At 38.7% G+C, this 576,716-nt stretch overlaps 3 protein-coding genes and 1 non-coding gene across 6 annotated transcripts in view; 2 read left to right on the top strand and 2 right to left on the bottom strand.

The window, feature by feature from the left end:
* Positions 1 to 41,376: 41,376 nt before the first annotated feature.
* On the bottom strand, positions 41,377 to 54,569 carry RPRM (reprimo, TP53 dependent G2 arrest mediator homolog). Its single transcript, XM_063428603.1, has 2 exons — positions 53,929 to 54,569; positions 41,377 to 41,458 (listed from the first exon to the last, which is right to left on the bottom strand). Exon 1 carries the CDS (start codon positions 54,292 to 54,294, stop codon positions 53,983 to 53,985), a length of 312 nt encoding a protein of 103 aa, XP_063284673.1. The 5' UTR covers positions 54,295 to 54,569; the 3' UTR covers positions 41,377 to 41,458; positions 53,929 to 53,982.
* Positions 54,570 to 100,984: 46,415 nt separating this feature from the next.
* Positions 100,985 to 336,282, top strand: GALNT13 (polypeptide N-acetylgalactosaminyltransferase 13). Of its 3 annotated transcripts, XM_063429523.1 has the most exons (13): positions 100,985 to 101,630; positions 204,418 to 204,586; positions 251,835 to 252,001; positions 252,648 to 252,855; positions 255,251 to 255,421; positions 259,044 to 259,161; positions 262,579 to 262,759; positions 282,312 to 282,451; positions 283,337 to 283,435; positions 316,269 to 316,403; positions 322,932 to 322,961; positions 332,396 to 332,593; positions 335,735 to 335,821. In XM_063429523.1, exons 1-12 carry the CDS (start codon positions 101,489 to 101,491, stop codon positions 332,579 to 332,581), a joined length of 1,746 nt encoding a protein of 581 aa, XP_063285593.1. In that variant the 5' UTR covers positions 100,985 to 101,488; the 3' UTR covers positions 332,582 to 332,593; positions 335,735 to 335,821. The 3 variants fall into 3 exon arrangements, with proteins under 3 accessions (XP_063285593.1, XP_063285594.1, XP_063285595.1); XM_063429524.1 differs by lacking the exon at positions 322,932 to 322,961; XM_063429525.1 differs by lacking the exons at positions 322,932 to 322,961; positions 332,396 to 332,593 and having other exon boundaries at positions 335,735 to 336,282.
* LOC134572148 (U6atac minor spliceosomal RNA) lies at positions 163,796 to 163,923 on the bottom strand. Its single transcript, XR_010085258.1, has one exon. It is a non-coding gene; the product is annotated as a U6atac minor spliceosomal RNA (small nuclear RNA).
* Positions 336,283 to 508,820: 172,538 nt separating the features above from the next.
* KCNJ3 (potassium inwardly rectifying channel subfamily J member 3) overlaps positions 508,821 to 576,716 on the top strand; it is a 191,998-nt gene continuing 124,102 nt past the window's right edge. Inside the window, exons 1-2 of the mRNA XM_063429530.1 lie at positions 508,821 to 510,454; positions 527,026 to 527,242. Coding sequence (XP_063285600.1) covers positions 509,783 to 510,454; positions 527,026 to 527,242 — 889 coding nt within the window. The 5' untranslated portion in view covers positions 508,821 to 509,782. The remainder of the gene's footprint in view (positions 510,455 to 527,025; positions 527,243 to 576,716) is intronic.

The following is a 576,716-nucleotide window of genomic DNA, read 5'->3' on the forward strand; positions in this document are numbered from 1 at the left end:
TATTATACCGCACGAAAAAGGCCTTGAAGCAGTACAGTATTTTTTAAACAAACACAATTTTAAGGAGGAACAAATTTTATATATTTTAGAAGGTATTCACCTGATCTTAACCAATAACTTTTTCTGGTTCAATGAAACTTTTTACCTACAGGTTAGGGGAACGGCGATGGGCACCAAGTTCGCCCCCAGTTACGCAAACTTGTTCATGGCCTATTGGGAGGAGCAGTTTGTGTATCAGGGACACCCATGGGGGGCGGACTTGGTGTGCTACCGCCGCTTCATAGACGACATATTTTTCATTTGGACAGGCACAAATACAGATTTGAATGATTTTATTTTGTACCTAAACAACAACCAGTGGAACATCGTTTTAACAGCACAGATTAGCCAGAACACAATCAATTTTTTAGATTTAGAGATCAACATCAAAGATAATAGGATCATAACACAAAACCATTTCAAAGAAGTCGATGCGAATGGGTACATTGACAAAAGAAGTTGTCATTATGCCCCCTGGTTAACTAATGCCCCCAAGGGCCAGTTCTTGAGGATTAGGCGTAACTGCACTAATGACCATGATTATATAATACAAGCAAATATAATCAAAACACAGTTCATACAAAAAGGATATGAGGAAGGTAAACTCCAGACTGCATTAGAAGAAGTCCTAAGAATCCCTAGAATAAATACCTTGAAGTATAAGGATAAAGAAAAAAATGGAAAATGGAACGGCAACAACGTCCCATTCATATGCAGTTTTAACGGAAACAATAGAAAAATAAATAACATTATTAACAAACACTGGCATATCCTAAAAGACGATCCAATTTTAAAAAATATTTTATCAGATAAACCCAAAATAATTTATAGAGGGGCCAAGAACCTAAAAAGCACTTTAGTACAGAGTTGCAATAAAAAGAAAACACCCGTAAATAGTACTTTTTTAAACATGAATAAAGGGTTCTATGGCTGTGGACAATGCCTAGCATGCAGAAACACCAAAAGCAAGAAAAGACACATCACGGACATGGAACCTATCATTAATAAAAAATTTCAGATAAGAGACCATTTAACCTGCTACTCAAAGGGGGTAATTTACATATTAAAATGCCCATGTAACCTTGTGTATGTCGGCCGAACAATTCGAAATTTGAACACCAGAGTGGCAGAACACACAAGGAATATAAAAAATGGGGTAGAAACACATAGCGTCTCAAGTCATTTCAAAAGAGTTCATAATTCAAACCCAGACGGAATGTTTTTTAGTGCAATCAAATTGGTGAGGAAAGATTGGAGAGGGGGAGACTACACCAAAAAAATAGGAAGGGAAGAAATGAAATTAATTTACGATTTTAATACCATGGTCCCACATGGATTGAACAATGACTTTGAATTATGTCATTTTATGAGCTAATAGTCCCTTTCTATAGTGTTAAATGCTTTTTAGTCTTGGGAAAAAAATTCTTACTGATTACATTAATTTCCCACCATTTTTAAAAAATTCTGTATACCTTGTAGAGACATCCATAAACTGCCACTAACATGTTACCTTTTAAATCCATCTATATATGTGCTTATGGGATACCATTTATCTGTTAAACTTTGTGTGAATCATCTATTGAAAGAATCAAGCCAATATGTTGTTTGGTAGTTAGACATAATAGATTTGAAACGGAAAAAAAAAAAAAAAAAAAAAAAAAAAAAATGAGATTTTTTTGCATGTTTTAAACTATGTCCCCAATATAGGTTGTGTCTTTAAGAGGTGGAACGCATATGCGTTCCACCAGAAAAAGCCAACAAAGAGGAACACATAGAAACGAAACGCTGGAACGCATGTGCGTTCCATCGCAGTGAGGAATATGAAAGCGGATGCGCATTGAACCAAGCGCCGGAACGCACGTGCGCTCCACCGAAATGAGGAATCCGGAAATAGATACGTACGGTGGAACGCACGTTGCGTTCCACAAGATGAAACCCGGAACCCGGAAGTGGGAGAGGGGAAAAAAAAGGCGCACAGAATCCGACCAGTGGAGGATATTTAAACAAGAAAGAGAGGAAAAGATCCACATAACAGCCAACTGAGGAAGCCTTTTGTAAGGCGAAACGCGTTTTGGACACTGTTACAGACTATTGAATCAAACCAGACCAATATTTGGAACTTATTTTTTATCTTTTGTTTTATATATATATATGTTTGATTTTATATTTGAAATTTTTATCTACAATAAAGCACCTTTTTTCTGGAACTCCTTTGGGATTTTGCATCTCTATTAGCAGCAAACTTAAAGGGAAAGCACAAAGCACCAAGCACCCTTAAAAGGAAACACCGATCCCCCAAAGAGAGAAAAAGGATTGGGACATCCTTGAATGGTCCAGAGGCGTATACCACCTGAGTCATATGAGGGTATGACTCCAGGCTTGTGAGTTACAATATTTCAGCTTATGCACTTTTAATGCCCATTTTTACAGTGTTGCACTATTGTCTGTATATTTTTGTTTTACAGAATACCGACTGTATCATATTCTTAGGAGCTCCACCTTTTTGTATGTATGTGTATTATATCATGTAGACATATTTGCTGAGGTTTATTAATTGAGTAACATGAAGACCACTGTAAGTGAATTGAACATAATGAAGATATACATGTACTTGGGTGCAGTGGCGTACATACCGGGGTCGCAGGGGTCGCGGCTGCGACCGGGCCCGGCCCACCAGGGGGCCCGGCCGCCCTGCGACCCAGGTATGTACTCACTGGGCCAGCCTCTTCTCCTGGGGGGCCCAGGAGCCGGCCACCTCAGGGCCCCCCGAGGCTGGCCCTGCTGTCACCCGGCGGGCAGTCAGGCTGGCGGGCGCGCGAGGGAGCACTCTCCCCTGAGTGCTTCCTCTTCAGCTCCCTCGCGCACCGCACTGAAACCGGAGCCGGAAGATGACGTCATCTTCCGCCTCCGGCATCAGTACGCGGCGCGTGAGGGAGCTGAAGAGGAAGCACTCAGGGGAGAGTGCTCCCTCGCGCGCCCGCCAGCCTGACTGCTCGCCGGGTGACACCACTGGACCCCAGGGAATCCCCTCAGCTCTCCCACAGGTAAGGAGGCTGGGGGGATAAAAAAAACAAACAAACAAAAAAAAAACATGTGAGTGTGTGAGTGTGTGAGTGTGTGTTAGTGTGAGTGTGAGTGTATGTTAGTGTGTGTGTGTGTGTGTGTGTGAGTGTATGTTAGTGTGTGTGTGAGAGTGTATGTTAGTGTGAGTGTATGTTAGTGAGTGTGTTAGTGTGAGTGTATCTTAGTGTGAGTGTGTGTTAGTGACTGTGTGTGAGTGTGTGTGTGTGAGTGTATGTTAGTGAGTGTATGTTAGTGAGTGTGTGTTAGTGTGAGTGTATCTTAGTGTGTGTGTGTGTGTGAGTGTATGTTAGTGAGTGTGTGTTAGTGTATGTTGGTGAGTGTGTGTTAGTGTGTGTGTGTGTGAGTGTATGTTAGTGAGTGTGTGTGTGTTAGTGTGAGTGTATGTTAGTGAATGTGTGTGTTAGTGTTAGAGTGTGTGTGTGTTAGTGTTAGAGTGTTTGTCTTAGTGTTAGAGTGTGTGTGTGTTAGTGTTAGAGTGTTTGTCTTAGTGTTAGAGTGTGTGTGTGTTAGAGTGTGCGTGTTAGTGTTAGAGTGTGTGTCTGTGTGCGTCTGTTAGTGAGTTTGTATGTATGTTTGTCACTGAGTGTGTGTCTGTCAGTTAATGTGTGCGTGTGTGTCTTAAGCACTTACCTTTCTCCAGCGCCGGACTCCCTTGGCGCTGGGGATCTCTCCGCCCCGATCCGCCTCTCAGCTCCGAATGCGCATGCGTGGCAAGAGCCACGCGCGCATTCAAACCGCCCATAGGAAAGCATTACTCAATGCTTTCCTATGGACGTTCAGCGTCTTCTCACTGTGATTTTCACAGTGAGAATCGCAGAAAATCCTCTAGCGGCTGTCAATGAGACAGCCTCTAGAGACTGGATCAACCCTCAGTGAAACATAGCAGTTTCTCTGAAACTGCTATGTTTTCAGCTGCAGGGTTAAAACTAGAGACCTGGCACCCAGACCACTTCATTGAGCTGATGTGATCTGGGTGTCTGTAGTGGTCCTTTAAGTGTATGTGTTTATGCATGCACTGGCGAACATAACGTGGTCGCAGGGGTCGCAGCCCTGCGACCAGGTGCCTGCCGCCATGTGTTGCGGCCCCAGCCCGCGCAGAGTAAGCGCGCGCGCGGGGGGGGCCCACAGATCAGTTTTCGCACCGGGGCCCCATGGGTTGTGTGTACGCCACTGCTTGGGTGTCCTGTTTTTATTCAATAAAACCCATGGAAAAACTGTATTGTGAGTGTGTGGTTCCTATATATTTCTAATAAACTCAAGGCAATGTAAATCATGCTACTTTCCCAGAAAAATCTCTGAATGGCCAAGGTTAAAAGCATATTCTTTGTCATTTCCTTGTAAATGAAGAGATATCTTTTATTTGTAGTTTCACTTAATTGTTCTTAATACATATACAATAATACAGTGGCAAATCAAACCTGGAGTATATAATGTTTTCTTTATTTTTTAATTTGCATGAATGCTAGTTCTCACAAGAAGTAGATAAGAACATTATCTGACTGCTCTGCCACCATACTGCAAGAGGCAGATCATTCCACAGATCCCACAAACCCCACGTCAGTTGCTTTACAATATTATATTCTATTATGTGAGGTCCTATGCTACTAGTTAGTCTTTAATATTTACTTGCCACTGCAAGTCACATTATGGTGACCAACTGTGAATTTTTAATTGACAGGGTACATTTTTACTCACCACTGGCTAGTAGAAAATGTGAGCTTTATGTATTCTACTACTACAAAGTCTAGGGATAAAAATAATATTATTTGCCCAGTTGATTTGCAGGAGTTCATGGGGTAGAAATGGGGAGACAGCTACAATCATTGGATTTTCTTGAATTCTCAAGTTCATTGTAATATTATCATGTCTCTTTGCATGCGATTAGCTTAACTTCTTTCCCACCAACTGTTGTGCATCAAGATATCTGCCACACTCTCCCATCCCTTGAGATCCCTTTCAGTATAGATTCTTGTATATTTTCCCCTAACTTATCTAGCACCTAAAGTACTGCAAAATTTAAGTCCAGTGAGAACGTGTTGGGGAGAGAAGTAGGAATGGATGAGTTAGACACAAATCAGGGGTTAGTAAGAGAGACAAATAATGAGTGAAGATGACAAAAGTTGGGAGGAATGGGGAAAAGAGACATAGGTGAAAAGGGATGAGAGAGAGAGGCATAAATGGGAATGGATGAGGGACAGACACAATAGGAAATTAGTGGAAAGAGTTGTACTATATGGGAGACAGACATATGTAGCAAAGTAAAGAGGAAAGAACCACACAAAGAGTAGAAAAGGAGAGAGACACAAATAGCGAGAAATGGAGGGAGATACAAGTGGGGTGGGCAGCGAGGGTCAAGTGGGAGAAATGGGGAAAAATACAAAAGAAATACAATGAGAATGAGAGAAACACAAAAAAGGAACAATGTGTGAGAGAGACACACACAAGTTGGAAGTAAGTGGGGTTACATGTGGGAGTTTGGAGAAAAAGAGATAAAACTGTGAGGCTCACCTGGAGATAGACTAATGTAGGGGACAGATACAGGCTAGTGTTCATGGCATATCTTTTTATTTTTAATTATTTGTCTCTAGAATGCCTTAACAACAATGGTCAAATAGAACTTAAATTAATCCTTTAAATGTAGGATAACTGTACTTGATGTTACAGGCAATCTACGTTTTATATGGTGTTTAATATTTTTACACAAGCAATCTATGTTGATGTTTTGCATACAAATTCAAATAGTTTTTTTCATGTCCCCGAACAAAAGTAATGAATTGTTTTTAATTAGTTATTATTAATACATATTTAGTGCAATGCAAAAATAGGTATAAGTCATGGGTTCTTTTTTATTTACATTACATTAAATATTTACTCCTAAGGCATTTGATTTAAGTTATGTTAATGACTTGGGTTTTTTTGAGTGACATTGCGCAGGGATTAGTGTTTCAGTTGTAATATCTCGAATGCCTTTTCTATTCCTTAGAGCCTATTTCAATAGAAAGAGAACTCATATTTCTGATAGAAAACTCTCTTAGATGGTATTTCTTAATAGTGATTACAATAGCATTTGTGATGGACCATCATTATTATGTAAGTTACATCTTGCCAACTGATACTGGATAGTATTCATCACTTTGTAGGGAGATCAGGAGTAAGTTGCAACATTCTAAAACCCAACATCTCATGTAAAATTCAAAACATTAATCCCTGTATAACCTGTTGTCTAATTATGGTATTCCATACTGTGTTTTTCCATGACTGATAGTGTATGCTTTTACACTTTCATTACTCGTTTTTCCTGAAAATGCATCCATTTATGACCAATTTTGTTTTGTGATCATCTTCTAAATATGTTTTGCTTTAATGCATTCTCTACACGTCAGATTTTTTTTTTAAAGATTTTTCAGATTTTTGTTAAAAGGAAATGAAAGGAATGGCAGATAAACTGCAACATCAGAGCCGTTGATATGTTGCCTTAAAGGCTCAGAATTGTTTTAGTGGACCTGGCAATTGCCTGTCTCGTATATTTAATATATACAGTATTTCCCTCTTAGGAAGTTTGTTAGTTTTGTTATGTATAATGCCTTGATAGATGAATGGGTTTAGATTACTGAAATCAAGACCACCTCATGGTTTGGAAATGTAAAGATTTCATTGACATCATTAAATTATTTTCACTAGATTACCAAAATTAAGAAAAAAAATAAAAAAAAAAATGATTTCCTGTTGAGCACTGCATGATTTTATAATGTTAAAGATTTCAGCATAACTTAACCAGCCAATGATCTAAAAATGACTGCTTGAGGCAGAAATAAATTAGGTGAGATAAAGGAAGCAGAGAAATGTAAAAATCCAAACCCAAAGCAAAACAAGCTCCCTTAATGTACAAATTATGATAATGAAAAAGGCACCTTGAAATGTATATTCTAAAATTTGGAAGCATTGTTTGTTTTTTGGGAGTTGTGTATAAATATAACATAACTGGGGGCGGAGCTAGCCACTGAACGCATGGACGCGTTTTAACAGCGCTCCGTAAAAAGGAAGGTATAATCGGCAAACATCGGGCTCCAAATCAATTATAGGGCTCACAAAAAGAGTTACATCGTCCCAACAAACCTCCGGAAAGACTCCGGCTGGCAAAACGGGTGCACTCACCAAATATTTTCGGCACCAATCAGACCCAACCGCATCGACAGCAGGCCCCAATTTAGCACTGGAGTCCCCAGGCAATACCACACCACCATCTAGCCCTGGAGACTCCAAACACTCCTCACCCCCTGCTGACTTGGAACTACGTGAGAACCTTATCTAGTTTGTTATGCTTACTGTCTATCTCTCTTCCACGTCTTCCTTCCAACATTAAAAATATTTATATATTTGTATTGCTTTACTACACTGGTCAAAGATAAATATTTTTTATTGATTTTTAGATAATTACTTCTTGAATTCCCATAGTTGAAAACATTTTTCGTATCATAAATAAAATAATGATAAATGATTTCCAGAACAAATGTTTATTAAAAAAATGATTGCAATTTGTAAGTGAATGTAATTCTTTGGATGGAATGTTACATGATTTAAATCCTCACATTAATTTTCTACAAAATCCTCTAACTGAACATAACATTATTTTATAAGAAACCTTCAGTCATAGACAATGATATATCAACTTGTATTAAGCCGGTCGAACATTCTGCGATAGCACAAATGTTTAAATTACAAGCCGTAATTTATTCTTTATTTGGATTGAATGCATTCTTCCTGCACATAACCTCACCGTTGACGTATTAATTAAAAAAAAAATGGCTTGGACAAAATTCTGCTTTGCTTGACTGAACCCACTGTTATCATCTTTTCTTTTCTGGGAATTAAATAAGTGACCCTTCCCCCCGCCACACACACACAAGTTGCAAAGTTTTTATTCGTTAATGAAAAGAGATTCTGATATGAATTTTACCAAACAAATTATTTTCAACATGTTTGTTTCCATGTTTAACCGTTTGGGTATTAGCAAATGTTAACTAGTCACGTCCAACAGTTCAAATTAGTTATCGTTTGTGAATAACAAACAATATTTTGGAATTAAAAACCTTTGATCCCATTAAAAATATTTTTATTTTCTAGTATTTCTTTTCTATCCACCGATTCTGGAATTCCTGTAACATAAGGGTGGCGGAAAGTTCAAAGAAAGGTATCGAGGTCCAAAAATCTTTTGGAACCTTTTTATAGGTCTTATGAAATGCATGTATTAAATGAAAAAAATACTCATAAAAATAAACCAAGAACAAAATGCAAATGCCTTAATTGTTAGCATTTTAACCCATGCAAACAATCAATATTGTGAATTATAATTGGGATATAATGAAAAATTTCAAAAACAAATACACTCAGCAAATATAAATATGGGCCTAATCAGTGATATAGGGTACACAATGTTTCCAGCAGAAGATAGTAACCTACAGAAAGATATCCGTAAGAGGGTAAAAAAACTGAATTCTCAGATTTTCATGGCTTGGTTAAATGTATTATCATGTATCAAATGTAAAAGTTAAGACATCCAATTTTAAATACATCACCAACTACATAAAATAGGTATCGTACCTGTAGATTAGTCCAACAGAATGGAATATAATTGCTTAGATTTGATATAAAATTAAAAGAAGAGCCCCCCTTCTCTCTAGGGAGAATTAGAAGGCAAGGTTGGGAGGGAAGAGGGGGGAATGGAATTGAAGACCATGGGGGATGACAGACTGGGAAACGTAAATGGGAAAAGGCAAGGGAAGAGAAAAATAGGATAAGGCTTTAGCAAGAGGGTCAATAAATAAATAATGGAAATTAGAAAAAAAAACAGGTAATACGAAAATAATATGATAATACACTATTTCCAAAACATAATAAATTGCATTTCCTGTCGTATCTTATTTTTACTGTTTTTTTTTTATGTTTGCTCAGATTTATGGAAAAATAAGTTATAATAAAACGCCAACATGATTTTGCATCTAACTCCAAAAAAAAAAAAAAGAATTCAAGAGGCTGTTTATGTGAGTTTGGAATCTGTAGATATTTTGCAGTAAACCATTGCCTAATAAAATGTACAGACTTGGTACAATGACTGCGTTTAGGATTGACATGGCTTGCTTTTAAATTCGGTTTCAAACCTTTTCCTTACTCTGCATATCCCATCCAGATCCATTAGGCATCTAGGATACAGCGAAGATTAAAGCAAGATGCATTGCAAAATGTTGCACGCTAAGTGCTTTAGTAATTAATTAAACATAACAGGTGACGGACTAAAAACATTGACGGAAAGTCATATAACGTTCTTGTTATAAATGAAGTGCTGCACAGTAACATTGATGCGACCTTGTTTAAAGTGCGAAAAGAGGAAGGAGACATTTTTAAAAAAACAATGTACATATAAAGACGTGCTATTATTTCAAATTGTAACATATTTTCTCTACGTATGTATATATTTGTCTCTCACTCACTCACTCACTCTTTAAGAACAACATCATATGGAGATGTACTGACATGAAACCTACTAATCAGTATAATGATGTGCACTATACAAAGGCCCGGTGGCATATCCCTAACAGATAATGGTTTGATGTATGGTTTCGTGCTAAGGGCATTGTCCTATTTGAGCTGTGATGGCTTGACAACGTATTTGTAAGATTAGCAGGTGATTTACCAAACTCTAAATTGTAGGAGAAATGAAGCAAGCTGAAGTCTGAATTGTAAAACTAGAGTTGAATAGTCCAAAACTATAACTGATCTAGATGGTTTTGCCAGATGAGTTTTTTTTTTTTCAGTGGTATTTTAATTTGATGTTATTTGAAGTTTCGTGAATAACCCAACTGACATGGATCAAATCTCCATTTTAGTTAAATCTTAAAATTTTTTCCACGATTTCCATTTTCATATTTTTCTCAGATTGCCACAATGTGCCATTTAGCGCTTAGAACTCAATGTGCATCCATTACGGCATTCTGCCAAGTGATGACGGTGGCGTATTGCCTGTTTATACCTTTAAATGGAAAAAAAGTGATGTGTTAATTAACAATCATAATGAGAAATAATAAACAAAAATATTACCGTATAGTTATGCAGCAACACAAGCAATCTCATTTGCACGGTGGATGAATTATATGACCAAAAAATAAATGAAAAATTATACAATACTGGACAGGAAATGGTGATATGAATACCAGCTATACGTAATGTCAGTCCACGTGACATCATAAGTCGCACGTTGTATGCTAGACAGAAATAGAATTAGCATACATAGTGTGTAAATTGTGTATACAGACGCATGTGTAATTTTATAATTGCTTGCTGCCTACCTTGGGTGAACTGGAAATGATGTTTCAAACCCAAACTAATTTGAAACTAATATGATTCTATATGATAAAGAAATAGTGTATAGAGCAGGGATAGGCAGACTTCGGCACTCCAGATGTTTTGGACTACATCTCCCCTAATGTTTTGCAAGCAATATGGCTGTAGGAGCATTATGGGAGATGTAGTCCACAACATCTGGAGTGCTGAAAGTTCCCTACACCTGCTATAGAGCATCGATTATGTATTGGGGCATTTACCTGTGTGGATGAAAAAGACCTGCTTTAACCCCTTAGGGATCAAACTTCTGGAATAAAAGGGAATCATGACATGTCACACATGTGATGTGTCCTTAAGGGGTTAAGGAACCTTGTTGAATATTATTTAAACTTGATAAGGAGCGATGTGTCGAAGGATTACTACGCTGCTTCCCATTCATCCTTGTAAGATAAGCAGAAATACAGAAAAAAAAACTACATTTAGCTGGGAACATGATGTTTCATCGGACATCTCTATACTGAAAGTGTCGTGCAACATCTTTATACTGACTGAACCATTGTTCTCGGTTTTGACAGAACACTTTACCCAGTGGCTTACTATATAAAGAAGGGAAACAAGGAGAATAATTAATGTCATAGCGAAAATATTTGTAAAGAACAGAGATCATGTGCTGGAAACGCATTTTATGTGCAGTTATCCAAAGAGAAAGTAACATTAAATTAAAATAAGCTGCATGGTCCTGGCATCTACACAGACAAAACGGGACAAATTGAGAACCAAATGGTGTAGCACAATTTTAGGAATAGAGAGCGACATGTTTGTCACATTGGTGTAGAAATACAGACCTAAAGTAACCAAGAAACGGTCACTGTGCCTTACCTGGCTGTAACAAGATGTGATGAAAGATGAATTATTGAAACACATGTCTAAGGCAGGAACTGTAGTAGTAGTAGGGAACGTTCCATGTGAACAACTGGTAGCTCAGTGTTAGTTAATTTTTAAATGTTCACATAATGCTGTGTAAATATAATAATACATTAGAAAATATAATAATGGATTTTCATGTATCGCCCCGATAACACTATACCCTTACACTCACTGCTTTACCAATGTGAGCGTGCCGTGATCTGATGACCTGCAGGTCACTTTGAAGATAGGATCGGAGTCAAATATCATTGGTGAATAACCAAATAAGCCTAGGATCATCTGTGAAGCCATGAATTCTGTGGTGGGGGAAATGAGCCTGTCACTAGCCTAGCTAATTTGAATGTCATTCACAGTGTTTACTTAACATTAAAGGAACCCTACTACTATTGCTAACCTGACTCTTATTTTATAAGTTCATGGAATATTCATATTTATAATGATACATTGTGTGCTATGAAAAAAACAAAAATAATGCTAATCTGAGATTTAGATCCTGATGTGATATAAATCAGATATCACATTTTCGACAAATACCTGTATCTATAGCGCAAATAGAGGAAATATTTTTGAGTCACATATAAAACAATTATGTGAATGGATAAAAACAATGCACAGCACTATGTCATGAAACATCTAAAGCAACATAACACACATTTGTTTAGTATGTTACAAGCAATACAACACGCTTAGTAATGTTTCTTGTGAACACTTTGCAGGTAGAATAAGTTCTTTATGTTGCTTAAGAAACGTTAAAAATTAGGCTTATGTAGGAGTATAAACTCTAGTAAGTAAAACAAGGAAATATGAAAGTTTGTAAAAAATACTCTGTAAGCATTGCCAAAATTTTAACATACTCCCTTTTGAGGTAAAACAGATACCTCTTCAAACTAATTTCACCAAACAGGAAAGGGGAGAAAGTTTAAATATGAAAAAAATAGTAATGGCCCAGCAGAACAAGGCATATCGAAAGTTAAATAATATTAAAGAGGGGGCGGGGTCTGACAGCCAAGATGGCCGGACGTGCTCCATGAGGGCTCTCAAGCCAGTGGGCACAAAAACGTTTATCCTGGTCAATTTAACCATGCCAGCAGCACAAGGTGCCCAAAAGCTGATACAGGACCACACAGGGAACAGAATGATATCTGTCCCGCATCGAAAAACGAACCGAGCACCCAAACGGGCTATGCGGCCTACACTAGAGCGGACCTGAGGCCTGGGGGAAGCGGCCGATCTCCTGGCACGGGATCTGCTCATAAGCTTCACTCGGATGCTGCCCTGCTACCCTCCCCTCTATATCCCGGTATCCCAGTCCTCGCTGGGGACGACAACCCCCACACAGCGGCTCAAACAAACGACCAAGCCCACAAACGTACAAGCCTCCAGGGGCCCACACAAGATGGCGGCACAAAACACGACTGCTAAACCACCCAGGCACACCCAATCATTCTTTGACCAGCTTCGTACAAGCCTCTGGACAACGCTTCCCACCAGGGGTCGACACTTCAAGCTGGTGATGCGAAGTGTGGCGGCGTGAATCTGCCCGGCTACCCGACGCCACCTGAGATGAGGCCCACCTCGAACTCCCAGAACAGCCTCCAGACAGAGCCATCCTCTGAGCTTAAAATGGCGGGAAACGGCGACAGGCCTACCAGACTCCGACATCCACCCTCACACATACCAGAGAGAAACCAAGCCCAGACCCCCTGCTACTAACTCACCATGGTGGAAGAAACACACACCACAGGGCCAGGGATCTGACCCGAGCCGGAGGCTAAAATACCAGACGGCGATGCAGTGATGTAGAGAACTCCGGGTCTGGCAACACACACGCACTCTTAAAGGTGCACTCTCGGCACCCTGGAGCGGCGGCCTACCAGTCGTGGGCATTGGCTGATCGACGTAACATACAGACTGGCAGGGAGGTGTTATGGCTCAGTGGTCGGTCAGTTAACATGTGAAACCAGTTATTGATGAGCCTCTACAATCTAGGGGCCGAGACTCTTATGCTAGATATGTATGCATTGCTTAACTCTGTAAAGCCTAGAGCCTAGATATGTTTCATATGTAGAATTCTATTGTTGCATAGCACTTGACAGGCTCCATAAGAAGTCTAGCATGTTACAACTTTTACCACTTGCTTCACCAGCCCCTGTGAGATTTTGCTATACGTAAAACGACCTGTGGCCGCTTAAGTCATGCTTAATTTTGCCTGTTTCAACTTCCCTGCCTCCGTACACAGCGGAACATTTAAGTATCTCAGCATGTCATTCAAAACCGCTAACAGCTCGATATTGTCTTCTCTGACCAACTCCTGATTTTATCTTATGTGAGACAGCAAATGTACGGTTTCATTGGCGAAGTTTAAGCTTTATGTGTAAATCAGTATGCCTACCACAAATGCCGATGTACTCAACGTCACGCATTAATTATTTTGTTTAATTTATGCTAGTTAATCATATTTTGACAACATAACCGTTTAGTTAAGCAAGATATACAATATAAAAAAAATTGCAAATTTCTATGCCACTACATAACTACTGTAAATCTTGAAAGACGCAGTTGTGGCATCTGTTAATCACCTGTAACCACTTGCACAACCAAAATAAAGAATACATTTTTTTTAATAATAATATTAAAGAAAAGTTAAATATTTGAATTAAAGGAGGGGGATGTCCCATTATGAATTTGTGAATATTTGGAATCAGTCCCATATAAAGTAGGTGTCTGTAAAAAAAAGAAAAAGGAAGCAGTACAGTTGAGATGTCCCACACCAGGCTGAAGTTTGATAAAAAGAATAATTAATAGTTTTCTTCATAATTAAATAATCAATTTTACAAATTGAGGAAAATTTGAATGATGTGGAATAAAATGTATCATGGATTTTGCTCCCCTGATAATTTACTTACTAAATTAAGAGACGGTCTAAAATAGCATTTCAAAAATACTCTCCTGAAAAATATAAATAGATGACAGCGGGCTGTACAGCATTCTGACATCTATCACATGGTTACTATTTCCAAGGAAACCAGTATCTATGCACTCAGAATATACTGTCGCTCTGATTAAGATGCAAAAAAGAAACAAATTTTATATTGTGAACTACTATACTCAGCTAGTTGCAAACATTCAATATTAATGAGTTAGCCTACATAGGTCACCAGACAGGGGGGGTATGATAGAAACATTGATAGAAACATTTACAGAAAGGGAATCAACACAGTAAAGGAGGAGACTATATTTAAAAGAAGAAAACTACCACAACAAGAGGACATAGTCTTAAATTAGAGGGACAAAGGTTTAAAAATAATATCAGGAAGTATTACTTTACTGAGAGGGTAGTGGATGCATGGAATAGCCTTCCAGCTGAAGTGGTAGAGGTTAACACAGTAAAGGAGTTTAAGCATGCGTGGGATAGGCATAACGCTATCCTAACTATAAGATAAGGCCAGGGACTAATGAAAGTATTTAGAAAATTGGGCAGACTAGATGGGCCGAATGGTTCTTATCTGCCGTCACATTCTATGTTTCTATGTTTCTATGTTATTGTGTCCATTGTGTGATAAAACAGCTAAAGCGATACATTATCATCTGTTTCCCTATTCTGTTGCTAAGACTAAAGAATTTATCACATCCAATAATTATAAGGATAAGGGTTAGCACACAAATAAGATCTGAGTTTTTCTGCATCAGCTTGTGGGTTAAGGTGTTACCAGCAGGGCCGCCATCAGAAATTTGGGCACCTTACAAAGGTCAAGACCTGGGTCTTTTGGGCTTGCCCATGAGTCTACACACAGGACCCACTCCCAAGTCCACCCACAAGGATAAATAAAGTCGATGCTGTGTGTTTATAATAGATGTAGTGTGTGTATTTAGTGAATGCAAGGTGGGTGTATATATATATATATATATATATATATATATATATATATATAGTGGATGCAGTGTGTAAGTGTATAATTAATGCAGTATGTGTAGTGGATGCAGTGCCTGTTTTTGTGTAGTGGATGTGGTGTGTGTAGTGGATGTAGTGGATGTAGTGTCTTTGCAATGGTTGCAGTGTGTGTAGTGAATACAGTGTATGTGTTTGTGTAGTGGATGAAGTGTGTGTGTTTGTGTAGTGGATGCAGTGTGTATTGCATGTAGTGTGTGTAGTGCATGCAGAGTCTGTGTCTGTGTAGTGGATGCAGTGTGTGTGTTTTTGTAGTGGATGCAGTAACTGTGTTTTTGTAGTTGGTACAGTGTGTATAGTGGATGCAGTGTCTGAATTGGGTAGTGGATGCAGTGTGTGATTTTGTAGTGGTTGCAGTGTTTTTGTTTGTATAGTGGATATAGTGTGTGTGGTGGACACATTGTCTGTGTAGTGGATGCAGTAAGTGTTTTGTATGGATGTAGTGGTGTGTAGTGTAGTGGATGCAGTGTGCGCAGTGGATGCAATGTCTGTGTTAGTGTAGTGGATTCAGTGTGTGTGGTAAATGCATTGATTGTATGTTTAGTGCATGCAGTGTGTGTGTTTGAGGTGTTGAATAAGGACCAGGGAGGTGAGCAGTTTTTTTTTTAATTCATTTTGCTTATTTCCCATCCCTGTCTCTTACCTGTGACCAGGAAAGGGGAACACTAGATTTTCTCGTGGTCTGGTGTCATACCCTATTTGTACAATGCAGAGGGGGCCAATGAGCTTAAGCTTCCATCTCTCAAGCAGCAGGTCCTCTCCTTCTCTTGTGAGCTGTGGGCTGCCATGGCAATGCTCCAGAATTCATCGTACGCAGCATGGAGCATTGTCATGGCAACCCGTGGCAACACTCTTGTGGCTTGCAAGAGAATGAGAGGGTTTCCTTCCCGGCTGGCAGAGGTGGAAGATGAGTCTTCTGGTCCCCCTCTTCATTGTACAAGCTAGCAGGGGCCAGTAACTCTATATATATAAATATATATATATATATATATATATATATATATATATATATATATATATATATATATATATATAAAATCGCAGCTAATCGCAGCTAAATCCAAAGACCATACTGTTTCTTTTTTACCTCTATGCAGCCTTTGACACCGTTGATCATGCTCTCCTTCTTCAAACTCTTCAATCACTCGGTCTCTGTGACTCTGTCTTCGCATGGTTTTCCTCTTATCTCTCCCAACGCTCATTCAGTGTCTCCTTTTCTAATGATACCTCCTCCCCTCGTTCTGTCTCGGTTGGAGTCCCCCAAGGCTCTGTCCTTGGTCCCCTTCTATTTTCTCTTTATACTGCCTCTCTTGGCAAACTTATTACCTCTTTTGGATTCCACTACCACCTGTACGCTGATGGCACCCAGTTATATCTCTCCTCCCTGGACCTCTCCCCTGCCGTCCTGCAACGTGTCACTGCTTGCCTTTCTTCCATCTCTAACTGGATGTCCTCCCGCTTTCTGAATCTCAATCTCTCTCTCCCGCATCCGCCCCTTTCTTACACAAGATGCTACCAAGGAGCTTGTCCATGCTCTAGTAATTTCCTGCATGGATTATTGTAACCCTCTCCTGATTGGTCGTTACTCTCACACCTCACCCCTCTGCCAGTCCTTACATTGGCTTCCTGTATGCTATAGGAGTCATTTTAAGGTACTAATTCACACCTATAAAGCACTGAACAACTCTAGCCCCTCTTATAACTCCTCACAGATCCATAGGTATGTCCCTTCTCGGTCTCTCCGCGCTGCCCGTGACCACCTCCTGGCTGCTGTCCGCACCCGTAAGGCCAACTCACGCTTGCAGGACTTCTCGTGGGCGGCTCCCTTCCTATGGAATAGCCTGCCGACCACCATTAGACTCTCCCCTAGTATTGCATCTTTTAAGAAGTGCCTTAAACCCCATCTCTCTAGGAAAGCTTATGGCCTTCAAGACTAACCTCTACCTCACATACCTGTCTCTTGCTCTCTCCTAAAGGGCAGCACTTTACTCTATCCTCCAGCTCTGCTTCACTCCCACCTTATTTGACTGCAAATTCCTGTCCTAATGTGTTTTACACCCCACCTCCTATAGACTGTAAGCTCGATTGAGCAGGATCCTCTTCAACCTATTGTTCCCGTAAGTTTTTTGTAATTGTCCTATTTATAGTTAAATCCCCCTCTCATAATATTGTAAAGCGCTTTATAAATGGCAATAAAAATAATAATAATAATAATTGGTGTGTGTGTGTGTAAAGAGAGAGAGAGAGACTCTTTGGATATATATAGGGCCTGGGCCCCAAACAACTTTACTGGTTGTACCCCCCTAATGGTAGCCCTGGTTATGAGTGTAAAATTATAACTTCAATAAAAGCTGCCTTCACACTTAATGTAGCATGACAGTGTGATAAACTTGTAGACTTAGTGTGGAAGTGATTAAAATATGTATTGCAGGTTTTATCACTTCCAATAGCACAGAGACCTAAGAGAGAAATTAAAAATACATGTTGATAGGGTGCTGTTCTTTGACATGTAATTTTTCTATGAATAGTATCATAAGGTATAAAGTGTTTGCTGAGACAACAACATACGCAAACTCATAGCAGACTGTTAAAGAATTTAGTGATTTTATTTTGACTAAAATCCTTAAATTAAACAAACTGGCATACCCTTGGACGCAAAATATCATTTACTGAAATCTACTGTAATACTAAAGCTCTTGATTGCACAAGAAAATCAAAGGAACAGGACACATTAAGCATTACCATTAAATCATGGTTCTTAGTATCAGGTGTGGACACTTTTTGTATTTTTATTTTCATTTAAAAAGTGTAATGTTTATTTGAAAATGTTAGTACATAGCTAGCAGGCAAATGTAGGATAAAGCTGTGTATAAAAAGTGCTGTTTAAGAATAATTAAAATGATACCCAATATACAGAGTTTGAATGTTTCATGTAATAATTTAGCCTTTACAGATATTTTGAGTTATAATATTGATAGTGATTATATGTTGTCTCCTATTTTGCACGATTTGGGACAGGGTCTGTAATAGAAGCAGAAATAGAATGTTTGGAGTGTGCAGTAAATACTGCAAACATTTTTTTTTTAAAATAAATATATTTATATACTTATATATAATAATAATTATGTATATATATATATATATAGTAAAAATTAAATCCAGTGCACTCACGTATCTACTAAACAGTTATTTTAGAGCTGAACAAATTTATCAATTTTATTAAAAACACCTAATCTAGGCAAAAAATAATGGGCGTTTAGTTACATTATATGATCATACATTGCACAAGCCTGCCACAACGCCAATGTACCCCATCTTTGGCAGGTCCTACTCTGTCTGCTAAATAAGCTGCTCATTTGGGGAAATCCTTCCATCTCGAGTTTGCAGTACAAGGCTTAAATAGGATCCTGAGATGAGGCACCTGTAACAGAGAGGGGTGCAAAACCAAGGAGCTGGCTAGGCTCCTAAATATATTCATATAGGAGAAAACAAGGGTTTGGCTGCACTCACCTAAACATACTTAAATGGGGTGCTGCTGGGAGCCAATAAATACAGTAAAAATGAAATCCAGTGCACTCACTCGTTGTGGCAGGCTTATGCAATGTATGATCATATAATGTAACTAAACCCCCATTATTTTTTGCCTAGATTAGGTGTTTTTAATAAAACTAATAAAATTGTTCAGCACTGAAATAACTGTTTAGTATATAAGTGAGTATGTTTGTATAATCCTTACAGACTTAAGTGCAGTTACATCAAACATATGTACTACACAAGGCATCATGACAACTGTTGCAACAAATTCCTCCAGAGCAGGGGTAGGTAACCTTCAACACTCTACATATTATGGACTCCATCTCCCGTAGTGCTCTTTCAGACATAATGCAGTCAAAGCATCCACAACATCTGGAAGGTTGCCTACACCTGATCTAGAGTATTCAGAGAATACAAAGTCCTCCATTCACTCACTGACTGCTAAATTCGATCTAGAACGTTTGGTGTAGAATGTGCATTGAGGGACCAAACAAAAATCAATAGTCAACAGGCCAAGCTTTGCTTTATACTGAATAAATCCCATAGTCTAAACGCAAAGTGTTATAGAAAAATCTTACTGATGGAGGTATCAATGAGCACTTTTTGTACTGTTATATGTTTTGAAAAACCCTGTTTTAAACCACTAATAAGTACTTATATCATGCAACAAGCAATCGAAATGTTGTTATCATAAATTAACTATTGATGTGTTTTCAATCATTGTTAAGTCTAGGACATTCGGAATATGAAAGTTCACTAACCACCTACTTTGTACTTAACAGATTTGCGTTCAGAGTCAGTTGGCTGCTGTTGCAATGTGATTATAAACAAGCACATGATGTAGGACAGTATGTTGGCTACTGACAGTCTGTTTTGGATTGAATTATGACATGATTTGGTTTTGCTTACATTATTAAATCCAAAACAGATTTGATACTATTTGCACACAGTCTACAATGTGAGCTCAAAGGGAATTTTATATTCTCATTTAATGTTCACAGTAATTTTCCTTCTTCAAATTAGATGTGTAGTTATTAACACATTAATGACATTAGAATCTTCAATGTCGTCCTTCACAGAGTTAGCTTTAATGTCGTTAGGATGACATGGGAAGTCCTAAAGTTTTATTGTGAGCATTAAATCTCTACTCACTTTGGGAAGACCCAGGTATCAATCGAAATCTCGAGCTTCGCTATGTCAACTGGTACCATGTTTAATGGTCTTAGACTGACAGAGGAGCTGTATGTAGGACTCAAAATAGGGGTAGCATTAGTGTTGGTTTAGTGTAGGGTAAAGGTTAATGCCAGGCTAGGGTCAATGCTTTTATGGTTAGTCATAGAATAGGATTAAGCACAAGGCTACAATTAGGGTAGATGTGTTTGTTATGTTAGAGGAAGCACAGGGTTAGGGGTAGGGTTGGTATAGAGTTAGTAGATGGATGGTATAGGGTTAGAATTATCTACCAAAAATGTATTTAGATCATAGACATATGAGGTATTTAACTATCAGGATTGATACATAAATCTATCTTGCATTATTTTCTTGCACTCGATTTGTACAAATTATTATTAGCAATAATGTGATTTTTATTCATGCTTAATATGTAGTGTATGTAATGTCTGTTTTTGTATAGTGGATGTGGTGTGCGAAGTGAATGCAGGGGTCTGTGTTTGTGCAGTGGATGAAGTGTGTATTGTATGCAGTATGTAGTGGATGTGTTTGTGTGTTTTTGTAGTGGATGCAGGATCCACAAAGCCAGACATTATGCTCCCCACACAGATTTCACAGGGCTGAGAAGTTAGTATATGGTTATGACTGTATGGATGACTCTGTATGCCTTTGTTTGTATGTCTGTGTCTGTGTGTGTCCCTGTATGCCCTTTTCTGTATGTCTCTGCATGAATGTGTCTGTATGTCTCTGTATGACTGCATGGCCTTGCCTGACTATGTCTGTATGGCTCTGTATGTCTGTGTGTCTCTGTATGACTGTGTCTTTATGTCTCTATATGTCTCTGTATGACTGTATGCCTGTTTCTATTTGACAGTGTACCTATACATGTAGATTTATGACTGTGTGCCTGTATGACTGTTTGTTTAATCGTGTTTCTTTTATGACTGTGTATATGTATATCTTTGTTATTGTGTGCCTAAATAACTATATATGTGTGCCTGTTTGGTTATGTGCCTGTGTCTGTACATTGTTTTTTGCATGTAAGTCTATTTGTCTGTATATCTATGCCTTGATGGCTGGGGAGGAAAGAGACACACATAGGGGCTGAGGAGAAAACGAACTATATGCAGGGCCGGCGCTACCATTAAGGCGAATAAGGCATTCACCTGTGGCGCCGGCCTCTGGGGGGCGCCCACCGGGAGGTTTTCTGGTAGGCTGCCCTGCTGCTGCTGTCTGGGGATGCTGTGCTGGGCGAGCGGCTTCTTAGCCACCCCCCAGCGCAGCCATGCAGCTGCTTGCCTGCTCGGGAGAGGGGTTTGCTGTAACCCCAGCACCTGAGCAGAGCTCTGTGCTTCCAGCAGGCAGGGGAAGCCGGGACATGACTTAATATCCCTGCGGCCCCCTGCCTGTGAACACCGGAAGCACTCTGAGGGGAACAGGAAGCAGCCTGTGCTCACAGTGCACGGCTCTCCTGCTCCCCCCACCAGGAACAGCACCAGCTACCTGCAGGCTGGACCCCTCTGCTCCATTCACAGCACTTATGAATGATCCGTCTGAAGGTAAGTGGAACTGATTATGAGTATGAGTGTATGATGGTAAATTGGTCTGTGTGTATTGATTGCTGTGTTTGTGGGTGTAAATAAATTGTGACTATATGTAAAGTGGTATGAGTTTGTGCTTGAGTGACAGTGTGTGTGTGTGATACTGTGTGTGTTACTGTGTGAGTGTAATTGTGTATCTGTAAGTGAAGCTGTGTGTATGTCAGTGATAGTGTGTGAGTGTCATTGTGTGTCTGTAAGTGAAGCTGTGTGTATGTCAGTGATATTGTGTGAATGTCATTGTGTGCGTGTAAGTGAAGCTGTGTGTATGTCAGTGATAGTATGTGAGTGTCATTTTGTGTCTCTAAGTGAAGCTGTGTGTATGTCAGTGATAGTGTGTGAGTGTCATTGTGTGTGTGTAAGTGAAGCTGTGTGTATGTCAGTGATAGTGTGTGAGTGTCATTGTGTGTGTGTAAGTGAAGCTGTGTGTATGTCAGTGATAGTGTGTGAGTGTCATTGTGTGTCTGTAAGTGAAGCTATGTGTATGTCAGTGATAGTGTGTGAGTGTCATTTTGTGTCTCTAAGTGAAGCTGTGTGTATGTCAGTGATAGTGTGTGAGTGTCATTGTGTGTGTGTAAGTGAAGCTGTGTGTATGTCAGTGATAGTGTGTGAGTGTCGTGTGTGTGTTAGTTACACTGTGTATGTCAGTGAATGTGTAACTGGCACTGTATGTCAGTGAGTGTGTAAGCGACACTGTGTATGTCAGTGAGAGTGTGTGTAAGTGAGAATGTGTATGTGACATTGCATGTCAGTGAAAGTGTTAGTGAAAATGTGTATGTATGTCAGAGTGACCATGTAATTAGATACTTATATATTAAATGATATTTAAAATATATATTAATAGAATTCTATATTAAACCGAAAAAATTTTGTAGTAACATAAATTAAATCTCAATATTATTACAAATTAAACAGCACCAAATACGTTGAAAAAGAGTGTGTGGATATATTTATTAGGCAGTATGTGTCTACTGATGTATGCATTAGGCAGTACGTGTGTATTGATCTATGCATTCGGCAGTATGAGTGTATGAATGTATTTATTAGGCGTGTGTGTGTGTGAGGATTTATGTAATGTGCATATGGTTGATTGTATGTAATAAGCAGTCTGTGTGGATGGATGTATTAGGCAGTGTGTTTATATGGATGCATATACTAGATGAGTTTTTCTACGCAGTGTGTTCATTGCAATTCAGAATTTAGTGAATAAACATGTGAGAGAATGTAGTTGCCTTTATGAGGGGGCGGCAAAATGGATTGCTGCCTAGGGCGGCAAGAATCCTTGCACCGGCCCTGACTATAGGAAGTGCTGGTGGGAGCAGGGTGCACAGAAAAGGGCTGGGTTAAGAAAACATTGATTTAAATGGGGGGGGGGGGGTGTAAGAGCCATACGAAGGGGCTGTGGGGAGTTAAGAGACACACAAACGGGCTAGGGAGAAGTAGGAGTCACACAAAGAGACTTAAGGGAGTAAAACACACGTAAGGGCTGGGAGGGGAAATTGGAGCCACACAAAGGGGCAGGGGTGGAGTAACAGAGACACAAAAGGGCTTGAGGGAAAGTAATAGATATGCAAGGGGGATTGTAAGGGTTGTAAGACACACAAAAGGGGAGATAAAATTCAGGTATATTTCCAGGCACACACAGAAGGAAATTTTGTTGGATTAAAGAACCAAGTGACGACTGTCCCACACAACCAAAATATGACAGTCCCACCAATTCCCATTAATAAAGTATGCATCTGATTATTCTTGTTCAATATTTTGCCTTCTAAGGGATCCTACATGTCTCATTGTTTGTTTTTTATAAATTAAATGTTGCAATTAGCAGTATTTATAGTTCCTGTAATAATTATTGAAGCCTGACTCATTAGTGAAACTTACTAATGACTTGCAACGACATTAGCTGTATTTACCTCTGGCTTCAGGCATTAAAATAAACCAATTTATGGTGGTGATTACATTAAAATAGTGTAAAAAATTCCATTTATATTGTGAGTATATGTTTTTCTGCTCACAATTAGCTGCAAGTCATTAGCATGGCAATTATATAATAAATAATTATTCTATAGTACATCCTCAAAGCACTGTAAGTAAATACTTTAATGAAATATGAAATCTCACTGTGTGCTCAGCCATATCTAATAGATGTTCTGCTATCATTGGTATCTTGGGGAGAAATACATGATTTTAATGTGACTTTATGCAGTCTCCCTGGGAGCTAATATATAAATGAAATTAACCATGTTTCAGTATTCTTAAATCATCCAGGATTGATTACCAACTGTAAACTATCTTAAACAGGCACACACAATTTTTTTTATGAACAAACAGCATATAAGGGCTATTATATAGCAGTATATATATTTAGCAGTATACACAGAAAGAAGCAAAGAGCAGCAATATGTTTCTACAGTGGTTTTTCAAAGCATTTTCACAGAATGCCACTTGCCAAAACCTAAAAAAATATCTATAGATTGGGATAACAGTACAGCAAAGTAAATGTATGGAATAGAATAAAACAAACCTTTGCTATATGTTGGATGAGTTTAGTTGGTGACTTAGAAGAATACGTAGAAACTTGTAAGCAAATAAGTATTTTTAAGCTTGAACCAAAAAATACATTCTCCCTTCCTCTAGATGTGTGAACAATATTTGAGAGAAATAGGCCTTTTGTGTACATAGAAAAAGTCTTAGATCTTTGATTTCAGCTCATGAAAAATGGGGGCAAAAACAAAAGTGTTGCGTTTATAATTTTGTTCAGTGTACTAAACAACATTTTTCAAGACAGAATCAGTCTCTAAAAAAAATCACAACACAAAACACAAAATCAGTGAAGTGCAAAAAAGTGTAAAAACATGATATGAATATAAATTGTCATACAATTAATAATTCCATATTTTCCCACTCTTGGCATATTTATACTTTGTTTATGGATCTGCTCAAAATTGTTAAATTGTTCAAAGTTTATTTCTGTAAAAAGTGAGCTGTGCTATAACAAGTTCAGTATAAAATAGAACAGAAAAAGTATCTACAAAAGGTTTGCTTTTATTTCTAATTTGAGCATATTTATCAATTAGCCATTCGATGATTATTACAATAAAAGCAAAGCTTAATAAAATGCGGGATATTTTCACATGTAAGATGGTTTATGTTAACCTCTGCGGTTCTATTATTGGGAACTGAAAGCCAAAATGCTCAGTTTAGTCAGTTATTTTTTAAAATATCAAAAAACTTATGCAAACATTTTAAATCGACCACCAAGTTGGAGAATATTTCCATATTAATTTAATTAAACATGATGTTTAGTGAACATGCCATTGATGTACAGTACATCCTTATGTTTAGTGGAGCATTTATGTAGTCTCTGAACTTCAGTGGGTATCAGTTATATTGTCCTTGACATGTACATCAACAACAATCAATATATGCTGATTAATGAACAAATGCTCTTCTCATTAAAATGTGCAATTTAATGCTGTTCCCTTGGGCAAATGAAATCTATTGGCCTGGCAGTATGTTTTGTATACAATATTTTGTAAGTCACAGGTTATCAGTCGTACGTAACATTCTATTGCTTGGCATTAGTTTCTATTTTCTGTCAAAGAATATTATACAAAGGAAAGCAAAATTAATTTTGGGATGTAAATTCTTATTTTTTGTTTTATTCAAAGCTTCTCTTCTGTGTGTGATACATGAACGGATGCATAGACGGATAGAGAGACAGATAGATAGACAGATGGACGGATTATAGGACTTGTGCTGAGATCAACCATTTGTTCCAAAGACTGGTGCAAAAAATAGAATTGAAATAAAAGTACAAGAACTACATTGCACGCCTCCTGATTTATCAAAGGACTGGTGTGGAGTGTCAATAAGGACACACATGTTCTGCTATCCAGTTAAGACAGAGAAAATGTTTTTTATACAACTTGATACGTTTTTTATTAAATCAAAAATAGAATATTCAGCAGCAAAAATACTGACTTTCGAGATTACGCTAATAGTCCTCTGATACCCTGCGTTCGTATACAGTGTAAATACACTTGTGCAATATAAATGATTATAACATATGATATTATTATGCAATATCAAACATTATTAAACAAATATATATCTTTTAAGACTGACCAGTGACTAATCAGTTTGCCTTTTGGAGTCAGGGATACTATTTTGCTACCAAATAATATTTACAGTCCAAAAACTTACATGCTAATCGTTGCTCCTACTTAAAGAATCAACTCCATTTACAAAAAATGTAAAACTAAACAGAGTTTTAGGAGTGCCATCCTTTTTCTTTTCAAGGCTCGGAAAAACAAGAACTTTTTAGGTTCGTTATTTTTATAGTTTAATAACAATTCATAAAACGATAAGTCGCCGATCATGCAAGAAAGCTCATAGACTTACTATTTATATATTGTAGCGTCTATATTTTGTACTCTCAAGTTATTCATTCTAAAGATGCTCATTTCGTGCTGGGCCACAGATGTAATTTAACTTGCAAGCGAAAAGGTGATTGACAAGAACATCGCAATCAATTAATGTATTGTCAAGATGGAATAATGACCTAGTGTCTACATTGAGCATATGTGGTGACAGAAAAGTCCATGGCCAGATGTTTACTTGTACATTGTTAACTTGATATCTCCTTTTATCTTTCTCAAATGAATGTAAGAGGAGATGCAGGATATTGTCCAAAGGATTGCTGGGTTGGAAAGGTGGGGATGGTCCTCAAACGAACAATAGAAGAGTGATCTAGTAACCAACTATTAACATTCCTGGTTATCATGCAGAAGTTATTTATACATCCAGCCAAACGTACCGCTATCAAAATAATTATTTTAATCATTTTGTATGCAAATATTTGCATTCGAAATTCTGAATTAGATTGCTATTAGGTGAATGCTTAATATTCCAGAAAACTGCAAGGAACACCTCTGAATTGTAAAACAGAACAGCAATTTCCATTCTGAATATATTATTAACTTTAATATTGCTTCAACCCGCTTTTATCATTTTAAATTAGATTTTGTGAATGCTATTTCCATGGTGAATGGTTCCTAAGAGGAAATATGAAAATGAATGTGCTTCTGAATTCCTTTTAACTGTACACATGGATTACAGACACTGTCGACACTGGGAATCAAAGAACTATCTTTACAATGTTGTATTTACGTGCACTGGAAGCATGGAAGAGGAAATGTTATATTGACCTAATAAAAGGGACAATTAAGGAAAATATGCTACAATGTGTATATCACGCAAGAAAGGCAAACAGCCTCTTTTATTACTGTAATTAATGGGGGTTTAACTGGATATTCTTTTAACTTATTTAAGATGTTTTCTTATCTTTGTCCAGTCACGCAGACAGTTCATGATTAAATGACCATCATCATTTTTGTAAGTATAGATTTTAAATTCAATGTACCATTATTTGGTGTCTGTGACTACAGAATAATATATTTGACTTGTGATTTAACTCCAACTCTCAAAATAATGTGTTAGCCCCCATTATGCACAGTTGGACACCAAGTGCATTGAGATGCTAATTCTTGTTTATTCATTGTAAAGGTCTACAAGGGTGCCTTGAAGTCTGTAAAAGGCCTTGCAGTGATGGCATATGTGTTTGTCAAATGCTCTTTACATAATGCAATCAAATATTACGGTTTCCTGACCTCCTTTTTATTATCTATCATTAACTGTTTATTTGTTGACTTAAACGAGTATCACAAGAGCATGCAGAAAGAAATGCAGGCAATTGCCGTAATCAAATTGCCTCTCGTCTTCATGCCCTATTGCATTCTTATCTTCCTTTATGTATCTGTTCAGTAAATTGATAAAGGTCATAATATAACTGCTATTATAACTTATTTATACCCTAATTCTCTGTCTGACTGCAACAATTTTCTAAAAATGGCAAGTGTATCTCTGTTTGTTACATGCATTCTTAGAAATAAAAATGTATTTTTGTTTATTCTTTGAATTTTTTTTAAGTACAATAAACTAGGAAAAAATTCCTTCTTGACCCCAAAATATCAGTCAGATGTCTCCTTGGATCAAGTAGCTATTACCCCACTAATTAGAAATTATATCCCTGTATGTTATGTTTTTGGAAGTATTTATCCAATTGCAGTTTAAACATCTGTAGAGACTCTGACAAAACCACCTCTTCAAGCAGAGAAGAGCCTGTGGATTATCTACTATTGCTATAATTTGGAGGTAGTCCTCCACCACACTGTGCCAGGCAAGACAATGGACTCCACTTTAATCCCACTAGAGTGTCAAACCATATTGTTTATTGATTGTATTGTTTATTGATTGTACCGGTCCTCCACTATGGTATATCAGGTTAAATATTGGACTCTGCTTTAATTTCCCCAGAGTGCCACACCATATTATTTAATGTGATACATCTATCAATATGTCATTTGACAGTACAAATCAAACAAATAGAGGCTGCGCAAAATGTTTCTATGTGCACAAACAAAGTGCACATAGTTTGTTTATTATTTTGTCCTCCAATAAATTTTGGTAGCACTTTGTTTGTGCACATAGCAACATTTTGCCCAGCCTTTATTTGTTTGACTTGTACTGTGGATGTTTGTCACTGTTTAAGCAGCAGTGATAGGCTTTGCTGCATTTGTGAGTACTATTTTTTTCTGATTTTTTTTGCTATATCTGGATTTTTTTTATCCAGTTCCTCATACCTTGTTTTGTGTGTCATAATGACACTGTAAATTCAATCTTCTTGGTTAACAGGAATTTGTTTTTCTTCAGACCAAATTGATATATCTTGACCAAGCTGACATATACCTCTCCCCAAAAGAAGTTTACTATTCTGTGGGTATCGCACTCTCTAAAAATCTATATTGAATTTTTTTATAGTTGTGCTATTTTGCCTGTTTTGCACCACTAGAGGTATATACGATATACGATACGATGCGATACAATATATATGATATAGAACAAACATGATAAACACTACACAGAACATGCATTAGAGGTAACCACTAAAGGCACCCAGACCACTTCAGCTTAATGAATCTTGGTGCCAGGTCCATCTAGGATTAACCAGGTTAATCTTGGTGCCAGGTCCATCTAGGATTAACCCTTTCTGCTGTAAACATAGCAGTTTAAGAGAAACTGCTATGTTTACCTATGGGTTAATCCAGCCTCTAGTGGCTGTCTCATTGACAGCCGCTAGAGACTCTTCCACGCTTCTCACTGTGAAACAGTGAGAAGACGCCAGCGTCCATAGGAAAGCATTGAGAATGCTTTCCTACGGACTTACTTGAATGCGCGCGCGCCTCTTGCCGCGCATGCGCATTCAGCCGATGACAGCAAAAAGGAGGTGGAGAGCTACTCGCGCCGAGGGAGCCCGGCGGGGGAAAACAGGTAAGATTTAACCCCTTCCACCCACTAGAGCCCGGCAGGAGGGGAGCCCTAAGGGTGGGGGGACGGGGACCTAGAGACCCTATAGTGCCAGGAAAACAAGTATGTTTTCCTGGCACTATAGTGGTCCTTTAATGCACTATAAATATATACCAAATTAAACAAAATAAAGAATTTACAAATCTTTGGAAGTTACTTACTCCTTCTATCTCAAATGAGAATATGGTGATCTAGTCATACCATATGAACAAATTGTGCCATGCCCACTATTTAATTAAAATACCAAATATCAGTGGTTCCTGAAATTAATTACAAATGGGATATAACTGGAAAACATATTATGGATTAATCCTCCCCATACGACTCTCCTATAATTTATAGCATTTTCAGTACACTTGTTAGAGGCCTACTGTGTGTAAAACTCAATTATATATTCTGCGCTATTAATTATGCAGTGACATTTCTACACCATACTTTTGTCTTAATAAAAAAATGGTATTCTTTCACTTTTTTTTTTAATAATAATATATGTTTACAGGGAGTGCAGAATTATTAGGCAAGTTGTATTTTTGAGGATTAATTTTATTATTGGACAACAACCATGTTCTCAATGAACCCAAAAAACTCATTAATATCAAAGCTGAATATTTTTGGAAGTAGTTTTTAGTTTGTTTTTAGTTATAGCTATTTTAGGGGGATATCTGTGTGTGCAGGTGACTAATACTGTGCATAATTATTAGGCAACTTAACAAAAAACAAATATATACCCATTTCAATTATTTATTTTTACCAGTGAAACCAATATAACATCTCAACATTCACAAATATACATTTCTGACATTCAAAAACATAACAAAAACAAGTCAGTGACCAATATAGCCACCTTTCTTTGCAAGGACACTCAAAAGCCTGCCATCCATGGATTCTGTCAGTGTTTTGATCTGTTCACCATCAACATTGCGTGCAGCAGCAACCACAGCCTCCCAGACACTGTTCAGAGAGGTGTACTGTTTTCCCTCCTTGTAAATCTCACATTTGATGATGGACCACAAGTTCTCAATGGGGTTCAGATCAGGTGAACAAGGAGGCCATGTCATTAGATTTTCTTCTTTTATACCCTTTCTTGCCAGCCACGCTGTGGAGTACTTGGACGCGTGTGATGGAGCATTGTCCTGCATGAAAATCATGTTTTTCTTGAAGGATGCAGACTTCTTCCTGTACCACTGCTTGAAGAAGGTGTCTTCCAGAAACTGGCAGTAGGACTGGGAGTTGAGCTTGACTCCATCCTCAACCCGAAAAGGCCCCACAAGCTCATCTTTGATGATACCAGCCCAAACCAGTACTCCACCTCCACCTTGCTGGCGTCTGAGTCGGACTGGAGCTCTCTGCCCTTTACCAATCCATCCATCTGGCCCATCAAGACTCACTCTCATTTCATCAGTCCATAAAACCTTAGAAAAATCAGTCTTGAGATATTTCTTGGCCCAGTCTTGACGTTTCAGCTTGTGTGTCTTGTTCAGTGGTGGTCGTCTTTCAGCCTTTCTTACCTTGGCCATGTCTCTGAGTATTGCACACCTTGTGATTTTGGGCACTCCAGTGATGTTGCAGCTCTGAAATATGGCCAAACTGGTGGCAAGTGGCATCTTGGCAGCTGCACGCTTGACTTTTCTCAGTTCATGGGCAGTTATTTTGCGCCTTGGTTTCTCCACACGCTTCTTGCGACCCGGTTGACTATTTTGAATGAAACGCTTGATTGTTCGATGATCACGCTTCAGAAGCTTTGCAATTTTAAGAGTGCTGCATCCCTCTGCAAGATATCTCACTATTTTTGACTTTTCTGAGCCTGTCAAGTCCTTCTTTTGACCCATTTTGCCAAAGGAAAGGACGTTGCCTAATAATTATGCACACCTGATATAGGGTGTTGATGTCATTAGACCACACCCCTTCTCATTACAGAGATGCACATCACCTAATATGCTTAATTGGTAGTAGGCTTTCGAGCCTATACAGCTTGGAGTAAGACAACATGCATAAAGAGGATGATGTGGTCAAAATACTCATTTGCCTAATAATTCTGCACTCCCTGTATTTATTTTAATATTTAAAATAAAATATTACATGTACTATAATTTTGTATATTTTTTTGTAATGAGTACATACAAATTAATAAGCCTTTTCAGTGAATCTCGACTTACCCTTGATCTATTGCGGCCGCCACCTGTAGATCTGCTTGGTCAGAAGCCTGACTTAGGCTTCAATTTAATATGTGTTCCAAAACGTGTTCCAAAAACGTTTCATATAACCTATTTACAGAAGTTACCATTAAAGTCTATGCAAATTGTTTAGATGATTAATTGGATAAGTTGTCCTAATAGTGATGTGATACATTAAAATCTTTTTAAACGGAGGCGTTATTTTCTAATACCATTCTAAATTTGTAGGTCTGAAACCATCCCACAGTGTATGCTTGAGATTTACTGTGCTTGTTTGTGATGTTAGGACTCATTTTCTCACGTTAGTTCATTACCTGCATGTTTTTTGGTTTCAATAGCAGTGCTGCTGACCAAAGAGGACATAAAGATGGCTGACATCAAGGAGCAAATGAAGCCAGGCGATATACTGGAAATAGGTATTCACTTATAAGTATGCATTACAAAATAATATTCACGCAATTGTTTATTTTACATAAATATGAAAAAATACAGTTTTCCCTTAAAATATGAAAAATTCAATAGTGTGCCAAATATTTTTTTTATGTGCAATGTTTTCTCAAGCCTTCTGTCATTCAAGAAACAGTATCTCCAAATTCGATCATGTTTGAATTTTTTTTCATTTTTGTTCCACATTAAAGCGTCCGGTATTTTTGTCTTTCACTAGCCTGTCATTTATCTTGATATTGTTATGACAGTTGCCCTATCATTTGCCTGTTTTTTAATGCATACAGAAAAGATACATGAATTGCAAAGTGAAAGCTTTATTACAATGTGTGAGCATAATGCAGTAAATTAAATTGATGCTCAATGGTTCTCTTTGGAATATATGCTTTCTGTAGCTGTATAAGGCATTCCTTTCTGGGCGGATTTAATTTATCCCATCTCCGATATCATATTACTAATAAAATGTTTGGCCTATTAAGGTTAAAAACACAAAAGGGGAGTTTTCTGTGTTTTTTTTTTCATTTGTGTTTGTGTTAGAGAGCCATGTTCCACTGCTCTTTTTAGGGTTAATTCTTTTATTTTAATTATTTTAAGATTCTTAAGAATACCTCTTTCTTTCTCAGTGGAGATTTTGCCTTTTAACTACAAGGGAGATTGGTAGCATAAGACTAACTGAAGAGGTTTAGCTTGACAGTTGAGCTTACACTTTCATAGCTATTGCAGTTGTACTAAAAAATGCTATTATTAATATGTACATAGGTATTTGGGATAGTAGCTTTTTTTTTGTTTAGTTTAGATTTGAGAGAGGCTGCCCGAATATGGCACCATCAAGCAATGATCTGGACTACCTTACTACTAAATGTTTGCCATTGTGGGAGAGAGAAAATGGATAGTTTTCAGTTTATGTAGAACAACAACATCCATGATGAAGTGTCCCTGCTTAACATTACTAATGAATAGTCCCATGGTTACAAAGTTACTACGAAAATCCCGATAAGCTATAAGTTGCACCAGGTTTAAATCTTTCCTTGATTTATTTTGAATAAAAATTTCAATGTGATGACAAAACAGCAATGATACATGAATCAACACGTTTTTCTCAATTCTTTACCTGGTGCAACTCTAATTCCTTTTAGAACATCACTCATTAGAAGATACAGTTTTAATTATAATGTATGGTTGTTAATCAATATGGTAAATAGGAAACTGGGCTCATGAAGAGCTGAAATACAACGAAATTCCAAAATAAGAGCAGTACTACAGAATGTAGCAATACTTTATATTGGATAATATTTACTGAAATATACATTTTCAGTTTTCAGAAGAAATATTATACATACTTTCACAAAAATGTTAGTTTGTACTAAGACAGGGGTTCCCAACCCAGTCCTCAAGTACCCCCCAACCAGTCCAGAATATAGGGATTACCCTGTTGTGTCTAAAGAGTTTTTTTTTTCTTTTTCGAAAAACACCTTAGACACAACTGGGTAATCCCTAAATCTTGGACTGATAGGGGATACTTGAGGACTGGGTTGGGAAACACTGTACTAAGACATGCCAATAGTGGTCCAATGAGGGTATACGATGTGATAAATCCTTTATAATCTCAGTGTCTTTATATTTTACGGCAGAGTTAAGTAAAAGGCATTAATACCCATGACATGAATGCAATATGGCGATCTCTGGGTAATTTGTACATTTCTTAATTTTTTTCTGTCCATAGACATGAATTATAATGCATTCTTAGTGACGGCTTCCAGTTTAATACTTTAAGTTTCAATCGTTTACTCAGGACTAATAAAAAGAGGAAATTACCTTTTGAGAGAAAATGCACTTTGCTTAATCCTAACAGTCTTTTAATACATGTTATTTGCTACACATTTCCCAATTTTAACAAGCTTTTATCCCAAACCTGCAGGAGTGAATCAATGCTGTGTGTTCTCTTTCGAAGACAGATGCACGTTGGTTCTGCTAAGAAAATTTGAGTGGTTTTCTAATCAATCACAGAAAATGAATCTATGCATCAGAGCATGGAAACACAGGACACTCTGCCTCAGCCAAAACAAACACAGTGAGCAATTAGACAGGTAAAAATGTGCCACCAGGAAGATGTAACATTTAAACTGCGTAATTTATATTTTTTATCGTCAGCTTATTTTTTTATTTTTACATTTGATTCAAATCAAGAGGCAGAGGGTTACTTATTTCATCATTTGTATCCACTACGTTGGGAGTCTGTCTGTCTGTCTGCCTGTCTGTCTCCTACGGGAGAACATTGCACTTTAGCTGAAGTAGCGAACTATCTGACAAAAGTGTAAACATAACATATTGAGACTAGCAGAAAGGGAACATACCACACTGTCACGTGTCTATAAGAGGATGTTGGGCTGTTAGAGAAATAGAAGCAGCGAGAGCACTTGTACACTACACACAAGTTCTCATTCTGGATTCTCAATATCATATAGCAAGAGCACATGGGCAGTAATGAAAATATTTATTTATTTATTTTAGGATCAATGGACCTGTCCCATGTCCTATCTGGGAAACTTCTTTAAAAAAAAACAACCAAAAAACCCACTTATAATCATAGAAAATGTAGAGGACTGGAAAACAGACCTGGGAGAGGGATTCATCACAACCATCCAGGGCTTCTGTCTACATGCAGATACATTTGGAACCTTCCTGTAGGACAATGTCACATTCTTGAAGCGCTATAGTGCAAATAGATACTTCTGGAGAGGCGGTGTAAGGAATTACTGGATTAAAATAAAGCTGAATCGTCTTTCTTTTACATTTCTTATTTTGAAAAGTGGAAGAATGAGTCACTGATATCTCTCTTACCTGGAATCTTACCTAGTTCCCTCAATCTCTTACAAAGAAGGCTCAAACATCTGGCACTAAAAGTGTTCTTAACGTATTGAATAGCTTTCTAACTCAAGTTAATACTCTAACATGCACACCCTCACTTGCCTGGGATTTTGGAAGTTACATTTCCAGACCACAAATACTGTATGGAATTTCAACCATTAATTCAATCACAAGACCCACTTTTGTGTTTTTAAACTCTCTCTAGAACACCTCAATGGCATTAATTTCCCAAAATACATGTTCAGTGTTATGTTATGTATTGTCCTTTTATAGTTCCTTATTTAAGGAATACAATTATTGGAACTGTGTAGTGAGCATCTTTCTTCTTCCCCTTACAATACTTCCCCTAACTTCACTCCCTCTGCTGTTCTATGTTGATTCGCACCCACTACATTGGAAGAGGTTTCTGCTCTGCTCCAGTCCTCCTGCCCTACCACCTGCTCCCTAGATCCAATTCCCTCGCATCTCATCCATACTCTGTCTTCTTCTCTTTCTCCACCTCTAACTAAAATTCTCAATCTCTCTCTCTCCTCTGGTATATTTCCATCGCCCTTCAAACATGCAAATGTAACCCCAATTTTATAGAAGCCCAATCTTGACCCTAACTCCTCATCCAACTATCGTCCTATCTCGCTACTGCCTTTTGCATCCAAGATCCTTGAAAGAATTGTTATGCGAGATTGACAGACTTCCTTGAGTCCAGCTCTCTGCTAGACCCGCTTCAGTCTGGTTTCCGCGCTAAGCACTCTGTGGAAACGGCACTGACCAAAGTATCCAATGATCTACTCGCTGCAAAATCTCGTGGTCACTACTCTATCCTAATTCTCCTTGACCTGTCTGCGGCTTTTTACACTGTTGATCATTAACAGCTTCTTCTCATCCTCCACAATATCGGTCTACAAGATATTGCTCCCCCAAGGTTCAGTCCTTGGTCCCCTACTGTTCTCCATCTATACTGTTCTCCCTTGGTGAACTCATTAGCTCCTTTGGCTTCCAATATCATTTCTATGCAGATGACACACAAACCTACCTGTCCTTTCCTGATCTCTCCCCGTCCCTCTTGACTAGTGTCTTTGAATGCCTCTCTGCTATTTTTAACTGGATTGCTGCCCACTTCCTTAAACTAAATTTGACCAAAACTGAAATTCTGGTCTTTCCTCCCTCAAGTGTTGTTACTCCTGTGTCTGTCTCCCTCCAAGTCAACGGTGCTACCATCAGCTCCACCACGCAGGCTCGCTGCCTAGGTGTTCTCTTTGACTCTGACCTCTCCTTCAAGCCTCATGTTTAATCTATCGCCAAATCCTGTCATTTCCATCTCAAAAACATTGCGCGCATCTGCCCCTACTTAACGCCAGACGCGACTAAGGTGTTGGTCCATTCCACTGTCCTTTCACGCCTTGACTACTGTAATCTGCTTCTCAGTGATCTTACGTGCTTCCAACTTGTGCTGTTACAGTCCATAATGAATGCAGCAGCGAGTCTCATCTTCCTGTCCGCCTGCACCTCCCATGCCTCACCCTTCTGTCAGTCCCTACATTGGCTTCCTATAAAATATAGAGCTCAATTTCAAATTCTGGTTCTTGCTTTCAAATTGCTACATAATGCTGCTCCCTCCTATCTATCCTCCCTAATACACAAGTATGTCCCATCTAGGCCCTTACAATCTGCTGAAGACTTACGTCTATCTTCTGTTAGTACTCCCACCTCTAATGCTCGCCTTCAAGATTTCTCTAGGGCTGCACCATTCCTGTGGAACTCGCTTCCCTCCTCCAGTAGATGCTCGCCCAGTCTCCACTCCTTCAGAAAATCGCTAAAAAACCCACTTCTTCATAAAAGCGTATCAATTAAACTGTTAATAGCTCCTGACTGATTCCTCTTCTGCAACTGTCACTAGTCTAATACTATCCTTACCTTTTTGTGTCATTTTACCCCACTCCCTCTAGCATGTAAGCTCATTGAGCAGGGCCATCAACCCCTCTGTTCCTGTGTGTCCAACTTGTCTGGTTACAACTACATGTCTGTTCGTCCACCCATCGTAAAGCGCTGCAGAATTTGATGGCGCTATATCAATAACATAATAATAATAATAATAATAATAATAATATGAATTTTGCCACAACCACTGTCTTTTTCCCAGTACAAAATTCAACGTAACATACCTTTTTCTATTACATGCTTTTTAGTATTAGAGTTGGGGCTCCTTTAATCTTACGTCAGAGCCAGGATATACATGTGCCATTCTTCCCAAGATTGGACACTACTTGAGACCTTTTGCTTTAATTCAGCTTGAGAGAGTGCTGTATTAAAATGATATAACACACTCTAATACATATCCCAAAACTACCCAGAGACTAGCAAGTCCAGACTGCCGGGTGGCAATAAGAATGACCATAGCTCTGTGTGTAAATAATTGCTTTATTAAACACAATGTAGTTATACAGTGGTATCAACATTCTATGTATACTCAATTCTACATATTACACGTACACACGGTTCAGCACATAATCTGTTACTAATAATTAAATAATTGATTTTCCCGATACTTTGATTCCATCCTTAGTCTTACAGATAAAGCAGATATTCTGTAATAGATTTATAACAAAATCTAGCAATGCGTTTTAATCTGAACACTATACAACTGCTCTTTCTTAAAAGAATATCTAGAAATGTTTGTTAGGCCAAGAGGATCAGAACTTTTGCTCACAGCTACCCAGAGCCTATGGATAAATGTTCTTGCCAGGTAAAGGATTGCATGCTGAGTGGATGAGAAATCTTTGTGAACCCTGCTTGCTATACCGTTTGCAAAGTTAGCTGTTAATTATTCAGACTATTTATAGAAGCATTGAACAGATGCATAAGAAAACATTTAAATATTCAGCGAATAATCTGTCACGATTTGATGATGGCTTAAAAAGATATTTTAATAATTGTGTCAGAGATTGTAGATGTAAAGTATTTGGAAGACAGACTGGCAGACAGACAAAGAGAGAGAGAGAGAGAGAGAGAGAGAGAGAGAGAGAAAGAGAGAGAGAGATTTAGTTGACACATTTCCAACGCTTTAAAATTTCTTTCAAAACAGTTGATTGACAGTTGACATTTTTAACAATATGGGACATTATGTATCACATTGCATTGGTCATTCTTTTGAGAATCCTAATCAGCTGTTTACAGCTGTTTTAAGGGAATTTCTTTCTAGAGATATTTTAACAGAGGAGTAATGCAGGAAATTCATTCTTTAAAAAAAAGAGGACCCATTGACTTTGGATGACTTTATATAAGGATCTTCAAAGGAACTAAAATCTAGTTCAAAGTCAAATTTATGATGTCTGTTCTAATACTAGGAAATGTTAAATCATTGAAACTCTGCTAAAGATCTATCAGTAGTTTGAACTAACAATTAGCATAGCCAAAGGGTATTAGGGTTGCATAGACTAAGATTTGCAGATGAGGGTGTTTTCCAAGGTGACAAGGTTTGTGAGAATGCAGTATTATTATTATTATTGCCATTTATATAGCGCCAACAGATTACGTAGCAGTATAATCCAATTATATTTAAATCCTCACAAGATTGAAATTTACCACATTGCACACATACTCTAAACAAGTGATTTATACGGTCACATGGTTTGTGTACAACCTAACTTCAATATACAGATAAAGGGACACTCTACTGCCCCAATACAAACAACGGGGGGTAATGCTAACTGCTGTAAAAGCTGTAGATCTGTCTGCTGCCTTTGCAAGACCTTCTTTTCTAACTCCGCCCAGATTTCCTGTGACTGTCCAATCACAGACTTCCCGAAGCAGTTCAAGGAGAAGTTTTTTTTGCAAGGCAGGTGCTCTGGGGAGTTGCTGACTCTTGAGTTTAGCTCCCCCGAGCTAACCAAACCAGGAAGTATTAGGGCTGGTTGTCTGATTGACAGCCAGGGGGTGTAACAAGATTAATTTAAACAAGTGACAATTTCTATAGAAAACTGCAATTTTTAAAAAAATAAATAAAATGAGGACACACTCCACACATAAAGCTAACATTTTTTTTTTAGGTTTTTTTGAGTGTTCCTTTTAACCCATGTAAATCAAGTTACTTTTTCCCTATTAGAAAGCCAAAATGCTCATACTAACCTGACCAAAAACAAGCATCTTCCAAATAATTGTAATAATGTATATTTGTAATAAAGGGAGCGAGTGGGAAAGTATGTGTGACATCTTTTATCTATATATAACCAGTAGCAATGGTGTCCACTAGACTTGTACAAGTCACAGTGCATGAATGAATGACTCCACAGATGAATCCAAAGAGAATCGATTTGTTTAGGTGTGGATTAAAAAAGGATTTTGATTTAGATGAACTGGCTCAATGCATTTTTACACAAATCCAGTGCCTGCATGCTAGTTATGTAGTTAAGAGGTTTAAAGAAAAATGACTAAAATACCATGCTCCAAAATGCTGCCCCATCACTGTAGCTGTTCACCGAGAGCCTAAAATTATGATAATTATTACCTTAAACCAACTTGAAAATAAGACTTCAAACTGACCATATTATCCCTCTTGACATATAATTAAAGGGGCACTCTAAGCAGTTGCCCCAAAACATATGTTGTCTATATGACAAAAAGTGTGCTGTAGTGATTATGGTGCTAGGGGGTTCCTTGGAAAGCTTTCAAACCATTTACAAATGATGTGACACTTGACTGGCTCTGTTAGTTGTCATTGGTTCTTCCAGTTTGAATTGCTAATCTAAAGCTGAAATTCATATGTCCGCATTAGCAATATCAATTTTCACAAGTTTGGAAGTTATTAATTGGCAGAGAGTGTCAGCTGACACAATGTGAACATCCGCATTAATATTCTTTCTTTTCCAACCCTCATATATTATTATTTTAATTATGATATACATGTTTTTACACCTTTATGCACCTTTGCTGACACTTACCTCTTTTGGTGATATGATCTTAAATAACATATAATATTATACAGTTGCAAAAGAAAAAAAAATGTAGGAGATACCGGTACATTAAATTATTTTTAAATTGTTAAGCTTTTTCTTTTTTTTTCTTTCTAGATATCAGATAGGTAATAATGAATTAATGAGATTTTTTTTAAGTGAAGTCCCGTCTGTTATGAAAAGGCCAGTACATTTAATAACAGGATATTTGCAGAAGTGAGTGGAACTTTTTCCCGATATAACCCACCACGGTACAGAGATAAAAAAAAAAAAACTTCACAAATGGAAGCAATAACCGCAATGAAAAATGACATTTTGTGTGATGAAAAAAACATTTGCTATATAAAAACAAAACAACTTTATACTATTTGTCTTCCTCTGTGTCTCTAACTCTACCCAGGGAACAATGTGCTAAAAATTGTGCAAACAAAACAAATAGCACCTGCCCCATAATTCTTTGCAACCTTTCAAATGTATTAAAGGGACAGTCTAGATTGGCGATGACCTGCTATATTAATGCATTATACACATATTCCATTACTAAAATACATAAATTCATTCAAAATAACTGATAAAGTGAAATTCCTTGATTATGATGATGAGCTCTGTTTTTCGTTTGAGGACAAGATACATTTTTACATTTTTGCTATATCTTGTTCATTGATAATTTAAATCATACTCAGTGCACAAACGTATTATTTGAAGAATGTCTAACTTAGCATGGAAAATAAAGAGGAAAATGTTTTTAATAATGTATTTTTCACATTTAGGCTATTATAATTTGCAGGCAATTAGTGCAGCTAAAGAAAAATATGTGGAAATTATGTATTTTTTATATGAAAATACCTCAAATGGTTGGAGTGAACCTAAATGTTGGTTATCCAGATTTGTAGGAAGACTATTGTGTCAGGAATACAAACATATAGACTATAGTTCTAAATAGCTGTTCAGCCCCCTGGCCCCCTCTTGTCCTCAGTTAAAAGGGTTATATACTCACCTTTCTTCAGCGCTGCGCTGGTCCGGTTGCAGCTCCCATAGGAAAGCATTTGGAGGCAATCGTGTATGCCCAGCCAAAGGCCGATCTGTGCCAATCAGCATATCCTCATAGAGATACATTGACTCAATGCACCTTTATGGGGAACGTTCAATGCCTCCATATAGAGCATGGAGACGCTGAACCCAGGTAGCACCTCTAGTGGCCATCTGAGTGACTGGAGGTGTCCCTAGGCAGCAATGTAAACACTACCTTTTCTTAAAAAGGCAGTGTTTACATTTAGATTCCTGCAGGAACTGATCTTACTCACCATATCATCTACATTTAGCTCCAGTTGTTCTGGTGACTATAATGTCCCTTTAATTATAATGCTGACCACTGATCTACAGTTCCCATAAACACCTGCTGTTTATCCTCTCAATAATATAGGTAAGGCACAGGATTTTATTGGGGCAAAATATAAACTTTACTGTTCACATTGGTGGAACAAGTAAAAAAATAATAATAATAATTATGTTTTATGAAACCACAGAAATTAGAAAAATAAGTATAAAACAGCAAAACTAATAGCAACTTGACCTGTATACCATGCCTAATGTGTGAATGTTTGGAGTTTCACTAAATATATATATATTTTTTTTTTTTGGGGGGGGGGGGGGGGTTATTATTTATTTTTCCACAGATATCATTGTAAAAAAAAAAATCCCAGGAAATAAAGACCTTCATATAGAAATAGATATAATATAATATAACATGATAAAATACATTGCACATTTTTAGAATTTTAACTGCAATGCTTTCATTCCTTCCCATGCACCTGATGTCACGAGTCTCCTTTTCAATGTGCACGATATGAATAGGCGTTCAGATTATCTTTGTTTCCCTGACGTTCGTGCAGTGTCGGTTTCCAGGAAACTCACTGTTCACATCTCTTCCTACAGGTGTTACCTGTGTTCACTGTTTAGCTGTAGGTTCGAGCAGGCAATCAGAAATCATGGATTCGACAGTAACAGACATGTAACAGCAGAGACGTGACGACAGTGACAGATTTTTTGAAGAATACCTATTTTCATTTCCTAGAGACATTTCAATGTTTTCTTGTCTACAAATCTAGCTTTCTCAGATATATACCAATGGAATATTTTCAAATGTTTGCTGCTGGCTCGGGATTTTCTATTATGAGCACATGTATTGACAATGATTGACAGGGAGCTAAGATGGATTTGCACAGTTACAGGATAACAGGGTATGGATTCCTACATTCAATTCTTTTCACACATCATAAATACATATTTTTTTAAAAATAGATAATAAATAAAACTAAAATTAAATATCAACTGACTGGATCAACATTACATTAATATGGTTTAAATCAGCACAGATGTCTCCAAGCAGAGTTTATTTTTTACAATGGTACTGAACACCACAATCAGGACTTTTATGATTCGCATTCACAGTTTCAACATATTTTTTTATGATTGCACTAAGCTGTACCAATGGAATGAAAATATTAAATAAAAACTTTGCTGACCCTTTTATTGCAATAATTTTTCTGAATATTTTACGAGTTTATGGCTAGTTACTGAGGGTATGAATCATCCCACCCCACATTTTGTTGGGAGTTAAACTAAACAGTCACACACTTTCCATTTGTATGGTGTTAAAAGTTGGTAGTCTACAGGGGGAACCGGGGATGTTGACTAACAAAGGCACAACTCTGATTAATCCCTTCTCGATGTTAAGGGGGCTTAAATGCCATGGAATGTCCTGCAGTTTTGATCTGAGCTGAGTCTAGGCCTTGGGACCATCGAGTTGGGGAGTCCCCCAAGATCGGAACAGTCCCAGATTGCTGCTCACAGAATACTTGCTTGATTCAATAATACAGGAAAACCTTGAATATTGAAAACAGCTAGTAGATGATGGCAACATGCTACTCTACTGTTTTAACTAGGAAAACCATCTGCTAATATCAGTACAGAGAGAGTTTTTCTTTATGGTTAGGAATAGGGTAGGGCTAGTGTTAGGGTAGTGTTAGGGTTTATTGTAAGGGAAGGATCATTACTAGGTTTGATGTTTAAGAATAAGGACTTATATATGAATCTATTTTGAGCACTTTTTATTTAGTTTTGATGGTTGTGTAAAAATTATTACAAGCAAAAATGTGAAAAAAATGCACCCCCCCCTTTTTTTAAAAAAAAAATTGTATACCCAATTATGATCTGTTAGATATACATATATGGTATTAAAAGAAAGCATTTTCTCTTCTTTAAAAATCAATATTAATTTATGTATGGGGACAGTTAAACAGAAGCATTGAATTCCAGTTGGACTAACACAAAGCACACATTCTAGGTTTTGCTTTGGTTTCAAAGCTTGGACAATAACCTCTCTCCTTAAGGAGTTATATGTAGACCTTAAAAACATCAAGAAAATATTGCAGGGACTAGTGGTCCTCAGAGACCATCGCATAAAAAAAAATGAGGGTCCTGCTCGACTGGTCGATAAAACCTCTCGGCTTTGCAACAATCCTTCATGCACATAACAGAAAACAAAAGATTTGTCAAATAGAGCTTTGTGTATTTTAACCATTTATCTACCAGGCTTAAAGGGTTATGCAAGTAGACGTCCACTTCCCTTTGTCTAAAAATCATCATACTAACACACACATCTTGCATTCCACTTTATCAGATTCAATAATACGAGAAACGAATAGACCCGAGTCCAAGAATCAGTAAAGTATTGAAAAACTTATGTAGCATACAACAAACTACATAGTTCCATACAGACAAATATACACACTCTTCACTATATATAACAAGTCAACCAAACCCAAGGAGTTATCAATTGAAAACTAAATTTAAGATTGTAGAACAAAAAAGCAGAATTGGAAAAAATCATTATTCAGAACTTTTCTCAGTTTGTCTAGTTTTGCAATTCAATTTTTTATTTATTGGAATTCATTTTTTAATCAATTCATGTTTGCATCTGTGTGCACTGTCATTTATGTGCTTAACTGTATACAATGTGGGTATTTACAAATGCAGGGTATACCTTAGTGAGGTATATGTGTACGAGGGTGTAGATCTATAAGTGGTATTGATGTATTGTCAGACTGAATGCCTGAGTTTTATGGTGTATACTGTGTCAACATGAATACAAGTTTGTATTTCCATAGTGTTATTATTAGTGTGCATATGTATATATTTGTGTGTAACAATATGTAAATATGCTGTCTATATGTATTTGTGTGGAGTGTCACTGTGTGTATGTGAATGCTGGTGTAATGTTGTGTGAATTGTTAATGTGTATACACAAAGAGGTTTATTCACTAGACCTTTATTCAGAGATGTATTCACTAAACTCAGAACTCTACCGAATTCAAAAATGGGAAAAATTCAGGCCAAAAGAGATGATCTGAAAACATTCTCCAACTCAACCATAGTTACAGTTGCCATTTGGATTTCAATTTAGTGAAACACCCTATTTGAGTGTGTGAATGTAGGTATGTAGTTGTGCTAAGTGTTAGAGTGTGTGAATGCAGGGATGTATTTGTATCCCATGCACATCATTGTATGTTTGAATACAGAGGTGAATCTGTACTGTGTGCGACTACAATGTGTATTTGTTAGGAAGGTAAGTGTGTGTGTCTGTGTAAGGCTATATTTGTGCATAGGCTCAGATGTGTGTGAATGAAGTTTGTATTGAGCCTGCATTCTTGTTATATTAGGTGAACGTCCTTCTGTTCACAGCTCTCACTGCCTTTTCCCTGTCAACTCTGTTCTCATGTCTCTTTCTAAGATATCTCCCTTTTTTCTGGTTTTCCTTTCTATTTCTCTTCTTGTATAAACCTTGCTCATTAGGCTCAGATCATTAAGCCCTCTAATATTTGCTAGACCTCCAGCCTTCATATGCTTTTGCCCATATCATGTGACTATGCTCACCTTCCCTGATAACTTCTTACCTCGGCCATGGATGAACCTTCCTACCCAGCTTCGCTCATGCGCAATGCCTGTAGGCTCATGCGTCCTTTTGAGGAGGTGACAAACCTAGTCAGTCACACCGAAGGCACCATCAGCGACATCATACCATTTGTTTTCTTCCTGGAGCGTGCCCTGCGAAGAGTGCGGGATCAGGCCATAGATGAGCGTGAAGAGGAAGAGGAAGAGTTGTGGTCACCATCACCACCAGAAACAGCCTTATCAGCATCGCTTGCTGGAAGAGGATTGTGAGGAAGAGGAGTCAGAGGAGGAATGTGGCTTTGAGGAGGAGGAGAAAGACCAACCACAACAAGCACCCCGGGGTGCTCGTTGTCACCTATCTGGTACCCGTGGTGTTGTACGTGGCTGGGGGGAAGAACATACCTTCAGAGAGATCACTGAGGACGAGGAACAGGACATGAGTAGCTCGGCATCCAACCTTTTGCAAATGGAGTCTTTCAAGCTGTCTTGCCTGCTGAGGGACCCTCGTATAAAAAGGCTGAAGGAGAACGACCTGTACTGGGTGTCCACGCTACTAGACCCCCGGTATAAGCAGAAAGTGCCTGAAATGTTACCAAATTACCGCAAGTCGGAAAGGATGCAGCAGTTCCAAAATAAATTAAAAAGTATGCTTTACACAGCGTATAAGGGTGATGTCACAGCACAACGGGAATCTAACAGGGGAAGAGGTGAAAGTAATCCTCCTCCTCCCACGACCACGCCGGCAAGGACAGGATGCTTTACAGACGTGTTGTTGATGGAGGACATGCGGAGCTTTTTAAGTCCTACGCATCGCCACAGCCCTTCGGGGTCCACCCTCAGAGAACGACTCGACCGACAGGTAGCAGACTACCTCACCTTAACTGCAGATATCGACACTCTGAGGAGCGATGAACCCCTTGACTACTGGGTGTGCAGGCTTGACCTGTGGCTTGAGCTATCCCAATTTGCGATAGAACATCTGGCCTGCCCCGCTTCAAGTGTCCTGTCAGAAAGGACCCTCAGTGCAGCAGGAGGTATTGTCACTGAGAAGAGAAGTCGCCTAGGTCAAAAAAGTCTAGATTACCTCACCTTTATTAAGATGAATGAGGGATGGATCCCGAAGGGACTGACAGTGGGCGATACATTCGACTAAAAAAGGCCTGATGAGGGGGACGTAACAGGGATTAAACTGATAAGAATAGTACTTCTTAACACACCACTCCTATCTGGTGGCACATTAGATTGCACGCGCAGTGCCCCAAATTTGAAGTAGGAGGACCGACCAAGCATCTTTTTCCATCTCCCGCTTCCTAAAATCAATGCCATATACATGTCCCCTGATAGGGGACGTAACAGGGATTAAACTGATAGGAACAGTACTACTTAACACACCTTATAATAACGCAGAGAGAGGCAATGCAGAGAGAGGAGTCTGAAGAAGAGGAGTCAGAGGAGGAAGGTGGCTTTGAGGAGGTGGAAGACCAAACACAGCAGGCGTCCCAGGGGGCTTGTTGTCACCTTTCGGGGACCCTTGGTGTTGTACGTGGCTGGGTGGAGGAAGAGACCTTCAATGACATCAGTGAGGACAAGGAACGGGACATGGCTAGCTTGGTATCTAACCTTGTGCAAATGGGGAGCTGGCGGTTGTTTGCGGTGCGTTAAACGGGGAGTTTGGTCTGTCACTGTGAAGCGGGCGTAACCCTTACACTACCTGATCGATACAACATCATACCTGATGTTTTAAAGCACGTTATTCCAAACAATTTTGGAATGTTAGGTGATTTATGCCCTTTATGGATTAAAACCAGACTCTGCATCAACTATGTAATTTTCCATGGGAGTTTTGCCATGTATCCCCCTCCGGCATGCCACAGTCCAGGTGTTAGTCCCCTTGAAACAACTTTTCCATCACTATTGTGGCCAGAAAGAGTCCCTGTGGGTTTTAAAATTCACCTGCCTGTTGAAGTCTATGGCGGTTCGAACATTTGCGGAAATTTGCGTTCGCCCTTCGCGAACGGAAAATGTTATGTTCGCGACAGCTCTAAGGGTAATGTGAAAACCTATTGGAGCTGTGTGACAATATGGGCCATGTTACATTATGGGGGCAATTGAGTGCTTAATAATTGCTTGGGAAAATGACAAAATAAAAGAGATTCTAGCCAATATGCTGAATTAAAAAGATTTCATAATAGGGAGATCAGGTTTATCGATTTTTAACTGAATTACTTTTGTTTCTGCTCATGTAGCCCTAGTCACACCTCACACCTGGTTTACTTTAATTCAGATGTTAACTTGCTTTAGAAGTGTTTGTCTCCAGCTCGGTAAAATGAACTGTAATCATATACAGTACAGGAGGCTCCTGCAGGGTCCTGAAGTCTGTTAGCAAAACTGGATTATTGCCCATTGCCAAATAATGATTCGTGACAATATAGTAGGAAGTAGGTGGTTCTGAGAAAGAGATTCTTAGATTGTATGTGGTCCAGTGTTTTTCTTTTCTTTGTACCCCATTCTGGGCTGGATTAACATAAGAGCCAATGGTGTTCCTGTGCGTCCAGCTTGTCTTGTTACCAATACTTGTCTGTTACTCCACCCATTGTACAGTGCCCTTGAATGTGTTGGCGCTTTATAAAAAATTATTATACTAAAAATAATAACAAAAATAATTATAATGCAGGTGCAGTTCGTGAAATGGGCCCGGTTTGGGTTTATTCACAAAATCACAGGTGGGGCTTGAAATAATTGTGACATATTACTGTGGTTGAATACTTAAGAATTAGACCTTGGACATTTACGAATGTAAGCTCTGGTTGTCTTGGGTACTAATCACATTAGGAGCCTTGATTCTCGATTAAAGGAACACTCCAGCATTAAAAATGTATATATTCATTTTTAATGTTAGTGTTTTTCTTAATTAGAATACATATTCTCCATTGTGGAATAAAACTATAGATATATATATATAAAAAAAAAAGCCTGTAATCGTACTGGTAGTTCAACACAGTCTCCCAGCTGCAGCCACTCCTCCTATGATGAAATGTTCTGGTAATTTGATGAGGGCCTATTGTGCATGTGCTCTGTGCTCACCCAGTCAGATGCTTCTCAATTGAAACAGTGTAACATAAAAAAGCTTTGTTCAAATTCTCAAGACTTCTTTACTTATAAGACAAATTCATCCATTGCCAAGAGAGATATGCCATAGGTATTAATAGGCACAAGTATAGTCTGGACTACTCTAAATGTCTAGGTTTTCAACAATGCAAGGCGAAGTATTGTGTTGCAGCTCTAATTTTTGTAACCAGTCATCCTTTAATAGGACATAGTCTTAAATTAGAGGGGCAAAGGTTTAAAAATAATATCAGGAAGTATTACTTTACTGAGAGTGTAGTGGATGCATGGAATAGCCTTCGAGCTGAAGTGGTAGAGGTTAACACAGTAAAGGAGTTTAAGCATGCGTGGGATATGCATAAGGCTATCCTAACTATAAGATAAGGCCAAGGACTAATGAAAGTATTTAAAAAAATTGGGCAGACTAGATGGGACGAATGGTTCTTATCTGCCGTCACATGCCATGTTTCTATGTTTCTATGAAAGACTTAGAATAGCAACCATGTGACCTACTACTTCTCCATTTTGATTTGAACGTTAGTTGATTCAAAACATCCTGCCATAAAGGTCTTTTTTGTTTTTTGGAACTCCCTTAGAAGCATTTTAGCTGACACACGTGAGCATTGACGCTTTTCACAAATGACAATGTTTAGATTTATCCCCCCCCCCCAAAAAAAATAACAACCAGATTTAAATAGAGCTGTAATTATTCTGGTGCTTGGACTAACACTTTAAAATGAGATTTCAACCCATAGGGTCAAGTTCTATTCTCACTGGATTAACTAAGCTTTTCCTCCTTCCAAGGTTAATGAGATAAGCCCAATTCAGTTGGGTAATAACTATTCACAGTGAATAATTTAAATTAATTAAACATGTCAATCTTTTTTATGTAACAAACTGAATATTATTTAACTAAATAGAACATTATATAACGCTATTGAGGATATTAAAGTGACTCTGTCACTATCTTAGGTATTTGCATATTTTGCAAAGCCCCCTGATGGTGACTGTTCCGCTTGTTTTCCAGGGGTCACCTGGTACAGGGGGAGGTGAGTTTAATTTACCTGAATCTGTCCCTCGTGGCTGCTGCCATGATCTGCCCAAATGCTTCATTTTACAGGAGTCCATAACTGTGTTGTACTCTGGCATGTGCAACCTCAGTGTTTTACATTGAGGTCTAAGGAAGATCACACGAGACTGCAGGATCCTCCATAGACAGAGCCTTTCCCCCCATAGCTGTCATTAATGACCGGTGCGGGAAATGACAAAACTTGATGGCTGTAGCTTTTGTCAAGCTTCGAGAATATACTAAAATAAAGTAGTCTCTAGTGGTTATTCCAACAAAGTCAATGTATTTGACAAATATTTTATCTTTAGGAAACTCACTTAGGAGGGAGGTGGGGTGACAGAGCCAATTTAAGTATATTTAACCCCTTAAGGACACATGACGTGTGTGACACGTCATGATTCCCTTTTATTCCAGAAGTCTGGTCCTTAAGGGGTTAATGCCATGTGATTACATATTCTTCTTTTCACTAGCTGAAATTACATATGGATAAATTATTCCAAAGAAAATGAAAAACACTAATTCTCTAAATTGTACTACCCATAAAAAATCCCACTCTGTTAATTACTATCCTACACACATGTATCTGCTTATCTCAAAAGAAGTGATAAATTTTCAGATTAAATATCAGACCTATTTGTTTAATTATTTAATAGAAAATGATTTGATACAACAGCACGTTTACAGGTTTATAGTATTTTTTTAAGCAAAAAATAGTTTTTTCAATCAATTATCAGATTTTGGGTGCCCTTTACGTTCAGCAGCTAAAGATTTTGGGCACTGTAAGAGCACTACAGGTCTTCTTCTGGAATAGGTACATTGTGTCATTTCATTTCCTTTTTCTTGTGTTGAAATGGAAATGCCCCGAGTCTGCCCTTGGAGCAGATCAAGCACATGCATCCGAGTAATCACTTGATTTGTTAACCTGATTGAATTTATTGTGTCACTGGCCTGATATCAGTATGATCTGCTATCACTAGGAAATAATTCTTAGTTACTTGTAATGACAAAGCAAATCCTTGATTTGAGAACAGCGGGGAAGCAATATTGACCAGAGTTACTTGTACAAGCATGATTTGTGTTGCTTCTTGCAATTACAAGCTTACGTGCATCTTCTTATTACAGGAGCATTAGGGGCTGATATTAGGGAGGCTGCTCTGGGCTGAAGCCCAATGTTGAGTCTTCAGGACTGATTTTGGCACCTTTTCATTGTTATCTACAAAAAATTGCAATTGGAGGTAAGATTCCTATCTCGATATTACAATATGTAATACTGAAATAGGAAAAACAACATCTCCAAGTACAGATTATTCAACTACTCTTTCTATTTTCTAATGATAAAATGATGCAAGTATGTAATGAATTAATATATAAGAGGCAGAGTTTCTAATCAAACATATCTAGAGGGACTACTGTTGGCTGAAACCTCTGTTTTCCACCTAGCAGCAACCCTGGTAGCATTCCAAATAGACCCAACTAACTAATTACTCATGGCGAGGTTTATATTTTAAAGTAATGTCTCACTTTGGCTCATTTAAACTTACGGAAGAACAGGGGTATACAGGTCCAAGTCTGCTAGATGCTTTGACTTTTATTTGCAGCTGCTGCCATAAATTCAGCTTCTCTCCCAGTTGTGACATGTTGGAAGAGGAGCTAAGTTGACAGAATCATGCTGTCTGCCTCCCTAGCTACTCTCTCACAATATAACTAAACAGAGAGGATTAAATAAAAATAGAGGCAATAGCTGCTCAAACTGTAACTCCCAAAAATATATAGATACACACTAATCAGTGTTTACAAAGTTAGTCACAGAAGGTTTTAATTACAATTATTATTATTATATATTATTGCAATGGGTTTAAGTTTCTGTGTATTTAAATTTGGCTTTGCCAGCTACCTATTCCTTCCCTACATTGTGCCATATGCATCTGAAAGCAAGTGATGGTTCTTGGCCAATATTTAATGGACATGCTCAGATACATATTCTTTTCACATACCCTTACTACATCATACTCTTGGATGCTCATAGATCCAACCATGCTTAACAAACCACAGATGCCACTTTTATATATTGCTCCTAGAACATTTGCTTGTTCAACAGCAAATATACAATAGACTTAATTTGCAACAACCATCAACCATCAATCATTTCATACACAGACTGTTTTGGGATGGCAACATTTCTAGCTCATACAGCTCCTCCAAATCCACAAATCAGAGAACTGGGGAAAGGTTATGAGTATAGAACAATGTCCATGGCAACCACTGGAATGTATCTATTAAATGTTCCATTTGCCGCACAATTGCTCTTGAAAAAAAAAAAGCATAATTAAATATAAGAAATGATTTTTCTATTCCTTAAAGGTACACTACAGTGAAAGGAATATAAACATGTATTCCTGACACAATAGTCTTGATGTGGCTGTTTGGGTGACTGGCTCCACCTCTATGGAGATGATCAATCTTGATGATCTAAGACAATCCAATGCTTTCCCATAGGCAAAATGCCGTGCTGAGCCAATCAGCATGTCCTCATACAGGTGCAATGCATCTCTATGGGGAACGTTCAGCGCCTTCATGCAGAGCGTGGAGACGCTGAACGTCAGTGTAGCACAATGTGCAGCACTGGAATGGGAAGCACCTCTAGTGGCCGTCTGAGAGACTGTCAATGGAGGTGTCCTAAGACAGCAATGTAAACACTGCCTTTTCTCTGCAAAGGCTTTGTTTACGTTGAAAAGCCTGCAAGGACATGCCATAGACACTAGACTCACTACATTAATCTGAAATGGTTCTGGTGACTATAGTGTCCCTTTAATCTATAAGATATTACCATATAGCATATTCTTTTAAAATTGGCGGCTGACTTTCACCATTGCAATATATTGTCTCACAACAAAAACAGATTCTACTTACAATCTAGAACTCGTGTATGCTTTAATAAACAACATTACTACATGACGTTTTTATGGACTTATGTTTATTTATGAAATGCCCCCAAAAAGTATATTTCCTTTTAACAGTTTCCATATAATAATAAAAATAATTACAACTCATTTATTTGTATCACATTTTTTTTTCTTTCAAATAAATATTTCAAGTCAATCAATACTTATTGAACTGTTTTAACTTCTGCATGTTATGTATAATGAGAAATGCGAAGTCTGCTTAATTTGTCAACTTTTCCATATGTTATATGTGAGGATACGTTTTTTTTATTATGTTATCGCAACATGAGTATATAACAGTTGTACACAGCTATGAGGATACATCTCTGTGCAGAGCTGTAAACCCATTTTTAATTGATTAATCATTTGCATTACAGATTTTCTGAGTGATGCATTTTTTTTTAATATTCATAACTATCTTGACACATGCAATTATTTTAATTAAAGTCATTTGTATTTCCATTTTTAGGAGATCTGTTTTTTTTTTAATGTATGCATGGAAAATTTCCAGCTCTTATCCAGGAAACTGGCTAATGTTATGTACATAAATAATACTTGTTCCTTACCAGTTTGTTTTTATATCTAAATTGCACCTGTTGTCAGTGATTAATAGTTTATGGTAACTGATGAAAGCTAGATTTTCCATCTCAGTATTAAAGTAATTGATTCCTGTTAATTTTTCCATTTCGGGGATCATTTACAGAATTTACCCAAATAGTCATATAACTATAATTCTGCTTTTTACATTAAATTTGACATTTTGAATTTTATGCTATGTGCAATAAACCTTATGCTGTATTACTAAAATAAAATATTGTATTTGTTGATCATGATCATACATTTCATTAACCTTTTACATCTCAGCCTGCTGCAATTTTCTTCCCTGGGGTCTAATCACTAAATAGTGAATAGAAGTAAATTAACAAGTGACCTTACAAAAATTAAAATAAAGCATAATGAGTCTGAAAATCACTCAACTCATGGTGGAGTGAATAAGCAAATGTTCAGTCAGTATCATAAATTAACCCTTTCAAAACTCAAGCATGACAATCCCTGCTACCATAACGATTTGCTCATTAAACATCTCGTTCCACAATAGAATGATCCCACATATCTGCAGTTGTTGACCATGATGGAACTGCAAAAGCTTTAAAAAAAAAACCTTAAAAAAACCTTTATGATGACATCAGCTAATTAGGGACCAGATTGAGATGATAGCAATGCGTAGTGGTCAGTCTTTAAGGGGTTAAACATAACATACATATTATTAACTAGGTGTTCTCTCTGCAAATATACATTTCTCTAAAACCGATACTACAAATAATTATAATAAAGTAAAAAATTTCATGATTTGCTACGTATGTATTCATGCATCATATATACAAAAAAAAAACAAGCTTTACCCTTTGGTGATTGTAAAGGTTGACGTGTATATCAGGCACAAATCGTTTGTAAATATATTAATATGTTTATTAACAGGTAATTCATTAGTAGGAAAGTGATATTTCCCTATTTTTAATTCAGTGTCTCCTCCGAGTTAGCATTTCATATAATCGTATTACTATAATGAGCAGTGTTGTCGTTGTTGCTTTTAAACCAAACTGTAACAGTAAACCACAAATTAGGTTTTCCTACTTATTGGGAAACCCAAATGTAAAAAGCTTCCTTCCATTTGTCAGGGTGTTTTGTAAACCAGTAATGAGTAAATTGAGACAGACAGGCTGAACCGAGGCTCAAAAAACAGTTACAGGAACCATATAAATTAGATCAAGTGTACAAAATGCCATACTGCAAAGATTTTGCAAACATTCACAGTTTCCATTATCATACGTAAGAGATGTATAATAAAAACAATATTTACCAGTCCAAGCTTAACATGAATAAATAATGCCTTGGAGTTATCAAAGGTTACGGTATCCGTATCAAAGTACGCTTTGTTTAAAGAAAACCATTACAATATCAATAAAAAAATATTACAATCAAAGAAATGCAAGTTATTTTCCTTCCAGCAAGAAACAAAAAATTGAGACTTTTTTTGTCTGTGCTTTATACTACACGATACGATACATTCTCACAAATTCTGCTTTGGGCAATAAATAAAGGATGTGTGTAGTGATCCCCCTACCATTTTTTTAAAGTGCTGTATGTGTGTTTGTTTCAAGATTAATTGCATTGTTCTGTTAGAAGCACTTGGAACATTTCAGAGGAACTTTTTAAGCAAAGAAAAGAAGAAAAGCACGTTTTTGTCCTGTCTTGGATTTTCTGGCACTGTTAAATCTTTCTCCATCCATGATTGGTTTGTATTTTTATTCGATAGATTTCACATAGACATGAAAGGCAGAATGCTTCGTTAAAGATACCTCCTTTGGGATATCATCAGGCTTGTGTTGTTACCAAAATTTACCCGATTCACCTCAGTAAGGTCCATCAATCACTGCTTCGATTTCTTTGGATGGTCTTCTTTCCTTAACGAGAAAGTTTATCATCCCTTCAGATTTGATAAGGAGATTACACCCAAGAAAGAAGATGCCAAAAACTACAGTGAGGGACAGAACACACATCACTGCGATCTGAACCACTCTCATGATGAAAAGGTTTCTCTCGTCAGGAGAGGACACATCAAACCCATCGTCTGTTACAACAGAAGCTTGGGTACAGCAACCCAAGATCCTAATTATGGAGTCACTACTGTTTGAGAATGGAAATCCAGCTTCTGTCTGGTTCATTTTTCTATTTTACCAAACTTTTTGGATAACAGGAAAAAGTTAAACAGGTGGTCCAGCTGAAAGTAGTGCAGATGATTTAGGAAATATAAGCCATTGGTCATCAGACTTTTGTTCTTTCCTTGTGCTGTTGCTTCTAAACTGAAGGTGGTGATTCCTTTGAGTGGGAAAATAGTCTTCTAATTCCTCCCAGGTACTGTTTTGAGTGCAGTCTCTTTCCTTGTAATCAATCAGTTTATTTAAGTTCACAGGCAGTCAAGCAGTAGAGAAAGCCACAGCCGCTCTTTGTCTATGGCTATTATACTGCTGTGGATCCAACCATTTACAAGAGGGAGGTGTTTGAATCCCATTGTGTGACTGCTTCAGAGATATGAGGATACAGTGCCACCTGTTGGAATTATCCAGCAATTAAACCATTGTCTCTGTTGTATGTATTCTGGTAGAAAAATGGTTTGACACACAGATTGAGCTGTTTGCATTCTACTATATACGTAAATACTCAAATTCATATATCATAAATATAAAAATGATATCAACAATTCCTAGTTACTGAAATTATATAATATTATTATAGAAAGATCAAATTAAGTAGCTTTCCTTTGTCAGTAGAACAATGAGATGAGGAGTATTTATTAACATCTGAATGTTCAATAATTGCATATTGTACTTAGAACATAATGGTCCACAGTGTGCAGGGTTAATTTGTGTCTTCAATCATCCCATAGAGTGTCTTTTATTCTTTGCATACTAATGAGACAGTCATTTTAGGGAGGTGGCAGTGAGTGACTGTCAGTAATCCCAGTAGATTGGATGCAACAGGGTGATGCAGTTAATTTCCCCCACCAAAGCACTTTATTCCTAGACTAGATATATTTGACCAGTTTAAAAAACACACACACACACACACACACACGCACACGCACACACACACACACACACGCACACTCACACGCACACTCACACTCTCTCTATCTCTCCAGCTCATAGCCATGAAATCCCCAGGTATGTAATTTGACAGAACAGATCGGTAGGTTGTACTCAGTCGCTTAGTGACTTTAAACATGGCACTGTCATAGGATGCCACTTTTGCCTCAAGTCAGTTTGTGTAATGTCTGCCTCACTAGATTTAACACGATCAGCTGTAAGTGCTATTCTTGTGAAGTGGAAGTGTTTAGGAGCAAAACAGCCCAGCCACAAGGTGATAGACAATATATACTCACAGAGTGGGAGTGCCAAGTGTTGAAGTGTGCGGTGAATAAACATCACCTCTTGTCTGTTGCATCACTTATTGCAGAGTTCCACACTGCATTAGAACTTCATTAATATGGGTTTTCCATGACAGAACAGCTGTGTATATAAGTATAAGATTTAGTGTCTCTTACGTAATAGCAGATCTTTTAATTGCAACAGGTTTGATGTCATCTCTTCAACACTGGTAACATTAGGAGACACAACCTGTAAAGTTGAAGAATAAATACAAATATGGCCCAAGGCTTATATAACACAGAAGCTTTATGACATACATACATAGATACATAGCTGAAAAGAGACATGCCTCCAACGAGTTCAGCCTTTCTCACATTTTATATAGTTACATAGTTACATAGTTACATAGCTGAAAAGAGACTTGCGTCCATCAAGTTCAGCCTTCCTCACATTTGTTTTTTGCTGTTGATCCAAAAGAAGGCAAAAAAATCAGTTTTGAAGCACTTCCAATTTTGCAACAAGCTAGGAATAAAATTCCTTCTTGACCCCAGAATGGCAGTCAGATTTATCCTTGGATCAAGCAGTTATTACCCTACATTGAAAGATTGTATCCTTGAATATTCTGTTTTTGCAAGTATGCATCTAGTAGCTGTTTGAACATCTGTATGGACTCCGATAAAACCACTTCTTCAGGCTGAAAATTCCACATCCTGATTGTTCTTACAGTAAAAAAAACTTTCATTTGCCTTAGACTAAATTTTCTTTCTTCCAGTCTAAACGCATGACCTCGTGTCCTATGTAAAGTCCGGTTTGTGAATAGATTTCCACACAATGGTTTGTATTGGCCCCGAATATATTTGTATAATGTTATCATATCCCCTCTCAGGCGACGTTTTTATAAACGAAATAGGTTTAAATTTGTTAACCTTTCTTCATAGCTGATATGTTCCATTCCTATTATTAATTTTGTAGCCCGCCTCTGTAATTTTTCTAGTGCCATAATATCCTTCTTTAGAACAGGTGCCCAAAATTGCACAGCATATTCAATATGTGGTCTTACCAGTGATTTATAAAGAGGCACAATTATATTCTTGTCTCGAGAATGAATGCCCTTATTCATGCATGACAATAACTTACTGGCCTTGGCCACTGCTGATTGACATTGCACATTGTTGTTTAGTTTGTTGTCTATAACAATTCCCAAATCCTTTTCATGTGTTTTTATCCCTAATTCACTTCCATTAAGGGTATACGTTGCTTGTGTATTCTTTACGCCGAAGTGCAAAACTTTGCATTTTTCAACATTAAATTTCATCTGCCATTTGAGTGCCCAGTCCCCCAGTCTATCTAAATCCCTCTGCAGCAAAGTAATATCTTGCTCACATTGTATTATTTTACAGAGTTTTGTGTCATCTGCAAACACTGAAACATAACTTTCAATGCGTTCTTCAAGATCATTTATAAACATGTTAAATAGAAGGGGTCCCAGAACAGACCCCTGAGGGACACCACTTGCCACCTCTGTCCATCTTAAAAATTTACCATTAACAACAACTCTTTGTACTCTATTTTTAAGCCAATGTTCTACCCAAGAACAAGCATTTTCATGTAGACCGAGTTTCTTGAGTTTGAACACTAATCTTTTGTGTGGAACTGTATCAAATGCTTTGGCAAAATCCAAATAGATCACATCCACTGCAACACCCTGATCTATACTTCTACTTACTTCTTCGTAGAACGCAATCAAGTTAGTTTGACATGACCTGTGCTTCATAAAGCCATGCTGATTTTTGCTGATAACCATGTTCTTCTCAAGGAATTCTTGAGTATTATCCCTTAATAACCTTTCAAATATTTCCCAGCCACAGAAGTTAAGCTCACAGGTCTATAATTTCCAGGCAAGGATTTTGAACCCTTTTTTAATATAGGAACCACATCTGCCTTCCTCCAATCCTCCGGAACACTTCCTGAAAGAAAAGAATCTTGAAAGATTAAAAACAGAGGTTCACTTATTTCTACACTTAGTTCCTTAAGTACTCGTGGATGGATACCTTCAGGCCCTGGAGCTTTGTTTATATTATAAATTGTTGTTGCTGTTGATCCAAAAGAAGGTAAAAACCCAATTGGAATAATTTCCAATTTGGCAACAAACCAGAAAACATTTTCTTTTTCACCCCAGATTGTCAGTCACATATCTCCTTTGATCACGAAGCTATTACCCACTAATTTACCATTAATGACAACTCTCTGTACTTCCCAAGAACAACATTTTTCATCTAGACCAATTTCTTTTAGTTTGAACGAACAGTAATCTATATCAAACACCTTGGTGAAATCTAAGTAGATTACATCCACTGCAACACCCAGACCTGGTTAGTTTGACATAACCTATGTTTCATAAAACCATGCTGATTATTGCTAATAACAAAGATCTTCCCAATGAATTCCTGAATATTATTCCTTAATAACCTACGTTCCCAGAAGTTAACCTCACAGGTCTCATGGCTTTGTTTATTTCAATACTCATCCTATTTGCACCTCATGATAGTGTTGTCATCATACTGTTACAGAAATTAAAGTGAAAATAAAATAAAATATAGGGAGAATCAAATAAAATTAATATTTAACATCTTATAACAATCGGTTGCCTTAAGGAGGAAGACAATGGGTATCATACCTCCTAATCTGTAAAGGAGATCGGAATGGACAATATCCCCCCCCCCCCTTCCCTCTTATTTTCCAGGAACTACCAGAACAGTCGATCTGTAAATTTGCAGAAACATATCGTAGATCTGTACCTTCACAGACAAATAACTCTAAAGAAAACTACTGTGCAGAACGTCAGAGAGTAGGTTTGTATTGCTATATCCCAGATCTCTCTACCTGAAATATCTATGGAAGCAGAGATAACATGTTTCTATTGATCTGTGCAGACAAATGCCTCAGAGCCATTACAGAAAGCTGGGGTGCACTGAGAATTCACACCAGGTCAATATATAAATGTTGGTCTGCCCTGTCTAAATTCTTCTGCATAGCATACTAGAAGATGCAAAGGTGTACACTAATCTTAAAAGTCAACTGTCATTATTGACCAATTTACCAACGAACATTATTGACCAATTTTCCAACGGACATTATTTACCAATTAGTGTAACAACATGCCTGGTTATATTTACCATTTTCTGCCCAAGAGGGTACTAGACCCCTCAGCTGTTTATCTTCTCTTTTTTATTTTTATTTTTTCTGGTTATTGCCAAGAGCGACTTATCCTGCTATTCTGTAACTAGAGAAAATATATATTTATGCTTTGCATTGCATACTTGCCATCTGATAGTCATTAGGTAATGGTAATTGTCCCGTATTAGCACTTGTCTTCTAAGACTTCTTGCATTTCTTTAACTCAATTAAAAAAAAAGTTTTGAAAAAAAAATCTGCGTTCTAAGTGACATAAATTGAGAATGATGAGTTGATGACAAGTGTTAATAAAAAAGTCACGAGAAAGAAATTAAGAAAAAAAATTAAAAGAAGGAAGAAGAAAGAAAATTGTAAAGTGATAAAAAATAAAGGATGAAGTAAAAAAATGTGAGTCAAGATAAACATGTATTTAAGAAGCTGTGAATACCTTATTGCCGCAGTGTGAGTGCATCCTTCTTTGGTGTTTATATATACACATATATATACATTTTTATGCACAATTAACATCACATTGGTAGAATGCGTTAGTATAAGACAGCCACGGAAAAGACTCAAAGATTCTGATGCTTACTTATTCATGTAGTCAATTTTTAGCTCGGAACAGAAACTGAACCACCTCATGTGATGCTAATGACCGGGTAGAACTGCACAAATATTGCATTAAATCTAGCATTCTGGCCAGGGGTAAATATAGAATCCCCATAGGGCCTTCATTGCCTCATTGGGTAAATTATATGTGGCAGTGCATATGAAATAATGCATATTTACATATATAAAATGTGTATAAAATATATTTCTCATATTCTGAGCTAATCATCTGTATTCAAGGGGTGAAAGTCCACGTTCAGAGCTGAAGACATTAGTAGAAACTCAGCAATTGTATTAATAAACCACGAATAGCTGTGTTCCACAATGGACTGCAATGCAAAGATGTTAGATTTTATTTTTTATATATTTTTTTGCTGTATGTGGAATATAGAATATGCCTATAGGCCTGCATACATATGGTTAAATCAGATGTAATTCAGTTTTTGGCATATTTATAGGCAACCCATATATGTTTACTGTGTATTACACTATCTTGGATTGTGGGACAATAATCTTAAAATTAGAACTCACCAGAAAGAATCTCAAATATTTTGTTGCTGTCATATATGTGTAAAATTATTTTTGCATTAATTGTATGGAATCTACCAAAGTTGATCTATTATTTTTAAGTATTTCATAAAGACATAATCTTTATGAAATATTGACTAAGACTGCATTGGCATTTCACGGAAATTCCAATGCAATTCAAAGTTATCATAAGACAAAGAAGTAAAGCCTGAGGTTGACCAAAGTTGACAAAAGTAGAAGCTCCTTGGTCAACTTTTGTCCAAACCCTGCAGTCATCACAAATTATGGTTTTGGGATTCAGGCTTTGCCTATGGAGGATCCTGTAGTTTTGCATGCACTAGAGTATAACACTAACATGGCTCTTGGCAGCTGAAGCACAGGAGACCGAGGGGGACCTGAATCATGAAGATGACAGAAGCCTTGAGGGATAGCTGGAGGTAAGTAAAACTCAGATTCCCTACCTCGCTGCCTGGACCTGAACCATGGGTGGTCTCCTGATATGTCCTTAAGTTCATTACTGAAGTTTTGGCATTTTGCAGTTGTGAGTTGTGACCTCAGTGATGGCAGGAAGGAGTCAAGTGCAGAGGCGAGGTACATATGCATGTATGAATAAATGCATGTAGGTAGTTGGCGAAGGGGTTAATAAACAGAAATGGAAAGCAGAATATGTGGATGTCTCTAAAGGGTAAATGGAAAATTAATAAAGATGAAAGGGTGTGAGGGAAGTTTTACAAATCAAGATGGTATAGCAGTGTAAAAGTGGAGATGGCAGCTGAATGGAAAAGGGGAAAATAATAGACATAACATATTAGGGTTGTAAATTAATGGAAGGGATAGGCGAGTGGACACATGAATGGAAGTGTCCGGAATAGAGGGTAAATTATTAGAAGTGGCAGAGATGCAAGGGAGATGCATTAGAAGTGACAGGGAAGTATATCTGCTCTTGAGCCCTTCTAGAGTAAGCTGTCAAAACACCATAACTCCTTCTCTGCAGAAGGATTGCTATTTCCTTTTTTTGGGCTAATGGAAATAGAAGTTGATTAGTATAGTTCAAATTACCCAATGGACATTACCCAAAATATGCACAATTCTCAAATATCTAAATATCTATAGCTCAAATAATTTCAGGGAATTGTTTTGACTTGAAACAGCCTTATCACCAAGAGGGTTAATTAACGTTTACACACAATGTAACACAGAAAAGCACAGGGCGCCCTTGGGTCATTTGAGCTGCGTATTAAATGTGCTCTAACCAATTTTAATGAATACAAAAAAATCTTCCATTCTTACATGTTTCAAAGTGCACAAGCAGAGCAAGATTGGATGGAGTCTAGTACAGTTTTAGAAGCAGTAGAAAAGTGTCAAATATGTCACATTCAATTCTTCACTTTTAGCTTTGAGAATATTTCCACCAATGGCAATTTGGAATCAAACCACAGAATAAAGCAGGACCCGATGTCCTTTGACTGCTGAAGTCTAACTTTCACTGCCTGCAGACAGAAAAGTCTACGACAATACACGATCATTTAGCTGAGATTGGCTGCTCATTTTATGGTCTGAAAGAACAGAGGCTGTGGGAGTTATTAATTAAAAATGGAATCACTGCAATTTAACAACCATGATGCAACATTAAGACATACACTGCCATAGATTGCCAAGATGAAAAACAATCTCCAATTCTGCTGATTTGGAGATTTTTATTACTAACTTGGGTTTATTGAAATGCACACGGCAACTCACTGCAATTATTTATTTAGTGGATAGACCCAATTGTCTTTTAACATGTTATGGTGCTTCGGTATAAATATTTGAAAATTTTTTATTTTTAATTCATGGCAAAACAGACCTCCATCTTCTTTTCAGAAACTTAAAGAAATGTCTTTAATGATGGAACCCATCAATCTTGCGTTATTATAATCCAGTAGTTCTAGAGAAGGGACATTTTAACTCTACGACTTATAATTTAATTCAAGGATATCCTGAGTGTTTAGCTTTCAGTTGAAGGGTTCTCTTGTTTCAGACCAACAAGTTTGTCCATTCAGATGTATCACTAGTGAGAAATACATGTTCAACCAAGTCCACTTTTTTCTGTGTATAGTTAGAATCCAGATTATTTTTGAGTTGAGCACCCTGCCCCTCCACTGTAGGTGCCCCATTGGAAGTGACCACCGAAAAGCATACATTTGAGGAGAGTCTGTGGAAGCAGTTTAAATAGTAAGTAAGTATTGCAGTTAGCATGTTATGACATTAGGGTAATGAGACACAGTGGCGGGCTCAACAAAATGGAACTGAATCCTCATGTTTGTTTGCTAAGATAGGTGATCTTAATGGTTTTTGTTTGCACTGTTCTTTAATCTACATTTTGTATTAAATCCAGCCTTTATAAGGCAGCACCACTACTGAAAAATGCATGTTTCGTGTGTGCTCCCAGTTTCCCTTTTTTCAGCCTAACATTGAACCATGAACAAAGAAAGATATTTAGGAAAAATGGCAGACCTCCACACAGCCCTGACTCTAACCCAATAAAACATCTTAGGAGTAAGCAGTAGTGCTGAATGAAAGAGATGCCTGATTGACCAATCTCAATACTTTATCACACCAAAGTTCTTGCGGCTGAATATAATCATATCTTCCTAGAAGAGTGGAGGTTCTTATAGTGGCAAAAGAGACACCTATCCCATATTAATGTACAGGATTTTGTGATATTATATAATACATTTAGTTTAAGGTTAGTATGTGAAGATTCATTCTAGAGCTAGTGTTAATGTTTGGTTTAGGTTTAATTTAAGGGCAACTTTGGGGATACATTTTGTCTTAGGGTTAGGCCTATAGCTAACTGGACTAGTGCATCAGGGTGGAGTAGAGCTTAATAGCTCCCGACTGATTCCTTTCTTGCAAATGTCACTAGTCTAATACTACCCTTACCTTTTGTGTCACTATACCCCACTCCCTCTAGCATGTAAGCTGATTGAGCAGGGCCCTCAACCCCTATGTTCCTGTGTGTCCAACTTGTCTGGTTACAACAACATGTCTGTTCGTCCACCCTGCGGAACTTGTTGGCGCTATATAAATAATAACATAATAATAATAATAATAAAGGAGTTTAATGTTAGAGCATACTGTACTTGTCCCACTGCTGTCAAAGATAATTTGGAGTTACAGTCCCGGACAGTAGCTATTTAATCTTGTGAACGATAAAATAATAATTATTATACTTACTAATTTTAGCTTCAAAAGAGAGACATATACCATAAATTTAGGCTAGGGTTATGGTTATGGTATAGCCAAGTCTAGGGATAGTGTTAAAGTTTGGTGTAAGATTAGTGTAAGGACTAGTTTTGTGGCTAAATGTTGTCTTTCAGTTAGGGCTATAGCTAATATGTTGGACTAGAGGATCGGGGTAGTGTTGAGGTCAAGAAAAGACATTTAACATTAGCATATATTCTACTATTTTACGGCAACTATTTTATCTTCTGAACAAATTCTATCTATCTATCTTTTTATCTATCTAAATCTATCTGTCTGTCTATCTATCTATCTATTTATCTCTATAAAATATCTGGAAACCATGTATATCAAGACCGGAAACTGCTTGGAATGAATAAAGGATTCCACCCACAATCCACCCAGAGACTGCACACCAACCAGCTGGATGAAGCCAGGGCATGATGATTATCAAGGCTACAGTCTTGGGTAAAACACAGGGGATCCACAAGTACATCATGATGATGATTGTCAAACATTAACTGCAAGGATACAACAACAGATAGAGGATGCAGAAAAGAAAGACGTTCACTGGCAAAAGAAACCTCTCCATAAGATGAACCACTAGCAGATAGTGGATGTGGCTCACATTATGAAATCCTATCAGTTGTTGAAAAAAATCAGGAATGAATGACAGCACTGATGCACTAATCACAGCAGAGCTGGAACAGGCACTCTGCAGCACATCAAAAAAAGCAGGATCTACCACACCAGATAGGACCCAAGGTGCAGACTGTGCATAGAGGCCTCTGAGACAATGAAGCACATAGTGGGCAGGTGCAAGACGCCAGCATGGACAGCGTACACTGAGAGACTCAACCAAGTTGCTGGGGATTGTGTACCAAAACATCTGCACAGAACTGTACCACAAAGGTTCGTAGACAATGACAGGGCTAAGATTCTGTGGGACTTTCAGAACCAGACAGACAAGCAAGTACTAGCCACTCAAACTGACATTTTGGTGGTAGACGATGAACGGAAGACTGCAGTGGTAGTAGATGTGACAATACCCAGTGACTATAACACCAAGAAGAAGGAACTTTAAAATTATACAAATACCAATGACTAAAAAGTAGCTAGAAAGGGTATGGAAAGTGAATGAAGGAGCACTCAAGGCTGTAACCTCCAAGTTACGGGAGTGGCTTCAGCAGATTGAACATGTGAGATCTCTGTCCAGTACAGTGTACGTCCAGAAACAACTAAGATACTTTGCGGAACCCTTAGACTTTCAAGCCTCTAGTAGAGATCTAAGAATGAGGAATAAACCAAACTGCCACCTTGATGGGCGAGAAAGTGAATATATGTTTTGTCCTGAAGAAGGTTCCCATGTGGAACTGAAATGTTGACATATGGATTGCCTATAATGATTTAATAAAGAAGAAAAAAAGTTTGTGCTGGTATGATTCTTTTGCTATTTTTATATATATATTGTGTTACTGAGCACCGGGTTATAGAAGCTACTGATCTTGAAGTTGGAGTGCAGAGCTACTGGGACTATATATTTAAGGTGTCAAATATACATTTATAATCTTTGCTAATAACAGATAGTGTTCCCTAACAGTAAAATTGTTGTTACAATCTTTAAAACACAGCAGGCAAAGTGTCAGGGAGCTACTTCTCTAAAAGTTGTTAAGTAAAGCATGATATGATACAAACCAACATAGCTAAATAGTTAGAACGTTTCCAGTTAGCCTTCAATGCTTATTGTTTCACCTTCTCTTTCAATTAAAGTGTCTTAGCTTAGGCTGACATGTCAATTAATAATTGACTACTCTGCGAGTGGTTGGCTGACGCTTATGAAAATAAATCTAAAATAGACAACAAAATATTAGCATAGAAAGTAATTTTAGGAAGCAAAAGATGAATGACAAATTTTTGCTTTTCAAGATTTTATTTTTTAACAAAACTCATTTTTAACTCACGTCTACTGTCACATGTAAAATCAGACAACTGGCAAACAATGTACTACACTGACATCTAGTGTTCAGAATGTGTCTCCAACCTAGAAATACCTCCAAACACCATGGTTAGAAACATGGAAATATTCAAAATATCCTGTTTAACCCCTTAAGGACACAACTTCTGGAATAAAAGGGAATCATGACGGAATATATCCGTCATGTGTCCTTATGGGGTTAAAATGAAGAACATGGAAAATCTCTCAAAATAAATGTATAATCCGCTTTCCCAAATCCTATAACACCAATACATATATGGATAAAACCAAACTAATGATTAGAAAATTTACAGTAACAATGAGAATACATTTTAATCAATTTGAAATCAAGCAGAGTACTTGCATATCTATTTGTATAAAAGACATGATTAAAGAAAAAACCTTGCATGTAACATGATCTAAAAGCAATCAAAGAATACACCTAACTTAATCACCATGAGCAGCACAAATTAATTAAACAAATATTAGGAATATGGAGCGTGTAATAAAATAATTACCAGTAAGTTTAACAATGTATTTACTACCCACTGACTTCATGTGGAAGAGATTTTCAATCACTTTTTCAATCACCATAAATGTATTGCTGCTGTGATAATAATAGACAATCAAATACCTCTTTTAATGTCAATTGAATTGGTATTATTGGCATCTATTTTGTGTAAAGCCAAGCATGGGGTGTGAATGTATCTCTATTTATGTTATTACATTTTACTTTATTGCTTTTATCGATTTACCTACATGATAATGTGTCTCCTTTTTTGCAAATTGAAACCAGATTGAATATGTAACTATAGATTTGCTCTCAGATTGAGTCAAAATATGCTATTCAAACAGTTAATCTGGGTTATTTTGTAGGTAGGTGGCCATGGTCCTGAATCCCATTATCTTACTGGTAGGAACTCGAGAGGTGATTGAGCTCAGATCAATATAACTGGATGTAGCTATATTTATTATTGGCGAAAGAGTTGTGGTACCGGAGCCAAATAACTTGGGGAGTATTTACCTAAATCAAATAGGGACCTTTGGTTTTAATACGCAAGGACTTTGTTAATGATCACCATGTTAGCAGATAATTGGTAAGGAGGTTAAAAATAAATGATCACCTTGGTTGCTACAGATCTCACAGCCCCCTTTAAATAAAACATGATTAGGGACGTTAATTGTAATCGTTCTCCGGATTCCACAGGAAACAGACACCATATATTGTCTGTCCATCAGTATTGGATCTACTGGTAGGTCTGTATTACCATGTAAGGCGCTGTAGTAAATATTCAGGAAAAACAAATGACGGTGAAGATAATGTTTTGCTTGCAGTACTAAGATCATACAGGAGAGAGCAGGATGGTACAGTAGGAGTGGAGGTAGTTGTTTTATATGCATCATAAAGATTTATTTTAACATTAAATTGTGTTTTTAATTTTTCTCAGAAATATCAACCTTATGGTTCTTGTGGCTTTATTGTGTGTCATATTTAAAAGCATCGTGTGTAAGAAAACAAAGTATCCCGTATAACAATAACATAGCAAACTAACAGCGTCTTGTAAGCCCAGCATATTTACACATATTGGAAACCACACCTTTAAAGTGTTTGTTCATTAACGAAAGTGGGAATTTACAGGAAATTCAAAGTGAAATTCACTTTGAAATACCACTTTTGTAAATAACACTGTATGTGTGTTGGATATGCCTGTAATACTGGTTTACTTGCATAATCTCTACTCAGCTATAGGACTCCTGTCTCCTGTCTGTCACATTTGGGTTTGCTTACCTGAGGATATGAATTTTTTTTTTCGAATTATTATATTAATTGAATTATTGTAACCTAGAAAACAAACCAAGAAGTAAATATTGAAGACTGTCAATACCCTAAGTGAGTTGAGGAGTTTATTACCAAAGCAGCTTATGTTTGCACAACTTTGCAAAATACCATTTTCATTCACTACTATTTAGCGCCTAGCAGTCTTCTGCACAGATGCTCCAAATAAATCAAATTCCTTTAAATTTTTGTCCAAACAAATCGATCTGGGATTTAACAGTCAAGTCTTATTCAGTTAATAAGATTCCACTGGTTAAATCCCAGATGGTTTGATTCCTTCGAGTAAAAATTAAAAGGCATTTGATTCAACTGTAGTAGCTTAAACACAAATCAAGTGTTCAGTGGATAAACCCTATTGTTTTTTTTGGCTAAGAATGCTGGGTAGATATCAGTGTGGGTGCATAATATGGAGAAGTGAAAACCATAACTAACTTGATATAATGTATTGTCAAGTATAGCTCTCCCAGACTGTAAGAGGTACTGAAGTTAAATACATCCCATGTGTCTTTACATAATTACATAGCTGAAAAGAGACTTGCGTCCATCAAGTTCATCCTTCCTCACATTAGTTTTTTTGCTGTTGAACCAAAAGAAGGCAAAAATTACCCAGTTTGAAGCACAATTTTGCAACAAGCTAGGAAAAAAAAACCTTCTTGACCCCAGAATGGCAGTCAGATTTATCCTTGGATCAAGCAGTTATTACCCTAAATTGAAAGATTATATCCTTGAATATTCTGTTTTTGCAAGTACCGTATATACTCAAGTATATTTTTTGTGCTGAAAAACCCCAACTCGGCTTATAGTCGAGTCAATAGTCTGTATTATGGCAATTTGCATTGCCATAATACAGACAGGGGCTGTGGGGGCTGCAGAGAGTGTTACTTACCTCTCCTGCAGCTCCTGTCAGCTCTCTCCTCCTCCGCCGGTCCGTTCAGCTCTTCTGTCAGCTCACAGTGTAAATCATTTACACTGGGAGCTGACCGAGGTGCTGAACGGACCGGCGGAGGAGGAGAGAGCTGACAGGAGCTGCAGGAAAGGTAAGTAACATCTCTCTGCAGCCCCCACAGCCCCCTCCTACACAGTGCCCATCCACTGGACCACCAGGGAAGGAGAGCCCCCCTCCCTGGCCAGCTAGCAAGCAGGGAGGGGGGACGAAAAAATTTATATATAGCAATAATAATAAAAAAAATAAAAATAATAAAATAAAAATAATAATTAAATAAAAAATTATAATAAAATAAAAAAATAATAATAATAAAAAAATTTTATGAAACAAAAAATATATTAAAATAATAAAAAATAAAAATGCCCACCCCCCACCAAGGCTCTGCATCACACTCTGCATTACACACACACATACACACACTGCATTCATACACACACACTGCACTCATACACACACACACTGCACTCATACACACACACTGCACTCATACACACACACACTGCATTCATACACACACACACTGCATTCATACACACACACTGCATTCATACACACACACTGCACTCATACACACAGCATTCTCATACACACACACTGCACTCATACACACACTGCACTCATACACACACTGCACTCATACACACACTGCACTCATACACACAGCATTCTCATACACACACACTGCATTCATATACACACACTGCATTCATATACACACACTGCACTCATACACACACTGCACTCATACACACTGCATTCTCATACACACTACATTCTCATACACACACTGCATTCTCATACACACACACTGCATTCTCATACACACACACTGCATTCATACACACACACTGCATTCTCATACACACACTCTGCATTCTCATACACACACTGCATTCATTATATACACACACTGTAAATAAATATTCAATTAATATAATTTTTTAAGGATCTAATTTTATTTAGAAATTTACCAGCAGCTGCTGCATTTCCCACCCTAGTCTTATACTCGAGTCAATAAGTTTTCCCAGTTTTTTGGGGTAAAATTAGGGGCCTCGGCTTATATTCGGGTTGGCTTATACTCGAGTATATACGGTATACATCTAGTAGCTGTTTGAACATCTGTATGGACGCTGATAAAACCACTTCTTTAGGCAGAGAATTCCACATCCTGATTGCTCTTACAGTAAAAAAAACTTTCCTTTGCCTTAGACAAAATCTTCTTTCTTCCAGTCTAAACACATGGCCTTGTGTCCTATGTAAAGTCCAGTTTGTGAATAGATTTCCACACAATGGTTTGTATTGGCCCCGAATATATATTTGTATAATGTTATCATATCCCCTCTCAGGCGACGTTTTTCTAAACTAAATAGGTTTAAATTTGTTAACCTTTCTTCATAGCTGATATGTTCCATTCCTTTTATTAATTTTGTAGCCCGCCTCTGCACTTTTTCTAGTGCCATAATATCCTTCTTTAGAACATGTGCCCAAAATTGCACAGCATATTCAATATGTGGTCTTACCAGTGATTTGTAAAGAGTCTTTCTTCCTCCAGATGCCCTGGATGGGTAGTTTTGACTTTTCTCTACCGTGTCTTTAATAATTATTTATTGTTTTTCATTTAAAACATGCTTGTGACAAGAATGAGAAAAAAGTATGAATGAGAGCCACAAACAAAATAACAAACAAACAATTCCCGTGTTAAAGCATTATGGGTATATCCAAAGAAAGAATATACAAAATATAGCCAGCTCCAAGTACCACTATACTATAAGACCACACAAGATCACCCTCCAAAAGCTGGTTCTCCCCACTACATGATCCACAATCTGCAACGCAAACTAAATAAAGCCACAGAAGTTTTATTTGGAAGCAAAACAATGCAAGAGAATCTATACTCCAGAATTTAATGCACAAACGTCCAAATTCCAGAAATGAAATGTATTCAAGCAGAGTGCAAAAATAGTACAGTGGTGAGCACTCGCTAAAACTTAATATGCTTCCTGTATTAAGCACTTAATCACAAGTCATTATTGGTATAGTGGTTCAATATATATGCAATATATCTTGGATTGAATTTTCAGCATAAGTTCAATCACATTTACATGAAACCAGCTAAAAGGTAAGCTGATTATAATTACGAATGAAAGTGATAAGAGTAAAAATAATTGGAACTGGTACGTGGTGAGATATTTGGTCCTATAGACACATTGACACAGGATGAATCAAACTTATTTTCTTAATAAGAAGATAATAGGATAGTTACTGGCACTTTAAATTGGCAGAGAAATGCTCACAGGAAATAACGTATCACTTGCAAAGCAAAAAAAAAGCTGAAAGGGGAACTGTCACTTCCTAAAGTTTTAATATTATGCTTACACATCCCTATATTTAACCCATTAAGGTCATTAGATGTTCCATGGGATTTAAATCTATTTGGAAAGGATGGATTTAATGTTGTTGTTGGCAGGGTTAAATCCCTGCTTGCACTATTGATACATGGGACTCCCCTCTGTTAGCTGGGGCAATATTTAATGTGCCCAAACTGACAGATGATCCGTACGAAGGGCTCAGATTAACAGCTGCATACAGCCTTTTAAATCCATTTAATTATAGCAACTGAAAGGTGATGTTCAGCAATGGTGATGCTGCTGACAAAGGCAAATCCTCAGGGACTGGAAACACCCCAATAAGGTCTCACTGAATGCCCCATGTTGACAGTGATTAGCACTGGGCTGTACCTGGTACTCAGCATCAATCACTATTTGATCTATACAGCCAGGGAGGTCTCCCTTTAATCCAGTAATCACACAGTAGATAGTGCTCGGTATTGAGTTAGATCGGCAATCCTTCTGCTTATGTCAGCACTGAGTACTGAGTTAGGGTTACCATTAGAGTTAGAGTTACCATTATGGCTGGGTTAGGGTTAGTGTTAAAGTAGGGTTGCTGTAGGGATAGAGTTAGTGCAGGTTTAGTGTTAGTGTAGGGTACACATTAATGTTGATTTATGGTTAGGTATAGTTTAGGATTAAGATAAGAGGTAAAGTTAGGGTAGATGTATGTTTAGAGTTAGTTTAAGCATAGGGATAGGGATAAGGTTGGTATAGGGTTAGCATTAGCTACCAAAAATGTATTTAGAACGCTTGGATTGGCTAAAAATCTGCCATTTTGATGATGTCACAAAGGGGGTAGCACCAGTGCCGGCAGACACCTATATGGTGGGTTTAGCACTATAGAGTCAGGAATACATGTTTGTGTTCCTTACCCTATAGTGATTCTTTAACATGGGTTTTGTTTCCCAGGTGCTCTGTAGATAGGAGAGATGTGCAGTGCTACATTCTGTCCCCTCAGGTAGATCCCAACCCTTTTTCTTAGGCCACTGATCATGCAGAGGCAGGACCTACCGGAGGTGGACAGAGCCTATTACTGCATGTAGTGTTTTCTGTGTGTAGTATTTTACATGGAGAGAAGGAGCAAGCACTACTTGATAGTGGTCACACAGAGCAGTTCTTTATTCAGCTCAGATGCAAACACTAGACAGAAAATGGAGACTGAAAACTAAACTTAAAATGGACACTGACTATAGAGTTTCCCACAAATAGTCCAGAGTGTCCTTTCTTAAAGCAACAGTATACCACACTGCACACCGCTCTTATCTACAGAACTCCTGAGCAGTCCGCAACCCCAAGAATCGGCTCTGGTCTAATCTATGCCAGTTAACTATGAGGAGGTCAAAAAGCTATTCAGAGAGACACATCCAGTATCCAGCAAGCATCAATTAGGGATCTCTCTGCCTCCAAGCCCTAGAAACATTAGGAACTGTGTATTTTATAGCTATTTCAAACTAGCTTTATTATAACTATCACAAATGACCTTAATTCAGCATTGACAAAGATCTGAAAGCATCAATATATTACCAGCAAACTTCGAGAAATCGTCTCATGGCTGGATTATGAATTAACATGCATCATCAAGGTTGATGTTCAAATTAAAGTCAAAATAGCAAAAATGGAAAAATTATCTAAATCCCCTATGCTTTCAGTTAGGAAACGTTGGCCTTAAACTTGAAATTCACTTTGAATGATCACTTTAAAAAAAAAAAAAAAAAAAAATGCAAATGTCTCTTAATACTGTTGCAATCAAAATTATTCAACCCCCATTGAAAATCAGGTTTATTGTCAAAATTTACTGAATAATTTAAATTAAATAATTTAGAAAAATTTTGAGACTGGAGAAGCCATTATAAGTTGCGTTTTCAGTGGAATTTGGGGAAACTACTTGAAGCATTTGTTGTGTTGAGACATTTCAATTGCTTGTGTTTGATTTGTACATTGCAAACATCTGAACGTCTTTAAATGTTGACAATAAGCCTGATTTTCAATGGGGGGTTGAATAATTCCGAATGCAACTGTACACGATAGTATCCAAAAACAACTTTTTTTTTTCCAGTTAATTTGACAGTCTGTTGTGTTTTACTACAAATTAAATATACAGATTAGATAAGCCAATAAATTCCTATTCACAGTCAGGTTGTACGTGTGCCTCAGTAATTATACAATATGTAAATGGGAAAACGGTTAAACATGCTGATTATACCTCTATAACCACGTACATTGACTTTCAGATTTGCTGCTGCTATGCGGTAAGATTTGTTTTATTAAATTATGAGCCAAGGACTTTAAAATAAATTCAAAACACAATGTGCTATGAACAAGAGCAGACCTGATAAACTTTCTGTATAGAGATCTCTAGTTTGTTTTATACAGAAAATAGATTCACTTTAAAATGTACAAATAAAATAATAAATATTTAAGAGTCATCATTAGACATGTGCATTAATTTTTGACAACTCAAATGAATACGTACTTATAAATGGTACTTGAGTTTTGTTGATCAATGACAAACTGATACAGTTACACAACACATATAGTTCCAGTACAAACAGTCATTATCAAAATTTATTATTCTGCATTTGATGACTCTATGGTTCCTATGGTATATTCTAAATTTATTATTCTGCATTTGATGACTCTACGGTTCCTATGGTATATTCTAAATTTGTTATTCTGCATTCATTTCTATATTGTTCTTATGTACACTACACCATGGACATAAGTAAGCGCTGTCTGGGTTACTGATACTCATATAGCCAATACAGTGCTAATGGTTTCTAATGATACATGTGATAGAAATATGGGGCCAAGACATCTCAAGAATCCTGCTTAATGTGGTTGATGGACTGTTTATTTTTGGTCTGGAAATTGAATCATAGCTGTACTCATTGCTGAATGTTCACTGCTGGCCCATTTATTTTTGTATTCTAATTAAAATACCTGCCTATCATTAGAGCCTCAAATTAGTAAATGTGTTGCAAAATTGTGCACATTTCTAATTGCCTCAAACATTAAGTTATACTTATGATTATATTTACTTTTCATTTCTATGGGCCAGTGTTCTGGGAGATACCTTTCGGCTCTCTGCACTTAAAGTGGTTTTGTCCCTCCCCCCAAAAAAAATATTTGAGCATTTCAAATTTTTAAAAAATGCTCAAATTGACAGTATTGGAATGTCAGTGGAATTCCAATGCAGTCAAAACAGATCATAAGACAAAGTAGGAATTATATTGCCTTATGGTAAAGCCTCAAGATTGCAAAACTTGACTAAAGGGGGAGCTTCAAGATTTGTTATTTCGTATAGCTGTCACAAGAGATGACTGAGAGAATCAGGCATTGTCTCGCTCATTGTGAGACATGGTCTATGGAGGCTACTCATGGGGTCCTCCACAGACATCAGTGTTGTACTCTCAAGTATGCAAGAAAGCACAGCACTGGTGTGGGCCCCAGGCAGATGAAGCTGCAGGAACTAGAGGGAAAAAGATGTCCGCTTATGTGGGGGTCATCTTTAGATAAGTATAACTTACTTCTGCTGCTCCATGAGGCAACTACACACCCAAGCAGTAATGTAATCACTGGGCAACTACACCCCAAGCAGTAATGTAATCATTGGACAACCACACACCCAAGCAGTAATGTAATCATTGGGCAACTACACCCCAAGCAGTAATGTAATCATTGGGCAACTACACCCCAAGCAGTAATGTAATCACTGGGCAACTACACCCCAAGCAGTAATGTAATAATTGGGCAACTACACCCCAAGCAGTAATGTAATCACTGGGCAACTACACCCCAAGCAGTAATGTAATCACTGGGCAACTACACCCCAAGCAGTAATGTAATCATTGGACAACCACACACCCAAGCAGTAATGTAATCATTGGGCAACTACACCCCAAGCAGTAATGTAATCATTGGGCAACTACACACCCAAGCAGTAATGTAATCATTGGGCAACTACACCCCAAGCAGTAATGTAATCATTGGGCAACTACACACCCAAGCAGTAATGTAATCATTGGGCAACTACACCCCAAGCAGTAATGTAATCATTGGGCAACTACACCCCAAGCAGTAATGTAATCATTGGGCAACTACACACCCAAGTAGTAATGTAATCATTGGGCAACTACACCCCAAGCAGTAATGTAATCATTGGGCAACTACACACCCAAGCAGTAATGTAATCATTGGGCAACTATACCCCAAGCAGTAATGTAATCATTGGGCAACTACACCCCAAGCAGTAATGTAATCATTGGGCAACTACACCCCAAGCAGTAATGTAATCATTGGGCAACTACACCCCAAGCAGTAATGTAATCATTGGGCAACTACACCCCAAGCAGTAATGTAATCATTGGGCAACTACACACCCAAGCAGTAATGTAATCATTGGGCAACTACACCCCAAGCAGTAATGTAATCATTGGGCAACTACACCCCAAGCAGTAATGTAATCATTGGGCAACTACACCCCAAGCAGTAATGTAATCATTGGGCAACTACACCCCAAGCAGTAATGTAATCATGGGCAACTACACCCCAAGCAGTAATGTAATCATTGGGCAACTACACCCCAAGCAGTAATGTAATCATTGGGCAACTACACCCCAAGCAGTAATGTAATCATTGGGCAACTACACCCCAAGCAGTAATGTAATCATTGGGCAACTACACACCCAAGCAGTAATGTAATCATTGGGCAACTACACCCCAAGCAGTAATGTAATCATTGGGCAACTACACCCCAAGCAGTAATGTAATCATTGGGCAACTACACACCCAAGCAGTAATGTAATCATTGGGCAACTACACCCCAAGCAGTAATGTAATCATTGGGCAACTACACCCCAAGCAGTAATGTAATCATTGGGCAACTACACCCCAAGCAGTAATGTAATCATTGGGCAACTACACCCCAAGCAGTAATGTAATCATTGGGCAACTACACCCCAAGCAGTAATGTAATCATTGGGCAACTACACACCCAAGCAGTAATGTAATCATTGGGCAACTACACCCCAAGCAGTAATGTAATCATTGGGCAACTACACCCCAAGCAGTAATGTAATCATTGGGCAACTACACCCCAAGCAGTAATGTAATCATTGGGCAACTACACCCCAAGCAGTAATGTAATCATTGGGCAACTACACCCCAAGCAGTAATGTAATCATTGGGCAACTACACCCCAAGCAGTAATGGAATCATTGGGCAACTACACCCCAAGCAGTAATGTAATCATGGGCAACTACACCCCAAGCAGTAATGTAATCATTGGGCAACTACACCCCAAGCAGTAATGTAATCATTGGGCAACTACACCCCAAGCAGTAATGTAATCATTGGGCAACTACACCCCAAGCAGTAATGTAATCATTGGGCAACTACACCCCAAGCAGTAATGTAATTATTGGGCAACTAATCATCCACAAAGGTGACGTATTTGCTTAAAATGAACACTAGGAACACCTAATGCACTTCAGCGTACTTTGGTACACATATTTACTACACAAGCTCTGTTAGGATGATACTTTTTTGTAGGGAAATGGAGGAAAAGTAATTTGATTTACGTGGGTCAAAGGAACACTCCAAAACACCTAAACAAATGTAGCATGCTGACGTGCTTTATGTGTGAAATGTGTGCCCTCTTATTTCATTTTACAAAACCTTTAGATTTTAATACAAATTGGCAATTTACTAAATCAACCTTGTCACACCCCCCCGGCTGTCAATCAGACAACCGGTCCAGTTACTTCCTGGTTTGGTTAGCTCAGTTTAGCTGTACTCAAGAGACAGCAAATGCCCAGTGCACCTGTCTTGCAAAGACTTCAGACAAGAGATCTTTAACTCTTACAAGCTGTTTTAAGATATACCCCCATATGAGTGCTCCGTTAATATATCATTTTCCAAACTGTGGTAATAGTAAATAAGTAATCCTAGTATTGTGTATTAGAGAATAGAAAAATTAGGAGATAAAATACAGTTACATTCTCTTATTTCCTAGTTATTATTATTATCATTATTATTATTAAGTTATTATATATATAATATAGTTAATATAGTTATTATATATATATATGTGTGTATACAACAAGCATTTTCTGCAGCGCTATAAAGTTATAGAATTACTTGTTGATATTTGTCTACAAGTAATTGATATGCAAAATTACATTGACAGGGAAAAGTCGTAAAGAAGACCTTGCTCAAGCATGTTTACAATCTTACAAGAATGTGTGTTTAGCATGCTTGCACAAGAAGGTGCGCTAGGCACTTATAGTGCATCACATGAGACGATGCCTGTTTCTCCTAAGCTGTCGCAACCCTGTCCATCTGTCTCAAGATGAACCACAGGAGGCCATGGATCCGATACTATCTGATCCGACAGTAGTTTGAAAGTTTCCTGGGTATGTGTAAGTACATTATGTCTCTGATGAAGTAGGGCTTATCCCCTACGAAACGCGTAAGACAGACGTTCATAGTAACACACAGGATCAGACCAGCCGCCACAACAGCAGCCTAATTCTTGAACGCAGGACCCGTTTGGTAACTATCGCAACCGGAGCGGTCTGCTTTGCACGTCGCCTGAAGTGAGGCTCCAGCTTGGTACGTGCTTGCAGACGAACGCCATCCTCACCGGCAGTCAGAATACGGATCATTCCAATCCATATCCATCTGAACTCATCCGAAGGTCCTTGCAATTAATTTTTGGCACAATAGTCTGGTAATGCATCTATGAATTATTTTGTATCTGTATTTTTAATATTTTCAATATTTTAATATATGGAATAAACTGGTACTTTTTTACTATCCTATCCAGTTTTTTTGCTTCATTTTATTAGCGATAAATATACTGTAATATTGCCCAAAGCCTGCAGTTCCATATACTGTAGTGCTTAAAATAGAGTTACTCTCTAGCTTTGTTGATACAAAGTATATCATCTAGAACAAGTATCATTTACCCCCACTGATTGGGGATTTAGATACTTTTTCCTCCCATTTCTTGCTGCATACTCGGTTTTTACATATATATATATATTTTTTTTTTTTAAATTCTTTATTTTTTTGTGCAAGAGTTAATATTACAAGCTTTCATGCTTTGCCACAACAGCAGTAGCATGTACCAGATTAAAACAAGATTTTACAATTGTGGCACAGGATATAGTTGCACATTTTTTGTTTTTTAAGCTAGTCAAGAAGAAATAAACGTTAGGGAAAGGTAGGAGTAGATAAACAAGTTAAGACATCGCTTTATAGATTTGAGTCGAGGACAAATTAATCAGTGCTTAGTGTGTTGAGACACAGTAAGAAGGAAACAGAACAGGTCTGATATATTACCAAAAGTTAATACACAGGATAGGAGCAGTAATTAAACTAATGGCGTGCTTAAACGACATCGCTTACATGTTAATGCTACTGCACGTTTACAGTTGTAGCAGCCTGATCTAGTAATCATACACAAACAATTCCTGCCGACTCTAAATAGTGACGAGAATTAAGCTTAGTCTAGCTAAAAATAGATTGTACACATATACGTTTAGACTTAGCCTTGCAGGAGAATATAGTTGCAAGATAAATGAGGGTATTACCACCCAGAGGGAGTCCACTGGCTGCAGATCATGTGCGGGCTTAGCGTTGTGCCCAGAGTCCTGTGGTCATCTAATGCTTGTCGCCAGCAGGTCTCACTGTGCCCAGTTGTCAGAGTCCTGCGGAGGGGGTTCAGTGCGGTGGAGCTCTGGGCGTGATGGGAGTTGTTGAGATGTGTCTTGAAGCCTGCTCTCCCGCTCTTTGTTTCGGCTGCGTTTGTAGTTTCGCCATTCTGTGACGGTAGAAGGGGAGTCCGATTCTCTGCCGTCTTTCCTGGCTGTCACAGGATTGTTGGTAGCTGTGGGTCGGACGGTGGGCGGCGGTGTGTGTAGCTTGAGGCAGGCTTCTGTTTAGGCCTCCGCTGCTGCTCGCCTGTCTCGTGGCGTGTGCAGGTTTGAGATTGCCTGTTGGGCAGCGGTGAGGTAGATCCACCAGCTCTTCTGGTCCCCTGAGCCCGTGCTTGTCAGTCTCGCTGGGTGTTTTGTGCTCCGCTGAAAGGTAGGCCCCTCCGAGGACTCCTGCGCACGCGGCAGCCGCCATCTTAGGTGATGCAGTCGGGCCCTCGAGTGTGGATGCGGCCAGGGCCGGACTGGCCCACCGGGATACCGGGAAATTTCCCGGTGGGCCGCGGCACCTGGGGGCTGCAGAGGTATGTGCCACCGGGTGGCCGGTCCGGTGGCACACTCAGAGGGGGCCGGCCGCTTTCTAGGCTGGTGCCGTCGGGCCGGGTGGCAGCCTCGCCGGTCCGGCGGCACTTCTAATGCTGAGGACGGAGGAGCATGAAGGAGGAGGGAGGAGCATGTCTCTGTACCATGCTCCCTCGCGGTTCCCACAATTCCCAGCACAGGAACCGCGAGGGAGCATGGTACAGAGACATGCTCCTCCCTCCTCCTTCATGCTCCTCCGTCCTCAGCATTAGAAGTGCCGCCGGACCGGCGAGGCTGCCACCCGGCCCGACGGCACCAGCCTAGAAAGCGGCCGGCCCCCTCTGACTACTCTCAGGTAAATGGAGGGGATGGGGCACAAGGGGGGAGGGGGGTAATATTGGGGCACAAGGGAGGAGGGGGGGTAATATTGGGGCACAAGGGGGGAGGGGGTAATATTGGGGCACACGGGGGGAGGGGGGGTAATATTGGGGCACAAGGGGGGGTAATATTGGGGCACAAGGGGGGAGGGGGGGTAATATTGGGGCACACGGGGGGAGGGGGGGTAATATTGGGGCACACGGGGGGGGTAATATTGGGGCACACGGGGGAGGGGGGTAATATTGGGGCACAAGGGGGAGGGGGTAATATTGGGGCACAAGGGGGGAGGGGGGTAATATTGGGGCACAAGGGGGAGGGGGGGTAATATTGGGGCACAAGGGGGAGGGGGGTAATATTGGGGCACAAGGGGGGAGGGGGTAATATTGGGGCACAAGGGGGGGTAATATTGGGGCACAAGGGGGGCAATATAGGGGCACAAGGGGGGTAGGGTAATATAGGGGCACAAGGGGGGGTAATATAGGGGCACAAGGGGGGGAATATAGGGGCACAAGGGGGGGTGTAATATAGAGACACAAGGGGGGGTAATATAGAGACACAAGGGTTGTAATATAGAGACACAAGGGGAGGGGGGGAATAAAACAGAGATAGGGAAGAAAGAGACAGTGGGAGAATAGAGAGAGACAGAGAGGGAGGGAGAGTGAGACACAAGGGGAGAAAGAGATGTTAGAGAGGGAGAGAGAGACAGGGAAAAGGGGGAAAAAGAAACAGAGGGGAAGAGAGATACACAAGGGGAGGGGCGAAAGAGGCAGAGGGGGAAGAGAGTGACTGGGAAGGAGAGGGGAGACATGGACACAGAGGAGCAGTGAGGGGGAGAAAGAAACATAGATGTGTGTGTGTGATCCAGGGGGGGCAACGGGCAATTGCCCTTTCCCCCCCAGGCTGGCACTGTCCAAGCACCATGTGCCTTCACAGACCGGAGGGGAGATCAGAGGTCTCCCTCCCTGTTCTGGAGGCACCATGCAGGCAGCCGGCAAGGGAGGGAGGAAGAGAGGACCCGGGAGCTCAGCCTGCAGCTCCTCCGGGTCCTTCTTGCGCGAGTACAGAGCGTTGCAGCGGTTACAGTGGCAACGCTCCAGCTCTCGCGAGAGTGAACTCTAGCGCTGGAGCAACGGGCTAGAGTTCACTCTCACCACTGCGACCTCTAGCCCCATACACACACCTAGACCCCCCCATACACACATTGCCCCCCACACACACACACAGGCACCCAAACACACATTGCCCCACACACCCTACACACTGAACCTTTCACACAAACTGCACCCCTCACACATTGCACCACTGCTCCTATACCCTACTACAGCCCCATATCCCAGCAGACCCCAGGTAAGTTGTCAAACTGTTCTTAAACGGTTTGACTACTTACTCTGGGAGCGGGTCCGGGCACTCCTGGCACCATAACCACTACACAGAGCAGTAGTGGTTATTGTGCATGGATTATTTCTTTAAATCTATAAGTGCCCCTCCCGAGATCAGGCTCTGGATCCGCCACTGGTGTGGGTGTATATATATATCTATATCTATCTATCGTATATTAATGTGTGTATTAGTTTTATATATATATATATATAATTATGCCTATTATATTTACACATATATTAATGTACATATATATATATATATATATATATATATATATATATATATATATATATACGTAATACACAGAGAAATGTAATTGATATGTACCATATGTAATGAGCAGATATTGGCCAAGTCTTGTTGCTAGGTGCATACTCCAGCACAATAACATATTTAAAGTGAAGAGCGCACCCACAGGACTTTAAACTAAACAAGATACCGTCATTTTTTACAGTTGTGCGCTACATACATTTACCATTTCAGTCCCATGACCAAGCTTTCCTTAATATATCATGGTAGTTGGACTGAAACATTGGTTATATGCAAAGGCACGTCTGCTTAAAATAAATCTGCACTCTTGGTTTTTTTGAAGCCTATATGTGCTTTTTTTTTTTTTACATTGGAGTAATAATTTTTAATCTTAAATTATCTTTTCTAACGCTGTATTTGCACATTATGCTGGCGTGACGCATTATGGGGCTGGTAAATAATTTTTTTCCAGGGCTGCTTTTAATTCCCAGTCCGGCCCTGGATGCGGCACCTTTGAGCTCCAGTGGTCAGATCTCCGGGTGGGGACCGGGATCACCCCCCCAGTCCATGGGGGGGGGGAAACAGGGCCGGGTCCGCCCAGGGTCATGCTCCAGGCTAGGCGCTGTATGGCAGGATAGTGGGGCGGCGGCCGTCCGCCCCACTCACCGCCGGAGAAGGCCCCAGATGGGACCACGGAGTATTCTCCTCCAGGGGACTGCAGCTTGATAAGCCAGCCTCTCCCTGGTGCCTTCTGCTTTGGGCAGTGTTGCTGTCGGTCAGTTTTTCTGGCGAAAGATATAGCTTTTCAATGTTTTTTGAGTCGTGTAGCAGGAGCTTCTCTTGTCTGCGACCGTCCAGCCAGGCGGTCCGGCCCCGCCCCCGGTTTTTACATATATTTTATATCCACATTTAATTTTTATTTTTTTTACTTTTATTTTTATACTTTTGGTCCAGATTTTCATCTAAGTCTATTTGCAGTTAAGTTTACTCTGTGATTTTTTTCATACCACGTTCCAATTATTTCACATTTAAAGAGATATCATACCTATTGTACATTTAAAGGTACAGCATCTCCTATTTATTTTGCTTTAGCCATTAGTCACTTAGCTAGCTCCTGGAGTTTACACTCTTTCAGAGTGATTTTCTATACATTTCTTTCATAGGTTTTTAGTGAATCCCTATTTGTTCCAGTTACTGAGCAGCCTAGTGCTAGTCTATCTCCCTCTCCCCTGCGTGGTACATTAGGTACACCAGAATTATCTCTTTTATGTGTAAATATGTAACTTTTGTGGATTAATATGTACAGCTTTTGTTTATTTGAGCTTCACAGAAGGTTATATGTAAATCTTTCTCCAATTTGGCTATGTGGCAGCATGTAAGAAAATAGAAACATTTTGTACCTTATCCCTTTGACACATGCTTTCAAATAATTATATACATTTGTTACATACCTTGAAATGACAGTTTGTTTACAAAATGGCAGTTTTATCCTAGTCTTATGTGTTAGCTACTGTATGTTATAAGTAAACATCCTAATATTAATTTCTAAAAAAAAAAAAGTGGTTGGTGTCAAAGGTCTAAAAAGCCTTAAATCAGCCTTTTCAAATGTTCTCATGTAGTTCTATGTCTATCTTTGTTTTTTTTGTTTTTTTTTTAAATAATATTTTAATATTGATATTTTAGCTAAATATGCAAAGAATAGATGTGTGAAATGTGTCAATTAGTTTTCAATTCACATCAATTAACTGTTTAATTAAATAACCCCCATAATCCTTTTCAAACCTGTGTGCTTTTCAGGATTAGTAATCAGTAACCAACATCAAAAGACAATATAATGCAGGGGTAATGTGTGGCATTTTTTACAATTTAGAAAATGAGTAGTAGATACCCTGAGTATCCTTCCAGTGGAAAGCTTTAAGTAGAAAAGCACATAGTGACTGTTTCAGATGCGCCAAAGGCTATGCTACTAACGAGACAAATCAGTCGTTAATTTCATGTCATGCAGAATACATGAGCCTTGTGCTTGCTATCTATATTTTTTCTGCTACATTATTACAAAAGAACTTTTTTTTTTTTTTTTTTTTTTTATTACTTATTACTTTCTGATCCATAATACCTAGTAACTAAAAGAGGAAAGTCAGAAAATAAAGGCAGAAACTCGAGTGTAACAATAGACCCAGTTTTAATTGGGGTGGGAGTGCAGAAGCAGTCTTTATTAATTGTAAATACCACTGAGGGTAACTAAGCAACGGGTTGGATTAAAGCAATGAATTCTTAGTGAGTGTACAGGGAATTCAGCACATTTAACTAATAAATATGCACATATAAATAACCACATAAATAATTTCTGAGACCCTTAACAATAGCAGTAGCACCTAGCACTATGTTGTGGCTCTAGCTATACGCTGATTTCTAATTAAAAAAAAGTTTACATGTGAGATGGATCTCTAATCTTTAACAAATAGTATTGCCTGGGGACTAATTTCAGGGTTAAACTATTAAAAAACAATTCAACCCTGTAAGATAAGAGAGTGCCTCGGGATTTCAAACCCCATTACAACTTGATTGAGATAAGGTTGTTATGGTGGCAGAGTGGTCGTTTCACATATGTGTTCTTTTACCATTCACATTGGCAGTGTGCCCCCTAAGGCCCTTGGTATGTATGAGAAAGCACAGAAACAGTTAATGAATCATAAGCTACTTTCCATGTGGTATAGAACTGTAGCGTTACTTACCTTATCCGGGGGCCGGCCGCGGTCCTCTCTTCAAGCCGTGCGCGGTCCTGCGGCTGCACGAGCCGCGCGCGGCTCATCCGACTCTCCTAACATGAAGACGGGCAGTGACCGCGAGATGCGGTCACGTGTCCCGCCTGCAGCTAAGAGCGCGCCGCGAGTCTCGGGCGCGCTCTTAAAGAGACAGTGGGAGCCTAAATTGCAAAAAGGCTCCCATTGGCTCCTGTCATGCCAATCACCCCATACACTTACCTTTTGGGGGTGTGGAAGTGACAGGAGCCAATCACATTAGTTTGAAGGCTACTTATACTTACCCTTTCCCCTTAGTTCCTTGCCCTATTGTGGTTTCTGCTACAGTTCCCTTTAGTGCTTGTTGTGTTCACTTGTGTTTCTCCGTATTTGACCTTGGCTTTGTATTCTGACTTCGTTTTCGCTTTATCCTTGTCTGTTCTGTTTGCCGGCTTGCTGATTCCTGTGTACCAGACCCTGGCTAGTTCTCGTTTACGTTGTCTCTTTGTGCCCTTGACCTCGGATCGTTCCTGACTCTGTACTTCTCCTATTACGTCGAGTCCGGCCACTCTAAGGTCCGGTAGACGTATCTCTCCTCTGTGCTGTCTTCTGTTTGGCTGGATCCTGCGTGTAGGGGTATATTCTCGTTACATTACGATAGGGCCATGGACCCCGCAGATTTAGCTCAACAGATGGCGTCCCATGAGGCTAGATTTGTAGAGCAGGATCACCGTATGGATCAGATAGCTCAGGCGCTCCAGACGCTCTTAGCTAGAACCATTACAGCAACCACACCTAACCCTCCTACACCCCTGCTTCCTGAAGTATCCACTTTGCCTACTACTTCGGCCCATTTAACACCTCCTCCTAGGTATGGAGGGGATTCTAAGACATGCAGAGGGTTCATTAACCAAATAGAGTTTCATTTTGAAATGTATCCACGTTCATTTCCCACAGAGAGGTCTAAAGTTGGGTTCTTTATGCACCAACTTACTGACAAAGCACTTAAATGGTCGAATCCTATTTGGGAAGCTAATGGACCTATGGTGCATGACTTTCACAGTTTTCTTACAGCATTTCGCAGAACTTTTGACACTATGAAAAGGTCTAAAAATGCCGCAAGAGCATTAATGAGAGTTAAACAGGGTTCTAGGTCTGTGGCTGATTACGCTATTCAGTTTCGTACTCTTGCCTCACAGGTAGATTGGACCAACAATGGGTTAACTACTGCCTTCATGGAAGGCTTATCAGACTCTATATTGGATGAGGTAGCAGCTAAGGAGCTTCCTGTTGCTTTAGAGGACCTTATTGACTACCTCATTGATATAGATAATAGGATTCGTGACAGGCTCTATACCAAGAACAGAAACAGACGTTTTGTTACACCTATTCACCCCAGAGTTGATACACCGGAGAGTGCAAAAGTATCTGAAGAGGAACCTATGCAATTAGGGGTTGCCAAACTCTCTGATAATGAAAAATTACATAGGAGAAGGGAGGGACTCTGCCTATATTGTGGTAGGAGAGACCATATGGTAAAGGAATGTCCTTTGCTCCCGGAAAACTTGCTCCCGGAAAACTCTCGCACCTAAGACCTTATAGGGGACTGGCCTTGGGTGTGATTTCTAAGTCTCCTACATTGCCTCCTAACCAACTGCTTCTCCCTGTTTCTTTACATATGGGAGAGAGTTGTATCGTTGAAAATATATATGCTCTCTCTAGTTTCGTAAAGAAAAACAACATTCCCATCAGGGAGAAGGAGATACCCTTGGCCGTTGAGGCCATAGATGGTAGACCATTGATATCTCCAGTTGTTACTCATGAGACTGCACCATTACACATGTACACAGGGGTTTTGCACTATGAAACCATTCGGTTCCAGGTCATCACCTCTCCCTCTTCACAGTTAGTGTTAGGGTATCCATGGTTACGTGCCCACAATCCCATTTTTGACTGGGAGACAGGGCAGATAAAATCATGGAGTGAAGCCTGCCATGAGTCATGTACTATTGAAGTCACGCCTGTGAATTCTATTAATGTTCCTACCATTCCTCCTTTGTCTACGGCTATACCCTCTCAGTATTTATCTTTAAAGACTGTCTTTGATAAAAGAGAGGCTGACAAATTACCGCCTCACAGACCCTACGATTGTGCTATTGACTTGTTGCCTGGCACTATACCTCCAAAGGGCAGGGTGTACCCTCTATCGGTTCAAGAAAACCGTGTCATGGAGGAATACATTAAAGAATCATTAGACAAGGGATTTATTAGGAGATCCTCTTCTCCGGCTGGAGCGGGGTTCTTCTTTGTATCAAAAAAAGAAGGTGATTTAAGACCTTGCATTGATTATAGAGGTCTTAATAAAATCACCATCAAAAATGCTTACCCTATACCATTAATAACAGAATTGTTTGACAGGCTCAAACATGCTACGGTATTCACCAAATTAGATCTTAGAGGAGCATACAATTTGATACGTATAAAAAAGGACCACAAATGGAAGACAGCCTTTAACACTAGGTCAGGTCATTATGAGTATACCGTCATGCCATTTGGGCTTTGCAATGCCCCAGCAGTATTCCAAGAATTTATTAATGATGTCTTAAGGGACTTTATACACTCATTTGTTATTGTGTACTTGGATGACATTTTAATATATTCTACAGACTTACACACTCATCACAGACATGTTACGACAGTTCTGAAGACCCTTCTTGCTAATGGTCTTTATTGCAAACTAGAAAAATGTCTATTCGACCAATCCGAAGTCCAGTTTTTGGGGTATTTGATTTCCGCTAAGGGTTTTCGGATGGATCCCCAGAAGCTCGCTGCGGTCATAGAATGGCCTCTGCCGCAAGGTCTGAAAGCCATCCAGCGTTTTCTTGGTTTCTCTAATTATTATAGACGTTTTATCAAAGGTTTTTCGTCTATCGTAGCACCTATTACTCGTATGACTAAAAAGGATGGCAATACACCTGCCTGGTCTACCGAGGCACTTCAGGCTTTTGACTTTCTTAAGACTACGTTCGCCTCTGCACCTATTTTACAGCATCCTGTCCCCTCATTGCCATATATACTTGAGGTTGATGCTTCCGATATAGGGGTAGGTGCTGTCTTATCCCAAAGAGAGTCTCCTGACAAGCCATTGCATCCTTGTGGCTTCTTTTCTAAACAAATGTCCAAAGCAGAAAAGAATTATGATGTGGGTAATCGCGAACTCCTTGCTATCATTTTAGCACTCAAAGTATGGAGACATTTGTTAGAGGGCACTAAGGACCCTATCCTCATATTTACGGATCATAAGAACCTATCCTACCTTAGCGAAGCTAAAATATTGTCTTCCAGGCAGGCTAGGTGGTCACTGTTCTTGTCTCATTTTAATTATATAATCACCTATAGGCCAGGTGATCGGAACACTAAAGCGGATGCTCTGTCCAGACAGTTCGAGACTATTGACAAACAGGAGATTGATGTTACTCCTGTCATTCCCCCAGACAGGATAATAGCAACTACTATATTGTCTATTTCCTCGTCCCTCTTGCAGGCCATACAAGCGAAACAAAACATGGCACCTAGTGAGAGGCCTAATGATAAATTGTTCGTTGACGTTCCCGAAAGACGGGATATTCTGTCACTGTATCATGATACTAAGACTGCTGGACATCCTGGTATTTCCAAAATGGTGTCAGCCGTTTCTCGGTATTTTTGGTGGGATACCTTACGTAAGGATGTCACTGACTATATAAGTGCTTGTACTACTTGTGCATGTATGAAATCCTCTCGTAGAGTTCCTTGTGGGCTGTTGCATCCGTTACCCGTTCCCGAGAGACCTTGGTCTAATCTATCAATGGATTTTATTGTTGAATTACCCCCTTCGAATGGTAACACAGTCATCCTAATGATAGTAGATCGGTTTTCCAAAATGGCTCACTTTGTGTCTCTTCGCAAGTTGCCCACTTCCAAGGAACTGGCTCTTATCTTCGCTAGAGAAGTGTTTCGATTACATGGTATTCCCTTATCTGTTGTATCAGATAGGGGTAGCCAATTTATTTCCAGGTTCTGGAAAGCCTTTTGTTCGGAGATGGGTATTTCTCTCTCATTTTCTTCCGCTTACCATCCCCAGTCTAATGGAGCTGCTGAACGTGCCAACCAGTCTCTGGAGCAGTACCTCCGTTGTTTTGTGTCTCACCATCAGGACAATTGGTCTGACCTGCTTCCTTGGGCTGAATTTGCTCGGAATAACGCCACTCATGATTCTTCCGGCAAAAGCCCTTTTTACGTTGTCTATGGCCAGCATCCCGTTGTTCTTCCGGCTGCATTCTCCTCACAGGGCATGCCAGTTCTGGATGAGCATTTGGCTGGTTTGCGTAATACTTGGGAGCAGGTTCAGCGTTCTTTGGTGGACTCTGCTGTCCGCCAGAAGGCTCAGGCTGACAAGCATCGCAGAGCGGCTCCTTCCTATGTTGTGGGGGACAGGGTTTTGCTTTCCACACGGAATATTCGCCTCCGGGTGCCTTCTATGAAATTGGCTCCCCGCTTCATTGGTCCTTATCGCATTATACATAAGGTTAATCCCGTTTCTTATGCCTTGGGTCTGCCTAAGAATCTGCGTATACCTAATGTCTTTCACACCTCATTATTGAAGCCTTACGTACGCAACCGCTATACCCGGCATACTCCCCCTCCCCCTCCTGTCTCTGTGGAGGGTCATGAGGAGTTCGAAGTGTCTGCTGTTCTTGACTCTCGTTTCCTTAGGGGTCGGCTTCAGTACTTGGTGCATTGGAAGGGTTATGGGCCTGAGGAGCGCAGTTGGATTTCTGCGGATGCTGTTCATGCTCCCCGCCTTGTACGTTCTTTCCATTCGCGTTTTCCTGCCAGGTCTGGTCCTGCCCGGCCGGAGGGCGTGTCCTCAGGGGGGGGGTACTGTAGCGTTACTTACCTTATCCGGGGGCCGGCCGCGGTCCTCTCTTCAAGCCGTGCGCGGTCCTGCGGCTGCACGAGCCGCGCGCGGCTCATTCGACTCTCCTAACAGGAAGACGGGCAGTGACCGCGAGATGCGGTCACGTGTCCCGCCTGCAGCTAAGAGCGCGCCGCGAGTCTCGGGCGCGCTCTTAAAGAGACAGTGGGAGCCTAAATTGCAAAAAGGCTCCCATTGGCTCCTGTCATGCCAATCACCCCATACACTTACCTTTTGGGGGTGTGGAAGTGACAGGAGCCAATCACATTAGTTTGAAGGCTACTTATACTTACCCTTTTCCCTTAGTTCCTTGCCCTATCGTGGTTTCTGCTACAGTTCCCTTGAGTGCTTGTTGTGTTCAGTTGTGTTTCTCCGTATTTGACCTGGGCTTTGTATTCTGACTTCGTTTTCGCTTTATCCTTGTCTGTTCTGTTTGCCGGCTTGCTGATTCCTGTGTACCAGACCCTGGCTAGTTCTCGTTTACGTTGTCTCTTTGTGCCCTTGACCTCGGATCATTCCTGACTCTGTACTTCTCCTATTACGTCGAGTCCGGCCACTCTGAGGTCCGGTAGACGTATCTCTCCTCTGTGCTGTCTTCTGTTTGGCTGGATCCTGCGTGTAGGGGTATATTCTCGTTACAAGAACCCCGGCACTGCTCCACAACATATTTCCCGATACAGCACCAACATGCTGGAGGTACCAGGACGACAGAGGGACTCTTCTACACATCTGGTGGGAGTGTTCACATATCGTCCCATACTGGGACCAGATCAAAGCCGACATTCAACTGATTTTGGGGGACGACATAGCTTGGTCGAAAGAACTAATCTTATTACACATCTCAACACAATCGTTATCCACATATAAAAAGTCCATCCTACGTCACCTACTAAAATCACTCGTACCTGTATATTGGAAGAAAGTGGACATTCCCACCCGGGAGGAATGGATCCACCGAGTAGAGGACATCAGAGCAGCTGAAGCCCTGCAGGCATAACAGGCAGGTAGGGGTCTGAAATGTGCGGAACTTTGGGCTCCGTGGTTTGCCTTCTGCGCGCGGCGGTAGAGGGGTGTCGGTGTGGAGTCGGAGCCGGGCGAGGGTACGGGTCTCGTAGCCTACCTATCGCACGAGACGCGCCCTATACTGGCCCCCTAGAGGTAGCGGGTACTGGCGGTATGTCCCACACTCCACCCATGCTAAAGGGGAAGACAAAGAGACACACCGAACAAGACGAGCAGACAAACCAATAGACGCGCATGAGACACATACACGAACAGGAATGACCACCACAACTGAATAGGATACCACTACATGTACCCATGAAGGGAAGATGAGGAGCAACATACCCACACTGCTAACAGGGATCACAGACCACACCACCTCTACAGATTTGCAGAGATAGGGCAGACAGAAAATGGGTGTTCCATTAAAGGCCAAAATCTGAGGAGCGCTTGGTAAGCACTACAGTGCCCAAACTCGGACTTACCCTGACTCGAGTATGTCAAGTAGTAGTATGACTCCAGTGGTTAAATGCAACACTGACGGAACACATGACGAGAGCAGAACGGGAAACCCCGAATCCGGCCTATGGGTGTGTACGATGACAAAGGGACCCCCCCTTTTCCCCCCTCTCCCACACACATACAATGCCGCCTTACCCCCCTCCCAGGACATATCACACTCCACACTATCCCCACCCCAACTGAATAGGGTAAAACACCTAACTGCATTTCTTACCCACTGCTCCAGGCACACTGGTCCCTGGCGACATTACACTGAACTGGGGAAGCAGTCTAGACATTACATAGAATAATAGAAACAGGAGTGAAATTACACACCGGAGAAGGGCGATGACATGCCTCATCCACTCATAAATGGTGCCCCTCGGTAAGGAAGTAACGACAAGTTGGCCCAACCACAACTAACGGCAGATAAAGACAACGGAGAACCGGAACTCAGAAAGAGTACTACTTACACCATGTCTGGGCCATCACAAAACATGAGACCCTCAATTCCCTTCCCCCACCACCACCATTAATCTCATGCAATACTGACACCCTACCCTAAGATTTTGTTTATTGTTACCGGATGTAAACTGATACTGGAATGTAATTACTACTGTATACTGTGTCCTGCATACGTATATACACTGTTTCTGTGTTATTATTTTACATCACTATGTTGAGATGGGCCTGCGTGCCCAAAATGCACTCCACTTTCTTGATAATAAAAAAAGATTCACAAAAAAAAAAAAAAAAGAATCAGTTATTATTTTTAGTAACATTAGTAGTCATTGTACTAGGAGATATATGCACAATATCCATAATGTTGGTATATAAAGGAACGAGAAAAAGAGAAGTGCACAAGGAAATTCAAATATAATGAATGGTGAAACTTATAGCTAGATGGAGTACATTGACGTTGTGGCAGGCTCATGAAATAGTGAAAAAGAATAAAAGGAGGAGGGGGGTGCTATATATATGAAACCACAGTGTTATACTTATATCTGTATACAGGTGGTCCTGTCAAAGATCTGCCAAATCGATCTAGAAACAAATTATGTACATAGCATAATACTGTATAACACAAATAGTGAATGAATATAATTTGGTATTGGGTCACTCACGATCTCCAAAGCCTATTATAGCAGGCTTAGACTGTAACAGCTCTTCATAAGGTCATGCAGACTATGATTTTCAAGATGTTCCACTTTTTTGATTTCTCCCCGATCACATCAAAAGCTCCAATAGCCAAATGGATACGATTAAAGGGATTTATTCAATAAAATAACAAATTCACAAAGTGATAAAAAAGTATAAAAGTACAGGGCACACTATACAAATCAGATTATTCTTTTTCACTATTTGTATTTGTATAGTGCCTTTGGGTGATTTGTTTGGCACTTGGGGGTTGTTGCTGTTCCCATTATTTTCTAATAGCGCCAATCCACCCATATATTTCTCTAACCAGAAATAAATTAGTATTAGGCTCATGAAATGTATGATCATATAATGTAACTGAACCCCCATTATTTTTTGCCTCGATTAAGTGTTTTTTTTTTTTTTTTTAAATCTGCCTGCATAAATTGGCTCCCAGCAGCACCCCTATTCATACATGTTCAGGTGAGTGCAGACAGCCCCCTGTTTTCTCATATTTATATATATTTGGGAGTCTAGCCAACTCCTTGGTTTTGCATCCCTCCCTGTCACAGGTGCCTCATCCCAGGGCCCTATTTAGCCTTGTACTGCAGAGAGCCCCAGATGGATTTTTTTTCCCTTAGCAAGTAGCTCATTTAGCAGACATTAGGCTGCTAGAGTAGGACCTGCCAAAGATGGGGTACATTGACATTGTGGCAGGCTTAAGCAGTGTATGATCATATAATGTAACTAAACCCCCATTATTTTTTGCCTAGATTAGGTGTTTCTAATAAAGGGAGTGCGCTTGATTTTCTATTTTACTTATAGCTAGAGTCATCATTTATTGTACTTGTGATCCTCTAGTCCAGTGGTTCCCAACCCAGTCCTCAAGTACCCCCTACCAGTCCAGGATATAGGGATTACCCTGTTGTGTGTAAAGTTTTTTTTTTCTAAAAACACCTTCGACACAACAGGGTAATCCCTGAATCCTGGACTGTTAGGGGGTACTTGAGGATTTGGTTGGGAACCCCTGCTCTAGTCCATCTACATATGTATGTGTGTGTGTGTCTGTCTGTCTTGGTTTGTTATATTTGTATTTCTACCAATTGTATTTAGGGTTTATGTTCTACAACCTAGCACCCTTGGGATCGAATGTTCATTTTTATGATACCACCACAGGCTGTATTTATATATTTGTGTTGAAAATTAAATCTGAAGAGATGCTAACAGTAGGCTTGTGGGGCATTGTCAACCCTAGATCAAATCTTTCATTCACTGCGCACAGTTCTACCAGCTGTGCATTACGAAGAGGAGGAACAAGATAAAAGATTTTTGTTCTTTACAGACTTTTTAATTTCCCTGTTCGAGTTTTGCTCAGTAAATAAATAGACCTGTTGACCTTTCTGGGATCTAGCACTGATCGCTATCTAACAAAAAAAATGCTGTTGTTTTTTTCTTTAGGAGCCAATAATCTGGATCAACACATTATCTCATTCTTGGAGATTGTGGTGCTTCATATGAATAGCCAAGTCATATCTCAGCTGACAGACCTTTCTTAATTATTCTCCCATCTTTTCAATTTGCTGTGTGGAAAGAAATTCTGCCTGAAGAGATTTTAGAACACACGTCTACGAGATGCCTGGCTCTGCCAGTTTGTAAATGTATGTATGTGAGATGGGAAACACGCTTACTGCTAAAAGGTTTCTGTTTTATCTGTGCTGAGCATGTTTAAATGGGATTTATCTGACCTGTTTGAAGACCCTTACTTAGTATAGTATGATGAAACCCGTACATGTTACTTGGCTGTTTTTGTTTGAATCATGTTTTGTTTTCTAAAACGATTGCTTTGAGAATGCCATAGATGCATATGACTGATTCTTGTGGCTGTTGTCAACATAAAAATATTTAACCGATAACAAAAGAATTACAGCAGAAGCAGTAGAATAGAATGATACCCAGGAAAAAAAAAAACCAATATGTGTTGGAAGATGAGGTGTATGAAGCACTGGTTGTCTTTTCCAGACCCTATCAATTTCATATGCTTTATGAGATTGATTGTAGAAGAGACCCCAAAGCGAATTAATTTGAGCAGCAGGTGTTAACATTTGCCTATAGTTCCATGAGGATTCATAGTAGTTTATGCCTTTAATTTCTCAGTCATCATGAATGACAGCCCAGCTCCACCGGTCCTAAGTAATAATTAGGCATGGGAATGGATGGGGGGCTGCTAAATTAACCAATTTACGTTGGGAAGCTTGGAATTCCACAGCATGGTAACTGAAGTTAGTTTTATTCATAATACCAGGGTGCCTGCCATTCTCAGGCATATTATTGGAGGGATCCTAAGATGTCCTTTGGTACAGGAGGCCCCTGACCCACACATTAATTTACATCCCAATCCAATCAGTTGGGGAATCGGATAGGAAGAAGGTTACTCTCCATCTGCTATTCTTTTAAAACCAACTCCTGTTATATGAGGAAATAAAAGAACCGATACTGCCACATAATTTTGAGAATCAATGATCTATTCAGTGATCCTCGTGAGCCTCGCATGACGTAGACCCTACAGCAGTGTTCTTGTGCTTGGACTGGATTCAAATTGTCAGTGCCTTGAAGATAGTTTCATATTTGGGCAGACTTAGAAAGCAGTTAAAACTATTTATTGGCTTTGTGATACACAAAGTGATACAGGAAAGACAACCGGACAATCACGATAATATTGAAGTAGTGTAGAATCTAAAAATAAAGATATGGTGAAATATGTTTGGGTAATATGATAGCTCCAGGAGGTAGAAAACTTACAAGAGTTTAAATGATTTGCGCTTGTCTCCCCTCAGGGGTATCAGATATTGGTGGAGATCTTCCTAGCAAAACAGATCCTCAAATGGACAAAAAAGTGTAGTTAGTGTGATATTGTATAAAAAAACTAATTTAATTCAAGGTTGAACTTACATATAAAAAGGAACAGCAAGCATATCTCCACTATCAAGTGGATCAATTAAAGAATCCTTCAATCCTGGGAGATAGAATGGTTTGCTGAGCAATGGTACAAATAAATAAAAAATGGACATAAAAACAAAAGTGTAAAGTCCAGAAAAGAACAGTTCATCCAACGCGTTTCGTCATGAACTGACTTCCTCAGGGATATGTACTCCATCAAAACCTGCCGGTTTTTATAGCGGTCCGTCTGGGCTTCCAGGTGTTGCCTGTTGATCGTGCGCGTTCCACCGTGGAACGCAATAGGCGGGTCTGGTGTGAAGGTGATTTCCTGTCTTCCTCCGTGGAATGCAAGCTGGGACTTCTATTCCGGCATCGTTAAGGTGAAGGTGATTTTCTGCGTTCCTCTGTGGAACGCAAGCTGGAACTTCCTGTTCTGGCATTTATATGGGAAACCTAATGAGAATATGGTATCCATATACAGATAGTGTGGCACTAAATCTTGGTATACAGAAACAATAATATAAAACTATCGTTCCTAGTAAGGATACAATGTGTTTTATGAGATGCCTAAGATCTTATAGGCTGAAATCATATATACTATAAAAAACAGGAATATCTAATCTGGGTTGGTCTTATGGGAGACCATGATACTACAATAAAGAAAAAATATATAAAAAGAAAAAACAATATATAAGGACCAACTAGGGTCCAGAAAGGGGAATATATATACAAAATGTAAAAAAATGATATGTATATGGAATCTTATTAAAAAATGATATGTATGGGTGAAGATTCCACCTATGTATCCATCGGCATCTCCTCTACTAAATACATGGTATAAGTATGCACACAAGCACAGTATGGAAATGGTTATCTGATTTTTTGAATCTAAAAAACAAAACCACAATTAGAATCCATAATAATAAACAATAATTTATAAAGCAACTTATGGAGCAAAAGGAGGGGTGGCGTCCCAAAGTACCAAGGTAAAAGAAGCCGTAAAATAAGTGTATTGAATTAGATAAGGCCTACTAGATCAATGTCTTGATTTAAACCAGTTTTCAAAGTTCTCAAATTATATATCCATTGGGCTTCTTTTTTAACTAATTCTTTCATTGTATTCCCTTCTCTCCAGGTAAATGAAGAATAACAAAGAATATTTGATGAGAGAGGGGCAACTGAATTCAACTTTAAATTAGAGGGGCAAAGGTTTTTAAATAATATCAGGAAGTATTACTTTACTGAGAGGGTAGTGGATGCATGGAATAGCCTTCCAGCTGAAGTGGTAGAGGTTAACACAGTGAAGGAGTTGAAGCATGCGTGGGATACTCATAAGGCTATCCTAGCTATAAGATAAGGCCAGGGACTAATGAAAGTATTTAGAAAATTGGGCAGACTAGATGGGCCGAATGGTTCTTCTCTGCCGTCACATTCTATGTTTATTTGATGAATAAAAGTAAATATACTTAAATAAAACTTCTCCATCATAATTTAGTGGTCTGGATACCCCCCCCCCACTCCCCCATATTTACTCTGCTACTGAAAATATTGCATTTCTGCAGGAACATTTGTGTTGCAGAGTTAACCTGCCTTAAATGTCTGTCACACTGACAACCACAAGAACTGCTTATGCAAAATCGTACCTGATTTCATAGATACCATCTGATTTGTGCAGTGTGGCATTTTGCCTCACATGTGCACTAACCTCCTAATGTTCCTTAGTGGAAAGCAATGGATTGGCTGAAACCATCAATCACCACAGAGGCGTAACTTCCCCAAAGAGACTGACTACCTTTTTAGCCCTAGAAGTGGGCGCCCAGTGATCTAAATGGTAACTAGAGCTCTATACTGCTAAGAATGCACATTTATATTCCTAATGCTCTAGCGTTCCTTTAATAATTAAAAAAAACAAAAAGAAAACAAATTTAAAATCCCTGGGTGTCACCCTTGTGAAATTGACTATGTACACACGAAGTCCATTTCAAACTCGATTCACGTTCACACAGCATACCTAAGCTTTACTTTTTTTATAAATGCATGACTGTTGCTCATAGCAAGAATATTTTGAGGATTTTATTCCTCTGTGACAGATGTTTGCAAGCACTTGCATTAAAAAAAAATGCTGATAGCAGGATACCATAAAAATTTTATAATGGCAATTATGCATAACTTATGTTTTGGGTATAATTTCCTTTTTAGAACAGTGTTCCGTTTCAACGTCACCCCCTGTGTTTTTAATTGTCTCTTGCACTGATTGTTGCCCTGCCTATTTTCAACAATCTGCTGGCAATATTATCTGAACATTTCTAAATTTATCTCAACATCCAATGCATTTCTTGAGGGTAAAAAAAACAAACAAAAAACAGCTATTAAATAATACAACATAAAAAATGAAAAGCACTTTGTAAAAGGAAATAAGAGGCGAGACAGCATTGTATGCGATTGTGCTAGCAAAAAAAAAAAAAATATGTGATAAATTGACTGGGCCTGCTTATTTTATAAGGTTCAATAAGAATTATTTATTTATGGATAAAAAGTAATGAATCACTGCTAATACACTGAATTGTTAATGGAACAGCTGGATGAAAAGACCAAGCCTTAGTTACATTTTAAATTTTTAAATGGTCTAAGCATGAGATTTGGAAAAATAATAGTTCTTAGCTGTTTTAGAGTGAAGCGGCTGATTTATTTATTTTATCTGCTATTATATTTACGGACCAAACACCCTTTTCAGGAAGTGAATTGTAAAAAAGAAAAAAGAAAAAAAAAAGAAAACATTTTAATTAGGCCAATGCACACAAGCTATGCCAGAAAATTCAAAGTAGAATTTTCGGACAAAATACCTTGTAATAATGTAAAAAGTACTTGAGCTGTAACCTCCGAGCACACCAATGAGAATATAAGATTGGTTTCATGTACTAAATAGAATGAATTTTACATAAAATGAGTTGGAAACAAAATACCCCTATTCAACTGTCTGAGTTATTTTCAGTAGGTAACTTACTATAATTTATAGAAGGCACTTATTTATTTCTTTAAAATGCATTATATGTCGCTGCTATCTCTTATCCCGAGTGCTTTACAACATTTTAACAAGTGACCATAGGTATTTGTACATACTGAGGGATATATAACTACACACACCAGAGAATGTATCTGATACCACTTAGAAAGTTAATCCTGGGTACAGAATGTCCATAAATATTTAATAGACTAGTAAACACTTTACAGATACAAAATTATGAGAAAAATAAACTCTTTACCATAAACATATCAAGTTGTCTACTGAATGCTGTTCCAGTGTCTATACACACACTGCTCAGGTTAACTCTCAACATAATTTAGCCATCATTGTTGATATTGGAGGCTCTTTATTCATTCACAAGTTCTGGAGATGTCAATGGAATGCTGGCTAGTGATGGTTACTTCTTCTAAACCTCCTGCACAAACTTGTCTTTCAATTATCATAATTCTTTGTTTGCTTAATAATGTGTTATATTATCGGCTGTTCTGATCATACTGCCCTCTGGCATGCACAACTAATATTTGCTTGATACTGAATAATTGGACTTGTTTTTCTGTATGCTGGTAGACATTAATAGCTGGCCACTGTCATTTAGTAGGGCAAATACAATCAATTTTGGCTCGGGAATTATTTTGTTACTTTGAGCTTTTTGGCTGTTCTCTTTCTCGCGTTGGCTCTGCTATCTTAAGGATCGATAATAAGCTCACTGTTCTGTTGTACTAGATTAGCCCAGTCCCAAGTTGGACAGGATGGTAAATCTGAAAAAAATAACACATTGCATATCTCCCACTATGACACATAAAAGAAAGTTTTTCCAGTTTGCATATTGTCTTTAGTTCCTAATACAATGCATGCTTTGGAAGTGCCATTTGTATGAAAAACTCTGCAAAAATGCCATCTTGGACCTAAGTCTGAAAAATGAGAGTAAAAAATGGGTCGCAATTTTCTAGTATATAATTTCAGATCCGCTGTTCCAACCTGAAGATTGGTGTATCAATAAATGACCACTTAATCCTTAGTGTTAAGTGAAAATAATTAAATAAACAAATATATAATTTTAACTTACTATATGTCACCTCATCTCCTACAATATGTATGGCAGTATAGGAGCCAACAAAAATCACATTGGGATTCCTTGGACCCATTCTAACCCAGGAGAGAACTGCAGTGTAACAATGGCACCCCATGCCTATATAGACCATTAAACTATCAACTTTTCATCTTAAAAATTAAATCCAGAGGATTCCTTGGTGCCCCTACTTATATGTGACATAGGGGATATTTATAAACTAACTAACTAACTAACTTAATCCAATGTTACATAGTTACATAGACTGAAAAGAGACATGTGTCCATCAAGTTCAGCCTTTCTCACATCTGTTTTTGTTGTAGATCCAAAAGAAGTCAAAAGCCCCCGTTTAAAGTGCTTTGCAATTTTGCAACAAACTAGCAAAAAAAAATTCCCTTTTGACCCCAGAATGACAGTCAGATTTCTACTTGCTGTTATCCCACAAATTCAAAATTATCTCTGTATTATGTTTTTCAATCAGGGTGAAGTCCAATAAAGTTTAAAATATTAACTACTTTAATAGAATTGCCAGTTAATACAACAATAAAAAAAATATAGAATAATAAAATACACTTAACGCGTTTTGACTTTTTCCAGATGATTGTTTGCAGAGCCTGGGACCACATATTGCTTTGGTGGGGAAAATACTTCCTGCGCGCTGGGTAGTCAGCAATACGCTAATTTGCTCCATACTTGTGAGTGCCTCTCCTATTTTTTTCATTTTTTCATCAAACATATATTTGCATCAGTGAGCACTATATATATATATGTGTGTGTGTGTGTGTATATATATATATATATTATTCTGAGCTTTGCATATACACCGTACTTACCAACAAGCCAGTGAGCCCATAAAGAAGGGCTTAGATCATCCCAACCTAATGTATCCAGCTGAAGGTTCTTTGCATTACTGCACTTTATAAAAAGAAGACAACACATATCCTTAGGCGAGGTTTATACCGCCCAGGCATATCTAGATAGAGCTATCCTAGCTCTACAAACTGTGAGTGCAATTCCTTTTTTTCTTATTTTTAATTGTTACAAGATATACTACACTATATTTTGCTATATTTTCTGTCTCCACATATTCTACTTCTGGAAACACCACTACCTCAAGAAATACATCAAAGCGCTACCCTCTCTTCTTATCTGTTCACACTTTTTATCCAAGTCTTAATGGTAAGAAAGTTTCAGGCACAGAAAGCCCACATCGGATAGGGACTCTGTAGGCACCCAGATCACTTCAGCTTATTGAAGTGGTCTGGGTGCAATGTCCCTTAACCCTACAGTGGTAATTATTGCAGTTTCAGAGAAATTACCTCTGAAGGTTAACTCCTTCTCTAGTGGCTGTCTACCAGACAGCCACTAGAGGGACCTCCAGAATCAAAACAGAAAGGTCTGTTATCTGACGCTGGACGTCCTACCGCTCTGCATGAGGATCTCCATCGTCAGATTTTTCCCCATAGGAAAGCACTGAATAATGCGTTCCTATAGGGAAATCCTAATGCGAGAACGGCCATTCCCACAGGATTGTTTTCCTGGCACTATAGAATCATTTAAGTGCGTAATAATATGCCATGCTGCCCATTTAGATACAAAGTATCTTGTTGTCAATATGCAAATTATTTGTTACATAACAGAAAAGATGTATTGCTGCAATCATACCCGTAAACCACTCTAGCTAGCTTAAAAACCTTTATGTGTAAAGAATATATCCTATTTTTCCATTTAGCAAAAAGTGTAGATTTCAATAGACACTGACACTTTTATAAATCAAGCTGGTTACACCTACCAGTTTTCAAGCAGACAACAGATTATGTTACTTCCTGCTTTAACTAGCTCAGTAGAGCTAAACTCAAGAGGCAGTAACAGCTCAGAGCACCTGCCTTGCAAAAACATCTCTGCATTGGGAAGTCTGTGATTGGACAGCCACAGGAAGTCTGGGTGGGGTTGGAAGGGGAGGGCTTGCAAAGGCTACAGACAAGAGAACTGCAGGTTTTGCAAACTGATTTTAGATCTAGCCCCAATGAATGAAAAAATGCACAATTAAAAGCATGCAAGTTTTCTTTGGGGTATATCTAATAAACAGTGATTTTATTTTGTATTTTGGCAGTGGCATATCCCTTTAATGGAATAGGTGTTAAACAGTGCTCTTAAAACATATTTCTATCCTAATATGGTAGGTTAAATCACCCTAAGTGAAATGTGATTTTGAGATCTAATAATGCACTTAAAAAAGGAAAATGTTGAAAGTGCTATGGCATTCCTCTATAGTTAACATATTTCCTTGCCATTTTTCACTATTACTATTAACATTTTTGTTTGCACTCATTTTGTAAATATACACATTTTTCATGTTGTGTATTATTATTATTATTTTTACTTCTTTCCTTTAGGCAATTCTTACTTTTTGGTGTTCCCCCTATTTTAGTTAGTGTTGTATTACAAAGAGGGTTACTCCCTTCCAGAGGTTTGGTCTACTGAGAATTCACTGTTTTATGAATCTCTTGTTTTTCTTGAAATCTGGAATGTCCCTATGAATTTGTGTTGCGCAGAGTCTACCGAAGCCCTTTCAAAAGAAAATGAGACCAGCTTTTGGTTGGAAAAATGAACTCCAGAATAATTTAAAAAAATCAAAAGTGTTCTTAAAAAAACGACCACATATTTAAAATCTAACATCAATGACAGAACAATAGACCTTTAATCAGAAACAAAACTAAGATAGATACAGTGTATCCTATATATTCAGAACAATTTCTAACAAAGCCTTTGAATGACAGAAGTTGAACCTCCGGCACATTAAGGGTTAAATGAACTGAAGTCAATGAATGAAGCTGTGTGTATATGAATTTATACAGTCCTTCATTTCTCTGTTCTTCTAGCTCTCTGTTGATCGGTCCTTGTATTGTGTATCTGGTATGATTTGTCTTAGAATTTAGCTGCACTGCCAGAGGTAGCACATTCTAAACCTCCACGTGCTGCTGATTTGCAAACATACACATCGCTCAGCATCATTTTAAGCTCCCTCTGTTTAACCTTCTGCTTTTCAAACTGCAGTAATAAACCAAATTGTCCATTGCACTTCTTAAATGGGAATATTTTGCACCCAATCAGAGCCTGAGAAACCGGACCAATCGGGAGCCTGGTTACATTCTGAATCTGGGACCTGGCTCACATTGTGAAGCTTTCCTTGGCTGGGAATCAGTCATGTAAGCAGGCTGTGTTTTTACATCCCTCTCGGCTCCATGTATTTGCACGGATGCATGCAGAGAAGATGCTAATTGCAGAAAAAGACATGCCCGAATTGGAAAAGGGGGCAGAACATGTCATATCAATGGGAAAATAAACGCTCTCTTCTCACAAGTAACCTGGCAACACAGAATCAGCAATTCAGTACAGTTCTCTTTTTTTCTGCATCTTTCCACCTCTAGCTGCTGCAGGCAAACCACATAGCAAGGTGCCCAGTCTGGATCCGTCAGCTGTGACAAATGCATTGCTTTTAGCATCCGTCACACAATCCTGGGGCCGTAAATTAGCCTTAAAAGTTCATCAGTCGGTTCCATTTCCATTAATTACACTGGGATGTCCTTTGCCTTGCTTTCATGCTGGATTATATTTGGGTGGTTTGGACTGGTTTCAGCCGTGTCTCTCTTGCATACTGTGTGACAACTAGAATCCTATTAAGGACATGAGAAGATTTATCTATTGCAAAGTGGTTCTGGCCACTTCTCTGGTGTGGGTGCTTCTGGATGTCTTTTTACTTCTATACTTCAGCGAATGTAATAAATGTGATGACAGAAAAGACAGATCACTGTTACCTGCACTAAGGGGTAAGCCTGCACTCTACCCAAAATGCCCCTTTTTTTCTAGAAGCATGTGTTCACCAGGATAAGGACATGACACCTTGTAACCTAGAAGGTGATCTAGAATTATGGCAATATCGATACACGTCATGACAAGATAAACATTCCATTGTGTATTACAGGCGATATAGGTTCTTACAAACTGGGCATTGTGATTTGTGTAACTATAAAACATGAATTTACAAATTGCAAGCATTAATATAATATAAATGTGATTATGTCGAAAAGAGGAGCACTAAAAGTAATGTTATCCCCATGGTAAAAATGTAATGGTAATGCAAAGGTCAAGTCTGTGTATTTTAAAATGTCATATATTTCTTTTGCTTTATATATATATATATACTTTTATTAGTGTTTTAATTGTTACAATTTTGTTATATAGTATACAGTTAGCATACTTTTTAACTATCTGTCTCTCCCTCTGTCTGCCTATTGATTTATAAGGAGCACATGCAGTCCAAGTTCTTAATAATCTGCTTGCCAAATTACTGCTAAGTGCATAAGCTTTAGTCATTAATTATTCATTCAGTAAGTTTTTAGCTCAAATTTCTATGCTATTGGTACCTATAATGTTTTGCTATGAAAATGGAAAGCAATATGAACAGGTGTGCATAGTAGTGCTAAATGCCAAACAGTGTATTTTGGAACCTGCAAGACCAATTCAAACTGTTACAAAATAAAATGTCATGAATTGGTTTGAGATCTACACATTTGCTATAAATCATTGTGGTGTATCTCAATTATGTGAGGATTTTTCAGTAAGACTTGAATTGTTGTGAATTTGTGGGAATTGAAAGTGAATTTAAAATTTTGGGCCACAATAGTCAAAAAGGGAAAAAAAAAATTCTCCCATTGAGTTTGGTTTCCAGTTTGGCAATTTGAGCTTAGAATTGAAAGGTTTTTTGAATTTCGGACATTTCACACTTTCGTGAATTACCCTGATTGTGTCTGTATGCAAAACTCTGCAGGTTCTATGTAGGTGAAATCCATCAAAACAAATGCAAACAATGTTGAATTCCAACAACAACAAAATGACAGGTAAACCGAAAGAAGAACAGTACTGTAAAAAGGACTTTTGAGTTTAAAATATTAAATAAAAATTAAATATTAAATAAAAATTTCCGTATTCAGAGAGAGAAAATGAATACCCGCTTAATACTTTAATATTGGCCTTAATCAATAAATTTATCTGCTGTGGAACAGTCTTTACAACCAACGTTCCAAAGATCCGGTCTTCCACGGTATGCTAGGAAAACTTTGCACATGTTTAGAGACTGGCTTAGTGAACTGAACATCGTAGAGCTCACACTGTTACCGCTGAGTCTGTTTCTTGGTGTTCTGTGTAGCTGTGTTTTAAAGACGTGTAACATATCCATTTCTATATCATTCTGATGAAGAGACCCAAGTGGTTTTGAAAGCTTTGTCGCTAAATCTTCTAAGCTAAAATTGGATCACATTTATTCTGCTTGCTTCCTGGATTTCTGTCTCTGACATAGCGCAAGTGTTTTTAGAAGTTACATATTATATGTGTATGGCATCTTTTAATACTGTACACCAGACTGATAAGATTGTGACATAATCCTTGTGGATGTTCCTTAGTGATATATATAGGAACAATATATACATATTGCAGTTTTGTTATTTCTTTAAAGAAGACATTCCACAGGGTTATTCAATAAAGTCCGAATGGCCCTTACCAAATAGGACAATGTCTGGCTGACCTGATTTTATTCCGGATTTCAGCTTGACCGAACGCCATGGGACAGCTGAAATTCTTACCTGAACGTGTCAAATCTGGGCCCGAATGCTTCAAAACTGCCAGTGAGCAAATAATTAAGAATGCTCTGCCCTGAGAGGGCAAGCTAGGTGGCAACTGGCCAGTACTTGCTAGTTTTTAATAGTTAAAAAATAAAATCTATAAGTAAAATCTCTATAATTACCATATTACTATGATATGATCCCATATATCCACTGCTCCTCACTCACTAGAAAGGCCCAATCCCATTGGGATCCCACCTGTAAAATATCAGGGGGTACATCATCTCCCTCCCTTTCTCCTACCTGGAGCCAGCAAATGGGGGCTATTTAATAAAGAAACTGGTAGGACATCCTAACGAGGGGGTGGGGATGCCATCATAGAGCTAGAGGAACTTACGTTGAGAATGCTTATGGTTAAGCTATAGTTCACAGGGCCCTGAAAGCAGGTGTCTTAAATACCTCCAACACTAAACCTCCCACTTCTTAATCACCATAATACTACCTCAGCCATAAACCCTCCAGCCGTAAATTGATAAAGACACACAATCTTATTCTTACCTTAGTGTATATCCTTACTATGTGGCATCTTTTTTTTACAAAAGCAATAGATATGTACTAATAGTGCCATATTTATATCTGGACCTGACAGGCAGCCATAGAAACTGTAATACAATCATATTTTAGAATTGCATTTCCCAGTGCAAGGTTGCAAATGGTGGAACACGCTAGACCAGGGTCTTGAATTTCAAAAACAATAATGTTTATACCTTTTACATTCATTTTGCATATATTATTTACAATGGAATCTGAGTTGGAAAGACTCAAGTCAGTCTAAATGGAGGTCATTTCCAATGTGACTTTCTATGACAAACATTGTGTCCATATGTGTATTTTTGCATTAATATTGAGCAAAACCATATTTAATTGATAGATATATTCATTGACTCATGTTTTTTATTTAATTGATATATTTTTATGGCACGTAAATAAAAGCAGCTATAATGTGTGTTTTGTTTTTGTTTGCTATTAATGTTTTGGAGTGGAGTACATGCCGATAACGTTATCTAAATATGAAGAGTATAATAACTCATAATTGGTCACACGATGTAAAGGTTCATTCTAAACACCCGCGTACCTGTGCATAATTACCAAGATAATAGCGCACAGAAAACCCTGTAGTGATTTGTAGAAAACTCTGCAGCTGTAAGACAGCCCATCAGAACTTTCAATCTGAGAGCTAAAACAGTATGTAATCAGCTGCCTTAATGAAAGGAACACTCCAGCCATCATAACTACAGCCCACAGTAGTAGTTATGGTACCATGTATGTTCTGACGTGCTCCTAGGTGAAGTATTCAAACTATTTGCAAATGGTTCAATAACCGGAAGCCAATCACCTTAACATTGAGAGCTGTATTTTCTCTACACTGAGTTAGCCCCATTATGCACAGCTCAGCTTATTGGCTGAGAGTGCTTATCTGCTTCACATATCCAATGAAGTGGCCTTGTACTGCTTAACTCTGGAGAGCTAACGTGAAGGAGCTTCCATCTCTTCAAAAGACTGTGGCCGGTTCCTAGTGAGCCTCAATTAAGCTGTCAAATCATTTTCAAACAGAAGTGGTTATGTTGCTTGGAGAGTTCATTTAATTTTGTCCAATTTGCACACTCAATATCCACAATATCTACAAACAAATGTATATTTACATATGGGTAAAGGGCAGCGTGGAAGGTATTATACTGACCAAAGCCTCTAGAGGGATTGAGAATGGTGTATGTGTAATTCTATGTCTCAGATTCTTGCCTGGCATTCTCTAAAATACAAATTGCAAAACAATGGGTTAAGGTTGAATTTTCCATTACGAAGCATTCCACTATTTTATACATGACTGCTAAAGTGGCATAGACAAATACAGAGAAGTTGGTGCCCCAGCATACTGAATTCTATGTCTCCACAAGACAAATTACAATACAAAGCCTTTGTGGCATTCCCTTCCTATTCACTCCTCTTCTCAGGAAACCCTTTCCCCTATTACCTAAAAGGTGTCCATCCATCTCTCTCAATCATTGGTTCTTTTTCCTCTCCAGGCCATTAAAGTACTTTCACAAACAAAATAAAAATCAAATTTTTTAATATACACTAAGAGATCCTTAACTGTGTTTGTAAAACAGAAAAGATGCATCCCCTCTCTGCTCTAAGAGATCCTTAGCCAAGCTGTGTAAAATGGAAAATCCCTCCACTCTCTACAGTTCTGCACAAATTAGCTGATACAATGTTAATGCTATTACAAGGGATGTGATCACGTCATTCTCTGTGGTGTGGTCTCTGTGGTCACAGTATGTGGAAGTCATCTCAAATCTTTGACCTATTGTCCTCCCCTTACCTCTATCTCCCACCCTTATAATATTTGTCTTATGTTCTTTAATTATCTCAGTCCCTCATCAATCAATTTGTATAATGTATGTATGTATTGTGCCCTTTTTCGATATGTTTGTATTTCACTAGACTTGTGATCGCTGAGAAAATGCGGCTCAACCAAACCATTTTCCCCGAAAGTAGCAAACAATTTTGAATGCCGAATTCGGACAGCCTGATGGTTCAGCTTGGAAGAATTTTAATTTTGAAAAACTAATTCAGGAAATGAATCAGTTGAAAGGGCACGACAATTGGCCAATCAGTGTACTGCAAAATATATTCGGTACAAAATATTATGTATATTTTTGCAGTACACTGAAATGAGGAAAAGCAACAAAAAAAGGGAAACCAGGAGGAGCAGTAAAAAAATCTATATTTATATATCATATATTTATTAAATGTGAATATAGATTTTTGTATTAATTTTTTTTTTACTGCTTCTTATTGTTTTATCTCTGTTGGTCTCCTCTCACTTGATATGTGAACAATATCAATATTTAGTGACTATCCTTTAGCCATCAATCATATTTTTGTCCTCCTGTAAATCATCTCCTTTTTTAATACTACTTGCAGAATTCAGAATCACGAACCCATATGGACATTCTCAGCCATTGCACTTTTTGGTTTGTTCATGATTCGGATACATTTTGCGTCAGAGTTTGGGAAATACCACCAATCTGCCCAAATTCGGATGTATTGCATTCCAGACAAACCTCTGAGTCTATTTTTTTATGATCATTGTCCAAAAAAATAAATAAAAATGAATTAGTTCAATTTCATACAAATATGAATATTTATTGGCACATCATCATCTGAGAATGGAGTACACTGCAATATTATGATTATTATTATAATTGAGACATCTAATCACCAAGTAAAAATCAATAAATAGAATCATAATTAATTACTATAGCATACTTAAAAATGAGAGGAATCTGAAATCCTTAATGGTAAAATATATAAATAAATATCATCCTAATGTAATAGAGGAAAGTGATTTTATTTAAAATCCCAATAATAGTAATGTAACTCTGCCTCAAAATAAAACACAATGTAGTTACAAATCTAGTTATTATCAGTCTGTATTGGAATTATTTGGCTACATGCATAACTAATAACTGCTATTTGCTGATCAATATGATTTCTTGATTCACTTTTAAATGAGAACGTAAAATAAATTGAATAAGTGATAAATAATTAATTTATTCTCCCAAAATAATTACCAATTTAAAGAAAATGATTACTGAAAATCTCCCTTTAGAATTATTGCAATAAATACTCAAGTCTTTCTACAGAATACAATTAAATCAAATGCAGTGTATGTAATTATTTCTTAAAATAAGGATCTCTAGACATTTAGATCACCATTGTGGATACATGGAATGATTAGAATTTCAGACTTGTTACTAGAATACCAACAATAGAAAGTAGAATAAAAGCTATAAAATCAACTGTGGGGGTGTGTTCAAAAACACTGACAGCAAGGGACACCCTCATCCCCTTACTGGCAAACAGGGAGCAAGACAAGATGCAAGACAAGTCATTCAGGAGCCAACTCATAAGGAGGTCATACTAGATGGAGATTTAGTATCAGATATTACTGCAGGTGAAAGGATCACCGATGATCCAGTGATCACCAGAGCAGTGACTGAGTCACACCACACAAAAAAAAATTTTCAGACTTTTATAAAATTTGAATATGTATAAAGGAGTCATTATCCGACTGCAGCAGTTTAAATGGAGTCCTGGAGAATTGAGATTATTTAAAAGTTGCACTACTAAAGGCAACAGAAAATTGCATTAGGCGTGTCAGTAAAAGCACAAAATTAAAGAAACAACTGTGGTACCATGCAGAAGTGGCCAAAATAGAAAAAAAAAAAGTTAGCATTAAGTAATTATAAAAAAAACCTAGAGTGAAGAATATAAACAGATCTATAAGATTAGGCAGAAAGAGGCTTTCCAATCACACACAGAAGAGAAAATAGCCCAGTCAGAAAAAAATGGAACAAAAAATTTTTCGATACATAAATGAGAAAAGGAAAGTAAAACAAGGATTAGTTAAAAACAAATGAAGAAAGGTATGTAAAAATGGATAAAGGTCTAGATGACTGCCTCAATTAATATTTTTGTTTAGTATTTACAGATGAAAATATAGGAAAGGGACCTTAGTTAGGAAAAAGGACAAATAAGTCATTTGTTACATGTGAGTTTACAGAGGAAGAGGCTCATTTTCAACTGTCAAAAGTAAAGACAAATAAGTCGATAGGGCCTGTTGGAATACCCGCAAAGTTATTAAAAGAGCTTAGTAGTGTACTAGCAAGACCATTAACGGATTTATTTAACCAATCATTGTTATCGGGAGTAGTCCCAAAAGATTGGAAATTTGCGAATGTTGTGCCTATTCACAAGAAAGGTAGTAGGGAGCAGCCGGGCAACTAGAGGCCAGTAAGCCTTACTTTAGTAGTGGGGAAAGTAATAAAAACCATGTAACCAGTAATGAAAACCAAGAATAGGATTGTTGAACATCTAAAATCATATGGATTTCAAGATCAGAGATAACTTCAGGGAGGTCATGCCAATCTAATCTTAGTGGGAAACTAAAATAATATATCAGGGTGGTGCAGTAGAATTGCTTACCTAGATTTCAGTAAGGCTTTTGACACTGTCGCACATAGAAGGCTTGTCAATAAACTGCAATCTTTAAGTTTGGATTCCAATATTGTTGAATGGGTAAGGCAGTGGCTGAATGACAGGCAACAGAGCGTTGTAGTCAATGGAGTATATTCAAAGCAAAGTCTTGTTACCAGTGAGGTATCTCAGGGATCTGTACTTTGACCCATTGTCTTTAATATTTTTATTAGTGATATTGCAGAAGGTCTTGATGGTAAGGTATGTCTTTTTGCTGATGATACTAAGATATGTAACAGGGTTGATGTTCCAGGATGAATAAACCAAATGGCAAATGATTTAGGTAAACTAGAAAAATACCCAGAGGTGTGGCAAGTGGCATTTAATGTTGATAAGTGCAAGATAATGCATCTTGGGTGTAAGAAAAGGGCAGAGTACAGAATATTTGATTGAGTCCTAACCTCAACATCTGAGGAAAGGTCGATTTAGGGGTAGTTATTTCAGATGACTTAAAGGTAGGCAGACAGCGTAATAGAGCAGCAGGAAATGATAGCAGGATGCTTGGTTGTATAGGGAGAGGTATTAGCAGTAGAAATAGGGAATTGCTCATGCCATTGTACAGAACACTGGTGAGATCTCACGCAGTACTGGAGACCGTATGTCCAGAAAGATATTGATACTTTGGAGAGAGTTCAGGGAAGCGCTACTAAACTGGTTCATGTATTACAGGATAAAACTTACAGGAAAGGTTAAAGGGTCTTAACATGTATAGTTTGGAGGAAAGACAAGATGGGGGGATATGATAGAGACATTTATAAGAAAACATAAAGGAAATCAACACAGGAAAGGATGTGACTATATTTAAAAGAAGAAACAAATTATATCAAGAAGTATTACTTTACTGATAGGGTGGTGGATGCATGGAATAGCCTTCTAGCTGAAGTGGTAGAGAATAACACAGTGAAGGAGTTGAATCATGCATGGGATAGGCATAAAGCTATCCTAGCTATAAGATAAGGTCAAGGACTAATAAGGAGCATTTAGAAAATTGTACAGACTAGATGGGCCTAATGGTCCTTATCTACCATCACATTCTATGTTTCTATGTTTCTAAGACAATACAAAATATAGATACAGATTGCACCAAATAGAAAGTCCAGTAAGACATCAAATTATTGAAGTATTATTTGCCAGTAATAGTTAAGACCTTCAGGTAATTTAAGGTATATGTAATAAAACAGAAAAATAATCAGAAATGATGCAGAGTATGTAGTGCTAGGTGCAGGACACACAACAAGAAAACATTATATAGCACTCACATTTAATAGAGCTTTTAGAGCTCTGAGTAAAACAGGATACAGGAATACAATCCCTACTGATGGATATGTAGCTCTAGAAGTCAGTCTCTCTGCATATACACCCTGTTCCAAAATATTATGCAAATTATATTTTTCTTATTTACCTAAATAATTGATGTAAATAACAGTCAGCATAATTCTCATGTTATCAACTATTAAGAGTACAATTCAAATTTTATTGAACAAACCTCCTAATGATAACAGTAAAAGTTAAACATAAAAAACTTGCAATGCACTGTTCCAAATTATTACGCACAGTAAGTTTCAAAACACTTTATAGGTTGTAAAGAACTGAAAATTGTAATTTGTTGTGCTTGCAGCATATTTACTAAATTCAAAAGCTATTTCAATCAAACTTATAACAACATTTTAACTTTTTAAACATTTTAACAGGTGACGTTTCATTTTAACATAAGACCCCTTATTTGATAGCAGCTTTACAAGTCTTGCATCCATTGAACTTGTGAGTTTTTGGACAGTTTCTGCTTGAATTTGTTTGCAAGATGTCAGAATAGCCTCCCAGAGCTGCTGTTTGGATGTAAACTGCCTCCCACCCTCATAGATCTTTTGCTTGAGGATGCTCCAAAGGTTCTCAATAGGATTGAGGTCAGGGGAGGATGGAGGCCACACCATGACTTTCTCTCCTTTTATCCCCATAGCAGCCATTGAGATGAGATGATGCATTGTCATGCATAAGGATGATTTTATTACGGAAAGCATAGTTATTCCTTCTGTACCAGGGAAGAAAGTGGTCAGTCAGAAACTCCACATACTTTGCAGAGGTCATTTTTTACACCTTCGGGGACCCTAAAGGTGGTTGACCAACTCTCTTCCCATGATTCCGGCCCAAAATATGACTCCACCACCGCCTTGTTGACGTCGCAGCCTTGTTGGAACAGGGTGGCCATCCACCAACCATCCACTACTCCATCCATCTGGACCATCCAGGGTTGCACGGCACTCATCAGTGAACAGGACTGTTTGAAAATTAGTCTTCATGTATTTTTATGCACAATGCAGCCGTTTCTGCTTGTGAGCATTGGTTAGTGGTGGCCGAATAGAAGGTTTATGCACAGTTGCAAGACTCTGGAGGACTCTACACCTTGATGTCTGTGGGACTCCAGAGGCACCAGCAGCTTCAATTATCTGTTTGCTGCTATGTAATGGTATTTTAGCAGCTGCTCTCTTAATCCGATGCATGGATCTGGCAGAAATCTTCCTCAATGTGCCTTTATCTGCACGAACCCATCTGTGCTCTGAATCAGCCACAAATCTCTTACTAGTGCGATGATCCCGCTTAAGTTTTCGTGAAATATCTAATGTTTTCATACCTCGTCCAAGGCATTGAACTATTTCACTCTTTTCGGCAACAGAGAGATCCTTTTTCTTCCCCATATTGCATGAAAATGGTGCTCTGCTTAATAATGTGGAACACCCTCCTTTAGTAGTTTTTCCTTAAATTGGGCTCACCTGGCAATCTAATTATCACAGGTGCCCGAGATTGTTTTCAGTGATCAAAAGAGCCCTGAGACACAATGCCATCCATGAGTTAAACTGAAAAACAAAATATTTAATCTTTGTGACACTTAAATAGAATTTGCATAATAATTTGGAACAGGGATGAATATAAAAGGCCAACAATATTGATCTCTGTAAAATATACAATAATGAGTGAAAATTTAAAAATAATCTACTGACATTTAGTAGAGCAGTAGACACTACTCTGGGATTATGGTTTGGATGGTATAATCCCAATCAGGGATATAATGTTGAGTAAATCCTACAGGGGATGATCCTTCCCAGGATATTGGTAAAAGGTGAGTACTGAGTGACAGTATTAGCGTGCCAGGAACAAATTAAATATTAAAAGAAACTAAAAAACATAAAAGCATAACAAATGGTCAGACACATAGTAAGTAAATGCAAAATATACAATAATGCATAAAACAATTTATCAAAACAACACTTTTAAAATAATTAACAACTGCTATTTGCTGATCAATTCATTTTTAAATGAGAACTTAAAAGAAATTGAATAAGTGGTACATAATTAATTTATTCTCCTAAAATAATTACCAGTTTAAAGTAAATGATTGCTGGAAATCTCTCTTTAGAATTATTGCAATAAATACTCCAGTCTCTCTGCAGAATAAACTTAATTCAAATGCAGTATAGGTAATTATTTCTTAAAATAAGGATTTATAGAAATTCAGCTCACCATTGCGAATACATGAAATGATTAGAGTTTCAGACTTGTTACTAGAAGAATTACAAACCTTGCAGGGAATCTATAGTGCCAGGAAAACAAAGTTGTTTGCCCGGCACCATAGCTCCCGATAGTACCCCCCTCTGTCGCACCTCCTCCCTCCCCATGATGTAGAAGGGGTTAAAAAGCCCTTCTGTCACTTACTTGAGTCCAGTGCAGATGTCCTTCTGCGCTGGCTCAGGCTCCGCCTCCTCCTGATGTCCGCCGGTGGGGGAGATCCAATGCGCTTGTGCAACAAGTAAATGCTCGCATTAGTATTTCCCACATATGAAAGCATGTGTAATGCCTTTCTATGGGGTTTTACATGAAGCTGGATGTCCTCATGCATAGCATGAGTTAGGGGACCAATAGTCGCTTAACAATCCAGAAGTCCCTCTAGTGGCTGTCTGGTAGACAGCCACCAGAAGTAGTTAACCCTCAGAGGTAACTAGTGCAGTTTAATAAAAACTGCAATAATTATCTCTGCAGGGTTAAGTGACCTAGGACTATGCACTGAGACCACTTCAATGAGATGTAGTGGTATGGGTGCCTATAGTGTCCCTTCAATAAACAAATATACCACCAAAGTAGATACAACTGAAGGTTGAAAATTTATTGAATATGCTTGAGACCATCAATTCAAATCCCATGTTAAAAGCTCAAATTAAAAGGACAACTACTACCAGTATTAGTTAAATGAACAAATACTATTGCATTTATATGCTCTTCAGATAATTGAATAAAGGGATCTTCTAGATGTATATCGATACCTACTTTTAATTAACTCTATAAGAAATATGATTTTAGTGAATACCAATATACTTTGATTTTGTGTTCATGCTAGAAAATAGACTAATATTTTCAATAAACTTCATATTTCGAGTTAAAATTCCACAAAATGTTGAATTGTTACTCAAATGTAAAGGAATACTTACACCAATCTTGTGAATTAACTAAAGATGTTATAATGTATGTCTTTCAAACCATCATATTAATTAACGTGACACTCCGGAGTTCTACTGCTGACCTCCATTTTAATGCATTATACAGAAAATATATTATAAAATGAAATATATTTAAACTATTAAATAATAAAAAAGCATAACAAAAGTATTCCCCAGAAAAGAAACCAGTTGAAACTTTTCAACCAATTCTGGTTCTCCTGCTGTTCTCGGTGGCAGAACTGGGCATTCCACACAAACTCCTGGACAGCAGTAGTCGCTTGGATATGTAATTCAGCACTTAGCAGTAGTTTAATTCATAAAAATACAAAAATAAAAGAAGGATTTTATTAGATGAAAAAAATGCGGGAGGGCATTATCTGTGATCTTGCCCAATATTGCTACCTGCAGGTTTTTTTTTAACAATGGAGCTGTTCACTGCTTACTATTTTGTGGCCACCGGGCAGGCACCTTCATAGGAAACTAGAGAGATTGTCTTGGATAGTAGAACTAGTTTTAGCATGCCTGTTCGTTGGATCAGCGTTAAAGAATGCAAGGGTGGAAAAGACACTCTAGAAACTCTAGATGATAAATAGCAGAGACAAAATCATTGTATTGGCTAATCTATTTGGCTTTAGTTTGCGCTGTTTTTCACATGAAATTAAAAGAGAAATTCTGGAGCTAAATTCTACTGGTGGAACATTCTGCAAGAGTTATTCTGAGGCAAAATTCTAGAAGTGGAGTGGAATTCTGGGGCAAGGTTCTAGAAGTGGAGCAGTCTGTAAAATAAACTCTGGGGCAAAGTCTTAGAAGATGAGCTATCTGTAAGAGAATGTATGGTACATAATGATACATAAATATTTTATGTAAACACATACAATCCATAGCAAAAAAATTAATATCAAAACTAATACAAAAAATACAAATACTGGGGATAGAAAAGGCTATAAAATCAATGTTAAAAACAGTAGTATGCTGTACACAAAATTCATAAAAGCAGTATTTATTTAGAACACATTAAAATTGTTCTCTTTTTTGATAAGGCCTGGGAAAAAAACAGTGCACAAAAAAGTGCACATGTAAACATGTATACACAGAGATCTAAAGATATTGTTTTATAGAGCTAAATATAAACAGCAATATTAGTATTGAAAATTATCCTATATCAGCAAAAGACTAGTATTACAAAGTATGGTAATTTTTTCTAAATTTGATGTTACTGATATCTTCATTTTTATTCAGTTTTTTTTTTTAGAATTTATGCTATTTTTTTATTCAATGTTGAATACACCACTCCATAAAACACTGAAAATCACATATAACTTGTGTTAACCCCCTTTTTTTTCATACAATGCCCTGTTTTATTTTAAATTTATATTAAAGTCTTCGTGAATGGCATAATTATCCAGTTAAGACAAGGCCAACCCTGGGGAAATATTGCAGATGAAGAGGAAAAATAAAAACATTGTTTCATTCTAATCTGTATGTTTTCTCTATGCTGACTACCAGGTGTAAAGGGCAGAGTTTATAATCATGATTGACAGGGAGCTAAGATAGAGGATCCCAGTTGTAGGATGAACAGGTATGTACTTCTACATATACTTTTATTTTCCAAACCTCACAAGTACATATTTGTTAAATATAGAAAAAAATAAACAAAATATCCTAAAATCTGGAAAATGACAGTTCCCCTTTAAACAGTGAGGCTATTTCAGAAGCCTTGTAAACTTTTTAAAAGTAATAATTCCAAAAATTCTTTCCCTATTCCACTATTTAAATCATAACATATAACAGGAGTAATCCCCTATACGCATTAAAATGCATGACAAATTGCTTTTACTCCCTGCCATTAAATGTTTGCTTACTTATCTACAGTGAAAGCAATCAACCGGCTTTTGCACCTTGGTTTCTGATTCTCTATCTAATGCGTAACATGTTATTTTTCTGTAAAGTGGTATTTAAGGTTTGATGCTCTTACTGCCTTTTAGGAATAGCCTCTGCTTTCCATATGTCATTTGCCGTGATTATAAACCGTCACTAGCTGGATAAGTAGCAAGCTTGGAATCAGACAGTAGAGCTGATGCCTCCATCACTTTAGAGAACATATTTACTGACCTTATACAGAGCAGATGGCCAGCAGGGCTTAGCGAGATTGCTTATTGTTTTTTTTTTTTTTATTCTTTAAATCTCTAAAATCCCTGAAATCTAAGCTGACATTCTATTAAGGTAATTTAAGTAAGTGCATTGTATTAACCTTTCCTAGCTTTGAACAGATACATCTTCCATAGATCATGTTGTGGCATAATTGGGAAATCGATTTTTTTTTATTAATGCAAATACTAAAATTACAATCTAGTCAAATTAAATATAATTTATTGTTCAGAAAAAAACAACAACATATTATTTAGCCCTGTGACTAGTGATGTCCTGAACTATTCGCCAGCGAATAGTTCCTGGCGAACATCGCCGCGTGCGAACACATGCGATGTTCGATCCACCCCGGGAACCTACTGTCCTCCCCCCCGGCCCCCACCCCTGCGCGGTGGGTGGGGGCCATAAAAATAATGATGGGGGGACCTACTGTCCTCCCCCCCACCCCCACCCCTGCACTGTGGGTGGGGGCCATAAAAATAATGGGGGTGGGACCAACTGTCTTCCCCCCTGCCCCCACCCCTGCGCGGTGGGTGGGGGCCATAAATCACAATGGGGGACCTACTGTCCCCCCCACCCTGGCCCCCACCCCTGAGCAGTGGGTGGGGGGCCCTAAAAAAACAATAGGGGGGACCTACTGTCCCCCCCTCGCCCCCCCCCCCGAGCGGTGGGTGGGGCCCTAAAAAAACCAATAAGGGGGGGACCTACTGTCCCCCCCTCGCCCCCCCCTGAGCGGTGGGTGGGGCCCTAAAAAAAACAATAAGGGGGGGACCTACTGTCCTCCCCCGGCCCCCACCCCTGAGCGGTGGGTGGGGGCCCTAAAAAAAACAATAAGGGGAACCTACTGTCCCCCCCCGGCCCCCACCCCTGAGCGGTGGGTGGGGGCCCTAAAAAAACAATAAGGGGGGGACCTACTGTCTCCCCTCGACCCCCACCCCTGAGCGGTGGGTGGGGGCCCTAAATACTAATAAGGGGGGGACCTAATGTCCTCCCCCCTGGCCCCAACCCCTGAGCGGCAGGTGGGGGGCCTAAATACAAATGGGGGGACCCTAGTCACCCCCTCCCCCACAAAAAAAATTATCCTCCTACCCACCCCCCTCACCCTAAAAATAATGAGTGGGGGACCTTTAACTAAGAACCTGTCAAAAAAATTAGAAAAAAACAACTTACCATTCGATGTTTTCTTTCTTCTAAAATCTTCTTTTTTCAGCCCAAAAAAAGGCCAAGTAAAAAACCATAATAACCGACGCAATTAAAAAACAAACAAAAAAAATGAGCGCAAAAAAAAATAATCCATCTTCACCCATGGAGGGCTCCACGTAGACTGAGCTCTGCAGGGTGGGGGAAGGCTTATAAAGCCTTGCCATGCCCTGCAATTAGGCTAAGAACACTCTGATTGGCTGGTTTAAGCCAATCAGAGTGCTCTTTGTCATTTTACACAGCGTGGGAAAATTCCAAAGAACTTTCCCACGCTGTGTAAAATGACACAGAGCACTGTGATTGGATGGCTTGAAATCCATCCATTCACAGTGCTCTGTGTCATTTTACACAGCGTGGGAAAGTTCTTTGGAATTTTCCCACGCTGTGTAAAATGACAAAGAGCACTCTGATTGGTGGGCTTGAAATCCACCCAATCACAGTGCTCTGTGTCATTTTACACAGCGTGGGAAAGTTCTTTGGAATTTTCCCACGCTGTGTAAAATGACAAAGAGCACTCTGATTGGTGGGCTTAAAATCCATCCAATCACAGTGCTCTGTGTCATTTTACACAGTGTGGGAAAGTTCTTTGGAATTTTCCCACGCTGTGTAAAATGACAAAGAGCACTCTGATTGGCTTAAACCGGCCAATCAGAGTGTTCTTAGCCTAATTGCAGGGCGTGGCAAGGCTTTATAAGCCTTCCCCTGCCCTGCAGAGCTCGGTCTGCGTGGAGCTCTCCATGGGTGAAGATGGCTAAAAAAAAATTGTGCTCTTTTTATTTATTTTTATTTTTTTTTTAATTGCGTCGGTTATTATGGTTTTTTGTTTGGCCTTTTTGGGGGCTAAAAAAAAGAAGATTTTAGAAGAAAGAAAACATCGAATGGTAAGTTATTTTTTACAGGTTCTTAGTTAAAGGTCCCCCCTCATTCTTTTTAGGGTGAGGGGGGTAGGTAGGGGGGATCATTTTTTTTGGAGGGGGTGACTATGCTCCCCCATTTGTATTTTGGGCCCCCACCCGCCACTCAGGGGTGGGGGCCAGGGGAGAGGACATTAGGTCCCCCCCTTATTAGTATTTAGGGCCCCCACCCACTGCTCAGTGGTGGGGGCCAGGGGGTGACAGTAGGTCCCCCCTTATTGTTTTTTTTAGGGCCCCCACCCGCCGCTCAGGGGTGGGGGCCGGGTGGGGACAGTAGGTCCCTTCCTTATTGTTTTTTTAGGGCCCCACCCACCGCTCAGGGGTGGGGGCCGGGGGGGGACAGTAGTTCCCCCCCTTATTGTTTTTTTTAGGGCCCCCACCCGCCGCACAGGGGTGGGGACCGGAGAGGGGGAGTACAGTAGGCCCCCCACTCATTATCTTTATTATCTTTCATCTGCCTATTGAAGTCTATGGCGGTTCGCCCGGTTCGCCTGGTTCGCGAACATTTGCAGAAACTCGCGTTCGCGGTTCGTGAACTGAAAATTTTATGTTCGCGATATCACTACGTGTGACAGATTTTTTTTAGCAAATTGGCAAATAACGAATAGTAACAGAAATGAAAGTTGATGCCAATGACGTAGGTTTGCTTCAATCTCCCAAATAGATATTTAGGGTGAGATTTACTAAATACATTATGTCTGGCTCTCACTGGCATAGGTAGTGCCTATGAAGAATTGTGATTACCAAAATGTAGTTAATACATGGGATGGATAGGTAAAACACCTTCCTACGTGCTCCATAAGCTAGTTAAGTATTTATTATAGAACATCATCAAGATTAACTCCTTTGGGATAAATAATATCTTAGAATGCTCACAATAGCAATGGACTCACAAACATCTGTGTGACCTACAGAGTTTACTTTCTTCATTAGATAGATTGAATTTTAAAAGGCCACAGTGAAATAACGGACTGAGTGGAAAAACTAAAGTCAAGTTGTTTTCATAGCTGGTTTTTGCAAATTACATTCATAGATTGGCTGAGTTAATATAGTCGTGGCTAGTAACAAACCTTACTGATATTACAATTATAACAACTCATCCTTTGTCCAGCATCAACTGATTTATGTTAGAACTCACTTAAAGGGACATTATAGCCACCAATGCAACGTCAGCTTAATGAAGCAGTTTTGGTATATAGATCATGCCCCTGCAGTCTCACTACTCAATTCTCTGTGATTTAGGAGTTAAATTGCTGTGTTTATGCAGCCCTAGGCATACCTCCCTGCATGTGACTTACTCAGCTTTCCTAAACACTTCCTGTAAAGAGTCATCTAATGTTTATACTTCCTTTATAGAAAATTCTGTTTGATTTAGATTATCTTATCTCCTGCACTGCTAATGATTTGTAAGAACTCGCAGGAGCCTCCTGTGTGTGATTAAAGTTCAATTTACAGAGCAGGAGATAACTGCATTTATTGTAAATTTACATGTAATTGAAAATGAAACCATTTTGTTTTCATGCAGGCTGCATTAGTCACAGTCAGAGGAGGTGTGGCTAGGGCTGCATAAACAGAAATAAAAGTGATTTAACTCTTAAATGGCAGAGAATTGAGCAGTGAGACTGCAGGCACATGTTCTATACACAATAATTGTCTCATTAAGCTAAAATTCTTTGGTGACTACTATAGTGTCCATTTAAAGGGTTTATCCAACCCTTTTGTATGTTTTTTTTTACGAAAAATTGCCTATTGGTAAGTATTTCCAGAAACCCTAAAATTACGCAAAAAGAATTGCAATAACTTACCGGAAACCCAGAACTGGCCATATCTCTGGGAGTGGCTTCCGCACCCCCATTTCAAGGAACGGTAGCTGTGCTAGGCCCAATAAATGCTTCTCATGGTGATAATAATAGTAATAATCTTTAAAGAATAGATCATACAGATATGAAACAACTCACTTATTTACTGGCTGAAGTAAGCGGCCTAATGAGCGGTACATTTCACACAAGTATTGAGTTTTAAGGGCCAGATTTTGATGATATCTTAAAATATCCTTTATGCTTGAACATAGAAACATAGAATGTGACGGCAGATAAGAACCATTCGGCCCATCTAGTCTGCCCAATTTTCTAAATACTTTTATTAATCACTGGCCATATCTTATTATTAATATTATTATTATATTTATATAGCAACAACAAATTCCGTAGCACTTTACAATGGGTGGACTAACAAGCTAGGTTATCCTTATGCCTATCCCACGCATGCTTAAACTCCTTTACTGTGTTAACCTCTACCACTTCAGCTGGATGGCTATTCCATGCATCCAGTACCCTCTCAGTAAATTAATACTTCCTGATATTATTTTTAAGCCTTTGCCCCTCTAATTTAAGACTATGTCCTCTTGTTGTGGTAGTTTTTCTTCTTTTAAATATAGTCTCCTCCTTTACTGTGTTGATTCCCTTTATGTATTTAAATGTTTCTATCATATTAAGAAGTTAAAACACTCAAACAACAAAATATAACTATAATTAATAATAAAAAGAACACTAATCAAACTTGTATGACCTTGACGAATGTAATGCAGTAATATTTATGTTATGTTCTTTATGCATAACCCTTACTATTTTATATTGATGATTTCCATCAGTTTTTTTTTTAATTAACATTTGTTCTATACTTCATTTAACCTCTTTGAGTGCTTCTTCTTTTAAGTGTTTAGAATTCTAAGTAAATCTCCCGGATACATTTGATGAAGGGGTTTAAACACAAATACATATTTAGTAATATTTAAATAAACCTTAGTGGACCTTACCTACATACCCACAAGGATGCTCCATACTACAAATGACTGTTGCATTTAAAATCTAAATTATATCTCTGGCTGATGAATCCACTTGTAATAAATTATACAGATTAGGCATTGAAAAGTCAAACAATACATAGATTAGGCAATATATATTAAACTGATGTGAAAATATATACTTCTACATATACAGATTTCACCTTTTTTTTTCTCAGAGATAAGATGTGACTAAGAATAAATTAGCCATCTCTGTTCTCTAATGAAATGCTATATAGACTTGGTAGATGTGCGTGTATAACCGCAATATCATCATTAAAAAGCATTGTGCTATTTGTAAAAATGGAATGAGCCCACATACCAGAATTGTATTTTGTGGAATATCTCAGTGGATGAATAACACTTGTGTGAGTGATCTGATTGAGTTATTTTAATCACGACAAGCTGCATTGTAGTCCAGATCATGACAGACACAAGTGCGTTTGATTTCTTTGTCATGCCATATTAATAAGCTATCAAACATTGTTTTACCTTCAGTCCCAGAGATTATTTTTTCAAAAATAGTGTGATCCTCCCAAGCTATACCGATACAGGTTAGTTCCTTGGTTTTTGTTTCCATTTAAAAAATATTCACTGTATAATTATTATGTGTTAATTTGCATAAGAGTATATCCTGCCTGTCCTGTGAAATTATATTTAAAATAATGAATACTTTGCCTTTACTCTATGTTAAAGGAGCACCATAGCATTTATAATACAAGCATATATTCCTAATGCTATAGTATTCTTCTAACTGTGTAGGTTACCAATCAGACCCCTTATTTGCAATAAAAATAATGAAACTTTACTCACCTTGTAGGCCTCGCCGTGTCAGTCTCCATAATGCTAGACCCCCCACTTTGGCTGATATCATCAATACTTATGATCTCAACCATTCCAAGGCATTGGGAGGTAAGTGCGTATGAGTGACTATATGCCACTCTGCGCCAAACAAATGCTCTCTATAAGAGTCATTTGATTGAGTAACTGAATCTGAATCTTATTCAGGAGGACAGACTCTAGATGTGTGTTAACGCTGCAATCATAGGTATTGCCACATCTACCAAATTACAGTGTTCTGCATTGCACCTAGACTACTTTGTTGAGATGAAGTGGTCTGGATGTCTTTAGGTCCTTTCTTTAAAGTTTTCTGGCACTACAGGTCCCCTCTCCCTCCCACCTCCCATCCTCGGTTGCTGAAGGGGTGAAAACCCCTTCAATCACTTACCTGAGACCCCTGCCGATGTCCCTCGTCGGTGGTTTCGGGTCGCCACTGCTCCTCCTCTTCATTACGTTGGCCGATGGGCGAGACAGATCCCGCCGGCCGGCTGCAGAGACCTAATGCGCATGTGCATTACAACTCTCCATTGGAAAGCATTGAAAATGCTTTTCAATGCTTTCCTATGGGGAATTGAGCGACACTGGAGGTCCTCACACAGCGTGAGGATGTCCAGCGATGCTCTAGCACAGATAATCTGTGCTATGGACCAGGACGTGCCCTCTAGAGGCTGTCTAGTAGAGAGCCACTAGAGGTGGAGTTAACCCTGCAAGGTAATTATTGCAGTTTATAAAACAACTGCAATAATTACACTTGCAGGGTTAAGAGTAGTGGGAGAGGGCACCCAAAACAATGGTTCTGCATTATGTATGGTGTTATTTTATATCAATATATCAATATTATAGCCTGAGAGGTGAATAAATGTTGTGCTGGTGTTTTGAATATATATGCAATATTTTCCATGTGAGAGAAGGTGCAAATAATGGTAACATATATTTTTTAAGATATATACCTAAATTGCAATTAGTGCAAATACTTTACAATCCACTGCTACTGAACTAGCTATTCTGACGCATTTTACAACATGAATCTGTGCATGACCGTTTGGCTAATTCAAGTTATTTAATATTTTTAAAGGTGTGAAAAAAGTGAGAAAAGCCCTCCTAACTCCTCCCTGCTGGGGAATAACCCACAATTATAAATAACAAAAAATAGGACGGAACCCAAACAAGGTCCCTAATTGGGAGATTTGTGATGAAAAAGGAGTCCCTACCTTTAATAATCCTAGGGATATAAGGGAATAAAAATAGTCAGGAAGAGAAGACAAGGTACAGGGATAAGATGTGTAAATAAACATGCAAATCCAAACAACTCTTAAACAGGGAGATAGCCAAACGAAAAAAGGATGGTACTAATTACTCCAAACTGTAAGGTTGTGACAGTATAGGTAGATTGAGGGAAAAAGTAGAGGGTAGGGGGGAGGAACACCTCCAAAGGGGGAAAAAAGGAGCAAGCTAAATCCCCCATAGACAACAGCCCCCAATCCCAATAAGGACCTACTTCCTAAGAGAGGTCCCTAAAACTATTATACCTCGGCACAGTGAAAATCACAAGTGCCTACCTATTACCCTTCTCTCTTCCTGGCTAAGTAGCTAAAAATACAAATTAACTTAACTTAAACTAATCCATAAGTGCTACCTAAGTGAACCAACTGAACAAAATAAATAAAAGAAAACTCGACGCGCGTTTCAGCGTGCTAACACGCCGTCGTCAGGAGTAGTGAACCTCCGTATGGCTTTATGCTCGTTTATATAGGGATTGTAACGATTAGCCTATAACAATTTGCCGGTGTGTACCCGACGTGTGTATTACCCCTCCGTGACTTGCGGTTCGTTGATTGGTCGCAGGGAGGCCAACCCAGTTTCCCATTGGATGGCCTCTTGGACCATATGACCGCAGGCTGTTACGGTCCGATTGGACAGTACCCACGTGGGGGCGTAGGGGGGGGGGGGGGTGGCTTAATCGCGTCAATCAGTGACGCCGTTATCCTTCCCAAATGACTCCTCCCATGTAGAGTGCGGTCTACGTAAACTCCAAATACCTAAGGGATCCTCTGGTAGAGGGTAGGGGGGAGGAACACCTCCAAAGGGGGAAAAAAGGAGCAAGCTAAATCCCCCATAGACAACATCCTCTGGTGACGTGGATTGTCAAACCTGATAAGACCTCCCATGTTGTCCGTGCCCAATGGGCAGAAGTGGTCTGGGTGCCTGGAGTGTCCCTTTAAGCTCCACATGTGGCCATTTAAATTTCTGTATTTAAACTATGATGACACATTTTGTAGAGACAAGTTTTAAAGTGTTCATTTTTCTGTACTGTGAGTGCTTACTAAATATTACTTGTGTAAGTAGCTACACAGTGGACATTGAAGCGTGTAAAATCAAATTGCTTTTTAACCAGTTTGTTAAAAGAAAAACCTAAGCAATTTCAAAAATCTGTCACCGAATATAAACTCTTATGTGTATTTTTAATATTACAAAATGTCCCTTTGCAATGCAGAAATCTGCGCTTTAGCTGCTAATTTTTTTTGGGCTGCTAAGGTGCTAATTTTTTTAAATTGTATAATTTCAATTTTAACCCCTTCACTTTCTTCCTTTGTGTTGAAAAAGGGCGTAGAGGCACGAAACTAACCAATTCAATCACACATAGTAAGCATGAAAAAAATAGACAATAAAAGTGACAAATATCATGTGGACATGGATTTACAAGGACCTGCTTAAAATTGTAAGAACGCAGTTTTCCAAAAATACCAGCAGAATATTACAATTATGTTCTAAATGCTACACACAGTAAGTGCAGTTTCTCGGCTAAAACAATGGTTCTGCATTATGTATGGTGTTATTTTATATCAATATATCAATATTATAGCCTGAGAGGTGAATAAATGTTGTGCTGGTGTTTTGAATATATATGCAATATTTTCCATGTGAGAGAAGGTGCAAATAATGGTAACATATATTTTTTAAGATATATACCTAAATTGCAATTAGTGCAAATACTTTACAATCCACTGCTACTGAACTAGCTATTCTGACGCATTTTACAACATGAATCTGTGCATGACCGTTTGGCTAATTCAAGTTATTTAATATTTTTAAAGGTGTAACACTATATTATCTTGCTTCATTCTTTTTACGTTCAATGTATTTGTTCAAAGTGCATGTATGTATATTTATATATGATTTATATATAGCAGTATATTGTGCTGTTGAAAACTACAAATAAGTGATGCAGTGCACCAAGAGATATCAGTCACCTTCTCAGCAGCGGCCACATTCAGAGTGATTGACTTTATATCTAGTGGAGAAATTAAATTCTCTCCAGGTGAAAAACAACACTGGAGAAGAGGATTGCTCTTTAGAACAAAATCTAACCTGTATATACATTGGACAGGGTGCAAGAAGTTAATTTGAAGGTGCTGATTTAGATTTGAGTAAAGTTGGTGATATTTACTAGAATTTCATAGGATGTCTTAAATCACAAATGACACACACAGAGGGTCTGGGAAAGGGGACAGTGACACACTCAGTGGGTTTGTGGATGGGAACAGTGACACACACAGAGTTTCTGGGGAAGGGGACAGTGACACAAACAAAGGGTCTGGGGAAGGGGCCAGTGACACACGCGAAGGGTCTGGGGAAGGGGACAGTGACACACACAGTGGGTTTGTGGATGGGAACAGTGACACACACAGAGTTTCTGGGGAAGGGGACAGTGACACACACAGTGGGTTTGTGGATGGGAACAGTGACACACACAGAGTTTCTGGGGAAGGGGACAGTGACACACACAGTGGGTTTATTAATGGGAACAGTGACACACACAAGCCAGGGCAAGAATGCAGAATGCAGTATAAAACATAATGAAATGAGTAGGATGATGTTTTTAGATCTCTGATGCAGGAGAAGAATTTAGATTATTTTTTTGGTGTTGATCCAAGTCCAAAAGATTGGGGAGCCATAGGGACATGTGCTGATCACACATGTGCTGATCACACTAGTTCCAAGATTGCTCTTGTTACCTTTTGCAAATCTCTGTCTTTACAGTGAACCATTTTAAATTGTCAAGAATCCATGGAAGAAGATTTTTTAGGGCTATACTCAGCAAAGAAGGGATCAAGCAGATATTACTGATAATTCAGTGATTAAACAAAACATTTCACATCACAACTTTTCAAGCTTGGCTATCTTTATATATTAACCTGAAGTGCAGCTGCTCTAATTTATATTATCAAAATACTTGTTTTATTAAAAAAAATAAAAAAAAATAAAAAAATACAAATTGAGAAATTCACTGTATAATTTTTGGTTGTTGAATTTCACACAACAATTTTATTTTTTATTTTTAAGAGCAATTGACTTTTGAGAAGGAGAAACATTTGGCTTCTATAACACGAGCATGGGTTTACGGCCAAGTTTAGAAAATAAAGAGGCATTCATTTGTATTGTTTCCATGGCAACAGATTTATCTGTCAAAGCACCCACATTTACTAGAGTGCATGGAGCTATCAACAATTTCATATCTTGTCATATACTACAAAATATAAAGTGACAATAAACTTTAGATTGCGAGTCCCACCTAATGCTGTCTGAGTGTCATGTAGCCTGTTACACTAACCCTTTTTTATTTAGGTTTGCTTTGCATGACTATTGGCTAGAGATGACTAGAATATCTGATTTTTTTAGGCTTCAAAATTTGATTAATCCTGCAGAATTGAAAATGACAATTTCTGCAGGTTTTATGCATGTATGAAAAAAATCTATCTCTCGACATAGTAATTTCTTCTTTTGTTTCAATGTGTTAAAAAAATAGTATGTACACAGATATTAGGATACATTTGAAGTCAGTAATTCTTTGTAAAAAAGGGCAGCGATTAAAAGAGTAGATTTAGAAAAGATCAATAATTTTTCAACAGATGTGTGCCAAAGGAACATTTCAAACACCATAACCACTGCAACATACATTTCCAGGTGACACTGCTTACCTCTACTACATCCAACAGAAAACTGGGGGAAGGTAGAAGGAAACTCCTGGCACCATAACTACTACAGAATGCTGCAGGTGTTGGTGCTCTGAGTGGGCCTTTAAGGAAGAATATGTTTCATTTTATAATAACAATGAATATTATAACTTTGAGTCCCTTTAAAGATGCGTGTGTATATTATGTCTAGAATTGTTATATACTTGCCAGAATTAAATTAGGAACTGCACTGAATCCCATTACTCTGAGCCAGGGTGCAACTGAACCTGGACTCAGCACCAGGTCCCAGATACCATGTACAAAAAAACACAGAGAGGAATGTCACTCGATGTGAGGTCTGCGTATCTCGAGCTTAATTTATTCTTCAATGTGTTGAAACCTGCACGTTTCCATTTAACTTTGAACCAAAAACTGAATAAAAAGATATTCACAAAGAAAAAAAAAACACACAAGCTTGACAAAGACCTTGTAGGTCCAAATGTTGCGTTGTGACATTGGGTTTGAATAAATTGCCTTCTTGAACATTGGAGTGCCCTAACCTCTCTGTATTTTCTGTATAGAATTGTTATATAGGCAGATGAAGGTGAGCCTAGTGAGGGTCTATTGACTGGGAGATGAATGGGAGTTGTTCAGTCAAATGACGGGGGCACCGGTCCTGGCTCAGATAATTCTTAATCTTGCCATTCCCTTCGCTCTCTTCCTTCTTCTCATGTATCCTCTCAATCGCTCTGCCTTCCCCCGCCCCTTTTTTTCCTCTCTTCTTCTTTTCTCTCATTCACACTATCTTACTATTAACTTTTAAAATGCCCTACATAGATCAGCTATGGACCCGAAAATAGTGGTTAAGGTGGTACATTATTAACAGGGATGATACAAAATATATGAGGCATGCACCGGCACTGTATCCTGACTGCTTATGTTTTATATGGTATTTCTATACTTATAACTACTGTACTTTGGTTTGTCAAAGTGTCTTTTCTTTATACATCTCAATAAACATTTATCGAATATAGAATTGTTATATAATCATAAAAAAGTTTCAAACGCAAAAAACAACAACATTCTTTTAACATTCAGTTGATTTTAGGTAACCAGTGCACCATGTGTATGTTTTTTTTTTTGTTTTTTTTTTATGACGAAATAAACCACTCGAGCATACCAAATTCTGAAGAGGTTGGAAATATAGTTCCAAAACCTACCAAAAAAGTAATAGAAATATACTTCTTTAAAATGCAACATAAAAGCAACTATAACTTTGCCTCTGGCTAGCAGGCACCATACAGATGCATCAACCCCAACTGACATTGGAGAAAGAAGGCATAGTGTCTCATGGTATGACTTCGTACTCATTCTTCTCGCTCTCGTCCTTTGAAAATGGAATCTGCTTGCAGGCTACATTTACTAAAAGTGTGAAATCAGGAAAATATTTCCGTTTTGATGTTCTTCATATTCTCTGTTTTGAGATATGGGTTCGTTTTTTTTTTTCTTGTTATTGTATATGAAACTATTTCATAAATTGAGTTTTTTTTTATTTATCCCTTAAGCAAAATATTAGGAATTACTGGCTTTCCGATTGTAGGCAATGTAACAACAATGTTTCAGGTTTTTTCTGTGTGCTCTTTGTAATTGCAGTAGAAAATAGAGAACACCAAAGTATGTTTCTCATACATTTAAATTTAAAATGGAGAAGCAATGCAGATATGAAGGCACAGGATGTCATCTTAAGGAATCCATAATTACTTAGTTCCTTTCCATATGTGTCCTTCTGGGGAAACGTGTGCAGAGTCTCATATTAACCATTACCAATGCTAGCAGATCATGTATTACTGCCCTGTACCTGTGTAACCTCTTCAATGAACACTATACTGCCTAAATAAATATAAAACACCTTAAAAGAAAATCACAATTGTGTATATCTATCCACTGTAAAACATGCATGCATTTAATTTAGCATTTTTTTAACAGGGGATATAGATAAACAGCTTGCTAAAGCTGCAGATTTCTTATCTGAAGCCTTTGCAAGCCGTTCCATTCTTTCTCAGCCCAGACTTCCCAATTACAGACTTCCCAATGTAGCTCAATGAGAAGCCTTTGCAAGGCATGTGCTTTGGGCAATTTCTGCCTCTTGAGTTTTGTTCCACTGATCTAACCAAACTAGGAAGTTAACAGACCAGTTGTACGATTGACAGCCAGGGGGCTTATAATAAGTATAATAAGGTTAATTTATAAAAGTGGAGCGCAAAATAAATACGTAGACTAATTCCTTGACTTTAGATTTCCATAGACATGTAAAATAAGAGAAAATAGCAAAATAGTGTAATACTGTTTCACATGGATCATGTATATACTGATAATAATAATAATAATAATAATAATAATAATAATAATATGCATAAAATCCAAAGATGAAGAATAAATGAATGTACAATTTATTTAACACATATTAAAATAAAATAAAATAAAAAAAACGTTATATATATTGCACATAGAGATGGGTATCATTGCCCCTTACTAGAGATTGGTGGTGCGCATAAGCAGTATAAAACACCGCCACTCACAAGCGCTTTGACCTTCAGGCGGTTTACTATAGTTACTTTGGACCCAATCCAATCTGTTTACTCCGGACAATGTCTCTCCGTGCAGTGTCTCTCCAGGAAGTATCTCTGATGATACCGAACTCCGTCTCTATTGCATGTATAGTTTGTATCTCCTGGCTTTCTTAGCTCCACCCACCTAAAAATCTGAAAATCCTAAAAAAGATGAAGAATATATAAATGTACAATTTATTTAACATTGAGAAAATTAGATGAACAGATGTATTAACTTGAATTAAAATGAATGTGAAAAATGTAAAATAGAAGAGGAGTTTGTTATGACTTCTCAGAACATTGGAAAAAACCTGGATAAAGTGGAACAAGAAGTGATATCTAGTATACAGAGAAAATACAAAAGAGATATACAGGATTATAGTACTAAAACAGCCGACAATACAGAAAAACAAATAAGAATTTCCCTAAATCTAGAAATTCCCAAATAAAAAGGAGAGAATACCAACCTTATCAACCTCATATGGTGAGGAAATCAAATGAGGGTAACAACAACTAAAAAGATGAAGATACGTCTAAAAATTGTTTTGTACTGCTTATGCTCACCACCAATCTCTAGTAAGGGGCAATGATACCCATCTCTATGTGCAATATATATATAAAGTTTTTTTTTATTTTATTTCCTTTTAATATGTGTTAAATAAATTGTACATTCATTTATTCTTCATCTTTGGATTTTATGCATATTATTATTATTATCAGTATATACATGATCCATGTGTAACAGTATTACACTATTTTACAATTCTCTCTTGTTTTACATGTCTATGGAAATCTAAAGTCAAGGAATTAGTCTAAGTATTTATTTTGCGCCCCACTTTTCTATTTAAATTTATTTATTTGGTGTGTGTTATGGGTTCTGTCCCCTTGGGTGTAGACACTAAAGTGTGTAGCAGCATATTAATATTGATTCACTATAAAGTTTAAAAAAAAGGATTACTATTATTGTTACAGAGGATCTTTTATCCATTTTTTGGTCTTTTGAATGCCATTTTTTAGCGCTTTTATTACTTTTTGAAATTATTAGTTTAATTTATAAAAGTGACGGATTTTATTGAAATCTAATACGCAAGTTTATGCAATCAGTTCAGGAACATGAAGGATATACTACAGTCATTTCAAATATTTTGTGTGAAAGTCTGCTTTCTTTTAATATTTTTAAGACAATTTTCTCTTTCCTGTGCATAGTTACCAAAACTTAAAGAGAGAAAGTATTTGCAATAATGTTTTAACTTACTTAATGTAAGCATTCTCTCCCTCACCTACTGCTCACCCCGTATTGCCTACAGAATGGCTTGTTTTTGGTTTACAATATCCTCTCTACAACATTAACTTTCTAGAACAAGCAACTGCACTGAACTCTGTATTTTTGCAACAAATCCTCAAGATTTGGCAACCACTGAGTGACCTATCTAACACCCTTAATTCTCCATACTATATAAGTCTTCTAATTCTCTCCACTTACATCCTTTCAAACAATACTTGTATATAGACTTAACTATCTGGCCATCAAATTCAAAATCCTCTCCTTTTTTTAAAGATTATAATAATGCATAGAAAGTACATGTTAAGCGGCTCCATCACCATCTGGGTTGTTGCATATTCTGACCCTCCCCAACCCCCCATGGTGACTGTGACAAGACCAATCTCGCCACATTGCATTGGAGGAGCCTGGTTGCCTGCTTGTTGCCTCTGGACTATGGCCCCATGTTAAAAAGCTTGATTTTCCCCTGCAAAGACACAAAAGCCGGGTCATTCGGTGCTTGCCCTGTTTGAGCCATGGTACCCCAGATAGCTATGCCATGGAGCCCATTCGTATAATGAAAGACTATGGGAAAGACTTTGGCTCCATGGTAATTGAACTGTATGTGTGTGATCTGAGCGCCATTCAGTAATACTGTGCGTTCAGATCTGAGCTATCTGGGGTAATGTTGAATGTACCTGTTTTATGCAATGTTATATATTTTTATGTATTTTATTGTCTTTTGCTGCCATGTGTTCAATGGAGTTTTGCCTCTGTCCTTGGAGATAATTTGATTACTTCCCAATTATCTCCAGGATAGAAGACTCTGTGGAACTGGTTTTGGGCAGAAAAGCCATGCTTCATTTGGTCACAAAGGACTATGATCTATCTTTTGAACCACTGGACCAATTTGTATGATTTTGACGTATGTTTGTAGTATGCTGATTCTGAAAATGTAATTTATGTGAATGTGATGCATACTTTTTAAGTTATGAATAATGTGGAAAAACTGTATTTCTCTGCTTGTGATAATTACATTACCCATTGTGTAAGGTAATTGTATCACAGGCAGAGGGGAGGATTTTGTGTGGGAGTGTCTGAGTGTATTGTACGTGTTTATTGGTTGTTTTCCAAAACCCTGTGGGTGGTACTAATGTGTATATAAGAACAATAAACCCACAGCTCTGTCTGTTCACTGCTTGACCCTCAACACGGAGCTTTGTCTCGTTCTTGGGGGGATTTACTGTATGCTGTTCCAGTTTGACTGCTAGGAGTGTAAACCTATTCGTATGGTTTTTCCTATTCAGCTGTTTACAGCATTCGTATGGTTCCAGTTCAGCTGTTTACGGCATTCACATGCTTCTCCGTTTCGGTGGATTGGTGTCTACAGTAGCTGTGCCTGTGTCTCTGGAAGGGGAAGATCTACTGAACGGCTGTTAACCCCTTTTATGCCTGGGGGTGCCGTTACAGTGACATTGTCATTTGCAGTGCAGTGGCCCAGGAGAGCATGGGAATGTAAGTTTTAGTTACTTGAAACTGTTCCTCATGACAGCCATCATCTTCCTCCGGTGGATACTCTTTAGCTCCTGGTGCTTCATCTACCAGGAGCCCACCTCAGTCTGTACTCTTACGCATATGCGAGAATACAGCAGTTAGGTCTGTGTAGTATCATGCAAGACGGCAAGAACCTTCAGATACAATGTTTCCCCCTCCTCCACCCCAATGTTTACAAACATTTCTCTGTAAAATAGGAAAGGCAACAAATTAGTTAAACCCCTATGGCCTTTAGGATATCATCTGGAGATAACTCAGGGAAATGGGTTAATATGTGTCTTTTATTATTACTAGTCTTATGCATTTGTTTTTTAGACAAATTGCAATTTGACTTAAGTTAGGGCAATTGGCTATTTGTCCAGATTCCATATTTCCATTGTGCTATATGGATATATAAATAAGCAAGTGACTAGCGTGATCATTGAATATATTAGTTTGATTTGTCATTCACAGTTCCACCTGTTGCATCAAAGATATAATTGATTGGGAAAAAGACGAGTGATGATTACAGGACAGCCACTAATTCAGAGATAGACAACCATTAGCAATGCAAATATTGTGGACTACATTTCCCATAATGCACATAAGCCACAATGCTGACAAGCATCAGGATAGATGTAGCCTACAACATCTGGAGTGCACCAAAAGTAATTTTATTAACAAATTAAGTGAAAAATGACCAATAGAAGGAGAAAAAACAGGAGTATTAAAAATAAAAACATATCTTTATATATTATATATTTAATAAGTATAATAAGTATATTATATCAAAATGTAGTTTTTTTTTTTTTTAGTGCTCTTCCTCTTTTTCCCTTTATTGGTTGCTTTTTCTCAGTTGATGAGAATGAATCAAATACCAGGAAAAATATCTCTGTACATGATATTCGGATGAGCCGAACTGTCAACCGAACGAAAGTTGGCCAAAACAAATTCTTCTGCCATGTATAAATCTTATAAATACATAGTTGTATTTTTGAGACAGTGGAGTATTATTTGGGTGTACTGTAGTCTATTAAAGATTCAGATCTGTATTTTAAGAGTTCATGTCTCCAATTAGACTGCAGAAACATGTTGCTGACCTTGAACTCTAAATCATTGTGCACCACAGTATTCTCACATTCATGGTATTTCTACCCAACCATAATCATGTCATTTGATACATTTTTAGCACTAGCATATCATAGGTAGAAATATGATAAAGTCCATTAATTTCCAACATACTGGCAGGTACCTTTAATAAATCAAAGCCTATATATGGTCTAAGGCAATGGGGCAGTTTAATCAAAGTGCCAATTCTGATTTATCAGAGTTGTAAGAGTTGGAGTCACCAAAGGATTGTGCCTGTTGGCTCCAATGGTTTCCATGGTGAATACCCTAATTAAATATAGTACTTTGCACTATTTTTCAAAACATGCCACTTTGATAAATCACCCCCTCTATACTATCTGGGTTATTCACTAACTCTCAATTGTAGTGAATCACGAATCATGCAGCAGAATGTATCCAAAAATATAGCCAAGCTAAAGAATTTTGTTTAGATTAGCTCTTTTTGCTTTAATATAATCATTTTGATTTCCATTAGTTACAATGTGGAGTTTAGTTACTAATCCAACCCTGTATAATATTTTTATTTTTGCTATAAATAATTATTACAGCGATGATGGAAAAAAGAGTTAAACTGCATCTTTCATGCTGTGATTTAGTCTTAGGCATTCTATTCTTCTAAATGAAAGAAATTATTATTCTGCACATCTTGTTATAAAGGAATGTCAGGGAATGTTTTGTTTGTGTACATGATGTTTCTTGTAGTAGCAGAGGTTATATATTAAAATTGCTAATATTTTGCTTGAGTAAGCTACTTCGACCAGCTATTCATAACAGGATGGAATTATCTGCATCAATTCTATTAGCAATTTTCATTCTGCATCAATTCTGTTAGCCGTTTTCATCATACCACTATATCAGGCAAATCTAAATGATCACATAGATCTTTTTTAAAAACTTTTTTTGTTTTGTATTTTATTGTTTATTGTTATTTTATTCCCACTGTGCATCCCCATTTAAACAAAATATATTATATGAATAATTTCCCTGTAACCTGCAGGTTGAAATACGTTTACATTTAGTCAAGCTCCACATCCTTTGTCAACTTGGCCATTGACCATCAACTTCATACTCACCTCGCTCCAGCGTTGTGTCACCTTCAACAGCATTTTGTTCATCTTGAGAGTCAATTCACCTGTAATTAAGCCTCCACAGGTCTTCCTTGCAAATGCCCATTAGGTAGGATGTAGGCATCATTGCATATAGAGTGTCAATAGCGACCATGAATGCTTTCTAATTTTTCTGTTGGAATTCCACTTAAATTCCAAGCCAGCCAAGATATATAAAGAGACACAGTATGGACTGTATCTCTCCTCTGCCTGACTTTCTAGGACTCAGGGTGGAGTCTAAGTGTCAATCCCCACAGCCAGCGGAGGTGTCACCATCAGGTAATTTGAGAATTCGCTTTAAGGCCACATTATCCTTCAAATGTATGTGTAAGTTCGAAGGAGTGAGTTAATATTTAAACTCTAGCAAATTCTCTAGAGATTGGTTTAAATGCCAGATCAGCTTAAACAGATCTCATTTTAGATCCATGAACTACTTTGCTATGGGGTTCTTTTGCTCCAGAGAATTATCTTCCTTCCTCGTGCTGTGTCATTTGCAGTCATTTTCCACAAAGCTTGCAGAGTAGTATAAAGCACTCTTCCCTTATGGATATCTATACCCAGAAATTATTGACTAAACCTGGAGATTGTACGCAAGCCGGAAGGAAGGAGGTCAGGTTCTGATGAGTATCAAGGCCATAGTCCTGAATGAAACACAGAGCATCCACAAGTATATCACAAATATGGCTCCTAAAGATAAATTGCTAAAGGAATGCATGAGAGGGCAACAGATAGAAACTAGGAGGAAATTTCATGGCAAGACAAACCTCCTAATGGTAGATAGTGGATGTAGCTCACATTATAAAATCTTACTAGTGATTAAACAACGCATTACTCAAGATAGCATCAAGACACTAATGCTAGCAGCACAGGAACAGTCACTCAGCACCAGATCAATTGATGCAATTGATGCAGGAGTCTACCACACCAGACAAGGTGCAGACTGTGCAAGACGCCTCTGAAACACAGCACATAGTAGCCGAGTAGCAGGGATAGCACACACTGAGATGCACAACCAAGAAATTAGGATTGTCTACCAAATCATTGGAACAGAAAAAACTAAGAGACACATGCATTTTATGGAGAACCTGAGAATGTTTACAAAAATACCACCCTGTGCATGGTACCTGGAAAATAATAAACAGGTATACAATTATCACACTGCATTTAAATCTTATACACCCCTCGGCTTCTAAGCAGTTTACACGAGGAATTATACAAACTGATGTTTCTTATTAAACTGCAAAAGTTATTATCCCCAAACAGTCAAACTAGATATATAGATTTATAAAGGAGATACTTATAAACAGTTGGATATAAACTAAAAGGACAATATAGTGTCATGTCTTTGGAAGATTCAGACATATAATGTTTCAAAACTACAAAGTAGAACCTTTATATGTAATCAGTGTAAATGGACAGTGTAAAAAAGAAGTGAAAAATATAGAAAGATTGTTCTAGCTTGTCACATATCACTATGTCCATTTGCAAATCCATCTGGAAAAGACATCTAATGACAGCTCATCTTGCGAAATGACAAGCGTCATTTTCTTTTGTAAAGTCCTTGATTCAGTAGATGATCCTGTATGTATCACTCCAAGTGCTTATTACAATGTTTTAAGATTTCTTAACAGACATTGCAGACAAACAGAGGCTTTCCAAAAAGGTTTGTTTGCAAGTGTCAAAACAATTATAATTGTAATGAGTCTGAAACACATGGGTTTTGGAGCTATTATGGTTTGTGAGTTAAATGAGGATGAACAATTTAATCTTAATGCATTTAATTAGGTCCATTAAAGTTTTTTCTGTACAGATTGCGATTGATGAACCATGCATAAGAATTGTTCTCATATTTTATATATATACGGTAAGCCTAGAAATGGAAAGTTGCAGGCTGGTTTAAAGTTTCTTATTGTCAGAGCTATTCACTAAACCAAGAACAGATGGGTATTGGTCATAGCATTCCAGAATTTGGTCCAAAAAGCCAAATTGTACAAATAATTATACTCAGCTACTCAAGCCACCCAATCAGAGTCCTTTGTGTCATTTTACACAGCGTGGGACAGTTCTTTAAAATTTTTCCACGCTGTGTAAAATGACAAAGAGCACTCTGATTGGCTTAAACCAGCCATTGTATAACAATTGTATAACAGTGTTTGGTATTTAGTGAATATTCCCCTATATATTCCCCTGTGTAACAATGTTTGGCATATGAGTGAATATTCCCCTGTATAACAATGTTTGGTATTTAGTGAATATCCCCCTATATAACAATGTTTGGCATTTAGTGAATATTCCCCTGTATAACAATGTTTGGCATTTAGTGAATATTCCCCTATATAACAATGTTTGGCATTTAGTGAATATTCCCCTGTATAACAATGTTTGGCATTTAGTGAATATTCCCCTATATAACAATATTTGGCATTTAGTGAATATTCCCCTGTATAACAATGTTTGGCATTTGGTGAATATTCCCCTATATAACAATGTTTGGCATTTAGTGAATATTCCCCTGTATAACAATGTTTGGTATTTAGTGAATATTCCCCTATATAACAATGTTTGGCATTTAGTTAATATTCCCCTGTATAACAATGTTTGGTATTTAGTGAATATTCCCCTATATAACAATGTTTTGTATTTAGTGAATATTCCCTTGTATAACAATATTTGGTATTTAGTGAATATTCCCCTGTATAACAATGTTTGGCATTTAGTGAATATTCCATTGTATAACAATGTTTGGAATTGAGTGAATATTTCCCTATGTAACAATGTTTGGCATTTAGTAAATATTCCCCTATATAACAATGTTTGGCATTTCGTGAATATTCCCCTGTATAACAATGTTTGGTATTTAGTGAATATTCCCCTGTATAACAATGTTTGGCATTTAGTGAATATTTCCCTATATAACAATGTTTGGCATTTAGTGAATATTCCCCTGTATAACAATGTTTGGAATTTAGTGAATATTACCCTATGTAACAATGTTTGGCATTTAGTGAATATTCCCCTGTAAAACAATGTTTGGCATTTAGTGAATATTCCGCTATATAACAATGTTTGGTACTTAGTGAATATTCCCCTGTACTTAATCCACCAATCAGAGTGTTATGAGTCAAATTACACAGCGTGGGAAAATTCCACAGAACTTTCCCACGCTGTGTAAAATGACACAGAGCACTCTGATTGGTGGCTTAAACCCACCAATCAGAGTGCTTTGAGCCTAATTGCAGGGTGGGGCAAGGCTTTATAATCCTTCACCCGCCCTGCAGAGCTCAGTCTGCGCGGAGCCCTCGCCGAGTGAAGATGGATTATTATTTTTTGCGCTCGTTTTTTTTTTTATTGCGTCGGTTATTATGGATATTTATTTGGCCGTTTTTGGGGCTGAAAAAAGACGATTTTAGAAGAAAGAAAACATTGAATGGTAATTTGTTTTTTTTTTTTACAGGTTCTTAGTTAAATGTCCCCCCCCTCATTATTTTTAGGGTGAGGGGGGTAGGTAGGGGGATCTTTTTTTGGGGGGGGGAGGGAGTGACTAGGGGTTTGTGGACCCCTAGTCACCTGGGGGGGACGACATTTCTTTTAGGGCCCCCACCCGCCGCTCAGGGGTGGGACAATTAAATGGACTCTATGAGACCAATCGAATTAATAACTGAGTTTATCCTGGCTATTGAGGCTGAAACTTCTCTATTGGCTGCATAGAAGATAGATAGCCACTAGAGGCAAGTCATCCCTACAAGGTCGAAATTGTTTTTTATACAACGGCAATGTTTTTCACTGCAAGGTTAAACAGACAAGGACATGGCACTCAGACCACTTCATTAAGATTCAGTAGTCTCGGTCCTATAGTGTTCCTTTAAATAAATGGTGTTTATGCACACCCTGCTTCTGTTTTATAGCAATTATTATTATTATTATTATTATATAATTATTATTATTATTATGCAAAGCATTGTTGTTTCAGAGAACCAGAAATGTTTAGATTTGCCAGAGAACATGCCTCTGGTGACTGCTAGACTGAAAAAAACTAGAGTTGCTAATTCCAAAATTAAAGGTCTTTATAATGAACATCTTCATGCCCAGCATAATAATACCAAAATCCGTTAATGCTTCTCACAGAATAGCAATAGATTTGCTGCTATTCTATGAGAGGTATCTGACTGATGGAGTGAGGGGATTGATTTGAATTCTATGTTAGAAGCATTGGATTGGACAAAAGTCATTATAATTGATGATTTTACAGACGCTAAAAAAATGTCTTGGCACACATAGATTCAATTTGTAGGCTTTATTTGAGAGAAACAGGCAACGGTTCGGTTGAAACACGTGCCTTTCTCAAACCACCTGGTTGCCTTTCTTAAACCACTGGAATAAAGGTAAGTTTTTTGGCATTTATTACATGTAATTTACAATGGTCAGGGGCAGTAATCTTAACGACAATAGAAACATTCTAACATTAGAAATAAATATATGTATTTTTATGTTATTTACTTTATATGTTCTGTTTAAAATGACTTTATGAGTAAATATAATAAATATATTAAAGTAAAGTAAAGACAGAAATATAAGACAGAAATATTGCTAGCAATCAAACATCTATTTCAAGCTATTATTACTTAGAGGGAGTGTAATTCTGTCTGGTTTTGCACAGTGAAGCTGAAAGTGTCTGCAAATGATAAAAAAGGTTATGCACGTACATGTCTCAGACAGATCCAAACAAAATGTCATGCTGTGTATTATATAGTGAGATAACACAGATAGGTCCTTTGTGAAGGCGTAGAATGGCTTACTGTACTTTAAGGTAAATACAGAAACATCCAATCTTAATATGTAAGAGAAGACCACGACAGAGCTGCACAGAGGTGCATCTAAGGTAATGTCAATGACGATGCTCATTACATTCATTCTTTTTGCTTTATACAAATTCCACAGACATATTAGTTGGATTTGTTTTTTTGCTATGCCAATTCCTCATTCGTCTACTATGGATTTTATGTCTGCATTAAAATTTTATATTTTAATTTCTTTGCTGAAAATCTCCCAAGCATACATAGGAGGTTTGCACTTCTTGAGTAATGTGGTTGAAATTGGTAGCAGCGAGACAATTCAAGATAGACAATATACAAAAAAATATAAATACAAATGTGTGAGTGAATAGATAAATAATACGTAAAAAGTGATATCCCAGGTGTAACTCACAAAAACACCCAAACAAATACAAGAAATAAAGAATGTTTTAATGTTATATAATTTCTAATTAGTGGCGTAATACCTGCTTGATCCAAGGAGACAGCTGACTGCTTTTTTGGGGTCAAGAAGGATTTTTTCCTAGTTTGTTGCAAAATTGGAAGTGCTTCAGACTAGGTTGTTTTGCCTCCTTTTGGCTCAACAGCAAAAACATATATGAGGAAAGCTGAACTTGATGGACGTCTCTTTTCAGCTATGTAAATATGTAACTATGTAATAATTTGGGAAACACAAAATATGTATCAATAAAATTATAACAACCTGAAAGAATACTGGTAGAATATTCCACTGAAATTACTATATGATATCTAGACAAAATATAAATAGTATATAGAGTAATACAGTATTAGAAAAAACACCCCAGTGAGCATAAAGTAGCACACTCAAAAACAAATAGGTGTTTCAGGCTCATCACCCTTCCAAGGGTACTGGAGGTAGAATTCTTATTTATAAAAAGCTATTTGGTATAGTACAAAAGGAGAAACAGACAAAATAGGGAAGTAAAATTAAAACAAGTAAATATTTATTGTATTACACTTACAGAAGTGAACTAAAAATAGGCGTAACTCCACCAATAGTGGTATTACGGTAGGACCCAGATCCTGAGAGCAAGATGGAAAGCCTAAAACCGGCAGAAATATCAATACAAAGTAATAAAAACTGTTAACAATATGTAAAATAAAATAAAAGTCCAGCATGCAGTCATCCAACGCGTTTCATCCTTCCTCAGGAATGTATGCCGTGATTGCGGGAAAATCATTATAAATAAATGTTTTTTCCTGTGTGCAAAGGGGCAAAAGACACAACTTATAAAAATGATTGACAGGGAGTTAAGATGGAGGCGCCAGCTGCAGGATAAAGAGGTGTAGATTTCTATGTTTAATTTTATTTTTCATCCCTCACAAGTCCATATTTCTTAAATATAGGGTTAAGTAAACATAACAGTAAAATTCCTGGAAAGTCTCGATTTTCATTTAAAGCATTGTCTTCAAAGTATTCAGTGTGTTGTACTACACCTTACACAATACATTCTAGATTCTAATGGGTCATTTACATATGTTGCTACAGCGCAACGAAAGTAGAGTGAGCAAGTTTTCCTTTAAGCATTTTTATTAACTGCTCAGAAGTGAAACAGCCAAGAAAGCAATGTCATTCTGAAGTTTGTATTGAGAATCTTTTGTTCTTATGCAGACTACTTGATGTGGTATTTATAAAGCTTCCATTCTTAGCTTGTTTACGGTTTGGGAACTCACTAAAAGTAGTTTAAATTGAATAGATGGAAGGACAACATATTGAAACCTTTTTTTCCCCATTAGAATTTTTTTTCAATACTGTCGGTATAATGAGTGCCAAGAATATTTTATTTCTGCTCAACATTCACATTACAAACACATTGAGATGACACAGTGAATTTGTTATGTTATAGTTACATTTTAGGCAAATATCGTATTTTTATAATGTGTACTGTCATAGAACAAAGACCCTGGGGGGGGGTGGGGGGGGGGGGGGGGGATTGCATAAATATGCCATCCTTTCAGTAAGGCTATTGACACTGTTCCACATAGAAGGCTCATCAATAAACTGCAAGCTTTAGGTTTGGATTCCAATATTGTTGAATGGGTAAGGCAGTGGCTGAGTGACAGGCAACAGAGAGTTGTAGTCAATGGAGTATATTCGAAGCTTGGGCTTGTCACCCGTGGGGTACCTCAGGGATCTGTACTTGGACCCATTCTCTTTAATATTTTTATTAGTGATATTGCAGAAGGTCTTGATGGTAAGGTATGTCGTTTTGCTGATGATACTAAAATTTGCAACAAGGTTGATGTTCCAGGAGGGATAAGCCAAATGGCAAATTATTTAGGTAAATTATAAAAATTGTTAGATCTGTGGCAACTGGCATTTAATGTGGATAAGTGCAAGATAATGCATCTTGGGCGTAAAAACCCAAGGGCAGAGTATGGAATATTTGATACCCTACTAACCTCAACATCTGAGGAAAGAGATTTAGGAGTAATTATTTCAGATGACGTAAAGGTAGGCAGACATTGTAATAGAGCAGCAGGAAATGCTAGCTGAATGCTTGGTTCTACAGGGAGAGGTATTAGCAGAAGAAAGAGGGAAGTGCTCATGCCATTGTACAGAACACCGGTGAGACCTCGCTTGGAGTATTGTACGCAGTACTGGAGACCATATCTTTAAAAGGATATTGAGTCCAGAGAAGGGGTTCATGGATTGCAGGATAAAACTTACCAGGAAAGGTTAAAGGATCTTAACATGTATAGCTTGGTGGAAAGATGAGACAGGGGGATATGATCGAAACATTTAAATACATAAAGGGAATCAACACAGTAGAGGAGGAGACTATAATTAAAAGAAGAAAAACTACAAGGGCAAGAGGACATAGTCTTAAATTAAAGTGGTAAAGGTTTAAATGTAATATCAGGAAGTATTACTTTACTGAGAGGGTAGTGGATGCATGGAATAGCCTTCCAGCTGAAGTGGTAGAGGTTAACACAGTGTGAGAGTTTAAGTATGTGTGGGATAGGCATAAGGCTATCCTGGACTTAAGATAAGGCCAGGGACTAATTAAAAGTATTTTGAAAAAAAATTGGGCAGACTAGATGGGCTGAATGGTTCTTATCTGCCGTCACATTCTATGTTTCTATGTCCTCTCAGGCAAATCCTTCCTGTAAGTACTCAACCGATAAAGAAAAACAAAACAAAAAATAGAACAGAACAAATGTTTCTGAAGTTCTTGGTTTACATTGGAATTAAGCAGAGGGGTTTATTGTTTCTCCAGAAACACATTATTGTAGAACACAATGGACTTTGTAACGGCTCCAGAGGCCTTTTTCATCAAGCCCGAAGTCCAGTTCTTTCTTAACTATGCCTTTCCATACGTTTCCCTTACTCTTCCCTATTTTCTCTTGTTTTCCCAGAGACTCCTTTTATTTCCCATGTTTTCATAGCTTTGCACCCCATATCTTGCCATTTCCCTTATTGTTCTCTTTTATCGTTGTTTAACATGTATGCGAAAGATCTCAAAGAAACGTGTTGCTCTCTAATAAAAGCATGATGCAACAACATTCCAGAAGTTATAGTTTGGTCCAATCAGAAAGATGATTTATTTCTGAAATGTGAACTGGAAATGTAAAGGCTCCTAAGTCAGAATGATCTCCTGATAGTTGTAAATTATAAATTGAGGGATGTCACAAAGGGTTTAAGTCACAAGGAAAGGAATTGGATGTTAAGAATAGACGTAAGCATGTTCACATTATCTCTTGCTTTTATCTCTAGTTATTAATTCAGTTCTAGCAAGATTGGATTGAAAAACATATATTTCGCATACCATATCTAGTAATATATATCTACGACACTAACAGAATACATTTTAGTTATAATCTCATCACTGATTAATAGTGCCATATAGAGTGTATGTATAGGATAATCAAACCAAGACACATGAAAAACAAAACGTAAAAAATTAATGGAATAAAATACAAAAAACTCACAGCTTTATCAGCTACACCTTTCAAGAAAAGCTTGCATTATCCGCATGGATTCAACATTGTGCTGGAAACATTAACTCAGCGATTCTGGTTCATTCACGTTATTGCATCTTGCAGAGTTACTGCATATTTGCATACTTAAGCAAATCTTTGATTTTGCCATATACCTTGAACAAGAGTAATCAGTAGTCAAGACGAGAATTCTGGAAATGTCCAATACTCAATTATTGAACTTTTACTGAGTTAGTTAACCTCATTATGTTGTTATGACGAGGATATGCAAACTAATCCAAATATAGGATCCTCCTGGGTGCAATCAAACCAGGAACCAGCACCAGGTCCCAAATACATACATACAATCATTAAATGTTGCCTTGTTGATTCATTGGAGTGCCTGGACCTTTTTCTCTTGACCCTGCTATGATGAGGATAGTCAGGACCAATTTGGACAATTTCAGAGGAACTCCAATTCAGGATTATTTTAAACATTGGAGATCTCATTATAAAGTTAAAATTCATCCCTTAAACGTAAAGGAACACTCTGTTGAAAATGTATTTATTTTAAAACCAATTTAATACATAGAATCTGAAGGAAAACACACGTTCATGTTCCCTTTGGACGTACATGAAAAAAAAATGCTTACAAAAGCTACAGACCAGCTTTGCAAGCCCTTCCCTCTTTCCCAAGCACAGTGATGGGGAATAATCAAATAAGAAGCTATTTGTAGACAGCCTTGTGCTAGAGCCACACATGTGATTTTTCCCTTTGTTTCTTAATGACCTGTAATGCAGTTCATAGAGAAGGTGGTAAGATAGTTGCCTGTTGCTTCTACTAGCTCTGTGGAGGATGCAAAAGAAAATTGAAGGAGATGAAAATCTCACTGGTTGTTCTACTCATAGCCAGAGAAGTGTTTCTGCCCCAATTACAAAATAATCTCTATTGAAATTGGAACTTTTGTAAACTCTTATAAACATGACAAACTCAAGCAGAACAGTATTATCCATAAGTTAACAGTAGGCAGTCACCTAGATCCCAGGGGTTAGACAGGGACCCCCAAGCTATTCATTTTCTAGGTCCCATTAACCTTACCAATGTGAATAATGAACGTGTTAACCTGCCTAGGTTTCTAAATCCTCCTCTGGATTTAAAGCACTTTAACAAGGTAAAGTGTGTGAAGTGCCGCTTTAAAATTACACCTGACTTTCAACACAGTACATCACAGTAAGCTATAGCACCTGTTAGATTCAGGAAGGTTAAAGATTCCTTACCTTCACTTTATATTAGTTTAATTTCCCCAGGGGCAGGAGGAAAGATTATAACCATATGGCATCCTTTCCTAGGGGATTTACCTGAACCTAGTTAATCACTTGCTCGGTACTAAGCTTTTTCTCTTTTGCATTTTCCATATATTTGCATTTAAATTCCATGCAAATTTTACCAAGTTATTTGAGATAATTAAACTCTGTAACTTGTTAAAAAATACTTCATTCAATAAAATAGTTAACCAAATTCAGATTGCCCTTATTAAAAATATCTAAGTGACCTTAACTCTTCTATTAAGGAATCTTCCAATTAAAGCATAAAAACACAGGCTATTTTGTAATTACTATTAATGTTATTGTTATCATTTATATAGTGCAAATATTTCCCAGAGTTATAGTTATACATTGAGCTATTCTGTACCTGAGACTTATCAATGTGAGAATGAACAGAAGACAAAAGGCCACCACCGTGCAATAGGAATGAGTAACTGGTTTGGGCTTTAGCCCAAAGTTAAAGTTTATAAACTCTGGCTCATGGGCCTTACCCAAAATCCCACCCCTAGAAGATTTTATTGATTTGATTCCCCAGATACCACCTCATTCTTTAAAACCTATCTGGACCAACAGGGTTAGTCACTACAATGGTAAATATTGTGGAAAAAAACTAAAATTTTAAAGCAGACACAGATGGAAAAGCATGCATCATATGCATGGGAAGAGACACACCTACATACACAACCATGCACAGACAACAGACAAAGGCACACATATAGACTCATACACAGCAGCTGGCAGGAATATATATCTACTGATAGAAGTGCATGAGCAAAAGTGTGCAAACAATTATACACAGACACATGTAGACATAAAGACATTATTTATAATGTATTACCCCTCTCCATATTACTGGAACAGTCCTTTACTCTATAGCTTAATTCTGTCAGATCTTGTGAGATCTGCATCCTTCTAGTGATTCCAGCATTTGCCTCTAAACTCCCAATTTTAATATGATGCACAGCTATGCCCCTTTTCAGAGCTCTCACAAGTGTTTACAGTAATCAGCTTTTTTTCAATGCCTAGATATACCCCAAGTTCGCAAAGTATAACCTCAGTAATAAGGTGTGTTTCCGGTCCTTAGAGGAGGACTTTAACTGAAAGTTAGGCTGACACTGCATGCCCTAATGATATAGCTCTCCCTCTTGCCGGCCTCTCTTCTCATTCAGCCAATCACCATCTGGGGATCTCTTTGACAACCCCCTGCAGTAAAAAATTTTTTTTTTTTTTTTATCCCTTTTTGCCAGCTTTAGCAGTTTATTTTACTTTTAAACCTTTCTATTGTGTCTGATCATTGTAATGTACAATATCTGATCAAGTTGACTTTTTTGTTTTGTTATTTCTATAAAAACAATAAAAGTAATAATAGCCCTTTTAGTGCTGGTCTCAGCTGTTTGATCTGTGATCAGTCATTTTATTTTAGGTTGGGTGTTTTTCTGTGGGTGTGGGCATTTGACAGATAGGTGGATTAATTAAAGTAATTAATTTAACCCCCCTACGATGTCATACTATTTTACGGTGGAGGCGGCTTAAGCCATTCTATCAGGCTCAGATAGTGAGACTATTGCAGACAGAGACTATGACAACCTCTGACATTGAGACCCTAAGCGACCCTAAGTGGTGACCCATCTCTGTCTACTTAGGAGGCCCTGCAGTGCCAGAGGAAAAAAACTGAAATATCCACAATTATGGCTATACCTGGCATCACAACAATGGTAGATGTTTGTGAGCCAGTGAACTAGTAGGCTGTTTATACAGGAAAACATATTTGAAATTATGGTTGAGCAAACCAACTTGTATGACAGCCAGTATCTATCTGCAAATCTGGGGTCACACTGCGGTAGTAAAAACATTATGTCAGAGAAATGAAAACATCTTGGGCACTTACCCTAGCACAAGCTTTCAATCATGACTACCTCTCTTTTCTAAGTGTTATGAAGAGGGATCTCTATGAGCAAATGCTGCAATTATTCCATTTTAACAATTATACACTGTGCCCCTCTAGAAACAACTCATTGTTTGAGAGGCTCTACAAAATATGGCACCTTATCCAACTCCTGTCTGGAAAATTATATGCCAGAAAAAAACATTTGTTTTAAAGAATCCCTTTTCAATGCTGTATACAGCATTATCTGGTGAGCTGAAAAACTAGGTCTAGATCTATGTAAGTCAGATTGCAATATTAATTTCCTATGTGCTGTAAAAAAAAGCCATAGCTTTTCCTTGATTTTATGCTGAAACTTTTGTCCGAAATTTTATTTACCCAGTTCCACAATCCTCCCTCTTTGAAATCAGAGGATGTCCAGAGATTTTGTGGCAAGCACTTTCCTTCCCAAATCCCCCCACACCTGGTAAAAAAGTCATCCAAGAGAAAGTGTCATGTTTACTATAAGAAAGCAGTTCGACCTGCCCACTGCATAACAGACTATTTCAGAGTTTACCACACCAAGCTGAACTATTGAATCACTCTGTATGTGACTTTGTCACTTTGCTTGATTATTCTGGATTTCTGAACTCGACTTGTCCTGATTACTCTGTTAGCTGCCTGTACCGACTTATTTGTTTGGTATACTGTCTACTCTGACTTCTGGATTCCCCTGACCTTGGCCTGTCCCTGCTTATGTTAAGCTCAGCCATTATAACGTGGCTACACAAAACAACTAAACATACTACATTTAGAAAACTTGTTAAGATGGTATGCCATCATGAGGGCAATTTTCTTTCTTAGGGTTCAATGTCAAGCCACAGGCAGGTTTATAGGATCAGGAAGGCAAAGCAATGTTTCAGCCTGCTGAGAGGTCTTTATCAAGGGTAATTTTCATTACTGGGCTGCCATACGGTCTCAAAAGCAACATAACCAATCTGGTAAGTTTCAGTGTGTAAAAACTGAAATGATATTTAACTCTAACATTCCAAAACTCGATAAAACCTGTACATGGTGAGCATCTTTGTACACGTTGGACATCATATGATCCAAATATGTGTATTCGATTGCACTAAAAGCAAACAGTATGATGACATTCGCAGTAAAATGCAATGCAGAACTTTGAAAATCATAAAAGGTTTTAATTTCTCACACTTTTAGATTTTAATCATATTAAATTGTTTCATATATAAATATTTGATGTGAAATGAAATTCCTATTTCTCCTGAACAAAATGGTATATAAAGGTGAGTGCACTTAATTTGAGGTAAATTATGTTTGAACAAACATATAGCTTTTTTGTTTTCATCATAATTTTTACAAATGCCTTTGTCCTTAAAGGGGTCCTTAACCCCTAAGTGGTAGAGAATTGAGTAGTCAGGCTGCAGGGCAATGATCTATACACTAAAACTGCTTCATTAAGCTAAAAAAAAATTTAAGTACTTAACAATAAAATTTTTCTCATTTAATTTTAACTAAGAGTTACAATATTTGTTTTACCTATATCATTTATGTATGTGCGCATTTACTTTGTCACTCAGCTGATTACTGTGGATTTCGACAAAGCAACATTTTTACCCCCTCCATGAAATTAATTTAAGATATTAGTTATATTCCTCATTTGGGCTGTCATTTTCACTGAATCCTGTCGGTTCAATTAAGTATACTCCTTGATCAATCTCTTCCAATTAAAATCAATCATTTAAACAAAATTTTTTCTTCTAAGTTTCTCTTTCAGCTCACATCATCCTGTCCATCTACAAGTCTCCTACAATTTAAATAATTTCCGATAACTACAGTCCTTTTCTGTTATTCTTTCATTTACAAATCTTCTCGATTCTAGTTTCTACTGCTTCTTATTCTATATTCTGTCAGTCTTATTTAAAATATATAGCTCACAATATATGTCTGTGCACATAAAACCATATACCTGTTAAACTGGAATTAACTTGTGTATTCTTTAAAAAGAAAAAGATATATATTGTACAATATTACACTGTACAATCTTTTCTCAATTCTTGATCATGGAAAAAACTTAAATGGCCCAGGGCTCTATACTGGTATGAATCGGAGCCCATTCAAGGGTTAAAACAGCTGAAATGACTCATTATTGCTATGTTAGCTCAGATAATACGAATGGGCTAATAGTATAAATCAGTTTGGACATTCATATCATAGAATTTCATTATGACAAACTGTGGCAATGTTATTGGGTTACCATAAGCTCATCACCCCTCACAAATACATAACAAGAGAAATATAGGCCTCATTGCCAGTACAAGCCTTATGATAAACTTATTACCCCTCACGAATACAGAACAAGAGAAATATAGGCCTCATTGCCAGTACAAGCCTTATGATAAACTTATCACCCCTCACGAATACACAACAAGAGAAATATAGGCCTCATTGCCAGTACAAGCCTTATGATAAACTTATTACCCCTCACGAATACAGAACAAGAGAAATATAGGCCTCATTGCCAGTACAAGCCTTATGATAAACTTATCACCCCTCACGAATACACAACAAGAGAAATATAGGCCTCATTGCCAGTACAAGCTTAATGGTGGCTGTCACCCTTGCTGCCCTGTTGTGTATTTGTACCCCACCTCATCTAGACTGTAAGCTCGTTTTAGCAGGGTCCTCATCTACCTATTGGTCCTGTGTCACTGTGTAATTGTCTCATTTATTGTAAATTACCCTCCCGACCCCGCCTTTCATAATATTGTAAAGCCCTGTGGAATTAGTTGGCGCTAAATAAATACTACTACTACTACTAATAATAATAATAATTATAATAATAACAGGACTGTTGGTAAGGAAGCTGAAGCTGCAGAGATATAGGTGATAATAGAAGCCATACTGCAGTAAAAGGGATCCTTCACTGTCTCACCACCAAAAAAAAAACACTGTTTAGTAGATAGACTGTAAGTGAAAACATATGCAGATCTTGCAAAAGCTGCAGTTCTCTTGTTTGAAACCTCTGCAAGCCATCCCTTTCTAACCCCGCCCAGACTTCCACTGGCTGTCCAGTCACAGGCTGTCCAATGCAGCTCAATGAGAAATCTTTGCAAGGCAGGTGCTCTAGGCAACTGCTGCCTTTGAGTTTAGCTCCATTGAGCTAATGAAACCAGGAAGTAACAGTTGTATGACTGACAGTCAGGTGGTGTAACCAGGTTAATTTATAAAAGTGATATCTATAAATCTGCACTTTGTAAAAAAATTAAAACACAGCATGCTAAAGTGATAACAATGGTAATGATCTTGTGTATAAAGGCACTTAAAACAATGATAATGTCATGGTACCTGCTACTCAGACCTCAGTCTCCTCCAGCAATTTCGGCACTTTGGACGCCGGCCGCGATAGCCCCGCCCCCTTTTATGACGCGGCACTATGCCGCCGACGTCATGACGTCAATGACATCACGACCCGCCGAAAATCTCAAACTAGGACGTTTTGGGGGCGTGGTCATCAATTAAAGAAGCAGGGTATAAAAGGTACTCACTTACAGTGGGTCATTGCCCTGTCGTGGTTTCAGCTTGTCTGTTCCCTCAGTGCGTTTATATTGATTGTTTCTTCGGTTATTGACTTGGCTTGTATCCTGACTTTGCTTACCTCTCCTATCCTTGAACTCGGCTTGGCTTTCGCTTACCTGTCTTCTCGTTCCCTCGACCTCGGCTCGCCCCTGACCATTTTCTGTTCGCTTGACGTTAGTCCGGCCACTCTAAGGTCCAGTACACATCTTTATAGTTTTTAATACACTGCGTGTTGGATCCCTGTCTTGATCCTGACAGATAATACAAAAGGGGGAGATCTGTGCTGCTACCACCAATGTGCAAGTTTCTCACTCCTTAGCACAAACAAATAGTAAAAAAATTTGTTCAACTGTGTGGTATGCAAAACCAATCCCAGTTAAAGTGGTGGAGTGCTGGAAGTGTAATTACTCGACCCCCAAGGGCTGATATAAGACCTGAGGGGGAAAATAGCAAATATGGTGTAGTATATCAAAGATGGTCAGATGGGATAATTTAGTGATTGGGTTCACTCACATGTTTCTGAGCCTTGTTAGAACAAGCTCAGATCACTCTGGCAGGCGTGTATTTGGGTTCACGAACCCTCTAGATGATGTATCTTGATATTCCTTGTAACGAAATAATAGAAACCAGTAACTGGTGTAGTATGTTGATAAAAGTTGAATTGTGAAACATACAAATCAAAAACACTCACCTGGTTTAGAGCATATGAACTTGGCTCTAAGTGTGACAGCGTGAGTGTCAAATAGGGGACACAAACCCTTCTTTAGTTGCTGGAACAACTGGATATGAAACCCACAGAAAAAGTAAGTTGGTAATAAGATTTATAAAAAAAATGTAAAACACTACAATATATAAAATAACAAAGTGCATAACAATAATGTAGAAGTGAATCCCGTGGGTAATCCTGAGATATGTTTCGCCGTGTCGGCTTCCTCAGTCAGTATAAAGTTCCAGTTGTCCAGCCCTCTTTTTAAATTCACAGGGAGGTCCTTATTGGATAATTATTCTGCGGTTTGAACCAACCGCTAGGTTTTCTGATGATGTAATCCAATCTGGCTTGACTTGCCGGTTCCGGTTACGTCCACCAGAAGTGATGTATTGTTCCTACTCATCACGTCTGTAGTTGATTCTTCAGAAGCCATATTACTGAATGACAAAGAGTCCTAACAGCAATATCCTCCCCTGTATGGGATAATAAGCAAGATAAAAGCAATTAATATTACAATGTTAGCATATCATAAAATTGTATACATTAGTAACTTCCATATAAGTAATATTTATAAAATGGATACAAGTACAGTAGAATTAAAAAACAGTGTAATTGAAGAACACACAAGGAAGGTGTTCTTCAATTACATCATACCATAAATCTGAAAAAAATATATCAAAGCTATTCAGGAGCCACATGTGAACCTATATTTTTACACATAAAGTCCAATTAGTAAACAGGTTGTGGATGAGGGGTGCCTTAAAGGGACACTATAGTCACCAGAATAACTACAGCTTAATTGTTCGTAGTTGTTCTGGTGTCTATACCATGTCCCTGCAGGCGTTTGAATGAAAACACTGTTTTCATTAATGCCCAGGAACACCTCTAGTTGCTTCCTGCATGGAGACGCTGAATGCTTCCCATAGAGATGCATTGAATCAATGCTGATTGGGTAACTAAATAAAAACCTCTAGGAAAGCTTTGTGATTGGCTGAGATCATCAATTCTGATGATGTCAGCCAAGGAGGCAGATCGGGGGCAGAGCCAGCACCAGAAGACCGGTGTGGTGCTGGAAAAAAGGCAAGTTTATTTTTACTTATTTAAGGGGCCAAAGCGGTTTATATGTTTGCATTCCTGATCCTATAATGTTCCTTTAACCCCTTAAGGACACATGACATGTGTAACATGTCATGATTCCCTTTTATTCCAGAAGTTTGGTCCTTAAGGGGTTAAGATAAAGGCATTGAAAAAGGAATGTTTGCAAACTACTGCTGTCTGCTTTAAATATCGACCGTGAGGGAAGACGCGTGTTCTGTAATCTTGTGTGGCTAAAAGCAAAGTGTTAGCAATGGTCGTCAGGTCAGTGAAGCAGAAGGGCAGTAAAGGATAATAATGGAGGGTTAGGGTGTGTGAAAGAAAGTACCAGAGCAGGAGAAAACTATAAACCGAATAAGGGAAGACAAAGAAAGAGGTTTGCATCCCCAAAAAAGGGAGGATTTGAGAAATGGAGAAAAGGTCAGGGTATAAGAAAGGTGAGTGCCCATGACATCATTACCGTTTTCACTTAATGGTGTTGGTCCCAGAGCAGTCTGAACTATTGAGTATTACAAGGGAGAGGAGGTGGAGAGGATTTCCACAATAATTATTTTTCGGTTCAGTTCCCTGTCTGTTTGATGTCACACTGAGATGTACAGAGACTGGCAGAATGGGTGCAAGGCTGTGAATGACACGTTAGTCCTTAGAGTTCACTGAAGACTTATTATCTCGATCACTGTGACATATCGCAAGCCATGGCTCATTTCTAATGTAGAATTTCTTTTTTTAGGCTTATGCAGGAATACATTAGATTGTGCATAACATAAATAAAATGCAACCTTCTGTCCATTAGAAAATGGCAACAAACACATGTTATTGGTGGGTGGACTAGATATCTACTTCCTTCTTCTCTGGGCTAAGGTGGTATCATTCCCAAATGTGGTGTTAATGGGCCAAAATGAGTTATATTATGCTAGATGGAGGGCTTACCTTGCAGTCGACAACTGGACAAAACGAAACGTGAAGTTCAACTTCCAAAAACCGAACAATAGCATGGAGAAATGATATTTAGCAATCATACCTTTTGCCTCTGGGGCAAATCAAAATACATTATCTTATTAATATCCATTGATATTAATAAGGGATTGTATTGTTATATTCATATGTGCAAATATACAACATACGTCTGGTTATTCCCAATCAATAAGAGAACCTGACAATTTGTCTTTATGGTAGAAACAAAATGTAAGGTCCAGCTCGCCTTTAGAATTTTCACCTCTACAGTCTATGATCATGTTTGACCATTGTGTTTCATTTCACTAGAATAAACTGGTGCTTAGGACAACTAAGGACATTGTTTGTTTGTTAGAAATGCTAGCATCTGACATTTTAATTAAGATAACTATTACTTAGAACTTGCATTGAGCGTCGGGGAAGCGCCTCTAGCGGCGGTCCGGAAGACAGCCTCTAGAGGCTGGATTAACCCTGCAATGTAAACATAACAGTTTCTCTGAAACTGCTATGTTTACAGCTGCAGGGTTAACACCTGGGGGACCTGGCACCCAGACCATTTCATTGAGCTGAAATGGTCTGGGTGACTATAGTGGTCCTTTAAGGTTAAGTGATACATATCTAGGATAAGAGCACCAGGTAAATCTCTCTTACCTTGCTTTTGCATGGGCTACAATATTTTATTTATTTATTTAAAAAATATTTTACCAGGAAGGACACATTAAGAGTTCTCTCATTTTCAAGCATGTCCTGGGCCTACAAACATTGCATTGTTACAATAGGGTACAGTATAATATTAAAAACACACAGTGATATTAAAATACAAAGTATAATATTAAAACTACAAAGTAATATTAAAATACACACATATAAATTCAACACAGAACAAGTAAGAAATATAACCAACAATACAGATGCATACTGTACTGAGATATGACAGGGACCTTTTATATTTTTTTAAGATTTAATTATGTCCCAGAGGCTATTCCATAATTTCTGTGCTCTTTATGGATATATCAATGAGTGTGGGAATGTGATATGAACTTAGTGTTAAATTTTAAAGTTAGCTCTATAAACATTTTGCCTTTCATATATTTTCAATATCTACAAGCAAGTTCTGCAAGAATATTCTCTAGTCACCTCACTCCCACTTTAATTTTTTCCTTGTTTAGCTCATTCATATACCTGGATTTTGGTTGTACTTACTAGTGTTATTAGTAGGAGCAGTGAAATAAGGACTCCATTCTCCCTTACAATAGACCATTAGGGATAATAATAAGAGTCTCCTTGCAGGTCACAGTCCATTGTCAAAGAAAGAAAACAAAGATGACAATTAGTTTGTGCAGTAAAATGATAAACTTAAAGGTTTAATCTTAGCTGAGGGTGTGTTTATTGAATATGTATGTAGCATGTCTATTGAAATGCCTTGCATATTATATTAATGCACAGTACCACTCCCCTGATTTTTTCCATTCTATTTTGGATACAGAATTCTGGCATTTTGCTTTGCAAGATGCTCAGTGTTTAGAATTTTTTAGCGCCTAATACAAGCCAGGTTTTCTATTAAACAAACCCACGGTTTTGAAATGTCTACAAGTATTGATCTATGAATTTCCCTCTAACAGATTTGTAAAGAGCTGTTTACAAATTCACAGTCCAGGCCAAATTATTCCCACAAATCTGCTCATTCAATGAACTGTCTGCAGGTTTAGATAGTACTATCAAATTCGCAGTCTGATTTTTATACAATTTTTTATAAGAACAATGTGTTTAATATTGGTAATCAAAGATATGCTTTGCACATCTCTACTGTAAGGTAATTTTATATAATCATTATTACAGTATTTAATCTGCAATCTTTTAGAAATGATTAATTCTAGATTTGTCCAGTAGTTATTGTCACAACATATTTATTGCATATCTTATATAGTAACCTTATTCAGAACACTTGATATAATGTTTATATATAGATGACTGTATAACAATGTAAAAACATAATATCACTGTATAACAATATAAAACAATATAAAAAAATAAAATGAGATAGAATAGGATTTTGTTGATAATATCAAAATGATGAGTACAATGACGGAGAGGGCGAAATAAGGCAACAAATAGTAAAACCAAATATGTTATATTGATGGATATGGTGAAAATGAAGTGATCTGGATTAAAAGAAGTATTCAAAATCGAATCCCAAAGGCTTCACAGTGCAATGCAAATAGAAAGGATATTTATTCAGGATCAGGAGACATTGTTTATAATTTTGTTCTGATCCTGAATAAATATCCTTCCTATTTGCAGTGCTCTGTTAAGCCTTTGGAATTGGATTTTGAATACTTCTTTTAATCCAGATCACTTCATTTTCACCATATCCATCAATATAACATATTTGGTTTTACTATTTGTTGCCTTATTTCGTCCTCTCCATCATTGTACTCATCATTTTGATATTATCAACAAAATCCTATTCTATCTCATTTTATTTTTTATATTGTTTTTTATTGTTATACAATACTTCTAAGGGACTGCAGATCCCTTTCACAGTGTTCCAGGCATGGTAGTAGACTCTATTGGGTCCCCTGATATATTACCACTAAAACAATGCCTTCACCCATCATTCCAGTAAATATAATTTGTAGTAGATGACGAGATAAATCTATTAGCTTTTATTTTTCTGAATACCTATTTTAATTGGCAGAATCTAAAGATATGCAGTTGACAACCATAGAATTGGTTAAAAATAAAAAATCCAATGGAGGGTAAGAGATAAGTGTGGAGGGGAAGGAATTATTGTGTTTGCAATGTGATGGCACATATACCAGGCATGGACTTTCCCTTTGCATTTGCTACGGAAGAGGGAAAGTGCATACTATTTGTGAGTTCCTGCTGGCTAACTGATGATCAACCGCAATGAAATGATACTCTGTGGGCAAAGGGGACATTACTGTGCCACTGCCTACCAGGTAGTAAAAGATCGTGCTTTATGCTTTTCCGTTTTTTAAGTTACTTAATTTTTACTTCATATCCTCTGGTAACACTTGACTTTTGATAATGCCTGGCTGTCACTTGACAGTAGACTTTGAGGAGTAGGATGTCAAGATGTGTTAGTCAGCAGCCAATAGACTAGCTCCTGGGATGATTTTTTTAAACAGTTGCTTAAGTTGAATAATGCCACCATTCCATTGATTGTTAATATACAGTGTGAGTATGCTCTGACTTCAGGAACCTCTTTAAAAAACTATTTTTACAGATAATTTTATTTCAAAAGTTGGTTGACAAGTCAGAGTTTAGTGACTTGATGCCTAAGGGTTAACTTTATTGTTGAACAATGCTCTACAAAAGCAATATTCACATATGTATTGCAATAACTTAATTCATTTGACCTTTTTGTAAAACATGCCTATAAACAATTGTGTTTAAAACAATGGAACTTGACTTTTATGTAAATGATTTGGCAAGTTTGAACTCATGTTGTGTGTGCTTTAATTTAAAGTAAATAGTATTTAAAGGTTAGTAATTGAGAGGAAAACAAATTAAAAAGCAGATGATTTAATTATGCAGATTAGATTAATGACTAGGCATGTGCATGGGCAAAAAAATTTGGTTTGGAAATTCGGGTAAGTAAAAAAATGTGTCTGCTTTGGCAATTCAGACCAATGGCATTCGGTTCGGCATTTCCGAAATTCGGAACTTTGGCAATTCAGCACTTCGGCAATTCGGAACTTTGGTAATTCGGTCCCTAACCCTACGCCTAAACTCTAAACCTTAACCCTACCCGTAACCCTAACCTTAACTGACTTCGGAACTGTGGCAATTTGGGACTTCAGCAATTCGATTCGGAAATTCAGCAATTCGACCTTCGGACATTCGTAAGCATCTGAATGTCCGAATTTCACGAAATTCATCCGAATGTACATTCGGAATAAAACGAATTGCACATGTCTATGAATGACTGATGTACATTGCAGCAGTTTTAATCAGCCACCTGAAATGTATCTATAGAGCCAATTATACTTGGGGCAGCTATAGTGATGTCGCGAACTGTCCGCCGAACCGTTCGCGAACATTTCGCAGGCGAACAATAGCGTGTTCGCGGCGAAACGAACATACGCAATTTCCGGTCCGCCTCCTATACGTCATCATTGAGTGAACTTTGGCCCGGAACCTCACAGTCAGCAGACACATTCCAGCCAATCAGCAGCAGACCCTCCCTCCCAGGATATGTCTGCTGACTGTGAGGTTCCGAGCCAAAGTTCACTCAATGATGACGTATAGGGGGCGGACCGGAAATTGCGTATGTTCGTTTCGCCGCGAACACGCTATTGTTCGCCGGCGAAATTGTCGCGAACGGTTCGGCGGAAAGTTCGCGACATCACTAGGCAGCTATATTACAACTTTTTGTATGTATTCTTGGGCATAATGTACATGGTAGGCCTGCATTGATAATTGCATCCCTAGAGAATGCATATTTTATTAAAATAAATAATTAAATACAGTATTAAGAAAACCTTTTATATGGAAAATACAGATATATTTGTCTATGTTTTTGAAATGTGTCCTGCGAAGCATAACAGATACTGTGGTGTATCTTATTTTGCTGGGTTTAACTGCAATTATCTGCAAAGATATAGCTTTCATGGAACAATTAGTGTTATTGCAATGAAACAAAGGGGGGGGGGGCATTTTGACAGCCTCTACAGTGCAGGTACAGGGTTAGCTCTAATACAAAAACATATTCAAAACAATTAATAGGTAATAATTAGAAATTAGCAACATGTTTACATTTTTTTTTCAAAAGATTAAATCACAAAAATATTATATATAAAAACATACCATAAATTCAAAATATATCAATACACACACACACACACACATATATATATATCAGACTTGAGAAAGGGAGGTTCTCCCGAAAGCTTATCATTAAAAAATGTTGTTAGTCCAATGTATTACAAGATACAAATGTTATCTGTTTTTTACATCTACATCACTGGACTAATACGTCTACAATCTCTACATATATATATATATATATATATATATATATAAATACACTGAACAAAATTATAAATGCAACACTTTTGTTTTTGCCACCATTTTTCATGAGCTGAACTCAAAGATCTAAGACTTTTTCTATGCACACAAAAGGCCTATTTCTCTCAAATATTGTTCACAAATCTGTGTAAATCTGTATTAGTGAGCACTTCTCCTTTGCTGAGATAATCCATCCACCTCACAGGTGCGGCATATCAAGATGCTGATTAGACAGCATGAGTATTGGAAAGGTGTGCCTTAGGCTGGCCACAATAAAAGGCCACTCTAAAATGTGCAGTTTTATCACACAGCACAATGCCACAGATGTCGCAAGTTTTGAGGGAGCGTGCAATTGGCATGCTGACTGCAGGAATAACCACCAGAGCTGTTGCCTGTGAATTGAATGTTTATTTCTCTACCATAAGCCGTCTCCAAAGGCGTTTCAGAGAATTTGGCAGTACATCCAACCGGCCTCACAACCGCAGACCATGTGTAACCACACCAGACCAGGGCAGATTAGACAGATTTGGGAACAATATTTGAGAGAAATAGACCTTTTGTGTACATAGAAAAAGTCTTAGATCTTTGAGTCGAGCTCATGAGAAATGGGGGCAAAAACAAAAGTGTTGCGTTTATAATTTTGTTCAGTGTATATAAGCTAAATATTAAAGTATTTTTCATAATATGAGATTAATTTAAAAGTTTATCCAAATGTATTAAAACATATTAAATCATTTAAAAAGCTTACACAGAAATATTAAATTAAGGCTATGAAGTACATCAGTGCATCTTCTAGAAGCCATGGTACTAGAATATGAACAGATGCCACTTATTAAAATCATTTATATGTTAGATTCTCTCTCTCTCTTTCTCTCTCTCCAGCTCTCTCTTGCCAGCTTACTTTATCTTAACATGTACTTATCCTCGCTCTTTTTTATATGCCTCCTGGCATCAACCTGCGGTATGGATAGCTAGCATCAAACTTCCGATTGATTCATCTGATTGATTCCTCTGGCATTCTAGGACAATATTTCTTTGTATGCTCCTGAACAGCTAGTATAGGGGCAGAGGGATCTCTGGGCACTCATTAAAAGACATTCATGCAGGGTGCAATAACAGCCTAAAATGCCATTCGAAACAGTGATGCTAGTCTTATCAATTGGTGTTACTTGGGTAGATTAGCATTATCCACCTACATTTATATTTGCATTTTGCTGATATCTTGGAAATGCAAATTTGTAACAATGCCAGCATAAAATATATCTGTATGCAGGGTATATTATTTATATTTTGTTATGAACATCTACTGTATGTTTCAAAAGTGATTATTTGCATCTTGAATGTATATGACAGACAGCAAGACGATAAATACTGTATTTGACATAAATAAAATAAACTTAAAAATGTAGACCCATACAGCCTTGTTTGAAAGAATATTGACTGAATTATATATATATTTTTTTTTTTGTAATTTATGTTATGCTGTTATTTCTGTTGTTTTTCTGCTAACCACAACTCTCTGTTTATTGGAAAGAATCTTCAATAAAATTGAAAATAATGGAACGTGCTCATCAACAAATTAAACATCGAATTTTCTCATGAATTATATAAAAAGATTGTTAAATCCAAGATAACAGCCTTCATAATGACCAGTTTGAAATTATGTTTATACTAAATAAACTGCTTATCCAAGCTATGCCTTTTTTAGAATTTCTACATCAGGTGGATTTGGAAATGTCAGCAACGGTTGTCAAAGTGACTAGAGACAATTACTCGGCTGTCTGTTACGAAACAATGGTGTATTTAATTTTAATAACTTTTGGTATTTAGATTAAGAATCCAGATTTCTAACATGATTCATAGGAAATGCATTATTACGATTAATTAGAGACAAACTGTGCTAGATGTCTGTCTTGGGGTTCTGGTGTTATGGGAGTTCAATTAAAATGCAACATATGACAGTCTTAAACGTTAGCATACTAAATGATGTGCATTAATCAAAACAGTGTCAGACAGTATTTTGATTTGAAAACCGGATAGATATATTTAGTACCATACAAGATGCCAACAATACATGCTCTCTAAAAAAATAACTCATTTAGCTTGGGTAATTATTCTGCATTTCTCAAAGCAGAAATAGGAAAAAATATGTTGATTTATTTTATTTATTATTTTATTTCTTTTTTTCTGCTTTCTTTACTGTAGTATTAGTAATTGAACTGTAAAGAAGTGTTGACGTGTTATGTGCTCATTAACTCTTAACTACCAATTTATTTTAAAAACTAGGATAACACTTATTGGAAGTCTGTATTTAATAGCTAGCACATTAACTTTACCTAAACAGCAATTTATAGGTTGCTATATAGCAATATCTAAAAATAATATTATGTACATCTACACATATGAATGTTTCATTTATTTGCAAAGATTTTACAGCAATAGTTGAGGGATAAACTGTTTTAGCAGGTATATGGTGTCCTGTTTTTTTTCTGAAATACTAGTGAAAAAGCAAAAATGCTATTTTTGTCACACACAAAAGATGTAACAAAAGTAGACATCAGTTGTCAAATGCTTGGGAAAGTTTGTAATTGGAGAACGAACTTCCCAAAATGCCATTAGGATATTTGAATAATATTTGCATGTAAGGATAATGCTCACCTACAATATTTTATTTAAAAAAATCTACATACCACAAAATGTAAAAAAATACACCATTTTAATGTTTTCTATAATAATTAATCTTTTAAAAAGATTATCCAAAAATATTATATCATTTGAAAGGTTTAACCAACAATATTAAATTGAAACCTATATGAGCTATGTGGTTTTATAAACACTGGCCAGTAGTTAAAGTCTGATATTTGAATGTGTTTTTTTTTTCCCCTGTGTTAGACTATTTTATTTACAACGTTCTTTGATAAATAGATTATATTTGGTGGCACTAATAAAATTCCGACTAAAAACATTTTTTTTAAAAAAAGGTTGCAGAAAAAAACATCGCTCATTTTAAGAAAATAAGATAATATTGGGAGAATGTATGATCATTATGAAACTTGTTTAATCTCCTTTTTAACTATATTTCTGGAGTACAGTACCTATGTAGGGTACTATATGAACACTTTGACACTACATTCCCACTCAGGTTCCAACTGGTCACTGACATCACATTTCTGCAGCCTTTTTTTTATTAAAAATGTAATATTATTAATTTAATACTATTAAAGGAACACTATAGTCACCAAACAACTTTACCTTAATGAAACAGTTGTGGTATATAGATCATGCAACTGCAATCTCACTGCTCAATTCTTTGCTATTTAGGTGTTATATCACTTTGTTTATGCAGCCTAGCCACACCTCTCTGCAAGTAATGTGCAAAGCCTTCTAAAACTCTTCCTGTAAAGTGAGATATAATGTATATCATTTCAGGTGAGATGTGACTAGGGCTGCATGGACAGAAACAAAAACCATTTAACTAAATTGTAGAGAATTGTGCAGTGAGACTTCAGAGGATTGATAAGGCTCCTTTGGTAACTATAGAGTCCCTTTATATCACTTTTGTTTCTGTTTATGCAGCCCTGGCCACATTTCCCCTGGCTGTGATTCACACAGCATGCATGAATTTATTTTCATTTTTAATCAGATGTTAATGTACTTTAGATGTGTTTTTATCATCTGCTGTGTAAATTGAACTTTATTCACATAAAGGAATTAAAATTCAAACACTTACTAATTGTTAGTTAACAATTTACACACTTTATAGAACAGAGTCTTCAAATGGCTGGTCCCTCGTCCCTATTCTCAGTTCGAATATTTGAAACGATATTCATACATTGTAGCAGTCCGGCATGAGGATGAGGGAGAATGGACAAAATATAAATCTGTGCAGAATATGGATTATTTGTAAAGTGTTATAGCATCTATGAAACATATGTACAGTTTAGTAGTTATAGTATAATGATACTACTATTACTGGGTATTGGGCCCACAGAAAGACATATTTCCATAGTATATACCTGTAAAAAAATATAGTCAAAAATACATTTTCTATGTAATATTAAACAGTACTTTTATGTTTTTTTTATTATTATTTTTTTATTTTCACAAATGTAATTACATCGAAATGCTGATATAACAAGATCAAAGTAAGAAACCTAGTAAGAAAATGACATTTCTGTGACATGCATGTGTATGATATTAGTAGAAATGCAGTACTTTGAGATTGGTTCTACTTTTTTGTAGCAGAGTAATCCAAATATAGAACTAGGCTCCACTTCAACAGAAACAGGGTAATTCAGATAAAGAGCTCACAGCAAACTCTGGTCCAATATGTGTTTCCAGCTGCTCTTTTCAAAGGGATATAGAATCATTATGTTTTGTACTTTATATTTTATGTTGATATGAGCCTTAATTGCAACTACAGAATATACCCTAGCAGTATGCATTCCATTTCCTTCCAGACATATTGTGCTTCAAATTTATCTGCTTGCTCACTTACAAAATCTTCATATTTAGATCAAAACTGATGATAGATTAAAGGAACACAAAGCATGCATTCCTAATGCTTTAGTGTCACCGTCACCTAATTATATCGGTCCCTCCCTCTGTGTGAGCACAAACAAAAAGAAAAAAGAGTTTTACTTCCCTTTTCCAGTGCAAATCTCCCTTGGAGGTACTTAACTCATTGCTTTTCAAAATGTAATGTGTGTATTAGGGATGTGGTGCGTGTTTGCAGAATGTTGTGTGTGTAGGGGAAGCAGTATGTATGTAGGAGCTGTATTTGTGTGTGGGGGGTTAGAGTTGGGCAGTTTTATATGTTATTTTATTTATTTATAATTTTGTTTATTTCCCCTTTGTGCTTCTTATGTTAGGCAAGAGAGAAGGGACATGATATTATCTGGCGGTCCAGCGGTGAGGGACTCTAGCCTGCACCTCTGTCGGGTACAGACTCAGTGTGCTCGTCTTTTGAGCCCCGGAACTCTATAGTATCTGAGTGTTGCCATGGTAAACCATGGCAATGGTTTGTATGGCTCAGCTCACAGGAGGGTACTCCCCATCTGCACTTGGAGAAGGTGCAGGCTAGAGTCTCCATGGCTCACCTACTTGTAAAGGAGAACACACTGGGCCGGTGAGGGAGAGCTCTGATATCTCCACCAGGCCTGCTCGTTGCTGCTTATATATTGTGATACTTGCTATATACACACTCAGAATATAGGAAACCGTCCGTTTTGTACCCACATTTTGGTGTAAACACTGTATCCTATATTTAACCCCATAAGGACACATGACAGAAATATTCAGTCATGATCCCCTTTTATTCCAGAAGTTGTGTCCGTAAGGGGTTAAAAATACAAGATTTATAAGGTGACTTGCTGTACTCTTTTGAGTGGCTGACTTTAGCAGTCAGTTGTGCCGTAATGTGGACTATGTCAGCACTTTATAAACACTACATAAAAAGTAATGACACAAAATCAAACCTACAGATTAAATATATAAAGTCTTTATCAGTCACTGGTTTCAGATAATAGTTTTGAGTAGACTGTATAGGAAACCTAAAGCAAATAAAATCTGGCTACAATAATATAATTTATTGGTTTTCTGGTTAACAGGAAATCTGAGGTAGCTGAATTTATGTTTTCAATCAGGTCACAATCACCAACGATGAAGAAGGTAAGGAAATGTTTTACAGCAAAAACAAAAGAAAAGTTTTGAGATTTTGTAGATCAGAATTATCTTAGAAGCATCAGTACATATTTTGCTGGGATAATAAAATACTTGCAGGCTTCACCACGGAGGATGAGGCATAGTGAGGGTAGAATTTAGCGAAGCAGCCATCTTGGATTTGAATAAGTTGTAGCTACATTGGCAAACAAGGTTGAAATAGCTAGCAAGCTTTGATACCCACTTAGTTTTCCCCTTGGATATTCAAATTGTCTGTATCAGCAAAAATACTTCCTTCTCACTGAAATGATAACAAAGCAGTGAAAATACCTCATTGTCTTACATTGAAGTGATTGACATTGAGAGTTGAGGGAACATATCTCTTTAAAAAAAAGTTTTAAAAGGAGAAATGCAGTATGGCCCTCATTGCTTCCTGGCAATAAAATACGATGTAGTGGTTATGGTGCTTGGAGTGTTGTATTTAAAACATCCCTAACATGGGAAACATTTAAACAATGCTAACCCTGTTGATTAATTTAATTTTACCCAAACGCATACTCTGAATTAATAATGTTTAAAATGGGTTACTTTTCTAATTAACTTATTTCCCTTATCTCTATCAGTGAAAATAATGTCCAAACTGATTTAACGGTACCTTGAATCTACGGAAATACAGGCATATAAGGTATTGGAACAATATTATCTTATGAAATAAAGAAAACATTGTCACTTTCCTAAACAAAAACAAAATTTAATTTTTCATCTAACCTCAGGGATAGATGGATATATTGCCTAAAGCAAAACAAAACAAATACACAAATTACAAAAAAATAGTGCCACTTTTAACCCTGCAGGGGTGTCCTTGAAGGCACAATTAGACTGTTCCCCCTACTATATTATGGTGTCATCAATAATAAAACATTTTTTTTCAGAGAATCACTGAAAAGTTTGCTTGTACAAGAACTCGTCAACAACTTTCTATAAAACTTTCATTTTGTTGATTTTCAAAAGTAAAACATAGGAGTACAGAAGGAAAACAATAGTTCAGTAAATACGTACAAAATGGTAGAAATGTCACAATAATGAGCATCTATAATTTAAATACAGAATTAATTAAGGTAAGAGTCAGTCAACCAGAAAATAGTTTTGCTATAGCGAGATTCTAATAGATCAATTGAATCCCCAAGAGAGTAGGTGATCTACATAGCTAAATAGGCTGGTACGTACACATTAAAGGGTTAAAAAGAGAGCAGACATAAAAACATGGTTATAGATGCCACAAAGTAGGTGGCACTGTCCTAACCATATACGTGTTATGAAGACCACAAGGACCTCTTCCATTCTTGTCATGGAGTGCTAACCATTTCTCCTTTTATACAATAGCATTAACCCCCTTTAAGATGTATGGGAGAACTGTCCTAGGATAGCTCACACGCACAAACACATTTGTCCCATTGAAGTATGATCCGTTACACCCATTTATTTGGGAATCTACTTCTTCCCAGGGTATCTTCTTCTTCATCTACCCCCCTTGACGATGGTCCGTAAAGTTAGGGCAGTCTCACTCCTCAAATGTTTGCTTGAATAAAACAAAATGAAATCTGTTGGCATGGAAGGACTAATGATAAACATGTTTTTGAAAATAAATCATGCCGTGTCTCTTATGATTAACATTAACCCCTTTTTCAAATTGTTGATGTCATACTTATAGAGTTATTTACAAAAGTGAGAATTCAGACAGAATTCAAAGTGAATTTAAAATTTAAATCCATAATGATTTTTTTTTTCAATTTGGCTCTTTTGACTTAATTTTGAAAGTCACATAAATTCACTTTGAATCCACACTCTGGCAAATAAACCCTTTAGTCTGCATGAAAAATCACCCATTGGTTTTGTATCAGGCATTCTGATGCCCATAACAGACAGGTCTGCATATTGTCCTGTGTTCTAGAATTCTCATTGGGTAACTGTATATGAGGGTGGAGTCTCATTGCCAGTATGTGCGCAGGATGCAACTGGACTGAACCAGATTGTGATGTACTTTGTTAAATCTGTAATGTACATGTAAAAGAAATTAAAGTTGCCATATGAAAAACAATTTAATAAATAAAAAAATAAGGTATTTTATTAAATGGTTTCATTTCTGGAGAAATTATATTTCCCCATTGTGCTGGTATGTATCGATAAATCTGGAAATAGCATAGGACCGAGTACTAGAATTTCTAAGTAGAAAAAACAAAAAACAAAAACATACGGCAGCTTATTCTCCAGAAATATTCGTCGTAAACATATAACCAGCTTAAGAAAGTGGAAATATTTGCCTGCGTGCCCTAATGCTGCTTGTCATCATTTAATGGATTATACTATGTCCTTGAAAGACCTGTGAAGCAGTTTAGAGTGGAATTCCTTAGCGAGACCTTTGTAAAAGCCAAGGTTTACTGTAACGTGGATAAACATCTTTTTGATAAATATTCTGTTTGTTACATATACAACAAAGGATAGAATCAACATTTTATTGCAGTTGGATAAACAGAGGAATTAAGCAGCTCTCCATGGTGATCTTTTTATTTTAGATAATCCTTTAAAGGGCATTACCCTAAATACGTTATTTAGATTTGTTTCATTGTGTCATCCTGTACTGCAAGTACATCTGATAGCATGATAAACAGTAAGCTTCGAATATGTTTTTTTTTTACTTGACCAGTAGGTGACACCTAAAGTGCTGTACACATAATCAGACCAATATTTCCTGTTAGGAATGGTATTTATACATCATGGTGTGCTTGTAGTGGAAGTATTTACTTGTCGCCAAATTAACTATAACATTATTTATTATATTTGTTAATTTATCCGATTTTTAGAGTTTTCTTACATTTTTACGTACAATTTTTTTTTTACTGATTATGCAATGTTACAAACAACATTCACACACAGCAAAGTACAATCTGAATGTACATAATGTATGACGTTTTTGTACACATGAAAGAAAAGGTAACTAGGGACAAGAGAAACAGAATCAATATAGTGATTCGAAGATAAAGGTAACCTATAAATAGTACAGTGCATATAAACATCAACCTGTGATAAAGCTGCAGTTTGGTGTTGGGAGTTGTAGACAGGAATTAAGGCAGTAGTTGGAGGTTAGGAGCAGTAATGGGGTTAGTGTAGGAGCTGTATATGGGTTTAGTGGCAGTAGTGGGGACATAGAATGTAGTGGGTGCTTAGTGGCTATAGTGTGGGCTAGGGTAAATAGTGTAGCTTAGAAGCAGTAGTGGGAGGATTAGGAGCTATATTAGGGGTTAAGAGCTGCAGTGGGGGTTAAAAACAGGAGTGGTGGTTAGAGGCAGTATTGTTTGGTTGGGGCAATATTGGAGGGTTAGAGGCTAAAGCAGGGGGGTAGGATCTATAGTGGTGGTTAAGAGCTGTGGTCAGTGCTGTATCTAGTGTGAGTCTGACCAAGCACTTGTCTTGGGCGGCACTTTCAGGGCGGCAGCAAAAAAAGCCAGCCCCCAAACACCTTGATTGATGCCTTGTCAGTCTCTTGTTCTTGGGGGGCCAGAAGTTGACTGGCTGTCCCCTGTAGGGGGGACACTTGCCCTGGTGGTTTAAGATTAGAAATATATATGAAAAGTGTTTACCGTGTGCTTTGGTATTTGAAATAATGTATAAGCACAGAAGACTGGTTTCTGGAGTTTGGAACAACTTGACAGCTGTGACTGAATGAGCATAATGGAACAACTACTCCCAAATAGTGGTAGTAAATTGGAAAATCCATCAGATGTGGAACAGCTGGAGAATAGCCCCCTCCACCATGCATTCCCTCCAGCATACTATAGATGTACCCAAGCAGGGTTTGTATTAATGAACAGATGTTAAGTAACATGGAAAAAAGATACATGAAAACCCAACATTATTGACAAATCTAGGAACATTAGTGTTGTAAACTACAATACGATTCCATCCAGCCTCTGTAAACCTCCACAGTAAATCTTTATCCGGGTTGACTTATATGAAAGTGGGAAATTATAACTCTTTCTGGAATCAAATTATAACAAACAGAAATAGAGCTTTAGCAAAAGGTAATTTTCTAACTAAAGGTTCAAAACAACTAAGTGGCAGTAATTTATTTTCATACACACATGGTAAGGAGTGAACATAGTGTAGAGTCCATATTTTTGTCCAGAGAGGAGATCTTTCAGTGAATATATTTAGCAATATTAAATACAGACATGATGTAGGTAATTATGCTGTAACAATAAAGCACCACTGGCATACCTGCCAACATTGACTGTCCACCATCTGGGGTCCAGTTGTGCGTGCAAGGGAGCAAACTGACCTGAGGGGTGAACATGCCCAATGACCACCCAAAAGGTGGGTTGGCAGACCTCCTTCCTTAAGACCATGCATTAAGCACAGCTATAGGGCTATGTGCGTGGTCGTAGTGATCTGTCCCCTTCTGCATTCTGAGATCTGGCAATCAGATCTTGGTGCACATTTTTCTGGGACAGAAGCCCAAAAGACAAGATAAGGTCTTGAATTCTGTCTTGAACCCAAATAAAAATCAGGCTACCCCAGTAGAAACACAATACTACACTGAGAGAGCAGGACTTTCTTAAGGAAGTCCTCCTTGAGAAAGTCCTAGTGTAGACTGTGGTCTGATGTTTTGAAGACACACTAAACAAAATTGTAAGAAAAGGGCAAATGGTCCTAGAAGTAATGCATTATATCAAAGCAAAGTGCAGATATAGCCTTTGTTTATGCATTCATTTTACATTTTTTTTTTATTATTTGCTGTTGAGCTTCAACAGTGAAATGCAACCTGGAAAAAAAAAACACTTTTTAATTTCTGTGATATTTCACAGATAAGCAGAATTGTTCTATACAACTTCTATCCAGCACTTCTGATGACAGATGTTGTCTGTAAGGCTAAGAATTTCCTGTAAGATTAGCATTTTATCAATCTAGAATCTGCAAATCTACAAAAAATAATGTTTCAATTAATATTTTGCAAGATTCACATTAACGATGCAGAATTTTGGCAGGAGAGAGAAGACAGCCCACAGCAGTAAGTTGTGGTCAAACTGTGACTGATTTGCAATATTTACAACAAAAAGGCTAAATTGTAAAAAAAAACAAAAAAAACCCATCTAATTCAGATGAGTTTGATATGATTTTAGGTCTGTTTTACCTTATTTTTTTCAAGTCAGTTGTCAGGGCACCACAATCCTGTGTTTAGAAAATAAGCAAAAAGCATTTTTATATGTTATTAACTAACTTCTTGATACTGCACAATGAATGTTATGTGTGTCAGGTGCTGCAACATTCTATATTTATATCCTTGTCAAATCAGTTCATTTAAAAGAGTCAAGAACAAAATTTTTTTAGACTGACCTGATATATTAATAAACCTTTGTATTAATCAATATAAAAAGCTATTTATGTATTTATTTTTTTGCAGTTTTACAGAATATCCTTTAGCAGAGTTTATTTTCTTATATTATTTCTCGAGAGGGAGCAGAGATGTCAGAATGCTGGGATCATAGCACATTGCCCACTTGCTTGGGCTCAGGAAGACACTGAGAGAGTTATTCACTCGCAGTGAATTCAAAGTGAATTTCACATTTAAGGTCGGAATCGCTGAACTGGGAACTTTCTCTAAGGCAGCCATGCTTTCAGTTCGGGCTACTCTGGCCTTCAATTTGAAATTCCCTTTGAATTCTCACCTTAGTAAATAACCCCATGAGGAAACTCTTTGAGGGTTATCGGTACCACATAAGACACAGATCTTAAAACAGCATTAACACCCAGCACTCCCAAGCAACCAAGTCCTGCTGAATCTTCAGAGCAGAGGTATCATCTCTGGAAGATTGCCCACCCACCCCTCCCCACACCATCCCACCCCATGGTCAACAACTTACTTATAGATAGTGCACATCAGCTGGTTTCCTTAACACACCAATCAAATCACTAAACCTCTCCTCACCTGAATTTATTTAACACACTGCATCCTTACATTGGTTTAATCACTCATTGATATTTGTGTGTTTGTATATATGATCGACATATCTATATAATACACTTTTTCTAATGTTCTCCCTTCTATTTTTCACTTTAACACTAACTTCTCTCATCACTAAAATATCCCTATCCTTTCACTCACCTGTCCCTAGCAACACCATAATTATTACTTCCACCTTACTCCCCTCCCCTCTCTATTCATCCCATGCACTCTACACATACCTTTCCAGCCTATCTCCACCAACTCCTCCCAAATCCTCTACATACATACCCTCCTACAAAACTTTCAAATCCTACTCCCACCTTCACTTCCTTTCTATCCTTCTGCTCCTAGCTGCTGGTGATATCTCTCCTAACCCCGGCCCCCTCGCAACAAACTCAGCACATACTAACCCAAGGATCCACACTAATCTCATACCCATCTCATGTTCCTCTAAATCCTCCTTCAATACTGCCCTCTGGAACGCACGCTCTGTTTGCAATATAACTAAATCCACTGCTGTCCATGACTTCTTCATCTCTCGTTCTATAGATTTACTAGCCATAACAGAAACCTGGCTCTCCCCCTCTGACACTGCCACCCCTGCATCTTTGTCCTTCGGTGGTCTCCAACTTACCCACAACCCAAGAAACTCTGAATGTAAAGGTGGTGGTGTTGGGTTTCTCCTCTCCCCTCACTGCTCTTTTAAACCTCTTCCCACCCCCCCTTCCCTCTCTTTCCCGTCATTTGAAATACACTCAATTCGCCTTTTCAAACCCTTCTCTGCTAACATTGCTGTTATTTACCGCCCCCCTGGTTCCCCTCTTCTCTTCCTTGACCACTTTGCTGCCTGGCTACCCTATTTCCTCTCTTCTAACATTCCATCCCTAATTCTCGGGGACTTCAATATTCCTATAAACCCACCTTTGACCTCTGCAGCCACCAAACTACTTTCCATGACTTCCTCCCTTGGGCTATCGCAGTGGGCAGATTCTCCCACCCATGTAGCTGGCAATACCCTTGACCTAATCTTCACTTATGCATGTACAGTATCTAATATCTGCAACACTCCATATCCACTCTCTGATCACCACCTCTTATCATTTGCTCTCACATACCCCCTCACCCAAAAACCTCAGCCTAACCCCCCTCAACTCAGGAGGGACCTTAATTCTCTTGATCTCCAACAGTTGTCAGCTGACATTGATTCACAACTGCTGTCCATCCCTTCCCTCTCCTGTCCTTCACAGGCCATCTCCATATATAACTCTACTCTTACATCTGCCTTGAACACTGCAGCGCCACTCCAAACAAGCACCTCGAGGAGGACCCGCCCCCAACCATGGCATACTAAATCAACGCGCTACCTGCAAAGATGCTCCCGTTGTGCTGAACGCTCCTGGAGGAAGTCTCGTACACAATCAGACTTTCTCCATTATAGATTCATATTGTGTTCATACAGTGCAGCCCTTGCCCTTGCCAAACAGTCCTATTTTTCCACTCTCATTAGTTCATGTTCCCGCAACCCCAGGCGTCTCTTTCACACCTTTAATTCTCTTCTTCACCCTGCTGTGGCCACCCCCAAAACTAACCTTACTGCTGATAACTTCGCATGTTACTTCACTGACAAGATTGAACAGCTAAGGAAAGAATTCTCCCCTCCTTGCCTTTCTGTTTCTCAATCACACATAGATCATGCCTTTCCTACCCTTCATACATTCTCCCCAGCTACTGACCAAGAGGTGGCTGCTCTTCTTTGCTCCTCTCGCCCCACCACTTGCCCGCTCGATCCTGTCCCATCTCACCTTATTAGATCTCTCTCCACTTGTCTCGTGCCTTCTCTAACACACATCTTCAACTGCTCGCTCTCCTCTGGCATCGTCCCTGCTGACCTTAAACATGCCACTGTAGTACCTATACTAAAAAAACCATCCCTCGACCCATCCACCCCCTCTAACTACCGTCCCATATCCCTGCTCCCTTTTTCCTCAAAGCTTCTGGAAAGACTTGTCTTTACCCGTGTGTCTCATTTCCTCAATTCCAACTCTCTCCTTGACCCTCTTCAATCTGGCTTCCGCCCTCTCCACTCTACAGAGACTGCCCTTATCAAAGTTACTAACGACCTAATCGCAGCTAAATCCAAAGGCTACTACTCCATACTAATTCTTCTTGACCTCTCAGCGGCCTTTGACACCGTTGATCATGCTCTCCTTCTTCAAACTCTTCAATCGCTTGGTCTCTGTGACTCTGTCCTCTCATGGTTTTCCTCTTATCTCTCCCAACGCTCATTCAGTGTCTCCTTTTCTAATGATACCTCCTCCCCTTGCCCTGTCTCAGTTGGAGTTCCCCAAGGCTCCGTCCTTGGTCCCCTTCTATTTTCTCTTTATACTGCCTCTCTTGGCAAACTTATTACCTCTTTTGGATTTCACTACCACCTGTACGCTGATGACACCCAGCTATATCTCTCCTCCCCGGACCTCTCCCCTGCCGTCCTGCAACGTGTCACTGCTTGCCTTTCTTCCATCTCTGACTGGATGTCCTCCCGCTTTCTGAAACTCAATCTCTCAAAAACTGAGCTCCTTGTCTTTCCTCCTCCTAATACTGATCCTCCTCTTTCGCTCTCCCTCCAAGTTTGTGGTACCAACATCAGTCCATCCTTGCAAGCGCGCTGTCTTGGCGTCATACTTGACTCTGGTCTCACCTTTGAGCCTCACATCCAGCATGTTGCCAAATCCTGTAGATTCCATCTTAAAAACATAGCCCGCATCCGCCCCTTTCTTGCACCAGATACTACCAAGGAGCTTGTCCATGCTCTAGTAATTTCCCGCATGGATTATTGTAACCCTCTCCTGATTGGTCTCCCCAATAGCCGTACTGCACCCTTACAGTCCGTAATGAATGCTGCTGCTAGATTGATTTTCCTCTCTAGTCGTTTCTCTCACACCTCACCCCTCTGCCAGTCCTTACATTGGCTTCCTGTATGCTATAGGAGTCAATTCAAGGTACTAACTCACACCTATAAAGCACTGAACAACTCTAGCCCCTCTTATATCTCCTCACAGATCCATAGGTATGTCCCTTCTCGGTCTCTCCGTTCTGCCCGTGACCACCTCCTGTCCGTTGTCCGCACTCGTACGGCCAACTCGCGCTTGCAGGACTTCTCGCGGGCGGCTCACTTCCTATGGAATAGCCTGCCTACCGCCATCAGACTCTCCCCTAGTCTTGCATCTTTTAAGAAGTGCCTTAAAACCCACCTCTTTAGGAAAGCTTATGGCCTCCAAGACTAACCCTTACCTCACATACCTGTCTCTTGCCCTCTCCTAAAGGGCAGCCCACCTTATTTGATTGTAAATTCCTGCCCTAATGTGTTTTACACCCCACCTCCTATAGAATGTAAGCTCGTTTGAGCAGGGTCCTCTTCAACCTATTGTTCCTGTAAGTTTATTTGTAATTGTCCTATTTATAGTTAAATCCCCCTCTCATAATATTGTAAAGCGCTACGGAATCTGTTGGCGCTATATAAATGGCAATAATAAATAATAATAAATAATAAATAAGATCTATGCTCAAACTACAAACCAACATTACATGTTACCACTCATAGATTTCCACATGTAAGCATCATTAGAAAGTAAAAAAAATGTAAAGAGGTGGTGGCATGGGCCAATGCACGAGGTATAAATATATATACACATAATGTATATACCAAAAAGTTTGCAGTGAGACCAAACAGAATATGACTCTCTACAGTGCAAATTACTGTTACAGAAAAGTTACTGTTGTGCATTACCTGCATATCTCAGGTTACGCTTTAGAAAACCCACCTTGGTTCCAAAACGTAAGAAATTATGTTTCCACATCGATCCCAGAGTTCCCAGTTTGATATGCAAATGAGCACAGATAGGCGTTGTGTTTCAGACTTCATGCTGCATTTCTGAGGGTACCCATAGCAATGGACTTCCGTATATTTTTACAGATGTCCAATTTGAGATATACAGGTGATGTACAACAGAATATATATACGTTATAATGTATTGTAGCCACTGTCTTGTTCCATACTGTATCCAAGCATTTGATTTCAAGGCATCAATAGACGTGCGTGCCTTCCTTTTGTTTGTTTTACATAAAATAACTGCCCATTACAGTTGTACAAAGAAAGTAAAATAATACTTTATTACCTAACATTTGACTGCCAAACGCAGAATTTTCGTCCCTCTCGTGCGGGGCTCTAAGCACACTGCACTTTCACACTGAGCTATCTGCAACAGATCATGAACAATATCTAGAGGAAAAGTGCCTACAGAGCAGCGAATTCTCTTTATTTCCAGGTATCCAGCATGTCATTTCTGTCATTGCTGTGTGCTCCTTACAGGTCACAGCGTAGATGAGACGATAATTCAGAGACAAAAAGCCAGAAGATTTCTGTTCATGACATTTGTTTTGCTGTCGTGAAAAAGAAGCTGGCTTATGCTGAACATGAAGAATTGTATGTGTATTACCCATGCTTTAACACACACTAATGCTTTCCTTTGATGTAAATTAAACATATCCACCCCCCCCTAAATCGTGGGCTCTGTGGGTTCATCTGATATTAACGTTTACTTTTGTTCACCCCAATCTCATACCGCCCAACATTTCAAAATGGCAAAGAGGGAAAGTTTAATTTTAGAAGGGTGAGTGTGACTTGTAGGTGCTAATAACAATCTATACAACTAACGTGATTTATAACATGCATCTCATTTACACAGACTGATTTCTAGTTTAAAGACACATTACTGGGAGTATTATTGCTGTTGAGCTCTATGATACACTCTGACACACCAACATTATGGAACTCCTAGAAAAGAGGAAGATTAGGATAGAGAAAAATGTCAGAGGGATTTAGGCCCAAAATAGGGACACTTGGGACATATAATCTAGATGCTAAATCTCCCATCTTCATCTTGATATAAATTTGGACAATACTGAGATAAATTAATTTGACTGTTGACCCAGTTTCGTGAAATGTAGGGAATCCCACTGTCAGTTTTGGTTCAGTTTGCTTTTGATAACCTCGGCTCCTGAATTAAGCTGCTTGTTTACCCAAATGTGTGTGAATATTTACTCAATTTGTAGAGAATCAGTCTTTTCTGAAAATTAACTGGTGAATGAATGTTATTGGAGTTCTCATGTGATTTAAGTGGATTCACATAGGTATGAAATTCATCGAACACACACACACACACACACACACATACACACACATATACACATACACACACACACACATATACACACACACACACACATACACACACATATACACATACACACACACACACACATATACACATACACACACACACACACATACACACACACACATATACACATACACACACACACACAATTCCCAGAAATTCTCACTAACCCTTTTAGATTTGGTTTCACTTTACTGACACAAACTAAAAGAAAAATCACAATATCTGGAAAGTTCTTTCTCAAATAGAAATGAATAACACCGATTTGATATCAATATTTATTTTATTTCACACCACATTGGATTACATTCATCTGTTCCATGGACTTGCACATATTGAACAATCTCTGTTTTGAGCGGACATTTTGATAATAATGTCATATATAATAACAAAATAACATTTTGGGACTGAATTGTGGGTCCCTGGTACAGGTAAGTGAAATCGATCCTGATGGGAAAGGTTAGATACATTAAATTATTTTGTTTTATTTCAGAAAGTAACTGTTACATATAATAACAATAAAAAAAAGAAGAACCACTTTTGTGTCATGAAAAAGTTAAGAAAATAATCAATATATGTTCAAAAAGTAAAGTATATGCTCAAATGTATCTTCTACAAAAATGTTGCTGTGGTTATTAGGCTGTAGGTTAGAAGCCAAGTTGTGTAAGAGATGCGGTACTAAATTGAAATTGTTTCCAATGACTAAATAACACAAATTATATCAGTCCCACAGATAAATTAACTATTTATTTACTGTGGAACCATTGATTTTCATGGTACAGGGGAGACTAGGTTGATACAGGGAAGAATTTAATCAAGGGGATTAGCAAAATCCATTTAATGTGAATTATATTAAATCTGAAGATTGGATCATTAAACTCATTTTCCATTTAAAGAATTGGTCTTCATGTAATCTATATGCAGTTTTATCCGGATTTACAGAATCAAAATCTCTTAAAGTAGTGCGCATGCATGAACACAAAAATTAGCAGAGTCGTGGGCAATATGGCTTTTCTCTAGAAAGACTCTAAAAGTCACTGAAAATAACTTATAGTGTATTTGACATGGTACTCACAAGTTAGGTTCATTTTAACAAGAATTACATCAATTATATGCATTGTCCTAAGACAAATACTAAAAATAGAACTAGATTTTAATTTAAAGTGCTTTAAAAAGTTGGCTCCTCAGTGAAATCAGTGGTGGGGTGAGCAGGTTCTCAGTACAGTTACAGTAAAGAGGAAGTGGCAACAGAAGGAAAATGTATCAGTACAACTGTAACATAAACAAAGTACTTAAACGCCCTTGATAAAGGCAGCCAGGTGGTGCCGAAACGTTGGTTATTTTTTTGGATTCGTGTTTCTGCCTTATTAGGTTTGTGGAAATTCTGGTAAATTATTACTGTTGATTATTATTTCTAGCCTGTTTATTATCACTTGTTGTTGTATTATATATGTTTAAACCTAATTTTGGCTTATTAAGTCAAGATAGAGATTTCTTTTGGTTTCTGGTGTGGATTCTCTTTCATATTTAACTACTGTTTGTTTTGGTATTTGAGGGAATACCGGTGATGAATGGCACCCAAGCGTCTATTGTTTATACTAATAAATAGTTTCTCCATACTTTGTATATTATATCAGTACTGTAACACCCACATTCTTTGGGACGGTGACATTGGCGCAAGACACAGCAGGTAATTAATAATGTAACAGCCAGAAAAATCTGAAGAAAGAAATACAGAAAAATATGATCCATCACTATTCAAAATCATATTTTTAGTGTCCTGGGTGTGACAATCTGTTAGTATAAATTAAAAATAACATTTCATTAATTTGATTAAAAACACCCAATAAAGTCATTAGTTAGTGTGCTACTGTTAAGAGTACACTTGCATTACACGTCAAATGAATCGTGATTTGTCCGTATATTGAGCGAATGGTGATTCGTCTGAATCCCGTAACTTATATCACTAAATGGCCAATGGACCTGTCATTTCTTTTATTTTGTGATTCGGAGTTTCATTCATGAAGCCAGAAAAATGAGATTGAATGGAAAGGAAGCTGTTTTTTTTTGGGGGGGGGGGGGGGGGGGGTGAGAGGGCAAATAAGCTGCTAAGTTTGACTTGATAGACAATGATGTGGGCTGTATATCTTGTCCAATCAAGAGGCAGAATAAAAATGAAAATAAATATGATGTGTGCTTTGTTCTTTTCATGGTGGAGTGGGTGAGTGGGTTGCCAGTTGCCCATTTAGTTTTTCCATTTATTTTATGAAAAATCCCCATTTTCAAATTAAAATGACTCCTGCTGCTGCTCCTCTTTTTTCATTAAAGGACCACTCTAGGCACCCAGACCACTTCAGCTTAATGAAGTGGTATGGGTGCCAGGTCCAGCTAGGGTTAACTAATTTTTTTATAAACATAGCAGTTTCAGAGAAACTGCTATGTTTATCAATTAGTTAAGCCTTCCCCTTTTTCCTCTAGTGGCTGTCTCACTGACATAGGAAAGCATTATGAATGCTTTCCTATGCGACCGCAGCTCTTGCCGCGCGTGCGCATTCAGCCGACGGGGAGGAACGGAGGCGGAGAGGAGGAGGAGAGCTCCCCGCCCAGCGCTGGAAAAAGGTAAGTTTTAACCCTTTTCCCCTTTCCAGAGCCGGGCGGGAGGGGGAGTATGCTTTCCTGGCACTAGAGTGGTCCTTTAATTTACAAGATTTCCAAAGGAAAAATAATCATTATAAAACTATAAAACAAATATAAGTACTCACAGAGTTATTCACTAAAATGAAAATTAAAAAAAAAAAAACTTCTGGAATAAAAGGAAATCATGACATGACACACGTCATGTGTCCTTAAGGGGTTAAAGGTCTAAAAATGCTTCATATTGCATAGACATTTTTGCATTGCATAATAGGTGCATTTTCACTTAATTTTGGTTGCCTGAAATTATGGCATGGAGCGGTATCCATCTGAACTGAACTGTCACATAGACAAAACTTGGTTCGTCCGAGCCCCAAAAAATTGATTCCCACAAACCAATTTTTTTTTTTTTTTTTCGCTGTGCAGAAGTCTGTTTAAGAAGGAAAGCAGACTTTGATGAAAATATGTACATTCAGATAAGTATCATAACTGCTCATTTAAATAAGGGTGAAACCTTTCCAATGTCACATAGTAAATTCGAAGTTAGAGAAGCTACTATCTACATTGTTGCACCATTTTGGTTTATGTTTGGTTCTATTTTGGTTCTCTTTTATCTTAAAATCTCCAGGTGCAAGCACAAAACTCAAGTTTGTCGATTTTCGCTCACATTATCTAGTTTCAATACATTTCTGTCTGCTTCTATTGACCATGACCTTCTTAGAGAGGAACACTACAAGAAAAAAGGGCTAAGTAAGAGATCTCAACCAATGAGCTTTGCTTATGTCAGTCCAATTTTATAATTTTGAGTAGTACAAAAACTAAAACGTGTTATCTCATTGACACAATATCATTCAGACTCAGTAATTCTCATTTTCTCCCCTTTGAGATTTAAACTATTTCCCCCTTTTATCTTATAGGGAACAGAATTTTCAGTTTTAGATGTTTATACCTTCATCATGAGCCTCATATTGATGACACCAAGTCTAGGATTATTATCCCATGCACAGTACAAGGTGATAAATGGTATAATAAGCCAGGCAACTTTGTATATGGTGTATTTTTTTCATTTAATGGACCAGGGATAAATCTTCCCTTTAAACAATGGATATTAATATTATAACAGTATCCTGTGTAAATACTTTTCACTATTCCAAAACTGTTTACCTATATCATTGTAATATCCAAACAGTAATGTATTTATCATTGGGCTGACTAAATTTGAATCACGAATGGCAGGGAGAAGATCATCAGTGTAAAAACCACAGAAAATCTATGGTGGGGGGAAGCCTTTCATTATATAGAAATAATATTATATTATAGAATATTAAGAGAGCAGTTTTCTAAAAGCAAAATAATTATATATAATCACTGGAGAGATTATTAGTAGAATGGGATATAGATCTACTTGACCTCACCTTTGTATACATACAGATATTCAAATTTCGTACAAAAAAAAACTACATTTATTCAATAAAAGGTATGTTTGCATTTTCTGCTTGACATGTGATTATTTAAAAACTATATCGAGAAGATAATAACCTCCTTTAAAAGTTCTTTTGTTCTTATATTTATTAACCCCTTAAGGACACATGGTGGAAATATTCCCATGATTCCCTTTTATTCCAGAAGTTGTGTCTTTAAGGGGTTAAACAGTATAACATATGATTTTAAAAGCTACAATATTATAATTGGGAGGATATTACCCCTCTCATTCCCCTGTAGAATTCTTGGAGAGGAATTATTCATCCTACTTTCTACACCCATGGCACATAGGGTGATGTGTTAAAGGACCACTATGGTGCCAGGAAAACATACTCGTTTTCCTGGCACTATAGTGCCCTGAGGGTGCCCCCACCCTCAGGGCCCCCCTCCCGGCGGGCTGGATGGAGAGGAAGGGGTTAAACTTACCTCTTTTTCCAGCGCCGGGCAGGGAGCTCTCCTCCTGCTCTCCGCCTCCTCTCCGCCTCCTCGGCTGAATACGCATGCGCGGCAAGAGCTGCATGCGCATTGAGCCGGTCTCATAGAAATTGGCACTTCACTCAGTTCTATTAAAATAAAATAGATTCACACTTTTTATAAGACGTGTGGTTTAGCCGTTTTTACAGTGGAAAGCACAAAATTGAACTAAAACGCCTGGAAAGCCTTCACTGTCTATTGTATTAGCTCACCAGTAGTAAATGTAACTGAACGTCATCTTTGGATCAGCTACTTCCTAGCCTTGGAAGGACTCAATGCAGAAGCTGCAAGGCATGACATTTGCAGCAAACAGAGTAACTTAAAAAGCTAGTTAGTATCTTTTTTTATTTTTTAATGATGTAATTAAATTATTTTTTTAGTGTGTCACTACACCAAGCTAGATCTCAAGAAATAATTCATAATTTGCAAAAGTCCAATTCTGCAGGCTCAGTTACTTAAGGTGAATTCAAAGTGAATTTTATATTTAAGGCCAAAAGATCTGAACTCTGAAAGTATGGCTGGCTTATACAAGTTTTCCAGTTTGGTTGTTTTTCCTACATTTCCCTAAATTTTTAATTCACTTAGAATTCACTTTTAATTCTCCCTTTATACATTGTCAGTCTCAAATTAATGTCAATTCTCAGCCCTAAATTTCATAACTTAAAAGCTTAAACCTATGTAAGCAAAGATACTACATACTGCAACTACCATCATTCCTAGCCAGGCAAAGCTTAGAATAATGGATGTTTAAAATTAAAGGGACACTATACTCACCAGAACAACAACAGCTCAATGTATTTGTTCCGGTGAGTATAGTCAGTCCCTGCAGGCATGGGCGTCCGCAGGAAATTTTCCAGGGGACGGGGGGGCTTAATTGTAATGACATCCATGCTCTACCCCTTTTTTGACAGTCATGAAGGGGAGGGGCATAGTCATTATCACATTAAGTACAGGCATGCAATAGATTCGAGAAACCCGATGCAAAAGGTTAATAAAAGAATTGAGTTGCCATTGCCTGATTTAAGTATTGCAATTTCTAATCTGTTTTAATATTAACACTATTCAATGTACCACGTTAGTCATATACACATGATCAAGGCACTATAACTGAATTATAAAAATAAAAATTACTGCACACAACACTACTGCCATATCACTAGGAAGCAGCACAGCAGTTGCCACAGTACTTGGAAACACTCACAGCACTAGGTAGCAGCACCGGAATGTGCCCACAGTACCAGATTGCACCCACAACACTTCCCACACCTTATAAATGCCAGTAATAAGAAAAAGAATGATTATAATAATAAAGGGCCCTGGAGGGCAGAGGCTGTCTCAGCATCCATTAGAGAGTCTGTTAGAAAAAAAATGCATTTCACCTGTGGGTCTCTTAACGTTTTGTGTTTCTTATCCCATCTTTTGAATGTTTTACCCCTCTTAGTGTATCTACCCCCCTTAGTTTACTTTATCCTCCATTTTTTCCCCTTTGTGTCCCTCACCCCCCTTGTGTGTCTCTTACTTTCCCCTTTGTGTGTTTTTCTTCCCCAAGCCCCTTTGTGTGTCATTGTTCCCTTCCTCAGCCCCTCTGTGTGTCCCTGTCCCCATCCCCTCTATGTGTCATTGTCCCCTTCTCCAGCCCCTATGTGTGTCCCTGTCCCCTTCCCAGCCCCTCAGTGTGTCATTGACCTCTTCCTCAGCCGCTCTTGTGTCCCTGCCCCATCCCCAGCTACTTTGTGTGTAATTATCTTTTACTTCAGCCCCTCTGTTTGTCATAGTTTACTTCTCCATTCCCTGTGTTTCTGCTCTCCACCCCTAGACTGTTCATACAGACTGGTGAATGCATGCACACACAGACTGCTGAGTACACAGACTGCTGAAAACACATGCACAGACTGTTGAACACACACACACACACACAGACTACTGAATATACACACGCAGATTGCTGAAGACACACAGAGACTGCTGTATACATACATCCAAAACTGAATACACACACACAGACTGCTGAATACATACATTCACTGCTGAATACACACATACAGTCTGCTAAATACATACACACAGACTGCTGAATACATACATTCACTACTGAATATACACATACACACAGACTGCTGAATACACGCAGAGACTGATAAATACATACACTCACTGCTGAATACGCACACAGACTGCACAGACTGCTAGATACACACACACACACACAGACTGCTGAATGCATACACTCACTGCTGAATACACAAAAACACACAGCAAGCAGCCCTCCCTCATTCAATGGCAACACCAAGGATCCAGTCCCTGCATTAGGTTTAATATGACATTTTTCAAAGGCTATGATATGGTTATAAGGTTATTACAGGCAAGGATAAGAGAGAGAAGTTTGATAGGACCTGTTAGAAAGACTACAGGCTTCTCATGACTTGCATCTGCAGTCTAAGAGCAAGACAGCAGGTTTCTTACAATTTGAACATTAGGAAATGGTATACTGACATTTCCCAGTGTATTTTGTATGCTTTGCTTGTATGCTTTGCTACTCTGACTTCATACATGAAGTCTTGAATTATTTTTTATAATCCTGAAGGTAATGGGTATCAGCTAGCTAAGTCCATGTGTTATTAGATTGAGATTTATTTTTTAGCAAAGCCTGTCAATCCACTGGTGTCCCTCCACACTCCCCTCATGCCTCACTTACCTGATCTGTAGGCTGCCTGCCCATGCCTCACAATCTCAAAAGAAAAATACCAGCATAAGCTGTAAAATCCAGGGGGGACGACAAGTGTCCCCCCTTGCCCTCTCCTGTGGAAGCCGATGCCTGCAGGCTTTTTGCAGTAAACACTGTGTTTTCAGAGAAAAGGCAGTGTTTACATTACAGCCTAGGGACAACTCTAGTGGCCACTTCTCTAATGACTACTAGAAGTGCTTCCTGGGGCAATGCTGCACAGTGTGACTGCCATTCAGTGTTTCCACTCCCTGCATGGGGACACTGAACTTTCCTCATAGAGATTCATTGATTCAGAGATGCTGATTGGCCAATGAGGTATATGGCTCCGCCCCCACAGCCTGCCTTCTGGGCTGAGATCATCAGAATTGAAAATCTCAGCCAATTCAATGCTTTCCTATGTGAAAGCATTGTGATTGGTTGAGATCATCACTTCTGATGATGAAAGCCAAGGAGGCAGATCAAGGGCAGAGTCAGGGCCAGCAGACTGGAATACAGGTACGATTTAACTATATTTAGAGGGACAACAAGGGGTCAGGGGGGTTACATTTTTAACACTATAGGGTCAGGAATACATGTTTGAATTCCTGACCCTATAGTATTCCTTTAAATAAGAACTACAGCACTAATATATGTGTCCAGAGATATAAATATACCATGCTTAGTTAAGCCTGGCATCATTTTAACATAACCATTTTAAATGCACTATTGATTGACATTAAAGATGGTCCCTTAGTTCATAGAATAATTGGCTGGCAACATTTCTAAGTTTAATCTAAGTTTATGTCTATAAGTTATCACTCATATACTTTACTTAAAGCAAAATGCAATTTCTTTAGAAAATGCATTTGCTGTTAAGAGGAACGTGGGACATATCGTATGCTTCTACATTTTTTTTTTTAGAAGCATTTATTCATCTTACAGTTGAATGGCTTAAGCAATGATTCCCAAAAGATATTTCGAGCTGGAAATAATTTAATTTGCAGGCAGCGCAGAAGAAACTAATAGATTGCCTCTGAAGCTGCATATGCTCATTTATTTTATAAACATATTGAACATATAAAGGCAAAAATAGATTACCCTTGGGAGGAAGAAGAGGATTGATCTTACATTTCATTTAATAATTAATTTCATTGTCATAAGCTTAAAGAGACAATGATGCTTCAACGTAAGTTCATTTTAGGACTTTGGACAGTCAGATGCAAAAGGTACACGTGTTATTGATTTTAGAAAAATGTCTGACCATCTGTGTATTTTGGATACTTCATATATTTTGAATTCTATCTGTATGTTAATTGATTGACAACACCAAGCAATAAACACAATAAATAGGTGTTATGGCAAAAGAGGATGCTATGATACTATCATGTTGAAAGGGCAACTTACACCCTTGACGGAAGATGGGTATTGGAGTAGTGATGTACATCTCAAATATAAATACATTATAATGGATAAAGAAATTGGTTAAAGAAACCATGAGACTTCCTGTTATTGGTTTTATCATGTCAGTTTATTTCATGTTAATTTTTTATTTTTATTATATTAAATATCAATTATCTCCTGCTGAAGTTTCACAAACAAAACGTGTAGAGTTTAAACTACTGGAACTGGGGAAACATCAATGTTAAGGATAGCAGAGACACAAATGAAACATTTATATATTTTTTCTTTTAGGTAGGAGAATATGCAGAGCTAATTTCTTTAAAATTTTGGAATAATGTTTAATAATACGTTTTTTTTTTTAGGTATTGTGCAATGACTGTTCCATTATTTCTATACGGGGATAGAACTGCTTCCCTTTATAAGCTTGGCCTTCCAACAAATGTGGTTCATTGTGACTGCAGCACCTTTAGCATGATATGGATGCAAAGGGGAACTTATGAGATGAGTCACCACTACTATATTCTGCTCCATTTCTAGTGGACTATATCCCTGGAAACTGAGCTTTTATCGCCAGAAGGAGCTCTCTTTATTATATTATATTATATATTATATTTAATAACTTCTTGTGGGGTTATATATGTCATTAGAAGACCTTGGTTGGACATAATAGGAAAGACAGTGGACTTTTAGTAGTTCCTCATTAAATCTAGCCTTGTTTGAATAGAAGAAATAATAGAATAGTCTTATTTGGTGTTGTCAAACATGGATACTGAGTAAGTTCATTGACAGGTGTTTCAATTTTTCTACATTAAGTAGAAATTTAGTTTTGTGATTTTTTTTTTGTTTTGATGATTTTATTTCCATATCTGTATGATGGTCTTTAGAACGGTACAGAGTTTACATTTCTCAAACTTCTATTCTGTATCACAATGATGTAATATTTTAAATTTATATTTTTTCATAACACACTGGTAAATTTGAAAACGAAACCTATAAGTACAGCTTGGTGCCTTGTCCATGCCAGTTACCCTGGGGCAGGTTTTCTGCAAAGTATTGTTTGATGTGAGAATCAGATTTTGCCTTTGTAGATTGGATTTTTAATAGGATATTCAAAGATACAATTTATTCTTAGATCTGATTTGGAATCGTCAACATAAAATAAGATAACACTTCAATATACAACAACGGGGTACAGCTAAATAGCATAAAGAAATGAAAAAAAAAAAAACTATGATTGAGCATATTGCTTTAACAAGCAGGGCTTCAACTAAGCTCATTCCATTAATGACGGCCAGTGAAAAGGTTCTTACAGCAAGCATAACTAACAGCTTGACTGCTGACCCGGACCAAAACTCCCACCACCCGTTGCCCAATAAATACACAACACCTTTTGTATGGGTAAGGGCAACGGCCACAGCTTTATTAACAAAATTCACATAAATCACCAGCGTCCACAACCTGTCAGCTGTTGGGGGATTACCAACAGACAGCTCTATCAAATGAATCCCACGAGTCCGATGCAGCCTGCCCCCGCCATCAGCTCTCAGCAGGCTGCGACTCCCCAAGCCGCTTGGGCACTTTCCTCCGAACCTCTTCGCTGGCCAGGACTACCGCGAGCTGTGACAAAACAAAGAAAACAACAGCACACAACCAAAACAACACCATCATAAACACTTTTTGGGTGGGCGGGCGGGAAGCTAGTAGCACTACACCTCTGCCCGGGGAACTGGTGAGTACCCTCCCATTTTTCCCCATTTTTATGCCCCCCATGTGCCACAATGTATCCCCTATAACCCAACCCCTTATCCCTGCCAGCAGTCATGTCCTCCCTTCCTTAAGATTTCCAGGGAGGTACTTGACTGCTGACCCGGACCAAAACTCCCACCACCCGTTGCCCAATAAATACACAACACCTTTTGTATGGGTAAGGGCAACGGCCACAGCTTTATTAACAAAATTCACATAAATCACCAGCGTCCACAACCTGTCAGCTGTTGGGGGATTACCAACAGACAGCTCTATCAAATGAATCCCACGAGTCCGATGCAGCCTGCCCCCGCCATCAGCTCTCAGCAGGCTGCGACTCCCCAAGCCGCTTGGGCACTTTCCTCCGAACCTCTTCGCTGGCCAGGACTACCGCCACCGCGGTTCCTCCCTACCTGCTCCCCTGGAAGGAACCGCGCCCCCCGCAGCCAGCGCCTCCTCAATACCCGCCTGCAGACCCGCATTCAGGATATCTAACCCTATGAGGGAGAGGTGAACCCCATCCTTTCGCATCAGGTTGGAATTGTCCCCTTCCAACTCCCTGTGCCTAATTACAAAACCGCCCAGCCGGCGGACAAACTTACCAATGGCCACGTTCAGCTTCCGCCTACTACGCTCAACACCCTTGGCATGAGGCAGCGAACGCCAACACGGCCTGGACACTATGTCCGACCAAATAAGGGTCAAATCGGGGAACAGAGCCATACACCTAGCCAGATCGTGTCTAATCGCATGCAGGAGGTCCACTGACCTACTGCGCCCTAGGTCATTTCCCCCTGCATGAAGCACCAGAGTCACTGGCCCGGACACGTACCTCCGAAGGGATACGCATTCGGCATACAGCTGCTGCCACAACATACCCCTAATACCCCTCCACCTTACCCTGGCCATCTCATAGGAAACCCCCAAATTTCTCCCGTAGGGCCGCTCCTCAGCTCGCCGCGCTGCCCAATATACGTAGGAATGTCCCAGAATCCAAATGCAGCGGGGCCGAGGACCTACGGAGAAAATGCATTATAGTAAATGAGGTCTGACATAGGACCTATAGCGCCGTGAACCCCATCTACCCAAGCGCTGAATCGCTGCGTCTGAGAAACCCCACAAACTAGCCTGGGTGGCCGCCCCTATACGGAAAGAGTGAGCAGAGTAATGACGAGGATCCACCCCGCATGCCACCAAGGCAGCACGGAACCTGGCTGAGAATTGATAACGAGTGAGGGGGGACCCATCCCTATGCATCAAAAAGGAGAGACACCCCATCGGCCTAATCTGCAAATAGGCTGAGCAAAGACGGACTGGACAGAACCTGCCGCCCGTAGCCCCGATCCGTACCCACGAACCCCTACCTACCTGGTCCGTCTTGGAACGACTTATGAAAACGTCTACGGAGTCCTCGGACCACCGGATATCCGACAACAGCAGAGGCCCAACCGACCTACGGTTGCGAGCAACCAACTCACCCACTCTAAGTGCTCCAAAAAAACAAAAAGAAAACGCAACCCGAAATAAAGCGGCTTCGTAATCTGAGAAACAAACGGCCTCCAGAGCCCCATGAATCCGTCCCAGCAAGTCAGCAGACACCGGGCGGCGGCGGTCTGGGACCCTCCGAAGTCTCCAACCCCGGATAACTCGCTGAATTCCGAACCACCGAGAAACATCTTGCCAACCCATAAACCTGCACAGAAAGGACAGGGCGGTTAATGCCTTCTCGGCCGCCGAGCAAGACTTACCCTGCGCCAACATAGACTCCAACATTATTAAAGTCGCCTCCAATCGCCCGGACTCCGACCCCAACACCAGGCTCTGCGAAAATGAGGAGAGCCATGTCCGCCAGACGGCTTGATATGCCTTCCAGGAAGAGTCAGCTAAGGAGTCCGACACCAAGCCTCTCAATCCTCCAAATCGATCTCCCATAAGGAAACCGGGCATCGGATACCCACTGCCTCCGCGGCTGGAGCCGACTCCCGAAAACGGTCCCACTGAAACCGAGAAAGAGAGTCAGCTACCACGTTATGAACACCCGGAACATGACAAGCTTTTATCCAAACATTAAACTTTAATGAAAGAAGTACCAACCGTCGCAGGAGCGCAAGAACAGGAGGGGAACTGGCGGTTGAACGATTAATCACATGGACAACACTCATGTTGTCCGTGTGAAAAACCACTGTCCGGTTGCCTAGATCCTCCCCCCAGAGCTCCAAAGATACCACGATGGGAAACAGCTCTAAAAACGTCAGGTTGCGCATAACATCCAAGCCCAGCCAGTGCGCCGGCCATGCCTCTGCGCACCACTGACCCTGAAAGTATGCCCCAAACCCCACGGAACTGGACGCATCCGTGAAAAGGTTCAACTCTGCGTTAGACGCCGCCTCCAGCAACCAACAGGAGCGTCCATTGTATCGCTCCAAAAAGGAGCTCCACACCTGGAGGTCCGCGCGCAGCCGCCTCGTGACTCGGATAAAATGAAAAGGCTCCCGAACCCCTACCGTGGACAGAGAAAGGCGCCTGCAGAACGCACGTCCCATGGGAAGAACTCGGCACGCGAAAGCCAAGTGCCCCAGGAGCACCTGCATTTGTCGCAACTGAACCTTCCTCGCCCCACGAACCAGGTCAATCAGCCTCAAGAGGACCGACAACTTTTCATCTGGCAGCCGGAAAACCATACCGACAGAGTCGATCTCAATCCCCAAAAACGACAGGACCTGAACCGGACCCACCGTCTTAGCCTCCGCGACGGGGACCCCGAAGTATCCCATGACTGCCCTAAATGTGTTTAACAGCCGCTCACACTCACCCGAACCCGGAGGGCCAACGAAAAGAAAATCATCCAAGTAATGAGTAACCGATTCCAGACCCGCCTCCTGCCTCGTTACCCAATCCAGAAAACAGGAAAACATTTCAAAATAAAAACAAGAAATAGAACAACCCATGGGTAAACACATGTCGTAGTAAAAAACCCCTTGAAAAAAACATCCTAATAGGTGAAAACAGGATGGATGAACCGGCAAAAGACGGAAAGCTGACGCTATGTCAGACTTCGCCAACAAAGCACCGGGACCGGCCCGGCGAACCAACTGCAAAGCCCTATCAAACGAGGCATATCGCACTCGACAAATGTCCTTGCCAATGGCATCATTTACCGATTGACCGGACGGATAGGACAGGTGTTGGATCAACCGAAAGGAACCTGGGTCCTTTTTGGGAACCAAGCCCAGAGGGGAAACACGTAAGTTAGGAAAGGGAGGCGCAAGAAATGGGCCAGCCATGCGACCCGCCTGCACCTCAACCTGCAATTTTTCCTGTAAAATATCTTCCTTGCCCTTAACCGAGCGGAGATTGTCCGCAAACAGAGGCGAGGAAGAGGGAACAAAAGGGATCCAGAAACCTACCTGAAACCCGTCAAACAATGACTGCGCATCGCGACCCCTATGATACCGGGCGAGCCACGGGCGCATCCTTCGGGCGTCCACCGGCGTCCTCTCCCCTAGATATGTCGTCTCGAGATGGACCCTTTCCAGACCCTGGCTTCCCCTTCCTGAAGCAGCGCACAGCTGGGTGAGCTCCCCCGCAGTGTGCACATTCATGGCGGAACCTACAGGAGCTGAACCAGCGGCAGTGGCTCTCGTTAAAGAGCCAACATACGCCTTTTCTTTGCCCCGCAGAGGAGCCGGAGGTCCCTCCGGCAGGCCCGGGAAAGGGGGATGGTCTACTGGGAGTCATAATTAACAGCCAGAGACTGCCATCCTGAACGCCGAAATCCATCCCCGGGCACACCGCCAATTTTTGTCGGAATTGCTGGTCATACCGATACCAGCATTGACCGCCATAGATTTTATACGCTCCCCAAATTAGGTCCAAATACCCAAACAGGGCAGGAGCCTTATCTGGGAAACGGCGCACCAGGATACTGGCAAATATGTTAAACCCTTGCAACCAATTGCCAAAGGTTCTGGGTATCTGCTTACCTTTTTCCGCCTCTGGAACCTCTCCACGGCGCGGTCTGTCCACGGAATCCTTGTCAGGAGAGACCAAGGACAGCAGATCCACATACTCACCTCTACATATTTTGTCTTGCGTGTCCATAGGGACATGCAAACCTAACGGTGCAAGATCACATCCCACCGAACCCGCACGAAAAGCCCCAGAAGGCTGACCCCTAGGGGTTTGTGAACCTCCCTGCACCTGAACCTCAGCCTGCCCTGGGAATCCCTGTACCCCAGTAAGGTGTGAAGGAAAACTGGCCACTAGGGTCCTAAGCAGGCGCAAACACTCACTAGACTGATCTTGGGCCCCAGTCCCTGGCACGCTAGCGCAATGCAACCACTCACCGGACCGCTGGGGAACTGCTGGCACCGAAACCTCCTCTGCTTCCGAATCAGAATCAGACCAAGACCTCCTGGGGACATCTGCAGCAGGACCTGAGGTGTGCTCCAGGTGAAATTCGCCGAAACCGGCTGCCTCAGGGTGATGGGGGTTGCTTCCGGCTGTCTGTGCGGTCCTGATGTCTCCTCTCCTCCCTGCCGACCGTCCTCTGCGTCCGGCGCCCTGTGAACTCCGTGTTCCGGACAGGGCGCCGACGTTACGTGTAATTTCCGGGTCCCGTGCGCCGCCGGGGCGCGTCACTTCCGGTTGCGCCTGGTGATGACGTCCGGCGCCTTGACGCACGCCGACGCGTGCACTCACTTCCGGTGACCTCTCTCTTCCCGCCGTTGGGACCGGAAGAGACGGCGGGCTACGAGATCTTCCCGCCACGCCGCCATCTTGTCCACCAACGATGATGGCCTCCACCGATCTCCGACCAGCTCTCACCGGGGAAGACCTCGCGGTGCCGATCCGCTCACCCCGCTGACGACCTCTTCTTGTGGATACCGGACTGGGGGACAGGCGCGTAGGAGGCTTTGAACGCCTGGCTCTCCTACCGCCATCAGCCTGGAGCGAAGTCCCTGAAGCAGCAGCAGGAGCCGGGCGGTTATCCACCCCGGCTAACACCTCCTGCAACGCACCGGAGCCATGGGATTCAAGGTACGCCTGTAATAAGGCTACCACATCGTCCTTGGAAACAGCTGCAGCCATTCTCCCGATGCCAGATGAGGGAAAGATAAGTAAACAGAAGCAGAGGATAAGTATTCCAAACTCCTGTAAATTTTTTTTTTTTTTTTTGGTAAAATTCGTGTAATAATTTTTTTTTTTTTTTTTTTTTTGTAAACAGTTCCAGGGGAAGCTAGTAGCACTACACCTCTGCCCGGGGAACTGGTGAGTACCCTCCCATTTTTCCCCATTTTTATGCCCCCCATGTGCCACAATGTATCCCCTATAACCCAACCCCTTATCCCTGCCAGCAGTCATGTCCTCCCTTCCTTAAGATTTCCAGGGAGGTACTTTCTTTTTTTTGTCATGTTACAGACTTACACACATTTCAAAATATTAGCAGAATAATATAAGTAGAAATAATACTCTGATATCTTTTTTAGTTTTAGATATTTTTGAGAGGTTGTAATAAATTGCGTAATTTTACTCTAGAGTGGACTCATCATCGGCAAGTACCATAAGTAAAATATTTCAAGGGTCATTAATATCTATAGTGTTCATTTATTTTCGGAGATGCCATGCTGTTAACTGTAATGCAATATTACAGAATCACTGGTGCCAAGGATGCTACATTAAAAAGGTACATTAGAAATATTTTACATCTTAAACTTCTAAAAGATAATAAGAGTTAGCTGGGTGATTGTATCACCTTATCATTAGTTTTTTTGATAAATCATCTTATTAACATGTTAATTTCATTTTTTAAGAAATACAATCCCCAAACTTTCTAATATGAAAAACAAACAAAAACAATGAGGTGTGCAAATAGTCTCAATATGTGAGTGAGACTCTCTGCATAGTCTGGAATAATATATATAGCGCGGTTAGGTCTACATACAAAACCTGGCTATTAAAATAATATGGTCAGAGACCCCAAACAAATAAAGTATTTACAAGTGATCCTACAGTCCTATGCCCCCCCCCCCCCCGAGTAGTATAGAAACAGAGATAATAAGGTAGATATCCTCACTGCACCCTAATGATAAGCTTTATTGTGATCTGCTATAGGGATATGAGTGACAAACATCTGAGTAGCTGAATCTCCCTAATGTATACACCCCATGGGATGTCAGTGTTAGAAAAAATATATATATTTATCTTAGTGGCTCGAAATTGAGCTATCTCCAAAACAGAGAGAGAGAGGAAAATTGATATAGAAATAGCAAATCAGTCAAAATCAGACTGATGGTTTAAATTAAGAAAGCCTCTCTCCCTGTAAAACTAACTAGACAGGCATAGGACAGAAAAGAAAGAAATTAAATCCAATTAAATAGTGATCATGGTGCTACAAACACCAGTGCCCAGTGCAGAGAAAACGCCCAACGTACGTTTCGGTGCTAAAGAGATGCACCTTCGTCAGGGGCCAACATATAACTGATGGAAAGCCTCTTAAATACCCAAGCTGCCAGGAGACATGAATACCTTGTGACCAATAGGATGTGGGGGTGTGTATATCACCAGCTGTCCGTGATATCCAGCCTAACAAACTGCGATCGCATCCAACCACGAATCACGTGGTGAGTGTAGAGGAGGAGTCCGGGGCCGGTCACGTGACCCGCCACGTCACGCGTCACGTGACGTAACCGGCACTTCCCCATCTAGGCGGGACCCACTCGTCATCATCACTCGGCTCCGCCCATCATCCTCACGTGGGCGGGCCCCCGATGACAACAGGGCGGGGTTAAAGAATATGCCGATATCGGGATAAACCGAAAGTGTCACTAGATGTAAATAGATGCCTACATGTAAGTCCCCTTCCACAAATAATCTTTAGCAAGTCTTGCTCCTAACAATAGTATGTCTAAGTGACCCTGTAATACATGATCTCCTACTGATATTATAAACAGTAGGAACATGTAGAAATGCTAATAGTACATATATATGGAGAACTAGATGTAGGTAAGTATACATAAATAGTATGTCTAAGGGACCCTGTAATACATGATCACCCACTGATATTATAGACAGTAGGAACATGTAAAAATGCTAATAGTACATATATATGGAGAACTAGATGTAGATAAGTATACATGTGTGAATATTAGTGCATTAACAATACATCCACCAAGATGCACAATCAGTATGATGGAGTTTTTTATTTTATTTTATTTGGAATACAGGCAAGAAAGTATAATTTAAAGTGATAAATCCAGCCTATAACACATCCTCACTGCATGAGCTTTATACAAATATCTAAACAACAGATTATAGATCAGCTGCCAAATAAGGATGTATCCCACAGTATTTTTTAACAGAGGACACTGGGGGATGTTGTATAGATGTCAGTACACATGTATAAATGCCTTTAATGGTCATATTGCGGTATTCATGTCTAAAAAATAAAGTAATAATAATGAAATAAGATAAAACATAATAATAACAATAAAGAAATATGATTAAACTAAAGTATACACACTGTGAAACGAAACCCACGCTATATTTACAAATTTACAAGTGTATCAGATCAATTCCTATCTCTCGAGATAAGTACGTACACAAAATAGTGTACAAGGAGCAGAGACATTTCCGAATAAATATGTCTCCCAAAGGGGTATCAATGGTCTACAATGAAGGGTGTATATGAGAAACCCTCATTTAGACCAGAGGGTGACAGAGTTTTGAGCTTATAAATCCAAAAGCTTTCCCTTTGGAGTAGCTTCTTATCCAGGTCACCCCCTCTTGGTCCCAATGTAACCCTTTCAATACCACTTAATCTGATCCCTTCAGATGAACCACCGTGGTATAATTTCAGATGTTTAGAGACTGGAGTGTCAATTAGTCTTTTGGGGTTAACAGAGTTAACATGTTCCCGTATCCTGAGTTTAAACAACCGGGACGTTTTTCCCACATAGAGTTTTTTACATGAGCAAGAGAGTAGATAAATAAGGCCCTTAGACTGGCAATTAAAGAAGTTTTTTACTGTAAATTCATGTGCCCCTAGGGAATCCGAGAAAGTTTTAGAAGGTCTACGGATAAACTTGCATGCCTTACATTTCCCACATTGATATGTCCCTACGACTGGGGACTTCAGCCAAGACGTTTTTTGGGGTGCGCTTTTAAAATGGCTAGGAACCAATATATCCTTGATATTGCGTCCCCTTCTTGCTGTCACTGAAGCCTTAGGTGTAACTACCTTGTGTAAATGTGGGTCCTGATGTAGAAGGGGCCAAAATCTCTCCAGGATTTGCATTATTTGATGCCAACCGGCATCAAAGTTCCCAATACATCTTATAACCTCCTGTGATGCCACTGGATTATGTTCCGCTAGAAGGTCTTTTCGGTCTGACATGAGAGCCCATTTATATGCATTCTTTAAGCATTTATTCGGGTATCCCTTTTGTTTGAATTGAAGTCGTAAGACCTTAGCTTTTAGTTTGAAATCATCAAGGGTAGAACAATTGCGTCTAAGGCGTAAGTACTGTCCAGTTGGAATCCCTTTCTTTAGAGAGGGGGGATGGTGGCTAGTCCAGTTCAGCAAGTTGTTGGTTGCCGTCGGTTTCCGAAACAGGGTAGAAGTCAGGAACCCTGCATCTGTCAGTGAAATGGTGAGGTCTAGAAAATTAATTTTATTGCCGCCGATTTCGCTAGTCAGTTTAAGATTGATGTTATTGGAATTAAGGATGTGAACAAATTCCAAAAACAGGTCAGAGGTATCAGTCCAGATGATCAATACATCATCGATGTATCGTTTCCATATTTGAATATACTTTGTATATTTTGCCATCTGTTCAGTGAATACCATTTTATTCTCCCACCACCCTAGGTGGAGGTTGGCATACGATGGGGCACAAGCTGTCCCCATCGCAGTCCCTCTCACCTGGTGGTAATATTTACCCTGGAAGATAAAATGATTATGCGTTAGAATGAACTGCATCAGATCATGGACAAATTCATTGTGTCTTAGTGAAACTATTGGTTTGTTATCCAGAATGGCTTTCAGATGTTGTAATCCAACCTCATGTGGAATTGAGCTGTACAAGCTTTCCACATCAAGGCTGCATAATATAGCCTGACCATTCGTTTTTATCCCTTCAATGATGTTCAGTGTATGCTTGGTATCTTTTAGATATGAAGGAAGTTGGAATACTAGTTTCCTCAAGATCTGATCCACATACAAGCTGATATTTTGGGTCAGATTACCTCTGCCAGAGACTATAGGTCTCCCATTAAGTACATGTTGCTGTTTATGCACTTTTGGGAGTGCATAGAATGTGGCAGTGACGGGCTTTTTAACAAACATAAAGTTGTATTCATCCTTAGATATTAGGGATCGAGCTAAAGCCGAGTCAAGGATTATTTTTAATTCGGCCAAGTATTTTTTGGTGGGGTCGCCTTTTAGAACTTCATATGTGTTGCTATCACCAATTAATCTCTGTACCATTGAAACATAGTCGGGTTTGTTTAGAATGACTGTGTTACCCCCTTTATCCGAGGGTTTAAAGATTACCCCCTCCAAATCTTTAAGTTTTTTGAGAGAGATGCTTTCTTGGGGAGAGATGTTACTGTTAGGCTGAGTTGGAAGATTTTTCGAATTAATTTTGTCAATTTCATTGCATGTCATCTCCACAAATAGGTCTATATATTTAAAGTCCACTAGATGTGGAGTGAACAGGCTTTTCTTCTTAAGATGTGTAAAAGGAGGGTGTCTTACTTCAGATTCGTCGTTAGAGATAAGTAAATCAACCAGAATATCTAGTGCACCTATGTCCGAAACTTGTAGTCCTAGATTTTTAGCTCTTTTTTCGTCTCTCATATAGTGAAATTTATACAGGGCCAGTTTCCTCGCAAATAGGTGTATGTCCTTTGTCCAACTGAACTTATCAAAGTCCGACACTGGGACAAAGGACATACCCCGCTGTAAAACCTGTAGCTCTGTTTTGGACGGGATATATGAGGACAAATTAATGATCTGGTTATTGGCAGGGGTCTTATCTAGTATCTCTTTTTTCCCCTGTATTGTTGGGGTGGTCTGCCTCTGTACCTTGTTCGAGGGGCTAGGCTTTCTTCCATATTGGGTTGTCCTAAAAAAGAAACCCCTCTTTTTAATATGCTTTTGGAGTTTCGTTCAGATGAAGCAGAAGTGCTTGCTTTAGAGGATTCTGAATCTGAACCACTCGTCTCGTATTCAGATGTAGATATTGGTTCTGAGAAGCTCCTTCTAGGATTCCTATTCTTCCTATACACATTTCCACTCTTAAAGTCATTGTTATCTCTAATAAACTTGGAATGTTTCCGGATCTTAATGTTTTGTTGGAATCTATCCAAGTTATTCTTAAGTTTGGTCTCTAGTGATTCAAAATTAGGTTCATCTTTAAAAGCTGTGATTCTATTAATCTGCTCATCCACTTCTTTGTTGACCCTTTCCAATCTTTTAGTTTCAAATTTACAAAGGATTTCCATAAATCTCTTGGAGCAAATACCTGCAGCCTCCTCCCACTCTTTTGTAAATTCTTCCTCCTCAATATGTGATGCTGGTATATTTTGTACCCTTAGTCCCCTTGGGATTAAGTCTTTCTTTAAATAGTTATCCAAAGATGCGATTTCCCACCCAGTCCAAACTTTCTAATATGAAAAACAATAAAGTATTAATTTAATAAATTACTATTATATTCCTATCCCTGCCTCTCTCCACACACAGCACCACCTACTGGCCGACGCCGGTATTGCGGTGCATTCTCAATCTCAAAAGAAAAATACCAGCACAAGCGCAATTGACACTACAGGCCCCCAGACCACTTCCTCTCATTAAAACGGTCTGAGTGCAATGTCCCTTTTCCCTTAACCCTACAATGTTAATTATTGCACTTTCTGATAAACTGCAATAATTACATTTCAGGGTTAAGACAGCCACTAGAGGCACTTCCTGCTTGCTAGGTGACTTTAGGTCACCTGACAGACACTGGACATCCTCACGCTTTGTATGCGGACATCCAGCATCAGAGAAGTCCCCATAGGAAAGCATTGAAGCAATTTGCCCCACATGCGCATTAGCGCCCACCATGGGGTGATGTCTAAGTTGGCGGAGTCCTGACCCATTGCCAAGAGACATTGGTGCTGTAATTGGGTAAGTACAGTAGGGGTATAATAACCCTTACACTGCGGGAGGAGGGGGTGAGGCGGTGGCCAAAAGGGGGTGTGATGGAGCTATAGTGGTAGAAATAAAGATTTGTATCCCTAGCATTATAGTATCCCTTTAATCTGATGGACACGTGCTCCAGAAAGAAACATTGATCTGTGAGTTTCCATCATGGACCAGTAATAACCTCACTGCATCATATTTGTCACTGTTACAATTCCTACATTCCAGAAATTGAATCACTCTGATAATTAGCTAAATCATGATAAAAACAAAAGGCCACCACACCATTAAAATGTTAATAGGAGAACATAATATATATACAGTATCTTAACTGGCAAATAATATTAAACCACACAAGGCAAACATATTTCTGGAGAATGAGTTCTAACCAGAAAAATCTGAGCACATACTTGGAAGAGTTACATCATTATAACTAAAATTTAAAATTAAATAAATAAAACTCTGACAAACTGGAGATTGTTTGTTAGCTTTTCTTTTGACTTTAGCAAATAGATCGGCAGCCCAACACAAACAGCAAACACACTACTGTTAACTCTTGCATTGTTCTCGTGTTTTACCTAGAGCAGTCATTCTTTCCTTTTACCTTGAGACAGGTCCTTAGTTTACATCTTTCATAATCCATCAGATAGTCTGTAAAAACATATGCGCTGTACTGACTTCATAGATTAATGAAGCAAGGCATTTTGCTTTTTGTTTTCTGTTTTCACTGGTTGTTCTCTGTTATTCTTTGTGATAAATGTTTGTATTCCAGCCACTCCACTTCATGTAAACTCTACATCTTCTTCTTAACATTGTTTATATAACTGTAGAACTTTTGGAACTTTATATATACCCACAAACTGAGGTTATACTTGATCAATTTATGAACTCTGTCCTCTCGTACAATTTATTGAAAGGTCCCCCAAATATGAGTCTGAATCAACAACAACAAAAAATATACCCTTCAAATGTAATGAACGCTTTGATGGAAAAAATGAACAATAGATCGAATAATAATAATGATATGATTCCAGTACATACATCTGAAATAATAACCTCTTCGATTTTAAAGCTAAAAATAAATACATAATTCTGCATGGTTGTACACTTGCTCTATTGATTTCTAGAAGGCCACAGTCGCTTCATATGTCCCTACTTCATTTATTAAACCCATGGGTTGTGGTAATAGATGAGGTAATTAATTGATTAAGTAAGAATTCAAAAAGATACTCATAATGACACAAACACTCAACACTCACATGTTATTTTGTATTTTCTATTACTAAAAATGTATATCTCATGTGTATAATAAAAGTGGTTTCTAAATAAATAAATGTGTACAAACTCTTCTAATATCATGAATTTCACCTTACTTGTATCTCCTAAGTACAATTTTTATATATTAATGTCACGATTCCGGGAACCCAACACGCTAACAGACACACACACACACACAGAAAAGGTGCCGTACCGGACCTTAGAGTGGCCGGGCTAAGCACACACAGAATAGTCAGGAGACAAGCCGAGTCAGGGGAACCAGAATACAGGATAACGATAAACAAGCCGAGGTCAAAGGGTAGGAGAAAGTCACAAAGTCAGATTAACAAGCCAGAGAGTACGTAACCAGAAATCACAAGTTCAGAATCAATACATACAGCAAAGACCACAACAGGGCAGGGAGGAACAGGAAAGGTGAGTATAAATACCCTAGGTTAAATTCTGATTGGATAACTTCCAATCAGAATTAACAATCACACGTGGGAGATATCTAAGCCTCCCACTGTGATTGTGGTACTGTTGCTTTAACGCCGGGTCACTCACGTGACCCTGGCGTTTGCATAAATCAACGACCTTCCAGCGTGCAGCGTTATACTTGCTGCCGCTGGGAGGCGTGACGGATGCGAGCGGCGAGCGGCGGAGAGGAGACGCCGCTCGCCGACAGGTAGGAGGAGGGGAGACCGCGGGCGGCGATGGACTGAGGGTGAGTGCTGCGAGTTGCGAGCAGCCTCCCCTACTAGCCGCCAGCGGACCCCTGACAATTACTTGATAAACTAATTACTTGATAAAACATTCTAATTGAATTTGAAAACATAACAGATGTAAAGTCCTTATTAAGTAACTACACTGGACAACATTTTAAACACAACACTTTTGTTTTTGCCCCATTTTTCATGAGCTGAACTCAAAGATCGAAGACTTGTACACAAAAGGCCTATTTCTCACAAATATTGTTCATAAATCTGTCTAAATCTGTGTTAGTGAGCACTTCTCCTTTGCCGAGATAATCCATCCACCTCACAGGTGTGGCATATCAAGATGCTGATTAGACAGCATGACTATTTCACAGGTGTGCCTTATGCTGGCCACAATAAAAGGCCACTCTAAAATGTGCAGTTTTATCACACAGCACAATGCCACAGAAGTCACAAGTTTTGAGGGAGCGTGCAATTGGCATGCTGACTGCAGGAAAGTCCACCAGAGCTGTTGCCCGTCAATTGAATGTTAATTTATCTACCATAAGCTGTCTCCAAAGGCGTTTCAGAGAATTTGGCAGTACATCCAACCGGCCTCACAACTGCAGACCACATGTAACCACACCAGCCTAGGACCTTCACATCCAGCATCTTCACCTCCAAGATCGCCTAAGACCAGCCACCCGGACAGCTGCTGCATCAATCGGTTTGCATAACCAAAGAATTTCTGCAAAAACTGTCAGAAACCATCTCAGGGAAGCTCATCTGCATGCTTGTCGTCCTCATCAGGGGCTCGACCTGACTGCAGTTCGTAGTCATAACCGGCTAAAGTGGGCAAATGCACACATTCGATGATGTCTGGCACTTTGGAGAGGTGTTCTCTTTGTGGATGAATCCCGGTTTTCACTGTTTAGGGCAGATGGCACACAGTGTGTTTGGCGTCATGTGGGTGAGCGGTTTGCTGATGTCAACGTTGTGGATCGAGTGGCCCATGGTGGTGGTGGGGTTATGGTATGGGCAGGCGTATGTTATGGACAACGAACACAGGTGCATTTTATTCATGGCATTTTGAATGCACAGAGTTACCGTGATGAAATCCTGAGTCCCATTGTTGTGCCATTCATCCACGGCCATCACTTCCTGTTGCAGCATGATAATGCATGACTCCATGTTGCAAGGTGTACACAATTCCTGGAAGCTGAAAACATCCCAGTTCTGGCATGGCCAGAATACTCACCGGACATGTCACCCATTGAGCATGTTAGAGATGCTCTGGATCAGCGTATACGACAGCGTGTTCCAGGTCCTGCCAATATCTAGCAACTTCGCACAGTCATTGAAGAGGAGTGGACCAACATTCCACTGGGCACAATCAACAACCTGACAAACCAGGAAAAGGCAGAAATTTTAAATAACTATTTTTCTTCACTATGAGGATCCTATGGCAAGAGATATTATTATTATGTTATTATTTATATAGCGCCAACAAATTCCGCAGCGCTTTACAGCGGGTAGACAAGCAAACATGTAGTTGTAACCAGACAAGTTGGACACACAGGAACAGAGGGGTTGATGGCCCTGCTCAATGAGCTTACATGCTAGAGGGAGTGGGGTAAAGTGACACAAAAGGTTAGGATAGTATTAGACTAATGACAGTTGCAAGAGAGGAATCAGCCGGGAACTATTAATAGTTTAATTTATAAGTTTTTATGAAGAAGTGGGTTTTTAATGATTTTTTGAAGGAGTGGAGACTGGGTGAGCATCTAACGGAGGAGGGAAGTGAGTTCCACAGGAACAGTGCAGCCCTCGAGAAGTCTTGAAGGTGAGCATCGGTGGTGGAAGTACAGACAGAAGATAGATGTAAGTCTCCAGCATAGCGTAAGAGCCTAGAAGGAACATACTTGTGTATTAGGGAGGATAGATAGGTGGGAGCAGCATTATGTAGAGATTTAAAAGCAAGAACCAGAATTTTAAATTGAGCTCTATATCTTACAGGAAGCAACTGTAGGGACTGACAGAAGGGTGAGGCGTGGAAGGTGCGGGCGGACAGGAAGATGAGCCTCGCCACCGCATTCATTATGGACATATATATATGTAAGATGCCAAAATACCAGAGTATTGCAGTATGCAATGATAACTTTTTTATTGAACTAACATAATATTTCAAAGACAAGCTTTCAAGAGTTTTCCTCTCTTTCTCAGGTCTGAAGCAATACAGATCAATCTGATAGAGTTAACACTTAAAACAACTGATGTTAGAGGAGGCGAGGTAGGGGGACCACACATTTCAACACCAGAAATGAAGGGGGAGAAGAAGCAGAGCCTTAGAAAGAAACACTGAAAGAGCGCTGGGAGAGGTAGGAAGAGCACCAGGAGAGAGCAATATCCTGTAGACTGATATTGCGGAGGATGAGAAGAAGCTGTTGATGATCAGAAGATCATCAACATTACTCAATGCTTTCTATGGGAATCTGAAATTACGCTGGAATCTGAAATTACGCTGGACGTCTCACTGAGAATCGCGTAAGCGGCCTCTAGTGGCAGAGACAGCCACTAGTGGCTGGATTAACCCTGCAATGTTTCTATGAAACTACTATGTTTTCAGCTGCAGGCTTAAAACTAAGGGGACCTGGCACTCAGACTACTTAATTGAGCTGAAGTGGTCTGGGTGCCTATAGTAATCCTTTAAGGTCTTAATAAATAATTTTTTTTAATATTGAACATAAATGGAGCATATGACCACGTATGAATTACTTGTTTTTCTGTTTGTTTATTTTTTGCCTAAAACAGATATAAAGGAGGTTTTTAAACTAAGATTGTCCTCACTCTTTTCTTTTTTTGGATAACATTAATATATTTTTAAATTAAGTGGAAAAGAAAAAGAGCAGTCTAGTATATTGCAACGATTTTTGTTCACCCTGCAGTTTCCATTTTCCATGGACATCACACCTATTAGAGGAAGCTCAACATTGCATTGCAACTGAGTATCAACATAAAGAACACATCAGTAGAGATGTCCCGAACAGTTCGCCGGGAACATAGATTGTTCGCGGTCGCCGCGGCGGGCAAACATATGCGATGTTCGGTCCGCCCCCTATTCGTCATGGAGGTGGGAGGGTCTGGGAGGGAGGGTCTGCTGCTGATTGGCTGTAATGTGTCTGCTGACTGAGTTACAGGGTCAAAGTTTACTCAATGATGACGAATAGGGGGCGGACCGAACATCGCATATGTTCGCCCGCCGTGGCGAACGCGAACAAACTATGTTCGCTGGTGAATAGTTCCCAGCGAACTGTTCGGGATATCTCTACACATCAGCAACCATAGCTAAACAAAGCTGTCATTTAAAGGTGCTGTGCACGAGGTTCTTTTATCTCCCTACAGACAAGCCCCAGTAAGTATTAGCTATTTTTATGCCTATAGTGCTGACATGTCTGCTCTTCTGCAATTAAAGCAAGGTGTCAATCCCGTATAAAATCAGACATCTGCCTAGAACTCTGCAATCATTGCCAACCAAATAACCTGAATCAGGCTATAATGTCTATAGTACTGCATATTTGAAAATTACAGAAGAAGTGGGAGGGCCTAAGCCAAACCTAGAAAAATGTCTCAGCTGGACATGAAAGGTTGTGACACTGGATATGCACACATTCTCTCTCTCTCTCTCTCTCCCTCTCTCTCTCTCTCTCTCTCTCTCTCTCTCTCTCTCTCCTCTCTCTCTCCCTCTCTCTCTCTCTCCCTCCCTCTCTCTCTCTCTCTCTCTCTCTCTCTATCTGTCTCTCTTTCTTAAATTTAAACAGCTATTTACATTAAGTTTAATTAATGATTACAGTATCCCCAAACTGTGACATTATTTTTTAAATTGAATAACACAAAACAACAATATACAATATAGCTACAATTAGCTAAATATTGCAACTATTATTAAACCTTAGCACATTTCACTGAACTGCAAATTGAATAAACGAACATACAAGTAATTGTAAGAATGATATGTACATCTTGCACATTAATTCATGACAAAACAAGAATATTAATAAAACTACAAACTAAATGACATCTTTTCTTACCTAAATCACAATTGCCCTACACATGCTATAGTCCCTGTAAACAGTTATCACAGGCTTTATTGCCCCATATGTTGCCCCATATATTGTTATATTGCCTCCACTTTGGCCATATTGCTGCTGTAATGCCATCACATTGCTCCTACATTGCCCATGCATTTCCAATATTTACCCTATAAGGCCATAATGACTCTCAATATGTCATCCCTCGCGCCCAATCCCCTTCTAGAATGTTGAGGTACCCCCATGTATTTGAGTGGAAATCCCCAGGGACAGTCCTGTAAAATGCTCATTCTGATTTACGTTGTTCTTAGTTGCGGCTGTTTGAGCTTGCCTTCTCATATTTTCTTCAGATGTCCATGTACTTTACTCTTCTACGTGCCGTTGGCGTATATTTTGTACTTGCAAGTCTTTGGCCTAATCATATTGTCACCACCACTTTACGGAGCCATAGGTATCTCATGTAATACCAGGAGTGGTAGGGAGAACAGCTAAGCCACTGATGTACACGCATTCTATATTGATTCATATTTCTGACACACTCGTACACATTTTATTGAGAGTAAAGAGGCAGGGGGTATATTATCCACCTCTCAAAATGGAAACTAAGTATTTGTTTGTTGCCTTAGTATATTCTGTACATTTTAAGATGGAGTTTAGGATCATTGTGCCTTTCTAATCAAATATTGTTGTCAGCATATTTCTGAGATAAAGATCATACATTGCATATTTAAAGTTTGCTGAGAAAAGCACATTTTGTACCTGCTCTGAAAAGACATGCATAGTTAAAATCAACTTAAGGCATTTCCAAAAAAAAGCTGATATAGTAGGGCTCACCTCACTCCACAAAAATATGTAAAACTATAAAAATATAGTAAATATATTGAAAACTTAAAACATTTATTATGATTTATCTTGAACTACAATTCAAATTATGTTTATAAACCACACACACACAGACACGAACACACACTGTATTTTAATATTTTAATACGCTTTTGTTATGTTGATATTTTTTGAAAATATATTTTAATATGTTAAAAACATAATTTTAACAGTTTATACAAAAATATTAAATAGTGTGGAAAGATTATCCAACAATATTAAACCAAAGCCATAGTTTCATAACATGACATACAACCAAAACTTATTTAGGTTATCCAATTTAACAATTGGCACAAAGTTAGTAGCTCACCCTTCGGTTAGTCCTCCCCCCCCTTTATCACAAGGTTGGCCAAAAGGCAGATCCCCATCTGTCACACAACTCCCACAATACTTTTCGAGCTGGGGATCTACCATTTGCCTATCCTAGAAGGGTTGGTTTTAAGCACTGAGCAGTGTTTGTTGTTTGAATGTAAGCATATTTTTTTATGGAGTGTGTGTATGTGAATGTAGCGGTGTACTTGTGTGTAGTGCTGTGTGTTTTTATGTAGTGTTGCCATTTGAAAGCAGTGTGTTACTTGTGTGTGCCTTTGAATGTAAGGGTGTGTCTGTATGTAGTGTTGACATTTAAATGCAGGGGTGTATCTGTGCATAGTGTTGTCATTTGAATGCTGAGATGTATGCACAGATACACAAGCTTTGCAAATACACACACACTAACACACATACAGATACACAGACAGACACACAGATACACACTGACACACATCCAGATACACAGAATGACACTAATACATATATAAACACTGACACACATACAGATACACATACAGACACACATGCAGTTACACAAACAGACACACATGCAAAAACATGTTTAGCCACCCTCCTGTTTTTACCTTTTGAGTGCAGGAGAGTGACTTCTTTGGGGTCCAGTCAGCTGTCTGAAATGGTTGGGAGTCAGAGGCTGTCCCATTCTGTGCACCTCCTCTCTGCCTTCCTCCCATGTTGCTCTATTGTAGCTGGGAGGAAGTGACCAGCTGTCACTTCCTCCCAGCACTGTTGAGGTTACAGGCATGCTGGGGTGGCCCATCGGATGGCCCTTGCACTTAGGTCCACTCGATGGTAATGTATCTTCAGTTCCGCTGCTGCTGCTGAGGTCTCAAAAAAGATTTAGCTCAATTGTTTTTTTACAGAAAGAAACTATGCTATCAGCATATCAGACCAATCCTCCCTCCCCATAAGAGCAGTTCAGATTTGAAATGCTGGCAGATTCCATCTGCATGTGTGATACAGCAACCTCACATGATCACTTTGGCATTCTTTTGGGGCTTACCAGTGAGTTGTAGCTGATATCTCAGTAGGCACAGTGACCACAGGGTCCATGTCTGGATTTCCCTTTTAATATAGGTAAACCTTTAGCGAATGCATTGAAGTAAAAACAAGGAAAATGAGGACATGAAATATGGGCACAAACTTAGTAGCTTGCCTTTTGTTTAGTTCTTTCTCCGGTATCAAAAAAGGTCTTGCTCACTTGTGCGATTACAGTGACAACCATTTGCATATCAGACTGATACCACCCCTAAGATCAATCAAGATCTAAAATGCCAGCAAGTTCCCACTGCATGAGAGATACAGCAACTGTAGAAAATTGTTGACTTTTTTTGGATGTCCTCAATGAGGTGCAGCTAATACAGTGCACAGCGCGCATGATTCTGGATGGGCATTACAGTCAAGAGAGTGACGTAATTTTCATTATGTTTACTAGTGAAAAGTATAATTATAATGTTATTTGCATTCATTGCACAGTCTGGCAGTAAGCTGGAGGTGAGGCTGCTGACTAAATGCCATGCCTTGAACTCGATAAGCAAGAGAAACATTGTCATTTTCCTTTGTTCTGAACTTTTTCGGTTATGAAACACATTCTGTGTTAATATAATACTTTTGCACAAAGGACAAAATTCTTACTTTTATGTGACATTTTGTTATCTTTATTTGATATTTACCAGTATTGGTAAGTTTAATTTTGTATGTTATGATAATAGATTTATATCATCAGTTTCAGTACTTTTTCCCCTTTTTTTCAATTGGCAGCTGTTATTTCAAGAAACCAAGAAGGCCCGGGAGAGTTGGGGAAAGCCGTACTTATCCCAAAAGATGATCAGGAAAAAATGAAAGAATTATTCAAAATCAACCAATTTAATCTAATGGCCAGCGATCTAATTGCTTTAAACCGAAGCTTGCCAGATGTGAGATTAGAAGGGTAAGTTTGCTGGAGAACCTTCATTTTGCTTGGTTTATTCATTTGTCACTTGAAATCATGAATTGAGATAACAAGCAAATCTCCCCTGGATAGATTCTAATCTTGTTCAATATAATACATTTCACAGATGAACTCACTTAGCCGGCTGTCTTTTTTTCTTACTTTTTTTTATCTGCTTATTTATTTAAGGCCATTACAATAATACTCTCCAGGAAAGACAGATCTCCAGGAAAGACAGCATTTCAGCTTTTATGATTTCTGGAGAATTAAATAAACAAACATAATTTTTTTAGAAAACTAAAACTATAGACAATATAGATATTTATGAATATGTGATGATTCTTAGATATTTGCCGAGAGTGCATGTCTTGCATTGAAATCCCTCTTCACGATGTAAGCGAGCATTGCAGTGCGGCACACATTTTAAATTTGCTCTAAATATACTCAAACGGTCCATTTTTTGGTACAGTAGTCAGAGTTTCAGGCTGCTGTTCTCTCCTGAGCAGGGCTGGTGGTCAATGTAGCTTGCGTGCAACATTATCGGAGGGCTTGATTACAATCATGTCAGCTGTGATATGTTATATGTTAGTGACATGCCACTTTCTCTGCTTCCCTCTCCCTGTCCCACTTGTGCGGCTCCCAATTTTGAGAGATATGAAAATAACGTGTAATCTAGGTTAAATATGCTTACACTTCTCTATAGATGCAATTCTGTAATAACACTACCATGATTTTTAAAATGACCTCCTCTAACTTTATGTGGAACATCCTATCAACTAAAACCCAACTTTGCAAGTGATTATTGAATAAAGTAATACTAGGTCAGTTTAAATTGCAGTCTGCAAGTTGGTCCGGGTCAACACTATTTTTGATGAATACGTGCACAGATGCATATACAGGGTAGAAATTTAGTTCTCTGCATATACCCTCTGACTATTGCCTATGACTAATATGTTACTTAGATAAAGCATATATTTAAAAAAAATAAAAAAATCAACTCTTAATTAATACCCAAGTCAGGGGAAAAAAAATCAGGCTTAAAGAGACACTGCCACTTTTGTTAGAATCTTTAATTAAAACTTACATATACCGCACTGGAATTTTTTGAAATTTCTTTGCAATCAGTAAGTATACATGCGACAAAGGAGATAGTCTTTGGTGTCATATACGAGATTCATTTTGGCAAACTGTGGCAATAGACTGAACTTCCAGCATCACATCCTACTATATCTTCATGCATGAAGGCTTAAGGCCTCTGGCATAATATTTTGCATCGGAGAGATGTTCTTTGGGGATCACACAAGATTGCTGGATCCTTTGGAGACCCAGTTATGTAGCATTGTGTTTGTGTGAGAGCAAACGAGTGATACAGCTCCTGGTAGATGAAGTCTCCAGACATGAGAGACCCAGATGAAGAGAAAGATGACAAAAGCCAGGAGGAAAAATGGCCAATAATATCTCCTCTTGGGTGCCACCTTGTAGCTTGACATGCCACCTTCAGGAGTCATTACAAAAAGAGACAGTGTCACTTACAGTCCAACCTGAATAGCCTTTAGGATGCTGATTGGCAGTTTAAAAGGACAGTTAACATGAACCAACAGTTCAGTGAAATTGACTGCCCATCAAGAGTTTTGCCTCTGCCACCCTACTCCAGGTGATCAGAGAGGTGATATCCAGAATAAAGCAGTGTTTGTCTACACAGATGCTTTTATACTTTGCATATTGTTTATTTATCCTACCTTTAGCTTCTATGAGATGTTCAGCATCAATTGCTTAACATTAGGAGTTGATGGGCTGTTTACCAAATGCAGAAAATAACATTCAAGAGTATAGTATAATCAAAAAATATTATAACATTATTTAAAACATTCTGTGCCAATTATCTGTTCTGTGATATTATTTGTATTCTTTCTTTCTTATGTAACAGCTTCTCCTTCACCTACCCAAGTGATTGATGGTTTTGTATTGTTTCCAAGGAAACATAATATGCATTGAACAATAATTCCTTTATATTTATCATGCAGAAATGGTTTCGTCTTAGTTTTAACATGCATTCAGGATTTTATGATAAGCTCTGACTTTTTTTTTTTTGATAATCTGTGTATGTTAGTGCTTACATTTCAGCTAATCTTCAGATTCACATATAGGTATCCCCAAAGGATAGGGGAAGGTTTTTTTTTTTTCTGCTCAAAAATAGATTATTTTATTCTGACCGATGCCTTAGGATAGTCGGTTATATTGAAAAATAATGAGTTTTGTTGAAGAATGGTTTTGTGCCATTCCTCTGAGAATATAGGCATTTTCTGCTGCTTTTTATGTGTGAATCCCCTATTGTTATATTTAAAATTGCAAAAAAAAAGTCATATAAAACCTCTACAATACTCACTTTATCTCCAAGAAATCTCTGCTTTGTCCTGGCATTATTAACTTACGTCTCACTGAACCCTATCTATTCTTTTTTCTACAAGAGGTTTATATCAAGAACAGACAGTAACTGGGACAATTGAATTATGACTTTTATCATACCTAATTGGTTTGTTGACTTGCTGTGATGCCCATAACATCAACAATATTTGAAGGTTGCCTATTCAGATGTGGAAGATGCAAATAATATATCCATTAATAACAATGCCAAAATGGCAAGTTCAGCATATCAAGGATCGTTTGAGTAATTTACTGTGTTTTTATTTGTAAATGAAACTGTCCCGTCCCTGCATTTGTAATGTTATGATTACGTGCCCCCTATATTGAACAAATACGTATTTCTTTATTTTCATTGTAAAAACCTTTTCCTTTGTATCTGACAGTCAGTCTAGAGATAGAATACAGAGAAGAAGGGGAATGAATTTCTTTATGCCTTAGCTTTTATGCCTTAGCTTTTGTTAAGTCTCGACTGGATCGGGACGTGATTTGTTCGATTTTTAACATAATAACATAATTTTAAAAGAAAATGTTGCATTGATTTATGAATGTTTAATACACGTAATATGTATGCCTTAGCTTTTGTTTAGTCTCGACTGGATTGTGACGTAACTTGCTAGATTTTTAACATAATTAACATAATTTTAAAAGAAAATGGTGCATTGATTTATAAATGTTTAATACAAGTAATATGGGATTTACAATGATTCATTGGTGTAATATCCAGAGAAGTAACAGTTTCTCGTTAATGTCACCATATGATTAATGAATACGTTAGGTCAGGGATATATCGTTATACGTATATCTGAAGATACTTGCTTTGAATATGCTGTGAACCACAACTCCTATCATTCTCATGCACAATGTATGTGGCTGTAAGTAGGCATCTCAGCCACGTGGCATAATCAAGCAGTCGTGTACCCATTCTCTAGGTTGAAGATTCCTCTTTACATTGAACTCCTTCTGTTTGTTGACACATTAATCAGTTTAATTAGAAGTTTACTCACAGCACAAAGAACATTGGTATTAGCCACATGGGATGTGGTACATTTATCGAGTTCTAGATAAAATGTAAATGCTCTGGTTCTTAGCGTTAGTCATCCATCTGATTAGTGAATGAGCCCTGGATTGAGAATGAATCCGTGGGACTTTGTGTCATTGTATATTTTACAAAGGAAAATACATTTCATAAAGAAAAAAACAAACAAACACACAGACAAAGATGCTTGTCCCAATAAAGAGACATTGACAGTGTTATTCAGTAAAGTGAGAGTTCAAAGCGAATTTTAACCTTGAGGACAAAATAGCGGAACTCAAAAAATTCTCTCATTTGGCCATGCTTCCAGTTAGTTTGCTTTGGCCATCAGTTTGAAATTCATTTTGAACTCACTTTGAATTCTCACTTTATTGAATGACACTGACAGGGTGTCACAAACAGAGTCTGGCAAGGCAGACTGGCCTTAACACATGTGAGCTGTCACACAGACTGGCACATATGTACTATTTACATGATCACAATACATGGTGATATCAGATTTTGTAGAAAACAACATAAATAGAGAGTTTCCCCATCACAATGTTAGAAGCCTCTACTCTTACTCAACACACCAATATATGCTCGATAATGATCAGAGTACATGCAAGGTAAGGAAGGACCTTGGCTGGAAGTATTCACATCTGCATAAATTTCTGGCATTGCCCCCCCTACCATTGTAAATAAGAGCAGAAAGGGAAATCTTGTGTAGGTGTAGGCAACCTTTGACACTCCAGATGTTCTGGACTACATCTCCCCTGATGCTTTGCTGGCATTATGGCTGTAAGAGCATTATAAGAGATGTAGTCCACAACATCTGGAGTGCCGAAGGTTGCCTACCCCTGCCTCTAGTCTTACTCCTCTGCCCTAGTCTAACCTATATTCGTCATGTTAAGGACAAACAATCAAAAGACGCTTATGGAGTGTCTCACTAAACAGAAATACATAAATTAAATAAATAAATATATAAATAGAGTATCTAGCCAACAGCTGTGTCCCCTGTATGTCTCCCCTTCACCTGCTATTTAAGTCATGTATGGGATTTGTTCCCCTGCACCTTGATTAGGTGTTTTGATCTAAAAGCAAGCTTTCATTGTTTTGCTTGTTAAAATGGTAGCAGCTTTTAAAGGAACACTATAGACACAAACATGTATTCCTGACACTATAGTGTTAAAACCACCCTCTAGCCCCCTCTGGCCCACTCTTGCCTCCCTGAATATAGTAAAATCTGCAGCTGCTGCCTCTGCCCTGTCTCCTTGCCTATGACCTGACTGCTGTCTGCTGACATCATCAGAAGTGGTAGTCTCAGCCAATCACAATGCTTTTCCATAGGATTGGCTAAGACTGCCAAGGAGCACAAGTCAAGCACAGCCCTGGCTAATCAGCATCTCCTCATAGAGATGAATTGAATCAATGCATCTCTATGCGGAAAGTTCAGTGTCTGCATGCAGAGGGAGGAGATACTGAATATCAGTCACACTGTGCAGCACTGCCCCAGGAAGCACCTCTAGCAGCCATCTGTGGAGGGACCAGTGGAGTTATCCTTAGGCTGTAATGTAAACACTGCATTTTCTCTGAAAAGACAGTGTTTACAGCAAAAAGCCTGAAAGTAATGATTCTACTCACCAGAACAAATTCAGTTGTAGTTTTTCTGGTGACTATAGTGTCCGTTTAATTGTATGGATTAAACTTGTATATAAGCCATGCTTTGGTTTCCCCATTGGTACTTGGATAATGCTCTTACTTTATAATGATATACATGATGTTGCTGACAATATCCTGTCTTTGTGAGATGCACCGTCTTTCCTCTCCCTTCATAGAACATTTTGGATAACCAGTTAAAAGGCTCCCAAAATGATGAGTGTGACACATTACATCTATTTTATGTTGTTTTTTTAAAAGATATTATCACATCTGGTCATTTTTTTTCTTGGTGGATAATGTATAATATCTAATATAATAATATAAAGTTGGAGCCATTGGAAAGCAAGAAGAATTGAATCCAGCAATGCGAAGGACCTTTTAATATTTCTGGTTAAGGGATTTTTGTGGTGTAGTTTTGGTTTATACTTGTCATTTTTATAAACTATTTTGTTCTCTATTGTAACAGCTCCTCACATTAATTTTGCTATTAAAGATATCCAGCAATGTAGATCAACCAATAGCAGATATTCTAATTTCACAATACCGTTATTATCACATTTTGCCAAGATAGATTAGTTGATTTATCAAGCTACATATACTAAAATATCCCAAAATGTTCATTACTGCTGGCCTCTGAAGAACAACTTTGTGAAACTATATCACAAGGGTATATTTATACTGTTTGTATACCAAAACACATTTTAATCCCATGTGTACCAAAATACATTTTAATCCCATGTGTACCAAAATATATATTTAATCTCACGTGTACCAAAATAAATTTTAATCCCATGTGTACCAAAATATATTTTAATCCCATGTGTACCAAAATATATATATATATATATATTTTTTTTTTTATTCTTTATTTTTGGTGCATGTTGCATAATACAGATCATTTGTGGTTGCCACTTTCATGTGGTCAAAAATTCACAGTTAAACAATTAACATGGCATTCAATAAGTCGCACATTTTGTTTTGGTTGGGCTGTGTGGTTATACCGGGGTGACCTATGTGTTTGTAGTGTATCTCCATAGTGAGTGTGTCTCTGTTGGGAGTGCCGAGTGAAGTTTGTCTGTAGGTATGCCCGCTACTTTTGTTTGTGGTGTGCCATGGAGAGGATGCTCCTTCCTGACGCTCTACGTGTCTGCTGCAGTAGTCTCCTATGCGGGGAGCAAGTGATGAGCCGCATGACTTAGGCTATGATTGTGTGGGGTTATTGGTCTCCATTGGAGGTGTGACCCTTGCTTTGATGGTCAGCGTGTAAGTGGTGACCCTTGTGTGCCCCAGTGATTTCTATCCCTGTAACCTAGGGTAACGGGGGGGGGGGGGGGGGAGGGTGCATTAAAGTGCCTCCCAGCAGGTTTACCAAACCCGTGTGTCGGGGTTCCGGGTCAGTAGAGGCTCTGGCACCCTACTGCGGTTGTGTAAGTGGAGCGTATCGGCAGGTATGAACATAAAAGAACTAAGGAAAATAAACGGTCAAATGAACATTGGTAGATTAAAATGATTTTAACTTATAAGTCCCAGCAGCCGTGGCTTGCATCAGTAACAGTGCGTGATGCTCTTGGGGCTCTGCGGTTGTCAGCGTCTCTTCAGGTAGTAGGTCCCTGCTTCCTTCTCGGCGCTAGCGTAGATGACTCGGCATCCGTTCTGGAGTGGGGGTGAGTTGTTCCCGGTGCTGGAGTTCCAGTAGCGGGGATGCCCAGCGCTGTCAGCAGGGATGGTGCGTCCGTCGGGGCCGTAGCTTTGAAGGATTGTCCGTCCTTAGTGACCCACAGGGTGTTTGGAGTTGCCCACCTATAGGTCAGGTTTTCCCCTTGAAATGCCCTTGTGAGGGGTTGCATGCTCTTACGCCATATTAAGGTAGCCCTGCTCAAGTCCTGAAAGAAGGAGATATGGCTGTTTTCAAAGTCATATGGGGATTTCCCCTTAAGCGCTGCAGTTAGTCCTAGTTTGTCGGCAACAGTTTGGCACCTGAGGATGATGTCTCTTGGTGCTGTGGCTGGGGCTTTAGGGGATTTAGCTATCCTATACACCCCATCAAACGTAAAGTACTTAGCTTGTTTTGCCGGTAGGAGGGATGCCACCAGCCGTCTCACGAAGTGCGGCAGTACTTCCAGGGGTATGTTTTCTGGGACTCCTCTAATCTTTATATTTTTTCTCCTGCCTCTATCGTCTAGAGTGTTCACTTGTCTATTTGTTTCAGTCTGGGCTGTTTGTATTTGGAGTACCTTGTCTTTTAGTGCCTGGAAGTCCTGTTGCAGGGCCAGTACTTCTGCTGCTGTGGCTTGGGAGCGTGCTGCTACTGTTTGCACCTCTGTGGTTAGTGTTGCCAGGTCTGCTTTCCACATCGCTTTGAGGTTGGATTGGAGGCCTGTGAGCATCTCCTGTATGTCCTGCTTTGTAGCAGTAGCCAGTGGCCCTGACGTGCTGGCAGTCTCTTGGGTGGCCTGGAGTGGGCTCCGGGGTGAGTTCCCGCTCTCCGTTTGCTGGGATGTCGAGTCTCTCTCTCTAGAGGATTCTTTGGAGTCACTTGCTGGAGTCTGTGACGGCCACATCTGGCCTAATTCGCGCTGCGTTTTCGCGGCATTCGCGGCATTCGCGGGTGTCCTTAGGGACTTTCTCCCCATTTCACTTCCCGGGAGGTAGGGTGGTAGCAGGTTTGTGAAGTCCAGGTCTCCCCAGTATTTTCCCGCTGTCACTTGCGGCCGGCCGTCTGCGCGGTAGGCCTTAGAGCCTCTGTTGCGGTATTTTCTGCCCGGAGCCAGAAAGAAAGGCATCGATCGAGTCCGGACGGTGCCCTGAGTATGATGCCAACTTCAGGTATGTCGTGGCTGGCAAGATGTCGCTGATGTTTGCCTTTTTGGAGTTGGGCACCCAGGAGCTTCAAAATATGGCGACCGCTCCTGTGCGCTGTTAGGCTCCGCCCCCCCAAAATATATTTTAATCCCATTTAAACAAATATTAAAAGCAGTCTAGTATTGTAAATGGAACATCCGTCTGTTCAGGACTGGCTCTTTTTCCATAGAAAGATTTTGCAGAGAGCATTTATACACGGTAACAAATGGTGCACATAATCTATAGTTATTTTCAATAGTAATTAATCATCCTGCAAAGTGAATGCAGATTTAAGGCTTCATGGCTAGCCTAGCATGAAATTGACTTAGTTCTTCTATTGCATTCACCCTGTCCTGAAAATGTATGGGAGATCTGCAAGATGATATGCGTACACTGCTTATTTTGACAACTTTCTAAATAGAAAACGACCAAAGAACAATATTGATATTGCATTGTCTCCCCTCACAACTGTAGATCTCACCGAGCGGTATCTCTGACAATAGAATTCATGGGCCCGTTCCTCAGTGGTAAGAATTCTAGTCACAAGTCTATACCGTGTAACAGACTGTCCAGCAACTGTTTATCATAAAAAATGCTGCTGCTTTTAATGTTCACTTGTAAGAAACAAGCAAAAGCAAAACAACTCATTAGTACGTTAGTACGTTAGCAAACGTGAAAAAGGAAATTGCAATTACTTGCTCATTACAAAACCAGCACAATGTCAAAGGATCCGATAACGTATTGGATCTGGTGCGGTTTAAGCACTAACTACCCTAGCTGCAGTGTTTCCTTTAATTAAAGAGACACTCAAGACCCCTAAAGCACTTGGGCTAAAAAAAGAGCATAATTCAACACTTTAATAAATTAACCTTGCTACACCACCCTCGCTGTCAATGATAAAAGTGGTCCTGTTACTTCCTGCTCATTTTAGTAGACATGCCCTTACTTGTGGCATAGCAAGTAGAGGCATTCGGGAGATGTTAATCTCCCTTATGTTAATTTGGGGGTCATATTGACCACCAGTGAGGGATTATTATTAAGGGGGTTTAGGAAGTGTCTTGGAGCACTGCACTACACATTACAAGGAGGGAGTTGTGTGCCGGTAGCTCCCTCCTTGTAATAAACCGAACGAACAGGTCTCCGTTCATTCGTTTAAAATTTATATTAATTTATTCGTCTTTCTGATGAATGAATGAAGGATGAAATTCATGTTCGCATGCCCAAGTGTTTTACTGGGCATGTGCGGGAATTTCACAGCGCTATCTAGTGTGGGCAGATGACGTGTCCCACAGGGCCTTCATCTACCAACACAAAGATGGCGGTGCCAAGGACTTAGGTCTGGGCACAAAAATAAAGTTTAAAAACTAGGTAATATGGGGCATTTGGGGTGACTAGGGGGACAATTAGATGTAGTAGAGTAGGGAGGGTGGTTAAAAAAAAAATGGGATTCGGCCATGACAGTACCGCTTTAAAGTTACACTAATGTAAAAATAAATAGATGCTGCTCTGTCAAATGTACTGATTACAATAATACCACTATCCTAAAAGTAATGGGTGATTAATTAAAAGATGGTAATTTGTAATATAATATGCATAGGGAGTACAAAACTGTTTCATCAATAGTAATAAATGCTCTTATTTAATGAAAACCAATCGAAACATGCAACAACTCATCATAAGTACTACATAACTTCTACTAATAAAAACTAATGAAAAATGGCAATTCTGCCATCAATACAAGAAGCATGAAATATATTTATAGCTCAAATGCTATAAAGTCCAAAATAAAGTAAAAGTCATACAAAGCTGAATAACATAAAAACAATAAAATGGGAGGGATTGGGAATTAAGAAGCAGATCTGATTGTGGTGAAAATATTATGCTTAGAAAAAAATTCAGTCCAAGCTGTGCTCCCGGTCAGTGTTACACAGCTTCATTAGTGTGGGTGTCTAAAAGCATAATTCAAAGGAAAGTTGGTACGAATTGCAATCCTACTCCCAAATATTGTAGGAGTTTGCTCCAAAATGGAGCCAAGAAATTGTTCCATGTTACAAAGATCAAAAGCTGTCAAAATGCAAAGAGGACAGCTCCACCAGCCTAAAAATGTGTTTTGTTTGAAATCAAAATATAACAATGCAAGCATGTGTAGAGAACCCAGAATCTTCACTGTATAAATCATCTGTTGAATACAGCAGGCATAGCTAGATATATAACTAGATATATTTAAATATGTGTAATCTGTTTTTATTTTCCCACCTACTTCTTTCCTTTTTTATTTGCACTTCAATAATATTATTATTAGTATTATTTAAAAGGTGCCAACAGATTTTTGTTGGCACTTTACAACGCTGTGCTGTACAATGGGTGGGCAGACATGTATTTGAAACTAGACAAGATGGACGCACAGGAACAATGGGTTGGGGGCCACTGAGCTGACATGCTAGTGGTAATGGCGTATAGTGACACAAAAGGTAAGGGCAGGGTAGAAAAGTAGGTTGCTAGAGTAGTATTCAGTGAGGGCTTAGTAGTTTTTTTTATGACAGTTGCAGAAGAAGAATTAGGATGTGGGGAGGGAAAGCTGTTAACAAATTAATTGACATGCTTTCCTGAAGAAGTGAGTTTTCAATACGTTTTTTTTTAAAGGAATGGAGACTGGGTTAAAGTCTAATGGAGAGGCGCAGGGAGTTCCACAGGTATGGTGCAGGCCTAGAGAAGACTTTAAGGCAAGCATCAGAGGTGGGATTTCGAACAGAGAATAGACATAGGTCTTCAGACCTCACTTGGAGTATTGTACGCAGTACTGGAGACCGTATCTCCAGAAGGATATTGATACCTTAGAGAGAGTTCAGAGAAGGGCTACTAAACTGGTTCATGGATTGCAGGATAAAACTTACCAGGAAAGGTTAAAGGATCTTAACATGTATAGCTTGGAGGAAAGACGAGACAGGGGGGATATGATAGAAACATTTAAATACATAAAGGGAATCAACACAGTAAAGGAGGAGACCATATTTAAAAGAAGAAAAACTACCAGAACAAGAGGACATAGTCTTAATTTAGAGGGACAAAGGTTTAAAAATAATACCAGGAAGTATTACTTTACTGAGAGGGTAGTGGATGCATGGAATAGCCTTCCAGCTGAAAAGGTAGAGGTTAACACAGTAAAGGAGTTTAAGCATGCGTGGGATAGGCATAAGGCTATCCTAACTATAAGATAAGGCCAGGGACTAATGAAAGTATTTAGAAAATTGGGCAGTCTAGATGGGCCGAATGGTTCTTATCTGCCGTCACATTCTATGTTTCTATGTTTCTATGTTTCAGCAGTGTAAAAGGGCCTAGATCTTACAATTAGAAGATGGATACCTATAATTAAAGGAAAATACCAAAATATATACATAACAAAACTACAATAGTAAAATGATATATAGAGGAGGTCTCCAAGGGGTCTCCACATCGTGAGGTAGAAAAATCTAACCGAAATTTCAATGAGTTTGCAATAATATTATCAAAATAATATGTTCAGATTAATTTGAGCTTAAAACATTTCCTGTTTTAAAGTTCTGGTGTTTAAATGTAGGGGCATGATTTGCATCGTGAACGTCTCTTCACAGTTGCAGTGTCTGGATATTACCTGCCCTCACATTTACTATACATTAAATCAGATCATTCATTCAATGAACATTTAAGTATAACATTAGGAAGCATGCATTTAGTTTTTTTGGTAGCTTACAAATACCTCCTGGTGTTTAGATGTTAAATATGCTAATTTCAATGACCTCAGAAGGATGAAGGATTAAGCTGTTACACCTTGGAGAAAAACGTTTTTGAAAGAGATAATGGTAGATAATATTTTTCTCCAACTAATCCAGGTGCTCGTTGGCATTGTTAGCATGAAACATTTTAATAACATGTGTGGTCTTCCAAATGATAATAGCTCTATAGGCCCATATGAGAACGAAGGACCTATCCAAAATGTAGTGTCCAAAATGGGACAGATTATACATTATTATTGAAATATATATTTCAATGCATTAAAAAAAGACTAATACAAAATCTAAAAAATAAAAGACTACATTATTAGTATAAAATATTCAAATCAAATACTAAACTGTACTGGGATTGTTAAACATGGAACTTTAAGCTGTTTTTGAAGTTGCCTCGTATTAATAAATTAAAGTAAAAAACAAAGGACTCTTGAAGGTTCATTGACCTTTTGATGCACTTCAGAAATTGAACATCCGTTACGTTAAACCAGAAACATTTGTGCTCCATTCTTTTGATAACAAATTTTGTGTGTTGGTCAGTTCTAGATGCCTATTCATGTTCCAGTACATGTAGTCTTATCCTGTGGGTTCTAGTATCCTTCTATTATCTTACTTAATTATTTAAAATTAAATTCCTGTAATCAGTGCACTTTGCATTAACTTGCCCCTAAACTTGTACTGTGGCAGGCTCAGCAATGATATAGAAATGCATGCCAAACCAGACTGATTCTTTTCTCTTCCATTTTTCATTTAAGATAAGCGGTCGTAAAGATTACAGTGTACTAGATAATTGTCAATTTGAAGAATAAAAAAAGACAGTAAATATAATAAATAAATAGTACATCGTGGACAGAGAAAAAATTAAGATTAGACTGATTTTAACTGACAGTAGATTGTAAAAATAAAAAAAATCATCTACACAAAAATATTTAATGTGAAAAATAGTATTATAGTACTATAATAATAGTAAAATAGTATTGAGTATCTTTTTGATTTTTTTTCAGTGTGATTGCTAAAGGGAAAACCTATTTAACTTCTAAAGTAACAGGTTATAGCACATACATTGCATTCCACTGCTGGCAACGGGGAATCTATAAGTGGCATCGGTAATGCTGCTAAGTTGGGCTCATATTCTCTAGATCAGGGGTGCACAAAAGGTAGACCCCCTAGATGGCGTAGAACTACAACTCCCATGATGCTTTGTGTGACTTTAAAATGACAAAGCATCATGGAAGGTGTAGTTTTAAAACATCTGGGGATCTACCTATTGGGCACCTCTGATCTAGATGAAGATAGTTACTTCTCCAAGGAGATTTCATTTGATGGAACTTTGAAGGGGCTAGCCTCTTATCCCTAGGCACATGGATCCATATTAGATAAGTATTCTAGTAAGCCTTGTCTAGTTTCAATAGAGTTTTAATGTTTAAGGTTTCAGAAGCTTAGAATGTGTGTTAACAGTACAAGTCTGCTTGATTGATAATCTATGCACAGAAAAATAAAGAATTAAAAAAAAAAAAAAGAATGTGTGTTAACTTTACGAACAGCCCAATATATTCTGAACTACAGGAACATCTATAAAATACATCACTCCTAACTCCCGTTTATAGGCTGCCACTTGACGTTTCGGAGAAAATATCTCTCTTGGTTAATTTGATACATGTTTCTATGTGTTTTAAAATGTCTTTAAGGTGGAAGAATAAGCGCATCAGTAGCAAATATTTCAAACATTTAACTTGGAATAATATACAATGAGAGTGACTCATCGATTGAACTGCATCCTGGCCTTCTCAGTCACTCATCACATCTTTTAAAAATCAAAAAATAATGTTCTGCATTATGCAGCATTCAAGTGGAAAACTAAAATGGTACTGCAGAGAATTGACATATGTTCTGTAACTAGAGCTCCCTTCCTGTATGTTTTATAAGGATGTTTTTGATTAAGCATACATTACATTTTGTATAAGGCTGACGTGTTAATTCTTGTGCTTGTATAAATATGTTAGCATGTAGATAGATTTATGTATGGATAGACAGATAGATGGACAGACAGATGATTGGAGACAGATAGATAGACGTTCCTAATCGGAGAAAATCCAATTTTCCGTACAAAAACAAAACAAAACAAAAAAAACATGTCAATGTCTTATGATGTACCTTTCTTGTAAAAATAAGTCACCTCTACCAGGGTAGTAAAAAACTGGGATCAAAGTTGAGTATCTACATAACGGTACATTGAACACAGTGCTTCTTTATGATGGACTTTAATAAACATATATGGGCAAACCATTACCTGTTGAATTATCTGTGAAATCCATCATCATACTTTGCTAAATGGTGCAACAGATGTCTTGGTAGTCGCCACTAATAGTATGGATATTAAAAGTCTATGTCATAGACAATTAAAATTTGCAGAAATTATGGTGAATTATGTGCGCTCTCAAAGTTGGGTTGGTGCTATTATGAAATATGCCCACCCACACATATTTACATTGGCCTACACCAGTGGTCCCCAACCCAGTCCTCATGAACCACCAACAGTCCAGGATTTATGTATTTCCCTTTTTATTCAAACGGAGATACTGACAAATCCTGGACTGTTGGTGGTTCATGAGGACTGGGTTGGGGACCACTGGTCTACACCGATGATTCTGAAGCAATTGCTAGAACTAGGAAATATGATCATTAGTGCTTTGAATAAAATCAATTAATTAATTCCCAATTCTAACAAATATCTCAATTTCACTTATCCAATCCCTAAAGTGAACAGGAAATTCGTGATTGACACAAGTGATTTAGATCAATCTCCCATTTCAGTCACTTTGCAATCAATGTTTTCAGGCCAACTTTTTATTTTGTCTCTCCAATTAGTGCTATTTTATTATTATTATTATTATTGCCATTTATATAGCGCCAACAGATTCCGTAGCGCTTTACAATATTATGAGAGGGGATTTAACTACAAATAGGACAATTACAAATAAATTTACAGGAACAATAGGTTGAAGAGGACCCTGCTCAATCGAGCTTACATTCTATAGAAGGTGGGGTGTAAAACACATTAGGACAGGAATTTGCAATCAAATAAGGTGGGCTGCCCTTTAGGAGAGGGCAAGAGACAGGTATGTGAGGTAGGGGGTTAGTCTTGGAGGCCATATGCTTTCCTAAAGAGATGGGTTTTAAGGCACTTCTTAAAAGATGCAAGACTAGGGGAGAGTCTGATGGCGGTAGGCAGGCTATTCCATAGGAAGGGAGCCGCCCACGAGAAGTCCTGCAAGCGCGAGTTGGCCGTACGAGTGCGGACAACGGACAGGAGGTGGACACGGGCAGAGCGGAGTGACCGAGAAGGTACATACCTATGGATCTGTGAGGAGATATAAAAGGGGCTAGAGTTGTTCAGTGCTTTATAGGTGTGAGTTAGTACCTTGAATTGACTCCTATAGCATACAGGAAGCCAATGTAAGGACTGGCAGAGGGGTGAGGTGTGAGAGAAACGACTAGAGAGGAAAATCAAACTAGCAGCAGCATTCATTACAGACTGTAGGGGTGCAGTACGGCTATTGGGAAGAACAATCAGGAGAGGGTTACAATAGTCCATGCGGGAAATTACTAGAGCATGGACAAGCTCCTTGGTAGTATCTGGTGCAAGAAAGGGGCGGATGCGGGCTATGTTTTTAAGATGGAATCTACAGGATTTGGCAACATGCTGGATGTGAGGCTCAAAGGTGAGACCAGAGTCAAGTATGACGCCAAGACAGCGTGCTTGCAAGGATGGACTGAGGTGGTACCACAAACTTGAAGGGAGAGCGAAAGAGGAGGATCAGTATTAGGAGGAGGAAAGACAAGGAGCTCAGTTTTTGAGAGATTGAGTTTCAGAAAGCGGGAGGACATCCAGTCAGAGATGGAAGATGGAAGGCAAGCAGTGACACGTTGCAGGACGGCAGGGGAGAGGTCCGGGGAGGAGAGATATAGCTGGGTGTCATCAGCGTACAGGTGGTAGTGGAATCCAAAAGAGGTAATAAGTTTGCCAAGAGAGGCAGTATAAAGAGAAAATAGAAGGGGACCAAGGACAGCCTTGGGGGACTCAAACCGAGACAGGGCGAGGGGAGGAGGTATCATTAGAAAAGGAGGCACTGAATGAGCGTTGGGAGAGATAAGAGGAAAACCACGAGAGGACAGAGTCACAGAGACCAAGCGATTGAAGAGTTTGTAGAAGGAGAGCATGATCAGCGGTGTCAAAGGCCGCTGAGAGGTCAAGAAGAATTAGTATGGAGTAGTGGCCTTTGGATTTAGCTGCAATTAGGTCGTTAGTAACTTTGATAAGGGCAGTCTCTGTAGAGTGGAGAGGGCGGAAGCCAGATTGAAGGGGGTCAAGGAGAGAGTTGGAATTGAGGAAATGAGATACACGGGTAAAGACAAGTCTTTCCAGAAGCTTTGAGGAAAAAGGGAGCAGGGGTATGGGACGGTAGTTAGAGAGGGTGGATGGGTCGAGGGATGTTTTTTTTAGTATAGGTACTACAGTGGCATGTTTAAGGTCAGCAGGGACGATGCCAGAAGAGAGCGAGCAGTTGTAGATGTGTGTTAGAGAAGGCACAAGACAAGTGGAGAGAGATCTGATAAGGTGAGATGGGACAGGATCGAGCGGGCAAGTGGTGAGGCGAGAGGAGCAAAGAAAAGCAGCCACCTCTTGGTCAGTAGCTGGGGAGAATGTCTGAAGGGTAGGAAAGGCATGATCTTTGTGTGATTGAGAAACAGAAAGGCAAGGAGGGGAGAATTCTTTCCTTAGCTGTTCAATCTTGTCAGTGAAGTAACTTGCAAAGTTATCAGCAGTAAGGTTAGATTTGGGGGTGGCCACAGCAGGGCAAAGAAGAGAATTAAAGGTGTCAAAGAGACGCCTGGGGTTGCGGGAACAACCCCAGGCGTTACAGTAACCCGTGCCACCCTGAAACTTATAGATGTTTCTGGAATAACCTAGAGCATCAATAACTTATAAAGTGATTACATTGAGATGAAAAAGGCTATTCACAGCCAAATGTTTGCCATGTTCTGGCATTAATTAATTAATTATGCATTAATTGATCATATTTTAGGCTTTATATGTTTTCAAGTTTAGATGTTAATTTAATAAAAAGCAACTACTTTGCCCAAGAAAGATTACCTGATCAAAAAAAAATCCAAAACAACTTCCATATATCGAACAAACATGGTAAAATCTAGACATTACATGTTAACACTTTTTAACTTGCTTCATTCTGGTTTTGTGTTTAGCACAACTTTCTATATTTAATCTGAAGTGATTCAGACTAATTTAAAAAATTAGCTAGGGGGGTGTGCAGACGTGTCTGGCACAAGCTCCTGCCTGGAGAGCAGAACCCGGGACAAAAGCGGCGGCTACATGGCCCAAAGTCCTTTGAGGGTACACCACCCACATAGGGGGTGCCCCCCTGAACCTAACGACACCACCCCGGGGCCTGTCGGACACGGGAAAGCTGAAAACCGACTGCGGCCTACTGGGACAGGAGCCGGGGTGAGGCGGCCGCCTTCCTCGGCACAAAGACCCATGAGCGACTCCGCCTCAGCTTGCCCTCTCCCCCCCCCCCGGACCGGTGGGGGACATCCCGGTCCCCACTGGACAAATCACACGGAACCGAAAACAGACGTGCCGACTACAAGGCACACGGGGCACCAGGTCACAAAGGCACAGCTAAAATGGCCGCCCAACGCAGTGCTACGGAGCGGAGTACCCACACCCGACTACACACGACACCTTTGGGGAGTTTTGACCAGATCTACGCACTCCTCAGAGACGCGCTGCTTAGCAGAGGAACAACCTACCGCCAGGCAGAACTAACGGTGGCCTCATGGATCCGTCCAACGATACGCCGCCGCTACCACAAGCTTGCACCCCAATCCTCCAAAGAATCCGTCCGGCGGAGCAGGTTCCTGAGATCCTCAAGGCGGGAACAGGCGCCATGTCACTCCAGCGCAAGCTCCCACTTACTGACCAACGACAGCGGAACCACAAAACAAGCGACACGTGGGAGCAACTCACCCAGCCAGACTCACGGCACTCAGGGCTACAAGATTCGGCGCTTCACTATCACCGCTGCAAAACACATGGCTGAATGGCTACACACCCCACAGAGCCCTGCCGGAACGACCTCACGACGCAGAGACGCCATGCCCAGGGGCAACAGAGGAGGGTCTCCCAACAGCAGCAACTTGGACTTACCTACTCTGGGTATCGGCTGAAGCCTCCATCATACTGCCGCACAAGGGTATACTTAGCCTGGACTGTTACCCCAGCTAAACACCCAGACTCTGACAACATACGCATGTTTCATACCCATTGTGCTCCTGTGCCACCAGCAATAGTAACTTTTATTCGGAACGTTATTTTCTTTTTTTTTTTGCTAAAACTTCTTTCCAGTGGTTTCTCACCTAGCTAACCCTTAATATAACATACCACTTTTATGTGCAGTGATTTTGCTTCAATTTATAAGCCAGACCAAGTACTGTTATTCCATGTCTAATACCTTTTAGCTCATCCACGCACTGCACTAAATGTAGAGAATACTCTTTCGTGCTGCATGTTTAATAGTCAGCTTCTTACAAGCGTGTTTACTTTTTGCTTTTCTTAGCACTGCATACCGTTATACTTTGTTTTTCTCATAATATATAAGCATGCTTCCAAACACATAGCTCACTTTTGTACTCCTACTCAGAGGAAACCGTAATCTAATCTTATGTTAATTTAATTACAGCAGTGAGCTGTTAGACTGCCGTGTAAAACTATGTCTACAACTAAAATAATAGACGAACATAGCCTGTGACCTCTTAGACGTACCCACCCATAAATCGATATGTCACTTCTCGTAGACTTCATCTTGTTATAACCTATAACATATACCATAGCATCTAGTAAATTGTACCTAGCCTGTGGTAACCTTGCTAAACCTAACCTTAAGCGTTTGACAAATCATCTACTAACAAAAAAAAAAAAAAATTGTGCAGATTTAACAATGCTACTTCAATGTATGATCCTGTACCAAATATTGCCTGTTTATGCTGTTGTGGCATACCCGAGCTGCTTGTATTTTACGTTTGCACTACAAAAATAAAGAATTAAAAAAAAAAAAAAAAATAGCTAGGGGAATATTATATGTACAATATTTACATATAGTGTGTATAACCAGATGTAGAAACATATTGCTTTTAAGGACAGAGATATAGCGATTTGTTTTATTGAACCAAACTCTGCATAAATCATGTTTAGCAAAACCCATTCTAAAAGGGAATCATCACTTCCTCCTCATTTGCAGTGTTTGCCTGAACTGAACTTGACTGTGATGTCATTTGCTAAATATATGATATCAATTGAAAAGAAAACACAGCATCCCATTAAAAAAGGCCACAAGTCGTAGGTGATTTTTACTGTTTTTGTCAATAGTGTAATTTCCAGAGAAATTACAATTCCTCTGTAATAGGGAAACTGAAAAAAGGTAGAGATGGGTCAGTTATCAAAACAATAAAATTGTTTGCAGCGTCACCAGGTGCAAACCGAGCAACTGTATTTCACCTAAATTGTTCAGTGCTTTGACAATGTTTTTTGTCACTTAGAAAAGCTGTCTTTATAACGTGTGCTTCATTTAGAGGAATATTTACATTTTCTGAAAACCTAGGTTATGGAGCTATGGCGTCTACTAATAGAATGAGATAGTTCTTACCCTCTCATGCTTTTAGTAAACAATCTAGTTCTTCCTTTGCCACAGATCAAGTGCTTCCTTCTTAAAGGATCACTATTGGGTCAGGAACACAAACATGTATTCCTGACCCTATAGTGTTAACACCACCATCTAGCCCCCTTGGGCCCCTCATGCCTCCATAAATATAGTAAAAATCTTACTGTATTCAAGCCTGAAGCTGTAAATCTGCATGCTGTTAGACTCAGAAAAACAAGCAGTCTGCTGACATGTGGTAGCCTGATCTAATCACAGTGCTTCCCCATAGGATTGGATGAGACTGACAAAGAGGCAGATCAGGGGCAGAGCCAGCATGATTCAAACACAGCCCTGGCCAATCAGCATCTCCTCATAGAGATGAATTGAATCAATGAATCTCTGTGAGGAAAGTTCAGTGTCTGCATGCAGAGGGAGGAGATACTGAATCACAGGATGTTGTGCACAGTGCTTCCCTGTGCTCTGCTGACAGCAGATCTGAGTGGATGGAGGCATATTATGCCTCCATCAACTCCGAAGTCCCTCTGGTTCACTCTGAGTGACTGCAACTGGAGGTGTTCCTAACTTTCAATGTAATGTAAACACTGTATTTTCTCAGAAAATACAGTGTTTACATGAGAAAGGCTGCAGGGAGCTATAGTTCTCACCTGAACAACCTCATTAAGCTAAAGTTGTTCAGGTGACTATAGTGTCCCTTTAAGTATTGGCATTTTTCCACTCATCTGGCATGCCAGAAGACACATTACTTTTCACTGAAGATTTTTGGAAGATCATATTAGACCCTCAAAATGTATTAGCCATCACTTGAGAAGACACCTTTTCCAATCAAACATTGTTTACAATGGACAGTGAGAATGTCAAGATAATCTGATTTTGCAATGTATTCCATGTCCATAGACTTAAAGGATCACTATAGTGTCAGGAAAACAAACTTGTTTTCCTGACACTATATAATCCTTAGGGTCCCCCCACCCTCAGGGCCCCCCTCGCACTGGGCTGAAGGGGATAAAACCCGTTCAGTCATCTACCTTTATCTACCTTTATGGTGACCTCTCCTCCCCCTCCAAAGTCAGCTACCGAGTGGAGCCGAATGCACATGCGCGGCAAGAGCCACGGCGCATTAAAAACGCCCATAGGAAAGCATTACTCAATGCTTTCCTATGGACGTTCTGCGTGCTCAATGCGATTTTTGCAGTGAGCGTCGCAGAAGCGCCTCTAGCGGCTGTCAGGAAGACAGCCACTAGAGGCTGGATTAACCCTGCAATGTAAACATAGCAGTTTCTCTGAAACTGGGGGACCTGGCACCCAGACTACTTCATTGAGCTGAAGTGGTCTGGGTGAGTATAGTGGTCCTTTAAAAGAAAAGCAGACCCTAATTTGCTGTAAGTAATACTTGCATGAGGAGTGTTAGGCATCTTTTAGAAAACTTAATTATTTTGTCTATAAATGGAAACACCTTTAGGAATAAAACTGGACTGTAAGGTCTTGCTACTCCAGAACCCATGGACTGTTTTAGTTATGTTTTCACTATACTCAGAATAATTGTAATCATTGTATCATTGTAATTTATATATAGGTTGAAAAAAGACTGTCCGTTAGGTCCAACGTCTCATACATCTATTTCAGCTGTTGATAAAAAAAAAAAATGAAACGACTTCTAATTTTCACAAAATAGGGAAATATCCTTCTGGACTCTTAGTTCTCATTGGATCAGTAAGCTGCTACTCCATATATTAACTAGTGTACCTTTTGATGTTCTATTTAAAAAAAAAAAAAAAAAAAAGAAGATATATAGACCTATTTTAAAAATGTCTCCAAATTTTGATACAATCAATTTTTGGGGGTAATTTCATATCTGTTTTTGTTTTTACATAATACTGCTGCATAATGTTGTGGCCGTTTATTAGTAAAGAAAGTAAAGTTTGGATAAAACATAAATAAAACATTAAATTCATTGTTCTAAAAACATACATTTGCAAGAAAAGATTTTGCATTCCGAAACTGCATATGTAACATTTAGTAAGTTCCAACTTTATCCAAATTGGTCTGCCATGAAGACACTACTGTTTTATGTAGAATATTTCACTAATGAAGATTCTCTTCTCTTGGCTGCTAATAAATGTCCTACAATATTCTTACAGATGCGGACGCTGAGATGCTGTAAATCAGCAAGTGAATTATAAAGTTGTTTAGTAATTAAAGCAGTATTTCTGCCTATAATCAAAAAATCTTGTTGAAGTTGTAATTGAAAAGCAAAATGATGTATTCGGTCCTTCATAAATAAAATAGATGAATGTTCGTAGATTTAATTAATACTGCAGACACTTTTGCAAAAATGTTATAAAGCCATCCTAGTACCGTAATTTGACAGCTAATATATTGTTCGCATATTCTGTAATTTCCCAACTTAAACATGAGAAATACTTATAATTATAATGACCTGTCGGTAGACTGGTTATATTGATTTTATTATTTCAATCTAGAGTAGACTGTATAACTTGTCACATTCGGGACAGGCTGATCTAAAGGTTTGTCAGAGTTGTATTCAGAAGTGAACTCGTATAAGCATAGTTACATTAATTATTATCTTCCTCATTTTGAAATAGACACCTGGCCCGGTTACTGTTCTTGTGAGTTGGTATCATTTTTTCTTGAGGTGACTTTTCACATTCATCATGTTTGGAAAAATGCATTTTCTTTAAAATGAACTACATGAGCTGTCAAAATCAATGTGGAAGTTTAATACTTTTGTATTTAACTTGGCGTTGTACTGAATTGTTACATAGGTTACATGGTTTTCCAACAAGGAGGGGAGAGAACAGAATGTAAGGGGGACAAAGATTGAAACGTTTTTTAGCCCCATGTATCTCCAAATGGGTTGAGTTATGGGGTGATCTCTTGTTGTGGATCTGACCCTGCTATGTGCAAAGTGTAGGTTGAGTCATGATATTATGTCAATAATCAATATGTCCACTTTGTTGTAAATCTTTACCAAAGTAACATCAATGTTCACATTTATAAGACAGATAATGTACACAATGCAAATTGCAACCAGTGCATGTTACTATAATAAGTGGGCCTGTTGAATAGTATGACAATGTAAGATATTAGCCTATGGCAGACTAATAGGAGACTATGGGATACATAGTTTATCCCAAAGTGATAGTTCCAGAGATCCTCACATGGTGAGTGGATAAGCTCAATAAATTGATACAAACATTTAAAGAGATCCTTCAAACTTGTGTGCTTGAATCCAGACTCTGCACACACAAATTAGAAGGAACATTCATAGTAAAGAAGGAAATGAAAACCTTAAAGGGACTCTACAGACCCCTAAAGCACTTTAACTTGCTGAAAAGCTTTGTGTGTGAAGAGTGTGTCTTCTTTTTTCAGTTTGTAAAAAGTGCAGATTTAAATAGAAATTGACACTTTTATAAATAAACCTTGTTAAGCCCCCTAGCTTTTCAAGCAGACAATAGGTCATTTTACTTCCTGGTTTGGTTACCTTAGTTTCATTGAACTCAATAGGCAGCAATTGCTCAGAGCACCTGCCTTGCAAAGACGTCTCATTGAGCTGCATTGGGAAGTCTGTGATTGGACAGCACAGACAGTCTAGGTGGGGTTAGAAGGGGAAGGATTACAAAGACAGCAGACAAGAGATCTGCAGTTTTTGCAAGCTGTTTTTAGATATAACTTCAATGACAAAAAAGTTGTATTTTGTTTTGTTATTTATTTTGTATTTGGGCAGCAGAGTGTCCATTTAAGCTTTGCTGCCAGATACAACCTGCATCATAATATTTGCAATAATGCAAAGTTGTTATGGTACATAGCCTGTCTCCTTAAGAGTGAGGAGCAGGAAAAATATCTACCATTTCTCAAAATATTTCACTGCTTTGTTGTATGCTATTGTTCTTTTATTTCTCTGCATCCTGCTACCAAACAACTGAAATAATTTCCTGAAGCCTGAAAGGTCTATATATTCTAGAGATCTATCAGAAAGATATGCAGAATGAAATTAATGATGCGTGAACAACATGGTATTTTTACGCATTCTTCCTCCCAGAGGGTATTGCTAGTGTTTGTACTTTTATCAAACAAATAATAAATCCAGGAATAGCCTGAGATGGGTCAGGAATTTTTCTACTTCACTTTAGACTCTTTCTAAGACGCTGACACATTTTCGAGTAATTTGCTGCATTTCCTAGACATTTTGGCTCTTTAACGTTTTGAACTCTAACTCTCGTTTTGAAATTCCATAGAAATACAAGTAAAATACATGTATATGGACAAACAAAAGTTACACCGATGAAGACAATTAACTTTTCATTTTGGGTTGAAACTTAATTCTTGGGGTAGGTATTAATTGGGTTATAGTGGAATATTATGTCAAATTCTTTACCCCAAGTATCTACACTAAGGGTGGGGAGTCATCAAGGCTATGTTGTGCTATTTGGAGTGCCAAGTGCACTTTGAACAGAGTAGCTCTTGTTTTGCCTTGATAAATCTTCCTCAACCAGAAGGAACATTGATAACCACACTTAGCAGAGTCATACATTTATCTGCTGATGTAACCACAGGCAAGGCCTGATCCAAACAGGTAAATACAAATGTGTTGCAAAGTTGTTATATAGATTGTTCAAAAGAAAAAGCACCCTTTGGTTTCATACTGTAGTAGTTAACAGTATGTTCTTAAACAAGAAGAATGTAATGTTATTTGGCATGCTTTATTTTGAGGTGGCTCATATAAAACAAAATCCACGGGTGCAAAGATGCAAAGTACAATTCATTTAGGCAGTGAACATAACAAGATACAATGTTTATGCCCAATGGCCTTTATTATGTAACATATATGATTAAGGCCATGGGGCCGAAACATTGTGTCTTGATGTGTTCACTGCCTAAATAAATTACACTTTGCATCCTACCTGTTGAACCCATGGATTTTGCTTTATATTCTACCTATTGAGAGCATGTGGGCCCCTACTAATGAGTACCGGGAGGTGCATTGGTTCCTACACCTTTTTCCCAAGAGTGTCACACCATTTTTTTATGTCTTTATTTAATCTGCATATTATGGGATTTGGCTATTTATTGGATCGAAAATATTTCTTACATGAAGAATGTTTTTGAATTCAACCAATCCTTTTCACAAAATGCTTAACACTTCATAGAAATATACTTCTTTTGGATTTGTGTCAGAATCTTGACAAGCAAGTTTGTACTTTTATTCAATCCTTACTCTGAACTTCTGCATGGTGCCCTCATGGTTCATAGATGGCATCTTTGGGTCGTGTATGTCCTGTCAATCTCAAGCATAGTCTCGCCAAGTGAACCACTCAATGCTCAGCTGTTGTAGAGCTCTTGGTCTTCCGATCATGCATGCTTCACTCATGTTTTTGTAATCTTTACAATTTTAGTGATAGCTGGCTTCATGACCCCGGTTCTTCTCCGGAATGTCTGTTTCTACTGCCAGCCTATTTACACAGTGTTTCAATAGTAGAGTATGTAATCGCTGCTACCGGCTCCCATTCTATTTCAGAATTAAAGGGACTCACATTCATGTATATATCAGAGGATAGAGGTCTTCACCCAGGGGATATCCATGAATAGGGAGAACATTTAGCTACTCTAAACCTATTTATTAAAATTCATTTTTCCTCTTTGAAGTTTACTGCTGCTTAGTCTGCTACTAATTTAATTGCTTTTCTAATCTTACAGTTTCTGTCTTCTAACAATATGTGCAGCTCTCCTTCATGAATGTGTCTAAATTCAATGGACAAACCCAACATAATACATGCAAAGTCATTACCTTAATTTGCAAAGCTACTACATCTGTGCACATTACCATTAGCATCATTAATAGACACTGTGAAAGCTTTCATTTGCATGAAATGGTAATTTATAATTCACTTCTTCAAACTGATGGAAATTTCTGAATCTTTCCTAAAAGTGTTTTGCAAATAATTTCAAAGGAAGAAACAAAAGTGAGGACATTATAATGTATTGGTAATTCACAGTGTATTCAGAGCATTAAAAAAAAAAAAAAAAGAAAGAAAAACCCAAACCCATTGGTACATTAGACAGATGCATCACTAAGTAGCAGGTTGCACAAAGACTTTTTAAAATTAATCTGAATATTTAGGCTACTTCAATATTCATAGCTACATTTACCCCTCAAATCCCTTTATGTAAATGAAAAAACATTATATATATACAATTTTTATTTATTTGATTTTTTTTTTCTCAATTTGGCTAAGTTTATTTAGATTTGTTCCATTGTTAATGGATGTACCCCTCTAGATTTATTTATTTATTTATTTATTTATGTTTTAGCTAATTTAACTATGTGGTGGGTGGCTAATTTGGCAAATGTTGCAGCTTACATTGTCCTCAATTTAAAGGGTTACTCCAACCCTTTTTGTAAAACCTAGCTTTCATTAACATACATTTCCTATTTGGGACTATCTACTGGGTCCCCTTACCATATTTAGGAAAATCTGCGAAACAAACATTTTACTTACCTAGAATCCAGCACTGAGTGAAGGTCCTGGTGGTGCCTTCTACGCCTCCACTTGATGTAAGCCAGAGCATCGCACATTCCACTCAAAGGGAAACCTTTGATTGGACCATTTTGCCGGCCATGCATGCAAACTGAGCTTAGAAAGTGAGAGGAAGTGATAGGAAGTGAGGGAGAGATTGGGTGGGTATTAAAAAAAAAATAAGACGACCACAGAAAGGAAGACGTTTGATACATGTGTTGCCAGCACACAGTGCACACAGATGTCAAATATGCACATAATTCATATTAGGCAGCACTTAACAGAGTTAAATCATATGCCAACAAAAAGAGGCATTGCCATTGTATACCAATGGCAACAAAAAATAGTCAGAGCAGAGGTTAGAGGTACAGTTTGTAGTGCAATATTTTGAGGAGAAAAATATCTGCTCACCCATTGACATATATCCGTCTTGCATGTGCTTCACTGCCTGATAGAGCTAACATAGGATGTATTATCCAAAAACCAAAGTAAACAGCAAACAAAGAGATCTGTTCTATCAGAACGTTATTACCTTCTGTAATACATGAACTGATCAACAATATGTAGGTCTAAATTGGGATCTAATTTTCGAGACACTTTAATCTGAGGGTCAGTGGCGTACCTACCACGGTCGCATGTGTCACAGTTGCGACCGGGCCTGTTACTCCAGGGGGCCCGGCCGCAGCTGCAACCTCTGTTGAGTGAGAAGGTCACCCCTTCCGGCCCCACTCTGTTTCCTTTCCCAGACACTCTTTTATTAACAGTCTGGGAGAGCTTGAAAAGTGTCCAAGAGGTAGGTGTTGAGTGATTTCCCCAGGGTTCTAGCACTGCCATTAAGGGGATTGTGGACGATGCTATCAGTGTGTGCTCTGGGGGGGGGGGGGCGGGTCTCGGGGCCTGGGCTGCTGCCAGCAGAAATCTGTCCGGGTTCAAGCTCACAGAGAAGTTCCTGCTGCATGAGCTGGTGTTCAGTGGCTTAATGACCCTGTGCTTCTTCCTGCCAGACTCACCAAGCTGCTGAATGGGCTGTTCTTCCAGAAGCCCTTCAGGCCACACAGGAAGGACAGGATGGCAGGCAGCTGCCCAGAATCCAGGAGTAGCACAAGGGTGCTCTGCGGAAGGCAAAGGACATGCTAAACTGTCCCCTGAGGACATCCTGTGGGACAAACAGCGGCCGGGTGGATCCTGCCCCAGGATATCACTGCTCCTGTGGGCATAATGGGGTAGGAACCTAGGGCTCATGATGTCTAATAGAAGAAGGGTAAGATGAAAGAGGTGGGCATTGTGAACTGCTCCTGTGGGCATGATGAGGTAGGACCCTAGGGATCATGATTAGTGATGTCCCGAACTGTTCGTTGGCGAATAGTTCCTGGCGAACATCGCTAGTTTGCGTTCGCCACGGATGGCGAACACATGCACTGTTCGGTCCGCCCCCTATTTGTCATCATTGAGTAAACTTTGACCCTGTACCTCACAGTCAGCAGACACATTCCAGCCAATCAGCAGCAGACCCTCCCTCCCAGACCCTCCCACTTCCTGGACAGCATCCATTTTACATTCATTGTGAAGCTGCATTCTTAGTGAGAGTAGGGACAGTGTAGCTGCTGCTGATTTGATAGGGAAATTGATAGCTAGGCTAGTGTATTCAGTGTCCACTACAGTCCTGAAGTCCTCATCTGATCTCTGCTGTAAGGACAGCACCCCAAAAAGCCCTTTTTAAGGCTAGAACATCAGTCTACTTTTTTTTTATGTAATTGCAGTTGCCTGCCTGCCAGCCTGTGTGTCAGGCTCACAGCATATACTGTGCCCACTTGCCCAGTGCCACCACTCATATCTGGTGTCACAATAGCTTGCATTTTAAAAAAAACAAAAAACACTTTTTTGACTGTAATATAATAGCAGTCAGTTTCCTTCACTAGTGTGCATTTCAGGGCCTGCCCAGTGCCACCACTCACTCACTAGCTTGCATTTAACAAAAAAAAAACCTTTTTGGACTGTAATATAATAGCAGTCAGTTTCCTTCACGAGTGTGCGTTTCAGGGCCTGCCAGGGCACAGTGTTACACCAGTGCAACTCATATCTGGTGTAACAGTAGTGTACATTTTTTTAAAAAAAAATACAATTTTGACTGTAATAAATTGAATGGCAGTTAGTTGTCTGCCAGCGTGTGTGTCAGGCTCACAGCGTATACTGTGCCCACTCGCCCAGTGCCACCACTCGTATCTGGTGTCACAATAGCTTGCATTTAACAAAAAAAACTTTTTGGACTGTAATATAATAGCAGTCAGTTTCCTTAGCGAGTGTGTGTTTCAGGGCCTGCCCAGTGCTACCACTCACTCATATCTGGTGTCCCAATAGCTTGCATTTAAAAAAAAACCTAAACTTTTTGGACTGTAATATAATAGCAGTCAGTTTCCTTCACGAGTGTGCATTTCAGGGCCTGCCCGGTGCCACCACTCACTCATATCTGGTGTTCCAATAGCTTGCATTTAAAAAAAACTAAACGTTTTGGACTGTAATATAATAGCAGTCAGTTTCCTTAACGAGTGTGCGTTTCAGGGCCTGCCCAGTGCTACCACTCACTCATATCTGGTGTCCCAATAGCTTGCATTTTAAAAAAAACTGAACTTTTTGGACTGTAATATAATAGCAGTCAGTTTCCTTCATGAGTGTGCATTTCAGGGCCTGCCTAGGATTACAGGACGTCCTTAAGCAGGCCAGGAAGGTGGGTGGCCATTTCAGGTGTTCCTACACGGCCATGGCGCACTTTTCCAATATCCAGCGGCGAAACAACATGCCAGTGAGGCACTTGATTTGAGACAGCCCGACACGTTGGAATTCAACACTCCTAATGTTCAACCGCCTGCTCCAACAAGAAAAAGCCGTTAACGAGTATTTGTATGACTGGGGTGCTAGGACAGCCTCTGCGGAGCTGGGATTTTTTTTGCCACGTTACTGGACGCTCATGCGCAATGCCTGTAGGCTCATGCGTCCTTTTGAAGAGGTGACAAACCTAGTCAGTCGCACCGAAGGCACCATCAGCGACATCATACCATTTGTTTTCTTCCTGGAGCGTGCCCTGCGAAGAGTGCTGGATCAGACCGTAGATGAGCATGAAGAGGAAGAGGAAGAGTTGTGGTCACCATCACCACCAGAAACAGCCTTATCAGCATCGCTTGCTGGACCTGTGGCAACGCTGTGTGGAAGAGGATTGTGAGGAAGAGGAGTCAGAGGAGGAATGTGGCTTTGAGGAGGAGGAGGAAGACCAACCACAACAGGCATCCCAGGGTGCTCGTTGTCACCTTTCTGGTACCCGTGGTGTTGTACGTGGCTGGGGGGAAGAACATACCTTCAGAGAGATCACTGAGGACGAGGAACAGGACATGAGTAGCTCGGCATCCAACCTTGTGCAAATGGGGTCTTTCATGCTGTCGTGCCTGTTGAGGGACCCTCGTATAAAAAGGCTGAAGGAAAACGACCTGTACTGGGTGTCCATGCTACTAGACCCCCGGTATAAGCAGAAAGTGCCTGAAATAGTACCGAATTACGGCAAGTCGGAAAGAATGCAGCAGTTCCAAAATCAATTAAAAAGTATGCTTTACACAGCATTTATAAGGGTGGTGTCACAGCACAACGGGAATCTAACAGGGTAAGAGGTGAAAGTAATCCTCCTCCTCCCATGACCACGCCGGCAAGGACAGGATGCTTTACAGACGTGTTGTTGATGGAGGACATGCGGAGCTTTTTAAGTCCTACGCATCGCCACAGCCCTTTGGGGTCCACCCTCAGAGAACGACTTGACCGAGAGGTAGCAAACTACCTCGCCTTAACTGCAGATATCGACACTCTGAGGAGTGATGAACCCCTTGACTACTGGGTGTGCAGGCTTGACCTATGGCCTGAGCTATCCCAATTTGCAATAGAACTTCTGGCCTGCCCCGCTTCAAGTGTCCTGTCAGAAAGGACCTTCAGGGCAGCAGGAGGTTTTGTCACTGAGAAGAGAAGTCGCCTAGGTCAAGAAAGTCTAGATTACCTCACCTTTATTAACATGAATGAGGGATGGATCCCGAAGGGACTGACAGTGGGCGATACATTCGACTAAAAAAATGCCAGATGAGGGGGACTACTTAACACACCACTCCTATCTGGTGGCACATTAGATTGCACACGCAGTGCCCCAAATTTGAAGTGGGAGGTCCGACCAAGCATCTTTTTCCATCTCCCGCTTCCTAAAATCGATGCCTTATATACACGTTCCCTGATAGGGGACGTAACAGGGATTAAACTGATAAAAATAGTACTACTTAACACACCACTCCTATATGGTGGCACATTAGATTGCACGCGCAATGCCCCAAATTTGAAGTAGGAGGACCGACCAAGCATCTTTTTCCATCTCCCGCTTCCTGGGTGGAGGAAGAGAGACCTTCAATGACATCAGTGAGGACAAGGAATGGGACATTCTAGCTTGGTATCCAACCTTGTGCAAATGGAGAGTTTGCGGTTGTGCAAATGGGGAGTTTGCGGTTGTGCAAATGGACTGTTTGCAGTTGTTTGCAGTGCGTTAAACGGGGAGTTTGGTCTGTCACTGTGAAGCGGGTGTAACCCTTACACTACCTGATCGATACAACATCATACCTGATGTATTAAAGCACGTTATTCCAAACAATTTAGGGATGTTAGGTGATTTATGCCCTTTATGGATTAAAACCAGACTCTGCATCAACTATGTAATTTTCCCTGGGAGTTTTGCCATGGATCCCCCTCCGGCATGCCACAGTCCAGGTGTTAGTCCCCTTGAAACAACTTTTCCATCACTATTGTGGCCAGAAAGAGTCCCTGTGGGTTTTAAAATTTGCTTGCCCATTGAAGTCTATGGCAGTTCGCCCGGTTCGGAAGTTCGTGTTTGCCGTTCGCGAACCGAAAATTTTATGTTCGCGACATCACTAATCATGATGTCTAATAGAAGAAGGGTAAGATGAAAGAGGTGGGCATAGTGAACTGCTGTTACCTTTGTATGTTAAATTCTGGATGCACTTCTATAATATTTTTGAGTGTGTGTGTGACAGTATGTGTGTGTCAAATCAAAGTGAGTGTCTGTCAGTGTGTATGTGTCTATGAGTGAGTTAGTGACTGTGTGTCTGTCAGTGTGTATGTGTCTCTTAGTGAGTTAGTGCAATAACTCACATCCTTAGTGAGTTAGTGTCTCTGTGTCTGTCAGTGTGCATGTGTATCAGTGAGTTAGTGTCTCTGTGTCTGTCAGTGTGTATGTGTCTATCAGTGAGTTAGTGTCTGTCATTGTGTATGTGTATCAGTGAGTTAGTGTCTGTGAGTCTGTCAGTGAGTACGTGTCTGTCAGTGTATGGTGTCAATCAGTGAGTGTCTGACAGTCTTTGTCAAATCAATGAGAGTGTCTGTTAGTGAGTGAGTGTGTGTATGTCAGTTTGTGTCAAATCTGTGTGTTTGTCAGTGTGTGTGCCAGTGAGTGTGTTTGTCTGTCAGTTAGTGTGTGCATCAGTGAGTGTGTTTTTCTGTCAGTGAGTGTGTGTGTCAGTGAGTGTATATCAGGAAGCGTGTAAAGGGGGCCCTCCAGGGATTCTTGCATCGGGACCCTATGATTCTTGGTTATATATATGCTGAGGGTGTTGTCCAAAATGTTGCAATGAAAGGTACTGTTTCCAACACTACTCGTTTGGTATAGACACAAGCATATTTACATTTAGGAGTCTTTGAACCAGTGAACTTGGCTTGGTGGTTGAGGCTTAGCTGTACAATTGCTGATTTACTGCCCATGAACAATCAATTAAGCCTGTTATTCTTCAATAAAATAAATATTTCCTGGAGGTTGTAAGTTAATATTACATAACTATGAAGGTTATGTAATATTACATACAACCTCCAGGAAATATTTAGAAGCTAGAAAAAGTTAAATGTTTTTGTTCTGCTTAAATATTTAGATGTAATGAAGTCGAACTAATATTCTTTGTACCACATTGCGCACCTATATTTCTAGGACTCAAATGTGTCAACAACAAGAAAAACAAGAGCAAAGCAATTGCAATTTGTATTATTAGCGGGCATGCCTAGAATATATTGATTAATACTTTCATCTTTTCATTTGGATGGGGATGGGTGGTTGTGACAATGGCCCTGAATAGTGATGTACCGAACTGTCCGCCGGCGGACAGTTCCCGGCGAAATTAGCTTGTTCGCGTTCGCCGCGGCGGGCGGACACATGCGCAGTTCGATCCGCCCCCTATTCGTCATCATTGGGCAAACTTTGACCCTGTGCCTCTCGGTCAGCAGACACATTACAGCCAATCAGCAGCACTCCCTCCCTTCCACACCCTCCAACCTCCCTCCCAGCATCCATTTTCGATTCCTTCGGAAGATGCATGCTTAGTGAGAGGAGGGAAAGTTTAGCTGCTGATGATTAGATAGGGAAATTGATAGCTAGGCTAGGGTATTCAGTGTCCACTACAATCCTGAAGGACTCATCTGATCTCTGCTGTAAGGACAGCACCCCAAAAAGCCCTTTTTAGGGCTAGAACATCAGGCTGCTTTTTTTTTTTTTTTCCTGTGTAATGTAATTGCAGGGGCCTGCCTGGCAGCTTCTGTGTGAGGTTCACATTGGATACTGTGCCTACTTGCCCAGTGCCACCACTCATATCTGTTTTAACAATAGGTTAAGCTTTACATTTAAAATAAATATTTTTTTTTCACTGTAATAGAAGAGCAGTTGCCTGCCTGCCAGCTTCTGTGTCAGGTTGGATGCCTTGCCCATTTGCACAGTCAGTGCCACCACTCATATCTGTTTTAACAATTGGTTAAGCTTTAGATTTTAAATAAATAATTTTTTTCACTGTAATAGAAGAGCAGTTGCCTGCCTGCCAGCTTCTGTGTGAGGTTCACATTGGATACTGTGCCCACTAGCCCAGTGCCACCACTCATATCTGTTTTAACAATTGGTTAAGCTTTAGATTTAAAATAAATATTTTTTTTTCACTGTAATAGAAGAGCAGTTAGTTGTCTGCAAGCGTCTGGGTGTCAGGCCTACTTCAGCGTGTGCTCTGCAGACCTGTGCCAGCGTGCTTTGACAGTTGCCACTCATATCTTGTGTCTCTATAGCGTGCTTTTACAACCAAAATTTTGTTTCCACTGTAATAGAAGAGCAGTTGCCCGCCTGCCAGCTTCTGTGTGAGGTTCACATTGGATACTGTGCCTACTTGCCCAGTGCCACCACTCATATCTGTTTTAACAATTGGTTAAGCTTTACATTTAAAATAAATATTTTTTTTTCACTGTAATAGAAGAGCAGTTGCCTGCCTGCCAGCTTCTGTGTGAGGTTCACATTGGATACTGTGCCCACTTGCCCAGTGCCACCACGCATATCTGTTTTAACAATAGCTTAAACTTTAGATTTTAAAGAAATCATTTTTTTTCACTGTAATAGAAGATCAGTTAGTTGTCTGCAAGCGTCTGGGTGTCAGGCCTACTTCAGCGTGTGCTCTGTAGACCTGTTCCAGCGTGCTTTGACAGTTGCCAATCATATTTGGTGTCTCTATAGCGTGCTTTTAAAACCAAAATTTGTTTTTCACTGTTATAGATTGAATAGCAGTTACTTGTCTTCAAGCGGGTGTCTCAGGCCTACAGTGTGTGCTCTGCAGAACTGTTCCAGTGCACATTGCCAATCATATCTGGTGTCTCTATAGCGTGCTTTTAAAACCAAAATTTGTTTTTCACTGTTATAGATTGAATAGCAGTTACTTGTCTTCAAGCGGCTCTGTCAGTCCTTCCTTCAGCGTGTGCTCTGCAGAACTGTTCCAGTGCACATTGCCAATTTACGTTGCACTCATTAGAACCAAACACTGTGGGGTGATTTCACCAAGGACCACACGACGGAACAGGATCTGATTTTTAGGGTCCTTCAAATTTTTTCACTGTAATAGAAGAGCAGTTGCCTGCCTGCCAGCTTCTGTGTGAGGTTGGATGCCTTGCCCATTTGCACAGTCAGTGCCACCACTCATATCTGTTTAAACAATTGGTTAAGCTTTAGATTTAAAATAAATAATTTTTTTTCACTGTAATAGAAGAGCAGTTGCCTGCCTGCCAGCTTCTGTGTGAGGTTGGATGCCTTGCCCATTTGCACAGTCAGTGCCACCACTCATATCTGTTTTAACAATTGGTTAAGCTTTAGATTTAAAATAAATAATTTTTTTTCACTGTAATAGAAGAGCAGTTAGTTGTCTGCAAGCGTCTGTGTTTCAGGCCTACTTCAGCGTGTGCTCTGCAGACCTGTGCCAGCATGCTTTGACAGTTGCCAATCATATCTGGTGTCTCTTTAGCGTGCTTTTACAACCAAAATTTTGTTTCCACTGTAATAGAAGAGCAGTTGCCTGCCTGCCAGCTTCTGTGTGAGGTTCACATTGGATACTGTGCCTATTAGCCCAGTGCCACCACTCAGATCTGTTTTAACAATTGGTTAAGCTTTAGATTTAAAATAAATAATTTTTTTTCACTGTAATAGAAGAGCAGTTGCCTGCCTGCCAGCTTCTGTGTGAGGTTGGATGCCTTGCCCATTTGCACAGTCAGTGCCACCACTCATATCTGTTTTAACAATCGGTTAAGCTTTCGATTTAAAATAAATAATTTTTTTTCACTGTAATAGAAGAGCAGTTGCCTGCCTGCCAGCTTCTGTGTGAGGTTGGATGCCTTGCCCATTTGCACAGTCAGTGCCACCACTCATATCTGTTTTAACAATTGGTTAAGCTTTAGATTTAAAATAAATAATTTTTTTTCACTGTAATAGAAGAGCAGTTGCCTGCCTTCCAGCTTCTGTGTGAGGTTCACATTGGATACTGTGCCTATTAGCCCAGTGCCACCACTCATATCTGTTTTAACAATTGGTTAAGCTTTCGATTTAAAAGAAATAATTTTTTTTCACTGTAATAGAAGAGCAGTTAGTTATCTGCAAGCGTCTGTGTTTCAGGCCTACTTCAGCGTGTGCTCTGCAGACCTGTGCCAGTGTGCTTTGACAGTTGCCACTCATATCTTGTGTCTCTATAGCGTGCTTTTACAACCAAAATTTGTTTTCACTGTTATAGATTAAATAGCAGTTACTTGTCTTCAAGCGGGTGTCTCAGGCCTACTTCAGCGTGTGCTCTGCAGCACTGTTCCAGTGCACATTGCCAAAGGCCTAAGGCTGGCCCTGCGCATGGGTCAGTGGCTCTGCACCAGACTTCCCTCCAATTGATCAAAGTTAAAGGATTTCAAGTGGACTGATTACAATTACAGGGCCTCTAAAGAGTCCTGTATTGTTATTTGTCGTCACTACCTTCCCGCGTCGGGAAGATTTCTTGCACAGGGCGCCCAAAGGCCTAAGGCTGGCCCTGCGCATGGGTCAGTGGCTCTGCACCAGACTTCCCTCCAATTGATCAAAGTTAAAGGATTTCAAGTGGACTGATTACAATTACAGGGCCTCTAAAGAGTCCTGTATTGTTATTTGTCGTCACTACCTTCCCGCGTCGGGAGTGGGTCATTTGCGCCCCTGCTGCCTTCCTTGCATGTGGTAGCTGTTTGTCAGGGATTTGTCAATCCATATATGCCAAGTGACCCTATGTAGGGGGAACAGTCCCTATTCTGCTCTGTGTCAGTGTGTATCAGGGATCATTAGGATAGGTGTCAATCCATATCTGCCAAGTGACCCTATGTAGGGGGAACAGTCTCTATTCTGCTCTGTGTCAGTGTGTATCAGGGATCATTAGGACAGGTGTCAATCCATATCTGCCAAGTGACCCTATGTAGGAGGAACAGTCTCTATTCTGCTCTGTGTCAGTGTGTATCAGGGATCATTAGGATAGGTGTCAATCCATATCTGCCAAGTGACCCTATGTAGGAGGAACAGTCCCTATTCTGCTCTGTGTCAGTGTGTATCAGGGATCATTAGGACAGGTGTCAATCCATATCTGCCAAGTGACCCTATGTAGGAGGAACAGTCCCTATTCTGCTCTGTGTCAGTGTGTATCAGGGATCATTAGGACAGGTGTCAATCCATATCTGCCAAGTGACCCTATGTAGGAGGAACAGTCCCTATTCTGCTCTGTGTCAGTGTGTATCAGGGATCATTAGGACAGGTGTCAATCCATATCTGCCAAGTGACCCTATGTAGGAGGAACAGTCCCTATTCTGCTCTGTGTCAGTGTGTATCAGGGATCATTAGGATAGGTGTCAATCCATATCTGCCAAGTGACCCTATGTAGGGGGAACAGTCTCTATTCTGCTCTGTGTCAGTGTGTATCAGGGGTTTTGAGGACAGGTGTCAATCCATATCTGCCAAGTGACCCTATGTAGGGGGAACAGTCTCTATTCTGCTCTGTGTCAGTGTGTATCAGGGATCATTAGGATAGGTGTCAATCCATATCTGCCAAGTGACCCTATGTAGGGGGAACAGTCTCTATTCTGCTCTGTGTCAGTGTGTATCAGGGCTGGGCTTTGAGGACAGGTGTCAATGTTAGGTGATTTCTGCCCTTTATGGATTAAAAGCAGACTCTGCATCAACTGTGCAATTTTCCATGGGAGTTTTGCCATGGATCCCCCTCCGGCATGCCACAGTCCAGGTGTTAGTCCCCTTGAAACAACTTTTCCATCACTTTTGTGGCCAGAAAGAGTCCCTGTTGTTTTTAAAATTCGCCTGCCCATTGAAGTCAATGGCGGTTCGCCCGGTTCGCCGGTTCGCGAACATTTGCGGAAGTTCGCGTTCGCCGTTCGCGAACCGAAAATTCCGGGTTCGCGACAACACTAGCCCTGAAAAATGAAATGAAAGTGACTTTGAAAGAGATCTATGGTGGTAAGAGATTGACAGAGTTAATAGCACACTTTTCAAAGTCCATTAAGCAGGTGAAATGTGTTATATTATTTACAAAGAGCATGTTCTTCCACTTCGGATTTGTACTTCAGTAAAGAACATTTTTATATATTATTCAGATTGCTCATTAATTAACACCCATTAGGTTGATAAACTTGAGAAATACCATGATGCTCTCAGTTGCTAGAAGACTTTTCAAGAGAGAAGTTGTTTCCAACGATACAAGAAGGACTGTATGATGCTCTCACTTACTTTATAATGTATATTACCACCATCTTGCTATTTAAGAAAGTGAACACTATTAATGTAGGCTGCGCTATTAAACCCTTGATAGGTGAAATATAATGGAGCATGGGCCAAGAGGCTTAAGGAGACATTTGCTGCTGACGTGCTTTATTTGTTAAGAGAGTGTGCTTTTTTTAAAATCAGATTTGAATAGAAATGGTCGTATTTATAAGTTAAAGTTGTTACACCCTCTTTAGAGACATGCAATTGCCCAGAGCACCTGTCTTGCAAAATCTTCTCATTGAGCTGCACTAGGAAATCTGTGATTGGAGAGTCACATAAAGTCACGGCTAGGAAAGAAGGGTACGGCTTGCAAAGGCTGCAGACAAGATATCTGCAGCTTTTGAAAGCTGTTTTTAGATATATTCCAATGAAAATATTGCGTAATTAAATGCATGCACATTTTCAATTGGGCATATCTACTAAATCAAGATTATTTTTTAAAAACTTATTTTAGTTAGTGGAGTGTCCTTTAAATGACAGATTTATTACCTTTCACAGAGGTGGAAGATGGCTGGTTTTGCATTCCTGTGCTGTGGACCCAGGAATCCTTAGCAAGCATCTATTAGAAGAAAAATAAGCACTTTGCTTACTTAGTGAAGAAAAGACAGACTGTCTGGTTTGGACTCTCTTACCGGCTTAACTCAAGTTAACCAGTTGCAATAGCAATTTTTGTGACCCTGGTAGTTCCACCAGTACATTGGAAATGCAGATAATTAGTTCAATATTAGACTTTTGTGTGGCAGAAAAAAGTTTTTTGTCCAAATCACTTCTGCCAAAAATTTAAAAAGATTTGAGAAAACATATCAGACAAACCAAAAAGGTGCAAATTCTGGGCCAATCAGTGTACTGCAAAATATATACCCAATATGAATTTTAGATATATTTTTTAGAGTACACCGATTGGCAGATTTTCCCAACATTTGGTTCACTTTGGTTAATTTAAATTGAGGAAGAAATAACTAATAGTGGGAAAAAGAGAAAAAGCCCATATATTATACATTTGCTCACTTTTCACATGACCTGTGAATAAAATCAACATTTAGTGACTGTCACCCATCCATCGATCATCTTTTTCCCAATCAAGCATCTCTTTTTTGGTGCCACAGGTAGTGATGTCCCGAACAGTTCGCTGGCGAATAGTTCCTGGCGAACATAGCTTGTTCGCGTTCACCACGGATGGCGAACATATGCGAAGTTCGGTCCGCCCCCTATTCGTCATCATTGAGTAAACTTTGACCCTGTACCTCACAGTCAGCAGACACATTCCAGCCAATCAGCAGCAGACCCTCCCTCCCAGATCCTCCCACCTCCTAGACAGCATACAATTTAGATTAATTCTGAAGCTGCATTCTTTTTTTTTGTATTATTTTTTATTTTATTTTTAGATAGAAGTGTGTTATATTTGAGCATGCTAGGCTGAACGTGCGTATATCATGGCTAGTTGCACTGAGGGTATGAGTATATAGCAGTACATTGTTGTGAAAGATGGCTGTCATGTTTAGGGTGTAGCTTGCACGTCAGAGGCGGCTCTCTAATTAGGCAGTTTAGGCAGCCGCCTAAGGTCTCGCGCTGGCTGGGGCCTCGCGGCCGCCTAAACTGCCTGTGGGCAGACTGTGTCAGGTCCTCGATCACTGACTGAGGACCTGACACCAGGAGGGGGCCTGGCGGCTTGCCCGGTATGCCGCCGGGTGCGAGGCCCCTCCTGGCTTCCCGGCCAGCCACCGCAGCCACCGGTCTGCAGCTCCGCAGTGAGCAGAGCTGCAGACCATGTGTCTCGCGAAAACCTGCCAATCAGAGCATTGCCGTGGGTTACCACGGCAACGCTCTGATGGTCTCATGAGATTACATGGTCTGCAGCTCTGCGGAGCTGCAGACCGGGAGCAGTGGCCACCGGACCACCAGGGAGCCCACTGGACCACCATGGACTAAAGGTAGGCTCTCTCACCCCCCACCACACTCAGCCTCATCACCCTCCCTGCCACCCTAAGCCAGCCTCACCACCCTCCCCACCACCCTCAGCTTCACCACCCTCCCCACCACCCTCAGCCTCCACACCCTCCCTACCACCCTCAGCCTCACCACCCTCCCCACCACCCTCAGCCTCCCTACCACCCTCAGCCTCCCCACCACCCTCAGCCTCACCACCCTCAGCCTGCCTACCACCTTCAGCCTCACCACCCTCAGACTCACCACCCTCCCCACCTCCCCACCACCCTCAGCACCCCACAACCCTCAGCCTCAGCACCCCCACCACCCTCAGCCTCAGCACCCCCCACCACCCTCAGCCTCACCACCCCCACCACCCTCAGCCTCCCCACCCTCCCCAATACCCTCAGCCTCACCACCCTCCCCACCACCCTCAGCCTCACCACCCTCCCCACCACCCTCAGCCTCCCTACCACCCTCAGCCTCCCCACCCTCCCCACCACCCTCAGCCTCACCACCCTCAGCCTGCCTACCACCTTCAGCCTCACCACCCTCAGCCTCACCACCCTCCCCACCTCCCCACCACCCTCAGCACCCCACAACCCTCAGCCTCAGCACCCCCACCACCCTCAGCCTCAGCACCCCCCACCACCCTAAGCCTCACCACCCCCACCACCCTCAGCCTCCCCACCCTCCCCAATACCCTCAGCCTCACCACCCTCCCCACCACCCTCAGCCTCACCCCCTCACCACCCTCAGCCTCACCACCCTACCAGCCTCAGCACCCCCACCACCCTCAGCCTCAGCACTCCCCACCACCCTAAGCCTCAGCACCCTCAGCCTCACCACCACCCTCAGGCTCACCACCCCCCACCACCCTCAGCCTCACCACCCCCCACCACCCTCAGCCTCACCACCCCACCACCGTCAGCATCACCCTCCCTCACCACCCTCAGCATCACCCTCCCTCACCACCCTCAGCATCACCACCCTCACAACCCTCAGCCTCACCCCCATCAGCCTCACCCTCCTCAGCCTCACCCACTCACCACCCTCAGCCTCACCCCCTCACCACCCTCGCCATCAACCCCCCTCCTTCTCACATCACACCCCTCCTTCTCACATCACATCACCCCCCCTCACTCTCACATCACCCCCTCACTCTCACATCACCCCCTTACTCTCACATCACCCCCCCACTCTCACATCAACCCCCCCTCACTCTCACATCAACCCCCCTCACTCTCACATCAACCCCCCTCCTTCTCACATCACCCCCCTCCTTCTCACATCACCCCCGCTCACTCTCACCATCACCCCGCTCTCCCTCTCACCATCACCCCCCTTTCCCTCTCACCATCACCCCCCTCACACCATCACCCGCCATACACACAACACACTTCAGTCTTAGACAAAAACGCAAACATGCTCACAGAGACATACATTCTCACACACAAGGATACTCTCTGTCAGACACACTCTCAGGCACATACACAGGTAAACTGTGCATCAATGTGTATATGTGACACTTTTTTGTTAGTGGGGCCTCATGTTTGAGTTTCACCCAAGGCCTCATAAAGTCTGGAGCCGCCTCTGTTGCACGTTATCAACTGTGTATTTATATCAGCAGCTCCACCACTAGTTATAAATCAAGTGTGAGTCGACCCATGAGATAAGACTAGTGAATAACATAATACATGAAAGGTTAAGGTAAAGGCATGCAAGGAACTACGACAATAAACTCTTTAGGAGGTGAAATAATGACATGTTTAAATGCTTGCTGCTTTACTATTAGTTAATGTGCAGAGAGCAGTTCATGTGATCAAAGGCATGGTGTGGAGGATCGGCTATAGTGGGACATGCTTGGCAGGCTGCTGTTTACTGCTTGTGCTCATCCGATCCTTTCTGGGCGCCAGGTGCAGACCATGGGAGTCCCTGATACCTGGAACAACAAAGGCAAGTCTCTGGCTGAGTGCCGGGTTCGCGGCTTGAGGTGGTGGAAGCTTGTTTTGTTGGGTGGTCGGATCTGTCCCAGTGGTGCTTCACGTCCGGTGCGGGATTGTGGTGGCTTAAGGTGGAGGCAAGTGCTTGACGTGGGGCAGGCTCTGCATTTCTGTTTGTGCCTCCGGTTCCGTCTTCGACGCCTTTTGCGTTGGTGGATTTTAATGGGGACTGCTTCGCTTAGCTGTGGTGGAGCTTGTTGGGGTCATGGTAGTGCTGTGCTGGTACCAGGAGGACACGTGGCTGCCACCATATTGGGAGAGTCGCAGATGAGTATGTCAGCCTGGGCGGCTGTGCTCTGTGCGTCCATTAGCTCCAGACAGCCTCTCAGGGGTGGACCGGGATAACCCCCACCGGTCCGAGGGGGGGTAACAGAGCTCCTACCGGGAAGTAGCTGCTCCTAGGCATCCCAGGATCGGGAGATCGGCCGCCTCTCCCGCCCGGTGAGCACCAGGCCACACTTGTCACATGGAGGTAAGTAAGACTGTCGAGTTGATGACCGCTAATAAGCATGTCGGGTCGGTCAGGTAGGAGCAACATTGCTGGGTCATCCCCTTCTGGGGTGAAATTCGCTTGTTGATAGCTGCTTAAAGTGAGATATTGAGGGAGCTCACACGAAGTGCGTTTTTCCTCCATGACAGCTAGGCCCCGCCCCCCGGAAGCTGCATTCTTAGTGAGAGGAGGGACAGTGTAGCTGCTGCTGATTTAATAGGGAAATCAATAGCTAGGCTAGTGTATTCAGTGTCCACTACAGTCCTGAAGGACTCATCTGATCTCTGCTGTAAGGACCGCACCCCAAAAAGCCCTTTTTAGGGCTAGAACATCAGTCTGCTTTTTTTTTTGTGTAATCTAATTGCAGTTGCCTGCCTGCCAGCGTGTGTGTCAGGCTCACAGCGTATACTGTGCCCACTTGCCCAGTGCCACCACTCATATCTGGTGTCACAATAGCTTGCATTTAAAAAAAAAACAACTTTTTTGACTGTAATATAATAGCAGTCAGTTTCCTTCACACGTATGTGTTTCAGGGCCTGCCAGGGAACAGTGTCACACCAGTGCAACTTATATCTGGTGTAACAATAGTGTACATTAAAAAAAAAACTAGAAATTTGACTGTGAAATAATAGCAGTCAGTTTCCTTCACACGTGTGCGTTTCAGGGCTTGCCAGGGCACAGTGTCACACCAGTGCAACTCATATCTGGTGTAACAGTAGTGTACATTTAAAAAAAAAATACAGGGGGCTTGTTGTCACCTTTCGGGGACCCTTGGTGTTGAACATGGCTGGGTGGAGGAAGAGACCTTTAATGACATCAGTGAGGACAAGGAACGGGACATGGCTAGCTTGGTATCCAACCTTGTGCAAATAGGGAGTTTGCGGTTGTGCAAATGGACTGTTTGTGGTTGTTTGCAGTGCGTTAAACGGGGAGTTCGGTCTGTCACTGTGAAGCGGGCGTAACCCTTACACTACCTGATCGATACAACATCATACCTGATGTTTTAAAGCACGTTATTCCAAACACTTTAGGAATGTTAGGTGATTTATTCCCTTTATGGATTAAAACCAGACTCTGCATCAACTATGTAATTTTCCATGGGAGTTTTGCCATGGATCCCCCTCCGGCATGCCACAGTCCAGGTGTTAGTCCCCTTGAAACAACTTTTCCATCACTATTGTGGCCAGAAAGAGTCCCTGTGGGTTTTAAAATTCGCCTGCCTATTGAAGTCTATGGCAGTTCGCCAGGTTCGCCCGTTTGCGAACATTTGCGGTAGTTCGCGTTCGCCGTTTGCGAACAGAAAATTTTATGTTCGCAACATCACTAGCCACAGGCAGAATTCATAATCTTAAATCAAAACGAACATTCTCAGCCTTTATTTGGTTTGTCATTCTGCTGGATTTTGTCTCTTGAATTCGCACAATCTCCCTATTGGCTCAAATTTGGATAAATTGCAGTTTGTAAGAAAATGAATCACCAAGTTATTCAATATACATGTAAGGGTGATTTCCTGGAGTTCAGGGATAACAAAGTGTGCTACAAAATTATTTGCATGGCTTTTTGAGGCTGACACCATTTATTGTTTAATACTATTTGATTAAATGTTCTTTCTGTATTTTGAATTGTTTATTTTTTTTGTACAACTGTTTCAAGAGTGTTTATTCTGGAACCACACAAAAAAATTAACAGTCATTAATGTGTTTAATAAAAGAGCTATTTTACATTCGATATATTTTATAAAAAACACCTATCTATTGACTTGTATTTTTTGTATTTTAAGTGATGTGATTTGCCTTATTATTACATAACTGTTTATATTTTAACAAACATAAAATCCTAATGTTATACTGGTCCTGTTATTTACAAACGTCTGGATGATGAGTTCTGCTTCACACAAACATGTAATCTGCTCATTGTTGTTGTAAAGTCAATAGCAAATGCAGGGATTAAAAGGTATTCTTACTTGATGGCTGCGTCTGGATTAGTTCTGTAAGATGTGTGTGCATCTTTGCGCATCACACAATAAACACCCAGTTTAATTCTAGAGTATTATGCGTACACTCAGAGGTGTTTCCAAGTATGTATTTATCAATATATCTTGGATGCCTGTGAATACATTCACAGTTCCCTTAGTTTCATTGTGATTACAGGAATAATTAGAAATGTATTGAATTATAACATAATCTATTTTCTATTGTGACAAAGATATTTCAAAATGCTGAGCTTTAAGGATCAATGTTTTATTTAATAAAGGGAGCAACTATTAAAAGTTTGCAGTTCTAAAATAATTAGTTTGGTAAAAATGATATTAAAGGAACACTATAGGGTCAGGAACACAAACATGTATTCCATATAGTCTTAAAAACATATAGTGTTAAAAACACCAAACACCATCTAGCCCCCACGGCTCCCCTTCCCCTCCTAAATATAGTAAAATCTTACTTATTTTCAAGTCTGCAGCTGCTGGCTCTGCTCCCGATCTACCTGCTTGGCTGATAATCAGAAGTGATTCTGTGAGCCAATAACAATGCGTTCACATAAGATTGGCTCAGCTTGTCAAGAAGGCAGATCAGGGGCAGAGCCAGCACAAGCCAAAGACATCCCTGGCCAATTAGCATCTCCTCATAGAGATGCATTGAATCAATGCATCTCTATGAGAAAAGTTCAGTGTCTGCATGCAGAGGGTGGAGACACTGGATGTCAGTAACACTGTGCAGCACTGCCCCAGAAAGCACCTCTAGTAGCCATATGAGGAGTGGCCAGTGGAGGTATCACTAGGCTGTAATGTAAACACAGCATTTTCTCTGAAAAAGCAGTGTTTACTGCTGAAGGGAATGATTATTATATCCACCAGAACAAATACAACTAGAAAAGCTACAATTTCTGGGGAAATTGTGAAGTGTTCTTGCCTCCACCAGTAGTATACAACTGGAGTGGGCGGAGTAACTGTTATTATTTATTTATATAGCACATTTAATTGCAACGCTGTTGCACAGTTACATTAAAACATACAGTTATAAAAACATTAGCAGGTGCAAATGGCCCTGTCTATGACATCACTTGCTGCTGCAGCCTTGCACAGGTCAGAGTATTTTTGCGGTTGCCATCTTCAAATGGTCGTATTTTAAAAACTATAAATCCTACAGTGAAGAGCTTTATATTGTGAGAATCACAAGACCCAGACCTACATTTTGATGTATAGTATGTCTCTGAGATATTAACAAGGAAGGCACAGTCGCAGTTTAGAAATTGCCCTTCAAATGTGAGCTTTGCAGAGTGGCGTTTCAATGAATGTCAATGGACTGCGTGAGTTGCAAACAAATGGTCATATTGCGAAAACAATCAGGACTATGGCTTAGCCGTGGACATTTTTAGTGGCAGCAGGGATAGCTGAACGTTTTGATATAAGATTTGTGTAGGTGGGACTGAAAATGAGGGAGTGGTGGCAGTTTAGAAATCATGTCCTGATTTTTCAGCTTTTGCCAGCTCCCACTCTAGCTTTGCTATTCATTCCTATGGGACAAATTTCGCCACAAGAACGACGATATTCCGTGAACCATTCGGCGAAACGTTCCACAAAGTAATAGCAATCCGATCGGGAACAATCTGCACGTTTTGGTAAATTTTTGTCTATGTAGTGTAAAAACTGTGGGAGGAGTTAGGGTGGCAAATTTGGCTATAATAAGAATAAGAATAATAATAATAATAACTAGAAAAGCTACAATTTCTGGGGAAATTGTGTGAAGTGTTCTTGCCTCCATCAGTAGTCTACAACTAGAGTGGGCGGAGTAACTGTTAGTATTTATTTATATAGCACATTTAATTGCAATGTTGTTGCCCAAAGTGCTTCACAGTTACATTAAAACATCCAGTTATAAAAACATTAGCAGGTGTAAAAGGCTTTGTCTATGACATCACTTGCTGCTGCAGCCTGGCAAAGGTCAGAGTATTTTTGCGGTTGCCATCTTCAAACGGTCGTATTTTAAAAACTATAATTCCTACAGTGAAGAGCTTTATATTGTGAGAATCACAAGACCCAGACCTACATTTTGATGTATAGTATGTCTCTGAGATATTAACAATGAAGGCACAGTCGCAGTTTAGAAATTGCCCTTCAAATGTGAGCTTTGCAGAGTGGAGTTTCAATGAATGTCAATGGAAGGCGTGAGTTGCAAACAAATGGTCATATTGTGAAAACTATCAGGACTATGGCTTAGCCGTGGACATTTCTAGTGGCAGCAGGGATAGCTGAACGTTTTGATATAAGATTTGTGTAGGTGGGCCTGAAAATGAGGGAGTGGTGGCAGTTTAGAAATCATGTCCTGATTTTTCAGCTTTTGCCAGCTCCCACTCTAGCTTTGCCATTCATTCCTATGGGACAAATTTCGCCACAAGAACGACGATATTCCGAGAACCATTCGCCGAAACGTTCCACAAAGTAATAGCAATCCGATCGGGAACAATCTGTAAGTTTTGGTATATTTTTGTCTATGTAGTGTAAAAACTGTGGGAGGAGTTAGGGTGGCAAATTTGGCTATAATAATAATAATAATAATAATATATATGTGAGATAACATTAAGTGGTCTTGCTATGCAAGAACACTTAATACTAGAAAAGCTACAATTTCTGGGGAAATTGTGAAGTGTTCTTGCCTCCACCAGTAGTATACAACTGGAGTGGGCGGAGTAACTGTTATTTATTTATATAGCACATTTAATTGCAACGTTGTTGCACAGTTACATTAAAACATACAGTTATAAAAACATTAGCAGGTGCAAATGGCCCTGTCTATGACATCACTTGCTGCTGCAGCCTTGCACAGGTCAGAGTATTTTTGCGGTTGCCATCTTCAAACGGTCGTATTTTAAAAACTATAAATCCTACAGTGAAGAGCTTTATATTGTGAGAATCACAAGACCCAGACCTACATTTTGATGTATAGTATGTCTCTGAGATATTAACAAGGAAGGCACAGTCGCAGTTTAGAAATTGCCCTTCAAATGTGAGCTTTGCAGAGTGGCGTTTCAATGAATGTCAATGGACTGCGTGAGTTGCAAACAAATGGTCATATTGCGAAAACAATCAGGACTATGGCTTAGCCGTGGACATTTTTAGTGGCAGCAGGGATAGCTGAACGTTTTGATATAAGATTTGTGTAGGTGGGCTTGAAAATGAGGGAGTAGTGGCAGTTTAGAAATCATGTCCTGATTTTTCAGCTTTTGCCAGCTCCCACTCTAGCTTTGCCATTCATTCCTATGGGACAAATTTCGCAACAAGAACGACGATATTCCGAGAACCATTCCGCGAAATGTTCCACAAAGTAATAGCAACGCGATCGGGAACAATCTGCACGTTTTGGTAAATTTTTGTCTATGTAGTGTAAAAACTGTGGGAGGAGTTAGGGTGGCAAATTTGGCTATAATAAGAATAATAATAATAATAATATATATGTGAGATAACATTAAGTGGTCTTGCTATGCAAGAACACTTAAATATATATGTGAGATAACATTAAGTGGTCTTGCTATGCAAGAACACTTAATAAGCTGTAGTTGTTCTGGTGCCTAGTGCCCCTTTAAAGTACACTGCGGTACTTAGTATCAGTGAACTTATACAGTTACTCCACCTTGTAAAGCTATAACTATTAACTCTACACTGCTACTAACTGTACATTGCTGTTTTTTGTTTTTTTTGACAGATGTAAAACAAAAGTTTACCCAGATGAACTTCCCAACACAAGCATAGTCATTGTATTTCACAACGAAGCTTGGAGTACTCTGTTAAGGACTGTGCACAGTGTTATCAACCGTTCCCCACACCACCTCATATCGGAAATCATTCTGGTTGATGATGCAAGTGAAAGAGGTACAGTAGGATTTATTTTATCCATTGCAAGAATAGATTCTAACTATTGGTTTACAAGGATTACACTATCAAATACAGTAACAGTTTTATTAATAAATTAATAAATGTATAAATTTTATCAAAATGTGATTTAAAAAAAACCTAAATTGAACATTGCTTAAATATTGTCAGTGATATATAGTTCAGTAAGTGCCTTTAATATTTTATGTCCAAATAAATGATGCATTATGCTTTAGATAATTCAGTATGCTCTAATATAGAAAATTTGGAATTAGCCAATAAGGATTCAAATATCTGATGTATCTAATTTCAGTGATTAGATTCTCTATATTCTTTTTTTGGCGCTTTCTATACATTCCCTACAAGGGTGTGTTACCATGGTAGAATTAAACTGTGATGGTATAGAAGGTGAGTATTTTCAATACATTTTGAAACATTTCAACCTATATCCACTTTTGTTTTTGCTGCATAAACTTTCCACACTCCCCTTAATATGCCCCTGTATGAACCAAAATCCTATTTGATATTTAAGTATGAATTTCTAGATTTGTCAAAGAAAAATTCTATATAACATTTAAAATAAAAATAAACTATATAAAACATAATAAAGTGGGATTTCAATTTATTTTACTTGTATATTTCTTAGATTTCCTGAGAACACCATTAGAAAACTATGTTAAACATTTGGAAGTACCTGTGAAAATTTTACGAATGGAACAGAGATCGGGGCTCATTCGTGCACGTCTCAGGGGAGCAAAAGTGTCAAAAGGCCAGGTGATAACTTTTCTTGATGCTCATTGTGAATGTACAATTGGATGGTTGGAGCCTCTCCTGGCACGGATACATGAAGATAGGTAGGTAGACACAGAAACATATAATTTACTGAGGCTGCTGAAATTTTAGAGACTGATGTAGTACATGTATGCACATGCAAATACAGTATATAAGTATGTGCTTTAGCTAAATGGACATGGCATCTGCAAATGTATTTTTGACTAGATCGATTTCAGATTACAGTATAAAATAGAATTCATATATTGTGTTAGCAAACTGCCAGCAGGTTTCTGTGGTGACCTGTATGTATGTCTATGTCCAAGTGCATTAATTTGCTTGCACTCACTGAGGTAACACGATTAAGTATACACCTGAGGCAATCCACAGTGTTAAAATTTTCCTAAAATCACCCAAGGCTTTTAATGTCAATGATATTCTCATTTATACTGTAGCTATTATTATTACCAGCCTGTAGAGGAATTAATTTATCTGCCATAAGCCACTAGTTACTGATATAATGCCTGTAAATTTGCTCAAAATGTACTCTCTGCTTTCAGAGAGTGCAGGAAGTTTCAATAGCTCATATAATTCCTACAGTCAGGAAGGGGGTAGGAGAGAAAGAAATCTACAGCTTCACTGTTAGCATACCATTAGCATTCCAGAGATGAATAAAGATTGCCATGCAAGTTTGAAATGCCTATATTTTAGAAATATAGGATTTAACTTAATTTCTTGTATGTGGGCATTATGCACAAATGCAGACATTATATTTTGTTAATTATGTTGCCATTTTTAGTCACATTAACTCTATGGGAGAAAATAAATATTTTAGCTGTTATACTAACATTTTAAACAGCGTGGGAAATATTGCTTCATAGAGGACAAAAAAATGTGTACATTTACATAATTAAATTACATTTCTATACAAAGCAATTTTATTAACATAACATTGCTCTTTTATGATATGTTTATATGCTAGTTATGCATCCCTTGCTTCAAATATGTTTTATGCTAATATTTTTTTCAATTAAAAAGTGCTCAAATTTAAATTCGTATCAAGGACACTAATTCATAGACATGTTATATTACTCACATATTTTGGAAATGATGCTTACTTTTGTGAAAGCTCAAATAAAACACACATTGAAAAAAAAAGTGCTCAGTAGTAAAGGGGTTAAGTACAGCAGATACAAATAATAAGATATTTGTTTGAAGCACTAGATATACTCTGCACTTAAAGTTGTGGTCTCTTTGTATGATATTCACGTAGACAGAGGCTAAATGCTGTGTTTTAAAGATACGTTGAGATAGAGCTTGCAGTTAATAGTTAATTAAGTATCTTTGTATGATATTCGAATAGGTGGAGGCCCTGTGCTGCATCTCAAAGATATTGTGTAGTCTGAGCTAGCAGTTGAAACTTAATGCAGTCTCATTATATGATATTCAAATAGGAATTACATTGGTGTAGAAATTGAATTGTGTGTTGTATAATGACAGATGCATTTTAATATAAAATTATAAAAAGTGAGCTTAATAAAAATAAAAGTTATATAATGATTCAGCAATTAGTACTGTGCACTGATATTTTAACAGCTAGAAACGTAATTAAAGGGACTCTCCAATGCCAGGAAAACATATACGTTTTCCTGGCACTGCAAGACCTTGTTGTGTCGCTGTCCCTCCCACCCCCCCATCCCAAGTTGCTGAAGGGGAACCTCTTCAGTGACTTACCAGAGCCCAGCGCTGATGTCCCTTGGTGCCAACTCTCCTCCCCCACCGACATCAGTCAATGGGGGTGACCCAATGCGCATGCGTGGCAATGGCCACACACATGCATTAGACCTCCCCACAGGAAAGCTATTTTCAATGCTTTCCTATGGGAATTACGGCGACGCTGGAGGTCCTCACATAGCGTGAGGATGTCCTGTGTCATTTAAAACACTTTTCGTGTTCTAAGAACATGGAAGTCCCTCTAGTGGCTGTCTGATAGACAGCCACTAGAGGAGGACTTAACCCTGCAAGGTAATTATTACAGTATATAAAAACTGCAATAATTATACTTGCAGGGTTAAGGGTGGTGGGAGTTGGCACCCAGACCACTCAAATGGGCAGAAGTGGTCTGGGTGCCTGGAGTGTCCCTTTAAGGATTGGATGCAATTTCAAAGTAAGCATTATGGAATTTGTAGCTCTTGAGTTGTAGGGCTACCTCAAGGATGCAAGTTCAATACCGCTATCTGTAATTGTGGTGTTTTAGGAAATACTTACCTCTCAATAATATTATGCAAATCTAAAACCTCTGCAGAGGCCATTAAAACATTTCTCAGTCAATCCTGGTTTTCTCATTGTTTTCAGTTGCAGTGTTGTGACTAAATATCAATGCAAACCCCTCATGTATAACTAGCTGTAACAAGTACTTTAATTCATAAAAGTAAAAAGTAAATTGATATTGAATAAAATAACTTAATTGCCTTCCAGAAAAACTGTTGTTTGTCCCATAATTGATGTCATAAGCGATGACACATTTGAATACATGGCTGGGTCAGACATGACATATGGTGGATTTAATTGGAAACTGAATTTTCGATGGTACCCTGTTCCACAGAGAGAGATGGACAGACGAAAAGGAGATAGAACCTTACCTGTAAGGTAAAAGATTTATAATGTTGTGTACAAAAACCGTTTCTCCTTCTTATAAGGAAACATTATTGATTAAAAAAAACAAGCACATTTTTCACATTTTGCTTATAATAACTTTTACACATACAGTTCAACTAAAAAAAAATAACTCAAAATAGATCCATGGATCAGTCCTGATTGTTAAATGTCTCATAGGTCTAGGATCTACATACTTACATTATTGGTAGTTAACAGTAACTTTATACCAACACCCACCAACACTATAGAAACCCTTCTTCTAAACCTATGCTAGCACTAACTCTAACCATATACTTCCCCTAACCTTACTCTAACCTTAAACCTACGATATCCCTAGCCCTAACCCAGCATTAACTCTTATCTTATTCTAACACTAACTCTACACTAACCATAGATCTAACCCTACCCTAATAACTCTAACACTACCCCTAATCCCAACCCTAAGGAATATCCTCTACTATTAATAGTACTAATGTCAGCAGATGGATTCCCTAGCTACAAAAGTAGAGAGTTGTATGTGACCACCATCTATTGGCTGTTTTTAGCATTGCAATGTTAGTTCTCTGTAATGCTGAAATGTCTGCATGCTGCAGTGTGATTGGTGCCAGGCAGCTGGCAAAGCCCAGCAGTGATCACAAATGGCAGGGAGCATACAGGGAGCATACAGTCAGGGTATGTTCAGACCCGGGGGTCTTCCTTAAGCATTAGGGAAAGCCAAGAATCACCATAACTGAGCACAATCCACTCAACCACTGTATTCTCAATGCATTTAAATGGCTGTATGCAGCGTCAGTTTGAGCTCATCAGTCAGCCTGGGGCCACTAAATGTGGTCTCAGCTGTCAGAGGGGAGCCACAGGTATGGATTCTTAACTGGGAATTCCATAGTATGACTTTCAAGTGGGGCATTTAAATGCCCATTTAAATGGCTGCATGCAGCACTAACTTTGCATGTTGCATACAGATCCTCTATCAGTCTGGAGCCACTAAAATGACCCAGCTGACAGAGGGGATTTAACCCTGCTCATACCAAAACAGCATTAAATCTCAGTACTGGTAGGATGTAATGACATGTCCTGACATCAGGAAAGTATTAACTTATGTAGACTAAATGTCTTGGTTGTGTTGATACCAATATGTTTACAAAATATATACACATTGTACAATTTACACAGAAAATCTCCCTCCGCCTTTATTTATTTTTCTCTCTCTTTCTCTCAAGCACACACAACTATACTTTTTTAGTTTGATGTGAAATATCTCCTTAAAGTTATGATTAACCAAACATAGAATTGAAAAGGATATAAATAATACAAATCTAGGAACACTTACAATATTGTAATTAGTTCATTGTTATTTCCTGGGCCTACCGCCCAAAAAGCTTTCCTGAATTTCACTGGAACAGAGAAAACTACTGACCATTGTCTGCCAATAAAAGAGTTTTCTTGTATCTGGAAATGTGTCATGTTTCAGTTTTATGTACCATGCGATATATTCAGCTTAAATATCAGGAAAATGTTTTAAGCAACACTGCCCTCTACTGTTAAAGGTGTAAACAGTTTTCACAATAATAGTCATTCTATTATAATTCTATTATAATGCGTTCTTCTTGTGTGAATATATATTTTTTTCTGTATTTACTACCATGAATATTTGCACAATCATATGCTGAGTATTGTAAACCTTTATTTCTGGTAGCATGTGGTAACAGGTGTGTTTGGTTTAACTTGCCAATTGTGAATGGATATTAATTTCCATTTTACATATTGCAAAGCTGCAGATATTGCATGAATTCTATTTATAGATCATCTCTAATTATCCATTTGTAATAAATAAAAAAAAAAAAGATTGACAATGTTCCAGTCTTGGTTGTAAACTTGATGTGAGCATTATTGAAAGAACAGGCATCCTTTTTCTCTCCCCCTCCAAACTAGTATGCTTATTGAGACTTTGACACATTTGACATATCTCATATAAACACAAAAATAAAATACCAGTTACTAAAGTATTTTCCCCAGAATATTTGATAGAGAAGTAGCCAGTAAGTTCAAGTTAAGACATTTTTGTCTTGAAGTCATTCAAATAACTCTGTTTCCAAACTGATCTGCTTTATAACTACATAATACTTTGCCTACTAGAACACAGTCTTCTTTTAAGACCTCAGCAAAATTACAACGTGACTCTCTTACTGCTTTTGAATAAATTGAGTTATAGCATAAAGAACTAAATTTAAAATCTCATGTAGAATGACTGCTAAATGACTACCTTAGCTAAATGTGATATACAAATGTTATAATACAAATGTTCCTTTTAGTTCTATTCTGTCTCAAATATTAGTAGATAATTAATCATTTAAAGTTTGGGTTAGAGTGTAAGGAAGGTTGCAGGCAGAGTTGCTTTTATCTTTAGTTATGTTAGTAAACCTCTTTGTGTTTTTTAAGGGTAAGCGAGTGAATTAATTAATATGGTTAACAAGGCTCAAACAGTAATGGCTAGATGACTAGGTCAGAGCATCTCCCGGTATGCAGATGTTAGTACATACCAAAAGTGATTCTAGGAAGGACAACCGGTGAAGGGCATTAGGGTCATAGCTAATTGAAGCACAAGAGGCATGAAGGCTAGCCATCTCGTCCGATCACATAGAAGTGCTACAATAGCTAAAATTGCTAGATAGCTACAGGTAAATAAGCAGAGCACACAAAAAAAATATGTTTTTCTTAATTTTACAAGGCTACTTAAAATCACACGTCTTAAGCAAATATAGGGGTTCTGTTACACTATATAGTCATAATGTGTAAAGTTCACTACTACTTCACAGTACCCCAATATAAGTGGGTCCTACACTAGTTTTAACATTGGAGATGAACATACTAACTGCATAAACTGCTTCCACAATCTCTCTTTAACCCCTTAAGGACACATGACATGTGTGACATGTCATGATTCCCTTTAATTCCAGAAGTTTGGTCCTTAAGGGGTTAAATGTATGCTTTCCTATGGTCATTAAAGTGGCACCTATAGTGGATAGGTGGGTATTCCACCCAAAAAGTATTCTAGTCTGGATTCCAAATACACACGGTAAAAAAGGAATTGGGGGGAACACATGGAACGTGCAATTCTTAGTAGTGGTGCTGCCAATAAAGTCCAAAATATATACAAAATGCAATGTACGGATTAAGATACCATAGGACATGCTCAGAGGTCTTGTGCAGTGTTCATTTTGGCAGCAAATTTCAATTTCATTTTAGTCCTAGTCTTTTGACTAAAAAGCCATTTTCGTTTTAGTCGTATTTTATTCATCTGAATGGTTTTAGTTTTTGTCTGGCTTAAATTGACTAAATCTCCAGTATATTTTAGTCAACAAAATCTCCAATAGATTTTAGTAAACACGACTAAAATCTAATGGGTTTAGTTAAAGCCTCTATCTGTCTCCCCCCCCCCTTTTTTGCCCCTTCCCCAGCACCTCTGTGTCTCTTTGTGTCCTCCTAACCTCTCTAGGTGTCTCTCTCCCAAGCCCTGGTCTGTCTCTTTTGCCTCTTCATTAGAGCTGTGTATAAAATAACAATTAAAATATTTACTTTAAACGAAACCGTTCAAATTTCATACTTTCTCCAGGACACCTACAATGGCTGGAGGACTTTTTTCAATTGATAAGAATTACTTTGAGGAACTTGGAACCTACGATTCAGGAATGGATATATGGGGAGGAGAAAATCTTGAAATGTCTTTCAGGGTAATTATTATTATTCCTTTTTTTTTTTTTTTTTGCAAGGTATATTTGCCATGAAGATTGACACTGTATTTTTTTTTTAATATCTCAATAATATAAATAATATAAATGGGATTGAATCTCAAGAGACATAACTCACAATTAAATTAGAAATGAGAGTACATGAATAATCCTGCATTTTACAATATTGATATTTGTCTTTTATGTGTGGTTTGACAGCTTTGGGTTATATTGTTATAATTGTATGTAATGTATAAAACAATGTGAAGTGATTAAATACCATGTTTAAAGAATATATTATCATTATACATTATTATATATTAGCAGTATTTTAATATGAAATGAGTCATCATGATAATACAGTTATTAAATGTGAATATATTTATGACATTTCCTAACATTTGCTCTTTGGTTACTAAATTATTACCAATGCTAAACACAAACGTTGTAGTTACGTGCATACTTAGTTTATGCACCTTTATTAGTACACACCTCCTTTAGTGTATAATTGCTAAATTACTGTGTAATACGCAACAGCATATTGCACATTCTTTTTCCCCTTGTTTACCTTTTGCTCTCTACCTAAAGGTGGAATGTAGTGCAAATTAAAATGAATATAAAAAGGAAGTTAATAGATACCAAGAGTTAACTTGATTTCTTTTTCTAGCAAAGTCAATATTTGTATTTCATTGTATTAATTATCAATCTAACATAGCATTGTTACTGTAACGGATCTGCCTGGCACCCTGACTGGGTACCTCCGTTAAAGGATGCTCCTAGCGTTTCCTGAGGACTCCAAGCACTCTGGCAGACACCACAATCACCGAATCTGAGAAGCATATAAATCTTCTCAAGCCTCTAAATGCTGTAGACAGTGGAATAGGAACCATATGAATAGGTTTGCACTACTTGCAGTCAAATTGAAACAGCATGCAATAAATCCTCCCCCAAGAATGAGACGACACTTCACTTTGAGGGTTAAAACAGGAACTGCAGATTTATTCACACACTGTCTTATAAAGGATTCTCCCATGCAAGGGAGGGATTTACAATACACCAATCACACAATGGTTACATCCCACAGATTCCCTCCCCTTAGCCTGGGAGGTAATCCAATTATACATACATTTTAAAACATACTTTTTAACCAACATTCATAACTCTAAAACCACACATCCAATTCACATTAAAAAAAATACATATTCACAATCAATCCATTCAGGGGAACAACATATCAAAAAATGGCATGAATCAGACCAGGGGTTCAGAAGTTAGCAAAATATCTGGCACATGGCTATCTGGCCCAGACCGGTTTCAGAGTCTTCTATCCTGGAGTAATTGAGAAGTAATTCAATTATCTCCCAGGACAGAGACAAGACTCCATTATGCACATGGTGAGCACAAAGCATTAAAATACTATAAAATACACAAAGTCACATTTTATACATAAAACAGATGTCACATATCCCCAGATAGCTGGGATCTGAGCGCATAAAACTACCGAATAGCGCTCAGATCCTATTCACACAGTTCAATTGCCATGGAGCCGAAGTCTTTAACAACACGAATGGGCTCCATGGCATAGCTATCTGGGTTAAAACATTCACATAAAGTCGGGTCCATAGTCCAAAGACAAGAGGCGGGCAAGCAGCCCTCTCCAAGGACACGTGGCGAGGACGGGTTCGCCACAGTTACTGTGTAGGCTCTGGACTTAAAGGGACACTATAGTCACCAAAACAATGTTATCTTAATGAAGCAGTTTTGGTGTATAGATTATGCTACTGAATTCACCCTGCTCAATTATCTTGTAATTAGGTGTTAAATAATTAGTGTTTCTGTTTATGCAGCCCTAGCTACCACTCCCCTGGATGTAACTCGCACAACATGCATGAAAAATAAATGGTTTTGGTTTTCAATCAGATTTGAACTTACTTAAAAAGTAATTATCTTCTAGATGCTAACTTACATAATAAGTTATTATCTTCTGCTCTGTAAATTGACACATACTATAGGCTTCTGCAGTAGCTAGCAATCTATTAACAGTGCAGGAGATAAATTCTAAATTAAACAGTCTGCATTAAAAGAAGTGTAAACATTAGATCTCACTTTACAGGAAGTGTTTACGAAGGCTGTGTAAGACACATGCAGGGAGTTATAACTAGAGGTGCATAACCAAAGTGATTTAACTCCTAAATGACAGATAATTGAACAGTGAGACTCTGTGGGACAACTATTTTTTCCACTACACATCATTCAGTTTTTTTGCACAATTCCTCTATAATGTATGACATTCTATATTACTGTGACTATATTTCTGATCCACTACAGTAATATCACTGATTTTCACAGCTCTTCATCAACTTCAAATGTGATATAATCACCCCAATATAATAAATGAAATAGTAGATGCACTAAGGTCCATTGATCCATCAGTATTTTCGTTTGTGGCTTTGCTATTTAGTTAGATAAAGTAACTATTTACATTAAACATGCAGAATGAATTACAAAGCAAAGCTTAGTGAGCATTTTCATTATCACAATAATGTAGAAAACATGTTAGGTTAATTGGATCCTTGTTGTTGGTATTTAGTGTAGTTGCAGTTTAATTCAAACCAGTGTTTCTAACATTTTATTATTTGATTAGCATCTATTATATACATATTTAATTAATCACTTACTTCTCATGTAGACATTGCTACAAATATTTTCACATTTAAAGTGTTGTTCTAATTTTCTTTAATTATAACACACACAAAAAAAAAACACCAACAATAATCACAAAGGCAGGAGAAAATACTACCATTATTTATTAATTCACAAATAAATTATTATGTAAATTGTAGACAAGAAATGAATACAAAATATCAGATAAGTTTGAAGTTGTATATTCTGATTAAATCCATAGCTTAGAATGCTACATTCAGATTTAGGTCATGTTCTTGAGATGTGATGATTTTCTGGATAAACCAAAGAATTATCAGCTCATGTTGTATATTAAAACAAAATAACTCCTCGTTCTTCCTCTTTTATTGTAGTCTTACAAATAGTAGACCCCCAACTTAAAATCTCATATTGTACGCTGCTGGTGAGGCCATAAAAGTTACCTACCACTGGAAGCCTGGAAGCACGAAGGATAAATATCTACTTGCATTGCTAGTAATAAAGAAAAACTTACTCCTCAACTTCCTATATTACTTTACTATATTGTTTACTAATCCATTAATATATTTTTTAGCTGTATATCCATGGGTGCATCAGTGATGGTGTTTCAGAGATAGCCGCTATATAAATTCAGCATAATCAGACATATCTGCTTATGAAAACTAAGCAGTGCTTGCAGATCAACACAATAAACCATTATTTTTGCTACTTATTCTCAATATCTATCTGTACCTATTTTTTTCGTGCAATCCATTTCAGATTTGGCAATGCGGTGGATCACTTGAAATTGTAACCTGTTCCCATGTTGGCCATGTTTTTCGAAAAGCAACACCTTACACCTTTCCGGGTGGCACAGGTCATGTTATCAACAAAAACAATAGAAGACTAGCCGAAGTGTGGATGGACGACTTCAAGGACTTCTTCTATATCATATCTCCAGGTAGGTATATAATTAATAAAACAATACATTTAATAAAAAAAACATTTAATATGTAAAAAAAAAAAAACATGGGTTATAACTGTTAAGCAGAAAAAAATAGCCAATGATATTCAATGGTCATAATGAATGTACTGAATGGAACAAAACATTTTATTGTTTTTGTGTTAAATCTTGCACAGCATTTGCAGTTATTTTACATGTTTTGATATTATCCATTAGTTAGAACTGATATTTTCCTACATACAATGGTGCTACTACAACTGGATTACTGTTTGCTTTTGGGGTAAAATATTTATATCTAAATGAGGCTGCCGATTAGAAGATAAAACGTATGCTTATTCTGTTTCTTGAGTGCACTGGAAATTCGCCTGGAAATTTGTACTTGAATTGTCTTCTTGGGTTAGACCAGTCTGGTATGTTCTGGCATGTTAATCCTTATTATGTTGACATATCCCTCTAGAGTATTATGCTAACCCTTTAAAAAAAAAAAAAACAAAAAAAAAAACTGTTTAGAATCCCTAGTAGAGCAGTAGTTATTACATGATCCTGTTAAAAACCTGTCAATTTAGGTAAAACCTCCCTGGAATCTAGAAATGGGTGAAGCTCCCCTCCCTGTATTTCATGTCCAGTTCCTACATGATTGGTGCCCTCTGATGGCCCATCAAATGCTTCTCATAGAGACCATTGATCTGACCATTCTTCTGGAATTGTAGTTAAAGAGATACTCATAACCACTTCATGTCAGGGAAGTAGTTAGGGATGTAGTTATTGTGCCCAGGGTCGCATTTAGTATTAAACAGTTTTTAACACTGATGTGGAGTCAACCATGTACCTATCTGCAAAAAAGATTTTGAAGAATTACATACTGTGGGTGGCCTGTGGCAGGTTAATGCCCTCAGTCTATCAGTGCTATTTGAGCTAATGCTTCCCCGTTTGTGAGCAGTTCTAGATAGGAAGCTGAGTCAGTGTCTCCTGGACTCCAGTAAGGTGTGGTGTGAAACCTTTAATATGATTTAGCATTTGAAGGTAAAAATGCACAGAGGAACCATAGCACCATCACCACTTCATTGATATAGAGTTGTTATGGAGTGGTCATGGTGCCTGGTGTAGTGTATTCCTTTAATTAAAAATACATGTAAAAATCCAGACTTATAGCTAATCTGTGACTATAACTATGTTGGGGATCAGCATTAATGTTTTAAATTCTGTTATCTATTCACTATTACTGTATTTATAGTCATTAAACGATTAACATTTCTGGGTGTTGAGTCTGTTGACTATCCCCTCAATAGATACAGCTTCTCCACTCTTCACAAGGGTTAGGCGTGCAGTGCTACCCACCAGCAATTTATAGACGAGGGGGGGCGGGGTTACAGGACAAGGTACAATGGAATAACATATATTGCTATTATGTTTCAGCTATAAATGATGCAGTAATGATATTCCTATGGGTACAGCGTCTTGCAGAGTATTATTTTGACTTTTAAGGTTTTGGCTGTCAATCTCGTTAATGTGTTTACCTCCGTGTCACATAAAAACATATAGTTTTACATAATGTTTATCTGAATTACAGATATGTTATGAAAACATGCAGTTAAAAAAAACCAGAACAGATATTGTGTAGAATAAGTAACAGAATAATAAATAACATTTTAGTTTTTTTTTATGTTTATTGATCATCTCTCTCCAACTGTTGCTAAGTGTCTATTGATTTATGCCAGAAGGAGTGCACACCAAACGTTGATTTGCAATCAATATGAATAAAATCTCCTTCGCCATTCCAAGTAATTACTTGTGTGCTCAAACTTAACATTAGTATTGTCACTTTTAAACTACGATTCTAGACTTCTTGGAAGAATAAATCTTGAAATGTTGATGAGATGGAAACTAGTTGTTTATAATTAGAGCAATCTACTAACACTATACGTTATCAGGCATTGGCCTCAGCAGTAGGTGGCCCCATACTGTCACATTTTAGATAAACATTATACTTGTGCACAGCAAAAAAATGTGGTTTATCTGAATCGACTTATCTGAAAAAACTAAACTGTTTCAGGCAGTTCTGGATTTGTCCATGTGGAATTTTGGTTCAGCCAAATTTCTTCCATGCATGTTTCAGCAAAAATGATTCGGATGAACCAAAATGGTGTGAAAATTGGCTAATCGTTGTACTACAAAATTTTAATATTATCTATATGTTTTTCAGTAAACTAGTAGGCTCGTTTACGCACCATTTAATTTACAGATAAAGTGATAAAAAATAACCAATAGAGGGAAGAATGGCTGAGCAGTAAAATATATATGTATATATATATATTTACAAATGTATGTTATATATTTATTAAATATATGATATGTAAATATAGATTTTTATTTTACCGCTCCACCTTTATTTGCCTTTATTGGTCACTTCTCACTTGATCTGTCAATAAAGCTAAAGTTTAGTGGTTGGTACATTAACCATCAATCACATTTTTTTCCATCAATTATCTTTTTTTTTTTGGCTTCACAGATGGAACTCTAAATTATCGATCAAATTAAATGGTTTTGTCCATTTCCAGTTCCCTTTGTTTTGTTTTTCATCCATATAGCATTTTGGAGTTCAGATTCTAAAGCAAACAGACGATCCCTCAAAATTTGGACAGGTCACAATTCATTTGGAACTGAATGCACGTCTAGTATCCATGCATTTTGTGACCGTTACACCTTTTTGTACTCACATGGTTTCAAACTCATATTAGTCCTTTATTTTAGTCCTGTGTGAAGGAGAGGGGGCATTTTTATTCTATTTCTATACTATATTCTCCTAAACGTAATACTGAATTAAGGAACAGAGGATGTACGGCCTATGGATTCTAGGAGGCTGCATATCGGTTCCATATGGGTCTTTTTGTCAAACTATTTTGAACTTGTGTCAGAAAAAATGAAGGATTGCCCTGCACTATAAGTCCAACCCTTTGAAGATATGAGATATGAAATAATGAGCACATTTCACTCAGTTCTATAGTTTGAGTATGTGTTTTGTGCCAACTCTGTGCTTTGAAAGGCTGCAAGCACTGGGGTATGGTTTGATTTGACTATGTCAATTCTCCACAGCCTTTGAATGGCTGAAATGTCACTGAACATTTCACCGCTGCTGATTTGACACACACTCCCTGTAGATCATACCTCTCTTTCTCTGAAATACCTCAACTAATTTTTTTCTCCCCATTGTTTGTATGTTTTCTCACAGCAATAAACAGTTACATAATGGATTGAACTGAAAATATGAGCTTGTGTCATCCTCTCATAAATAGTATTGACAAAAATATGTTAATTTCACCTTTCGATGCTGCAGAAGAGATTGTAACATTGTCAACCTAATCCTTTATCTTGTGGCTTTAACCCCTTAAGGACCAAACTTCTGGAATAAAATGGAATCGTGACATGTCACACATGTCATGTGTCTTTAAGGGGTTAAAAGGGTAACTCACAGTTAATACCAGGTCCATACACAAACATTTGATCCAGCAGTAACTGAGCGATCGTTACATCAATTTGATGGGGTGCCTGTGTCAGGTGGTGAAAGGTTCACTTTTCACTTTGATTGCCCTTAAAAATATGCTCACACCATATAACATAGACATTTTGAACACAAAATCCTGGAGTAAAATGTCCTCATTATGATACATTGGTGGGTTCAGACTTTACGGAATTATTTTATTGAAAACTGCAACCAGTTGAAGCCATGTAATGTGTGAATGTTACCAAATGGAATAATGCAATACTTAACACGCATTTATTGATTTGATTTAGACACAGATAATGCTCCATATAACAGACATTTTGACCATCAGTTTGGATTCAATATAGGAATAAAATAGACGTAATATAAAATAGAACTGATGCCATCAAATGATCACAAGATCTGCTGTAATTACATGTAGGGTATATACATTGTACAATGAATTACGAGTTCATAGGCAATTAGCACAATTTGAAAAAAACTACATTTAAACTTAATAAAGTTGAGAAATCAACATATACAAAATGGATATAATACACACACATGTATTACATAAAAAGATTGACATGATTTATTCTGAAAGGATCTAAGAACCCCACTTGTTTTTATTGGAATCAATATGATTTTTTATTAGAATCAATAAGACATTGATGTTATTTTATTGTCTTTTTGACACATTTACACTTCGAAGGTAATGTCTCCCCCGGTGCTTAATTTACAGTTCCATTGATTTTCTTTCTATGTAAATATTTTCCCAAAATGTAGATCATCAGCCAGGCGTATAATGTCCCCATTAATGATAATGTTCAGCCGGTAGGAATGGGCTAAATGTCATTGGATCAAATACAAGTAACACATTTTTATGGTAGTGGAAGCAATCCGCTCACTCCCCTTTTTGATTATTTCATGACCTTTAGAATTCACACTTATTAGGCCTTTCATAACTTTTCTAGGTTTTTTTCAAACACCTTAATATAGTGAATTATTACCCCTCAATCGTTACAAAATATTGAAATGAACACACGAAGGCTCTTGTCTGTTACGTTCACTTGCATGAACAGTTGTTAATTTTTAATGAGTGAGATACAGCTTGTGGCTGCATCGTGCATAGGGGTGTGAGCCATGCAGTAATTACTATGAGAATCAGTGAGCAGGATGTTCTGAGATAGTACAGGTAATGTACACAGTGGTCAAAATCTCTCACTCTTTGATATAAGAGTTTATGTGGAGGGCACGTATCAGGGTTTAGAAGATATTATTTAGATATCACAGAAATTCAATAGCAAAGCTACATAAAATTAAACTAATATAAACCAAGAAACATATAAATAAGACATGATAATATTTTACAATTACTTTGAAATTCCACAAAACAAACAAAAAAACAACAGCATACTCAGTGCTTTGTTCTGGCTAAATTCTATATCATCCCAGGGAAATACTTCCATCTACTGGTTATTTTATATAATTACAAACAAGAACTCACCAGATTATGATACAAAACCCTCCAGAAGGGTTATACTGTGTATATTCATGTTTTCCATAAACTGGTGTGGTCTTCGGCTGGTAATAAATTAAAATACTATATTTAAATAAACCACAGGATATTATTAATTGACTTCTGAGTTTTAGCATCTAAGATAGGATCATTTACTTGAGAAGCATTGTGTGCAAAAAAAATGTCTTCTGGTGAAAATGTGTCCAGAGAGTTCTTTTAATTTCAATTTTGGAGGCTGATATTAGACTTGTACACAGTGGAATTTCATGGAATTTCAGTATTTTAAAAAATAAAAAATAAAATATTTTGGGGGGCGTCCGAATTTCATGCATGTGGTGTTTTGACTCATCAGAATTTCATGCGCTGAAAAAATTAATAAGGAAATTAAATCAAATGAACCAAAAGGGTATAAAAATGGGCCACTCAGTGTACTCTTCTATATTGTTGTACACTGATAGGCACATATTTCCCCCATTTGGTTCATGGATCAAGTGAGAAAAAGTAATCAATTTGGGGGAGTTGGGAGGGGGGGGATAAGTAGCACTACATGTATATTTCTAAATATATATGTATTTATTAAATTTGCAATATACAAATATATCAATATAGATATTTTTACTGCTCCCCTTTTTTTCTTGGTTTCTTTTAACCATCAATCATTTTTCCTTCATCAATCACATCTTATTTTGGCAGCATGAGTGGAGCTACAAATCATGAATCATACGAACATGCTGATCCATTACGATAGTTATTTGTTTCGTGATTAGTCATTTGTTTCCCAGTTTGGAAATTGGAAGTTCAAGTGATCACCCCAAATTAGGACAAATTGCAGTTTGTACCTAAATGAATCTCAAAGTCTAGTTGGTATTATCTTTACGCTTGATCTAATTTCAATATTATAATCTCTTAAGTACGAAAGTTAATCTCTGATGTGAGGTGTGTGTAGTTCAATATATTGTTTTAGCATGAAGTAATTATTTCTGTAGGACAAAATATATATTAAATGGTGTTTACACGGCCAAGTGGCAACTGGAAAAGAATCTATATATCCTGTTTATTGAATCCATTATTCACTGTAATTGTTTGAATACACGTGTTTTATAGATTGCTTCCTATTTAAAGGGCTACTTAACATATATCATAGCATCCACTTAATTCGATTAACAAATTCTGAGAAAACCCTATATACATATACAGTTTTCTTCTTCATCTATTAACGAATAAAAGATGTTCCCAATTGATAATGAATGCTGCGACTTGCTTATTAGTACAATGTGAAGGCAAATTACATGCGGATGTGTCTTAAAAACTCCTGGCAGACCATTTTTGAGATATGATTTATATTGCTTCAAATGGTTGTTTCATATGGTTTAATACAGTCTATATGCCTATTAACACATCAATATTTTGTGTATTATTACACTTGCTATACTTTCTAGTAAGAATATTAGCATGCCTATGATCACTTTACAAATAAATTAGACTAAATTGTGTGACACTGCTATCAGTTAAGTATATGAGGAATTGGTTACAGTGTGACATTTCTGGTAGCAAACCATGTCCTATGTAGGCTTCAGTGACTCTTCACAAGCCTGTACAGATTCTTCCTTATTTCTACTTCCCCTTCCTCATCCATTCCCAGGTCAAAAATGCTAAAGCTGACAGATGCCACTCTGTTCTGACACTGAAGCATTGGCAATGAAGCCAGCACGTTTGCATCATTTTCAAGTTCTGCTCGAGGAAATGTTTCTGAGCAGAACTGTGTTATGGCATGAGGTAGACAGGTGGCAGGATGCCTTTAAAGAAATCTCAAATCCCTGATCATGGTGATGTTGGAGGGAAAGTAAATAGTACATTTTTATATAAAACTGTTCATTGAAGTGAGTAGCGAGAATATTAGAAGATAATTGAATTGTGATAGTACAGTGAAACAGCAGTATGTTTGGTATGTTATAATGTCGACCTACATTGAGAAGTCACTAAGCAGAATCAGAATTCTGAACATTACTTATCATTTACACGTAGATTGTTTGCTTGATGATGATGAGGAAGAATTAACTAGATGCTCCAATATCAAATATGTGTAGCCTTGATGAAAAATGCTTCTTCTTTGTAACTGCTTTGTTCTTGCTTGTGAATTAAGTTTTTTTGCTTGTGATCACTTGTAATGACTTTACTATGTCTTTACTTGATGTACATACCTCTATAGTTTGTTTGTGAGCTCTAAATTTGTAAGAATTTCACTAGTTACAAACTCAATTTCTCTCTTTGTTTTGTTAAAGCGTGTCAACATTTGCAAAAGATTAGCAAAACCTACAAACCCAGCTTTTGTTTGATATATTTTGGAGATGGGACAAGTAACCATGTTCTCAGTTGGATGTGGCACCTATTGCTCTTACGATGATTCTTTCTCTTTCTCCTTTTCCTCATAGCAATTAGAGCACCAGGACCAATGAGACAGAATTGTATTAAATTAACTAAATAATTGCCAGTGTCTGTAATACATAATCTAACTTTTTTTTTTTATTATTCCAGTACAACAGCATATAAATGCAATATGTTTGCTGTATGGGGTGGTGATTTTTGCAGTTTATCTCATAACTATATTAAAGCATACCTTCAGGGTCTTACAGCTGGCAGAAATCATTTTTCCGAGGAGGTCTTGAAGACACAGTTATAATCAGACGATATGGGAGAGATAGACTAGATATGTTCTTTTTCTGCATAATGACTTGACAAGGAGAAATATGTCACATCAGTAAATGAGCATATCAGATGAAAAGAGATTATTCTAAAGGCTTAGGTTTAGAAGCTAACTTGCTTCCTGTTCTAGAGGACTATCTTGTGGATTGTGCTTATCAGCAGGCCTTGGGGCGGTATTTCTATCTCTTCTTTGTTGTAGAATTAAAGAGTGCCTGTTTATACAGCTAAAAGAAAAAATGAAAAATGTAATTAAGACACATTGTTGAATTTACAGTGTATGTCACTTTGAAATTAGGATAAAATCTAGATGATGTGTATCAATTCTGCCTTTAATCCCTACTAATGCCTATCTTTGGACCTGAATAAGATTTTACCAAGAGGAGTAGGTCATCGTCTTCTTCCACATTACTGACTAAGAGCAGCAACAACCTTGATGAACATTCTTCTCAGTTGATTCTCGATACCAACTATTCATATGAATGGGTTGTAATACATTTATTTGAAACAGCAGTATAGGAAAACCTGCTTATGATTTCAGATATTTCAGTGATTTAGCATTTATATTAAGAAAACTGGAAATGTAGCCCCTGGATATCTGCATTGTAATGTTGTATCCTTGCTCAGTATTGAAACATTCATCTATAACTATACGATATACAATGCATTTACATGACGTATATGTTCCGCAGGTGACAGATGTCTGTGTAAATTTGAGAGTAATGTGCATGTTTAATGTTCATATTGATTTACCGATTATTCTTGACCTTCATAAACGATTTATGGTGACATCATTCATTTCATCAATGATTTTTTATTTTTTTTATTTACACACACCAACATAGAAAATGCACTCAAAGAAACAGACAACTACATGCAGAGACTCTCGGAGAACGGTTCCAATGTGATATGCAACCGTGATTAATAAAGAATCCAATTAAAAGATAATTTAATGAGAGTGAGGAGGTGCTGAATTTATTTGCAAAAGGACAGTATTTAAAGGCAGTGGTGGAACTAATGTAGAAGGGCAAGAATTTTTTTAAAGGCCCTCCTCTAGTGCAAGGGTGGCCAAAAGGTAAATCTCTATCTGTCATACAACTCCCACAATGCTGTGCATGCTGGGGATCTAAAATGTGCCCATCCTTGCAGGGTTGTAATTTCTGAGCAGTGTTTGCGCTTTTGAATGTAGTCCTGTTTTATATGGAGTATGTGTGTGTGTGTGTGTGTGTGCATGCAGGGGTGTGTTTGTATTTGTACATTGCCATCCCATTGTACAGCGCTACGGAATTTGTTGGCACTATATAAATAATAAAATAATAATATTAATAATAATTGGAATATAGTGGTATACTTCTATGGTAATGTATGCGTTTGAGTGCAGCTGTGTTTTTGTATGTAGTGAAAGCTTTTAAATGCAGATGTACATTTGTGTCTAGTGTTGTTGTTTAAATGAAGAGATGTTTGTATATATTTTTGGCATTTTATTAAATGGGTGTGTTTATTTGTAATGTTTTCGTTTAAATGCATTAATGTGTTTGTATGTAGTATTGGCATTTAAATGCAGGTGTATATCTGTGTGTAGTAATGATTGAATGAAGAGGTTTGTTTGTATGTAATGTTTGCATTTGATTCAAGGGTGTGTTTGAATGCAGTGTTGGCGTTTGATTGCTGGGATATATGCATATATACACATACACATTGAGAGACACACACAGATACACACAATGACACATTGAAACATACAGAGATACACACCCAGATACACACAATGATGCATACTCACACTCAGATGCACACATATGCACACACTGACATACCCACTGCATGGCACAAAGATACACAAATAAAAACACACTGATCCACACACTGACACACAGATTCACATACACATACGTCATATTTTTTCATATTTCTAGCCACCATTCTGTTAACATAACCTTTCTCAGCAGGAGGGTGACTTATCTGGCTTGGTCTGACAGGAGTCTGGGGCTGGCTAAGGCTGGGTCTCTACATTCTCCTCTTCCTCTTTTCACCCTGTGCAGGCTCTTTACATGTATATGGGAAGAAATGTCAGGCACCCACTTCCTACCATCAGTAGAAAACTAACTTTAGAAAACACCATAAAACCTGTAAACGGGGGGTACTGTTATACTTGAGTGACTTCACTGAACACAAATATTAGTGTTTTAATACAGTAAAATGTATCACAACAATGATATTGTCAATGAAAGTGCCATTTGTGTGTGAAAAATGCAACAAATGGCACTCTCACTGATGATATCAACGTTGTGATACATTTTGCTGTTTTTAAACACTAATATTTGTATTCAGTGAAGTTTCATGAGTATAATAGTATCCCCCAACAACAGTTTTTTTGCTGTATTGGAAAGTTACAGGATTAAATATAGGTCTTGCAAACTAAATTCTCTGGACTTTCTGCCTGGGTTGTCAGTCAGGTCCCTAAAAGTGTAATGAGTAAAATTACTTAATTATATACAAACACATAAAAGATATTTTGTTATATAGTGTAGATTGTATTAACTGTGTGTATTAATAGTGTAGACTGTATTAGTCCAGTAGACAAGATGCCCAAATACCAGAGTATTGCAGTTTGCAATGATAACTTTTTTATTGGACTAACATAATATTTCAGAGACAAGCTTTCAAGAGTTTTACTCTCTTCCTCGGGTCTGCAGCAATACTGATATATCTGATAGAGTTTTAACACTTAAAACAACTGTTGCTTGAGGAGGGGAGGGATGTCATAAATAGCAGAAGATGTGCCTGAAAGGGAAAGGTGCAGGTTGGCAGAGAATAGCCAGAAAAAGTAAACAAACAGAGGAGAGTAAATAAGCTAGTTGAAAAGAAAAAAAACAACCACAGAAAAATTAAATAAATAAATTTAAAAAAAAAACAAAAAAAAACAGCAGAGCAAGGTATGCAAATATTTAGCTGCATATATGTATTTATATAAATTGATCCAATAAAGGCAAAGCGAGAATATTGAAAAATAAGTATATAAGACTTTAAGATCTGTGCTTATGTAAAGTTTTGGTAGTGTGTGAGAAAGTCAGAGTCTACATTAAGTCCTTAATTTCTGGTGTTAAAATGTGTGATTCCCCCTACCTCCTCTCCTCTAACATCAGTTGTTTTAAGTGTTAAACTCTATCAAATTGATCAGTATTGCTCCAGACCTGAGGAAGAGAGGAAAACTTTTGAAAGCTTGTCTATTATGTTAGTCCAATTAAAAAGTTATCATTGCATACTGCAATACTCTGGTATTTTGTCATCTTACATATATATATATATATATATATATATGTCAATAATGAATGCGGCGGTGAGGCTCATCTTCCTGTCCGCCCGCACCTCCCACGCCTCTCCCTTCTGTCAGTCCCTACATTGGCTTCCTGTGAGATATAGGGCTCAATTTAAAATTCTGGTTCTTGCTTTCAAATCTCTACATAATGCTGCTCCCACCTATCTATCCTCCCTAATACACAAGTATGTACCGTCTAGGCCCTTATGCTCTGCTGAAGACTTACGTCTATCTTCTGTCTGTACTCCCACATCTGATACTTGCCTTCAAGACTTCTCGAGGGCTGCACCGTTCCTGTAGAACTCACTTCCCTCCTCCGTTAGATGCTCACCCAGTTTCAACTCCTTCAAAAAAATCATTAAAAACCCACTTCTTCATAAAAGCGTATTAATTAAACTGTTAATAGCTCCCGACTGATTCCTCTCTTGCAACTGTCATTAGTCTAATACTATCCTTACCTTTTGTGTCACTTTATCCCACTCCCTCTAGCATGTAAGCTCATTAAGCAGGGCCTTCAACTCCTCTGTTCCTGTGTGTCCAACTTGCCTGGTTACAATTACATGTTTGTTCGTCCGCCCACTGTAAAGCGCTGTGTAATTTGTTGGTGCTATATAAATAGTAACATAATAATTATATATATATATATATATATAAATATATATATATATATATATATATATATATATATATATAGTCTTCTGTAGTAAATATTCTCTTGTGTTCTCGAGGTATAATCCAATAGATATATTAGTGTGAATTGTGAGGGTGTTTAAAAAGGTTTAAAGATAGAGAAACTAAGTGTAAGCTTGGAACAGTTAAATACGAAAAAAATTGGAAACATTCTAAATCCTGTATTGGTCTGACAAACAAATAACTTTCAACAGGGTGTTCCCATAATTCTAGAGGGAAAGAGTTGTGTTTTGAGAGTATGTCCTCAAGAGTGTGTATCCCAAGAGTGCCTATTGATGAGTCTCCTTCTTAAAGGCAAAAATCTTTTCTGTCTTTCTCCCGTCTAACTTTTTAAAGTGACCAATGGAACGGGATGGGTGTGCACTATTATAATGAATGTTGACCTCATCATAATGGTCAATGTATCAAATTTGACCAGTAGATGGTGTGATTGTTCCATAATTATTTTCATCATCAAATACAATAACTACCTTCTCTTAAGGAGTTAATTAATTTAGATTACACGAATGACATGAAAAACTAGTACGTTAATAGTCTTTCAATAATGGAAACCTGTCAGAGATCTGAAGCTTTTGGTAGACATTCAGTCGGCTACTTGGATTTAAATTTCTGATTCTGACATACATGTACTCTGATTTATCTTAACTCTAAATAGGAATATTGTAGAAATATCTATTAATTGTAGACCACTATAATGATTGAATTAATTACTCATTGATGAACACATCTTTTGACACAATCACACATTAGCTTATCTGTGTCTGAATTCTGGTTACACTGACCACATTGTTAGAATAATAGATATGTGTATTGATAATAATATGATAACATGTACAATATGTCAATCTTTTTAATAACAGCATTTTCATACAAGTGAAAGAAGAATTTCACCATAGCTCAGATATGGGCAGACAAGTGTCACACTATTCTGCTGGGTTTTTATCTCCATGCTGGTTGCTGTTATATGGCTGCTGGAAATTTATAGCTCAAGAAAATTTGATGTGGCCAAACCATTTTTAGTTAAAATAATACATTCTGGGACAGCTGAATTCTGGCCAAATGTCACTTTGGCTCAGCAGAATTTCAGATGAACATCTATATTTATATATCTCTATATTATATATTTAATAAATAGGTATTTTTACAGCACTTCTATTGGTCACTTCTTTCTTGATCTGTGAATAAAATCAACATTTAGTGGCTATCCCCTACTCTTAAATTATCTTTTTTTCTGATCAAACATCAAACATTCTCAGCCATTGCTTAGTTTGGTTGGTTTGTGATTCAGTTACAATAAGGGAATTTAAACAATCCTCAGATCGGACAAAATTCAGGTGAATTACAGCTCAGAACCAAATAAATCTAGAGACCACTCTCTAAAAGTAACCTAGTTTCATGCCTAGCATGAGAATTTCCACTTTCTAAATACATTTTTATAGAAGTAACATGTAGCAACCAAACAATATGTTACTTTTTAAACAAACAGGCTCACAGTTTCGAATTCCTTCAGTCTTATGTGTTCTAGAAGGTCTACATTCACCATGATTCCATTATATATCTGGTACACTACAAGGGAACATAAAATATGCACCTCTTGACTGTCAAATATGTATCATTTGTTTTGCAGGCAGGGAGTGTAAGAGTATAATATTATCTGAAAAAGTAATTCATTTTTTTGTTTGAAATGTGTTTGTACTTCTGTTCACTGCCAAAGGTGGCACTAGGAATGGACTTCTCCCCTGGGTAAAGGAAACAATAGTCTTGGAGATATTCATCATTAGTCAGGGAAATGGGAAACATATTTGAAAGAGGTATCACCAATCACTCCTCTTTATTATATGATAAAATCATTGAGGTAGATGCTGAGTGAGGAGTATAGGAGTGGAACATGTTCTAGAGCGTTGCAAATTGATCATACATTTAGCATGTATAGGGCATATTTATAAGGGATATACTTATAAGGGATATATTCTATGTTGATAGATATGATGAGGTTATTTTTCCTACTGAGCTTTAATAATGTATATGATATGTTGCCAGCAGACTGAATCACTTGCAAAGGGTTTCTTCTACTGGGCATAAGGGACTGCAAGCAATTTCCATTCAACTTTCCTTGTCAATGATTTGATGTAACTCTAAATACTGTTGAGAAAATTAAATTTTAATTGACTGAGAGAAATAAGTACAGTGAGAAAATTTAGTTATCCAAAGTTGTCTAAATCTGAAATGCAAAAAATAATTGGTGAGAATGTTTTAGAGCTGTCAAGGAGGTCATGTTAGAGACAAGCACAAGTTAATAACAAATGAAGCTCAAAATGAGTAGAAATTTAATCTAGTCTCATAAAGATTCAAATTTTCTTGCTTACAACATATCCATCTAAAATACCACACTACCAATATATATTTATGTAAAATCAATATAAAATCATGCATTGTATAGGCCTGTCACAATGTATCAGAATACAATTTTTTGCAGGTCCTACTCCATACCAACCTGAATATTTTTTCTGAGATTAACCCTGGACATTCATACTCTTGGGCTCCCTGCAATTCAAGTTTTAAATAGAGCCTACATTAAAGCACCTTTGATGGATGGATGCAAAACTAGACTGACGTGTTTCTTGCCCTACCTGGCACTTCATCACCTTTACCTGTGTGGATGGAGGCATTTTGCTTTTCCTTTCCTGCGGAGGAAATCTGACAGTCAAGTTAAGCCTGTCATTTTTAGACAGCCACAGAACCGGCAAACATCTCTCCCAGGATAAAGCTATTGCTGTGCCTTTGAATTTAGCATGTTTTGTTGCCTTCAGTAATTTGTGTTGTTTTCAGTTATTGAGAAATAAGGGCATGGAAAAGTCTGGTAAGTGGGGTGGGAGACTTAGAAGCAATTATTGAGTTAGTTTACATTTTTAGGTTCTATTGGTTCACTCAAGGCCATTTGGACTCATCTGAATGCGTTCTGGAGAACATTTTTGTTAGGCAGAAAATTGCTGTGAATCATAATTGCAGTTTAGCGAAAATTCCTGAATTTAACTCCAATTTATGTTCAGTGCCTATTATACATAAAATGTAATGCCTTATTCATTTTCCCCAATGTGGCAATTCAGAGGTACATCCTGAATATATTGAATAACTCCAATTAGGTCCACATACTTCACAATCAAAAAAACTTACAAATAATAGTGGGATGCAATTTTCCTAAATTTATACATGGTTTGTCAAAAGTTGTCTTTTTGTAAAGTGTAAATTGAGATGATAGCTAGTTTAAACAGTTTGCTGTTTGGTAATAAAAATACAAATATAATTGGTCAAGACCACCAGTTTCATCTCTTGGAGTTCCACTCTTACATTACGTAAATTGTGCAAAGAAAGTGATTGCATTAAGTATATTCAGTAACAAGGGTATACAAATATATCACACCAACACTGGAATTATGCACTCAAGATAAGATACACATTCTTTCATCTCAGGAAACAGTCTGTCACGTGCTGGGACCTCACATAATTATTAACTTAAGGGAATGCATACAAATTATTATTTTACATCCTGACGCTGGTTCACTGGTTGTTCTTCTTTGCACCACTTTTGGTAGGTACTAGCCACTGCATATTGGAACACCACACAAGACTTGCCAGTTTTAAAAATGGTCTGACCCAGTCATCTAGTCACCACTATTTGGCACTTGTCAAAATCACTCAGATCTTTTTTGTGCCCATTCTTCCTGCTTCCAAAACATGATATATATATATTTTTTTTTTTTGCTGTGCAAATGAATGTTACAGAAAGTCTTGAGGTGCCCCAAAAGCAGTCCTCAGGCTTTGTTCCCGTTTAACATGCGGGACATTGGATTATCTAGCACAATTTTATAATATATGCAGGCTTAGTTCATTAAAGCATCAGTAATAAGAGTAAAGTTAGTATACAAACAAGCGTAATCATATATAACATTAACTTTCATGCATTGAAACACATGGACATTTAGATAGTACGTGCACGTTTTTAAGAAGTTAGTAAACATGAGTTAACCATTGCTAGAACATGTATTAGCTAGGGAGACATTACATGTTAAGCTTGGTATGGCTTTAGCTAATACCACGATTGTGGTAGGTATATACGATTATTTGTAGGATTATTCGAAAGGTTAACAAAGAGTAAATGGAGGCTCATGAAATCAGACTTTTATATGAAGGTCTCCGACAGATGCACTTGCACCTGGACCCAGTTGGGAGAATATGCGGGTCATAGGAGAGTCTGTAGCGAATCGCAGTTCATCCTATTACTGCTGCTGGGAGGTGGTTGAGACCCTTCTGCTGGTACTGGGGAGGTGTTGCCGCTCAGGCGGGAGCGGGGGTATCCCTCCATCCCCAGGCTGGTGAGAAGGCCTTCGTCGTCTGGCCACACACTCGTTGGCGTACGTTGCCCAAGAGTCTCCCCCTCGTCGGGGTGGTTGAAGGCCTGCGGGTAGGTTGTGGCCTGCCTTGCTTGAGCTGCCTCCTGTGTGGCCGGCGTCTTCGGGTCGGGACCCTCTTGGCCTTCAGCCCGAGTCGGCTAGGATGGGTGAGTGACTGCGGGTGATCTGTTGCTGCATCCGGGGGAGTCCCCCTCTCACCGGGTTGCGCGTGGCTCCTCTCTCTCGTTCCCATAGGATCTCGTTACTGTGTCTTGGAGCGCTGTGCGCGTATCTGGAGCTTCTCCCAGAAGCCATTTAGCAGGTTGTTTCGTCGCTCCATAAGGTCCGTATCATGGTCGGGGTGCTGCTCAGGGGTTGCAGGCTTGGTCTGCTGTCGCAGTGAGTGCTCAGCCGCCAATTTCCATGTGTCTTGTGTCGCCGGCCCTGGTGCCCACATGCTATGCAGAGACTTGTTCTGGGCTCGCGGCGAGGACTGGGATATCCCCCACTGGTCTCGGGGGGTCAAAGTTTTTTTGGGGGCAGGTAGGAGGAGAGGAGAGCGGCCGTCTCCCCTCTGCCAACCATCCTGTAAGCCTCGGCCATTGCAGCTTGGGTTCTCGGGTGGTGAGATTTGCAGTTTGGGTGTCTAAAGTTGTACCCAATTCAGCTATGCCCCTCTAGAGCGGTTCTGTGCCAGTGTTAGGGGTGTTTTTCACCCCAAATTCAGGTAAGTATTGCAGGAGCTTGGTTTTGGCACGTCCACTCTGCTTAGATGCTAGGCTCTGCCCCTCCAAAAACATGACATTTAAGAATGGACTGTTCACTTGTTGCCTAATATATTCCACCCTTGACATATGTCATTGTAATAATATAATCAAAAGTCATTCACTTCACCTGTCAGTGGTTTAAATGTTGTGGCTGATCAGTGTAGAAGTTGATCATTTATATTGAGACAGTAATAAATAACAGCAAAAAATATTATTTTTATTGTTTCATACTTACATAGTTACATAGCTGAAAAGAGACTTGCATCTATCAAGTTTAGCCTTCCTTGCATTAGTTTTTTGCTGTTGATCCAAAGGAAGGCAAAAAAAACAGTTTGAAGCACTTCCAAGTTTGCAAAAAACTAGGGGAAAAAATAATTCTTAGCCCCCAGAATGGCAGTCAGATTTATCCTTGGATCAAGAAGCTATTGCCCTACATTGGAAAATTATATCCTTGAATATTCTGTTTTTGCAAGTATGCATCTAGTTGCTGTTTGAACATCTGTATGGACTCTGATAAAACCACTTCTTCAGGCAGAGAATTCCACATCCTTGTTGTTCTTGCAGTGAAAATAACATTTTCTTTGCCTTAGATGAAGTTTCAAATGTTTATAGAAGATATAAACCAACAGAGTTTGAGCATATTTCTAAATAACAAACAAAGAAAAATTCAGTTTAATCCATTAAGCATGACACTAAAACCAATTTATGCATATGCTTCTCCTGACTGTGCAAATACTTACACTATCCTGAGAAGGTAACAGCAGGGAATAATCTCTGGGACTAGACATTTAGAAAATAATCTAAAATCTGTATGTTAATGCTAAAAAATGTAATATAACTTCCAGAAACTCTCAAAATGCTCATAAAGCACTCATGTGGAGGGATTTATGGAATATGACCATCAGTACAAAAGAACTATATTGGAACATAAGGACGAACTAGGTAATTTTTTGGTCTGGGCAGCACTAACAGGAGATTTAATGGAAATTAAGGGACTTCAATTGCTACCTTCTATAGTGTCTATTGCGTCTATTCTCTATATAACACATTAAAAATAGTTGTTTATAACACATTTAAAATAGTAACTTCAACCTAAAAAGTGACTTTAATCCCTAGACTCAAGTAATGTGCAATGGGGCATATTAGTAGCTATTTGTTGAGAATTATGAATCGACACAAATGAAATTCAAGAATATGTGGGATGCCTGAAAAGCTGGACAAGGTACATTTTAGTTTGACATTTTCTCCTTTTTTGTTAGTAAGAATGTTTGACCCATCTCTTCCAAAAACTTTACGTCATGGGGAATATTGCTACGCTGTGTTTAAATACATGTCCTATAATAGTAATTTATTATTTGGCAACTTGATAAAATTAAGCACAAAAAAGGCAAAAGAAAATTGACTCATCTTCATTCTTTTCTCATCTTGTTAGAGATAAAATGGAAGGATCTAAAAGAATGAAACATCAAAACAGATTAGAAAGAACAAAGGCATATAGATTAAAATGACAAAGAAAAATACATGAACAATACAATTAAAAAGACATTTGATTAATTCTACAGTTTGGAATTTACTTAGAGAAGAATAGATTTATTTTAAAATAATTTATTAGTAAATATAATGTGTATTTATTACTTTATTAATAATTTTATTTTATTATAGTTATTTTGTTTCAGTTAGTCTTTATATACTGTAGGATAAAAGGTGGTCACATTAACATCTTCTGTATATGCAAATTATATGTGATATATATTCACAACTGATATCAGAGTGGACTTGTAGCAAAGGAAATAGAGTGGAAGAAGAATCTCTTTAGCACCTCCTGCTGGCAGATGCATGGTAAATACAGTACGTTTGCTGTTATGGATTTTTAACCCACATTAACAGAATGGTGCAATCTCTGTGAATTATGGAAATAATACACATGGATTACATCATCTCTGTGAAATACATGCTTTAATACTTGATTTGACAATTAAAATAATGGGAATATCATTATCAAATCTAACGCTGCCCTGTATACCTTGGTCTCTCAAATAAGTTTGACTTTCTTTACTCAACTGCAATCACTTCCATTATCTGTACCAATAATTTCTGATTTCTTTTGGGATTTGTTGCCTTTGATGATTACGCGCTCTTGCACGTGGAAGACTCTACAAAACGATACTGTGTCATTTTTATGTTTTGGCTTGACGTTGACTCATTCTGATCATTAGCATTTGATTTTGTCGGAGATTTGCAATTCTGTTCCGGCAGGTCAGAAAAACATGACTTAACCTATATCTATTTCCACAATCTTACAAAAAAAAAACGCGTCGGAAATGAATGTGTGCAAGTCAATATAAATTACGTGAACCCCATACAATTTACTCTGGTTAGATTCCTGCCAACAAAATTGTGCAGAAAGCTCAATAAAAATTGCATTTGCTCTTTGCAGATTTAGATACCAAGCCTTTGCGACTAAATACTTTAGAAACCTCAAGTAGTCATGAAAATCCTCATTTGAAATTGTAAAAACTATTGTGTAGATGAATAAAATGTAGAGGGTGTATCCTTGTTATTTTGACGAGGATTAACACTGTCCAAACCTTTTTTAAACAAAAGTTCCATCAGGTATTCCGTTACATCGATCTCTGAAGTTGCTCTAGTAAATATATTCATCGATTTCTTCTAACATTCTAGGCGTTGTCAAGGTGGATTATGGTGATGTATCCGAAAGAAAATCGCTCCGAGAAAAACTAAAGTGTAAACCATTTTCTTGGTACCTAGAAAATATATATCCAGACTCGCAGATTCCACGCCGCTATTTTTCACTTGGTGAGGTAGGACTTGAGTACTTGTTTACATTTATTTTTGTAGAAAATCTGATATACGTAAACATTCTGCATATGGATATCTTACATATATGCTAGAAGCGTGTTACTTGTATATAATTTAACTAAGTGAGAAGTGACACATAATTGATTTTTTTACAGAATTTTCCTGAAGGAAATTTGAAGTGTTCCCCAGCGTCTTTCCTCTAGTGATGTTTTTGATCAAAAGCAAAACAACGAACAAAGCTTCATTATTATGTAGATTAACAAAGCAATCTATGAGCCTGCACATAAGCAGATAACTATTACTGCAAAATGTAGCAACACTACATGAATTGATATCACGTAATTTAACTGTACGGATGGGATAGCAGTAATCAAAAACAGTATGGACAAATGCATACGTATACATGTGTGCTTGTGCATTTAAGTACAAAATATAGTAAACAGCCACACTCCAGATCACAATTCATGCAAGTAAGTGTTAGTAACAGGATACCATAAGGGGAATTGGACAAGGACAAACTGTGCTTCTACATCCCCAGTGGTAATGTCATAGAATATTGAGAAGCTAGAGCACAGCTGCTTCACATGATACTTTACTTGTACAGCAGGGTATATGAACACAAAAAAACAACAACTTGGAATTATTGAGGGTTTTTTCAATCACCAGAACAATTCTTATTACTTCTTATTACTTATTACTATTACTATACTTATTACTATTACTTCTTATTATATTTACCAAAAATATTATATTATATAGGTCTCTGTTTAGTGATTCACATATGAATCAAATTTTTAGGGAATGCATATTATATATTATGTAAGGATTCCACAATACTTTTTTATGATTATTCAATTCAAACAACTCATTTAGTTTTCATCTTTCAGATAAGAAATGTGGAAAACAACCAATGCCTAGATAATATGGGTCGAAAAGAAAATGAGAAAGTTGGCATATTTAACTGTCACGGAATGGGAGGAAACCAGGTAATGACATATGTTTAACTTATTTTGCTAAATCATTATTTTGTGTTAATTACAGTGTTTCAAAAAAAATAAGTATGTTTCTCAGAAAATTAGAATGAGACATTCTCATGTAGCTCACTGTACGATATCACTGTATCCTAAGGTATAGTTCAAAACGAAACTTTTTTTTACTCTAAATTCCACATAGGTATTGTGTACGTCTGTGTATATGAATGTGTATATGTATATGGATGGGAGTATGTGCTCTTGATTTCCCCAGCAAAAGGTTTTTTTTTGAAGGTGCATAGTAAGACACAAAAGTTATATTAATATAGCTTGCATAAAATTCTACAGTTCCAGGGGGTGCCAATAAAGATTTAACCCCCGGGTGACTTTCAAACTTAGGTCTTGACCTCTGGGCGCAAGGCAGCTATAATTGCGCTGGCTATACAGAGCAATTATATAGTATATATTACATGGTATGGGCCAAGGGTATGGCAAGCAGCATTAATTAATTTAAAGAGCTGAGAAGCAATGGGTATATGTTCTGAGGGATGGCTAACCAAAATGCACCGTGCCTGCATGTATGGCTGTCTGCATCTACATATGGGGCTGTGCATGTTTAGAAAGATAGATTGACAGAAAGATAGATAGATAGATAGTGTCACAGGAGTCGTACCCCAACACACAGGAAAGAGGAAACCCACAAAAGGTGGAACCCAAAGACGTATTACCCGAGCCTTAGAATGGCCGGACTTAATGTAGCTAAACGATAAGAATCAGGGTCAAGAATAAATCAAGGACAGGATTAACAGGAATACTCAGAGTCAAGACAAACCCAGGGTCAGGATACCAGAAATCACAAGTCAAATACGAAGCCGAGGTCAGGATACTAGAAATCACGAGTCAAATACGTAGAAAAAATGGAGATCAAACATTTTATCTCACGGGTTGGAAGGGGAGGAAAAGGAAAAATACAAATACATTTTTAAAATAAATAGATTAATATTTTTTTTTTAAAAAGGAAGGAAAAAGATATGAGTAGGGCACTGGAGAAGAGAGACTTATTATCTATGTATCCCTAACTATCCCTAACAGTCTCCCTACTTTATCCCTATTCTCTCCCTACTACTAACTCAAAATAAAACTCACTCACTCCCTCCCAACTCTGACCCCTACACATCCATACCCTAACCCCCACTCTAACCCTAATCTATCCTATTCTGTCCCTCGTAAAGAGCATAGTAGGAATCGGTAGGAAACCAAGAGGAGAGAGGGAAAAAGGAGAGAGAGAAAAAAATAATAATTAAAAAAGAAATATATTAAAAAAAAAAAAGGAAAAAGAGAAAAAATAAAAGGAAAAGAAAGAGAAAGAGAAGATAATACCATGTGATCTGAAAACTGTCACTGCTCATGCTTATATTTAAGTTCAAAAATCATCTTCCAATTCCATCCCAACCTCTGCAGTATAGACTATAAATTAATCCCATTGTGCCCATCGCTCTTTATTCAAAAGCACAACAACAGGATCCTGGCAAATCAGTTCCTCAATCTCCCTAAGATAATTTATCCATCTAATCCAATCTGTTATAGAGGGCCTCACTTTTTGCCTCCACTTACTAGTGATAGTTTATTTTGCACCATTAAGTAACCTAATTGTTAGTGATTCTTTAAATATGTCTATTGGTAGCTCTGTGTGATACAAAAAAAACCAATTCCCGTGTCAGGGTAGTTTTCGTATCACCCATTTTATGGATGGTAGAATGTATACCCTTCCAAAAAGGAGTGATCATGTCACATTTTCAGAAAATGTTTAATAGGTTCCCCTCATCTTTTCCACATCTCCAACAACTCTTATTTAATGACTGACAAAATCTATGAATATCCGTGGGGACCCTGTACCAACTTGATAGTAATTTATATGAAAATTCCTGATATCTAACAGCTCCCCCAGTCTGCAGAAATATGGTACTTCAGGGTCCTCTACGGCCGTTAAGAATTTATATATTTTCGAAATGGGGTTACATACATTTTCCATCTCTATGCACAGTTTTTCATAGTTTGTGTAACAAAAAAGAAGATTCAACTGTGATCTAAATTAATTTACAAAATGACGCAATTTAGAGTAAAAGAGGAATCCTACCATGTTATTTAGTTCTGGTCTAAGTATAACATTTCTAGGCAACTATTCACCTGTAGATAGTTTAATGATGTTTCCCAGCCTAATGTTACCTAATTCTCTTATATGAGTATTAAAAATCACAACATTCCTTACTCCTGGTTCAAAATCCAAATTATTAGTAATGGGCAACATTGGCCCTGGTAATCTTGCCATGACACTGGATCTACTCGCCTTTGTCCAGATCCTCAGCGTTGGGGCTATAGTTAGATGAGTTTTCCAGGTCATTGTACTCAATTTATCATTCAGTTTATCAAACCAGGGTAGCTGACATAACTCAAGGACCCGGGTAAGATGCATAGCTTGATAATAATTGTAAATATCGGGCAGGCCCAATCCGCCCCTAACTCGAGGCATAATGAGATATTTGTATGCCAGTCTAGTTGGTTTACCCTTCCAGACAAAGTTAACTAAAAGGTTTCTCAGGCTAAAGAAAAAGAAGCTCGGAATCTGTATTGGCATTGTCTGCATCACATATAATATTTTTTCCTATTTTGACCAAGTGTTGTAAATTGAATAAAAAATTTATTTTAATCCTTTGACTGAAAATTTACAATGACTCTGCTTCAACATTTATATTTGCGACCTTTTTGTGCAGATAAATTACTTTCAATTAATGCCGTGACAAATAGCTAAGTCAGTATGACATTTCATTTACAATTAGAAGGCTATTAGATTAATATAGTTTTGAAGGGTATTCCCAAAGTGAAGTGCTAAAAGAAATACTTCTGTCAATTTTTTTACTGAAGGCCTTGACAACATAATGCTCTTCAAGAACAAGAAAGGTCTGTTTAATCACATCAGCTTTGCCTGACTACGTTTAGAAAATCTAAGGCATTTGAACTGATGTTCTTTTTTTCCTTTGAGATCAAACTCTCCAAAGTTTATCTCTGGAAGTAAATTTGCTTTAGAAGTGAACATCTGATGTAAAGAAAAATGAAACACTTGAAACAGTTAAACAAATGATTGCACAGCCCTGTAGAGAAGAAAGGGCATTAGTACTTTTGCTTCACTTTGACATTATTGTCTAGTGTTTTCTTTATAGATTATTTGTAATTCTGTTTGTTTAGCATAGACCAAACTACAGTGACATATTGAACTGTAATTACTGCAGATGTTGTTGATCTTTATGAAATACATTTTTTTTTTAAATCCAAGTAGACTAGGTGCAGTTATGACACCTGAGGCTATCCCTAGACTTGCATTTTGTTTTTAGACAATCCGTAAATTGACTGATTTTTGAGCAATTCGTCAAATATCCCTAACTCTGAAATGCTATACTGATGAATCATAAAACAAATGAAATGGACAATGGGCAAAATAGTTTTGTTTGTGCTGTGATTCAGAGTTTCATTCATGGTGCCAAAAAGATGATTGATGGTAAAGGGAATAGCCATTAAATGTTAATTTTATTTACTGATAAAGTGAGAAGTGACAAATATAGGGAAAAAAGGAGAAGCAGTAAAAATGCATTTATTTATATATTATTTATATTGTATATTTAATAAATAGAATATATATAAAAATATATATAGAATTTTTTTCCCTCTATTGGATGCTTCTTTTCACCTGATCGGTGAGAATGGTGCAAGAATGTGCCTATTAGTGTATTGCAATATATGTACATAATATTTATATTTTGCCGTACACTCTTTGGCCAATCTTCACGCCATTTTCCTTCATCTGAACTACTTTTCCCGAAATACCAAATTAATGAAAATGAAATAACACATAGATCGTTGGTGTTTGTTTAATATTGTACATAATCAACACAGGGTATACTGACATCACAATGTTTGTTCCTGAGTGGTTAAAACATTTGTTCATAAATCAATTTCTATATTAATTTATGAAATATATCAATTCAATATACAGTGTGCAAAACACCCAAAGAGTCTATAAAGTTTTTAAAAAGTATGGATAGAATTAATACCTTTCTTCCAGCATGGTATATTTTAAATGTTGGACTCTTCTTCACTTCTAACAGGAGGAATCAACTCCATATTAATCATAACTGCTACTTTTTCTTTGCATTTTCCTGCTGAGAGAGACTAACCAGTACTCGAAAACTACAAAACTACCAAACTACCCAGTAGTTACTTTGTCATATGTTTATTTCTCCAAATCTGCCCATTACCCAATCTTCTCGCTGTAAAAAGTATTAATAATATTTATCCCAATTTCTCTTTTTTTCTCTCTCTAATTAAGTATAGAATTTAACTGATTGTGTGGGCCAGGAATCTAAAAATGTTCAGTAGATTTTTGATACAGAGAAAAATAAATGACTTGTCCAATTTACAACTACCTATCTAAAATTTCAAGCCTTATTGATGATTTTTCTTCTTGTCTGGAACAGTAACACTTTAGTTAAAAAAAAGAAAAAAGAAAAAAGAACATGCTTTTCTTTAAAAACATGCTTTTTTAAAAAGAAAACTTCCTGGTAACTCATTTAAGATATGTGTAAGCTTCCATTTTGTCTGTCTATGCTTTCTATTCTCCACGCTGCATATATTTAGGGTTTTCAGTCTCTATATTAATTACAACATATCAGATTTTTTTTTAAATATATGTATTTCTTTGTAAACATAAGGTCTCTGAACATCACAAAACTATCATATTAGAGTACTAAAAGGGCTATATATAAAAAGTTATTGCTTACATAGTCAGGGCCGGACTGGGGATACAAAGCAGCCCTGGAAAAAAAAATCTATGCCAGCCCCATAAGTCATTGCGCCATATATTGCCGTATGTAATATGTAAGGCAATGTCTTGCCACCCCAGATGGTTGAGTAATATATATATATATATATATATATATATGTATATATATATATATATATATATATTGCTTTTTCTAATATATAATATTGGTCCTTTTAATTTAATTATACATTAAGCATACTCACATGCAGTGTTTACATTGCTTCCTAGTGACACCTCTAGTGACAGTCACTCAGACAGTCACTAGAGGTGCTTCCTGTGTCATTGCTGCACAGCGTGATTGCACAGTGTGCAGCACCTACTATCAGGGCCTTTGCAGCAAATCCTATGGCAGAGCATTGGATTGGCTCAGATCATCATGCTTGATGATCTCAGCCATAGAGGCAGGGCCAGTCGAGGGGAGACCAGCACGGCGTGGGGAGAAAAAAAAAGAAAGGTGAGTAAAAACACTTTTTAAATACACACAGACACAGATACACCATGACACAGATACACCATGATACAGATACACCATGACACAGACACACCATGACACAGACACACACACAATGACACAGACACATACACAATGACACACACACACACACACACAATGACACACACACACCATGACACAGACACACACACACAATGACAGACACACACCATGACACAAACACACATACACATGTTGTGGACAGAAGAATTAAACCAAAATAGCTATTTACTAATGTCTATTTATTCTGTGTTCACTATGTTAAAACTGGCTGCTAGAGTAAATATTCCCTTCCCCCTTTATGGTTCAGTCATTATTTCCTCTGCAAGTTTCTTGTTACACATTCTGTTACACATTCTTGTGTTATTAGTTAGCCTCCTTTTCTAACTCCTCCCCCACTTCCTTTGTGCCAATTCCACGTGCAACAAAATGGAGAATCACTGTTAAAGTAACAAAGAAACTACTCACTTCCCCTTTCTTCATATATCCAAGCCAGAGCTGGAATATGGGGGGAAGAGCTCTGTAATGATGACATCACATCCTGTAGGGTGGGACCCTTTTTGACTGTTAACCAATTGTTGAATTGATATTGCATGTTTAAACTGTGACATATTTTTGCTTTAAGAAGGAGACCCCCCTCTGGGGAATAAAGCATTCCTTAGTATTTCACTGATCAGAAACTTTGTCTCCGGTGTGAATTACTTCTAGGGAAAGCGTGCACGCATTCATCAATCAATTTGGAAGGTGTAGATAGACAAATAATCAAAGTTTTCTTTGATCCAAAACAATTTGGTGCCCGAACAGGGACATTAAGGGTAGTTAATTCACTTGAAAAGCCGTGTATACATTACAAGACGGGAGAACAAAAGGACTACCAGAGATTGGAAAAGGAGACTGATCACCTCTGGCTATGGTAAATGAGTTAATTACCTACCTATATTTTCCTTTCTTTGGATTTCGTTTATTCTCCGTGGCTTCACTACGGCTTCATGTGAATGATGTCTTCAGACAGGTATATATATACCCATATGTCCCCTTATAGAACTATATAAACCCTGTCACTTGTCTATTCTACAGCCTAACTAAATCCAGAGTTTGAGTTTTTATGTGTGAAAGTGTCTGTTTGAGAATCTGTTTTACTTTCTTTTGATTATTTGAGGTCGGGGTGTTGAAACCTGGCGTTTGTGGCCGGATTATATTAATTGTAAATCCTGGCGTTGTTTTTATTTTGAGATCAGGGGGTTCATAAGACAACCCTGGCGTTTGTGGCCGGATTATATTAATTGTAAATCCTGGCGTTGTTTTTATTTTGAGATCAGGGGGTTCATAAGACAACCCTGGCGTTTTTGGCCGGATTATATTAATATTTTAATATTAAATCCTGGCGTTTCTTCTATTGTTTTTATTTTAAGTTCGGTTTTGGGAAATACCAAACTGGCGTAATTGGTTTTAGTTTGTTGAAATAATAAAAACAACAAACAAAGAGTTAAGTTGTTGTATGTGTGCTTGAGTGTGAGTTTCTATGTGTGTATGTACTGAGTTTATTTTAAGGAGTTTATTTTCAGCTGGCATTTATTTTAAAGAATTTGTGTGCTTTGGCATATATATTGTGCTTTTTTTTGGGTATATGTTACTTGTTATATATTCTGTGTCCTGTAGTTCTCCTATTCTATCTTTTGTCTTCAGGAGAGCTGTGCTTAGGCACTCACATGGTTAAATACTTTGTGCTGCTTGCAACTCACTTTCTCCTACTTCCCCCCTTCCCCCCCCCTTCTGCCCCCTCCATTCTTTGGAGTCTGTGCTGCCAGATGTTAGGTTTTTTTTTTGCATCACTCTGGGTGTTTTCTGTGCTCTGCTAGCTTGGTGTGACACTTTATGCAAGTTTTTTGCAAGTCTCTCTCTCTCTCTCTCTCTCTCTTTACGTCCCTCTTTCTCTCTCTTTCAGTCACTCTCTCTCTCTTCCAGTCTCTTCTCTCTCTTTTTAGTCTCTCTCTCTCTCTTTTAGTCTCTCTCTCTCTGTCTCACTGTCTCTCTCTCTCTGTCTCTTTAAGTCCCTCTCTATCTTTCAGTCTCTTTCTCTCTCTTTCAGTCTCTTTCTCTCTCTTTCAGTCTCTTTCTCTCTCTTTCAGTCTCTCTCTCTCTGTCTCACTTTCTCTCTCTCTCTCTCTCACTCACTCTCTTCACTATCTTCACTCTCTTTTGGTCAAGGGTCTGCTTGCTGTCTCTTTTCCCTGTTTCTCTCTATCCAGTTCTACTGTAGTTTATCAATGGGTCAGACTCATGTTAACCCCTCCCGTGGTCGGTTAGCCTGTGATCTTGTAAAGGAAAGAGCTGGGGACTTAGCTGTGGTCAAACTCCGGAAAATTATTAAACTGTGTGGTATTAAAATGTCCCCCAGTGGCAGATTGCAGGCGGAAGACTGGAGAAAACTTTTAAACGACAAACATGGGATCTTAGTGGATCATGGGTTGAAGAAATCAGCAGATGCGTGGTATAAGGTTGCTTGTGTAATTAAGAAGGAGGGGTGGATTGAGGAGGAGATAGACCTAGAAGGAAAAAAAGTCTTTGTATATCATGAAAAAGGTTGTTTTGTTGAATCTGTTGCAGACGTTTCCAGCCCTTATCCATATGATAAAGCCTGGCCTAAAAGGGAGGTGGCTCAACCTGCCTCTGGAGCGCCCCCACAGCCCATTCATGCTAACTCCCTCTCTCCAGCCCCTGCTGCCTTGTACCCTGTTCTTAAAGCAGATGGTTCATGTTATTTTCCAACCCCCACTCCTTCTCCACTCCAAGTCTCAGTTCCCCCTTCCCTTCCTGTTTCTCTGCCTCCTCCTCCTCTCTTGCCCATCTCTGCAGCTACACCCTCTCTTTCGGCTCCTGTTGCTTCTGTCCACGCCCAATTCCTTTCACTTCTCCCTATAACTTCCGCCCTTACTTCTCCTGTGGAATCCTTCCCTTCTGCCCTTTCACTGACACCATTTCCTGTTTCTAACACACCCATCCCTTCCACGATGGTAACGTACCCTACCAACACCCCTGTGGTCTCTTCCCCCCCCCCTTCTGTATCCTCTTCCATTCCAACCCCTCTTATGGCTGCCCCCAGTGTATCTTTCCCTATTATGACTACAGCATCAGGCTTTCCTCCTGCTGCGACCCCGGCAGCATCAGGTTATTATCCTGCAACCTCCACAGCTTCATCAGCCACTTCTCCCCCTGCCTCGCAACTTGATTCTGTCCAAATTACTACTACAGTTAATCACCCTGCGACCAGTACTACAGCTGGTCTGATTCCCATTCTCACTGCCGATAGTAGTGTCCAAGAGGCGCAGCCTCCACAGACCACAACTAATCTACCTTCCATTCCTATAGCAGGTGCTTGCGGTGCCCAGCATGATCAGGAGGGTGCCCCTTTGATGTATGTTACCTTCAACCCGTCCCAAGCTGCAACACTGGTACAATCACTTCCTGACCCTGAGAAACAGCCCATGCCCTTTTTCCGTCGGATTGTTCAGATCCGTAAAACTTACTCTGCAGCATGGCGCGATTTGTTTAGTCTGTGTGAAATTAAGGCAGGGGATGCTTACTGTCCCGTAATGGAAAGGAGCTTTGATGATGCCCGTCTCACTACGGATACAGATTTTCAGTCTGGTATCACATTTTGTGAACAACTCCGTGCATGGGCTCAAGATAAGTTGACTGATCAGGCTATTTCTATTGCTGATATTGTTCAAGAAAAATCAGAAACAGTTGAAAGATTTCATTCTAGGTTAACTCAAACATTTTCTGATCTAGGTTTCAACACATGTAATAAGTCCCACACACAGATGCTGTCAGCTGCTTTCATTGCAGGCCTTAAGGAACCCATAAGGAAAGGCCTGGTCCAGTCCCGTCCCGAATTCAGGATTATTCCCCTGGATACTCTCCTCCTGGTCGCTAAAGGCCTGGAGTCAATCCAATTGCCCCTGCAAAAGAAATCCAATCCTTTAATGTTTTCCTTATCTGACCCTGCAACTCATCTTGCCCCTGGCGGGTACCCTATTCCATCACCTCTGGACCCTTTCACAGCTCGGGCCCCAGGACCACCACTCAAAACGTGTTATCACTGTAGGCAACTAGGACATTTTAGGAATGAGTGTCCGAGTCTGCATGCACCTAGGCAGCGCACACATACTCTACGGCCACCATATCCTGTGGCCGGTTATCCTCCTGCCCAGGCGCTTGGTTATCCGTTACCTGGTTCTCATTATTATCCTAATAATCTACCCTCTGCAACTTATCTGCCCACTAACAATCCAATGCCTAGACAACGACGCCCTGCACAGCATGCTCAGCAACCATACTATCCAACTACACCTACACGTACATACCCTGGTCCAGACCAGTCTCATATTGATCTTGTCCAATAGGTAACAGGCAAACCTGTGTCCAATGCCCCTGTCATGGCAGTGTATACAGGGGATAAAGGGGGGCCCCTAGCTACAGTGGTCCTACCTGTGGAAGGCTGCCCAACCACCTTCTTTGTTGACACAGGCGCAGCCCGTAGCGTACTTAGAGCATGTGACCTGCCTGACGATTCCTTTCTCTCTAATATAGATGTTTCCTGTATAGGTGTTGATGGAACCCCTCGTAGCAACCCATTAACTAAGCCCTTACGGGTGGGTACTTTCCCAGATCTCCTTACTCGTTTTGTAGTGTCTTCCTCTTGTCCTCTTAATTTGTTAGGGGCTGATGTCCTGTCCCGCTTGCAAGCCTCCGTCTCCTTTACTCCAGATGGTAAGGTTCAGTTATTGACCCCTCTCTCCAGTGATGATACCTCAGCCCTTTGTTCTTTACCCCTCCTACTCCACATGGAGTCACCTCATGGGAATGCAAAGGTCCCAGATAATTCCCCCAGTGCGCTTGACAGAGTTCCTGTGCAACTGTGGTCTACTGGTCCCGATGATATTGGACGTCTTAAAGTTCCTCCGATACTTGTGCAGTTGCTCCAAGGTGCAAGTCCGCCCAGAAGACCACAATATCCATTGACTCCTGCTCAGTCCCTTTCTATCTCCAAACAAGTTGAAACTCTGCTGGCTGCGGGTGCTCTGGTTAAATGTGTATCGCCTTGTAATACTCCTTTGTTTCCAGTTAAGAAAAAGACCGAAAAGGGTGAGCCGGACAAGTACAGGATGGTTCAAGACCTCAGAGCAGTCAATGATGTTACCATCTTGGAAACCCCCATTGTTCCAAATCCTCATACTCTTCTATCCCAGGTCCCTCCGTCAGCTAAATTCTTCACAGTGGTGGATTTGGCAAATGCCTACTTCAGCGTGCCTTTGCATCCCTCTTGCCAATACCTGTTCGCATTTACTCATGACCGCCAACAATACACCTGGACTGTAATGCCCCAGGGAGCACAAAATTCCCCAAGCCAGTTTGCAAGAGCCATGGCATACATCCTGGAACCATGGCAGAAATCACACACAGACGTGGTCCTCCTGCAATACGTGGATGATCTCCTTCTCTGTGCTGATGATCTCCCGACTGCAGAATGTACCTCTGAAGATTTCCTCTGTTTCCTGGCCGCCCAAGGTTGTAAAGCATCTAAGAAGAAATTGCAGTGGTGCCGACCATCGGTGATCTTTTTGGGGCATTGTCTTTCTCATGGCACCCGGCACCTTACTAGAGACAGAGTGCGGGGTATTACATCACTATGCCCTCCATCGGCTCATAAGTCCCTCCATGCCTTCCTGGGTCTTATCTCTTACTGCAGAGCCTGGATTCCTGAAGCCTCTACACTGTTGCAGCCGCTCTACGATGCCCTCAAAACTGAACCATTTGCTTTATCTCCTGAAGCCCTTACCAGCTTCTTTGCATTACGACGTGCTGTTGTTACTGCTCCTGCTCTGGGCCTTCCCAATTACGAGAAGCCCTTCAAGCTCTTTGTCTACGAAAAGATGGGCCATGCATCTGGTGTTCTCACTCAGTCTCATGGGTCTCGTCAACGTCCAATAGGGTATTACTCCTGCCAGTTGGATCCTGTGGCCAGAGGAGGACCCTCCTGTCTTCGGGCTGTATTTGTAGCAAGTGCTCTGCTGGACAAGAAATGTGACATAATCCTTGGTCACAAGCTAACCATTCTCGCTCCCCATGATATTTCTGCGATACTAAACCAAGTTCAACCTAAACATCTCTCTACTCAAAGACATCTTCGTCTCCAAACAACTTTAATGTTACCCGATAATGTCTCTTTACAGCGATGTTACACTTTGAATCCTGCCACTCTTCTGCCACTTCCCAAGGGGGGAGTACCACACTATTGGTACAGTCTGAACATAGATCCTGATGCCTTCCTTGATCTGGATGTCCATATGCCCACAGTACCACACGATGAACAGCCATCTCCTCTATGGCATTGTACTTTATGGTTCAGAGACATGTCGGGGCCTGACCCTCAGTATGAAGAAGAACTGTTTCAATTGATTGAAGTACCTCTCACTTTGACAGACATATACTGTGATACAAAAGGTAACACTGTAGTTTTAGTCCAATTATCCACAGAAGTGACTCATATGTACCACCATTGGGAGATGGCAGTTCCTCATGTCTCTATTACTAAATCTCCAAATATCTCATGGAAGGAACTTGGTCCATTAGCCAAAGCATGGAGTGCAACAGATCAAGACCAACTTTCTGCAGAAGGTGTTACCAAACGAACTGTGAATTGTAAGACTACTGGTTACCCACAGTATCACACAGAAATATGTGAAGATGCCCCTCCCAAAGATTCTGACCCAGACATCCCCCATGATTGTTTTGAACAGATGAAGATGGAAACAACCCATCTTCCTACAGTACATGAAACGGCTCTGCCAGATCCTGACTGCACACTGTTTGTGGATGGCTCCAGATTTGCAGATGAACAAGGAAGATACCACACTGGATTTGCAGTGACCACAGTAGATCAGGTACTTCAAGCATCCCCACTTCCTCCGTCTATGTCTGCTCAAGAAGCTGAACTAAAAGCCCTCACTGTAGCATGCCAAATGTTTGAAGGGAAGCGTGTTAATATTTATACCGATTCAAGATATGCCCTGGGCGTAGCACATGATTTTGGATTAATATGGAAAACAAGAGGTTTTCTAACAGCAACCGGTACACCAGTTAAACATGGTACAGCTATCAAGGAATTGATGGATGCTTTACTCCTTCCTGAAGAAGTGGCCATACTGAAAGTAAAGGCCCATGGAAGACGGAATTCGGAAGAAACATGTGGCAATCATAAAGCTGACCAAGCTGCCAAAGATGCTGCATGTCAATCAAGGGAAGTGGACAGAAAAGTGTCCGGTGAGGAAATTACTATTTTTCCCATGCAAACCTTACCTACGGACCTCAAGTTTTTGAAAGAACAGCAAGCAGCTGTAAGTCCCGAAGAAAAGCAAAGCTGGAAACAGAAGGGAGCGACCTTACAGGATGGAGTATATACTAGTAATCTCAAATTTTGTCTGCCTAAATGTATGTATCCGGCTGTGGTTCAATGGGCCCACGGAGCAGCGCACTTGTCTAAGACCCTCATGAACTCTTTAATTGCTAAATATTTCGAAGCACCAGGTATTACCACTCTGACTAAAAACTACTGTAAGTCTTGTGCTATCTGTGCCAAGTGCAATCCGGGAAAATTGGAGAAAGTTTTCCCCAAACATCTGGCGAAGCCACACTACCCATTCCAGAGAGTCCAAATTGACCATATTCAGATGCCAAAGAGTGGCCGGTATGAATATGCCCTAGTTATGGTGGACATGTTCTCAGGATGGCTAGAAGCTTTCCCGGTTACTAATATGACCGCCAAGACCACTGCCAAGCGGTTGCTCACTGAAATTGTCTGTAGATATGGAGTTCCTGAAGTGATTGAAAGTGACCAGGGCCCGGCTTTTACAGCACTAGTAACTAAGGAAGTCTGGGCAGCACTAGGGGTGACCCTTGCATTTCACACACCCTATCACCCACAAAGTAGTGGTAAGGTAGAACGCATGAATGGCACCTTAAAAGCCAGAATGCTTAAGATGGCCCAAGAAACTAACCTACCCTGGCCAGAGAGTCTCCCCATAGCTCTATTTAGTGTCAGGTACACACCAAGAGGGAAGTTTAACCTGTCTCCCTATGAGATTTTGTTTGGTTCAGCCCCTAGGTTAGGTTGTTACTTTCCTCAACAACTCCAACTGCAATCAGATGTTATGGTTAATTATGTGACTGCTCTTTCCCAAGTTTTAAACAAGATACATGCCCAAGTGTTTTCTTCCATTCCAGATCCAGAGTCTGATACAGGCACACACAAGTTGCTCCCTGGTGATTGGGTTCTGGTTAAGAAGTTCGTGAGAAAACATACCCTTGAACCCAGATATGATGGTCCGTTCCAAGTCCTTCTAACCACAACTACCTCAGTTAAATTGTCTGGAAAGAACTCTTGGATACACGCTTCACACTGCAAGAAAGTTCCAGCTCCAGAGGAACCAGATCCTGTTATAACATGAATTTTGTGTATTTGTTCTTGCTGCTAGGTCTGATAAAGGCCCAACAAGTCGCTATAACCAAAGACATGTTTATACATTTTGGTACAATTCCTCTAATACACGGGTAGCCACATTTGCATTTGATTATTGTGATATCGTAAACTGTACTTTTCCACCAGCGTTGTTGTCAACAGTGTACAAAGATAAACCTAACATTAAGGACCCATACATATGTGTGACTAATGACTACTGGGGATATGAGTGTAGTTCATGGAAGGCAGCAGGGTGGAATACAGGGCCAGCCTGGGGCTATAGACCACAAAGTGCCTTAGACAGATTAGATAAAAATGGGGCGTCCTTACTGAAAAGAATGACGTTCAGGAAACCAGGGGGGGGGCGACACCTATGAAACTAGCCTTAAACATAGAACACCCCAGTCCTGGAGATGCTGGGCAATATGTAATGGGAATGTACTGGAAGGGAGGAGGTTCATACAATAAACAGGGGACCTTTTACTTACGGGACATGTATGACTCACCTGAATGGGTAGGAGCCACACACATGACTATTAATCCTCTTAAGCCACATATCAAAACTCTAAAAGAGATGATAGCTATAGCTAACCCCACGTATGAGGACACTATGGCTGTAGAGACGGGTTTCTCTGACACTAACTTATGGCTTGAGTGGATGAAATATAATGCTAACAAACACAACAGATCTAACTGCTATGTCTGTGGAGGAGCGAGGCCTCACTTAGGTACTGTCCCTTTGAACATACCTCCGGAGATAGAGATGTGTTTCCTAAGTCTCTATACTATACTTAAAACCAACCAGACGGAATGTGAATCATGGATAAAGGAATACCCAGTTGTCCTTAAAGATGTCAAGCCAGATAAAGGTATCACCATATATCCAGGGAACTACACTTGTTATGGTATATATGATGGGGTAGGCCAATTCTTTGGTAATTTCACTGGTAAGTACTGTGCCACATATAGCCCAATTCCAGTTGCCTTTATCCAACAACACATAAGATCCCTTGGAGATATATATTGGATTTGTGGGGATATGCAGATTAGAACCAGATTGGAAGGCGTATGGTGGGGAGAATGTGCTCTAGCTAAGGTAATTATGCCTATACACATAATCTCTGACGGACACCAAGATACCCCAGGTACGTTACACCAATACTCTAGAATAAAGAGAGATACTCCTGTAAAAGGCAGTTTTGATCCCCATATTTATATAGATACCATAGGAGTGCCAAGGGGGGTGCCAAATGAATTTAAAGCAAGAGATGAAGTGTCCACAGGGTTTGAATCTATTTTTCCAATCATCACGGCCAATAAAAATTTAAATTGGATTAATTACATCTATTATAACCAACACCGTTTTGTAAATTATACAAGAGATGCCCTCCAGGGTTTGGCGGAACAATTACAAGCTACTTCCCAGATGACCTTCCAGAATAGACTGGCCTTAGACATGATTCTGGCAGAGAAAGGGGGAGTATGTAAAATACTCCCAGACACCATGACATGCTGTACCTATATCCCAGATAATACAGGCCCTAATGGTAAGGTAACGTTGGCAATAGAAAAGTTAAAAAGTTTATCCAACGAACTGAAAAGGAATTCTGGGGCCACAGATCCATGGGAAAGATGGTTTGGATGGATGTCTGGATGGCAAGGTGCTCTGGCCCAAATAGGTGTTGCCATTTTAATAACTATAATCATCCTAGCTCTTCTTGTTTGTTGTGTATTACCTTGTCTTAAGAAATGCCTACAAAAGACAGTTGATCAGACAGTCGACCAGACCACCCCGACCTTCCTTCACCAAGAGATTGATGACATAGACCGTGATACACCACATACACCCTTACAGTCCCACCGCACTAAATCAATAGCTACTTCTTCTTAAGGACATTCAGGGATAGCGTCTGTCTCTACAGGCAGAAGTCTGTCGCGGAAGAAGTAGTGGACAAGCTGCTATGGGTAACCCGCACAGTGAAGCGTTCGAGGCCTGTTCAGACAGATGTGCAAGATAGCCTTTTGTTATTTTTCTATAGGGACAGTATTAGAGTTAGAGATAGTAGTTATTAGTAAAATAGCCATTTTAAGGGGGGACTATTGTGGACAGAAGAATTAAACCAAAATAGCTATTTACTAATGTCTATTTATTCTGTGTTCACTGTGTTAAAACTGGCTGCTAGAGTAAATATTCCCTTCCCCCTTTATGGTTCAGTCATTATTTCCTCTGCAAGTTTCTTGTTACACATTCTGTTACACATTCTTGTGTTAATAGTTAGCCTCCTTTGCTAACTCCTCCCCCACTTCCTTTGTGCCAATTCCACGTGCAACAAAATGGAGAATAACTGTTAAAGTAACAAAGAAACTACTCACTTCCCCTTTCTTCATGTATCCAAGCCAGAGCTGGAATATGGGGGGAAGAGCTCTGTAATGATGACGTCACATCCTGTAGGGTGGGACCCTTTTTGACTGTTAACCAATTGTTGAATTGATATTGTATGTTTAAACTGTGACGTATTTTTGCTTTAAGAAGGAGACCCCCCTCTGGGGAATAAAGCATTCCTTAGTATTTCACTGATCAGAAACTTTGTCTCCGGTGTGAATTACTTCTAGGGAAAGCGTGCACGCATTCATCAATCAATTTGGAAGGTGTAAATAGACAAATAATCCAAGTTTTCTTTGATCCAAAACACACACACACCATGACACAGACACACAATGACACAGACACACACACCATGACACAGATACACACACACACCCACCCACCATGACACAGACACACACACACACATACCCACCATGACACAGACACACACACACACACTATGACACAGACACACACACACACACACCATGACACAGACACACACACACACCATGACACAGACACACACACACAATGACAGACACACACCATGACACAGACACACACACATACACTCACACTGACACTGACAGAATTACACATTTTACCTGTGGCTGACCGGCTGGGTGGGCTAGTGGCCGCAGGGGGAGGTCTTCTGCTGCCCGCTGGCTGAGGGAGGTCTGCTGGCGGCCGCAGGGGGAGCAGGCTCTTCTGTCTCTGCTCCCCCGCCCTCGCGCGCTAGAAAGAGACTGGCGCTGGAATATGACGTCATATTCTGGCCCCGGTCTCATTAAGCTGCGCGCGAGGGCGGGAGAGCAGAGACAGAAGAGCCTGCTCCCCCTGCGGCTGCCAGCAGACCCCCCTCAGCCAGCGGGCAGCAGGCCCAGCTGTCTGCCCGGCCCCAGGTGCCGACGGCCCACCAGGAAATTTCCCGGTACCCCGGTGGGCCAGTCCGGCCCTGTACATAGTTACATAGTTACATAGCTGAAAAGAGACTTGTGTCCATCAAGTTCAGCCTTCCTCACATTTGTTTTTTGCTGTTGATCCAAAAGAAGGCAAAAAACCCAGTCTGAAGCGCTTCCAATTTTGCAACACACTAGGAAAATATTCCTTCTTGACCCCAAAATAGCAGTCAGATGTCTCCTTGGATCAAGCAGCTATTACCCCACTAATTAGAAATTATATCCTTGTATGTTATGTTTTTGCAAGTATTTATCCAATTGCAGTTTAAACATATGTATAGACTCTGACAAAACCACCTCTCCAGGCAAAGAATTACAAATCCTTATTGCTCTTACTGTAAAAAAAACCTTTTCTTTGCCTTATATGAAATCTCCTTTCTTCAAGCCTAAATATGCTTACTTTTTAGGCAGTTTCCCTTTTCCCTTATTTGGGCCAAAATATTAATCTTCCATTTTCCTCTTCCTGTTCCCTTTTGGTTCAAAATAGTTTCTTCCAATACATAATAAAAGTGAATTAAAATTCAACCTTTTCTTTCTGACAATTTGTTTTACAACTATCAGAAAGGTGGGTTTTCTGTGACAGACAAGCATCTTTAATGATCTTTTCTATTTAAGGAATAAAAAAATCCTTCAAATTTTGAGTTCATAAACTTTTTCCTAGTTATAATAATTTGTCTTATTTTGAATGTAATTAATGGTAAAATCATCAGGAAAAAAATAACCAAATTATCCTAAAGAGGATTAAAAATGGTGAAAAGAACCAAAACATTTTTTTCTGTGCACAAGTCTAGGAGACTTTTAATGACTGATTTACAATTTTTCTCTTGTTATAAGGATATTATAGACATCTTTTTTCTCTGAATTCCAGGACTTCGCTGTAAATTTTTTGATAGATCTAACATTTTTCAAATCGACTTGCAATTTTGAATCAGAACAAAACATTTTTAACCGAATCATATAAATTCGGAAGAACTGAAAATATTCACCATGCATAAGTCTACTAGTCATAAAAAAATGGTGCATCACACAAACCTGGCCCAAATTTGAAAGATAATGTGAAACTTGATACAGTTCTCGACACATGCTCAGATCTTAGATCCTAGATTACATTTAGATATCCCTCATATCTTTAATTCTATTTTCATATCTATAACTCGTAGCAAGCTAATAATTAGTTTGAAAACTTTTGTTTAATTTGGAAATTTAGTCTAAGTTGGAAAACAAATCTACCAAAAACCCAGGGTGGAGTTTACCAGCATGTCTGAAATTACTCACTAGCTACCAATTACCCCTTTGACTATAACTATATCTCTTGAACAGAAGGTGAATATATGGGCATATTTAAAATCTTTATTTTTATTTACTCATTTCCCTTTGAGTATTTGTACCCTAATATTTTGATAGATTTCTGAACACTCATATGTAATGTTAATTGTGCTTCCATTTAATATTTTATATGAATCTATTTATACATGTAGCAAGTAGAAACAAGAGATCAAGCAACATGTATAATTATTTCTGCTCGTGTTGTCTACAATTTGGATGCTCTTATTTCAAGCAATGTGGCAGCAAACTGGGAGCACAATTAGTAAGACCAATTATATATTATAATTGTTCTAGAAAATGCATAGTATGGAAAAAAATCTGTCAGATATTTTTCTCTAATAATGATAACCCCTTCACTTTCAACAATGTAAATATATATAGTTTCAAAACTAAATATATTGCAAATAATCCACTTAACATCACTTCTGCTCTAACACATGCCCTTACACAACTGGGAAATAACTCAACGAGAAGTCTGGTCACCATCTCACACACACAGGCAGTAAATAAACACAATTCATAATTGCACACAAACTTATAAAGATTGATATAAACACTGCTTGGGCCATCATCAGAATTGTTGAGGCCCTTCCCAGTTGCTTCACCTCTGACCTGAGGAGTTCCTAGGTATTTTGTCTTCTCCTCCAAATATTAAACTTTTGTTTGTAATCCGGCACCTACTCACACCCCCCTGTGTGTCTCTTCTGATCTTTCTTGTGTATTTCTGCTAATCCTGTCCTTTCAATCTTGTGTGTTTCTTAACTCCTTTCACCCTCTTATATGTCATTTAAAGGGACACCCAGCCCCCAAATACAAGAAGATTAAAAACCACTGCTTAGTAGCAATATCCCCAATGAAAATGTGCATGCATTTAATTATGCATTTTTGGCATTGGTGTTATATCTAAAACATCTTGCAAAAGCTGAAGATCTATTTTTTTTACGGTTTTGCAAGCTTTCCTTTCTAAACCTGCCCATCCTTCATGTAGATGTTCTATTATAGTCTTCCCAATTCAGCTGAACGAGAAGTGTTTGCAAGGCAGGTGCTCTGAGCAATTGCCTGACTCTTGAGCTTAGCATTAATGAGTTAAACAACCAGGAAGTCCATTGATTCCTATAACAAAAATAAGCATGCCAAAAGGGCTTGCAAAAGAGTTATTAGATGGGCTAAACTTGAAAATTCAAAGCTTGTAGCCAAGGAGAGCAAGACTAAAATGCCAAAAATGTTCAGAGTGAAAATGTTGGCCCATTTAAAAGTGAGATGGATGAGCTAATCAAAGCGAATCAGGACAAGACAGAAATGCTAAATACAATATTTTTTCTGCAGTATTTAGGGTAGAAGAATATATGGTTGTGCAAATCCCTCTTACAAAAGTATTACAGCAAAGAGGTGATTGGTTAACACATGAGAAAGGGCTTCAGAAATTGCATAAATTTAATATAAGCAAAGTCCCTGGGTCATATGGTATTCACCCATGTGCACTGAAGGAGCTTAGTGTAGAAATATCTATACTGCTGTTTTTAATCTTTAAGAATTCTTTTCTTTCAGGAATTGTACCAGAGAACTGGAGAAAAGCAGATGTGGTGCATATATAAAAGTTCAAAAGCTGAACTCAGAAACTAAAGACAAGTGAGCTTAACATCTGTCATTGGGAAACTATTGAAGGCCTGTTAAGGAATAGTTTTCAAGAATACATTTTAAACAAAAATATAATTAGCAAGAATCAGTATGGTTTTATGAAAGACAGGTCATGCCAAAATAACTTAATTGCATTTTATGAAGTTAGTAGATATCAGGTAGATCCAGTACATGTGATCCACTTGTATTTTGCTGATGAAATGTGTTGGTTTAGATGAAAAATTGTGTTCTTGGATAAAACAATGGCTTAAAGATAGAGGGCAGAGAGTAGTTGTAAATGGAAAATTTACAAATTGGACAAAAGTGGTAAGTGAAGTACCTCAGGATTCTGTCATGGTTCCACTTCTCTATTTATAAATGATCTTGAAATGGACATTAAAATCCATTTGTCAGTGTTTGCAGATAAAATAAAATACAGTCTAAACATGATAAAACTTCACTACAGAGGGACTTGGATAAATTGGGGGACTAGGTAGGGTAAGTAACAGATAAGATTCAATACAGATAAATGCAAAGTCATGCATTTGGAATAAGGAACTCAAAAGCCACTTATACATTAACCCCTTAAGGACACAACTTCAGAAATAAAAAGGAATCATGACGGAATAGTTCCGTCATGTGTCGTTAAGGGGTTAAATGAGATAGAGTTAGGGATAACATTAAATAAAAAGGATTTGAGAATAATTGTAGATTACAAACAAGGCAGCAGTATGCAATGCTGGTCTGCCATTGCAAAACCTAATAAGGTGCTTTGTGTCTAAAAAGGGATTTTGAGTTACATGAGCAAAATATAATTTTCCCTCTTTACAAATCAATGGTAAGACCCCCACCTTGAACATGCAGTGCAATTTTTTTTTTTTTTTTTTGAATTCTTTATTTTTGTAGTGCATGAAAGTATAACAAGAGGGCTTGCCATGCCCCAACAGTATTGAGAAGTATATAACCAGACATATGTTAACAGTTGGTCAGCATGTGGAGAGATCAGCACAATTTTTTCATTATAGTCACAAATAACAATCATGAAGATAGAAAATATAAACAGTACATACATAGATATTTTGATTAGAGAGTTCGTATATGAACATTTCTGTAAACTTTGTTTGGCGATTTCCATAACCCACGGTTTGATCAGATTAGGTTAGATAAAGTGACAATTTGAATATAGAAATGCGGTATATAACATTGTAAAACTTAATGTGTAAATCATAATAGCGGTTGCACTTTTTAGTAAGTTGCCTGCAAATACTTGTGAGGTCATAGAGGTATAGGTAACTTTACATGTCTTATACCTATTTCGAACTTTATAGTCATATTCACATCATCTAGTCCTTAGTTGCCTCTGTCAGAGAGACCGTTGTCTAAGTCGTTCGTTTAAGTACGTTATCGTCTATGCAAATCAAATACTGCGCCACCAGCCGCCCGTGGATAGTGTCCAGAAGGCTCCTCCCCCACTTTTCAGTAGGTTATCATGGAAATGGTATGATTGGTTGTCTATAGAGTTCCCAGTCTCGTGAAGTTATTCCACGGAGCCCAAACTTTGGTATATCTCATATAGTTCCCTGCTTTAGCATGTGTTATTCCCTCAAGTTGTTTTGTGTCCTCCACCCTCTGAATCCACTCCCTGAGCGAGGGAGGGTTTGGCTTTTTCCAGTGTTTGGGGATTAGTTGCGTGGCAGCCATGACTAAGTGGCGGAAAAGGGCAGTTTGCACTTTTGTAAAACCCTGAGGAGGCATGAGGAAGATGTATTGATCTGGGGCTAGTATGAATTTGGTTTGGAAAATGCTTTGTATAATAGTATGTATCCTGTTCCAGAATTTTACTACTAGCGGGCATTGCCACCAAATGTGAGCATGAGTTGCTCCTGTTTGGCAGCATCTCCAGCACTGATCTGGAGAGGTGGTGTGTATCATGTGGATCTTCGCTGGGGTATGATGCCACCTCGTTAATCTTTTATAATTGCTCTCCTGTGCTGATAGGGAAATAGTAGATGTGTGTGCTGCTTTGAATATGCGGTGCCATTGTAGGCCTGTTAAGTTTACCTTTAACTCTTCTGTCCATTTAACTGTATACCCTGGAAGAGTGTTCTCTTGAGATTCTCTAAGCAGCGTGTACATTGATGATAGGATTTTCTTAGTGAGCGGGTGTGAGGAGCATAGTTGTTCTAATTTTGTGAGTGGTCTGTTCCCCAAGGGTAGTAGGTTTTGCGTCTTGATGAAGTGTTTCAGTTGGTGGTAGTGTAAGAGTTGTATTACCGTCGGATGTTCGTGCGGTAAAATTTGGAGTAAAGTCTTAATTTTGCCGTCCTGTAGCACATCACGTAATTGTAGAGTCTCGTTTTTGTGATAAAGTGCAAAAGATTTGCCCGAGTTCCCTTGTTGAAAGTAGGGATTGTGAGTGATGGGATATAGCGGAGAGGGGATTGGGGAGATGTCAAGCTTTTTTCTAAGTTTGTGCCACAGTTTGAGGGTTGTGTCAATCGTCGGGTGGGATTTGTGGGTTCTCTTAATGGGAAGAGTAGGATTGGAATGGAACCAAACGCATGTATGTAGTGGGGAGCTGTGGAGGGCATTTTCAATGGTAACCCATTGTTGGGATTGTGTGTTTTTGGTCCATTCATAAACCCTTTGTAGATGTAATGCCTGGTGGTATAACTCAATATCAGGGAGATTTACTCCCCCATTTCCTTTGTTTCTCGTCAGGATGGAGTGGGCTAGCCTTGGTGGTGTGTGTGCCCATAGAAATTTCGTGATTATGGATCTGCTTGTGTTGAAAAAGGTGTGTGGGATTGCGATGGGCAGAGTTTGCAGAAGATACAAAAGTCGTGGTAGCACATTCATTTTAATTATATTGATTCTGCATAGCCAGCCAAAGCAAGGTTTGTGCCATTTCTGCAAATCTTTAGTGATGTTAGCTAGCAGAGGAGGGAAGTTTAATGTATAAATCAGTTCCAATTTGTTTGGAATGTGCACACCTAGATATTTAATCGACCCTGAGGCCCAGTTGAATTTGAATTTGGACTGTAGTAACATATTGGTGTTTCCCGTTGTGTGAATTGGTAGAATGTCACATTTTGTTAGGTTCGCCTGGAAGTTGGATATTCTGCCATATGCTTCCATCTCCAACATTAAGTGAGGTAAAGTTGAGAGTGGATTAGTGATCGTGAATAAAAGGTCATCTGCAAAAGCAGTGACCTTGTATTCCTGTTTATCAATCTTAAAGCCCTGAATATGTTTGTTGTCTCTGACTCCCTGAAGGAACGGTTCTAAGATTAATATGAATAGGATAGGGGAAAGAGGACACCCCTGTCTCGTCCCATTAGTGATGGTTACTGGTTGGGATAACTGGCCATTGACCCTCAGTCTGGCTGTCGGTGCAGAATATATAGAGTTTAGCCATTCTTGCCAGCGTGGTCCAAAACCTAACTGTTGAATTGTGTGATGTAGTAGCGCCCAACTGACTCTATCAAATGCTTTCTCCGCATCGATAGCTAGGAGAGTGCTTTCTATTTTGCGCGATTGGGCCCAATGTACAAGATTAATAATTTTAGTTGTGTTGTGTTTTGCTTCTCTGCACGGAACGAAACCGGCTTGGTCTTGGTGGATAAGGCCGGGTAGTAGAGGTTTCAATCTATTGGCCATTATTTTGGTGAGTATTTTGATGTCTGCATTTATCAAAGAAATAGGTCGATAGCTGCCACATGCCTTATGATCTTTACCTGGTTTCGGTATTAAAGTGATGGTTGCCTCTAGTGCAGACTTGGGGATGATAGATGACAAGTTTTGGGCGTTAAAAGCAGTAGTGAAGGGTTGTGCTAGGATTTGAGACAGTAATTTATAGTATTTCCCAGTGAAGCCGTCTGGGCCTGGGCTTTTACCAATGGGGATAGTTTTAACTACCTGAAGGAATTCGTCGATGGAGATGGGTTCGTCAAGAAAAGCTTTATCTATGGGTGGTAAAGTATGTTTAATCCTGGGTGTTAGGAAATCTAATATATCTTGTGAGGTGGGTTGGGAGGTTTTCAAGTTGTATAAGTTAGTATAAAATTTATGGAAAGCTTTGAGTATGTCTGGCATGTGGCTGGTAGGGTCGCCATTCTCCATATTAATTTCGGAGACAAAGCTGGATTGTCTTTCTGCCTGAAGTGCCTGCGCAAGGAATCTCCCGGCTTTGCCTCCCTGTGTGTAGTAAGATCCCTTGGTGAGTGAGAGCTTACGTTTTGCGTTTAATGTAAGGATCGATGTGAGTTCAGACCTTTTAGAGAGCAGAAGATTGTAATTTTCTAGGGAAGAGGCGCCCCGGTGTTGGCTTTCCAGATTTTTAATATCTTGTGTGAGTTTGGTAATTGTTTGTTCCCTCTTACGTTTTAGTTTTGATGCTATTCTAATTAATTCTCCTCTAAGTACAGCTTTATGTGCTTCCCAGGTCATGATTGGCGTCGTGTCTGGGTTGGTATTTTCTTTAAAGTAATTCGTGACTGTTTCTTTTATTTGAGAAACAGCTTCCTCATTGTTCAGTATCATGTCATTAAGTTTCCATTGAGGAGCCGACTTAGGGATTGAAGGTATGGTCAGCTTGAGTGTAAGTGGTGCATGGTCTGACCACGTGATCGGGCCATAAGAGGCTGATGTAATCAGGGGCAGGTGTCTATGATGGAGAAAAATTGTGTCTATTCGTGTGTAAGTGCCAGTGGGAGGTGAGAAGAAGGAGTAGTCTTTTGTTTTAGGATTGACTGCTCTCCAGCTATCAAATAGTTGAGCTTCATAAAGGATATTTTTCATATGTAGTCTCGTTTGCGTCAGATAGCCCTGCGATGAGGAAGTAGTGTCAAGGATTTCATCTAGGGATATGTTGATGTCTCACCCCATGATAAGTATTCCTTCATAAAAGGAGGATAATTTGTGTAATATTTTATTGAGGGAGTGTGATTGTTTTTTGTTTGGTAGGTAGATATTTGCCAATGTGATTTGAGTGTTTCCTAATTTGCCCTTCACAAATATATATCTACCAGCATCGTCTAGTAATTGATCCTGAAAAATGAATTGTGTCTGACGACTGACCAGGATGGCCACACCCCTCGCTTTAGCCTCAGTGTAGTTGCTAAAGTAACCTCTTGGATAGTCCCTATTCTGAAGTCTGGGAGGAGCATCTTTACGAAAATGTGTTTCTTGTATATAAACAAAGTTTGCCCTATGTTTGTGGAAATCTGTTAGAGCTATGGACCGTTTCTCAGGAGTATTTAGTCCCCTAGCGTTTTGTGTGACAATAATTATATTGGACATTGCTATGGTGCGGTTGTTAATATGGTGCTTGGATTGTGTTCAATGCTAGTGTATTTTGGAGATTCAAATGGGTGTTATTGGTGCGATAACCTCTCAAGCCTTCCTGAATTTTTAAGGAAGTTTGGTGTATGGATGGGGTGAGGTGGTGATACTGGTTACCTTGCAGATAGGATGTTCTGTAGGAGACCAGAGATTCCTCCCGGTCGGCCCCGGGCAACTGGCTGCGCAGCAGACTTAGTGTTCACAGTCGATGATATGTCTCAGTCACAGATGCACAGGTGTGCGGTATAAGCTGTCCGTGGAGTAATTTGTCAGGCACTAAGCGAGCACCACTGTATATATATTACAACAACGATAAGAAAAGAGAAGTTAATACATAGAAAAATAACACGTATAAAATGTATCACTAACAATAGCAATAGCAACAAAGCCCTTCAGTATATTTAGATTGACCTCTCGATATTATGAATACAAAGGTTATTTCACAGGTAAGTCGTAATTTCAAACGTAGATGTGATTATATTGTATCTGAAAAGTATTTCTCTCTGTGTTGTGAACGCTCTATCTCATAAAGAGTTGTCTGTACTGTGTAGTAATACTATGAAAGATTAGATGGAGATTAAACCCAACAATGTGGGTAGTCTGTTTTCCCTTAAGGGGAATAAAGTTCAGTCTCTTTATCAGAGAGAGAACCGTAGTTTATTTGGGGTTGTGTGCTACGGGTGTGTATCTAGGACCCGGGGCTTATCGATCCTATTTGCTTAAATAACCTTTAGGAGAGAAGGTCAGGGGACCTATATTAATAGAACAGGTAGTATAAACAGTGTGTGAGAAGATCTCAATTAACCAGTTAATGGGATCCTATTCCGCGTTGTGGGGTGATTCCAGTTACTCTTTATTTTTTTTTTTTTATTTTTTTTTTTTTTTTTTTTTTTTTTTTTTTTTTTTTTAATTATTTAAAAAATTTTTAATTTGTTTTGAAATTTTTATATATATATATATTTTTTTTTTTTTTTTTTTTTTTTTTTTTTTTATGAAATAATGTTTACGTCCAATTGTCATCTAGCCGGTCTCAAAGTATGAGCTTTAATCCCTTATCTAATCAAAGTGTAAAGTACATAAATAGCTGAAGCTAAACCAGTTTAGTGTAGTTTCTCATCTATAGTTACTCTAGGGAGTCTCGTATGAATGACCCAGTTTTATTTCCACTATTAGATTAGGAAACCCTGGAGTCCCTGATTTGTTGTGCTACTAATGGACTTGCTTGGATTAAGGACTTATTACGGGTATATTAACAGTAAACCTTAGACAATAAAACCTATAGATATATATAGAAAGCTGTACAAAATGTGTAGAACTTAGGAATTGTGAACACAGCGTATGTGTCCGGACTGTCTTTGGGTATACGACCTGATAGCGCAAGTCATTAATCTCCCAGCATAAAGGTGGTTGCTTCAAAGGCTCAACTACTTTGTCCGATCAGGTTTAGGTGAAAGTCTTGATGTCCAGTGCTTACATGCGTCTCAAAAAGCTACAAACGAGGCATGTGCAAGGTAGATAGAGATTTGGGTTGTATGTGGCTGGTATCAGTGGATTTTAGATGAAAGAGAACTCCTATCGTCATCGTCCATTACATGTAGAGTAGACATAGAGGATTAATCGTTGGAGATTGGTCTCATGTGGTTTTGAGTGTTCAGCTGCCTTTCTCGTTGAAGCTGCGGTGAGATGAATCTGTTCGGTGGTTTCCTTGGTTTCGCTGGGGTGGTCCATTTCTGTCTTTGTGATATTTGAAGGTTTTCTTGGTTCGGTATTGGATAGTTCCAGTCCATTATAACTGTGTCTGGCAGGTCCATAGCTCTTAGAAATGGGGGGACATCCATGATCGAGGCAATTTGGTGGATGTTACCTTTGTTATTTACAATCAGCGCAAAGGGGAAACCCCAACGATATCTAATGCTCCTATTGCGTAGCAGTTCCGTGATTGGTTTAAGTGCCCGTCTGGCCTGTAAGGTGTACCAGGAAAGATCCGGATAGATCTGTATTGGATTTCCATGAAATAAAAGTGGTTGTGTTGTGTCCCTCAATGATCTCAGAATTGAATCTTTAGTGTTAAAATAATGCAGCCTGCAAATGACATCTCTGGGGGAATCCTGGGATAGGCCCCTGGGGCGCAACGAACGATGGGCCCTATCTAGGAGCATTTGGCTTGCGTTGGAGTCTCCTAATATGAGGGTGAATAGCTCAGTTAATACCCCTGGTAAATCTTCATTTAGGGTTTCTGGGATCCCCCTTATACGTAGATTATTTCTTCTCCCACGATTATCCAAATCATCAATATGTCTCTGGGTGGCTGACATGAAGTGTATGTGAGATTCCAGAGTTGAGGAAATATTAACTATTTGGGCCTGCATTACATCCTTTTCTTCTTCCAGGTCAGTGACTTTTAGGTTAATTTGTTGAATTTCTGAGCCCATCTCCGCCATTTTAGCATGAAGTGTGGTCTCTAATTTCCCAATTATATTCTGTATATCTGATTTAGATGGGAGATTCTGGATATCAGACTTAGATGGGAGATTTCTTAGCATATCTTTTATATCTAGTTCCTCATTAATGTTTGGTGAGTTACTTGAACACTCCGACATGTGGGGGCTTTGTGGCTGTGATTCTATTACGGAATCAGTGTCCGCCATCTTGGAGAGCGCGGCCGCGGTCTCCGGCTCTCGATCGAGATTATCTTTAAAATATCGGGTGAGGGTGCCCGATTTAGCTGTGGGGGTCTTCCCTTGTTGCCCCTGTACCTGATTTTGTTTCCTGGGATTGCCCATGTCACTCACGTCTCTCCGATTGCAGCGGATTGTGCCCGGGTCTGGAGGAGCTGAATCAGAACGCGTCCATCAGGCTTCCCGGTTAGCCACGCCCCCTCCCATGCAGTGCAATTTTGAGCTCCAAGCTTAAAGAAGAATTTTACAAAACTAGAAAAAGTGTAGAGGCGAACTACAAATTTAGTAAGGTGAATGGAAAACATTAGTTATGAGGAAAGGCTAGAAAAACTGGAATTGTTTTCTTTAGGAAAAAGGCTCCACAGAGGAGATATGATGGCACCATACAAATATATACAGGGTCAGTACAAAATGATATGTGCTAGCCTGTTCATTAGCAGTAATATCCAACAGACATGTGGTTATCCATTGAGACTGGAAGAAAGGTGCTTATGCTTACAGCAGAGGACAATACAGATTTGGTATTTCCTGCCTAAAGAGATTGTGTTATCAGATTATATAGATGCATTTATTAAAGGGTTGTTTTTTTGTTGTTGCATAAACAGAATATTCAAATGCATTATTGATATGTATGGAAACAGGTTGTTAATCCAACGAGAAATCTGGTTGCCATTATGGAGTCATGAAGTGTTTTTTTTTCTTTTTGTGGCATAATTAGAAATAGCAACAACTGTTTGGATTTTTTGCCTATGGTAGAATCAACAGCTTAAAAGAATGAGCTTCACAGTTGAATTTATTTTTTAACTTTTGCAACTTTGTAACTATGTAAGTAATGGGAGCCAGAGGGTAGTGGCAAGGTTCATTTATAAAAGTGCTAATTTCTGTTGAAATCTGCACTCTTTGTAAAATAAAAAAGAAGTCACACTCTTCACACATAAAGTAAACGTAAGTACTTTAGGGTTCTGGAGTGTCCCTTTAACCAACCTTATATATTATGTATCTCTAACCCCAGCTTTACCTCTTACCCTTTTTTACCCTCCCACAAACATACACACTGACCATGCATGCATACATAGACATGCAATTGTACATCACTCACATACAAACACAATTATGCACAATAACATACACAGACACAACACCCATAATCACATAACTACTTACACATGCATATAGCTAGACACCCCCTCCAGTCACCCAGGGCAGACCGGCACTCACTGGTACTCTACAGCCCTTGACACACACTCCCAGATATACACAGACTACTGGAGAGAGAGAGATAGATACTTATAGAGAGTGCTAGACACATACATTAAGAAACACACTCAGTTACATATACATACAGTCATACATTGCTACTCACTCTGCAACACACACTGCTACAAACCAACAGATACACACATATAAAGTTCCACATAGACTTACACACTCTACTACACACATGCATTGATACACACGCACTCTGCTACATGCCCACTGCTACACACATTCAATTCTCACAACTCACATATATAAACTACTACAGACATACTGCTAGACATTCACACACACAAACACATGGCTAAGGTCAGGGTTGATGGCTGTTCTCCTGAGTTGTTCTCCTCACCTTCTACGTGACCTTTATTATCTGACGTCACTTACCTCAAGTATTTCAACACATTAGTGGAGAGGTGCAGTCAGTGCAGTCCAGTAAGGTGCTCATTCCACTGTAGTTCTGCAATGCAATCCATTGCATGCCAAGCCAATTGCTCAACCAGTAGCACTGCTAATCGCACCTGATGGCATTCGTGGATGCAATATCATTGAGTGGAAGTAGAGGTACACGTGTTTCTGTGCACTTATTAAGTGATTTTTACAGTTTACATCTAACTGTGGAATTCAGATGCCTGGTTTCAGCCAGACAACTCTATTTATTGCACGTGCATGTTCTATCTCCATGAAATCACAAATTTATTTTATCAGATTTGCGTTTAGCTGATAAACAAACTTAGAACAAAATGGACAAGTTTGAAAAACATTATAAACTTAGCTATTTTTTTTCCAGCTTTACTAGTTAAGCCTCAATTTTGCTGTTAGGTTTTGAATTTCCAGTAACTCCATGATACAATTATGATAAATATCACTCCGGAACTGTGTTTTAGAAATTCCATATTCGGTTATTGATGTGCAAATAATACACATTTTGAATAACAAGAAAAAATTGTGTGGCAGAACTAATAGCATTCACATTAATTTTAGATCAGTCACACATTCTGAGCATTAAGCAGCGGTAAAGGCAATACGAGGCATATAATGCATGCCATTAGTAATGATCTTTGTTTAAAGGTAATCGTACCTATTACAGTTGTAAGAAAAAAAAAGCATAACATAAAAGATTAAAGGTATTCCAGGCAGAAAACTAAAGAATGCAATCATAGTGTGTGTATTATTGCTAATGGATAAGACCACTGTAAAGTATAAATAAACCGTAAGCTGTTTTGAGCCTGTTCTAAGGAGCTACCATGAGAACAGACATAAAAAATAAATTTTGCACTCACATGTGACTGATATATTAAAATACCTTGGCAATCTTGTCTAAAACAAAAGATAAAAAATGATTTTAGATCATATAAGATTCTTAGATATAAAGTATGAATATAGAACATTTACAATTATTTCCATATGGACATAATATTATGCTTCTCCAAATTACCATTTTTTGCATAAAGTCTAGCGCAGGGATAATCTGAGGCATAGAAAACTAAAAAAAAATCTACAATATTTAGTAGTCATAGTGTTTATATCTTCATAAAATACTGTTAATGTTCTAATTATGTTGAGGTCTATTTATAAATATGCTATGAGATTTTCTACATTAAAACTTGGGTTTTCTTATTTAGAAAGATCAGCCTTCGTTTATCACCATGGTAACAAGGCAAAACGGAGCCTTTACTGATAAATATGAAGCGATTAGAAAACAGAGCTTTTGAATATTTTCTTAATATTTTAATTTATAACATCTACTTTTTAAGGTGCAATATTGGAAAGTGAATAGACAAATGTATTTTCATGTTGGTTGTTTTACGTTTGTGGTATTTTAATAGGTCTAAAATGAACACATTTAAAAGAACAGACTAAACAAAAACACTGTCACGAAAATACAAAATTAATTTCATTTTTTTTATAAATGTTTCCATTTACCATAACATTGATACAATAAATTATGCCCATGTGAAATGTCATTGGCATTTGGCAAACTAAGATTTGTCTTCTTAGTAAGAAACAACATGTTACTGAGTTTTGCTAAACTACATGGTCTATTCACTAAACAGTGAGTTCTGATGAGCGATAAAATGTAGACTAAAATAATTCTGCTGTAAAAATGATATCTGAAGCTGATTTGAGAAAATGTCCAACTTTACTTTTTTTACCTTACATTTTCAAGTTGATTTTAAACTCACTATAACTAGCTGTTTAGTTAATCGACCCCTAAAGGGATTAATCTCATACAATGCCAGCTCTGAGAAAAAAAAATATTATTTCAATCTGCCCCTTTGAGCATTTTTAGCTTTTTTTGTTCTGATATTTCTATTTATAGAATAAAGAAAAAATGCCTTTACCATTTAGTATCTGGTGTTACCATGGCAACCACAATGATCACACTCAACTACACATACATAAACATTCTTTTTTTAACCACCAAGTATCTAATACAATTTGTGTCTTATTATGTTTCTGTAAAGGAAATAGGGTTTTATCTTTATTGTGTGTGTATGTTAAGGGTGTAACATGTGCCTTAAATAGCCTTTCAGCATGTTAGTCTTTTTGTTTAGAATTTTCTTATTTATTTTATACATTGATACAATAAACCTATAGATATATACAGTACGCAGGTTTACGTTTCACCTTGTGGCATGAATGCAATGATATATTCTTGTTTATTTGTATGTATTTTCTATCTATATCCCAAATGTCAGGAGTAGAGGTGTGTGTGTGCGTGTGCGTGTGCGTGCGTGTGTGTGTGTGTGTGTCAGGATAAACAGTCAGAAGGGACAATAAATTTATATTATTACGGTGAACACCTGAAACCTAATTTGCATCGATTACTCTGATTATTCACTAATCCTCTTATTACACCCTTGTTATAATTCTGAATACCAGGTGCAAAACATAATAGGGATTTGTTCACGTAGTTCCAAATTGTAATGAACTAAACACCAGATTGCAAAATTAAGGCAAATAATTTTGATTTGCAAAACGGATCTCTAATGCATCTATCGTTACAGCTAGACAGGTTTCATTCTATTTTTTTCAGTTTGGTTTTCTATTCTCTATAATTTGGAATTTAGTGAATCACGCCCAATTATTTTCTCATAATCCATGCAGTTTCAAAGGCTTATTATGGCTATTTAAGAAACTGTAAATTGTCATAAACCGACCAGGAGATAGCAGGAGAAAATAAGCACGCTGAAAAAAATAGCTGAATTAGAGTTTTGTTTTTTTTTTTTATAATTGTTACATTTCAAGATTCAGAACATGTACATTTCCATAGGGAATTCCTAATATGCCTGGGTATCTTCTTCAGTTTTTTTTACTATGAAACAGGGATTTGTTGTTATCATGTACTTGCTGAAAATTGCCATAGACACTCTCATTATTTATAGTATAAAAATTACATTTTGCAGGTTTTTTCATACACTGCAGACAAAGAAATCCGTACAGATGATTTATGCCTGGACGTATCCAGACTGAATGGGCCAGTTATCATGCTTAAGTGCCATCACATGAGAGGCAATCAGCTCTGGGAGTATGACGCAGAGGTATGTCTGTTCCTAAATGCTCATTATACTGTTTCCAATAGTTGTATTGATTACTAACAGCAATAACCTGCACAAGACAGGAGCATGCTAAACATTGCTATTCACAATGCTTTGAGTTTTAACTAAGCCTACAAGATACCATGCAAACCACGATATATGGTGTGCTCTGCAATTTTACTATTTGCCAACCTACAATATGTTTTCCTGTGTTTCTCAATGGCGAGTCTCTTTGTCTCTTAACAGGAATTTAGATCAACTCAAATCCATAAACTGGTTCCAATCTGCTTAACTGTAGGGAGTTCTTAGACCATTTAGTATTGAACTTATCAGAGTCTAAAACTGAAAAGAACCAGAGTTTTCTCTCTAGAAAGAACTGGGTTGTATTAAAGGAGAAACATATCTCTTGGAATAAAATTCAACCTTAAGATTGACGTTGTTGGACAGTAAATTATATAAGTAAATATGATGCAATAAAAAGCATTGTAAATGCACATCATGAGGGATATGTTGGACCACAGACAAGATTTTACAATAGAAGGAACGGTAACATAATTAATAATTACCCTGGAAATCATGATTTTAATTCATTTTCCAGGATTTAAAAGTCCGATTGGTATTTCACCCTGAAATGTTCGATAATTGCTTGTGCTTCGTCTAGTGTCTCACAGTCATCAAATACATTTCCTTCAGAATCGCTACACAATAGAAAGGAGCTTTCTTAGAGAACAGCTATGCAGAGCATAGAAAATAATGAGCATAAATCAAAAAATCAATTGCACTAAAGAATTTAAAAAAAAATCGAATTTTTAGTGTTTCCCTAAAAGATATACAAATAAATAATTTTACAACTGATATAAAAATATAACCCGTGAACCAAGTTAAATAAACATCACACCTCCTCCTAGGAAAAGGTCTATAGAAGCATAGAGTGAATTCAGTTTTGTTTCATTGTTATTGCAAGTGTTCTAATAATTGTGCTTAACCTCAAAGCAAGGTCATCACAATGTCCTCTAGAGCATCGTAGGTTGTATTCTCAAACATGATCAGATGCCATGGAAATCTGCTCTGCTAGAAGGATATTGGAATTTACAACTGTTTATTTTATTACAATGAGTCATTTCAATGAGTCATTTTATTTAACCAACATGTAGCAATCTTCAATCTAATAAATAGATATAAAATGATGAAAGCTCTCCAAGTGACATTAAAGGGACACTCCACTGACCAAATGCAAAACAAAAATAATAAATCACTGTTTAATAGATGTACTTCCAATGAAAACATGCATGCATTTCATTAGGCATCTTTTTCATTGGAGGTATATATAAAAACAGCTTGCAACAACTGTAGATTTCTTGTCTGAACCTCTGCAAACTACACCCCCCCCCGCCCCAACCTCTCTAAACCTGCCCAGGCTTTCTGTGGCTGTCCAATCACATACCACTAATGCCGCTCAATGAGAAGTCTTCGCAAAGCAGGTAGATGCTCTGTGCAATTGCTGCCTTTTGAGTTTAGCTCCACTGAGCTAAACAAGCCAGGAAGTAACAGGATATGTTGTCTGATTTATAACCAGGGGCGTGTAACAAGGATAATCTATAATTAAAATGAAAAAAGAGACACACTTCACACAGAAAGCACTTTCGTCAGCTGAAGTGCTTTAGGGATCTGGAGTGTTTCTTTAAGGTACACAGAGCTATAGGCAGAGCTATTCATTCACCCACAATATTTTACTGATCAACGCTGCTAAAGACCTTTAATTCACTATCAGACTGCTTTACAAATGCATACATACATTGAGAAAATTATGTAACGAATAACCTTCTCTAATCATTAAATCCTGCAATGGCACAAGCATTTTCTTATTTATATTGAATACATTAGCATACCTTCCAATATCAGCAGTCCGAGAATTGGGTCGCCGGTTCTGGAGAGTAAAAAAGGTGGACCAGTAATGTGATCATGTCACTGGTTCTGCCCAAAAAGAGGTGGACCACCACTGAAATGGTACGGACCCATCCAGAATGGGGGCATGCCTCTGCATTATTTGCAGGTCAATCTGGTGTGAATAAACACCAAGTTGCCTGCCAATCATTTTAACCAGCTCACTGAGGGCTGATCCTGCACAAAGTTTCAGTTGTCCCTGCAAGATCCTAGTGCCCTAAACATAGCACAAGTGCCACTAATGATGTGCTCTTGCTATGATTGTTGGAGACAGTTCCCTGGTGTCCCCAAAAGTGGGAAACAAAGTCAGGACTGTGGGACAGGACTCATAAATCAGGAATGTCCTGCCAAAATCAGGACATTTGGGAGGTATGCATTAACAGATCTAGAAATAAGACTTAGGAAAATGTCCAATAATAATGTGGGCCACGGATGAAAGGATTAATGGGGGTTATGCATCAAAATTAATTCTGGTCAATGTTCTAAACATCAACCAATCAGCAGGGACTATGCATTGGTTTCCATGTCTTCACGCTTCGAACTAGGTCCAAGAATTACACATAATGCACAATATATGCAACAACAAGGAACAAAGTAAGTATTTGTAGTTTTATTCCCGGATACCTTAGAGTATTATATAGAGTTTAACCCCTTAAGGACACATGACATGTGTGACATGTCATGATTGCCTTTTATTCCAGAAGTTTGGTCCTTAAGGGGTTAAATAGTATTATTATAGAAAGCAGATTGCATTAAAATCTAAAACAACAATTCTAAAACATACAAATATAGATGGAAACATAAAATATTTGTTTATGAGATGTCTAGAGCTGAGTTGTTTTTTAGTTATTTTTTGCATCTGTTAGGAAAGGGAAGTACCCAATTGTCATGTCACTGCATTGCTCCTTGGATTTCTCTCTAAAAGGAATCTCTTGAAAAGTATGAGAATAATATGCATAAATGTTAAAAATCATTTATTTTTCAACTTTACAACTTAAGCAGGTGGATAATTTACAGCGTACAGCAGCTGTGTTTTTGACTTTTACTTATACTTATGTTGAGTCTCATTACATGCTACACAGTTACATAGCAATCTATGCTGAAAAAAGACTCGTCTATTGATGCAACCTTTACAGTGTTCAAATTTACAATTTTCATGTTACTACAAGACAATGCACGCAAGCTCCATAACATTTTCCCTGTCTGTATAATGTATCACTCTTAACAATTTCTTTATAGTCACATAAACAACTATAGCGTAATGAAGCAGTTTTCGTGTATAGTTCATGTCCCTGCAGTCTTACTGCTCAATTCTCTGCCATTTAGGAGTCAAATCACTTTATTTATGCAGCACTAGTCACATCTCCCTCCATGTGACTTACACAGCCTTTCTAAACACTTCCTGTTAAAAGCCATCTAATGTTTATACTTCCTTTATTGCAAATTATGTTTAATTTAGAATGTCTTATCTCCTGGTCTGTTAATAGATTGCTAGACCCAGCAGGAGCCTCTTCTATGTAATTAAAATGAAATTTACAGAGCAGGAGATAAAAACTTAGTAAGTTACATCTGATAGAAAATGAAACCCTGTTTTTTCATGCAAGCTGTGTCAGTCATAGCCAGGGGAGGTGTGGCTAGAGCTGCATAAACAGAAACAAAAGTGATTTAACTCCTAAATGAAAGTGAATTGAGTATTGAAAATTCCGAGACATGATATATACAATTAAACTATTCCATTAAACGAAAGTTGTTTTGGAGACTATAGTGTCCCTTTAAGTCTTATAAATTACTGACTCTTTAACTGTTTAAGCTGTTTTAGTAAGGACCTGCTCTTATTTTGTTTTGTATGAGATTTTTTTTTACTGCAGGCTTACTATCAAGTCTGTGACCTCAGCAATATGTTAATTTTGATTTTCTATCCCTAGGTAATTTATCAGGGATCTAAACATGATGGGTGCCATTCTAAGTAAAAAAAAAAAGTAAAAGTAAAAAATACAAGACTATATGCAAAAGAGACATAGTCTATAACAGAGAAACAGTCCTATATGGTTAGTTTTCCCACCCTCTCCTCCAATAGTGCATGTAAGTGGACTACGAGTTGAAGTAGCATGGAGCCATTGAGAGGCATGATCTATACTCTAAAACTGCTTCATTAACATAAAGTTGTCTAGGTGACTATAGTGTTCCTTTAATGAATAATCCTAATATATGTTTGCTAAGATCTAAGTCGGCCATTAGATGGAGCCATTAAGAAAGGCATTTATGACTCATTGACAGTTCTTTTTATACATTCAGTGTCAGTGGTAAATTTATTTGCAGCCACCTTCTGCTCAGCAAAGTGTATTAAAACACAAAGAGGGATTTGATGCCTGCAATGTCTATTCATCTACACTAGTGACGGCTAGCCGTTAGTATTCCAACTGATTTTCATTGCTTTTCCCATGATGCTGAACTGGACTGATTTAGATCTTTTAAAGAGATAAACAAATAATACTACATACAGCCCATTTTTTCTGCATTCACATCTCAATCTTAACTTGTTTATTAGAAGTTCTCCAAAACAGATACCATCTAGCAGTTGGACTAGAGATAAGTACGCTGCTATAATCCAGTTTTGCTCTTGGCATGTGTTTTATTTTTAGACCTACAATCAATACTTGAATGCTGGCTCTTCAGTAACTAACATCAAGCTCTTTTTTTGGGTTCCATGCAACCTCATTCAATTTGTAAGCTGGATATTACATTCCGTTACTTATTGATTCACCTTCTGTTATGCAATCTGTATGCAATCAATGATAATTAATAAAATAGATTAAAGATGAAAGGTTAAAGACAGTGGCTGTTTTTGTAACTCTTTCTACTACAGAATAATAAGGAAATTATTCTATTGAACAACATAATTAATTCACATCTTTTACATTTTCATTTCCTTTGTGAATTACATTCTTGTATAACTTGCTATCATCAAGATACATTTCTATAAAAAATTAGGGTGCAAGTAAATCAGGGTGCATGAAAAAAGGTATTTCTATTTTAGCAAATGCAATGCACATTATCACAATTTAGGAAAAATAAAATACTATATCACACTACATTTAAATTGACCAGCCTAAATCCTTAAAGCGACACCTAACTTTGAAAAATGACATTTATTTCACAGGAATAACGTGGTGTAAATCTGTGTGCGTCTGAAGATGCACACTGCTTTACACGTAAAAAAAAAGCTAGTTCTGTCATTATGTGCCTCTGGCGTATGAACAATGGGATTGAGAAGTTGTTCTGCTTGCAGATTTCATTGTCACGGCAGTCATATGCCATCATTATCAGATGTAATTGGTAAAAGGGAATTGGTTTGACTCCTTGCTATGGGTTATATATAAAAATGGGAGTCAGCATGGAGCATTGGTACTGGGGTAATTGTCAGCGAAAGATCAGATTAAATGACTCCCAATGCTGCATGCTGGTTTCTAGGAAGGGAAATTCATTTGTGTATTTAAAAATATTGCTCACCATTATTTTCATGGTTCTAAATGCATATAAATTTACTTCTTGCTTGCCTAACCATCAGTAGCTTGATCTACTTCCTTGCTTCGTAGATAAAGGTGGTTATAAAAGAGTTACACTGGTTTAACAATAAGATGCGGTTGCTTATTAAGCAAGGACAACTCATGAACAGTCAGTAGTAGTCTGTCTGTGTTAGGGTGTGAATGCTTTCAACCTTAACTGTATGCTAATGGATGTTCTTGTTAGTGTAACTGGAGAAAAAAACAAAAAACAATTTTTTCATTGTTATTGGCTGTATGAAAAACTCTCAATTTTCAAAAAGCCCACTTCCACATCTCCATCTTTTTCATGGTTCATGACAATTCATAATTATTATAATTACAGCATACAATATAAGAGGTAGACACCTATGACGTGCTTTACAAACAATAGACTGAACTTAAAGGGTTTCTCCGAGCACCATCACAACTTAAGTGATTTGAAGTGTTCGTGGTGCTTGGAATCGGAATGTGCAGTGTTTCACTGAGAGTTTAAGTCCTTTCTGCCAGAGGTAGCATTAATAACCAACGATAGTCCCAGCTGACTAATGTCAATACTGGGCATATTTGGCATCTTTCATGAGCGTGATTAACATGCTGGTGACAGATGAGTAATAATGGCGTGGTCTCCTCTTCTCTGCTGCCCAAATCTTCTCTCAGTCCTCCCTCTCAGATATTCCTCCTCCCTCCAGTGAAAGGGAATGACATCACAGAAGGAAGGTCAGACGGAGTGTGAAATTGGCTTTGGCATAGGATAGAAAATTAGTTTATTATTATTTATTTTATTTTTTTATAGGGCTAGGACATGCTAACTAGGGTTTCTCCATCCAACAAGTAATCCTAATAAATTAAGGCTGTAATTTTTCAAAGGTTATAAAGAATATAATCAACCTTTAAAAAAAAAAAAAAGAATATTCAAAAGAAAATGTATCTACATTCTTTAGCCTATTTGTACCTTGACCTATACATTGTAAACATTATTTTTGTTACCATTGAATTTTGCAGTTTTATTATATAAATCCTTGTGTGTTTTTGCTTCTACCAGTATGCAGGTAAATGGGAATATAATTTTGAGGTAAGCTCTTTTACATGTCCCTGTATAAAAAAAAAACCTTTTAACCATGGCATTAAGCATTATACTATTAATTATAAAGAACCAACACTTTCAGCAAAACTGTATAATAGGTGGATGCAAGACAAGTTAAACACAATGAAATAAAAAGGTTCAACAGACCTGCTGGAACAAACAAACAATCTGTCACAAAAAAGTCAATTATCGTTAAAATCTAACAATATCTAGAAAATTGTACTCTTGTCAACTGTGCAGTTTTTGCAATGGGATTGCGAATTTGTTCTGTTTGCAGATTTCATTGTCATGGCAGTCATATGCCATCATTTTCAGATGTAATTGGTAAAAGTGATTTGGTTTGACTCCTTTCTATGGGTTATATATAAAAATGGGAGTCCCTTGCAGTACGGAGCACTGATACTGGGGTAATTTTCTGCGAAAGTTCTGATTACATGCTGGTTTTAGGAAGGGAAAATCATTATATGTAATTTACATATTGCTCACCGTTATTTTCAGAGTTCTCAATACACATACATTATTTTTCTTGTCTTTGTATGCAAAGCAATTGTGTATTTGAAAAAGTTAAATGCAATGAAATAAAAACTTTCAACGGACCTGCTGCAACAAACAAACAAACAGTCACAAAAAAAGTCAATTTTCGTTAAAATCTAACAATATCTAGAAGATGGTATGGTACTCTTGTCGACTGTGCAGTTTTTGGGAGGATGGCTGAGTATTTTAGACTTTATACCCAAGCCATATCTGTTATTCTGAAAACTGTCCAGTTATTCAGTTTGTTACCTCTATTATTAAAAAGTACCAAGAGTAAACTGAACACTGAGGTACGTTTCAGAATAGGATATCATTATATTTAATGGCCACAAAGAAGACTGGCTAAAGTGTGGTCAACAGATGTTTGTTAATGAAGTCATTTGTATCAGTAAGATGGCCAAGTTGCCCTTCGCCACCCTTCCATGGATTAATGCTGTGCAAAGGTGGTATGTATGATGAAATGTAGAGGATCAGGTTACTTCATTACTCGTATAAGAAATGCATTGTTTATGACTGGTGGCAAGACCAATATCATGAGATTTGTAAAATAAATCTGAAAAGCTTTTTCACTTATAAATTGCGTTGCCACAAGCCTTAGGACAAAAGTTCTAAAAGTTCCTACACTAACCATCTCCATGTCCAACTGCATTTAAAAATGTCTGTTTACAACACAGCAACTAGATTTATGTTAATGATCTTATAAAGGAATTAGTGTGCTGATATGCGCCAAGAATACAAAATATGAATATCTTTTCCTAAACCTGTAAAATAAAACACAATAACCCACTATAATGCTTAAAATTCTAGTTTTATTGCTTACATTTGTTTGTGAGTGAGATAACAATTGTTAAATAAGGTAGTTAAGGCTGAATTAAAAGAACAGGACTGACACGTAATGCTTTTGACATGTCAAAATATCTACAAGTCACCAATTCCATTAATCTTAGATTGCAAGCTCATGGGCTGTCTAGCTAAGGCAATATTTTTAAATACATTTTTCAAATGATTGAATATTTTTGCATGAACCTTTAAAATATTGTTCTAAAAATATAAAAATATGCCTTATATATAAAAAAATATATATATTTTTTTTTTTCTAAATATTAAATCATTTGAAAAGTTGGTTCCAAAATACAAACTCCTTTGAACAGCTTAGCCCATAAATCATTTATTTGGCAAGGGAACCCATACATAAACAAGTTTCAAATAAAGTTTTTAGAAAATAAAAAAAAACTTTGAAGGATATGTAAACAACTCAATAATATCAATTTAAAAAACCTGGTGTGAAGCACATCAAACATGCTTTTTTGTAATGCATTCACTGAACTTTTGCTATTGATCTATGGAACTTACAGCTGACAGTACGACATAACATAAATCAATTATATATTAGTGAATTTTACAATGAAATGTAAAATTTCATAAAATACTCAGAAATGTTCTGAAACATCTCTTTTAAGTTTAAGGTGTTGAAATATGTGCACTTCTGGAAGTTGTGCTTGTGGAGCTAACCACATTTAAGTCTAAGTTTGCTATATTGGTGATTGATTTTACGTTTTACTCTAAGTATCAAAACCACATCAGCTTTTTTTACAGGACAGTTGTGCAAAAACCCTATCCTTGCAGCATTTTATTCCAACACTTATCAGATTTTGCAATTCAGGCCCTAAACTGGCCTGAATTTGGTCTGGATTTAGCCAGAACAAATGCCACCGGGTGACTGAAATAGAACTTCAAATGCTTTCAATGCAGGCCTGGATTTAAATTAAATTCCAAACTATTGGCCCACTGGCAGTACTGACAGTCAGCGAAGAAGTAGATAAAAACCCTTGGAGGAGCGAGGGTTATGTGGCCACTGGCCAGCACTTGCTAGCTAGCCACCGCATTAAGCAGTTTAAAAATAAATAAAAAGGCTATGGTGGTGAACAATATTACTTTAAGAAAGGTTTAAAACTATACTAGAGAAACTAGAGATTGGGCAGTCAGTTGCTAGAAAGGCCACATCTTACATAGTCTCTCTGCCATGCTCCCTACCTGTGCCCATACCTTAAAATAAATCATGATTGGTGGACAGATCACTGCCCCCTCACCTGCCAACACTCATGACCAGTGGATAGGGGCTATTGTTTTTTTTTTACCAGGGGGAGTATGGTTCTGACTTGGCTGCCAGAGTGTCCTGATTGGTTGGCTTACTAGTAGTTAGCCAACCAATCAGAGTGCTCTCACTCATATTGCATGGTAAATTTTAAAATGCTATATAATAGTTGACATAGTGTGTAAAAGTCTTTATAACAGCTTTTCCCTCTATGATAGCTCAGTCTGCAGTGAGCCCTCACAGGGTAAAGATGGATTCATATTATTGCATTGCGGTTTGGATTTTTCTGTCCTTTTTTTTTGCCAACTGTTTTTAAAAAATATATATTTTATTACCGTAGTTTTATCAGGAATTCTGGATTTTAATTTGGCTGAAGAAAAGAAAAGTTAGCAGAAAAAAAACATAGTATATAGTAAACTAAAGTATAGCCCTTTTTATTTTTGCAGGTATTTAGTTTTATAACCCCCTACACTATTAGCAGGGGGTGTGTGGAGTAGGTAGGATTTATTGATGGATAGCTAGGGAAAGAAGTGGGTATGACACTATTTTGGCAAGGTGGTCAATGGTATTTCCAACCTTCATTGTTTAATTTTTTTAGAGCCCTCACCGACCACCAGGTCCCTCCTTCAGAATATTAAAAAATACCACTGAAAATGGGTGGGAGCCATGGGGAGGATATTAGATACCCCCTTGATAATATAATTAGGGTCTTAGTCAACCACCAATGGGTGAGGGTAGTGGGGAGGACACGATGTTCTTCCCCTTTTATATTATATTTAGGGTCTGCACCCACCAGCAATAGGCAAAATTAGCATGACAGGGGAGATCATATGAGGTTTTATGAGGGTCTTATTGGCCACATAGGCTATTTTTTTATATATATTTAATATGGCAGCTGACTTTAAAGCTCTGGCAAGCTGTCATATAATTAACCCTAATAAATAATGTGCACGAGTGTTTATTTTAGAAGAAAGTGTAAGTGAATATAAATTAACTGTATCTTAGATCAATTAATAATATAGCTGCTACCACACTGCAAAGTGTAACTCTCCCCAAAATACACAAACAAACAGTATACCTTATAGCAATGTAGAGTGGAGCACTGAATTAAGAACTTTATTATTTCAATGCTCCACTGTATATTGTTATATGGTATTTTATTTAATTATTTGCCTGCTGGCTGCTAACATTTGCAGAGGACAAAATAGTACCTAAAATTATCGTACGCTTGCACAAAGTCAAGTGAACAATAATTAGTGAATGTGCATCCTGCTGAATGCATTCGTCCTGCATTCGTTTTTAAAACCGGTGCTTTGTGAATTTTCTGAATCCTGTACTTTGTATTGGGCTTAGATGCAAAAACACTGGTTTTAACCCAGACACCAAATGCAACCAGGTGATTGTTGCAGATTCTGATCTTATTTAGGTTTATTTAGGTTTAGTAAATACGAGCATTGCCATTGCATCAGATTGGTCATTTTTGTCCATCCTGGCAAAATCTAGTGTTCAATTAATTTTAACCTTACAGTGTCAAAGCTCCTGCTTCCCAGCTGTCATGTGATTTAACTCTGCATTGTCTGCAACTACCTAATGAAGACATAAATATAACTTGGCTCTGTTTTTTTATTACTTCTAAAAACAGGGAAATCCTGTCTCATCAAATTGAATGCCAGGCATAGCCTGCCCCTGTAGGACTAAAACCTTTGCATTGCTCACTGAGTGTTTGACCGAGTCCAATAGGAGTTATAATATATATAACTAAAATAATAGGATGAAAAAAGGAATTTTAGTCTACAATAGCTTAATATAGCACTTGAAGTAATACAGCCATTACTATCAATTGTGAAATTGTATAATAGTGGCAGCCCAGATTAATCATATAACAGATAAAAATCCTACCTTATCTCCATGTAGATTCAGGTTGGTATTAATAATTATCAAACAATACTGCATCTGTAACAATCCGCTTCCTCAAAAAATCATTGTCCACAGTACATCTCATCTCTGTAGAACAACCTCCATAGAGATCTGCCTTACTGTGACACAGACTACAAAGTCAACGGAGCTCAGTTTGAGCAATCTGTGAAGGTATATTTAAAGTGTTCATGTTCGGTTCATGGGGTACAGCTGAGTAAAATAGTTTGGAAGAATTGCCTGAATATAAAATAGAACTGCTATCGAGAGTTGGACCACTCTGATATTTTTATGGATATTTTCCACTTGTAATAGTTCATGGGAGCTAAATTAGCTTGAGACACTCCTAGGTTGACTCATGCTACTAAACTGTTCAATAGCCTATGCCAACTTAAGAGTGTATCAAATAATTTTAGTGTACGTGTTATTGTTTGGGCATTTATTTCACTTTATTTATTGCAGGTTTATGAAAGTAATAATTCACAATACCATATTAATATAATTTTACTTGTCATCTTTATTAATTTACTCATCAAACGGTGTTGCAATTGTACTGTGAAGATTTTTCAATACATGATGACATATTTCAATATTGTTCTTTAAAAAAAAGTCCCCAGAGCTATTATGTTCCATGCAAACGGATTAGAATATTAACAACAAAAATTGCTTTTTACCAGGACTCCTTTATCATTTTAGCGTAATCAAAAGGAGATTTATGTTTTAGTCAAGATTCAAACCTTAACAATAAAAAAGAACAATATATTTCTCATGCAGTATTTTAATATGTTAGTTTAATAAATTAGACTTTAATGCACACTATTGACAAACAAAAGGAATACTAAAACTAGTAGTTTTAAAAAAAAATTATTGAAATAATATTTTTGAAAAAGGAAATATTGTTCGGAAAGTAGAAAAATAATGTCACTCATTACCCGTTGCACACAGATAATTATGACCTACAGCCTACATTTTCTTGATTAGGTTAGAAATAAAGTCACCCATTAAACATGTTGTAGTCTGTTTTCCTAGTATTATATCTCTTATATTACTCTGATCAAGTGACAAGATTTATTGTAGCAAATTCTGGCAATGATTAGATTTCTAGAACTCCCAAAGCTTAGCCACGAGATAAGAGGGGAGATATGCTATATTATGTTATGTTGCAGATAAGTCCATGGCTGAAAGAATATCTTATCGCTATTCCACAATAACTACCCTCAGTAATATGCATTAGGTATTCAGAGCAAGGTGCTGACAAGATGCTTGATTGTGATAAGCAAGTAAGACGTCTCCACGGAATAAGCAACAAACCCACAAATTACATCCTTCCCTGACAAAGTGCATGTAGTAACACATCCCATCTCGGCAAGACTCCCTTCTATAGCATTATTATATATTCACATTCATTTTCATATATGAATAGTAATCAAAGCTGAATTGATATGAAGGTACATCATATGTGATTGCACTTATCAAAAATACGTGCCAACGGTTAATCAATGTTTATGGCAGAGTCACAAACGTTCAGTAGAATTACTTTAAGAAATACAATGATGGGTTGCCTTACTGCTGATTTCCGACACTATAGAAGGCCTTTCAGTTGACTCTGATTTTAGATCTCATGCTTTGTGTGTCTTCACTGGTAGGGCTGACAATTAACTCTCCAATTAAGTTTGGCTCCATGTTGTGATTTGTAATAGAGATGTTCGTACAATTCTGGCAAAGATATTTGTTACATGTAGAAGCAATGAGGAGAAGTACAGAGGTTCATTTTAGCTAAGGAGGAGATAAAGCTACTCTACATAGAAAGATTTATTCTAAGTGGGACATACAGGGTAATTCACTAAACAGCCAATCGGCCGGATACATTTGGTGTTTGGTTTCTAACCAGTGCTTTTCGCATGTGAACCCTAGAGTACAAGATTTGGAATATCTGTAAAGCACCATTTTAAGAAGGATTGAAACTGAGGGCATCCAGCAGTATGCACATTTGCATACTGACTTGCTTTTTGAAGCAAGCGATAATTTGAAGTACTATATGTCCACTGGCAGCAATAGCAGCCAGCAGGCATATAGTTAAATCACTCTCAATGGCAGGGGGTTTAATCATGTGGCAGCTGGCCATCTTGCTAGCCAGTCGCCTCATTAAATTAGTGTAAAGATAATAATAAAAAGAAGCCTATAAAAACTGCATATAGTCTTTCCACGTGGAGCTCGGTGTCATATTATGCTGATAGCCGCTGGAAGTGAAGTGAGGTTGGAGATGGGATCCAAAACTGTGCTTACTGATTGTAAAAGACTCTTGCAACTCTATACCTAGTAGTCAGAAGGATCTACAAAGCTGGTTTTGAGTTGTTTGTATCAAATGCTTATATGTTTGTAAATTACTCTCTATACATGAACTGTATGTTAACACATAACACATAAAAGGAAGATTGTTAAAGGGAATCTCCAGTGCCAGGAAAACAAACCCATTCACGCTTCTCCTATGGGGATTCTGGTGACGCTGGAAGTCCTCATGCATAGCGTGAGGACATCCAGTCGTCTAAGAAGCCAGAAGTCCCTTTACTGGCTGTCTGGTAGACAGCCACTAGAGGAGGACTTAACCCTGCATGGTAATTTTTGCAGTTTATAAAAAATGCAATAATTACACTTGCAGGGTTAAGGGTGAGGGGAGTTGGCAACCAGACCACTGTGAGCGGAAGTGGTCTGGGTGCCTACAGTGTCCCTTTAACTCTTTTCAAAGCATAATAAAGGGACATGCATCACTTTGAGATAATGGTCTCTTACGCTTACCAGACTCACTCCACAGGGGGCACTGATCTAACCAGGGAATGCTGGAAAAGTGCATTGGGCATGGCTGACAGATTTACACATATGCAGTTAAGAGATCTCTTAACCTTGCAACACCCTGACAGTTGCGGAAGAGAGTGTTTGATCAGTGTGATCATGCATAGCAGCTGCACACTCATGCCCTGTTTCAGTTATTAGTGGATTGGTCTGAGATTGAGGTGGGCGGGCATAGGAGGAGACTTAAGAAACTGCACTAGCTGAGAGGCGTGCCTGCCAATGCCATCTGATGATCTTTCTAGTCAGTTTATAAAGCTTTATTACATAGTTTTCAATGTTTTGTTTTTGTTTAACTTTGGTTTGTATATTTGTTTAAAAGTGTTGGCTTGCTAATTTAACAAAACAATTGTCAACTGACATATTGAAGAAGGTTACCACTGCACATCGCATATTTCAATATTGAAGATGTTCGTCACTATATATTTATATTGGTATGCTTTACACAGAACTTTATGTGCGTGATATTTAAAGCGAACAAATATATATATAGGATTCATATTTAGAACACAGGTCTTACTGAGTGATATATCCTAAACATAGTTTCTAAATTACGTATGACAAGTAGATTTCATATTACAGTTGTTTTAGATTTGTCCGGGCTTTATGGATGTACATATTTAAAGTTAATCCTTATTTGTAAAAGGTGTTTTCACACTCAATTGTGAGTTATTTTATTTATGGTTTTGGAGTTTTACCTCTTGTGGTAGTGAACACTGCAGTTTTTAAGGGAACCTAACCACTTACAACATTGTGTCTAACCTGCATCCATAAAGCCCGGACAAATCTAAAACAACTGTAATATGAAATCTACTTGTCATACGTAATTTAGAAACTATGTTTAGGATATGTCACTCAGTAAGACCTGTGTTCTAAATATGAATCCTCAAACTTCAAATATAACAAATCTGTTCTTGGAATGACAATGGTATCAATAGGTTTAAACATGTTTGGGGACTTTGAACAGTTTCTGACTTGCAGGTATCTCTGTCTTCCTGTTACTATAAGTGGGACCAACTTAAAATTGTCTGTTCAATTTGATCACAACTTCCGAAAGAGATAGATAGATAGATAGATAGACGGATAGATAGAAAAAATAGATAGAAATAGATAGATAGATAGATATAGATAGATAGATAAATGTAATTGTTCTTTAAAGCTTTGCGTGAAGCAGGAAAAATAGCTAGACAGATAGATTGGATAGATGAATAGATAGATGAACAGATAGATAGAAAGTCAGACCGATAGACTGTCGGACGGACGGATAGATAGATAGATAGATGTGACTGTTTACACAATTGAAGACAGAAATATAAGAGCTAATTTATGAAATAAAACTGGAGAACAGAAAATGTTTGTAAAAGAAAAGAAAATGTGTAGAAGGGAAACTGCTTGATGATCTATTCATGTACAGAAAAGCGATCTCAGCTTTACTAACGCTAGATAAACATGTCCATGGAAGGTGATACATTACTTGTATATTGTTAGGTTTTCAAATAGATATGAACACAAAGCATCAGATTAAAAAAACTGATTTAACAGAATCAGATCCTACTGATTCTGTTCGTGGGAACAGGTACAATATCTGCCAATTTTCAACTTCCAATCTGTTGACGGTTATTTTTTATATGTATGAGATTATAAAAAAGGTTTTATAATGTAATTAATTAAATTATCAAAATAAGAATAGCTGTTCACAACAAACACTGTCTCACTTTATGACAAATTATTATACTGAGTGCAGACATACTGTTCTCTAGGGGAACGTAGTAGGAAGAGGAATGCTTTATAAATTGTGAATAGAAGCACTGCTTGCCGTGTATACATTAAAATAACAGTGTTACATTTCTGTGCTTCTTAGTGTTACTTAGCAATGTCCATAGTGATTTTAGATTTAATAGTCCATATGTGTGTGTGTGTGTGTGTAATCTTTGTTGTTTTCTGCATAGCTCATTCATATTTTAACATCATATCATATATGTTATATTCCATTATTTTTGTCTTTTATGTGTTTTGCTTTTTTGTTATACAGACTCACTCATTCCTTCATATCATAACTCAATCATGTTTGACATTAAGCCAAATAGAGGATGGGAGTTTTGGCCCTACTGTGGAATACTGTAATGGTAGAAAACATCAAATGTGGAAACTAAGAAACTATACCAGAATGGAAGTCTTTAGAAATATATTTTACAGTCCGACTGATTACTTTTTATGAATGCTATACCAGGTTTGTATTTCATGTTTTTTAACGATAGTGAAATATATTCACAGGGCTTTCTTCATAGAAAAATGTTATTTTTAATATATTATAATGTCAGAACGCTACAATAAAGTTACTAAAGGAGTACTGGAATTCCTGACTATATTTCACTATTGAGTATAGTTAAAGGATCACTATAGGGTCAGGAACACAAACATGTATTCCTGACCCTATAGTGTTTAACTCACCATTTAGGTGGCTTGCCCCCCCTCAGCCCTCCAATAAAAGTATAAAACTCATTCTTTCAAGCGCTGCGCGGGTCCACCGGCGCTGGCTCTGCCCCCTTTGTGACATCATCGAAATGGCCGATTTTTTAGCTAATCCAATGCTTTCCCATAGGGAAAGCATTGCATTGGCTAAAATCGGCACGGGGCGGGGCCAAATGCCATTTTGGCCAATCAGGACCTCCACATAAAGATGCATCGAATCAATGCATCTCTATGAGGAAAATTTACCATCTCCATGTAAAGCGTGGGGACGCTGGCCATCTAAGGAGTGGACACTTGGAAGTGTCCCTAGGGGCAATGTAAACACTGCCTTTTCTCTGAAAAGGCAGTGTTTACATGAAAAAAAGCCTGAAGGGGGCTATTATACTCACCAGAACAACTACATTAAGCTGCAGTTGTTCTGGTGACTATAGTGTCCCTTTACGTGATTTGCCACTAGATTACATTTAATGACTTTGCAATTATTTCTTGATTTATATAGTTTTTATCAAAGAAACTAATCTATAAGCACAAATCAGATAACCATAAGGTAACATCAGTCCGTTGCATAGAGCACTAATTAACAAGGGTGTCATTTGCTCAATACTTTTATTTCCTTTAAATGATCATGAACTAAAAACAGTGTCCATGTATTAAGTTAATTGTAATGACTATTCATATAACAAAAAATAAATTCCCCAGCTAAGAGAAAAAATAAATCTGCATTACTTTTACTGAATTATTTTTGCAACTTGGTAACAGTTTGTGGTTTAAACATTGTCTGCACTGTCTTCTGTGTCACTCCTCTATAAGCTCTTTTTATCTCCTTTATCCCCTTTACTGTTCCACTTTATCTCCATTACTATGTCTACTCTTTCCACTATATGGATTTATTTACATTCTAGTGGAGCGAATGTGTTCTGCACTATGTATTGTGGAACATTGACATCAGTGTCTCTGCATTGAAATAAACGAAGATGCTTTTCCCTGCATGCTGTTGTTCGTATATGCTATAGCAGAACGTTTGCCACAACCATTTGACCATAACATAACCATAACAATTGACTTAACAATCCTCAGAAAACATATCAGTAGGCTTGTGCAGGGCAAGGAATTTGGTTTCTGCTGAATAAATTTTCGGGACACCTGAGTTTGTGCCTGGATGTCAGTTAGGCTCAGCTGAATGTCGGTTTGAGAACCAAATCAGGAAAATAATTAAAAATGGGCCAATTAATGTGCTACAAAATATATACATAATAGCTGTCATTCCCAGTGCAGGAGTTACCTCTTTTAACTGTATTACATGAACTGAATGCACTTCGCTTTATTGTTGTAGTCATTTTGGTGACTCAAGCAGGGGAAGGCAACCTTCAGTACTCCAGATGTTTTGGACTACATCCCCCATAATGCTTTGCCAGCATAATGGCAATGGCTGTAATAACATTATGGGAGATATAGTCCACAACATCTGAATTGCCGAAGGTTGCCAACCATTGGACTAGAACATGGTTTATCTACAGGAAAACACTTCGGGATATTCACTTCGGGATACTCCAGAAACTTTAAATATTTAGTCTAATTACACACAACACAAGAAGTGAACACAAGAAGTACCTGTGTATTATCTAGTAGTACTACTACTCGATGTAAATATCATTTTCATTTGCTGGCTATTTCACTGTTAATTTCAGTGTATAGACTAGCCTCTTATCTGAAGGTGACCTTGGTATCACACACATTTTGTGTGAAAATGAAATGTATCGATAAAAGTCCTGTTACGTATGTTCCTAATTAACATACCTATTAAAGGGACGCTATAGTCATCAAAACAACTTTAGTTTATTAAACCAGTTCTGGTGTATAGATCATACCCCTGCAGTCTCACTACTCAATTCTCTGCCATTTAGGAGTTAAATCACTTTATGAACCCTAGTCACACCTGTCTGCATGTGACGTAAACAGCCTTCCTAAACACTCACTGTAAAGAGTCATTTAATGTTTATACTTAATTTATTGCACATTCTGTTGCATTTAGAATGTCATATCCCCTGCTCTGTTAATAGCTTGCTAGACATTGCAGGAGCCTCCTGCATATAATTTAAGTTTAATTTACAGAGCAGGAGATAAAAACTTTTAAAGTAAGTTAACATCTGATTTAAAATCAAACCATTTTTTTCATACATGCTGTGTCAGTTACAGTCCAGGGAGGTGTGGCTAGGGCGGCTTCATAAACAGAAACAAAAGTGATTTAACTCCTACATGGCAGATAATTGAGCAGTGGAACTTCAGAGGCATGATCTATACACCAAAATTGCTTCATTAAGCTAACCTTGCTTTGGTGACTATAGTGTTCCTTTAAGCTGAAACAATGATTTTTTTTAAAAAGAGAGCGGAATAATTTTAATATATGTTTTCTCTAGATTTATACACTTAAATGATATGCTTTTCAAACTTATAAAATAATATTTAGTTATGCTAAGCATTCAATGATTACAATGACGTTACACAGAGCTATTTATTAAAGTGGGAAGTCAGTTGTCAAATTTAAGGCCAGAGTAGCCAAAATGTAATTATGGCAGAAATGTGCTAATTTGGCTATTTTGACCTTTGAAATTCACCTTAAATTCACTTTCAATTCTCACTTTAGCGAGTACACAGATAAAGCGGTAATCTCTGTACATCATTCCCAAGAATATTTTAGGGAAGAAAATACACAAAAATACTGGTAAAAGACAGTTTTTTTTTTTCTTTACAAAGTGTTTACATCAATGTAAAAACGTTGTGAAGATCCTTGATTATAGTTGCCAACCCAGTTGCGATGCAACGACTATAAGCACTGTAAGAATTAATAACTCCACTATAAACATACAAATAAGTAACTTTATTACCTATATTTTTCCAGCATTTCGTATTAAGACACATAAACAGCAACCAGTGCCTGGATGAACCAACCGAGGAAGATAAAATGGTTCCTACTATGAAAGAATGTAATGGAAGTCGATCCCAGCAATGGCTACTGCGCAACATGACCTTGGGTGCCTAATCGTGGAATGCAGTTAACAAGAAGCCCTCGATATTTTGCAATGTCAGCGGACCTCAATTTAGAGTTATTCAAACACTTGAAGGAATATATCACTTCCATCATTCTCACTGACGTATTCTAATTGAGAACCTCTCTAAACCCAGCTGTGAAGACATTTATAGAGCTTTTTCTAATTTTTCTTTACTTAACAGTACATGTCTGCACATGTTTAACTGAAAATGGTGTCTGTTGGAAGGAAAAAGCACATCAGTAGCTGTATATAGCGTTACATACCAGAAAAAGAATGCCTGGCAGTATTATAAATATTTGTCAAAGATAGTAATAAATTAAAGAATAGGATATGTTATATTAAACATAATGCAATGTATTACTTATAACAATTATTTTATTAAAAAAAAAACATACAAAATGAGTCAAAATATTTGTATCTATATATATTGTTTAATAACTCATGAAGAATTCCATTTTTTCATTCTGTTTTATTCTAATAACAACGTCTTTCTGTTATTTGAAGGGTTTAAAAATAAAATGGTGTCTATGTTTAAAATAGTTCATCTTGGCATGTATATGTTTGTTAAGACAGTGTACATTCTTTTTCACTTGAAAGATCACTCGAGAGTCGAGAACGGTTCTAAATTAAATATATATTTAGGTATATTATAGGGAGTGTATTGGTCTATACCATTTCATGCGTGCAATATAACAATATTAGATATATAGTGATATGATTGCCCGCCACTTTATGAGATTTAGTACTTCATTAACCCCTTAAGGACCAAACTTCTGGAATAAAATGGAATCATGACGTGTCACACACGTCATGTGTCCTTAAGGGGTTAAAGGGACAATTTAAGCACCTAAAGCTCTACAACTTGAACCTCCAGGCACCATAACAATTTAAGAGAAATTAAGTTGTAAGCCAGTGCTTGGAGATCCCAGGTGCCAACTTACCCTAAGAGGGTCAATGTGTTAATTCCACAATAACTCTGCCTCTCTGTGTTCACAATAAAAAGCCTGAGAAATGTGTGTATTCTTCCTGATTCCTTCCTGAAATGTATGGCTTCCTTATTCAAACAGAAGCGGAAGGAGAGGGGTTGACCTAACCAGTGCCTGATTTATCATTTTGAGGTTAAACTTTTCATTAAATCACCAGAGACCTCTTGGCATCATAACATCGTTATTTTGATGAAGCCATTATGGTGCCCAGATTTTTTCGGTATTGTAGTGGTTTTGTGCAAAGACTGTGTCCCTGTAGTCTGAAAAATGTAAACACTGCCATTTGTGAGAAACATTTACAATTGTGCGTGTGAATGCATCTTGTGGCTGTCAATCTGACAGCTACTATAAGTATTTCCTCATAAAGACTTTTAATAATTGAAAGACTTCTCAGTTGGCACCATGAAGCTTCTCTTAGCGAAGCATTGGCCTCAGCAACCCTCAATGAAAAACACCCAATTGTTACTGCCTGCTCAGCAAGGCCCCAGTGCTTACCTATGAGAAGCATTGAATTGGACCAAGATCTCTATTTAACCCCTTAAGGACACATGACATGTGTGACATGTCATGATTCCCTTTTATTCCAGAAGTTTGGTCCTTAAGGGGTTAAAAAGTGTTTTTTAAAATATATGTATAATGTTACAGTGTTCTTTTGATCACTAGGTATTGAAAAAAATATGTTAATTTGTCAAATAAAAAGAGAAAGAACTAAAAGGGCATTAAGAAGGTTATAATGAACAGTTTCATCACGCTACATGCATCACGTTTATACACAAAAAATAAATTATATTCCAGAGAAAAAAGTAGATTTATAGAATTAAACATAGCCTGGACTCCGTGTGCCCATTACTTTGTTTTTCATACAAAAAAGCCTTGGAATCTTAATAAGAGAGGCTTAAGGTCATATTAATTCAACTTGTCCAACATATGCCAGAGAGCTGAAGTGTTTGTAATAACATTGCTTCTGAAATCAATGATAATCAAGAAACTACAACAACAAAGAACAATGTCCTAACAATAAGAAATAATAGCAGTCATAGAGCTTAAATAGAAACTATCACAAAAAAATTATGAGTAAAAAATAGTTTGATATGCTGTTTATAAAAGGGACACTCTGATCCCCTAATGCAGTTCAGCAGGTGTTAACATCATGAACGTGAAGGCTTATATAATAAAAGTGTTGATTTCAAGATAAAACAGCACTTTCATAAAGTTCCTTAGTAGCACTATACTTCAAAGACAAAGTGTTTTTCATAGAGCAGCGTTGGTTTCAATGCATCTCTATGAGAAGTATTGTTAATGTGCTCCAAAGCCGTAACTTCACAGAAGGTAAATCAGAGCTGCATTGGTGAGACTCTTATAGAGCTTGAATAACGGTGAGTTAAATTGATTTTAACCCTTACAGTGCTGAAATGGGAGAACCCGGTAATCTAAGGCGTTTAAAGTAGCCCTGTCACCTTCTGGAGGCTTTGCATAATTTGCAAAGACCCCTGACAGTGAAATGGCTGCTTTGTGTTACGTGATTTGAAGATGCAGGAGAAGGTAGATCTGTCTGGTGGATCCTCTTTCGCTACTGCTGTTTAAACTGCCAAGAGCCCACAAGAATACAACACTGATGTCTAGTGAGGATCCCACAAGATAAAATGTCTTTTTCCTCAAAGATGTCACTAGTGATGACTGGGGTAACTGAAAAAACTTGATGTCAGTAGTTCTGCCTTTTGTCAAATTTTGTCAAACAGAGGGAAAATACATAAGACAAAGTAGTGCCTAATTTGCCTTATGATATTGTTTGACTGTGTTGGGATCTCCAACAAAGTAAAAAAAAAAATGTTCATACATATTTTTCTCATTTTATGGGGGGAGGGTGGTTAGAGCGGCATTAACAAATATTCCCATTACATTTTTTTAATTGGAGTCTTTCTTTGCAACATGCTTCTTCGTAAAACTGTCATGCCCATATCCACATTAAAAAAATATTTTAATTCTAGTGATTTATTCTGTTTCGCGAGTACTATACAGACAGTAGTTGGCCTGTATGTTTTCATCACTGTTATGCACTACTCAGAGAAGGGTTAATAATCCTTGCTCATTTTCTTTATATTTTTTTTATTGATATCATCAAGAGTTGTTGATGGAGGTAATAAGCACCCTAATATATTTTATGCCAACAATATATGACTGTTATGTCTGCAATATCGTAATATGTTAAAAGTCAATTGTTTAAGATGGTCCAAGATTAGTATTATTTTACATTAATTACACAGAATGGTACACACTCTGTCTGTTGTGTAGCACCCAAGTTACTGCTACAGCCCAGCTGTAGTCCAAATGGGTGGCCACAATGTATGACATCTACATAAGCCATCCCCCTAAATACAACTCAATCAACTACTTTTCTCTATAGACGCATACATTTCTTAAGATATCCTGGGTAGTTATGTGAGTCTGGTTGTCCACAGGTTTTCCATTCCAGGTTGATTAGGTTTTAAATTCACCCCTTGTAGCCACTTATCTGAATTAGCTTCCTTTATTGCTGGTATTGATATCTACTACACATGCTTTACGTGATGTTGCAGTACTGTGTCATGTGGAGGGGCAAATGTATACTGAAGTAAAGAGAAGAAAAACACATACATTTGTATCACTAAAAAAATAGAATAAAAATTAGGGGTGGTGGGTGGTTAGACCAATGTTATGTCTATGCATCATGCTTAGTCTGCTGCTACACTAAAGTATACAAAATTTGGCAGGTCCTTATCTAAAAGATTATAGGAGACTATGCTGTAAAACTCACCTGCAACTCTGTTTCTTCTGTAGTAGATTAATCTATATACAGAGACTTTCTAGTAATTTATAGTCTATGTAGCTGAGCTCCTGACCTCAAACTGAGTTCCTCCGCTAGATCAGCTTCCACTCTGCTACCAGGGACTCTGGAATGCTTCAGACCCAGTCGCCGAAGCTTTATTGGGGTCTCTGCGAACCTCTTTCACCCTAAGAGGGTACTCAGCTCTCTGCTTCAGGGCAGGTATTGTCAATCATGCCTTGGCCTCTTCAGTTCTTCTCAAAGGCAGATATTGACACCTCTACCTGCACTGCTTCCAACTACTGCCTTTACAAAGGCACTTTTGGCTTGTAGGCCTAGCTCTTTCTTAACACATCCCTGGGATCAGGGAACAGTGCACCCAGCTAACAGGTCTGAAAACTCTGATACTGGAATCCCAAAACAACCAGACAGAACACACAGTTCCCAATGGACCTAAAACACAATGCTTTATTTTCACTCAGGATTAACTCCTATTCACATTACATTAAACTTATGGCAGCACATTCAATCTAATAGATTTAAAAAAAACATATGGGGAATCATACAGGCACTGATAATAATACAATACAATATTCATAAAGGAGTGGGGGAGACTAACACAAATATACATTACCTGCCTGCATAAGCCATAATATGCAAATCTATGTGAATATGCAAATTTGCTAGCCTTGTCATTCAGGTAGTGCACATAATTGTTGCAACCAACAGGTGGTGCTGCATAGGCTCACAATATCTTTCATAAGCAACAGGTGACACTTAACAGGCTGCACAGCCAAATCCACCTAGCTGGTACAGAACACCAGCAAGATAGGAGAACACACAAGACATTAAACAAATGACATTACCATAATATACACCCTGCACCTATAATGGGCACATGGTGACATAAACACAAGAGTCATTCGGGGACCTACATGAAGTGTCTTATGTTCCCAGTGATAGTGAGTACCATCACAGTCTCCTTTATTCAGCATTATTAAGCAAATTTGACAAGTAAGGATACTTGACCAAGATGACTTACCATACATCCAGTATAGAGTAGTTAGAAGTAGAGTCTTCTACATAAAGTATGTGGCTACTTTAAAGGGATGCTATAGGCATCAAAGCAACTTTAGCTTAATTAGGCAGTTTTGGTGTATAGGTCAGTCTCACTGCTTAATATTTTTGCAATTTAGGAGGTAACTCAATTTGTTTATGCAGTTCTAGCCACACCTCCCTACATATAACATACACAGCCTTCCTAAACACTTCCTATAAAGTGAGATTGAATGTTTGAATTTCCATAATTTTATTCTGTTTAATTTAGAATGTATCTCCTGCTTTGTTAATATCAATCAATTTACAAAGCAAGACATAACAACTTTTAAAGTTAATTATTATTATCTGCATGAAAACCAATTTTTTTTTTTTAAATTTTGTATTTTTGCAGTGCATAGTAAAGTTAAAGACAGGTCTGAGGTACCCCAACGGCAATCCTCTGGCATTCTCTCATGCAATGCTTGTGGGGCATATGAGAAAACATGCACAGTTTTATGATATAGGAAGGAATTAGAAACGTGAAGGTATCAGGCTAAGTGACTAGGAGCTATGTTACTATAAACATGAAAGTATAGGCAGGAGAGATAGGCAGGAAAGTAACACAGGCTTAAGTGTGTCTTTTTACGGTTAATTAAGTGAGTTTTTGTCATTGCTTCGTAGACCCAGGTTTCTGGCTACTGTGTTTGGTTAAGCAGTCATCCGACATCCCTACGGGGGCTGCTTCTCACGCTTGGACTCAGTCCGGTTAGGGGAGTAGTATAGCTTTGCAGATGTGGGACACCCCTTCTGCCCTGGTGCCTTGGGAGAGCCGGTACCCTCTGGCCACGATCCTGGGATCCGTTGTGATCCAGGGTCTTCCCTGTTGGGATGGTGTGGTGGGTTCTGCAGTCGTTCGCGGTGTGTTATCACTTGTGCCTTGTGGTCCTGCACGTATGTGGCCGGTACCTGCGGGTCATGACCCTGTTTGCTCTCAGCCCAGGTGGGCATCTTGTATGGATGTCTGAGGTGAGGGACAGTGTTGCACCCTTGAGAGGTTTCCCAGGCCTTTGCCCTTTGTGGACTTGGTCCCTTTTTGTCAGTTCAGGAGTAGTCAGAGCCTGCCCTGTGAGAGCCAGCAGCTTAGCCCAGAAGCGTTCAAAAATATCATCAAGAGTGTCTCTTACTCTGTTGCTGGGGCTTGACCATTCAAGTTGCTGCACCTGCATGACGTGTGGGTCTGGGTCTTATGTGTCCACCGTTTTGAAGGTCTTCGCTCCTGTGTAGCTTGTGAGCTCTCCGAGAGGTATGGGGCATGGGCTACTCCATCTGGCGGGGACCGGGATATCCATCACTGGTCCATGGGGGGGGGAAATTTTCTTGTGCTCGTGTGTGGCTTGGAGCAGCAGGAGGAAAGCGGCCGCCTTTCCCCTCCACCTTCCCCGGTAGGCCTCAACCTGTTGCTGCAGTTCCCAGTCGATCCGGGTGTCGAGTGTGGTATCTTTAGGATTGTGCGTGCTTCCCCAATCCGCACAGCTTTGTGTGGAGAGGTTTCCAGCCCTGCAGCCTGAGATATCGTCACAGATAGAGCCTGTACAGCAGGATCTCATGCGAGACGCATATTGTTCGCTCGCTGGTCAGGCTCCGCCCCCCGAAAACCATTTTTTATATAGGCTGTGTGAGTCACAGCCATGGGAGGTGTGGCTAGGGCTGCATGAACAGAATCAAAAGTGTTTTCACTCCTAAATGACAGAGAATTGAACAGTGCGATTGCAGGGGCATGATATATACACCAAAACTGCTTCATTAAGCTAAAGTTGTTTTGAGGACTAGAGTATCAATGTAATGCAGTGCAGCATTGGCATGGTATAACCATAATATGTGCTAAATCTCCATTTTCATTCTTATCTATAGAAGATCTATCTATATCAGTACAGAGATTTTATATGTAGTCATCTTGTCCAAAATATATTCTGTTAGTTTTATGAGGTTTCTTCAGCTTTTCATACATAGACATTATTTTTAAGTATAGTGTCACTATTACTATATACAGTTTAACAATCGCTTCAAAGGAAAAATAGATAGACACCTTTATGATAATTGAACAGCAGCATTGTTAAGGTCCTTGAGGGCAAATTTGAAAATATGCACGCAGTGATAATTGTCAGCAAATATCCAATACAATAACTAAATCAGAATAGAACAATTAACAAAATATGTTGCAATGTTTATTAGATAATTCTATGAATAACAAAGCTTTATAGCATTCACATTTCATATACGTCTTGGCACCACTACATGATTACACGTTTATACTAACAGGACACGTGTAAAAGAAGAGAGCAATTGCACTATATATAGTTTTAAAGAAGATTTTTTTTTAATTTAATATCATTTCCATTTTACAAGATCTCCATTAAAAACATTAACAGAATCTCCCACTTAAATTCCATGAGATCAGAACCATTTTAACTATAAAATGTTGGTATTGCTTTTACTGCTAAGGTATCATGCCACATATTTGTATTCTAGGCAGAGGGTAATCTCTACAATTTACAGTTGCAAGAAAAAGTATGTGAACCCTTTGGACTGATATGGATTTCTGCACAAATTGGTCATAAAATGTGATCTGATCATCATCTAATTCACAACAATAGACAATCACAGTCTGCTTAAACTAATAACACACAAAGAATGAAATGTTGCCATGTTTTTATTGAACACACCATGTAAACATTCACAGTGCAGGTGGAAAAAGTATGTGAACCCTTGGATTTAATAACTGGTTGAACCTCCTTTGGCATCAATAACTTCAACCAAACGTTTCCTGTAGTTGCAGATCAGACGTGCACAACAGTCAGGAGTAATTCTCGACCATTCCTCTTTACAGAACTGTTTCAGTTCAGCAATATTCTTGGGATGTCTGGTGTGAATTGCTTTCTTGAGGTCATGCCACAGCATCTCAATCGGGTTGAGGTCAGGACTCTGACTGGGCCACTTCAGAAGGCGTATTTTCTTCTGTTTAAGCCATTGTGTTGTTGATTTACTTCTATGCTTTGGGTCATTGTCCTGTTGCAACACCCATCTTCTGTTGAGCTTCAGCTGATAGACAGATGGCCTTAAGTTCTCCTGCAAAATGTCTTGATAAACTTGGGAATTCATTTTTCCTTCGATGATAGCAATCTGTCCAGGCCCTGATGCAGCAAAGCAGCCCCAAACCATGATGCCCCCACCACCATACTTCACAGTTGGGATGAGGTTTTGATGTTGGTGTGCTGTGCCTCTTTTTCGCCACACATAGTGTTGTGTGTTTCTTCCAAACAACTCAACTTTGGTTTCATCTGTCCACAGAATGTTTTGCCAGTACTGCTGTGGAACATCCAGGTGCTCTTGTGCAAACTGTAAACATGCAGTAATGTTTTGTTTGGACAGCAGTGGCTTCCTCTGTGGTATCCTCCCATGAAATCCATTCTTGTTTAGTGTTTTACGCATTGTAGATTCGCTAACAGGGATGTTAGCATTTGCCAGTGACTTTTGTAAGTCTTTAGCTGACACTCTAGGATTCTTCTTCACCTTATTGAGCAGTCTGCGCTGTGCTCTTGCAGTCATCTTTACAGGACGGCCACTCCTAGGGAGAGTAGCAGCAGTGCTGAACTTTCTCCATTTATAGACAATTTGTCTTACCGTGGACTGATGAACAGCAAGGCTTTTGGAGATACTTTTATAACCCTTTCCAGCTTTATGCAAGTCAACAATTCTTAATCGTAGGTCTTCTGAGAGCTCTTTTGTGCAAGGCATCATTCACATCAGGCAATGCTTCTTGTGAAAAGCAAACCCAGAACTGGTGTGTGTTTTATATAGGGCAGGGCAGCTGTAACCAACACCTCCAATCTCATCTCATTAATTGGACTCCAGTTGGCTGACATCTCACTCCAATTAGCTCTTGGAGATGTCATTAGTCTAGGGGTTCACATACTTTTTCCACCTGCACTGTGAATGTTTACATGGTGTGTTCAATAAAAACATGGCAACATTTCATTCTTTGTGTGTTATTAGTTTAAGCAGACTGGGATTGTCTATTGTTGTGACTTAGATGATGATCATATCACATTGTATGACCAATTTGTGCAGAAATCCATATCATTCCAAAGTGTTCACATACTTTTTCTTGCAACTGTATTTGATAGAAAATTGCAAATTTTAAGGGTTTCATATCTCTTTAAAATATTAATTTCTAAACATTAGTAATAGATTTTGAAGCTGAAAAGGTTTATGTTTCATCTTTTTAAAGTCTTTCGCACTATGTATTAGTTACTGTTGCTAAACCTGAGGGCAAGTACACAACAAGTGATTCCAGGCAGAATATTGCAGATAAAACTTATCACACAACCACTCAACTAGACCAGAACAGGAAATTAGATTTTGCTTGGACACAGTGCTGCTTTGACACCAGTTTAGCAATTCTTGATTAGCTCTGGGTTTCTGCTGAGTCCGGTTGCAGGACACGGGGTAGTTGCAAAAAACTCAAGTTACTTTCCAATTTCTATATAAAATGATCAGATTGTTTCTGCACTATATGTAATGAATAGACCAGCTATAATTATATACTTGAGAAGAATTATTTGCGACAATATAATGGAGATACAAAATCACCATCTTCCACTGGCATTTTCAGTGTAGCTACTGTATGCACTTAAACCCCTTTGTCATAAATGTTTTGTATGTATTTATAAAAAGCTTAATATATATTATTTCAGCTTTAGTACAGATCAGAATTGGATGGATTCAAATTACTAGAGCGAGCTGCCTAAATGTTCCTAAAGTAAAATTACATCTAAATATGTATAATGTACTTTGAAGAAAAACTTTTAAATGTCATGGTGAAGTCATCTAAAATGTGTTATTGTACTTTTTGCTCTAAATTGGTCTATTTACACAGTTTTGTGGAATAAAAGTCCAATAGTTTACTTTTCCTTTTGTGCATCTGTTTTACTTAAACAAAATTTATTAGTGGATTGTGCGTATTCTCTTATTGTGTTGTGTATAACTTGATCTTTTTTTAAATGTTTAGAAAATTTACTTTGTTCTTTGCCAAAGATGCCAAACTTTCAGCACTCCTGACGTTATGGATTTCCCATAATCCTCTGACTGCCAAAATGCTGGCAAAGCATCCGGGGAGATGTAGTCCACAGCATCTGGAGTGATGAAGGTTGCCTACCTCTTACTTACATTGGGTCATATGATCGTATACTACCCCTAAAGACAAGCGAACATACAGATGTGCTCCATATTTCAGCATACAATTGGCCATTCCATGATCCTGAATAGAGAATTAGTATAGGTTAAGTTGCATTTATTTAGGGGAGCTGTCTAAAGTTGGTGGGTATTGTTAACTAAGGACTGGAATTTTTTGTATGTGAGGCAAAAAAAATGTGTGACAATTTCCAATGAATTCTGTGAAAATGGAGACTTTTATATTGGATTTGAATGAGATGGTGGGTGTAATGAGCTATTAAAAAGTGTCAGGAACTACCTGGCTACTTACCAGTGACCACACACCTACCCTCATGTGGGCACCAAGGCCTGATTCTGAGTTACTCGTGGTGGGACTCTGTGCTGCCCCTGCAGGGCATAGGTTATACTCAAAGCTGAGCAGTTGCATTCTCTCTCAGACGTGGTGTCCCAGCATTCTACGTTAAGCAAGACTCTTGTGTTTCTTGTATGTGGGACTTATGGCTAGCCTGCTCAAGGGGCCTCCTGGAGGTACTTTCCCTAACAGTGATCTCTGTGCATTCCACTTACTTATTTGCATATCTTATGTTCTCCCTAATATGCACTGTGTTCTTTCTCCTCTTTACCTTCTTATATTTCTTTAATAGTGCAGTATACCTAGCGTTTTGTGTTCCACCAACTATGCTTGACTTATATGTCTATGCAAACATGTTATTATATGATTGTCTGTTAACCCCTGCACGCCAAAAATAAACAATGGCAAAAAGTGGATACAAAAAAGTGTCAGGAAAAAAGGGGGGGTTAAAAAAAAATTAGGCGGTGACAAAGGGGAATATCTGAGAAAACTATGAAAAATATGAAAAAAATATGAAAAGCTGTTAGAAGTGGCAGAAAATTATATGTGTAGGTAGATATGGAAATATATATGTAGGTGTGTTGGAAGGGCTTTGAGTATTTGCGCATTTTTACTAGACAAGTGCATACGAATACGATTTTGTCCGAAAATTTAGTATTAGTTTTCTAAAATGTAAACGAAAGCCCTACATACGAAATATAAACTAAACGAAAGGGCAAATGCCGAATGCATTACCTCTCTGTTTCGTTCGTTTAATAGGCTCTGTGCTGCAGGGGAATTAATCCCACAGCACGGAGAAATAACACTGCGCATGTGCAGAAAAAAAAAACAAGGAGCGCTACCAGCTCCCTCCTTGTAATATTAATTCCTACCCACCTCCCATTAAATCCTATGGGGGTCACTATGACACCCATATTAATAAAAGGTAGGTTAAATCCTCCCACCTACCCCTACTTGGGTGGGGACCCTAATTAATTAAAGGGGGGCCTTAAGTCCCCCCTGGTCCCCACCCATGAGCGGTGGGTGGGGACCCTGAATAAATAGATAATGGGGTACCTAATGTCCCCCCCAGGTCCCCACCCATGAGCGGTGATCGTGGACCCTAATTAATTGAAGGGTGGGCCTAATGTCCCCACTGGTCCCCACCCATGAGTGGCGGGTAGGGAACCCTAATTAATTAAAGAGTGGAACCTAAGGTCCCCCTAGGTCCCCACCCATGAGCAGCGTGTGGGGACCCTAAATAAATAAATTATGGGGGGGGACCTAATGTCCCCCTCAGGTCCCCACCCATGAGTGGCGGGTGGGGAAATTTAATTAATTAAAGGGGTTAACTAATGTTCCCCCTGGTCCCCACCTATGAGTGGCGGGTGTGGACCCTAAATAAATAAATAATGGTGGGGACCTAATGTCCCCTCCAGGTCCCTACACATGAGCAGTGGATGGGGACCGTAATTAAATAAATAATGGGGGGGACCTAATGTCCCCCCAGGGTCCCCACCCATGAGCAGTGGGTGGGGACCCTAGTTAATTAAAGGGGGGACCTAATGTCCCCTGAGGTCCCCACCCATAAGAAGCAGGTGAGGACCTAAAATAAATAAATAATGTCCCCCCAGAACCCAAGCCATAAGCAGCGGATGGGGACTTTAATTAATTAAAGGAGGGACCTAATGTCCACCTTCATCCCCACTTATGAGAGGCGGGTGGGGACCCTAAATAAATAAATAATGGGGGAACCATTAGCAGTGGGTGTAGACCCTAGTTAATTAAAAGAGGAACCTAATTTCCCCCCGAGGTCCCCACCCATGAGCAGCAGGGGGGGACTTTAATTAATTAAAGGGGGGACCTAATGTCCCCCCTGGTCCCCACCTACGAGTGTTGGGTGGGGACCCTAAATAAATAATGGGAAAGACCTAATGTCCCCCCAGGTCCCCACTCATGAGCGGCGGGTGGAGACCCTAATTAAATAAATAATGGGGGGGACCTAATGTCCCCCAAGGGTCTCCACCCATGAGCGTCGGGTGGGGACCTTCGTTAATTAAAGGGGAGACCAAATGTCCCCCCTGGTCCCCACCCATAAGCAGCACATGAGGACCCCAAATAAATCAGTAATGTCCCCCCCAGGACCCCACCCATAAGCAGCGGATGGGGACTCATAAGCATTAGGTGGGGATTTTAATTAATTAAAGGAGGGACCTAATGTCCCCCCTGGTCCCCACCTACGAGTGTTGGGTGGGGACCCTAAATAAATAATGGGAAAGACCTAATGTCCCCCCAGGTCCCCACTCATGAGCGGCGGGTGGAGACCCTAATTAAATAAATAATGGGGGGGACCTAATGTCCCCCAAGGGTCTCCACCCATGAGCGTCGGGTGGGGACCTTCGTTAATTAAAGGGGAGACCAAATGTCCCCCCTGGTCCCCACCCATAAGCAGCACATGAGGACCCCAAATAAATCAGTAATGTCCCCCCCAGGACCCCACCCATAAGCAGCGGATGGGGACTCATAAGCAGCAGGTGGGGATTTTAATTAATTAAAGGAGGGACCTTATGTCTACCCTGGTACCCACCCATGAGCAGCGGGTGGGGATCCTAAGTAAATAAATAATGGGGGATCTAATGTCCCCCCAGGTCACTCCCCCCAATAAAAATAACCTACCTACCCCCTCACCCTAATAATAGTGAGGGAGTAGACAATAAAATAACCCTGTAAAATAAAATGTCATACTTACCAATAGATGTCTTCTTTTTTCTTTTCTTCTCTTTCTTCAGCCCCAAAAAAGGCCAAATAAAAATCCATAATTCCCATCACAACTGTTAAAATAATAAATAACCTGAGCACAAAAAAATCAATAATATAAAGCCTTCCCCCGCCCTGCAATTAGGCTCAGAGCGCTCTGATTGGTTGGTTTAAGCCAACCAATCAGAGTGCTCTGACAGGTAAATGAAGAGACTGACAGGTAAGTCTCTACATTTACCTGTCACTGCACTCTGATTGGTTGGCTTGAAATCCAATGTATCAGAGTGCGCTGTGTCATTTTACACAGTGTGGAAAAGTTCTTAAACATTTTCCTATGCTGTGTAATTTGACTCATAACACTGTGATTGGTTGCTTTCAACAAAAGTGAGTAGGGGCATGCAGGAGGATTTAACCTCCCTTCTATCAATATGGGGGTCATAGTGACCCCCATACTGATTTATATTTAGTTTGAAATGACAGCAGCAGCTGCTGGATGTAAAACTGGATATAAATGTATCTTGTATAGAATTGTAAAGAGTATGGTAAGAGTATGAGTAAAAAGTAGCTATTTAGATCTAAATAGCTACTTTTTCATATTTCAACATTGTTATAGTTTTTGCTATAACTTTTGGTTACACGTACTCTCACCGTAGCTCTCTATCACTTATGTAAGATACAGTAACATCCAGTTTTAAATGACAGTGAGCAGCCACTGGCTGCTTGCTGTTTAAGCAACATTCCACAACTACATGGGGGGCCCTAACACAGGTAGGGGCATTTGGGAGGATTTGAATAGAAATAGCTGCCCAGTCACTAGTAGTTTTTAATTTGTTAAGACGACATGCCCCAACTTGTGGCATGCCGCGAGTAGGGGCCTGCAGGAGTATTTAACCAAAAATAGTGATCCCCATACTGATTTATATTTAGTTTGAAATGACAGTGAGAAGCCACTGGCTGCTCACTGTTTAGGTGACATTCCCCTACTCGCAGCATGCCGCAAATAGGGGCACACAGAGGATTTAACCTCCCTTTTATTAATATGGGGGTCATATTAACCCTCATAGGTTTAAAATGCGGGTGGTGGGGTAGGAATGGTTATTTATTACAAGGAGGGAGCTGGTAGTGCTGACGGCTCCTTCTTTGCTTTTTTTTTTTGCGTATGCGCACTGCTGTTTTCGTCCATTAGGATTATTTTTTAAGGAATTTCGAATGGTTTGTGGCCGAAATTCAGGATTGACGAATTACATTTTTATTTAGTACGAATTAATTTGTAAGAAATGAAAATTTCACAGGTGCACGTCTAATTTTTACATTTGTGCGAAATTGCATGGTATAGTTACAAATAGGATGACGGGTCACAGGTTAAGTTAAAAATCAGATGTGTTGTTAGACTGAGCAATGATTCATCAAAGCTTCACATTCTTGCTACATATTCCAACATCCACGTACATTATTTTTCCATGTAGAATATTATATACTATATATATACTATATACTATATATACTATATTACTGCTTACTTTCAATGAAGAGAAAGATTTTATTCTCAACTTGGAAGTTTCTCTTCAACTTGAATTTTAATTGTAAAGTTATTTGCATACCTTAGTAATCTGTGTTGACAAAATTAAGTTTCAGTCCTCAGCACTGCTTTTTTTCAATTTAATTTCCAGAGGTATTCAGGATGGGAAGTGCAACATATTTTGTCTTTGCTGTGTAAATTGCTAGCGCATTTGACTGCCAATGGGAATAATCTTATCAAAAAAACTGTAATTACATAATAAATCCCAACAAAATAGATTTTCATATATTTATGTAAAATGTTCCTGTAGGAATAATAATTTCTAAAAGCAATTTGAGTTTTTTTCTAAAAACATCTATGCAAAGCAATTTTTCGTTTCTAAAATATGCTAGGATAAACAATGCCTACGGCTTGCGATACTCCACCTCGCCTTTTACTTATGACAAAAAAACATTTCATTAACCCTTAAACCAGTAGCTCATGGAATAGAGACAACTAATATAGTGGAGTTCCTGCAATTTAAAAGAAAGAAACAAAACAAAAAAAAACACACACCTGTGTATGTTTGTGATTAAAAAACTTCTGTATAAAATATTACTCGCTTTAAGGGGAAGATATTGGAATATTTTCATATCACTGCAGAGGGATTTAGATAGATTGGGCAATCAAGTAGCACATTCAATTTAATGTAGATAAATGCAAAGTTATAATAGTAAACTGCACAAAAGTTCACACAATGTGACAAAAAAAAACCACAAAGTAAATCCACCCGTATAGGGCATACATAAGATTATACTTATTAATGGACTTGTTGTTAATAATTCTGATGTAGAGCCCAAAACAATAAGAGAATGCAACTCATAGTGCACACTGTAAACATATCTGAATATAGTGGTAGTTAATGGTTTCACTCACAGATTGTAGAGCCGTAACAGGCTCTGTATACTGCGCCCAGGGGTGCCTAAAAAGGCAAAGGATAACCACTTGCACATGACTTCAGGACCCAGTAAGATATCAGGAACACCAGGATTAATAAAGAAAAAATATTTTTTTGTTGGACAAATAAAATTAATTAAAATAGTACTCCTAAGGACATAGGCATAAATAAAATCAAATAATAGTCCTTGCAGAGTTCAGACGCATTTCAACTATTGTAGTCTTTCTCAATGACTCTGTCTGGTCCTGTATGTTCCCTGTAATAAATGCCCAGCTGACTGACTTCTCAATTGATTGCATCTGGGTTGCCGTCGATCGGTATGGCGTCTCATCATCATTTCCAGTCTCCATATTCTGCGTCATTTCTGTGCTACTCAATATAGTGTCCTCTATAACATGTTAGGTCGCCATTTTAGTTGTGGGCAAACTACCCAAAGTGCACAGGCTTGATATTTCTAGCAAGATGGTAAGGTTAAATTAATAAAAGAAGTACATAATATAAATAAAATTAAAACTATAATAAGTTGCCCAATTTGCAGATGCAATGTATATAATATGCATTAAATGTATAAACATATATATATATATATATATATATATATATATATATATATATATATATATATATATATATATATATACCCCTCGTTGACATCAGATTAATATTACTATTGAAATACATCTATTATATTGAAATTAAATAATGTAAAAATGCCTAACAAACATCAAAATAAAGGCGGAAGTGGAAGGGAGAAATATAGACTTAAAATATATATAAAAATGTAAAAATATACTATATACTATATTATAAAAAACTACTTTATTATAAAAAAAATTAATCAACTCAAAGTCCAAATTAGGACCCTGAGGATCCAAGGTGTCAAGTTCAAAAATCCATCTCCCTTCCACTTTGCTCAACTCCTTAAAATTGTCTTCACCCCTCCAGTTTCTCTTCTTTTGATGTATTGCTACAAAACTTATCAGGGAAGAGTCACTGTTGTGATACATAGCATAGTGTGCGGAAACGCTGTGTTCTGCATAACCTCTCTGTATGTTGCCCATGTGTTCCTGTATACGGGTTTTTAAAGATCTTGTAGTCATACCTACCTATTGCAGGCCACATGGGCACCAGAGAAGGTATATTACATTGGATGAGTGACAGGTGAGTATAGAATTAATTTCAATTTTTTATGTTTTTTGAGTTGATGTAGATTTGAAATGATCCATTTTTTTCTTTTTAAATGTGATTTTTTTTACATGCTCTGCACATTTTGCATTGCGTAAAAAATAGGTGCTTGTTGGTGATTGACACAGTGATCCTCTTTAATATGATTTTTCACTAAAATCCTACTTAAATTTTTAGCTTCTATATAAACAATTCTTGTTTTTTTTTTAATTATATTTCTCAGGTCTGTGTCAGTTGTAAGGATATGCCAATGTTTATTGATAATGGACTTCACATGATTAGCTTCTCCGTTGAAACCCAAGATTAATAACGGTTCATCTTCCTCTTTTTCATTATTTTTATTCTTGTTCTTATGTTCTAAGAGTGAATTTCTAGAGATTTGTCTAATCTATTTAATGTATTGATCTAATTGAAGTGAATCATATTTTGTGGCTCGAAAAAAAGTTTTCAGCTTTTTGGCCTGGAGGTCATACTGATCTATATCACTACAATTTTTGAGGACCCTCATAAATTGACCCCGTGGAACATTACACAACCATAGATCGTAGTGGCAACTGATAGTTTCAATATAACTATTGACATCCACAGTCCTAGTGTGAATCATATGATTATCAACATATACCTCCAAGTTCAAAAACTGAAAATGTGATTGACTAATCTGACTGGTTAGAACTATCCCTCTTTGATTGCTATTTATGAACTCCAAAAATAATGTGATAGTATCACAGTCCCCCTTCTAAATAAAAAAAAATGCAAAGTTATGCTCTTTGGGATAAAGAATGTACAAGCAGCATACACAATCAATGGTAGTGAATTAGGGATAACAACAGATGAGAAGGATTTGGGAAGTACAGTGAGGGAAAAAAAGTATTTGATCCCCTGCTGATTTTGAACGTTTGTCCACTGACAAAGAAATGATCAGTCTATAATTCTAATGGTAGGTGTATTTTAACAGTGAGAGACAGAATAACAAAAGAACATCCAGAAAAATGCATGTCAATAAAGTTATAAATTGATTTGCACGTCAATGAGTGAAATAAGAATTTGATCCCCTATCAATCAGCAATATTTCTGGTTCCCAGGTATCTTTTATAAAAGTAACATGCTGAGCTTAGGAGCACTCTCCTAAAGGGAGTGCTCCTAATCTCAGCTCGTTACCTGTATAAACAACACCTGTCCACAGAAGCAATCAATCAATCAGATTCCAAACTCTCCACCATGGCTAAGACCAAAGAGATGTCCTAAAATGTCAGGGACAAGATTGTAGATCTACATAAGGCTGGAATGGGCTACAAGACCATCGTCAAGCAGCTTGGTGAGAAGGTGAAAACAGTTGGTGCGATTATTCGCAAATGGAAGAAACACAAACTGTCAGTCTCCCTCGATCTGATGCTCCATGCAAGATCTCACCTCGTGGAGTTTTAATGATCGTGAGAATGGTGAGGAATTAGCCCAGAACTACACGGAAGGATCTTGTTAATGATCTTAAGGCAGCTGGGACCATAGTCACCAAGAAAACAACTACGCCGTGAAGGACTGAAATCCTGCAGCACCCACAAGGTCACCCTGCTCAAGAAAACACATGTACAGGACCGTCTGAAGTTTGCCAATGAACATCTGAATGATTCAGAGGAGAACTAGGTGAAAGTGTTGTGGTCAGATGAGACCAAAATCGAGCTCTTTGTCATTAACTCAACTTGCCTTGTTTGGAGAAGGAGGAATGCTGCCTATGACCCTAAGAACACCATCCCCACTGTCAAACATGGAGGTGGAAACATTATGCTTTGGGGGTGTTTTTCTGCTAAGGGGACAGGACAACTGCACCGCATCAAAGGGATGATGGACTCGGCCATGTACCCTCAAATCTTGGGTGAGAACCTCCTTCCCCCAGCCAGGGCATTGAAAATGGGTCGTGGATGGGAATACCAGCATGACAATGTCCCAAAACACACAGCCAAGGCAACAAAGGAGTGGCTCAAGAAGAAGCACATTAGAGCCCTGGAGTGGCCTAGCCAGTCTCCAGACCTTAATCCCATAGAAAAACATCAGCCCTGAAACCTTAATGACTAAGAGAGGATCTGCAAAGAGGAGTGGGACAAAATCCCTCCTGAGATGTGTGCCAACCTGGTGGCCAACTACAAGAAACGTCTGACCTCTGGGATTGCCATGAAGGTTTTTGCCACCAAGTACTAAATCGAAGGGGTTTAATACTTATTTCACTCATTGACATGCAAATCAATTGATAACTTTTTTGACATGCGTTTCTTTGGATTTTTTTGTGTTATTTTGTCTCTCACTATTAAAATACATCTACCATTAAAATTATAGACTGATCATTTCTTTGTCAGTGGGCAAACGTTCAAAATCAACAAGGGATCAAATGCTTTTTTCCTCACTGTATTATAGACAACAAACTAGGCAACAATGTGCAATGTTAATTGACAGTTGCTAAGGCCTGTGATGTATTATTATGTATAAAAAGGGGCATTAATTCTCAGGATGAAAATATAATTTTACCTCTTTATAAATCAGTGGTAAGAATATATACTTGAATATACTGTGCAATTTGGGGCACCTACTATAAAGAAGGATTTTCGGGTCAAATACAAACCATTGTCTGGAAATCTATTCATAAACAGGACTATGCAAGGTCACATATTTAGACTAGAAGAAAGGAGATTTAGTCTAGAGCAAAGGAAATATTTTTACAGTAAGAAGGATTTTTCCTAGTCTTTTGCACAACTGAAAAGAGTTGCAAACTGGGTTTTTTGCCTTCTTTTGGATCAAGAACAAAAGCATATGTGAGGAAGGCTGAATTGGAATGGACACGTGTCATTTCAGGGTATGTAACTATGTAACCAGGAGTTCAAGAGCTGACAGGCTCAGCCTATCAGTACTCTATAAATATGGAGGAAAATGATATTGATAATGATATTGATACTGAAACTTTCACTTTAGCAATCTAGTAAGCAGGAAGCTGGCTGCAAGACCATTAGGAACTCATTGGTTTCAGTCAAACCATTCGAAAATGGTTTGAGCCAGAACCAGAGGATGACACCTGCAGCATACAACAGCATGTAGTGGTTATAGTGATTAGACTTCCCCTTTAAATGGTAAACATTGTAGGGTGGATTAACATATATTTTAGTTTTTAATGTAATCCTTTCTTTTTCTTTTCTTGTCTGCTAGATAATCATGTAAACTGTGTCTAATTGCTCTAATTTTGTAGTTTAATTTTATATAGCTTTAATGTAGGAGTCAATAAGACTCAAGTACTCAAATATTCACATGTGATCATCTGATGCAGGTGCTGTATTTGCAAATAGCACGTCTTTGTTAGAGATCAACAGCTACCATTTACAAGCCACTTGCTTTGATTGCTTTGATTTTCCTGGTACAGGTTTATGAGAGTTTTAGTTTGCTAATCTCTGCTTTATATATATTGTTCAACTTCTCCATTGTCTCTACTTAAAAGGGCATTACAGGATTCCAGATCACTTCATCTCAGTGAAGTTCTTAGTGCAGTGACCTGTCTTTGAACCCTCCATTGATATTTAGCACATAAACTGCGAGGTTACCACACCACTAGTGGCTGTCTTCTTGAGAGCATTTTATTGGTGCAGCACAATATTTTGCTGCGCATGTGCTCTAACCTCCTAATGCTTCCTAAGCAAAATGCATATTTTTACCTTATTCTAAGGGGGGGGGGAGGCTCAAGCTAAATAGTTAGTTTAGCTCTATAATGTTTGTTATCCTAACACTATAGTGTTCCTCTAAACATGCAGTTTTTAATTATATTGCACCACATGATCTAAAAACCATTACTCTTTTGCCATTCTCTGTCTTTTCATCGTTAATGAAAAATATTTTTTTTATTAAACTATACTGACACATTCTCGGTCTAACTCTTAGTATGTTGAAGTTCACAATATATCCAGATTCCATACTCCAAGAACACATTGTAGTGGGGCATCTCATCTTGGCTATACAACTGTGGTTGGTTCAGACTTTTCAGAAATCTCTGCCAACCTTTAATGTATTGAATGAGAAAAGGATCAAATGGATAAACAGAACCTAAGTAGAAACACTACTGGACTTGAGGGAGTTTAGCTATAAAAAAAGAAAACTTTTTGAAATTGCAATTAAACAAGCCCTTGCATTTTAATACAGCCTTGTTTGTTATTCTGTTTTTTTTTCCATTATCACCTTCATCTATTTTTAAACTTGTGAATCATGCTCAATTCAAGATTTCTAATTAAGATATTGTCTATGGGATAGCAAAAACACATCATTCTTGACAATTCTTGTTTGCTCTCAATCTGAGTCTATGTGTGTACAATACATCCACATTGTGTAGACCACACATCAATCAAAATGGTTGTGTTGGCTCCATAACTAATTTTATCTTGTATGCTGAGATAATCTGGTTATAGTCATTTTTTTTTTGTTCTGTAATAACAGGGTGTTGGGACTTGTGAGGGGAAGGGACTGCTAAACTCATATGCTTGGTTAGACAGACAGAGAGAGAAGAGTGAAATCATTTTTTTTTTTTAAATATTAAGTATCTATCCAAAAAAGGTTGAAATGCTTTAGATTTGCTGCCAACTTGTGCTGTGCTAGGAAAAACAATGGATGTTATGGAACCTGGATCTACAGGTTTTGTATTTATTAAAGTCAATATGATTGCAATGCCACCTATCGTACCCTTGCAAGCTATTTTGTGAACTAAGCCAGGTGGGATGTGTCTTATGTCGAATTAATTTTGGAAAGTGTGAATTAAGCCACTGGATAAATTATGGCTGTCTTTTAGGAGTAGGCAAGTTTCTATTTAAATCTATATATTATTGAATGGCTCTATAAGCACACGTAATATACTGCCCTTATAGCTTAAACCTTAAAGAATAATTGTAATTTCTAAAATATTATTTCAATATAACCATCCTTTCATCATGTATTAGAATTAGTTTTTTTTTATTTTAAATGAAGCATACGTAAACATTTTTTTTTTTTTTTTAAAACTCATCCCTACCTTCTGCATATAACAGGATGCTTCAGCCATATTCATGGTCAGACAGTGTTTGGAAACTGGCAGTCTCTGTGGTTGTCCTTGCTTCACTCCCTGCACAGAAGCAGGGATGACCATAGAGACTGTCGGGTTTCAATCAATGTCCTACCAAAGGTTCATGTATATGGCTGAAGGACCCTGAAGTATACCAAAGGTAGGGATCAGTTTTCTCATGTTTTGACATATACTTCTTTAAAAATATATATTTTTCCTTTTAATCCTATTTTCCTTTTAATGACGGTCGTCCTTTAAGGTGATCTTATCATCATATACTGGATAATAAGTCTGCATTAAATATTCTAGGCTGAACCATGCTATGCACAAAGTATGCAAGGTATTTCATATTTTAGCTTCTTAATTCATGTTTGTATGGCTTTATAATCTATATAGCTTTATCATACAATTTATGTACATTTCTAATTTGGCCATTTGGGCTTCCTATGGCTATCTATTCACTATTGTTTTGTGGTAAAAGATAACCAACTTAAGATCACTGATGTATTAAAGAAGATGGGCATGTCAAAAACAAGAAAACGTTTTTAAAAAATGGAAGACTATGGTCTCCCTTTCCTCTGCTCAGTATATCATAGGTACCTAACTGCCATTTCCTCCACAAGTCTTCAAGGTGAAGTAATGTTTGTCTGCCACTGGGTTGCAGTCTTTTAAATCTTTTAATGACATGTGGTTGTGGTATGCATCTAAATTATAAAAAGTATTAATACATTAGAGACTTCTCATGCAGCAAGAGAACAAACCTAATTAATGCGTTGAGCACTTAAACTGCTTCCAACATAGAATTACCTCACCCTAACTGACATAGCGTTCTATAACTCTACCTTCCCTGACCTTGTGTTACCTCAATCCTATCTGACATTTATATCACTATTAAATAAATGCCCTCCTCAATTTAAATTCCCCTTTAACCATATACTCCAAGGTTAAGTTAATTAAAGGTAGTGTAACGCCTACTCGATTGAGTGTCATTAATAACCTTTTAATGTATTTGAGTATGATTATTCTCAAATACATTAAGATAAGATGTACAAATTCACTCCTAGATGCTCGGCAAAAGAAAATAAGGGAATGCCAGTAACAAGCTTTCTCGTATAGCTCAATGTAGGGTTGGGATTTTGTTTGTCATATCAATGTGCTAGATGTAAACAAATTGTGATTCCTTTAATGTGATTTTTTTTATAGTTCTAGCTGCCCAATGTAAAAAAAAAAGTGTTTTACATAGTAATATCAAATATGTACACGTACTTTATAATATCTTTCCCTCAAATTCTCGATTAAAGTAAATTCATTAAAATGTATAGACAGACAGATAGACAGGTAGAAAGGCAGACATATGGTCCGGCGCACTGGTGAACAGACGAACAGACGAACAAGGTAGAATAGAAATATTTCTAAAAACTATTAATTGTGATCTTTTACTTAAGATGCTACTATTGAAAACGTCATATTGGGAAATTGATTGATGCTAGAAAACTAATTTTACACATTATCAAGCATGATTGTGACTCTATTCAGTGAGTATACTAGAATAAATGCATAGAATAACAACTACTATAAACATAATAAAAAAAATAAAAAATTATATATATATATATATATATATATATATATATATATATATATATATATATAAAATAACAATTTTAGATGCCTAAATTAAGGAGAGAATATATGATATCCTTAAGTTTGTGAATCTGTGATGTAACATATTTTTAATACATAGTCCCTAGATGCATCATTAGTAAACTTTACTATTTCACATACTCTATGGTTATACGACTCTCCAGAGGTCTTCTATCGCTCTCCTCATTATTGAAACATACAAATAGTATCCCAATAGCCAGTTTCAAATTATTAGCAATCCATTACAATGTATTTAATTAGAGCTGACAGTTTAGATATATTGAATGATGTCCATGAAAGCTCTCTCTCTCTCTAAATGAATAAATATATATATGTTTTAAAGTATTCATATTTTTCCTCCTGGAAGGTAGGCCCAAGTTGAGCGTCTTATAATATAATTATCAGAGCATAACATGGATAAAATAAATGCTGTTTGATGTAAACTTGCTAAATAAAGAGAAATCACCATGGAAACCAATAGAATGCCCCAAAGACCACCTGTTGATGGCATGATAAAAGCATAATAAAAGACCTGGTCATGACCCAGCAAAATCCTTGACTATTTTAAGATGAATCAAGCAGGAGACTCACTTTATTGTGGGCAAATATGAGCAGTATGATTTACCATATTCTGCATTTCCATATTGAACTATGAAGTTTCTCCTTGCTTTGCATAAGAGAACTAACCTTGCTCAGAAAATGGCTTTGGTTACAAACCATAATGATTAATGAATTAGAAACCCACCATATTCCTTTCATAGTTGGCCATAAAACCTTTCATGTCAAGATTGGCATTGTTAGGAACTTTGAGGATTTGTTTTTACAACCAGGGATGAATTTAACTTAACAGATCCTAAATAATCTGGGCACACACTAGCTCAAAAGGTGGTAGTGTTTACTGAAGCAAGGTACACCAACAATGTTTCAACCTCACGACAAGGCCTTTGTCAAGTCACCTTTTGAGGTGCCATGGGGTTCAGACTCTTTTGGATCTACTGTGGTTTGTTGAGTTTGTGCCTGCTGTAGTTTGGCAAAGCATGTATAGATTCATTCTGGGAAGTGTGCATTTCCCTTCTCCGTGATGTTAAATTAATTTAACTGCAAAGTTGGTAGTAACATGACCCAGTTTGCATTATTAAAATAATTAAACTATTAGGAGTTCCTTATCTCTACTTTTGTGTTTTTCTCTAAATATTTATTCCAAGAGTTATAGTTTTAGTTCTTTAGTTCTTTCTAAAAGATTTAGTATTTTTAATAAACGTTTACAATTATTTAATTGTAATAGTATGAAAAAACTTCTAATTTTGTAATATATTTATATATTTTTTTATATAACTTTGATATTTTAATATGTTAAAAAATAATTTTAAACATTTATCCCAAAATATTAAATAATTATGAAAGCTTATCAAACAATAAATAAAATAAATTGAGGCCTTGTACTACATAATATATACATGCTCATGGATGATATTTGGTCGACTGAATTACATTTTTCTTTCAAATGAAGTTATTCAGCCGAACCAAATTTCTCCACCATGTACAAGTCAATTAATTTATTTTTTTCATCAAATAATATTCTTAAAACTCAGAATTTTATATTTCACCTACATATTCTACAGTACAGGAACAAATAAATACCATGACCACCTAAGCGATATAGGATTTAGCAAAACTTTACTTTGCTCTCCTATTGTGAGTATACCTCCTTTTACTTTTTTTTTATCATTCTTTTAGCAACACAGAGAGCACACGCTTTTTAATTTCTACTGCTGTAATATGGCATATTTAACGAAAACACTTCTATCAAAGCTGTCCACTACACGTCGCTGACTGGCCTAAAGTTATCCTCCAACACAGGACCAGGGCCAGGATTGGCACATCCTTAGACAGGGATTGTACCGTCCAAGCACATATATTTGGAGCTGATTGTGAGCTCCAGAAGATTGTAGGTGCATTTCCTTTCTTTTATCTACAACCACTACCAATGTAAATATTACACTATATTCTGTTTTACTGTCCTCATCTGTCCTGTATTTCCTTTCTATTACATTCAAATACACCCCTGCATTCAAATGTGAAAACTATATACAAACACACCCCTTCATTCAAACACCAATACTACACACTATTATACGGTCATATTTGAAAGTCAACACTACATTGAAACATATGCAAACACACAAACACTGCTCACAAATACAACCCTGTAAGAATGAACAAATGGTAGATACCATCTGGCAAATCATTGTGGCAATTGTATGACAGATAGGGATCTACTTTTTGGTCACCCTTGTGTTAAAGGGGGGTCCAAAATATGTATTGCTCCAGAGCCCTCTTTACATTTAGAGCCACCACTGTTTGCAAACAACTATTTTCTATTTACAGAAATCATTTTTTAACAAACAACACAACACTTATCTAAAGAAACATTTTAAAAGATACAAAATAATACCAGCACTAAAATATCTATAAGCCATAAAATAATACAGGACAGACTGGACTAAAGTTTTACTTCTAATTAAAAATGACCGTAGTACTCAATGGTATTTTAGTATATCGGAGGGTCAGGCAGGTGTTGGTATGTTAACCTGTTCCATGATGTTCTAATCACGGATGAGCCCCCCAAAACTGTTCCCTTTTCCATTTCTGACAAGCAACAAAATCCGACCAGATTAGCAGGTTCAGATAAAACAAATTGTTTTATTGGTCTTAATACAAAATCTAAACCTTCGATCAGAGGGGAGAATTAAAAATTGAATTCTGAATCAAGGCCATATATCAGGACACTATACAAGATATGTGGTTATATAAAAATCGTTGAGTACACATTTAATTGGCTTAATCTTGGCAAATATAAGTTGGTTAATCATCACATAGACAAACTCTAAATTAAACTATTTTCTAAACTGTTCTTGATGGCTGAAAGGGATAAGTAGCAATTCTAAGCAATAATCACAAACCACTTCTTCAAAGTATAATTTTAGCTTACAGACCTTTCCGACATAATTTATTAAGAATAAAAGTAGTGCAAAGTTCATTAAGCAATATTAATGATATATGAAACATTTCTGTTAAAGGAACACTATAGTCACCTAAATTACTTTAGCTAAATAAAGCAGTTTTAGTGTATAGATCATCCCCCTGCAATTTCACTGCTCAATTCACTGTCATTTAGGAGTTAAACCACTTTGTTTCTGTTTATGCAACCCTAGCCACACCTCCCCTGGCTATGACTGACAGAGCCTGCATGAAAAAAAACTGGTTTCACTTTGAAATAGATGTAATTTACCTTAAATAATTGTATCTCAATTTTAAAATTTAACTTTAATCACATACAGGAGGCTCTTGCAGGGTCTAGCAAACTATTAACATAGCAGGGGATAAGAAAATCTTAATTAAACATAACTTGCAATAAAGAAAGCCTAAATAGGGCTCTCTTTACAGGAAGTGTTTATGGAAGGCTGTGCAAGTCACATGCAGGGAGGTGTGACTAGGGTTCATAAACAAAGGGATATAACTCCTAAATGGCAGAGGATTGAGCAGTGAGGCTGCAGGGGCATGTTCTATACACCAAAACTGCTTCATTAAGCTAAAGTTGTTCAGGTGACTATAGTGTCCCTTTAAATCTTTCACCCCAGATAGGCTCCCCTTGAAGTCTCTGCTCAGCAAACACTCTCCTTTCAAGTGCTTATACATTCCCTTCACAATAATACATTCAAACTATTGCAATATGTATTTAGAACATTGAAGACTCACTGTCACACTCTGTCACTATACCATTGCATTACCTCCTTCTCTACACCTTCCACTAGACTTCTTCTTTCTAGGCATATTCACAAAGATATCCTTGCTCTATTAATATTAATACGGTTCTTTCAAAACATCCATATCACAATTCAAAAGTTTCTAAGCATCCTTGCAAAATAAGAATCTTTTGCGGAATAAGCATCTTTTTAAAATTACAAATAAAATGAGAATGATTGAGCCAGAACGGGGTGGCGGGTGTGTCAGTTCTGTGTGCTCCTTGACCCAAATAGATGATAACACAAGGTTGGCAATATTGAAACATGTTTCCAAAATAACTTTTGCAATTGTATTACTGCAAACTACACTCTTTTGTTTTCTGTTTTTTTTTTCTGTACTTTTTAAGATTGTCATTATCATGAAATCATTGTATATGCTTACATATGTACTTTGTTATACCCACTGTAAATAGAGATAATAATTATGCATTTCTATTTCACAGTCTGTATCTACCCTTTTTCTTTTACTGTCTTACATTTCAATAATGCCAGCAGGATTTTTTTCTCGTTTTACAACAGTCATCACTTCATATTGTCTGCTTCTTGAAAACACCATGGTTTAGTGTTATAATGAGCCAGACTGTGAGTCCTCTATCCCCAAACACGTTTAAAGTTATCCATTTATTTTTAAAGTTATTAGTGTGGCAGAGGAGATCTACATTTTATGCAGGGCTGAAATATTTACTTTAGTGAGGGCCAAAGCCTATTTCTTGCGTAAATAGAGTATTGGGTCCTAGAGACTGTAAATTAGAAGTGTGGACCAATTTTAGATGGACATAGAGCAGGGGTTCTCAACCCAGTCCTCAAGTACCCCCTACCAGTCCAGGATTTAGGGATTACCCTGTTGTGTCTAAAGTGTTTTTTGTTTTTTCCCCCAAAACACCTTGGGTAATTGAGTAATCCTTAAATCCTGGATTGTCAGGGGGTACTTGAGGACTGGGTTGGGAACCACTGACATAGAGGACGAGGTTAGGCTACATGGAATTTTTTTAAATTTTGCTTTTATCACACTTTTTTCTTTGTGTTTATATTTTATTGATATCTCTGATGAAATGTATAATGGTGTCTACGGTTCTGGACATGTTTTGCAGGAAGTCTTTGTTAACTAAATGATTTTGTTTTTGAAAAATGACTATATTTATCCATGTACCTTTCCCTAAGAGATGTCGATAGAGAAAGTGATTGTTCACCCTACCCATCCATGAACTTCCATAGCTCATGCCCATTGCCTTGTTGGTAATTCCACTAAGTAAGCCATGAATGAAGCTATCAATATGCTGATAGCACTCATGCCATAGTTACTATAATTTTAGCATTTTCTTTGACTTTTTTGGTGATTGGAACTGCTGCAGAGTGCTGAAATACATATCACATAAGCCAGTGCTTAGTTTAGGTTTACTATCACTTTGCAGTCCCACTGAAAACAATGGGGAGAATAGTATTAACGATAGGGGTTAGCTGCTTTCTAGTTTGGGAAGATTTTACTGCCAGGAAATACAAAGCATTTTCATTAAATGCAAGAATTAACAAAGTGAGTATCTCTATTTCTTTGTTTATTTACCTATTATGTTTTATTTGTAGATTATATTTATAATGCATTTAAAACATGGGAATCAACTCCAGCCTTTAGTGCCCTTTAATGGTGCTTTTAAAAATATGCAATTTCTTTCTCTCTACATTTACATATTCATTTCTTTTTTTTTTTTTTTTTGTAATTCTTTATTTTGCAATGACACAAGACAAGACTCGTACAGTTTGGCTCATGCAAGAGCCCCACATTTCGTTGGGTTATGGTTACATAGTTTGCTGAGACATTAATACATGAGCCCAAAGAAGGGCAGCTCTTATTTGCGTACCTGCGTCCTGTACCAAGCATCATCGTTTTAGTAACATAGAAACAAAACAAAACAAAACACGTAATATTTTGCGATGACACAAAGCATGACATGTGTGGTTTGGCTCACGCAAGAGCCCCATTTTTCGTTGGGTGATGGTTACACTGTTAGCTGAAGCATTAATACTTGAGCCCAAAGTAGGGCAGCTCTCGTTTGCGTACGTGTGTTCTGTACCAAGTGTCTTCGTTTTAGTAGCGTAAGAGACAAAACACATGATAGTTCCAGGTGTCATCGTTTTGTTAACAGAGAAACAACACAAGACAGTAATACGTGATATTCTGCAATGACACAAAGTAAGGCTTGTATGATTTGGCTCATGCAAGAGCTCCATATACCGTTGGGTTATGGTTACACAGCTTGCTGGTGTATTAATACATGAGCCCAAAGTAGGGCAGCTCTCAATTGCGTGCCTGTGTCATGTACCAAGTATCATCGCTTTGGTAACATAAAAATAAAACTAAACAAAATTTGTAAAAACAGAACACAACTTTGTAAAAGACCTGGGCCGGGGTACCGGTATCCCGGACCCGTGGAGGTCGAGTGGGATGGGGGAAGAGGGGGGGGGGGGGGGAGGGGTGCATCCTGGTCGCCAGTCCGATCATGGCATTAGATCAGTCTGGTTATGGAGCCTATCTATTTAGGTAGTCTTCCCATAGTCCCCATGTCTTGGCAAAAGCTTTTGTGGAGCCGCGTACTCTGGCCGTAAGGTCGTCCATGAGATGGCAGTCTTTGATTTTGGATATAACTGTGGATATTGGGGGAGGGTCTGGTTTTAACCATGTTTGGGCCAGGGCCCTTCTGGCTGCCAGGGTCATTTTGTTGAGCAGGCGTTGGGCCGACATGGGCCAGTCATCTACAGGCCTGGCTAGGAGAAAGGTCCAAGGGTTTAATACAATATGTCTGTCTATGACTTGTGAGATCAATGCTTGGATTGCTGTCCAGTAAGGTTTTAGCTTGGGGCAAGTCCACCACATGTGAACATAGGTCCCTTTTTCACCGCAATTGCGCCAGCATAGGTCATTGGGTGTCTTTTTCATGTGGTAGAGTTGCACCGGGGTGGTGTACCACCGGAGCATTGTTTTATAGGACTGTTCCTGCATTGTCACACATATTGAGGTTTTAGTATTCGCCTCCCATATATCCTGCCAGTCAGTGCCTTCTAAGGTCTCCCCTAAGTCAGATTCCCATTTATCAGTGTAGTGGAGTGTTCCCCATTCTTGGGTGGAGGAGCAGAGGTGGGAGTACAACTGTGAGATCATGCCCTGTTGGTATCGTTCTGCGTGACAGATCCTTTCAAAGAAGGTCTGTTTGGTTTTAGCGGCTCTTTTCACGGTCTCTAGGGTGGCGTAGTGGCGCAGTTGGATATACCGAAAAAAGTCGGCTGGGGTTAGGGTAGTTCTGGTTTGTAGGTCTGCAAAGGGGACTATCGTGTCTCCTATGTATAGGTGAAGGACCCTTTGGAGGCCCGCTCTTTCAAGGCCTTTAAAGTCCCTGGGTCGCATACCCGGGGTGAAGGCCCTGTTTCTTAATATAGGGGTGAGGGGGGAGGTGGTGGTTGTCAAACCGTATTTTATGGCCGTTTTGTCCCACAAGTGAATGGAGTTAGTGATGGCTGGGCATGTTGTTCTGGGGAGTGCCCTGTCTTCCCTGGGTGTCCAAATGTAGAATTGCGGGAGATCTGATTGCATGAGTGCTGATTCGAGGTCCACCCACCTTCTGGTATCTGGGGGGGTGTGCCACATCGCTATTTGGGATAGTTGGGCTGCTAAGTAGTAGAAGTAGAGGTGGGGGAGTCCCAGGCCTCCTCTCGGCTTGGGGCGGTAAAGTATGTTGCGGGCTACTCTGTGCCTTTTGTTTTGCCATATGAAGCGGTCTATTGTCTGCTGGAGTGGTATTAAGTCCTGTTTAGTGACTGGTATGGGCAGGGCTTGAAAGAGGAATAGGATGCGGGGTAGGACATTCATCTTGATCGAGTGGATCCTCCCTATCCACGATATTGGTTTGTCCGTCCATGTTTCCATGTCCTTAATGAGTTTGGCTATGAGCGGTGTATAATTTAGGTTGTATAGCATTGTAGGATCTGCCGGTAGCTTTATACCGAGGTATGTGAGTGCGGTGGTCGATATGCGAATGTGGTACTCTGATGCGATTTGGCGTATGGCCGATTGTGTTAGATGTAAAGGGAGGGCGCTGGATTTCTCCATGTTGACTTTGTATCCCGATAGCTCACTATACGTCTGGAGGAGGGGCAGTAGAGCTTGCATGGAGGGGATAGGGTTGGTTAAGGTGAGGAGTACATCGTCCGCGTACCCGGAGACCAGAAATTCCTGGTTTCCTATCGTGGCTCCTGTTATTTCTGGGTGTTCTCTGATTGCTTGGAGGAGGGGTTCGAGGGTGAGCGCAAATAGTAAAGGGGAGAGTGGGCAACCTTGTCGGGTGCCATTGCTTATGTCAAAGTGAGGACTGTGTGCCCCTGTTATCATTATTTGTGCCGTGACGTTTGTATATAGTGCACGAACTGCTGTTATGTACGGAGGGGGGATGTGTAGGTGGTCCAAGAGGGTGAACATGTAGGGCCAGTTCACGCGGTCAAACGCTTTTTCGGCGTCTAAGGAGAGGACTAAGGACGGTGTTTTGGCTGCGGTGAGCGTCCAGATGGTGTCTATGTTTCGCCTGGTGTTTTCGAATAGTTGCCTGTTGGGGATGAACCCTACCTGGTCTGCGTGGATTAAGTGTGTCAGGTGAGGATTGAGTCGTGTGGCCAGTATTTTGGCTAGTATTTTGCTGTCGTGATTTATGAGTGATATTGGTCTATATGCCTCTGGTTGGGTGTGGTCCTTGTCTGGTTTGGGTAGGAGTATGATGTTGGCTTGTGTCATGTCTTTGGTGGGGGCTGCTCCGTTCATGAGGTCCCGGAATAGGGTTTCCATGTGAGGGAGCAGTTCCTCTCTAAAAGTTTTGTAGTAGCTTCCCTCATAGCCGTCTGGGCCCGGGGCTTTATTGCTTTTTAGGGAGGATATGGCTAAGTTAATTTCGTCTATGGTGATCGGTGTTGAGAGTTCTGCAATAGCTGTCGTATGAAGCTTCGGGAGGTTCAGCTTTGTTAGGAAGTTTGAGGTATCCTGATGGGGGCCTACGTCAGCACGGTCTCTGGTTGTGGGCTGGTTGTATAGTGCTTTGTAAAAGGATGTGAATGTTTGCGCTATCTCTGATGGTGAGGTTTGTAGCTTTCCGTCTGGGGTTCGTATGGATGTGATGTGGGGGCGGTGTGATCTGGGTCTCAGTGTGCGGGCGAGAAGTGTGTCCATCTTATTAGATTTGTCATAGTATGTCCTTTTGGTCCAGGTCAGTGCGCGGGCTGTTTCGTCCAACAATAGTTGTCTGATGGTCCTGCGAGTGTCTAGCAGGTGTTGCAACGTCTGCGGGTCTGGGTCTGTTTTATGTCGTTGTTCGGCTGTGCGTAGGGTGTCTAGTAATTGTGTAAGTCGTTGGGTTTTTAGTTTCTTTTTGTGTGTCGCAATTTTGATGAGATGGCCGCGAATTACGGCTTTGTGGGCAGCCCACACCGTTGCGATTGGGACATCTGGAGTCAGGTTGTCTGCGAAATATGTATTTATCTGTTGTTTAATGTCGTCTACGACTTGTTGGTCTTTTAAAAGGGAAGTGTTAAGTCTCCAAGTCCATGGTGTGGGGCCGCGAAGGTCTGCTAGATATAAGGCAATATCTGCATGATCTGACCATGCTATGGATCCGATCTCAGTTTTTTGGGTCTTTGCGAATCCGGTGTGGTTGGTGAGGAACAGGTCAATGCGGGAGTAAGTGTCATGGGGAGGTGAGTAGTATGTGTAGTCTTTGCAGCTAGGGTGTTGCGCCCTCCATGCGTCAATGAGTTTGGTTTTCTGGAGGAAGTGGTGTAGGTGTTTGTCTTGTGTACCCATACCGTGGGATCTCAGGAGTCCCGGGCGTGTGCTTCGGTCAATGGCTGGTGCTGGTGTGGCGTTCAGGTCGCCCCCTAAGATTAGGATTCCTGTTGGCAAGGACAAAACCGCGTCTGACAGGTTATTCCAAAATTGTAGCGATGGGCTGTTGGGAGCATATACATTGATTAAGTGGATGGGTTGTGCGTGTATGTGCCCCGTTGCAATGATGAACCTACCCTCTGGGTCTATAGTTGTGTGTGTGAGCTGTATTGGGCACCTTTTGTGGACTAGAATCGCCACTCCATTTCGTTTTTGAAAGGCACGAGCCTCAGCGGCTACCTGGTATATGTGGTCCCTGAGAGAGACCTGTGTAGATCTGGGTAGGTGTGTTTCTTGGATGAATGCGACATCCGGGCTTAGTCTTTTTAATTCCCTAAACAGCGTACGTCTCTTGCGAGGCGCGTTGAGGCCCTTGACGTTGAGAGAGGATATCTTCATGGCCATGTTAGTGGTGTGAAGCTGTCTTCTGGTGTGGTGTTAGTGGCTGGGAAGGGTCTTGGGCTAGATCTGCTCCCACCTCTGCTCCCTTGTTCTGAGCTCGTGTTAATATAGGTGATCGGTAAAAGGTTGTTAGGTCGATGGTTGACCAGGATGCTGGGTATGTGGGGTCGGGATGACCAATCTTGGTATGTGGGTATGGGTAGAGAGGAAGGGAGGAGGAGGAGGGGGTGGGGAGAGTGGGAAGTGAATCGCCTGGTCTTAGTTCTTGCCAGGCTACTGGGGGGTACTTGAGCCCTAATCTCCGGTCGGGATTCTGCCGTCGTGGGGGTTAGGGACATGAACCTCGTCACTAAGGAGATATCCCCGTTACCTTTGGTACTTCATTTGGTCTGGAGTGTAATGCGGCCAGGATCTGCTATGGCCAAGCTCCGGTTAGCAATACTGTGCCGCTTGGGGTGGTTGTTCACGAATCGTGGGTAGGGGGGTAGGGAGGGGGAGGTCTTCATGTCCTAGTCGTACAGGGTTTAATTTTTAGTTATTTTTATTATTTTTATTTATTTATTTATTTATTTTTATTTTTTTTTATTTTTTTTTTTTTTTTGTTTGGGAATGTGAAGATTGGATAGGACGGGGTAGCAACGAGAGGGTCCCATCATGGAGCCATATGTCTAAACAGAGCAGATAAGCCGCTATGTCCGCTGAAGAGATGCCGGTTTGGGTGCCAGCGTTCTCGACACTTTTTTGGGTTTTTTTTTTTTTTTTTTTTTTTTTTTGGGGGGGGGGGGTTTTTTATAGTTTTGTGTTTTTTTTTTTTGTTTTTTTTTTTTTTGGGGGGAGGTGGTGGTGGGGGAGCGGGTCTGCCTGTTACTAGGGTGGGGTGAGTGGGGGAAGGGTCGGTTCATTGAGTGTGAGCGGTGGTCAGCGTGATATAGGTAGAGGCATAGTTTGGTAGCGTAAGCATGCATTAATACAAGGCATATTTGGACAACATATATTTGGTTATATAAAACGTTCGTTCATTCCGCAGAATACTGCGGTCTTGTCCGTGCGGAATTGTTGTAGAAATAAGAGTCCGGGTCTTCGATCTCTTGCCTCTTTGCACTCGGTCATATTGTCAAGCTAGAGTGTCAGGTCTTTTGTCGTCATGTTGCTATATGATCTGCTAGGTCTTTTGCATGTGTGTTTTTGTGTTTGTTTTTTACAGTGTTTTTTTTATTATTTTTTTTTTTATTTATTTTTTATTTTTTTTTATTTATTTTTATTTTTTTTTTTATTTTTTTTTTATTTATTTTTTTCCCATTTTTTCCCCCCTTTTCCCATTGTCTGAGACATGCAGTCTTAGTATTATATATACTTGTTTCTTTTTTTTTTTTTTTTTGTATTTATGGGTGTCCCAAATGAATCGTCAGGATGTTTTGTCTGAGGGTGTATTATAAGTGTTCTCTGTCTGTGGTCGAATATGGAAACGGTAATGTGCCCAGGGCCCACTAGTGAGGTGAGCGTGGGGGTAAGTTACGTCAAGGCAAAACCCTGTGGAGTCGTATCAGAATAGTGAAATAGCTTACGAGGCCTTTACCAAAGGCTCGCTCACGCTTAGCCGGGTTAGCGTTGGTAGGGGCACATATGTTTGATTTGCTGTGTGTGCCTAGCAGTTTTATCTAGGTGTGTGATCAGTGGTGTCTGGTATCTGGTGCATCATATAACCTTATACATTACAGTTCCGGTGAGAGGCCAAGCAGTCCGGTCCATGGGTGACAACATCTTCCTAATCCATCAATCTGGCAGTCAAGGTCCGTCTATGTCCTCTGTGCTGCTGAACTGTGCTGCTGGGCTGTGCTGCTGCGCTGTCCGTTGGTGAGCCCCCCAACTCCCCTCGCACTGAGAGGGTACTGCGGTGGACCGCTGTGGTATTCGCATGGTGGGTTGGAGTATCAGGGGATTCTGCAGCAGGTGTCTCAAGAAGGATCTCAGGGGAGGCGGGTGGTTGAAGCGTTGGGGCAAGTGTCGATCAGGGCTGCTCTTTCTCTCGTTGCCGGTCGTCTGTGATGTGAGGAGAAGAGTGTCTTGCTGAGTCGCAAAATGTCTATGAGAGAGTCTGCGTGACTGGAGTCCTATGCAGGGGTGGGTGCACGACTAGTTTGGTAAGACTGAGGTATAGGGAGGGCACAGGATTGCGGGCAGAGAGGCCTTACTCGGCTGCATCATACCAATCTCGAGGTAGTGCTTGCAGGGCCGGGAGCGCAGAGGTTGGTAGAGTGATGTTGTCGGGTGGTATAATACCCAGGCTTCGTAGAAAGGGGGTTGGATTTGCCCCTGGTAGGAGGACGTGGGGTCTGCCCTGTTTGAAAACTTGTAACTTGAAGGGATGACCCCACGCGTACCTCACTGCGTTAGCCCTTAATAGATCTGTGACCGGTCGCCAGTCTCTCCTGCGTTGGAGGGTGAGCGGAGTTAGGTCTTGATAGAAAGCCAGTTCCGCGTTGTTGTGTTTCACCGGGATCTCCCGGGCCCGTCGCAGCACCGCTTCCTTCGTTTGGTAGTGGAGGAAGCGCACGACGACATCCCTGGGCCTCGTGTTATCCTCTCTTCGAGCGCGTAGGGCCCTATGCGCCCTATCGATGTGCCAGTGCTCATCCGGGATGTCTGGCAATAGAGGTCGGAGAATTGCGAGGATGGTGGCTGACAGTGGGCCTTCATCGGCTTGTTCGGGGAGGCCACGTATGCGCACATTGTTGCGGCGTGAGCGGTTTGCTAGATCGTCCAGCGCTGCTTCTGAAGCCTCCAACCGTGTGGTAAGACGGTTGATGTGGTCTGTGGCCAAGTTGTGAGCTACCACGGTGGATTCGACCCGTTGCTCTAGTTCAGCGGTCCGGGCCCCTAGTGCGTGGATCTCTGCCATTACCGCTTTAGAGCTGCGTTCGATTTCTCGGGCAAGGAAGGTTTTCATTGCAGCCATCTCGGCTATGATGTGGGCCGTTTCCGATGTTGGGGTATGCTGTAGTTGGTCGGGTTCGCTGTCCGTTGGTGAGGCTGAGGCCCTCGGGTTGGTCCGGCCGCCATCTTGGCGGGTTTGCCGCGAGGCCGCGAAAAGATCTCTCACCGTGGCCGTCCCGCCTGGTTGTTTTTTGGTTTGTCTGCGAGGCGTGCGTTTGTCCATGGTGTTTGGGGAGTAGGGTGGGTAAGGTGATGTACCCAAATTCGTGTTATTTTCTGCCTTTATGAGCTTTCTGTAACGGGGTTAGTGAGGAGCGCTAGACAGATGCGTCCAGCTTGGTTCCCGGTCAAGCCACGCCCCCATATTCATTTCTATTTAATATTAAATCAATGACATCCATGAAAAAAAAATGTAATAAAAAAACGCATAATTATAGAAGCATAATACAGGGTTTTAAACAATTATTTAGACATGCAAGAGAAAAAGCAGTGTTTTCTTAGAGAGCAATTTAACATTAATTAAAATTAAAAGGCTTTGTGATTTACTTCAGTTAAGTGCACGTTCATCTTTCACATCTCATTCCTTGAACTAAATGACAGTTCAGGAATAAAACATGAATATACTTTACCCAGTAATCTAGAATGACCAGATTTTGTCTTTAGATGGGTACATTTATTAAAAAATAAATTGTGCAGGGCAGGAGTTATTGCAATGTAGACTTGCAAAGAACAAATATAGTTACAATCTCTACCATCTCCATAAAGGTGATTATTGGACACCAACTGTGTTATCATAATTATTATTAGTTATTTAGTGCCAATATTTTCTGCAAACCTTTACAGTTATGCAATAGCATTATTAGGCAACAAGCAGTTAGACAGAAATGATGTTGATAGGCATAGAGGTGAAGGAGGCGCTGCTCAATAGACAGCAGTAATATTTTTTTCATTCAAATATGGGAACTGTCTGCCATGCCCAAATGGTAATAATTAAAAACTATACCTTACACACGTATACTACCAGTATAATACACACTTTGCCCAACTAACAGTCACCAGTGAAAGATCACACAAAAAAAGAGGTAATAAGATTACAACAATTACCCTTTTCTTATTAGATGTAGATATATGAGAGATTCCTCCAAATCTTCATAATACATAAAACACAGACTACTATCTACAAGCAGAAAATACTACAATAGTGTAATATAGAAAGGTGTTAAACCCAGGGTGAATTCCATATTGCACTCACAAACATAAGTTGATAGTAGGCCTTTAACTCCTGTAACTCATGCTTATGGTTATGCTTAAGCATATGCTTATGGTTTGGATGTGAGAATCAAGAAAAAAACAAAGACTCCTGAGTTACAGGAGTTACAGGAGTTAAAGGCCTACTATCAACTTTTGTTTGTGAGTGCAATACGGAATTCACCCTGGGTTTAATACCTTACTATATTACACTATTGTAGTATTTTCTGTTTGTAGATATTTTTTGTGCATGGTGTTTTGCACTGTTTGATGTATATAGAATACCAGCCACATGCAGACTCATATTACAAAATATGCTCACAGGTTAGGCATCTGGAAGCAGTCAATATGGTCCAGTAAAAAAGTACTGAAGATTCTCAATGGTACAGCAGCGAAAACAAAGTCACATAACTCATTAACCGTCCATGTAAAGTTGAATCTAACCTTTAATAGTTTAGGTCTCTGTAGCTCAAACCATGTATCAGACAGGTGATACTTTAGCCAGATTACTTTTTAATATTACAAATTATGCTCACAGTTTGGGCTTCTACATTTTTAAATGGAGGAGCATTTTCCATACAAATAACATTAAGCATGACATTTGGGCTCTTTTTTTTTTTTACACTTTCTTAATACTAACATGGTTATTCACTAAAGTGAGAATTTAACCCCTTAAGGACACATGACATGTGTGACATGTCATGATTCCCTTTTATTCCAGAAGTTTGGTCCTTAAGGGGTTAAAGTGTATTTCTAACTTAAGGTAAAGTAGCCAAAAACAGAAGAATAGCAAGATTAGGTTTGCAATTTGACTATTTATATGTCCAAATATAAATATTTTTCCCTTTGTGCAAGCATCATAATTTATGGTCCTGTGGCTAGCATCAAATCATGCTTCATTTTAGGTACCATTTAAGTTTCAAATGTTTTTCCCTTTATTTTAATGCAAAAGATCCTGCTGAAACATTTATAGGAATTCATGCCGGCATGATTTTGAAGTCAAATGTGGTCCACAGTGTATGGATTGCAGGCAACCCTCTATAAACCCACTGTTAGTACCCTGTTCTGTTTCTGGTTAATGCGAGTGTGTGTTTGTTCCTTTATGCTTTCCTGATTTATTGATCCTAAGTTTGATTTTCAATATTTGCTTTTTCCTTTTTTTTGACCTTGGGAAGACTTTACTTTATTTATGTAGTAATCCTAGTCATGGTGAGCCCAGACTATGATAGATGCACTCGGTATTCTGTTCTTTCACCTCTCTAGAGATTTCATTAAGCTGTGCCACTCTAAGGACTAATAATATGACTTTCTATCCCTGTATTTATGTTCTGTGCTTCCTCGGTGTGTCCAACCTAGTTTTTTCAGATGAGGGAATGACGATCATGACCGCAATACATTCCGAGTTCTTCAGAAAGATTGCAAAACAGAAATATCATGTAATCACAAACACTTTATTTGTTATATTACTTTTTGTTCTACCTTTTTTATTTTCTATTCACAAAGTCTGATAGTATTTTTGTTGTTGTTTTTTAGGAAGTCCATTGGATCAGCATCTGCATATACTTAGAGGATCCTGTAACTCTCTGCATATTATTTTGGCAAAAAAAAAAAAAAGAATCAATCGCTGGTTCATTATATGAGGGTAATAAATAAACCCAATAGTTTTCTTTAGATTGCTAGACATGGAAGGAGTCAGCTGCTACTTGCTGAGGTCAAATAATTGTTTTATTTCATTATCCTTTGATATTGGTCCTGTCACTCACTATTTACTATGCTCCAGAATGATCAACAGGTAAAATTAAATACTTAGAGTTCAACAAACTTTGCCATGCATTTGTCCTTTTGTAGCCCAATGTGGTGGTCAACCAACTTGTAGACGTATTGGACACCACCCTTAAGCTGTAAGCAAAATTCAAAATGGACAATTTGCACAACCCTACTGCACAATAGTTAACGAGTGGATATTTTAAATATTGTAGTGTAAATAATACTTCCCAGTCTTATATTAAAAAAAATTAGACTTGAGTATTAGGTTTCGAATGATTAGACTTGTGTATTAGGTTTCAAATGATTCATCCAAATTTTAAGGGATTAGCAATTTGTCCAAATAATAAACTCTGAACAACTGACCTTTAGCAGACTTTAGATCATAATCACTATGAGAGTTTGGGACCTCCACAGGTGATTGTTTTTAAAATGTATCTACATTTTTTGTGAAATCAGTATATTAAGCAAGTATTTACTGAAATGATTTTGCCTTTAAATTTGTTTACACTAAAGGAACACTATAGGCACCCAGACCACTTTATCTAAGACTTATCTAAGACTTAGCTATTTCTATCAGATGATGTATAGCCTCCTATTGGTTTGCTGTGGAAACTTATTGGATTGATTGAGATCACCAATCTCGATAATCTCTGCCAATGGATGTGGAAGAAGCCTTGAAGGAACTATGTTTCATGCGATTGGAGTGAGGGTTCCTCACCTCAATAGCTACATAACACTACAGCGTTAGGAATACTCATTGGTATTCTAAACACTTTAGTGTTCCTTTAACTATGACACATATTTGTAATATATGTGTCATATTTAAAAAATAATAATTTTTAACTCAGGAGAGTGAAGCAAACATACCTTGCTCTTCTCAATGACACACAATAAATCCAAACTCCATCTATAAAAATAATAGCATCTAGTTCAATCCTTCAAACTTAATCATATTCCCAGAAGTCCTAACAGATACACTGAAACGGAAGCAAACCTTTAATTAGTTCCTTTGCATAATATAGAACACAAGAAATCAGCAACATAAAAGCCCACTTGTCACTTAATTTTGTAAGCTTTGTGCACTATTGTGTGATTATTTATGTTCAATAAAGTGGACTGTTTGTACTTCCACTGACTGTTTCTTCCTCTTCTATTTATGGGAATCTCCTGCTACAGTGATATTTGTTGGTAGTGACTGTGGCACCCTGTTACCTGAAGATGTGTTCAGACATTGTGTTTGTTTTTTATAGAGGTTAGGAGTGTCCTCTTGACAGTGGCTTGCCTGCACTAGACTTGTGACCTATTATTACCTTCACAACTCACCCATCCACGGTTATTCTTTCTTCATATAATGACTGACTTTATCAGGTCTGCGGTTGTTTTCTCGGACAACTTGAAATAACATTTCTTAGTTTTAGACAATCCAAAAGTCCTGATGCATTTGGCTACAGTTGTCGATTATACGAAGAATAATTTATAAGGTACATGTGAGTCCTGACCTACAAGAGTGAACAGGAGGCCACTACGTTAATATTCAAAGTCTTTATATAAAGTTATTTTAGCTTGCTAGTCTACAAAAAATGCTGAATGAACCAACTTTCTACCCTATTTTCTATAAGTAATGCTAGAACAAAATATACAAGAAGGATAACATAGCATAACAAGTTATTTAATATTACAACTGACATTGGCAACTGTGGAGCAAAAATCATTCACAGACACCTTAGTTGTAAATGATTAGTTTATGCATAATGTTTTCCAAATAACCATATTTAGAACCTTTGATTGGCTTGATCAGAAATGGATTTAGTTAACAACCATTAATAACTATCATTTACATTTACCGATTTTTAGTATCAGCTGCAGAATATCTAACAATGGGTATGTATTAAATAAGACACTTTTTTTATAGCAGCATTTCCTATAGTTCAAAATATGAAAAACATCTGTATTGTTTAACTGCCCCCATGCTCATATCCTCTATACTAGCAAATGATGTATGTGTTATAGATTTGGACAGAACATAGGGATTTACCACAAAAATATCTGTTATTCCAAAACTGCCACATTAATAGTGGCATTTAATAACTTTGTACATCACTATCTATTACTCATGTGCAGTACCTTTGATAGAAAACTTGTTCAGAAGCAAATTTGATTCAGTTTTCTGTCTAATGAGATTGCCAGCTGATATATCAACCTTGTGACAGTGCTAGACTGGTACCTTAAAGGACCCGTTTATCTATTCTAAGTGTCAGTAATCCTTTCTACATTCATACGAGCTATTATCACTTGCTATTTTCAATTGGTGCTTATTTCTACCCTAACACATTCTCAAAACATTTGTATTGAATACCTATTTTGTAAGCAACTTGTTGGGGCTTTTTAAAAATGGTATTTGGTCTGTATTTTGAGGTTTAAATGGAAACCACATTTAGGGTGGCATAGGTCATCGGTGTTCAAGACCATTATTTACCTTCTAACAGGCTAGAATTTTCCGTCACTGCTTTAAAGAGTGGAACTTTTAGATAAAACACCAGTATTTTGTGTTCCATTCCCTGCTGGTAAAACGTTACCTTGTCAGTAGATGTAGATGGTGTTAGGTCACTCAAACATATAGTAATTATCTTGGTGGTTGTTTGAGTACCCTAAGGTGACTCTCGCCAAAACATAGGTAATAGATAACCAACACTTACCTGTATATTTTTATTGAATCAGTATAGATTTTGAAGCATCCAGTTATTATTAATAATTGATGAAGATTAACTAAGAATATACAATTAAATGCCGCTTTTCTGTTGCCCTATTAAATCACCGTGACAGTTATGGAATTTAATATGACATTTAATGTTAATATGAATTCATATTAACATTACATTTTAATATTTTTCTCCAATACAGTTTTTTGAGTAGACCAACACCTGATGAAAGACATCTTAATTTGCAATACAGATCATCAGTGACAGGGCCAGACTGGACCTAGATGTGGGTACATTTTGCAAGTGCGGCTATTCTCAAATTTTCATTTTATTTGGATACATATTGTTTTGTAACTTTTTATACAAGAGCTGCTCGATAGAACTAAAGAGTCAACAAAATTAGGGGACATTAAAAGATCAGAATAAAATAGAAGCTCACATGCTCACTATTGCAAATAAGTCCACACATACAGACATCTAAATGTCACAAAAAGGCATTCATTCACAGACACACATCTACATGCATACAGTCACACACAGGCATATGTATACAAACACACTCAGTCACTGTTATTATTATTAGTAGTAGTATTTATATAGCATCAATATATTCCTCAGTTCCTTTAGCATCAATATATTCCTATACAATTATAGAACTTGGATATTTAACAAGTAATTGGGATGCAGGGATATGAAGAAGGTCCTGTTAAAATGAGCTTACAATATATGATGGTTAGAGATAGGTAAACATATAGTTAGGTGGCATTCCCAGGTACACTTACTGATGTGGAGGTCTAAATCCTACACATTTTCAAATACACACATAGAGACACACACAAATAAAAACACTAACAAATGCACACAGAGCTATACTCACATACACAAATAAATTAAATGCAGACACACACATTGACAAATACACCCACAGTGACACTACACACTCCGTTTGACTCATACGAACACAATAGAGGTTTGGAATAGTGGAATTTCTCTTTACTGTACAATGGTTAGATCAAAACCCCCTTTGTCCATATGGCTCCCCAGTTCTGAAAGTACATGTACCTGCCACTAAGGCATCCTTGTGGAGCCAGGTTCCCTAAAATTCACCAGACATTTATCTTATTTTTATTCCCTATAAAAACTAGTCTAATTAAAGTAGTTTCCACTTACACTATCAGGGTTAACATGCATGTGTACAAAATACAATCTACAGGAAGGAATGAACATAGAGAAATATAGTGTAGTAAAATTAAAACACCATAAATGCGCTAAATAAGATTGCACTCACAGGATTAAAATGAAATGTAGGCGTATAAACAATCTCTCAGACTTGACGGATAACTGCAAACTTCTTTTGGACCTTATTAGAAAAGGAGAGACACACAAACCATAGTGCACCAATCAAATATAAAGTTATGTAATTTTATTAGATTGCACTCACACAAAATCGGTTGAAATCCAGCATATCAGTCACTCAGGGAGTCACAGTGTCGACATCCTTCTTCCCAAAGTTTGATGTAAAAGAAAGCCGGATAAAAAAACATAAAAACATTTAAAATAAACAAACAAAAAAAATATTGTATGCAATAACGTACAATAAAGTGCTGTTGTGGTCCCTCCGCCCTACGCGTTTCGTCCGAAACCGAACTTCCTCAGGGGCAAAAATAAAGGTCTATCGTTGCAGTGTTTTCCGTCCGTCTTTTAAATCAAATGTTGAAGTTCCCGCTTTCTGGGTAGCCAATCGCATCAAATCGTATTGCGCCATAGGAAAAAAATTTAAAAACGCACTAGCACCTAGCACTTTTAGGGCTAAAGAAATTGATAAAACAATCTCTAAAGGTTTTTATAAATGTGGGAGATGTAAAGGATGTAAATTTCTCCCCCCAAAAACATTATCTTTTAGTAGCCATACAACAGGAGAATCTTTTCAAATAAAAGGACATATTGATTGTAATACCATAAATGTAGTTTACCTTTTAACGTGTGGATGTGGTATTCAATATGTAGGAAGAACAAGTAGGGCCCTGAAGGTTAGATTCATGGAACATTGTAACAACATTAAGAAAAAATTGATCACCCATTCAGTACCGGTCCACTGTAATAATTGTCCTGATTTTAAATTAGAAACTTTTTTATGCACGGGTTTGGAAAAGGTGTTTTTGGATGACAGAGGAGGAGATTTAATCAAGAAATTAAGGCAAAGGGAAGGCTATTGGATTTTTAATTTAAAAACCCTTAGCCCAAAAGGATTAAATGTCGATTTTGACATGATATGCTTTTTATGAATATAAAATTCATTTATTTATTTATCCATCCAAATGCTTTTTATAATTATAATTATTTTAATGTACATTAATAGATATAAGTGGAAATACTCTCTTATGTCATCTAATTTATCCCCTTTTCTATAAATAAATTGTGTACCATCTATGAATTATATATATGTATTTTACTATCAATTACTTATTATGGATTTTCAATGATATATATATATTTTAATGTTAACAAGGAGAATCTGTATTTTATCATTTTGTTTGACCACTTTTAATGAATTTTATATTCGAAAAAATCTATTTCTGCTAAGAACTGATTGCCTCTTTTCTTATCTCATTTTATTCCTTTGTTCCGTTTATAATTCTGGACACTTCCGGGTTTTTGATCGTGGAACGCACCTTTGCGTTCCACGCAAGACCGGAAGTGTTTATACACGTAACGGACACGAAAAAGAGGCTTGAAACTCACTAATGGAATACAAACGATATGGCGCAATACGATTTGATGCGATTGGCTACCCAGAAAGCGGGAACTTCAACATTTGATTTAAAAGACGGACGGAAAACACTGCAACGATAGACCTTTATTTTTGCCCCTGAGGAAGTTCGGTTTCGGACGAAACGCGTAGGGCGGAGGGACCACAACAGCACTTTATTGTACTTTATTGCATACAATATTTTTTTTGTTTGTTTATTTTAAATGTTTTTATGTTTTTTTATCCGGCTTTCTTTTACATCAAACTTTGGGAAGAAGGATGTCGACACTGTGACTCCCTGAGTGACTAATATGCTGGATTTCAACCGATTTTGTGTGAGTGCAATCTAATAAAATTACATAACTTTATATTTGATTGGTGCACTATGCTTTGTGTGTCTCTCCTTTTCTAATAAGGTCCAAAAGAAGTTTGCAGTTATCCGTCAAGTCTGAGAGATTGTTTATACGCCTACATTTCATTTTAATCCTGTGAGTGCAATCTTATTTAGCGCATTTATGGTGTTTTAATTTTACTACACTATATTTCTCTATGTTCATTCCTTCCTGTAGATTGTATTTTGTATATTTGTATTAAAAAGATTGAAGGTTCTTCTTACAATCTAACATTTGGTAAATTTATTTTATATAATTTTTACCTACTGGGGAGCATGTGTGTTGTGTGTATACATATATTCTGTTTAACATGCATGTGAATTGGAGCTTTTGTACACTGTTCCTTTACAAAAGGGTCATGTTGATTTCTATGGCAAAACTCTGATAAGTACACATTTCCCAGTGGTGGTGGGTATTACCAATGTTTTTACTTTCCCTAGAAATTGGTTACCCTTGAAACAAAAACAAAAAACAAAACAAAAAAAACACAATTACGTATTTCATTATTACCAACAGATTGCATTTACATTGATTTGGAGTTTGGATGACCTCATTAATATTGTTTAAATTGATTATTAAAACAAACTCACTGGCCAGCATTGATTCAAATTACAGGATCCTTTTGTTTTGGTGTCATAGGCAACATTTTCAAGTGTAGCTTCACAATGAGAAAAGCACAAGCATTTGATATACCAGTTATTGGAATACAGTAATTGGTAATAATTTCCTGTGGAAATAATGTTCCCCTGAGTTATGAAAAAAAATAATGATTGTGTTCATTGATTTATTTATACTAATAAATATTTAACAAGTTCTGTAGCAAGGGTCAAAGGTCTATATTTATTTCCACAAAGTGCACCATGAAAAAAATAGATATCCTATCTACCATAACAAGATAGTAACTACACTATAGAAACTAATATATTCTTTGTATGTGTTAAGTGTACAAGAGTAACTGACCTAACAGGGAAAGATAGAAAGGAAGGAGGAGAGGCAAAGTCTGTTGATAAACATAAGACATAATTAACCACTGGACAACATAACAATACTAGATAGACCAATTTGTTTAACCCATTTCTTGCCTGAAGCTAAACATCTAGTAGGCACCTCTCTCCCATTTTCACTTGAATAACAGGATTCTGTGGGCGATCAGGAGGGATCAGGAGGGTGAACTTCTGATATAGGGAAAGGTGCCTCCATTGAGTGAATGGAGAGTAAATGTGAGGGTAACTACATCACATGGAGATGGTAAAACCTAAGCACACAGGCATAAGTAAATGCAGATGCTGTGACAGCATAGCATCCATAGCATTTATAAAATAAGAATTTGCTTAGAGGAATAAAATTAAACTAATTACTTTGCCCATAGAGAGCCATTTTAATAAGTAAAGTATATTTAGAATAATTTGGACTCAATCCTCACCAAAAGTATGTCCTTGCAATATTGTGCCCCTCATTAGCCATTGATAGCAAAGGTACTGCCCATGATGTAGCTAACTTGTGCAAAGCTAAGTATTGTGTTAGATGAATGAAGGAACTTTAGATGTCATCACATCAGTGAAGCAATGGATTCAACTAAATGTCCAAAAGGTGGGGATTAATTTTGACACCACAGTGACCATGTCAAGTCTTCGTTTATCAAAACAATAGACCATGTGCCTCTCTCTTTCTCGTTTAAAAACCTGATCAATGTAACATGATTGGGTTTCATGGGTAGCTGTTAGTTTTGTACTAGGCCTAACAGGACATTCTGTCCTAGAGCTAGATGTACCTTCATGTTGTTGTGAAAAGCGTTGACACTAGCACAGCGGCTGAGTTCACAGCATAATGCTAACTGCATGTGACATAGTGTGGCAAGATCTCAATCACAGGTATTTTCATATTACGTGAACTGATCATGTTGCATGATAGGGAATATTGCTGAGGATTACTAATTTTGGAATGTTCAGCATGTATGTGATATATCCCCAGATGTGCTTTCTTCTTTGCTCAATAACTGTCTCTAACGAGTGTGCTGCCAATGTAAAGTAGAGTACAGGGGCTTAGAGTTTGGCCGCATTTGGATTCTGAGCCTAGCTCTCAACTACAACGACAAACTTAATACACTACAGTGTCATCAGAGAACAGCTCCATTGTGACTGGGCTCTGGACAACAATGGATAAGGACAAGAAGCCATACATACGGTACAAAAAAATAAATAAAAGTTTGGCCTTTTCTAGAAACTATCAGGGAGGCAGTTTACATGGCATGACAGCTTGAGCAGTGGCAAAATAAAGGAGTCTTTGAGTGTTTGTGGCCACAGCAGGGTGAAGAAGAGAGTCAAAGGTCTCAAAGAGATGCCTGGGATTGCGGGAGCATCAACTAATGGGAGAGGAAAAGTATGACTGTTTGGCGAGGGCTATGGTTGTATTTGTCCAAATGTCCTTAATGTCTTGTTTCCACATTCTTCCTATAGTTAATATTTTCTGTATGATTTCTAATAAATGCTAGATGGAAAATATCAAAGAGGATATGCTATCTCTGATTCTCAAGTGGCCAATATGTGTTATTGCAACCCATTTTTTCCACATCAAAGAACACAACTAGGCAATTATCTTGACCCTGTTTCTGATCACTAGTGACTAAATATCCTATAGATAAGATTCTATTAGCTGGTATTTTGCACTGCTATATTTAGATTTTAGTCTTGTAAAAGTATGTGCAATAAATCTGTGACTGACTAGAAATCAAGCTGGTGCCTGTGTAAATTATTATTATTATTTTATTTTTATTTTTTTTTTTTAAAAAAAAGGTCAATTTCCCTACAGAAACTTTAGGGAAAATATATATTAGGCATGGGGAGTGTTGTAAATGTACAAAAGAAAATGGCAGTCATGCCACATCAAAAATGCTATTTTCAATCTGTAGCTCGGCACGCGGAGTGAGATATATGTTGACCGATGACCAAACATTCCATACATTACAAGGCAACTGGGACCAAATATGAGATGCATGTGTTTTAGTAATATGCAGTTTTCTACTTCCCTTTATATAATGTCAATTTGTATCTTTATCGTGTTTATATGAGACGTTTAAAAATAGCTGTGTTTTAAAGAACCAGATCTGTTATTAACCATGAACAACCATCCCAGAAAATTATTTAAACATATTTTAAAATAAATTGGTTTATTCACAGTAACTAACTGCTGTTGAACCAGGTAATTTATGTATAATTTAAAATAACAGGTATTCCCGTCATGGATGAACACTTACAGACGCTTATTCACATTGACTTGATAACTTTTTTTTATTTATTTTTTATAAAAAACAAGATTTAAACATAAGATGTGATGAATATTAATGCACAATGCTTAAGTGAACAGCAGAATGGAGGATGCTGTCAATTGCCAACCAGTAAAGATCGACAAGTAAAAGAATGCCAGTCCCATTGCTTATTCTGACAGCAAACTAGTCTACATTTTTACATTGCCTTAAGGCAGCCATATTAAAAAAATATCCATTATCTTAAGTTTGCTATTCACACTTTTCTGTTTGTTCTCAGGGCATTTGCGATAGTTTGAAAATGTTCAGCCAACCTTGCTCCAACAAAAAAAAGTAAAGAATATTAAACAGAAAATTATTTGTGCTCTTATGAATCATAAAATGCGGAAATAAAGTTCGAGGAACATTCAAAGTACCCGGTAGGTGAATGACGGAGGATGGCTAAACCGTTTGTAGCGAAGATATCTCTATTCTAAGAGGAGACAGTGATTTCTTTACCACATTGTTACCTTCATTGTGCATTCTGAAAAGATATAGATTGGGGTATTTAAAGCAAATCAAGTTACTTTCCCCATGATTTTTATTAATATCTGGCAAATTTTCTGAACAAGCTCTTAAGATGAATCCCCACTGAATTCACTAATGCCTCATCTCCCCAAGATAAATCAGTGTACTGTAACAGGGGAAATCATAAGGAAATCACAGGAAATGTAAGTAGGTTTGCATAAAGTGTTTGAAAATGCAAACATTCATCATTCAAAATGGCGGTGCATGCTAACTGGTTCAATCAGAACCTGATAAAATGATTTTATATAAATATCTAATAGCTTTCTGAAAAAGTCATGTACAAGGAGCGCTTTTATGAAAAAGTTAATATAAAACATTGGGATAGGAATATAATATAAAAATACAGTAAAAACCAATGGAAGTTCCTTGGAACAAAATAAATTCAAAATGTAGTTCCCGGTGATGAGAATAACCAGTCTTGCTTGAAAGATTGTGGCACACTTGAGGGTTTGCATAAAACTAATTTAGTCATCTCATTCAATATTTTGAGACTAATCTAGAATAAATGAAGATATAATATACATTTCTTGTGGGTGATGGATTAAATTATTATAAGTTCAAAGCTGCCTGGTGAATCTCCGTTCTATATCTGGAATATCTTTTGCTTAAATTAAAGTGACCATAAACTAAAGGTATTACTATAATAAAAAACTTTAATCATATTCATTAACGTTGCTGGAACTGCCACAAATTGCAAACAGCATATTCCTTGTTATATGTTCAAGGCATCTATTGGTATGTAAAGGAATTATGGAATCTTGATGAAATAAGAAAATTGACTGTGTTGAAATTTCATCCAAGTTCCAATGCCATCAAAAAAGATCATAAGTGTGTGTATGTAGTTGACTAGACATGTAGAATATAACCAAAGATGTGTGGTGCTTTTTAAATAAAACATAAACGTATGAAAGAAGATTATTTGTACTATTGTAACTGTAATGTTTCTCGTAGGTTTTCCAGACACATTAAATAATGTAGCTGTCTTGGTACGAGAAAGCACTGAATGTAAAGCAGTTTACAAATTCTTTAGGAATGCATACAAATACTCCAATGGACTAATTTTAAATTCCAACTTCATACATTGCCGAGACGTTTCTCTATAACTCGTTTATTGTCTCCTTTCCATTATCAACCTTAATGTTAAAGCAAAGATCATTATTTCCTTAAATGGTTAAGCTTTGTCATGATTCCTGATCTAAAATCTGTGATAAAGTATGAAAGAATAATCTAAAAAAACAAATTAAGGCTGAAGAATAAATATTGACTAAGCTGCTATATATGAACTATAGTACAACCAGTGATGGATAAACAAGTACGAGAACCCCGGTAGTCTCTGTAACTTTTGCTGTAACATTGCTGTCTGTGTAACTGATTGGATTTTTGTGCATGTGCATTAATGTAGAATAGGACCTGACAAAACACATTATATTAGAAGAATATTCATCAGTCTTTGCTATATTAAAGCAGTCACATTATTGCTTTATTCATTGTTTCTTTAAAAAGTTTTTTTTCTGGAGTACCTATTACTACCACAATATGTGTTTGAACAAGTCTCTTCTTGCACATGGTCACCTAATATACATAGAATACAACGTGCATCTCTTTTGTCAAAAAGGAATCCTTCGCCGTGTGAAGGCTGACGAAAGAGGATGGGAGCAAAGAGAGGCGAGAATTTAATTATTCATGTTGTGTCTTGTTTTGCATTTTTCAAAGTTAGCTATAAGGCAACGTAGCTCAACTATATTCAAAATCCAAATACGACACATCTTCTTTAAGAACTCCTGGTGTCCAAATTTGTGATTATTTCTCACGAGTTTGCAACATTTAAAACCTGTTTGTTTTTTTTAAATACACCCAATAAAGGAATATAATTGAAATAATCATTTTTGTAGAAGGGAAGAAATAGAAGAAAGCCATTGTTCAAAAGCCATTGTTCAGTCTTTTTAATATAAAGATAAATTTTGAGCATCATTGATTCTTAACAATTAACAAAATTTTCCAATTTGTCGTTTTACAAAGTCTGGGTCTTTTAACCATACTGCAATCTTTCAAATCTTTAAGGTTGCAACATCTTGGATAACTGCTACCCACTGAATATCCTTGCATCAGATATTGTTGTTTGGTTCATTAAAGTGACACTGTAGACACTTAAAGAACTTAATTTTATAGGGGTTGTTATAGTGTCTGGAACCCTGCCCCCATCCCAGTCCAACCCATTGAAACACAATATAAAGCTAAATAGAAGACTTAGAAATGCACCTTCAAGCCACACTGAGAATTGTTTAATGTTAGAAGGAATATTGTAAAGGGGACCTTACAATACAACAGTCAATATAAGTGGTGCACATGTTGTCCAAATGTCATTGTTTAAGTTTCCCAGTGCTATAAAATTGCTTTTACAATTATATTTATGCCAGGGTTTTTTTTTTGGTTTATTGTATGATTCCAGAAATCTACTGTCTTTCGTCTATCAAGATATCTAACCAATTACTTAACTGGTCTTTGCTCAATAATACCAAACATTCATTCTCCTATAGGCCCTCAGACACTACACATTAACCTGCACATTTTGCTAACTACTGCTAATGTCAAAGTTTAATGGCTTCTTTTTTATAGAGGTTTCTGACTGCTTTTCATAAGGTGGCATAACGGCCACCTATATATTCTATTTCATAGTTACATAGGCTGAAAAGTGACATTTATCCATCAAGTTCAGCCTTCCTCACATCTGTGTTTTGCTGTTGATCCAAAAGAAGGCAAAAACCCCAGTTTGAAGCACTTCCAAATTTGCAACATCCCGTTTTACTCCAGAATGGAAGTCATATTTATCCTTGGATCAAGAAGCTATTGCCCTACAGCTGAAATTTTTTATCATTGCATATAGTGTTTTTGTAAGTATGCATCTAGTTTCTGTTTAAACATCTGTACAGACTCTGGTAAAACCACTTCTTCAGGCAGAGAATTACACATCCTTTTTGTTCTTACAGTAAAAAAAAAACTTTTCTTTAACTAAATCTGTTTTCTTCCAATCTAAACACATGATCTGTTTGTAAATAGATTTCCAGACAATGGTTTGTATTGGCCCCAGATATAGGGCTCTGAGGTGCTGCTTTTCTAACCTAAAGAAGTTTAAATGTATTAACCTTTCTTAATATTTCAGGCAATCATATCTGTTGTAACAGTGATCCACACATATATTCAAATTTCAGGGGATGGATTTGGCGTATGTGAATGCAGAATTTGGAACTGGTTTTACTCTCTTTGACTTTTCCCCTTTTAAAATATATATATATTTTTCACCTTCTAGCTTAGCCCATCTAATTACTAGATTTCATCCTGAAGAATAGTTGCCGAGGACCCAGATGGCACCTTGTGGCAGAGGAGAAGGGAAAAATTAGCTAACTGAACAGGTATAGATACCAAGCAGGGCATCAGTCACCCATGCTTCCATTGTAATATATATTTCAATTATAGCCTACTCATGTTTTTAATATCACCACGTTTCAGTAATATAGTAATTTGTCATACTGATCATCGTGTGCCATTAATTCTAGCTCCCCTATTTTATTACTCAGTTATTTAAGGTTATTTTCATTTTTTCAATATATTTTTGTTGTGCTTTATTGGAAATGTCCTCCATACACTCTTTGCTAATCTCCCCACTCCCTTTAACTTTCGATTTCCCACATCCAGGTCAAGTACTATCACATCTTCAACTATTTCCCTCCTCTTCCTACTGTCTAAACATCATCATTTTGAAGTGCATCACACCCTACCTGCTTAAAGGGACACTCTAAGCACCAGAATAACTTTAGCTTAGTGAACTAGTTTTAATGTATAGATCATACCCCTGCCGTCTCAATGCTCAATTCTCTGACATAAAAATACTTAAGGAGTTCTTATTTCCTGTTCTGTAAATTGAACTTTAATCACACACAGGGGGCTGTTGTGGGCTATAGCAAGCTATTAAGCTTGCAAGCTATTGAGCCGATGATAAGAAATTCTAAATTAAACACATTGTGTAATAAGGGAAGCTACAAAATGTATAGAGAAAAAGGTGACTGAAGGATTAGACAAAGGTCCAATCCTAAAGACACAGAAATAGGACTAGATGGGCAACAAAAATGGGCATAACCCAAAGCGATAAATGAAAAGAAAATCCCCAAAAGTTAAAGGTTGCTGGAGAGGAGAAAGAATCCGACCTCCAACCCACGTTAACCAGAGGTGTGCCCATACAACATAGTATATGGCTCAATGTGCCATGGTAAACCATAGAAAAAGTATGTATGAATAAAACAAAAAAACTTTAATAAATCGTTACATAAAGGTAAACAGACAAGAATAAAAACTGTAAAATACAGTGCTATCCTCTGAGGGTCTAGGTTGTAGATGGGTTCTAGATGCTTATTATGCAGATAAATGCAGGAGAGCTTTGAGCAACTTTCTAGTGTAGAGATAATAATAGTAATACGGATAGTATAGGGATAAACCCAATTCTCAGGTAGAGAGTTGCTCCTCAAGGTAGTGGAGACAGAGACAGTACGGGATATCTACTAATAGGTGGAGTGCAACTTACAAGAACAGGTGCTGCCAGTAGTGGGGGCAACCCTGAAATAATATATGAGACACGAAGTATATGTCTCAAAGTAGAGTGCGCCTATAGGGGCCTCTAAATCTAAGCTGTATCCTTAAACATGCTATCCCACACGCAGTCGGGTCAGATATAGAAGGCAACCCTAGATTAATACTATGTTAATATATCAGTTAACTTTTAATCTAGAGTGCATACAGTCTAACACCTGAAAAGCATATACTTGCGGCCACAGTGGCAATAGTAGACCAACTAACTGGTAGGTATAGTAGATGACAAAACCGTATAGGATGGTCAGGCAAAGGCGACAACTCAAAAATACATATGCAAGGTTTAAATTAAATTAAATCAAATTAAACTCTTGGTAAAGGAGTGTCAAGTTCCTTATACCTGTCCGAAGGTTATAAACAGTCAGCTACTCATGCCCTAAAGACCACCTTGGTACAGAGTGGCTAGTATGGGCAAACAGTTAGTGGTACCTAGAAAGCCACCTTTGTAGTAAGTGGCTCTAAAGTGAGAGTTAAATAAGGTAAGCTTAGAAATAGATAGAGGTTCACCTTAGGTAAACAGGCTAGTAGAATCCCTAAATCTCCTGTCTCATAACTCCCCTGACTATAGATACATCTGCTTGTAAATCGATCATGCCAAATAAGGACTGACTAGACAGTCCATCATGTACCCCAAACCCATGAGAGGAAAAAACCCCAAAACGTGGAACAAAAAACTAAATAAATGAGGTAAAAACGGCTAACTAAGAGCCTAAAAGTGGCATCATAAATTAGTACAGCCTAAAGTCTGGCGTCCTTGCTGACGCGCGTTTCGGCGCTATGTGGCGCCTTTATCAAAAGCAAAGGCATACCTGGACCCTGCCGGACTTTAAACGGGCTAGTCACACCTCTCCCACGTCATGCGGCCAATCATAGGCCGCCACGGAGCAGAGAGGGGAGGAGCTAACGTCCGATCTGATCTCATAGGATAGTGAGTCCGGGAAGGGCATTTAACAGCGAGCAAGATCGCTGTATACAGCGGTGACTCACATTAACCCCTCAGTGTCCCTGTCCGATCACATTAACCCTTGATGTCCCAGGGTGTTCAGAACGTGAAAATGGAAATGGCATCAGACTGAACCAGTCTGTGCTATGTAGGAACGCTGAACAGAGTCTCTTAACCTAAAATGGGTCTAGGAGAGGGGGACAGTGGGGTGTATAAAGTGCCCCCTGAAAACGAATTACTGTACTGAGGGGGGGGGGGGTGGGGGGGAGCCAGCTGCTGTATTTATTAAAGAATTAAAGGTGTATATATTAACAAATATGGGCAATGAGCTGTAAACACCTACCAAGGTATATAATGCATTAGATGGCAGAAGATTGTTGGAGAGAGTTTGTCCACAATGTTATAATAATGCTCTCTACTAAATAAGGCAAATTATTTTATTGAGTATTTACACGTATGTTTGCCATCTCAATCCGCTATTTACAAATATTTACAGAGATAAATTTAGGTGAAAGTAGATCACCATTTCAGAAACCAGTACCAGCAAGGTACAGGTAATATTGCAAAAAAACCTAGGAATTGTACCGAGAAAAAATAATAACAAATGTATACTCTTTTTTTAGGACATGTGTAGGGAGGTTGAGTGAGTCAAAGCCAGGAGAGTTGTAGCTAGGGCCACATAAACAAAGTAACTTAACTCTTAAATGGCAGAGAATTGAGCAGGGAGACTGCAGGGGCATAATCTTTATACCAAAAACTTTATTACAGCATTAAAGTGCTTAGAGTGTCTCTTTAATGCTCCAATAAATCTTTTATTAATTGAAACAGCGGCTACTGCAATTCAACCAACCAAACGCATCTCTAACACCTTTCTAGAAATAATAAATGTGTAAGCTTTGCTAAAGGAAGAGATTTTCAATTAAACCTAATTTAGAATGAACAAAAATGTGAATGCATAGTTTCATTACAGCAGAAAAATACAAAAGAGCAACATATGTTATAGTCTAAGAAACCTTTCCATTCCTGGAATTTGCTTCGCATGTCACTGGCACAAATATGTCAAGTGTAATGGTCAAGTGTAATATTGTTGGTTCATTGTAGAAAGAGCGTAATAGTGTTGTTGTTTGAGGATGATAAAAGTAGACACATACTCCAGTTACAGCCCGAATAATTGCTGAATTCAGTGATTCACAGCACAAAAGCAAAACCAAGAAACAAATTAACTACTGACATACTGTAACATCCAAGACAAAGCATTCTAATTTTTGGAATAAGAAATAGGGAAAGCCTAGTAAGTCATGCAGAAAGGCGATTAATGACATTGTATAACCACTGATATTCACTGTTGAAGAAAACTACCCATCATACGGATCACATCCATTTGCCGCACATTTACTATATTGGTGAGATTTCTCTAGTGCTGTCTACAGCTAAAGGACACAGTGATAAAATTAATTTAACACTCACTTAGCATAGTTAGATTTTATATTTTAAACATACATTAAAACAAACTGAAGCTTTGCAGTCAGATATAACACTACTGTACTCTGTAATAGATGGACCTCAGCAAACTGCACCTTCTTCCCTGCAATTAATGTAAACCTGTTTAAATTAATTCACCATTAGTATTATTTGGTTCTAAAACATTGTTGTCAAAACAGTGTATTCCAAAAAGTTTAGCATTGTTTCTAGGTTGTTGAAAGAGTGCTGCTCTAATAAGGGTAGAGTCTTTGGAATAGTCCTTATAAAGGCACAGTTTTAAAGCAGCTCTGTCACCCCCATATTAAAAACGAATATTACATAACGATAGTATCTTTATATTCCAACACAGTCAAATGAAATACAAATACAAAGTCGGGACTACTTTATGTCTGTTTTTCTCCTCTGTCTGACACTTCCTGACACAAGGAGGAGCCTATGTGTCAAGACCTGCAGCCATCTGTAGCTGAAGAGGAGCAGCACCACAAAGATAGAGGTACCTGCGAGGGAAAGGTTCAGGCAAATAATCTACCTGCCCCCCATGGCCAACAGACCATCAGTGGTGATGTCACCGATGAGTGACTTTTCAAATTCGGCAAAGTGCCCCAACGGTGACAGTGTCACTTTAAATGTCACCATTAGAGTTAGGGAGGGCTTAGAAGGCACTGTGTGTGACGTAGTTGTGGTGGTGAAAGGGTAAAGTTCACTATTTGTCTGCACTAGACTGAAAATAATTATAAAATCCCACTTAACACCACCCACACTTAACCATAATAATATAAATATTACTCTTTCAATGCTGCCACCACCAAGACAATTTATAAGTGGGGTGCCTTAGTCCCCCATGTAACTTAAAAATAAAAACCCACCAAATATAACTTAGCACAATATGTAATTGCAAAATACTAATTAGTCTCTTCAGGTAATGTGATTCTTTACCAGACAAAGGCAGAACTTAATAAAGGATTATTTATTCTGAGCAAAAAATAGTCCCAATGCATACAAAAAATAGATGATATATTATTTACACCAACAACAGATCAAAACAAAAAAGATAAAATAACAGTCCTAATCATTTACTTAGGCTTTCAAAAGTAAAACTTCTGCCCAGGGGGTCTCTGGCAAGGAAGATGTTGACTCACTCAAAATCAGATTTTGGCCCCAAGCAAGTCCAAACACATTTCAGAATCATTAGATGGACACCCTGTGGATTACCAAGCCTGGCCTAGGTGGGGATAAGGTGAAGGTGGAGATAAGGCAGACCTATGGAGACAATAAGTGACCACCCTCTTCTGTTCAGGACCAACATTAATCCAAATAGTAACTTTTTCTTCTATCTCTTCTTTTGTACTTGCCACAGAAATAATAACTGCATCTATGAATGTGTTACCATTTTTCCATTCCATTTATATATGTCACACTCCTTACTTGTAACCCAATATAGCGGACATCACAATCCCTTGTCATATGGTTAAGTTACGCAAATCATGTTTAGGCTTGATTAGAAGATTGTGCTTGTCCCCTGCTAAGTATAATAAAAATGAGGCTTAATTATTATTCTATGGGTAAGTGTTAATGTTTCTGTTGGATATGATACTTGAACATAAAAGCTAATGATCATTAACATATCAAAGAAATTAACTCATCAATTAAGAGGTACAGGTCATATGGTTGAAGTCAGTTAGTTTATATTGGAACTAGACATCCAGGCATCTCAAGTGTAGAATTTCACACCTTGCAGAGCCTTTGATTAATCGAAGGACCTATCCATGTTGTAAACCAGCTGCCCCCTTTCACATTCCTATACAATTTACATTACCCCTTTTGTCATCTGATCTCTACCAAGTGGCCAATTCATATATGCACTACACAAATTACATTCAATGGCAATATTCTATTGTGCAATAATGAATTATGCACCCTTGGTGTGACAAACAGTACATGTTACTAGTAGGTATGGCGACAGCAACATTTAAACAGCTCTATTTTTCAGTTTTTCCTTTGCAAGGCTGCCATGCCCTGTAAATTACTATATTAAGATGAAGTGATTTTCCTACTTAGACTGCCCATTTAAGTTTACTGAGATTAGGGACTGAAGATTAGGGTTAGGGTGAAAATGGGGTTGTGGGTACTAACATTCAAGGTGATGTAAATGATGTAGGCTGATGTAGGTAGTAATTCCAGAGTGGATGTTACAGTCTACAGCATCTCCAGTGATTACAATCATCAGGGTACATTGCTGTACTAACTGCTAATGTATGGGAGTGTTACAGCACATTCAATTTTTTTGCCATTATAAATAGGGGTTTAAAGAAAGCCACTGTTCTCAATGTAAAAAAGTGCCATTAGAGTATCACATTTAATTTTTTTAAAAGAATAAATAAAAATCACCTCCTTGGATATTTTGGTGTTTGGAATAAGGTAACATACCCTGTGCTGAAAGTAAAGGATATGCAACAATGTAAAAGGGCTAAACCAATATCAAGACAAATATAGCTGATATTATAATAGTCCGCAAACATTACATACAGATTTTCAAATTGGTTGTCAATAGTAAACAGACCCCTACTACATCTACTGTCCATTTCCCCTTGAAATCCCAAAGTATATTCAAAGGTGCAATCAAAAGGCAGATTTACTTCTCGGGTAAGCAAAAATAAACAAATCTGTTTTTTCTTCGTACAGATAAACCTGACCATGAAATAAAGTGTAAGGAGATTGTGTATTAAAGAATACTTCTAATTTTGCATGCCCAGAGCTGGATATGCACTGCTTTCTATCTGGGAAGAGCCGTGAAATGCAGAAAACCGATACTTGTTTCCATAAATTCCAGAGAGGTGATAAGAGGATTTTTCACCCTCAACTGAACGTAACATGATGAAAGGATGCACTCGGCAGATGCATTGCTAATTCCTGTTATGTTTGCCTTCTTCGACATTGCACGGTTTTAGTTGCAAACACATGAATGGCTCGTTTTACCTTTATGAAGTCAAAGATAAAATGAATTAAGAAAAGATTACAAAAATTAATAAAACAATTGCCAATTTAGTCTGCAAATTTTTCTGCAGTTTATAGATCTCAAAATTAATTTGACATTTGATCTTCTCTTCTAGAATTGCATTATGTCTGTCATAAGTATGTTTAATTGTCACTGCTGTCTTAAGCTCCGCAGCCTCAACCCTACAGAGATAATAAAACCATTACAGAGAAATTACTTTCTGAAGTCCAGTTTAACCTTTTGAGTAGAAACATTTGTTTTAGAAGGTCTTGCTCTTTGAAATATACTTTCACTTTTGCCAAGCTGCATGACAATTCTCACTAAAGTAATAATTCTAAGTGAATTTGAGATTTAATGTTGAGATAGCCAAATTGTAAAATCTTAAATTCACTTTGAATTTTTACTTACAAATTTTTGACTGTTGCATTTTTCTAATGAAATTACTAATGTGTGTATGAATCCACAGCTTTTAAAGAGATAATATATACATACTATCATACATACTAATTAAATAGACACCAATGGTTTCAATAATGATAATAGTATTACTATATAGATTATATATGTTGTTCCATTATATAATACTGGTTTAAGAAACAGTACAAATCACAGACTATAATGAGTGCCGCGCCAGGTGTTCAGTGCAATCTGTGATGGGACCAAAAAACCTGGTGAAGTCTCCTGGTTCGTGCTATTGGTTCATCTTTCTCCGTCACAGCTCGGTTTCCAGCATTAAAGGGATAGTCAGACAGATAGCCACTAGGGGCTACAGACTGAAATAGATTCACTTATTAAATCTATTGGACATAAGCATGCAAACTAGGCCAGCACTGGATGCTTTCTGCATCCAGAGCTTGTCTAAGGGGACCAGTAAACCATAGCACCAAAAGAACTCTATTAATTAAAAATATTTTAGTTTTTTAATTAAACCGTTCCTTTAATCGCTGAAGGGTTTTTCAAATCTGGACATTTGAGCAATTCTGTGATGATGTTGTATTGTAAGATGTGTAGAAACGAGGACGCCCGCACTCCCTTCACATTCCAGGTGCTTAGCAGGACCTGTGGGGGGCTAAGCCTCGGTCAAATAATAGAAAAAAACAGGCAGATTTATTGGAGAACTTAAGGTTTGTATACCAGGCAAAATTATTGGAGAACACATCAACGTTTTGACCTCCACTGAGGTATTTGTCAATCTTCCACCCTCATGCATAAACCCAATATATAAAGGTCATGCAATAAATCAAGTGTAATCAAAACAATGAAGTGCAATTAAACAATAAAACCAGCATATTGTGAAATCTGGCCTGAAATCATACATCAAATGTTTATTTGCTAAAGTGAGAATTGCTGGGAATTTTAAGTGTATTCAAAGTAAAATTTCGACTTAGCGATTTCTTTTGTTCAGAACTGCAATTTTTTCAAATTTAGGTTGATCAGGTGATCATTCATAATTCAAAATGTTGTCTTTGGTACCATTTAGTACACAGCCATTTTAAACCAGTACAAGCTACTACCCCTACATGGCTACAAACTAAGGGTCTTTTCAAATGTGGTCACTGTAAGGCCTGTGAGTTCATTCTACCATCCAAGACGGTGCATAATAAAAACACATCTAAAGACGTGGTAATTGACACCTTCATTAACTGTAGTTCTACTAATGTAATATACCTCATGACATGTATCTGTGGGCTACAGTACATTGGGAAGACATACCAACAACTACGGAGACGGATTCTTCAACATGTCAATTCCATCATGAACCCACATTTAGATACTCCTATTGCGAGACATGTAAGACTCAATCATGCTTCTCAAACCAATGTACTTAAATTCCAGGTGATTCAAAAAGTTTTTCAAAATCATAGGAAGGGTGACATCAATGTCGCCCTACTTAAAGCCGAGTCCAGATGGATTTATTCCTTCCAAACATTATACCCCAAAGGACTCAATGAGGAATTTAACTTCACTCCGTTTATTCACACTTAGAGGAAGTTAGTTTCAGAATTCCAGTCAGAGTTATCTCTAGAAGGACCTAAGTGGCCACATTGGCAAATTTATTAATCAAGTGGGTATACTTTACACTTACTTGTTTATGATTCTTGCCAAACATTCATAATGTGTCTGAGTTCATATAATTATGCGTTTCCCTTTAAATACAGAATAAATATATATATTCTTACTATATGGATTTTAAGGCCAATACCCTAAGGATTTAAGTGTCTCGATTACATTGGCACTATATGAATCAGGAGGAACACTAACATATAATTTGTAACTTATCTAAATATCACTCTATTTCATAACAAGCAAGAATTTATTTTGATGTGAAACAGTATCAATTCGGATACACATTGTACTATGCGCTGCCACAAGTATCTCTGCAGCTCGAGCTGAACATTTATCAGACTATTCTAACAATGATTTGTGACACCTTTTTTATTATATAACTGATTGTCCCGTCCGTGCATACACTTGTTCTGACCCATAAAGGGTTAATCACGGACGAGACCCAAGCTCCCTCCCTCTGCATTGGCAATTATCTCTGGCCAATCACAGCAGAGGGCGGGATATTTAAAACACGACTTTACTTACAACCGGTTCCCTTGATAAGCCGCAAGTCGGCGAAACGCGCGTCGGGAAGAACTGAGGGGAGGGTGGCCTTGACAGCCGGGGAGGACGCTCCTACCTTTGATTTAAAAGTTTATTTATTCTCACCCTCCTAGAGACTACTGACCGTTTTGATTTTAGACAGGATAGAAACTCTCGGTAACAGGGCATTATTTCTACGCTAAGGATAGATTGCTGCAGCATAGTTTCCAGCTGCTTATTATTCCGACAGTGCTAAGATTTATTAACTTTGGGAAAATTGAGGGAACGTTGGGGGTCTCTTGGGATTACAGATTATTCCTTATTAACCCCTTCCCTTTTGTGCTCTATTACTATGCCACTATTTCAGTGTGATAAGCTATACTATCCTAGTTAATCTATTACCTGGTTACATATGTATGAGAGTTCTGTCCTTATTTGAGTGTTATTCATTTTTTCATTTTTGATACATTATTATACTATTTAATTTTTTTACTTTTTATCATTAAAAGTTACATTTTAACTTAGGGACTGCTGCTATTGATACCAGGAATCTGCAGGTGTACTGTTACTATTGTGAGTGCACTTTTTCAGTTCCACTGGTATTCTCTCTCTCTTTTGAAACTTTATTCAGTAGGGGTTACCCCCCAGCTTACTTCAGCAGTCTGACACACTCTCCCTATTTTTGCTTTTTTCTATAACTGTATATATTGTATATTTACTAATAAATATATAAAGAGTTGCCTTTTACAGCTCCTCCTGTTTTTTCTATCTTCTTGTCAATTTCTCGCCTTTGTGAACCAAAAGGCAGAACGATGCTCTTATCTTATACTTAGGGACAATTTTTGTGCCCTTTAGGTTTGTCTGTTTTCTTTCTTGAATAAATATTTCCGTTACCGAAATTCTCCAAAGTCAAACTAAAATATGCCCAGAATTTTTTATTTTTTTATTAATTTTCTGAAAAAATGGTACTCCTGAAACAAATTTTCTCACTGTGTGTTTACCCAGGTTCTTGCTTATTCACAATAACTGTGAGTGAACAGGGAGAATTAAAGTACAGTGTTTTGTCTGCCCTACTCCTCCCTATTGTCACATCTCACCCAAAGTGTTAATCTGTTGACGGAAAATTAATTAACCCTTTAGTCATTCACAGAATGAGACATACCCTTGGAACTAAATCTATTAACTCACCGCCTGAAAAAAATCATACAGTAGTATGTAAAGCCACTGTACTCCTCACTCAGAATCTACCAACCAAATCAATATTTTTTAAATAGGATCTAACTCTTTTGGTCTACACTTGTTTATTCATGTAGTGTATACAAATAAATCCCTAACTGACTAATAAAGATTATCAAAGTGTTCAGTCTTTAATATTGGTATCAAAATGTAAAATGGGAAAAGTCACGAATGGAGTGTTTCTCCTGGCTCTTCTGTGTTTTATGTTGATTGCCCCGAATTTAGTACTTTCGCCCACTTTTTAGAACAGGTCTAATAGAAACCATTGCCTGGAAATATATTCATAAACAGGACTATACATATGACACCATGCATTTAGAATGGAAGAAAGGAGATTTAGTCTAAGGCAAAGTAAAGTTTTTTTGTTTTTTTTTACAGTAAGAACAACAAGGATGTGGAATTATCTGCCTGAAAAAGTGGTTTTATCAGAGTCTATACAGATGTTAAAATAGCAAGTGGACTTCCTCTGATGCAGCCTCCATTGTGACTCTGTGTCTGTTGCATTGTTTAAACCCCCTGTGGTTCTGCTGCACAGTGTGAAAAGTGAAGAAACAGCCTGAAAGCTTTCCCCATGCTTTGAATATTTCCTTCCTTTCTCCTCTGCAGTCTTTGACAAGCTCCATGCTTTGAAACCCACCCCCTGTTTACCACTGCTTTCCAGTAGAATCTGAAGCAGGTAGGAACTGAAAACACTGCTCACTGATCAGGTAAGACTTTGTTTGATACTCTGCGTATAGAAATTGAAAAAAACTTTTTAGTAGTGACCCCAAATAGTAATGTCTTTTCTTTAGCTCTGCAGTTCTTGCTGATTACTTTTTCTGTGAGATTCAACCAGCCAGTTAGCTGGGTAAGAATCTTGAAAAATATATTGTGTACTTAAACCCAAGTGTTACTGGTAAGGCATTTTTAAAGTAAAATTATCAAATATATATAACAGAATAAAACAAATAGGTCACTAGCTGACAATGTAAGTAATAACCTTAATATATCATTGGCAGAATATGGGTAGCACATTAAAGGAATACTATAGGCACCAAAACAACTTTAGCTTAATGTAGAAATTTTGCTTTATAGGTTATGGCCCTGAAGTCTCACAGCTCAATGCCCTGCTATTGCTCAATGCCCTGCTATTTAGGAGTTGAACTCATTTTTTTAGGCAGCCTTTGTCTTTGTGATTTACACAACCTTCCTAAATACTTCCTGTAAAGAGAAGTCTAATGTTAAAATTTCCTTTACTGCACAGTGCATTTAATTTGGAATTTCTTATCTCCTGCTCTTTTAATGGCTTGCTGGAGTTTGCAGGAGCCTCAAGTGTGTGATTAAAGTTCAAATAACATAGCAGGAGATCAAAACGTCTAAAGTAAGTGTGGCGAAACCAACCTCGCCACTGGGCCCTGGAGAAGCCTGGTTGCTAGCCTCCTGCCCTGCGACTATGGCCCCTGGACATATTTGGGGCATATTGTATTTTATCGTGCGACTGCTGGCCCTTTAAGAACTGTCTGGGGACCTATTGAGACTTTGGGTAACAATACCCTTTAAGACTATGGCCCCTGAAAACGTATGGACTTTTATTGGTGTGTATGGCCCTTTAAGAACCGTCTGGGGACATATTGTGACTTTGGTGAACAATGCCCCTTTAAGACTATGTCCCCAGACCGGTAAAATAACTTGTTCCTGGCTTTCCCCCACTTGGTTCAGTAAATAGGGCTTACTGAACCAAGTACCACACAGGCGGACCACCCAGAAGCTAAAGTGTGCAGGCAATTTACCTCCCAGGCTGTGAGGTTACTGCCGGTTAATTGCACGTGGCGGCGGCCATCTTGGTTTCCTCGAATGCGGTCAGCGGTGTATGCTAAAGATTCTGTGGAACTAAAATCGGCTACACATTCTGCCGAACACCGCTGACCCTTACCTTCTCCCATACGGAACTTGCAGCTCCAGAGACTAAGTCCCGTTCGAAATGGGACTTAGTCGTTTTTTCGGCATGAAATTGACCGACCGCACAGCCCAAATCTATGGAACTGTTTTGGGCAGGAAATTGTGCTTGCGGTCGGTCATAAAGGACTTCCAGCTAACTTTTGATCCACTGGAGGGATTTGGCTGATTTATGGAAGTGTTTATGTTTGATGTATGCTGAGTCTGAATATGCATCTTTTATTGAAATTGAATGTATGGTTTTAAAGTTACAGTGTGTGTGTAAAAACTGTATTTTTATTGTATGTAATAATTGGTTTAACTGTTAATCTAAGGGGAGGAAATGTGTGGGAGGTACATCCCTGTGATTGGTTAATTTCATCCTCCCCCTGGGAGTGTCCTGTATGTACTTGTTTGTAATAAAAGCCAGACTGGGTGTCCCAGTCCTCAGTTCCTGTTTTACCCTCAACTTGAGTCCTGTGTCTTATTGGGGGAACCTGCTACAAGGGATTGCTATGCTAGGCATATTCCCTTGCTATAATCACTGAGCTCTTGTAAGAGCTTGTTCCTGCTTCGTTCTGAAGGGAGATAGCTGCAGCCTGCGGTGCTTATGGTGTCTGGTGGAGTGCTTGGAGTCCTCTGGAAGCGCTAGGAGCATCTTTCAACGGAGGTACCCAGTCGGGGTGCCAGTGGATCCGTTACATTGGTGGCAAGCGGTGGGATGGCGTCCTAGTGCGAGGAGAAGCAGCTCAGAGACACCGGTAACGTGTGGAGTTGTGCAGCGTCCCTATCTTCAGCAACATAATGGAACCAGCAGTGGCTACAGCAAGCATGGCGTATAGCTACTCCGTACTAGAGTTTGGCACGATGGTAGGGTTGCGCCTGAAGTTTTACGGACCCAATCCAGAGGAGAAATACGTGCGGTTCGTGTGGGACATGGTGACCCGGAACCTACAACACAGGGCGTTGAGGGAAGGCCAGTGGGCACGTTGGGAGAAACTCCAGCCACAGGTAGAGTGGGACGAGGAAGAAACCGAAGTGGCCGGTGGAGATGGGACCGAGGTCTCTCTACCGGCCCTACAGGGATGCTGGGCACCCGGCCCAGATCCCCAGCGGCAGTATGTTTTACAGGGAGGGGAGACAGTCGGTCTCACTCCTCAGCGGCAGAATGGGTTATTGGAGGAAGAGACAACCGGTCTCCCTCCCCAACAGCAACCAGAGGTACCCGAGGTAGAGGACCTCATAGACTGGTCCTGGGAGGACCCCCTGCAGGCAGGTGGAGATGGGACCGAGGTCTCTCTACCGGCCCTACAGGGATGCTGGGCACCCGGCCCAGATCCCCAGCGGCAGTATGTTTTACAGGGAGGGGAGACAGTCGGTCTCACTCCTCAGCGGCAGAATGGGTTATTGGAGGAAGAGACAACCGGTCTCCCTCCCCAACAGCAACCAGAGGTACCCGAGGTAGAGGACCTCATAGACTGGTCCTGGGAGGACCCCCTGCAGGCAGGTGGAGATGGGACCGAGATCTCTCCACCGGCCCTACAGGGATGCTGGGCAACCGGCCCAGATCCCCAACTAGAGCTGGAGTTACAGAAAGTGGAGAGCATCGACCTCCCCCCCCAGCAGCAGGACAATGTATTGGGAGGAGAGACAGTCAGTCTCCCTCCACAAAGGCGGAAAGTATGTATGGGAGAGGAGCTTGCTACCACCTCTCCCCAGCAGCGGATCATTGATGTGCAGGGAATAGGGAGCCCAGTCTCCTTTCCCCAGCAGCAGGGCACTGTATTGGGAGGAGAGACAGTCGGTCTCCCTCCACAAAGGCGGAAAGTATGTATGGGAGAGGAGATTGTTACCACCTCTCCCCAGCGGCGGATCATTAATGTACAGGTAATAGAGAGCCCAGTCTCCATTCCCCAGCGGCAGAGTGTTCTAATGGGAGAGGAGCTGGTTACCACCTCTCCCCAGCGGCAGCTTAATGTACCAGGGGGAGACTGTAAGCCCCACACCTGTGCAGATGGGACCGTGGTCTCTGCACTTATAGCACAGGGGGTAGGGACGGTCGGTCCTGCCCCCCCACAACAGGGCTGTTTAGCCAAAGGGGAGACAGTCTGTCTCCAGCAGCAGAGCTGTGTAACTAAAGGGGAGACAGTCGGTCTCCAGCAGCAGAGCTGTGTAACTCAAGGGGAGACAGTCGGTCTCCAGCGGCAGAGCGGTGTAACTCAAGGGGAGACAGTCGGTCTCCAGCAGCAGAGCGGTGTATTTAAAGGGGAGACAGTCCGTCTCCAGCAACAAGGCTCCAACCAGACTACTCCCGTGGTAGTGCTGGCAACAGGACAGAGTACCGCTGGTCTCTGCCCCCTCAGCAACCTACCAAGGCAGCCTACCAGTCCCCCACACAGCCGTGGTGAGGCACCTGAACCTGGACAAGATTCTCCCTCACCCAGGTGTAGTAACGGTTTATTGTGGGTGGGCTGCTGGACTAACAAGGGCACTGACCGGCAAGAGGTCAGGTACCCTGTTAGTCTGTTTGGAAAAGGGGAGAAATGTGGCGAAACCAACCTCGCCACTGGGCCCTGGAGAAGCCTGGTTGCTAGCCTCCTGCCCTGCGACTATGGCCCCTGGACATATTTGGGGCATATTGTATTTTATCGTGCGACTGCTGGCCCTTTAAGAACTGTCTGGGGACCTATTGAGACTTTGGGTAACAATACCCTTTAAGACTATGGCCCCTGAAAACGTATGGACTTTTATTGGTGTGTATGGCCCTTTAAGAACCGTCTGGGGACATATTGTGACTTTGGTGAACAATGCCCCTTTAAGACTATGTCCCCAGACCGGTAAAATAACTTGTTCCTGGCTTTCCCCCACTTGGTTCAGTAAATAGGGCTTACTGAACCAAGTACCACACAGGCGGACCACCCAGAAGCTAAAGTGTGCAGGCAATTTACCTCCCAGGCTGTGAGGTTACTGCCGGTTAATTGCACGTGGCGGCGGCCATCTTGGTTTCCTCGAATGCGGTCAGCGGTGTATGCTAAAGATTCTGTGGAACTAAAATCGGCTACACATTCTGCCGAACACCGCTGACCCTTACCTTCTCCCATACGGAACTTGCAGCTCCAGAGACTAAGTCCCGTTCGAAATGGGACTTAGTCGTTTTTTCGGCATGAAATTGACCGACCGCACAGCCCAAATCTATGGAACTGTTTTGGGCAGGAAATTGTGCTTGCGGTCGGTCATAAAGGACTTCCAGCTAACTTTTGATCCACTGGAGGGATTTGGCTGATTTATGGAAGTGTTTATGTTTGATGTATGCTGAGTCTGAATATGCATCTTTTATTGAAATTGAATGTATGGTTTTAAAGTTACAGTGTGTGTGTAAAAACTGTATTTTTATTGTATGTAATAATTGGTTTAACTGTTAATCTAAGGGGAGGAAATGTGTGGGAGGTACATCCCTGTGATTGGTTAATTTCATCCTCCCCCTGGGAGTGTCCTGTATGTACTTGTTTGTAATAAAAGCCAGACTGGGTGTCCCAGTCCTCAGTTCCTGTTTTACCCTCAACTTGAGTCCTGTGTCTTATTGGGGGAACCTGCTACAAGGGATTGCTATGCTAGGCATATTCCCTTGCTATAATCACTGAGCTCTTGTAAGAGCTTGTTCCTGCTTCGTTCTGAAGGGAGATAGCTGCAGCCTGCGGTGCTTATGGTGTCTGGTGGAGTGCTTGGAGTCCTCTGGAAGCGCTAGGAGCATCTTTCAACGGAGGTACCCAGTCGGGGTGCCAGTGGATCCGTTACAGTAAGTAAGATCTCTAACTATTTTTTAAATGAAAGCTGTGCGAGTCACAACCAGAGGAGGTATGGCTAGAACTGCATAAACAGAAACAAAAGCAGAAAATTGAGCAGCGATAGCTCAAGGGCATGATCTATACACCAAAACTGCTTAATTAAGCTAAAGTTGTGTTGGTGCTGAAAATATGCTTTTATGTGGACAAAGTCCAGCAGATTAGGGGTAACGTTTACATAGAGGGATCAGGGAAGGGATTAAATTACAGGGTTGGAGCCTAGTGCCCTACAATCTGAAAACTTCACTAACCAACACTGAAAAGACACTGATAAAAATACCTCCTTCTAAAATAGAGAGGGGATTTAATATAGCTAACATACATGCTATTCCAGACTAGTTTTCCAGAAATATATAGATATTAAAAAGTTTAACAATCCATGTCTTTTAATTTCCATTATACAGTAATGAAAATGTATAAAAAAACTATCAAAAAGTAGTCTCGAGTCTATAAACGTTCATGAGTAGACCCCCAATTCTTCTTACCCTGTTTTATTTCACAGAGATCACTTTAAATTGTTGTCAAAGTATGATAATTAAATAATGAACTTCTGAAGATATGGCTACAGGGTTAAACAACACCACCTGGTACCTTCTGCTATAGTACTGCATGATACTGAGCCGATGCAATTACCCATCAATTTTAACATAGTAGAGGTATATTGTATATTCTCTGCATAAACTGGCATATAGTCATGTCTACTTTGTATAATTTACAAGAAAATTACGTCAAATGAAATCTCATTTCATCAAAACAGGCAGAGCAAGATGTATCAGTAATTAATGTTTATTTTATTGCCTATTACCATGTGTATTCTTTGCATGATCAGTAAATAGAAGTGCACTGGTCCTTGTATTAAATCAATTGAACGAGTACAAAGGAAAATAAATGAGGTGGAACTCAAACATGGCCACATGATTACACTACAAAGGATGAAAACTAAGGGACAATAATCTGAAATGTAATGTGTGTAACATCCGCAGAATGCTGAATGATAACTCATTTGGTGGTTAGATTACATTGCAGAATTCTAAATGCTCACTTTTAAATGTTGAATAACAAATGCATGTTCAAGGTCAACTATCATGCTAACCCTTTAAAATGTTGCAGTGTAAGCCAGCCAGCGTACGACTCTGCTGTATATAATGACTGGCTAGAGCAGTAGCATCATTACTGCCTTCGACCTAGGAAACCCTTTTTGTATCCTGGCCAGACCACCTCAACAGTAAGTGTCCTTGGACAAGGCACCAAAAGATATATATCTGCATATCTCAAATCCTTAAAAATTGTAAGCTAATTTGAGCAGGACCTTCTTCACCTCTAAAAATCCAGTTTCAGCAATTATAAAGTGCTGCTGAATATGTTGTAGCTCTCTTGAGATATTGCAGAGAGAATTTGGATAATTTGCACATTAGGAGTACAACTGCAGTCTCGAACCACAATTTCAAAGGTAGTTTATGAACTATATATTTCTTAGATGATTTTATAAAAATTTAACAAATTCACAACATTGTCCTTAACATGCAGCATTTAATATGTTTATGTATAAGAGAGAGGCATTATTACATTAATAATTACCATAATTATGATATTTTGTAAATGCTAGGGTTAGAGTTATGGGGTAATTAATGTTAGGTTAAGAGGAGAATTAAAATTAGTTGAGTATAGGATTAGTGTGACTAAAAGTACACTCCAGACTCCTAAAGCACTTTAGCTTGCTGAAATGCTTTACGTGAGAAGAGTGTGTCCTGTTTTTTGCAATCAGTTCTCATTGAACTGTGATTGGACAGCCACAGAAAGTCTGGGCTGAGAAAGAAGGGGAAAGCTTGCAAAGGCAGCAGACTATAGAACTGCAGAATTTGCAAGCTGTTTTTAGATATACCATATAAAAATGCATTACATGCATGCCTGTTTTCATTTGAGGTATGTCTACTATACAGCGATCTGTATATTATTATTATTTTTTTTTTTGGGGGGGGGGGCAGTGGAGTGTCCTTTTAACATAATAGGAAAAAACAGTGAAAAAACATATACAATTGTACAGTTACAAAAAGAAACCAATGAAATGGCATTAGAAAAAAAAACAAAATACCAAATTTTTCTATTGTGAAAAATCCTCAAGTATGCTCTAATGCTAAATTTGAAGTCTTAGTATCACTACAGAGATATGTGATAACATTTCAATAGTGTAAGGAAACATCACAGTTAGTGCAGTTATTCAAGAGACAATTTAACTCTACAAAACTCCACATTGTACTTGTCTGTCTCTCCTTTTTGTTAAAAACTCTGAATTTTAGCTCATTAAAATGTATTTATATCACTCCTTTCTTTTTACTCCTCCTCTGAAGATGTCAGTTTATATCTACTCTCATGAAAAGGTTGAGATAAGGTAATGGAGATGAATATTGCATGCATATCTGTCAGAAATAGTTCTATCGGGTACAGATATAAAGGGGTTGATGCTAACAGGAGGAAGAGCCTATGGAAAAATTCACATAATCTAAAATCGAGTAATTTACCAGTATTTCCTAAAACCTACACAATATGGATTTAGTGTTTCCTTAAAGGGACACTCCAGGCACCCAGACCACTTCTGCTCATTGGAGTGGTCTGGGTGCCAACTCCCACTACCCTTAACCCTGCAAGTGCAATTATTGCAGTTTTTCATAAACTGCAATATTTACATTGCAGGGTTAACTCCACCTCTAGTGGCTGTCTATTAGACAGCCACTAGAGGTCACTTCCTGGGTTCTAGCACAGGTTTCCTGTGCTAGAGCGTCGCTGGACGTCCTCACGCTGTGTGAGGACCTCCAGCGTCGCTCAAAACCCCATAGGAAAGCATTGAAATGATTTTTCAATGCTTTACTATGGGGAGACGTAATGCGCATGCGCGGCATTTCCGCGCATGCGCGTTAGGTCTCCTCGGCCGGTGAGCGAGATTAGTCTCGCCCACCGGCCGACGTAATCATTAGGAGGAGCGTCGCGGAGGCGGAGACAGCGGCGAGGGACATCGCCGCTGTCCCAGGTAAGTGACTGAAGGGGTTTTCACCCCTTCAGTAACCGGGGATTGGTGGGTGGGAGGGAGAGGGACCCTCCAGTGCCAGAAAAACGGATTGTTTTTCTGGCACTGGAGTTTCCCTTTAAACTTTATATCATTCGTAACTATTAACCATTTTAATCAAATTTCCAGCAGAATAACCATGCAATTAGAAACTATTCTGGGGACTAATATTCAGATTGTTATTTATACCATTTTTCATGAATATTACTGTGGGAATAAATAAATAGATTTTGTTGAAGCAGATATGTCATTAACGATTTAACAGAATTATGTGTATGGATGAATCGCTTGTCAAAGTAAAAGGATATCAATACACAAAAGTGTATACAATTTATCCTATTAATGAAAAATGGGCATTCTATTTACAGAGATATGAGGCTGGAGCAGAATACATGTATATCATCTTAATATTTCTAGCTGTACCCATCATCATATGCACTGCATTTGTTACACATTATTTATTTTATTTGACATCTTGCTAGGTAATGTTTTTCATAATAGGTTAAACAGACTTGGAGAAGTGTGACTTTGAATATAGAAACCATAAACATCACAAACAATCCAATTTGTTATCGAATTGCAGTAAACTATGAGATAAAGTAGCCACGTGTTTGCTAGATGTTAAAAATTGCAATTATCATTGACTTCATCAAGACAAAAATGTCCATTATACATGTTTCTAGGAAATAATGATAAATTATTAGATTTTAGAATTACAGGATTTTCCTCCTGTTGGCATCTATCCCTAAGTATCTCTACCAGATAGAACTATTTCTGACAGATATACATAAAATATTTATTAACTTATCTCCTCCTTTCCATGAAAGTAGATATAAACTGACATCTTCAGAAGAAGGAGTAAGATGAAACATAACAAAATGGATATAGACAGGAACAGAGCCAGTTCAGCAGCATGGAGAACTCCCCATCTGTGGCAAAACCAACCTCGCCACTGTACACTGGAGAAGCCTGGTTGCTCACCTGCTCCCTTTAGACTATGGCCCTGCAGTTCAAACCTTTACTTTCCCTGCTGAAAGGCTTATTCGTGCCTTTCTGCCGGGGTGTTCGGTAGATTCAATCTACCGAACAAAGTACCGATCTAAGGACCACCTGGGAACTGGAGTGTGCTGTCAATTGACCACCCAGCAGCTGCGGTTAACCGCAGCTTAATTGACGAACGCTGGGTGGCCTTTGTTCGTCGAACGAACATGTGGCGGCGGCCATCTTAAACTCCCAAACAGCGGTGGTATGCCGTTGAGTGTCTGGAACTAAAATCGGACACTCGACTAGGCAAACACCGCTGAGACCTCCAGACTTCCGTGGATTCGTGCCGCAACTACCAAACGAGCCGCCGTTCGGTAGAAAGACTAATGTTCACATGGGGAGTCTAATGAACACAAGGAAACCCACGGATTGCAAGCCATTCGGGACTTTTTAATACGTTAACAGAGACCAACCGCAAGGCCAAACCTCATGGAACTATTTTCAGTCACTTTGCCTGTGCGGTCGGCCAAAACTTTAAACCTCCATAACTCCCGAACCCCTGGTCCGATCTGGGTGATCTTTGAGTATGTGGCCCACCCAGATCAGGGGACCCCCTATTTAGGAGTGTACTCTAGGTATTTGGGGTACATCCAGAAAGTGGGGAAGTAATGTACATGATTAAGGGGATTGTGTGTGTCATGCTGAGGGGAGGAGATGTGTCGGAGGTAATTCATGTGTGATTGGTGCATCGGGTAATGACTGTAAATCCCTCCCTTGCATGGAAAAATCCTTTATAAGCCAGTTGTGTTAATAAACGTGTGTTGCTGCTTAACCCTGAAAGTGAAGTGTCGTCTCATTCTTGGGGGGAATTTGACTGTATGCCGATTTCCAGGAGTGTAAGCTGTTCGTAGGGCTTTTCCTGTTCGGCTGCTTCCAGGGTTCTTGTGTTTCCTGTTCGGGAGTTGGTGAATTCATGTAGTTTGCAGTTCGGGAGACTGGTGATTGCAGTAGCTGCTTGTCTATCTGGAAATGGGATTATCGCCTAAACGGTTTTTAACCTCTGGTGAGGAAAACGGTCCGTTACACCATCCTATTGTGATGTGGACATAGATGGACCATATAACAAGGTTGCGAAATTGACCACAAATGAGTGGAGATGAATGTAAATGGGCCGAGTTGCTTTTAGATAGGAAATTAACAGTTTAGAGAGGCCAGTTGAGATGTATCTTCAGTCTGAGCCTATGAGTCTTCATGAGTGGTGGATCCTTAAAAAGTAAAGCCATATAAGATACATAAAATGTCAGCCTAAACAGTAAAAACTTTAATTCATAGCATTAAAATATCACAGCAGCCACATCAAGAAAAAATGTCTTGTATGAGAAAACAACACTAGTTTTCTCCTAGTATCAAATAGTCCCCACTCCTTATCTGTGAGTCCATCAGAAATATATTTATTTCATATTAGGATTCCCCCACAGGAAAGCATTATTCAATTATTTCTTATGGGAATTCCGGTGATGCTGGAAGTCCTCATGTATAACGTGAGGATGTCCAGCATCATTTAGATGACCAAAAGTCATCTAAGCATCTAGAAGACAGCCACTAGAGGTGGAGTTAACTCTGAGAAGAGAAACTTCAATAATTACCACTGTAGGGTTAAGGGACACGGGACATTGCACCCAGACTACTTTAATGAGCTGAGGTGGTCTGGGTGCCTACAGTGTCCTTTTAGTGCATTGTCTTTACACACCACTGATTAACATGATCCATAATTCCACATATCAATCAGCTACTGTAGTCACACTATCAATCTTCTCTCTAATGAAAAGGAAAAAAAAGATAAATTAGACATACATCTAGTTCCTCATCTTTATTCTTTAACTCTCAAGACCTTTGAATGATGATTTGAGATTTTACAGCTTCCTGATTTCACACTTGAACTTCTCTTGTGACTTCTTGCAGTGTGCTTCTTATAGATTGAAAATAGTACCGATAATATGGATGACCCTGAAAGCATGCTTAAGTATCGTAAAATATTTGATCTTCACTTGGATATTATTATGTATAGGTTTTTGCTACACACTCCACTATAAATTAACATGTGTAGTGCCATTTCACTCAAGACAAGTGTCCCTAATGGTACAGTCATCAAAGGAAAAATGGTTCTGCAACTCTACTCAAGCTAGCAATACACGAGTCCCAAGTACATAATAGGCAGAATAATACAATGTAGCAAGAAATGTATAATGTAGAAAAATAGACCAATAAATATAATGAGTTTGACTTCTCTCTTGCTGAATAAAGTTAGCAAAACTTGAACCAAAGAAACCACAAAACCACAGCTACACTGAAGTTACCAGTTTTCCAGTCCACAAAACATTTAACAAACTGAATTCGTAAAAATTGGCCATTCGTATCACATTGAGAATGTTCCCTTGGGTATTTTATTTCTACCAAAAGTTTATACTGTAGGTGTGACTACTATATAGTAAAATGACCTGTGTATGGATATTTGTAAGGCATCTGCTGCATTTTGAGGGTCGTAGAATCCTTTAATTGCACCAAAATGCAAATATTATCACTTTAAATCTTAATAATGTCCATGTACTAGGCATTTGTATTTCAGAGTGCATTACAGGCTGCTATTAGTCTGCATATAGTCCCTAATATGTACCTAAAACCCTTCCTACATCTAAAGTAAGCCATTTAAAAGATCAGCACTCATCACTGCATACAGAAACCTCTACTGTGTAGTAAGAGAAAGAGGTCACATAATTTAGGGTATCTCTGTGTGAGACAGAAGTACTGTTTGGATCTTTGGCCTCAGAGCTGAGTAATAGATTCCGGTGACGCTGGACGTCCTCGTGCATAGTGTGAGGATGTCCAGCATCATTTAGATGACCAAAAATCATATAAGCATCGAAAAGACAGTCACTAGAGGTGGAGTTAACCCTGAGAAGAGAAACTGCAATAATTACCACTGCAGGATTAAGGGACATGGGACCTTGCACCTAGACTACTTCAATGAACTGAGGTGGTCTGGGTGCCTACAGTGTTTTTTTAATGCCTTGTCTTTATACACCACTGATTAACATGATCCATAATTACACAAATCAATCAGTTGCTGCAGTCACACTATCAATCTTCCCTCTAATGAAAAGGGAAAAAAAAAGATAAATGAGACATACATCTAGTTCCTCATCTTTATTCTTTAACTCTCAGGAACTTTGAATGATGATTTGAGATTTTACAACTTCCTGATTTCACACTTGAAATTCTCTTGTGACTTCTTGCAGTGTGCTTCTTGTGGATTTAAAATAGTACACATACTATGGATGACTCTGAAAGCATGCTTAAGTATCATAAAATATTTAATCTTCACTTGGATATTGTTATGTATAGTTTTTGCTACACACTCCAATATAAATTAACATGTGTAGTGCCATTTCACTCAAGACAATTGTTGTCTTGAGTGAAATGGCACTACACATGTTGTCTGTGTAGTGTTGTACCAAGACAATTGTACAGTCATCAAAGGAAAAATGGTTCTGCAACTCTACTCAAGCTAGCACTACACGAGCCCCGAGTATATAATAGGCAGAATAATACAATGTAGCAAGAAAATTAAAATGTAGAAAAATAGACCAATAAATATTTAAATGCCAACACTACATACAAACACACAGTACATACAAACACTACATACAAACACTACATTCACTCAAACATACTCCATACAAAAACATGGTAACATTAAAACACACACTGCTCATTGCTAAATACATTTAACAAATTTGCAGTTGTTTTTTACATTTTAAAGTTGGGGGGATGGATGTACCAAAAATAGGACCCGCCCCAAATGCTCTAGATACGCCCCTGGAAAAACCCACAGGTAACCTCAGGAGAAATACAGTCTGCTCTGAAAAAAGATGGTGTGGTTGTTTCAAGGAGCAAAATATGACGATACTTGAGGAAATATGAGCTGCATGGTCAAGTTGCCAGAAAGAAGCCTTTACTGTGCCAATGCCACAAAAATGCCGGTTACAAAATGCCTGACAACACCTTGACATGCCTCACAGCTTCTGGCACACTGTAATTTGGAGTGACAAGACCAAAATAGAGCTTTATGGTCACAACTATAAGTGCGATGTTTGGAGAGGGGTCAACAAGGCCTATAGTGAAAAGAATACCATCCCTACTGTGAAACATGGTGGTGGCTCACTGATGTTTTGGGTGTGTGTGTGGGGAATCTTGTGAAAATCGATGGAAAGATGAATGCAGCATATTATCAGAAAATAATGGCAGACAATTTGAATTCTTCTGCACTAAACCTGCGCATGGGATGCTCTTGGACTTTCCAGCATGACAATGACCGTAAGCACAAGGCCCAGTGACCATCACAGTCTCCTGACCTTAATTTCATCGAGCCACTCTGAGGAGATCTCAAACATGCAGCTCATGCAAGACGACCAAAGACTTTATATGATCTGGAGGCATTTTGCCAAGACGAATGGGCAGCTATACCACCTGCAAGAATTAGGGGCCTCATGGACAACTATTATCTACTATGGTCATATCATTTTTTCTTTGTTGCCATGTTTTGTTGTATGATTCTGTTATAACCTACAGTTGAATATGAATTACTCATGTTTTCTTTAAAAATGGTACATATATTACCAATTCTCAAGGGTATGCAAACTTTTGAACACAACTGTATGGTTGATAAGAAAATAGTTCTTCATTGTCAACCTCTTGTTCAGGACATACTTCTAGATTCAGCTTTTGCATAAGCATGACTACCATTTTTTACTGAATGCCAAAAACTCTGACAAATACCACTGAGGGTGTCAGGGCTCCGTGGGCGGTCCCCTCTCCCCTTACCTGTCAGCGAGCAGCGTCCTCTCTTCTTGACACGCCGCTCGCGTCCTCCTCCCCTCCTCCCAGCGGCAGCAAGTATAACGCTGCATGCTGGGAGCCGGCACAAATATCTGAACGCCGGGGTCACTCACGTGACCCGGCGTTAAAGCTACAGCACAATAATCACAGTGGGAGGTATAGATATCCCCCACGTGTGATTGTTAATTCTGATTGGAAGTTATCCAATCAGAATTAAGCACAGGATTTAAATACTTACCTTTCCTGTCTCTCGGTGCCCTGTTGTGGTCTTTGATACCTGTACTGCTTTTTGCTTGTGTGTCTCTCTGGTAACCGTATATTTGGCTTGTTATTCCGATTCTCCTGCTTTCTCCATTCCTTTGACCTCGGCTTGTTTCTCGTTCTCCTTTTTTCTGGCTCCCTTTACTTGGCTTGTCTCCTGACTATTCTTAGTGTGCTTAACCCGGCCATTCTAAGGACCGGTACTGCACCCTTTACTATCTGTGACCTGTTAGCGTGTTAGGTTCCCGAATCGTGACAGAGGGATTTAAAAGTACTGATAACATACATATACCTCGAGTTGAAAAAATGTGCTATGCAACACTCTTTATGCATTCTGTATGCAGTGATACACTAAAAGGGTTATGCACTCTGGAATTAATATATCATGCATTTAGAAAGGGACTGGCATCTAACAGTTGTCATTTTAATATTCACCAGACTCAGTTCACTGGCTACATTAGTTGACAAAATTAATTTAACAATGCAACACCCTATGAAATACAGATGCCTGGTTTCAGCAAGGCGATTTTACTTACTGTATAAGAGACTGATCCTGGGTGATGATTTGGCTGGCCACCTTGGGGCCCCCAGAAGTTGGTGGTTGTGTGCTATGTAGACGGACCATGGATGTCTGTGCTCTGCTTGCTCTGCTCCCTCTGGCCCCGACATCACTAAACAGCATGCAAAAGAGCAGAGCAAGAAGATTACAGGATCACAGCATCCACACTGGTCTCCAGGAACATGATCTACACTGGACCCGAGGGACAGATTCCACACTGGATCCCAGGGAAAGGATCCTCTACAGTTTTCCCAAGGGTAGGGAGGTTGGGTGGACTAAAATAAAATTGAAAAAAAATATATAATTTGTGAGTTTGTGAGAGAATGTGTATATGTCTGTCAATTAGTGTGTATCTGTCGGTGAATGTATGTGTGTCTATCAGTGTATTTGTATTTGTGTGTGTCTGTTTGTCAGTGAGTGTGTGTGTCTGCCAGTGAATAGTTTCACTCAATGAATGTGATATGCAGTAATATGCATATATGTTTTGCATGTGTGTCTATGTATATGCATGCATTATTAATAAATGAGTATTGTATTAAAGTGTATATAAAATAAGTGTATATTAAAGATCATTAAATTCCATCTACATAAATGCTAGCACATGTATAGCTTTTAATTTATTTTTAATTTGACCATACTAGTCAATTAAATCTTCAACATTAGACATGTGTGCCAGTGTCACACAGGGTCTAATGCCATAGATTGAGTTACTGGAAGACCTCTTGCTCCCTGTCACTGTGATACTCCCCAAGCAGGTGCTTGCTGGGTTAGTGTGGGATGCACCAATGCAAGTGTGATAGCAGTGAAGCCAGTGTATTAGCATCAGCACGGGAGGATTGCCATGCTTAGAGAAGTGTCCCTCAGCAAGGCTAATCATTCCACATTCACACAAAGCAAAACCCCATATACAATCACACTTAGCCAACCACACATATACACACACCCACACTCCACCAACTCCACACATACATATCACACTCAGCCAGCCAACACAATCAGACTTAACCATGCCCAACACAGAATCACACTCAAGTGTATTGCTTAGGGGGCAGCAAAGAGGGTGGTAAGGGGGAAACTACTTTGATTCTTGCACTGGGGTCCTCTGATTCCTAGTTACACCCCTGCAACCTTCCTTATCTCAGAAAAAAAAACGAGTCTCCCTCCAAGACTAGAAGTAATACATCCAAGTAACATTAGTTTTACAATATTAGAAGCTACATTTCACTATCATTATGAAGGTTACAGAAGTATATGCATGTAGGTAGGATAATATTTTGACAGCTTTATTAAGCTTTGAAAATGTTATTAATATTTTGTGGATTCCCTTACAAGCTCTTTTGAACTGAATTTCACATATCCAGAAAGACTTGCCAAAAAATTATTATTCCCTACTTGTCAGGCATTAAGAGAATATTTTACCGCAGTTAGTGCCAGTGGGTGCATTTATCCTAGGGCCTAAATTTCATAAATCCGTATTTCATTTACTATTATAGGAAACTTTATTAATTATTTGTGATAAATCATTTAAGAGAGCAATGTAAAAATGTATATGCTTTATTGTGTAATCATGAACAGTATACTTTAGTGAGAGTTCCATTGGAATGCAAGACATGGAAAGCTAAATGATAACGTTTAGGTGTAGTCAAGAATTGGAGCTGATAACTTGTAAGCTGTTGAATTGATACACAACTGCACAACCACAAACAGCTATAACATCAGTCACAGCACAGAATGAGGAGCTGGATAGAGGAACCCAAAGGCTGTGACGTATACTGCTATTGATAAGCAAGCTCTTGTGGGTGGAATGTAAATATTAATTGATGTTAATTGTTTTATGCCACCCACAGGAGCTCTACATGTTTGCTAGCTTGAACAAACTACTTTACAATAATTATTTTATTTACACGACCAGAGAGGTCACTAGACTTGTAAATTTGTCTCCGGTTGCTGAAATATTATTATTATTACTGGCGCGAGATGGGTAAAATAATAACAGCCGACATCCAACAATGCCTAAGGGAAATAGATATCACTAAAAAATACGAAGTTGAAACAAGAAAGATGAGATCCAGAAACAAAATATGGTCCACGGCATGGGAAAAATGGGAACTATGGCGACAGAATAAAAGTATACCCACATAACTGGTACACTGTCTACTCGGGTCGAATAAAATCTCGTGTGGTAACAGACCGACTTCCCCCCTCCCTCCCCTCCCCCTAGTTAGGGGTTCCCTAGTTGCTCCCCAGTTATTCCCCCTTCTATACTATTAAGAGAGAAGACACAAAGGTTGTAGTCGGCTTCTTAAGCTGATAATGCATTAGAGTATCTCGACAAATGACAACCGAGACAATTTATTGAAATATTGAAATATATGAAGATCTCATCAATGTTGTGTTTAACTGTACATGTTTCGCCCCTTGCATGGGGAAGTACTATACAAATGATGTACAAATGATGTATGTTTCCTTACCCTCTTCCTTTTTGTATCCCTTTATGCTGACTGAAAATAATAAACAAATTTAAACAAAAAAAAAATAATAACAGCCTGTGATAATATGCCCATATATCTGGCAAAATTTCCCATACGACTAACATAGTCTTGGTAAAGAAATTATTTAATGGATGGGCAAAACTGCTTGGAGAAAGTCTTATGTTTGCTCATTTTTAGCTATGAGCTATGTGAAGGCATTATAATCTTTGCAAGGTTCCAACTACTAAAGTAAACACACTGTGCTGTAAGACCAGTTAGACAAACTTTTTTTCATGGAAGCTATGTGAGTTTCATCCATGGGAGGTGTAGCTAGGGCAATGTAAACAAAGTGATTTAACTCCTAAATTGCAGAGAATTAAGCAGTGAGACTGCACATGGATGATATTGCACCCAAACCACTTATGTTAAATTTGTTTTGGTGTTTATTCCTTAAGCATGAAGGACCAATAATTTCACATTATTATATCAAATCTTTATATTGCAGAAGAAATCAGGGTTGTCCAATCAGCTGATGTTTCCCACCTGTCCAGTTTTGGTGTTTCTGAGCCCGATGTATCCTCAGTATTTTCTAGCCACTGTTCTGGAACCCATCCACTTGAAGGTTTGAAATGTTCATTCAGAGATTATCTTCTGCATAACAGTTTTATAAAAATAGTTTTTATCAGTTACCTAAGCCAGTCTCACTGTTATCCTCTGACCTCTCTAATTAACAAGAGGTTTTTGCCTACAGAATTGCAGCTCACTGGATGTCTTTGTCATGCACCAGTCTGTTAATAGTATAAAGTAATTGTGCACGAAAATCCACAGGGAATGTGAGTTTCTGATATACTCAAATTAACACATTGAGGACCAACAATCAGCCGGTATTTTTACTTTTCTTTTTTTTTTTTAGCTATTTTTTGTGTCATGTACTAATGTGACAAATAATTGTAGTTCTACTTCTGCATTAATATTTTAGATAATGTCTGCAATATTGTAAAGTATGGGATACTATAATCTTTAAAATCGGTTACCCTATCTTTGTTTCAAAAAGAGAATAAAAGAAAAATGTAACATTTCTGTACAATTATATAATTTAACATTTTCAGGTATCCCTGAACAACATTCTGTCCAAATGATTAAAATATGTCTTAGTTAAGCATCTCAAAACGACCTTACACAATGTTTGTAGAACAAAAGTACAAAAACTATTCTGTAGTGAATAGATTAAAGATCTCATCATCCCCTTATCATTTGACTCCTATCATTGCAACATACAATATATATAATATATTAAGAAAAAAAAAAAAGGTATTATAAAAAGGGCTTAATCTCATAATTTTTTCAAATACATTTTTATATAATCTAAATCCAGTTATCCCAATTTTTTTAGCCTTCTAGCTTTTATAGACTCTCAACTTCGAAAATATGCACAAAAAGCCACATCATATATTAAAGATACTAAGGCCATTTTACAAGAGTTGGCCAACATTTGGTACAGCTGGGCCATCTTAGACATTTATTCTTTGTGCATTGAACCAGTTGCTTATTATTTACACATGGATAACAACATTTCCAAAGCACTGGGTGATTTTATTTTGAATGTAATTGCTTTTATCTTATAACATAATTATTTTATGTTTTACAGTACATTTTATTTGCAGACCACAAGGATCGCTATGGGAACCAGATTTGCCCCCAGCTATGCTAACATTCACATGAAAAGATTGGCTGGCTGTGTGGTCTTGGTACAGCTGGGGGAAGAAGCTGGTCCTATGGTGGAGATTTATTGATGATGTGCTTATAATTTGGCAAAGATCGGAAGAGTCTTTTTCTAATCTTGTGCTGTACTTGAATAATAATCAGTACAATTTGTAATTTACATCTGAATGGCATAGAGAAAAAAAAGACTCTTTCAGATAAAGGATCTGAAATTGTTTCAATTTTTTTTTTTTACAAAAAACAGATGCTTTGGTCACAGACGGAGTTGTCACTGTGATCCTTGGCTCTGAGGAATTGGTAAGAACCAGTTTACAAGGATTAAACGTAATTGCACGACATTGAAAGATTTCGAACAACATGCATCAATTGTAAAAAAATTAATTCATTTCAAAAGGTTATGGTAAGAACCATCTCGATAAAGATATAAAAAAATAGTTCTAACTATGGTGAAATAATTGCTTGAATTCTACTATTGTAGGTGATGAATACATAATTAAGCTTTATGTTTAGCTTTAGTAACTGTATAAAAACATATGCTTTGGATAAAGGACAAAACATCTCTATTAAATTTGCCTGTTGATAGATTCATAGTATTGCTTTTTTCTAATTTCGGAGCCTTGCAGGCTTCCATCTTCTCATTTTTGGTTAAGTGGCATTCTGGGAAGTTACTATGGTGACCGCTTGCAAACCAAGTGTGGAATGCAAGATGGTCGCCATTTGTAACGCACTCATCAAATTACGACCACCGAAAGTGACAGTGTGTAACATTGCGAACCCGGGCAAATCAATCTATGAGGATCTGGAACAGCTGAGCATCGCTGGAAACACCTAGTGGACCACCAATATGATCAAAGATTGGCAATATAAAGGGAAGCACTCTGGGCGGTGGGGTTTATGCTGCTTTCTCCTGTTTTGCTTTTGTTGCTGTTTTTTTATTGTATCTTTATTTTTATTTTACTTGGGTCCCGGAGAAAGTCCCACCAGTGGGACAAAATGCCTAGGTCCAATTATTGTTTTGTTTTTCTTTTTATTTTAAGTAAATTTTATATATATATGTTATATAAAATAAAACAGATCTTATTTTTATTTTTGTCCTGCCTTCCATATTGGTGTGATAAATCCAGAAGAGTCCCAGATCAGCCCACCATAATTTTAAGGGGAGGCACCCTAAGGCAATTATACAAGTTTCCATTCTGTGGTGTGTAACTACGTTTAGCGCACATAGCTGCACTTTATACTGTATTACACTATCTCAGTTTCTATTTTTGTAGATCTTCAGCTGCATTCTCTGTATTTGTTTGGCTATCCTTGACAGAGTATCTGATCAATGTTTTGACCCCCTCAGGGTCCTTCTCAAGATCACAGTAGCAAAGTAACAACAAAATAAAATGACTTACCAATCATATGAATGCCACTGTCTCTGCTCATGCAATCCCTAAGGGTCTGCTTATTTCAATCCATAATCCTAAGAATTCTGGTGGCAGCTGACATGTGAACATGTGGAGGACGGAGGGGTCGACACGTCAATCACATAATATGTCAATTTGATAATATAATACAGTATATATTTTTCCATAATAAATTGTTTTGTTTTGTTCCCCTTTAAGGTCCAGAGTATTGTAGTATGCAATGATACCTTTTTTATTGGAATTATAAGTATTGCTTCAGACCTGAAGAAGAGAGGAAAACTCTTGAAAGCTTGTCTTTGAAATATTATGTTAGTCCAATAAAAAAGGTATTATTGCATACTGTAATACTCTGGTATTTTGGCATTATATATATATATATATATATATATATATATATATATATATATATAAGGACACACTTAAGCAATCTCTTTAGACTACATTTAACTTGAATGCGCAGTTCATCACAAATATAATATATTTTTATATATATTTGAGAAGATATATATATTTTTTTTAATATATATATATATATATATATATATATATATATATATATAATTATTTTTCCTCTGTTTTATTCTTTTTCTAGAGCTTGACATATGGAGATGTATAGAACATGGCATGTGAAGATTTACAGTAATATTGAAAAAGACAAGATCAACTAATTTTAAACCAATTGCTTTGCCTGTATGTTCACTTGCTGACAGACAGTATTTTTCCCTCCAGGGGGCTTTCCCTTTAATGAACTAGCTAATTAATGTATTTGCTGCACAATGCCTTTACATAACTACATTGCTGTGCTAATTAAACAAACTTGGGAGTCATAGCTAATATTCTCTGAAAGCTATGTTTACTGAGCAGTCCAGTACAAAAGTTGAGAAAAAAATATTCATAACAATAAAATAATGAAAAAACATACAAGGCAAAGTACTCAATGAAAATTTTTGTCTCACTAACTATGAGACAAAAATTGCAGCAGCGTTCGGGAGCAGACGCCATTACTCATAGCTCTGAGGCCCAAACCTTAAAAACAAGCATATCTACTGAGAAAACCACGATAACCCGCAGCAAAAACACTACCTGCAAGCTGGGAAACCAGCGCCGAACCAATGGATGCCATTCCAGTTCACAGGGGGCACAAAACCATAGCACCAAGGACTTCAGGCCTATCGTGTGGAAATCCTGCAGCAGTCTGATACTGACTCCTGGCTAAGTGACGGCCCTGGCGCATTCTCACCTGCCGCAAATGGCTATCAGGCTTAGCTAGATGCAATAATGAGACGCAAGTCACAGAGATTGACTCCGGCTCCAATCGTTATAGGCCAGATGTTGGCTTCCACCTCCATGGCCCGAGGGAACACACCTCCGCGGCTTGAACCGACATGAGATCCTCCTACAGAGGAAGCAACTAAAGCAACAGCCACAGCTTGACCCAGAGCAGAAACACATGTAATGAAGCAGGACATACACAACCTTTTGACAAACTTCCAAGATATGTTCTCAGCTGAACTGAATACGGTAAAAACGGAGGTGCAAGCTGTGACAGACAGACTCCAGGCTGCCGAAGAAGACATCATAGATATGAAGCAGGATATGACCACACAATTAGAATCCATGCAACACTTGAAAAAATTACAATCTCAGCTGGCTGTTAGAATGGATGTCATGGAAGACAAGGGGTGACTGAGAAATATCAAAATCCACAGAGTAGGGGACTCTGTTCCAGTGGATGAACTACCTCACTTTCTCAGGAGGCTATTATTTTCTGTCTTACCAGCAAAAATCTCCAAACAGTTCGCATATGACGGCCTATACCATCTCTCAACACCATCCACAGATCTGTCTAATGTCTAACGGGATATCATCCTCTGTTGCCAGACCTACGTTGACAAACAGCGGCTACTAAATGCCCTCCAATTTGAGAGCCATTCACTTATCTTCTATCAAGAACTGAGCAAAGCCACGTTGTTATTGCGCAAATCCATGCGTCCTACCACCCTGGCCCTGCAGAAGGCTGGACTGACTTAACGGTGGACATATCCTAGGTCCCTTGCGATCACTACTGATGGGATGACCTTCAAAGCAACAGGGCCATCGGAGGACCAGAACATCTTTCAGAGATGCAGCCATTCCAGCCCACCAGTTACACCTGGGTTGTCTCCCGAATCACTGCATTTGTTCCAGGAGGAACCGGGGACACAGTTACATGAATGCCTACATACTAGCCTTACTAACCCAGTTGGCTCTTGTTATCACTACTTTAATTGTTAGACTTTAATTCCAATGTTTTCAATTTTATGTTTTCGTTTATTACTGGTGAAACTGCTTAAGCAGCTATCTAATTGCTTAACATCTTCCACCTGTTACCTATCCTAACGCTGACAGATGCGTCTGATAGTCCCACTGCTCCTGCTAGCACTCACCGCACATATACACTCTCTGCAAACAGGACTGCGTTACCCTAGAGGTTAGGGGTACATGTTCCTTTAGGAGACTTTGGCACCACTGCACGCCCCACACAAGGGCACCTTTAAGCTCACCCATCTACATAGTGGCTGCACTCCTCTGACTAACCTACTATGCCAACCTTCTAGGTTTCTCTAAATTTTTTACTCAAAATGAAGCTTGTAATATCTTAGTCAGCTCCTCAGGACCTTAGCATTTCTGCACTTCCCATATAACCTATTGTTCCTGACCACTACCAAGTTTGTTTGAATATTATTTTAAAATGTTCAACTATTCATATATGCCTTTGTATGTTGGGGCATAGTAAACCTGTCTATTATAACGATGGACAACAAAAATAAAGAATATAAAAAATAAAAACAAATTCCCTAGACCCCCAATTTCTCCAGCTTACACCAGTTGAATTTTACACATTGTATGAGATGGGATGGTGGACTAGAATAGCAAACATTTATAGTATTGTTTCTGAACTATAAACCCAAATTCCTTTCCAATCAAGGTATTTCTGAGGCATTCCCAAATCATTCTTCTGAGGAAGATGGGATAGATGGTTGAGGAGAGGACTTTTTTATAATCTGGAACAATGTTTTTGGGGATTATCTCATCTACACATGACAGGTCAAACCAAGTGAGAATCTTCAAGATTCCTAATTTAACATCAGGTAAGGAAGCATAACCATGAATCTGTAAGAAGAAGAAGAAGGTTGATGTAGTCAAAGTACAAATTCCTCTGAAATACAATCAAAAGAAATAGTGAAGTCTTGTTAGTATAGATAACAATAATGATGAGCATTAGTGATATTGGATTATTACATGATCTGTTTTTATGCCAGTTTATCCCAGATTGACAGAGAAATACCTGCATGGACACAATATTTAGCAACACCCTGTCTGACCTAGGTAACCATACAAATATATATATTGTATTAATAAAATATCAGAGGTTTAGATTTATTCGTACGAGTGTTCCTTATATCATGAAAAAAAGACTTTAGTATATCTGAGCATATTTTAATATGTTTTACTATCAAATTATACCAGTAATAGTTGTTTGGTTTAAAATGTTTATTTTTATATCCTCCTCCAGTCTTTTGCCTTCACTCTGAAGAAAAAAACACGTACTGTATGTCTGCTGTCTGTGAAATATTGAGTAAGCACCACAGTTCACAATAAAGCGATAATAGACCAATATAAAATCCAACCTCAATGTTTATGACCTTGAACTTAAAATTAAAATACTTTTAAACATATCAAGATTACATTTTTCATGACAGTTCTCCTCTAAGGCCAGTCACATAATCCTGGCAGTAATAAGATATGACTACAATTCATGGCTCAGACATTTTAAAAATGCAGATTTCTAAGGTCAAGAATATAAAAGGCTGTGTTTTGCAAACATAGATTATTTGTAGACTATACATGAAGCCACAATCTATACCACTTCCAAGAAATTTATCCTTGGAAATCATGATTAAACACTGGCATAAGTATCATCATTGAAACTCATTGTCTGTCAACAGGGTAACCAACAAATCTCGAGTCCAAATAAATGTTGCACTCTACTGAGCTCAATGCTTTGATATTATCACCAAGTAACTGGTGGGAGCTAACAATGATATCAACATTCGCTACATATGTTAGATGAACAAAAGCAGGAAATAGATTGATATGAGGAACTCCACTTGGGTTGAGAAAGTCTGTTGAACACGGATTGGGTAGGCCAATATTGGTGAACATAGAATGGCAGCTAATGTGGAGATGTTTTGAAAAAATAAAGTTGATAGAGGCAAGGGATGATAGAGGTAGATAGTGAATACTGAAATTAAAGAAGTGTAAGTTGGGAAAAACAAGAAAATTAGGTCATTAAAGTCTGACTGATATAGTATTGGGAAATATATTGAAAACTGAGTTGGAGGGAGTTAGAAAAGAGACAAAACGAGAGTAAGCTGATATTCGGGTAAAATTGCTTTAATCAGGAGAGCTGATGTAGAAAGTGTGAGATAATAGTGATACAGAAAATTTGAGAGGATAAGAACTGGGGAGTAGAGTTAGTATGGAGAATGTGATATGATAAGGGGATAGGATAAGAGCAGAATATACAAAGTGTGATATGATAAGTAAGGAGGAGAGTTGATATAAAGAGTGTGAGAACATATGAGTGTGGAAGAGAGCTGCTTTTGTAGGAAGAGGAGACTAAACATATGTGGATAAGGACATGGTTTAGAGGAACAGAATAAAGAAAAACAAAAAGGAGAATCTGTAAATTTAAATCAGAAGAGCGCTCAGAAAAAGGACGAAGGTGCATTGGAGTAAAATAGAGAATTGATTCTGGGCACATTTGGATGTATTACTTCCAGACAAATACTGGTACTCAGGCTCAATAATGTTCATCCATTACAGCATGAGTCAGGAGCAAATTGAGTCAGGAGCGACCACACTGACTCGATCCTAGTTACTATTCAGCTTGCTTATTGTATTCAGCTCTCTTATTGTAATGTGTCTAAAAGAGCAGAGAGGACGTAAAACTGTTCATCATATTAAAATAAAAAGACACAGCGTGAAGGCGGATTTTGCATAACAGGAAAAGATTTAAAATTCAGTAGACTATTAAAATAAATACATATTTTTTTTTATAATTTAAATGCAGGAGGCACTTACCCCCTGCCAGGTGGCCTTTGCAGAAAACCGCTTAGTAAATACGCCACTAAGCGTTTAATTTACATGTTCATTCAGCATGTAGATTAATAATAGCCCTTTGTTTTTCAAGGTAGGATTAAAATTCATTACATTTATAAGCCATTTATTACGGGTTCTCTTTATTTGGTCAATTAGAATGCATAATTATTACACGCATTGTGTTGCTGTATTATCTGTTATGTTTGAATGCACCTTGCATGAACTTGACATTTGGAAATACGACCTCCTTGCTATTACCACTCGCTATTACTAACTCAGTCTACCAATTATTTTTCCTTTTTGTGATAGTAGTGTTCATTAAAATGTGCTCCTGTTGAGACATATAAAACAATCAAACTGCAGAATTGTAATAAATTATTTACATGGAATAAATCAGTGTTTCTGACTTATTCGTCTACGAGACATAAAATGCCTCTAGCAAATTCTTCATTAGCGGTGAACTACAGTATATTACCTAAAAAGGTGTAGCAAATCTTTAGCACTAATAATATTACTATGAGTGCCCATTAAAAACATTAGCAGACTTGTAGTGCAGAATTATATCTAAGGCTTACTTTGAGATAAGACACAAGCCATTGGTTCTTTAAGAGGACATGTTACCTTTTTTTTTTTTTAATTCTTTATTTTTGAGTGCAGGATGAATGGTACATACATGCCGGTGATGTCACTTCAGCAGTAACCGGCCATTATTAATTAACAGAGCTACGACATTGATTATGACTGCACAATTTTTGTTTTTTAGCATTCTAGCTTGGCACAATATGAATAAAAAACGATATTAAGAAATAATTGCAAACATAGACATAAGTGAGCTTCAGCCCTACAGAACTGCCTTAATGATAAAGAGGAAAGTCATGTTAGTTACATGCTTGTGTTTCAATAGCAATTGAGTCTGCCTTTGAGCCTGCCGCTGTAGTATAAGACAGAGTAGTGAAGACTGCACAATTTTTGTCTTTAGTATTCGAACTTGACACGCTATTAAAAAAACGATAGTAAGAAAAGATGCAAACATAAACATATATGGGCATATGCCCAACAGAACTACCTTACTGGTAAAGAGAAAGGGAATGTTAGTTACATGCTTGGGTGTCTATAGCAAGTGAGTCTGGCTTTGAGCCTGCCGCTGTGGGTGAGGACATAATAATAAAGTTGTGCACTTGGAGTGGTATTGTCAGGATCGGGACAGGGATCCAACACGCAGAGTACAAAGAGTGGAAAGGTACGTATACCGGACCTTAGAATGGCCGGACTAACGTACCGAGAGTAATAAAGAATGGTCAGAGACAAGCCGAGGTCAAGGTAAGGAGAAGACAGATAAGCGAGAGACAAGCCGGGTCAAGGGATAACAGAGATAAGCAGAGTAGTACAACGAGCCGAGTCAAAACCAAAGAGCAAACTAGAATACCAGAGCACTGAGTGACTAGACAAGCTAGAACCACGACAGGGCAATGAGCTGAAGGAAGAAGTAAGCTTAAATACCCTGGTTCTGGAAAGCAACCACGCCTCCAACAAGTACCGATAGGGTATCGGACAATTGAGTGGCAGGTCGCTCAGGATTGGCGTCATGACGTCACGTATCGAGCGTCCTGTTAGAAAAGGACGTGGATTCCTCGCGGTCGTTGATTAAGTGACTGGAAAGACCGCGAGGAACGGAAGAAATGGCACGTCCGGATGGATAAACCTCTAAGTCTCTACCTCTCTCAGAGGTAGAGACCTCAGGTACCCTGACAGTACCCCCCCTCTCAGATACGCCCACCGGGCGGAAAGAACCGGGACGAGATGGGAAGCGGGAGTGAAACGCCCTGCGAAGGCGAGGAGCATGAACATCCTCCTGAGGTACCCAACTCCTCTCCTCAGGACCATATCCTTTCCAGTTAACCAGATATTGCAGCTTACCCCGAGAGAGTCGAGAATCAATGATGGAGCTGACCTCGTACTCCTCCCGACCCTCCACCTGAACAGGACGAGGTGAGGAAACCTTAGAGGAAAATCTGTTGCAAATTAGCGGTTTCAATAAGGACACATGAAAGGAGTTAGGAATGCGTAACGCAGGTGGTAGAGCTAGGCGGTACGCAACTGGGTTGATACGAGAGAGAATCCTGTAAGGACCTATGTAGCGAGGAGCAAATTTCATAGATGGGACTTTTAAACGAATGTTCCTAGTGCTCAGCCACACCCTATCCCCAGGAACAAAAACAGGAGCCGCCCTTCTATGCTTATCCGCGTGTTTTTTGACCAACGCAGAATTATGCAAAAGAATTTGACGGGTCTGATCCCACAACTTCTTCAGGTTGGCGACATGATCATCGACTGACGGTACTCCCTGAGAAGAGGAGACCGAAGGAAAAATAGAAGGATGAAAGCCATAGTTCATGAAGAAGGGGCTAGAACGAGTGGAATCACAAACAAGGTTATTGTGTGCGAACTCCGCCCAAGGAATCAAACCGACCCAATCGTCCTGGTGTTCGGAAACAAAGCAGCGTAGATATTGTTCAATCTTTTGATTGGTACGTTCAGCAGCTCCGTTAGACTGAGGGTGATAGGCAGAGGAGAAGTTCAATTTGATGCCTAATTGGGAACAGAAGGATCTCCAGAATCGTGAGACAAATTGAGAGCCTCTATCAGAAACAATCTCTGAAGGAATCCCATGTAAGCGAAAAATTTCTCTCGCAAAAATCTCTGCCAGTTCAGGAGAAGTTGGGAGTTTGGGTAATGGCACGAAATGGGCCATCTTAGTGAATCTATCCACCACTGTGAGAATAACAGTCTGCTTCTTGGAAGCAGGTAATTCTACAATAAAGTCTATGGATAGACAGGACCATGGTTTCTCTGGAATGTCCAAGGGGTGTAACAGGCCACATGGAGATGTATGAGGTTGTTTAGTCTTGGCACAGGTCTCACAAGCTGCGATGAACTCTTTAATATCCTTTCGTAAGGAAGGCCACCAGAAATCCTTGGAGATCAGAGCATAAGTCTTGCGAATGCCAGGATGGCCAGCTACTTTACTTTCGTGGAAACATTGTAAGAGCTCCAGTTGGAGTTCCGGGAGGACAAAGTTTCTTCCCTCAGGAGTGTGTCTGGGTGCCAAATGTTGTGACTTCATGATCTGGTCAAGTAACGGAGAATGGATTTTGAGACTAGTATGAGCAATAATATTGCATTTGGGTACAATGGAGGACAAAAGCGGTTCAGCTGAAACGGAAGGTTCATATTGGCGAGATAGAGCATCAGCTTTAGAATTTTTCGAACCAGGTCTGTAAGTGAGAACATAATTGAAATGGGTAAGAAACAACGACCAACGAGCCTGCCTGGAGGACAATCGCTTAGCCTCTCCAATATATGACAAATTCTTGTGGTCTGTTAAAATGGTAACAGGATGTAATGTCCCTTCCAATAAATGTCTCCATTCTTTTAAAGCCTTGATAACCGCTAGTAATTCTCTGTCACCGATGTCATATCTGCTTTCCGCACCAGACAATTTTTTAGAAAAAAATCCACATGGATGTAATGGTTTATCAACGCCTAATCTTTGAGATAGGATAGCACCTATACCTGTCTCTGAGGCGTCTACCTCAAGTAGAAAAGGCAGAGAAGTGTCAGGGTGTACTAAAATTGGAGCGGAAGCGAAAAGCTCCTTGAGGGTTTTAAAAGCAAGAAGAGCTTCAGTAGTCCAATTCTTAGTATCGGCCCCCTGTTTGGTCATGTTGGTGATAGGTGCGATAATTGAAGAGTAACCCTTAATAAAGCGCCTATAATAATTAGAGAAACCAATAAATCTCTGGACAGCCTTAAGACCCTTAGGTAAAGGCCACTCTAGAATGGACTGGAGTTTATCCGGGTCCATCTTAAATCCCTCCCCAGAAATCACATAACCAAGGAAATTTACTTGGGCTTGATCAAAGCTACATTTCTCCAATTTGCAGTACAAGCCATGTTGGAGAAGTTTGTGCAAAACCCTCCTGACTTGTTTGTGATGAGTCTCAATTTCACTAGAATGTATGAGTATATCATCTAGGTATACAATGACGCAATCTTGCTGAAATTCCCTAAGAACCTCGTTTATCAGATCCTGGAATACAGCTGGTGCATTGCATAACCCAAAAGGCATAACAGTATATTCATAGTGGCCATATCGAGTATTGAACGCCGTCATCCACTCGTGTCCCTGCTGGATTCTCACCAAGTTATATGCCCCTCTGAGATCCAACTTGGTAAAAATTGTAGAACCCTTTAAACGATCAAAGAGTTCGGTGATCAAGGGAATCGGGTAGGCATTTTTAACGGTTATCTTATTTAGGCCTCGATAATCAATACAAGGTCTTAAAGAACCATCCTTCTTTTTCACAAAAAAAAATCCAGCCCCGGCAGGGGAGGAGGATCTTCTAATGAATCCCTTGTCTAAATTTTCGTGAATATACTCCTCTAGAACTGAGTTCTCTTTCGTAGATAACGGGTATACATGACCCCTGGGTGGCATGGTACCAGGGAGTAGGTTAATTTTGCAATCAAAGGACCTGTGAGGAGGTAAGGTATCGGCTTTCTTTTTATCAAATACTGCCTTTAAATCCAGGTACTGAGGCGGTATTTGTGTCTCTGTAGGGTTGAAAGAATTAGCCGAGGTGTTAGCTAAGCAGAGAGGTGAGACCTTCCGCAAACATTTCTCTTGACAATTCTGTCCCCATGAGACTATCTCCCCAGACTCCCAATTAATGATAGGGTTATGTCTCCTCAACCAGGAGTACCCTAGGACTATGGGAATAGACTATGGGAGAAGAAATGAGCAGTAAGGATATGTCCTCTCTATGTAGGACGCCAACAGTTAAATTAACCGGTATGGTTTCACGGAAAATAATAGGCTCAAGTAACGGTCTACCATCGATAGCTTCAACAGCCAGTGGTGTCTCCCTTAACTGGGATGGAATAGCATGTTTGGCAACAAAAACCTGATCAATAAAGCTCTCAGCAGCTCCAGAATCGATTAGTGCCATGGTCTCCACTACTCCCTTCTCCCAAGTTAAAGAAACGTGTAACAGAAGTCTGTGCTCTTTGTAGTTGTGAATAGAGGACAAAATAGAAACACCCAAGGCCTGTCCTCTAGAGAAACTTAGGTGCGAGCGTTTCCCGAAAGATTAGGACAATTTAGGCGTAAATGACCTCTGGCTCCACAATACATACATAAACCCTCCCTTCTCCTGTACTGTCTCTCCTCCTCTGTGAGATGAGTACTGCCTATCTGCATAGGTTCAGGAAAACGTAAGGCCTCGAACTCAGAATTTTGAAAGGTAGGAGCTAGTTTAAAGGAGGGTCTACAGGTCCTATCTCGAGTGTTCTGCCTCTCTCTTAGGCGTTCATCAATACGAGATATAAAAGAAATTAAATCCTCCAAATTCTCAGGGAGTTCTCTAGTAGCGACCTCGTCAAGAATTACATCTGATAACCCATTTAGAAACACATCTATATAAGCCTGTTCGTTCCACTTAACTTCTGCCGCCAAGGACCTGAACTCTAGTGCATAATCCACAAGTGTTCGATTCTCCTGTCTAAGGCGCAATAGTAATCTAGCTGCATTGACCTTTCTACCAGGGGGGTCAAAAGTTCTTCTAAAAGCAGCTACAAAGGCATTATAATTATAGACTAATGGATTATCATTTTCCCATAAAGGATTGGCCCATCTCAGAGCTTTCTCAATGAGTAAGGTAATCACAAATCCAACCTTCGCTCTATCTGTAGGAAAAGAGCGGGGTTGTAATTCGAAGTGGATGCTAATCTGGTTCAGAAAGCCACGTACTGGTGGGGTAATACGGGAAGAATCACCTACAGTGGCTACCTCTAGACCTGAGCCTGCAGGAAAAATAGAAGGAGTACGCATCTCCTCAGGTGGGTTACTAGCACGGGACAATAATGCCTGTAGTGCTAGGGCCATCTGATCCATCCTGTGCTCCATGGCGTCAAACCTGGGATCAGGAGAACCAAGCTGACTATTTGTACCTGCAGGATCCATTGGCCCTGTCGTAATGTCAGGATCGGGACAGGGATCCAACACGTAGAGTACAAAGAGTGGAAAGGTACGTATACCGGACCTTAGAATGGCCGGACTAACGTACCGAGAGTAATAAAGAATGGTCAGAGACAAGCCGAGGTCAAGGTAAGGAGAAGACAGATAAGCGAGAGACAAGCCGGGTCAAGGGATAACAGAGATAAGCAGAGTAGTACAACGAGCCGAGTCAAAACCAAAGAGCAAACTAGAATACCAGAGCACTGAGTGACTAGACAAGCTAGAACCACGACAGGGCAATGAGCTGAAGGAAGAAGTAAGCTTAAATACCCTGGTTCTGGAAAGCAACCACGCCTCCAACAAGTACCGATAGGGTATCGGACAATTGAGTGGCAGGTCGCTCAGGATTGGCGTCATGACGTCACGTATCGAGCGTCCTGTTAGAAAAGGACGTGGATTCCTCGCGGTCGTTGATTAAGTGACTGGAAAGACCGCGAGGAACGGAAGAAATGGCACGTCCGGATGGATAAACCTCTAAGTCTCTACCTCTCTCAGAGGTAGAGACCTCAGGTACCCTGACAGGTATGTGTCACATGTGAAGGGGGATTGTTATCAGCATTCCTGAATAACAGTAAGCTATGCGCTTTGTTAACCAGGTGTTGAGCGATATGTTGCTCAGCTCTTAAATGTGAGGTTAAGTAACAGCTAGCACATAGTCAGACCGGAGAGGTTTAATGTCCAAGTCCCTGCACGTCTTGTGATTTGTATACAGGGTAGTTCTGTATTCTAACTATGGTTTTAAGAACGATACGACATGTTACCTTTTTATGTCCTACATTTGAAAATGTAATTTGCTAATAAATCCATTTGAAGCCAAATACATTTTAAAACAATCATATGAAACACTGGTGTCAAATACATTTCAATGTGATTTTAAAGGAAGACAATGATGGGTTGTATGTTGTTTTGAGAAAATATGGGCTCAAGGTATTGATGTTGAATGGAAGGTACATAATCACTAAATACTGTCTGTTGTGTGATATTTTTCATTATGATGTCTACTTATCTCAAGAAATGCAACTGGCAAAGAGCACAGGTAGACCTTGTAGTCCATTCCATTTTCCGAGTAGTCTCGAGATACATGCACCCTTGCATTAGAAAGACATCTTATCTGTATGCCACCACTGTCAAAGTAATACCCAAGTTGGAAAATAAATTGATATCTATTGTTGCCCATGTCTAAGTGTCCAACAATATGTGAGAAATCTAAGCCTTCCTCCACTCCTTCCATCTTGCTCCGTAGGGTGGTAGTCAGTCAGATACACTTAATTATGAGTTTGTAGTCTGATGAGTGATGGTACCATTGCATGAAATTAGTAATACTTGCTTAGTTCCTTTAGATATGTAGTTTTGAGACCAACATGAAACTTTAATGTTATATAGCTTTGAATGAATCTTCTTTTTTTCTCTTCTACCACATTATGGCTGTTGATTGTCATTAGTAAAATCGCATGTTCTGCCACCACAAATGTGGGTTATGGATGGTAACCACTCATTGGGCTTAAGGCTCTGTGAGGATATTCCCAAGTTTTTCAAATATTCCAAATATTTCTACCTGACCCTAATGAATTCCTCCTTTCTCCTGTATGTGTAGGAGGCATAAGAAATTGTGGCATTTGCACATTTTTAACAGCTTGGATGCAAGCAACAAAAACCTTAATGAATGCCTCCTTTCTCCTGCATGTGTAGAAGGCATAACACATTTTTAGAAGGCATAACACATTTTTAACAACTTGGATGCAGTCATTTGGGGACAGACTGGAGATGACCTCGCTGTTAGCCCCTGCTACCAGCCCATTCTTAATTTCACCCAAATTGTCAGCTGGACGGGGTTTGACCTAGTGTTTCCTCCAGAATCTGCCAATTCAATGTTATTTGTTCAGATAAGGCAAGGTGCAATAATAAAATGATAAATCGTTCCTAGTTCTTGGAGAGTCAAACAATAAACAGATGCATTTCATCCTGTCATTCAAGAATGCTCAGGTCATGGTCCTGTGCTTCATCTCAGCTTTTTGTGTCTATCACAGATGTTTTTGTTAAATTATGCTGGCTTGGAATGTATCTACATATGAACCATCATATTTTTACATATCTACATATCTATGTATAGCTTTGTGATTTTTAATATAGTTCGATCGTGCTTTTTCTTAGCTCTTTGTGTATTGTTTTTGTTTATATTTTTTAACATAAATATATGTTTTATTTGACGGATAATGAAGCTGCATGCTAACCCTCTGTGTTGCCATTTGTTTGTGGCTAATGTTTCGCTAACTTTATAAGTCTAGCAGAACACACGCTGGAAATGTTTTAGTTTCAATCTACTTTTTGATGATTGGAGGATATTTGTATTCTTTGTACATTTTAGAGCAGTCTGCCATTTTTGTTTTATTGTTAGTACCCCGTTATTAGCCACTGCATTCTATTGTCTTCTTTTAATGCACATTTATATTATGAATCAAGTTGCATGTGGTTAGAAAAAAGTTTATTTCTTAGACATTACCAAGTGTCCTAGATTATTATTTTCAAATTGGTACTGTAAATCATTAAATAACTGTAAAGCATTCAAACCATCTTTGCAGTTGTGTTCAACAGTTAAATTGTCTGCAGATTATCTACAGTTTGCTTCTTACCTGCTCTCAATTGCTGGTTTCTCTAGTATCATACAGATAGAGTCCACAAGCCTTCAGAAGACAGGAGTACTGTCTCGGCATGCCAATGTAGAAAAGCTTCCCTAAACATTGGAATTAATGAGAACGAGCCATCGGACTTTTCCCAAAATAATGAACTCTCATTTCTCATAATACCAATTTTGTTTCTTGGTTAACTCCACTTACACTTGTGGTTTATAATATAATATATTCATCATGTACATGAGAGGCAAGAGAAACCTCTAATGAACAAGACTATACAAGGCCATTTTAATCTGTCTACACTATTCTAGTGACAGAAATAATACACAGAAGGAATAGTGATGTTCCTGTTACCCTGCTGTGGTACTGCCTTAAATAAATTACTTATTTTTTTTACATATATATATATATATATATATATATATATATATATATATAATGCAAAAAATGAGAAAACATAAATAAACAATAAATACATACAGGATAGTAATACAAAGAAAGAGAAACAATGCATAACAATCATCACCAAATGTACTGAATAATATATATTATAAAATGTTAAGAAAATTGACTCATATGTGCAGGGGAACGTCAAAGGTAGGTTTCCACCTTTTTAATAAGCTCGACATATATTTAGAAAACTAAAATTATTAATATTATAATTAATGCCATTTGTAGCTGAAATAATAATAGATTTTTTAATTTGACATTTAGAGGGAATTAGAGATTGTTACCAGTTAAATAAATTACTTTTTATAAAACTCATACATAGCCACATTGCCACATTGCCCCAGGCAAGCAAATCTTGATTTTCAGTTAGTTTCAGGAGGGCAAAATACAGAAAATTCACCAGCTACCCATAGATGTTACCATTGTTCATGAAAAGGCATGCTCCAGTTTCACCTGACCTCTATGACCCCTTCAAGACAGAGTATGTATGAGTCCTTGATTTTCTGACTCTATTGCTCTCCAGGGAACATGCATTTTTTTTTAGCATATAGTGTTTTCTTTGTTACAATTCTTGTTGTTGTCCTTTAGAAAACATTGCATTCAGGCCTCGTCTGCTATTACCTAGAGAAGGTGCCTTTGAGTTTTGCACTTAGAGTCATCACCAGCATGTTGGGTTGGGTTGTGATACATCTAAGAACTGGTTAAACCAAGAGACATTCAGTTTTTTCTCAACTTAAATCCATCTCAAAACTTGTATTTTTTTAGAGTTGCTATATCTGTAAATGATATATTAAAGAAATAAAGAAATAAGGAATGTGTTATGGTGTTTAGAATCTCCCTTATGAAATCAGTTGTTACACTATTTTTCCATTACTGGAGAAGTTTTTTTTTCTCTGCAAAGTACTTAAGATCATGGAAAAATTAACAATTATATACCATGCTCATGCATTTCTTGGATTCACCAAGAATTCCACTCATTGAGGGCTGGCTATAAACTGAGGTTGGTGTGTTCAACTAATAGACCTCAGCTGCAGGGAAACCTCTTGAGAAATGCATCGATCAATCACAAGTCTAGTTATTGAAATTTCTCCAATGATTTCTCGGGACAGAACAGTGATTGACACTTCAGTCTTGCAATTGCTGCAGGCTATAGAGGACAAGCTTCTGCGGTAGAAAAATTATCTCCCATGTTGTTCCAAATTAATAAAATTGGCCAAGCATGTTGGTCTTGTTTGAGTTATCTCAATCTCAGAAATTGTAAACAATATTCCCATAATAGTGCCCTGGCCTCATTTAGCTTGTTGTAAATCACTCAAACAGTAACAAGGACTAATATCTAATGGTACTTCATATATTTTATTGCTCACATTCCATCTATGTCGTATGAACTATGTCAGCTACCTTGGCGAAAATTGCTTTAATAACAAGTGCCCTGGAAAAATGGCAAAAAAAAAAAATTGTAACGGAGCTAGCTCCCTGTACTCCTGGCTGGGTACCTCTGCCAAGAACCGTTTCCTAGCTGGAAGAGGGGACAAACCGCAGCACTTCTGCCCACAGTCGCCGTGGCTTGACTGGGGTCCCGGAACCGCTCCCTCCTGGAGCCGAATGGGGAACTTGCTCTAGACAACCCCAGGCACTGGATGACACTCAGTCCTGGGAGCTTTAGTCCTTACATGGACTTTCCCCATTGAATCCTCCACACTAGAACAGTGATTTGTGATTAGCCCTTTCCCCTCCCAGTAACCAGATGACACATAGTTCTGTGAGTACAAGCTTGAATACCTTTAATCTGGCCAGATGGCCTACTTTTATACATTTTTGAACACAAACAAGCATGCCCATGGAATTCCCACAGAAAACATATGCATACTGATGGAGATAAAGGCAAGTCTCAGATCTTTGTAAATATGTTGACCCATGGGCCCCTTTTTAAGTGCTTTGGTAAAGCGGTTGTGTAAATTTGCCCATTTATTATTATGTTGCAATTAGGGATGTGCATGAGCAAAACAATTCGGTTCGGAAATTCGGGTAAGTAAAAAATGTGTCTACTTCGGCAATTCGGACCAATCATATTCGGTTCGGTTCAGCACTTCCTAACTACCGAATTTTGGCACATCAGAACTTTGGCACTTTGGAACTTCGGCACTTCGGAACTTCGGAAGCATCCAAATGTCCGAATTGCATGAAACGAATTGCACATGTCTAGTAAGTGGTTGTGGTGGCAGTCTGGGCACTGGGGGCCCTATAGATGTGTAAGTGGTTGTGGTGACAATCCTGGCACTGGGATTACTACAGATGTGTAAGTTGTTGTGGAGGCAGTGCTGGCACTGGGAGGCAGGAGCCCTATAGATGTGTAAGTGGTTGTGGTGGCAGTCTGGGCACTGGGAGGTGGGAGCCCTACATATGTGTAAGTGGTTGTGGTGGCAGTTCGGGCAGATGTGTAAGTGGTTGTGGTGGCAGTCCTGGCACTGGAAGCCCCCTTCCCATCAGAGTAATAGGCAAGGGGCTCTCAGTGCCAGGACTGCCACCACAACCACTTAAGCATCTGTAGGGCTCCCAGTGCCTGGACTGCCACCACAACCACTCACACATATAAAGGGTCCCAGTGCCCAAACTGCCACCACACCATTTACACATCTGTAGGGCTCCCGCCTCCCAGTGCCAGGACTGCCACCAAAACCACTTACACATCTATAGGGCTCCCAGTGCCAGGATTGCCACCACAACCACTTACACATCTGTAGAACTCCCAGTGCCTGGACTGCCACCACAACTACTTACACTTCTATAGGGCTCCCAGTGCCCAGACTACCACCACAACCACTTACACATCTATAGGGCTCCCGATTTCCAGTGCCAGGACTGCCACCACAACAACTTACACATCTATAGGGCTCCTGCCTCCCAGTGCCAGGACTGCCACCACAACAACTTACACATCTATAGGGCTCCCAGTGCCCGGACTGCCACCACCACAACTTACACATCTGTAGGGCTCTTAGTGCCAGGATTGCCACCACAACAACTTACACATTTATAGGCCTTCCAGTGTCAGGAATTAGCTTATTGTTCAAGATTGCTGTCATCATTCACATAATTTTTCATCCCTCTCTCTTGTTTTGCCACTTTTCAGAAATCCGAAGCACTTCAGAACTTCGACAATTTGGAACTTCAACACTTCGTTTCGGTTCGACGCTTTCGAACTACCGAACTTTGTAAGCATCCGAATGTCCGAATTGCATGAAATGTGTCTGAATATACATTCGGAATGAAATTAATTGCACATGTCTAGTTGCAATTAAAATGTTATATAGTTACATTTTCTGCGTGCATTTTTAAATTTGAATTATAGTATAGTACAGTATATCAGACTGTGAAATAATATTCAGCTAAATAAAAATGCATTATTAAATGAATACCTTAGCTGGTGATTGTTAACTAGTTTACTATGTTGACCTAATTTCCTCATCAATGTCTTACAATTCCCATTTTATTCAATAATCTTGTTAGTTTGCTCAATGTTTATAACAAGTGATATCTGTGTAGCTATTGTGCATATTTTATTTGTTTATTTTCATGAATCACATTTGAAAGTATGGTTTGCCTGTTCTACAAAAGATTAAAAACAAGAACAATCGGGAGATTTGTGTGATTTAGTTTAAAACAGAATAGGAAAACTGCACTCTCCTTTGGTACCTGGTGCATAAAGGGACACTAGAGTCACCAAAATAATGAAGCAATTTTGGTGTATCGATCATGCTCCTGCAGTCAAATCTCTGCCATTTAGGAGTTAAATCACTTTGTTTATGCATCCCTAGTCGCACCTCCCTGCATGTGACTTGCACAGCCTTTATAAACACTTCCTGTAAAGTGTAATCTAATGTTAACACTTTCTTTATGGCAAATTTTGTTTATTTTAGAGTTGCTGATCTCCTGCTCTGTTAATCGCTTACTAGACCATGCAGAAGCATCCTGTATGTGATTAAAGTTCAATTTACAGAGCAGGATATAAAAACTTGTTAAAGCAAGTTACCATCTGATTGAAAACTAAACCATTTTTTTTCATGCAGGCTGTGTAAGTCACAGTCAGGGGAGTTGTGGCTAGGGCTATATAAACGGAAACGCATGTGATTTAACTCTTAAATGGCATGCAATTGAGTAGTAAGACTGAAGGGACATGATTTATGCAATAAAAGTGCTTAATTGAGCTAAAGTTGTTTTAGGACTTGCTTGTAGGACAAGCTTGTGGCTTGTGGACTCCATCTGTATGATATATGGACCTGAGGTGGGCAAATCTTCAGCCCAGCAATAAACAAAGCAAGGGATGGAACTCAAGGTAGAGAACAGACAGATTTACTGAAGAGAGACAGCAACATTTCAACCCCAACTCTTAACTGGGATCGAAATGTTGCCGTGTTTCTTCAATAAATCTGTCTGTTAACTACCTTGAGTGTCTTTACCATGCCTTACTTGCCATGATTTTTTTATGTGAATCTTTTGAAAAGGATTACTTTATTTCTCACTGTTACTTGTAATCCCACTACAGTGGTACTTGCTTATGCATATTGCATGGCTACTTCTATCTGTGAATAGATCAATAATGGCTCTCTTGTCTCACGGTTAAGTAACATGGCACAATAATTCTAGGCAGAAAAAGACTTGGCCTCAACCTTTCACACCTGCCTATTGTTGCTGTTGATGCAAAAGACAATAATCTAATGCCCTAAACTGAGCGGTATCGAAATTCAAAAATAATTGCGCATGTTACACCAAAATAGATAAGCTCAAAAAATAGATAAGAGGTAGATTTTCTTTACCGCATGGTAATTTTGGCATTCTTTCTATTGACGATAGTTACTTCCTTAACATAGATGTTTTACTTTAAGAGAAAAAATAATTAGCTATTATATCAGTGTATATTTCAATTTTCTGTAAAAATAAAATAAAATAATTGCAGCCTATTTTCAAAAAGCCTTTAATAAATGTCACAAATAATAAATAAATAGTAATAGTTATCTTCATATTGGCTATTATAGCACTATATACTTCAATTTTCTGTAAAAAAATAAACACAAAATTAAGCATATTCTTAATGGGCCTGTAATAAAAGTCACAAACTATAAATAATTCGTTTTCTCCTTATTAGCTATTATAGCACTGTACACTTACATGTTCTGTTTAAAAAATGAAGCCTTTTTTCAAAAGGTCTGTAACAATTTTTGCAAACTTCCTAGGCTGTTAATTTAAGCTTACTGTTAAAAAGAAAGCCTTACCATTGCTGTAGGTGAAATCTCCTTTCCTTGATCCTGAGTGTGCCTTTTTTACAGTCATTCTAAAACAGTTCACCAGAGACCTGCTCATGTTGACCCTTTATATGCGTGAATAATTTATTTCCTGATAAGTCTGTTGCTTTCTATCTTACTTATTAAAACGTTATCACTTTTGTCCTTGAGTACTGTGAAAAAAAATGTCAGTGTTTTTTTTTTTTTTTTGGTAAACTCACACGTTTTCTTTTCAATCAATATTTTTTATGTGCATTTAAAACATGATATTACATTAACTAATGTATACAATTAATAATACTGTATATATCATTAAAAAACAAAACAATAGTTTAATGACTAGCAGACCAATGCAATTGTTTTTGGAAAAAAATGATACATGCAAACCAAAAGGGACTGAAAGTTGGCCACTTAATGTATTTTAAAATAAAAATATCATGTAAATATTTTCCAGAACACTGAAAGGTATTTTTTTTGCAACATTTGTTTCTCACTTTTCTCATTTTGAGAAAAAGTAACCTAGGGAAATGCGAACGAGCTGTAAAAATATATATTGATCTAAATTACATATTTATAAATACAGATTTCTTTTCAGCTTCTACTTTTTTCCCCTCGATTGCTCACTAGATCTGTATATAAAGTCAACATTTTGTGGATGTCCTCCAACCATCAATCATTTTTTTTTTTTACCACCAATCCTATTTCCTTTGATGCCATAGGCAGAAGTATGAACCACAAATCTTTGCTTTCTGATTTGTCCATATATTGTTTCAGAGTTTGGGAATTAGGGCAACCCCCAAAATTTGGATGCTTTAGTCTAATAACATCGATTTGTTAACTTTGCCAAAATAACAACATATAGGATTATACAATGCTTTCCCTCAAGCAATTAAAATCAGTAGATCATCATGGTGAAATTAGCTGAGATCTAACTGGTAATGGTGTCCTTTGACAAAGTGATGGTTTCATTTAATAAAACAATTATTACTGAAGATAGACAACAGTGGATATCAATTTAAAGAGCAATTGCATGTTTGTCCAAATAATTATAGATCTCACAGTTGTTGCCAAATTGATATGAGTGGTACTGGTGTTACCATTGACATAGAAATTATGTTAGTTGCTTTCTCCAGTACATTTTCCATTATTTAGCTGCCTAAAGAAACACACCAGCATTATACATAAATACATGAACGAATAATGCTGGAGACTTGTTTTTTTTTTAAGTTTAGATTCTTTAGCCGCCCTGCCCCTATTGTCGGTATATTTATACTGCCAGACATTTTGTGTTGAGATAGAAATTAAAAGTGTATACTCTAAGTCACTATCAGAACAGAGGTGACTACATTTTGTATTACAATACAAAGACAGACACAACATTTTTCTCTCTGTAACTCTATTCATTCAAGCCTGAGCTAAGGAATGCTACTTATATAAACATTTGGCAGAAATAAAACCGAGATAAGGCATGATGTCTACAGCAAAAGGGGGGTTGAATGCAACAACCCAGAGACAATTATATATATATATATATATATATATATATAGAAGTAAATGATAATCAGCACTCCCAGGTATTTGTAGAAAAATCTCTATTTTATTCCAAGAAAAATGTCAACGTTTCAGTTCCTCTAGGGAACTTTCATCAGGACAGCAAGCAACAAACAAATGAAGCAAAAACTGTGTTTAAATAAGAACAACAATCACGACACACTTACAGATCAGCTGTGTGTGGGGGGGCCGGTCATTCCAATTACCACACTCCCGGGCTGACACCATCTGCAGTCAATGTTTCCTTAAGCACCGCTCACTTCCGTGTATACACTGGTTGCCAAGGTGAGTCTGACGTGAAACGCCAGGCTTTCACTCATTGGCTAACTCTCCCAGTGATGACGTTACGTGTGATAAGCGCATGCGTATAGAGCAAGAGACTGCGATATAGTATCCACTACCCGATGTGGATTTGAAATATAGCCATTTCACACATCACTTACATGAAAGTATTGTACCTTCATGTGTCAGGGATGCAACCCTGTCCTATCTGTGCTATCTGGTGATTCCGATCGCCGAACCCCTGGGTCAGCACCACCTGAGGTCTAAGTCTCAGCGAGCGCCGTATCATTTCGTATGCGGGCTGGTTGCCAGGGTGATATTGACGCGAGGCGCCTAACTTTCCCCCATTGGCTAATTCTCCAAGCTCCTGCATTCTGTGTAACCACGGAGATTGACGCGCATGCGTCTGAGACAGACCCTCGGTATAGTGTTAGTACCCGGAACGGATTTGAAATCTGACCAGATGCCACATCATATGTAAGATGATATGAAGTCGATACACAGGATTATAGCAGTTCTCCCTACCCATCCCCATATCCTCCATGTATCAAACAGAAACCCACATCCCTACCTATGTGTTCCAAAAAATGTGTATGCATAGACCATAGCCTGTTACTACGGACTGTAAGATAGATAAAGAAAAATAAGAATATATCTAATCTGTGAGGTATAGCCTGCTCTTGGACAATCAGAATCAAAAAATCTCAAGGATCCTACAGGGGCAGGGAACTCAGTGCCATAGAATATAATATAACCAACCAATCTCCAAGATTGGAGGTGAAATGCACGACCACTAATGGCCAGTATCAAGTGTATAATTACATATATGCAAAATAGTATGAACAAGTGAAAAAAGGATTGGACGTGAAATGCACGACCACTGATGGCCAGTGTCAAATGTATTATTATATATATACAAAATAGTGTAAACAAGTGAAAAAAGAAGGGTCTAAAAATAAAAACGGGTGGTAATGTTATCATGTGCAAAAAAGTGTACATATAGCCTGTGGCTTCTGCCATGCCCACATCTAACATGTGGTAAATACTATAACAGGAGATTGTCATCATGGACACTAATCTCCTTTCAAGTGAAACATGATACTACTGTATCCTACATAAGGAAGAAGGGTAAGCAGGGAGAATCCAGATTCTGATGTATCCCAATATACCTGATTCGTAAATCAGCATCTGTATATTCGTATGTCGTGCAAAGATGTATCAATATGTTCTAAACTGAAAAAAACATTGGAACCATGATTGAATATACAATAATGGGGAAAATTTAAAAGCTCCAGCACTTTGAATAAAAATGATATAAAAATGGAAATACATATAACATATACCTATTAGGACCCATATGTTTAAAGAAAAGAGATATACGATAATTTTTCATTGAGTCCATCGGGAGCAAGAGTTCCCAACTTTTTGATCCACCACGTCTCTTTCTGTAGCAATTTTTCCTGTCTATTGCCTCCTCTTCTAGAGGGAGGGAGATGGTCAATCGCTACACATTTCAGTGTTGCTAGAGGATGGCCCTTCTCCAAAAAGTGGCGAGCCACTGGTTTGTCCGACTTTTTATCCCTATAGGCAAGGCGAATGCTCGACCTGTGGCCTCTTATCCGTTCGCATAGGGCAGTTTCTGTCTTGCCCACATAGTGCAGTCCACATGGGCATGATAATTTGTATATTACGAAATCTGTTCGGCAACCTATCCTATGTAGAATCTTAAATACCTGACCTGTATGAGGATGATTAAAGCTCTTACATGGGATAAGGTGTCCGCAAGTGACACACCCCAAGCACCTCACACATCCGTTATTGATGTTGTTCTTATTGGTAGGCATGTAACTTTGAATTGGGTCCGTATGTACCAGCAGATTTCTCAGGCTCCTGCTATTTTTGTAGGAAAACATTGGTTTCTTCCGGATGCTTTCCGGGAGGCTAGAGTCCTTTTCCATCATGTGCCAATTCTTGGTCACCGTTTGACAAACCCTAGAGGTGGAAGTGTTATATGTCATCGGGAAAGGGATCCTTGATATCCTGTCGCTTGGTTGCTGCGCTTTCTCTGTTGCGTGGTACCTCACTCTCTTAAGGGCTCTATCCAAAATTTTCCGTGTATAGCCCCTAATTAAAAATTTGTTGTACATTTGTTGTAGCTGTACTTCACACTGGGCTACCCTAGAGTTATTCCTGATAACTCTCAGAAATTGTGAATAAGGCAATGAGTCCTTCACGTGTTTAGGATGCGCACTCTCGTAATGAAGTAAGGTGTTTCGGTCCGTGGGTTTCGTGTATAATTGGTATTCTATCACTCCTTGGTCGAGTATGATCTCCAAATCAAGGTATTGTATTTTCTCATTGCTGATATTTGATGTAACTCTGATTGGTGATTCTAACCCATTAATATTTTCAACAAATTTAATTGCATCCTCAGGTACCCCCTTCCATAGGATTAAGATATCATCTATGTATCGAAAATACTTGAGAATGTGTCCCGAATATTTTGTGAGGATATGCTCCCTCTCATACTGGTACATATATGAGTTCGCGTACATGGGGGCCATAGCCGCCCCCATGGACGTCCCCGCTTTTTGTAGATACCACTTGGTTTCGAATCTAAAATAGTTATTTTCCAAAGCCAGGGCTAGCAGATCCAACGTGAACTCTATAGGGGGACCTCGATAGTGTTCAGTTTCACATAATAGTGTTCTCATGGCCTCAATGCCCCCATCGTGGGGTATCACTGTGTATAAGCTGGAGACATCCAGAGTGATTAGAGTGATGTGTTCATTCACCGTTTTTATCTTTTTCAACTCTTCTATCAATTGTGCCGTGTCTCTTATGCATGTAGGAATTGCATAGACCGGTACTTTAAATAAAAAGTCCAAGTATTTAGCTATGGGCTCTAAGATTCCATCCACTGCCGATACAATCGGTCTTCCGGGAGGCTTGGAGGGGTGCTTGTGGATTTTCGGGAGAGTATAAATGACAGGTATCCGGGGATTTCTTTTCTCCAGAAACTGTGATAATTGTATATCGATGAACCCTGCCATCACTCCAAATCTCAGAGTATCATGAATTTTCTGCGCTATCTCTTTCGTGGGATCGCCTTCAAGAACTTGATAGGTGTTTGTATCTTCCAACTGTCTGTATATCTCCAGAGCATAATCCTTGTAGTTTTGTATCACAATTCCCCCTCCTTTATCCGCCGGTCGAATTATGATTGAGGCATCTTGAGATAGTTGTCGAATAATCGCTCTCTGTTTTTTTGAGAGGTTAGAGTGTATTGGACGCTGATTCAATACTATTTCCTCCATTTCAGTTTTCATTAGTGTAAGGAAAGTTTTAATGGTCGGATGACAAACAGGTGGATCAAATTTGCTCGCAATTTTAAATCTGTGCATGGCACCCTGCTCTTGTTCCAATGGTCGTTCTAATGATGGTTTCTGAAAAAAATCTTTTAATCTTAATTGTCTACCAAATTTGAAAAGTTCCACATCCCATAGAAACTGGTTGGGTAATGTGGTGGGGATGTAGGAGAGACCTTTATTAAGGATATCAATTTCTTCCCTTGACATCTCCCTATCCGATAAATTAAAGACCGGAATTATTTCCGGAGGGGTGGTTTGTCCCTGAGTCCAGTGGGGATGCCCCCTCTGGCCCCTCCGTGTAACATGTCTCTTTCGTTTCTTAACGTACTCCTGGTGATTTTGCGTGGAGGAGAAGTCGTCTCTGTTTGGTCGCTTATCCCTAAAAAAGTGACCGACTTTTGCGATGAAGATCCCTCATTTTCTGAGGCCGACTCTCCCGAAGTTATATCTATGGTGGAGACGTTAGGTTTGATAATTCTTTTGCGGAAGCGTCTAGGTCTCTGTCTTTGGTCCCCCATCAACCATCTGTATACTTGATTCTCAATGTAATCCATTCTAACCCTCTCCATCTTTTGCCGTTTGAACTTTACTAGTTGGTTTTTGTATTTGAGAATATCCTCACTGAGTTTCAATTGTTGACCAATACCTTCTTGTGAGTTGAGGAGCACGGCATGCTCACTTTCTATCTGTTGTATTTTAATACGGACTTCTTGTAAATCCTCCTTGACATCCTGGATTATGACCAACATCAGATCCAAGGAACACTTATTAAGGACAGACGTCCAATTTCTCCTCACTTTGGGTTTCATCCTCCCTATAGTAGGTACGTTCTGTACTCTGAACCCTCTTGGGATTTGTTTGGCCTTATGATAGTCTGATAAAAAGAGGCCATGAAGGTCCAAGTCAACTTCTCTCTTCTTTAATTTTAATAATTTGAAGTACACGTCTTTGATGGTAATTGTAGTGGGAAGTTCCAAGCTGGAGGTGTCCCATAAAATATTTTGAGCTTGTTCATCAGTAAACTGTAATATCTCCATTTGGGACGAATCCTCACCTGTAGTGTCCCCATAGCATTCCATCATGATGTTACAAGTCAGGAGGGTTGATATTCTACCAATTTGGCAAGCGGAGAGGTGTTAGGAGAATCCCAGGTCTACGTGGCGGATTTCCAAAAAAATTCTATGAATAAGACTTAACTTTTATTGAATTAATATAAAAAATCTCTAAACACAAAAACATATGGTGATCCAATGGTACATGTATGGTACCGGAGGCTCCTTTAAGAGCAATGAACTAAATATGCTGATTAAGTACACAGCCAGCAGACTCCTGATAATCAGGCAAGCTCCAGAGATAGGCAATGTTTCCAAGGAAATATGGGAGAGAAAGCTTTCTATTTACAAATGTAAGAATCCCAATGTCATATTATGCCTATCCTATTATAGCTTGATCCTTCAAGTAGGATCCCCACTGGACTCAGGGACAAACCACCCCTCCGGAAATAATTCCGGTCTTTAATTTATCGGATAGGGAGATGTCAAGGGAAGAAATTGATATCCTTAATAAAGGTCTCTCCTACATCCCCACCACATTACCCAACCAGTTTCTATGGGATGTGGAACTTTTCAAATTTGGTAGACAATTAAGATTAAAAGATTTTTTTCAGAAACCATCATTAGAACGACCATTGGAACAAGAGCAGGGTGCCATGCACAGATTTAAAATTGCGAGCAAATTTGATCCACCTGTTTGTCATCCGACCATTAAAACTTTCCTTACACTAATGAAAACTGAAATGGAGGAAATAGTATTGAATCAGCGTCCAATACACTCTAACCTCTCAAAAAAACAGAGAGCGATTATTCGACAACTATCTCAAGATGCCTCAATCATAATTCGACCGGCGGATAAAGGAGGGGGAATTGTGATACAAAACTACAAGGATTATGCTCTGGAGATATACAGACAGTTGGAAGATACAAACACCTATCAAGTTCTTGAAGGCGATCCCACGAAAGAGATAGCGCAGAAAATTCATGATACTCTGAGATTTGGAGTGATGGCAGGGTTCATCGATATACAATTATCACAGTTTCTGGAGAAAAGAAATCCCCGGATACCTGTCATTTATACTCTCCCGAAAATCCACAAGCACCCCTCCAAGCCTCCCGGAAGACCGATTGTATCGGCAGTGGATGGAATCTTAGAGCCCATAGCTAAATACTTGGACTTTTTATTTAAAGTACCGGTCTATGCAATTCCTACATGCATAAGAGACACGGCACAATTGATAGAAGAGTTGAAAAAGATAAAAACGGTGAATGAACACATCACTCTAATCACTCTGGATGTCTCCAGCTTATACACAGTGATACCCCACGATGGGGGCATTGAGGCCATGAGAACACTATTATGTGAAACTGAACACTATCGAGGTCCCCCTATAGAGTTCACAATGGATCTGCTAGCCCTGGCTTTGGAAAATAACTATTTTAGATTCGAAACCAAGTGGTATCTACAAAAAGCGGGGACGTCCATGGGGGCGGCTATGGCCCCCATGTACGCGAACTCATATATGTACCAGTATGAGAGGGAGCATATCCTCACAAAATATTCGGGACACATTCTCAAGTATTTTCGATACATAGATGATATCTTAATCCTATGGAAGGGGGTACCTGAGGATGCAATTAAATTTGTTGAAAATATTAATGGGTTAGAATCACCAATCAGAGTTACATCAAATATCAGCAATGAGAAAATACAATACCTTGATTTGGAGATCATACTCGACCAAGGAGTGATAGAATACCAATTATACACGAAACCCACGGACCGAAACACCTTACTTCATTACGAGAGTGCGCATCCTAAACACGTGAAGGACTCATTGCCTTATTCACAATTTCTGAGAGTTATCAGGAATAACTCTAGGGTAGCCCAGTGTGAAGTACAGCTACAACAAATGTACAACAAATTTTTAATTAGGGGCTATACACGGAAAATTTTGGATAGAGCCCTTAAGAGAGTGAGGTACCACGCAACAGAGAAAGCGCAGCAACCAAGCGACAGGATATCAAGGATCCCTTTCCCGATGACATATAACACTTCCACCTCTAGGGTTTGTCAAACGGTGACCAAGAATTGGCACATGATGGAAAAGGACTCTAGCCTCCCGGAAAGCATCCGGAAGAAACCAATGTTTTCCTACAAAAATAGCAGGAGCCTGAGAAATCTGCTGGTACATACGGACCCAATTCAAAGTTACATGCCTACCAATAAGAACAACATCAATAACGGATGTGTGAGGTGCTTGGGGTGTGTCACTTGCGGACACCTTATCCCATGTAAGAGCTTTAATCATCCTCATACAGGTCAGGTATTTAAGATTCTACATAGGATAGGTTGCCGAACAGATTTCGTAATATACAAATTATCATGCCCATGTGGACTGCACTATGTGGGCAAGACAGAAACTGCCCTATGCGAACGGATAAGAGGCCACAGGTCGAGCATTCGCCTTGCCTATAGGGATAAAAAGTCGGACAAACCAGTGGCTCGCCACTTTTTGGAGAAGGGCCATCCTCTAGCAACACTGAAATGTGTAGCGATTGACCATCTCCCTCCCTCTAGAAGAGGAGGCAATAGACAGGAAAAATTGCTACAGAAAGAGACGTGGTGGATCAAAAAGTTGGGAACTCTTGCTCCCGATGGACTCAATGAAAAATTATCGTATATCTCTTTTCTTTAAACATATGGGTCCTAATAGGTATATGTTATATGTATTTCCATTTTTATATCATTTTTATTCAAAGTGCTGGAGCTTTTAAATTTTCCCCATTATTGTATATTCAATCATGGTTCCAATGTTTTTTTCAGTTTAGAACATATTGATACATCTTTGCACGACATACGAATATACAGATGCTGATTTACGAATCAGGTATATTGGGATACATCAGAATCTGGATTCTCCCTGCTTACCCTTCTTCCTTATGTAGGATACAGTAGTATCATGTTTCACTTGAAAGGAGATTAGTGTCCATGATGACAATCTCCTGTTATAGTATTTACCACATGTTAGATGTGGGCATGGCAGAAGCCACAGGCTATATGTACACTTTTTTGCACATGATAACATTACCACCCGTTTTTATTTTTAGACCCTTCTTTTTTCACTTGTTTACACTATTTTGTATATATATAATAATACATTTGACACTGGCCATCAGTGGTCGTGCATTTCACGTCCAATCCTTTTTTCACTTGTTCATACTATTTTGCATATATGTAATTATACACTTGATACTGGCCATTAGTGGTCGTGCATTTCACCTCCAATCTTGGAGATTGGTTGGTTATATTATATTCTATGGCACTGAGTTCCCTGCCCCTGTAGGATCCTTGAGATTTTTTGATTCTGATTGTCCAAGAGCAGGCTATACCTCACAGATTAGATATATTCTTATTTTTCTTTATCTATCTTACAGTCCGTAGTAACAGGCTATGGTCTATGCATACACATTTTTTGGAACACATAGGTAGGGATGTGGGTTTCTGTTTGATACATGGAGGATATGGGGATGGGTAGGGAGAACTGCTATAATCCTGTGTATCGACTTCATATCATCTTACATATGATGTGGCATCTGGTCAGATTTCAAATCCGTTCCGGGTACTAACACTATACCGAGGGTCTGTCTCAGACGCATGCGCGTCAATCTCCGTGGTTACACAGAATGCAGGAGCTTGGAGAATTAGCCAATGGGGGAAAGTTAGGCGCCTCGCGTCAATATCACCCTGGCAACCAGCCCGCATACGAAATGATACGGCGCTCGCTGAGACTTAGACCTCAGGTGGTGCTGACCCAGGGGTTCGGCGATCGGAATCACCAGATAGCACAGATAGGACAGGGTTGCATCCCTGACACATGAAGGTACAATACTTTCATGTAAGTGATGTGTGAAATGGCTATATTTCAAATCCACATCGGGTAGTGGATACTATATCGCAGTCTCTTGCTCTATACGCATGCGCTTATCACACGTAACGTCATCACTGGGAGAGTTAGCCAATGAGTGAAAGCCTGGCGTTTCACGTCAGACTCACCTTGGCAACCAGTGTATACACGGAAGTGAGCGGTGCTTAAGGAAACATTGACTGCAGATGGTGTCAGCCCGGGAGTGTGGTAATTGGAATGACCGGCCCCCCACACACAGCTGATCTGTAAGTGTGTCGTGATTGTTGTTCTTATTTAAACACAGTTTTTGCTTCATTTGTTTGTTGCTTGCTGTCCTGATGAAAGTTCCCTAGAGGAACTGAAACGTTGACATTTTTCTTGGAATAAAATAGAGATTTTTCTACAAATACCTGGGAGTGCTGATTATCATTTACTTCTATTGAATAGTGCAATCGAGCACCAGGTCATCATAACCGTAAGTAGGAGTGCAAGGCTTTTTTTCTTTTTTGTTTATATATATATATATATATATATATATATATATATATATACACATACACACACAATATCCACATATAACTTACTATATTATATTAATCATATATAAATAGTACTATGTTAATAATATAGAATATTCATGGATATAATATCAATGAAGAAATGTCATATTATTTACTAACGTTAGTGGAATATGTGTAATAAACATATATAAATAATATTAACTATGTAGCTTCACAATAAGAGATAACACTAAGTAATTAATTTTACTTTCTAAAAACTAACGGAATCTTACAAAGTTCCATTGTAAGGAAGGGTTAAATTAAGGCTACAGATGTCAAATTCTAATTTATGACACCAAAACCAGATGCTCTGTCTCGTAAAAGTGAACCAAAATGCTTTAAAGTGACATGTCTTTGATGGACAGTTATCCATAGAAGATAACCAAGATGATGTCAAATGCATCACAAAATCTAGTTAACCAATAATACAAAAAGGTAAATGGACCCCCTGACAAGAGTTTTCGGTGATGTAATTGCGCCATCTACTGACCAAAATCTAGATGATAGTCTGTAGGAAAGACACGCCCACAGTTCTCTATTGGTTACTATCAACTAGTGACATACAGAGACCTTCTCCTTTAAAAATTAAGGACAAAGGAGAAATAGGGACTCTTAGACTCTCACACTCAGACTTACTCAGACTCAGATACACTCTCACTCTGAGAATGGACTCACATTTAACATCTAAGACCTGACATCTGTAGTCAAAGCTGGACACACCTAATTCTTTGTATCTTTTCCAACTAACACAACTTAAGAACTCTGAAAACTCTGCTATTTTCATACAATTCTCTCATCATGCTTGCATTCAAAATTCCTGGGACATATCTACACATCTGATAGAAAATCTACAATATAACTGGTAATTATGCTGGTTTTATTTAATTAATTTAAATTATTTGATTTTGCTAAAAGGCAAAATATACTTGGATAAAAGCTGGTGATTCTATAATTTAAGGAGTCATGATTCATTAATAATATATAGAATTCGTAATTCCATTCCTGAAGGTGGACCAATGAACTCTATATTACTTTTAACTTTAAAAATAGAATACCAGGCAATTATCCAGATATATTAGCTTACGTAATTTAGAAATAGTGAATCTTTTTTTTTTGTATAAATTTGTATTTGATTTTAGACAAAAAATAATTTACATATATCTCATATAAGAATATATACAAAAACCAAAATAAATACCTAACATTCAGTCTCTACACTTACTTCTAACATACATCATTCTAAGACATACAAGGTGGGTTAAGGATGCAGCATACGTAGGGTATATTATATATTTCTTACTCTTTAACATTTCATAAATCCGAAGTGAATTAATGAAACTACTCATAAGCTTCTAAGATTTGTAGACACTTTTTTCCCATCTCAAATCTTTGTACATTATCTTTCCCCCTGTAAATACCTATCTCATTCTTGATCTGAGACATAAGCTGTTTCTCCCAATGTTTACAATCAATTACCATAGAATTTTTCCATCTTCTCGCTATCAACATCTTCAGAATGTAGAGTCAAAAATTGTTGGTATAAAGGTAAATCAGGCCAGTGAAGATGTAGAAGCACCGTAGCTGGAGATTGATCTAACAGAATTTTAAAGGGACCATTCTAAAAAAGTAGGTCCATCTTGGGACTATATATGCATTTATTATGTTTATCCTTCCCGTCCAACTAAAAAAAAAAATGATTCAATTTTTTAACGATATATATTCAATAGCCGAGTAAAATTAATCTCTACCATTTTTTCTATATTATCCAATATTAATACTCCCAGATATTCAAAGGTACCATTAGCATCCGTAAAACCATAATGCTTTATAACTTCATTCTTCCACTCTTTTTTACAATTTTTAAACATCACTATAGTTTTTTCTATGTTTATCTTATAATTTGAAATATTACTGTATGCTTCTATTTCCTTCATTACATTTTTGACTGATTTAATTGGATCTGAGAGAGTTAAAATAGTGTCATCAGCATACATGCTAATTTTTAGATCTCTTTCAGGAGTTGGTACCCCCTTGATATCAGGGTTCTCTCTGATTCTAATTGCAAGAGCCTCCATGGATAGGATATATAATTTTGGTGACAACGGGCACCCTTGTCGGGTGCCATTTTTTAATGGAAACCAATCTGAGCATAAATCTATACCTACCACTCTCGCCATTGGGTTTTGATAAATAGACCCTATCGCTGTCAACATCCAGCCATCTATGCCCATTGCCTTCAGAACCCCCAACATAAATCCCCACCCGACCCTGTCAAAGGCCTTTTCTGCATCCAATGACAGGGTCAGGAGGGGAATCCGAGTTCTTTCACCCCAATCCAGAACATTAATCAATCTTCTTATATTGGTACTCGCTTGTCTAGTGGGGACAAACCCTATCTGATCTCTATCTACCAAATCCATAACTATTCTTTTTAGCCTGTCTGCAAGTATCGATGAAAATAATTTGGAGTCCACATTAATAAGTGAAATTGGATGGTAAGAACTAAAGTCTTGAGGATCCTTATCTTTTTTGTGTATTGGGATTATATTTGCATATAATAATTCTTTAGGACCTATACCTTTCAATGAGATTTCATTATATGTTTTAGTTAAATGTTCTGACAAAATATCTTCATATATTTTATAAAATCTATTAGTCAGACCATCGGGACCAGGGGTTTTATATCTCACCAGTTTCTTAATGGCAGCTGTAAATTCCATCTTTTGGAGGGGAGCATTTAGTATTTTTTTTGTTCCTCTAAAAGCTTTGGAAAATGTATTTCCCTCAAATATTCATTTATTATCTCCTCTCTTGGATGATTTGGTATATTGTACAGCTCTCCATAATATATTTGAAAAGCTTTGGCTATACTTCCTGGTTTTTGTATAGTATTGAATCCTTTCTGATGCTACTGATCCTATTCTTGCCGTTTGTTTCTTAAGTTTTTTAGTTAGCCATTTATTAATTTTATTGTTGTCATAATAGAAATTTATTTTCATCCTCTCCATATTTTTTTCTATTCGTTCTCTTTCTATTTTCTCTATTTTCGATTTCATTTCTGAAAGTTGTTTGAGTGAATCATTAGTTAGTAACCTTTTATTTCTTCTAGCCAGCAAGTAGTATTCTATATATAATTTTTCTCTGGTCTGACCTCTTTCTCTCTGAATCTTTTTTTTGAGTTTAATCAAATACCCCCGTACGACCGCTTTAAATGCGCACCATATTGTTGCTGCCGAAAGTTCTTCCGAGTTGTTCTCTTTAAAATACCATTTAATTAATTTCCCAATTTGTATTTGATCAATCTTATTGTTCAAAATATTATCATCTAAACGCCAGGTCGTATTAGATCTAGATTTTTTATCAACTTTTATATTAAAAATAATATAGCTATGGTCTGACCATATATTCTCTTCTATCTGTATATCTTTTATTTGGTCTACCAGCTTTGCTTCTCCCAGTATAAAATCTATTCTGGAAAGAGAAGAATGTACTTTTGAAATATGTGTATATTCTCTTTCCTCTGGGTTATATACCCTCCATATGTCTAATAAGTTGTTTTCTTGAAGAGTGTTTCTCAATATCCTGGCTTGATTTATCAAATGTTTAGTTATTGGTTTATTATTTTTTGTTTTTTTTTGTCCAGGTTTGTATCTAGCACACAATTAAAATCTCCCGAGATTACTAGTAAACCTATTTTAACCTTATCTACTTTTTCCATAATCATTTTGAAATATTTAGTTGGTAGTACATTTGGGAGGTATATATTTACCAGAGTATAGACTTTCTCATCCATCTTACATATTAATATCTGATATCGACCCTCTATATCTACTTCTTCATATATGACTTCTTTATTTATTCTTTTCGAGAGAATTATAGCCACCCCTCTTTTTTTTGTCTTATTTAAAGACGCTTGAGAAGTTATTTCATATCCCTCGTATTTCCACCTGATCCTGTCTAATTTATTCCAATGTGTCTCTTGCAACATCGCTATATCTATATCTATTCCTTTTTTTTTTTTTTTAGCAGTTCCTTCAACATAATTCTTTTATATGGGGTATTTAACCCCTGAACATTTAATGAAATACACTTCAGATCTTATTCTTTGTCATGTTACCCCTATTTCTGCTGCCCGCCCTCCCACATCAATCACACACATCTGAGCTCTCATAATACAGAGAGACGCATACTCACTCATACTTACTATTGAGGTGAAAAAATATCTCCTCAATCTGTAAGCCTTGACAATATTGTATATTGTCTAGGGCTAAGGTCTGTACCTGACCTTAAAGTGGAAGCTCATAGGGGGCAATCGAAACTGGTTTATATATTCATATATTTATCATATAAGCCCAGGGACAAAATATTTATAAAAAAAAAATATTTACATATATTCCAGCCTTATCTTAATAATGTGCGTAATTGTTACTACTATAGGCACTCATTCCTTCCCCTTTCCTTATACCTATTTTATCTTTTATCTAGTGTAAACCTTTTTGTATATTACTAATTCAAAATCTAGCTTTTATATTAGAATATAGTGATCATACCATTCTATACATACTATTATACATTCTGTTTCTCCAAATAGTGAATTCTACTTCCCTTACAAAGTCCCACCATTTATGCTTATAATTTCTTCCATTCCAACTCGTGAAATATATTATACATATCTCATTTTAAGTAATTAGGCACATTATTTTACCTTCATTCATTTCCCAATTTGTGTGCCACCTATGTGCCATTTATCATGCGTTTCAATCATAAACCAATTAGATCTACTTATTTATACCCTCACACTCCTTCCTTTTCTCTCATTAATAGTGAATAATTACATAAATATTTTGCGTATCTACCAACATTAACTTAGTATTGTGTACAGATATAAGCTGTCTTTCTTTACCCCTATCAAATTTCCCATTATTCTATAATCTAAAGTGCACCCTTTTATATGTGTTTTTCCAAAAACCTAAATTTTGTGTTTAAATATAATGATCGGGACCACCCTTTTCCAACTATCTATTAACACTCTTATTATCAAGTTGCTACTTCTCTAAAGAGATCCCAGTATTTATATATATATATATATATATATATATATATATATATATATATATTTCCCTAACTCCCCACTTGTGCATTATAATATACATTTTTTCTCTCATTATATCCAATTGAACACATAGGCACACCCTATGTGAACACATAGGCACACCCTATATACAAATTTTTCTCTCATTATATCCAATTGAACACATAGGTACACCCTCTTCCCACCCCCACCCCTGTGCCCCATATGTCAACCACCACCCCAATTCACTGTATTTTTTCATATCCTCATGAAGAGAAAAAAAAACAAAAAAAACATCAGTTCTTCCAAGTGCTCTTTGTTCTCTTTATAATCTCATTTTTTGAATTGTTGTGTTGTCCAATCTTCTAAATCCTTGGGGTTCAAGAATACTCTTCTCGTGTCATTCCAGTTTATTGTGATGGCTTTACCTGGACCCCATCGATATCCAATGTCTCTTTCCTTCAATGGTTTCAGCGCATCAAAATATTTTTTTCTCTCCATTCTTACTGATCTAGAAAGGTCTTGATAAATCTGAATATCCTTGAATTTGTCATTTTCTGAAAATGTCTTATTTCTTATAGCATATATTATTTGCTGCTTGAGTAGTAGGGAATGTAGGGTGACAATCGTGTCTCTGGGGTAAGCATTTTGAATTCCTTGAGGTTTTTTAATTCTATATATATTTTCCATACATACTGCCGGAACTTGTAAATGTAAGTCTAAAGCTGCAAAGAGATCTGTTAAATACTCTTTAATTTTCTCATAGGAAATTGCTTCTGGTATGTTTTTTATTCTTATGTTTCTCGCTCTCATTCTTTCTTCAATCTGATTTAATCGGTCTTCTAAATTTCCTATTTCTGTCTTCATCTTGTTTTGTTCTTCTGTAATTAATTTAAAATTATTTGTTATTTGTTCTTGGTTTTCTTCAACTTTAACTATCTTCATGTTTATTTCTTCCATTCGATTTGTCATTTGGGCAGCACTATTTTCCAATTCTTTTTTAAAAATTTCAGTTTGACTATCCAAACTGTTCCTTATAAAGTGTTGGAGATTTATTGAACTTCTTTTTTCCTCAGATAATGATTCATCTATAAAAGATGTTTCTCTACCCTGCTTATTTTGTGGAGAAAAAAAGGTAGAGGCATATTTTTCATTTTTATTATCTTTTTTGACCTCCTTATTTTTTTTTTTAGGAATCTTTGGCATAGCCATTTGTGCTGATAATGAACAGCTTTAAGATTTAAGATTTTTCCTTTCTTTCTCTTCTCTCTTTTTTGTCTTTTAAGCAATTCGTCTTTCTTTTTAACAAAGACCTTTTTTCAGTTTTCTCCTTTCTCCCTTTTTTTTTCTTTCTTTTTCTCCTATCCTTTCCTTTTTTTTTAGCCCTTTTAGCTTAATATCCCATCTTGTTTTTATATGAGTATAAGATCAATTGGGATCAGATGAAAGCAAACAGTTTAATTATAGTGAGTACAGGTTTTTATACTTGCAGTTCGTTCTGCTAATCCCAGGATGAAGGTCACTGGATCAATGTTATCCAGGATGTATTTACCAGCCGATTACCAGCCGGTTGCCCGTAATCCTTGTGTCCATAAACAGTGTGTTCCCGATAAGTTAGACGCCGTTCCCTCGTGGCTGAATCTTCCTTGCCATTTCGTTGCCCCCCTGAGCTCCACCTCCTGGTACGTGCGCTTACGTCGCGTCACGCTTCGCTCCCATCATGCAACTGTTGCTCATTTTTTGTAAAAATAGTGAATCTTAATTAGGAAAGTTAAAATTCTGCAAACGTAAAATCTGGTTATAATTATTCTTATTGGATAGACATAGGAATGGTAAATGATTTGGTATGAAAAATATTGTAGTTGTAAAATTGCAATATAATAGGTAGCGATGTCCCGAATAGTTTGCTGGCGAATAGTTCCTGGCGAACATAGCTTGTTTGCGTTCGCCTCGGCCGGTGAACATATGCGATGTGCGGTCCGCCCCCTAGTCGTCATCATTGAGTAAACTTTGACCCTGTACCTCACAGTCAGCAGACACATTCCAGCCAATCAGCAGCAGACCCTCCCTCCCAGACCCTCCCACCTCCTGGACAGCATCTATTTTAGATTCATTTGGAAGCTGCATTCTTAGTGAGAGGAGGGACAGTGTAGCTGCTGCTGATTTAATAGGGAAATCAATAGCTAGGCTAGTGTATTCAGTGTCCACTACAGTCCTGAAGGACTCATCTGATCTCTGCTGTAAGGACAGCACCCCAAAAGCCCTTTTTAGGGATAGAACATCAGTCTGCTTTTTTTTTCTGTGTAATCTAATTGCAGTTGCCTGCCTTCCAGCGTGTGTGTCAGGCTCACAGCGTATACTGTGCCCACTTGCCCAGTGCAACCACTCATATCTGGTGTCACATTAGCTTGCATTTAAAAAAACAAAAAACTTTTTTGACTGTAATATAATAGCAGTCAGTTTCCTTCACACGTGTGCGTTTCAGGGCCTGCCAGGGCACAGTGTCACACCAGTGCAACTCATATCTGGTGTAACAGTAGTGTACATTAAAAAAAAATTGAAATTTGACTGTGAAATAATAGCAGTCAGTTTCCTTCACACGTGTGCGTTTCAGGGCCTGCCAGGGCACAGTGTCACACCAGTGCAACTCATATCTGGTCTAACAGTAGTGTACATTTAAAAAAAAAAAAAAAAACTTTTTTGACTGTGAAATAATAGCAGTAAGTTTCCTTCTCACGTGTGCATTTCAGGGCCTGCCAGGGCACAGTGTAACACCAGTGCAACTTATATCTGGTGTAACAGTAGTGTACATTTAAAAAAAAAAAAACACTTTTTTGACTGTGAAATAATAGCAGTCAGTTTCCTTCACGCGTGTGCGTTTCAGGGCCTGCCAGGGCACAGTGTCACACCAGTGCAACTCATATCTGGTGTAACAGTAGTGTACATTTAAAAAAAAACTAGAAATTTGACTGTGAAATAATAGCAGTCAGTTTCCTTCACACGTGTGCGTTTCAGGGCCTGCCAGGGCACAGTGTCACACCAGTGCGACTCATATCTGGTGTAACAGTAGTGTACATTTAAAAAAAAAAAAATAGAAATTTGACTGTGAAATAATAGCAGTCAGTTTCCTTCACACGTGTGCGTTTCAGGGCCTGCCAGGGCACAGTGTCACACCAGTGCAACTCATATCTGGTGTAACAGTAGTGTACATTAAAAAAAAAAACTAGAAATTTGACTGTGAAATAATAGCAGTCAGTTTCCTTTACACGTGTGCTTTTCAGGGCCTGCCAAGGCACAGTGTCACACCAGTGCAACTCATATCTGGTGTAACAGTAGTGTACATAAAAAAAAACCTAGAAATTTGACTGTGAAATATTAGCAGTCAGTTTCCTTCACACGTGTGCGTTTCAGGGCCTGCCAGGGCACAGTGTCACACCAGTGCAACTCATATCTGGTGTAACAGTAGTGTACATTTAAAAAAAAACTAGAAATTTGACTGTGAAATAATAGCAGTCAGTTTCCTTCACACGTGTGCGTTTCAGGGCCTGCCAGGGCACAGTGTCACACCAGTGTGACTCATATCTGGTGTAACAGTAGTGTACATTTAAAAAAAAAACTAGAAATTTGACTGTGAAATAATAGCAGTCAGTTTCCTTCACACGTGTGCGTTTCAGGGCCTGCCAGGGCACAGTGTCACACCAGTGCAACTCATATCTGGTGTAACAGTAGTGTACATTAAAAAAAAAAACTAGAAATTTGACTGTGAAATAATAGCAGTCAGTTTCCTTCACACGTGTGCGTTTCAGGGCCTGCCAGGGCACAGTGTCACACCAGTGCAACTCACTCTGGTGTAACAGTAGTGTACATTTAAAAAAAAAAAAAATTTTGACTGTAATAGATTGAATAGCAGTTAGTTGTCTGCAAGCGTGTGTGTCAGGCCTACAGCGTCTACTCTGCCAACTTCTGCCAGTGCACAGTGCCACTCATATCTGCTGTCACAGTAGCTTGCACGCATAGTACCACTAATCAGAAAAAAAAATACAGGCAGAGGCAGGTCACCACGCAGGGGCCGTCGTGGTCGTGGTGCTGTGATTCCCTTTGGCCCTAGAATAACGCCATCTTGGGGTTGACTTGCCTGAAAGCAGAGAGTCACACCGGACCAGCACTCCTGTCCGCCCTGAATGCACAGGTGGATCAGTGGCTGACTCTGCACCAACTGGAGATCGGCAAAGTGGTTTGTGACAACGGAAGAAATTTGTTGGCGGCATTGAATTTGGGCAAGTTGACACATGTGCCGTGCATGGCACATGTGTGTAATCTGATCGTACAACGCTTTGTGCATAAGTACCCAGGCTTACAGGATGTCCTGAAGCAGGCCAGGAAGGTTTGTGGCCATTTTAGGCATTCCTACACGGCCATGGCGCACTTTTCAGATATCCAGCGGCGAAACAACATGCCAGTGAGGCGCTTGATTTGCGACAGCCTGACACGTTGGAATTCAACACTCCTAATGTTCGACCGCCTGCTCCAACAAGAAAAAGCCGTTAACGACTATTTGTATGACCGGGGTGCTAGGACAGCCTCTGCGGAGCTGGGAATTTGTTTGCCATGTTACTGGACTTTCATGCGCCATACCTGTAGGCTCATGCGTCATTTTGAGGAGGTGACAAACCTAGTCAGTCGCACCGAAGGCACCATCAGCGACATCATACGATTTGTTTTCTTCCTGGAGTGTGCCCTGCGAAGAGTGCTGGATCAGGCCGTAGATGAGCGTGAAGAGGAAGAGGAAGAGTTGTGGTCACCATCACCACCAGAAACAGCCTTATCAGCATCGCATGCTGGACCTGCGGCAACGCTGGAAGAGGATTGTGAGGAAGAGGAGTCAGAGGAGGAATGTGGCTTTGAGGAGGAGAAGGAAGACCAACCACAACAGGCATCCCAGGGTGCTTGTTGTCACCTATCTGGTACCCGTGGTGTTGTACGTGGCTGGGGGGAAGAACATACCTTCAGTGAGATCACTGAGGACGAGGAACGGGACATGAGTAGCTCGGCATCCAACCTTGTGCAAATGGGGTCTTTCATGCTGTCGTGCCTGTTGAGGGACCCTCGTATAAAAAGGCTGAAGGAGAACGACCTGTACTGGGTGTCCACGCTACTAGACCCCCGGTATAAGCAGAAAGTGCCTGAAATGTTACCAAATTACCGCAAGTCGGAAAGGATGCAGCAGTTCCAAAATAAATTATTAAGTATGCTTTACACAGCGTATAAGGGTGATGTCACAGCTCAACGGGAATCTAACAGGGGAAGAGGTGAAAGTAATCCTCCTCCCACGACCACGCCGGCAAGGACAGGACGCTTTACAGACGTGTTGTTGATGGAGGACATGCGGAGCTTTTTAAGTCCTACGCATCGCCACAGCCCTTCGGGGTCCACCCTCAGAAAACGACTCGACCGACAGGTAGCAGACTACCTCGCCTTAACTGCAGATATCGACACTCTGAGGAGCGATGAACCCCTTGACTACTGGGTGTGCAGGCTTGACCTGTGGCCTGAGCTATCCCAATTTGCGATAGAACTTCTGGCCTGCTTCGCTTCAAGTGTCCTGTCAGAAAGGACCTTCAGTGCAGCAGGAGATATTGTCACTGAGAAGAGAAGTCGCCTAGGTCAAAAAAGTCTAGATTACCTCACCTTTATTAAGATGAATGAGGGATGGCCTGATGAGGGGGACGTAACAGGGATTAAACTGATAAGAATAGTACTACTTAACACACCACTCCTATCTGGTGGCACATTAGATTGCACGCGCAGTGCTCCAAATTTGAAGTAGGAGGACCGACCAAGCATCTTTTTCCATCTCCCGGTTCCTAAAATCGATGCCATATACACGTCCCCTGATAGGGGATGTAACAGGGATTAAACTGATAAGAATAGTACTACTTAACACACCACTCCTATCTGGTGGCACATTAGATTACATGCGCAGTGCCCCAAATTTGAAGTAGGAGGGCCAACCACGCATCTTTTTCCATCTCCCGGTTCCTAAAATCGATGTCATTTACACGTCCCCTGATTGGGGACGTAACAGGGAATAAACTGATAGGAATAGTACTACTTAACACACCTTATAATAACGCAGCAAGAGGCAATGCAGAGAGAGGAGTCTGAAGAAGAGGAGTCAGAGGAGGAAGGTGGCTTTGAGGAGGTGGAAGACCAAACACAGCAGGCGTCCCGGGGGCTTGTTGTCACCTTTCGGGGACCCTTGGTGTTGTACGTGGCTGGGTGGAGGAAGAGACCTTCAATGACATCAGTGAGGACAAGGAACGGGACATGGCTAGCTTGGTATCCAACCTTGTGCAAATGGGCTGCAACCTTGTGCAAAAAAGTTTGCTGTTGTGCAAATGGACTGTTTGCGGTGCGTTAAACGGGGAGTTTGGTCTGTCACTGTGAAGCGGGCGTAACCCTTACTCTACCTGATCAATACAACATCATACCTGATGTTTTAAAGCAGGTTATTGCAAACAATTTAGGAATGTTAGGTGATTTATGCCCTTTATGGATTAAAACCAGACTCTGCATCAACTATGTAATTTTCCATGTGAGTTTTGCCATGGATCCCCCTCCGGCATGCCACAGTCCAGGTGTTAGTCCCCTTGAAACAACTTTTCCATCACTATTGTGGCCAGTAAGAGTCCCTGTGGGTTTTAAACTTTGCCTGCCTACTGATGTCTATGGCGGTTCGCCCGGTTCGCCCGTTTGCGAACATTTGCGGAAATTCGCATTCGCCGTTCGTGAACGGAAAATTTTATGTTCGCGACATCTCTAATAATAGGATATCTTGCCTATGAGAATCGTAGCCAGCAGTGAGAGTTAATTCAGTGTGATTTGACTGTCAGCCAAAGTTTTTATTGCTGCTGTGAGATGCTGTTCTGTGTTAAGTTGATTTTAAAGTAAAGTATCCTGTCGTAAATCTTGCTGGAAACTACATACATGTTGATATAACTGTTGCTATTTAGCTGTCTGTAATTGTGTTAAACCACTGCCATATTGTATACTTATGTTATACCTAAATGTTCACTGATATTATCACGCATGTTACATATTATTATTATTATTATTATTATTTTTATAAATATTTTATACTTAATGTGTGAGATAAAATCTCTTAATGAAACTTACTCTAGGATCTATGAGGAATAAAATAGTGGGTAATTCTCAGCTTTAAATATATAATCGGGGAAACAGTGCCAAGTTTCAATTTTGATAAAATAAAAATTATTAAATACATTTTTGATATTTTTTATGAAAATATTATTTTTAATATTTATCACCCCATAAATATCCTCACACTATACGCTAAAAAAAGTAATAATTTATTGCTAATCCAGCAGCAACAGTGTCCCTCACCATTGCTGTGCCCTGCCCACCTGGAGATTATTAGTATTAAGCTCCTGGCAAATAGAATGCTTCGTATAGAGGGACCCAGTACGCATGCTTGGTAAATGCAGCAGTGCCCTTGCAATGCTTCTCTTACAGAAGTATTGAAACCAATGCTTCTCTATGTGAAGCACAGATTATGGATTTGTGCAGGGAGATTCTCTTGAAATTAGCACTTTTATAAAGAGACAAAAAAAGAGACTCTCTATTAACCCCTACAGTAGATCAGCAAGCCAAAGGAGTTTCTTTAATGGAGTTAACCAGAGTTTCCTTAATATTGGCATATAGCTCATGGGAATCAAAGTAAGATGTTATCAAGTTTGAATGTATTCTTTTTGCAAATCACTGTGGACTACAGATACCACTATCAGTCAGGAAGAACTTGTTCGAGAAGGCTGGAAATTGCAGTTCAGGACACAATGTCTACCATCCTTTAGGAGTTTCTACTGCACTCCACATGCTGTGCCCTGCAACTGCACTTAGGCTGGGCATGAATTTCTCTGTCTATGAATGATTGTAGCTTTGTGTCCCAGTATTGTGAGTGTTAAACTAAAACTTGACTGAGGAAAAAGTAAAATGGCACCCCAATACCCTCAACATTAGCATCCCGCATCACTGTACACTGATGGGATAAAAGGTGGCAGGCCAATGTTACTGGCAATGTGCAAAAGAAAATTCCCTAGCAGGAATGGGGTAGGTCCTCCTAGAGAATTGGCAGGTCAGCCTAGTGTGTTCCCTGGTGTTCTGAAAAGCATGACATAAGGGAACAAAATGGGGATGGTGGGACAGTACTCTGAAGGAGAAACCGTCCCACTGAAATCAGGACTGTGGGGAGTCCTGGAATCCTAACATGTACTCACGTGCAATGCATACTGGGTACAGGGGCATCCTGACACTTAACTCATGCTTACTTGAAGTCTGCTTATGCAAGAGCAGTATGTTGATGCGTTATAACAAAGTGCTATAACATTGTTAGTACACAATTGTGATGAAAGACAGCTGTCTGTGACTCATACAATAGTAATGCTTCTAATGGAGCAATGCTCTACAGGGTTGTCTACACCTAAATCGTAACAAAGGTAGAATTCTCCAATATAAAGATAGAGAGCATGCTTCACAAAGGCACAGTAATTACATAGGTTTTCAAAAAATACAGATGGATATAGCTTTTGTCATCTGTTCACAGGAGATAGTTGCTTTGCAAGTTCCCTTTATAAACGTGTCTACTGTAAACTAAAGATTCTATAAATCAGTTAGACATTGGGAATTCCCCACCACTCTCTATTCTGTAACATGTCTAGGAATTAATCAATAAGACAGCCAAGTCAATGGTTGTAATACAATGAAACCAACACAAAAAAGAAGACAATTCGTGCGCCCGAAAAGTACTTAATATAATATGTCGGTTGCCAAGGTTAGAATGCAGAACAAAGTCTTCTTTTCAAAATACATTAGACTACAAAATGTATTCACTTCTCATGCTGATTATTTGAAGTACATTTTATATATGTTATTCAGAGACCTTTGATTTTTACTTGCATTGTTTGGCATTTGAAAATGCAAAAGTAGTTTTAACAATATTGGGAACATTAAAAAAAAAAAAAATAGTTTGCAAAGAATGAAATAAATACATTTAAGATAATATGGATCACACCAGTCATGAAAGGTTAATCAGTAGAATTTATAATGAAAATAACAGGTTAGCATCATCCAAAGATAAAATGAACTAGGGTTAGGAAGAGTCAGGCTTGTAGATGTTCACTGATAAATGTAGCAGAAAAAGGTACAGGGTGCGCCATTTATAAAATATATAAAACCACAAAATAAAAAGAAATACAAAAATCCATAAAAGTACAGACATAACCAAATACAAGATGGGATACCAGGTGACCAGACACGGTCAAAGAATAGCAATACTTCTTGTATCATATTTCCGTATACTGCTCTTGGATTAGGCTTCACTTTATGACAGCGTATGAAAGAGAGCAAAAAAAACAGGGAAAACCAATAGTGCAATATGTCGCTAAAATATACCACATGCAACACTTAAATCCAATTATCAACTAACATTTGATGGAGATTAAACTAGCTCTAGATTAATCTGCATTACGGTACACCAACAATCCAGGTTTTGTCAGTATTCCCATAGGAATAGAAACAGGAAATACCTTTTTATTTCCTGGACTGCTGGCCTACTGACTGCCTTAAAGGGAGGCTCCACTGCCCAAATACTGAAAAAAAATGTTTTCTCTATTTGGTAGATATACCTCCCAATTAAAACATGCATACCTTTCATTATGCATGTTTTTCCTTGGAGGGTATATGTAACAGCTCGCAAAAGCTGCAGATCTCTTGTCTGCAGCTTTTGCAAACCACCCCCTTCTTCTCAACTCTAATTTTCTGTGGCTGTCCAATCACAGACTTCCCAATAGAGCTCAATGAGAAGTCTTTGCAAGGCAGGTGCTGTCCAGATTATCATTTTCACTTAGGGAGAGCCTAAGCAAATGCATTGCAACAAAAACAGAGACATAAGAACTCTGACAATGGGCAAACGCTTAGAGAAACTCAGTAGCTTGCCCTTTGTTAAGTTCTCGAACACGTCTCAAAAAGGTTTTTGCTCATTTGTGTCATGACAAAGAGGACATTTACCATTTGCATATCAGACTGATATCACCCATAAGGGCAGGTCAAAAATGAAATGCCAGCAAGTAATCTCTTCACGAGAGTTACAGCAAATCCGGACCATTGTTTTAGCCTTTTTTGTGCCCCGTCAGTGAGGTATAGCTAGTACACCTATAGGCACAGTAAGCACAGTGTATATATCTGGATTACCCTTTTAGCTTAGGGACAACCTAAGCAAATGCATTGCAGTAAAAACAGAGAAATGGTAACTCTGAGATTGGGCAAAAGTTTAGAGAAACTCAGTAACTTTCCCTTTGGTTAGTCCCTGCTTAGGTCTCAACAATTTTTTTTGCTCACTTGTGCCATTACGAAGAGTAGTAGCAATAAGCACCAATGAATTGGATGGAAGAGAGAGGAGGAATAAAGGTTATAGTATACCATAGCTATTGATAAAGTAGATGGGCGTGTCAGTGAAGAGTAGTGGCAATAACAATATAACCATGGTGTAGGAGGAAAGAATTGGGAAATAAAATAAATAATAATAGTTTGAAGGTTAAGAGATGTCATAGGTATTAGTGAATGGAAGAAGTTGAAACTTGTACCTTTATAACCATGTCAAGTGCTTTTTTCTGAACTGCTAATCAAATTTAAAGAAAAAAAAAACTGTTCTTCCATATTATTGACTTGTTTCACTTTGCAAAATAATGACTCACTTCTAAGTACCAATTTGGACCTTTTGATGGTGTTATTGGAATGAAGAAGAGGCCATAATTTTATTTGGATTCGTGATACAGCATGGTCCATTTATTATTAATGTAAACTGCTTCTTAATTATCAATGTTCTCTCACTAATGTTTAAAGTCTATTCGATTCAGCCAGGTAAAGAAACACTATATTGTCAGGAATACAAAAAAAACAAACAAAAAACTAAACTCTATTTAATAAATGTACCGCCAAAAGTTGATAGCTGTTCATTAAAACTGCATTCGCCATATCCATATGTTGTGCATGTGCTATACTTATATAATGTTTAGTATGAGTTACCAATAGTCTCCTAAAAAGCCTCAGGTCCCAGACTGGCATCTTTCTCCTTTAACTATGTATCAATTAAGTAGACAGCACCTGGGATTGTTGCAGAACCTGCACTTTAGTCTAAAGTGAAAATGAAGGAGATATGCTCAGGCTCTGCACTCCCTCACATGGAGGGCGTTATGGGGCACGTACTGGCTAGCAGAGAAATGTAACAAAGACTTATTAAGGAGGAAGAAATAGGGGAGAGATTCATGAGTCAACACATTTGAGGAGAGATTGGTGAGAGGACAGATATTGGGGAGAGGATGGTGAGGAGACACAGATGAGTGGGTAGAGTTGAGACAGTGGCTGATAATGGAGCAGATTTGGTGGAGATAAGAGTGAGGGAGAAATTTTGGGGGAAATGGGGAGAGAGATGGAGATAGACACAACTGGAGAGTAATGATAAAACTATTGATGGGGAGCGAAAAATGGTGTAAAAGGAAGTCTATAGTAACTGTGTGTCAGTTATACAGTGTGATGTTGTATGTAGTATGAATAGGATTTTGGGAGGGGCCTTTCACCATGTATTTCATGCATTGGACAAGCAGTACAAATGGTGGGAGGTATACATTTACACTTGGTCTATTTGCAACGTAGCAATGTCATTCCACGCATACACATATTTTTGATGCAATGTGTAGATTTGTTTACAGTCAGTTGTGTTAGGCATTTTATTAGTTTTATTTTTTGTTAAAGAGTAGTTATTTGAGCCTATTTGGTGATCTTACAAAATGTAGCCAAATTACGAACCATACATATCAGTCATTGGACGAGCATGTTTGTTTTGATTTGTGATTTGGAATTACATTTGTAGCACTAAAAAAGAGATGACTAATGGGAAAAAAAGATGATTGGCGGCTATGGACAAACATAAAAAGTAACTGTGACAAATGCTGCTTCTCATGTACGTTTGCCATGGACTCCTGGAGGAGTCTGCAAGCCGGCCTCCTGCCCACCAACTGTGGTCCAGGTCCGGGACACCGTTTGGGAGCTACCCTGCCCAACTGCCATTAGAAGCATACCATGGAAGCCCATTCATTCGAATGGAACCAAACGCTAGCTCTCTGGCGGCCGTTCGCATGAAACCAAAGTCATGTATAGTCCTCAGCTGTATTTAGCCGTGACCGCTATGGAATTAATTTTGCCATGAGGACTTTGTGGATTCCCGGTCACCTCAGCAGGTCTCAGCTGCGAATTTTATGGAACTGTTTTTGGCATGTGGTGACCGTGCGGTTCCCAGACAACTTAGTTCGCAGTTTTGAACCACTTTGAAATCCGCCAGGAGAGTGATTTTTGAAGGGGAGATGCCAGAGACTAAGGAGAACAAACGCTACCTAAGAGCCAGGTGGAGCACTCCGTATTGTGGCCGCAGGAGCTTCCAAAAGTTGACTGGCAAAAGCACCAAATGCCCTGGAACTATTTTGGGCATAGGACCACGTGTGCAGCAGGTCAGAACTTTAACATGGTGGCATTTCTCCTACACTACATAGAGTGCTCTTTGGAGAACTTGGGCGCTCAGATCAGGACTATTTGGGGATGTATTTGTGGGGTTATTTTATGTTTTTATTATGTTTTGGGGTACTTTTATGTTTTTATATTTTGGTGTTTGGCTCTTTGTTCCTTGGAGATAATTAGCTTGCCTGTCTTTAACGCAATTATCTCCCAGGCACAGAGATTCTTGGGAGGGCCTTGTGCTGAATACAATGGAGACCCCCTGCTGGGGCCTGTGCATAAAAGGCAGAGTTTGGCCCATTAAAATCAGTTTTACTCCCAGAACTGTGGCGTCTAGTTACTGGGAGGGAAAGGGCTTTAATCACTGTTCAACACCTTGTTCCAGCTTGTGGAGGATTCGGTGGGGGAAGTCTTTGTAAGGACTAGAACTCCAAGGACTGTGTTTCATCCAGTCACTGGGAGGTAATAGAGCTAGTCCCCTATCATGTTCCAGGACGGAGAGGCTCCAGGAGGACCCCAGTCAAGCCACGGTGACTGGGGCAGAAGCTCTGAGGTTTTCTCCTGTTCCAGCTAGGCAGCAATCCTTGGTGGAGGTACCCAGCGGGGGTACAGGGAGCTCCGCTAGAGTAACCAATAGAGGTAAAAAGAGCAGAAACAGTAAAATATCTATATTTATATTTTTAATAAATAAAGATTTTTACTGCTCCTGCTCTTTTTACTACTATTGGTTATCTAACTTAATCTGTACACCAAATGACGGGAAAATGTGCTGCATGAGTGTACTGCAAAATATATACATTATATTTATTATTTACTGATTGATCCATTTGCGGTCCTTTTGATAACAAAACAAGCTGTCATATGGCCAAAATTTGCCATTCCGAATTTGGGTTATAATGTTTTTGGCAAAGTGGTTCAGCCTAAAAAATTCTACTGTAGATAAGATCATTACATTCCTTTTAACATTTTATTTAATTTTAATGATAATTGTGGAATGAATTACATACTTCAGGTAAGACAGACATTTATCATTCACTTTTCAGATATAGTTTTTTCCCCTTATTTCTATTTTTAGTTCACCAATTTTTAGCCTATTCATGATTTCCTTACACAACATTTTTGTTTTACTTTTCTTTAATTACTTGTTACCGGAACATTCTTTTTTGTAAAATTTTCTATGTAATCCATTGGTAGTTTTAGCTTATTACATTCGTACAATTTTACTGCACTCATTTCATAGCACTGAGGAATATGTTAGTGGGTTATATCAGAAATAGAGCTCATCATTTTGCCAGTGTTAAATACATGACTTCTGATCAAGCACATTAAATATGTCTGCAGGAGACAAGTCTTCTATGCACCAGAATCAGAATGCAAATGGTACGCGGAATATAGGTAAAAGATTGTACAGAAAGTGAAGATCAAAGATCCTGTGCATTGATGAAAGGGATGCAGAGTGGAATTAGCAAAGATGAAAGTCTTATTAAGCTGCACAGATTATTGTGTGAAAAAAAAAAGATAATGCATGTCCGTGTTTAGTGAGATAATTATAGCACTGTAGTGACTGCAGACTAAAAGAATCTCAGACGCACATTATAGTTAATTGAAAAGATAGGGATTTTCGAGAAAATATAATTTTCTTAGAAACACAGAATACTGTTCATTAATGTGGAATCTACATTAATTTCCAATGTTATTTACATGTACTCATTCCAGTAGATTGTGTATGTGACAAACTCCCCTTTTCAAGTGAGTTTGCCACGAGTTCTTGGAGGGGCCTGCTTGCCAGCCTCCTGCCCACAGACTATGGACCCTGTAAACTGTGATATAAAAGTCTCCATTTGTCTATTGGAATTAAATGGTTTGGTAACTGAGCAGCCGCACGAACCGGAGACCACCCTGGAGCTTGTTAAGCTTAATTGATACATTGTTGCAATTTCCACCGCAGTGATCTAAGTGTTCGTCTGGGTGGCCGCAATTCCTATGGACAACCACGAGGTGGCAGCCATCTTGTTCGCATGGACCAAAACCTCGAATAGACTTCAGGGGGACTTAGCTGCGAATGCCCTGGAACTATTTTCAGCATGAAAACTTCACGGTTCCCGGTCGGTCCTCCGGCGGCCCTTAGCCGCGATTCTATGGAACTATTTTCAGCTATGGGACCATGCCTGCGGTCGGTAAAAACTATGACTTCCATACAATTTCTGAACCCCTGAACTGATCTGGGTTTTTTTTTTTGGATATGTTGGTCACCCAGATCAGGGATATCAGGGGATGGGACATTTGTGGGGATATCATGTGTTTTGAGGTACTTTTGGGACTTTTTAGAAATGTATGTTTTTTTCTGTGCTTGGAGACATTTGGATTAGTACAGTTACTGATCCAATTATCTCCCAAGCAGAGGGGAGGGATTGTGTGCTGTGTGGGAGTGCCTTACATTGTAAATGTGTTATTATTGGTTTGTAAGTTTGTGTCCCTGTCCCCAATAAGGTCCATGTGGGCGTACCCCTTGCATGGAGATTGTCATATAAGGCCAAGTGTGGCACCATTCAAATTGATTCCAGCTTACACTGTGTGTCATCCTGTTATTGGAGGAAAAAAAGATTTACTCCTGTGTCTGCTGTTCCAGCTTGCAGGGGATTCAACGGGGAAAGTCCTTGTAAGGACTAGAGCTCCCAGGACTGAGTGTCGTCCAGTCCCTGGAGGTGTCTAGAGCTAATTCCCTATTCAGCTCCAGGAAGGAGTGGTTCCAGGGCCCCAGTCAAGTCACGGCGACTGTGGGCAGAAGTGCAGCATTTGTCCCTTGTTTCAGCTAGGAAGCGGTTCTTGGCGGAGGTACCCAGCCAGGGGTACAGGGAGCTCTGCTACAGTGTACATCAGGCTCACAAATGGACAACGTCAAACATGTTAGACCAAGTTACAAAGGACTGCAATTAATGGGTGTTTGAAGGTCTTTAAAATTGATTTGTCACCTGACCTTTTACATTAACCAATGTAAAATAATCAATATGGGACAAAGAAAGCCTGTATACTCAGCATTTTTAATTAGTTGAGCAATTTTAGATCTTCATAATTTGATTGGTGGGTGTATATATTGCCGGTGTTGTTCAAAACAATTTATTCTTCCCATGAGAAAAGTATAGGCTTGCTGAAACATTGGGGACAGGGATACCTGGTGTTTCTGTTCAGTTTTGATTACTCTTTGAAAGTATTATTTATGCTTAGTGTGATTGTATGGTACGATTTGCTGACTTGCCTTAGTATTTATCTTTATTTTTGTAAATAAATAAATGTTAGATTTTAGGGTGTATTTTTTGGAGTGCAACTCTGCTTTTTTTTTTTTGTATTGTATACTCTGCATTTTAGGGAGTACAGGAAGTGCTAGCACCGTCTGCTGAGTTTATTGATTAAAGTGCATTCTACAGCACTGTTTTGCAAATGTTCGAGTAACATGATCAACATTAAAGCGATACTCTAAGCTTACTGACATGGCCAGTGCAAGGATTTTTAGCTACACAGACGAAGATGCATTTTGCTACCCCCTCCCCCCCACCCCCTCAGTCACAAAAAAAAGTGCATCTTAACCTGTGTGTCTTGTAACAACCCCTTTTGAGTTTCTTACATGCTTACATTCTTTAGTGTTTCAAATCTCCTCTTTTGCATTTATTACCTCTTTTGTGCTTTAGTGTATTTTATACCCTCTTTAGTGTGTCTTACAACCCGCTTTGAATGTCTCTTACTTACACCCAGCCCCTTGCTGTGTCTCTTACTCCCAGACCCTTTCTGTATCTCTTTCTCCACCACAGTCCCTCTGTGTGACTATTTCTCCCTTTAGTTCATTATGTGTGTCCCTCCCCTCCAGATCCCTTTGTGTGTCTTTCCTCCCAAGCCATGTAGACATAGATATGCAGGCAAAAATACATAGATACTTACATTATCATAGAGGCATACCGGCATTGTTTTTCAGGCACACAATCAAACAAAGTCATACAGGTACACTGGCATACAAACACAGACATAATCATACAGGGACATACAGACACAGAGACATATAGACACACAGGCAGAGACATACATACAGGTGAACAGAGACATACATGCACACAGAGTCATACATATATACAGGCACAAAGAGACATACATGCATATACAGATATATGTAAATATATTACAATTACATACCTACTGTTAAATCTGGTCCCTGGGGTGCATGCTGTCTGGCTCTGTCCCATTACAGGGCGCTAGCCACGCTGTGTGATGTACAGAGTGTAGGGATATGATGTCATTCATGGTATCCCTGAGAGAATCTGTCTCACTTTGTTTAGTCTTCTTGGAGACTTTGTGTCAGGATTGTCTTCCTTCTTGAGTAAGGTTTTTTCAAGATATAACAAGATGTACACAGTCAAAAGCGCAGTAGTGTGATGCCTTGGTCCATGTTCATCATGAAGAGCAAACCTCTGTGGTATACAGAGATTGTCAACACTTCATAGTCAGAGGATGACATCCAAACAAAACCCTCAATTGGATCAGTTAAACACACATTTCTAAAACTCAGAAACAGGCCACCTCAACTTTCAGAATCCTAGATATTTCTTCAATATTCCTCTCGTTCACAGAGATTGTGGCATTCTATCCAGCCAATTGAATTGACAATGTAATCAAAGTAATGAGTTACCAAGCAGTCTTATCATCATGAAGCATTGGTGATAACATTAAAAAAAAAATACTGTCTGGTTCTTTGGGAACTGTTCCCTTGTGCTCTTAGTAACATAATTACATTAGGGATATCTGGATAATTGATTATCTTTGCATATGACAGCATATCATTGTTAATATTCTTCTTGGGCAGCTCATTAACCATAAAGCAGGTGGGAATAGCAAATAGCTCTTCTCCCACAATGCCTTGCTCCCCCAAATGTTGAGTTTCTTTTGTGAGCATCCTCTTCACTTTGTAACCTGCCATTCACATTATGAATCTAAAGCCACCTTTTTTCTAACTCAGTTGGGAAAAAGAAGGGGAGATCCACCATGCTGCTTAATTGCTACTACTGGCTATGGAGTAATTGTAAACACTCATAAACACATAAATAGGCACATACATACACACAAACATAGACATGCATACATACACATATACATACATACATATGTAGACACACATACATACATACATACATATATACACATACATGGACACACATATATACATTCATACACACATACATAAACACTGTGAGGAAATTACCCTGTTATTATGGTAATTAAACTTTTTTTCCGTTCGGCAGTTGAAACTACCGAACACAGACAACCCCCATTGCTCGTTAACTACAAAGAGAACAGGGAATTAATGCTCTCCTTGTGTGGCTGCCATTCGTAGAGTCGAACTTCATGTGCAGGAGAAAATGGTGACCATCTTGTGAAAGGAGGCAGTGGAACTTGGTCGTCAACTGTCTGGAACTAAAATCGGACACTCGACTTCCTGAACACCGGTCAAACCTTACGAATGCCTGCTTCCTTTTCCCAACCAGCTAGGAGAGCACTGTTCGGTAGTTTTGTTCCCATGAACTAGGGGAACAAATGCTACTATGAGCCACGTTCGTGGATTTATTCGGTTTCAAGACTTTCCGAAATAGACCGACCACACAACCTGAACTCATGGAACTGTTTCTGGGCAAGAGCTTCGTGTGCGGTCGGTCAAACTAAGACCTCCATGCAACTCATGAACCCCTGAACTGATCTGGGTGATTTTTGTATAGGTTGGTCACCCAGATCAGGGCTATCAGGGGATATGACATTTATAGAGATTGTATGTATTTTGGGGTGCTTTTAAAGTTTTGGGGGAAAATGTGTTTTTCTGCCTGGAGATAATTGAGTTATTACAGTATCTGACCCAATTATCTCCCAGGCAGAGCGGCGGGATTATGTGTTTACTGTGGGAGTGTTATTCTTTGTAACCCTATTGTGATTGGTGTATAACTTTGTGTTGGAGTCCCCAACAAGGTCCATGTGGGAGTAACCCTTGCATGGGGACTTGCATAGAAGCCAGTATGGCACCATTAAAATCATTCCTGTTACACCCTTCATCTAGTTTCGGCTGATGTTTGGGTACCTGTCTACTTTGCTGGGAGAATACACTTGGGAGGCTGACATTCGCATGGAGAATCGTTTGAATCAACTCCCGAACTGCGAGCTATAGTCACTCAGGCTCTGGCAGTTCGGGAGTAAATAGACTATCTACTATACCAGCATTCATTACAAACACATGCATACATACATACATACATACATGCATACATATATACACACATACATGGACACACATATATACATTCATACACACATACATAAACATATATATATATATATATATAAACTGCAAATGTCCCGCACTCAATGTACCGGTCTTGTGCTTGCCTCGGTGCTGCCTCAGCCTTCAATATATTCAAATGGAAAGAGTGCACTCAAAGGTCTTCTTAAGGATATAAACGATTTATTTTGCCAAAATTTCAAAAGACATACAAGTCCTTGTATGACTTGTATGTCTTTTGAAATTTTGGCAAAATAAATCGTTTATATCCTTAAGAAGACCTTTGAGTGCACTCTTTCCATTTGAATATATATATATATATATATATATATATATATATACACACATATATGCAAAAATTTATTTTTATGTCATTTAAAGCATTTTTCATTTATCTGACAAAATCCTTCCAAATGTAGAACTAAAATGCCTGCAAGCAAAGGTTACTGGAATGGTACATACACATGTGAAACTACAAAATCACAATGTGAAAATCCCCTTTAGGAAATTATATGAACTCCTGCTTATCCCTAGTCTGAAAACAAAGAAGACAAATGTGATTTTCATAGAATATGTATTCCTTTCCAAAATAAATCATTTTTTTGTGTATTGTAGGATCAAATATATATTTTATTAGAATTGCGAATTCACCTCATTTTAATAGTGTCAAACATGGCTTATCCAATCTATTCAACTCCAGCAGGCACATGCCCAGCATTAGTGATGTCCCGAACAGTTCTCCGGGAACCGTTCGCCGGCGAACATAGTATGTTTGCGATCGCGAACACGCGCGATGTTTGGTCCGCCCCCTATTCGTCATGGAGGTGGGAGGGTCTGGGATGGAGGGTCTGCTGCTGATTGGCTGGAATGTGTCTGCTGACTGTGAGGTACAGGGTCAAAGTTTACTCAATGATGACGAATAGGGGGCGGACCAAACATCGCATATGTTCGCCCGCCGTGGCGAACGCGAACAAGCTATGTTCGCCAGGAACTATTCGCCAGCAAACTATTCGGGACATCTCTACCTATTATATTGCAATTTTACAACTACAATATTTCTCATACCAAATCATTTACCATTCCTATGTCTATCCAATAAGAATAATTATAACCAGATTTTACGTTTGCAGAATTTTAACTTTCCTAATTAAGATTCACTATTTTTACAAAAAATGAGCATGTTCACCAGCGAACGGTTCTCGGCGAACTGTTCGGGACATCACTACCCAGCATGTATAGTATGGAGGTCTATGAACAAGAAACAGACCGATACTACTGTAAATGCAATAAAAACAAAATAACATTACTGAGCAGGAAATCGACCTGTGCTGTGTTTGGTTTTACTACAATACACCAAGCTATTACAAAGCAGATTCCAAAGCACAGTAGGAGAACTCACCGCTAAGAATCAATCTTTAAATCATTTAAAAATACATGCTGAAACCCCCAATGACTAAAAACAGCATTGACCAGTTTACAGGCAGAGTGTACGGGTGCTTGTTCCCAGAATGCATTGGGTTTCTCTTGATAGATAGAATTCTGCAGAGAACTGATTCAGTATGTAGCAAAAACATCTCATTAGGGGCCCAATCTATTGAGAGACCTGTGCAATAAAACAGCAACAATGATAAATGGCAGAGTTACTATTCCATTTTTACATTTGTATCAGCAATTATGCCATAAAATATTCAAATGACACAGTAAAACCTACGTGTGCATATAATGTAAAGGGGACCTATTTTACCTGAAGAATTGAGAATATGCTTGCATCTGTATAAATATAAAGTATATTATTTTAACTTTTCATTTTTCTAACACACAGTATACACATGTATTTATGAAATATGTTACCAGGAAGGATGCTTTGAGATTTCCCTTGCTTTCAAGTATGTCCTGGGGAGCACATACAAATACAATGTTGCATATATTATGTGTATGTCAAAACATATTAGCTGAAGAAAAAAATAATATGGAAGAACCCTTATTATAACAATCAAGTAAACAAATTACTAGTTAATCAATTAGCCATGTAACCAATTAAAAGCAAGAAATACAAAGCATTGTACAGCGCATAGAACAATATGGGATATATTATAGATCCATATCCTTAACTATAAAGTGCGTCACAGTGGCTCAAAGGGTGTAAATAAGTAAAAAAAAAAAAAATATATATATATATATATATATATATATTTTTTTTTTTTTTTTTTTTTTTTCTATACACCCTGTGTTCTGTGGCAGTTATCCCTGCAGGGATAAAAAAAAAACAGAGCACTTTCGTAGGGCAATATAGTTTTTTTAATATGTGAAACAATCACAATTGGAGTCTTATAGTTATCACACTCACATTTTTCTGAGCCTGTCTATATAACGGGCTCAGGTAATTCAGATTTTTGGTATGATACTGGGATTCCACTGAAGTGTTAGAAGTAACTTTAAACCTCAATGATAAAAGACAGGAAAGGCAAAACCAGTTAGAGTAAAAATAAGTAACATTTATTTCAAACAAATATAAAAACCTTACATTAAGGTAACTGGTGTGCCACAGTCCAAATTCACAGCAAGCACAACACGTTTCAACACTCATCTTGGGTCTTCCTCAGGTACATAAATTACTGTGTAAAGTTCCTGCTTTTAAATATCTTGTTCCTGCCACATTCGGCACTAAGCTCTGCCCCCCTACTTGCAGAGCTTTGTTTTGTACACTCGCGGCCACGATCCCAAGGCTTGCGAGTGTGTTTGATATCACTTTTCTGTACGCGTGCATTCCATTTAGTTTGCACTTGCGTTCCAGCTGCCATTTTTTCTGAACTGTGCGTTCCACACTCGTTGGAAGTCCCTTTCCACATAGAAAATACCTGCCATTCCGATTTCCCTTCCCACAGTATGTCCATATTCCATATAAGATGAGGGCAGTAATACATAGAATAGAAACAAAAATAGAACAGTATAAAAAAGGGGTGAGTAAAGTTCCAGATGACATCATATATAAGGAAATATAAATAAGCATAAAAAATATACATATAAAAGACTTCAAAACCTTATTTTAGAATTAAAGGATCACTATAGGGTCAGGAACACAAACATGTATTCCTGACCCTATAGTGCTAACACCACCATCTAGCCCCCTGGACCCCTTATGCCTCCATAAATATAGTAAAAATCTTACTGTAGTCAAGCCTGAAGCTGTAAATCAGCATGCTGTTAGACTCAGAAAAACAAGCAGTCTGCTGACATGTGGTAGCCTGATCCAATCACAGTGCTTCCCTATAGGATTGGCTGAGACTGACAAAGAGGCAGAGCCAGCATGATTCAAACACAGCCCTGGCCAATCAGCATCTCCTCATAGAGATGAATTAAATCAATGAATCTCTATGAGGAAAGTTCAGTGTCTGCATGCAGAGGGAGGAGATACTGAATCACAGGATGCTGTGCAAAGTGCTGCCCTGTGCTCTGCTGACAGCAGATCTGAGTGGATGGAGGCATATTATGCCTCCATCAACTCCGTAGTCCCTCTGGTTCACTCTGAGTGACTGCAACTCTAGGTGTTCCTAGCTTTGAAAGTAAACACTGTATTTAAAACATAGTTGAATGTGCTAACAACAAAATCACACAAAAATAAAAAAATGGAAATCGAATTTTTCAACCCATGGAGGTCTGGATTTGGAGTCACACTCAAAATTAAAGTGGAAAAACACACTACAGGCTGATCCAACTTTGATGTAATGTCCTTAAAACAGGTCAAAATAAGCCTCAGTAGTGTGTGTGGCCTCCACGTGCCTATATGACCTCCCTACAATGCCTGTGCATCATGCTCCTGATGAGGTGGCGGATGGTCTCCTGAGGGATCTCCTCCCAGACCTGGACTAAAGCATCTGCCAACTCCTGGTCAGTCTGTGGTGCAACGTGACGTTGGTGGATGGAGCGAGACATGATGTCCCAGATGTGCTCAATTGGATTCAGGTCTGGGGAATGGGCGGGCCAGTCCATAGCATCAAGGCCTTCGTCTTGCAGGAACTGCTGACACACTCCAGCCACATGAGGTCTAGCATTGTCTTGCATTAGGAGGAACCTAGGGCCAACCGTACCAGCATATGGTCACACAAGGGGTCTGAGGATCTCATCTCGGTACCTAATGGCAGTCAGGCTACCTCTGGCGAGCACATGGAGGGCTGTGCAGCCCCCCAAAGAAATGCCACCCCACACCATTACTGACCCTGTGCCAAACCGGTCATGCTGGAGGATGTTGCAAGCAGCAGAACGTTCTCCACGGCGTCTCCAGACTCTGTCACATCTGTCACATGTGCTCAGTGTGAACCTGCTTTCATCTGTGAAGAGCACAGGGAGCCAGTGGGGAATTTGCCAATCTTGGTGTTCTCTGTCAAATGCCAAACATCCTGCACGGTGTTGGGCTGTATGCACAACCCCCCCTGTGGATGTCGGGCCCTCAGAGCACCCTCATGGAGTCAGTTTCTGACTGTTTGAGCAGACACATGCACATGCACATTTGTGGCCTGCTGGAGGTCATTTTGCAGGGCTCTGGCAGTGCTCCTCCTGTTCCTCCTTGCTCAAAGGCGGAGGTAGCGGTCCTGCTGCTGGGTTGTTGCCCTCCTACAGCCTCCTCCACATCTCCTGATGTACTGGCCTGTCTCCTGGTAGCACCTCCATGCTCTGGACACTACGCTGACAGACACAGCAAACCTTCTTGCCACAGCTCGCATTAATGTGCCATCCTGGATGAGCTGCACTACCTGAGCCACTTGTGTGGGTTGTAGACTCCGTCTCATGCTACCACTAGAGTGAAAGCACCGCCAGCATTCAAAAGTGACCAAAACATCAGCCAGGAAGCATAGGAACTGAGAAGTGGTCTGTGGTCACCACCTGCAGAACCACTCCTTTATTGGGGGGTGTTTTGCTAATTGCCTATAATTTCCACCTGTTGTCTATCCCATTTGCACAACAGCATGTGAAATTGATTGTCACTCAGTGTTGCTTCCTAAGGGGACAATTTGATTTCACAGAAGTGTGATTGACTTGGAGTTACATTGTGTTGTTTAAGTGTTCGCTTCATTTTTTGAGCATTGTATATTCCATATTGTTCTAGGTGCTGTACACTATTTTGTATTTCTTGCTTTTATTTCTGGTGGGGTCCACCTGATTATCCCACAGTGTATTCTAGCTGCAATTTCAACTTGTATGAGCGCCATTTTATTACACACCAACATTGCATGTAACCAATTAACCTAGTAAGTGAGATCCCTCAGAATGATGAATATCATGGCATAAGCTTATTAAGTCAGTCGGTGAAGCGTGGAGAGGAGTGTAGGAGGTAAGTGTTTGATCGGTCAGGCGTTCCGTGGTCGGGCCACTCTGGGGGCTGATAACATCTCACATTGTAATTGTTATACTAAATATTTATGTAGATATTGAGTTTAAATCCATTTGAGATGTTCCACATTTTACTTACATAAAGTTGCAGCGAAGACTCCACTTTTAATTAAAACAAAAAACATTCAGCTCATAATCAATTGATCAAGTTTTTACATAGATATATAGTTATAAAGTAACGTAGGCCGAAAAAAAGAATCAACTCCATCAAATTGAACCTTTTATACATTTCAGTCCAAAAAAAGGAAAAAAAGTCTATACCCTTTTATAGTAGTCATTTTACTCTTTAGATCCACAAGCTGTATCCATACAGTTTAATTTTACCTTTGAACATTCTGGTTTTGAGAAAAAGCATTCAGCTCTTATTTTATGTTCATAAAATTCAACTAGGAGCAAATACATAAGGGTAGAAGAAAAAATTATGTATTTGTGATATACCAGTGATGTGAAGCAGAATATAATAGATTCGTGGTTCTTTTCAACAAAATCCTCAGGGACAGGCATTCCAGATTGGTAAGTGTTGGCATATTAACTTAATATCAGAGTACATGGAAACATGTAGACAAGCCATACGAAAATATTTTCATTGAATGTTCACTTACAGACTGTGTACCAATTTAAACAATGATAATAATCGAAGAGCTAAATAAGAGGTCATGGTCTTAATGATCTAATTTGATGATCTGCTTATTTTACACGTTGGCCTTTATTGTTGGCTTAGAAGTGACTTTCACATAACTGTCAAGGTCTAAACCTCCAAATGCATGAATATCTGCCGAAATGTCACCCTAATTAGCTCCAGTATTGACGTACAAGTTCCCTGTCATCATGACTGTGATGGCCATGACTGGACTTCCCATATATCTATCGAAACAAGGATTGAATTACATGATGAAATAATTACTGTCATTTTAAACTCAATCTTTGATGGATGCGGAGATAAATTGTACTTTTACTTCAAGCTCAGTGACATCAATACATTGACATGATGAGTTATAGACATATTAATGAGTAAGTATTTTGATGTTGCACTTTTTCTTTATTTTTATATTTGCATTAGAAAATTATTAACCCTTTAATTATTGAACATTCTTAAAAATTTCAAGAATACCATTTCTTACATGAGTGAAACTCGTGAGAAGAAAAAAAAATCAGGATATAATTTGCAAGTAACAATCTGCATTAAACAGTGTACAGTGTAGGATCAGTGGAATTCACTCCCTCTGCCCCTGGAACTCCTACAGGTGGACTCAATCTAAGAGCAAATCACATCTTCTCATACTGTTAAGAGACACATTCAGCACAGACTGTCAGAGGTCACTTTAAGTCTCACCCTCATTCACAGCAGTTGTGAGTTGGAGAAAACTTTTAATATCATTCTCAGCCCTTCTACTGTGCTGGAAGTCACAGACCCCTTTTCTTAATATAAATGACAATCTGACTATTTTTTAAACACTTTTTATTGATAACAAACTGTGGTAAAGCTTATTTTATAGTTCTTCTTCTGCGGTGGTATTGTTAGTTCAAGTTAAGGCAACATTGAAAAAAAAACTATTTAGTAATGCATGGTGACATAATAATATCTGAATCTGCAACCTGACAGCAGTGGGTAGAGCAGAATGCATTTATCTCACACTGATATTCACAACCAGTGGCCCTGCAAACCTGATTCCAGATCATTCACCCCAGGCTCAGTCCATATTTTGCTCATGTAAAACTTTCAGAGGACCTTGCACACACACGTTTTCAGGGAGTACCACTAGGGGGCTCCAAAACAGGGAGTGCCCCAGTCCAAAAAATTCAGTGGAAAAAAGTGAAATTATGATGTCATATCCCTGATGTCTTCATCATACACAACAGTGCGCAATGGGACTGTAGGTAAGTCATGAAAGATCAAAGCCATGGACGGCGTAGTGGGTTGTAATAATGACATCCACTAATAGGCACTGCTCAAATACATTTGATTAAAAAATATCATCTACACACTAAATGGAGGACAGTCTACCCACAAAAATCTAGTTTTTGTACACCAAGCATGTCCTGCACACCCCAAGTAATATTGAGTTTAATTGCTGTGGAACACAATGTTACAACTATACCAGTAAGCAAAAAAAAGGACAGAATGATAAAAGAACAAGAAATCGGGTTTCTAAGAGTGCCTACCCCATCAGGAGAACACCTATGTTTGCATTGGGGTTGGTCAAACGTCGACTTTAAAAATCTTTTTCTACTGCTACTTCCTCCACACTCTACAAGTTCAATATTAAAGGACCACTAAATGCACCCAGACCACGTCATCTATATTAAATTGTGTTGGCGCAAATGACATTTTAGTTTTAACCCTGTAATGTTTACATTGCAGGATTAATCACACCTCTAGTGACTGGTACTTGAAAGCCAGTAGAAATGCTTCCGCTATAACAATGGAGCAATTCATTGGATGCGTGTGTAGTACTAGTCCGCATTAGGGTCTAGTCCCCAGTGCGAATGACACCATCACAGAAAGAGTTACGTGCGGGCAGCAACACAGAAGGAGTATCGCCACTGGAAAAAAAGGTAAGTAAAACTTTTTTTTATTTTTTAAAACTATTTTTATTGTAGTTGGGGACACTGCTAATCATAATGCTGGCAGGTCTTCTATAGCCTTACAACTGCAAGATTGTATTTAAATGCTGTGTGTTCCTTTAATGTGTTACACCCTGACCAAGCCTTCACAGATACTTTGTTAATTCACCTTATTGCACAGAAAGCACAATTAGGAGTCAGTTGTATTGTTGGACCGATAAGTAGTAGGAGGTAGTAAAATGTGTTTACATGCCTGTCTGTGTAATTGTCTGTTATGTTTCTTCCTGATGTTCTTTGTCTCCTTATCTGTCCTGTTTAAATGCATTTAGAGTATTTTTTTCAGTCCTGCGTCTCTGTCAATCTTCTTCTTTTGTTATACATGACATAATTTATTCAGGAAGATATAAGTGACTAATTTAGAGCAAGAAAAAATAATAAAAAGAAAAACAGTTTTTTCTTCTACCATTTCAGCGAGAAACCTACTAGTTTATTTATTTTTACTTTTTGTATAACATTATCCAAATATTTACCAATTAGGCATTAAAACAGAAACCAAGGTGCAAGTATGCTTATAATGTTCAAACTAAATTCATAGAAAAATGAATGACTTACATTGGGTATGTTTTCCTTATATTGTGAGAATATTTATGGTGTATGGAATTTGAAGAACACACACATATATGCACAGAAGCACACATACACAAACACACACTCACAAAACATACAATAATGCAACAAATCCAGATACATTATGATTTGTTTAATATTGTCATTTATTAGTCAATTAAGATTCTCTTAGTAAAAGGAAAAGACATGTTGAAATAGGAACTGTCTCAGACCATACAAACACATGCAAGGAGACACCTGTGCACTAGGAGCAAACATTTATACAGTCAATGCAAAGGTAAGGTATAGACAAATCGCTCCTATAATATTATCCAGGTGAACATACATTCCCTGTTGTTGGATAAAAGATATGCTTAACATACATATGTGTGTGCTCAACCTTTAAGACTTCAATCTGGATCAGGAAACGTCTCAGTATTCTTAAAGATTGTGGACAAACAATGATACAATGTCTACATGCATAAATCATTACTTTACACTTCCAAATTAAAGCAATCAAAATTTGGAGACATATTTTTATATGGGAACATCAAATATCCTGAGTGTCGTAAAAATATAAATTCTTGTAGGCACCATACGGTTGTAATATTGGTCATCCTGGAAATCCTGAGAAAAAAGAACTTGAAGCATTAGACTTGATCATTTTTATTACAGTAACTTTAGAATGGTGAAAAAAATAATATACATAATAAGTTACCCACAGTTTCTCTTCATGCACCAATCACAGCAGATAAAAGCAACATAACTATTTAGGCAATCAGCAAGAAAGAGGATCTATACATGTAAAGTAGGGCATAACTAATTAGGATTTCCTAATTATTTTTATATTTCTGTGCTGTTAATTGTCTTAAATATTCTAAAACGTGGGATCATAGATTGTACAAATGTTCATTTATTATGATAATTTCATATAAATATTTTGAGTATTTTTATTTATGAAGAGTGCAGATATATGTCATTTTGCAAAATTAGACATGTAGATATAATGAAACAAACAATATTACCTTTTCAGTAGTTGTTCTCAATGCTCAATAAAGTTCTACAATTTACTGATGCCTCAAAGGAGAGCTCAATAACAGGAACAAGAATTAGGATTATCATTTTCCCTTTGGTACCCATCATTGACTAGTTCATGTTATACCAAGAACATATATATGATTTTTACGTATTATTAGGCAGTAGGTTTAAGGCCTTCCAAGAGAACAAAGAATGCCTAAACATCTCGAAAAATGTCAGTGTTAACCCAATGTGCTCTGCACCAGGACTTCTTAGTAACTTGTTCTGCCTCAAAAAAAAATCGTTGAGAAACAATTTCAGGAGATTATTTCCAGTTTGAAGATATTACTACATATATCCATACCTCTTGTGTGGACCACTAGAAGTGATGACATGCCTGGTTTTATCCAATATCTTGTAAAAATGTGATAGTTATAAACTTTTCTGTTTCTACATCTTAAAAGGTGCATTGATCATTGAAGAAAACAGTTAAGTAAACATACCGCTGATGGGGAGACTGTCACGGTAATATACCCCAACATGCAGGAATAGTTCATAGTCAAGAGACAAGAAACAGTGTTCGTCTTACCGGACCTTAGAATGGCCGGACTAGGACGAGAGAAAGACAGAGTCAGAACAAGCCGAGGTCAAGGGAACTGAGAGACAGCGTAACGTAGAACAAGCCGAGGACTGGTACACAGAGGACAAACAGCGGATAAGCAAGCAAGGATAAAGAGAGAGCGGAGTCAGGAACAAAGCCAAGGTCAAGCACCAAAAAACCAACTGAACGAAACAAGCACTAAAGGGAACTGGACAGAAACCACGATAGGGCAAGGAGCAAGGGGAAACAGGTGAGTATAAAAACCCTAAGGTTCACTTTGATTGGCTCCTGTCATATCCACGCCCCCAAAACGTGAGTGAATGGGGAATGTGGCCTGACAGGGGCCAATGGGAGACTGATTCTAATTTAGTCTCCCACTGTCCCTTTAAGAGCGCGCCCGAGACGCGCGGCGCGCTCTTAGTGTCGGGCGGGACATGTGACCGCTTCTCGCGGTCACTGCCCGCCAGACTGATCCCATCGTTGGCTGAGCCGCGCGCGGCTCGTGCAGGAGCAGGACCGCGCGTGGCGAGAAGGGAGGACCCCGGCCGGCCCCTGGAGAGGGTAAGTACCGCTACAGTACCCCCCCCTGAAGACACGCCCACCGGGCGGGGAGGAGCAGGCCTGGCAGGAAAACGAGCGTGGAAAGAACGCACAAGGCGAGGAGCGTGAACAGCGTCAGCGGAAATCCAACTGCGTTCCTCAGGCCCATAGCCCTTCCAATGTACCAGATATTGGAGGCGACCCCGAAGCAAGCGAGAGTCAATTACAGCCGCCACTTCAAACTCCTCATGGCCCTCCACCGAAACCGGAGGAGGAGGGGAAACATGCCGAGTAAAACGGTTGCACAGGAGGGGTTTTAACAAGGAGGTATGAAACACGTTAGGAATGCGTAGATTTTTTGGAAGATCCAATGCATACGAGACAGGATTAACCACATGCAAGATACGAAAAGGACCAATAAAACGAGGGGCCAACTTCATAGAAGGCACACGAAGACGAATATTGCGAGTAGAAAGCCAAACCCGGTCTCCCACCGCATAGGATGGAGCCGCCCTGCGATGCTTGTCAGCGTGAACCTTCTGGCGAGCAGCTGAGGCCACCAAAGAACACTGAACCTGCTCCCAAGTATTACGTAGACTAGCCAAATGTTCGTCCAGAGCTGGCATGCCCTGTAAGGAGAATGCAGCTGGAAGAACCACGGGATGCCGGCCATAAACAACGTAAAAAGGGCTGTTACCGGAGGATTCATGAGCAGCATTATTACGAGCAAACTCAGCCCAAGGAAGCAGGTCAGCCCAATTGTTCTGATGGTGGGACACGAAACAGCGAAGATACTGCTCCAGAGATTGGTTGGCACGTTCAGCAGCTCCATTAGACTGGGGGTGGTAGGCTGAAGAAAACGAGAGGGAGATACCCATCTCTGCACAAAACGCTCTCCAGAATCTGGAAATAAACTGGCTACCCCTATCGGACACGATCGAAGTGGGAATACCATGCAACCGAAACACCTCCCCGGCAAAGATAGAGGCAAGTTCCTTGGATGATGGCAATTTGACAAGAGACACAAAATGAGCCATTTTAGAAAAACGATCCACAATCATCAGGATGACCGTTTTACCATTAGAGGGAGGTAATTCAACAATAAAATCCATGGATATATTGGACCATGGCCTCTTGGGTATGGGCAACGGATGCAACAGCCCACAAGGAACTCTGTGGGAGGACTTCATACTGGCACAAGTGCTACAGGCATTAACGTAATCGGTGACGTCCTTGCGCAAGGAAGCCCACCAGAAATATCTAGAAACTGCTGAGACTGTCTTAGAAATACCAGGGTGTCCAGCAGTTCTAGTGTCATGATATAATGACAAGATGTCTCGTCTCTCTGGTATATCAACGAATAACTTATCAACAGGCCTCTCCTCAGGAGCCAAGTTTTGTTTAGCCTGAATAGTCTGTAAGAGAGAAGACGAGATAGAAAGAACAGTAGTCGCTATTATTCTGTCAGGCGGAATGACAGGGGTAACATCGACCTCGAGTTTGTCAGTAGTCTCGAATTGTCTGGACAGAGCGTCAGCTTTAGTATTACGATCACCCGGTCTGTAAGTGATTATGTAATTAAAACGAGACAAAAACAGAGACCACCTGGCCTGCCTAGAAGACAATCTTTTTGCTTCACTAAGGTATGAGAGGTTTTTGTGATCCGTTAAAATGAGGATAGGATCCCTGGTACCCTCTAGCAGATGTCTCCATTCCTTGAGCGCCAAAATGATAGCAAGGAGTTCACGATTGCCTACATCATAATTCCTCTCTGCTTTGGACATCTGTCTGGAAAAGAAGCCACAAGGGTGTAACGGCTTTTCAGGTGAATCTCTTTGAGACAAGATAGCACCTACCCCTATCTCAGAAGCATCAACCTCAAGAATAAAGGGCAGTGAAGGGACAGGATGCTGTAAAACAGGAGCAGAGGCAAATGTAGCTTTCAAGAATTCAAAGGCCTCGAGTGCTTCTGGTTTCCAGACATGAGTATTACCATCCTTCTTGGTCATTCTGGTTATAGGCGCTACAATGGCAGAAAACCCTTTAATAAAACGCCTATAATAATTAGAGAACCCCAGAAAACGCTGAATAGCTTTCAAACCATGGGGCAGAGGCCATTCCATAATGGCAGACAGTTTCTTGGGATCCATACGAAACCCCTTGGCAGAAATTATATAACCCAAGAATTGGACTTCAGATTGATCAAATGAACATTTTTCGAGTTTGCAATAGAGACCGTTAACCAGAAGAGTTCTCAACACTACTTTAACATGCATGTGATGAGTCTGTAAATCATTAGAATAAATTAATATGTCGTCCAAGTATACTATAACGAATGTATGTATAAATTGACGTAGGACATCATTAATAAATTCTTGAAAAACTGCTGGGGCGTTACAAAGACCAAAGGGCATCACAGTGTACTCGTAGTGGCCACTCCTGGTATTGAAAGCAGTCTTCCACTCGTGATCCTTTTTGATACGTATGAGGTTGTAAGCACCCCTAAGGTCCAATTTAGTAAAAACTGTGGCCTGTTTAAGCCTATCAAAAAGTTCTGTGATCAAAGGTATGGGGTACGCATTTTTGACGGTGATTTTATTAAGGCCCCTATAGTCAATACAAGGCCTTAATTCGCCATCTTTCTTAGACACAAAGAAGAACCCAGCCCCTGCCGGGGAAGAGGATCTTCTTATAAATCCCTTCTCTAGAGATTCCTTGATATATTCCTCCATAACCAGATTCTCCTGAGGAGATAAAGGATATATTCTCCCTTTGGGAGGCATCGTACCAGGTAATAAATTAATAGCACAATCGTAAGGCCTGTGAGGTGGCAATCTTTCAGCCTCCCTTTTATCAAAAACAGATTTAAGAGACAGGTACTGAGAGGGTATGACCGTAGGCACGGGAGGAATATGAGTAGAATTCAAAGGGGTGACTTTAACAATACAAGACTCTTGGCAAGAATCACTCCAAGAAACTATTTGTCCTGACTCCCAATCAATGGTGGGATTATGAGTACGTAACCAAGGATACCCTAACACGAGGTGAGAGGAAGGAGAAGTAATGATCTGAAACCGAATGGTCTCAGAGTGTAACACCCCTGTAGACATATGTAGGGGAACAGTCTCATGAGTGATAATAGGAGAGCATAAAGGTCTACCATCTATGGCCTCAACGGCCAAGGGTGTCTCCTTCTCTCTGGTGGGTATGTTATTCTCCTTGACAAAACTGGAATCAATAAAGTTTTCGGCCGCTCCGGAATCAACCAGGGCTAGTATATTCCCTGCTATGCAGTTACTATCAAGGTGCAGGGAAACAGGAAGAAGTAACTTATTAAGAGGCAAATGTGAGGACTGTGATGTCACACCCAAGGCCAGTCCTCTATACGGTCTTAGGTGCGATAGTTTCCCGGACGCACGGGACATTCTTGTCTCATATGACCCCTCCTTTCTCCTATAAAGCTTTTCAGCGTCGGTAAGTTTAGCAACCCCTAACTGCATAGGTTCCTCCTCAGAACCTTTAGCTCCCTCGGGAGTCTCAGCTCTAGGGGAGTTAAAGGGAACAAAATGTCTATTTCTGGACCTGGTATATAACCTGTCACGGATCCTGTTATCTATATCGATAAGATAGTCAATCAGGTCCTCCAGGGGTATAGGGAGGTCCTTAGCTGCTACCTCATCTAAGATAGTATCAGACAGACCTTCCATAAAGGCAGTAGTAAGGCCATTATTAGTCCAATCTACCTGTGAGGCAAGGGTCCGGAACTGAATAGCATAATCGGCTACAGATTTAGATCCTTGCTTTATTCTCATTAATGCCCTGGCGGCATTTTTTGACCTTTTAGTCGTGTCAAATGTTCTACGGAACGCTGTGAGGAAGCTATTAAAGTCGTGTACCATAGCCTCCCAAATAGGATTTGCCCATTCTAGTGCCTTATCCGTAAGCTGGTGCATAAGAAAACCCACCTTAGATCTGTCAGTGGGAAATGAACGTGGGTACATTTCGAAGTGGAATTCCACTTGATTAAGGAATCCCCTACATGTCTTAGCGTCCCCTCCATACCTAGGTGGCGGGGTTAGATGTGCAGAAGCATTAGACATATTAGCTGTGTCCGGTATAGGGTTTACAGGAGGCGTAGGTACAGGTACCGGAACAGATCTGGATAACAGTGTCTGGATGGCTTGAGCCATTTGATCCATACGGTGATCCTGTTCTGCGAATCTAGCCTCATGAGTGGCCATCTGTTGACCTAAACCTGCGGGGTCCATGGCCCTATCGTAATGTCACGGTAATATACCCCAACACGCAGGAATAGTTCATAGTCAAGAGACAAGAAACAGTGTTCGTCTTACCGGACCTTAGAATGGCCGGACTAGGACGAGAGAAAGACAGAGTCAGAACAAGCCGAGGTCAAGGGAACTGAGAGACAGCGTAACGTAGAACAAGCCGAGGACTGGTACACAGAGGACAAACAGCGGATAAGCAAGCAAGGATAAAGAGAGAGCGGAGTCAGGAACAAAGCCAAGGTCAAGCACCAAAAAACCAACTGAACGAAACAAGCACTAAAGGGAACTGGACAGAAACCACGATAGGGCAAGGAGCAAGGGGAAACAGGTGAGTATAAAAACCCTAAGGTTCACTTTGATTGGCTCCTGTCATATCCACGCCCCCAAAACGTGAGTGAATGGGGAATGTGGCCTGACAGGGGCCAATGGGAGACTGATTCTAATTTCTCCCATTCTCCCAGTCTCCCACTGTCCCTTTAAGAGCGCGCCCGAGACGCGCGGCGCTCTCTTAGTGTCGGGCGGGACATGTGACCGCTTCTCGCGGTCACTGCCCGCCAGACTGATCCCATCGTTGGCTGAGCCGCGCGCGGCTCGTGCAGGAGCAGGACCGCGCGCGGCGAGAAGGGAGGACCCCGGCCGGCCCCTGGAGAGGGTAAGTACCGCTACAGAGACAAGCTTGAAAATCTCTTATCCTTGTGAGTGTATGTTTATACACTACTTGTTTATACACTACCATCTACTTGATGTGTTATACTGCATTACACTATGTGCCGTTTATTTTTCCATTTATAGAGACCTCTACTCTACCTGGAGGGCTCCTATTTATACACATCATTATACAGGTTGTATATATTAAGTTCTGTTTTTTGCTGTTGGTTATTTATATAATAAATACCCTTGGCTTTTTATTTGGTTTCCATCAGGTCTGGTGCAAGGATTTTTGCTGTCCTAGGCAATCAATATTTAGATGCCCCATTACTCCACTCGCCGAATGGCATCCCACGCACCCGACTCCATATGCTCCCAATTGGTGTGACATCATAATGTCTCACCCTTAGAACCCAACACACACATTCTCACTGACACACACTAGCTCACACTAGCTTGATAAAGACCTATTAATAGGTTGGAACATTGCCTTTTCCTTTCTGATTCAATAAATCTGCCTGTGGCTTTAATTCCATGAGTGACTGTAGATTTTATTCCTGTTTTATCATACATGTTTTGGATTTGCCGGTCTTGCTTCGGCGCACCCGGTTTTAAGTGGATTTAAATGCAGTTCCTTTTTTTCTGTTTTACACACTAGCTCACTGGCACAAACACACATACAGTCATAAGCACTCTGACACACACAAACTACATGCAACTTCACAGACACAGAAAAGTTCACTATGAAAATTTCACTTACTGTACTTACTATAGACACACATTCAAGCTCACTTTAGAGAAGCTGACACTGACACACACACACACAAGCTAAGTGAAACACACAAACACAAGTTCACTGATGCACACATCTCAGCTCACTATAGACCAGCTCACACCTACGTACAGACAAGCTTACTGATGCACACATACAGACACAAGCTCATTACATACAGGCTTACTGACACACACACACAATCTCACTGGCATACATACATTCACTGGCGCTGCTGTTTAGAAAATAAATCCTGCTTTACCATGGACAAGATTATGATTGTGTCAGACTGCAGCTGGCGTTCGAATTGAAGAGCCTACTGGGACAGATTCTCTGGGCTACCAGGTCTGCTGCCTACCACACATCCTTCCTTGATCCCTCCCTCTCACATCTACCTACCCACAGGGCAGGGGGTGATGTGCATGGATGCTGTGCCCGTGTGCTGCCTAATGGAATGGGGATTAGATGCAGCCAGTGTGGTATGTGCTGGAAAACAGCGGCACACACTTGAATAGTTCAGCACTGGGTGACTAATGATAGCGCCGTGGCCGCTGGCTGGCAGCCTGAATTTTACCATGTCTCTGACCATTTCATCAATCCATTAATGGGTCTCTCTGCATGGCCCAGTCGCCCGTGCAGATCCAGACACCATTACAGCTGCATGTTTGCCAGCAGCACCCCAGGGAACTGGCGCGCTAGGCCTATGTGGCCTAATAGAAGCGATGGCCCTAGTTTCGATATAGTTAACTTTACCTGGTAATTGTTTTGCAATGTTAAATCTTTTTTTCAATAAAAAAATGTTTTATTTGTAATTTAACAAATGGAAAAAGGTGGTTAAAATGAAACCTGCTGCTTATTTTGAAACACAAATTATAGCATAGATTTAAAAGGGGTCAACACTGTTGATTCCATCAATTCATGACCAAACTGAACAAATGTGTGGGTTTTGTGGTATAAAAGCACAATAAATTGCAGGTTCCATTCAAATATTTTATAGTTTATAACTGCAGTTGAAAATAATCATGTTTGATTGAAATTTCAGCTTTGTTCAGACACTGTGTAGAAGGATGTAGGTTTATAATAAACTCAGAAACTAATTATATTAAAAAAGAATTGAAACTTTGTTAAAAAATACATAAAATGATTGACGGGCAGAATACATAATGTCCCCCCACAAATGGTTAGAAAACGTTAACAATAAATTGGGCTTGTCATCCAAGAGAATGATGAACTAATTTGAAAAAAGACAGAAAGGGATGGAAGAGAAAAGACAAGAGTTAAACTAGCTCAAATGGTGGAGAACCATCTTGACATGCTTGAAGGCTGGGATTATAGCAGTAATGAGTGACAACCAACTAAGACTGCTCATGACCAGTGAACTGTTCTTGCGGGGACAAAAATGGCCTTACACAGCTTCAGTGCATTTCACATTTCATTCTGTGTTTTATGGTGACTTCTAGATGCCAGATTTCAGAAAACAGCAGCTTATTGTAACACTGGCTACATGACCGATATTTATGTCCAGCATGAGTTACACTAAACAACAGAGCTAGGAAGTAACAAAACTCTTTAGGCTTACTAGAAATATAACCCAGCCACCAGTCATCATCCAAACCAGACACTGCGCAGGACCTGCATAACTCCTAGAGAGGTTGGAAGAATTATAGAGGCAAGAGATCACAAGTAAGTTCCTCTCTCATCCATTTCACACATTTATGCAGAGACACTTTAAAAGTAAGTTTAATCGCATAAAATGTAATAATGAATTGATCCCCTAACCTCACTGCTATGAATTTGTTATGAATCATGTTGCGAATGATTGAAATGTTATCTATACATTGTGCTGGAAAAATTACTTGAAACTGTATAACCTAAATGTATGTATAATGCCACATCTCAGAAATCATCAGATCCTACATGATTCAACTGGGGGGGGGGGCAGGACAGTTGTTCAGCTGACCTATACATACCCAGACGTCAGGTAGTAGGAAAGGATTTGTAATGGTAATTTTAAATCTGACTGGTAGCACAGGACATGGAATTTTGAGCCCTGATCTGTGCTATATAACAAGTACAATTCTTCTCTGAACCAAATTTCCATAAATCTAGTTATAAAAAGACTTTAATCTAAGAGCTCTTCTCTACAAATTATAAGGATCTAAACAGATACAAAATAGGAAGCCAATCAAAGAAAGCTGCCAAGAGACAGTTATGACAAGTGCTTTCATTGCAAATATTTTAGAAACTGCTGAACTAAACTATTAATATATTATCACACAGACTTGTTTTTACCCTATTTACTAACGTAAAGTATATTTAAAGGTCTGTTCTATGTTAGCCCCTTAAAAAATTTGCCAACAAACATAAAAAAAAAAAAATGTAATTCTGACACGTGGGATGCACAAGTAGCACATAAATATTCAATAACATAGAATTTGAGAGTAGATTGCTTACACAATAGAAATGAAATGAAAATGTATCCAAGTTTAATTTTTAATGCATTTGTTCACCGTTAACAGACACTTTGCAGGTGTGTTTATGGATGCATATGACTACCCTTCTCTTCAAACAGAATTTGAAATACTACCATAAAAAAGCAGAAATACATTTTTTTTTTTGTCAGGCACAGATGCACATAAAGCTGATGTGTCAAAAATAGATAGATTGAGGGATAGGGCAGGAAAATGGCAGATGAGATCAAATAGAGATAAATGCAAAGTTATGCATTTTGGAATAAGAAATCTTGAAGTCACTCATACATTAAATGAGGTTGAGTTATGGATAACAATAAATGAAAATGACTTAGGAACAATTATAGATCCAAAACAAGGCAACAGTATGCAATGCCAATCTGCCATTGCAAAAGCTAGTAAGGTGCTACCTTGTATAAAAAGGGGTATTGATACACGTTGTCAAAATATAATGTTGCCTCTTTATAAATCAATGGTATGACCCTGCCTTAAATATGCAGTACAATTTCGTTTTTATAGAAGGATATTGCAGAACTAGAAAAAGTACTAAGGAGAGCTACAAAAAATAATAAGGTGAATGGAAAACATTACTTGTGAAGCACTAGAGAAATATACACAAGGTCAGTACAAACAGCTATGTGCTTGCCTTGTTCATTAGTAGGAATGTACAACAGAAAAGAGGTCATTCATTGAGACTGGAAGGAAGGCGTTTTGGCTTACAGCAGTGGAAAGGGTTCTTAATAGTAAGAACAATAAAGATGTGGAATTCTCTGCTTGAAGAGGTTGTCTTGTCAGATTCTTTTCAATTATTTTTATAGATATTTTTTTAAAAGGCTTGGATGCTTTTCTGCTCTTTTGTAAACAAATAATATTCAAGGATATAATTGGCATGCATGTAAACAGGTTGTTGATCCAAGAAGAAATCCAATTGCTATTATAGAGTCAAGGATTAAATGTTTCCCTTTTTGTGGCATAATTTGAAATAGTTACAATTGGGTATTGCCTTCTTTTGGATCAATAGCATAACATAATGAGTTTCAAGGTTAAACTTGATGGACTTAAGTCCTTTTCAAACCTCGACTACTATGTAACTATGTCATATATAAAATAAGTTAAATAACTTGCTTATAAGTATTAGTAAGAAAACTAATGACATTGGTAACAATGCAGCTTCCTAAAAATACAAACAAGATTTCAAAATAATGATTGTATGTGGGCATATTTACATAAAATGAGTTCTATATAGTATATGTTTGCGATGTACTATAACGCCTACAATAATCCATGATAAGTACTGATTACATTAACACAGCTCTCTGCAGTGGTTGTGCTGTGATAAATGCCCCAACCCCCCTTTTGTAAAGAGTCACAGCAAGGCCAGGAGTTCCTCAGCAGGAACGTTTGTTTGCTCTCGCGTTTTTGTAATCTCCTTGATCCACACTAGGAGTTGATGTGTCTGTGTTTTTTATTTCTAATGTGTAAAACCAAATAGCTACTTAGTTGAGTTGAATAAAGTTTTATTTGTTTTCCTTAAATGATACTCTAGGCACCAAAACAAAGTATTTTAGTGCCTAAATGGCGGAAGAATTAGCAGTGGGACTGCAGGGGCATGCTCTACGAACCAAAACTGCTTAATTAACCCCTTAAGGACCAAACTTCTGGAATAAAAGGGAATCATGACATGTCACACATGTCATGTGTCCTTAAGGGGTTAAATGAACACCCCACTGCCCAAAATAAATAAAAATCACTATTTAGTAGATATACCCCAAATGAAAGTTTGCATGCATTTATCTAAAATCTGCTTGCAAAACCTGCAGTTATCTTGTCTGCTCTATTTGAAAGCTCTCCCCTTCTAACCCAGCCCAGACTTTCTGTGGTTGTCCAATCACAGACTTCCCAATACAGCTCAATGACAAGTCTTTATAAGTCAGGTGCTCTGGGCAATTGCTGCCTCTTGGGGTTAGCTGCATTGAGCTAATGAAAACAGGAAATTACATTACCTGTTGTCTGCTTGAAAGCCAAGGGTGTGTTACACACTCTTCACACATAAAGCTTTTCAGCAATTGTTTGGGGTCTGGGGCGATCCTTTAAGCTAAAGTTGTTTTAGTGCTCTACATTAACGCAGATATTCAACACAACTACATACATATACACTCCTGCATTCACATAAGCATTTAACAAAACTCTATATGTATACACCCGGGGTAGACAATCTTTGACACTCCAGGTGCTGTATACTACATCTCCCATGATACTTTGCCAACATTATGGCTATAAGCGTTTTATGGGAGATGTAGTTAACATCTGGGGTGTCAAAGGTCACCTAACAATATGTCATAATTGACATTGAAAACCTGAGCACACAAGTTGGAAATGCAGAATTTATTTCAGGAACCAGTACAGCAATGTTTTGGCTCAATACCGTCTGTGTGCCACTATCCATCAAGTGCCAACTTTCAATAACTCAGCATCTTCAATTCTTCCACACACCTGGACTAATGTAAACTAATCTGGCATCCCTCTACTCTCATCCACAGGAAATCTCTGGCTCTGATCCCAGTTAACCCCTGCAACGCTGTCTGTCTCACCCCTGCACCCCACATATTTAGGTAATCTCTGGCTCTGATCCCAGTTAACCCCTGCAACACTGTCTGTCTCACCCCTACACCCCATGTATTTAGGTCATCTATGGCTAAGATCCCAGTTAACCCCTGCAACGCTGTCTGTCTCAACCCTGCACCCCACATAGTTAGGTACCCTTACAATGCATACTCATTCTATGTATTTGTCCCTTTAATCTGACAAACTTGATTCATTAGTGCAGTCTGCTAGTTGTCCAATCCCTCCCATCTCATGTGTCAAACTTTATAGCCAATTGACTATCGCTAGGCTGAGTGGGATCCCTATTTAGTTAAGTCACTGGGGAGCATACGCTCAAAGGGAGCACAGGCCATATTCCATTTGTGTGCCACTATCCATCTGTGTGACAACTTCCAATAAGTGCCCTGAATCCTAGGAGTTTACCTAGGGAGTTCACCAAGGAGGACACAAGGAAGAAAACAGCAGACAATGCGTCAATCAACATTCTCATTATCACCCTCAGTTGTGCTTGTTGCATTTATGTTTGTGTACTGTACTTAGCCATATGTGTAGTGTAAGTACTACTTCCTAACCATATATGCATTATTTGTAACCTATTCATTTTGTTTTCATCTCCTCCCCTCCAAATTCACAGTGTTAATATTCCCCTTCACACTCCTGTTATGTTCCTACCACTACCCTCTTAAGCACCACTCACCACAATATGAGAACCACATTCGTATACAGCATGGCCTGTTTTGTTGCTGTAATTTATCTGCTGAGTGCTGGTGGAGATTGTTGAAATCAAGCCCTCCAACCCCACCCCAAAAAAGTATAAAACCCTACAATTGTAATACTACCAAACTAAGATTATGTCCAAATTCCTATTACTCATGTTACTTGCCCTTGCAAATGATGTAGAGTCTAACCCTGGTCACCCAACAAATTCCATTCCTAGCCTTCCAGCGGAAAAAAAAAGCCTCTCTTTTGTGCACTGTAATATCCGCAGCTTACTACCAAAAATTGATGCACTACAAGCATGGTGTTCTTATTACAAGCCCAAAATTATTGTGCTTTTTGGATCATGGCTAACCACAAAAATTCCTGACTCTGCCATTGCAATACATGGGTATTCATGCCACAGAGGAGGTGGCATTGTCATTTATGTTGACAATTCCATGAAGTTTATCACCTTACAAAACTTTAGCCTTCCTGACACCTTTGATTTCCTTTCTGACACAATGGAGATCCCATGCAGTAAATCAATCATTGTTGTAGGAATCTATCGCCCACCTAGCTCCCCAGTGCATTCCCTTTCTGACATAACCCATCTCCTTAGTGAAACCATAGCTCAAAGCCCAAAAAGTGAACTGTTTGGTCTTTGGAGATTTGAATATTGATAGTCTGAATCCTATAAATAATAGTTCATGCTCGCTGTTTAAAACTTTGCAGCTAATGCAATTAATCTCCTCATCAACTGGCATAAACATTAAAAGCCATAACCATACCCTGCTCGATTGGATTCTCTCCACTTCTCCTGATAGAATCCAGGAGGCCGGTGTTCTCCCTAACAGTTTCAGTGACCTCTGCTTAGTGTACTGCGTCAGCAAAATAAAGGCTTCTAAATCCTCTCACAAGGTTAAAATCCCCAGGTCCTTCAAAAAATAACATCAAGAACCTCCCATGGCACAGATTAAACTTTATCCCAGATCTAGACTGTGCAGTTGAATCCTTCTAGTCTGAACTTCTACAAGTTTGGAATTTGCATGCCCCGCTGCGTAAGGTGAGAGTAAAAGGGGCACATATGAATTGGATCACAGCGGACCTCCACCAAATGTACCAGTTTTGGGATTCATTGTGGTCAAAGTGCAAGCGTACTGGCTCTATAAACGATCACTGTGCATATAGACAATGGCGAAATATATGCACAAAGCAAACAAAATTGGCCAAGGCCCAATATTTCTGTGAAAATCTGAACAATAACATATCAAACCCTAGAAACTTTTGAAAAGTCATAAATAAATTACAAACTCCCCCAATCCACTCCCAACCGTCCACTGTCTTAGTTTATAACCAAACCCTGCAACTTCCCTTAGATGTAGCACATGCCTTTAACAATTATTTTGTCGGATGCTCCACTGCCCTGATTGCCAAGCTAATAAACGACAAACAACCTGAAACTACAAATGTGGATCAAGCCCCACAAAGGCCCAATATAGACAAGTTAATTTTTAGACCTGTACCTATTACTGTCATTAAGAAACAGTCTGGACCTGATCAAATCCCAGCAATAATAAACAATATAAGTGGATGGCGCTTTCACAGTATAATCACAATATGATCACAGTGCCCAGCCAATCCTATCTATATATACTATATCTGGTCATTTATGTCCTCAAGAATGAGTTTAAATATATCTGTGTCTTTAAAAATATCTGTGTCTTTGTTTATCATTATTTTCTATGTCTTCCATAGGTTCCCCTTTCAGCGGATAAACAATGAAGATTTGCAATTGTTACTGTTACTGTTATCAATAATCCCATATCTGTATGTACATATTAGAATGAAATATTCACAATCTTTTATGATTTTATTAGGATTTATTGTCAGTTTATATATATATACATAATATATACGTTATACGTTATGTAATAAATGAAATAATAAATTTATATAATAAATTCCTGACAGACACACACATATACACTCAAAGAAACACACAAATTATTATTATTTTTTTCAATTTCAGAATGTCCACCCAGCCTCCCTACCTGGAGAGCTGGTGTGGACCTGTCCCTGGGGTCAGTGAGGTGGGCGCCTGTCTCCCTGTCAGACGCGGCGAGGGAGCTGTGTCCTCTCTTCTTTGCTCCCTCTCGCTGCACGGGATGTCTACTAATGCTGGGTGCCGGAATATTATGTAATATTCTGGTTCCCGGCATCAGCAAACAGAGCGCGAGGTAGTCTGCTCGCAGAGAGGACACAGCTCTGGCGCCCGCTAGGGGGGGGGTCCATCAGCTGCCCCCCCCATGACAAGAGGGAACACGGAGGAACACAGAGGACATTTGTGGGTGGTATTTGACAGGTGCCTGCTGGGGGGTCCATCAGCTGCCCCCCCCATGACAGAGGGAACACAGAGGACATTTGGGGGTGGTATCGTCTACCTCAATACAAAAAGAAAGTAGCCCGATCCTCCTTTTGCTACAGAGCATCGCAATTATGGAATGAGCTCTCGCACACTTTCAAATCTTGCCCCATGCCTAAAATCCTTTAAGAGATCCCTCTCTACATACCTCAAAACAGAATGTACCTGTCATGGTTGATTATATATTTACTACCTGTTCAATGTTAAATTTTGTGTATATTGTGTATTAATATTGTTTTTGTATTTTATGTATCCTATTGTATCAATGCAATGTTTTGTGGACCCAGGACATACTTAAAAACAAATGAAATCTCAATGTATTTTTACTGGTAAAATATTTTATAAATGAATAAATAAATACCCGAGCCTTTATTAAGCTGATTATTTTTATAAATCCCTACTTTGGTACATCTAAGAGGACTTATCCTAGTTTCTAAGTTTGTGCATCTACAATTTGGTTAACTACCCTTCATGTCCACTAACACTCTATACACATACCACTCTGCATTCACACATACAGCGATATTGTACACAAGTAGGCTTGTGAATTCACACTAATTACTCCACACAAATCCAAACTTACTACATTCAAAAAGTAATGTCACATCTCTAAAATACATCTGTATATTCCTGGTGTGGTGTATGTTTTACTGCTGTGCAACACTGCACTTATACACAATGAGTATTAGACTTGTTCACGTCGAAAAAATTCCGCTGAATGTTGGATTGACTCATAAATTTTTTGTACAGAAACACCAATTTGGGAACCAAATCAACCAGAATGAACCAGAAGGGTGCGAAAGTAGTCAAATCAGTGTAGTGCAAAATGTATATATCTTAAAATAGTATGTATATCTTTTGCAGAACACTGATAGTAGCATTGTCGCACCATTTGGTTCACAGATCAAGTGATAAAAGGAAACCAAAAAGGGAAAAAACTGGAAGAGTAGTTAAAGAAAAAAATAACAATCTATATTTATGTATTTATATTATATATTTATTAAAAATACACTATAGTGTTAGGAATGCATATATTTATTACTAATGCTACAGTCCTGATGCCCCTTTCAGTCCTTTTCCCCTGTGTAAATAAAAAATAAAAAAGCACCTCCTTTTAGTGATATGTCATTCTTCAGGTGTGAATACAGGATGGCCAGCCAATCCAATGCAATTGCATGCAATGATTCTATATGGAAGACCGTGATGGCACTGCGCATGCACACTTGACATCATGGTATGTTAAGGTATGAGAGCCAGGAAGCTCAGTTCCAGCTGTCATACCTGGAGGGCTTGAGCCGTGTCTTGAAGTTACGCTTCCAAGACTTCTTATTACTAAAATATTGACATTAGGGGCTACTAGGAAGGGGGGGAATAGATGTAGGGTACAGTGTTCCTTTAAATATATAATAAATATATATTTTTTAACTGCCCCCCGCCCCATTGCTCACTTGATCTGTGAATAAAATCAACATTTATTGACTGTCCCCTAGACATCAATCATCTTTTGTTCCCACTAATCATCTCTCTTTTGTTTTTAGCACCATGCGTGGGATCCAGAATCATGGCTGAAAAGGAACATGCTCAGCCATTGTGAATTTGGCCGAATGAAAATTCATTTGACTGTACGAAATTCCAAAACAAAAATAATTGCTAAATTTCACCTGAAAATGAATGAGAAAATGGACAAATTCAGTTCAGACTAAACAAAAATTTCAGCAGGGCCCAGGTCTAGTGCTTAACAGTATGGTAAACTCAGCAAATGGTCATCATCTGAAAGTCCTGCAGGAAATCAATTAGGGCTAATTAGAAGCTCTATCTCAGCTGTGGTTCTTACACGTACCATTTGCAAGCTTGTTAGATAAATCAGTTCATGAAAAACGTGTAAATCATAGGAAAAGTCAAGTGAGCTGCACACCAGTTACTACATTTACTAGAATTCCAACCGATGGACCATTAACTATTGAATTTTTTCCCCCTGTTTTCCGATTTCTTTTCTTGATCAGTTAACTACAGGCATAACGCAACAAAAATAAAGTGTACATTGTTTTACGAATTTGTTCATTAAATATGAAATTATAGTGAAGCTGAATATTTAGGTATAAACTTGTTGGTTTAGCATAACTTTGCAATTAGGTTTTCTGTTAATGACAATTTCATGAATACACTCTATGCTGTTTTCTGCATAAATTTATGGTGAACCCAACTAACAACAAAACTACTCAGAAATGTTTCGCTTTATAACCCTGCAAATAATTTCCAGATGCCAAGTTCACAGATTTCCACTTTCCTGAGTATTTCTTCCTTTTTTAAGTATGGGTACCACATCTGCTTGGCTCCTATCTTTTGGCACCATGCCAGAATAAAACAGAATTCTCGGAATTCTCAGTCTATTGCTTTATTAAGAGATGTATCAATACTACACAGAATCTTAGGCATGGTAAGAGGTATGAAATTATTTATGATCTATAGATATAGATTCCAGTTAATATGGAGCCCTTAAATTGTAATATACATTTTTCTTCAGAAATTAAATAATTTAAAGAAATATTCCAATCACTACAACAACTACAGCCTTTTGTAACTACAGAGAAAGAAGAAATCAGAGCCAGGCAGATCCCAAGCAAGTTATCAAACTGTTCGCAAGCGGTTTAACTACTTACAATGGAAGGGCACAATAGCAGGCTATAGTGGCCATATGGCTACTGACTGTTTAATTAGATTTTTAGATTTTATTTTTGAATTAACACCTTTGTAAACATATTGCACTAATCCCAGACTTGAGCAACACACATTTATTTTTACAGACGCCTTCATTTTCAGACAGAATGTAATAATATTTCTTAAGCTATATATTTTTTCATCAATCTTAAGCTGCCATTAGCTTTCTCTACCCACCACTCTTACACAACATCAGCAAATAGATTGTTCCAATTCTCATAATCATTAAAGCTCCCATGCTAATATTTAACTCTCTTTTACCAGCCAGTCAAGTCATGGGACTTCTCTAACAACGTACATTAAAGTTGGCAACTGAGAAATGGCTTTTGATTTTGCACTGACTCACTTAAGAACAATTAAGAGAGAGAGAGAGAATACACATATATAAACAGTGACTTTACAGAGAGTAAAAAAACAAACATTCCCCAGTAATATCAGGCGGTATCAACAAAAAGTTGAATCGGGTAAATCAGCCAAATTTAATTCTGTCCTTATAGCTGGTGATATTAATTGCTGTTCTGTACATCTTACATATGACTCCTCTGCACATTTAGGCCTCATTATTAATAGCCCACTGCTAATACTAGGGTCACCAAGTCAACTTAATCCACTATGGATGGGACCATACGTCTAAGGCGGTGTCTTGTCCTTTTTCCGATGAACAGCGGCTTGTCATGGAGGAAGCCCATTTTATATTCATAGAGCTAAATAACATATACACTCAGAATATTTCTTGATACACTTTGGCAACTTTTCAAAGTGGGTTCTGGATCTTGGATTTCCACATTGCCCTTTATAGCTACAATGAGTTCTCAGAGTTGAATGTCTCATTTTAGCTACAGATAATCTCTATAAGCATTGTGGATTCATATATGTAACCATCCATTTTGATCTTGCTCCTAGATGATGTTCCTAGATTTCATGTTTACATGCAGTTCCAGGATTTGTAGGATGTACAACCACATAGTCTGTTGTGTATATGGACATGGTAAACCGTGGTTCTCACCCTGAATTTCATGATAATTACTATTGCACCAAGTGCTACACTTAATAAATCCACAAACTCATTCAATGTCTATTTCAGGGTCTACCTTAGACACAGGTTATGCTATAAATGTAGGTGTTTAGTTACTTTGCCTGTACTTATTAAAACAGTACGACTGATAAAACAGAATGCCAGTTGTAGATACTGAAAAATACTACAACTGGACGGGGAGAATGTCTCGGTTAAAACACTGTTTTGGGAATTCAAAACCACTTACTTTCAGTGACTAATCCATTCATGTAGATGCCCTGGGACGTCATTCTAATATGGAAAGTGGGGATGATGCTACAACTGCTGTGTGGCTCTGTCTGTTGGCAGTGTCGATTTTAGCTTATGACTGACAATTAAATCCCAAATGCTTAGACGTGTAACATTTTATCATGCTGTGATGTGATATAGGTGGCACATTAATGTAATGTTTCTAAACAAAGATCCAGGACATTGCGAAGTGTTGGCTTCAAATATACACTAGGTGAATTGTGTCCAGAATTTTCTCATCAAGTCAGATAGAGATTCAGTCTGCAATGGTTAATATGAGTAGGCAGGGCCGCCACCAGAAATTTTTGGGGCCCCTAACTCAGCTCAGGGTCTGGGCCCCCTGGGGCCCACCTCCAAATATGCCCACTGGGTCAGTGGCGGATCCAGAGCCTGATCTTGGGAGGGGCACTTGTAGATTATTTAACTATATAATCCAGACACAATAACCACTACAGCTCAGTGTAGTGGTTATGGTGCCAATAGTGCCGGGACCCCCTCCCAGAGTAAGTAGTCAAACCATTTAAGAACAGTTTGACAACTTACCTGAGGTCTGCTGGGAAATAAGGGCTGTCATAGGGCATAGGAGCAGTGGTGTGTGTGAGTGGTGCAATGTGTGAGGGGTGCAGCGTGTGTGTGTGAGGGGGACAGTGTGTGAAGGTTGCAGTGTGTGAGTGAGGGCGGCAGTGTATGTCAGGGGTGCAGTGTGTGTTTTAGGGGGGCAGAGTATGTGTGTGTCAGTATGTGTGTGTGACAGTTGCAGTGTATGTGTGTATGGGGGCAATGTGTGTATGGGGGGCAGTGTATGTGTGTCTGGGGCAGTGTGTGTGTATGGGGGGCAGTGTATGTGTGTATGGGGGGCAGTGTGTGTGTATGGGGAGCAGTGTGTGTCTTTGGGGGGCAGTATGTGTATAGGGGCAGTATGCGTATGGGGAACAGTGTGTGTGTTTATGGGGGGCAGTGTGTGTGTATGGGGGGCAGTGTGTGTGTATGGGGGGCAGTATGTGTGTATAGGGGGCAGTGTATGTGTATGGGGGGCAGTATGTGTGTATGGGTGGCAGTATGTGAATGGGGGGGCAGTGTGTGTGAATGGGGGGCAGTATATGTGTGGGAGGGGCAATGTGTGTGTAGGGTGTGAGAGTGTGTTATAAGGCATGGGGGGCTTTTTTTATAATATGCTTTTTTTTACATTTATTTAATTAAAATAAATATTAATTATGTCCCCCCTTCCTTCTTACCTTTACTGGGAGGAGGGGGGACATTTCTAGATCCATGGTGGTCCCAGTGGGATTCATTGGTGGTTCCAGTGGGGAGAGTGAACTCTAGCCCGTAGCTCCAGGGCTACAGTTCACTCTCGCGAGATTTGGAGCATTGCCGTGGTAACACAGACACAGACACACACACTGATACAAAATGACACAGATACATACTAACAGACACACATACTGAAACAGACATACACGCATACAGGCACACATACTGACTCACACATACTGGGACATACACACAGGCATACATAGTGACAGACAGACACATACTAACATACATACAGACACACATGCACGAGGACATAAAGACACATACATACAGACACCGACATACATACATACATACACACACACACATACATTCATACATGCAGACATACTGACAGGCATACAGACACTGACATCCATACACACATACATTCATAATGGCATACATACATACACAGACATACATTCATAATGGCATTCAGACTGACATACATTCATATATACAGACATACTGACAGACATACATGCATACAGACATCCATATACACATACACACAGACATACGTTCATAATAATATGCAGACATACATTCATACTGACTTACAGACATACATATATACATATATAATGACATAGACATACATATATACATACATACATAGACATACCTACAGACAGACATACTTGCATACAGACATACATACATACATCCATAGACATACATCCAGACATACATACATAGACATACATGCATGCATACAGTCAGACATACATACATACATACATACACACAGACATGCATGCATACAGACATACATACAGACAGACAGACAGACATACATGCATACAGACAGACATAGACATACATGCATACAGACAGACAGACAGACAAGCATACATGCATACAGACAGACAGACATACACAGAAAGACATACATGCATGCATGCATACAGACATACAGACAGCCATACACATACAGACAGACATACATAGACAGACATAGCTCATTTTCCAGCCACCCTCCTGTCTCTTACCTTTTCTTTGCAGGAGGGTGGCTGGGGATGATGGGAATCGGCACGACTGCCTCTTCACTGCCTGGCTCTCCCTCTTCACTGGCGCGCGTGCGCTCCTCCCACTTCCTCCCAGCAGCACTTGCGGCTGCTTTTTTTTTTTTAAAGCGACCCGGTCGCGCTATACAACGGCCACAGCGCTGACCGGGCCCCTGAAGATATAGGGCCCATCGGGTGGCCCTAAGTGTGTGGGACACCCAATGGGCCCCACACGTGGGGCCCGGGCGCCCGGGCCCCCCAGGGCCGCCGGGCCCGTGACAACCGTTATGGTTGTCACCCCCTGATGGAGGCCCTGTTAGTAGGGACATCAATTTGCAGACAGAATGTAAAATAGGGTGCTAACGGTTGAAGAAATCACTTCCGTGTGTGGTCTAATCAAAAGTCTATAACATATAAATCAATGGCACACCTTATGTCAAGTATTTAAAAATAACAATCTTTATTTAATGACAACATATAACATGTATTTCATCTATATACAACAAATGATGTACAAATCATAACAGAGAAAGCATGGATGTAATGCATCTATACATAATCACAGTGACTAGGTAATGTGTCTCTTGTACAGAAGTTATTCTTCTTGTTTCTCTGTAATTTTTGTATTTTTTCATTATGCTTGTATTGCTATTCTTGTTATGTATTTAGATGCATTCTCTATTGTGATTTGTACATAATTTGTTGTATATAGGTGAGTTGTACTTTTTGTCATTAAATAAGGATGGTTATGTTTATATACTTGACATAAGGTGTGCCGTTGATTTCCATGTTAAAGATTCAGTCTGCCCAGGTTTCTCAATTCAGTTACCATTAATTTCTCCACTGTGCACAGGATGCCACCTAGTGTGCCCGCTGATTTATAATAAACAAGCTAAAATGCCGACATAGATACAAAGAGCTCAGTCATACACAAAGTGCTGCCAATCATTTAGAATGACCACAGTGTAGCCAGGAACATAGACCAAAGCTCATGACTCCTCCTGCTGTGCCCAAGACATTGTCCAGAAAGCCGATTGGCTATTAGTAAATAAATCAGCAGTTAGTACTATTGGGATTGAGCAGAACAGATCAGAACATGAGTCTTACACATATTTCGGTCCTTCTGTGTGTAACACTAGTGTCTGAGAATGTGAGAAACCAAGGGAGTCATATGTGATACACTAAGGACTAACTGGTGGGTAAGGTTGGAGTGGATGTAAAAAAAAATGCAATTTATTAAATGGTTAATAGAGAACAAGACTAAGGGTTGGATACTTGTGAATAAAAATATGTAGATTGGGTTTGCCATAATAGTTCGCCATTTTGTATAAAAATATATTTTTCCAAGATTGGTAGGCTGTGCAGTAGACTGATATATGATTAGCAGTCCAGGATTTCCAGTCATTTAAAATCTATATTGTATTAGTGGTTGTAAAGCAATGGTTCCAAAACCAGTTATTATGACCCTCCAACAATCCAGGATTTATGAATTTCAAATTTTTATTCCAATGAAGACACTGACAAAACCTGAACTGTTGTTGGGCCATAAAGACTGGTTTGGACTGCTATAGGAACTGCTGTTGTAAAGGGAGCTGGGGTAAGCAGTGGGAATCCTATTGAGGGTGGTTGGAGTTACAAAGAAGGAGGTTGGATTCTACCTGTTATGGCAGCGTGAAATGGGAAATAATTAACAGACTTTTCAAGGGTTCCATGGGATGATGGACTGAGGAACCTGCATGCAAGAATGAGACAAGATAATAATCAGATTAAAATTAGCATAATTATATTATCCTTATCTAGTGCTAACATTTTCTGCAGTGCTATACATACATGCACCATTGGGGTTATTTAACAAGACAAGAGGTAAACAAGACTTTCTCAAAGAAACGTACAGTCTAGGAGGAAAGGGTACAGGAAGAGGAAGAAATATGTAATAGACACAGATACAATGGATGTGACATTTGGAGTTATTGGGGATGTAAAGAAAAGGGGAACGTAGGGGAAGGGTGAGGGAGCTATATTAAGCTAACAGAACAGTAATTAAAATAAATCAAAATAAATTAAATGTGTTAATGACTGTCTAACTCCAAATTAAATGTGCAAGAACAGCTAGTAGAATTCTATTAGTGTAAAGAGTCTATCCCAAAACAGTCCATGTGAATCAGGCACATATATTGTTATGACAGGTGAATTACTGCTCAGATGTATCCTACAGGTTTAACCCTTTCATTTGTTGATGTCTGAGTCATATTTTATGAATGGCAAAGCACAAGCTCATCCATTTTGGACTCAAATGGTTAATAAAGAATTGATTTTTGATTACAGAAGATTGATTATTGCTGCAGCACCATTTTTGAAAGCATTCTGCTTACTTCGCTAAGTACAACTTTCATTGTCAGTCAGTTGCACGATTTAAGAGGTGCTGCAGCAGCTTGAGTCTAACAGACACACATGCTGATGTGATCTATGTCAGGGAAGAACAGGAGCCAGGCTCCCAGCTTCTTTAGATCTATAAGTACTAGGATGCTTTGCCAGGCTTGATAAAAGCAATAAAAGCATATTGAGAGTTGTAGTCCAAAAGCAGCTGATGGTATTCCTTTTGGCAGCCCAGGTCCTATATGAATGCTATCTAACATCTGTCACTCTGTGAATCCCAGCAGTTATAGCCCATATACAGAGTGCCCCAGAGGGTAAAACCCCAGAGCTGCCAGTTTTAGTAAATTACCTTTCTCAGTAAGATCATTGCATGCACCAAGTGTTAAAAGCCATTAAAGCTATTAATTTTCCAAACACCCCCTCCTCTTCCAATTCAACACCCTCCTCCTCCTCCTCCTCCTCTGTCATAGGCAGCTGGGGGAGCACTGCAAACTGTCACTGCTTTCACTCAGATATGGAGGTCACTTTAAATGCATGCAAAAGTTGGAGACTACATAACACACAAGCATTCATACATACCCACATATAAATACACACACACACACAAACAAAGCATTTAGGTATACACACAGTATATACAGTACATACAAAACAAACAGTCAGAAACACAATATTCAGGCATGCAAACATATATGGATAGATGCATACAGACATACAGGCATAAATAGATACACAATATACAGCGATAGATACATAGATAAATATATAGATAATATACAGACACAAGCACAGACATACACTTACAACATAAAGCTATAAATACACACACACATTTGAATGTAGGCTTACATACACAAACCCATACATATTACCTGCTATCTGGAATGGTAGATTGTCTCCCCTTTCTGCCCCCACTTGTTCACTATGCATTGAATATGTGCTCTGTATAGATGTATTTATATTGTTTGGAGAATTAAAGGCATACATTGCTTGGTCTCTATTGTTTGATCTGGAGTGCTGGGCACTGCAGTCTGGGAGATGCAGAAATGAGAGAGATATAGGGAGGGAGGGGGGAGGAGCAGGAGGAGCTAATACAAGCTGCAGCTGATTTTTACCAACACTATCTCCATTCTGCCTAACACACACATACACATACACATACACCCATATACATACACATTCTCTCTCACTCAGCACAACCATGATTTTACCACCTCCCCAGAAGAAAAGAACTCTTGCAAAACCTGCTTGATCCTTGGGACTATAAATGCCACCTGCATCATCACCTGCATTCTAAAGAGCCACTATCAAGAACAGAAAGGTATAAAAGATACAGCAAAATATATATAGAGAGATAAAACAACCCAGTTAGGCTCATTAGGGCTTTTGTTACCAACATCCCAGGAAGAGAGTGGGTTGGTGTGGAAAGGCAGCCTTTGTGCCCTCAGCCTTTCCATGCAAGGCTCAAATCTTTAGAGCCAAACGACAGAACAGTTCTGCTCTGGTAATCTTCAATTTGGGGGAGGGGGCTATGCTGCTGTGAGGGAGAAGCTGGACCTCTGCTTGAACCCATGTGCATTTTGCTCAGTGACAGTTTTAAGAAGAAGGTTCTTGATAAGAATCCAGAAAGATACTTTTATCAGTCCAGGGAGTTAAAGGGTTGGATCTCACTGTTTATAAGGTTCCTCTGCTTATTTTCTTCTCCCATTCTGTATGCCAACTTCCAGGCAACACCAACAAGCCTGTAGGACATGCAGTGCTGCAGAACCCAAGCCAAATGATGAGGATCTGGAGATGAGATAATGAGATCCTTCGCTTTGTCTTTAGAAAAGAAACAAATTGATACATTGAATCAGTTTGGTAGCCAGCTGTGTCGACTGAATCAGGAGAAAGCTCAATGGATGGTCATGAATGATATAATCTGGGAATAGGAACTAGGAATCATCATCATCATCATTATCAACCTAAAACCAAAAGAACATAGAGCATAATTCAGACAAGAGGAACGAGAAGAAGACTATATAATCAGCTATTGATTTCCATATCCATTTAATCTGGCAGTTTTTTTTCATATTATGTCTGCACTCCGAAGGAAATTTGGGGACGATTATCAGGTAGTCACCACTTCATCTAGTGGCACTGGCTTTAATCAAGCTGCTCCAAAAAAGAAGAGGCAGAGGTTTGTGGAAAAGAATGGCAGGTGTAATGTCCAGCATGGGAATCTGGGGAGTGAGACCAGCAGGTATCTTTCTGACCTATTCACAACCCTTGTAGACTTGAAATGGCGTTGGAATCTCTTCATTTTCATCTTAACTTACACAGTAGCTTGGCTCTTCATGGCTTCCATGTGGTGGGTCATTGCCTACATGAGAGGGGACCTTAATAGAGCTCATGATGTGAACTACACGCCTTGTGTGGCCAACGTCTACAACTTTCCATCAGCCTTCCTGTTCTTCATTGAGACAGAAGCCACCATCGGTTATGGCTTCAGATACATCACTGACAAGTGCCCAGAAGGAATTATCCTCTTCCTCTTTCAGTCCATCTTGGGTTCCATAGTTGATGCCTTTTTGATCGGCTGTATGTTCATAAAAATGTCTCAACCCAAAAAGAGAGCAGAGACTCTGATGTTCAGTGAACACGCAGTAATCTCCATGAGGGATGGCAAACTCACTTTAATGTTTAGGGTGGGTAATCTTCGAAACAGCCATATGGTTTCTGCACAGATCCGCTGTAAATTGCTCAAAGTAAGTATTCAATAAAATAAATTATTCACTTTATTTTTTATTCAGCTATATGAAATAGTATGTAAAGTTATAGCTGTTTGCATCATACAGTTTATAAATGTTTACAGACACATGCACAATTATATTTGAGGTATAACCATTTGCACACACAAATATGTTAATCATAAACATTTACACTCACAAATTCATAAACACACACACACACACACAACATCATTTTATTTTATACCATTTCATTTGTGAGAGAAAAAGGTAGGAAGGTAGGAATGACAGCTGCTCAGCATATTAAATAATTAGCCCAAATGAAATGTTGACATAGCCATGTGCTCTTACTGCCCACTTAATTCTTGTGGTTCCATCACTCCTTGCAGAGAGAGACATAGGCTTGATAAATTCCAAAATTATGATTTTTCTTCTCCTCCATCGAGAGATATTCCTAAATATATGTAACATCCAAGTAATTCGTATATTTAATTTGAAGTAAGAGACAGTGAGGGTGTGTGTGTTTTGTGTGTGTGTCTGTGTGTGGGTTGTCTTATAATTTTTTTCTTGCTTTCATATAATGTTACTGCACGATTAAATAACAACATAGAGCCACTTAATGATTGAGAGCACAGCACTTGGAGGAAATATATTATATTATGAATCATTAAAACACACTGATGTGTTCATAAGGCACTAACAACATTTTTTCTCCTACTGTTCCCTATTACTGTTTCCTTTCCTATCGAGGAATAAAACCCTTAATGATATTTTCAGCTGGTTATAGCTACTGCTTTCTGAAGGTTTTGGAGACCAAAGTAAAATTATGGAGAGAGAAAAGAGCAGCAAAATTATCCCACTTATTTAACCTAATCCTAACCTAAATAATGTTAAAATATACTGGTGTAACACACAAGTCATAAGGGAAATTAAATACAAGCTATTTTGTCTGTATCATTTAATGTATGCAACATTCCCAGGATGCCATGCAAACATGCAAATCAGCACAAACAACATGGTCTCTCCTGCCTACCATAATCATGGAAGTTCTCTTGACAATGGCCTTCTACTTTAAACACAGCTTATTTAAAGGAACCATTACCATGAATAACAGTAACTCCCCTTCTGGGCCCATAGTTACTAGTAATATAATTTGTATTGTGCATATTATGCAGTGCTTTACAATTATACACCGGGGATATATTATAGCAAATATTGAGAGAAACAAGTTGTGAATAGGACCATAGTCAAACCAGTACTGAGAAGATGGGGTAGATGAATGCAGGAGGATGAACCATGTGTCAAAGGGGAAGAGACGATAATAGATATAATGCCTTTATCTTGTGATCGTCATGCATGGAGGCAATATAGATTGGAAGGATAGAAAGAGCTGAGTGGACTGTGGATGCATAGGTTATGTGTGGGGAGATATGAGGACTGTTATAATGAGATAAATCACCCAGTAGGATGGCAATATTTTCTAAAGAGGTACATTTTTAGTGATGTCTTAAAGGATCGGAGGCTAGGATAAAGTCTAATAGGACGAGGTAGGGCTTTCACTAGCAATGGTGCAGTCAATGAGAAGTAAATGAGAATTAGCAGAGGTGGGTCGAACAGAGGACAAGATAAGATAATTGGTGCAGTGATTGGAAACTGAGAAGGGGTATGTTTGTGGACTAGTTGGAAAAATGGGGATGGATTCGTTATGGGCTTTGTTAATGTCAGTAGATTGAATTGGATCCTTAAGAGTAATCAGAGCTAATGTAAGGACTGGCAAAGGTGTGGGGTGTGAGAGGAGCGGGGGTGAGTTTTATCAATTCAAATACTAATAAAGTTGTGCTGAGAACAAAAAAAATAAAAGCAAATCAGAAGCTCTTCTCTGATTTGATGAATTCTAAAAAAAATATTTAAAAAAATTAAACTTGCCATACAGTGAATAAAATATGTATTCTGCTCTTAATGATTGAACCTTTGGTAAAATAGGCAAACCAACCCTCCCAAGTATTACAGGTAGCTCACCGCCCCTTACGATAACCAAGTGAATATGAAGGCCCTTGTCCAGTTGTTCTTTTTATATTACATGTTTCAAGCAGGGAAAGAACAATAATATGCATTTTAATGATAATAATAATAATGATAATAATAATATATCATTATATTTGTTTTGAGCCTCAAAGCACACTTCCTATTTGTTTAGGGAAGGAAACAATAGGACATATTTAGACAACTGTTTGCCCTGTTAATACTCTGTTGCCTTATTTATATTGACCTTCAGTTGTTATACAATTGTCACACTTGAGTAGAGCAGATTTCTCTGCTAGGCAAATGGATTTTCCAAGCATTTCATTCTTCAACAAGCATGTTGATAAGGTAATGTTAAGCAGTCACTCATCAGCACCTTTCAGGTTAAAAAGCCCTGCAGAGCAATCAAAGCCTTAATATGGTTTGTGCCACTTATGGGTTGATTTTAATTTAAGCTAGGCTGTAAATATTTAGCACTTATCCAATCAACCTTTTCCCATTAAATCAACAAATATGCATATTTAAAGACATTTACTCAACAATGGCGTGTGTGTTGATGTACATGTATGTACATTTGTTGTACGTGTATATTTATTTGTTTGTGGGTATGTATTTCTGTGTGTAAATGTATGGACATTTTTGTATATTTGGGTATGTTTTATATTTATGTACTTGTGCATGTACAAGTTATGTATTCATATAGCTATGTGAGCATGTACATGTGAATATACGTCTGTCTGTGTATATGTATGTGTGTTTGTTAATTATTGAACTATTTTTACTATTATCATTATATAGCACCAATATATTCCCCTGCACTTTGCAATGTTAAAAATTCAATCATTTTTACAATAAGTAATTGAGGTACAAAATCAATATCAAGTTGGCCGAGCAAAGTCTTGAAGAGGCTCCTACTAAAACTAAGATTTGGTAATTTGACAACTAACTTCCCAGTTTATGTTTATAAATGTAAGTCAGGAAAACTTACTGCAGCTCAGCCAAGTTAGTGTTTTTTTCCCCCATATTGACTAATTTGCCGTACCATATAAAATGTATTCGATAACTCACTCGTTTAGTGAATAAACCCCTTAGCCATGTTATGTGGCTAGGGAAACACAATTAATTGAAATATCTAGTATAAATATACCGATTAACATGAACATATCCATGTTTCCTCATTTATTTGATAATTATACAAAACTATTCACTGCAGCAGTAGAACCATAATCATGTCTGAAGGGCATTATGAAAATGTAGTATTTTCTTGTCTTTTCATCTGTAATTTGCTAATGGACCCCCTGGCAGTAAAAAGGTTAATTTAATATCATGCTTTGCTGTCATAGCATGAAAATTAAGGAAATGGACAATTACAGTTCAATGAATCACACTATAGTTCACCGTGTTTGTTTAAAAATTATACATGGTTCAACTTGCAAATTATGGTTGAAAGATGATCTGTGCCTTGCAGTGGGCTTTTCATAAACTACATAGTGATAAGATCTCAATGCATTATATCTTAGGCAAGTGGAGGGCATTATTAGGGACATGGGATTTAGGAGACCCCTTTGGGCAATTAAGGTTCAGCAAACTCAGGTCATCTAAACGTCTTTCCAATCTTGCTTGGTTCTTAGAGGGATTGCGTACATTATGTCCCTGCGTAATTTGCTCAACGCGCACAAAAAATAAATCATTAAGCGTTTGTACACAGTATATTCTTTACAAACAGTCAGCTGTTTCATTATCTGCATAGGGAAGGGTACACAATTAGAAAATCTTACGAAGCAACCTGCTGACCGTACACTTGGGAATATCTCAGGCTTGCTCAATTATAAAATAAAAGAAGGCAATTCTCTTGACATACATTCATACAGAGCAGGCCTTGCTCTGACAACACGGAATATACTGGACTCAGCTAGGTTAACCCTTTCAGAGGTCACAAAAGATTAAACACATATCTTTAGATCGAAGCATGCACTATTATTATTATTGTTATTACGATTATGATTAACATAGCACAAGCATATACGTGCTCATAATATACTTGGCCCTTAAAGGGCTCTGCACTTAATAAATAAATAAATAGAGTTATTCAGTAAACTGAAAAATGCTGTTATTGCAAAGTGAATTTCACATTTTAGGCAACAGTAGCTTAATTCTCCGGGTTAGCTATGCTTCTTACTTTTGGCTATTTTGGCCTTACATTTGAGGTTCAGTTTGCATTCACTTTGCATTCATGAAATTTCTCAATTTAGTAATAAATTGTGTTAATGTAATTGTAATTTCTAAAAATGCTTTTTTTTTTCATTTTCTGTGCATGTGCCATCATGATCTCAGGGGAAGAGATAAAATCAGCAAGTGCCTTATTTTTGGCATAATAGTTGCCTATTCCAACTTTATCTTAAGGCTCCTCGTATCTAGAATGTGGTCTAGAACATCTGTTAGTTTTATAATGAATATGTTTAACCTAGACAAATTGATTTTTTAGAACAGATATCTTTGAATGCATGTTGATACATTGCCCAATTGAAGTTAGAACACATACTTATTGTGCTAATCTTCTATTTCATGCGAGTTTTCATTGCAAACAGGACGTAAAGATCCTTTGGCTTTAGTCAGAGTTCAATGTCTGGTATTTTATTTCAAATTCTATAGCACAATGCTTTGCGATCTAGTCACTAAACAGTGATATAACAATCCACGATAGCCATTTACACCAAAAATAGGGCAGTTGTAATAAATCTCCAAGTTAACCAAATTCGAGATTCGAGAATAAACTACATCGAGTCTTGTTATCAAAATATAAATGAATCAGCCAAAATGAAAAAAGACATGTATAGTATAACTTTTTATCCAGTTATTAACCCTTTTATTAATACAGGGCTATGCATCAAACATTTCAGCTCCAAGGTACAGCTTTGAGTTGTTGACTAAGAAAATAGACTTTTGCCTTAATACAAAGCTCTCCCCGGTATATAAAGGGCTAAAAAAAACCTTTTAACACTTATTTCAGCGCTGGGTCAGTGCTCCACCTCCTCTGACATCATCAGATCGGGGGCTAAGGCGCATGCTGCAAGAGCATTAGGCCCTCCCCATCGGAAAGCATTGCAGAGCGTAAGGACATCCACTATCCGTTAGGTGAGTCACTTAGCAAGCAGAAGCCACTAGAGGCAGTCTTAGTCCTGCAAATAAATCATTGCAGTTTAAAACTGCGTTGCTCTACATTGCACTACTAAGGGGGACAGGGACACTGCACCAGACCACTTCAATAAGCTGAAGTAGTCTCCGTGCTTACAGTGTTCCTTGAAGAGAATAATAATAGCAAAGTTAAAAGAACACTAGAGGTACCAGAACCATTAAAGCTTAATACAGTGGCTCTGGGTCATAGAAAAGACAGTGTTTACATAGCTGTCTATTGCCACATCTAGTGGCTCTCAAACTCACAGTCAGTATTGCTATTTTCGGTAGGAATAAAATGCTATAGACAGGCCTAACATTTCCATTTGCTGTTAGCCATTCCCTAGACTAAAGGAATATCTAACAAGGAAAAAACAAGTGTTATTCTTGGTTAAAAAAAAACTAAATATAGGAGCAATCCCATGGAAACCTATATATATATATATGTAGTGTACTTAGCATTTGCTTCAGAATCATATATTTTTTTTCTTGGTAAGCCACCCCATTGTGTTGATTTGCACCCATGCTGTGTTTAATGCAGTGGTCCCTGGGTAATCCTCCCTTAAGCTCGCTGTCTGTGTAAGTATAGTTTACAATCAACATGTCATGGAACTAATATTATGTTACAAAACAGATTGGAAAATAGATAATTTCCATGATTTGTTTTATTTTTGTTTAAGTCCTATAGAGATAAAAACTATTATGTATTCTTTTGTATCCTTATTATCTTCAAATCTTACTTGGAAAATGTTTAAAGAATGGGTTCTGGGAGGGAAGGTTTCTAAATTCCCATATGCAAAGTGAAAACAGTAGACAAAATATACAAACATGGACCTTGCATAATGGACAAATCTGGGCTATAGAGGACTTCTAGACACTGTCTGGAGCAGAACTATGCTCCATGTCATGTGAGTTGCCCACTGTTTAATGAATATGCTAACTTTAATTTAAGAGGTCAAACATAGCACCATAACCACTAGAGCTCATTGTAATGATTACAGTGCAGTAGACACCGTCTGTTGCTGTTTTGGCAATAGACCCTCAGAGTTATTCACTAAAGTTTGGCTTGTTGGGATCTCAAAGGAATTAAAGGTACATTTAAAATATATGTCCAAAAAAGCCGATCTGGAAACTAAGCTAACTTGAAGATTGTAGAATTTTATTCTATAATTTGAAATTTATTCATATTAAATTGCTGACAGTTCAATAGTTTTAGTGAATAACCTCGATTCTGTCGTGCCCTACATTTTTGTGCAAAAAAAAAAAAATCACTAGAGATTTGAAAATGAACCAAGCAGGAAAAAGAAGCTTATCATTAGTCATGGGTCATGAGTAAAAAATGTCTGGGTACCAAAAACGTTGCTACCTTGTATTAACTATAATAATTCACAAACAGACATACAGCCCTTAATACAAATCAACATATTTAAGATAATGCAAAACTAATTTTTGGACCACACACATGTCCTTCAGAGACCTGCAACATTTTCTAAATGTAAATACTCATAAATAAACAATTCTTTAGCTCGAGCATGAGTGAAATGGCCCGTACAGCCCTTAAGTAGACTTCTACATAAGTTTTGAGACACAGACACAAAATATTTAATAGAAAACCCTGATGCATTAGACTGGAACTGCAGAAAATAGTGCTTATGATTTAGTTTGGTGGATTATATTTTATGCCACGCAATCAAGGCAGGCTAAAACCTTGCACAGCAGTTTAAAAATATACTTAGATGTTCTTTTGCTCAGAATGCTCTCCATGTTGCATTATCCCCCTTTTTTTTGCAATAAATAAAGAATTGGCAAATTGCATAATTCTTTATATTAGTATTAAGCACACTGCAATTGATGTGAACCTGACAACTGAGAAGTATCTTTACATAAATCACAAGTGCACAGGGAAAACGTCAATACGCTCTGTTCACAGTTTTGAAGTCTATTCAATAGAGTTTAATAGCAAATCTGCACTTTTATCGTTTTTTTCTTGTTCATAGCGTATAAAGGTTCAATCCACTAAAAGTCAAGTTTGACCGTATAACGGTATTCTTAATGACACCTTAGTTTAGCTTCTTTTCAAGTCAATCGAAAATGATTTTTTTTTTTTTTAACAGACTTTCCTCAATCATTGATTGAAAAAGTCAGAATGACCTTGTCCTCTTGATTGTCTGCTCATTTTATCGCACTTTAAATCCCTCAAGTTTGCTTGCAGGTGCAAAAATCTGAAGAAGAGTACAAAATATTTCAAAATATCCCATTGTATGTTCCAAAAAAGAAACTAAAGATCATTGCAAATGCATACCTCCCATTTCAAATGAACAATGAGGGACACATTCATTTTAGGGGTGTGAGAGGGTGTGTGGCCAGTGACGGGGCAGTTCTGGGAAATTTTAGGTGACTTACTAATAATAATTCATGCAACTAAAATGTAACACAGGATTCATTTCTAAACAGATTTTTTGTATTTTAACAATTCATTACTGGGAAATTATTGCCAGGGAGCTCTATTATACACTCAGACAGACCAACAAAATGGCTCATAGAAAAGAAGGGTTAAAAACCCCTTGCAACACTTACCCAATTCCAGCGCTGATGTTCCTTGGTGCTAGGGCGGTGCTCCACCTTCGGCACCACGTGCACATTAGGCCCTGCTTTCCTATGGGGATTTTACTGATGCTTTGCATGAGGACATCCATTGTCACCCTAAAGGCAACCTAAAGTCCGGTTAACTCCAGGAAGTGCCTCTAGTGGCAGTCTGGTAGACAGCCACTAGAGGCTATCTTAGTGTTGCAATGTAAACATTACAGTTTCTCTAAAAATTGCAGCTAAATCTTGATAGAAATATGTAGAGCGTGGGATAAGATATATCTTATTGAATGACTTGTATTCCTGAATTATTGAATGACTTGTATTCCTGTTATTGATCTATTTAAATTGCTATCTTTAAATGAGTTATGCAGCACAATGAAACACGTTTTATCCACACCATCGATGCTCTAACTGCTGAATCTGCTGAGGTACTGCTTGGCAACCCAGCTGTCAGTCACTGTTGCATGAAGTCGTGTTCAGCGGTGGAACACATGTACATTTGTTACTAAAAAGTGTTGGACCTCAAGGCAGAATTTGTTTCCACCCTCCACCTTCTATAACTTAGCAGCTCAAGGGCATTCTCTCTACAGAGTTCTGTTTCCAAGGAAACAAAGAAAGGGGCTCTGTGCCAAAAGTGAATCAGGCGGAGAGCAGGACGTTGGCTGAACTGACTAGGGACTGATTGGTTTGTGGAGCTATGCCCCATAGCAGCTGCACCCCTTGCTACTGAATGCCCTTGGGTGTCACTTTAAATAGCAAAATTGTAATTCACAGTTCTGTTTTCCCTAAAGGACTGAGAGCAACTGACTATTTTTTATTTAATAAATCTCCTTTAAAGCCCTGTAGTCCTGAGGAAATGGAGTAGAAAACCTACCCACAGAGGTTTGAAGACCACCGATAACCTGATCTGAATGAGTTGAAATTAAAATAATCTGTGTAGCATTTATAACAAAATCCTTCATTGTGTCCTTTATATTACTCAATCTGCAAATCAGCCTAGAGATCCAAAACATAGCTAAAGAGAGGCATTCTGGTATTGTTACTAATTAAGTCTGAAAATTACCATAAATAAAAATTAAGGAAACTCAGAATTGTATATCATTTCACTGCAAAGTCATTTTTTTTGTTTATTTGTAGCACTATATTAAATAACTGTTTTATTTGGAGAAAAAAACATGATGATTACTGTGTTATACATAAACTCAAATAAATACATTTCATATATTACCATATGTTACTAAAAAATATTAACATTTCCAAGAATTTATGAATATTGGAAATTTTCTCCAGTAAGGTTTGAAATAAAATAGCTACATTAAAAGTGCATTAATTCCATAATATTTCTTGGTAGCATGTATTGACATAAATGCAAATAGTGATTGTTTAGGTTAGGTTAGATTCAACTTTAATTATCATTGTAGAGTGCAAAGATAAAACATAGTTGGCTTCCTATCAGAAAGGCAATAGCGATTAATACAAATCCATTAAATTCGTTAAATTATGTAATGAATGCAAGATCAGGTACCTTCATATGATTCATAACAGAATTAAATAAATACAAATAGGACATTAGACTATTTCTGAAACGTATTAATACTAGCTATGTTATTCATTAGTATATTTAAATAATGTATCACAGGATCAATTAAAGTTAGAGCTCCCCTGAGACATATATGTACTGTCTGATATTAATGGGTACGCTGTAATTAATGGATTTGTTTATTAATTCTGTCCCCCTCTGTTTACTCATCATCTGGACAAGGGGTTAGGGACTGGAAAACTGCTAATGTGGCTTCTTTGAGATAGATGAAGGGTTATTGCAGTACCCAAAACTCAAAATTAAATAACCTATTGACTCTGTGCTGCTAACTCTGCACCATATAGCTCAAACCAAGGGTCAAATATAAGTAGAGACAAAAATAATTCAAGGAAACACAACTATATGCCAAATGTGCACAGGTTCCCAAAAGAAACAAGCAGTTCTGGTTTCCCCTTTGTCAATGCCAAAGACAAACTGTGTTTATGTGCCGTCTTGCCTATGTCTTTCTTTATACTCTTATGTGTAGTTTTGTATTGTGTGTAGCATGCTACAGCAGCTGGAATGACAGGGATACGACATTCCAGCTGCTGTGAAACTTATTGTCTTTTATTCAAATATTATTGTCTTTTATATATATATTATTACATAACATACACCCCATATTGTGATGCTTAGACGGCTAAAGTTTATCACTTTTGGAACAAATGTGAAAGAATAATTTTTCATGTAAATAGCTAGAATATTTCTGCTGAATGGTTTATATATGGCAATTTGTAGCAGAGTTAGCTAGTTGTAGGATAATAAACCATTCAATAAGCTGCAAAATCAAGAACAAAACACGTTATAAATAATTATAGGATAACAAGGAATTCAATATAATTATAGTATAGCTCCTGTAGTGTGTGGGGGGGGGGGAGGTGGCTGGGGGGAGGGGGGGGGAGTAACCCCTTAGTTTAATACAAATTTATTATATACGAGATAGAACACACAATTGATAGGAGTACCCAGTTAAGAAAAATTAGTGTTAGAATCAGTGGAATTTTAAAACTTAACCTTGAATGGTATTAATTAAATATTAGCAACCAGAATCACTATTGGTAATTGAACTTGTTTTAACCCTTCTGTTGCTACTTAGAGAATAAAGTGTGGTAGAAATTCACTTGCAGCCAAGGATCGCTGTTTTGATAGAGGGAAAAGTTAACCCTTAATTAGCTGTATCTTAGATTTTAAGTACCAAACATGATCATAATTTTGAAAAAAACTTTTTTGCTACTAATTTTTAAAGCCGATAGGGCAACAGTACCCATAACAGGAGCTGCTAGACTGTTCTAAGAGGTTCGTTGTGTGGCTGTCGAGCCTCTAAACTGAACTTGATAAAAAATGTCATGGTAGGTAGGTAATGCACTGTTTGTATATGAATTACGTACCAATTTAATGGGCTCATTACCTATCTAAGATCGAGATCTATATTTCTGTAACAATGTCAATTGCGTGTTAGCAACTGTATAAGTAGCAGTTAAGTCTTTGATACAATTGTGACGGAACAGATTGTATCAATGTTGGAAAATAGTATCACTAGCAACTAGCAACTGTAGCAAGTGTGTTAAAAAATGATAAGCTTAGAGTCATGTCTACAAATGCTCGCAGTTTAGGGAATAAGATCCATGAACTTGTGGCAATAATGGCAACTGATAGTGTAGATTTAGTCGCTGTTATAATGAGAAAAATGACTGGGATATAGCAATACCAGGGTACTCTTTATATAGAAAAGACAGGGAAGGCAGGAAAGGGGAGGGGTGGCCCTGTATGTGAAGGATAGCATAAAATCTAGCCTAATAAAAGTTAGTGAGGTGAACATAGAGTCCGTTTGGGTTACGTTAGAATTTGGTAATCACACAGTAACTCGTGTAGGTGTGATTTATAGGCCCCAAGGACAAATTGAAGAGTTAGATAATCTACTAGTTGAGGAAATAGCTAAAATGACAATGAAGGGGGAAGTTATCATCATGGGTGACTTTAATCTTTCTGATGTGAATTGGAAAACAAAAATAGCTGCTTGTGCCAGGAGCACACATATTCTAAACTCCCTACTGAGATTGTCTCTAAAACAAGTCGTTGAGGAGCCAACTCGTAAAGAGGCCATACTAGATTTAGTGTTAACAAATGGAGATTTGGTATCCAATATTACTGTAGGTGAAAGTTTAGGATCCATTGATCATCAGTCAGTGTGGTTTAATATAAGAACAGTGACTGAGTCACACCACACAAAAACAAAAGTTTTAGACTTTAAAAAAACAGACTTTTCTAAAATTAGAATATGTGTAAAGGAGTCATTATCAGACTGGAGCAATTTAAATGGAGTCCAAGAGAAATGGGATTATTTAAAAGTTGCACTACTGAAGGCAACAGAAAATTGCATTAGGCTTGTCAGTAAAAGCAAAAAATTCAAGAACCACTGTGGTACTCCGCAGATGTGGCCAAAATAGTAAAAAACAAAAAGTTAGCATTTAGTAATTATAAAAAAAAACAGAGTGAGGAAAACAGAATGATGGGTCCTGTTTTAAAGGCATTTTTAATAAGTAAAGATAGAGATAGGGTTCGATTCCCTTAGCAGAATAAGGTTTTACACTGCTTACCGAATAGCAATTTTCCCATTTACTTCAATGCAGGAATTACTAATCTGTAAGCAAAATAAACCCTAACTCTGGTAAGAGAATCCATCTCATATTTTTTTTAATTAAAGTGTTTATTTGAATATGTATGTACCTCAAGGTGAACCTATACACATGATTAGCTTCTGACAGGTTTACATTAATTTAACAATGACCCATTGATACTAATTAATTCTATGTATAAGTATTACAGCTAAAATATTTCTAAAGATATTTTTAGTCCATAATACACATATGTTGACCTATATAACACATTTAACGTGTATCTGGTATTATTTTGCATATATTTGTAGTTTTAACTTTTATTTGAAATTATATTTAGACGTTTTCACAGTTTCAGTCTGTATTTAGTAGGTTTTAGTCCGTTTTATGAATTTTTTACCAATTTTTTAAATTATATTTACCAGTACCAGATGTTTCAGCCTGTATTCAGTTATATAGTCATTTGTATTAGCAGTTTTAGGTGATGTGTGTTTATTAATATTTGGATTTGCAAGATTCTATTTAGAAATGTTAGCTTGTATCTTGAAAAAATAGAATTCTATTTCATTGTGTTTACTAATAGTACAATTTGTACATTGATGTGTGTGCCTAACCTGAAGCTGATGACATATTGTACACACATGTGTGTGTTTGTGCATGAACTAATGCTGCTGAGATAGAGTGTGTTTGCTTACGGTGCTGAGATGAGGTTGAATTTATGTAATGCCATAGTTGCTGAGATATTTGGCATCTGCTTGAAAATGCTAATGAGTCAACATTTATGTGTAAATTAAAGGGGAACCGTTTACTTGGTGGAATAAAACATTGTAAATGACCTATAATTTGTGTTACTATTTTTTCACATGTGCCGTTTTTAATAAATCTATATTAAAAATGTAGCGAATAACATCATTATTCAGTTTAGTCCAGACACAGTCAGGGCAAACAATGCAGATGAAGATCAGAAATAGAAACATTGTTTAATTTCTCCACCTTCCTGTATGCGAGAGAGAGAGAGAGAGAAAGAGAGAGAGAGAGAGAGATGGGTAGATAAATCGATGGATATATAGATAGATAGGTAGATAGATAGATAGATAGATACCTGATAGACAGACAGAAAGAAAGAAAATAGATGGATAGATAACTATATAGATAAATGATAGATAGACAGACAGACAGGCAGCCATATATAAGAGTTTAAACGTGCTAAGGATTAATTATGAAATAATGTGCATCTGTGTGAAAACTGAGAAAGTGAGTGCACATGTGTGCATATTAACGGTGACAAAATATCAAATACACATGAGTTAAACCAATTTGACCTAATTTGATAAGTGTGTGTGCATCTGTATGTGTGTACATGTTTGTTTGTTTATGTAGGTGCATATGTGTGTACTATACTCATGAGATAGTATGTGTATATGTAAGTGTGCTTGTTAATGCTAAGCAGACAGTCTTTGTGTGTGATAAAATCAATGTCATAATGTGTATGTGTGGCACAAGTGTGTATGTTAATGTTATTCCTGGTCAGATAGCCAGCATCGATCTACTCACATTAGGTTACATGATTTATATCACTGGAATAACATGAAAGCTAGGTTAAAAATGTTAGCCTGTTAACGTTAAAACATGCATATGGGATGTTTTAGAAAAAATATATGGAAAGACTGAAAGAACAGGGGTAGAAGTAGGCAAAGGGGGTGGGAAATAGGGGCAGAGAAGGGGAAGAGTTGCAGAAAACAGAAAATTGAAAGTGAGTGCATTGAGTTTTGGAAGGGTGAAAAAATGCATAGGACGAAGGTGGAGAAGGTAGACAAGCTCTAGGTATCAGAGCTAGGCAAGTATGGAGTGACCAAGGAAAATGGTGAGAAAGAAGGTGAAAACTATGGGACACTTGAGGGAGTGACAAAGCTGACCATGGTGTGTCGGAAGATAAAAAGGTGAGTTAAATGAAGGAGAAAACAGATAACATTGAGGTGAGGGGTAGAAGGGACTAGGAAGCAGAAGGAGCTAGAAAATAAATAAATTCAGTAGTAACGAACATCATAGAAAGATGGAATTACTTAGGAAATGTGGGTAAATTTCATGGGATGAAAACAGCACCAATGGAGTTACGGAGCTGGGAAAAGGTAAGTAAATCTTTATATGTTTTATATTTTATTATGTCAAACTGGAGGGCGACCTATGGGACAGGTAAACTATATCATTAGAAATACAGGTTTGTATTGCTATTAGTATAGTGTTCCTTTAAAGGGTTAACATGAAATATTAATGGTATTGGATTTGGAGCAGATGCCCTTAGTTATAGTTGTTGGATTGATATTGGAGGACCTTCTCTTGGATAATCTGTAATTACTGGCAATTAATTTTAACGAGGTAAAAATAAAAAAAAACTGATTTATAACTACATCAATTAATGAGCAGAATATGTGTGCAGGGACAAAGACTGTTATTCAACAAACAGTTAGTAAAAACTATTCTAAATGTAAAAACAATAATTATCAAAGCCACACCAATTCAATTCTAGGGCAATGTACTAGATTAGGAGTAAATCACCATGTAAACCACACTGTTTCTTCATATTTAATATTTTGTTTTCTCAGATTTGCTTCAATGTTTCCTTAATAAATATGACCTAAGCCACTTAAGGACTGCATGATGGTCTATGCTGTCATGACATCACTGGGCTTTAATGCCCAGTGATGGCGTAGACTGCCATACAGTAAAAGTACCAGCAGGGGTTAAATCCCTGCTGCTACCTATAAATTGCAGGTATCTTTCGATACTTGAGCATCCCCTCTGTCATCCCTGCTGCTACCAAGGCCCAGGTACTTCTTGATATCTGAGCGTTCACTCGGTCAGTTGGGGGCACAATTAGTGGCCCCGGACTGACCGAAGAGCAATTAGCAAGACTCAAAGTGACCCCAGGGTTGTTTCAGAGGTCCCCTTGGATGCTTCTTAGCTCAGTGATCGATGCTGGGCTTTGTCAGCTTCTCAGCACCAATCTCTGTATGCTGGAGCTTCAATATGAGAGGGATCTCACAGCACACATGGCTCACAGTGCCCTCTGTACTGTGTGAGCTGGGAAATACCTCTGCTGATGTCACTACTGGAATTAGGGATTAAGGTGAGTCGGATTAGCAGTTTTGGATTATGTGACTACAATTAAGGCTGTAATCTCAGCATGCCAAATTTGGCAAAGTTTTAGCTTTAAAACTTTAAGAAAAAAATAATTGAAATCCTAGACATACTGGGCATTTTAAAAGTCAGGACCAATTAGTAAATCTATTTTGAGTTAGTTTTCTTTAGTTGCATTTGGTGTATAAAAATTACAAAAAATATTATTTCTATTTAATATTGAGTTATGTATTCTTATGGGGTATCAGAAGAAAGCCCTATCTCTCATTTAAAAAATCATAAATTAAGTGGTGTACTTAAACAGAAAGTGGGAAATTGTGACTGAATGAACGCAAGGCAAAAGTGCAAAAAAGGCCTTGGCCACGAGGGCGTTACTTCTGAAAATAGCCTTGGTCTTTAATGGGTCAATAGACATGTGAAGATGGGTTGATACTTTGCTGGCTTTGATATAGAATGAGCAAAGTCGTCAGGGACATTAAAAAACTAGTCAACTAATGAAGAACGTGACTTGAAATTTTCTCTAAAATATAGATTAAAAAAGTATACATTGTGACAGTAGGTAAAACTAATAATGCAATCAAGTCTGCATACTATGAGATCTTCGATTTCACTTATTCCACCTCTAACTTGGTGCTCATAATTTCCTCAGTGGCTGGTCCTTCTTGCAACTGCTACCATCTTGGTGTTGCTTATGTTTCTTTGATTCTAGGAATCTCTTGACACAACAAGGGGGAGATATTTACTCACGAAGAGGCAGGAACATATTGATATATGCAGGAATAGCTACTAGTGTACGTGGTGTCAGCATCAACACAAAAACCAAGGTCAACATACATTCACTTCACTCATGCGAAGAATTACTTGTTTTTTTTTTTTTTAGGCTCTTGAAAAAACTTCTCTGAGTCCTAATCGTGTTGAAAAAAAGGTCAATTCAGCAGTGAAGCATTCCTAGACTTTTTTTCACTTCTACTGGTATGGACTTCCAGAGTCCAACACATCTACTGTGCATACCTTGACAATATTAACTTCTAGTCTAGTTAACTTCTAGTTGCTCAGTGACAAATTTTAGCCAAAAAAGGGTTGGACTATATAGACTACATGGTTCAGAACAGGATAGTTATAGCAGGCACCCACCTAAGCCAAGCACAGAGGTTCCTACATATGTTTGTTAATAACACTCATATTGACATAGCTTAGTTTTTTTATGTTCTGTTTGAAAGTTTGATTGAAATGATCCAATATGTGAAGAAAAGCTTTTGTTTGTACAGCACTATTCTGTTAACACCCTTTGCCATGGAATTTGTATTTAACCCCATATGATAATAAGATACGACACATAGCGGAAAGATGAAGATTTGTCTCATGTAATTGAAAATGTCAGATGTTAGCAAGTATATGAATTGATGTCAGACTGTCATGAAAACTGCAATAGTGGTGGTAATTTTTCTTTCTTTTCCTGTGTGCTTCTTTAGTCTCGGCAGACACCGGAGGGTGAGTTTCTCCCCCTGGATCAACTTGAACTGGATGTAGGTTTTAGCACAGGGGCTGATCAGCTTTTTCTGGTTTCCCCACTTACGATATGTCATGTGATAGATTCCAAGAGTCCGTTCTATGAGCTATCTCAGCGATCCATGCAAACAGAACAGTTTGAAATCGTTGTGATCCTAGAAGGCATTGTGGAAACCACTGGTGAGTAAACCTGTAGATATATTGTGTGATATTATACTGTGAATCTGTATATCTATGTCTTTATATTGTGTTTATGTTATATGATAGGATTGTTCAACGGAGAACTGCAAAATTATTTACTTGTCTTATACAAATGTTAATGTTTTTATTTGCTTGTAATAAATGGTGCAAAAGTGGGCAATTTTTCATTACTTTATTATTTTATTTGTTTCTTTTTCCACAGTTTGTTGTATTTTTCATTGGAAATATTCTAGGAAGTGACAATATAAAAACAAAAACACACAATGTGAGAATAAAATAACCTGTTATTGTTACTCTTTTTTTGTATTTATATAACCCATGCAAACAGCTTAATATGTACCTACAGATGCAAAGGTGAAAGTAGACGCCAAATAATGAAACTTAGTGTTATAAACAGAGCCATTATTTTTTAAGTTATTGTCTTACATCTTCCGCTCTAATCTGACCTATATTTATACAATACATGACCGTACATGCCCTTAGATTATTTCAACTGCAGCCCTTACAAAAACTGTAACATTCATTTTAATAAAAAATCATGCAATGTAAAAGATACATAATGCTAAAACATTCTATTCTATTGAGAAACAATGCCATCTCTGGGTTTTGGAGACGTTCAAAAACCAATCAACCTTGTGTTTATCATGCCTCTAGAACCGCTCAATGGGATTATTTATATACTATAATACCATCTTCAAATTACATATTTTTTTTGCAATACAATTAAATGAACATTTATACTAAAATGTTTAGGCTGCCATGATTAAGCAAACAACAAATCATGTGACTGCAATTCAAAACATAAAGCATGAAGACATTATCAAGTGATTTAGTTGTTGTCAAACAAACTTTAGAATAGAGAGTTGTATGAGCTCAGCTGCATAGACTGTAGAATCATTAGATATGGTGGAATAAGTAAATACGTTAATGATAGGTTATGTCCACGGGCCCTTGTTGCCACCTCCATTTGGATCTACAGTGTGAGTATCTCTGTTAAGAGATTGTTATATCAGCTGTTAAGTGTTTGGTTTTCTATGGTGGACAGGTTATGTTTTCAGATGCCAAGGTGTGGGGGTTATGAAATATTAAATCCAAAACCTGGTGATGTCAGTAGTTGGTTTTATTTTTATCCCTGTAAAAGTAATGCTGTAATAAACAGTGGCTAATTACTTCTCCGCAGCAAGGCTCGACTGATTTAGTTGTGTTGTGTATTTCAGTGTATCTGCGCATACCATCTGTTTTAAATTAAAATACTGCATATAAATTGTTAGCAATACACAGACCATATTATAACAGGGGATGAAGATTTCAGGTTAAACATCTACATCAAGGAACTTTGGAAAGAACCAGATATATTTAAGTCTAGGCAGTCTGTGAAATTATTTGCACCATCCCCATCTAAAACTAAGGAATGTGTTGTTCCAGTTTTGAATTAATCTAGGCACTCCCTTAGGCTCTAAGGAGTGCAAGTGGTGCCCAAAAGGTAAATCCCCAGGTGTTTTAAAACTACAGATTCCATGATACTTTGACAAACTATAAACATTCTAAAGGCATGCAAAGCATTGTTGGAGTTCTACAACATCTGGGTGTCTAACTTGTTGGCACCCTTGGTCTAGATAGTCTTACCAGAGTAAGAGTTGACATGGCTTACTAACTCAAAACTCATCCATTGCCATCTATTGTGAAATAGCTGTTTTTGTGGTCTTATATCACCTCCTTCTGTCCTCGACTGTCATCGACAAGACCTGAGATTACCATAATTCAGTTATTAACTCCTGGGTTTTAACAGCCTAATGCATACTATGGCTGGCCACTGAAAATGACTTAACACCCTACTATATATACTATGTAGACTTTGTATACTTTGTTTAGATGTTCCTACACTTCAGAAATTGTCAACACTCATATATCTATAACCTTCTATACTTCTATGTGGTTTGTTATATATAACCATCAGACTCTCCCCTAGTCTTGCATCTTTTAAGAAGTGCCTTAAAACCCATCTCTTTAGGAAAGCTTATGGCCTCCAAGACTAACCCTTACCTCACATACCTGTCTCTTGCCCTCTCCTAAAGGGCAGCCCACCTTATTTGATTGTAAATTCCTGTCCTAATGTGTTTTACACCCCACCTCCTATAGAATGTAAGCTCGTTTGAGCAGGGTCCTCTTCAACCTATTGTTCCTGTAAGTTTATTTGTAATTGTCCTATTTATAGTTAAATCCCCCTCTCATAATATTGTAAAGCGCTACGGAATCTGTTGGCGCTATATAAATGGCAATAATAAATAAATAATAAATAAACAACATTTACACGTACTCACCAGTCTCCTTGCCAAAAAAACTAACAGTCTCTGTGGGTGATATATTAATAGCTACTTTTGCATTTCATTTACTATTTTACTTCTAGTTCACAACTACACGTCTTTCTTTCCCTTCCTCTTTTATAACTACTACTTCATAATACTATAACCATGTAGGATGCAATTATCATAAATGAATCAATTATTAATGCCCATACATGGGCTAATTTTCATTTTGAAATGCATTGCAAACCTTTCTTTTTTATATTTTTTTATTTTATTTTTTTGCAGTGCGTATATAGTAACAGACTTGCATGGGGTACCCCTAAGGCAATCCTCATGCTATTCAGGCATAAATTACAATGGGGTATACATTGTACTTGCACAAATTTTTTGGTAGTTAGTAGAGTCACGTTCTAAAAGATAAGTCACAGAGTAGTATATAAATGTAATAAGCTAACCCGTCATGTTAGGTGCTCAGTGTGTGTGGGCTGTCACGGCCTGCCAGTAGTTATGGTTATTTGGCTTATGTGACTTATGTAGCATTGGGTGGCGTGCTGGTTAGTGAGATATGGGTCCCTATAGTTGAACATCTAGCTCGGATATGCATATACAGATAGTGGGTATATACAGTGCAACAGTTGGGCTGTCAGACTTAAAGTGTTGATACATGAGTAAATGTCACTAAGACTGGTAAGGTCTGGCTGCTAATGCTCACACATATTTAGCCATTATTTGAAGTTCACATGGTTCTTAGCTGTAAATGCCTACTCAGGTAAAACTATATGCAAAATTATAGGCAATTATAGGCAAGAAGGAGCAGTGGGCTACACAATACAGTACACTGAGAGTCCATGCTGCTGCGCAGGGCCTTGCAAACCTTTCTTAATGCCCTCTGTGATCGCTCTCCTGCCCAGCGATAAAAATTATTTATGTTTTTGCATTTCAGTGCCTCTGCTTTGCAGGACTTCAAAATGATGTAATGTCTTTACAGGAGTTTGTATGGCGCAAAATATACAGTGCTGCAGGAAAGCAGCAAGTGGAGGGAGGAGATAGTATTTGCTCTGGGCACATATACAAGCATACGTGCAGGCAGCAATAGAACAGAATTGCATGTATCGTATGTGGCATTATGTTCACATGCACTTACAATCTTTATGTTTGTATTACTTTAAAAAAAATATTTATTAACAAAATATAGCAGTCAATTAATTTACAATTTTTTTTACTTGTAATTTGGTTTTGCACTTATAGTACATTGTAAAACTATACTTCATTCTTCTGAGATCATTTTATGAAACTATTGGAAGTATTGCAAGATTAGTGTGAATATACCATCTCTAAAACTGTGTCCTCCTGTTTGTTCCTCAAAGGATTAGCAGAATTACAGCAAATTGCACGTCTTCTCACCTATAGAATGTAAGCTCGTTTGAGCAGGGTCCTCTTCAACCTATTTTTCCTGTAAGTTTTCTTGTAATTGTTCTATTTATAGTTAAATCCCCCCTCTCATAATATTGTAAAGCGCGACACAGAATCTGCTGGCGCTATATAAATGATAATAATAATAATAATAATAATAATAATAATAATATATCTCTGAACAAGAGTTATATACAATATTATATCTAAATTGACCATGCTAGTTACTCTCATTATGTTTGAAATAAATATTACTCTTTATTTAAGAAAAAAAAACTATAGTGAAGGGGTTAAAAGGGAATGTCTTGATACATTTCTTAATTTGATATTATTAGATAGAGTATAATTTATTTAGACTAATAATAAGATTTAAAATGTTGATTAAAGTCATTGGTAAGTAACTATTATTAAGTGCGCACTGCCCTGCCGTTAATAAAACAGCACATGTGGGAAATATAGAGTGGTAACTTAAATGATCTAATAATAGTGTGCTTAATGGATGACAAGTATATCTTAATAAGGAATCTGTATATGGTAATGGGATCATCATTTTCTTTAATTACTTTAAGGAGAATGATGGAATCACTGGAGGCTTGGGTAATTTCAAAGCTCGTGCTTCTGGTACTGTTTCAAAGTGTTTGTAAGTTACAGTGGTATATTTATAACTAATATTGGGTAACTTAAACAAGAACTGTGACTTCCCAGCAATTTTAATGGTAACTGCTTAAGGACCATATGACAATCTATGCCGTCACACAGTGTTGGGTTTAACACATTTTAAATGCATGGATTGTCATGCATTAAAAGTACCGGCAGGGCTACATCCCTGCTGGTACCAGGAAACCCCAAGTGCCGTTTGATACCTGAGTGTCCTCTATGTTAGAACCAAAATCTCCTTTTGGGAGAGTGCGTGTTAGAAAAATAATTTATAGTGAAAATTTTATATAGCAACTCTATACACTAATGTGGATTACCCTTTATTCCACATACAACAAATACAGGAAAAAGTTTTGGTATATAGTAAACATATACCTTAAGTGGAGCACTATAGGTGTTGATGGATTGCCTTATAGAATCTTGTTTAAGTTGTATACGTCAAGTACAGATATAAAAATATATATCTTAGTGCAGATTGTAAAACACTGTGTGAATTAAAATGAAGTAAGAAATGGGTCACTCACATTTTTAAGAGCCTATATTATTGGCTCTGTAAATAAGACTGGTGTGCTTTTTAGGGCAGCATCCCACCACTATTTCTTGCTGGAATTTTTACAATCTGCACTATATTATATATTTTTATATCTTAAGGTATATGTTTACTATACTTAAGGTATATGTTTACTATATACCAAAATTTTTTCCTGTCCTCTATGTTAGCTTGGGTTACACTTAGTGGGCCCAGATTGTTGAGTGAGCTGTTTGCAGCTCTCAAAGTGGGTGCTGCACATAGTCCTTTAAAATGTTTGAAATCACCACTGCTAAGATCACCCTTCCCCAGCCCACCACCTGCTAAAATCAGGGAGCCCCAGGTAACGTTCGATTCCTGAGGGTCCTCTCTGCAAGCAGGGGCCACAGTTTGGTAGCCCCAGACTAACAGATGAACTATGTGTAGCGCTTAATTCAAGGGCTGCACATAGTCCTGTAAACCCTGTAAAATGTGGTTGTGTGATATTGATTGATTTTGTTATTAGGCAATTCATGTCAAGTTCCTGCTAAATTAGACCACTTTTGAAATTTAAAGGGATAGCTTTGAAAATCAGTAAATAAAACTATCTGCCAGTTTTCTTGCCATAACAAATACTGTTGAATTATTTTCAAACATTCAAGTTAGGGAGCACTTTGGAAATGGTGACCATAATATGGTGCCATTTGAGATGAACTCTCACAAAAAATCTAAATTATATGGGATGTACATAAACACCTAATTTTAAAAAGGCTAAATTCAATAAGACATTTTTACAGCTATTTGGCTGGCAGGAAATATTCACTGGCAAAGGCACATAGGATAATTGGAAGGTATTTAAACACTTTCTACAACAGTACATTTCTCAATACATACCATTGTTAAACAAATATAAAAGATGCACATTAAAACCAATGTGGCTAAGAGCAAGGGTCCGTCAAACGATAAAAGAAAAAGAAGGAAGATAAGAAAAGTGCATTAAAAAAACATTTAAATCAGAGGAGTCAATTGTATCTTGTAACAAATATAAACATGCCAATAGGACTTGCAAAAGAGTGATTAGATGGGCTAAACTTTAAAATGAAAAGCTCATAGTTAAAGAAAGCAAGATCAACACCAACACCAAAAAGTTTTTTTTAAATATATTAATGCCAAAAAAGGTTAAGAGTAAAATTGTTGGTGCATTTGAAAGTGAGATGGGTAAGTTAATCAAGCAGGATCAGGACAAGGCAGATATTCTAAATAATTATTTATCTTTAGTATATAGGAAAGAAGACTCTATGGATGTAGATTTGAAAGACAAAAGTCTTACAGCAAACAGGCAATTGATTAACACAAGATAAAGTGCATCAGAAATTAACTAAAGTAAATGTAAACAAAACCCCTGGGCTAGATGGTATTCATCCAGGTGTGCTCAGGGAGCTTAGTGTAGAAATATCCATACCGCTGTTCTGTTACAGGATGAGAGAGAAAGTTCAGCAGCAGAACCCTCAAGATCAGGTCTGCACAACCTGCGGCTCCCCAGATGTTTTTGAACTACAACGCCCCGGATTCTTTGAATAAAACAGATAGCCAACACCCATGATTCATTTGATGAAACAGATAGAAACACATAATCAGGGAATCACAGGTGATAGCCAGGGGTTCATGGGAGTTGTCGTTCGAAACATCTGTTAGGTCACAGGTTGTGCAGGTCTGCTCTAGAGCCAGAAGTAAGGAGAGAACTTAAGCTAGTCAACAGAAATGGGGTGGGGGGGGGGCACAAACGACAACACCAGCATCCAACACCATTGTTTCTATTTAAAGAAACAAACATATATTCATAACCCAATAGTGTTAAAACACTTCTTGTATCCTTAAATATAGTAAAATCTTACTTGTATTCAAGTCTACAGCTGTTGGTTATGCCCCTGTCTGCCTGAGACCTGCCTGCTGTCTTCTGACATCATCATAAGTGGTGGTCTGAGCAAATCACAATGTCACAACTGTCAAAGAGGCAGACCAGGGGCAGAGCTAACACAAGTTAAACACAGCCCTGGCCAATCAGCATCTCCTCGTAGAGATAAATTTAATCAATGCATCTCTATAAGGAAAGTTCAGTGTCTGCATGTAGAGGTTGGAGACACAGAATGGCAGTCACACTGTGCAGCACTGCCCCAGGAAGCACCTCTAGTAGCCATCTGAGGAGTGGCCAGTGGAGTTGTCACTAGGCTGTAATGTAAAGGACCCGCTCCAATGGCCATTGGAGTAACTAAATGACCTCCATTTGTCTAAATATACATAGGGATTAAGGAGAGAGTGCAGGTAACTTTTTTTTCCTTTGGTTTTTAACTGTAATGTAAACACTGCATTTTCTCTGAAAAAAAAGCCTAAAGGATATTATTCTATTCACCAGAGCAAATATAATAAGCTGTAGTTGTTCTGGTGACTATAGTGTCCCTTAAACTATTTCGCAGGGATATAATATATTAGAAAAGTGACTTACTCCTTTATTAGAATATTAACTTCCGTTCCCAAATCACTTTAATTAATTCTTTAGTGATTAAACCGTTGTATGACTTCTACAAGTTTAGATGTCCCTAATCTAATTTCAGCACACATCTGTAACGCAGAAGTGCAAGTGATAACTACCTGTTTTAAATTCATCCTCTGTTAAGTGTATTGACACATATGCTAATGAAATATGTATATTTGGCATTTTCCCATGCAATTGTTAGTGATCTGCAAGTAAATTATATAAATATGGAGGGATGCCTTTCAGAGAGGAGATGGAAGTATAAAGGTACGGTGTATGTGAGAATGAATGTCATGTCTGAAATCTCTTTCTCTTTTGAAGTGGTTGACAAGGTTCCTTAGCTGTAAAAACCTGACAGAAGGATGTTAAAGGTGCATAAATGGCATTTGAGGTTATAAGACAGATTGTGTATGATGGATGAAAGGTAGCATAACTTTACAAGATCCAGGGCAGATTTATAACTTGGTGTGATACATATTTACATTTATGCCATTTGCGTTATTTTTGTCAGTAGAAGAATGCGTTTATTTGTTGAAACAAAGTTGAAACAAAGTATTTGAACCCTTTAGACAGAAGGTAACTAAAACTTAGATTTCCAAAACTACAACTCCCATGATTCCTTGCCAGTCTTAAACAAACCTTCATATTCTTGCATTGCGAGTTTTAGTTATTGATCTAATTCGCAAGAAAGTCTTTTGATAGATGTAACCTGATGTGGAATAAAATAGATGAATAGTTGTATCTTTTTTTTTCTCTGATGTTTATTGCAAGGAAGTATAGTGCAGTAAGTACACAATGTGTTTATATTTTACTTATACTGGGCTAACATCTTCTAACTCCAGCTAGGGGAGGTACAGTTAAGACAATTATTATATTGTACACATGTTTATATTTCACACTAGTAATTTTGGTTCTGCTGAACCCTTTTATCCAAAGATAGAACATTTTCTGGGAGGTCCAGCTTGGCCAATTGTCAGTTCAGGAGTCAAATCAGGAGAACAATCCAAAAAGGCCCAAATATGCATATTAGACGCTGTCATTTTATTTGTGCGTCTTTTATAATTCAAATACTGTGACGTCACGTCCGATTTTAAAGTGACCACATCATCCAGGCAATCCTGATATCAAGTATTTTGGAGTTGCAGAGATGACCTCGACCAATCAGAATTATTGTTAGGCTATATTAAGCTAATTTGGACCCTTGTTCCTTGCCCTATCATGGTTTTTGCCCTGATGCACTTTAGTGCTCATAGTAAGTCTCTCTGATATTATATTATACTCTGATATTGATCTTGGCTTGTATTTGACTTTGTGAATTTCTGGTATCCTGACCCAGCTTTTTATTCCGTTTATCCGTAGTTCTATATTCCTGGCCTTGGCTATTCCCGACTCTGTCTTTATCTGTATTAATGTTAAGTCCAGCCACTCTAAGGCCCGGTTATATGTCTATCTAGTACCCCTGTTTGTGGGATTCGTCATGCCTGTAAGTTGGGATAAGACCTCCCTGACAAAACCCCATACGAAAGCATTGATTGAATGCTTTCGTATGGGGCAGACTTAATGCTCTTGTGTATTATGTCCCCCCCCTCATTGACTGACATTGGCGGATGAGGACCATGACCCAGCACCGAGGAGCCTTGCCACTGAAATTAGGTACATGAATGTGGGACAGAGGCACACTTTAGTGTTAGGAATACACTAAAGTGTTCCTTTAAAGCTTGCATATCTGAGTGTCTTAATAAAACATTATTTGACTGTAAGCCTTAGCGAAAGATCAGGCCATTTTAATGAAACAATATAGGTTATTCAAAGTGGTTTAAAACTGTCATGGTTATACACTAGCGTGAATATACAAAGTAAATTTCCACTTCAAGTTAAAAATAGCTGAAAAATTCTCCAAGTCATGTATGCTTCCAGTTTGATTACTTTGGCCTTACATTTTAAATTATCTTTGAAGTCTCATTATTATCTGCAAACTCCTATTGTCTAGCTCCCAAAATAGTCAGCCAGTCTCACTAGCACCACTGCATCTTCTAATCCATTGCAGTTTACAGTTGTAGTGAGAAAGTGTGCCCATACTGATAATAATGAAAGATTAAAACGGGAATGTTTAAGTAGCGTTTTACCTCTGAAGCTTGTAGCATGTATAATGTAGAACAGAACTCACATGAAGAATGGCGTTCACAGTCTTTTTAGCGCTGGTCTGGTATAATCTTCAAAGTAAAACCCCCTGCTCTTGGAAGGTGAATAAATAAATGTTTTCATTATGTTTTCCAGATTAGATCTCGGCAGGTATCACAGAGCACATATGTTTAAACAGCCAAGATGTGCCTCTCTCTACAATGATATGCAAACACTTCATAAACAATTCACTAGATATCGTTTGAATTACCAAATGCACTTAAAAAATACAAATAAAAACACAGCAAGTACAGCATTGTGCCTCTTAAATGCCAACTTTTGGGAAAATAAAATAAACAAGTTTGTTTGCCCTCAGGTAGGCACGTCTCAGATCCTGATTTGTGCCTTCAGTAATTTCTATCATGGAACGGATAATCTGAATTTTTGTACAGATCAATAAGCAGCTGTAAAAATATTAGTTTTAGCAAGCCACAATAAAATTAGCATTTAAAGGGACACTCCAAATCGCTAGACAGACAGAGAGATAGATAGATAGATAGATGTATATATTTTTAGATATGTGTGTGCATTTATTAAGGTAGAGAACAATTATAAACACTAAAATCAGGTCAAGGTAAAAGTATTTGTTTTTTAACCAAACAAAAACAGTTGTGGTGAATTCACAAATTAATTGAAAAACTTGGTCCAGAAATGCTAAAAATTTTATAATATCTTAATAATAATAATAACAACATCCTAATAATTGGAAACATTCTGGCTAAAACTGTGAGTTAGCTGTAAATTCAACAGAATTCATCACAATGCACAAGTCATTAGAGGACTCGACTAAGTACTGTTGAGTTTGGATGGAGATATATTTTTTTCCATGCTGCTAGTGTTTCTTTAATTTTACAGATTGATCTTCAACTCCCCTACAAAGAATTGATTGGTAAATTACCTAAAAATAAAAAGAAAGAGTATGGAAAGATGCCTAATTCCTGGGTTATTGATGAACTTTACAGTTAGGCAACTACTGATTAGTGATGTCCCGAACTGTTCGCTGGCGAATTGTTCCCAGCGAACATCGCTTGTTCACGTTCGCCACGGATGGCAAACACATGCGCTGTTCGGTCTGCCCACTATTCGTCATCATTGAGTAAACTTTGACCCTGCCTGTACCTCACAGTCAGCAGACACATTCCAGCCAATCAGCAGCAGACCCCCCCTCCCAGACCCTCCCACCTCCTGGACAGCATCCATTTTACATTCATTGTGAAGCTGCATTCTTAGTGAGAGTAGGGACAGTGTAGCTGCTGCTAATTTGATAGGGAAATTGATAGCTAGGCTAGTGTATTCAGTGTCCACTACAGTCCTGAAGGACTCATCTGATCTCTGCTGTAAGGACAGCACCCCAAAAAGCCCTTTTTAGGGCTAGAACATCAGTCTGCTTTTTTTTTTTCTGTGTAATGTAATTGCAGTTGCCTGCCTGCCAGCCTGTGTGTCAGGCTCAAAGCATATACTGTGCCCACTTGCCCAGTGCCACCACTCACTCACTGGTGTCACAATAGCTTGCATTTAAAAAAAACAAAAAACTTTTTTGACTGTAATATAATAGCAGTCAGTTTCCTTCACTAGTGTGTGTTTCAGGGCCTGCCCAGTGCCACCACTCACTCACTGGTATCACAATAGCTTGCATTTAACAAAAAAAACTTTTTGGACTGTAATATAATAGCAGTCAGTTTCCTTCATTAGTGTGCGTTTCAGGGCCTGCCCAGTGCCACCACTCACTCATATCTGGTGTCCCAATAGCTATAAGTATCCAATAAAGGACACATGTATCCAAATGTACAGGCAGAGCAAGTGATTTCCATAATCTAATACAAAATGTCTATGTGCACTAGAGGTGCATAAAATTGTAGCAAGTATCAGATGATCGCTCAAGTATCAGATGATCTCTGTCAGGATGTTAAACCACTTTTAACTTAAGGAATGTAATAAAATAGACAATCTGTATGAGACAGAAGTCAGAAAGGTGCCTTCAAGGGCACCTGGTACAGGAAAGAGACGGAGGAGTATCGAGAAAAGAGAAATGTTGTTACCAAGTGAGCCAACCCTGTGTGAAAAAACCCTGATTGGATCTTAAATAGAGGTAAAAGTGTCATTATTTGTGCCACTGGACGGCAAAATCCCGTACATATCGCGGGAAAAACAATCGTTGTGTCTAATCGTCGGCATATTAACCTTAGTGACAGACCACAAACGGCAGATACAGGATAATATCCATGACGAAATTTCTTTGCACAAAAGGCAATCCCCAACCTGTACTCGATTGTGCCAAAGGAAGTAATGGCATGTCTGGCAAACAGTGTTGGGGCAAGGGTCCATCTAACCACTGATACCTGGTCTGCAAAGCATGGTCAGGGCAGGTATATCACCTACACTGCGCATTGGGTAAACCTGATGACGGCTGCCAAGCATGGAATGCGTGGCTCTCCAGAGGACTTGGTGACCCCGCCTGAATGCACAGGTGGATCAGTGGCTGACTCCGCACCAACTGGAGATGGGCAAAGTGGTTTGTGACAACGGAAGAAATTTGTTGGCGGCATTGCATTTGGGCAAGTTGACACATGTGCCGTGCATGGCACATGTGTGTAATCTGATCGTACAACGCTTTGTGCATAAGTACCCAGGCTTACAGGACGTCCTTAAGCAGGCCAGGAAGGTGAGTGGCCATTTCAGGCATTCCTACACGGCCTTGGCGCACTTTTCCGATATCCAGCGGCGAAACAACATGCCAGTGAGGCGCTTGCTTTGCGACAGCCCGACACGTTGGAATTCAACACTTCTAATGTTCGACCGCCTGCTCCAACAAGAAAAAGACATTAACGAGTATTTGTATGACCGGGGTGCTAGGACAGCCTCTGCGGAGCTGGGAATTTTTTTGCCACGTTACTGGACGCTCATGCACAATGCCTGTAGGCTCATGCGTCCTTTTGAGGAGGTGACAAGCCTAGTCAGTTGCACCGAAGGCACCATCAGCAACATCATACGATTTGTTTTCTTCCTGGAGCGTGCCCTGTGAAGAGTGCTGGATCAGGCCGTAGATGAGCATGAAGAGGAAGAGTTGTGGTCACCATCACCACCAGAAACAGCCTTATCAGCATCGCTTGCTGGACCTGCAGCAATGCTGGAAGAGGATTGTGAGGAAGAGGAGTCAGAATAGGAATGTGGCTTTGAGGAGGAGGAGGAAGACCAACCACAACAGGCATCCCAGGGTGCTCGTTGTCACCTATCTGGTATCAGTGGTGTTGTACATGGCTGAGGGGAAGAACATACCTTCAGAGAGATCACTGAGGACGAGGAACAGGACATGAGTAGCTCGGCATCCAACCTTGTGCAAATGGGGTCTTTCATGCTGTCGTGCCTGTTGAGGGACCCTCGTATAAAAAGGCTGAAGGAGAACGACCTGTACTGGGTGTCCACGCTACTAGACCCCCGGTATAAGCAGAAAGTGTCTGAAATGGTACCGAATTACAGCAAGTCGGAAAGGATGCAGCAGTTCCAAAATCAATTAAAAAGTATGCTTTACACAGCGTATAAGGGTGATGTCACAGCACTACAGGAATCTAACAGGGGAAGAGGTGAAAGTAATCCTCCTCCTCCCACGACCACGCCAGCAAGGACAGGACGCTTTACAGACGTGTTGTTGATGGAGGACATGCGGAGCTTTTTAAGTCCTACGCATCGCCACAGCCCTTCGGGGTCCACCCTCAGAGAACGACTCGACCGACAGATATCGACACTCTGAGGAGCGATGAACCCCTTGACTACTGGGTGTGCAGGCTTGACCTGTGGCCTGAGCTATCCCAATTTGCGATAGAACTTCTGGCCTGCCCAGCTTCAAGTGTCCTGTCAGAAAGGACCTTCAGTGCAGCAGGAGGTATTGTCACTGAGAAGAGAAGTCGCCTAGGTCAAAAAAGTCTAGATTACCTCACATTTATTAAGATGAATGAGGGATGGATCCCGAAGGGACTGACAGTGGGCGATACATTCGACTAAAAAAGGCCTGATGAGGGGGACTACTTAACACACCACTCCTATCTGGTGGCACATTAGATTGCACGCGCAGTGCCCCAAATTTGAAGTAGGAGGACCGACCAAGCATCTTTTTCCATCTCCCGCTTTCTAAAATCGATGCCTTATATACACGTCCCCAGATAGGGGACGTAACAGGGATGAAACTGATAGGAATAGTACTACTTAACACACTACTCCTATCTGGTGGCACAGATGATTGCACGCGCAGTGTCCCAAATTTGAAGTAGGAGGACTGACCAAGCATCTTTGTCCATCTCCCGCTTCCTAAAATCGATGCCTTATATACACGTCCCCTGATAGGGGACGTAACAGGGATTAAACTGATAGGAATAGTACTACTTAACACACCACTCCTATCTGGTGGCACATTAGATTGCACGCGCAGTGCCCCAAATTTGAAGTAGGAGGACCGACCAAGCATCTTTTTTTATCTCCCGCTTCCTGGGTGGAGGAAGAGAGACCTTCAATGACATCAGTGAGGACAAGGAACGGGACATGGCTAGCTTTGTATCCAACCTTGTGCAAATGGGGAGTTTGCGGTTGTGCAAATGGACTGTTTGCGGTTGTTTGCGGTGCGTTAAACGGGGAGTTTGGTCTGTCACTGTGAAGCGGGCGTAACCCTTACACTACCTGATCGATACAACATCATACCTGATGTTTTAAAGCACGTTATTCCAAACAATTTAGGAATGTTAGGTGATTTATGCCCTTTATGGATTAAAACCAGACTCTGCGTCAACTATGTAATTTTCCATGGGAGTTTTGCCATGGATCCCCCTCCGGCATGCCACAGTCCAGGTGTTAGTCCGCTTGAAACAACTTTTCCATCACTATTGTGGCAAGAAAGAGTCCCTGTGGGTTTTAAAATTCGCCTGCCCATTGAAGTCTATGGCGATTCGCCCGGTTCGCCCGTTCGCGAACATTTGCGGAAGTTCGCATTCGCCGTTCGCAAACCGAAAATGTTATGTTCGTGACATCACTACTACTGATACAACACCTTTTCTTAATTTGTGTATGAGCTGTTACATTTGTTAGATATACTTTAAATTAAAAAAACTGTCTCGTAAGCTTTTGATTGCGGCTCTAATTTAACAATGTGTTTACGTCCTTTAATTCCCATTCTATGGGTTAACTAATTACATTGGGGGCATCACGGCACTCCTGACACCAAAACCACTACAGCATGCTGTAGTGATTGTGGTTCTTGGGGTGTTCCTTTAAGAAGTTCAGTTTCTCACAAGTTGAGCAGAGACTTAATTTAATTTCGGTTCCCCATTAAAACCTCTGTCAGCTAATTCTCGATTGTTGATATAGATGTGTGCAATACGTGTATGTAACAAATGACAACACCATATTTATTGGATATTTAGTCAATAAGGGTATTTCATATTTCCATTTAGACATTAAAAAAATAAATAGAAATTTGCTTAGAATGAATTCCAAAATGCCAAATGTTTGTTCCATCAATGATCAGATCTAAACAGGCTGTTAATTTTCAAAACCTTTTTCTGCAAGCCTAAAATTAGAAAATGTATACAGACATAAAATGCTGTTAAAACAAACACAGACACACACACACAAAGAAAAGAAACGGTGACAAGGAGGACAAGTCATCTCAGCATTAAGCCCTTTGCACACTTCTGTGATTTTCTTTTTTAGATTTTTTTTTTTAACAAGGAATAAGACTACCTTGTATGTACTGTCTATCTAGTTCTGCAGAATAAAGTGGTGCTATCCACATAAAAGATAATGATGTCATGATAACATTTTATATAGATGCATTGTCTAGAAGTGCTATTTCCTCTATCTTGACGTCAGCTTGTTCTTTATTGTTGCTTGTTATTTAGAAGCTTTGTGCTGGTTTATGTGGGGTCTGCCTGGTAAGTAGGCTGTTAGGTGAAATTTGAGGAGCACTGGCCAATTCTGGAACTGCAGGCACACAACCTAGGTTACACTGTTCATAAACGACAGGGCTAAAAAATACCTATTAGCTTACTCAACCTTGGAACTACAAGACAGAACTCCAGCAGAGGATCTAACGAATTAGAACTGTCAATCACATCTTTCCTTCTTTAGATTTCTTACGGTAGTGAAAAGGATTCCCCGCTTTGCTCACTAGTTTGATGTTTGACAACTCACAGAATGCCCAATCATTTTGATGACACCATTTACAGAAACAAATATCTGCCTGTCAATAATAAGAAAACTATTCCAGCATCCTGCAATGACAAGACTAACATGCTAGCCATCAGTGACAGCCATGGAATATGTGCAAAATCCATGTATAGCGGGACCCAGCACAATAATACTCATCCCATCTATTTATACATTAATGGTAACTTTTTCAAATTGAGTACATCAAAATGATAAAATACAGAGTGTGTAATCTAAGCCAAAGGAGCATGCAGTCTGACCTCCAGGCTAATCACTTGTAATCTACTGCATTTCTTTGAATCTCTCATTAGTAAACTATCAGATAAGTAGCAAACAGAATTCTTACACATCTCCCTCAAAACAAATCATGCTTAAACACTATAAACTTAAACACAATAATTTTTTATTTTTTTTTATTTTATTTCTCATGATACTCAACTAGATTGAAAACCTAGCATCATGGGAAGTGTCTAAACAGCAAACATTATAGCTTACTCCAAGCTTCATTATCACTACAGTCTACTAAAGTACCCTGTTCTTCCCCCTTACCTGGGTCCAGAGGCGTAACTAGAAACCATGGGGCCCCGGTATGAAAATTGTCCTGGGGCCCGCCCCCATACTTCTCCTCCCTCCCCCAGCCATCTGTTCAGTTCACGCCACACAGGGATGTGTATGATTGGAGAATGATTGTGACAGTGCTAGAGAAGGTGAGTGTGATAGTGTGAATATGGCAGAGTGATGGGAGTTGAGTATATTATGGGTGAATGACAGGATTGGGGGAGTTATTGAAAGTGTGACAGGGTGAAGGGGTGACAGTGTGTGTGTTGGGGTGACAGTTATACAGATACACATGCAGATAAACAGACACACACTGACATACATGCAGATACACACCATGTAACACATACAGATACATACACAGACACACATGCAATACTCAGGCACTTAATGACAAACATTCAGATGCAAAAAGTATGACACTCATACAGATACAAACAGTGACACACAAACAGATACATAGGCAGACACTGACATACAGATATGCAGACATACAGATACATATATAGACACACATGCAGACAAATAGATACACATGCAGACACACACACACATACATACATACACATACAGAGACACACACATACACACAGACACACATACAGGCACACACATTATTATTATTATTATTATTGGCATTAATATAGTGCAAACAGATTCCATAGCACTTTACAATATTACACATGACACATGGCTGTATACAAGGGCTGTGTGTGTTGCGTGGTGTGGCTGTGTATGGGAGGCTGTGTTTGTATTGCAGTTGTGAGCCCTGGTGGTCTGGTAGGGAGCTAGAGATGTGGTTGTCAAGTGCAAATCACTGTAAGCTATCATTTCAGTCAGCCATGATGGAGTACAGAGTGATCTGCACCTGCTAGAGGTGCAGACCACAAGCTTCCTTGCTGCAGTCACAGTGAAGGGAGGGTGCACTGGGTGGTTCAGTAATTTAGACCCGGGCTAGCTTGCTTCTTAAAGTGTTTTTGTTTGTTTGTATCTATATATCACAAATGTGTTTGCTACAGCACACACCATAGTAGTGGAATCTGTAAATAATGTAAGAAAAGCACAGAACCTAATGAAGTCATTTGCTTAATCTAATATGCAAATGATTGGCTCACCAATGCAGTAGTGCGTTTGCATATGGATTAGACTGATGATGCCTCCAAGGCAAGTTTAATTGGCTATATGCTCACAATCTCAAACAAAGATGGCCTGGCCAGCAGGCTCTTTATATTCTCTATTCTTCAGCTCAAAGCCCTTAAAAGAGAACTGTCACATCCTAGGATTTTTAATTCCACATTTACTTATTCGCTATATTTAACAAATACTTGTTTGCGACCTCTGACAAATAAAATTAAAACTAGACATCCTTACTGCTCTATCCTAGATCTGAGCTCCGTCTCTTGGCTCCCTGTCATCAGTCAGTCAGCATAGACAGAGTGCACAGAGAGAAACATTGTTTCTGGTTTTCTTCCTCCAAATAACCGCGTGCCTTTGCCGTGCCAGGACTGAACTGGATAGTGACTTCAATGACGAAATATTTAATATACATTTAAAAGAAAAGAGAGCATCAGATGAAAAAAGGATAACTTGAGTTAAAGGGGATTTTCAGTATTTGTTGCGTTATGCAATTTACAGAGAAGCGATGATTCCCTTGTACAAGACAGTAAAGAGACACTATTGCACATTCTGCTTGCAGGGATGCACTCGCAGTTGGCCACCACGTGGATCTCCACTTCCAATCCAATGTAAATAATGAAATCATTTCTGAGCCAAAGTGGGTTTTATGTGCTCTTTATTCAGTTACCAATAGACCTGGCAACAGGTTTTACCCTTTCGGGTCTTTAATAAGCCTCGACAGCAGTTTTGATCCTCTCGGGTCTTTGTCAAGCTTTGAGGTTTCATAAAGACCAAAGAGGATCAAAACTTTTGCCAAGTCATCTGTTGGTGACTGAATAAAACACACTTAAAATCTGCTTTGGCTCAGGAATGATTTCATCAGTATGGGGATAAAATGGCTGCCTTCAACGGGCTGGAGTGTATTGGGGAATACAATGTAATGATTGTGGGCTGGCATACGTAGTTTAATTTAGTTTTCTAACAGAAGAGAGAAAAGTCAATAGAGGCCATTATGGACTGATGTAGAAATGCTGTTTCTAAACACTCTTCACGTATTATGAGATCAGGACCGGGTTTCTTATTTAAAAATCTGTCAGGAATCTATGTGTATTTGATGCTAAATACTTCAGATGCCAATGGTTTTTTCAGTTATTATCAGCATAGTTATAATATTAGTAGTTTATATGAGCCATTTGTTTAATATTCCTGCTCTTTAAATCCAGCTGTTCTGGCGCTGGGTTTAAAAAGTGAAGTTTTAGCCTCGGCTCTGTTTATACAATTAGAATTTGACATGGATTATACTATTTCTGTGTTCTGTGATGTCATTTCTTTTACTGTCTCAGACCTTCTCTAACAATCATTCACGGTCACTCTCCATTGTTTCCGAATGTATATGTTGTATCTCTCGAACAGACGTTTTGTTTGAGTATCTTACACTATCAGGGCCAGCCCCATACCAGGGGATTCTAACTTTATTACTCATGTTCAATACTGAATAGACTAGCCTTGTCCTGCTCAATCCAGATTCTTCATTTTGGAATGTTTATGCTTTTCTGGAAGTTCGACATATAATTCTGTTTAAGGGACCCACCAGTATGTATAACATACGGAATGAATCTCAAATGATTTAGAGGCTATTGTTATTACTTGGCATATTATAACTGTAGCTTTCAGTCTTTGTATCGGGGGAGTGCTTTTGAATAGATTATAATTTATTTGGTAAGAATTGTCAACTGATCATTTAGATGGACCAGGAAGGAACAGCAGGGGATTATTGATTCATCGGTAACAGATATGCAGAGGGCTCTTGAAATGTGTAGGATCTGAATAAAGAGGGAATTGATTTGGTTAGAAATACAGATTTCTACAATTACCAGGTACATGTCTCACAACTGTACCACCTTCAGGGTCCTGTCTCTGTTTAGTTGTCTGGTGTACCTAGCCCCTCTTATATCTCCTCACAGATCCATAGGTATGTCCCTTCTTGGTCTCTCCGCTCTGCCCGTGACCTTCTCCTGTCCGTTGTTCGCACCCAGAATGGGTATGCCTACCGCCATCAGACTCTCCCCTAGTCTCGCATCTTTTAAGAAGTGCCTTAACACCCATCTCTTTAGGAAAGCTTATGGCCTCCCAGAGTAACCTCTACCTCATACCTGTCTCTTGCTCTCTCCTAAAGGTCAGCACTTTACTTTCTCCTCCAGCTCTGCTTCACTCCCACCTTATTTGATTGAATTCCTGTCCTATTGTGTTTTACACCCCACTTTCTATAAACTGTAAGCTCGTTTGAGCAGGGTCCTCTTCAACCTATCGATCCTGTAAGTTTTCTTGTAATTGTCCTATTTATAGTTAAATCCCCCCCCCCCTAATAATATTGTAAAGCTCTACGGAATTTGTTGGCCCTATATAAATGGCAATAATAATTAAAATAATATCAGAGTGCAAGCGCATCATTTCATGTGCTTGCTCTGTACAGCATGCACTTGGACCACGCAGCGATTCCAAGTAGTTTCCTTGTAAGTAAAAATGCTTTATAAGATTAAGGATATTGTATTATGTAGCAACTGAAGGAACGCCTATCAATTTTAATATAATACACAATTCTACAAACGGAATGTTTGTTGTTGTTGTTGTTTATTTCCAACGTCCCTGAAGCAGATTAATCTTTCATTGATCATATGGATACCAGCTTTGTAGTCAGGAACTGATTCTAAGATATGTTTCAAATGTATTGTCTGCTAGAACAAACCCTATGTTTTTAATATCCCTTCTGTTCAGAGTTTAAGCTTGCAGCACACTCCTAAATTAACCTTACCAGATAAATCAAATTTTAAATCACATTATCAGTGTGTTTATTCTGTTGCCGTCTTCCAGGTGTCTGAGTATGTATCAGTGTTAGCACTGAATGTTCTCGCTTTGGATCGCATCTCATGTGGTTTGATTGAATTTATTTTTACCATCTCAAAGCATTTTCTAAACAACGGTGACTCCCTTTTAATTAGGATCCAAATTGCCTAATTTGCAATATATATGGGTGATAATAGCAGATGTTATAATTGTGTATCAATTTTCTTTATTCAAATAAACTACTGTATCTTGGCCTTTCACTAGTTAAACCCTTAGACGACTTTCGATTAGTTCACATGAACAAAGTAAAAAGAGAAAGAAAATCACAGCTTTTTTTTTTATTATTCTTTATTTTTTTCCATTCATTTTTAATAGAAAAAGTACAAGCCACACATCGCTTCTCATTGGCGATTCATCAACATAGTACAGATGTGGTTACATTGCATTAACAGTATGGTGATTTCAGCTACGGAATCTGTTGGCGCTATATAAATGGCAATAATAATAATAATAATAGAGCACGTGGATGGTATTGGCAGGGCCGGTGCAAGGGAGCTCTAACCTGTCTGCTCTGCTCCCTCGCTGTCAGGGTACCTGGAGTCTCTACCTTTGAGAGAGGTAGAGACTTAGAAGGTTATCCGTCCGGACGCCATGTCTCCTCGGTCTCCCGCGGTTCACTCGGTCTTGCTAACGCCGGCCGCGAGGGAGTCACTTCCTTTTATAACAGAAGGACCGGAGGTAGACGTCATGACGCTAACCCGAAACATCCTGCCACTCAAATCTCGGGAGACGAATCAGGACTCGCCGGAGGCGTGTCCCCTCTCCCTAGCCAGGATACTTAACGGTGGTTCTCTCATTCACTCATTGCCCTGTCGTGGTTCTAGTCCGCCTAGTCTCACAGTGCTTTATTATTCACTTGTCTTTTGGTTCTGACCCGGCTTTGTTGTTTACTCTCCTGCCTTTCTGTTATCCTTGACCCGGCTTGTCTCTCGCTTACCTGTCCTCTGTTATCCTCGACCTCGGCTTGTCTCTGACCATTCTATTGTAGTTATACGTTAGTCCGGCCATTCTAAGGACCGGTATACGTATCAGCTACTCTTTGTACTCTGCGTGTTGGATCCCTGACCCGATCCTGACATTACGACAGGGCCATGGATCCTGCAGGTACAAATTGTCAGCTTGGTTCTCCTGATCCTAGGTTTGACGCCATGGATCATAGGATGGATCAGATGGCTCTGGCACTACAGGCGCTGCTGTCTCGCCCTATTAATCCACCTGAGGAGAGGCGTAACACTTCTGCTTCTTCTGTGGGTTCAGGGTTAGAGGTAGCTACTGTAGGTGCTTCTTCCCGAGTTACCCCACCTGTACGTTATGCTGGTTCCCCTGAGAGGTGTCGTGGCTTTTTGAACCAGATCAGTATTCATTTCGAGCTACAGCCCCGTTCATACCCTACTGATAGGGCAAAGGTGGGATTTATTATTACCTTACTCATTGAGAAAGCTCTGAGATGGGCGAATCCGTTGTGGGAGAATGATAATCCATTAGTCTATAACTATAATTCCTTTGTAGCTGCTTTTAAAAGAACTTTTGACCCTCCTGGCAGGAAGGCCAATGCAGCCAGATTACTGTTGCGCCTTAGACAAGACAACCAAACACTTGTGGATTATGCACTAGAGTTCAGGTCTTTGGCGGCAGAGGTAAAATGGAATGAACAGGCCTATATAGACGTATTCTTAAATGGATTATCTGATGTAATACTTGATGAGGTAGCTACAAGAGAACTTCCCGAGAATCTGGAGGACTTAATTTCCTTTATCTCCCGTATTGACGAACGCCTAAGGGAGAGACAGAATACTCGAGATAGAACCGCTAAATCTTTCTCTAGACTAGTACCATCATTTCAAGTTGCTGAAACCAAAGATCCACAGGTTTCAGAACCTATGCAGTTAGGCCTTACTCGTCTCTCAGAGGAGGAGAGACAGTACAGGAGAAGAGAGGGACTGTGTATGTATTGTGGGTTCAGAGGTCATGTACGTTTGAGCTGTCCCAGCCGTCCGGGAAACGCTCGCACCTAAGTTTCTCTAGAGGACAGACCTTGGGTGTTTCGATTTTGTCCTCTACTCATAACTACAAAGAACATAGACTCCTATTACCGGTCTCTTTAACTTGGGAGAAGGGAACTTTAGAAACTATGGCATTGATAGACTCCGGCGCTGCTGAGAGTTTTATCGACCAAAAGTTTCTCACCAAACACACTATCCCATCCCAGTTAAGGAAGACACCCTTGGCTGTTGAAGCCATTGATGGTAGACCTTTAGTTGAGCCTGTGATTTCCCGGGAGACCACACCTCTTTACTTAACTATTGGTATTCTACACAAGGAGGAAATATCCCTACTACTCATTTCATCCCCTTCTGTTCCCATAGTCCTGGGATACTCCTGGCTTAAGAAACATAACCCCGTTATAGATTGGAGATCAGGGGAAATAGTTTCTTGGGGCCAGAATTGTCAAGAGAGTTGTTTAAAGAAAGTGTCACCTCTTTGTAGTGTCAACCCACTTAATAACGCTACTGACTCTACCAAAGTACAGATACCGTCCTTGTATCAAGATTTAAAGGCAGTATTTGACAAAAGAAAGGCTGATACCTTACCACCACATAGGCCTTTTGATTGCAAAATTAATTTACTTTCTGGTACCATGCCCCCCAGGGGTCATGTATATCCTTTGTCCACGAATGAAAACTTAGTTCTAGAAGAGTATATTCGTGAAAACCTAGACAAGGGGTTCATTAGAAGATCCTCCTCTCCTGCTGGGGCTGGATTCTTTTTTGTTAAAAAGAAGGATGGTTCTTTAAGACCTTGCATTGACTACCGAGGTCTTAACAAGATAACCATCAGAAATGTTTATCCGATTCCCTTGATCACCGAGCTTTTTGACCGATTAAAAAGTTCTAAAATTTTCACTAAGTTAGACCTTAGAGGTGCTTATAATTTGGTGAGAATCCACGACGGTGACGAGTGGAAAACTGCATTCAATACTCGATATGGGCACTATGAGTATACTGTAATGCCTTTTGGTCTCTGCAATGCTCCGGCAGTATTTCAGGACCTTATTAATGAGGTTCTTAGGGAGTTTCAAGATGACTGTGTAATTGTATACCTTGATGATATTCTTATACATTCCAGGGATATTGAGACTCACCACAGGCAAGTCAGGAGGGTTTTACACAAACTTCTTCAGCATGGCTTGTACTGCAAACTAGAGAAATGCAGCTTTGACCAATCCCAAACTACGTTTCTTGGTTATGTGATTTCTGGGGAAGGGTTTGAAATGGATCCGGAGAAGCTCCAATCCATACTAGACTGGCCTTTACCTCAGGGTCTCAAGGCTATCCAGAGATTCATTGGTTTCTCTAATTACTACAGACGTTTCATTAAGGGATACTCCTCTATCATTGCTCCCATCACTAACATGACCAAACAAGGGGCTGAGACTAAGAATTGGTCTACTGAAGCTCTTCGGGCTTTTGAGACACTCAAAGAGCTGTTTGCTTCCGCACCAATTTTAGTTCACCCTGATACTACTCTACCTTTCCTACTCGAAGTAGACGCTTCTGAGACAGGTATAGGTGCTGTTCTGTCCCAAAGGTTGGGTGTAGATAAACCATTACATCCTTGTGGATACTTTTCCAAAAAATTGTCCGGTACTGAAAGCAGATATGACATTGGTGACAGGGAACTACTAGCGGTTATAATGGCCTTGAAGGAGTGGAGACATTTATTGGAGGGTACTTTGCATCCTGTTACTATTTTGACGGATCATAAAAACTTATCCTATATTGGGGAGGCTAAACGACTATCATCTAGACAGGTTCGTTGGTCCATATTTCTCACTCACTTCAACTACGTACTCACATATAGGCCAGGTTCTAAGAATTCTAAAGCCGACGCCTTATCTCGCCAATATGAACCTGCTGCCGTATCTGAGCCGGTTTTGTCCTCTATAGTACCCAAGTGTAACATTATCGCTAACACTACTCTCAAAGTTCATTCCCCGCTACTTGATCAGATAAGGAACTTGCAGCATCTGGCACCTAGACTGACTCCGGTTTCCAGACTTTTCGTTCCTCCTGAACTTCAATTGGAGCTCTTACAGTGTCTTCACGAGAGTAAGGTGGCTGGTCATCCGGGTGTCCGCAAGACGTATTCTTTGATCTCCAAGGATTTCTGGTGGCCGTCGTTACGGAAGGATATTAAGGATTTTATCGGGGTTTGTGTGGTCTGTACTAAAACCAAACTACCGCATACGCTTCCTTGTGGCCTTCTACAACCGCTGGAAATTCCTGACAAACCTTGGTCCTGTGTGGCAATGGACTTTATTGTGGATCTGCCGGTTTCTAAAAAACACACTGTTATCCTCACCGTAGTCGATAGGTTTACCAAGATGGCACATTTCGTACCTTTGCCTAAACTCCCGACTTCTCCTGAATTGGCGGAGGTCTTTGCTAAAGAGATTTTTCGTTTACATGGGATTCCTTCTGAGATCACTTCTGATAGAGGCTCCCAATTTGTTTCACGTTTTTGGAGGTCGTTCTGTTCTCAATTAGGCATCAAATTGAATTTTTCGTCCGCCTATCATCCTCAGTCTAACGGAGCTGCTGAACGAACTAACCAGAAGATTGAGCAATACTTACGTTGTTTTGTTTCCGAACACCAGGACGATTGGGTCGGTTTGATTCCTTGGGCAGAGTTTGCGCACAACAATCTTGTTTGTGACTCCACGCATTCAAGTCCCTTCTTCATGAACTATGGCTTTCATCCATCCATTCTTCCCCCGGTTTCTCCTTCCCAAGGAGTGCCGTCGGTTGATGTCCATGTGGCCAACTTGAGGAAGTTGTGGGATCAGACTCGACAGATTCTTCTACACAATTCTGTACTGGTAAAGAAACATGCTGACAAACGTAGAAGGGCGGCTCCGAATTTTGTTCCAGGCGATAGAGTGTGGTTGAGCACTAGGAATATTCGTCTTAAAGTTCCTTCCATGAAATTCGCTCCTCGTTATATTGGTCCCTACAGGATCTTGACTCGAATTAACCCAGTGGCATATCGTCTAGCTCTTCCAGCTACTTTACGCATCCCGAACTCCTTTCACGTGTCATTGTTGAAACCTCTAATCTGTAACAGATTCTCCTCCACAATCGCCCCTCCGCGCCCTGTTCAGGTGGAGGGTCAGGAGGAATATGAGGTTAACTCCATTATTGATTCTCGTGTCTCCCGGGGACGAGTACAATATTTAGTTGACTGGAAGGGATATGGTCCTGAGGAGAGGAGTTGGGTACCACAAGAGGATGTTCATGCTCCTCGTCTTCGCAGGGCATTTCACTCCCGCTTTCCATCTCGCCCCGGCTCCTTCCGCCCGGTGGGCGTATCTGAGGGGGGGGGTACTGTCAGGGTACCTGGAGTCTCTACCTTTGAGAGAGGTAGAGACTTAGAAGGTTATCCGTCCGGACGCCATGTCTCCTCGGTCTCCCGCGGTTCACTCGGTCTTGCTAACGCCGGCCGCGAGGGAGTCACTTCCTTTTATAACAGAAGGACCGGAGGTAGACGTCATGACGCTAACCCGAAACATCCTGCCACTCAAATCTCGGGAGACGAATCAGGACTCGCCGGAGGCGTGTCCCCTCTCCCTAGCCAGGATACTTAACGGTGGTTCTCTCATTCACTCATTGCCCTGTCGTGGTTCTAGTCCGCCTAGTCTCACAGTGCTTTATTATTCACTTGTCTTTTGGTTCTGACCCGGCTTTGTTGTTTACTCTCCTGCCTTTCTGTTATCCTTGACCCGGCTTGTCTCTCGCTTACCTGTCCTCTGTTATCCTCGACCTCGGCTTGTCTCTGACCATTCTATTGTAGTTATACGTTAGTCCGGCCATTCTAAGGACCGGTATACGTATCAGCTACTCTTTGTACTCTGCGTGTTGGATCCCTGACCCGATCCTGACACTCGCAGGCTGTCTACTGATGCCGGGAGCCAGAATATGATGTCATATTCCGGCTCCCGCAGAATCAGCAGACAGCACGCGAGGGAGCAGAGCAGACAGGTTAGAGCTCCCTCGCCGCCTCTCATTAGAACACTGCCGCCCGCCAGGGTCCAGAAGGTGACCTGGCAGGAGTGAGTGCTTCCCTCCTGCCGGTCACTGAAATCTGGCGCCCCCCAGAGCCGGGGAGCTTCTGGCCGTAAGACCAGTTGGTCATGTACTTTATCCCATGGAGCCTAAGCTGTGTCTGGTGTGTGCTTATCCATTTGAGCAGCACTTGATGGAGGAGGCACTGCTTCTGATTGGGTGTTTGTCGGCTCTTTGGGAGTGATGTGGCTACTGGACACCCTTGTATGGGTTGCTATATGAGCGTAAGCGTTGGCCTGGAAAATTACAGCTATTAAATATACATTCATTAACATATATTCAATTTAGTTTTGCATTAGGCTGCATTTCGAGGCTGTATTATCTTCTGATCTTACACCGGTGGTAACTCAGGGATACGTAAAAGGTAGATCCCCAGATTTTGTAGAACTACAACTTCCATGATGCTTTTCATGCCTTTAGAAGGTCAAAGCATCATGGCAGCTGTAGTTTTAAGACATCTTGGCATCTACCTTTTGGGCACCCCTGTGGTAAGATCTCTTACGACCTCCATTCAGTGACATTGCAAGGTGACAAAAAAACAGGGGTTTCAGCTCTCTTTATTTGTTTATCAATGAAAACTCTGTCTCTTGTTTGTTAAAGCAATATATGAGAAGGGATCAGTAGGACAGGTTATTATGCAGTCACATACTTAGGCATGTATTTGTCTGTTTTGTATACATATTTTCCTTTATGTTTTAGCAATTATCTTGGTAAAAAAAAATGTGGACTTTAAATGGCATTCAGAATGTAGTCAGAATATTTTGCTGCATTTTGGGAATCCCTTCATCTCTGGTCGTAAAGGACCTTTTTAAACGGCAGTAAAAGCTCTATGAATAGTGGATTCTCCAAGCTTGTCTCTCCTGCATAGCCTGTGCTACATTTCCTGCATCAGTGTTCTGTGACCTGTTAACTGTGCACCTTTTTGTTCCATTCAGTAAAGTGAACATTCAGATGCATATAAATATTTAAATAGAGTGGAGCAGCAGAGAGGAAATTGCTTCTTTGTCACGTTCACGTTTCTCTGATAATCGAGGGAAAATATCCTGCTTGAAATCTGTCTGAAAACGTACTTAAAGATAAAAATATGTATAGAATTACTTTTTGAGACACTATGCAATGTCCACAGGCCACGTCTTATAGGGGTATTCAGTAATTTTTCATGGCACTAAAGCAACTAGGCTCAAGAGCCACTTAGTTCCTAAGATCTTTAGCTGATTGAAAGGCTACATGGGTGCAGTGTTAATTTTGGCGACAAATTTCAATTTAGTTTTAGTCACGGTCTTCTGACTAAAAAAAACATTTTAGTTTTAGTCATATTTTACTCATCTGAATTGTTTTAGTTTTAGCATAGTTTTAGTCGGCTAAATCTCCAGTAAATTTTAGTCGACACAACTAAAAATTGACTTAGTTAAAGCCTCTATCTGTCTCTTTTGTCCTTTCCACAGCCTCTCTGTGTCTCTTTGTATCCTCCAGGTCCCTCTAGGTGTCTATCTCTTTTGTCCCTTCCACTGCCCCATCTATGCAGTGTTAATTTTGGCGGCCAATTTCAATTTAGTTTAGTCGTCGTCTTTTGACTAAAAAGCTGTTTTAGTTTTAGTTGTATTTTAGTAATCTGAATTGTTTTAGTTTTAGTCTAGTTTAATCGACTAAATATCAAAGATTTTAGTCAACTAAAATTTGACTAAAATTGTTAGTCGAGAAAAGTAACACTGCATGGGTGTGTTAATCACACAAAACATGGTGACTAGAAAAACATAGATTCAAACATTTTAATAGAGAACCATTTAATGAACCATTTAATACAATGTTTTTTTTTTAAAGAAAACATGAAATTGGTGGATCATTGTGATTGACATTCATGCCCCATGTGTCGTCAATGCTTCACTATGGGAAGCATAAGATTAGACAGAGATCATTATAATTGTTAATCGCTCAGATAGAGAATCGGCTGCATTAAGATTACTCAGTGCTGGAACTCTGGTAAGTTTCATATTTCTAATCTAAAACCACCAATGACGACATATATATTTAAAATTAGAGTATGCCTTAAAACCACGCTTCCCTTCAGCAGAATGAGGTATAGAGACAGTGGGCACACATTGGGATCTGCTTTTCTATTGGCAGAATTCTATCAGCTGAAATATCTGTGTACCTAAAGGTATTTTATGTGTAAAGCTTTTTTCTACACTTTCGGAAAATAATATTTATGCATTTGACATTTCAGATACAGATCTAGTTTTTGTTCAATTGTATCATTACAGTAAACAGATACAAGAATGTTGCAGTTGTAGAGTTTATTGAATAATTCTGCCTTTATACTCATAATAAGTGATTATGATTGCATATACAACGATTGAGTCAGATATGATAAGAAACAGAGTACGATTCCTTCTGTTCAGTTTTTAAGAGATAATTAGATGCTAGTTGACTAATTTTGTGTATTGAACGGTGCACGAAGAAGTCAGCACCAATCTAAGATAAAAACAATAATTTTCAGCAAGATGTTTTTAATGCATGTTTTTATTGCTCTCTCTGTATCAATCATGAATACATATTGTGATTGAACATTTATAGTGGTTACCAAGGCACAATCATATTAATGAAATATGTGCACGTCACTAGTATGTGTTTTATTTTGTACACTTTATGAATTCTCATAATGTATAATAATAATAATAATAATACATATTACGAATTTCATCTTAGATATCTGTGGTGCATAAAGCTTTTGTCCCTATAATGGGACACTCTGCCATTATTCCTACTACATGTTACATACTACATACCATATACGCATGACATCATATGGGAGAACACTGACTACCTCGCATTCTATCGCTTATTTCCTTTGTACTGCTGAGGACTGAGTTTATTGACATGTTCAGCTATAATAGTGGGCAAGACCTAGCAAATTGGCAGCACTCCAGGTGCCCCCTCTTTCTTTGGAGGGGGCACATGGATTGACAAGGTTGAACATCAATCACATTTTAAGATTATGGAGCTGTCCTGAAGATGTAGAGCTTTATTGGCCCTTGGGGGAACACATTCCTTATAGTGGCTTGTTTGTGCTGTCTGTGACACAAAACGGTGCCCCTTGTATGCCATATTTGTAGTTCCTATAAAATGTGGAGAGAGCCCATTATACAGTTAACCATCTTTTATAGATTTTTTTTTTACATTTCACTGGAAACATAATTGCAAACTGGGGATAGTAAAATGGTGTAGGAGTATAATGGATTGTTTGATAATTAGACAACCTCGGTCATAATTTGAGTGATCACATGCCCATACATTTGTAAAGGTTTGCACTACTACCAACATAAAAATATATTTTGCATTGTTGGATTAATTTAAAGATACAGAATGTTATTCTTATGTAGACCAATCACTTCTGAGAAAATAAAATCCAAAAACGAAGCTTCATTTGTGTTAGTAGGCCTGTGAAGTTAGGTAGGGTAAGGAAGGGATCTGTTTCTATGAACTAAAAATCCTGGGGAACTCCCTCCTCCTGAGGAAGCCCCACTCCCACCCATACTTATGTTTCAGCCCTCGCAGTGCAGAAGGGGTGCCCAATACATAGATCCCCATTAGTTTTAAAACTACAGCTTTCATTATGCTTTGCCATCCTAAAGGCATGCAAAGCATCAAGGGAGTTGTGGTTCTAAAACATCTGGGGATCTATCTTTTGGGCACCCCTGGTGTAGATGATCTTAACAAATCCAGTGTTTCTCCATAGCAAAATGCTGCAATGAGCCAATCTAATGGTCTCTAAGAGACTGTTTTATTAGCCAAGTTTAACTTGGCTGTTGGGGCAGAAGTGACTCTAGTGGCTATAAAGGAGTCAGCCACTAAAAGTGGTATTTGCCCTGCAATGTAAACATTACCCGTCCTGCAGGATGGCAATGTTTTCAGTTGCAGGGTTAAACAGACTTCACTGAGATGAAGTGATCTGGGCGCCTATAGAGTCCCTTTAATAAAATATGTGGCTTTTATGTTCTACAGCAGCATATACTCAATAACTCTTTTTGCTTGAATGAGGCGCCAAGAATTTAGAGCTTCCCGTCCCTGCTTTAAGACATGCCATTGGAATTAGATCAAAGACTAGGGTTTGCAAGTTTGTATCTTTTTTATTGTTATTGCATATTTTTAATGCATTAATTATATCGCTTTTAAAATATAAATCCACACTAGAACTCTAGAATTTATGGCCAAAATATATATGTAATAATAACAATATTAAAAATAATAACCTCCAGCAGACACCTAATGTCTGTAATAGAAAAATCTAATTTAACTTAATATCAAATTAGTCATTTCAGGAAAAAAAAAACAACTCCTTAAATAAACGTTGAAATCGGAGTTTATGGTGCCGGTTTATATTAACCAGATAATTATTAAATTAAAATTAAATAAAAAGGTAGATTGTAAAATGCTGTATTCTGCTCAGATCTCACAGAAAAACAAACAAATCTGTTTTGTTTCTATCCTGATCTAAAAATACATGGAAAACAAAAGCATCCAAGAACACTTTGTCCAGCTCAATAGTAGAAAGCAACCATCTGCGATACACTTCTCCATAAACCCAAAGGTACGATAGGACTATTGATGCCAAAGTGAATCACCTAATTATTATGCCAAGTAAACAGATGTTCCTATTGGAAAAATGTACTATACAGATTGACATCTGGGCCCTTCAGTTTGTACCCAGAGGGGGAGAATATGTATTATTCAAATAAGAGACACCCTACCTGTATTCACAAATTGTACTCTCCATTGTTTGCACAAACCTATCCTTTGCCAAGGATTGTTCAATGCACAACTGAAAAGATAGGCTTAATTCACACAAAGTGCCAGGTACATAAACTGTACACAGTCTCACAATGGAAATATATGAATGATGACAAATATGTTTCTGGGGTTTCTTTCATAGTACCTGCAGCATCACAATCACAACTCTTGTTTAAAATATTTGTTTAGATTTTGTACACATAAAGGACTATTTAATATAGGATGTAGCTGTTATGAGAACAAAAGAAAAAAAAAAAAGATGTGAGCCTTTGGACTGCTGGGTTGTTAAAAAAAAAATACAATAGCACAAAATAGCACTTTATGTTCTCTTGTGTGCTTGTTCTATTAATAATTATCGTGTATTATAAAATATGAATGGGGCATATTATGGCTGTGGTTGGAGTGTAGCTGAGCATTTCAGGTGCATGATGTAAATCTTTATGATTAAAACAGCGTTGTTTTCTTGTAGGTATAGAAAAAGATCACAGCACGGGGAGAATATTGTTCTTTCAGTTAATTTTAAGGCATCTTTTTTTTAACTCCATAAAATCCATAGAAGCGAGCAATCAAATGTTGATGGTGCAACAATGATACGCACAAGGAACATTTTTAGCCTCATCTCTACTCAAACGACATACATTTTAGTACGATAGATTTTTAAAAAGTCAACATTTTTAGAAATAATAATAATAATATGTCTCTTTAACCCCTTAAGGACCAAACTTCTGGAATAAAAGGGAATCATGACATGTCACACATGTCATGTGTCCTTAAGGGGTTAATACACCATAACATGTTTGTTTAACCCCTTATGGACATATGACGGAAATATTCTGTCATGATTTGCTTTTATTCCAGAAGTTGTGTCCTTAAGGGGTTAAGGATGGTTAAAACCAAATTACATAACAGGCTTTATTAAGAATACATCTCAAGCTCCATAGTAAGCTATGTTTTTTGCCAAGGTTATACTGTAATTAGGTGCTTTGCACTCCTTTCTCTTTATTCTATTGTTTATATCTACTACTAAAAAAGAAAAATGCTGCTTTACCTCTCCATCAGTCTGTGACATTATTAGGGACGATAACTTGTTTTCTGTTTTCAGAAATGGAATTTGAGAAATGATTGAAATAGTGTCTATCTACACCACATGAGGACGATGGCCAATATGTGCACAGGTTGTAAGCTCCTAGAAGAACACATATATTTTTTTTAGAATCTATGACCTCTGTATTCAGCTTTAAAACCAAATAAAACATTTAATATATTTCAATTAAACTAGATCTGGATCTGGATTTGGGCAGATTGGGTGTTGGGTCGACTTCCTGAGCTCCGACCCAAAAATGTAAACGAATCATTAATGAAATGACACGCACAATGGCCGAGCATGTTTATTGGGATTCATGATTCGGAATTCTGCCCAGGGTGCCAAAAATAGACATGATTGATAAGGAAAAATATAATTGATGACTAGGGGCAGTCACTTAATGTTGATTTTATTCACAGGTCAAGTGTGAAGTGAGCAATAGAGGGGGGGTGGGGGGGGGACAGCAGTAAAAACATATATATTTATATATTTATACATAATAGATTTTACTGCTCCTCGTTTTTTTCCTTCTATTATATATTTTTTTCACTTGATCTGTAAACCTATCTGTTTACTGTAAAATATATACATAATAGGTATATCGTTTCCAGTAAACAAATTGACCCATGTTTGTGCTCATCTCATTAACCCTTTTTAGTTCATCTGATTTGTTTCTGAATCGGGTTTTCGTTCCCATAATTCAGCCAAGTTAAAACCGCGTTATGTATGAAATTCAGGCATCTCAAAAACATTTCTCACTGTGTACACGTTTAACCCCTTAAGGACACATGACATGTCTGACACGTCATGATTCCATTTTATTCCAGAAGTTTGGTCCTTAAGGGGTTAAAGGAATCCCTTTTGAATGATGGCACTTGGCCAGGTAACGTATTTCTCCTCATGCCTCAAGAAAAGAAAAAAAATATGTTTGTTTAATGTTTTTTTCTTGGGTAAGCTTTCTTATTTAAGTTACATGTTACATATCAGCACAAATGTTCCTTTAATATAATTAGTTATAGCATATGTGCTATATAAGCTATTCATAACCATTCAACACTAGGCTGTGTTTTCCTGCTTTTCATATTGCTATAAAATGGTTATGCAATAAACAATGCATTAAAATGTTTGTAGAAACGTAGTAACCTGCTGTCAGTTTGTAGTTTTTTTGGCATAAGCATGAAATGTCTGGATACATGAAGAAATAATTTCAACAGAAATACAATGGGATACGAATGTATTGGACTGTATAAGAGCCTTTAAACCTCAAGGACCAATAATGTTTTTTTACCATCATAACAATAATAGTTTTTCTGATTCCTATTCTTAATTAGAATCATGTGCAAGGTTTTATAGAAATGATGATAATGAATAAGGGGGGTATTCTTTGCATAAATATGTTCTTAAGGGACCAGATAGTGATGCCAGTAAAATGGAACTGTGCCTTAAGGCTTAAAAAAATACAATTAATAGTAAGTGTATTTAAGGTTAGATTAGGTGCAGAGTGGTGATTAGGTCACAGTTCATTATGATGGGTCATTTTTATGTTTTTATTAAACTTCTCAATCTTTTTTAAAACCTCCATAGTTTTTCTCCATTCGCATATGCTTCTTTTTTTACTCTAATAATGCAGCATTATGGGATGTTATCACTTTGGTTCTGGGGAGTATAGTTCAGGTGATATAATTCAGGGATGTATGGAATAAGCTCTTTAATAGGAAGTCAAGAGTATCTTGATTTGTTAAGACACTTCCAGGTCAGGACAGAGCTCGATGACTTGCAGGGAAGTTTTAGTATTTACAGCACCTGTAGTTACTTTAATAAAAAAAAAACTATCTTTTGCTGAGAGAAGCAGGTTTCTCTTCTTTTTATGGGAGTTATACTTTTCTTATTAGCCTATTGATTGTTTTCTATGTTTAGAAGAATAAACTGATATTGAACATTAAGTATTGTTCTTCAATTTATACTTAAAAATAAAATATAAATGAATGAGAATAACTTAATGCTGTCATGCATGTCATGAATGTGTATGTGAGTAGGTGTCGTTATCTTAGTATAATGACAGGTATTATTCTCAAAGAAATGCATTTATTTTTTTGCCTGTACTACATTCTGTGGTTAATTACTGAAAATAGGTTAGAAACATATCAATTTAAGAAAAAAAATGCTCACAGAACTTCTTTACAATAAATACACAGATGTCAAATATAGACTGTGCTTTTTCCTATTTTAGCAAAGGTTTATGGGCACATATTGTGGTAAGGTACAGTCAATACTCTGGTAAGGGGTCCAGACGTGCAATGGGGCCTGCTTAGGGCCTGCTAATGATATGTGGTCACATACATTTAAATATCTCCCAAAGATAATATGTATTAAATATAATTACTCCATAAGTGTGGCTGAGCGTATCTGTATGTGTGTGTCAGTTTATCTATGTGTGTATGTATCAGTGTGTCTGGGAATTATAAATCATCTATAAGTGTGGGAGTGTGTGTCAAGGGCTGGTTTGTAGTTTTCCAAAGAGCCTCAAGTATTTTGATGAAAACTCTGCATATTTATATTTGTTTTGAAAGCTTTATACACCAAGCTTCTTTTGAAACCTATACAATTTGAAGTTAGCTTCATTTATAAAATAATATATATTTTTTTAAAAAGGAAAGATATTTGTGTAGGTTGGTAGGACCTAGGGTAGAGAACTTAATTACTGATTTTTATTAATGAAGCTAAATGCAACTTGTAAAGCTTTCAGTAAAAAAAAAAAGAAAGACATTTGAATGACATCTCGTAAAACTCTGTGTGTGTCTCAAGATAATATGTACCTACCAACAGCTCAAAAACCAGCCAGAAAGTACCAAATAGAAACCCACCTCAATGTGTCAGATAGAAGTTCTAACCAGATCTGTATGTGCATGTCATTAAATGTAATTGCAGTGCGTTAGCTCATGGCATCATGTTTCTGGCCATATAAGAACTCGTCTGCTGCACTCGGTATATGGGCACACAAATGCCAGCCGTGAGACCATGTTGTGTAAAATGTTCTGAAATATGCCTTTTGGCAAATGTAACATGCATTTGTGGACTAGGTGCAGTTTACTCAGTTAATACCTTCCTCCAAATTAACTGGTATTTGAAAGTCATCGTGCATGTGTGGGGGCATACTCAGTACTAGCAATGGACTCATGTAGCCTTTTTTTGAGAATAAGTAAGGATACGCATAAACAGAATAACTGACAAGACTTATTTGCATAATTTGACAGGCAATGGGAGAGAAAACAAACAAACAAACAAAAACAAATAGAAAGTGACATTAGGGTAGGTGGTGAAAATACTAATTTTCAGAATACCAGCCACATTGTGTCTTTTTTCAAGTTAGTTATTATTAGTTAGTAATTATGCTTATTTTATATTATTTATATTAAAACATGCACACAGGGAGCATTACATTAGATGGTTTCTACCTAGACTACTGATGGCTGTTCTTTAGGTGAACTACAGTACCCTTAATGCTCATTTTCCGAGGATAGGTATAATGCCTAATGTAGCTCACAACGTGATGCCAAAAAGTTAGTATAAATAATAAAGTAAGTAAATCTGCATTTTAAAGGGACAATGAAGAACACTAAATCTTATTAGCTTGTTTAAATGCTTTATTTGTTAAGAGTCTGTCCTCTTTTTTTTCAGTTGACAATAGTGCAGATTTCAACAGAAATTGGCACTTTTATATACTGCCTGGCCAACAAAAAATCGCCACCAAAAAAAAAAGGTCACACACTCTAATATTTAATTGGACCGCCTTTAGCTTTGATTACAGCACGCATTCGCTGTGGCATTGTTTCAATAAGCTTCTGCAATGTCACAAGATTTATTTCCATCCAGTGTTGCATTCATTTTTCACCAAGATCTTGTATTGATGATGGGAGAGTCAGACCTGGCATTGTCCTGGCATTGTCATCTTGGAATAGGTCCGTGCCATCAGTGAAAGAAAATCCATTGATAGAATAACCTGATCATTCAGTATATTCAGTCAGCTGACCTCATTCTTTGGGCACATAATGTTGCTGAACCTAGACCTGACCAACTGCAGCAACCCCTGATCATAGCACTGCCCCCATAGGTTTGTACAGTAGGCACTAGGCATGATGGATGCATCACTTCATCTGCCTCAATTCTTCAAAGAAGATGGTTCCCCACTATCTTTTTTCAGTTTTTAATAATGTGTTAGACAGTTCTCAACCAAATTTTAGTTGTTTCTGCAATCTCCTTAGATGTTTTCTCTGCTTGATGGATGCCAATGATTTGACCCTTCTCAAACAGACTAACATATTTTCCACAACCACGGGATGTGTCTTTCGACATGGTTGTTTAAGAAATGAGAAGCTACTCATTGCATTAGTTGGGGTTAAATAACTTGTTGCCAGCTGGAAGATAATCGCCCATGCAGTAACTATCCAATAGGAGGCTCTTACCTATTTGCTTAATTAAATTCAGGTGGCGACTTTTTTTTGGCCAGGCAGTATAATTTACCTTGTTACACCCTTCTGGCTGTTAATCAGACAACTGGTCTTGTCAGTGGTGGAACTAAAGTAGAGATAGCCCTGGTTCAAGAATTTTTCTTTGCCCCCACATCACAAGGTTGGAAAAAAGGTAGATTACCATCTGTCATAGATTCCCAACTCCCACAATGCTTTGCCAGTTGGGGATCTACCATTTGCTCATTCTTGCAGAGTTGTACTTAGCACTGAGCAGTATTTGTATGTTTGCATGTAAGCATGTTTTTGTATGGAGTAAATGTGTGTGAATGTAGGTGTGATTTTGTGTGTTTTTATGTACTGTTGCCATTTGAAAGCAGTGGTTAAATTGTGTGTACTGTTTCTCCTTGAATGTAGGGTTGCGTCTGTATGTAGACACACACACCTATACAGACATACACTGACCGATCCAGATACACTCACACACACGCAGATACACAGACACTCACTGACACATACAGATACAAGCACTGACACACATACGGAGATATACAGATACACGTAATGACACTCATGGAAATACAAACACTGACACACATACAGATACACAGGGGCACACATTGACACACAGATACACATACAGATACACAGATACACAGACACATACACATACAGACACACAGTTAACACATACACACATATACACACACACAAATAACCCATACACACACAGATAAGACATACACGCAAAAATCACAACACATAGTTTTACACCCCGCTTCCATACCTTTTTGGTGCAAGATGAGAATGTGACGGTGAATGTAATGGGAGCCCAGAGCACCTGCCCTACAAATACTTCTCATTAAGCTGCCATCGGATGTTGGTGATTGGACAATCACAGAAAGTTTTGCTTTTAGATATACCTCCAATGAGAAAATGCATGATTAAATGCGTGTTTGTTTTCATTGGGGTTTATATGCTAAATAGTGATTTATTTATTTTGGATTTGGGCACATTACTGTCTAGGAGAGAAAATAACTGTAGTAGGGGGGTGAAATCTTTATCATGGTATCACTAGTAGTGAGTCCATGATAAGGATTTCACCCCCTCCATCATTCCATGCACTTACCTGGTCCTAGGAGCTCCTCTCTTTTTCCTCCCGCGCAACCGTCTGCAAAGAGTGCTGAGAGAAAGCGACGTCATCGCGTGCAACCTCACTTCCTCGCAGCGGTCACAAAAAAATCTACGGATGACATCTGCTGTACCACAGGGGAAAAAAAGCCACAGATTCAAAAGCGCAAATTTTTGGGGTATTACTGTACATAATTATTTTATTTTATTAATTATAATTTGAGGGACCTGCCTGACAACCCAGGCAGACAGTCCAGAGAATGTAATTGGCAAGCCCTATATTTAACCCCGTAACTTTCCAAAACACCATAAAACCTTTACATGGGGGGTATTGTTATACTCGGGAGACTTTACTGAACACAAACATGAGTGTTTTAAAAAGTAAAACTTATCACGACAATGCTATCACCAGTAAAAGTGCAGTTTTTGTTTAAAAAATTGCAAAAAACTAATAAAAACGCTAACTTTGGCCAGAGGCACACCCTCCAAAAAAGGTAATTTAGTCCCCAGAGAACCCGACACAACTATACATGGGTGGTATCACTGTACTCAGGAGATGTTGGGGAACACATATTGGGGTGTTCTTTGGCAGTAACCCTTAAAGTTCTCAATACATGTATTCTTAAATTGCTAGGTGTGTCAAACAAATCACCAATTATTATTTTTTTTTAATTTGGCATAGATTGGTGGTAAAAGGGTTGCATGAAAAGAGTCAAAATACCCCAAGTTTAATACCTTAGGTTGTCTTCTTTTTTTAAAAAAAAAATATACATGCGAAGGGTTATTCAGGAATTCCTGACAGATATCAGTGTTACAATGTAACTTTCGCTAATTTTGAAGAAAAGAAAATGGTTTGGAAATAGCAAAGTGCTACTTGTACTTATTCCCTATAACTTGCCAAAAAAAAAAACATGTTAACATTGGGTATTTCTAGACTCAAGGCGAAATTTAGAAACTATTTAGCATGGGTGTTTTGGGGCGGTTGTAGATGCGTAACAGATTTTGGAGATCAAAGTTAGAAAAAAGTGTTTTTGTTTTTTTTCATCATATTTTATACATTTTTTATAGTAAATTATATGATATGATGAAAATAATGGTATTTTTTAGAAAGACCTTTTAATGGCAAGAAAGACGGTATATAATATGTGTGGGTACAGTAAATGAGTAAGAGGAAAATTGCAGCTAAACACAAACACAGCAGAAATGTAAGAAAATTGAAAAAGGGTCTGGTCACTAAGGGGTTAAACATTTACAACTGAACAGGTTTGTCTCTTTTAGACAATAAATAAATAAATGTAAAAGTAAAAAGACATTTAATCTTGTGCTGCATGGCCACCATAGTAGATTTAATGTGACCTGGAAAATGTAGAAATTGGGGCATAATTAGATAAAATTAAATAATTATTTATGTGGAGGGCTTGGATTTAAAAAAACAGTATTTCTAAATTTAGTTTAAAAAGTGACATACTCAGAGTAGGTGCAACAGCACCTTTTAAATATTACATGACACTTTTTATTTTATTTTGTACAAAAATGGTGTGTGCTTAATTTTCATTTTCTCAGCTCATTTTAGTACCAAAATTATAAAAAAATTGTCATTTCACACTTTAACAATAAATACATATTTCAAATACTCTAAACATGTGTTTGCATTTGATTTAAAAGCTATATGAACATTTAAAATAAAATAAACATTTTGTAATGAATACAAATTATTTTTTTACTGCAGGTATTGTGTCCCAGACTGTGATTTTAAAATCAGCATCAAATATATAGATTATAAATTATACTCACCTGAAGATACTGTATAGCTCTCCAGAGAAAGCATGTGAGCGGCTACTTGCACACTAGGCTACCTACACAACATATTACAATGCATGATTGACATATCATTCATATCAGACAGCTATATGGTGAAATTATGTTGATGTCCATCTTTGTCATTTTTTTCTGTGCTAAAGCTCATTGAAAGCATGCAGCGGCATCAGAATTTTATAGGAGGTAAAAATTATCTTACTATATATATATATATCACTTTATTTGTATATATATATATATGTATATCTTTATCTTCTATCAATATATAGCTGTCACAATGTCTAGCTGAAATTAAAAGAATGACAGAATAGGTATTGTAGCACATTAGATAAAGGGTGTCAAAGATTGTCCCTTCAGTCGTCCCCCCCCCCCCCCCCCCTCAGGTACACTGGTTGTGCAACCTCTCTACCAAATATAAACATACAACTCTACCAAATATAAACATACAACTCTTATTCCTACCTATCGTTTTCCTCATCATTCCCCCCTATTTCCTTCATTTGCTTCAACATCATGTGCTTACGAGTGCAGGATGCACACACCTAGGCTAATACCACCTACGAAGGTTTATCAAAGTGAACAGACATCGTAGACTTTGTGAGCTTACATTGAGTACACCCAAGCATGGACATATTCCATTCATTCCATCCTTAAAACTGTAAGTGGAAAAAATAATAATAATTTGCATGTACTACCAGATGTATCATTTCTCTAAAGTATACAGTCTTACAGTGTACAGTATACAGTGAAATAAACTATATACCAATGCTAGACTCCACACCTGGGTGATATCTTTACGAACTGTGTTAAAGGAGCACTATAGGGTCAGGAATACCAACATGTATTCCTGACCCTATAGGGTTAAAACCACCATCTAGCCACTCTGTTCCCCTCAAGCCTCCCTAAATATAGCAAAATCTTACTTGTATTCAAGTCTGGAGCTGCTTGCTTGTTCCTGTTTCCTTTAGACCTGCCCACTGCCTGCTGACATCAGCAGAAGTGGTAGCCTGATCCAATCACAATGCTTCCCCATAGGATTGGCTGAGACTGACAAAAAGGCAGATCAGTGGCAGAGCCAGCACAATTCAAACACAGCCCTGGCCAATCAGCATCTCTTCGTAGAGATGAATTGAATCAATGAATCTCTATAAGGAAGGTTTAGTGTCTGCATGCAGAGGGAGGAGATACTGAATGTTTGGATGTGTTTTAGGCAGCCATGACCCAGGAAGGATCTCTAACAGCCATGTGAGGAGTGGCCAGTGAAGTTATCACTAGGCTGTAATGTAAACACTGCATTTTCTCTGAAAAGACAATGTTTACAGCAAAAAAAAAACGTGCAGGTAATGATTCTACTCACCAGAACAAATTCAATAAGCTGTAGTTGTTCTGGTGACTATAGTGTTCCTTTAACTACTTTGTAACAACTGTTCCTCTCCTCATGTACCAAAATAGATTTTTTACTCTTGTATCTTGTAATGCACACGAAAATAAGTAAAAATGGTTAAATTAAAAATAATTACCACAGTAAGAAAAGGATGGGAGATGCTAAATGTGTTGGTGAGATTCTATCTGCATGTGTTATATTCATGACAAGCTGACTCACGTCTTTTTGTACTTTAAACACCTTAATAAAGAGTGAAAAATGTATAGAAAAAAGAAACAAACAAACAAACAAACAGCAACAAAACAACAATAGAATACATGCATTTAAAACTGGAATCGCTGTTAACAAGTAACTTTGTATATCAAAATATGGCAACTCACTGTAGAGGCAGGCTCTTTCCTGTAGTGTTGTCTAGTCTTGGCTTTGTTGTTCAAATTTATTTTCCATTATTCTTTGACAGCCCTTTGCTGGAAATTTACATTTTTGTGTTAGATTTGTGATGGCATAATTCCCCGATAATTTGTTATATATCCTTTAAATCATATACTTTTTTTTTTCCCTTTCTACAGGCACAGATAAACATATAAACCCATTTGTACATATTCACACTCAAGCATACACACAGTTATACTCCCTTATATTATCACAGTTCTCTTTTTGCTATATACACGTATGTGCTCCCTGAGATTGATGAGAGTCACACTCCTGGGCAGCAGCAGCAATTTGTGACTGCTGTCATTAATTCTGAAACCTGTGATTCATTGCTTCTCTCCTGGAGTGTGATTCAGTGTTACATCACCCTGCGCAATGCATTCTTTTATTTAACAGTATAAAGTCCCACTGTGCATTACAAGATTTCAAAAACATACGCTGCATGTTGAAATAACAGGCAGATCATGTATATTTATACATTAAATAGCATTGATTCTAAGAATTATTCTAAAATTAACTCCTCAAACTAAGGCTTCATTTATTATAAAGTTATTTTTTTTTTCATATACCAAAAAGGATATCTTGAGATTTTTCTCACTTTCAAGTATGTCCTGGAGAGCATATGCTAATACAATGTTACACATATAATCGGGGACACATACAATGCCATTAAGTACATTGTTACACATAAGCTTTTGTAAGCTAAAATTATTGCAGTTGCTTTTTGATGTTTAGTTTTTTCTTCATTCAATGCCAGTTATATAAAATTCTATACAATTTCAAAGAATGGAAAGTGACGTTGTTTTTTAAGATAGGAAGAATAACTCGCTAAATCAGGTGCTAATTATAGCATTTTAGTGTCACCAATGCCTTTAACATAAAACAAAAAAAACAATGACAAACAGAGTTATACGCTAAACACATAATGGCATTATTTTGTCATTTCGTAAAACATACTGAAAGAAATAAAACATAATATTGTAATACTGTTTTAAGAACATGGATATCTTTATACGCTATGAATTTTAACTCACTTCCAAGGCGCCTGGTATTAGTGTAAAAAGAGAGGGGATTGTGTTACTAGCTGTGACTGATGGGAGTTGGAATACTCTATTGTTTTTAGCATCTCAAAGAGGAATGAAACAGAAAAGGCAAAACTAAGCAAGGACCATAGCGTGCCTATGACAAAATAGATACAACTTTATTTAATAAACATCCTCCTGAACCCCTTAAGGACACACGACATGTGTGACATGTCATGATTCCATTTTATTCCAGAAGTTTGGTCCTTAAGGGGTTAAATTAACACAAAGTGGGGTCACAAATAAATATAAATGGTAATATAAAAATGGCCCACATGGTATCCCGAACTGGGACTCAAGCACCTCCCTTCATTATATAGTTACTTACACTATGGTTGTCTCTTCCCATTTAGTTATGCATGACAATTTTCGCAGTTTTCATTTTGCTGTGACTCAGCTTAAAGGAACACTTTAGTGTTATTAATACAAATATGTATTCCTAACACTCATGTGTTCCTCAGCCTCTGCTGCCACCCTGGACCCCCAGAGCATTGTAAAGGGTTAAATAATACTTTTCACGTTCCTGCCTCCTCCGACGTCATCCAGTTTGTGGGACCTAATGCGAATGCATTAGACCTTTCCCATAGCAAAGCATTGACTTAATGATTTCTTATGGGGTTTTCTCTGATGCTGGACGTCTCATGCATGAAACTCCAGGAAGCACCTCTGGTATCTGTCTGGTAAACAGCCACTAGCGGCAGTCTTAGTACTGCAATGCAAACATTGCAGTTTCTTTAAAACTACAATGTTTTACATTGCAGAACTAAGAAGGGCCGGGTCACTGCACCCAGACCACTACAATGAGTTGAAGTGGTCTGGGTGCCTATAGTGTCCCTTTAAATATCTTGCCTTGTTACTTGGTTGGCCAACATTTGTGCAGAAAAGTTACCATAAATCTGCCAATAACTGTGTTTACCGCAAAACATCAGAAAACTGCCAGATCAACACTCAGGGCTTAATTTACCAAACACTGTCTTTTGGGCTTATTTAAAAATGGTATATTCAAAAAAATATTTAAAAGATAGGCCCAATACTAGGGGTTAGAATCCCTTCAGCCACTTACCTTTATCCAGCACCTGGCTCTCTCGGCGCTGGTGACCTCTCCTCCTCTCTCCGACGTCAGCTCCCGACTGGAGCCGAATGTGCATGCACGGCAAAAGCTGCGCGCGCATTAAAAATGACCATAGGAAAGCATTTCTCAATGCTTTCCTATGGACATTCTGTGTGCTCAATGCAATTTTCACATTGAGCGTCGCAGAAGCGTCTCTAGCGGTTGTCAGGAAGACAGTCACTAGAGGCTGGATTAACCCTGCAATGTAAACCCACCATTTGTGGCTAAGGATAATAGATGTTGTAGTCCAATAACTAATAATCTACTGACTACCTGGATTATGTATGCGGCAATTAAAAAAAAAAAATACAGTTTACTTTAAAGTTTTCTGCTTTCAACCATATTTGCTATGTATGCATTTTTAAAGGGAATTACAGCGTATTCGTTATTTTAGCTCTTTATAATTAGCATGAGCAAAATGGAAATCCTTTAAATTACTCATAATGAAGATTAAAAGATCTAGTACTTTAAGACCCAGCATGGAGAAATTTTCTATAAATAAATCAAAGTTGCATTTTCCTTTGGGTATCTTGCATTTTTCCTCCAGCTCTTGGGTTGCATGATGTAAAAACTGCAGTGCTTTAGGGGTGTACCATTTGTAATGATGTTATTGAAAAGCTTTAGAAGATATATCGAGCTAGAATTTCATGCTTTAGGTTCCTAATGATTTATTGCATTCGTTGCAACTTTAATTTACTGATAGCTTTTTCATTGTCAACATTTGCTCAGCTTTCTTTGAATGTTCTATTCAAATCTGCATTTTTTTTAAAAGACTGAGTTCCTTTAATTTACCTGTGCTAAATGTTTTTCTTTTCATAAAAATGTTATGATCCCCCCCAAAAAAACCTTAAAAGAAATGGAAGCAATTTGGTTACTAATTCTGATTTCCATTTGAAAAAGAATAAACATCTTGTACATGATACATCGGTTTTAATCACGTATTAAAAAGACGCTCCAAATCGCAGTTGGCCCTGTATTTTAAATGCCTTACTTAGAAAATGTCTTCAAAATATCCGAAAACAATTTATAAATGTACATAAAAAGGTATTCATCTTTGAATTTTCTGCTCAGATGACGTTTATGACACATTTGAGCAATAAAGTGCAGTTCCATTGGCTAGAATGTTTGAATGGAACTTTTGTCTAGGCTGATAGTACTTGTAAGGGTTAATATGAGATTGCCTAAAGTTCCAACACTGAAAGAGTTAATGTGAAACTGATTAACATTTCAGCATTGAAAGGATTAATGTACAAATCTCCCTTCCAGTTCCCTGTATACCCCTAGTGCCATTTCTCGTTACCATCTAATGTACATTGCAAGGACATTACATGCGTAGATTTGTAACTCACCATGCCACTATGTCACATAGTCTTGGCACACAACCTCCTTTGTAGTCTCCTATTCTAAGAAACCCTACCCCTATATCCTTCTATTCTAAGAAGATCCCACCTAGTAATGCCTCCCTTATACATTTGACATCAATGATTTGTCAATGCTTTACATGCATGAGCTTGTTCATACTAAATAGTTACTAAATAGCTGTCAATATTTGATTAATTATTAATGATACTCCCCATAGACTCCTTTTTTGTGTGTTATTAAAAAAAGTTGTTCTGTTTAATAAACAGCAGACATTTTCCTGAACTAACTCCTTTTTTATGTCTTTCAATGGAGTGTCAGTGGAGTGTCTCCAAGTGCGTTCTTTAAATGGAAGGTCTCCAAATGGCTCGGCCATGGCAGGTAATTCTGGTGAGCACCAATGACAAGACAGGAGATACGTTCTAATAGGACCTCTTTTGCAAATAGTGCTTTAGACACAACTGTATGAGCAGTGACAACTCTTTCATTGCCAGTAGAAAAATCTGTTACTCAACAAAGTGAAAACAGGCACTAAAAGTAGTCTAACTGGAGAAAAGTCTGTGCATACAAGGGATTGGGAGGGAAGGGGTTTTATAATACACTGATTTCATAATAAATATCAGTCTTTTATTAGGTAGAATGCTATGAGAAGTTGCGATAGTTATGTAAATATTATTGGACTTTACTGTTTTCCATTTAAGAACGGCAAACCCAGCATTTTTACTGGATGCTAGTATTTAGCATAATGAGAGCTACACGGACAAAACAATTCTAAATTGCTGCTTTTTGGTTGGTTTCTTGGTACTTGTAGCCTGTGGGAATTCTTCTAAAAACCATGTCATGGTCACTGATCAGGAAATGCAGGAAACAGGATGAACTAATGGCTGCCCCATGGGCGCCTACATGCAGTGAATCTGGAGCACTAAAATAGAGATAGGTAAACATTTTTTTTTATTATTATTATTTGATCATTCTTTTTTTTTTCTTTTTAATTGTTTCAGACAAGCAAGTAAACAAGTGAATACGTTCAGACATTTTCAAAAACAAAGATCAGGAAAATCAACAGAAAGAAAAAACGTATAACATAAGAGACAAATCGATGAGGGCGAGGGAATATACTGTCAGTCAGTTGCAAAACAAATCCCTCTTCAATGTTTCTAGTCAGTTTGTCAATCGGCTAATGAGTAAGCACATAAAATAGGTGCCCGTGCAGTAAGTGGGAGAGCATACTTATTGATCAGAGTGGTGACCTGCACTGGGAGACTAGGAAAATAAGGGTTCCCCATTATAACGCAGCTGTGCAAGGGAGATGGAGGGGTTTGCATGGCCAAAACTCTAAGGCAGGGGTCCTCAAACTGTGGCCCTCCAGATGTTGCTGAACTACAACTCCCATGATTCTTTGAATTACATAGATAGTCAGATAATCATGGGAGTTGTAGTTCAGGAACATCTGGGGGGGCCGGAGTTTGAGGACCCCTGCTCTAAGGTAAGAGCCTTATGGGTGTTGCATAGGTATGTTAAGTATGTTGGAAGTTGGCAGGGGGTATTATGTGTAGTGGAGTGATTTGTGTTGGTGTGATATTGTGGGAGGGGGCAAGAGACAAAGAAAATTTGTGAAGATTGATAAAGGGACAAGGAGGGTGAGAATGTATGGGGATTTCTAAGGGTGAAGGAGGGGAGGGTGAATGGGTGTATCCGGATGTGCATGTCAGAGTGAATGAATTAACATAAACATTGTGCCACGGGAGGGGGACCCTGAGGGTGGGGGCACCCTCAGGGCACTATAGTGTCAGGAAAACCCTATAGTGATCCCTTAGCTTCTAATTGTGTGCTTGATTACTTTAGCTCAACTTATATTTCTGTTTAGATATTTATAAAACTGCATTCAGTTGTATATAGGGTTAAAAGATCTACAATGCTTTTTTTCTGGCTAGGGTGACTAGGCTCCAAGGAAGTTGTAATTCCACAAAGATAGGAGACTTATTTGTTGGATCTGACACAAAGGTACGCTATAGGCACCTAGACCACTTCAGCTCATAGAAATGGTCTGGGTGCAATGTCACTGTCCCCTTAACCCTGCAATTAGAAACTGCAATAATTACCTTGCAGGATTAAGACTGCCTCCAGTGGCTGTCAATCAGACAGCCACTAGAGGCACTTGCAGGTGGTAAGGTGCAAGGGAGCTATACAACTTTGTATTCATTGCACTATAGTATCCCTTTAAGTGTCACTAACTGATGTTTACATTTCATTTACATATTTCTATTTGTTTTGTTGGTGCTGTTTTTGCCTTCTCTATAAGAAACACAATGCATTAGAACCTAACTTGGATATTCTTTTTCAAAATAGCATTTTTCCCCTTTTTGAGACCTGACATCATAGAGTTAAAAGGAAAGTAAACTCAGTGATGTTGCCTTATCCATCATTTTGGGGGCATTTCCAAGTAATTCTACTGTTTTACATAGTAATTACAGACCTTCAACCCGAACACTTAATGAAAGCTTTATAAATCATGACTTATGTGTGGCTATTATTGGTAGGTCATGATACGACTAGATGGCATGTACCGTCACACAAACAATTATCTAACTGCTCTAAGTAATCATAGACACTGCTTTGAAAAAGAGCTTATGAGTAATGTCAGTCTTGCCCCAAACACTTTAAGCGGTCAACGCTTTCACGTAACTATTTTTGCAAATGGTATACTTGGGCCATTGGCTCATTTTTATCATTACTTACATTTTCACGTTTACATTGATTGGTCGGTGGTCCCCATGTAATACCATACACACTCACTTTACTTTGAACTTCAGTAGCTCACTACCCTTTTAACGTGCGACTGGCTTTTATAAATGATCCGACTGTTTTACTGCATAATTATAGACCTTCGGCCCACAGTTAATGAAAGAGTTATAAATTGTGGTATATAAATGGCTGTTATTGGTAAGTTGTGATACACCTAGACACCATGTACTTTCATGCAAACAACTGTGTGCTACAAATAATAGATACATTGCCGTGCAAAAAGTTATAGTTAAAAATCATGCATTTTACTTTCCTTTTTACATTTATTTTATTTCACACTTAATGGTTGAGTTTATTGCCCAGGGAATTCGAGTTCTAAACAAAGTTTCTCATGGAGGCACAGTTTATGTCCACCTGTTCCTTCATTTGAACTCTATGATAATTAACTTTGAATCTGAGCCCATGCAAGCAGTTATCTATTCTGAATGGGTTAGAAGTTGATTAGACGGACTATCGGATTCCTCTAGAGTTTAAGAAAGCCAGTACAGAACATATTGGTAACATGCAATTGGTGGTCATGAGTGGAATTGGAACCACACTGACACACTTTTAAACTGATCCTTCTTCAAGCAATATGCAAGAGAGAGTGGACAAAAATAAATGGAAATAATGCATGTACAATTTATTAAACAGCAATTAGTGGTTAAAAGAGTGTTCCAAGCACTATATAATCTACAGTGTGCTGTAGTGGTTATGGTGCTTGGAGTATTCTTTTAATAAAATTGCCCCCCCCAAAAAACACTACCTCTTCCCAAAAGTAAGTATTAGCATGGAGGACACATCAGGGACAGAGATAGACAGCAGCGGCACTCCAGATGTTATGGACTACATCTCCCCAGTATTGTGACTGTAAGAGTATTATGCAAGGTGTAGTCCACAACATCTGGAGTGCCAAATGTTGCCTACCCCTGCTCTAGGATACCTTGGTTATTTTGATTGACTCATCATAAACTCATTGTCTAGCTGTAGTCTTTTGCACACCCACTAACTTTTTTGAAAACGTCTCTGTAGTTACTGCTAATTTGCTAATATGGCAATTTTTTTAAACATATTTTAACCTGTATTTTTAAAAATATAATCTGTGATACAGCTACTCACTCTTATGTCAAATTCTCAAAGCATTTGACAAATTAATGCAATTCACTGTTTACTTTAGTGGATACTGAATTTGTACCTCAAGTGGACATGCCTGAAATGCAAGTTGTTTAACGACTCTGCTATTTCATCCTGCGTAACAAGCCATCTAAATTTTCTAAATGATTAGAACACTAAAATAGAAACTTTTATCAAAGGTATAGATCATTGTCACAGATATCCAGGAGGTACACTTTTATACACATGGTTTTATACGATTATACCTCTTAATTAACTTTGTAGCATGAAAGTATGACCTTGACTGGACAAGCCACTTTGTATTTGGATGATACATGGTACCATTGGGAATGTGACAAGGGCATACCTTCCAATATTCTAAATGGATGAAGAGGGTCAATTTAATTTTAG

This window comes from Pelobates fuscus, chromosome 8, assembly GCF_036172605.1.
Source record: "Pelobates fuscus isolate aPelFus1 chromosome 8, aPelFus1.pri, whole genome shotgun sequence".
NCBI classification, from domain to species: Eukaryota; Metazoa; Chordata; class Amphibia; order Anura; family Pelobatidae; genus Pelobates; species Pelobates fuscus.

What these genes read in the sequence shown, in the direction of transcription:
- RPRM (XM_063428603.1), bottom strand. Translation starts at nt 54,294, where the DNA reads ATGAACCAGACAGAAGCTGGATTTCCATTCTCAAACAGTAGTGACTCC.
- GALNT13 (XM_063429523.1), top strand. Translation starts at nt 101,489, where the DNA reads ATGAGAAGATTTATCTATTGCAAAGTGGTTCTGGCCACTTCTCTGGTG. An exon ending in CCAGATGTGAGATTAGAAGG is followed by an intron (nt 204,587 to 251,834) that starts GTAAGTTTGCTG and finishes TTTTTTTGACAG; the next exon opens with ATGTAAAACAAAAGTTTACC. An exon ending in CTTCTATATCATATCTCCAG is followed by an intron (nt 262,760 to 282,311) that starts GTAGGTATATAA and finishes CTAACATTCTAG; the next exon opens with GCGTTGTCAAGGTGGATTAT.